Source organism: Cygnus atratus, chromosome 3 (assembly GCF_013377495.2).
Source record: "Cygnus atratus isolate AKBS03 ecotype Queensland, Australia chromosome 3, CAtr_DNAZoo_HiC_assembly, whole genome shotgun sequence".
NCBI classification, from domain to species: Eukaryota; Metazoa; Chordata; class Aves; order Anseriformes; family Anatidae; genus Cygnus; species Cygnus atratus.
This window is the reverse complement of record NC_066364.1, coordinates 5,456,554-6,033,269: the sequence shown is the minus strand read 5'-3', so window position 1 is coordinate 6,033,269 and position 576,716 is coordinate 5,456,554. Positions and strand designations below refer to the sequence as shown.

Here is a 576,716-nt window from a genome sequence, read left to right as displayed (position 1 = left end):
TGAAAATCCCAGCTCTGCTTATTTATCCTAGTCTGAACCATGAAGATCAATTAGTTGATGTAGGTGTGGAGGAGGCGGGAGCTGAGATTTTTATTTATCTTCTCGTACTGTTGCATGGCTAAGGGCTAAATGTTGCTTCTGCAGAGCCCAGTGCACCTAGGTGTGACCTTGAAGAGCCAGGTGCTCACACCAAATCTTTCAGGTAGGCTTCTCCTCGCCTAACACTGGCCACCCCAGAGCAAGGTGTCCCTGCCATCAGTGACATGAGATGAGCACCTCCCCAAAGCTTGTTGGCCATAGACATTTCTCTTGGGATGGGAGAAGCCACCTTCTCTTCCAGAGGACCAACTCCTTACACATTTAGCTGTAGGGTGGCTGAAGCCAGGTGAGAATAACCTCACGTGGAGGTGAGTGGGACTGCAGGTGTGAAACACAGGGCTTGCACACTTTGCTGGACTGGGGTCTGGGCAATCAGCAGCTGCTATAACCAACACCCAAGATTGTCTGCGGTTACCTCGATGATTTTTAAGGTCCCTTCCAACCCAAGCCATTCTGTGATTGTACTGAACCACCCCTTGGAAAGAGACAAAACTTCATTCCAACCCCAGAAGGGCTCCTTTCATTGCAGTGCCATACATCCGCAATTAGGAGATCTGAAAGGAGACATTTGTCCCTTGAATGGTAGAGGTAGCTGCCAGCAGCATGTAATTAGTAGGAAGCAAACAGGCAAAAACCATTGACATCCCCCCCCTGGAGCCAAGGGAAAAGCTCTCATTGACATTGCTGCACATCAGGACTAAGCAGGATGAGGGCTGTGAAGAAAGAGCCCTGCACACCAAAAGGTAGTTTGGTTTTACAAGCAAGGAAGGGAATAACCTGCAGTCTACAAGATCCCTGTTGGGCAGCACAAAGAAAAATCTCCTTTCATCTGCACAAGTGGAATTAATTTAGACTTGTTCTAGTGCAAAAAAGAACAAAATTCAACCTGTGCCTTTCCCCTCCTCTCTCATTTTCCCACTCCGTCAATGTGCATAAAAATGAGCCCCACTCTGAATTTAGGGCCAAGTTGAGGTCCACACTCTGCTAGTATTTGGGAAATGTTGTTTATATGGTTGGGTCATCATCTGAGACAGAGAAGCAGAGAGAACAAAACACTCAAGAAAGGAAGGAAGTCAGTAAAAGAGTGATTACTCAACCCCGGGATAAATTTAGAATAAATAAGTGAATATCTTGTTGACTCAAGGCATCTTGCTAGGGGTACTCTGAAGGCAAAATATGAATGGAGAAAGCAGTGTCTTGGGAGAATAACAGTGGTTTTGACTATTTTGGTTAAACTGTGTCTTCATGTTACTGCTACTGTGTTTGTTGTTGTTGTTGTTGTTGTAGTTTTCGTTTGTGTTTGTTTTTTACCAGAGTCTCTGTGTCTTCACCTATGCTGACAGATTAAACAGTGCCAAGGGGCATTTTCAGGTGCACCCTTTTTGTTTTATCTGCTGCTAAACTGCCTATTTTTTTCCTGGCATGCTTTTTCTCAGCAGAGCCCAGTTGTGAGCTGGGAGCTAGCAGAGGCTGGGGACCATTCCCAGTAGCAGCTAATCGCTGTTGGAAGCTTAGGGAGTGGGCATGGACAGCCAGTGAAGGGTACTAGTACAGCCTCAGTGTGTATGGTCAAAATTAAGCAAAACGTCTAAATATATATCCATCATGAACAACCAGAGGCAGATTTCTGGAAGGTAGTGAGGTGGGAATTCATATTAGGGCTGAACACAAGGACCCTCCTGTCCTGTCCCTCCACTGTGCTGACTCTACTGCGTCTGACCCCTGTGTGAGCTGAATCAGCCCAGTAAGATGGCAGTAAATGGTGCATTTCCACACTTCTTTGTTGGGTAAATATTTTGTCGCTTTAATGAGCTGAATTGATTCAGGAAAGGGTCAAAGAAAGCAGCATGGAGCAAGAGCTGCAGGGCCAGGGCAAAAGACTGGTGGATGTGAGATCCAGCAACATGAATGATAATGAGAGGAAACTCCAAGGGTCTCAGTGGGTGTTAAGCCTGGTCCATGAACATCACATTGAGCGTGGGGAGATTCTGCCTACAGGATTCTATACCTTTATCACCTGGGATTTCTCATTCACCAGGTCTGTTTTTTTGTGTATTACCTTTCTCATTCCTCTTACAGTCTAGAAAGTATTCCCATCTCTCATCTCACTTCTCTGTTGTTTCTTGACCTATATTTCCATAGGGAATGCATATATATTTCATGAATGTGCAGTCTTGCAAGTATGTTGCTTTTGCCAGGGATGATGCTCAAACCAATTCTGTAACAGAAACTCTTTCATACCTGTAGCAGGGAGGAGATAAAAGTTCATTAAAAATTGTAACTCTTGGCTTTTAGCAGACAAGAACACATGAAGAGTTTTAGTATCATACAGAAAATCTATTCTAAGGCTATATCCTACATATTTTAAGGGATTTTCTGTTACAAAAGTCCAAATATGAAAAAAGAAAAAAAAAAGAGAGAGAAAAAGTCTTGTTTTCAATAGTTTCATGGGCATTTCTTATCACAATGAGGATAGGGAAATATCAGATCTCCCCATGAGATACTACCAATTCAACCAAAAACTACCAAGACAGGGAAAATAAATCAGCACATGGGGGCTATTTAACACACACAAAAAAATAAGAATTAAGAAACCCAGGGAATTAGGAACTAGAAAATTAAGAATTATTGGCAATATGTATTTAAAAAGCAAAAGGAAAAGGAGGAAATAGTTTTTGTTTTTGTTTTAATTAATAATTAATATTTTAATAAGACATTGATAAGGTACATACTAGAATACAGACTATCTGGAATATATCTCCAGCTTCTTCTTTAATGAGTCATCCATGGGACAATGCCACCTACTTAAATTTAGGCTGTGTTTAAAGATACATCACAGAATGGAAGTAGATATAAAGTCACTGGTTTCCTGTTGTGCAGTTGTGTCAAGGATTTGACTACTGGTGAAAGCTGAATGAGTTTAAGTAAACTAGTACAACCATGCACAGTGGGAACAGAGAAGCAGTGCATTTGTTTCCATAACCCATGCATTGTTGTCACTTATGGATTCAGTTGCAAAAGAAGTATTTTTATTTGTCCAAGGTTTAATATAAAATGAATATACTTCTATATATTTTTTTTAAAGGTAAGATGTAGACAAATCAAATGTGTCAGCCATTCCAAACATGGAGAAACTGCTTAGGGGCACCTGATGGCTTAAGAATCCCAAAATGTCAGTCAGAGTCTTTCACTGTCATTTGGTTGATTTTACTGTACCCCATGTTGATACCACATGCCTACACACCACATGTGCCTACCACACTAGAAACATTTGACTGATTTTTATGAAATAAACACTTTCCATGAAGTTAGTGCCTTTACAACATGGATAGTCCAAAGGAAGATTGTACTTCTTGGTTTTCTTTCTGCATTTTTGAGGGAAACAAGAATCATGAATTGATATTCATACTGGAAACATATGTCCTGCCCCCATATGTTACCTCATCTGCTCTCTGCTCCTGTTGCTGTTCCTGAGGGTGGTCACCCAACCTACTTGGACTGCTTGGTCTGCTTCTGTTAAAATAAACCCTCATTTTGAATTGCTCTTTAGAATTCCCTTCTTCTTCTCACACAATTTCAAGTGCTTTCCACTTTCTTCTGTGTGTTGTATCTGTAAAAATTTCTATTCAGGGTTCATGTTTGCTGTGAGCAGTTCTTTCACAGGCTGCTTTCTTCTTGTAGAAAAGAAACATTTCATTGGCAAGGTCTGAGTTAAAAGGGATGGAAGTTGATTGGAATAAAAATGTTCTGCTTTGAAAACTAAACCATATGAAATAACAAACAGCTCTGATGGAATTTGTAGTGATGGGTCCAGGTGAGATTGATCCTGGCTGTCTACCCTGCCTTCCTGTTGGGGATCACCATCCTGCTCTTCTACTCACAATCTGGTGTTTTCATGCAAAGCGACCTCCATCGGCAGCATTAGTTCATATGTTGGGATGTGATAGGGCTGAGGAGGTAGAAAGTTCATTGTATGTTAGCTTTGAGGTGGGGACTAAGGCAGAGGTGATACAGACCACAGCAGGTGGCATTGCCAATGGCCATCCCTTCATATCTGAATCCTAGTTTTCCACCTTTCTACCTACCTTTCCCACTTGTACCAGTGAAAAGAGTCAAAATATGCCCAAATCCAACATTCAGCCCAGGCCATAGCCACACTACATGCAAGCATGCTGATTGCATCTTGGCCATTAAGTAGGGTGTTAAAACTATCTATACAGGTCTCATAACAATATGTCTCAGATCCTTTCTAGGCCAGGCACAACAGAGAAGCATAATGTTCATTCACACTCCTTTCAGAGGTTTCATATGCCCACCCCTCAAAAGAGTGGGGAACTAAGAATTCAGGGAGAAGAGCTGCCTCCAGAGGGAAAGCACAATGCTCTACCAAGGCATAGCACCTGTGGTTCTGGCACCAGCAGAGCTGACAGCCACACTTTCACCAGCAGATCACTCAAGGCAATGGAGAATTCAGTTCAGGGAGAATTCAGGGAAATTGCTGTTTTAATAACAGGGCAGGAGTTTTCACCCACCTCTTTCACCCTAGCCTGAATGCTGCAGAGAGTAGTTATCTGTGTGAATTGGCTTCCTCAGTCAGTCTGAGTCATTTTTCTGAGTCTTAAGTTTTAAGGGATTTTTTGTGGCTACACATTGACTATGGTTCTGTCGCTGGCATCCCTGCAGGAAATTCAGCCCCGCAGTTTTGGTGTCAGCCTCAGCAAAACAGCCCTAGACTGAGTGGGAAGAGTTAGACCCTCTGGGAGAAAGAAGGCAGCATGAGGAGAGGTTGCCCTGTTGCCCTTGTTATTCTAGTTTTGTGGATAACCAGAAGGTTACAGCCTTCAGCACTTATGCCAGGCAGAGCTATTTTTAATTAAAAATAAAACCAGGAAGTGTTTAATATGGACAAACCAATAATGGGCTGTGTCACTGACAAGTTCTAAAAATTGTACTGCTGAGTTCTTGTTAAAAGACAAAAACCTTTCCTTTCCTTTCCTTTCCTTTCCTTTCCTTTCCTTTCCTTTCCTTTCCTTTCCTTTCCTTTCCTTTCCTTTCCTTTCCTTTCCTTTCCTTTCCTTTCCTTTCCTTTCCTTTCCTTTCCTTTCCTTTCCTTCCCTTCCCTTCCCTTCCCTTCCCTTCCCTTCCCTTCCCTTCCCTTCCCTTCCCTTCCCTTCCCTTCCCTTCCCTTCCCTTCCCTTCCCTTCCCTTCCCTTCCCTTCCCTTCCCTTCCCTTCCCTTCCCTTCCCTTCCCTTCCCTTCCCTTCCCTTCCCTTCCCTTTTATTTTTATTTATTTACTTATTTTAAAGTTTCAGACATGGTCCCAAATATTTAAAATTATTTTTCTTGCTAAAGACATCTGCCTATAAACTCATGCAGAAACTGACAAGTTAGTTTTGGACACCAGTACAAAACAGACTTCAGATATAAATTGGGAAGGGGTTCTTCAGCAGCATCTTCCATCCTAACTGATATTGTCATCATCTTACAATGTATTTATATCTTGTTGTGCCCTCCAAAGATATCAAAATATATGTGGTAACCCATCAGTGATTGAACTGGAATTAACTGGAAGATATGTAAGGAATTGACTCAATAGAAAGCAAAAATTAGTGTGATGAAAGAAACAATGTGCTTGGCTGGAAAGAGGTTACCAGATCTGTTTCTCAAGAATTGCCCTTGTCATTAACTTCTTCTTAACAATGAGCTTATTTTATATGGTCATTAGTTGCTTTAGTACAAAAGGCTGATGAGATTTGCTAATGATACAAAGAGAAGGAGTGAGGTATTGTGCAGGGAGAACTGATGTCCTGAGGGTAAGAAAAGTGGGAGAAGGATGATATTCAATACAGCAAAACACAATGATTTCACTTTAGAAGTAATAATGGAAATTTTTGCTAGAATATCTAAGGCATCAAGTGGAAGCAACTGAGCTGGAGAAGGCATTGGTTTATTAGCTGATAGCACATCATTTTGGAGCCACCAACGTGATGAAACCAGAGTAACATGAAAGTGCTCCCAGGATGGAAGATATTCACAGCAAAGACATTTTAACACTGTTGTGTAAGATCTTCAACACTGCCTACTTTCTGGGGACCCATTTTCAAGAAAGATGGAGCCAGCTATGGTGTTGACAGGGCAGATCAGAGGGTGAGCAAACCAGCTCTGTGAGAGCAGACTAGAGGGATACCACTAAGTGGGCTAGGCTGGGGTGCAGAAACAGCTTCACCACGTTTGCAGGAAACTTTCTTCAAGATGCTATCTTTCACCTGGGATGTGTCTGGATCTGAAGTACCTCCTGCAGGATTTTGGAGGCAGATCTGTGGAGGCAAATCTCCATGTGGGCTCCACTCCATTAATACGCTTTGATGGAAACGCAGCAGCAACTTTCTTTTCTTTCTGTCCTCTTCAATGTGCCAGGAAAGTCTTCTGTAGCATCTGATACCAGTCACTCTCAGAGACGTGACAATGGTGAGATGAGCAGCTATTTCCAGTTTGGCAGCCTGGCAATTTTTTTTTCCCTGGGAACTGGCAACTGCCCACATACATGGAGCCACTGTGTAGGAATCCGTAATTAATGTCACATTTGCTCTACCATCAGTCTAGACACATTTGTCTAAACTATTGTTTTTAAAAAAGAAATAAAAATATAAAAAATGTCAGTCCCGAACAGACAGGGAGTAGAGAATAAATAAAGCCTGGCAGACTCTTTTGCCTTTGATCACTTTTGCTGCATTCCTAGTTGTCTTTGTAAGGCTTAGGCATAGATTTGCAAAAAGTGATTTCCTTTACCCACTTTGGCCTTAGAGTTGCCGTATGTTAGCTGGCATCCCACAACAGAAGTAAGGTTAGAATTAAATAAAGTACCCACTGTAGCTAGAGTCTAGCAGAGCTATGTTGTAAGTTACTTGGGCATTTCTTTCTTTCTCTTTCTTTCTTTCTTTCTTTCTTTCTTTCTTTCTTTCTTTCTTTCTTTCTTTCTTTTCTTTTCTTTTCTTTTCTTTCTTTTTCTTTCTTTCTTTCTTTCTTTCTTTCTTTCTTTCTTTCTTTCTCTTTTTCTTTCTTTCTTTTTTCTTTCTTTCTTTCTTTCTTTCTTTCTTTCTCTCTTTCTTTTTCTTTCTTTCTTTCTTTCTTTCTTTTTTCTTTCTTTCTTTCTCTCTCTCTCTTTCTCTCTTTCTCTCTCTTTCTCTTTCTCTCTTTCTCTCTTTATGTCTCTCTTTCTTCCATTTTGTAGATGCCAATTTCTATGAAGTATTTGTCTTGACTCCCATTATAATAAAAATCTTATCAGTATGGTTAATGGAGCCTGGATTACAGCTAATTTGACCAAATGTTGGTGTCTACAGCAAAAAGAACCTCAGTGTAAAAGTCACTGGCTGTTGGCATTAACCCTCCACTGACTACAACAGGGATCCAGATGCCCAGCACAAATGTAGGTATGTATCTTGAAAGCACTTTGGGCATGATTCACCCTACCCTAGATGTCTTACATATAAATAAACCATTTAGGTGGGGACTCCCAATTGTTAATTTGATCTATAAGCTAGCAAGTCACTCTGGAAAAATGACCTATTCTCACTGTTATAACTGTCTACCAAACTTAATGTAACCTGTAAAGTTGCTGACAGTGATTTTTTTTTCTTGAGATGGGTGTGTAAGAATGACCTAAGTATTGAACCCATTCTTTAGAGATCATATCTGCCTATTTATAATATTTCAAACTTCCTATCAACATATCACCCCAAAGCCTTTTAACTAGATGTAGGAGAGCTAGCTCTTGTTTTTAATGCATCCAGACATTTATGACACCCTCTTTCCCACCGTGTCTGAGCATTTAACAAAGGACATAAAATAGTGAACTATGATAATCTGTGTATTTACTTTCTCCAAGTTTTCCTTTTTATTTCTCCGGTAAGAAATACAACTCTAGAAAGTTCCCCACACAGCCTAACTATACTCCTGTAAATAAAAGGTAAAATTAGTATTAAATTTAAGGGAAAAGATATACACTAACATCAAGTGTACATTAACATCTTAAAGTGACTATAACACAAATAGTGTAAAATCAGGGGGAAGTCTATCATGAGTTTGTGCACAGTTTGCATGAGTGAATTTTTTTTTTGTTGTTGTGTGGCAACAGTCTTTGTACATTTCTGTCTGAGAGCATGGGTTATCAAAGATAAGTGAGAGTAAGGAAAATTTTAATGAAGAGAGAGATGAAGGAAGAAAGTCAGGAGAATAACTGAATTGCAAGAAGTATACTGTGCAGAGATAATGTTTTCCCGTAGCCTAGACCACACCTAAAACACTGGCATAAAAATGAGGATCATTTGGAATAAATTATGTTTTCCCTTCTGCAGAAATTTTAATAAAAGTAGTGATTCAATTCCGTTCAAAATTTATATTTTGTCTGAAGACCTCAATATTTTTCAAGACTCAAAGACTGCAGAATTTTGGGGTATTTTGGGGGGAAAACAAAACAAAACAATTAGTGTGGGCTCAGTACCATAGAATTGTTGTAAGCAAATGTTTTGTAACCTTGTTCATACTATAGCTCCAAGACCAAACCTCAGGGAGAGTGCTGAAAGGCCAGGGCGTATCTCCTAAAGCTCACTACACCACAGGCCTAAAAACATACAACTTTCATCCAGGCATTTAAACATCGCCCCACTCTTCTCCCTCACATGCACACATGTGTGCTGGGCTCCTGTTCCCTTTCCCTAAGCGAACATCAGCAAGCAAACAATGACCTGCAAGTCAGTTGAGGAATGAGACATATAATTAGCAGTGAAATCAGAAACAGCTGGTGCAACTGAACGACTGTTATTCTGAGCACATGAACCTGAAAAGATACTGTTTATTTTATAAGACAAACAAAATTTCCCTTCTGTTTGATCTAGGAGAGCATCTACCATTGGGAGCTGTCCATTTTCATTTAGTCTTTCTGGTGCCGGGGCCAACTGCGCAGAGTTATAAACAAAGAGCAGAAAGTATCACTTTCCTTGTTAATTTGACAGTAAACAGTACTAATTTGACTGTGCAGCTGTTTATTGATACCACCCCCACCCCAACAATTTAATATACAAAACGGTAGCCAGTGCACTGGGACTGTACTGTTTATAAAATTCAAGGAGCCAGAGTTGCCACAGTCTTGTGTTGTAAAGCAGACATGAGGAGGTGCTGTGATTTGTGCTTTTTGCCTTGCACCAGGGCAAGTTATGGAAATGCATTCCTGAGATCAAGATGAGCAATTTTTATTTTTATTTTTCCATTGATCTCTTCAATACAGTGTTTCCAGAAACATTTCTTAATAGCTATTCTCTGATTTCTGTAAGGTCAATGAGAGCATTACCATTTACTTCTGTAACATCTGCTCAACTAGCTTGCAATATCCTGACACAGAAAAAAAAAAAAAAAAAAGGTATTCTGTGTTTAATTATAAGACATTCTTGGTGCTAAAACAGATGAAATGCTGTGTTGTATAAAATAGTGATTGGCAGTGTTTGTGCAGGAAAAAAAAAAGTTGACTCTGAAGTTGCTCCAATGTTATTGTGAGATAAAAATGGAGGAATGGAGTTATTCATAAGCATATCGATTTGCTTACAAAAGCACACACATCTGGGACAGCAGGAGCCAGGCTACAGCCTTCACCATCAGCTTGGGAGAAGAATGTCCTTAGACCATCTAGCATGAAGCGACCATGAAGGCAATCCCTTCAGTCTTCAGTTGTTTCCTTGCTAAACACCTTCTGCTTAACATTGTTCTTCTGGTAAGATTTTAATCTTGTGCTGAAACGCTGAATCCACACAATATTCCCAGATTCTTGTCTAAAACGTATTAAAATTGTGGCATTAGGCTAGCAATCAGCAAATACTTTCTTTTAATTTTTCAGCATTTCTACAAGGATTTATTGCTTTACACATCACATCTTCAGGGTTCAAATAGTTGTCTGAAAGTTGCTGGTAGATGGATTTTGGAGCCTGTACTATGCTAGCTACTACCACTTTCTCTGCACCACAATACCACATTCTTGTGCCTCTCAATTCATAAAAAATTGTACATGCTCTTGTGTACTGGTGAAAGCTGAGTGCGCTTTGCAGCCTCTCTTCTGTATTTTTAAGGGCAAAATTAAGAGAATCACAAAAAGATTCATAGTTCCAAAGAGCACAAATATTGGTGGAGGATTTTATTATCTCCCCTTGGTCCAGGCTGGTAAGGTTTATTGGTCATTATTCCCAGTTGTATTTGAAATTTGTGGACTTGGTTGGTAGATAAGGGTCATGGAGGAGAACGAGTAGTTACTCCCGTGACATTTTAAGAGTTCAAGCCCTGCAGATTTCCTTCAGATAACAGAGAATGTGAATGAGGTGGAGAAGTCCTAAAGCAGCAGTAGGCCTCTGATTCTGTGCCTTGCTTTCTGGATTTGAAGGTATGAGTTTATCAAACTGGACTCTGACAACAGGCTTGAATGGAATGTTTCAGCTCTAGACATCACCAGCAATGGTCTGGGGCCTGTAGTTCACTTCAGCCACCTCTTTCCTGGTAAAGTGAAAACAATGTATATGTGCATAAACTCACATTATTTATTTCTTTATTTTTAACTTTAATACATAGGTGGATATTTGCTGCTAGTTTATTGGCAATTTTTCCAAAACAGAGTGACCGTTGTTATAATATCTTCTTGATTGTGGGTGTTGTGGTCCTTGAAGATTGTGGTGAACAAGGGGATCACAGTGAATCAAGCCAGGGCTGGACTGTTGTGACATGTCTTAAGGAAAGGAAGGAGGCTGAAGGGGGCTATTTGCAGCCCATGACAAGAACTGGGGAGTGTGGGTGGGTCAAGGGTAACTTTTCTGGTGACCCCATGAGCAAGAAAACGCCAAGCTGCCAACAAAGGGCATGCTGAGAAGGTGGCTGTTTTTGCAGGAATGCCTGTTTGGGAGGGTGGGGCTGGCACTGAGGACAGCCTTCCCTCATAGTGGTGGAGGCTGCAGAGGCTCTCGCCAGCCAAGGAAAACTTCCACCTTTTTTTTGTTTGTGCTTGTGGTTTTGGCCTGGAGCTACCAGATGCTGGCAGAGATCTTCAGCATCCCCCAGGGCAGTAAGGGAGAAATTTTAGAGAGATGCCATCTTGCTGGCTTTATTTTCTTGACAATAACATAGGCATGATTTTTCTTTTCTTTTTTTTTTTTTTTTTTTTTGCATGTGGCCACATCCCTGTGACACACTGCCAGGATGTAAAGCATTGTGCAGAAAAGTTGGTGTCACCATCCAGACAATACTCAGCCTACACATTTGACATGCAAAAGGAGGCAATGTGGGCTGTCACATTTGAGAAGTATGAGTAGTAAAAACACAGTTATTCCTTGCCTCCGTGCCTTTGAATGATTTTTAGTAAGAAGCTTTTGCTTTTTCCTTTTCTTTTCTCTTGGCTATTTTGTTAATGCTTCCTTGGAGTGATGACTGATGCCATATCAGCCTTTTGGATGAAGGATTGTTTTAAAGATTGAAATGAATGCTTGGAAGAATTCATACCACTTGATTATGCCAAGTTTTGATTGGATCACTCTCACTTGGCAAAGATGGTGATATCAGTTTTAACTTTTTTAAAAATCACTGTTGCCCAATTTTCAAAGTCAACATTTTTATAATTAAAAATATATGTATGATTTTCACTGAACTGAAAGGGAATTTAAACGTATGCATAATACTCTTATGTGCATTGATGATTTAAGGTGTAACAGAGAGATGAAAACTGCTTGCCACCAAATACAGTTACAAATCCGCAGAATTCAGAAGAGCAACATAGGTGAAATATTATGAATTAGCAGCAGAAATAGTATGACTCCATTTGAATTGAGACTTTTCAAAGAAAATGAAATAAAAATGTATTTTATGTTCATACTTTTCCAAACATATATATTAAAGTATTTGAAAAAGCATCCTGACACTCTTCTTGATTTTCACTGCATGTACAATTAAGGACTGCACAAATCTGATCTGTGATTTGTTGCTCATAGTTTCCTCATCTTATGTAGCTGCCGAGATGGTGCTGAGTTCTGCTGGGTCAGGATATTAAAATGGCATCCCTGGTCATACAGCTGAGGAACACTGCTAGTGCTCTGTGTGGTGGTGTGTTTCAAACAGGTAGGGATTATATACACCATGGATATGGTTGTAATAGTAGTAGAAAATTTAGAAATGCTGCTGAGAATTGTTGTTCCAAGTGAGCCTGAAAGAAGCCTTCTCACTGACCTTGGCCAAGCTTGTCTTAGCTGGAAATACACTTTTCCTCCCCTTCTTGGGTTTGTATTTGGGTGGCACCACTAGTAGCTGTGCCCAGTGATGGATCTTGTGTCTAACCGAATCCTGAAGCCAGTTCATTTTATGTTTCTGTCTTTTCCCTATATGATGCCACAACTTGAACAAGGGAGCATATGTTTGAAAGGCAGAAAGTTGCCTAGAGCCAGAAACTTACTCCATACTGCCTACCTGCTGTTTCCTACCACTTCATGCATCACTTCATATCCGTTAGATGGAGGTAAGGAGCAGTAGCAGGAAAGCCAATGAGTGGTCAAGGCAGCGGTTTCGCAGTTTATCTGAAAAAATCACTTGTGGAGCCCAGTTAGTAATAGCAAGCAAGAAAGAGTAGTCTAGCTCTTCTCTGTAAGTCACAGAGACCTTGCACATCACTTTCCACTCATTTTTCTTCTGTGTATGTTGGCCTGTCTGTTGGCTCCAGATATGAAGACCAGCACTTGGACTTGGTGAACTTGGCTTGGGTTTGGCTCTCTCTCCAGGCTTTCAGAGGAGCCAAGGCCCATTGAGCATTTACATGACTGGGGTCTTAAAGATCTTTGTAAATGATAATTGATATAGTTTCAAATACTTTTCTTTTGTTGTCCTGGCTTCAGAACCCAGTTTGCAGGTTTCCTGAGTTCCTGCAGATGGCAACTGCAAGAGAGTTGTCCCTAACTCTAAGTTAACATCTAAACTGTGGGATTTAAGCTTCACGGAACTAGGAACAGGAAGGGTCCTCCCAGTTGAAACTAATTGGATCCATGCTCCGATATCCGTGCCTGTTTCCAAAAGGGTATAATGATTCCAGCCAGACTGTTTGCTCAGTGTCAGTCTGAATTTAACTCCATGCTACTTTGCTTTATTTTAATTTGACATTATTTTCATGTTTATTTTACCTAATAAGTGAATCATTTAACTATAAAAGACTCATTTTGGAGGGTTAAGGGTGGAATCTGGAATGGGTGAAGCTTGGAATAACCACTGACCTGCTCGATTATGCTGGAGTATGGCATGAGCAATGATGTCACATCAGGGAGGCAAGCCAGACACGTAGGGGTGAACAAGCCTGCCATTCTCCCTTCCCCATCATTGGAAATGTCAGTAGACTTGCTTGAAAGACAGATATGGTTGAGTTTACGATACAGATACACCGAAGTCTCCACCAATCGGAATGCACTGATGCTATCGTCAAATTTCACTTTGAAGAATGAATTTTGAGAGAAAACTAATGGCATTAATGCTGTGAAAATACCATTTCACTCAATCTGCAATATCATGATATAATTATAATGAAATATGAGACTTTGAAGGTGGCTACTGATTAAGTAAACCTCGCCCAAGGGATACACAGTTTGTGATTCAAAATGTTTATTTTGAAACTAGTATAAACTGTCAAAATCAATCCCTTTTATTTTTCTCAGACTATCTTCCAAAATAAGTTTTCAGTTGAATTTGAGATTCCTTTACAGTGATTTGAATTATTCCTGATTTGCACTGTTCTGAAGGTATAATTTATATCACAACTTTAAAATGCGTCTCTCCGTATTGACTATAAAGGGAGTCCAGAGCAACTAGCTCTGTGCAAAGATCTATAATTTAGGTTTCCACCTGTGATCAGGTGAACTTGGTCCCTGTGGTCTAAAACTGAAAACTTTGAAATGGTGTGATCTGGCTGGTACCTCACAAACTATTGCGGTTTACTCCATTATGCCTGTCCTGGGGGACGTCTTGCCTCACCAAAACTTAAACTTTCATGTGGCTACCTGTATTTTCCCGAAAGGCATTCACTGTTGGTCTGAAGATCTTGTACACAGTCTGTACTACTTAATTCAAGAAGTAGACTTATATTTGGATCTGCTAAACTCTCTTTTGTTTGACTGAGATGAGGTTACTGAATGATCCAGATCACTTTGTATTGTGGCTCTGTCTTCATTTATTATTCACTTGGAAAACTTTGTGTAATCTGAAAATTTTATTAGCAGCATTTTTTATACTTGTTTTCAGAACAATGATTAAAGCACTGAATGACATGGCACATTATACCAATCCCTGCAGGATCCCACTGGATGTACCATATTCAAAACTAATTTCCTGTTGACATTCCTATTCCCGAGATCTGCTGGCTAATAATTTCTTAACCCGTTTTAAGATATGTGCTGTTGAGACTGTGCAGTGGTCATGGCTGAAGAAGAATAACAGCACAGTCAATTGACCTTGCAAGATTGGACGTATCTCATATATGTTGGCAGATAATACTATAGATCAAGTGTGTTATTTCAAAAGAGCATCAGGTTAATTTGAGCTTACTGACTGGCACTAATTACACCTTATTCCTTAATCCTTTACTTACTGAATCACTTTTCTATAGTCCTTTGATTTTGCCATGACCTGAAGTCAGATTAATCTTAGCTATCTGATTAGCTGTTTGCATCATCTCACAATTTTGTCTTGAAAACTTACACATCAGTCTTAATTCCACCTTCTGGAATTCTCCTGAACTTCTATGGATGTTACAAATAGGCATCAACTCACTGAAATCTTTCAAGTAGTACTTAGATGCGAATTACCAAGATTTGTTGAATTAAAAATTGTCCTCAGACATTACCAGTACATGTTTCCTGCAAGCAGATAGCCTGGAAGCAAAACTTTTTCCAGACCTACAGACCACTGTCACCTCAGTTCAAGGAGAACTACTTTATATGGGATTTATGCAGGCTTTGACTGAAATCTGTGACTATACATGATTTTCTGTTTACAATATGCAACACTTCTTATCTTGAAGAAAGTTTATGCAAGATCACTGTATTCAAGGAATAACTGACCATGAGATTTTATCACCTGAAGCTGAATGAAAAGACCAAGAAGCTGACGTGCATAAATTCATATGTTGACCATCTTTTTCTCCTTATCCATCCTCCTCAAGCTCTGGTCACTGAAATCCTTTTGCAGGCACAGTAATGCCAGGGCAAGTCCTGCCCTCATTAATACTGATTCAAACCCACAGAAGCTGTTCGGATTGGAATAGTCCATCTGACTGCTACTTTTGGCCCAATACTGGCACCATGTTACTTATGTAAAACCTCATCAATGAGATTTTGGAAAATCAAACCCAAATGTGACTCTGATTTAAGAGAAGGATGCTGTTGTGGTGAAGCACTAGAGTTGGACATAGGATTCATAAACTCAATTTCTGGTCATCTCATAGTCTTCCTGATTGACCACAGATAAGCAGCACTGTGAGGGTATTATAATAATAGATGTTATGCAGGGGTTTTGGCTAGCTCTGGATCATATTTTAGCTGAGATGATGAGGATGTAAGTGAGTTAATTTGCATTCCACAACCATAACAGGCCTGACAGAGCATTTCATTCCATAAAAAGGTAGTTATTGAAAGGATAAAGAGGTTAAAGTGCTAAAGGATAAAAAGCATAAGCTGCGATGTCTTGTCAGTACTTGATATCTGAGTAATAAATAGTTGATGAACATTTAGTCTTTCATAGAATATCATTGTTACCAAGATTTTTTTTTTTCACTGTGCCTTAATGCTAGTAGAAAATGACTATCGTAAGGTGATAAGATGATTTTGCTATAAGGTTCATTCTGCTGAGGCAGAATATAGCCATATAATTGCCTTGCTATTAAGCAGCAGTATTTTTTTATTGACAAGAAAATAAGTTTTTTGTGCAATCACACAACCTGTATCAAATAAACTGAGTTAGACAGATTTGTCTAAAGTTGTCTTGGACTCTCACCCTCTCTCCACCACAGTAATCTGATCCTGCAAACTTTCACAGTGAGTTTTTGGCAGTCGTTCCCCTAAGGTCCATGACTCTTCCGATAAAATCCTAGACACTGATCGGAAAAAAACCTTCAAAGCTAGAGAGAGAGCACATTATTACAGTGGTTGACATAATGACATCTGGAGGAAGACATTACCACTCAAAAATTGACCGTGGCGGTGTGGTGAGCAGTGTGGCTTCTCCTAACTTCAAAGCTCAACATGCTAGTTAGCAGATGACAATACCCACTTCCTTGGGCCTTACTGAATTTCCTTACTGTGCTTCTTGAAAATTATCTTGTCTACCACAGGAGTGACCAAAAAGAAAACCTCTAGAGAAAAAAAGTCATTAACATCTGTACTGTAGAGTCAAATGTATCCATGTTTGTACAGGGCTTTGATGTGTGTGAACAAGTGCTGACTCCAGTTTTTGTGAATTTAGTATTGTGTCCTTTTTTTTTTTTTTTCCCCCTGCAGATTTTGAACACAGTGTGAATATGAAATCTGTTATCAGAGATTTAGCAGGTCAAAGAAACACATGCCTATGTGTGTGCCTGTCCACCTGTTTAGGAGACTTCTGTCTTCTGTTCTTCAGTCTGTCCATCCAGGGAATCATGTAATGCCCACAAGCATAATTTGTTTTTTCTGCTGTGTGTTGAACATCAATATTTGAGACTGTCTAGGTGAGAAGGATGGGATTAGGTAAAGTGTCAGAAGTGGGAGAGACTGGGAGAAGTCGAAAGGGAAAGGAAAGAAGGAATCAACCCTGGTTTTGTGCTCATTGCAACAAGTTCTAAGGTCTGGATGGCTCCCAGCATTTCTATTGCTCATTATTCCTTTGAAGTCAGTAAATGTCTGTGAAAATTGCCGGTGAAGTTTTCTCATCTCAGTTTAGCTACAGTTGAAGATGACAGTCTATTCCCACTGCTGGTTTCTCTCTTAGCTTTAAAAGTGGTTGGTCCATGGTCTGCATCAAAAGTGTCCAGTCCTTCCCTTGACCCAGGTTGGTTTCAACATGATGACACCTGATGGACAGTAGTGGGGGAAGGGTGATTTTTTTTCTTTTTGACTTTTTTTTTTTTTTGAGACCCAGGATAGTACATTTAAAAATAAAGAGATAATCCCACCAACCTGGAAAACAAAAACAAAACACCGCATTTTAGAGCTGTAAAATCAAGCACTTAAAAGCTGATAAATGCTAGAATTAAGGATGTCAGTCAACTTCAAAACATTCCTTTGTGGCATTGTAAATTATGATACAGTCTTTAGTTATCTCATCACATACATTTTTTTTCCTCAAGGCTCCTCTCTCTATTAATGCACATGTAACAATATGGAGCAGAAAAAAAAAAAATAAAAAAATAGTTGCCTATTAAGTTTGCATCAAATGAAGCAGAGCTGGGTAGAAAAATGGAGGTGCAGAAAAGGAGCTATCAGCTGCAAAAAGGGGGTTAAACCACTAATTTTGAGATCATAAATTTATGACAATTATTGTAGTGGTTTCCTCATGTCTGCATCTGGGGAAGTGCTGACTCTTTATAGCCAATCATCTAAGCAGTCATCACTTTGACAAAGTGGTTCCTCTGAGGCATACCAGATTCTATGTTGATTGTGAAGCCATAGATGCAATCTTCACGCCCACACAAACAGAAAAATTGTAGAGAGACATACTAGAATTTTTATTGCACCTTTACTGTTATGACTGTCCCAAAATTGATAAGTGATTAAATCTTTGGAATATATTGCCTAGCAAACTGTGCAGTCCTAGTTTTTGTAAGCTCATTCATTGCTTTCTTGCTGATAGAGAATGTGATTTAAAGTTCGCCTGTTTCAGAGGGTATTTTTGTTACAGACAATCAAGGAATGTTGTGTGCATATACATGCAAGTCATGTACATACACGGTCCTCTTGATCTGTGATAAGGCATGCACATTGATGGTAAAACTGATGGTCTTTTTCCAAGCTCTGCAGAAGGAAACCCAAATCAAAGATCATCTTAGCAAAGTCTACGATGTCTCTTCAGTCTCTTTGTATCGTCATTCAAGGACATTTAGTTTTACCATTAACAGAAAGGATGTGAAACATGGTCATGTTTGTATCTACTCCAAAGTAGTCTTAAATCCATCCCACCATAACAGCTAAAAAGCCTGACCCGATGGACAAATTCATCTGTTTTGGTAGCAGATCCAGGCTAGTCACTGACAATGCATTGCAAAGTTGAGTTTCCCCTTTGATCATAGCTTAGGCTTGGAGTAGAAGGAGACCTGGTATTTGGTAGATTACTGTAGATCTTCCTTTCCTTGTTACCTACACCAGATTCTGGGGCTGAATTTGTAGTTCTGTACAGAAAAGCTCAGGTTGTATCCCGCAGAAGCCTCCCCAACTTTGAAGTCTTGATCTCTTCTCTGTGCTGGACATGCTCCTGGGATGGGCAATTTGGGAGTTTCTCTGCAGGACTGCTTACTGCAGGAGGATGTCTGAGGGCCAAAATATGGACATTCCAGACAAACTGAGTCCCTTCTTGGAAATTCATCTGATGAATATTATTAAAGGACAAATGGCTGGCTGTCTTGTTATGCAGGTATGCAATGGTTTAAAGGAAAAGAAAATCTCAGAGAAATGCAAGTCTTGATTTTAAGAACATTTTTAAGGCTGTTTTGTAATCTTACTGATTCCTTTCTGATGTATTTTTATGTGTGTGTGATGTTTCAGAATTAGAGAAATGTAAGTGTGGAGAAAAACTTCAAAAAGACATTGAGTGTGTCTCCCAAAGACAATACTGAAATTTTCTCATGTTACTCTTGACATGCTCGCCTGGTTCTTAAACACACTTGGTGATGGTAAGCTCCACTTCCCAAGCAATCTGTTGGCTTATCTCTAAAGACTTTGTCCTCTTTTCCAACCTAAGTTGTTCTTGATGAATTTTAAACTCATTACTTCTTGTTTGTCTTCCCTTGCTCTTTGTGTGCACCTTGTGTTTCTACACCCATAAAAATTCTGAACTGTCCAGGGCAGAGTTTTTAATCCCTCTGTCTCTCAGAGGAAGTTTTAACTTCAGTTATGTGTTACTGTCTAGGAAGACATGGTCTAAAGGACTAGGATTTACAGTTTGATCTTTGAGTATTTGTTTTAACCCTGGTATTCATGGTTTGAACCAGCTGTAGAGGAAGCTCTGGTCTTCTGCAGCTCTGGGGGAGACTGTCCTGTGTCTCAAAGAGCAGCCACCCACCACGTGATGAAGAATTGCTCTTGTGCTGAGGAAACTGTGTTCTAGTTCTCTCCCATTTAATAAGAGTAATTTCTGAATGCCTTATTTCACCAAAGATCTCAACATACAAACCTTTCTCAAGCACTGTCCAGAATAAAAACTTTTGTCTTTACAATTAAAAAGGACTTCAGACACTGACTGGTTCTTGTGGTGAGAGGCACTTGCCTAGAAAACCACTGTAGTGAAATTCAAAGTGAATATCCAGCCACCTGCTGCCTTCTCTCACAACTACATATAACTGTGTTCCCTTGCATATTCCCTGAGAAATTTAAAATATGTCCAGATCAAATCTGACGCTGTCTCATAAAGAACTATTTTCAGTTCTGTCTGCTACCTCCACTTCTGAAAATGTTTTTCTATTGCTTGATGGGTTTTCAATTTTTTCATTTTCCATCTAATAACATTACTGAAAAGTGATGTGAAATAGATATATCTGTCAGTTTCCTCTTTCATTCTCAGACTGACAAAGGTAGTAGGTAGAGTGTGTGCACAAAGTGGAAACAGAAAACAAAATAACAGAATTCAGGCACATGCTTTTTTACTTCTTCAGTGAAAATTGAAGGACTTAAAGTACCAGAAACCTGCAAGACTGCATGCTGCCACCAGGAACATGCTGTCATTTGTGGCTCCTCACACTTCCTTGACCACAAGAGAGCCTCAAGACAGGAATCCACCGCTGAGGCTTTGAAAAAGCTGTATTAGGTTATTGAGCAACTGAATTCATAAAAGTCTCCTTGTTTTCTTATTTGTGGTAGCAAAACAGCAGTTTCTGACTGCATTTTTATCTAGTACATTGTGTATTTTCACACTAGACAGTCTGATGTCTGTCTTAACCCAGACAGAAATTAGCTGGGAAAAATATATTACATGCATATGCATGCACATACACCCCTATGCTTCAAAAACTTTAGGACACAAAGTCAAGTGAGAAATTAGGGAAAGTTTATGCAGCTTTTGAAACCTCAGTTTTCTTTCCACGTGCAGAAGGTTCATGATAATGTCCGGATGAAATAATCATGCCCTATCTCTTCCACACTATCTGGGTCTCGTCCAGTACTAGGGATCATTAGTCTTGGGAGTGACTGAGGAATGTATGTGGCCAGAATCTGCTGTATGGCAGTACTGTACCCCGTGTGAGGATGTGGGAAAATGGAGCAGGAGATTACAGGGAGAGGATGAATGGTGTAACAGGCCCCATCTGCTTTCTGGCCGTGATTCTGACTCTTGGTGCTGTGAACACTTGTGTTTATATCCCAGATCTCCTGACAATTAGAATTATTTCTTTTCTTCCAGCTGTAAAGCCTGCACAGAAAGTTCATTTTCCATTTAAAACTAATATCAATTGCCAACTCTTGTAACTGCAGGAAAAACCTTAACACTCTACCCCTTCTCATTGAGCCCCGGTCAAACCCATACTCAAGGGTTTAGCTTTTTTCTTGCCCTGCTTATTCCCACCTCCCACCTGCCTGCTGGGCTGCCCATCGCCCTCATGCTGCCCAGATCCAGCAGGAGGAGCAATGGGAGCACACGAGAGGTGTCTCCAGCTCCTCCGGCGCCGTGCATTACCAGCATCCCTTCCACAGCCGAGAGCAGCAAATTATCTGGAAACTCATAGCTGGCTCAGGGCTGGAGGAAACTCCAAAGCTGTTAAACTTGAAAAAAAAAAAAAAAAAAAAAAGGTCTCTGTGGAGTGTGTGCGACCTGAGAGTTCCCAAAGGCTCATTTCATAGGATAATTTCACTGGGTAATTTCACCAGGGAAGGTTTTTCACAGGAAAAGGCATGTCTCTGACATTAGGGTAAGCCCCTTGCTGAATTCCAAATCTCTGCTCTGGAGAAGAGGGGTGGTAGAATTTTTTAATGAAACACCTATTCAGGTTTTGTTTTGTTTCACACTGTAAAACAATGGATTTTTTTTTTCCTTGGGCTCCGTTTTGGGAACAGATGAACAATGTTGGTAAAATTTTAGCCCAAATGGTTAAATTTACAAATTTATGAATAGCTATGAAGAGTGTCATAGTGGGAGGAATTACAAGGTTCCTTTATTGTAGGCAATAAATGAAAGTCATGTATAGATATATAGGAAAGTGTCCTATAAACAACAGTATAGAGCTATGGGCTCCTGCAGTGCTTCCCCACGTAAGGGTCTGTGCTCCTGTCAGCTTCTTCCCAGTGCTAAGAGGCTATGTGTTGTGGAGAGGGAGGGATACAGTTTCCCTAATCTCCTCTCTTTTCCCCTGGTAAGAGTATTCCTGGGTAGATGCAGATGTACACTTCAAAGAGGATTGCAAGTATTTAGGGATGCAGCCTGGGTTATGCTCTTTGCTACTTAATGGTGTCAGGAACCAGGATTTGGGGCAAATGTGGGGAATACAGGTGATGGTGTCTTGGAAGCGTCTCCAAGGTTAGGCAGGGATTTGGATTTCTTAGGAGCTTAGAGGGTTAGCAGGGATGATTTAAGTACCCAAAACATATTGTGGCTTTTACCCTTCCTGTCTGATCTCTGATAATCCCCCAACAGCTGTGTGATGAAGGTGAGCTGTGCGAAGTATATTGTTACAAATTGGGCATTTTGAGCTGGAAACCACTTTTAACAAAGCCAAGACAAAGGGCTTGAAAAACTCTAGCAAAGCCAAGCTGTCACGAAGGAAGAACAAACCCTGGTGTAGTCCACCTGGACTTCCAGAGCTGTGTTTCAGGGATGCGGCAGTGCCACATGGAGGACATGGCCTCTCAGAAACAGCACCGAGCACCCCAAGACATCCACACGTCGGTGATCAGGGGTGATCCAAAGTGCACGGCTGTCACCCTTCAGCAAGTCACTAATGCACTGCTAATTACCTAGATGGCCACAGAGGCGGAGGCAGCTGGTCATAAATTACCCTGAGATTCCTGAGGCTGGAAAGGGCTGACGGGGCTGAGGTTGGAGTGCAACACGCTGGGGCTCTTCTGCTCTGCTCCACTGGGAAAACAATGAGACTGGCTGGGCACAAGCCACCGTGAAATGGCAGGACATTCTTGTGGCTGGTTCCATTATAATTTGCTTTGGAAATATTTTGGACATCTCTTCCTTGTTGGAAAGGGGAGGAGAGGGAGACTTGAACCTTTAAACCCAGGCTGTGTTCCTACTGACAACAGTGTGAGAGGGTGTTGAGCTTGGAGAAACAAACACTTGAGCTTGGAGAAACAGCAGAGCAGGCTGAACGATTCATACCTGCTAATTACTTTTGTTAATTTATTCACCTAAGGGTTTTATGCCAATGTGTTGGGTTTTCCTATTTCACTATCTCTAAAGAGCAACAGTTCTTTGGACAGTGGGCAGCTTAAAAAAGGCAAATTGACCTCACAAATGATATTGCTGCATTCAAAAACTACCCATCTTCTTTTATACCTGAATCACCTGAAAATGTTTTTCTCACAGGACTTCAGAAGTAAAGCAATATTCCAATAACAAATTATTTTTTCAGCAACCAGCATAACTTCTTTATAGATAGTTATCATATGTATGATATTGAAGGGATTTGGGGGTAGAAAAAGACAAGAATTCAGCATCTGCTGCTCCTAAATGTGGATTTAACATAATTGAGAATCTAACAACAGAGAAAGCAGGATGGTGTATAGGGTGGTGCACAAAACTCAGACTGTAAGTCCTAGTACCAAGTATTTCATGTCTCTGTGCCGCAGATCTTTATCCTATAAACTAGAGTTAATTATACTTGTCAGCTTCGTAAAACACTTTGAGGATTATAGGCAAAAATGACCATCTAGGAAAAAAAAGTGCTATTAATATTATTAGGACTGATGACACGAAGTTAGGCTGTTCCAATTTTATCCAACGACCAAACACGCTCTCCAGTTTTACAAATTACAGTGTGGGTTATCCAATTTCACAAGCACACTTGCCACTCAGTGCCACAGCTTTATCCCTCTGGCTCCACGGTTAAGGTGAACATGGTATAATCACCGCAGAATTTATGTCAATTTTGTGGAAATGTTATGATTATTCACAGCTGAAACTTCAAAGGCATCTTAAAGCACTTGATAGGTGCAGGGTTTCCTGTCCTGAGTCTCATGAGATCTACCTGTTGTACTCACCACCAAGCCCTGAAACCTGCCCCCTATGCTGAAACCTGGCCCCACATGGGGAGTCCAGCTCCTGCATTTACGTGAGTGGGTCTGGGATAGCACCATTCACTTTTGCTTCCATGGTAAAAAAATGAAATTTTCTGGGTCTGTGCAAAGGGATGGACAGGGAATAGTCCATAGCCAAAATAAAAAAAAATGAGGCTCTCCGTATAGATTGTTTTCTTTAGGAGTATATTTTATTCAATAATATAAACAAGCAGAAATCTTAAAGCTGGAAAACTGACTTCTGGTAAGCCTTTTGTATTCAAACTCAGCCTATGCCAGGTGCATCTTATTTCAAATATTAGATCAAATTGGTCATATATATATATTTTTTTTTTACAGTGTTTTGTGAATTGCATAAGCACAGCTTAGTGGAACTATGATGGAGCAACTCTTCCTTGAAATTACATCCATAAAAAGTATTTATTAAGACAAGTAAATGAATTCATTAATATCCTGGCATAGGATTGTATGGTCAAAGGTGCTCTCCGTCATGGTTTTGATGGATATCAACACACGTTCACCTGGTCTGTACTGCCCAGCTACTGCATGATGTTCCTGATAAGGAGAGCAAGCAAAGATACAGCGGTGTTTTGGGGAGTGAGGGAGAGACGTAGACATAATCTATGCTGTGCCATTTGTCCTCAGAACCAGCTAAAGGGTCCTGACCCAATTTAATTTATTTTTATAAATACATAATATTTTCATATATAGCTGTTCTGAGCAGGATCCTTTGGCCTCTCTGGTAACTTAAATCTTTAAATAGTGATTTCTAGGAGGGGAGAATTACCAAATATTTAAAAATTAACTAAGTAACTGAAAATGATACAAAAAATAGTTTGTTTTATCAGATGTAAGCCATGCTTTTAGAACCAGAAGTATCACAGTTAAAATCTAGTCTGTCGCCTTCCCTGTAGTGACCAAATTTCTTCCCACAAAGTCTTGAGGTTGACTGGCAGATGATCTTGTTCATTTGTCTGCAGGAATTAAGATTCTCATAATTATTTCTATTAAAACCCAGGAAAAAAACACTCTGTTGATTGCAATGGGCATCCATGGGATAAGAAAAATGGCATGAGGACCACTAGGACATTGGACAAAATGTCTCAAAACAGAAGCAGTGCACATAAAACAACGGAGCAAGTAACACATATAATTTAGGTCAGACAATTTATGTTTGAGCAATAACTATCTGCTTTTGGTGCAATTTGGTAATACCTATTTGAGAAAAAAATTGTAAATTTCCGTGGCATGGGAACTTAATTAAGCTCTCAAAATAACTTTTTTTTTTTTTTTTTTTTACTATGGTGAGGAAATGAGAGGTCTGAGTCAAAAATCAAGGTTTTCTTAAGCTACATGTTTTACAGAAACAAAGGAAGAAGTAGGCTCTGTTACTAAAAGATAACTGTCTGGAGAGATGAGATTATGAGCATTAAAATGCAAGTACTGTTTTCCTTATGTTATAAAAGAGGAACTAACAACTACATACATCACGCACAGGACTGAATATCAGTTTTATCTGAGATGAGAAACTTGCAGCTGGGAAAAAAGAAAAGAAAAGATAAAATTTAAAAAAACACCTATTCCAAAGAGTATCAACCACTGGAGCCTCTCCAACAGGGTCTGATCCTGCATGGCAAGGTAGGGGAATGTAGATGGCCTTGTAGTTGTATCTGGTCACTGTAGCTTGGACAGTTTGATGTGAAAATGGACACAGGTAGAGACTTGTGGCTTTGAGGCTGACAGCCAGTTCTGGTCCGGCACTCTGCTTGCATCTTTCTATGCCAGACAGGGAAGCAAGCAAGGTGATGGGCTCCATTTCCTTTTTTTTTTTTTCTTTTTTTTTTTTTGGTGTGTCTTCCAGGTGGTTTGTTGGTGCTCTTTGCTTTCAGCAGCTGCCTTCTAGGGCTTCCAAAATGGAAGGTGCTGCTAAATGAAATGGAACGACCACCTTCTTTTCTAAAATGTGTCTGAGAGCCCTAACTCCTAGCCACCAGGGGACTAACCTCCTCCTCTGCTCAGAGAAAGCTCATGTGCAGCGCCGAGGTCTGAAAGCCTGGCAAGTGTCGGACGGGCCTCCGCTTACCTGACACGTCATGGTGCAACTCAGGAACCTCCAGACCACAAAGCCAAGCTAGAAGTCGTAATAACTCATATCCTCTGCAGGTCGGAAGAAAGAGGACCTGAAACTCAGGCACACCAGTGGCTTGACAAGCCAGATACCATTCTCAGAGTTTTGCATTAGAATGAAGTTTTGGTGTTAAGCAAATAAAATATCTACCTTGTGTCAGGCCTTCAGCTGCATTTTTTTTTTTCTTTTTTGAGAGGTGAAACAGTAGCTTATGCATTTGCAGCTAAATATGACTACAAGATTAGGTAAGCATGATAATAAGAGGTTATGGAAATACACTGACCACAACTCAAAGTGAAAGTCACAGTGTATGAGAATACACATGTTTGGGGGTTAGGTTTATGAGAAATAAAGATCTGAATGATGCTGTGCTTGCGAATCACAGGCCTTGTGTTTTCTTAATGCCAGGAGTGATTTATTTCTTGTAAACAGTTTTGCTCAATTTGGGCATCCAGTTACTGCAGACCTTGTTTGGTATAAAAACTAATGACATAGAAAAATATTGCTCTAGCAAGGTTTAACTGGTTGTCAGCCCAAACATGTGGCTGAACATGAATTCCACTGCTTGAAATATCCTCTAGTTGCTCAGCAACATCTTAATGTCAAGAGGAGATTATAGTCAGCGTTCCCATTGAGCCATGTACTGTATGGAAAGAGGACATTTCCAGCAAAAGCATGATATGGAAACTAAACACTGAAGTGCTGGAAATCTTCCCTTCCATAGAAAAAAAGAGATGTGAAAGCTCTTATGAAGTGGAAGTTTGTCTGCTGCTGGGAACGTTATGAAAATACACATTACATTCATGGTTCCTCATATATAACTGTGTTTCACAGCATGTTTCATCACCCACCTTTGCCCTCCTTTTCTTAATTCAGAGAAGATGCGGAAAGAAACCTTGCTTCTCAACAAAAATAAGTGAAAAACCTTGGGAAGGTGACTTTTTTTTTTTTTTTTTTTCGAAGCAGGAACTCTGATAGCTTTAAACAGTATAGTTTTGCTTGCATTGCATAAAAGCTGGTTATTAACATACCGTAGATACTTTGAGAGGTATGGAAATGTTTAAAAAAACATGGACTGAAGGGATTGGCCTCATTGAAATTTACATTAAAAAAAAAAAAAAGCAAGGACACACTGAAATATTCATAGTTTCCATTCTTAATCTTTCTCCCTGTATGTTTCCTGATGTACATAACTCTCAGCTATGTTTGTGAGATGCCCAGCATTCTGAGGTTAGATGTGTATTTCTTGTTTAGATCCAAGGAGGTTATTCTAAATGTTTGGATCCTGTACACACAATAGTAACTCTAAAATATACAGTTTTAAAGCCAGCCACATACTCACATATACACATGTAAATATTTGCAGGATCACGTGACAGAATCTAGGTGAGAAGAGAATATTGGGCAAGTGATTTGGCAGGCTTAAAAGGTTGAGATCAGTGGCGTGAAATCCATCTGGATGCCAGTCACTGGAGGTTTGCCCCAGGGGTTTATACAGCGAGCCACCACATTTAACATCTTTGTTAATGACCTGGATGATGGTACTGAGTGGATCCCTCATGAAGTTTGCAGGTGATACAAAACCAAGAGGAGTGATTGAAGGACGAGACAGATGTGCTGCCATTAAGAGGGACCTCAACAGGCTGGGGAAATGGGATGATGGGAACCTCGTGAAGTTCAGCAAAGGGATATGCCAAATCCTTGCCCTAGGTAGGAGCAACCCCATGCACTGGTACAGGCTGGGGAGTGACTGGCTGGAAAGCAACTTTACAGAGGAGGAAGCAGGGGTTCTCTTGGTGGCCATGAAGTTGACCATGAGCCAGCAATGTTTGCTTGTGGAAATCCAGGCTGCATTAGGAGGAATGTTGCTAGCAGGTCAACGGAAGTGATGCTTCCCTTCTGCTCAGCACTGGTGAGGCATAGGTAGAGTGCTGGTGCCAGGGCTGGACATGGGCATGCTGCAGCATCTGTCACATATAAAGAGGCTGAGAGACCCGTAATTGTTTGGCTGGGTGGAGGGAAGCTCAGGGGGGTCTTATCAGTGTATGCACATACTTGATTGGAGGTGTCAGGGGGAACAAAGACGGAGCAAGATTCATCTTAATGGATCCCAGTGAAAGAAGAAAGAACACAAACTGAAATACAGAAAATTCTACTTAAATGTAAGAAATAGCTTTTTCTCTGTGCAGGTGCTCAGAGACTGAAAAGGTTGCCAAAGAGAGGCTGCAGAGCCCTTAGACAGATTCAAAACCCAAGTAGACACAGTCCCGGGCAACATGCTGTCAGTGACCTTACTCTGAGCAGGGAGCCTGGACTAGGCAGTCTCCAGAGATGCCTTCCAGCCTCAGCTGTTCTGTGATTTAGGGATTTTGTTGAAGAGGCAAACACAATTATTTCTATTTATCTAATGAATAATTTCCTCATTTGCTTAACTTCATAAAAGCCCACAAAATTTTATAGAGAAATGAAATTATGGCACTTGTTCCAAAAATTAAAAACCTGCTCTGTTCATACATAACATACATTCATTGTTGCTTTCAAATCAATTATTTGTTTTAGGTCCTCAAGTATATTTGTTAATCTTATCTAAAAGTACTGAATTTTACAGGCTCACTATGCAGACTGTTAAAATGCTCTTTCCTCTCATATGTTTGAAAGAGTTTCCTTGAAATTTTCGTTCAACTTTTAATCCTTACTCTGTGAGGGGGAGAAGATAGGAAAACTTGGGTTTTGCCTCTTATCTCTAATAGCTTCACATGAAATAGTGGCTATGCAAAAACAGTATGTGTTGAATTTTCCTAGCATTGGAATAAAAGTGTGAAAAAAATAGGGTTAAGCAGCCTTAAATGTTATGGATGGAATACCCAGGTAATAGCCTTTGGATGAAAGGTTTGGCAATTATTTTTTTTTTTGCAGCATTTTTCTTTTCATTTGAGAACTTTCCAGTTTTCTATGTGCAGTAATTCAGTTCCTAGCAGAGAATGGCCATGGTCCAGTCATGAAACTAGCCTTAGAAATCATTTGAAATGAGAATCTGAGCCGAATTTCATAACAAGGAACAAAATTTATGGCTGTTCAAATCCTGAACTGGATATAAATTTTGCGGTTGGGGTTGTCTGAAATTGTTGTTGTTTTTGTTGCAGAAAATCTGGACCTCACTTGTCTTCTCTGCACAGATTCCATTAAAAGTGGTTTCTTCCATTAAAAAGCCAAAAGTCTGTCCCAGAGCCATTTAAGTTTTTTGCATTCAAAAGCCACCTATTCATCAGAGTAGTCTGGGACTGTCCATCTTTTAGGTGTACCAACACAGCAGGAAGTGTCTAGTGGCTGAGGGCTGGAATAAATTATGCAGACAGATAGAGCTGACCATTAGCCACCAGCTGGATGAGAATAAGTCAAGAGATAGCCATGGAACAAAAGCCACTGAGCTATTGCTTCCCAATATGATAGAGACTGGGAATATATATATATATATTTTAAAGTTGGTCATCTTCAGGGAGTATGGCAAAGGAGATATTTAAGCTGGGAATCAAAGTCATGACAACAGGGTAGGTGTGCAGATATTTATGAGAAATTTCTTCCAAACATGAGAGACAGCCTGGAAAAAGGAATGAGGATGTGCATCAGAAAAAAATAGCAAATCAACAACAAAGATTAGCTTCAGAGGTAGCTCAGAGCCCCTAGTTCCTACTGGGCGAAGAAATACACCAACACGATCCTGACTCTTGGAGAGCTGTAACTTGATTTCTTTAGCTGCAGTTTGGAAGAGAATCCAGGCTCTGGTTACTGCAGCGCTGAAGATCCTATTAATGCTGGCGTAAACTGGAACCTCTTCCAAATCCAGATAAGCAGTGAGGGATGTACTATTGAATTATTCTGCCAGTTTAGAGGTGACCCCTCAGAAACAGGCTTGAGGCCTATATGTGCATGGCAATGTGGTGAGGTATATCCCACTACTGCTTTCACTATATCTTTTCTGTGGTTAGGAGAGGGCTTCAACCCTTGGAGCTGTCAGCTGGGCATCTTTCCTGAGCACTAAATGTATTTTAAAAAGTAAATATTGCTGGGCTGATGTGTGCACTTAGCCTTGATGAAGTCATTAATGTGGTTTCCAGCAAACTGTTCATAAAATTCATGGCTGAATTTAATTGCTACCATGTTCTTCCTCCTCGCATATTCTTATACAAGTAAGAAAAAATGCTGAAAGCCCAAATAAACTGCACATAGAAGAGGAATGCTTGAACTGAAGTTAGCTGGTCACATCACCACAGATATGCAGGCCTGTTGTCCAAAGGGAGATTATGTGTCACTTAAAGCACTGAATAACACCACAGCCGGAGAGCTGGCTCCAGCCCAGTTGTCCTGACCCAAATGCCACCAGCAGACACACCTCACGATATCTGGTGGGTGGGAGGGGAGCAGAGGTGTGTGCTGCTTCACCTGATTTACTCAAAGAGCTGTGTCACCTTTTTGGTTGGTGCTCTACTCCTGCAACCCTGAGCTGTGGGCTCACTGAAGAAGACAACCTGCCAATAGTCTTCTAGGAAAAGGTGGCGTTGTCCAGCCAGTGAAATATGAAGTTCATTCCTGAAAACTCCTATGTGGTGTTTCTGAACTTATACCTCTACAAAAGGCCAGGACAATGCCTGGGTGATGCCTAAGCCTGATTAATTTGGGGCTTTTTTGCAACCATGTGAAAAAAGGGAAGCATGAGGGTAGTTAGCTGATACAAATACCAGACCATTTCAGGTACCTGAACTCTTCTTCTTACCTCTGTCTTAGTGCAGATTTAATTAATACAGTCCATCTCACCTAACTTCATCTCTCTAAATGCTAAGTGTCCTTTCTAAGCAAACTGTTTGGTCTCTCTTTATCATTAGCAGCACCTTCAGAGGGCATTAATTCCCCCATTTAACCTAGAAAGGGATATTTTAGCCCTCGATAACCTCTCCCTATTCATGATCCTAATCCCTTCCTGATCTTTTCCTCTTGAGTGCAAAGGGAATCTCAATGACTAGCCTGGGTTACGTTACTAATTTGTGGAGAGTCAAAGCTAGGCGAGACAAGCCTAGCTTTGGCTCTAAGTCTCTGTGAGACAGAGCTAGGTGAGACAAGTCTCTAGGTGAGACAAGTATCTGTGATTGAATCTCAGCCCCCCAGCTGCAGCTGCTAAGAGGCTCCAGCTAACACCTGCCAGGAGGGATTTCTCTGCACAGCCCCGGAGCCTGTGCTGCGAAGGGAGGCAGTGCCTTGCAGCTAGGTTTGCCATTTCTCTAAGTTGAGTCTCCGGGGAAAGTTTGAGGAGTGACTCTGCACAGAGATCAGCATTTCAAGGGCATCACCTTGATATACCTACCCTATGAGAACAAGATCTTTTGCTCTGCAGGCATAGCACAACACAGTGAGATCAGTGGAGCTATGCCAAGCAGGCATCTAACCTCAAGCGTCTAATTTATGCCAACACACAGGTTGCTGGAGGACATTGTCAGAGAGCCAGGATCCTCCTCCAGCTGGGTTAGATGACTTGTCCCACTGCTGCAGAGTGTACCAACGTATGCATAGATCCAGCTACCACAGTGGCTTTCCTTTCAGTGATTCTTTCGTCCTGGCCCAGGGTTTTGGCTCTATGGACATCCCAGCAGCTATGGCTGGGGTTTTGCCACTCTCCTGCAGAAATCATTTGGCCCACTACTGAAATTTGGCTCAGGAAACATCTGGCTGTGCATAACTCTACATAGCACCTCAAGACAACTGAAAATATATTTTACCACTAGCCACTGTGGATGGAACAAGCTGAAAGCAGAACATAACTTTCTGTGCATGATTTAGCCAGAACATGGGGAATGGTACCTTCAGTTTGAAATCACTTAGTTGTAGCAAAATAGGGGGAAAAAATTGTTTCCCATCTCCCTCCAGAAGCTGACATTCAAAGCTTAGCAAGAGGCATCTACAAAATGTTTGAGGGGTAAACATATCACCATCTGGAATGGGATTGCCAGAAAGAGAGCGAGAGAAAGACTCCTTTTTCACAAGTAACTTGTTTAATAAAAATAAAATTCCTCTTGCATTTCTGACATGGGACTGTAACCGCTCCACCCTAACTCGCTTTGTCATACTCAGATCTATGAAGTAAGAGGAAATTATAGAAATTTATCATGTCTGGGTTCTCAGGATTGATTATGACTTGCTGCTTTTATCTTCCAAACAGTCACTAAATCTAATTGCCTTGTTGTAATGGATTAACCCCTGTGGTCCACAGTAGCATTTATATTGTGTTCAAAGAGACTGTTACACAGTTAGGGTACTTTTTTGCAGCAATATACTTTTATAACATGTAGGTGCTCTTTGGGCATAACTCACCCTTTGTAGGTCTTGGGGGTCTAATTGGCTCATTGCACTGCTGTTCTGTAGGGGATGGATTTCACATCACTTTGAGGGCAACTGTAGATGGGTCAAAGGGCCATCCACAGCACAACTATTTCTTTTAAATTACAATGCAAGCAGAATTTAAAGCCCTGTGTATAAGCACCAGCATCTGTATTGTAATCAAAAACATTCCCTTGCTGATATTCATAGGATTAGTATTATTATTAGTCATAGTATCTTAGCCCCTGGGAGACCTGAACTCCAGGGTCAGGTCCCCAACAAGGCAATGTATAAATAAGGTCTCTACGTTAATATAGTTACAGGCTGGCTTGCCCTTTGTTTGCTGAGGGCTATCAGCTTCCACATGGGCCATTCTGGTGGCTCGGTGGGTCCTGGTGACTCTCCATGTGGTGTTAACAAGACCTTGTACAAAAGTGCTAGGTGTGAGGCAAGAAACAACAGACTGCTGCTGATAGCAGTGGCAAGGGAAGGAGGCAACTGCTACTCAGTGTGACAACCAGTAGTCAAAATACACTGTCACCCTAAACCTGACCTGTATTTTTGGAGGTGCAATGGGAGAAAAATGTTTTAAGGTGGGGTAGGAAAGAGGAAAACAGAGTAAGAATTAAAAGAAAATGGAAAAAGGAATGAAGGAAAGGAAAGGATCTGAGAAGATGTCACATGGCGTAGGGCCACCAGCATTAGAGGAGGAACAAAAACATGCCTGTCTGTATAAAGAGGAAGAACAGAGTGCTGTGGGACAGAAAGGGGTCAAGAGAAATGTCACTAAAGAAATGAGGGAGGTTATGTTTCACCTTTGGATGCACTGGTGAGATCTGATGTGGAAAAAGGTCAAGAAGAAAGGGATGGCAGTGAGTCAAAAGTGGGGTCAGGTAAAGTCAGACCAAAGTGTTTGGGAATATTAAGGTGTGAAGTTGTCTGGAAATAGCTAAAAAATAAGTAGCTAGAAGATCAGCAGAGTTACAGAAAAATGCACTGGGTAAGAGGGAAATCAATCATGTCTTGGGGTTACTGCAAGAGAGTCTCTGCACACAACACAGGGTAAGCAAAAAGCAGTTGAGGGTGAGCCCCATACATGGGAAGCAGGGCAGACCTGATAAAAGTAAGGGTAGGAGCAAGGAAACATGGTCAGAACCCACAGCCAAAGCAGAGACCAGTGAGAGATGCTAGGCCATACCTGGTGAAATCAAATCTAACAGGCAGCCAGTTTGTAGAAGGGGAGAAGTGGTAAGGTGTGCATCTAAGGAGGGATGCCAGGACAGCAGGCTGATATGCAGAAGCTCTTTGGTGAAAAGCACTATAAATGAGACTTGAGTTAGCTTTGAAGGTTCATAAAAGGATTTTTAATGGAATTATTCCTGACTCATTCTAGAGTGAATAGGAACGAGTTGTGATCCAATCTCCAAAGTCAGAGTAAATCTGATCTAACACTTTCTCTTCTTTCATCATGTAAGACCGGATCACAACCTCAAATCAGTGTAACTGAATATTTAACAGCTTCAAGCAAATGAATAGAGCAGGTGAGCAAATTTTTTTAAACTACTTACTTTAAAGAAGAGCAACTCACTTGATAACGTTTTTGTGGGTGCACAATTGCCAATATTATTAGTTTTATTTAACTTTGTACAATGTAATTCTAATTAAAATGATTAGGGAAATTATTGTCTTCATCATTAACGATATAATTTCTTTTAAATATCACATTCACTCTGAGGTTGGTTTTATATCCTGACTGTCGTACTGATGTGATTAAATATATTACAAAAACTAATTTTCATTGGAAAATGGAATCTGCTTAAAGCCTCCTAAATGAAAATAACTTTTAATTACAGCAATTACTATAAAATGTTTTCTCACTGCCTATACAGCTTGAAAAGCGCGGTTCAGTTTGTGCCTAAGTGGCTCGAGATGAACTTTTGTTTCACCTCTGAGTTTGGTACAGTGGTGTCCTGAGGTTAGTTAAGGAGACTGCATTGCAGAACCCTAACTCTACATCTTTGACCCACCCTTAATTCTGATGTTTTCCCACTGTAGCAAGTCACGAGGATTCACACAAGCAGGCTGAGATTCCTATGTCTAGGGATACATTATTACTGTGGGTATAACCATGACATCTTTGCAAACAACAAACCTTTCTTATCTGAGATGAGCTTAACTGTACTACTCAGAATCTGTATTGCAGGATAATTTATAGCAGTTCATCAGGACACAAGCTGATATAGAGAAAGAAAACAACATTTTTACATTTTTATGCACAGTTTCTGCAGGAGCTGTAGCCTGGGTTAACTGTTTCACTGCCTTTTAAGGAAATGTGTTAATGAGTGTAGACAGCAGAAATTTGCCTGTTAGGAATGCAAATTCAGTGCTCCTGTCCCCATGCACATATCTTTATGCTGGCTATGGTAATTCTGGACATTTCTGTGGTGTTCTTCAGCATCCATATTTTGAATATTAGTATAACCTTGGTTTCAATTCTATCTGGCGGTGACGAGTTCCCCAAGTTAATTGTGCGTAAAGGCTTTGGAGAAAGCACCAGCAGCACTTGAGAAACCTACTTCTGTTTCAAAACCCAGGTAATGCTGGGCTGGTGGCTTCTCCATGGCAGGTAGCTTCTCTCTGGTGAGAGCTCCGAGCCTCGTTATAGCACTTTTGGGTGTGGTCCTGCGTGGTGAACATGTTCATGTTGTAGACAAGAGCACTTAGGAGAAAACCTCTATGTCCCGAGGACCTGACCTTTTCCCTGGAAAGTGGCCATGAGGTTTGTGAGCATGTGTGCATGTGTGTTTCTGTATGTCAGACACTGAAGGTTGATTCTGGTGAAAAAAAGCATTACCAAAAATAAAAAAGAAAGAAAGAAAAAAAAAAGGAAAAACAGCAACAAGGCTAAGTGCCAGGTCCTGCACTTGGGACACAACAACCCTGTGCAAGGATACAGGCTGGGGGAAGAGTGGCTAGAAAGCTGCCCTGTGGAAAAAGACCTGGGGTTATTGGTTGATATCCATCTGAATGTGAGGCAGCAGAGTGCTCAGGTGGCCAAGAAGGCTAATGGCATCCTGGCTTTTATCAGAAATAGTGTGGCCAGCAGTACCAGAGAGGTGATCGTCCCACTGTACTCTGCTCTGGTGAGGCTGTACCTCGAGTACTGTGTTCAGTTTTGGGCCCTCACTACAAGAAGGACATCGAGGCCCTGGCGCGTGCCCAGAGCAGGTCTACAAAGCTGGTGAAGGGCCTGGAGCACAAGTCCTGTGAGGAGCGGCTGAGGGCACTGAGGTGTTTAGTCTGGAGAAGAGGAGGCTCAGGGCAGACCTTACTGCTCTCTGCAACTCCCTGAAAGGAAGGTGTGGGGAGCTGGGGGTCAGCCTCTTCTCACAGGTAACTAGTGACAGGACTAGAGGGAATGGCCTCAAGTTGTGCCAGGGGAGGTTTAGGTTAGAAATGAGGATACATTTCTTCTCAGAAACAGCAGTCAGGCATTGGGAGGGGTTGCCAGGGAGGTGGTAGAGTCACCGTCACAAGGAAGTCACAGGTCACAAGGAAAGGTTGGACGTGGTGCTTAGGGACATGGTTTAGTGGGTGACATTGGTGGTAAGGGGGTGGTTGGACCAGATAATCTTGGAGGTCTTTTCCAACCCGAATGATTCTATGATTCTAACAAAAAAAAAAAAAAGAAAAAAAAGGCAAAATAAATGACTAGTCTCAGAATGAATTTGGCAGCAGAAAGCTTCTCCCATGTTCAGACATCTGCACAAGGCCCAGGCACTGGCAAGGGGAGAATTTAAACTACAAACTAGACAGTAGAGTACTGTATTTATGTGGGACCAACATGACAAACTCTATTTGGGTTTTATACCAAAAGCTTAACCTTTTGCAGTCTGTGGGTTTGAGCTGCTCTAACAAGAAGCAATTACTGCGGTGGATTCTTTTTTATTTTTTATTTTTTTGCTTACGGGGTAAGGTCTCAGGCTTCTCAGTGTGGCTTCTCTCATAGCTGGCACACAATAACAGGGGCATATGCCAAAGTTGCTCTTACCTCTCCAAGGCAATGAATCAGAAAGAGCTGTGGTGTTCTGATCTGAACGCTTTCTATGTCTTTTGCTAAGCTGGAAATCCATTGCTTTCTGAGAAACTGGACAGACATTGCAATCCCTCCTGTTCTCTCGTATTCCACCACAGACAGCATATATACACGTTTTAACTAAGCAGCATGATGGATGAGGAGCCTGGTCATATTAAATGCAACTTGTTTTATTTAGATGTCTGCACCTCTCCTGTAGAGAACGGGTTACAAGGACAGGCAGAGCAAGCCCTCCTTTCATGCTGGTTGTTGTATCCGAAGATGTCTCAACACAGAAAACAGCTCCAATCACAGATTCAGAGAAAGTCTGAAGGCCAGAGTTGACAAAAGTTCAGATTCAGTTAGTTCTTAAGAACTCCTGAATGTGTCTAGGCTCTGCGCTTTACCTTGAAGTGTCAGGGCTCAGATTTTGTGATCTTCAGTCAACGGTTAGCCAGCAAAATAAAACTCATACCAGTGTAATAGCATGTCTTTACAGGGCAGAAAAATCTGCTTGCACACCAAGAAAAAGAACTCGAGATTCTGTGGGAATTTGTGCCATTTGGAGACATCTGCCATAAAAAATATTTATGTGCAGGAAGATGGGTGCATGCATGTATGTGTGTGCAGATCCACACATATACCCATAAAATGGATTGGTGAATATTCTTGAAACAGTTGAGACAAGACAGTATCTCAGAGTGTTCATTTTACTCTCCATATTATCCCTTTATTCAGTTTTTGCAATTGGTTAATTCAAGATATTGTTAAAATATTTTGGGGTTTGGCTTCATTGCATGGATTGATCATGACCTGATCTAATATTCATTCACCTCAAAGGGAAGTTTTCCATTGGAGATACTGCCTAATGACTGTATGGTCTGGAATGTTAATAGCCTGATTATTAAATGGGTACACATATATGACACTTGAAGTCACAGCTCTTTGATTCATTAGTAATTGAATGTAACTGGTGGTTCACGCGACCTGACAGAATTAAGATTTAAAAAAGAAAAAAAAGATTTTCAAATTGTTTTCATGGAGATATAATCAGTTTGAACTACCTAGAAGATTCACTGTAGCTTAAATCTATCCTGAGACTTCTTTTCTAGGGAAAATAGGTTAAGTAAGTTACACTGTGCTATGTACAGACTGTTGATTAAAAATTCACATGCACAAAAAATGTAACCAGTAAATTTTACCACTTCCTTTTGAATTTTCCATGATTCCATTGAATTTATTTCATATTCATGATTACTTATTAAATAATTTTTGCAAATGCTTCTAAAGTCACTTGTCAGTCAGTTCTGGCTAGGTTTTTCTTTTCTTTCTTTTTTTTTTTTTTTTTTAATGGAAGTGTCCACAATTTGCACAATTTGGAATATCTGTTCACATGAATTGCTTGTACTCTCACTGAGTTATTTGCACAATGGATACAGCTAGGTATACTAACAGCTGATGATGGCATAAATTTTCTTTGAAAATTCTTAGATTTTCTTGAAATTCATGGCACTGGAGAAGATCCCCAGCAATTAATCTTTTGCTAAGATATTTTGGATGAATAAAAATTAAACAGAACCCAAGCAAAGAAGAATACCACCTGTAGATGAAATGCTTACATGAATGAACAGTCAGAATATAGATTGTTTGCTTGTCTTATTCACATTAAATCTGTATTACTCTGTGTGTGTGTGTGTGTGTTTCTAATGAATGCCTCAAACAAATATTTTTATGGCTTATAACATTCGTACTTTGTCAGAGGCATGACTCAGGCTTCAGAAGCTAGTATTTTTTGCTACAACAAGAAAGTATTCTATGATTTATTTTATTTTATTTTTTTGAGGGGTGCAGACTTTTATTGGTAGTGCTTTAGCTCAGTACAACAATAACTGATGCAATGGAAGTGCACATGATCCTGCAACCCCCACCCGATTTATCATTTATGAGTTTCAAGTTTCGATGTGTGCATTTCACCTAGTGGCTCACTTTGAACTACACCAATTGCAATATATGGCACAGAAGAAATTCTGTAAATCGTGGATACTAATCATAGCCAGCTAGCATCAATAGCTGATCTAATTCAAGTGATACACCTGAGGCAGAGACTGGATCCCAGTACGTGTGCTTCTGTGTGTTCGGACAGATGCTATTTCAGCTCTGCTATCTAAACAGCCCCCTTTAGGAAAGTATATGTTTTATTGTAGTTAGTTTTATGGCCCTAAAGATGAGCACTTGCCATTTCCTTGAGCTAAATAGGCATTTACAGCTTGTAGCTTGTAGCTGACTACTTTACTGCGATCTCAGTTTAAGGCAAGTTATAGCTCTTGTAATTTAGATGGGAAAACACTGCTCCACAAAGGAAAGGAATCATCTACATGTTGATGCCTAAGCCCAGATTATTTTGTACACAGCAACCAGGGACCAGCCAACACCTCATCCAGAAGCTGTAAGGCAGTTGGCTGCGGAGAGCTCCCAACTGTTGGCTGACAGGTTTGGAGCTGCCTGGAGACCTGAGATGAAGGGGTTGATCCCAAACTCGGGGGAGTCCAGGTGACACCCAGGGCTCTTCATAGGTGCCTGGGAGTCTTCCCTGACAGGGACCAGAGGGAAATGTATTTGTTTGTTTTTGCAAAAGTAAGTAAGTGAACATGTTTAATGGGCATTGCATGCAAACAGAAATATACAGAAGATACCTCCAGGAGCTGTTGCAGATTTATTGTCTTAAAAATTGGCCTTTCAGTTTTTCCTCCCAGGTCAGGTTTTCTAGCCATTCTCGTCTTAGTGCTGTCTTCTGGTTTCTCCCCATTCAGTTTATATGACGCTGCTTGTCACATTTACCTTTCTTCTCCAACATCATGGTGACGTTGACTTGTATTCACTCCACTTCTGCTCCGCTCCTCAACCTTTTCCAACACAACTGCCAGTCTTTCTCCACTTTGTTCTGCCCTTCCTGAATTCAATCTCTTCTTCCAGCATGCACATAACCTCTTCCATTCTGCTGATACCCTTACATTTATTAACCATGATATCCATTATTCAACTGATTTATGAAAATATTGAAAGTGCCAGGCCAGAGCAGAACTCTCTATCTGATTTATTTTCTGAAACATGAGTTTGGTTTTGTGGAAGGAGGTTGAAGAGCTTCTTCATTCAGTAACATTGAATGACCATTATGATCTCTTTAAAGAAAGGAGAACTGGGGTGGCTGTTCAGGATGCAGAAAAATTTAGAGCTGTACAAGCTGGTATACTGACAACCACTGCAAAACAAGGCACATGAGCAAGATACTGCCAGGCAGCTTCACTTTTGCCTTTCTGGTTGTCTAGAGTTACAGAATCTCCCTTCTTGGAGATCTTCAAAAGCCACCTGGTCATGGTCCTGAGCTCTCATGGTCCTGCTTGAGCTGCAGGTTTGGACCAGACGGGCCCAGAGGTCCCTTCCAACCCATTCCCTTCTATCCTATCCTATCCTATCCTATCCTATCCTATCCTATCCTATCCTATCCTATCCTATCCTATCCTATCCATATACACAGAAACCATTCCGTGATTCTTGTTTCTATGTCTACCTGCACACACTTCTATTAAGTGACCAGATGGATCCAAATCTTCATCTTGTGCAAATCTAGGCAAGATTGTAGTAACGTGCAGCAGCTGAGCCACGAGTTTCTTGTCTTTCTTTGCGAAAAAAAGCCTTTCACACATAGAAAGATAAGTTGGAAAGCGAATTTCTGCACTAAACCTGATGAAGGTGCCAATGTGCCCTGGCACTCCAGAGGGTTTTATTATTTCTGTTTTAGAAAGATTTGCCTAGGTTAAAAAGGTTGCTTTGGATAACAGAATGGAAAGTTTTCACCTGTGCTGGGTATTCTTAATGAGCTGATACTAATACATATTGCATAGTCATATAAAAAACAGCAACAGCAACAACAAAAATGATATCCATTTTGGAAGTGAAATAAAATCTTCAAGTAAATGCTGAAGAATATGTTACATTTAATACTGAAAAAGCTGTCTTCAAAATCTCAAGAATTTTTAGAAATTTATTGATTCCTTATGGCAAGTAAGTTATGTAAAGTTATGAACATTAGTGTAATTACAGTATTTTACTAGTAAAAAAGCCCCAACTACAAGAAAACTTAGTATAAATATATTTATATACATATTTGTGTATTTCATAAACGGTTCACTGTAACATGCAAATTCCTTGGCTCTCAACACAGCTCTACACAGATGGTGAACTTTAGTCAGCTAAATAAGTGGAACATTTCACTACAAACTTTTTCTTTTATCTTTCACCTTTCTCTACTGTTTCCTTTCCATCTTTTCTGCCAGCTGCTCCTCAAAGAAGCCTGGGAACAAGTATAAGGCAGTCTCCTCAGATTGCTTAATATTATTTCTGTGAAGACGACCTGAATTCAAAGGCTCAGCGTGAGAGACTGGGAAGATCTTCATTTCTCTGTTGGCAAGGCTTTTACACTGATAAATAGCAGTTTGCTCTGCATATTTCAGTTAGGGGAGAAGATCTGTGCAGGCTGACAGCATTATCATCCTCCTTCTTGAGCAATCAAAACCCCTTTCAGCTCATTTAGGGCACCACATACACAAGTTATACATTACCTACATCAGCTTTTAAACTAGATCCATGCAACTAATTTCCAATATTAACACCATAATCCCTCTGCTGTGCCAAAGCACCACAACCATATGATGATTGTGCAAAGATTTGACCAGTAGCTTCATAGCTACTCAATGCTGGAATGGGGTACTGTAGTACATCAATTGATTCAGAGAATTTAAGACAAGAAAAGTAATAAAAAGACCTTTAATACTGTAGTGCACCTATCAAATTATCCTCAGTGACCTGTCTATAGACTCCCATAATTTGGAATTTTGATAATGGATTTTGTTTTGTTTTGGCTAAGACATACCTTTGACCTGCATATTGTCCTTTGAAAAGTTCCACGTGTGTATATATCACTGCTTTCCTTGTATTTTTTGATAATTATTAATCAATTTCATTGTCATTTTTCTATTTGTAAGTTTTAGGCTCTTCATTCCCGTTATCCCTTTCACTGATAAATTAAAGAGTCATTGTTTGTGGGGTCTTTTCTTGTAGAGAACATTTTTACAGACCCCAGTTTCACCCCTGTTCAGTTATCTTCCTGATAAATTCCATGGTCTGAACAATTTTGAGAGACTGAATTTTCTCATTGACAGTAATTTGAGGTTTGCCTTCCAATTTTCCAAAGTCTCTTTAAATATAGAGGGAGTGGGAGAGTATGAAATACTCCAGCATTGGCCTCACCTTGCCTTCTTGCTTACCACCTTTCTTTTCATATTTCAAGTTTGTCCTTAGCCAATAGTGTCATGTTAGGAGTCAAAGTGAAGTAGCTCCTTTGCTTTCAAGACATTGCTTTCAGGAAGAGAGTGTCCCTCTCTGATCCTTGGTCAAACGTTTGCTCCTAGAAGAATGGTTTTCTGCATTTATTTATAGTATACCTGAGGCATGAAACTAATCTTTTTGTGAGAGGTCTGTGGGAAAAGGGGAGCTGATTTAATAAGAGTTTTGTTTGCCTAATCGCACATACAAAAACTATTCGCTTTACCTGTCCAAAAAAAATATATATATATATATAGGAGACTTACATCTTGTTTAATTATGGAACAAAACAAAACAAAACAACAACAATAAAAAGTGTTTTCTTCTGTGCTGCAACAGAATGTTTTAAACAGAGGTAAGCATAGGCCATAAGCTGGGTCTGAATTTGTATCCTAACTTCTATATGGCCTGAACTACTGGATGGAGAAGTTACCGGGAGACATTCAATGGCCAACCCTCTTGCATTTTACTTCTCAAACTGTCATATACCTGATGGCAAAGGTCTATGAGATTAATATGTCTGGAACAGTGCTATTAAAGTGTTATATTAACCTGACTGAGTCATCCGGGTATTTCCTCTGGCCTGAAGAGAGCTTGATATAAGTCAGCAATTTCTGTTTAGAAGAATAAATTTTTCTCATTGCATTTTTTCTTGTTGTTTTTACAAGCTCTGGGTGCGTTTTCCTTTTGCTTCGGCAAATGGGTCAAACTCTTTTTCTTTTACTCCTTTCAGTATTTCAGATTTCAGTAGCCTGATTACTACCAGTTGTTTAGCAGTGTAGCATGCGTAATGCTTTGCTCTGTGGGACTATACTTTATTGAGCATGGATGTTGGACTCTGGCTTTTGGCTGGGACTGACCAGCAGAAGGAAAGGAAGGAAGGTCTGTCTAGTTTATGATGAACAATGAAATTTCCAGATGTTGAGGTTTTTGTTTGGAAAAATGCTCCATCCTATGTGTGAAATACCCTAATTTGAAACCAAAGTTGAAAAAGAAAGATAACAGACTGGTTCATTTTATAATCTCCTTTTCAATTTCTTTCTTTCTTTCTTTCTTTCTTTCTTTCTTTCTTTCTTTCTTTCTTTTAATCATTTTCTTAATCTTTCTGTAGCTCATGTTAATACCACAGATGCTCAGGGGAATGGCAGATAGACAACAAGTCCTGTTCATTTTTTTCTTTTCCTTTGTTGTAAAGGGGGTACACTGTGAGCTAGGTCATAACCCTATTCTTGCTCTCTCCTTTCGTTCTCCTCAGAGAAAAGCCTCCATTTTGTACTTCCCAATCAGACATGGTATTTCCCTGCTTTTGGAACATTGCCTGTCAGTGTGCAGGCCAAGCACCTACTGGAACAAATAAATACTCACTGATTGAAAAGGTGGTTGTCTCTGCTTCATTATCACAAAAAAATCATTATCAACACATGTTGAAATTAGATGACAAATGATGGGGATTGCAGAAGGAGACGTGGCCTGGTTCATGCAGATATATAATGCCCAGGAATGTGACTTTCCTCCAGTCTTTCTCCTGCCTCCTTGCTTTCAGGCTCCACCAGGATATGATCTGAGCCATTTCAACTTAGAGCTCCCTTTTTAATAGCTTTGTTCATTGACCTGCTGCTCCTTGTCTGATCTGTGCTCCCTTCAGCCTACCCCTTTATGTCACGAATGAGTGAAGTAAGGTTCTTTTGAGATCTACACTTACTTTTTGGTGACACTTCAGGAGAAACTCAGCTTGAAGACAGTGCATGGTGTGGAAAAATATTAAACAAATCTTCAGAGAGAGACAGTTGAGCACAGGGTCCTGTGAGGAAAAATATCATGCAACATTAAGGCAGGCAGAACAATTTTAAAAATATTACCTGAAGATAAAATCTGCTTTATAGGTGCTACAGAAGATACATCTGATCTTCAGAAAATGCTGTACCTTCTTCTTTGCAATCTCTTCTGCTATTACAATCAAGATCCTCAAAAATGCCCAGGTGGTGCCCCTCTACTTACCTAACTTCTTGGCCAGCCTAAGGTCAAATCTATCTCCAGAAAGCTAAATCTCAAAACTCATGAACAAACAATCCAAGACACTATCCTGTCCAAGGTGGGCTTTCAAATGCCAGAAGTCACCAAGTCCATGGAAACTGCTGTGAAACCAGTCTGGTGTTGATCTATTTTAGATACCTGGTGATGGGCACCGGGATGACACCCTAAAACTGATAGCTCAGATTTTTGTAAATGGTGACAGCTGTATGCTGCCCTAAGGTTAACAGAAGTGCGATGTGTTCAGTTTTATTGATGTTGTGTTTCTTTTCTTTTCTTTTCCAACAGTGAATACTGTTTAAATTACAGAAGAAACTTCCACTAGTCCTGATAATACGAGTGGGGGATAACCCTGGCTTGTAGCTCAGAGTAATATATACCCCTCATCCCAACACTGCAAGCTATTAGCTCAAGGCTTGTCAGCCTCTTGGGTTTTAATTAATGAAGTTCCTGTTAAGGACATTTTTTTCATCACTTGCTCTATTCCAACACATTTCTTTCATTTGAAACCTGAGCACTCTGCCAAGCAGGCCCACAATGTCAGAAGGGGAGGGAGAGCCTGTCTAAACTACAGTCGTCTCTCTGTTCAACTTGATTCAATTTAGAGGAATTTCACTTTGTCGAATGACAAGATGCTGTATTTTGACAGTTGCCTATTTATGCTAAAGCGGAGGCATAATAAAATCAGTTTGGCGTCTGGCTCACTCTATCTGTAGCTTTTACTTAAGAATCTGATGATCCTTTTTTGTAGTTTGACTGACATTACTGTTTAGTTTCCGATTTGTTGTATTGGAATGTTTTTCTGTGTGTGTGTGTGTGTGTTTTGTCTTGTTTTGTTTTGTTTTTTCTTTTTTTTCTTTCTTTTTTTTTTTTTTTAAATAAAAGCTTTCCTAAGAAACTGGCATTCTCTTCCTTGAACACACCCTTCCTCAGCTGCAAATCTCAAAAAAGGAGACAGCATTGTTATAAGGAAGATTTTTTTTTCCCTTTAAAACTTACTGGAAAAAGTTAAATGCAGCAAGAAAACAAAACAAACAAAAAAAACTGTTACAGTTTGACAGCAACAAATTCTGAGGCTGTGGATAAAAGGTTGTAGGCTACTGAGGCAAAATTCTCCCTGGCTTTGGTACGAAGTTTATCTCATGATGGGCTATCAGATTGTGTGTTGTTGTGTTTGTATGTTCTCATGTTGAGCTCCCCACCACAACATGTGACTGCCTTCCAGTAGTCCATTCAGAGACGTGACTGGCATTTATCATCCGCTGTCTGGTCTTTCTCATACTTTCCCCAGGAGAGAAGTTTGTGCAATAGGGGATTTTGCCATCCCAAGGATTTTTTTTTTTAATGTTTGTTGTTCTGTGTTAGGGGAGGTAGGTCAGAAGTGGACATCTTGCATTTGAGCAGACGATGATGAGTTTTATGATATTTATTAATTCGTGGGGGATTTAATTCTATGTTTCAGCCCAGAAATTAAGAAATCTTTGTCCTTAACTTTTTTGCAGAAAATTCTCTTGAGCCAGATTATTTTTGATTTCTTTTATTCTGATCTTCATCTTGTAGCTTTTGATACCCAGTAACATTTTAGGTGTACTGAATGGTAGTGGTTGCAGATGTGCCTGTATATGTTAGGGAACCCCAGGAACACCAAAGCTCTGCACTGCAACTGGTCTTACCTGATATGGTGCACTGAAATCAATAGTTTTCTTTCCTCCCCAGATCAGTATTTCTGGCAGAGAAGAGCCACAGCCTTTGTGTCAAACGCCAGAATATAATACTCTACGTTTAACCCTGTCCTGCCATTTACAATCACAACAAAATCCCAAAATTAAAAGACAACATATGAAGAGCTGAACCAAAGAACACTTGTGTCAGGAGCATTTCTGTGGTCCTCTGTACCTGAAGGCACAAGGATTTTCAGAAAGAAGAATTAATAATGCTATAAGGATCTCTTTTCTTTTCCTTTTTTTTTTTTTTCCTCACTGGAAAAGATAAAAAGCTGAAATGGCTAAAATAGGATTACACGTTAGTAAGTCCTTGGAAATAAAATATTAGCATTTCTATTTGCTGCTTGAGCAAAGTATTTCTATATCACTGTTTTGTGCAAGAGAAAGTGATGCAAATGGACAAGTTCCTGACAGGTTTGATTGAACCCTGTTTTGCTTCCACGTCTGGGTGTGCATGGGTCCTGGGTTCATTTCAAAGCAGGGCCAGTTTGCTGAAGTAGAAGTTTCCACAGGGAAGACCCCAGGAAAAGGGACCACTGAGGACCTTTGATGCTTCCTCCTTAGGTCTCTTACCTAAACAATTGGAGCAGAGACCTGAGCACTGACTCAGTAATAGGCACGTGTTACTCAGCATAAGGACCCTGGCTAAATCTAGCCTTGTCCTGTACAGCCCCAGAAGGATTTTAAGGTTTTTCTGCAGCCCAAACACTTTGTTCTTCATGCTCAAGGTAGTCTTGGATGTTGACATTTCCTCTGCGGGTTTCTGAAGAATTGGTCACTGTGTTGGTGCACACCAGAAAAACAGAGAAGAAAACTCACACTTAAACCCTGTGGTCAATAAGATGCTTTATTTTAAGATATTTTGTGCTCTGTTTTGTTATCTGATTTTTAGATATGTTGAAAAAAATGGATTTGGGGTACCATATGAACAAAGTAACTTGTCCCAGCCCTGATTAATTACCATCATCACAAATACTTATTCATGCTGGGCCACCCAGTTCTCTCAGTCATCATCACAAAGTTCTTTTTCAGTTAACTGCAGCTTTATCACCTGGACAGAGGAAAAACATTGGTTTCCAGCTTGTCTGGTCTCCAGCCTGAGGAGATCCTCTCTTCTGTCCCTGCTTCAAGGCTGGGCTCTGCCTTCAGCACGGCAGCCAGGCACAGCCTTGTGCCACTCGTTGGGGTTAAAGCCATTAACAGGATGGGGGCTGATAGATTCATGTGCATTAACAAGAGAGTCATTCTCTCAAATTTCTTTTAGTGGATAGTAGATTAGGAGTATGAATTATTTGGTCTGTCAAAATGATGGCAAAAGCAGCAGAAAACAAAGGTCCCATTGGTTCTTTAGCAGTATCGGTGAAATTAAGCCATTTAAAAATACATTTTAAAGTGATGTTTTTCAGTACAAACCACTTGGTAAATATACAACTTTATTTAATTTTTCCTTTTCTTTTTTTTTTTTTCTTTCTCTGTGTATCTCAGGACAGTCTCAGGGATGTCAGACTAGAGGACATCACCTATATCAGCTCATCTACTCCCCTGCATCTACAGATGTAACAGACACAAAGACCAGGAGGTCCCCTAAGAGCCTTTTCTGTGCACAGATCCAAATATCATCAGCCACGTTCCCCAGCATTGAGTGAGAAATTCAGATCTATTGCTCAAGAAAGCAAAGCAGGCTCCAAAACATTATATTTTAAAAGATGACCCTAGGAGAGACTGTTGTTGCCAATGGTTTGGGCATCTGCTGTGCACGACACTGGCCACTGACAATTCCCAAAGAATCTAGCTAATGCACAATTTTTTTTGCAGATATAATAGATTTAATAGATCTAAGAGAAAACTGTCCTGGACCTGTAACTGATGAGTGGTTTAAATCTGAACTGTAACTGATGAGTGGTTTAAATCTGAGCTTAGGAGCAAGAAGAAATAGAGAGGGAAGCAACACTGCACCTGATCTCATATCCCATGTCAGACTGCTGCCAACCTCTGATGATTCTGAGAAAAGTAGGGAAAAAATAAACACCAAAAAATCAGCAGCCAAGTTATTCATCAAAGGTGGGAAAAAAAAATCTTCCTGGCCTCTGTAGGCATACAGTGGAAACCCTGAAGCATGGAATTAATTAAATACAAAAAGACATAATTAATTTAATTAAATGCAGTCCTTTTAAAAAGGGCTGCTCTGATTAATGCCTGCTCCTGCAAAAGCTTATGAATATATTTAGCCCCATTCCCAAAGACAACATTTGCAGGATCTTGATTAGAGGAGCTAAAGGTTCACTAATATGAGTGCAAGTGAAAACCTTACACTTAGAGTGTGAAAGTAGACGCAAGAAATGACATTTTAAAAAAGAAAAACAGCAAAGAGATCAAAACATCCCCTGGTTCAATATCTTCTGGGGCCAGGAGGCACCGCTCAGACCACCTAGACTGACTCTCTGTGTAACACCAACCACAAAACTTCACTGCGATTCTCACATTATGTCCATCAGTCTCTGATCCAGCCAGATCCTGCCACCCATTTCCATAACATAAGGTGTTTGTTGCTTGGTTTGGGGCTTGTCTGTTTGTTTGTGGGTTGGTGTTTGTTTTTTGTTTTTTTTTTTTGCCTTTTTTTTTTTTTGATACATCATTTTCACTCTCTGATAGCACTTGGCAGCAGCTGAGCTCAAATTTATTATGCAGAACCATTTCCCAATTAAGTGGCAGACCTTATCATATCATTGGTCTAATTCAGTTCCCACACAACAAAACCCATTAAATAAAACATCCCAGATGAAAGCTTTGGAAATGATTCTCAGTCACCTCCAACAGAGTTTGGGAAACTGAGGCCCAGAGACTGATGCTTTGCTGTTGTTGGGTGGTCATGTGTTCTCTGTATGCCCCATGCCAGGATTCAGTAGACCTGCTGGGTTTCCTAACCTTCCAGATTTGGTAGAAATCTTGTTTTTTTTTTTTTTTTTTTCTTTTTTTTTTTTTTTTTCTGCCAGACTTCTTAGAGGAATATTTTCCTAATGTTTAATATTATAACGTTTCTCCTCAACAAAGCTGACGTGCATCATCTGCAATTATAAGAAGTTACAGTCTTCTGTCTTTAATATATTTGGCCCATGAACTTAAGTGTTGTTAATTCATCTGTTGCAAACAGTGAATATTAATGGAGCAGAATTCATTACATTTCCTCAGTTTACCACTCAACACTATTAATGCCTTTATTTCTTACAAATGGGCTTAATAAAGGTTTCAAGAATGAGAAGTGCGATTCTGTAGAAAAATTGCTAATTTTCCACTGATTTTACTGCTCTGTGACAGACACTTTAAATACGAAGAGACTCATTTTTTATTCAAGCTCATATTTTGGTGTTAACTCTTCCATTTTTTTGTAGTCAAAAGCAGAGAAAATGCTAATATCCTCTACCTCCAGATAGGAAGCAGATGCAGGAGATCTTAACTGTCCTTCCCAAGGCCTGCTACGAGTTTTGGCTCAAATGTCAACATGAGTCAACATTTTACTTTCAGTGACAGGTTGGTTTAGTTTCCTATTTAGTATTGGTTGAAACATGGTAAATCCCCCTTGGAGACAAAAAACTGACTGCTTAACAGAAAATTGTTCTAAAAGCCTTAGTGAAATTTTCCAAAGTATTTTGTGCGTTTTCTCCCCATTTCCTTAAAATTGCAGCAAGAAGGAATTTTATCATCAAAGTGAACAGAACTGGCAAGGCATGAATGAGCACAAACCAAAGAGGGTCCTGATTGTGTCTGCCTTTGATGAGATCCATACACAGCACCTATGTGCTCCAGCTGCAGGGATATCCCAGCTGTCATGCCAGTGTTTCATCTGCAAATTTCAGCTCCCCTCCTAACCTTGAAGAAGTGGCTAGAACCTGCCCAGGTTTCATACAGTTCATTGGGTCATTTTTATGAAATCCTTAAGTGTGGTGGTTTTTTTTTTTTTCCCCCCCTACTTTTCTTGTTGGTTGGTTGGTTTTTGCTTGGGTTGTTGGAGGACTAACTTCCACACAGGAACTTGAACCACAAGGCACCTTGGACCTTCTCAACCTGAGCTAAGCGGATATAATTATTTTTTGTGAAAATATATGAAAGTCATTGCTGTGCAAGAAATGTAAGCAAACAGTTAGGAAACTCGCCTGAAGAACAGCAAAGTGAAGGTTCAGATTGTGGCTGTGAACCAAACAGAGCATGGATTTCAACACAGCTTTTGAACAACTCAAGCAGTAGCTGTGAGCGCTGGTCAGACAAAAGTTGCCCTCACAAATTTGTCATAAAAATTTGCACACATTTGCAAAGCATTTCTGGTTTGGAGGTGACGATATTTGTTGGAACAGTTATTTGCCAAAATTTTGGTTTATCAACAAAATTGTCAATGTAAACTCTGCTTGTCAGTGGGGAAAGGTGTGACCCCTAATTCAGCCTACACTCTGCCTGTCCCACCTCAGTTAAGGTGGTGCCTACTCCAAGTACCAGCTTTGGGTACTAACAGTAAAAACAGGCTCCAGCAAGACCCAAACAGAGAGATGATAGGCCAAGGGGGAGTGGTTTTAAATTAAAAGAGGGGAGATTTATATTAGATATTAGGAGGGCATTCTTTACTCAGAGGGTGGTGAGGCACTGGAACAGGTTGCCTAGAGAAGCTGTGGATGCCCCATTCCTGGCTGTGCCCAATACCAGGTTGGATGGGACTTTGGGCAACCTGGTCTAGTGGGAGGTGTCCCTGCCCATGGCAGGGGTTGGGACTGAATGGGCTTTAAGGTCCTTTCCAACCCAAACCATTCTGTGATTCAATGGTTCAGACTGTTTTAACCTTTCTTGGACCTTCAGGTCCATCTTGGACATACAAACACCACAACAACACAAGTTAATTTCAGATGTAAGCTAAAGTGATTTCCTTCTGCCCATTCTTCTGAGCTAAATTTCATTTTTTTCAGAACCCTGATGGAAACGGCAAATTTTGGGTATCAGTCTGTGCTATACTGTTTTACTTTCCACTCCTTCCAAATAAGTATCAAATGCTGAACTCTGCTCTTCTTTATTCAGACAAACTCGGGGGATTCTTTCTTTTTCATGTGTTCCAAAAGGACTTGGCAAACAGCATCAAAGAAGGGCTTTGACTTCCACGGTCTGCTCCTCCTTCCCCACAGGTGGCAATAGGGAAGGGGATTTTGTGGGGCTGAGCCACTGAGGCCAGCCTGAGCTGAGGACACTCCATTAATGTCACTGGGGAAGGAGACACATCTGTGCCAAGTGCCCTTTCAGCCTCTGCAGGGTGCCCTGACATCATTTGCCTGCCTGAAGAACTCAAAACTTCAATGAGTCTGAGACCAGAGACCAGTTTAAAAGAAAAGAGAAATCATTTTTCCTCCTAGCTGTCAAAACCCCATAAAAATGATCGGATTGCAGGAAAAGGATCCTGTTACTACGTTGAATTTGTTCACCCCTTCTTGTGCTTTTTCCAAAACTCTGAGCTTTAAGTGGTTTCTCTCCTGTTTTAAAAACAAAGCAAAGAGGAAAACTGGACACAGACATGGCACGGAGCTGTCATTTCACAAAATATTACAATGAACATGATTTACTATTTCACAAAGACACAAAAAGAATCATGTCAATACCCAGACTTTGCCAATTGGATGGCAAGGACTTCATATTGAACTCTAATCTTCCGTATAATGTGATCACAGCAGACAACAGACTAGAGAACCCACCAAATTTGCCTTTGTGTTATATTTAGAGGTTTGTCTACAAAGGGCAGCTTCTACGAACGTAAACTATGGTGTGAGTTTGCAGCTCACTTTTTTTTTTTTTTTTTTTGCACTACTACCTCATCTGAACACAATTTCTACAGTAAATATGAAGTAGGTTGTTTTGTTGCACTTTGGGACAGGTATTGGGAAGAGATTTTCAAATCCCCAAAGGCTTCAACCAGCCAGGTTGCTTGCCCACATGAACTAGGAGTCAGGCACCTCACTGCTATTTTTGCCAGTGAATATCTGTTCCAAAATCTCAGCTCTATCCCTGCCTGATTTAGTGTTCTTTGAAAACAACAAAAACATGGGATAAACTGAATAAATAAAATAGGACTACAGTAAAGATTGTACTAGGATTAGAAACTTGACATGCTTATCCTATATGAATAAAAATCAGATTTGCCATTGAACAGGCTACAGTGAAAATGCATGAAAGCTTTTAAGAATATTTGGAAGCTTTTCCCTCAGTAATATATAGGAAGTAGATACTGATTCCTAAATAATTGCTGAGATGAGAGGTATATTTCAACTGGAAAGCACAAAGCATCTGAGCTGCAAATATGATGCATGGGGAGAATGACTCATGTACAAAAAGGGGTTGATTCAAAATGGAATTATTTACTCTTGAAAGAATCTATTTATGGGATAACATGGATGAAATATTGAAACTAAGGATTATAATACATTTACACTAAGCAGGAGTTTCAAGGGCAGATGTTTGAAGGAAGAGGGAATGCATTACATAGGGGAGAGAAAGCTTTGTATTACTGCTAGGACATGAACTTGAAGTCCAGAAAACAAATCATCATTCTGTTTGCTAAGGCTTTACACAGCTAAGACCATATGTATCTGTCTTTTGGCTAAAAAGGTTTTTTGCTGTACCTCAATTCCCCACTCTACAAAGTCAGAAATATAATAATTCTCTGTTTTTAGGGTCATTGTGAGGATTAATCCATCGATTTCTGTAAGCACATCCTGAATTCCTCAGATGATGTCAGCATAAGAATTCAAGGAGGCATTGTTTTAGAGAAATAGTAAATAGTCAGGAAGGATCTCAGTTCAAAGGAGCTGGAGGCAAATAATTTGAACATCCTTAAGCAAAATTTAGGTGACTTCACTGCTGATGATAAGGGAGTATTCAACAGTTTTACTCTTGAGAGCAATCAATATGTTAAAGGAAAGCAGGACTTTTTTTTTTTTTTTTTTTTTTTTTTTTTTTTTTTTTAACCAGAAACCTCTTCTCGGTCAGTATTATAAATGACAGTTAATTTTCTGAACATTTATTTAAAAATAAATAAAATAAAAAGAAAGATTGCTCTTACCTAGCATAAAATATTCAGAGTGTGTATTATTATAAAGATAACAGTATCAACACCAAGACATTGCAGGACCAAAGCTTCTATAGCTTGTTCCTGGTCCACAAAGCCTCATACCCAGATTGAATACACACTTTGTGTATGGCTTACAGTGGAGGATAGCTTTCAAAATCATCTTTTGTTTCGCAGATGGAGAAGATATTTAATTTATGGCAAAGTTTTCACAGAAGAATAAGCCTGAAGAGGCAATACAGAAGCCAAAGGCAGTGGGTCTGAGATGATATTCCTTAATTTTAATTACAGCGTCTTTCATCTGTGACTATCATTCAATATCATTTTCCTTTCTCAAGTCTCCTTGTATCAGTTAAAGTATTAAACTAATCAAAATAGTAAATATTCATAAATTGCAGGGCCTGCCATGTCTTTAAAGGGATTCAACGCTAAGGAAAAATTAATGTATATGATAAAATGTCGTGTGACTTGCACAAGCGTTTCAGAGCCACTTAAAGTTTCTCCAGACACTCATCTACGTCTGTTCTGGATAGGCAGGTTAATGTTAGTAGTGATTACTGCTGTAAACCAATTCTCTCAGCTTCTAGTTGGGGTTTCAGCAGCACAACTATTATACAGGTTGATGCAAATAAATACCCATGGTTCAGATTCATCCATCTAACTGAAGTGCAGCATAAAAATTTTGCCCTTTAATGCTTCCTGTATTATTAAAAAAAAGAAAAAAAGAAAAAAAATGTTTACTGCATTAGGAATGCTAATCTAACTACCCACATACCTTACCTTTGCAGACCTTAGAGTCAGGTGAGATGGTCTGGACCCAAGCACATTGGTTTACTGAAACTCTTACAAAGCTGTATCTATTCTTGTAGGACCTGATCTACTAACCAGTAAAGTCAGTGGAAAATACCTACGCTGTCTGAAAAGAACAGTCAAAAATCCAGCAGTACCTGCAGCAAAGCCAGGGGCATCTAAGCGATGGTTATGAAAAACTTTACAGGTTGAATATCTATATGGTCAAGAGAGCTACTCTAGGTGAGGTTTAATTTGAGGTAGTAGGCTCTGAAGAATTTATTTCTTCTGAAATGTTGTTTCAGTGGTTTTTACTCTATCCTGAAGGATATTGGGGATTCCTGCAACATGCAGTCAGAACTGCCAAGGAAGATTTTGGTTTATCCTGCTGTCTTGTGGCACATGTCCCAAAGATGAGGCTCATCGATCCAAAACAGTGTATGGAAAAAAATTCTGCAGACATGGGGAAAAATATTCATCCTAGCTTTTTTTTTTTTTTTTTTGAGATGATGTGTCATAATCTTTCCAGTTAAAGAGCTTTCACTAACAATATGCTAAGAAACATATGAAATTGAATATTAAAAAGTGGAAATTAGACATTTGCCTTTTAAGATACATAATAAACAGTCAAGGTTAATTAGTTTCAAAATAAATGCTAAGTACAATCTACCAGTACTGCATCGAAAATGAAAAGAAACGATGGAAAAGGTCTGCAGAGAAATGTGTTTGGCATCCGCTCTGCTTCTTTGAGTCACTCTTCATAACTGTTCAGGGCAGGATTTTCTATGACATCTCTTTTTGTTTGCACAGTAATCACTCACTGAAATATGCAATCAGCCCTCAAGAAAACAGGAATTTCACTTATGCTGTGAACTCAACATCATATGGAGAAGGACCATATTCAGTTCATCCAAGGAACATGATTAGATATCAATATCAAGCTAAGGCAAAGATATATATCCAGTATTGAAGTCACGTCCTGTTTAATATTATAAAAATGCATAGGCTTTTTCATTATGTACTTCTGCCAAGGTCTACAAAAATCCTAGGGTATTTAGCCTACAGACAGGTTATAGCTTTGTCTTGGCTTGTGGTCTATATCTTCGATCTTTGGTACTTATTATATTGACTTTGTTGCTCTAGTACTATAAATTGTTATGATATTCTCTATTGTAATACTGTTAAGTCCCATTTTTAAGAAGAGAAACTGAAGGACTCAGCAATATAGCCTAACACAAGGACACTATTATCAAGGAGTTACGGCCAGCCCTTTTTTCTGTAACTGGAATTTTTTAATGGAAAAAAACTATCTTCAAGTGGAAAGAAATGCTAAAGTCTTTAATCTTCACACAAAATTATTATTCAGGATGGTGTGATTTTTAAGAAATAAGGATCAGCTTCTGCTATCCTTCTTTTGCTATTTTGTATCCTGCTATTTTACTGCTCTAAGAACAAGGTCTACATAATACGGTTATATGAAAGTCTAAATAGAAGAGCTCTTTGAATCAAAGATACTTAGAAGAACAATACAATAACTCAGAGTATAAAGGATTAAGAATTAAGGAAGATTATTGTGGAAAGTGAGTGCATGTTTTACCTGTTCTTAAACACCTCCTGTGATGGAGATTGTACAACCTTACTAAGCAATCCATCTCAGTGCTTAATTACATTTATGTTTACATTTTTCCCCAGAGGCTATCCTAAATCTTTCTTATTGCAATTTAAACCTACTACTCCTTGTTCTACCTGCACTAGGCATGAAGATAGTTTACTCCATTCCTCTTTGCTGCTAATTCCACATATCTGAAGACCATTATTACATCTCCCTGCAATCTTTTCTAAAGAAGAAACTAAATAACCCCAACTCCATCAAATTTTATTGCAGACCGTGTTATCTAGATTTCTTACCATTCTTGTTAAACCTTTTTGTATCTTCTGCAACTGGCCTACATATTTCTTGAATTGAACACATTCATTCAATTTAAATTCAGCCAAACCAAATAGAGCAAAAAGATTACATCACATGTTTTATTAATAATATTCTCTATTGTCCTTGTCAAATAGCAGCCTAGCTTTTCCCAACCATCTCTTTATTTTGGGAAAATTAATTTAATTAATTACCCTGAATATACTTTCATCTGTACCCTGAATATACTTTCAGTCTTCACTATTGGATGTCTGCAGAATTCATGATCTGTGTATTTAATGAACTTTCTCTCTCCTCTATCACCAATTCATTCATAAGGGCATTGTATAATTCCACAGAAACACTACTGCAAAACTCTGCTCATGACATGTTTCCTATTAGAGAGCGTAGTATTGGCATACATTAATTTCTCAGCAATTTTTTCTCCCATATATTATTACTTTGACTTGCTCAATAGAATGTTGTTTAAAACAATACCAAAAGCTTATTAGAGGCAAGATAAAACATCTATGCTTCTCCTCTATCCAAACGATCTGTTGCTGTGCCAGAAAAAATAAATAAATAAATAATAATAATAATAATAATAAAATTAAAAATAATAATAAAAAGAGTTTGGTGTGGCAAGATTTCATCTAAAAAAATCCACAAGAGCAATTTTTCATCTTGTTCTATTTTGCAATCACACTAATTCTCAGTTATCAAATCTGGACCATAGTGTCACCTGACTCTGGGTTTTGGTAAGAGATGGGAGATCTCAGCAGCCTGATTTGGGGGAGAAGTGCCCCACAGTCTAACCATCTTGACTGTAACAGTGTAAGCAGATTGGGAGCCTGCTGCACATCTCTGCATTTGTCTAAAGATGATGATATGATAGGGAGGTTGCTTCAGTACCATTCGCGGCCCAACCCATGGCTCCCACATGTAGGATTATGTTATTATTATTTAAATACTTACTGCTTTTCACCTAGACCTCAGTTCTGCAGGGCTGGATGTAGCACCTGCCCTACTGTTACCCCAGCAACTGACCTGGACTATGCATCGCGTTGGGTGCTGCTCACAAGAGGGCTTTTGCTCCATCTCCCACCCCAACAGTGCTGGTTGTGGGGCTTTTTGCAGACAGATCTGGAGTTGCTCTGCAGCTGGACATGAGCCAGCTCTGCTTAGAAAGCTGTGTGGCTTCGTTAGTGCAGTGATGTGCATAAACCAAGCAGTAAGACCTGCTGAAAGCACATGGCTGCTCTAATCGAGCTGCTTCCAGCTTTTGGATCAGAACTGCTTCGTCTGCAGCCATGCTGTCCTCCAGGTGATGCGAGTGCAGATCGGCTCTCTGCAAAAGGCTCTGTTAACAAATTAACTTCTAAGGATGTTTGACATCGGCTGCATCTTCATTTTGGAGGGAAAAAGAATCTGTACCCGTTATTTCCGAAAATTTTACAAGAACATTTAAAGCACTTTCCCAATGTTATTCTTTCATGTCCCCAAAAGTCCTTTCAGGCAACTAACCAAGAGTGTTATTATCTTCTTTTTCCTAACAGATGAAGACAGTGAGGGGAAATGCTTCTCATATTCCAGGATGATTTCCAGCTCTTTTCTCTAGTCAGTGGCCCTAAAACAAGCAACTGCTGGACTGTGGGAGAAATTCAGATATTGGGATACTCCTGGGTGGTTCTCAGGAGAACGAGGAAGCAGAGAAGACAGCTCAACTAGCCTGCAGGTATGTGGAAATCGGGATAGCCTTGGATATGACCTTTTTTTAATGAACACATGCTATAAGGCAGTAAAGTGCATGTTACCCACCACAGACCCAGCACAATAAGCCGCTGGATTCCAAACCTCTTGACTCCAAATCACCAGGGAGCCACCAGATACTTACCACATACTTTAGAAAGACAGGGGTCACTCTCCAAAATTCCTTATTAGGAGGAGAAGCCAATGGCTCCCATATGTCTTATTGCTTCCCTGCAGGATAACCTCAACTGGGAGCTCAGCTGGCACTGGGGTAACCCAGCAGAGTTGGGTTCAACTCATGGGGTTCTCTCCAGGTCAGTAATTTTGGGTGTCTAGGCATCCGTGTACCAAGGCAGCTACCTTAGGCAAGGTAGGGGATCCATGCCTGGGCAGCCTGCAAACTGTGTGTAATTCAGGAGGCTACATTGCCATCAAGGCAATGGACAGTATGTCCTTCGACTCAGCATGCTCGTTGAAAGTAATTTCCAGTCTTTGTATTTCACATCCTCAGGTAATATTTTGCTGCTTGACTTGCCACCAAAGCCAAGGAACAGGAGGGTGAGAGACTTCTGTCCATCATGCAATGGCTAAAGAACTGGCTCTGCCTTAAACTCCCTATTATTAACCCCAGGATACCTCCTGTTTAATTCTCCAAATGTAAAAAACAGGGAAGATTTAGTTCATGGTACATTTGCAAAAAAGCTCAGACTACACAAATAGGCATCTTGCAGCAACTGCAAGTAGAGGCAAGTTCCAGAAAGGGAAAAAATAGTCTGATGCATGTCATCTTGCGGTTTTTTGTTAGATTAATGAAAAGCCCACACAGCATAATTATGTTTACAATAAGCTTACAGGAGTTTTCCCACAAGGTAGACGAGAGTCATAGAGAGATCAGGTTAAACCAATTATTTAACCTTTAAGGAGCTAAACTTGAAGTGTTTCAGAGGGAGGGAAAGTGGCTTATTTTATTGGTTGCTTAGGACCGTGTATTAAAATAGTGGTCTTCTTTTTTACTCTATCATATTGCAAGAGCATAGACTGGCAGATCCAATTCAGATGCCCAAGAAACAAATTGTTGGATGCCTAGATGACTTAAATATCCCACTGCTAGTACAAGTATGTTTTTATCTGCTATGAATGAGTCTCCTCATGAATAACCTAACATGTCTGGTAAGGCTCTTCACAGAACATGGCATCCAGATTGAGGGGATTTAATGACAGAGGGAACAAATAAATCATCGAGTTTGACTGGGAGTTGTTGCATTCACTAAAATCAAGATTTCCTTTACTGTAGCTGGTCTTTTGGGCTTGAGACAAGTGGGCAATAGTGGGAAACACTGAAAAGAAAACAATATAGTATCATTTATCAGGCCTTTTGCAATGTCAGCTCTCCATTGTTCTTGTTTGAAAAAATACATACTTCTTGGCTTTCCTAATTCATCAGAGACATGCAGTTGTTCTGGTTTAGACATTAGCATTTGTTTTGTTTATTCCAGTTCCAGTGGGCAAAAATCAAGTAAACCTGATTAATTCAATGGTCTACCTACAATTTTTCCAAATGATATGGCAAGATATGGTAAAGTAGAGCTTGAGAAACACAGATATAACACCCTAGGGGATAAATTCTATGGATATTGTTGACAGAGCATCTGTCTAAATGATCTTCTAGCTAGTACTGGGCAAAATCTTTTTTTTTTTTTTTTTTTTTTTGCTGACAATTTGAAAATGTGGGTAAAAAAACCTATAACTGCTCAAAATTCAAACACTTTGGCAAACTGCATCTTGGGGAAAATATTCAGAACACATCATGTGTTTAATCCAGATTTGAGAGCTTCTTATTTTTCACTGAGATAAAAAAAAAAAAGAAGGAATTTTGTAACAAATTTTCATTTGTGTGAAAAATACCAAGAGATTTCACTAAAAAAAAATCTGAGCCCTCCTCAATTACTAGTTATAAAAACTGCAGCCAGCACCATGATTTACGTACATGTTAGATAACAATTTAGCTGGTATATGTGAAGAAAACAAACAAAATTAATATCTGAGTGGTCAAAACGGGGTTGTCCAGCTACTTGCTCCAAAGCCATTTGTACGGGTTTCATGTGCTGGCACCGTGCAGAGGCTGAGACCCACAGGGAAAGCCACCCCTCTAGTTGCTGAGGAAGCCTCCAGCAGGGGTGCCCCAGCCCACAGGAGGACCCATTCAGAAATGAGTAATCGGACCCCACAGGGAGACGTTAACCTTTTCCACCTGTGAATGCCTCCCAGCACTCCTCCACCCCTCGGCTCCCAGATGTGCCTGCAATACAGGTTGGAGAGGTGCATGTCCTGGGTGTGCATGGACTGATCCTTCCAGCTCTGCGTCCTACAGCAGGTGACATTCAGAAAAGCTCTTTAGAAGGAATCTCAGTGGTGACAACCAACAATAAATTCACTTGTGACCTATCATAGAGCTATCTGAGCAAGTATTAACGCATGAAGCTGTACATCACTATAGTACTCAAATTTCTCATTGGCATTTGTACAACGTAGATGAGATAATGAATGCTTGAAGACCAAGGTCAATATTTTCAGTTACAGGGTTTCCAGTTCAGCAACTCATTTCCTATTTGGGTAGCTAAGAGTTGTAATTTTCCAGTTTTACTAGTCAAACACAAGAGATTTGTAAGATTTCACACCTCTGAAAATTAGGCCAATTATCTAGATACCATAATGGAAATGGTTGACTCAAGGTCTCATCTTAGAGTGGGAGTGGGAATAAACGTAGTAATGATCTGAGGTTTTTCATTGCATATATGTTCCTCTCCCTATTTTAACCACAGCAGTCAGAGTACTACCAAGACAAGCAGAGAGACTAAGCCATCTGGTAATGGATCACATTTTTTAATTCACCTGTATTGTTGCAAGTGAACTGTATCAAAGCATGGGCAAAAAGTAACATCTTTTGTCATGTTATCTCTGAGATCATGTCCTGGCTCTAAGAAGAACATATAAACACCCTTTGTAACAAAGCCCTTTAACAGTGCCCAACAAGTACTATTAAAACACTCTAATTCTCAGTTCATTGCAACTTTCCCAAGATTCTGCGTTGATACTGAAATTTTCCATTTTGGTTGCTAGTTTACAACTAATTTATTTATTTTTTTTTAAGGGGGAAATTTGGGGTGAAATGTTTGCCATTTTCAAGAAGAAGGTTAGATTAATTTCTGGTGTTAGATTCTGAGGTCATTTCCTTAGACTTCTAATGGGAAACTCACATTTTACAGCAGGCTGGCTGCTATGGATGGGATGAGTCTTGCATTCCCCGTGAGAATCTGCCCAGAGTTGGCAAAGTTTCAGGCTTTTGAAAAACCACAATTCACACAGTTTTAAGATGTCAAGCACCTCCTCAAAGCTTCCCTCTGCCCAGCTATTCTGTTTCCTTAAGTGGCAGAAGTCTGAGAGGGTGATACGGAGGCTCCAGTCCTGCTGATGGCCCACATGGCTGCCAGGAGCAGACCTCCTGCAGAAATGTTCACTTTTCCAAGCTGACTTCTTTAGTATCTAGGAAATGAACCAATAAATAAATAAATAAATAAATAAAATTAAATAAATACAATACAATAAAATTAACCGCAAAAGTAAGGAATTACCAGATTTAAGAGTACTTGTGTATCTTCAGTTTGGTTTCTTGAAGTGGTGTTCATGCAGATTTTAATGATTCAGTGACTTCCTAAGTTTCCTACTGACCCCTGCCTCATCCAGTGCAATGAGGGTCTGCTTTGGGAACTCATGTTTTGGAAAAAGGAGTATTATTTTCAGTACGACTATCTCACTGCTTTCAAAGATTGGGAAGGGAAAGAAAAGAATAGAAAAATAAGGTTGCAGGAAAAGAAAGGATTGATTAAATTCTTTCAGTTGGATCCTCTTTTATCTTGGTGTCTGTTAGGCCTATCTTGTCACCGAAACGAAACTTTTCCCACAAGTCATTAACATTTCTCATTTTCTAGATATCTGATAAGATCATACATTCTGACTTGCAGAAATGCTGATCATTCTCAACTGCAACTGATTTCAGTGTGCAAGCTCAGGTCACGTGTTTCATACCATGTTCTCCAGAATCTCATTTTTGGCATCCCAGTCTACTCATGCCTTGTTTCCTCGACAGACCAAAAGAGGTGGGTACACCCCCTCCTCACTATTTTGGGAAGGGTGATGAGTGAATGTTTGTAAAGCCCTAGGATCCTGTGGTGGGGAGCCCCAGAGGAGAAGCCACAAGGAAATTAATAATTGTGTCTTCAGAATAAGATTTGTACTGTAAATAAGGCCCGGGGTCACACTTCAGATAATAAGCAGAGAACAAGATATTGAATTAGGAGTGCACCATCCATTCTGAATGAGGTGGTGGAAAATATACTAGGTGTTCGTTTAATTAAAGTCTTATATAATTCATACACACAAGGGAAATGATTTAAAGTTCATTTCTGAGTTAAGAATTGATTTGCAACCTTAATAATATTCGTTTAAAACAGTGTGTGGGTGGCATGTATGTTTGTTATAGCCTGCCAGCCAGGTAATTCAGGGAAAGAGGGAAACTTTAAGCTTTCAGCCCCTGGTCATTTCTTATGGATAATTCACTACCTGCACATCCTTTCTGGAAGCTGCTACATGTATGTTACTGATGGCTTATAAAAACAAAACAAAACCAGAAAGATGTAATGCAATATTTATTTAAAATCCCTGTTTTGGGAAATCATTGAATCATGTCTGTCTTGAGGCATTGTGGTTCTTTTTCTAAATACTTCTTACTGAAGACATTTCACTGTAAAATAACCAGGCTGCCCATTCTGAGGCCAGGGAAGAATTGTTTGTAAGGCAACTCTCAGCCTTTCAAAATTAGAAATTCTTTGGTAAAACACCCTCTATTTTCTTTAAGATCAAAACCCAAACCTTATTTGAGGACGTAGAGACATTATTTCAACAGGTTTTAAAAACTTGTCATGAGCAGACTGGTGTGGATTACCACATTTTTTTACCTGTATCGGTCTCGATTTATTTATTTATTTATATTTTTATTTTTATTACAGAAAACACTTGGAGTCTGTCATGACTTTTGCCTGAACCTAGCTGAATAGTTCATGCTGATCCCACTTGCATCTTTAGACATATTCTGACATTACGGAAACAGAAAATTGATGCTGCACTCTGAGGCTGGCATATAGGGACAATCTTTTGGCTGGAAGTGGCAGGGTCCCAGTTTGAGGAGCCTTGTAGGGGCCTGAAACTATGATGTTAAGGTGAAGGGTCAAAAATTAACCACTGGGGCCATGTGGGGCCAGGGCTGAAGAAAGCAGAGGAGGAAACCTTGACATGAAGTGTTAATGCCACACATATGCGTGTGATGTGCCTTTCCAGTGTCAGGCACATGTGGCCTGAATGGGACAGCTTAAAAGGAGCAATTTTTGTCAATAGCTAATAACATGGGTTTCTGGCTGCAATTTGATTCTTATGATATCATGGAATTTTGTTAATGTAAAGCTACTATATCAGTACAGACAAAATGTTGAGGCAGATGTGGTCTTGTGAGAGAAGAGAAGTGGGTCCCATCTCTTAATTAGCTGTTTAAATTCAGGTGAAGAAAATCTCCAAGAGACACAAGTCAAGAGCATCTCTAGTGTGACCATCTGGAAGTCAATGTAATGAAATACATTTTCACTATTTGCAGGCAACCAATGACATACGTTTTTTGCAAACATTGTTGCCTCCTGTCAAACATCTACATCTGTTTTGTGAACAAGTAAAATTAGAGCAGGCTGACAAAGAAAAACATTGAGACTCTGCAGGTCCAGCAGAAGTCACTAAAAATCAGGGTTTGATCCTGTGACCTCTGACTTTTACCACTGGTGGTGGTATAATTTACTCCACAAGGAAGATAACACTTTACTGGTTGGTGGTGCAGTTTGAGACCTGCGGCCAAATTTGATTATTTAATGGCAGATACAGTTAGAAGGCACTTTAATGGGTGGAAGAAACTGGTTTCTCACCTGAAGCAAAGCCCTCCCAAAACCAAGAGTGTGGCCCTCCAGTTTTCTGAAGGAGGGGGAAAAGTCTCTTCCCATCTGTCCATTCATTCCTGTTTCTTCTCTCCTTTACTGCATGTCTATTTTACTCACACTAAATAAAAAGACAAGGTTGCTTTCCTGGGCCTCCCAGGAGAGTTTAAAAAAATCTTAAAAGTGCCACCAAAAGGATATGTAAACGTATCTGTCCCTTGGATTCAGTTAGTAGAAAGAGCTGTGGAACCAAGTGCATGTTTAAGGTAATCTAATAGCCTGCGCCATGATGAAATCTAACATGCCAGTTTGCATCTGAAAAAGAGAAAGGACACCTCTGCTGCCAAAAAATAAAAATAAAAATAATAAAAAAATAAATAAAAATAAAAGCCAGAGAGCCATAAATTATATCTTCGATATCTTTTCTATTGCCAGTTCATCAGTTCTTATTTAGCCAGCCAATGCAACAAAAGCTTAATGCAAAAATGTACTGCAACCTTCTTCTACCCCTCCCTCCTTCTTCTGTTCTCTCTCTTCCTCTCTCTCTCTCTCTCTCTTTGGGATTGGCTTATTTAAAAACTATATTTCTGCCTAGGCATTCAAAAATGCTGAATGCCTCAAGCAAACTAGTAGAATAAGCATGTTTCTCTACTGTTTCTTGGCAGGGTCCACTGCCTGAGTCCTGCTTTAAATTAAAGCACATGTGGCTTGAGTTTAGCATTATCATGAAAATGAAATTACCACTTTAGAAAAGTCAAGTTATTTTGGAAGTGAAAACTGCAGGTCAGAGCCCACCAAAATTCCAAAAACTTGCTCAAAAAATGTCTTGTTGAAGGTTCAGAGCTGCTGCCGTGGACAGTGCATCAGTTTGGGTCCTGATTTATAGTCTTCTCCTTCATGGTTTCCTACATTTGTTATACACTCTTGGGAAAACCTTGCAGACCTCTTGTCTTTGTCACTGGCTTCTTCTGCAGCTCCTCTGGAAAGGGAGAGAAAAATAAAATCTATCAGAAATCAGCTACATTGACCCGAGGCTCATCCTATTGTTTTGAAGTCCTTTTGAAAATTGCCCAGGCACTGGTAAATACAACAAAGCCATGTTGAATTGCTGGTTGTTTGCTCAGCTAAAACCCCTCTGTACTGCTACATTAATTTTCTTGCTGGCAGCCTAGAGCTGTGTGGGGAGCAGTCTGGAGTCCACACTCTCCTGGCTGAGAATCAGTTCTCCTGTGCTCTTCATCATGCCCAAAGGTTTGAGTGGGTGGCAGATCTCATCTCTTGTAGCAACATGGTGGTTTGAACAGGGTTTGGGTTTTATGTTTGTGTGTGTGCACATGTGTATATTTAGAGTTTGGTTAGTTAATACTTACATCAGCTACATATTTTTCTTTTCCTCTGGCTTGGTATTATTCAAAACTAGATAGGTCAGGTCAAAAATGAAAACAGATATACATCAAGTCTCACTCCTCCTAACAAGAATGTGAGAAAAGTGGATATTGGCATGTCACATCATGGTAGTAATGAGTCCATCTATAAGATGCCACTTGCCAGAATCTGAACAGCACCAAATGAGCTGGTTGTTAAAGGAATATTGTCAGATGGGCTGGATTATGTTGCTCCATGACATCGATTTTATTTTATTGCAATTCCATTGACTTCAGTGGAGTGAAGCCAGTCTCTGGGTGGGTTGGGAGGGAGGAGGACTCAACCTTCAACATGCCAAAGAGTTCAGCTGAAGTTGGAATGACCAGTGTGTTGTATAATCCTGTGGAAACATGTACGATGATTGTGCAAATGGAGCTGGTAATCTGGCTAAGAAGTCAAGCCACAATAACTCACCCTGTTCCCTACACACACAAGCATGTACACTCATACGCACAGAGAGAAAACTGTGTCTGGAAGAAAATAACTCTTCAGCCAGCAGCTTTAGAGACAGTTGGAAGAAAAAGGTAATGGTGGGTGCCAAGAAAATATTCCCCAAGCTAAGAATTACGAATACTGTCTTGTCTTGCCTGTTGAGGTTTGCCAAAATGACTGGAATTGGTGGTGAAATGACTACTGATTTTCAGTGAATGTGGGTCAAGACTTCATCCCTTCAATGGAGCATTTAGGAATCCTTTAGTAAGCGTGTATCCTAACTTTAAGCCAGCCCACCTACTGACCAAAGAGCTGTAGTTTTGCCAAATCATTACTATAATTTGGTAGGCAGTCAGGGGCAGAGTCTAGAATCAAAATGCCTTTGCGTTGGACTGTGAATACTACCATTGGTCTCATCTGGTGATGTGCTTCTGCAGCCAAAGGACTGGTCCTCAGGCTCCTGTAGACCTACTTTCCCTCCAGACACATTCCTTTTTTCTCCTACCTGTGTGTCTTCTACAGGGATTTTTAATAAGAGTAGTCATGACCAGGCTTTCCAAATCAATGAGAAGAAGGGAGATTTTGGTTCTACAGAGACATGTAGGGCAAGAGGTATGGTTTTATCAGTCACAGTGCCTCAGGGGTTGGACATGAGGAGAAAGAGCATTCAGGAGATGTGGAAGGATGAAATTCATGGATGGTGAAAGCTTGGGGACAGAGTACAGGACTTCAAATAAGTGAAGACGCAGCTCTGGGGCGGTAGAAGGGCTGCAAATGGAGTGACTGAAGTGAGAGGGTCTGGGAAAAATTGTTGATTGGAAAGTGTATGCTAGTGGATATAGCAATCACCTTACATTCAAATGAATCATGGCTGTATTTCATTTTGATCAGCTCCTGTGAAAGAACACCTCTCTGGAGTTTGGAGGGGATGGGCAGGTGAGGGATTCAGATGAACGTCTACTTAGGCAGGGTGAGGGGTAGCAGGGATTGAGGATGAAGCTGCCTGTGCATGCCTGTGAAGGGGTCTGTAGCTTTGCTTTGTGGAGAAGGAAGCCCAAGAAACACTTTTTTTGTGGGGCAGAAGGGATCAGCAGAAGGTAAGGAACAGATTAGAGGGTCACCATATGACATGCCCCCAACTCCCTTCCTGAGCATTTTCACATATTTGTGTGCAGGATCTGTTGCCCTAACTTGTCTCCATCCACTCATATCCCAGTGTCTGTATTTACTGTCATGAGTTTAACATACCGGTTAGACATTAGGTAGTTTTCCAATGCAGTGGTTAGTTGAAGCTAGGTGTTGCAGGTCTCCTAATGCCAACAAAACACTCCTATCCAAGTTCGTAGAACATAAATCATACAGTGAGTGGCTACCTCTGCTCAGGTGAACTTCAGATCAAGCATCCTGTTTCTGCAATAAGTAAATAATAGTAATAAAAAAAAAATAGGTAAGGAAGATGTTTAGGTACCATATACGAAAATCTGATTTCCAAAGGTGAAGCAAGGCACCTGGTGGAAAAAAAAAAAAAAAAAAAAGAGCTCTCAGTGTTCATAAACTATGTGAAGCTCTAAATGAGCCTGCTAACTCAAGAAAAAGATCCTGCAGATAGTTCTTTGAAAACAGGAGCACAGGTATCAGCAGCAGTATAAAAAGCAAACAGACAGAGCTTGCTAGCAAAGGACTAGAGTAAAAAGCAGAAAACATCACTATTCAACTTTATGGCCTGTTGGTCTCATTTGTTGAAAACTGCAGATTTCATCACCTCATCTCAACAAAAACAGGAAGATCAGGAAAGGTAAAGGCAGCCGATAGAGGGTTGTAGAACTGTGAGTGTTAGCAAATAAGAAACAATTGCTTTCTGTTTTGTGGAAGAAGGGAAGTATAAGACACTACATGAAATCATTGGGCTGTAGGCTTGGAATCAAAAGGAAGTATTTTTCCATCAAAAATGTGATTAATCTGGGGAACTCATTGTTGTAGGCTTGTGCAAGCCAGAGATATTAACGGGCTTTAAATGAGATCAAAAAATCCAGGGACAATAGGTCTACCAGTGGCTCTTAAATACAGTGAACAGGCTGCAGCCTCTACTTCAAGAAACACCTCTGCTGAATAGTCTGTAGGATGATGAGTGGGTATACTAGTAATATATATATACATATGCCTCAAATTAGCACTCAGCCCTGAACTCTCTGATCATCTGTGCTGGTGTTAAGCTTATTCCCTGACTCATGTCTGCAGTGAGCTAACTGGGCTCTCCGGGCAGAGGAAATTCAGGAATTCAGGAGCAGGAACGTAGGTGGGAGATGATCTTGTCTAGTGGTTAGTGTGTGCACTTGAAAAACCTGCTTGCCAGTTATGGCTAGTATATATGCAGGCATATATATATATATATTTTTTTTTTTCCTATAATACACTAACATATAAAATATATGTAAGAAATACTTAAATATTCATATTACATATTATTTGTTAAGTATATCAGATATCTAACAAAGAGAGAGAATCCTGAAGGAGAGAAGAGTGATAAACTCTATGTCCAAAAATTGTGTAGACCTTTTCCACAGCTAAAGGCCAGGTTTCACCTTTGCATTCCCATTTCACACTATGGAAAATGGCACTAAACCCTAAACAGCCAGACTGAGGGACGGAACTTCAGCCTTACCTCTTTCTCCCGGGCTGACTTGGCTCAACATTCGAAGGCTCCTTAAAGCCACAAGCAGGTCATAGATCTGCACACAGTCCTTTCACCCACAGAGGGGCTGTGGGTCTTTTTCCTCTGAGAAAGCTGTAAATCAGAGTAAGTCAGTCCACCGGTGAGATCCAGCTTCTAGGCTGCTATGTGAAGCCAGTGCATAGCCCAAAGGCCTTGGAATTGTTGTAGAAGATGCAATGTCTGCTGGGATTGGATTCAGGTTTAAATTAAGACATGTCAGTGTGGATGGCAACCTGCAAGCTGATCTCTAAATTTCGGTAATAGTTGATAGAGATCTCACTGGCAGAGTCCGTGAGGTCAAAACAGTAAATCATTTGACCAGATCTAGGTATCGACCTGTAAACTGGCTCCCATCCTGCCTTCAGTGGCTCCTACATTTCTGAAGGAAATACATGCCTTTGTAATGTTAGATTACAACACTAAAGCTCTTGAGGATCTAAATTTTGGCAACAGACACTGAAAATTGCTTGCTTAGGCTCCTTTATTGATCTAACCTTTAGCCTCTCTATCTGGTGTTCCCCCCTTTTTAATAAGGTGACAAGGTTACTTCCTTTCCTCTATGGGATGTAGCAAAGATAAATATAGAAAAGTTTTTTTAAGCTTTCAAATACTATCATTCAAGGGATTTACTTTATGTAGATGTCTGCTAATGCTTGGAAAAGAAACTCATGCTGGCATCCCAACTCCAAAAGAGAGGTTAGCTTGATTAGGCTAAAAAGTAGACATAGGCACTGGATGAGATGCAAAAGAGAATGGTGCCCAGTTTTCCATGCACCAGCTGAGACTTACCCATGTTCTCCCAGGTGATTATTCACATCTTGGGAAAAGGAATAATTCTTCCATCTTTGATTATCAAGTTGCCTTCCAGTGCTCTTTGCAAGGAGAAAAATCTTTTTCTCCCAGTGAAAACAATGTAGAAGCATATAACACTTTACATTTACAAAGATAAGAGATATATTTTTCTTATTAATCTTCTATGTATGTTCCAAAATTCAACTGCCCTATCTTCATACTTATTGTGTAAGTGTGAGAAAGAAATGTACAAACACTCCAGTATCTCTTATTTGGTTAATGCCCTACAACTATTTAAATAAGTCATTTGATGGCTCTGCTCTTCATGATTGGTTAAGCTATTTAACATACTTTATTGCTTCCATGATTTATTACCTGATGAGGACACTCAAGAAAGTCTGAGAACCTCTTTGGGGTTTATTGAGCTGGTACATATTTTACGCTGATTTCAAATAAATCAATGTCTTTTACAGCATAAAAAATGGGAGCATTGGAAAGAACGTTGGGGAGAAATATTCCCGGAGCTTTGTATTCTGCTTCATGCATAAAGCATGAGGGCTTCATTAGCATGGAAGTGTGTGTATGTGAACCTTTAGGTCCCTATTAATCATTTTGGTGACTAATACATGGAACTCAATGATTCCCATAAGCTTCTCTAAAAGGAACCATAACACATACACTGTGTGAGATGGTTCCCCAAAGGAGTGTGTAAAAGTAATGTCTCAGATACCCTAAGCGTAAGAATCTCTCGACAGATAGTTGTGTTGTTCAGCACGTGCTTCCCTTCTCCACTCATTTAATTTCACACAAGCTCATTGAGAAATAGGGCAGAGCATCCCCAACCCTTGTCTTGTTCAACTGGCACCTTGGTCATTCATCACCATTCTATGGTTCACATCCCTCAGAAGCTCTACTGTGGATTGAATGAGAACAGGACTGAATTCTCCCTGAATGAGGACAGAAAAAAAAAATGATGTGTGTTGATCCAGAACTTTACTGTGAAGTGCAGTGTGCAAGTATGAAGTGCAGGGTGCAAGTACTCCTGCAGACAGAGCTAAGGTTTCAGGATGATTAAGTCATGACTCTTTCTCAATCCAGCAGTCAATGGACTGTGAATTCTTCAGGCACCATCCTGAGGATGGAGAAAAATAAGACTCCCTGAAGCTCTGCCTTGTGTTTAACAAGGGTAGGAGTAGCAGATAGAGGATTGTTCCCCAGGTGTTTTCTGGAGTGGTCATTCTCTGAACAGGCCAAGAAGGACAACCTCATGGTAGTGCTGAATCTTCTTTCAGGAAGTCATTGGCAGTCTCCTCCAGCCTTGTGTCCTCCACAAATTTAATGTACCTACTCTGCACTTCACAGCCTGGATTGACCTCTGTGGAAATCTCTTGACAAGTGATATCTTCTGATTTTGGCAGATTCCTACTTACTCCACAGATACAATAATTCCAACAGTGTTACACCTAACCTAATTTCACCTGGACTTTATTTTGCTTATGAGAATAGCAAGTGAAACAAAATTGCTTATGAAACACTTCATTTTTTCCCAATCAAAAAAGACCTGTTTTCCTGTTTTGAAAGAATACTAGATTGGTTTATTCTTGGCAAATCCTTACTGGCTGCTACTCATCTCCTTAGTATTTTCCATGTATAATAATTTGTTCACTTGCTCATTCCAGAATTTTTCTGAGAATAAAATGTAAGCTGACCGACCTATGTTTCCTTGGCTTTTCATCCCTTCTCCTTTTAAAATAGGCACTATTTCCAATATCAGTTTCTCCTTTCTGCCAGAGACTTGTCAAAGATAATTGCAAACATTTGTAAGATTGCTTTACCCTGCTCTTTTAGGCTATGTCTGCTTGTGCAAGCACTGTGGTGCAATTCAAATGGATTAGTTGTACAAAACAGTTAGTTCCAATGACCACACTCTGCTTCTTGTTGTTGGTTTTTTGTTTGCTTGTTTGTTTGTTTTGTTTTGTTTTTTTCTTCTCCTCAGACTAGCTCTATTTTGGTGCCAAGGACTTTATGCTCATTAGCAACTACTAATTAACACCCTCAAAGCATGTATTCTTGTTTAGTTTCATCATGAACTCTAAGCCTGCCTGGAAATCCAACCAGAGCACGGTAAATGGAACTGATTAGGAGATATTGTCTAAAAGTATATTCCCCGTCCAAACTCACGGACCATGGAGCTGCATCTTCAGCATCCTAGACTGGGGTTCATCAGACTCAGCGAATATGCAGATATGTAAATAATAGAGGTTCCTCATTGTTGATCATCTTAGAACTTTTTGATTGAAAAGGTGTTAAGCATATTTATGTTGTCAGCATCATCTGACAACAGTTCTTCCTCTCCGTCGGGTAATACAACAATTTTCCTTGGTTCTCTTCTTACTGCTGATGTATTTATAGAATGATTTTTTGATTGACTCTGTGTTTACTTCTACTTTAATTTCATTTTGTATTTTGGCCTCTCTGATTTTTTTCCTAACATGTTTCTGCCCTTGTCACATACTCATCCTAGTAATGTGCCCTCGTCCAGTTCCTGGATGCATCTTGTGCTTGAAATCTTCCAAGAGCTTATGCTTTAGCCAAACTATGTACTCCTGTGTTTCTTATTGTTCCTCTGCATAGGCGGAGAGTTAATACCAGAGCATGAAGTGGGACACGATGATCACTTAGGATCCCTTCCAGACTTTTATTTGCATGATGGTTTTCTTTGTGATGCCACAACAATTATTTATTAATATTACTGGTATATTGCTCCTTGGAGAATCATAGTCTGTTCCAGTAAGATTGTTGCTTATGTGTGCAGTAAAGGAAGCAGATCATGAGCTGTGTCCAGATCTGCAACAAGACTGCCCAGAACATTTGGGTCATTTAAGAATAAAGTAGGATGGCATGTACAGCCACAAAGCTGTGCTTGCAGAACAACAATTCATAGCAGGTTGTGCATAGTTATGAGTGAAATTTAGCAACTGGTCTGGCTGACGACTAAAATTTCTATGAGTCAACAGATAGGATTTTAACCAGAGGGAGTCATGTCTAGCATCCTACAGCAGTTGAAAACCTGCTATAGCCCTAGAAATGTCCAAAATATTATGCAAAAGCAGTGATTTTTTTTTGCTTTTTTCCCTTCCCTTCCCTTCCCTTCCCTTCCCTTCCCTTCCCTTCCCTTCCCTTCCCTTCCCTTCCCTTCCCTTCCCTTCCCTTCCCTTCCCTTCCCTTCCCTTCCCTTCCCTTCCCTTCCCTTCCCTTCCCTTCCCTTCCCTTCCCCTTCCCCTTCCCTTCCCTTCCCTTCCCTTCCCTTCCCTTCCCTTCCTTTCCCTTCCCTTCCCTTCCCTTCCCTTCCCTTCCCTTCCCTTCCCTTCCCTTCCCTTCCCTTCCCTTCCCTTCCTTCCCTTCCCTTCCCTTCCCTTCCCTTCCCTTCCCTTCCCTTCCCTTCCCTTCCCTTCCCTTCCCTTCCCTTCCCTTCCCTTATTTTTTCTGCACAGAAGTTGTTCTGAGGACACAAAGTTCTCGTCCAGAATCAGAAGTCATGTCTTGTGTTACAAGAGTACGGGAGAACTGGCAAGGCACGCAGAGCCCATGAGAACAAACTAACAACACAATGGATTTGCAATATTTAATCAAGTTCTTGGTGATCACAAATCTTGCAACACATTCCAAAACTACTAAAAATGCTATACAGAAACCAGCTGAGCCAATATTTAAAGCCTTTTTAATTTAACAGAACCCATTTTTTATAGTATCCAGGATATGTTTCTGGCTTTCCTACTTGTCACATGATCTCCTGTCCAGATGTGCTGGTGTATATCTAGGAGTGGACCAGCCAAACCACAGCACTTTCCTCCTGCTTGTAGCACGTTACTGTAATTCAGCCATACTTCTCCCAGCTACAGAAGCACTACATTAATATGTGGTATAACAACAATAACACAGGAGGGGATAAAGCTAACCATAACTTTAAGTATGTATCTAAAAATAAAAATAATAACAACAGAATTACCCTATTCAAAGAGGTTTATGTATGCAGAGTATAACATCTTGTTGTTTTGAAAACTTCCCTTTTCTCACCTGCAACTGAAAATTTGCACTGAGGAGATGATTTCATGCAGCTTTCTTCAAGAAATTAGCTGCTCCCTTTGTTTAGATCCCACAGACTGTACTGTGCACTCAGACAAACCGATGGGCAGCCAGCTCAGGTCCTGTAGGTTTCTGCAGCCGTTTTTCTCAGTGGTCGCTGCCATGCAGGCTGAGAAGGGAATTCCAGGCTTGCGGGTTGATTATTAACTTGGTTAAGCGCTGGCAGCATGCTCAGAATTAGAAAGGAAAGGCCTGAGGGCTGATTCTTCCCTCTTGTTCACAGGATAACCCCACTGGGCTGACGGCAACCTCCCAAGGCAAGGGCCGTATCCACACTCCCCCATGGAAAGTTAATGGGATTCTTATGAATGGCTCCATTAGGAGTCGGATTGGCTCAAGGCCAAAGAAATCAGTGGAGTGGCTTCTGATTTACACTGGGGTAAGCATGAGGGTGTATTAAATCCATAATCCTTGTCCCCACAGCAGCCAGGAACTCAGCAGCTGGATCCTACAGTGACACAAAAAAAAAACCCACCAGTGTCAAAAAGCATCGAGGGCCCCGTCCGTGTCAAAAAGCATCGAGGATGCTGACACAGCAGCGTACCAGGCAGCACTGGAGAGATGAGGAAAAGCAAGTTCAACCAGCTTGGTCCTAAACTGTAATTTCACCTTTGCATTCTCGTGTGCTTTCGTGGTTTGCGTCACCCCAGGATCTCAGCACTTCATCTTGTAGATCATTACGGTGACTTTGGAAGGTGGAATGATGTTATTTTACAGTAGGAGAAGTCCAAGTTCCTCCTGCCTGTCTTTGCACACTCAGCTTAGATGGCAGAAGAGTCTAACTGGCTTAGATACCTCCTGCAGTTAGTGCTGAAAGGAGACCACCAGGAACTCAGCTGCTTTCTGAGGGCAACCTAAAGCAACCTATTTAAGTGCTTTTATTTAGGCAATCTGACTCTAGGCCAGAAAACACAATGGGTAATTTTTTTAAGGGGAATCCTTGCATGAATACAGAAGATACCAGGGGCTCTCATCACCTCTTTGCCCAGAACTCACTCCAGGGTGGGAAAAAATCCCACTGCCTCTCCTGAGCCAGCACAGCCAGGCTGGAAGTTGTCATCCAGCACCTCACTGTTTTGGTGACCTCTTCTTTCCAGGGCACAGTGCTAGAGCTGTCCTACCATGGATGGCAGGAGCCTGGTTAGATATGCCTGGTCACCACACAGAGGAGCAGAAATGTTGGAAAAGCATTGGGTGTCCTTTTCTCCACTAACACACATGGCCTTTCATTTTTCATTGCCAAAGGGGAAGACGAAGCTCTGCAAACCAGGGACTAACAAGTTTCTAAGCCCCACATGCCCCAGAAATAAATACCTACCACTCCCCACAACACCTGGCTGATTTGCTTCCTTTTTTTTTTTTTTTTTCTCTTCTTCCTCTTCATCAGAAATCTCAAGTTCTCAAGTCCCATTCAGCTCCTGCCTGAGCACTGTTAGTGGAAGATTTATTTCTCTATTTTCCCATGAGGAGATGCCACAAAAACTCATTGTTTTTAGCAGGGATTTGACATAAAGAATAAAAAAAAAAAGAAAAAAATCCCCACACCTAGCTTTTTGTGAAATCACTGACATTAAAACACCTCCTGGTTTCCATTTATTCCCTTAATAAAACAATTTTTAAAAGTCTTTCACTCACCATGCAGCATTAACCTTCAAGCAGGAAGGGGATCAACTGCTTTTATTATTTCAGCAGCGTTTCCTAGTTTGGCTAGGCAGCTAGTGCTAAGAGGGTGTGTGTGTAAATATACATTATAATCACATTACAAATCACTGCCAAGGAGAGCAAACACAGACTAAAGTATGTCTGCGATCAGAAAAGTGATTGTAGATCCATATCCTGCAGTGCTGGAGTCAATGGGAAGGTGCTTCCCAACTTCAGTTTGTAGAAAACTTATACAGAAAGGTGGCACTTTCGTGGCCAACCCTTCGTGTCTCCATCCCTCCCATTGTGCTTGTATCATTACCCCTACCTGGCTGACCAGATACACCTAAATTTTTTTAAATTATTTAATTATTTATTAAGCTTTACTGAGGCATATGTTACAGAATCAACACAGCCTTGGGAGAATAAACCAGGGTCCATTGTGCCTTTGTGCATTACTGATTAAAACATAAGTTCCTAAAATAGAGTCACAAAGATCCTGAGTTCATAATCTTTCACAAACTAGCAAAAAGTTGTTGAAGGATCTTTCTGACAAATAATGTGGCGCTCTTCCAAAATTGATGTTAAATATTTATCTATTCTTATCAGCAGGTGAGAAGCACAGTGCAGCAAAGACATTACATGGGATTTCAACTTGTGCTATAGCTTAATATGTGAGTAATTGAGCAGCCTGAGCCATAGGAGGAAGGCCACCCAGAGGAAACTCTGCCAAAAGGACCCAGAGACATCTCTGGCTACACACACCATCTCAGGATGTAATCTGGGTTGTAGTTTTAACTTCAGAACTGATTTTGTTCCTGATGGAAAGGTTTGGCCCAACCTTGAGTGAAAGTAGGGTGGCATGCAAATTGTGACCTTCTGAAAATGAAAGAATTCATTTCTTACATCATCAGCCAGAGCATACTCAACACACAAATCCTGGGAGGGAGGATAAATGTTGTCCTGTGAAAGAGAAAGCTGAAATGTTATTTGGGTATGGCCAGGATGCCTGTACCTGGAGTCATAAGTAATGCTAACAAAGCTCTCCCAGCCACTGCAACTATTTTCTTCTTGGTTTTGCTCACTTCAGCAAACATGAGATAAGGCACCAGATATTGCCAGCAAGGGACTGATACTTGCACAAGGAAAAACCTTGCAATGTACTGTACCAGCTCTATTATTTGCTCGTCTCTGGACACCAGAGAGTTAGCAAACAAACAAATTAACAGAATGCCCCCTCGAATCATACCAATATCTGCCTGTTTGGCTCATTATTAACTCATATGCATGCCTGGTATCAGGGCATTCAACAATTCTTTCAAATAAAGTTTATAATGCAAAAAGACATTTTCCACCCTAACTTTCTTTTCAGAATATTTTTTCTTTTATTTGTAGTAATCAGTGGGTTATCTATGAATGCACAGTGATGTCAACAAAATCTGATCTCAACATGTTTGTTCTACAGTTCCTAGTGCTAAAAGCAGCTTTGTCCCTGTGTCTAGACTTTTTTTTTTTCTAAATTTACCTATTTGGAGCCACAATTGAAATAATCAGTATGACATACCCATGAAAATCTATGCCCGTGTTGTATCTAGGCTTCCTGAAGCTTATTTTAATATTTCAGTTCATCCAAACCATCAGCATTCTAAGTTTGCTTGCATTGCATTAGGTGTCAAAGGGAGCTAAAGTAGAGATGAGAATAGCTGGGATATGCAGAGCGCATGTGGTTTTGGGTGCCAGTGAAGGCATTTGTCATTGAGAGCCAACACCATGCTTGAAGACCTTTTGCTACTACGTGACAAGTACTTCATAGAAACTGCTAAAAATAAGGTCCTTTCCCCAAAGAAGTGATGGTCCAAAGGAATGTCCCCAGGACAGTGTCCACATGTACATTATGGACAGAGAAAAGGGAAGGTGGAGAGCACCTTCCAAGGCCCTGGTCATATCTTTTATCCATAATTTGTCAAGACGATGGAGTCAAGGCTATTTTGCATGGCTTAGGTAAGGGAAGGCTGCCTTATCTGATATTTCAGGAGAGCTTCAGCTCTGCAAAAGGGGGTGGCTTAGCACAGCAGGCCTGGGAAGAAGGCTGAGGTAAGGGGACAGCCTGGGAAATGGCATCAGAGCGAGCTTGGCTGTTGCTGTCAGCTGCAGCTGCTTTCGTGAGACGAGGGGGAGGTTACTTCCAGAGAGAAATTCAAAGGCCTGTAGAAGGTCAGGGATGATTTCTTCAGCTGTGACTTTTATTAGGATACCATGCACCCATAAATCCAGCCAAAGTAAGCGTTATATAAATTGAACTAACAAAGCCAGCTCTCCCATACACTGAAACAAACCATTGTGCTGTTCCTTGGCCAGTTTCTCTCCCTTCTCCATCCTCCTCCACCTCGCTCCCTGCCCCAGCTCCACCCCAGCAGACCATCCCTGCACTGGATGATGCTCAAGTTCTCGAACAAAATCCTTCTGATGGTGAGTTGGGGACAGTGCCTTCTCCTGGCAAAACAGCCCCGTGTGAACAACGCTGCTTTTGTCAACGTTATTTTAATTTCCTAAATCCTCTTATTTAAAAAAAAAAAAAAAAAAGGAAGACGGGTCCTAAAGCTATTTGGAGGACATCAGTCCTTAGGAGATATTTCCTTACACTGTCTGAAGGATAGATCCAGTGAGAGTGTTTCGAAGGAACTGGAGCAAGGACATTACGTAAGGTAGGAAAAGGGATATCCCCACAGGATCCCTGGTTATTTCTGAAATGAATGAAGATTGCAATCAAAGGAGGACATCTTTGCAGATGATTTGAGAAACATTTATAAAATCTGACTTACTCTTTTATTATTATTATTATTATTCACTCTCTTTTCTTCCACCCCTATCTCAAACTATTTACATGTTCTGATAAAGTGCTCAACCAGCATTTCAAAATGACCTGCGAAATTACACAAGCGAGGGAACGAAGCCGGGGCTGGCCGGGCTGCAGACAGGCTCTCTGAACTGCTGAGTCTGTTTTGTTCAGGCACATGGTTCAGACCCAGAAATGAGAAAAACAAGAGCAGTATAGCAGTATCCCAGACCTGCCACGGTTTCGGCTTCTGCAGCCCTTTGCTCTCTACAAGTTGTGAGGCATGGGGGAATTGTGGCTGCAGGCAGTAGAAACTCTGTTTTACCAATCCAGCACAGTAACCAGCAGCCCTGGCCAGTTTGTTTTCCTGTTTGTTGAAACCCTAGCCACCCGAATTTCTGAAAGCTCTTTTTAAAAGATTTTGATGAATAACATTTACGTGGGGGTCATTTCACATTTCACATTTGTGGGCACCTCCACATTCAAAATAAAGTATTTTCTTGGTAGTTAGAGGTAACCTTTATTAAGCTCTCCCACAAAAGGATATTCCTTCTTCTTCCCTGTATTTCTTTTGCAGTATGATCTCACTTTAGGTTACCAAGGGAGCCAGATGCATCCTGGATAATTTGGCTTCATGTAAAGTGTCATTTCCCTGTGATCTCTATTTGTACCCAAGTTGCTGATACAGTTCAACGTTATCCAGTGCTTAAAACAGGACCAAATTACATCTCTGCACTTGTGAAGACCCATTCTACTCTGGAAGGTTGTTATATACAAAAGTGGCTCAATTTTACACAACAGATACCCTGCTCTGAATTTAATGACGGTGATAATATTCTCAGTGCCTGTTGTACTTACACAGGTGATGCTGGTGAGACCTGGCTGGAAACTCCTTCCTAGTACCAGCATGGTTTGAGGAACTCAGTCCTGTTGATTGCACACTGTATACAGAGCTTTACACACACACTGACTCTGTCGTGGTGCCAGATGCTCCAAATAAAGATTTTTGAAAAAAATTAAATAGAGTTGTCATAGTGGTGAACTTAAAGAGTGGTAAGAGGGGAAGTGAAAAAATCCGTGCAAAATTTAGGAAGTGCTAATATCATGGTATGGTACAGAGTTTCATTAGGAATCAGAGATTCATGATGTTACATACAGACGAATTACAGCCATGCTGTCAGGTCTGCACTCACATCTGCAGTGATCTCTGTCTTTTACCAGAATTTTTACCACTTTCAGTGAACAAAACAGTTGATACCACAGTGAAGTGACTACTTAATTTTAAATGGTTCTCTCTACCCTCCTCACTGTACATCATGGATTTGTCTGCAGCCAAAAACACATGTTCTTTTAATTGAATTCAAAGTGGAGAAGGAACCAGCAAGGGTTTGAATTACAAGTGGAGAAAAAGGAGTTTGCAGTGAGGCCAGTTCTGTGACTCTGACAACCCGCTCTCCCAAATCCCTCACTCCCTCAAAAAAAAAAAAAGTTCAAGAGTTTCACTTGCCCCAGACTCCGCAAAGTTCAGCCCTTCCTAATTTAATCACTCAAACTCTGCTTAACTGCAAACTCCAGCATGTTCACAGCTTTCTGTAGATGGTTATCACATCCCCTTTAGCCATTGTTTAGCCAAGCTGCATGCACGACATTCTTTTAATCCTTGTAAAATCAATGGAAACCAGCTATCATTTTTGAATGTGCACAGAAAAGCATCTTTTCCCAATGTTATCAGTGACCCACGACCATTTATTAGCCGTTTTAGCCATTCACATAAATCCAGTAGAGGGAGGCATTACACAGATGTGGTTCTTCGGCTGAGGAACTATCTTCAGATATTTAGGGTCAATAAAATAAGGTAAGGACACAAACAACCAAGGCTCTGTCTGTTTTTGTGGCCAGGTTGGTGGGGAAAAGAGAGAAGGTTTTTAAAGGAGGGGAAATATGCTTCCTGGGATGGCAAAAATTAATCTCCCAGTGTTGGAGGTGTTTAAAACAGGGATGAAACTACTGTCAGGAAGGGCACTTGGGGAAAAAATAATCTCTGATTTAGACATTCCAGAAAATATGTGGAATAAAGCTTTACCAGGAAATCCATGCATGAAATCCATAAAGTCTCATGTTGATTTAGCAGATGTAACTCATGTAACTCCACATGTAATTTTCTCACCCATTTAATGGCCTCAAAAGAAAAAAAAAAAAAGGTAAAATGCAGCCCTTTTACTTATTGTGTCTGTCCTTATTTCTGCTCTACCAGTCTAGTTATAGCTGTGGTAGCAGGAAAAGTTGTTATAAGGCAGGACACTTACCCTGCAATGTGTATGCTCCCACTGGGAGCCCACAGAATCCAGTTCTCATTATGAACTCTATTTTCACCTCCCACATTGTGAGCATTGGAATAGAAAAAAAAAAAAAAAAAAAAAAAAAAAGCCTTGGCCTGTTAGAATATAGAATTTCGTCCTGAAGAGAAATGAATTGAAAACTAATTTTCAAGGAAAAGAAGCTTTCTATCAGCAATACCATTATTTCTTATTATTGATTTGTATGGCTTTAGCACCTGGAACCTCCAGCCAATATGAGGCTTTCTCATTGCTGGTTGCTGCAGGCTAACACAGGGGAAAATCCCCTACTACCCAGGAATTTACACACTGAACAGGCAAAGGAAAGGAGCTTGATTTGTTCCCATTTTACAGATGGAGACCTGGAAAAGAGAGACGTTAAGGCACTTGTCCACATTTGGGCTGCCAGCAGTGGAACCCAGATCTCCAGAGTTTGAGTCCAACGCTTTAACCACAAAACCCTCCTCTCTCCAGTTTCAGTGTTTAATTAATGATGATGATGTCTGCAGCTTCCTCTTATCAAGCCACCCTTTCATCAATGATGATATTGTGGTTATTCCCCTGCTATGTGTGTGGCTGTCTTCCAGTTATATTACCAGCTCCCAAAATCATGTTCACAAGCATAGAATTTGCTGATCTTTCCCACGTCCCTTCTTAAATGTGAAGCCAAACTTTGCTTTCAGTGCACACTTAGTTTATGCAATTGAATAGCATAAAACAGTGATGGTAAAACTTCTTGGGATACACAGATTAACTGAGGTTTCTGCTACCATCCACGTCACTGTCTGAAGTGTGAGGTCTGTCCCTTCCTTCCTATCAGAGGTTCATAATTGAAATCTGTTTTCTCAAGCACTTTAAACATCAGAGGAAAGTAACTTCCTTCCTTCGTGCCATTTCCAGCTAAATTGGGAGATAAACATCACTTGGTCCTGAAGGTTTTTCAGATATTGGGGTGTTATTCTGTGCCTATTTTGTCATGTCCCTTTACTTCATGCTGATATTTATCCCTCCTTTGTGAGCATTCAGGGAAGGGCTTTGTAGGGATATTTTCTACCACCCTTCTCTTGTTAAAACCAGCTTTGAGATCATGAGACAGGCTGAGAACCAGTTGTAGACATCTCCATCAGTTTTTCATGAAGAGGAATACACTACAAGGGGTGTCAGCAACATTATTTTTACTGACATTGCATGAAGGTGAGCAAAAGATACCTCATGATGTCATCATAAGTGGCTTTGCTTCATTATTTAGCTTATTTTATTTTATTGGCCCTTTTCTGGATAAAACTGCAGTCTGTGGGGATGTGAAGAATGTGTGTCTGTAGCTCCTCTCAGTGTAATGAATGAAAAAAATGAGCAAAGTTCATTCTCCTGTGTGTCACTCTGTGTGCTCATATGAATGCTTTTTGCTTATAACTGACATCAATCTCAGGTGTATCAGTAACAAGATGTTATTTTACAACAGAAAGAAGTAGATGGGGATTTAAAATTCATGAGTGAAGTCTCTGTAGCTGCTCTATGAATAAATAAATAAAAAAGGCCAAAGTTCAAGTCAAGCAGCTGGGGAACATCCCACGATGCCACAGTTCAACTCATCTCCAGAGCCAGGTGTCCATGTCCAAACACTTAGTTGGGAAAGACCCTTGATCCACACCAATAATCAGAGCTTAACGGTACCTGTCGTCATGTTAGTTGGCCTAGACAAAAGTCATTGTGGATTATGTACTAACAATGTCACAATCTAGACAGTCATGTGCCAGAGCTTATGCCTATTCTGTTGCCATTTGAAACATAATGACATGGTTCATAGCCTCTGTTCCCAACCTTACAGCAGTCTTCATTTCTGAGCAAGAGTAGTAAAGAGTGGGAAACTTGTGGGCCTCAACTCAGCTGTGAGGGGTCCTATTGGGTGGCACAAGGTAAAGGAGAATGTTCTCCATTTGAGTGTCAGCTTCCTGCCTCTGTGCTCTAGAATGATCTGATTTATCCTCCATTGATAGATAGCCTAGATAACTAATTCAGATGAAGCTGTATGCACATGATCATATGGATTTTTACCCTTGTGCCTGGCTCAGACATTGAGAGGAAGCAGCAAGATATGTGATGAGGTGAAGTGAAGAAACAAGGGAAATGGCACCCTACACAGACATTTGTCCACCAGAGACCATTGGAAACCATTCTGAAGGCTCCCGGCCAAGACACTGGGGTATTCAGTGTTTCTCTTACTATAAATCTGCTGCTTACTCACCACGCCTTTTTTTTTCTTTCTTTTTTTTAATTGATTTAATGCCATTTAATTAATAGATTCACTTCTTATGAATGGGAAATATTGGCTGGGGTTCCTTTGGGAAGTATTTGGTTTCTTAAGGTTTCTAGGCTATTTTGTCTGAGCAATTTTATCTTGTAATTTTAAGAAAGAAAGAAAAAAAAAAGTAGATAGTCTGGCTTTCACTGCTGCCAGCAACACCTGGCAGCCTGGTTACATATGCAGAAAATCTCATCTGTCATTAGTAAAAAGTCAATGCTGCAGTCAACACTGGGGCAGTATTCCTACCCAAGACACTAAGAATCCCTCCAGAATAAGGGAGGTAGAACTGGGCTCTTACTTTGTTGAGGTTCATCTCTTCCTGTGTGTTGGTTTTCATCTCTTTTGACAGAAAATAAAATTCGTTGTAGTTAGTTGACCATTTCATCATCAGCTTGTGTCTAGGTCTGAGATTGGCTCGCTCCCAATGTTTCAATCAAAGCCAGAAGACTGAGGGAGAAGCAGGGCGGGAACAGCCCTTGTAAAGACCCTGTCATCCAATTTTGCAATGTTCCAGAGAAGGAAAAAATTACTTACTGACCGCTGTGGTTACCAGCTTATACCTTGAAACGTGAAATTTGATTACCTTTCTCCTCTAACTGGTCATCAAATAATCCCACTTTTTTTAACTCCAGCCAAAGTATTTGACTCACTGGTCATCTACAGTATGAATCCATCAGTCTTGTCTGTCCTTCATATGTTTTTTGTACTTTTGCATCTGTTAGAACTCCAATTTAATCTTAATGCACTGCTGCTTGGCAGCACTCATGACACTTGATCGCGCAGTAATTGATCTTTGGACATAGTCTCCTTCCCCATCTGCTTCACTGATTTGTTCCATTCAATTTCACCAAACACTTCTCACAACAAATTGTACCATAATTTCCTCTGCTGAAGTCCAGCATCCTTCATGACTCCTGGGTCTCTCCATAGTTCTAATTACAAACCTGGAGGATTTAGCTGGAATTTTAATGGTAATATAATATTAAGCCTAGAGCCAAAAAAAGTACTCTGTATTTTGGAACTACCATGAACTGAGAGGCAGATCAGGGCTTTAAACACAAATGTGCAAAAAATATTTAAGGAGACTTATCCTTAACATTTTATTTTCCTTGACCAACTCATTTTATTAGGGAATGTTTAATTTGTTAAATCAAAATGTTCAGATTCCTTACAGAGAAAAGACTCAAAAAATGCAGTGGGTATGTCATGCCAAAATGTTATTCCAGAGTTTGCCACCCATTTGTATTTTAGTAGAAATACTTGCCTCCCACTCTTTGGCAGTGTCTCAAAACACTTTTTCTCAAAGGAGGTGCTGAAAAAGCATCTGAGTATTAATTTGTCTTTTGTGGGAGGTTTTAGTGTTGTTATAAATCACTATAAATCACAAATCAGGCTTTAAATGGGAGACTTCATAAGCCACTCTCACTGTGTAAGGTTGTGAAAACGAAAAGTTTAAAGCAAATGTTATCTTGATGTGTTGTATTTAAATGGCCCCTAGCAGACTTACTGGCCTGGCTTTGCCAGTGTCTGACCTTTTCTTCCAAATGGTGAAGGAAAACTTGGTGGCCATCTCCTCCTACACTGATTGACAGGATTCAAAGCTCCATTTGTCAAAGGGAGCTGCTTTAAATACCGCATTCAAATTTTTTGGGCAGTTTTTTTCATAGGGATCTCATATCCTTACAAGCATTGTCAGTAACTTATCCAATGCCTGATCTGAATTTAAGATTTTAAACACTGCATCAGCACTTCTTAGTCTAATACCAGCTACGTGTGATTCTATACATGCAGCTCTGAGTGTTTCAAAACCCCAGCCAGACACATAGCAATAGTGTATGTTTATATGACATTTTTCTTTCTAAGGTATTTTTCTGAGTTGGATACACCAACCATGTGTAGATAATTATCAGTAATCATCACTAATTGTTTTTACAATTCTTTTTTTCTTTTTTCTTTTTTTCTTTTTTTTTTTTTCCATTTTGGCATCTACTTTGAAAGGGCAGCTTAACATGAGCTCATCAAAATGTAGACTTTGTGAAGACAACATTTCTGAATAGGCGCTGTATAGGGAGCACAGTGAAACAAAGCATTCCAAACTGGCGCGTGGCCAGGACAGCAAAGTCATTGCTACAAGTCATGCGATCTTTAATGCCCACAAAGTGGTCAGGACCTCCGCTGAGTTTTATGAGTGTAATGTCTCACCCGAAGAACAACTTCTTCAGCAGCACAGTACCCCATTGTATCGCACCGGACTCGTTCATGCGCAAGAAGAGCACCATTCAGTGAATCGCTCATGCCAACGCGTCCAGCAGACCAGACTGTCTTAGTATGTCTTCCAACCCATCGGACCACCTGTCTTGGCTCACCACATGTGGCTGAATGCCAGTGGAAGATGGCATAGCTCTCGGCCTTCTCAGATAAAGACGTTTTTGGGGCCTCGCGGGATTTCTTCAGCTTTACTGAATTTTGTTCATAACTTTATGCCCTGGCCTGACAGTTTGCAGAGTAGAAGGGAATCCAAACAAGGGTTGGACTGCTCTTCGTTTGGGCCTACAGCAACTGGGGTTAGCATCCAAGCCCTCGGGGCAGTCCAATGATAATAGACTACTGAAAAAACGCACTGAACTGGTATGTCTGAACACTGCCTGGGCCAAGTTACCTTTTACATGTGGGTCCATACCTCAGTACACTTAAACTATCCACTCAGATGGGAGGAGAAGCTGTGGACATTGCAACTGCTTTACCACCTTCACTGATATTACAAGTCTGAGTGTTTCTGTTAGTGTCACGGTTCTGCTGTGAGTTTAGTCCAGCAATGATGGACTGGCACATTTTCCGTAGAACAAGAAATGTGTGCAGCCCAGCATAGGTTAAAACATGGGCTTTTGCTGTTTCCTCTGCCATTTAGAGCTAGCCACAGGACTCTGATGCTTGCTTCAGTGGCTTTTGAACATTTTCTTGCCCACATCCAACAGGCTTATAGCAGCTCTATGTAGCAAAGAGGAAGCCAAATTGAAACCTTTAGGTATGTGATGAATCTGAAGACCTGTTTAAAGATGTCAGAGCAACTGAAATAATTATGGGTTTATCCCAGATTCACTTCCCATTGTCCCAACCTAGCTCACCTACACAGACCATCAATTGATGGGGCTAGGAGTGGAGGCTAGCCCATTATTTCACACAAAGGAAAAGGTGAAGGAAGGATTAGTTCACTATTTAAATAAATATATATATTTTTTTTCACATTTCCCTTGGGGATTTATGCAGAGGTTAGATGCCTGTGTACTTAACTGAATCTTCATTGAGATCCAGCCAGACAGGTCTTGGCGCATGCATATCTGAGCAGCTATTGTTAAGAACCTAAGGAAATTTCAGGCTAAAAAGGGAGTTTTTTCAATGAATTTAAGTGAGGGCAACACAAGGCAGACATTAAAAGCAGACTGGCTACTGGATTAGTTTGAAAGTAGATTACACAAAAAAATAGATGCAGACCTTGGATATAAATGACAAAATTGTGGGTTAGAATAGCAAATGGACCTGTTCTGGTGTGTGTCTTGGTAGAAATCAGACAGGTTCTCTTGGACTCTTGTGTCAGGGTCTGCTCTTCAGCTTTCCACAGTGAAGTAGAAAAAGATGCAGAAGGTTCAAAGAAGAACCTTGAGGATGTTTTAAGGATCAGATCAGAAGAACAGTTAAAGGATAAGGACCTCTCACAGTGCTGTATGAGGACGGCAATGTTACAGGTCTTTTGATAACAGTCAAGTGGTGCCCACATGGAGAAGAAAACAGAGAAAACAGAGAAATCATCAGTGTAACCAGCAAAATATTAAAACAAACAAAGACTGGGAGTGGCAGTTATAGAAGCTAAGTAAAATAGACTTTGAAAGTGTAGTATGACACATGATCAACCTTTAAGATCTGCAGCGGAATATCTTCACTGGAAAATCTGAACAACTGGGGACTTTTTTTTTCTTTAAAAAAATTCCCGTCTCAAATAGAGGTCTGGATAAAAAATGGGAGTAAAAACCCGAGAAGTCCTGTAGATTGCAGAGATAACATAGAGATTTCCATGTCTACAAAACCTCTGAAAGACTAAAGGATTGGGTTTGTTCTCTGTCAGATAACCATACAGAATTCAGTCTGCAAGAGTATGAAAAGGGGGATCTGCCTAAGGTACACTGTCAATGGAGAGCCAATAGTTTGACAATAGGGCCAAAATTATATTTTTGTAGCATCAGCGGAACATCCATGCAGCATGTTATCCATTTATCCACACTTTCGGAAAGACAGCCTGAGAGCTGGTGGGTGGGAGGGGGAGAGGAGAGGGTGGAGAGAAGGGAGGAAGGGAAGGAAAGCATTGTTGATTATAATTTTTACTACGGTTTGTTAATTTTGGCATGTGGGAGGTGGAATAGCTCCTGGCTTTTCTTTTGTTGTGATTGTACTCTTTAATGTTGGCAAACACACCTGGAGCTGACAATAGGCATTTTTCAGTAGCACATTGTTATGCATAAACTAAAAATAAAATAATGAAGCGAAACACAAAACCGAGTGTGTGGTTATCTTAAAGTGACACCCTAAGGCCTTACTGTTGTACTTTCAAACTGTATAAGCCTGTCACCCTGGCAACAAATAGATAAAAGAACAAAGATATACATTTACTACTTGGAAGTGAGGAAAGCATTTGTAGGGCTAATTCTTGTGGTCTTTCCGGAGGTAGAAGTCCTGAGCAGTTTTAAGTGAGTAAGATCTAAGTAAAGACATCAGACTTTGACCAGCCAAAATACCCTTTCTGTTCTTTCTTCTCCCACTTACACAAAAAATAAAAATAAAAGCCTGTGGAGTTATGATTGACTGAAACAATGTAAAGGAAGTAAGAGTGTAAAATAAGGAATGCTGTTGGGTGATAAACATGTTCTTGAATAGTGCACATTAAGTAAATGCTGACATACATTATGTGTTCAGAGATATAACACTGAGGTTACTGTTTTTAATTCCATAAACTTATGTCTTCATAAGAAGTATTTGTATAATAGTTATCTATACATTTATTCATATATTCATGCACACGTATACACACATAAACATGTACATTAATAAAATGTCATTTCTTGGAGGTAAAGGCGTCTTTGCTTAAGGATTTTCAAAGGCAAGATATTCCTAGCATTTAACCTGTAGATGAATTTGGAAGAATTTTCAAAGACGTCATTGTTTTTTGCACTGGTTTGTTAAAATCTATGGGTCTCAGTTGGTTATTTCATGGTAGTAACTCAAAGCAAGACAAAACTGAGGGCAGGGAATAACATGTACTCATTGATTTGGAAGCAGTCCCACATTTGATGAGTATAAAAGATGAAAGCCACTTTTCTTCTGCTTCCTCTCACATTACTATTTCTACAAAAGTTCCAGGTTCATTTGAGTCCCAGAGCTCTGGGTGCACATCAGCCCAACAGACCTGTGTTGCACAGGCTTTGGCACTGTGGAGAAGGTGAATATTTTCTTTCTGAATATTTGGTTAGAAGTTACAAATAGGAGAATGGTGGAGAAATACACAATACCAACTCCCAAGGCTGACTGTCTTTCCAATTGCGCAGGCTGTCACCATTGCATAGCTTCAGCAAGTAATTGATGATATGAAAGAAGTATTTAGAAAGACACTGGAAATTGAAGCCAGAATACAAGACACCTTAGTTTTCTAAGTTTGGGGTAGAATGTGGGGGACTGAAGATGGAAAATAGTTCTAAATACATATTATTAAAGGAAAATTTGGAAGTTATTTGATTCACATTCGAACAAAAAATATTTAATATGTGGTTGACTTCCTTAAATGGATTTTATTTCACTGCAGATGAATAACAGCAGTGGCTAGGCTCCTGTAAAGACAATAAACTTGAGAATTTGCGGGTTTCTGGGACATGGGCACTCATATTTGTGGCATTTATTGATTGTCCTTAGGAAATTAATCCTGAAGAAAGAATCACTGCTTTTGAACAGTATCCTGAAGACATGTATGTTTACATTCATTATTAACAGATGGCATCTGGGTCAAGACCACAGGAGAAGAATTTAGCAGGTGGTCTTGTGAGGTGACTCATATCACTTCTGCTTTCTGCTGGTAAGAAGAAGTGAGGGAGGCTCAGCAGAAGAATAGCACCTACCAAAGGAGGACCATGCCAACAGGAAGCAGTACCAGTGACTCAGTGGGTGGCACGCTCTCAGTTTGAGCCACTCCTGCTCCCAGTCATCACCTAAAACGATGGTAGGAGGGTTTTGGTGACATGGGGATGGTATTTTTCAGACAAAGGGAACGGATCATAACTTGATTTCTCATGATCTTTTTCCTTTAATTATGTTGTGTTTTTTTTTTTTTCAGAAAGCGAAGGGTCAGAACCCTAATGTACAGCCTACTCTGCCATCACATTCAGTGTGACACACTCTGTACTGCAGCCTTGATACCACTTAAACAGTCCCCCAGTGATCTCACACCTGCTGACACTTGGCTATCATGTCTGGGAACTGATAGTGCCTAGAATTTGCCGTCCACTGACAAAACCCCTATGAGTTTAACTAAAGGTTACTAGGCTACACTACATCCCTTGATATATGGGAGGTCTCTACTTTCATGGCTACCTATTTATTAGCAGCCAGATCTCTCTAGGTATGACACAAGATTGGCTCCCTACCTTAATTGCTCATGAGCCATTCAAAGAAGGCAAGTATCAGGTAGAGCAAAAGGGTCTAACAGGAGAGTAAGGCTGGGAAATGAACAAAATAGCAATTAAAAAACAGAAACAAAAAACCAACAAAAAAATTGTTTGATTGTTTTGTTTGTTTGTTTGTTTGTTTTTTTAAAGAAAACCTACTGAGCAAGGGTGGGAACCCTGCAATCTCTTTCCCATATGAATGTCAGGTATACTGTGCTAAAGAAGAGCCAGAAAGCATTTTCCTTTTTCTCTTCAACAGGTGGAATAGTGAGTGCTTGTTCTCCAATGCTCTAAAGCCCTTTGGTGCTCCTGGGAGACAGGATCTCTCAGGTGGAGCAGGGATGGGAGCTCTGCTTTTCTTCCCAGAAAAACATTTGGGGGTGTTCAAGGAAAGGTTGGACATGGTACTTAGGAACATGGTGTAGTGGGTGACAGTGGTGGTAGGGGGATGGTTGGACCAGATGATCTTGGAGGTCTTTTCCAACCTTAATGATTCTGTGATTCCATGATTTTGATCACCAGCTTGTTGTATAGACCAAAATCCCTCTCTGCCATCCCATGCTGTGAGGATCCTCCATCTATAACTGTGTGCTAGTTGTGCTCTAGAAGCACCTACCAACATGGGTCCATGCAGGAACGTGTAGCCTGGGCTGAGGTGTGGGTTATACACCAAGCTGCTTGGCCTTGTGAAGACTGGACGTGGGCAGATGTGGTCTTGAGATTAATTTTGAAATCTAACAGGAGGTATGTACAAAATTAAGGCCACCATTAGAGAAAGAGTTTCAGATGTTGGAATGACCACCTCTGTTCCATGTGTTTCCACCTGTATTGGCTCTTGTGACAGGGCCAGGAAAAGGTCTCGTTAGCCACGAACCTTAGCTGGCTCTCAAGTTACAATAATATCAGTTTCTCGGGCAGCATTGCCATTCCAGTGGCTTTACAAAGTGAGGCAAAGTGGTTTGCTCCAAGTCATCCTGCAAGAAGACCCCAGACTCTACCAAACCTCTACCCTCACCTAAGTCAGGCTCCTGCCTGCTCCCTCATCCTGCCTCCCAGGATGGGTTTGTGCAAGCTTGCAGTGAGGGCAGTGGGCAGAGTGCTCTGAGCTTCCTTAGGAAGATTCATCACCAGTACTGGTAGGCCTCCTATACAGCTTTTCTGCACTCTGAAATATATTTTCCACTTGTCGAAGGGTTATATACCCAGAGAGTTATATTCACAGCACAATGGAAAAATTAAAATGTACCCTTCAGAGGCTTGCTAAGATCTCTCACAAAGAGCAGATCATATTGAAATGTGTCTTTTCTCCTCTTGTTTCATTCACATGGTCTCCACTGTTTGCTGCTATAGAAACAAATCCTCTGTGCTCACTGCAATCTCTCCTCAAAGCAATGCAGTTGAAGAAATAAGCAACATAAAAGGGGATCCCCTGGGATTTCCAAGAAGTACCAGAAACCTTCCAGATCATTATCTCTGTTGATGTGACAGACTTTTAGTCAGCACAGATTTTCAGAGCTTCTTAGAAATCAGTGCAACCATAACAAGTCTATGCCGTCGCTGGCTATAACGATGAATGAACTAGTCAAAGAAAACCAGGGCAATGAGTTTAGCTAATGTAAATTAGATTGGATACCTTGACTTTGGTGCATATGCAATGATTTGTACTGATCAAGGATATGGGCTACAGTTTTTATCATGCCTTTCAACCAGTTAAAGATGTTCAAGATGCTCCTAAAAATAGAAATTTCCTTCCAGAGAGCAATGAGTGTAAAAGTCCAGGGAAGAAGCTGACCAAATTGATAGACCTTTACATGATCACAATAAATAAATACACATATATATATTTATAAATTATTACACTGGAACAGCTCCAAGCTGTTTTTTTCTTCCCAGAATGGTGATCTGGGATATTTTTGTTCACATCTTGATAGTTTTTATTGGGCGATAATTTATAGGCCAGCTGATGTCAGCATAATCAGAGTTTAGTATGATTTCTTCTTCTTTTTTTTTTTTTTTTCTCAGCAGTGCTATATTTATTGGCCTGTTAAGTTTCATTTTAGTAAGGTGCTTTCTGAGCCAATGGAACATAACTTTGAAAAACTCCCACGAATAGTGTTTCTCTGTGCACTTTGTACTCCCCCTCATGCTTTATATTCTCATAATATATTAAAGGCTTCTAATGTATCCTTCCAAGAAATATCCAACTTTTACACATAATTTTTAAACAGGTTTGACTTTTTGAATATTTGCGTTTTTTACCTTTTTTTTATTATTATTTTTTATTCCCACTTTGTTTCAAAAAATGACAAGTTCAGGGGCAAAGCCTGATTGACAGACCCACATGAGACATTTCACAACTGTCTAAGCATAGGTCAGATGTCACCAAACCCACTCAAGAGGTCCCTATGGAGTTCAGCAGGTTATCATTTTTCTACTGTTTGATTTGTGGTTACTCTGCTTCAGTAAATGTAAAGAAATTAGTTCCTGGCTAGACAGGAACTGGTAAAACGAAAGTGGTGTTGATAGAGGTGTCACTAACATGGACATTTTTTTCCCCTGTAAGGGATATTTGTTCTGTCTTGTCCTAGTGCATTTTCCAAACAGTCATTGCTTATTAATTGCTAAGTATCTTTTTTTTTTTTTTTTTTAATGTAGAAGTAATCACTTTCTCTATAAGCCTTTTTTTAACTTTATTTTGCATTCACATATCTACTTTTTATGGTCTGCAGTCAGCTTTCACTGAATACAGAGTTGGGCTGCTGCCTCTCTTCCACGAAGTTGCTCTTTCATGGTTAGATGTCAGTGCATTCATGCATGCACACAGAAGAGCAGATGTGAATTCAGACTACAGAGCTAAACACTGATGAAAGCTACTGGAAAGAAAATCTGAATCCAACTTGCACAAATGAAATCTATATCAGAAAAACTGCTCCTCCAGTCTCAGTCACTGTACACTGAATATATCCTATAATATATCTACTGTTTTTGCAAAAGATATGTTTCAGGACCATATTTAAACTAAGAATAAATATTATATCTTCAGAACTGGGATAGCAGAAAAGTCCCTTCATCATCTATCCCAAATTTTCAACTAATTCCTGTTCAGACAATAAATAAGTGAAAGAGAAATATATTTTTCTATACTATGAAAATATTGATATTTTGAATTACTTTTTGTCTTGAAATGTGATAAAAATATCCAGATACAAATTTCAATGTAGTTGGGCATATTAAACCTTTTTTTTTTTTCTGAAAAAAAAAGTTTAGTTATGGCAATAGTGTTTTTTTAACTCTATCTAGTTAAAATTTGAAAAGAAAGACTGCTTTTTCACAAAACCACCATGCTGTTTCTTTAAATAAATGTTTAAAGATGTCTTTTGGAGTATGAATACTTCAAAGTTTCTGCCTTGAGAAATGCAATGAAACTGGCCCTTCCCATGGAAATCTTTGGGTTTTAATGAATCAACTTTTAAAAAATATTTATAAAACAGTCCTGTGAACTCTATCGGAAGGCCCCTGATGTTCAAAAATTAGAATAATAACTTTTCCTCATTACTGGGGAGTCACATTTTCTTTCACTGAAGTAAAACTATTTACAGAATACATCCATTCATTATTTTGTCCAGTTCAATACAGAAAATGGGTACATCACGGTTGCACTGTAAGCTATATTGTCATCTTAAGTTCAACTTTTTGCTCTGAAGTCTCCTGGTTTGATCCTGGGTGTCTGCCAATGTGTTAGCTGTCACATGGGCATCACCAGATGCTGAGAAAATCCACTTCTCTCTCTGGTTTCTGCATAGCTTGAATGTGCCTCTTAAGCTGTGGCCAAGCAAACTTAAACTGATTCTCTTAAACAAAAGTGCAATATCAACTTAGTTGCTTCTGAAATTAAAATATTTGCAAAACAGGAGGAAGAAGTCAGGAAAGAAGTGCACAGAAAAGCAAATTTGAATAATGGAAAAGTCATGGTCAAAAATATTCAGAGTTGGCCCCTGGGTTAGTGCTGTAGATAGCCAAAGGTGCCAGCAAGAGCAGCCTACACCTGGCAGACCCCAGGGAAGATGCCCAGAGGTCAGGGCAGGGGTGCCTTTTGCATCTTGAGGACTGGCTTCATGGGAAGTCTTCCCAAAGCAGTACTGATGTGGCAGAGCACAGGAGTCATGTACTACACAGTGTACCCTTGTAATGGTTGAGTCAGAGAAATTAGAGATGGAAAATATGCTTAGGTCACTTGGTCCATTCCCCAACTGTTTCAAGGTTGCTCCCTACAATGTGTTCTTCATTGCTTTGTCTAGTCGGCTTCCCCCATTTCCCTGGGGGGACCATTCCACGTAGTAATAGACCTCGTTGTTAGGAAAATTTTCCTGATGTGCAGCCTAAATTTTCCTTGGCTCACATTCATCCCACTACTTCAGTTAAAACCTCCTAGTCAGCTCTTAACTTCTCTCTACCTCAGGCCCTTTTCTTCCATCAGAGGAAACAAATGAGGCTGATTGAGTCAAGCCCTGTATGTTTAAAAAATAATGACACCCTTACCTCCTAAGAGTGATAGTCAATACAGAACTGAAGTGAAATGTACACAAATTGCCCTGTTTTATAGGGAAGAAATGAATAAGCTCCTGGTAGCTTTTATCACATCGGTTGGCATGGCTTGAAAAGTCCAACTTATGCCACCATTAACTAAAACACATGGAGTCAGGTCCCATCTGGAATAGATCAAATTAGTCTGGCTGGTCAATCAAAGCTCAAAGTCCCATGGAAGTTTATATCACATGTATACCACTTCACTGATGGCATACAGCACAGGCCGTGGGACACCAGACTTGTGCCACCAACTCTTTCACTGCTCTGGAGGATCTGGAAGAAACTATGAGGTCTGGATTTAGGCTCAGAGATGGCCAAGTTAACTTCAGAATTCAGTGCATTCTGCCAGCAGAGCCACACAAGTATCTGGTGTTTTGATTCTGCTGACTGGGAGAAGAAATGTCATTTTCTATTGATCGCAAAATAAGGACTGTCAAAAAATGTTGAGGAAATACATAAAGTAGCAGTGCGGATGAAACAAAATTCTTCAATTAATTCTTGAACTACTGACTTGGTTTTAATATATTTAATAAAATGAATATAATGAAATATAGTCTTGGGCATTTTTCAAGATTTTTCAGGGCCTCTTACTTTTGTTTTGTGACAAAAGCAATTTGTTGCTCTCACCATGAGTCTCCAAGTGCTTCAGCTGGCCCAAATCCACATTTTTTTCTCTACAAAATATGTTTTGAATGAGAGCTATAAGCAGTAAAGCCCTTTGTGAAGGCTGTTCCAATAAGATCTGTCTCTGAATAAACTGAGACTTCAGCCAAAGTTCAAGATAAATGGGAAATCCAGACAGAATGGTAGATGGGGATGATGCGGATCACATCAGATGTCGACATTATGCGATGTACAGCAAGTGTCTGGGAACCACTTCCACAAGCAAAAGCAGTAGTGAGAAGTTACTGCTTCTGCCCAGCTTATTTTAGAGAGACAGCCTGCAGCAAACCCCAGCAAAAAGTTGTGGTATAATTTTCTCTCTTCAACTTCTACATTGCTGAATTCCTCTTTGTTGGGACAAAGATTTCAGTTTCATGATATCATTTGCTATTAATAATTACTGGTGCCGTTACGGTGTTTGAAATCCCCTTCTACACTAAGCTCTGCACCATGGCAGAAGAAAAATACAGTCCTTGCCCTGAAAATGTAAAATGTACATATCAAACAATAAATGAGGGCAGAGAGCTATCAGAGTTATGGAGGAAGAGCTGGACAGCATTGCTCAGCACCATGGTCCTGGTGTATCTGGAAGGAAGAACAGAGTTTCATCCATTCACACCTTTGGAAAACCTGGCCCAGAGTACATCACCTTTATTTCCTTTGAGACCAGTGCCAACTGCCTCGTGTCTCACAGCCTACCAGTTCACAGCCAAGCAGAGAGCTGAGCTTTAGTGTCTGCCACACTCCAGCAAGAAAAAAGAAAAAAAATCCCATTTCCCATGGTGGGAAATTACCAGAAGCATCAAAGCAAGCACAAAATATTGTGTCTTTAACTTGTGTGTAGGGTCATGTGAGAGCGAAGTGTCCAGGCTCAGCCATTGGGGTTCATTCAACTCGTGTGCAATCTGGGAGCAATGCAACCTACCTCAGTGCTTCTCTGTCTCGGTGGTCTCTGACCCCAGCTGAGGCCATACAAGCACCGTGTTTCTGCTGCATCCTGTAGGTTATGCGAGCAGATGTAGAGGTATGAAGCATTTGCCTTTGGTCTCAGAGCCACCCACTCCCAAGTGATGCACAGCCAGGCATCAGCACAGCCACTGTGCCTGGGGCAGGGACAGCCATGGCCTCAGGGTATCCTTTGTATATCCTTTGCTGTTAGTGTAGGATCTTCTGCCCCATGACAGCCAAAGAGCATATATGACCAAGCTTGCAGCTGTGGTTTCAGGATATAGCCTTGCGGTTAAAGGTGCAGCAATGCAACCAATATGCCAGTACAGGTGTCCTGACCGACTCCTCACAGACTGAAATAAATTCAACAGAAACCCAAATGATTCCACAAAATGCTGCAGTGAAAGGTCTGGGAGGAAGCTGGAGGCACCCTGGCCATACAGTTTTGTAGGCAGAGATGGGTCTCCACAGGAGCATCTGCAGATGGTACCTGTGTTTGGTGTCCTAGACAAAGCCATGCTGAAGATCCATCTCGTCTGCAGGAAGGAGCTCACTCCCAAGCTCTGCATGCCACCAGCTTGCAGCTGGGCTATTGCAAAAGAATGCCCTCCCTTGCATTGCTTCTTTCTAAATTATTTTACCAGAGGATTTGAGTGTCATTACTGTGAATGTGTGTACAAATATTGGAAGAACAATGTGTGCTAGAGAAAACAAAGTGAAAAACCTCCCGGCCTCCTATTCCTCCTGGGTAAACCTGTGATTTCTCCCACCTTCTTGAGTTGCAGTCTCATACAATATTGTACAGCCTGCTGACTCCATAAATAATTCCTGCTGGAGCAGCAGACACAGAGCACATCACTCAAATGCCATAAAGTTGCTCAGCTTCCAGTCATGCATCCTGAGGAGTTTAATCTCTGGGAGAAGGCAATGACCTGGGTGTCCCACCGAGTGCTCTCCTGGCACAGGATAACTCTCCTGGCCCAGAGCTGGAGCTGGATATTTTGCAGGATTTCCAGTTTTACTGTCAGTCCTATTCTCCTGGGCTCCCTGTTCCTCTCTTCCAGCTCCTCACACGTCTATCAGGGCTCTATTAATGTGATATCCCAACGCTTAACTAATTGGAAATGAACTGCAATTACCAAGCAGAGGATCCTTTTCATTTACTTCAAGCCATCAAGAAGTTAAGCACCTGGCTTAAAATTCTTGTCTATAGTCAGGGGAGAGGGATGGACACTTCCAGAAGGCAATTTATCCTATTCATTATAAATGTTTTTCTGAGGCTAGGATCAATCACACGCTGAGAGCCCTTGTCTCCCCCTAACTGAAGAGGAACCTAGAAAACCAACTTTTTGATAATTAAAGTGTGGTGACATGAAACCTATCCTCAACATTTGCTTATAAGGCAGCTGTGAAACATGAGATCAGTGTGTTTAGGATTTCGATGGTGGAGACAGAAGGGGATGTGATAGTTACCCATCCTGACTCTAAGAATAACATCCTGGCCTCTAGCTTTTAAGTTTTGCTCATCTGGCCTGTTTCTGATGTTTTTACTAGAAATTCAGAGTAGCATCTGTCAATTGTAAAATGAATCTTGCTCCACGGATTGCTGCCTCTGTCCTTCACAAATAACAAGGCTGTGGAAGAGGAGGAAGAAGGAGAGACTGAAGGTGTCCCAGAAGAGAAGGCCAGCAGGAGATTTTGAATAATTTATCAAAGACCAGAGTGTGAGCCCATGATGTTATTTCTACACAGGACACTGAAGACATACACACACACACTAAAACATTATAAATTTTGGCCCTTTGTTCTCCAAATCAAAATTAATAAAATTCAAAATGAATAACTAAGAGAGGAAAGTCTCTTGCACTGTTTGTCTTGGGTCGCGAGGCCCCATCACATTGGAGCATGCTGTGCGGGATGTGCCACCTCCACAGGTGCTGTGACACTCTGCGGGGACAGCGCCAGCTGCACCAGGGTTTCTGTCCTCCCCAGCCACTCTGCTGCCCACTTCAGATGTTTTAGGAGATTTTTGCTTGCAAGTTGCACTCCAGGTTTCGACTGTCGGAGTAGCATGTGTACAGCAGCAGCTCAGCAAGGTGCAGGGGGGTCGGCAGCTCAAAGCCAAATTTAGGCAGTTGCAGAAGAAAGCCATATATGTATAAAATGCACTTTACTGAATGAGGAGCCCATGGGCAAGATGCCCCTTTGCTTAGCCCTTTTGTGCCCCAGTGGGGCTACCCAGGGACTGCATGGACATATTTGGGCTGGGTTTCACCCAGATGGTCCTGACATTGCCAGCAAGAAAAGCACTACGGCCCAGAGCTGCACACAAACCCTACAGGCAAATTTGGAGAAGTGGATCCTGCAAACGTCAGCCCTGAGCCCCACAACACCGCTCTTTTGGGGATCCCTACCCACGGACAGACTGCCTTGGTGTTTCTCCAGCCAGTGGCTGTACCCCTGCGAGAGCCAGTGGTGGGTGCCAAATAAATCTGAAAATCTTTAGTTCTGGCTACAGGCACTGGTCCTGCTTTGTTGTCAGGATGCCGCAGGACCAGACAGCTTGGAGTCTAGTCAGAAAGGGTGTTCAGCATCTAATATCTTTGGCTGTGGCACCACAGAATTCTCGGCTCTTTGGGGAAGAGGCTCGAGAAGAGCTCTTTTCCTTCCCTGCCAGCTGGATTGCAGTCATGGCGTTTCTTGAGAAAGAAGAGCACTGCATTTGTGGCTGAATATCTAATGCTATTTGTGACTTTTCTGGACTTTTTACAGACATCATGTAAACTGTTCCTTATTCCCTTATACACCTAAATGAAGCCTGCTCTAACCTCGTTTGATAAAGCACCAGCAGTTGCACAGTAAGGTCTCCTGAAGCTGCCTGCACAAAGGAACACGGCTGCATGTCTTGTACAGGTCCAGAAAACTCCACTGAGGTTTTTGTCAATTGTAGGCTGTGAAAGGTCACTAACTGGAAAAAATAAGATAAATCAAGTAAAACTACACTGACATGTCCTTATCAGTCATATCACAGCAAGAGTGGGGAGAATATGCTATTTAGTTTTTACCATGCTAAATTGAAGGAGGGAAAGCTGGTTGAAAATAAAGAAGATTCCTGTTTATTTGTTTGCTTGTCTGTTTTCAACCATAGAGCTTTTCCCACTTTTTCTATTTTCCCATTTTCCTGTGTTGTCTACTAAAAGGAGGGAAAGTGAAAACTTTTCTTTACTCTCTCTCTCATTTTATTTTATTTTATTTTACTTTATTTTATTTTATTTTATTTTACTTTATTGTTTTATTTTGTTTTGTTTTGTTTTGTTTTGTTTTTTGTTTTATTTTATTTTACTTTATTTTATTTTATATTTTATTTTTTTCTCCTATGGAAACTGCAATAGCCAAATCAAAAGCCAAACTGTTTCTAAGACACTCCTTTCATCTCATTTTGTTTGAAACACTGACAGGTAAAGAAGGCCATCCACGAAATGTCTTTCTTTTCAGCTTTTTGCCAAACACATCAGAAGAAAAAAAAAATCTGATCAGCCCTAGAAAGAAACATGATCGAACAGGGCAGTTGCTTTGTCTTTCAGGCACAGACACAAAAATATGGATAGGTTTATATATAAATATATATACAGTAACCAAAACCTCAAATTCAAATACACCTGAGCTTTGGGGAAGTTTGTATATTCATTCAATCTTTGTGGCTTAGGCTCATCTGTAACAGAAATATTTGCAGATAGACAGAGTACTTCCTCTTTAATCTTATCTAGCAATCTGTCTGTTTGTCTGGGTTTTTCCTGGAGATGGCCTCAGATCCTGATATCTGAGGGCTGCACAACTAAATTAAGGCGAGCTCGTACTGAACTTCACAGAGGGCTTTCTTTTCTCTTGTTTGCTATTTGTTCATTGTAATTCATTGGGATGAAAACCTTATCAGCCACGTGGCCCAGCTCAGCCTCCACTGGTCCCGTACTTGGCCCATCTTCAGGACAATATTTTATTTTGACTGATAGATATTTGCTCTACAGGCCAATTTTTTTTTTTTTTGCTGCCAAGCGAGGCAGCTGCCAAGGGAACCTCACCGGCTGCTCCTCAGGGTACAAATTTTGGTTGGATGAGAGATATGGGTGCTCAGGAGCTCTTCCCCATGTCTCCAGTGCTGACTATCCACCAAGAGGACTGCTCAAGGTTTCATGCCTTCAGTTCCACCTGTAGGCAAGCCATTGCAGCTTAGCAATAGTGAAAACATGGTGGATTGATCCACATGTGCCTGGCTAATTGCTGTAAATTAGCTTGGCCCGTTTAAAAAAAAATAATGTAAATTTGATAGACTCCGGCAAAGTGCTGCACTGCCTTCAGTTCAGGCTCTCAAAGGACGAGAAGTTGAGGAGGATGTTTGGTAGTTTTCAGACCAAATACTGCTGAGACAGCTAACTCACATTGTATTTTGGACATTTTATCCCAGAAAGCTACCTCGCATTGTATTTTGGATAATTTATCACAGCCCTCACCTGTCTTGGTAATTACAATTACCCTGAGACTTAATGCATCGGGAAGTGCTCCAGCTTCAACAGAGCTGCGCCACACAGCTTGGCCTGAGAGAAACAGGAACTTATTTGCAGATTTGTATTGTGTACATTCCTGTCTGTGTCCCCCCATGCTGCTCTGAGGGGTTTTGTCACCTCCCTGAGCATTTTGTCGTGGGTAATTTCTCACCTCTTCAGATTTTCTACATTTTCTGCGCAAGACCTCACCAATTTCTGAATGTTCATTTGGTTAATGGCTGAGAGGAGGGGAGCAAGCACATCTGAAAGGAACACAAGAAATATAAACAATTTTATTAACAAGACCACAAAACTATTCTTTTTTAATATATGCAGCCGTTTACAAGGAGGAAATAAACAAATAGAAAAAACAAACAAACAAACAGTGGGTTTGTCACGGCCTGTGTCAGAGAGCGAAATGAAATGGCACAGACTGTATGGGCAGGTTTGCAGAGTCCCTTTCCTCCAGGCATCCCCAGTTAATGTGTCCCCAGTTAATGTGACCCCTGTGATGTCCCCAGTTAATGTGACGGTGAGTGGGGTGAGCTGGTGCGGGGCCGGGCACTACGGAGGCGGGGTGCCACGCGCCTCCTGCTGTGGTGCCAGCGACGCCACCAGCTGGGTCAGGGCTCGGGCGATGACGGAGAGATGGCTGTTCATGGTCCGCAGCTCTGCCAGGATGTCGCTCACGTTCACTGATGCCTGCTCGGAGCTTGGGGGCATGGCATGAGCAGCCGAAGGCGGGGATGCGGTTTCTGGAGCTCCATCTCCTCCGGATGCCCCCTGGTGATTTCCATCCTGGGAGGGCTGCGGGGGCGTACTGCTGCATCGCTTCACGCCTTCCAGGGAGCACGTCCTTACAGGTGTCTGGTCTTCCTCCTTCCCTCGAATGGTGGCAAGCGTGGCAGAGGCAAGGAAGGGCAGCCAGTTGATGAGGTGGGTGGCACCGCCAGGTGGGACCATGGGCAGGTAAAGCCCAGGGTGCAGGGATGAAGTAGAGGCAGGGGGTGCAGGAACAGAATGGAGTCCAGCATGAACTGTGCCAGCAGAAGCTGATGTTGATGGTGAGATAGGAGGCGGTTTGGGATGTAAGGCTGCGACACAGGCAGGTAACGGTGGTGAAAATGATGTAGTACCAGGATCAGAGGAAGAGGAGGGCGATGTTGGAGCTGTGAAAGGTCGAGGATCTTCAGAAGTTGGTGGTGAAGTGGCAGCAGGTGGGGCATCTGGTGTGCAAGACTCCGAGTCTGCAAGGAAGATATACATCATGGGCATTGAGTCACACATATATAAACAGACTGTTGCTTGCTTTAACTTCAGTGGTACTAGGCATTTTTGATGCACAGGAGAACTTCTGCTAGTGGTACTTTCTGTAGGCCAACTAGACAAACGAAGCCAAGAGACCATTGTAGGTAAACATGCAACTTAACATTATAAATATAAATTATCCTTCCAGTCTCATTCTTCATAAAGCCTATGGGCAGAACTCCACACTGTCCTGACTGACATTTCATGGGTATGTATTAGATGGTAAATTACCTACTCTGTATTCCTGGCCTGTCGTGGAGCTAGATGGTAGTGTCCTAACTGACTCAGATCTCCTGTAAGAGATACATACAGCCATACATACAACTCTCCTGAGGGCTGTATGTTTGCTCCTGGAGCTGCAGTTAATTGCTAATTCATAGTGTCCCAGTTTTCAGCATTCCGATTTGACTTGACAGGTCAACAATAGAAGCAGCAAAAGCTAGTTGATGGCTTAAACTCTTCAACAATTTTATTTTTTGTGTGGAAGCATGAGAGGTTACCCAATTCAACTTACAGACAGATTCCTGTCTGTAGATATTTAGCAGCTTCAGCTATGTGAATCAACAAAGCAGAAGCTGAGAAAGAAGCTGTTGATGCTGTGCATCCCAGCTTGACACATATGCCAGTCTACGAGCAGTACAGTGGACCTTCTCCAATGTTCGCTGAAGTCATCAGAAACATTCATGCTTGGACTGAGCCCAGTGTATACCGTGTAAGATGATAAAGTAGCCTCTGGGGGATGTGCAAAAACCTGGCAAGCCATGCTATAGTCCTAGGTGTTGTACCCACCATGTCCAGTTGGTAAATACTGTATGGTAAGGATGATCTTACTTTTACAATGATTCTGAGAGCCAGAAACATATTAGAAAACATCAGCCTTTCAGCAGCCTCGGAGATCTGCATACATGGAATTACTATACCATGGCCAGGCTCTTTATTTCAGCATAGGGAATGCATTACACAGGAGGTGGTGAGATGCTACAAGAATGGTCTGCATAAGATGGATTTTAAAGCTAATTCTGATGCAATTAGGTGCAAATTTTGAAGTACTTCTGTGGGTACAAAGACAAAAATTAGTACATTTATCTAGGTTAAGACAACTTAAAGAAAGCCAAATACTGAGGTGTTAACATCATGCTATTATTATTTCTGGCATCTAAAAAATCTGATGCTGTGAGAAATTTGTTTTTATTACAGGTTGGTTTGGTATTCCAGATAGCAAACTGAAACTGTGAGTCAAAAGCAAATGAAGGCTCTTCCTTGTCTTTCGAACACCAAACCAATTAGACATGCAGCCTCCAAAAGTCCATCTTTGTTCCACATGAGACCACCATGTCTTCCCTAAACAAACACACATGTTGTTTGGAGGCAATTATGACACAAAATTCAGCATGCCCTTATGTCACTGAGATTTGATGGAAAGTTACTGCAGGTTGCTTGAGACAGTTTCCTTCCTTTGTGTATTGGCTCTCTTCCCAACACAAAGCCACTGCCTACACAGGCGCTCAATTCCTGTTCGCTAGAGGTGGGCTGAGGATGCTGGATGTTGGTTTTCCAAAGTGTTATTGATTGGGTTTGGGTTTTTAAAAACAAAAACAAAAATAAAGCACAGTTCAAATCCAGGTGCCACTTCCATCCAAACCACCAAAGCTTGCAACGAGTGAGATGAAAGGTTCAGGTTTGGCTCAACTGTAGTGTTAACCAGAGCAGTGTTTATGGTCCATATATAGCATGGCTAATCCCTGTCTACACTGGCCAAACAAACCAAATCAAGTGTAATGTTTTTCAATATGTTGGAGAGCAGAGGAAGCTCAACGAACCTTGAGATAATCTGACCTAGCACTGTGACAAGTAAGTGTCACAAATGATTCTTAAATGGTTAAAGTCTGATCAGGATTAAAATACAAGGAGCAGTAACTAACAAAGACAAAAATAGAGACAAAAATCTGGTCACCAAAGGCTCTTCCTTTTAGTTGCAGTCTTTCCAAACATAGCATGGCTTCCCTATCAGAAGCCACAGCCTTGTCATCTCCCTAATCCCCCCTTAAGATTTATTTATGCCATGTAGCCTTTTAAGCACATCTTGCTCAGCTTGATCAGGCTCCCATACTTCCATCTAAGAAATTCCACATGGGCGTCTGGGTACCCGTGCAGGGAGCCCGGCACATCCAGGACATGTGGAAGCTATTGCACAGCTCCGCTCAGCAGCTGGGTGTGCACGCAGCTGATGCAGTGCAGCCTGTGCACCCAGGGCGACTGCTTGTCTGGATGGGATCTGACCTGATTGCTCTGCATCCAGCGACCCAAGCTGAGTATGAGAACTGTAGAATCACAGACTCGCTGAGCCTGAAAGCCACCTCTGGAGACCGTCTAGTCCAAACCCTCAAAACAGGGTCAGCTAGGGTCAATTTTTTTTTTCTCCATGGACAAAATTGCTAGGACTTGTTTGAGGAAGCCCAGGAATATGAAGACCTAACCATGATGAAACGTCAGCAGGCTGACATAATTGCTTGTCATATACAACAGAGTAATTCTACATATTTCCTTCCCTTCCAATTTTGTTTGTGTTATCTGAATGTTGCAACTCATCACAACTCTTCTGTTTGTTTTTTTTTTGTTTGTTTGGTTTTAATTGTTTCTGGGGTATTTTTTTTGTACAGCTCTCACAGAAAGAGATTCTTTTTAACTGGAGCATTCGGGTGCATGCTCATTTTCTGGAAGTATTAGATCCACACCTAGACAGAGCTGTAGGTAAGCAGGGTTGGATGGATGCCTGAAGAGAAGAGAGATGCTGAAGACAAGGTGCTCAGACAAGTACAGCAACCTTCTCCAAACATTACAACCCAGCTGTGCATGATCACTCAGTATCCTGTTGTACACCCAGCCACAGATGCCTGTAGTCTGCAATGCCTACTCCCACATACAAAGACTGACTGTTCAAGGCAGGCTTCTAGCTTAGAAGAAAAGGAAGTTTACCAGTTAGGGAAATTAATCTAGGACCCAGAAGTACTGGGTTGGGATTTGACTCTTCTAAATAACTGAACTCTAAATGTCAATGTGAAGAAATTCTCTGAAAGCACCTACATTTGTTATGTTGTACATATACAGTCCCCAAGGGAAGCCTTAGACACACAGTCTGTAGCTCTCTGAATAGTTTCAGAGAGAATTCTTCTTGCTGTGGACAAGCTTGATGGGAGCTTGGTCTCATCTTTTAGGACTGGTTTACTGGAATGGGCTTCATGTCATCTTTAGCTTCAGCAGCTTACAATATAGCTGTCTACATCTCATCTGATTTCCTGGCCTTTCTTCACAGTCAGTGTATTAAATAGTTCTGGTAACTAATACATCTCATGCTAAAGCAAACTTCTGCCAACAGGGCAGCTGAATTACCTCTTTATTGCTAGAATGAGCAATATATAGAGAATCATGGAATCATAGAACAGCTCAGGTTGGAAGGGACCTTGAAAGATCATCCAGTTCAAGCTTTCACTGGAAAAGGGTGCGTAGATGAGAATATCTACTTCTATTCTAGATAGGAATTCCATCTAGCACCCTTTCTAACTGCATCTTGTATTCTCAAAGAGATGTATTTTCATCTCTTTGCTGACAATAAAGAAAATGGAAATAACTTAGGATAACTAACTCAGCGATGGATACCATGTCCTGGAGATGCCTAAATTTCAAAAGAGAAGTCCTATGCCTAAAAATAAGATGACCTACAATGGTTCTCCTATAGAGAAAGCATCTTCACATCTTTGTGTTCCCCATTTGCAAGTAACAGGGAAGTACTTCTACGTTGCCACCTCTGAGATGACTTAGGATCTTCACAGGACTGTAAATAAGTCAGGTGATACAGTAATGAGAGAGATCAGAGGATTTCCTGCTATGTTGCCCGCCCATGATGATGGTTGTTACCAAAAGATTAATGGGTTGCCTATGAGAATGGGGAAATTAAAGTTGTTTTAAATGTATTCGTCTGTATGAGAAGAGCAAGAATTTAGCTTTTCAGGCAGTCTTGGCTATCTTAGCTGCTTTTGTTTGACTACTGATTTTATCTGCCTTGCAGCCAAATTGCTGGAAACTCTGATTTCTCAGTCTTTTGTCAGCTAACAAGGGAAAGGTCTGTGAAGGAGAAACCTTGAGGGAAAAGCAAGGGCGTGATTTTCCACTGACTGGCATGCTGCATGGGACTCAGCTCATCTGACTGTAGCCATTTATCTGGCATTTAGTGCAAGCCAGTCTTCTGGGCTCCAGCAGAGAAAGAAGCACCTCTGGGGATAAGCTGTCCCAGACTATCAGGTCCCTACAAAGGGTGCGACAACCTATGCTCTGGAGTGTCCCTTCCCCTCCAGCACTTCTCATAAATCAGCTATCCTAGCTGGGCTAACTAACTTCTAAATGGTGGGAGTTGGGTGATTTGTATATCAATGTATTGAGGAAATTGCTATTGAATTAGAATTGTAAGTGGGCAGCGTTGCCTCTGCATTCCCATGGAAGGCATAAAATCATGCAGCTAAGGTGTAAGGTGCAAGAGAGCAGAGGCTCAGGCCCCCTCAGTGCTTCAAGAAATGAGCTGGAGGTTCAACAGGTGATAATCTTCCAAGTGAGTCAGCACTGATCAGATGACCTAGTTTCGATGACAAGGATGTTCAGGTGCTGAAAGGAGTAATGCGGTCCCTCCAGTGATGCAGCAACTGCAGGAGGCCTTTGTGCACCCTCCTTTCTGCTTCAGTTTCTGCAGTTGCTCTCGAGCTACCGGTGTGCATGTGTGTGCCTGCGAGCCCGAGTGCGTGCACACACTCCCACTTCGTATTGCAGCTGCTTCCCAAGAAAGTCTAAATATACTCCTGCCTCCTCTTTCTGGTTAGAAGTGAAACTGAAGTCCTGGCAGCCTGTGGTAAATGCAAGTCCAATTGCAGCATTTGCGTAAGCAAGGGTGGTACTTCTTTTGCACGGACAAATTCCATCTTAGGAATTTGAATCTGGCCTCTCAAAAGCCAATCCTTTTGTGCTGCTCAGTTTTGATTTGGTTACGGAATGGTGTTTCTTCCCACTGTTGGTCTATAGTCAAGCTTAGAAGGGCTTCGTACTGTAATTCAGGCTTGGAGGGGATGAAATTCCAGCACCAGGTTAAAGACACTGCCGGATATTGCATTAAAATAGGTCTGAATAAAATCATCACTGTGAGCACTCCTGGTCCTTGTCTACATATGTGTGATTTCAGAAATTCAGTCTGGTTCCAGACATTGCGTCGAGCCCCTAATTTTCTAAGAATCCAAACAAATAAAGGCTCTGAACCCTGACATGGTTTTGAGTGAGGAGCTTAGGAGTGCATGTCTAATTCATAAAAGTATTAGGCAAGCTTATTCTAAAGTATTTTTTAAATAAACCAAATCACATTTCTATCCTAAGAATCTATTCTTCTCTGCATAATGGAAACATCCCAAATGAATATATGTGTACCAGATATTAGAACCTTTACTGAAAAAAAAAAAAAAAAAAGATTTAATGCAATTAAATATGGGTACTCAATCTCAGGGGTCTGGTATGAAATATTAATTTGAAAAAAAATGCCATATCAATAGATCACAGCATTCAAAATCAGCACTGTTCTTCTAGTCATGAAACTCAAACTCACCCATAACTCCCACAATTAAAAAAAAAAAAGATTTTGGAAATAATTGTGTTACCAGAACCATGCTGTAATGGAGCATGTGGCAAAGTCTGTTTCAGAGGCCAAGACTTTTCATCAAAAATACCCTGACTCTGTCTCTCTGCTGTGAGATTAAAAACCTCCTGGTTGAGTCACTTCAGCAAGGCTCCTTCTGCTGGCCCTTCACTTTTTGAGCATCCTAATAACAATCCATGAGCTATCCTAAAGATTTTAAATAGCTTATGAGTTTTGGACCAACAGAAAGCTTTTCTGACTTCATAAACTTGTGCATCTCTTTGGATTATTATTATTTCTAAATTATTTTTATTATTGTATTCTGTTAAGGGGGTCTATTTATCTTTTCTTCAGGTACAGTACACCAGGCCTAGCTGGATTAGCTTTATGTGACTAATCACGTTATGACTCCTGTGGAGTTGTTCTGTTTCAAAATTTCTTGAGTAACAGTCTGTTATGAGTACATACTTATTCCCATGTCATGCGAACAAATTTGTTCTCACAATTTGTCATGGGCCATCTGCTGTTTCATCTTTGTCTCTGGCTTAATTTCAGTGAGACTTTATTCACTTCCTGACAAAATGTGCATTTTTACACTCATTTGGGACCAGATTTTCCAGGAACCTGAGGTCCTCCTTTGACACCTACGGGACAAATCCAGATTTCTTAAACAGCTCAGCAGCTCCTGTTGCTTCCTACAACAGCAGAGCCTCTGCGGATGCCCTGACATCTCAGCGTGGAGGAGTGGAGAAAGAGGAGGTAGGCCCATTGGAGAGGTAATGCTGTTGGGCAGCCTGCAATTCCTCGTGACAATGTTCATTGCCTAACACATTTTTCCTGCTGTGCTCAAAGTGCTGCACAGACAAGTCTCACACAGGCTGCACTTTATGGTGGCCTGACACATGAAAAACGAAATGCCTTGACAGGGCCCCCCGGCGGAGCCAGGAGCAGAGCCCGCTTTCATCTTCCCCATCGACCAACGTTGCAGGCGCAGCCCTGCGATGGCTCCTTTACCCTACCCCTGTATTTATGCATCTTCTGAAACTGGGAAAACCATCTTTCCTTCTCCTTTGCAGCACAGAAATAAGACAGAGTGGGGAAATCTGTTGTGTATAAAGAGGCTGCAAGACTGGTGCTCACTCTAGCCTTGCAAGGGCATTTTCTCTTCTCCACCCATGCAGGCTTCCCTTCCCAGCAACTTGCTGAGGATGGAGAAGTGGCTGGAGAGAGGGTTTAGGTCCTCTGAAACTACAATTTGAGTGTTGGCTACTTCCAGAGAGCTGGAAGAAAAAGCAAAGAGAGGAAAGCATTGTAGCTGATCAGACCAGAAGTCCCTCTGCTCTTGTGTTTAGCCTCAGTGAATGGCCAGCAACTGCTGCCTCCAAGGAAGCTGCTCTCAGTTCTTCATTAGCAGTAATGCCATGGTCTGCTGTAGGAAATTGCCCTGATGTTCCAATAATGATTCAGATTTTTTGGCCCCAAAGAGATGTTTACACTGTCTAGGGTCACCTTTTGTACAAGGCAAACCAACAAATTTGATTTAAGATCAATGAAGTGGACTACAAATGCATGAATTGCAACTGGAATTAGAGTGGGTACTCTTACCTTTTTGGATCTGTCCATTAGCTACACCACAGAGAAACCCAAAAGGCTTTTCCTATCTTCAAGCAGATAGCCCTTCCATCACGTTTAATTCTTCCGAGTCCTGTTTTCTTTCCTTAATAAGTACTATTGTGTTTTCAAATGCCTTTATTATGTTCTTATTAACACTGTAAACTGCCCATTTCTTTCCTTTTTTCATTTTATCCTTTCTTTCTCTTTCTTCCCTTTTCCCTTTTTCTCTTTTCTTCTTTCTTTTTCTTTTTCTTTTTCTTTTTCTTTTTCTTTTTTTTCTTTTTCTTTTTCTTTTTCTTTTTCTTTTTCTTTTTCTTTTTCTTTTTCTTTTTCTTTTTCTTTTTCTTTTTCTTTTTCTTTTTCTTTTTCCTTTTCTTTTTCTTTTTCTTTTTCTTTTCTTTTTCTTTTTCTTTTTCTTTTTCTTTTTCTTTTTCTTTTCTTTTTCTTTTTCTTTTTCTTTTTCTTTTTCTTTTTCTTTTTCTTTTTCTTTTTCTTTTTCTTTTTCTTCTTTTTCTTCTTTTTTTCTTTTTTTCTTTTTCTTTTTCTTTTTCTTTTTTCTTTTTTTCTTTTTCTTCTTTTTCTTCTTTTTCTTTTTTTCTTTTTCTTTTTCTTTTTCTTTTTCTTTTTCTTTTTCTTTTTTTCTTTTTTTTCTTTTTCTTTTCTTTTTCTTTTTCTTTTTCTTTTTCTTTTTCTTTTTCTTTTTCTTTTTCTTTTTCTTTTTCTTTTTTCTTTTTTTTCTTTTTTTTCTTTTTCTTTTTTCTTTTTCTTTTTCTTTTTTTTTCTTTTTCTTTTTCTTTTTTCTTTTTTTTCTTTTTTTTCTTTTTCTTTTTCTTCTTTTTCTTTTTCTTTTTCTTTTTCTTTTTCTTTTTCTTTTTCTTTTTCTTTTTCTTTTTCTTTTTCTTTTTCTTTTTCTTTTTCTTTTTCTTCTTTTTCTTTTTCTTTTTCTTTTTCTTTTTCTTCTTTTTCTTTTTCTTTTTCTTTTTCTTTTTTCTTTTTCTTTTTCTTTTTTTTTCTTTTTCTTTTTTCTTTTTTTTCTTTCTTCTTTTTCTTTTTCTTTTTCTTCTTCTTTTTCTTCTTTTTCTTTTCTTCTTCTTCTTCTTCTTCTTCTTCTTCTTCTTCCTTCTTCTTCTTCCCTTCCCTTCCCTTCCCTTCCCTTCCCTTCCCTTCCCTTCCCTTCCCTTCCCTTCCCTTCCCTTCCCTTCCCTTCCCTTCTGCGTTTCTTTGGAGAGGTTTTGGTTTCAACTGCTACAGCAATTAGTTTCCCAGGTTAGTTTTACATTATGTGATGAAGTATTTCCATTTACACAGCAGAGTTTTTGATACTAATGAGCCAGATAACACATTCTCCAAAACCACTTGCTTGGTGGTACTCTTCACACCTTTCTCAATACCACTTCCTGCTACACGTGGCCCTAGTATAAACTTATCAATCAGATGAAATGCAGCAGGCATTAAGAGATTAAAAAAAAAAAAAGAGAGAGAGAGAGAGATAGGAGATGTCTCTTTTACCTTTAACTGAAAGTCTGAGGTAACCAGGAACATTATAGAAACAAACCCTGAAAGTCCATACATTTTTTCTTTTCTTTGCTGATTGAGATTTGTTTAATTTCTTTACATATATGCTCTGAAGCTTTCAAAGCAAATTCAAATATTTATTAACCAAATGTAGTTATATTCATCTACTTTTTTTTTTTTCCAGGAAAAGTATGAGACACCCCATGCAATCCTATGGTTTTTTGTAGCCAGTGAGTCAGGTCTGGAAATTCAGTACACATGAGTCAATAAGATTTCAGGTTCTTATGGAGAGTCCAGCAAGGACATTTTTCAACCAGCAGTGGACAGGCCTCTGTTGCCTATGCTGCATGGCTCTTCTTGGGCTGGTTAATTAAATATACTACGTCCAGACTGGGTTCCCCCTAACCTGTGTCATGTTATGCTGCAGGTGAGATTGTCCTTCTCAAAGACTTGTAACGGCAGCATTTTCCTCTGAAGTACGGTGACTATGTCTTTCGCTGGCTTTCTGACTGCCCTAGCACAAGGCTTCTGCTAAGCCTGATAGTCCATATAAGAATTTTATATCATAGAAGACTGATGATAGTCTAGCAGTCCTCGTCTTGTACCTTTTCTCAAGCTCTTGAAACAGTACTTAAATGCAAAAGACAATGAAAAAGAGTGTGGGAAGTCTCTTCTCCAACCTTTAGTGGAACCAAGGCAGTTGGCTTTCATTTATCATCAATTTTTCAGTGAAAGGGAGAGGTTTTGCAGGAGGCTATGATTAGGCACAGCAGAGAAGAGCATGTCTACAAGAACAGTTTGGCTGTTGTGCTGCCTAAGACTCTGCAGGCCAAAACCTCCTTGTCAAGCTGAAGGTGGACACTTTGGCTGTACAGAAAAGAGCCCCTAGATGTGAAAATGGTAAGGGAATGATCTTGACTTAAATATATGAGAAAAGTAGGAACTAACTTGCAGAATCCATTAAATTTTCATATATTTCCCAGTATGCTTCATCCCCAGAGGGATGGTGCCATTTTTAGGAAAATAATGTTGTAAAAAAATCCCCTGAAACTGCACAGCCTGAGGTGTTTTTTCGAGTGTTCATACAATGAAGAACTGCATGGGCTGTATCTTTCCTACAGAGTTCATCTGGATGGGAGACAGCCATATCTGAACACCTGAATTATGCCAGTCTGGACATGAGTTATCTCCCAGAATGACCCTACTGCATCTTTTTCTGAACTTACCCGAGTGCATTGGGAGAGTCGGAGGGGAGGAGGCATATCTCACAACTCTTTGTATTTAGATACCCTGGGATTCTTTCCCAATCTCTTCTGTCAGATGTGGGAGAACTTGTTTACTCCAAGGAAAGGCTTTCGGGAAAGTCCTGAAAGATTAGTCTTACTCGTGATCTAATCTGGGTCCTCAGTGCAGAGTGGGTGAGTGCCAGCCCATGGCCAGACAGGACACAGGGTGCTTATTTCCCTCCTCAGGGCTCCTGGCCTGAACTGAAACCCCCTCCCAAGTCTGAATGAAATTTTTAACACATGTCCAAAGCAAGATGGTGCCCCGAAGATATACCTTTTGTCCTAACTTTCATTTCAGCTGCTAGATATGCCCAGGGAATCGTGGCAGGAATCATGGAAATGCTGTCTTCACAAAGACATTTTGTCTCCAAGAACATTTTCATTTTACACCCAAGTCTAGCCGGAGGTGAATTCTTTTGTTTAATGAAGAGCCACAGCTCCTTTGGAACAAAATGTTCTCCTGTAAGCCGGGTGAGCCTCTGGTTTTATTGAAGAACAGTCCTGCAGACCAAGACAATGCTGTACTTCACTACCCTTTTTGAATTACCACTCTGTCATTTCCCAGAGGAACATGATCGGCCGACCACTAAACTCTGCTTTAAGATCTTATGCCCGATCTAAATGAGACAGAATGAAGCCCTGGAGAGATTTCAACCCTTGCTTTGTTGAAACAACATTGCTTTGTTTGGAATGTATTTGCCTTTGTACTGGGGAATGAAAATGTAACCCAGTGCCCAGTTTTGAAATATATAAATACAGTGCTTCCCATATATATAAAGAGGTCCATGGCATATGTTTTTTGTTCTTACTTTTTGTTCTTTTTTCTCTGAGATCTTCAATCAGTTTTGAAACCTTCCAACATTGAGCCTTGTGCAGCTCAGTGAAGGAGGAAGGTGTCATTTCTGTGTTACAGGCTGGAACCTAGTTAGGAAATCTGCAGCAGACTTGAAATGAAACCCAGACCTGTTCTGCGACTACAGCCTTAGCCTTCCCCGATGTCCTGTTCGATTACACAAGCCAGTAGCCACCCAAATGTACGTGACACCTGCTCACAGCTTCAGCCAGTGGTCACAATAACTTGATCCTGAGCCTTCCCCGTGCTTTGCTTTATTACCCTTAGATTATGACCTGAACAGATTTGCGGATATGATCCACAATCATGACGCGTTATGGTTGAATCCTGAGCTGCCAATAGTTGGACAACTGAGACTGGATCTTCTCCCTACCCTTTCTCACAAATCCACTGCCGTTTTAATATACCTTAGGGCATAGTTTTCATGAACCCAGGCCCTTCCTTTGCTATTGATGGTGGCAGAATGCCTTTATCAGCTGTGTACCAGCAGTCAAAAAACAGGGTGTGAAGCACGTGATGAGGGTGGAAGAACAGTGCTAGGAGCTCCCCAGTCCCTCGACCCTTTGCCTGCCCACCATTCCTACTGCATGTCCCCCTGAATAACCATCTGGAGAAGACATTCACCCACTCGGAGAGCAAACAAACACGTCAGCCCTACACAGAGGAACTCCTGTCTCTCCGTCGGAGTCCGCGTCCCTTGAATACCACCAGTGCCAACTCCCATCTGATATTTTGGGCTGCGCAGGGTGGGCTTGGACACCCGCTGGGTGGAGGGAGACACCTCGGCGGGGCAGGAAGGAATGATTCAGCCGCTCCTTGCTCTGAGTCAATATTTACATAGGGGCCCTGAGCTTGGGGCAGGGATAGTCTCCCTCTGGGGACACATTCCCACCCTTCCGAGCAAGGTAACAAGAGCCACGAGCCCGAGAGGCTGCTAGCAGCCTTCTCCTGGGAGCATGCCCTTTTTTTTTTTTTAAGCTGCATTTTGGACACAAACTGGCACGCTGTGGCTGTGTCTCTTTTTCTTGCCTTTTTTTTTTTTTTTTTTTCTAATTGTAGTCTGGAGTTTTCCTTAATGGGACAGAGAAGTCTTTGAGACTGGAAATGTGCTCTTCTCTTTGTTTCTGGTAAGACATAACACTGGTCTCATGGGACCGCGCTCCAACAGGGATATTTTAGTTCTGCCTGGCTCAACTTCGTGCTGGCCCGCGGTCTGATTGCTATTTGTCACTGGGACTGCAAGCGCCCTGGAACAGAGACTGCCCTCACTGCGGGTGCTCTTCTAGACTGGAGCCCTGAATTTGGCTGGGCTTCCCAAGCGTTTCCACGAGGCAAATAGTAACACTAATTTCAACTGGACACTGTACTCCTTGCTTACATTCCTAAAGGGCTCTGTTGTGCTCCTTTTGCCTTCTTCTCCACGTTAAATGCATTGCTTGATTTCAGCCTGGGGGTAGTTGCATCCTGCTGGCAGATGGTTGTATTCTCTGTTTGAGAGATTGAAGATGAAAAAGCACTTTGAGATCCCTTTGATAGATGGAGATTCCCTTCTGGCCCAGTCCCCGGCCATACTTTTGAGAAGGGGTTGAGTATGTCCCATCCTACAGAGCTCTGTCTCTTATATATCAGGGTGAAAAAGGAATAATTTCATTGGCGTCAATGTCGTTACACCAACATAATCTTGGGAGAAGGAGAAGAAATAGCCCTGCAGGGTTTTTGGTTTTGTTTTGTTTTGCATTGTTTGCTTTTTTTTTGTTTTCTTTTTTTTTTTTTGGGGGGGGGGGGGAGTAAGGGGGAAACCATGCTGACTGTAAAACCACAGCAAAATTATTTTTAAAAGAGAAAAATCTCTTTAAGACAGATCAGCCCCTTAAGAAGAGAGACAAATGGAATGAAATGCTACAGCTCAGCAAGCTCTGCGGTATTTAGTAAATAGGGCAGTTTGCTGCAAAGGGAGGAGCAAGTAGCCAAAGACAGGATAGCTGCAAAAAAAGAGAAAGACCCAGAAAATGAAGTTGTTTATGAATTACATTATCAAAACTTCTCATAGCACAAGAGATGAGATTGTAGGGGCACGTATATTCTCAGCATATGCATGGAAAAATGCAAACCTCAGTAAGAACCACTGAGTAAACCTGAGAAAAGAAAATGACTGTGCCTGGAAATGTTTAGGGGATGGTGTTTGTCAATTAAAGAAATGAAAAGCCACCGTTCGCAGCTCAGTACACAGCAAAGACGCAGGCAGACTAAGTCCAAAGAAGATTTTTCTTTTTTTCCAGTAAGATGAATGCAGGGAGATCTTGCCCTCCTTCATCTGCAACTGATATTTTTGTTTGTTTGTTTGTTTTTGTTCATAAAACCTGGTGAATATTGAAAGGAGAAAGTTTGCTCTATGTGGCTGGGCAGGGGGTCACAATTACTCATGACACCAGGTTCCAGTTTGCCTTCAGGTTTGTTGATTTTGATGACAAGCCTTTACCACTCGGTTTCTTAGTTGTGTCAGTAGCTTTCCCAACAGCGCTGTGATGCTCTTTGAGTTGCACTGCGCAAACAGGAGACCAGCTCAAGCCAAAAAGCATACATTGAGCTCCGACTCCCAAGTAACCTCATACTTTGACTATGTTTGGATCCAGCCTCATGGTTTGGACTCATCTCTAGTAGAAATACACCAATGTCTCCAATGATGTATTTTAATGGAAAGAGGAAGCTTTTTAAGGGCACAATGCAAGCACACTGTTGGGGGTGGTTCCTCTATATGCCAAGAAACTTCTCATTCCTCTGGGAGCTGCTTTTTTACTCGTGAGACTGCCTTAAAAAAGGGAGAGAGGGGGATTCTGGCAGCTTTGGGAACTTTAAGCATGCCAGAAGGAGGAAAGACCAAAGGGTCAGCTGCCCTGTAAAAGGAGGGCTGCTTGATTAACTTTATGGAAAGAAACTGAGCTGTAAAAAGAGAGCATTTTGTTGTTAACAAGGAAGTCAGGAACACATTCAGCTGGGTAGTCTGTGCTAGGTCAGGAATATCAAGAGACCAAAGTCAGAAGGAGCCTGAACGCAACCAGGAACACAAGGAGACCTGGACTGGTGAAGCAGCGATGTGGAAGAGCCAAGGGGCAGCTGCTGAAGTCCATACATGAGTCAACAAGCAAAGTCATGCTTGATCCCAGCTTAGAAGGTAGACAGTAAGGCTTCCAAACAAAAAGAAAGAAAAACCCTGCATCTGTCTATACATCTGTTCTGTAGGTGTCAATTATACTGGTGACATGGGCATGTCATGACAAAAGAGACAAAGAGCCCCTTTTGAGAAAAAAATGTTGCTCAACCTCTCTGGGCATCATGAAAGTGGATACACCTTCAGAAACGATTACCAAAAGCCCAAATAATCCCCAGATAGCTCACACTACAGCTAATACTTTCAATGTAATAGCAGCAGAGGTTTGGAATAAAATGCACAGTCCAACACATTGCATACGATGTCAAATAGAGGCACTGCTCTCAGCCAGCCCTTGTGGCATTATAATTAGAGATGGGGCTCAATCAAAAATCCAAATGCGGAGCATTGCTGTGAGTCAGCCAAGACGTGCACACCAACATTGTCATTATCCTGAATTTTGTCATTTATAATGAAATCCAAACACTGCAATCTTCAGGACGTTCAAAATTTTGGTCAAGAGACAACCCCAAATTTGGAATTTATCCTTGCTCTCCAAGGCCCAAATTCAGTAGTGTTTAAAAACATATCTGTGAGTCTACAGGATTTTGGAAACTTCACTTAAAAAAAAAAAAAAAGAATGCTGCATGAAGTTGAGCTTTCCAGAACAGAGATAGACCTCAGCATCTTATGCCCCCCTAATGAGCACACATCCCCAGTTCAAGCAACCCTAACTTGACCTAAATGAAAAACACTTAAGCTCCGTGTCTATGTCTGAATGAGGTAACTCTGATGAGAAAAGGGTTTTTTTTGTCACAGAAAAAAAAAAGGAAAAAGAAAGGAAAAAAAAAAAAAGAAGCAAACAAAAGTCTTAAAGAGGAAACTGACTAAAGTGATTTAAAAATACGTAACCAAGTCATGGCAGATGCCTGTGAAACCTAGAGTTTTGGTGTAAGATCTGCCAGTTCTGCTAAGCGCACCATGTAGCACAGCTCCCTTTCTCAGCCTGTGGGAGTATTCTCTGCACAGCATGTTGAGCTAAAGGTGAGATGCGAACTGTTGTAGGAAACATCCTGGTTCATATGGATTTCTTAGCTGACATACCATATTTCAGTAAGGAAAAGTATTTTTGTAGCAGAAGTGGCTGGGGAGCACCACAAAGAAAATGCACTTGATCTTAGAGAAGTACGATGGCACGGAAGCGTGTTGGTGTGCCAGGCACAGCAGGGGCAGGGGTTGCAGTTCCCCTCCTGCTGGCCAAGGGAACATTAACAGGCAATGCTCTTTGGAACACCAATGTACAGCCAGGCCTGCCTGGGGAAGCCAAAAGTCCAGTGCAATGTCCTGTACCCACGCAGAGCCTAGAAAGACCATTATGAGCGCTTGTACTCTCTCTGCAGGTCGGTTCTTTTCATCCCCAGTCTTCCTGGTGCACTGTGAGGAGAGCCACTGTCAGAAAACTAGAAAGCCTTACCACCTATTTGCCAAGCAGCTGTTCCACTAAAGTCCAGATTATCCTGAAAAGCTGAGAAAGCATGTGAATTTTGGTTGAATTCACAGTTTTCTTTATACATGTGCTGCAGAGATACTGTATGAAATGAGCAATTCTAAGAACCATAGCCTGAGAAAACATACTCAGACATTTTTTTTCTTACTTTCTTTCTCCATAGAAGCAAATAAAATCATTCAAACATCCCAGTTGCTTACTCCAAGCGTTGCACAGCTTTGGGGATGATCATCCTCAGTGCATCAACATCTGGCCTCTGCACCTCGTTATCCAGGATTTCTCTTCCTCCCAGGCATGGCTACTTCCATATGCTTCGCAGACAAGTTCACAAGCACAGAGTCACTAACTTTTGCCAATATAGCATGTGCACAAGAGATAAGGACTGTGCAGTAGGAGTGGTATCAGCCCCTGAAGTAACAAGTTTTAAGAAATCCCTGTGAGATACGTTGAACAAAGATGGACCTGTAGTCTTAGCACCAGTATCCAGAAAGTGTGTTAAAAGGTAGGTAAAAAGGGGAGTCAGTAACTCCAATTTTAATTCCTGCCTGTCTCATCGGTTTGGCTGTATAGACTTGGATATCTGTACTGGAACTAGAACCCTCAGGTCACTGAGAGCTTTGTCTGAATGGGGTTGCTATCTGCCTCATGATTTTTCTGTCATCCAAATTGTCCCTATCTAAGGGTAATTCTTCCTTCCTGCTGGTACGGCAATTCTTAACTCCATGTTTGCAAAACTCTTTACAATTTTTGAATGAAACATGTTAAAGAAGTGCAAAACAGATTTGCCACCTTTTTTGTATGGAGACGTTATGAGGTCTCCTGTGATTGTGCACGTTTTTGAAGATCAGTCAGCTTTTCCAAAGGATTATGCAAAGTGAAAGCCTACAATAGCAGGAGGTTGGGATCAGTGACCCAGAAGGTTCTTCCAACCCTGTGTTCCTGGAGGCTTTTCCAAGACATACTAAAGAAGTTAAAGACCACTTGTGTGGTCTGAACTTAATACCTTTGATACACACTTCCCATTGAATTTTTTGTGACCGTCGTTTAACAGGGTAGAGAGCAGGGGAGGCATAGGGCTTCTCTGTGAAGGTAGGAGAAAGCACTTTCCACAATAATGAGAGAGAGCACCTTACAAGCTAGCTGACAGCTCAGGAAACTGAAGTGGACACACATGCCAAGAAACACCTCAACAGATGCAAACAACTTCATCTCTCTGCCCTCAAGACCCCACCTCTAGAAGCACCACGTGCGTTACCAATGCCTGCTCAGTCCTGGACCTCCCTTCTGAAACCCAGCAGCTACAGCAGTTATGACGGTGGTTTTGTGGTGTAGACACCTGTCCATATGAAACTAATCTGGGACCACCAAGCTCATTTTCTTGTGGCAATTTACCAGCTTACCATATGGTAATAATTTTTGACACCCACTGTCTCAGGCTGGATTAAAATTAGTGATACAGTAATGGAAGATGCCTTGGTTATGCTCTTAGCCAAAGCCCATACTTCACCTAGCTGGAAAGTAGGCAGTGGTGTTGCTTCCCGGTGTTGGGCAGGTATAGTCTCACCCTACCTCCAAACATAGCCCAACTGAGAAAACCAACAGTTCCTGATTTTCAAATGTGCTTTGCCAGCCAAAATGTCAACCGCATGCCACCTCCGAGAAGGCCACAATTCGGTGGTTGCACATCAGACCAATTGGCCCATATTTATAAAGTGCTTTGATATCCCAGATGAAAGGACAGTATATAAATACCCCATTCATTTAGGTTACATACAGTAGCAGCAAACAGAAAAATCATTACCCACAGGGTTAGAAAGGCATATTCCTGTTTATTAATTGAAGACCACATAAAGAATGCTTGGTTAAAGTGTTCCTTGTGGAGTGGACATTTCAGTGCCTGTCCAGCGAATGAAAATAATCCTGAAAATTTGCATGGGCAAATGGCATAAACATCAAGTTTGCACAACTCCTCAGAACAAAATTCTCTTTAAAAATGCAGATTTGTTTTTTATATGGGACTACTCTTGTTCCTTACAAGCCAATGAGAAGTTAGGCAATCAGTCTTTTGCCAGCTCAGGATTACAGTGAAATTATTATCCCAGCAAATAATAATCTAAAAAAAAAAAAAGAAGAAGAATTGCTATACTGTGAGCATCAGATACTCAGCAACTTCGTACGCTTCACACTAAACCATCTAAGGGTTCACCGTGCATCTAGGTTTTCTTGTATGCATATAACTGAGTGTTTGGGACTTTGGGACCTGTATTCCTCACTTCTTTCTCTATGTATCTTTGAGATACATGACCATCTCAGTTCATTTGGAAAACTATGTTAAGTAAAACCCTTTCTGCCTGTCAACTTGGTATCAAAGTGCTGAGTAGATACCCGTTCACAGTCCCTGGGAGCAAGCAGTGTCTTTCATATATCATAACCATAAAAATAAATAAATTACAAAGCAGAAAGAAGATAAGGCACAGGTTTAGGCTGCCTTTTGAAGATTTATTAAAACAAACTGATATTTCTTATAATGTGCATGTAACCAGAATACATAATTGACAATGATAATCATTAACAGGTACTAATGTTATTTCAGAACAGAGGATGGAATGAGGCAGACTAAACCTCCATGCACGCAGTAGAGGAAATCCAAGCTGCGATAATTAAATGCAAATAAAGCCTGGGGGCAAAAATTCCTGGTCTCCCTAAGATAAGAGAAATGTATTTCTACCATCTATACTTCATTTATTTCTCTTGAAGACTCTAATTTGTTTTTAAGCTAATAGATCAAACATTCTTGTCACAGTTCATACAACTGTCTCAAATATGTGAGAAGTACCCGCCAGGCGAGGACCACCAGCAATTTTTATGATTTCTTTACACTACAAATATTTGGCAGAACTGAAATCACCCAATAAAATAAACCTGTGGATTCATCTGCAGTTTTAGACTCTCTCCAAGTATTCTTTGGACTCCTTCCCAAAACAACTGATGCTCATGATATTCCAATATCAAATGAAAATATGTCCTAATTTTCATGTCTCACTACCACCATCTGTTATTAAAGAGAAAGTCTTCTTTTTCAGAGCAGGCCAGGTGGCTTGGTGACACCCATACCCATGAGTGAAGCTCTGGTCCGTCAGTGCTTCTGCTCCTTGGTGCCATTGGGCCGGTTGGATTCAGCCATAATGCAAAGGCACAACCATGGAGCAGTGGTGGTGGAAAATCATTTCTTCCAGTACCATCATCATCTGCCAGCTGGTACCCAAAGAGCTGGCAGCACTGGCACATTGGTGTCTCCATCTCTACAGGAGAGAAGCTTGGAATTTAATTATGGGCAAGAAGGGCTTTAGGGAAAGGTTTGGGATCCTCTTCGGAAATGCCTTTGGCAAAAGGTAAAAAAATGCCATGTTTGAAAAGTCTTTTCAGCACTAGTGACACTGCAGAAGTCTTCAAATGAAAGCACCTCAGCACTACAGAAATCTTGTAGTCACCTCTAAGAGACCAATCAGCTAATACTTCAGAAAGTCAATATCTGAGCTTTATAGATGTTCAGCTCTTCTTACTATTACATCTATGCATTAAATATGAGTAAAGTCTTTCTCCTCCAAACCAACAAGGAATGAATTTACAAACCTCCCCAGCCTCCTGCCTGTGCCTTTGACTTGGAAAACCAAACTATATCACCATTTATCTACCCCAACAAGGCATCCGGAGAGCCGTTCCTGAATGTCTGAGGTTGCTCTTCCCAGGTCCTTCAAATATTTTTCTGTCCAGAGATCTCAAGCTGTACTGTTCTACCAAGTAGGCCTTGCAAATCCCATAAACTACTATACAATCTGGTGCACGTTGTCGATTTAACATGTTTTCCAGCAGAAAGGAGGATGACTTGTTTTTATCAGTCTCCTGCCTTGTAGGTATTACTTTTTAAGGTTATCACCCACTCTGATTTTGGTAAAGCATCCTAATTTTATGCGACTTGTCTCACACCTTGTTAGACTTGCTGGCAGACTGGTTAATATTGACTAGCTGGCTGAAGAAAAACATCTTTATTCATGTAATACTCAATTAAAACTTCATTGTTTCCCATGGATCAAAATGGCATTTTGATTTAGTAGCATAGCTCCACGGCATTCATATCAAGTCAGGAGAATAGGCAAGTACAGCTACTCAGAAACTTCCCATCTTGGTGTTTTTTGTGGTTGTCGTTTCCTTGTTCTGTTGTCGCTTGCTTGTTTGTTTTTAAATACCAAATTGTTTTGTACAAAAACAGTGCTGCTCTTAGGAAAGCTTAATTTTCCTGAAATGTTTCAATTTTCCATTAGGAAAAACTGATGGAAAGAATTTAACTTTGAGTTCATATGATCCAAATATTGTTCAGGTCAAGTCTAAACAAATTAAAATTTCTGTTGGTCAAGCCAGTTTGACATGAATCTACTTTAGCATTACGTGTACATGCTGAGAGCTCCATATCTGTTATGAAACAATGGAGATTCACTCCAACAAGGAAGCCCAACCGATAAGATATAAAAGCCATAAGAAAATAACCTGCACAAGGTGAATAAGCAATTTCTGAAAATACAGCTTAGGGTTGAAACAGCCCAAGCAAACCAGACAAAAAAAGTCGTCTTTTTTTTTTTTTCCTTACACTAACAACAAACATTTTTTCTGCAAGCATCATGTTTTATAAAAAGTTTCTAACAGTTTCTAGTTTAGGAAAATATAAGGATGGAAATGAATGTTTAAAGGCAGGACACTCATCTAAATCTTTGTTCTAGTGGCATCTTCTCAGATACACAGAACTATTCTGTTAACTGTCAGGAAATACTGGATCATTTCCTATGTTTCCTATATTTTCCTATGTTCCTATCCTATATATACTAGAAGACATTATGTGCTGTCATTCCCATTCCACAGGTAGGAAACTGAGACCACATGAGCACTGCTATGTGAACAATATGGAAAAGACTGAGGACATTAGAGTGTCTTTGTTAAGTGGCAGATTCAAGAAGAAGAGAAGAAAAACAAAGACATGTATCTTCACGAAATGTGCAGTCAATCTGCAGGGCTCACACTGCAAGATGTTGTAAAAGACAAATGTTTCCATGAGGTCAAAAAGTGACCAGATATTGGCAGCTTGTGTAGACATGGGGTGAAGAAGAAAGGGGACGTTTTTTGAAGCCACATTGTTTTTTGTGATTGTCTCTGGCTGAACAAAGGTCCCTTAGGAGAGGGGAAGGCTGTCTGTGAGCTGCTGCCCGTCTAGATCTGTCCAGTCTCACTGTGTCTGCCCTGTTCTTGGCCCAGGTCGCTGGCAGCCCATCGAATCTTTCTTGTTCTCCTTCCATGACACATCCCAGCTGCAATGCTAGGTCTTTTATTACAAGTCTGCAGATGGCTATAAGGGTTGGAAGCTGGGATATGTTGTGGCCTGAGACCTTTCTGCAGACACATCTGAACTTATCACCAGTGTGCATTTGCCTGCAATATGAACAACTGGAAGTGGTGACCAAAATGGTCTCTTCTAATTTTATAGCTCTACTGTCAAGATCCCACAAACGTGGTGTCAATCATAGAGGTCTACACCACGCCAGTACTTACTGTGAAGGGGCCTTTTTCAGTTCTGGCTAAATGCTGAAAAAACTATTTCTTAGGGGTTACTGTTCTTCAGGAAAAAGTCTTTCTATCCTTCATCTACTGTCTACACAAGCTGTCCATGTCCTCCATGTGACAAGAAGATAAAACAGGAGTTTGGCTCTCCTCTGTATGCAGAAGCAAGTAGGCTTTATGATAGAGGAAAATTTCAGACATGAAGGGACATGGCATGAAGACCCAAGGAAAGCTGAAGATGTACAGAAATGGTCAACATTTGCTGAGTTTCCAGCAGGTGCAGTTTATAGCACCCTACACATTCAGCCAAAACAACTCTCAGATCTTCTGCTCAAGTTCTGAAGAAAATTATTTCAGTGCCAGCATTGAGACAGTCTGCTCTCCATGACTCAGAAATTGCAGATGGAGATGCTTCCACCAAATGCCCACCTGGATCAGCTCAGTGAAGACATATCTCCTACAGATTGAAGTGAGTAGACAAAACCTGGCAAGTGGGAGCTGCATAAGTCTCAAATCCTCCACAAGCATCCTGTAACCCACTCACCATCGGGTTAAGCTCCTATTGAACATGAGCAGAGCTCCTTACATGTTGTGCAACACAATGGAAAATTGAGACCATACCATAGATGAGGACATACAAGTTACGTGGTTTGCCTGAGGCCACACAGTGAGTCAGCGGCTAAATTATAAACTTGGGAGTCCCTGGCTCCAAGTCACTTATTCAATCTATGCTGCCTCTAAGGCATATTACATTGGGGGTATTGTATGGAAATGCCATTAACTTTGAAGAGCAGTGTACAGTAGAAGCAAGCAAAGTAAGTGGGCTTTATTGTGGGCTGTTTTTTTTCCTAAAAAAAAAAAAAAAAAAAAGCATGAAAAAAGTGACATGAACAGTTTTGCAAGCCTACAGTGCAAATTAATTTTGCACAATTTGATTTTGAAACCTCCCTCCTGAACTAAAAAACCTAAACACTAAGTTTCAGGCAAAAATGGACCCCTCTTTTCACTCTTCTTTTTTTTTTTCCTTCTCTCTCTTTTTCTTTTTCTTTTTTCTTTTTCTTTTTCTTTTTTTTTTTTCTTTTTTTCTGGCAATTCTGTTAACCCCTGAAAACAGAGGTTTAATATGGAAATGCTGACAGCTCCTTAAGCAGAGCATCACATTTGCAACACTGTAATTATGTCTACTTCAAAATGTTCCAAAGAAAACAAGATTTTCTTGTTCAAAGAAATCTTGAATGGTTTTAGACACAGAATTAAATCATTCAGACCAAAAAGGACTGTGTTAAGCATGCTGAACCAGGACTGTACCAAGGAGATGTGGAAAAAGATAAATGCAAACTGATTTTACAATATTTATGTAATTAGATCCACATCTCTGCTTTTCTCTGTTGAATGAGTAAAGACCAGATTAACCTTATTATTATTATGTTTATTTGATTGACTTAGGAATTCCATCTGGATAAAAGAGAGTCTAGATGTCTCTCTTCATTCATGCCCAGTGTGAAGCCAATCAACATGCCTCTCTAAGTAACAAATTTGTTTTATGTCATCTATCAGCAAGATACTACAATATTGGATATAGTTTTAGTTCAATGCATGACTGCTCCTTAAAGACCACGCAGTTTGGATGTTTCCATCCTGCATTCTTATGTCCCCACAGAAAATTGCTTGTCAGATTTTCCATTCTGGTGAAGATGGTTGTAAGTAAATGTGTGGTGCAGAAAGTGTGCATGGCACATTTCAATGAGAACACAATCAATATCTCAGCACCGCTTTTTTTTTTTTTTTTTTTTTTGGTGGGGGGTATTTGCTTATTTTGAAAGACTTTCTTGGATCCTATTTCTGTTCTACAGAACAAAGGCAGAGATGTGCCCAGGTACAGGATTCCTATAGTGGTGATCAGGGAGTAAGAGAGAAAGGGAAGATTTCTTCCACCACTCATAATGTTTGATTTTGATTGTTTTGACTATTTCATGCAAATAATCCTTTCTAACAATATTCACTGTATCCCCAATTAGCATGAGTAACATCAGATCAAAAACAAGGAGGAACTTGGTGTCAGCCTCAATGTATTAGTAAGGGGGAAAATGTTTTGAGTTAATAGGAGAAGCCTTTGCAAATGGATTGTTACTTTCTTTGAAAAAAACTATTGTACCATCTAATTAAAAACCACTGTCAAGAACCTTCTCCTGGTAGTCACCCTCACTTCCCAGAGAAGGACAATGTAGTGGGCTGAGACTAGGACAGGTTGAATTTATTTCCTAGCTTTACATAACCAAGACAGAGCCAAACAACCTCTCTTTATCATCCTTAGCCTGAAAAACAAAAATACTAATTTCCTCTTCATTTTTATTTACTCGGGTTGCCATCATTTCTGGGCAGAGTCTTCTTCTGACTATGTGCAGTGTGACAACCAGTTCAGACCTCTCAGTGCTAATCGTGGGTGTGCAGTTAATCCAAAGCGATGGCCACTGGAATCCAATCGCCAACAGTTGTATCGTCAAAGTGGCCATTTTGTAACTGTAAATGGACATCTCATGAATGTTTCTATTTTATCTGATTTTCCGTTTCTTGCTTTACAGGAACTGGCCATCAGACTGCAATCTGTATGAGGCTCTGTGTTATCTTGTTCGTAGGCTCCCTTTACCGCACGGACTTGCATTTGACTTCCTCTCGTGCATTATCACAACAGTCTCCAACTCACGCTCTTTGCTCTTCTGTTGGAGAAATATTGTGTAACTCACAACAGTTGCACAGCAACCCTTCCCCCACGGGGAAGTGAGCCTCGAGCCAAATGAAAGCTTTGATATTAAGAGCACAGCAATGTATAAACCTATAATAAGGCACTTGGACTGCAGCTCTCCTTTCAGAAAACAACAAAACAAAACACTCCTAATTAAGCTATTGGCTCGGAGGAGGTACCAAGTCCAAAATGATTTTGACTCCATATGGAATTTATATGGAATGCAGTATGCAATAAACACCAGCACACCCAGATGTGGATGTTCCCCAGCTGTCTGTCTGCTGCTTTGATGGCAAGCTACAAAGGTCCTTCCCTACACAGTCATCTCCGCTGGAAGCACGAGGTGACTCCGCCGTGCTCACGTATCAAACCGAGGAGTGGAAGGGAAACTTTTGAAAGTGAACATGTGAGCTTACAAACTCAAACCTTGCACTCAGATTTATTTTCCACAGCGGGCTCTTACTCTCTGATCCCTCTCAAGCTGAGCGACGGGTCACGTTGGTGAAGTTCTTGTGAAGCACGGCCACCAGCTCGGAGCTGTCGGTGCAGATGTTATTTTTCCCTGCAGCTGCTGGGGGCAGTAGACAATCAGTCCTGGCTTTCTCTAACCTGAATGACCTGGGTGTGGATCGTATACGGGCTGCATACGTGCCCTGATGCCAAACAATTTTGCAAGCCAGCTGCTACATCTGGGAATGTGGGGGAAAATGAGTCCTGCTTTGAGAAATGAGTGTTTCGGTAGTCCCTGAGATTGGACTACGGCACTTCTGATCGGGGCCAAATTCTGCTCTCTCGACTTGCAGTATCATTTAGCCAATGCCAACTCATTTTGGCCAGAATTTTCCTGTTTTCAAGCTGTAACTATACCAATTTTAGAGTTAGCTGCTGAACTTTTCTAATGAGTTCCAGGAAGTGAGTTGTACATCCCAGGGTCAAGAAAACACATTCGTTTTGGACACGGGCAAGAGCCAGAGTGCAGGCAGATATTAACAAGACAAAGTTTTGGAGGTTATTTTTATACTAATAGTTACCAGAGATTTTTCTTTTCTCCCCTAAAGCCCAACCTGCAGCCTTCTGGGCACAGCAAGTGCTGGATGTCCAGTTACTAGCAGGGCAGGCACCAAAATGTGTGTCGGGCTGCACGATGTGGGAAGGCCATTGTGCTGATGCACAGCATCAAGGAGCAAGGAGCTGGGTTCAATCAATGCACCAGCCACTAATTATTATACATTTTAGCATACTGTAAGATTCCCTGGTCTGCACCAACAACTGTGAACAACTTTAAAAGTATTTAGAAGTCACCTCCACCCTCCAGCTCTCCTTCATTAGAAAACTACCTGACTTTTCCCAATTCTGCCACCTTCCATCTCTTCTTTGCTCTGAAATATCCAAGCAAGAGTCACCTTTCCATAAAAACAGCATGGCATTAACAGTTTGGGGCTACCTTAAGCAAAGCTTAGGTGAGCTGAGTTAATGTTCTCAGCCCAGCCTGAGACCTCTGATAGTCCTCCCAGGTCCTGGTAGCTGTCCTACATCTTTGGGTCTGCTTCTGCCTGCTCACAATGTTTCAGTTGCTTCTTCTAATATGCAGCGAGATGAATGCAATGAAAAGCAGAGATTTGCGTTGTAGCTGCCTGCCCCTGGATTTAGGCTTAGAGCCAGTGGGGAGAAATAGCTACACTGAGGGTACAACCCACCTTTCCTGAAATAAATAGTTAATAAAAGAAGCCAGGTTTTGTGTAATTTTCATGTTTTGTAGGAAACATCTACTCTGTGTGCCTCAGCTTCACTCTCTACACTTGTGATTAAAAGCTTGGGGCTCAGATTTTTTTTTTCTTTTTTCTCTAGAATACTTATACTGAAAATAAATGCATGGTAGCATACTGGTCCCCTGCTTTGCCATACTGGGGACCAGCCAGAACAGCCCTGCCTGCCTCCTGGGCAGGGCTGGGACAGGGAGGTGGCTGGTGCACACCAGGGTCTTTCCCCATACAGGACTGCACCATGGTCAGGTAATTGTAGACGTCTAGTACAACAGGTGCCAAAATGCTACTTTAATAAAATCATTGCTTTTAATAAGAATACGAATGAGGAGGAATGCCCAGTAGCTAAAAGGCTAAGCCTTGATCCTGAAAATACATGCTCGCATGAGTAATTACATGCACTTAACAGTCCTGCAATGCTCTGAGAACTTAGGGAAGGTACTGATTGCCTTCGGTTCCCATGGGCTGCAGCACAGACAGGGAGCCCCAGACTGCAGGGCTGGATTCACTCTGCATGAGGATGCTCATGTTCCTGGGTCTGACTGGGCTCAGAGCCCCAGCCACAGAAACCCAGCCATACTTGATAATATCCTTTTTTTTTTTTTTTTTTTTTTCTTGGTAGCAAAAATGGACATCTGTGGAGAAATCCCCAAAGCAGGCTTTTGTTAGTTAACAGGACATGGTTCAAGTTTTTCTTATCCTGCAGCTTCCTGGCTTCCAGACCGACACTGTTGACCTGTGTGACATGGTGAGGATCAGCTGGGTCTCAGGAGGTTTACCAGGGGTTAGTGGTTCTCATATTGGAGCTACAAACCCAGCCCTGCCAATCATGTCAACCTCTCCATTCATGCCAGGAGAATAACACAAGGTCCTGTTCACTTTCCTCTTAGATTTCACATTCTCATTAAGACTATTTTTTCCTTTTTGAATGATCACCCAGGGATAACTGGACAGGGGATTATTTTAACAACTAAGCTCCAAAACTAGATCATTTACATTGCTTGCTTCTAGCTGGCCTTCTTGTCTACAACAGACTGAAATGATAATCAAAACTCATAACATATGATATATCCAGGTGTTTCATACAGTGGCCATATATTTTTCCCTGGAATTGCGATGTTACTACAAACAGCATTGTTTAACAACTGTATCAGAGAACTTCTAGGAATAAAGAGATTTGACTGAAGGAAAATATTCTAACAAAGGTTTTCCTGTACAAGCAGTCGCCCTTTGACACAAACACAGCTCCTTATAACTTAATATTTTTAATAATAGGTTTGTGAGCAGGGCAATGAAAAGCTCCAGCCTGGAGAGCTAACATTGCAGGGAAGCTCACATGGGGTGGTTTTTCTGTTCCACCCCAGAGGTAGCTGCATTTCCACTCCATGACTAAGCAGATGATACATACTCAGGGCTAGACGGATTTATTTTACCATACAATGTGGGAGCAATTCCCCAGCTCTACAGGGTGGTTAGCACCTCACAGCATGTGAAGGACATTTAGTCTGAGTTGGTGAACACGTATCAATGTATTTGGGGATATGGTGCAGTGTGACCCTTCTGTTTCTCTCCTTTGGGTCAACATAGACTTGGCTTCTGACACTTTCCTCATTTTTTTCTCAGTTCTCAGGATGGCAAGGAGATTCACGAGGGTATGTCATTGCTGTTGAAAGCCAAATGTATTCTTCCTTTTATTCTTGCATTTTGCTTAATAATCAGCATGTAAAACAAACAAACAAACAAAAAAATGCAACAACTCTGAGGCACCACCGGGTCTGAGAGGCGTTTGTGTAAGTGGCGGAGGTGAGCCCATGGATCCCACCTCCCACTTTCCTCATAGCACAAACTGCAGGATGGTTGGGAGCCACCCAGGTGGGCTCCAGCACAAGACGATGACCTTTCCACAACAAATAATGCTGTAGGCCATGCATACAGGCAGCTCTACTGCTAAATAGGGCCTGGAGCAGAAGTGTTCATAAGTTTTCATTAGGAAAAGTAGGAACTCCTGACTTTTATTACTGTCAGCTCTGCACACGGACAGAGAATTCATTGGAGAGGCAGCTCATAGCAGACGTATTGTACACATTCTTATCCATTTTATGATTGATACCAAGAACAAGCTACCACTTTAAATAACTTCATTCCCATTGCCAGAGCACTGACTGCCCAGCACGGAGCTTTTACCACGCACAGCAGGCAGTGACCCTGCTGCTCACATGGCTCTCACAATCTCAGCGAGGGCTTATGCAACATCCCTTCCCCGTGGGTCCAACAGCTCACACCTGCGGATTCCTACAGGGTTGCTAAGTCCTCCTTTGGCAAATATCCATTTCCACATGTCATGTTGATTTCAAATTATGCCATGGAATTAACTCATGCAACTATTACAAAGGTCAGAAAATGGCACCTATACACTAACTGCATTGAGTGAGAGGTAATTGTCCTATTAAACATTCATTTTCTTGTCTGTATTATTCTGTGTAAAAGCTCTATCCTTCATCTCGTTATCTATTCATACTATGTTATTGGAAATAACTTCAGCTTCTCCTTAACATCTTTCTGCTCTTGATGTTGAAATCACTAGTCCTCAAAACTGCCATCAGAGAAGCCAGCCTCTGATTCACCCTCCTTGCACAGGTATGTGGGGCTGAGCAGAGAGGGACTCAATGGGCCAGCAGATGCCCTGCAGACCTGTGTTTCTATGAAGAGTAAAGACATTTTTTCTACTTGTGGGTTTCTACACACAGATAAAGCTTGGAGGTGAGGGCTCAAAGTATTGTATAATTCATACCCACAATGAGGGACAAGCTGTTGTGCCAAAGCAAGATACATTTGGATCCTACTCTACAAACCAAAATTGCCTTTTTCCACCATTTCCCATTGTACAACCATTTCCTAGTCACCCATAACCATCATTACTAGCTCTTTTAGAACATTACTGTTTTTTCAGATCTCACTCTCCTATTAAATATGTGTTTTGGATTATTTTTCCCAGATTTATTAGTTTGCCTTTTTCCAGACAGAATCTCATTCTGTTTCCTGCTCATATTTCTAACCTCTGGTTCCATTAGTGTTATTTCTCTGTCTTCACTTGGTTTACAGTTCTTTCCAGCACAGTGTCGTGTGCAGACCTAGTTAATGCACTCGGTTACACCTCCTTCCAGACCATTAATAAAAGTATTAAATAATGTTGCTGCTAGCACAAATCCATGCAGCACCCTGCTGTTCACCCTCCATCATCTTCAAGACCGCAGCCATCCATCATGTGCACCATTTATCACCAGCAAACAGATTTTGCAAACTAAAGCCGTTCTGTTTGAATTACACTGCTAACTCTGGGTAAGGACAGAAAGGAAGAAATGTCAAGTGGCAGTGGCAGGAAGAGGTGGGACAAGGGCTGGATGATGATATCACTCAAACCTACTCCTTACCGATGAAGCCAGATGGACTGGTAGAGAGAAACGCAATCCTTCTCTGCATCCTTCTGTGTACTGTAGCAGAGTTTTCCCTGATGCACTCTGGTCTGGAACTAGGGACCACATACTTGAGGAAGGAACCATAAATTATCCCAACGGTTGCTCCACCAGCCAACACACAACAGGGATAACAGTCACCAGCTGAAGAGAGATACCATTTATTTCCACATAATTATTTCTGGTAAGAAACGATCACATTTTCAGACATGAACTAAAATCAAAGAAGTTCAAAGCAGAAGTGCTGCCACTCTGCTTGCTGCAGTGAGGGATGCTGGTGAAGCTGAAAATCAAAAAATCCCAGGCTGCAGCAGGTAATTACCTGGGTTCTTCTACCATTTCTGAGCTTATCCACTGAGAGGGAGGCTGGCAGAAAGGAAGGAGAGGTTCTTTTCAACCAGGATTCCTCTTTAGGAAAACAACATATTCCCCGCATATTTGTCTGGACCTGTGGCACATAGAGCTTGGTGTTGGGAATCTAAGCATTGCCACACCAAATTGAAGACCTGTAGTCCAACAGGTCCTGTTCTCAGGTGGTGCTCAGCATCTCCCAACACACCATTGGAAGAGGTGGAGCTGTCCCTTAGCAAGAAAAGTTGGAATAGCCTCAGGGTGCTTCCTCTGCCCATGTTCTAGGAATTACTACCAAGCCTTCAATAATGTAAATCTGTTTTAATCCCCAAAGCATGGCCCATAATAGCTTTTCAGACTGTTTGGTAGAGTTGTGAGAACTGTGGATTCCCTGGCTCACAGTGGAAGTGTCTCAGACTCATCTGTAGAATAATGAGCTCCCAGAAGTCCGAATTCAGTGGGAACAACAGGGATTAAGCCAATGAGAAAATCACATCCAGAGGCAACACATGTGAAATAGGATGGCTGCTCTGTCCTGACTAGTTAGTCAATAGTCTGGGCTCCTGCAGAGATGTTTCTACTAGGAGAAGAAACTTTTCTGTTTCTTGAGTGTAATCCTGATTAACTAAGAAATATGCCCATGAAATCCCATTTCTTTAGATGCAGTAGAAAAAAATGAGAGCAAGCAGTTGCTTTGCTCTGAAATATCCAGACTTGCTCCTGTGCCTGGAGCTTTCAGTACCCAAAATCCCATTTGCACTCCAGAAATCCTTTAACAATGCAAATGAAATAAAGAAACTTGGAATTAGGTAGACTTAGAATTACAGAGCTAGAGTTTATCAGGGTAGCTGGCAGAAAAGGAAAAAAAAAAAAAGCCTTTTAAAAGAATATAAAAGTATTTATTGACTGTACACACATTTTTAGCCCTAAATTGAATACACTGATAAATTTTAAAGGAATTGGTTAATGAGCTTACCAAAGCACTGGTAGTTCAGTTTTGAACAGCTATGGGAAATGGAAGATAGAGGATATAAGGAGGAAATAAAGGGAAAAATATTGAAATCTTTGTTTGTTTTTAATTAAAAATAGCTGTTTGAGCAATCCAGTCAACTTACATTTCATTTCATTGCTCAGATATTATAATTATGGCTATAATAAACAAGTCTGAACAGAAAGCAAAAGAGCAAGACAGCAGAGCATAAGGCTGAAAAGGGGGTAATAAAAACATGAGCTATAGAGAACATGACTTCAGTCAAACAAAAGCAGACACTTTCTTAGCTAAAATCTGAGAACTGCTGCACACAGAGCTGCATAGACTAGAGGGAACATAATGAATTTTAGCACAGTATTTGAAAAATAAACAGATCACTTATCACAGAGGTCTCCTGCAGCGGATCAGATCCCTGCATCCCACACGCACTGCTCCAACCAACCATTGCTTCTGCCGCAGCATTCAGGTGCTTCTTGTCAGAGGATCTGCCCCTTTGCAGATCGTGCGCTGTGATTGTATCAGATCCCATAAACCGGCTGCTCTTGGGTGTGCCAAGCTACTTACATCTCCCTGGAAATTTTTATCCCACGCAGGTATTATTTGTCCTCCTGGGTCTGAGCTGAGCTCTTGTGTGCCCCAGCATGGTGCAGCTGGTGGCTCAGCACTGCTGGGCTGGGTACGATTGATTAATAATCAAACAATGTTTTTTATCTTTAAATATTTCCTTTGTTCACAGTGTTGAGCAATAATAATAATTTAAAAAAATAGTTGTTTTTCTATAATAATTTTAAATATTGAAACTGCTTGCGCAAAAAAGGCGTTAAGTCTGATGCACTTCCAGTTGTGTGCTTGCATTTATTTATTTTATATTACTTTATGTACTTTATATCCCCATGCCATTTAATCTAATAGGGTAATAAATTTCACTTTCTGTCCTAAGCTATTGCAGAATTGTCTTCAAGTATTAAATAGCTGCTAACTGCCCAGGACTTGGGGAGTTGATCCTTCCTATTTAAGACATGCTTCACCCTGCCCATAGGTATTTTGGTGGGTACCAAGTGTCAGCAGTGAAGACAGCAGGGTGACTGTGGATTTAAACACACCTGCCCATTTTAACCATACCCGACAATGACACTACCTTTTCCTACTTGGAACTACGTACAGTATATTTTGTCATTTTATTTCTCACTTAAGCGAGCCAAGGGGGTAAAGCCATTACAGTAGAAGAAGTTGCCCCTGCGACACTGCACAGCCACCTCCTACTCCCATCTGGATGCTGATGGAGGCTCCTCCATCTGTTCCACAACTGTTTATAATTAGCTGATGATTAAACACGCCAATATCGGGCTGCTCTCTGAGCCACACCAGGGCACATGAATCAAGCCAGGGTTTCTCACCCTCCTCCGCTGCCCCTGCCCAGCTGTCCACGCTTGCCTTACGCCAAGATTGTGAGTGCCAAGAGACAAGAGAAACCCTTTGCCTCGTTTTTGTATAATCTGAGGTTGCGGCTTAGGCTGTCAGTGATGGGGACCATGGAATCACAGCATCAAAGCATGGCTGAGGTGGGGGGCACCCCTGGGTGCCCCTCTCCCCCAGTGCCTGAGCAGAGTGCCCAGTCCCACTCCCTGGGCTTAGGGAGCTCTCCAAGGAGGAGCCCTTGGCCCCTCTTGGGGCAGCCTGTTCCAACAGCAGCCCTTCAGGAGCAAAACTGCTGTGGAACTTAGATGCAAATGTATTCATTCCCATTAGAAAGACAGAGACCATAGATGGGCACATGGGACAAAATGAGTAAGTGTTTGCTGCTGCCCATCTATCAGGAATGTGTTTTTTTCTTCCATTTAAGAGTATTTGCAGAATGCAATCTCTGTGCAGGATGTGTCCCGCATGTTGTGGGATGCATCTGCTTCTTAATTCAGATCTTACAAAGCAGGATACAGCTGGCAGATTTAATGAAGGGGCCTTTGCAGTTGCAAGAAGAGGTAAAACAGCATTTCTTAAAACCAGAACAAAACTATTGCTGTCCTCCAATATGTGTGTCCTTATCAACAGCTGAGATGCCAGGCACATCCTACCCAACCAAAAAGAAGTTTGTACAGCCACTAAGACTATCATCAGAACAAAAAGAAATTGGATTTTTTAATGCAGAGAGCAGTCTGGACCTCTCCTTGCTGTTAGGAAACGTAAGGAAAGGTGTGAACCTGCAGTCAAGTAGAGAATTTCCTGTTCTCTTCTTGGTTCCCCACACCTTTTGGCAAAAGGCAGGGTTAAGATTGCAAACTGAAACACACCAAAACATTAGGTTGTTTTAAGCAAGAGTTTAGCTGCAGCTAACTTGCACTGGTGAGGATGCAAATCCTCATTTGCACAAATTGAATTGAATTAATTGTGGCTACTCGGGAAAATAAATTAACTACGTATTAGAGGCAAGATCTAGTTATCAATATATATGTTTGCTCCAGAGAGCTCCAGAAATAATTACACCAGGTTATTTCTGAAAATATACTATAATTTCTAATCTCAAGGTATACCATCTTTGAACTTTTAGAAGCTACGTAAATTCAGATCCAGAAGTAAGTTGGCATCTAATTCCTATCTACATTCCAGTTGATATCCCTGGAGTTCAATGCCTGGATGCTATTCAGGTATGAGCCTGAACTATAGTATTATTAATTGCATAGTAACAACCGGTAGTATTAATGTTATCTAACTGCAGTGCAATATCTACCCCTGGTCATCCTAGACGACTTATTCAGTCAGTGGAGAGAAGGTGGCAATGCCCCATTTCTCTACAAAGCAGATACCCAGATTATGTAGAAAACTCCTTCTAGAAGTGATTGCTTTTTTCCACGGAGAGTAAGACACCCCAAATCAGTGGGGCTTTTTCCTGACAGACTGCTCCATCCTGCTGTCTCCACTCTCAGAAGTGCCCTGGCCTTTAATAGACGCCCATAAATTAGGACTAAGTCTTGTGGGGGAGGTCTACAGAAACAGCTCAAGCAGTGCTATCAAGTTTCTGTTGCCACTTTTCTCAAAGGTGACCCCCCCTTTAGCACAATTGTCTTGAGCAAATGGCAAAAAGACCTGTTGAGTCATGCAGTACAGGTTTCAATGCTGCAAGCCCACAAAAGAATCCTTCCAAAGACATTAGCATTACTCAAGAGCTTAACCTGTGTTCAGCCAGGGTTTTCAAAGAGGATTATCATGGACAGCACTACTGCTAGTGCTACCCACTTGGAGGTATCTCGTGGCTTGGCTCTATGATTACTGCCCACTGGCTCCAAGAAACAAAAATAGCAAGAGATGTTACAGAGGGGGTTACTGATACTTATTCCTACCTCATGATCTACAATCTTTTGATATTTTTGACAATAAATTAAGCTACAGGACAAAAGGCATCTGATGTTTAATTAGAACTTGTGCTTGCCTTCAGTAATCAACTGAAGTTTGCTTTTGTGTGATAGTCTTGGGTAAGGAATTTCCATCAGAGTAGCATTCTTTTAATGACTTTATTAAATCGGTATACATCTAAACAGAAACTCTTATTTATGTTTAGCTAGGCTAATAAGCTTACGTCAAAAGTAATTATGAATCAGTTTTTGTAATGTAACTGTAAAAACTAGTCCCCAAGCAGTTTCGGTTAACCTGAGAATAAAGCATAAGAAACATCCACAACAAAATGTTTTAAAAAGTAGATGGCTTTTCGTGTTGGTACTGCTGTAGCCTGCCAACTGATTTCATTCATTTTCTCTGTTTCTTCATGGCCCTCCCTGTAGAAGGAGCAATGCTCTCTGGTCAAGTGGAAACACCAGACTCAAGCTAGGCAACCTCCTGGGCTCTCCATCCTACCCCCAGAGAGGCATCCAGTCTTGTGCCCAGCTCAGCCTTTAAATAAATAGCTATGGCTATTCTGTAATGCAGCATGCTTAAAACCTTCCCATTCTCATGGCGATGCTCTGTCTACTCCCAAGCTGGGTTAGTGGAGCTTTTCTCTGCTGTCTGGTGAGTTCACTTGCTGCTCCTCCAAAATCACTGGCAGCACCTGGGCCCAAATAGACACTTCTTTAGATAATCACCAGCCTAACTCTTCCAGCTTCGTATCAGCCCGAGATAGAAGAACTGGTTTTGGAGGAACAACGCTATCTAAATAGCTCCAAAAATGAACATGATGCAAGAGGCTCCCAGAGGTATGTTTGTGTAAATGTAAACATATGTTTCTGCATTTGTTTTCATATTAATGTTATTTTAGTATCTATTTCACTGCTAGCATTCGAAAGCCATATACTGACGGTGCACATTACAGTCCTCCCACATGGATTGTTCCTGAACACAGCGATAACACTCTTCCAGCACTTTATGCATCAGAAATATTTATTCACTTGCCTTCATGGGAATACAAGGCAAAGCATACTAAATCAATAGCTATGCAGAGGGTTTTGTTTTTCAGTAAGTCTCCAAAATAAAAATGACAAACTGATTAAACGGATCACATCATGCAGTTCCAAAGTCTGCTTTATGGGCTAGGCCATCTTATTAATCAAATGCTGAGCCAAAGGAAAACATTGATCAAGCCCTTTATAGAGAATAATAGAGTCAGACTCTTCACTGGTATAAAATGGAATAATTCAGTATCTCTACCTCGGTTTATATTGGCTGAATGTCTAGTCCACAGACTTTATGCTGACAGCTCTTTTGAAAAATCTGTGTATTAGGCACTACATATTTTCACTTTCCTATTCACATTATAGTAAAAGGTTTAGACAGCAAGTTCTTTGAGGCAGGGATTTCCACAGCTGTCTACAAAAGCGCTGTGTGAATATGTAACTTCAAGAGGCTGGAGGAGAAATAGGTTTTCCCACCCCCAGAAGGGTCTCTCTAGCTGAACGCACGAGTCCCTGCACCTGTTTTCCATTGCGCTGTCAGCATGACGTGCTCATCGCTAACCGTAAAAACACGACCCCGAGCTCCTCAGAGTGAAACTGCTCGTCAGAGCTGCGGCCAGGAAGGAATTTCCCAAAGGTCTTGATGGCTTTTTTTGATGGCTTTTTTTTTTGTTTTTTGATTCTTCTATGGCAGGTGGCAGGGTCTACTTCTAGGATTGCCTGAAATGTTGCCAGCCTCCCCAGATCGTAAGCACCAGTGTTCACTCAACAGCTGTTCCTGCCACCTTTGGGTGTCACAGGCCACAGAGCATTTCCCCAAAGCCTAAAATATAGAACAGAAACCACAAGTACAAAGCAACAACAAGACGAGAATGAGAGGAATGAGGAGTCCAAGGTACCTGCAATAGGTACGAACAATTTTTCCAATTAAGCTTACTTATGACATCTCATCCTATCAACAAAGTGTCTACATCAGTGCTGTGCTTTTTGTCTATAAAATCATAAGCTCACAGACAGATGACCCCATGTGCCTGCAATATCAAGCAATATATTTTTTAAAAAGCAAGGGAAAGGACACTATTATGGTCCAAAATCACATGTAACAAGCCAGAAATCTAGATTTCCACCTGTCCAGGAAAGCTGACTGCCAGATTCTGACTTCTTTCCTTTTCCTCTTTTTAACTCTTTTTATAAACCTCGTGCTTTGCTGCTGAACTGGGAGCACACTCAAGACTCTGCCCATTAATATCACCTGAAGAAATGACATATATAAAACTTTATATAAGTAACCCCAAAATGGGCCAGGTCTAAGATCCCTCTAGTCCAGTGTCTTGCCTCTGACAGCGGCCAGCATGACTAATACAAGAAAAGGGGATCAGGCTCTGATATTTCCCCAGGGTGCTGCAGCTGAGGGCTTTGGGACTCTTTATTGTAAGGACAATTGTGGGCTGAAAATCCATATAGGAGGAACTGCAAACTTTGGGTTGCACCAATCCTTGCCAGGTTACTATTTAACCCTGAGCTTCTTATCTCCACTAAATAACTTGTATAGGGAGCATTTTTCAGGCCTCCCAGTCGATCTTTAGCATGGTGGTAATACAAAATAGTTGCCAAAGTCAGAAAAGAAAATCAACAACTATTGTTACACAGTCCTGGATTCACCTCAGCAAAGGTTGGGAGACTGGGATCTGGCAGCAGGTGGGAAAGTCTCAGTGACACCGTGATGGGATGCTTGATTTTGGGAGGCTTTTGGCTGCTTGCAGTTTCATGCACAAAGCCAAATCAATTACCACCTTGAAATTGCAGCTTTACCTCTTGCTTATGACCCCCTTATCTCAGCCCAATTGGATACCTTCAGTGCAATAATTAGGAAGACAGATTCCCCTTCTAAATATTTGCTGCTTTTTTGCATATTCTTTCCACTTTCTAGCCCTGTGGGATCGTGAGCAACAGAACAGTAAATCTTCAAGATCTATTCCCCATATGATGACGATTCTCTGTACTTTGCCATGTTACAAGGAATATAATTAGAGGTCCTTCACCTGACAGATTAATGAGTCCAACAGCGAAGGTCAGATAGTAGTAAATTAAACACCTAAACACTGCAATCTCTGCACATAATACAATCATGAAATGGCACATCTTTTGTAATGGTCTTGGCTGTTTCAGCACATAAATTCTTTATAACATATCAGTTTTATGGTACTTTTTTATTGTATCTTGGTATAAATATTTATACTCGTGGCTTGCCTTGCCAGTAAATATTTAGCGTTTTGTTCAAAATGGTGACAGCCTTGGGTTCGTACACACAAAATGCAGCATGGAGCCGTTACGTGAGAGCCTTTAATGAGCCACTGCGACTGGACTGTGCGTTTGGCAATAATCACCTTTTAGAAGAACTAACAAATGCTTGACAAACTGCTTGTTAAAGGCTGTGTGCCCTCGGACTCGAAAGACAGAGCACCCGAAGTGGTGAAAGCAGACACATCTGTCGGGGCCCAGGGGCTTGATCAGGTTAGATTAACACACACTTGTGGAGGGAAGAAAAAACAACCCAAAACAGACCTCTGCTAAAGTGCTTAATCCTGTTTCAACAAGGAGTAGCTGGATTATGCAATTTTAGGGGTAAATTTAAGAACAAAAATCAACGGATCAAGTCATTTTGGACTTGCACTGCGGTTTTATCCTACTGGTGCGCTTGGCAAAACATAAGGATTTTGTTTGGGATCAGATACTGAATTTCTGTCCTCAGAAGGAGCTGAGAATAAAAATGAATTAAAAAAATAATAATAAAAAAGATTTTTGCTTATTTATATCATAGTTATGTCTAAAAACACAGGTTAGGGCACTAGCTGATTTCTCACATACCTAAAACTTCCCCAAGATCTTACAATTTAGGTACAAAATGGGATGCCACAACCTGATTCAGTGGACAATCTCAAGCAAAGCTGCTTGCTATGGCTGTAATAATCATAATAAAGACTTCTTGCAATGCTCAAATTTTCAGCCCTCATCTTTTACAGAGAGCTCCCAGCCCAGCCGCGCTCTGTACATGCCAGCTCTCTGCAAACACAAACTCCAGCAACTCATTAGCTGCCTCAATTTCCTCACCGTGGGATTCATCTCACCTAATTAGCCCTCACTGGGCTGGTGGTCTGCACAGAGCCCATCTCATGGGCTGCTCTGGCCAGTGGAAAGAGCTGGCTGCTTCCCTAGAGCATTTGCCTGAAGACGAAGGGAATGGCCCCGAAAAGGTGCGGGAATCCTGCAGAATCTTCAGCAAAAGGCTGAATGGTGGGGCTAGCTGACACTTTGGTTTTAGCTGAATAAAGTTAGGTGAGAGAAGCCCAGCTTGGGGTCAGAGCTGGTCCTGTTTCTCCACATGGCCGCCCTGTTCTGCTCCACAAAAAGGGTTTTCTTCAGATGAGGCTCCACATGGATGTCCCAATGAAGGGGGGCAAGGAAAATTTTGAAAGGAAACAGTTTACAAGAAAAAGACCTTTCACAGCCTTTTCACAGGAAAAATAAAATAAAATAAAATAAAATAAAATAAAATAAAATAAAATAAAAAAAAAAAAAATCCCTTCAGTCTTCTCAGAAAATCAGCTCAAGCACAGCATTTGATTTCCCCTCCACTCAGAGGCAGGTAGCGCAAAGAGCGCCGTGAGAAACCAGAGAACGTGGTGTTCCTCCACGTACAGAGTGCAGCAGTTTACTAAGGTTATCGTGCGTGCGGTGACTGCGTGTGTTGGGTAGACACATTGCAAAACACTTGTTCCAGCCCTGCTGACACTTATCATTCATCACTGAATTAAAATAGAGTGATTCTGCTAAAAAGCAGGAGGGTTGCGTTCATGTTACCATACCGTTCATGTTACTATGTAGGCACGTTACCAGCCTACATAGCACCTCTGCAGCCTCGTCTGAAGTCAGGTTAACCCTAGCACAAAGAACCACCACAAATTTTAAGGTGACTAAAACAAAACCCCAAGCCAGCTGAGCCCAAAATACAATTCAGAGACACAAGAACTGAACAAAGCAGTCAATAATCTTCATATCTGAATTATCCATCCAGTTTCAATTCTACGCAGGAGGCTTCGTTTCCTCTCGAAGACAGTTGAGCAATGTCATCAAGCGCTCATCAGTTTCTGTTGCTTTCTGCCTCCGAGATGGCCACCCCTCAGCACAAGACAAAATAAATGAAGCCCCAGTTGCAAAGCTTGTCAGGCTCTTTGGGATGCTGCTGGTGGAGAGGGACAGTGACAGCACATGAGCAGTTGTGTGTGTGCTCTTTGCTGTTTGGGACAAGGGCTTTGGGCACTGCAGAAGGCTGTCACCGCTGTGTGTTTGCTGTCTGAGGCATTGCAGAAATACTCTGCAGCAGCACAGCAATGTGGGGAGTGGATGCATCAGGGCTGAATCCCTTTGGAATCAGGGAGGATGGACGTGTCCCTGTTCCCTCAGATGCCTGCCACTTTGCTGAAGCCCTGGAGAGCTTTAGGACCTCACGTTTGGAGGTGCTGAGCTGCCTGCTGGGGTCGTCCAGCACTGAAAGCCACCTGCTCCCCCCTATTGATGTCACTTGCCACTTGGGGTAGTGCAAATCTGCAAATCTGCCCTGCCCGAGAGCACGGTAAGAGGTGGCGGGGCAGGAAGTGGGTTCCCGTCCCCAGCCCCGTGGCGAGCTCGCTAACCGCAGGGCGAACACCAGAAGCTGGGAACGACCGCGCTGCAGCTCAGGCGCTGCAAACGTCGGGGGGGGGTGACAGACAGAGAGGGGCCCCAAAGGCCTGGGGGCCAAGAGAAGAGCAGCTGGGAAAGGTTTCGCTATCAGAAGAGAAGCCCAGCAGACAGGACAGCATCGCCACGTCCCTCATCTGCCTCCGTGCCCTGCAGAACCCACTAATGAGCATCCCCAGACACAAAGTGCATTGCCACCCCCCTGTAAAACAGGTGGGGGAGGTGTTTATTGCCGTGGGTCACCTTTCTGAAGCTTCCTTCAATAAAAAGACCCTTCCTGAAATAGCAACAGGTGAGCACCGGGATATTAATCACCCTGCAAAACCAAGGGCTGATGGGGCTAGGAGGAGGCCTGGAAGATCCCATTCTTCAGGGATCAGGATTTATTCAGCATTTATTAGAGCTCTCATGAAACAAAACCCACCAACGAATGCACACAGGCGTACGGGGCGGCCAGAGCATACTACACCAGAGCAGCTCGGGTTCTATTTTTCTCTATTTCCCTCCCCCCTTTGATGCCGGGATGCTGGCAGGGCAGGGGGGAAGGAGGTGCGAGACCGAAGGGGCCTGTTTTGGCTACGTCGGCGTGGGCGTGCGGCGGGGACCGTCGCTTTCGGTTTGCGTGAGCGTGTGCGAGCGTTGAGCTGCCGTGGCGGAGCGTGGGTGGCACCGGTGTCTGCGTGTGACAGGCCGTGTGGGTTCGGGGCTGCACGGCTGCGGTGCAGACGGGTTCGTCTGCGAGCGTGTCCCGTAAGTGCTTCTGCTGTTAAAGGCAGCGCCGAAGCCATTTCATAACAATAACAAACAACAAAAAAATTAGCGGCGCGGGCTGCTGGAGGCTCCACGCTGCTCCTCCGGCTCCCCAGCCCGCGCAGAGCATTCCCCAGCTTTAAAGACAACCAGAACGTGCAGTTGTTCCTCCCAAACCAAACGCTTGTGTTTTGAAACAAGACGAGCTTTGTTATATAATCCCAGCTTCTGACCTCGGACAGCTTTAAACCAGAATGGTTAGTAGGCTTTTCTTTTTGTTAAGTGCCAAAACCAAACAAAAATAATCCCGTTCTCATTTCCGTGAATGCGAAGAATCATAAATTGTCCCCGCTTTTGGCCTTGTTGTTTTCAAGTGGCCGGCAAAGCCAAGAGGGGGACTTTGGCTGCCCACCGGAGTGATGGTGGGTGAAGTCCACCCTGTGTCTACCAGGCTTGGGGGCAATAAAACCTCTGCTGTCTTGCTGGACAAAAGGGGTTATTTTATTTCACCTCATGCCCAGCTGTCGGGAGGGGATTAAAACATAGCTACGGAGAAGGACAGCCCCTGCAAGGTGGGCAAAGCAAGCTTTCCAGGGGTGCTCGTCCCCATCTCACTGCCCCAGTAAGCTCCCAGTGCTGGCCATTTCATTGGGTACTCACGCTGGAAGCCGAGTTAATTCATAGAGGTTAAAGCAGATTGCTGAAACACCGAGTACTGAAATACGCCTCGTTTATCAGCCTATCTCTGTCTCCGTATGATCTACATGATAGGGATGAATATTAACTTCCTTTGAAGAAAATAAAGTGAAGCAGCCACATGTTTTACCTGGCAAACATATTCAGGGGTGATTCATTCCAAGAACGCTCTGAAAAATCCCCACCTCACTTTTACCTCTAGGAAATTCCCTTTTCATGGGAATGAAAATCACAGCTCCCACGCCTACAGATCGCAGGGCCTTGGCACTTCGAAAGGCTGCGGACAGCTTGCCGCGGCCTCTCTCGCCGAGATTGCTCTGCTACAAGCACAAGCAATGCTTTCCCCTAGCCGGATATTATATATATATATATATATATTTTTTTTTTAACCGTTCATTTTTACGGTGGGTTTAAGCAGCTTCCTCTGCTCCCTGTTGTTGCTTTTCAATTTTTTTTTCCTACATCGGGTGAAACCCCTGCAGGGGGAATGGAGCAGGAAAAAAAAAAAAAAGGAGAGAGAGAGAGAGAATAAATAAATAATGAAGAAAATGTTTCTCTTTCCCTCTCGATGTCAGGAATGTATGGAAAGCTTTAGGCTGCAGCAGTATTTTGACACTGCGCACAGTACTGCTCCCCTCCCCTATTCCTTTGAGGTTCATCTTTCAGACCACAGCTCTGTTCCGCTGCCAACTCGTTGGAAGTGTTTAGTGACTGGAGAACTGTTGCCTGCTCTCTTCAGAACTTCACACTTCATTTTTCCAGATCCCTGCGAGCAGCAGCAAATATTTCACCAGCCTGGTTTGCTGGCTACCACCATAAATCAGACTTAGAACCCAAAAAAATATCCAGGCCTGTCAAGGCATTAGGCTTTTATTTTCGGGCTGGATCCAGTGGTAAATGAGGGCTTGTATTTTCCTTTAAAACTGTAAAGGGATTTTAAGGATTGTCGTTGGACAATGGCCAGCTTCAAAAGATACAATGCAGAATGTAACTGGTTTGAGGAGATTTGAAAAAGACTCAAGTATGAAAAATGGCTTTTCTTAAAGGTTTTTCAATGAAATGTGAAGCTGGGCTTGAATTTCATAAAGGCTTTGGCATAGGTTGCTTATGAGGAAATCAACTGGGAAGATGGACAGGAGGATGCGATGGAGCGATGGAGCGGGTATAGGTGTTCCTGCACGTTCAGGTCTGCTGTAGCTATCCCATGTGCGACAGCAAGCCAAAATGGATTAGACGATTATTTGCTTGATACCGATTGCTTTAAAATGTATATATGAAATAGGAATCTATTTTTTGATTTTGGGGAAGTTTGTAAGGCAAAGATGCTCGAGAAGCTTGGCCTTAACTGTCCAGGCCAGCACTGCATTGCAGTGTGTTTTTTTAAAAAACTGCCTCTTGTAGCAAACAGCCCAAATTTCCTCAGTCTGCTCTTCATTACCCTAAACAAGCAATGAATAGAAACTAGATGGGGAGTCTAGGAGCAGGGCCTGACTGCCAGCATTGTCACAGGCTTGCTCCCCGACCTTGCCCCACTAGGGTTCGGCAGTCTGGTAGCTGTACACAAATCCCTTTTTTACATGATAATAGCCGAACTGATTTGCACAATTAAGCTGTAAAACGTGCCAGGGAGCTTCCAGGAAGCAGCATCCTGGGCATTAGCAGCAATCAAGGCACCACCACGCGTCCCGTGCCTCAGTTTCCCCAGCTCCTGAGGCAGAAAGAGGAGCTCTGACCCCGACAAAGTGACAAGAGGTGACCACAGTGCTGTTCCTCATTGCTCCCATCCCAGCCTGCCTTCTGGACAAGCCCCTGAGCTGGGGAGAGCAGAGGTGTGTGCCCCTCTCTGCCATGTATTCCCAGTTATCCAGAGCAGGTTGGCTCAGTTTTCCTCCCTTGGAGGGACATCTTTGTCCTGCACATTTACAGGGTGTTTTGAAGACAAGCTGATTGACACCTGCTTAGTGGCAAACCCATGGAAAACTCTAATTAAATCAGATACAGCAAAGCTACTGGATGTATATATATATATTTTCCATTGGGCAAGTAGCCCTTCCCCAGCCTCATTATTACTTACACCATCCTATTCTGCAGACAGCAGTTTTGTCCATCACTATCAACCCACTGCAATGCCTTTCCTTCTCACCAGCATCATCCCCACCGCACAGGCACCAGAGCAAATTACCTCTCCATCAGCCAAGCCTCTGTGGAGGTGCTTCCAGCCACCCTGAATGCCAGTTAATGGGGTTTAGCTCAGCTTTAAGCTGTACTGGATTGTACGTCGGAGCTGTTGTGTTTGCCAGACCCCCCAAAAATGGGCCCTGAAATGCAGCACCGCAAAGGCGCGCTGGTAGTGATGGGATACACTGCATGTCGGGCAATGGGTACACCCCAAGAACTCTTTGTTCCACATGAAATGACAGCAAAAGCACTGAAGCCAATAGGACAGGAGTGTTTATGGAGTGGTACCTGGACATTGCTGCTTTTTTCTCTCCAGGAGTTGCCAAGGGGCTGGCTCCCAAGCAGATGGCATGCCTGAGATAACCTACATAATTTAAGATTTCTTTACACAGCAAAGATGCTGCTGTCTGCGCCCACAGGAGCTTATCCTCAGGGTGCTCTTTGTATGTCTTGGCTGAAGACAAGGGCCCTCCTGAGCCCCCCACACCCCCGGTGAGCCGGGGGCATTCCCTGCCGCAGGCACCGCCAGCCCACTCTGGTTCCCCAGTAAATACCAGCACCTCCCAAGGTCTCCTTGCCTTGTCTCCCATGGCTGTGACTGAGCTGAATGGTTTCCTTTTACATTTCCCCACTGGTGCCCATATTCTGCTCAGCTTATTGCTTGCTACTCCTCCTGCAAAATTTCCCACCTCCTCTGACCTTGCTACCGCCGCGTCTTGGGTGTTCTGCGTTTGAGGCTGCTTCAGCAGTAGGCTCCGAGTCAATTAATTTTCCAAATCTCAGCTAACTCAGCAAGGCATTCATGAGCAGCAAGGTGGGGAGGCCAGCCGTGCACGGGGAGGGGGGGAAGAAAAAAAAAAAAAGGAGTTCAGTTTCCCAATTTAGCCTGGTGTGTAGCAGGGGTGGCCAGGAACTGGTGCTGGCTGTGGAGCGGGACAATTTTCCAGGTATGCCAAGAGCGCAGTCAAAGAGGAACAAAAGCACCGGCCCTTTCCCCCGCGGCAGGATCAGACCCCCGGCAAAATGACTTCCTACCCCGGGAGCTGACATAAGACTCCACACTTCCAGGCAAATAAACACCTTCTGGTCTCAGCAGCTATCTGACACGGGGGTAGCAGCAGGCAGGGCAAACCTTGTACCTCCTCTGTATTTCTAAGAGCTATGAATGCACTGCTGCTGCTTAAGAAACGTGCTCATTAATAGCTTTCCTGGCTGATGAGCGTGAAAAGGTAGATTGAGGTGGTTCACCAGAGACCAGTTCCTTTGCCTCCACCACAGATTTTAGGGTTGATTTGGGGCAAAATCCCTTGGTGCATAAGCAAGTCCCACCGGGGCACGCTATGGGTCAAACGAAGTCAGCCCTGCCACCGTAACCGCACTTCTCGCCCTCCGATGGCCAGGCAGCTGGGAGCAGATCGCTCCTGCGTGGAGATGGGACAGCAGCTGGCTTCCTCGGGGTAACAAGCATGCACAGGTATGGAGGTGGAAGAAGCTCACGCCCTCGTTTGCCCTGCGGCAGCTTGTTTGCGTGCCCAAGTTCCCAGCCTAGCAGAGGTGTGGCTGGAGCACAGGTAGGAGCATCTCCGCTGCTTGCCGTGGCTCAGAACCACAGTGAAGATGTGACACCATGATTTCCACCACCAGGATGATTCAAGAAAGCATCCTGTACTACACTTTTGACTATGTCTTTAGGATATTTGGGCTTGCTAACCTGCTTGGTGCCAGTTTCACCTGCCCCATCGCTGTGCGTCAATGTGCAGACAGACAGACCTCCACCTCCGGTCCCTCCCGCTTCAATAAGCTTAGCAGCTCTCTCCCACCTACCAGATGGGTTGCAAAGATAAATGCATCACAGGTTGGGAAGCACTCAGGCATGCTGATAATAAGGTACAGCTATCTGCTTTGGGAAGATAACAAAAAGGAAAAAATGCTTGGCCACATCAAATAAGAAAGGACCAGGGCCTGTTCTTTGGCCAGAAGGCCAACAGGCATGGCTCGGCTATGCCCGTAGGATTCACTTTAGCCTCCAGATCGGGGTGGTCATACCCAAGGTGCCCACAGGGAATGGGTCCTGGCCTGTGCTGGCTCCTGAGTGATGCCAGACATTGTATGGGAGAGCCCGGGCCAGCATTGCCCAGGCCCCTTCCAACAATTCTGTTGGGCAAATCCATGCTAGCAACAGCTGATCAATGTGCCCATTGAACTGCTTAATTTATTAGCACAAATACACCCTTTCAGGCCAGCTTTCACCATTAAAATGCTTTTTCTTCGGATAACCATCTTTACCCTATTGTCATCTTTTCATTGCCTGTCACGACTCTTTGCTGTGGACATTTGCAAGAAAATGTGGCTCTGCACTCATATGGCATCAATTATTTCATGTAATCTCTGCCTTCTCTCCCAGCTGGACCACCTTTTTTCCCTTCTCCCCACCTCCATCTCTAATCTAAGGAAAACAAGAGTGATTTCCATCAAAGGATATACGAGTCTCCTGCTCCCGCGCCCAGGCTCACCCTTGCTCCACCTCATCCCAGACACCAGTGGATGTAAAACCAGAACAAATGAGCTCTGCTTTGAAGAAACTAGCAAGACTTTTTTTAAAGTCTGTGCCACCGCAGCCATTGGCAGTGATGGAGAGCTCCCTCTGATTTTGGGAGCCTTAGCACCAAGCTAGCACACCGCACAGGCCCAGACTCAGCTGAATCCTTCACACCCACCCCATGCACGTCATTCTCCCAAACCCCAGCTGCACAAGTTGCTTCGGGAGGCACAAGAGACATTTCAACCCAGTTTGCTCCAATTTTCATGAAGTTGCAGGAAGTGCAAAGCAGGCTGAGAGCTTGAACTCCGTGTGTGAAAACTCTTAATTTTCTCTCACCTTGTCTCATTTATTTCACTTAAATGCACTGAGTTTCTTTAACATGCCCTGTGCTAGAGGGTTTTGTTCATCTGAGCAAAACCTTGACGGGGTTTTACCATCTGTCCCTGCAGTGGGCTCCTCAAGCCTTTGCCTTTGCTTTCTCAGAGTTGCCTCTGGCTTTGCCATATGCTTGGGGTGCAAGGCAGCACATCTGGGCAGCCATGTCCCTCAAGACTGCAGTCGCCTTTTATCTCAGCTCATCTGAGCCATGCACACAGTCCTGTTTCCTTTGAAAACTGGTTTTTGCAAGATTTCCTCCAGAGCTGGGTGACTGGAAGAAGCATTGGGTAGTGGCAGAGTGCGTGCCCCGATGTGGGCCTGCCATGCGAATTTACAGTTAAGGTGAAGTTCATTACTAACAGGATCGTCTCACTTTTCCTGAAAAGAAAGCACCTTTCTTTCATATTTAAATGCAAAAAACATCCCTTTGCAAAATCCTCAGCTCAAATTGTCTACCTTGAGATGCCTGTCTGGGATTTTCCAAAACATCCCATCCCATCCCATCCCATCCCATCCCATCCCATCCCATCGCATCCCATCCCATCGCATCCCATCCCATCCCATCCCATCCTTGACTTCTCCCAGAACTGGTAATAGCAATATGTTCTCATCTTCAGGGAATGTGGCGGGTCCTATTTTCCAGCTGGAAAGACAAGTTCCCATACAGTTTAGCTGAGCCTGGCTCTTTTGAGGTAGGTCACTAACGAGTAGGACATTTCAGACTTTTCAGCACCCTCCTGCCCAAGTCCCATCACTCGCTGAGCCCTTTTGCTGCCCTTCTACTCCCATCCTGGACATGACCTCTCCTTACAACCGTCCCCAGCCTGCATCCTAAATTCAGCATCAACCGATGGTAGCTCTGGCTTCTCCAGCACTCCCAGCCCCCAGTAGCACACCCCAGGAACATGCCCAGGACAACCCTTGTATGACAACCAATGCACTCCAGTTAACAGCAAAGCCACGAGGAAGAGGAGGAGTAAGAAGTAAGGAGGAGCAGGTGTCTTTCCACAACAGGTCATAGCATTGATATATACAGCACACAGCCAACAGGGGATCTAAACTCTGCTCAGGCTTTCTGCTGCTTATTTCAGACACTTTGGTATAAATATTGGATTCAGAAGCGTTGCCACTTGGTTTCTGGGATGGGGCAGTGTTGGTGGCAGATCTGTGGCAATACCAGGAAGCCCCAACAAAGAAGCCAAGATAGAACTGGAAAAAATCCCAGTTGGCTTCCCACTGGAAATTGTAATTCAAATAAACTTTCACTTTTTTTTTTTTTTTGAGATATTGATGATACTTTCCTGAAACAAAAGAATTTGGAAAAAATTTAGGAAAAACTTTGTTTCAGAAGGGAAAAAATGGGATTTTTTTGTGCTACACTGCAACAGCTCTTTTCTTTGTAATGTTTTTGGGCAACTCTGATTTCCTAATGCCTCAACAGTGGTGTAAATATAACACAGCAAGAGATGAAATTATTTAATACTGTGGCAAGATGTCAAATAAGACATGGTATCGCAGATGAAATAACATATTTATTTATTGTATATCATTCCTTTTTTTAAAAAATAAACATTAAAAGCATCTGTTAGCACAAACAGAAGAGCTTGTCGTATCCCTTAAATCAAAGTCTGTCCTTTCGGTGATGTCATGTAACAGTTTGCCTCTGACACGTAGTATTGGCATTTCCTGCAAAATGGAACTAATAAGGCCATGGGTTTTGCTGAGCACTTCCTCCACACATACGTAGACACGTGTTTCTCCTCCTACCTCCCCCCATCTGTAATCACTGCTCTGATGAAGTGTGACCAATCCAGAAAAAAAAACTTATTATGTGGGATGGTGGATTCAATGGAAAAACATCATTTATTTTCCACCCAGAAAAAAAATAATAAAATCATTTTTGTAACTGCTCTTTGATAAACTATGGTTTGTGTTCTTTTCAGAAGCATTGACAATGGTAGCCTGTGCCTTTTCATCACTTGAGTGCTTTTGCTTTCGGTCGCTTGGCTATAAATAGGAAAGCCTTTGTTCTGTCCCCCTTTGGATCACAGCTACAAACACGAAGCATGGAGGACACAGGGCTTTCCATGCTCCTCGGTCGTCCTCCTGCGAGAAAGCAGCCACACAAACAAACAGGCTGCTTTGTTTGTACTTTCTCTGAAGTCGCAATTTCTTCCACTAAATGTTTACGCATTCCAAAGTCAAGCAACTTTGCCTTGCATCTTGGGAACCCAGCACTGCTGGTGATTTGTGTTATTTGCAGGAAGATTTGGAGATGCAGATTTAATGGTTTTGGTGAACAAGGTGATTAACATGTTTTTATTTTCTCAAAGCTAAACGTCTGCTAAAATCAAAACACAGCCAGCATTTACTTTGGTGCTAATGGAAGAATTTTCATAAATATCAAATTTAGAGCTAGTAGAAGGATCCTAGTTTGGCAGATTTTCAGAAGGGCTCAGTCCAGAGCTCTTTATGAATTCACAGTTTTTCCTTCTGTTTCAGCAAGTTTGGAGTCAGCTGCTCCGTGTCGATGTGGACAATGTAAGATCTCCCCAGTGTCCTCCAGCCTAACCTTGAGGACCTCTTTCAGGGAATACAGGACAAGGATAATGTTAATGGTCCGATCAGGCCCTGGTGTCCCAGCAGTGGGTGCTGAAGACTGAACCAGGGAGCAAGAGGCAAGAAATCTGCTCTTCACACAGGTATTTGCAGGGTTGCCAGTCTCCTCAGTTGCCCATTTGTGAAAGTTTCTCCCACCTTGTTTTTATTGCTCTTTCATCTCAGCCTCTTCTTTTTTCTTTTTGAGTACAAATGAACTAAATTCTTCAAACCCATCTGCGTTGCTATCAGACATTTTTATTTTTATTTTTAATCTTGGCATAATTTCTGAAGTTTCCCTATGTACACTTTCCTGTTCGTGTATTTCCGTCATCCAGGTATCATCACTCAATAACCATACTGTGGCTGTAATGCTTTTCACATGGAAGGAATTGTGTTTTATTGATGGCAAATGTTGTAATGCACTTTCATGTCAAGATGAAAATCTGAAAGAGAAACTTTTTATAGCGCATGCTACATGAAACCTCTGCACTGAACTAGACTGTAGAGAGAATATATTCAAGTACACATATGCTACGAGTCTATACAGTAAATTAAACTGTCCTGGCATGCAGGAATGGGCACAGGAACACATCTCTACTGCAGGGGCACCGTCAAGTAGCACTCTCCCAAACCATTTCCAGGCAAAGACCAAGTGTTAGCAAAGCCAAGGACCACTCTCAACAGGCAGTTTGGTTGTGGCTGTTCTCTTCTAGAGGTTAAGAGTATTTAATGGCATGGATCTGGCAAAAAGAAATGCCAAGTGGCCTCGGGGCCAGAGCCTGAGCCCAGGCACTGGTTCATGGGGCTGCAGGGATCAACCCTGCCCTGGCAATGGGCAAGGACATCCTGGGGACATCGCTCTCCTCCCTGCCCTGACTTCCATGATCACAGTGGGGACCAAACACTGCATGGGTCACGTTGTGGATGTTTTTATTCGGTGGAGGGGTTCCTGTTGAAGCCCCATCACTTCAAGGAGAGGGGTTCAGAGCAAACTGCTTCTAGTGGCCAACCTTTTTCCATGGAGGGGCAGCTGCTCGGTGTGCAATGGGAGAGAAAAGCCCAAGTCCCAGCACTAACTGCTGAGCTCCTAGCCCAGCGAGAAATCAGGACAACATAGTCAAAAAAAAATAAAAAAAAAGTACAACAAAAATAAAGCTAATTGGTGCTGAGGTCTGCCTGGGGGTCAGCATCCCTGGCGCTCGAGGTAGGGGATGTAAAGGCAGCCTGGTCGTGGTGCCAACTGAAGGGGTCCTCTGGATCCTGAAATCAGAGAGGTTCCCCTTCCAGCACCTCTGCCAGTGCTGCCTCACCTCATTTCTGAGTGCAGCTGGTGAAAGCTCTCTGTCTGGAAGACACAGGTGCTGCCTTTGGTGGTGGGAACCAGCTGCGTGGCACAGCCAGCTGATGCAGGGTGCCTGCTTGACATCGAGGGGCTGATGGCACGATGCAGCTGGGGACATGTGTGCCTGCAGGATGGCATTGCCCCACAGCCACCGTGACTCTTGATGTCCCCTCCCTATGGAAGCCTGCAGACCAAAACCCTTGCTAGGGTGCCACCTGTGCCCATGACAGGGCTCCTGCTACTGCTTTTGCCCCTTTTTCTGCCTCTCTCAACCATTTCTCAACTTACTCGCCTCACTCAATGGGGTTTGGGAGACATTTAGTCTTTTACATAGTGATCTCTTGGTTACTATTTTTATATTTCTGGTTGGGGCTGAATGAGCACAAGCAGGGCTTCCTCCAGCCTTCCTCCTCAAACCCAATACTGACAGCAAACAACTGGCACATTAATCTTACTCTCAGTATTTTGGGGGTTCCCTTGCTCTGCTCAGTACCAAAACTGATGTGGCTGAAAGGTAGAAGACCCATCCCGAGACCAGCTTTCATCCCAGTTCAATATCCCAATGCCCTTCTCCAAATACACTCATGTGGGCAGTAGACGAGTTGTCCTGTAGCAATTTTAGTCCCACTGCAGAAGGAGGTTCAGACGTCTCTTTGGAAAAGCCTCCTGGGAGGTTTCCAGCTTGTTTTTTCACAAACACAAAATGTTTAGCTACACTTTGGGAAAGCCTCCAAGTCCATGGCTGCTTGTCTGAAGGACCCTTGAAGCTTTTTTGAGGTTGGATTTTCTCTCCAACCCACTCACAATTTTTGCAATTACTTAACATCAATGAATTCGTATCAGATTTATATACCAGAGCAGCAAGATAACCACTTGTCCCAAATGCAGGAGAAAATGCCCGTTTCCTCCTCAGCTGATTCCTGAAGCAGTTTTCTGTTTGCCACTGAGGTAAAAACCAGAAAACTTAACCCAAAGGCCGGCAGCTAGAGGGGTCAGGTCTAGGCTCTTACTTGGTCCTGTTGCTCACCAAAACCAATTCAAAAGCTCTCAGTATTTTTCACAACTCCCGAGACACTGCATGGGGCTGACAATTTTTTTACAAAAATACTTTCCTCTTCAAAAATATGTCTCTTTCCCTATTTTTGCAGACAAACATCAATTCAAACGGTTGAAAAAGAATTGTTTTACAGCCAAAAGATATATGATGTCTACTGCTAAATTGCCCCTAAGACCACAGCTTTTTGCACCTTTTCACATCCCAGATCACAGGGCAAATGCCTCTGATCTTCCTTTGCAGTGACGGAGGAGAAACACACTTCAGGAGTACAGTTTAACTCTTCCTAAAGTGGGCAACTAATCCAGTTCAGATCAAAGTGCCATTTCACCCCTAATGACTATAAAGGGAGAAAATGTAGGGTAACTACCCCAGATGTGGATTCAGCCTTGACTTAAGTGAGCTAAACCTGTCCTGTCTCCTTGGGCTCCAACAACACTGCATCTGCAGCAGGTATTCCCAAAGAGCTCATCCCCACCTTGGGTTGTGCTTTGCCAGGATGACTGCTACACATAAGCATCAATTAGTCAGTGATTCAGTGTAGAAAGATTCACACCTGGCAAAACCTAGATGGAAATGCACTCCTCCTTCCTCCCAGGGGAACACCACCATTAACACACCTGCTCTCTTTCCGTTTTATTTTCTCACAGGCTTCATAAATCTTGCTTTCCTTTCCTCACCGCAGCCCAACCTCGGGAGGTGTGAATGCTCCCGTTTGCTCACCTAGAAGGGGAAAAAAACCAGATTTCTACAAGCTCAGCTTCACTAGGGCAAATGAACCCTGTATTTTAGGAGGTCGGAGCAACCAGGCTGATTCAGCTGGGGGTCCAGGCAGATATCATAAGTGCACAGGATGGGCCAAACCAAGCCCAAAGTGTGCAAACCTCTAGCATTCTGATAGGCAATCCTGATAAGAGAAAAGCCTGCTGCAAACAACAAGCAGAGCCAGGAGGAAAGATCTACTTTCACTTTGTGTTATGCCCCCACCTAGAAGTTTGGGCTACAGCAAACTAAGTTTAGAAAGTACCCAAGCCTAATTTAACAGTTGATTGTTTTTCATGGACGGAAAGACAGAGCTCGACCTTTTCTCTGAAAACACCCCACCCGGGGTTCCTGGAAGTGGCTGAAGTCTCTTGTTTCTTGAGGTGCTGCCTCCTACCCAGGGCTCAGGCTGGTTTTTGACTCCTGCTTCAGCTCAAGCCTGCAGAAGATCTCAGGAATAATCCCAGGAGGAGGGCAGGGTCCACAAAGAAGAGCGAGGCGGCTGTCATTCAGCGCCAGGAGCATCACGTTCCAGAGGATTTGGAAAGTGGGAACTCAAATTGTTTTAAATGGAGCATCTTCCTGTCTTGCTTCCACACTGCTGAGACTTTGAAAAGAGTTTTTAAAAACCTTAATTCTCTCTTCTTCTGCTTTTTAAGGGTTGAGTGAGAAGAGTCATCATTCCCTCCAATTTTTTTAGATGTTTATGTTCAACATCCTGAGTTTATTCATAAAGCAATGAGCCTGCCTTTAAAAATCAAGGCCAAATCTAGGTCAAATCTGATAAACATTTTAGCCTTTGCTCTGCAGAATCGGAGGGCTCAGGCACATGATCGTGTTACTGCAGCTCAATGAGCGGCACCACATCAGCTGCACGGCACCAAGGGGCCGTGCGTGCTGAGCCACAAGGGTGAGGCCAAGCACATTAGCCTGAAACCGCTTTTATTGAGGTTTCAACAAATGTGTTTTATCTCACATTTGCCAGCGGTAACCATTTGAGTTGCATTATTTCAGTGTTTGCCTGGGCCCTAAGCCTCTTCAAGGGCTCGTGTTTTTCTACTCACGATAATTTATTGCAGTATTTAGAAGAGGGAACCAGGAAACATGGCACGTCTGTGGCCAAGACTATAAATCTGCGATGTCCTAGGATGCTCCACACTGTGCACTGCTGGTCTTCCAGTTGTCCTGTTTAGGGGCCCACTGGTGCACAGGGGGTGCTGTCCAGCTTGTATTTCCTTTGAAGGATATCCAGATGCAGAGAGGGATGGAGCATGGTCCAGTTTTCTCCCAACAAAAGAGTTGTGATATGGCAAGAGTGCATCCAAGCCAGAAATGCTCGGAGAGGAAAAGGGCATTATGGAGCACTTCCACTGCCTACTGTAGTGTAGTAGTAGTTCACTACTGAAGTGCAGCCTTTACTGTAGTCCAGATATGAAATCAGCTCATCATGTGAACGCCGAATAGCTGCTCCAGCCCTTAGAAAACTCAGCCACCACACAATGAGCTCAGGAGACTCCTGAAACTATTTTCTGCAAAAACCACATACACATGTTCATGTGTACACACAGGCACATGCAGACAGACACAACCAGGCACTGTGGCTCTGTTATCCTTTATAAGCCAAATTGCCAATTGAACAGGATTTAGATTTTGGGATAACGTACACTAAGAAATGCATCATACAGTTGGATTTTGGGATGGAGTTATGCCATCCTTTCCCATTTCTGTAACAAACCATAGTGTTTTGGGGCAGTCACGGCCAGTAGTTCAGTTTGAACCAAGAAGCTACTTCAGGAGAATCCATGGAACAAATGTAAGGTCTCCAAGTCTCCCCCTGCCGTAGTCTAGGCCTAAAATTTAGGGTCTGTAAAAGTATGAAACAAATAAAAGTACTCCCACAAATTTTAAGGCAAGTCATTGCATAAAAAGCAGACAAATCTCGTTGATGCTTGCTCTGTTGTAGGACTGCATCTCTTGGTTATTTTCTTTGCTGCACAACAAAGGTTTGCATCCTAACCTATCTCTGGACAGAAGCATCTCTGCTAGCTGGGGAGACATCATTGTGCAATGTGTTTGAGTTCAGTATCTCTGAAGCCGCTGAGTTTCATTGAGCTGGGTCTGGCCATGGGATTCAAAAGCTATAGAACAGATAGACATTGCCCTTGTCTAGCACAATCCCATTAGTTCTGTCTCCTTGGAATCGGGATTGGAAAGTTAAAATCTTAAAAAAATATACCTAAGTTAAACCTTTAAACTGAAAGGAGGATGTACTACTTTACAAAATCTCTCACTTTGTTTCCCTGGGCTTCATATTTCTAGAGCTCCCTTCTCTTATTCATGGAAACAACTCAAAGTGGCAAGAGTTATTCATAGAAGTTGCTTTTACGCATGAGTCAAACAAGGCAGTCAGGATGCGACAGCCCAGACGAAGTTAGGGCAAATAAAATGCAAATAATGAAACTAGATTCTTGTGGTTCAGCCCTTTTCCTCTCCTATCTTCAGCATCTTTGCGACACCACTGTGATGGCTGATAAGAAAACAGAGGTCAAAGTGTCAAGAAAACAGAGGCTGTTTCCTTTGCATCAGATATGAAAAGCAACATCTCCCAGCTTTCTCATGGCTTTGCCCAGCCCAGAGAGTGGCCAAACCTCACTCAGAAGAAAATGAGAGGTGCCTGCCACAAGTGGAAAGCATCTGCAGAAAACCATATTGCATCCATTAACATGCCTCAAAGCCTGGGACCCCTCATTTTTCCTGGATGCTCTGCTTTTCTGCACTGAGCGAAGGACTATACCATTTCTCCCACTCCAGGAAACAGATGCAAAAACTTGTCAGAAATGGTCAGTGCACCAGTATATCCCCAATTTATCTGCTGGAAAAGTTCTGTATGAAAGAGCTGTCACCTTACAAGCAACACCCTTGGCCATGCAGTTTGGCACATTCCTATTATCATACGGAGCTCAGTGTCCAGGCTTCGTACTGAGAAAAAAATACAAGGTCGCAGACCTAAAATTTAAGCTGCTGGAGTGAAAGGATGAAAACTTCTTGAAAGAGAAACAGTCAGGCTTGGGGAGGAAATAGTTTTGGGGCAGCTGATTAGACCAACTGATAAACTGTGAACTCCCAAAGACAACTGCTAAAGGCTACACATACAGAAGATGAAAAACTATGTATGGCCTATTGGAAGAAGACAAATGCAAGATGCCTTCCTCTTGGAAGAAGAAGACAAATGTAAGATGAATCTGTATAATTGTACTAGATAGTAACCACCATGGGTACAATAGAAATGCTGCTTTTATGCACATAGTTTTTTCCCTCATCTCTCACACTTGTCTGCTCTAGGGAAAAGATATACAGTGTATTGCTCCTAATCCTTAAATTCCCCCAAATTAGCTGTTGACCTAAGGGGGGTCACCTTCACAGAGCACATCTTGGTCCAAATGCCTTTCTGCTTGTCATCGGCATGGTGGAGGATATTCATTCTGGTATTTAGGTATCGGAATTAACAGTCCGTGCTTCCTATATAGTTTGTGGAACATTTTCAGGGAAATTTAGGGGTTAAATCCCCAGCCTAGGAGCAAGTTACTCATTACCGCCCACCCTGAGCTCACTGGGGGCTGTGAGGGGTCATCGTGATGCTCTGGCAGGTGACAAGTGTTGAAGACTCTGCTTTCACCTATCTCTGCACAAAGACTTCAGATTTTTTTTTGTATAAAAGGAACATCAGCGGGATCTCATTCTACCATTTATTACCTGAAGTATTCCTCTACGTATCTTGTTAACAATGCTTCTATATTTTTTTTTGTTAACCCAAACTAGAACGAACACCTATAGCACCCATGGCAGAAAAAAAAAAAATAAAATCCCAAAACAACAGCTTGCCTTTTCTTTTTAGCTGAGGTTGGTATTGACCTGTTAAGAAGAAATGTGCTTACTGGCAAGGTATTGGCCTTTTCCAGAAAAATGGTGTCACAGGCTTTCAAGTCTTTGAAATTTGCCTTGTCACAAATATTAACAAATGGGTACATATTTTACGAAGAAATGCTGATTTCTTAACAAATGTTGTAAGGCAACCAAAAACACTTGGAAGTAAACCAATAACTGCATTTTAAACTAGGAGAAGTAACCAAATAACAATTGCTTTTCCCAAATAGACCAGGAACTGGAGGAGTGCTAGTAAGATCAGCTCCCCGTCCCATACCTACTCTTTCCCATTTCTGACAATATTTCTAAAGCTATCCTTTACTTAACGCGGTGGTAAATGCAGAGGCTTTTCACCAATACCAGTCTAAACCATTGCACAACTTTTATTAAGTGCCCATCAATTCTGGGCACTTGAGAAGTGAGTGAGCTTAAGAAAACATTTTCAGAAATGAACTACTTCTCGTTCTGGGAGGCAGTCAAAAACTTTTTTTCCCCCACTTTCTCGTATTCCACATGGGTGTGTTTCTGAGCTTCACGTCCTTCTTCTCTGAGGTTCAATTTCTTCTTTGCAGTTGTGGCAAAGAAACGCTAAAGGAATGACTTTTACATTTCATTGGCGATGTCTGAGGTCTGTGGTCACCCTTATCTCCTGCAAGAGACCTTTGCAAATTAAGTATTAGCTTTTCCTCTGTAGGGTGGATGTTTTCATGGGTCTTGAACAAGGAGCAAGCACTTGCCAGGTTGCTAAATTTTTAATGTATCTTCGTCCACAACACCTGTGTGGGACTGAAAGATGCTGGCGAGTGCAAGGACACGATGGGATGGGAGAAGTGCACCAGAGATAGGTTCAGGCTGAGCCCAAGGGGAAGGGATGGATCCCAGCTGGTATCAGCCTCATGGGTCAGGAGGTTTTACAATGAAATTACTTTAACAAAGCAGCACCTGCAATGCCAAAGTGTCGATAGTGACATCAAAGCCGACAGCGACATCAGCAAGCATACACTTCCCCAAAGCACAAATGGGTTCTGGCTTTAGCTTTGCTTTTAGATGGAAAGCAAGACCCAAATGAAAGATCTGAACATTGACCCCAAACCTCCAGAAACTTCTGGGGCAGCTGGACCAGGAACTGACTTCAGGGCCCTGCTGCTTCCAGAGGAAAACCAGAATTTGGGCTTAGAAATTTGCCTTGGAGAGGGCTTTTGTTTATGGGCTGTACTCATTCATCCACTTTCTTTGACATTTCACCCCTTGGTCCTGCTGAGCTCAGCACGAGCCCCCCCAGCTGGACTTGCCCAGGCTCAGGGCCGTGCCAGCTCCTTGCAGCCCCTGTTTTCTCAAGCAGCAGCGGTTTCCCTTTTCCTGTCTCTGGGTCCTGTCACGCTGCACATGACCTAAATTACCTCTCTTTAGTTTTTTTCCCAGATGGGGAGGCCTGATGCAGTCAGGGGTGTGTCTGCAAGCAGCCAAATGCCCTCAGCCCCAAGCACAGGGTCCTCTCCATCCTCCACCACCCTGTACTGCTGACACAGTGGGAGCAGGATTTGTCCCTCTGTGCCACACAGACCTGGATCAGTGAGCCCAAGCGACAATAACCGGGTAACATTGAGTTCACCAGCACATTTTCTGTTCGTATTTTCAGCTGGCGAGCTCCCTCAGGCCAGATATCCACAATAAACAAAGTGCCAGGCTTAACGTGACTATTCCCCAAAAAAGTATCTTTAATAAACAAATGCAGCACGCAAAAAAAAAAAAAAAAATCCATGTTAAACAGAGAGACTGAAATGAGTTTCTAATTGGAAACGTATGAAAATAGCAATTGGGGGCATCGTCTTTGTCAGGCGGAGCCGAGGAGGTTTGAAACGGCATGTACTAAACCTTCACTCACTGGCAAGGAGAAGAGTTGCACAAGTTCTCTGTAAACATCTTTATCTGCAGTTATTAGCCAGCAATCCTAAACATTGGATGAGTTCTCCCCATCATTTCACAATTGTTGGTTGTTGTTTTTTTTTTCCCCTGGTTTCTAGGAACTGTTTTCGAGGACTGCCATTCAGCACGAGAGAAAAATGTGTGAACATAAGGCACTGTCCCATCTTTTTCCTCTTGGTCATTGCTGCGTTACAGAAATGCAAGATATCACGTTACCTCGTAGCCTACTTTTCTCTAACACTTTCCATCCAGTACCTATAAGTGCATTACAACCATGAGTGATTTTACTGTGATTTTCAAGATCCCTGCCTGGAGGGTATCGCATAAGGAAATAAGGAAAATATGATGGAAGGAGTGGTATGAGGAGAATAAGAGACATCTTTCTTAACGCCCAATACAATACCTTATAAAAAGACAATCCTGTCTTTATCTAGTAGTGTGAAGTACTCTCTTCCAGACAAATAAAATAGACTAAGGAAAGAAAACAGGGTGGAGGGGAAAGTAGAAAAAAGATGGAACAAAGAAGCCAGTTTAAACCCCTGGCCCCTGTCCACCACGTTACCATTTCTGTGGCAAGGAGCATGTCAAGCAAACTCCTCATCGACTGGTCCTTTCTACAGCTTTACAAAAGCCACAGGCTGTGGGCAAAACTCCTGCTATTGCTGCTGTTTGTTCATCAAAACTTGTGAGCAGTGCAGAAAATGCACCTTCACCCCCAGCACGGAGCAGCAGAGGGACAGAAGTAGAGGCTGGATATCAGTCCCAGCTTCGAGATCCAGCTGCCGAACAGGGGGTTACAAAGAAAAACCTCGGGAGATTTCTCGTACTTTCTGGCTTATTCTTCTGGTGTTCATCTTAACAGAAATCAGCTGTTTTCCTTCTCACTTGTGCAGCATTTGCAGAATAGACGTTAGCATCTGGGCTGGCTATTATTAAAAGATGAGGACATCCTACTTAGGAGAACACCACCACTGGCAACGAAGGGAGAAAGATCCTTCGCAGTCAGGTTTCCAGAGATCTGTCTGGATTATTTGCCTTTTTTTTTTAAATTTTTTTCTTGTTCCCTTCTTCCCCTCTGCCAAAACAAAACAAACAAAAAAAAAAGCCACTGCTTTTCTTTCCTTTTTCCTGGCACTTCCTAACCTGCCTCGCACACCGCAGTGCCCTGGGCAGGGATAAAGGCTGTGCTTTCCTGGGAGAAGCTACCTCACAGCCTGGGATGCAACAGCATCATTTTAAGCTACTAAGGACTTCTTTTTTTCAACTGCAGAAATGGAAAAGTAAATAATCCATGGGGATGACTGCCTCGGTGTTTATGCTTGGATTTTATTTTTAAAAAGGATTTTAAAGTCGGAGCCTGGAGGAACACAGATGAAGGGGTGGGAAGGAGAGGCCACCAAGCACTGGCCTCCTATAGACGTGCAACAAGGTTTTAAAACCTGCTTCCCCAAATCCAGAGGCAGGGAAAGGAGCCAGGGGAAAAGCCACAGAGTGCATTTTGGGAGGTTTGGTGTGGGCAGTGGGAGAAGAGTGGGAATGGGATGTCCTGCTGGAGCCCCAGCTCCGTCTCCATGCTCAGATTTCCAAGACTCGCTGGACAAAGTGAGCAGACCTGGTGGTGGTGGTCCTGCACAGAGCCTCTGTCAGACCAGAAGACGCACAGAGGCTCCTTCCAAGCAGCATTCAGTGATCTTTCGCTGATAACACTGACATGTGTGGGCTGAGAATTGCTGGCATCCAAAAACGCAGGGCTATTAATAGAGGGACTTCAGCTGATCTCTACTGGCGTAATCACCATCTGCATTTGGCCCTGCGGTCCCATTAATCACTGGCAAGTTCCTGCAGCATATCAACTTTACTGGGGGGTTGTTTGCTTTTCTCTAAGTGTTGGGACATCCCGCGAGCTCCAGCTGCTCATCCCGATAAAGCTGCCGGGAGGGAGCGGCCAAGCGCCGCGCTCACGGACCGCAGCCCAAAGCTCCTCTCTGCTTGTTTCCCTGCCCCACTGCAAACGCCGAGGAAATCTGTTGAGACAGCACAACTTGGCCTTAGCTCCGCATTGTTTTTTGACCAGATCAGCAGTCTGGAAACTGGGTCAATTTTTCTAAACATGTGGTTTAGAAATGTGCTGTTTCAAAGGACACTATCCAATGGTGTGAGACCAAACGTTGGGTTTGTAGTAAAAAGAGCTAAATAACAACAACAACAAAAAATTAATGTTCAAAGCTCCTATAAACAGTGAGTGCATGGGACACCCTGCTAAAGTACGAAAATAGTAAATTCCCTGTTTTACATTTGGGGAAACTGAGGCATAAAAAGAGGCATCCAAAGCTGCTTGGAAAATTACGGATGAAGCTGAAATTTCCCAGCCGCAGAACCAAAGGTAGTTTGTGTCTTCTTTACAATATCTTACAAATATAATTAAAGGGGTTTTCTTTTATTCTCTCACTCCAATTGTAATAGCATCTGGAGCACAGAGAAGTCAGTGAGTGATTCAGACAGATGAGATAAAGAGCTCTAGCTGGGCAAAGTCTGGGAATTAGCATCAACGATGGAAATTCAAGCCCACTTGACATTAGAAACACAGGTTGCATCCACCCTAAAAAATACATGCAATTCCTCTGCGTGAAAGCAAGTCAGAGCAGAGGCAATAACTTCAATTTTAAATTACATCGTAAGTCCCAAGTTGCTTTCTTTTCAATGCAACAGGTCACCAAACGCTTTTGGAAGTTTCAGCTTTGTTCTCTTTGTATGTTCTTGCATCCCAGGCTGATATTGCACCAGCAGATCCACAGGGAAAAAATACGACTGCATAATGCCAGACAGCCCTTTCAAATGCCACATATTTAATTGGTTTTGCTCATGCTAAAGGTTTTCTTTCAAGATGCTGAGTAGAAATGCTCAACGTGCTCCCAAAATGTTACCCACCACAGCCAGCCCCATCACTTTTCCACAGGTTATAGGTTTCTAGTGGATTTTCCCGTAATTTTCACCTGCCCAATAACTATTTTTGGAGAATAATACTCTCAGGGTGTTCTCTGCAAGTGTTTAATCATGTGCTGAGTGCCTGAGTTGTGAAGCTGCTTGCCAGTGCTTCACCATTCCCTCTGCTATGCAGATGTGGGATCCAGCCAGAGCGGATCCCATATCCCATGTATATGGCTTATGGCATTGGCCATCCATGAGCAGTCCCCTAGAGAATGGATTTCACCCCAAGATACCGATTATTTCCCTCCTGACCATGCAGCAGGTGACTAGATGGTGCATGTCAATCCTTGAATATATCCCCAGGTTATTTCCTCCTTTCCTCCGGTAAGCAGCTTGATGAACTTTTTTATTTGGTGCCAATGTAGGGCTTGGTGCTGAGCTGTAAGGTCAGACCCCGCTCCATCTCCCCCGTGTTCCTCCCCAAGAGCTTGTTTTAGGCATAGAAAAGACTGATTTAGGCCTGTGGTGGCCAACATGTGGCGTGCTTTGAGCCCCACCGGTGCTGCTTACAGCCACAGGAAATTAAAAAGTTAAAACTGAGGCCAAGAGGGAGAGGCAGAGCGGGATGTTGCCCTCCATATGCAGCAAAAGAGAACTCTCTCTGGAGCCCTCGTTCAACCCTCAGAACCCCAAAGCAAGAGTTTGCTTACTGATACCGAAAGGTAGGAAAGGCAATGGTCATTATCCCTTGCAAGAAGCATCTTTAAATCATATTTCCTAACAATACTTTAAATTTGATCTTTTCCCCCACTTCACATGTCTTCGCATTGGGCAGTCCTCCAAGCTGACCAGCACAGGTTGCTTTGCCTTGAAGGTGGTTCTGGCTAGGGCATGTCAATGAGAGTGACCTCAAGGAGAGGGTAAATGAGTCAAAAGCAACACCTCCGACACAATCTAAGAGGGGAAAGCATGTGGGAATCGCTGTCCTAGATCGGAGTGATGGTATGGTTCTTCCAGCCCTTGTGCTGACCACGTGTACTGTAGATATCCCAGAGGAAAAGTGCCAGAAACCAACAAAAGATGGAAGGATTGCTGTAACTCCTCGATAGACTGCCTATGCAAGAATTTCATCCTCTCAAAGCTCGTTTTTGCGGGTGTTTTTAGCTGAATACATGTTATCTATACAATCGCATGATCAGCTTTTAGCTTAGCCAGCTACCTTCATCAGGGAGCCCTCCCTGTAACTCATGGGGCCGTGGGATAACGGATCCTGGAGGGCACCATGGGAGGTCTCCAGCCCAACCTCCTGCTCAAATAAACCTCAGCCCTGGGGGCACACTGGGTTGCTCCAGGCTTTCTCCAGTTGGGCCCTGTAAACCTCCAAGGATGGAGGTGGCATGGCCTCCCTGGGCCCCCACTGACGGGCCAAACGATGAAAATTTGTTTCTTTTTACGAGCATCTGGACTGTGAAAGCAAAAATATAATGAACCTCCGTCTGTGCTCTGACTAGCTGAGATGGGTTAACCTGTGAATGGGAGGGCAGCAGAAAGGCTTAACAGTAATATTTATAGCGTAAGTCTCCCCAGAACTACTTGTACAGCAGCACACCACACGACATTGACTGGCTTGCTTTGTTCCTCTCTCTTGGATAAAGCTTCCCTAAAATCAAGACCCAGATTATGGGCTGGGATAAAAGTACTCTCAACCCCCCCAAAGAGTATCTTAGTCTTCAACCACCACGTAAGAAGTGTGTAGGTCCTTGGAAAAGCAAACAGAGCTTACAAAATCAGTATTAGTGACACTCCAGTTTCCTCATTAAACTTCAGAGTTAAAGGTTTCTTGCAATGAACAGAACCTCACGCCTCCCTGTGCTGCTGTTCCTTTTTTTGCAGACTCAAGAAATAGCTAGAAAGGATATGAACTTGCTGTGAAACCAGGCACAAAGCTTGCAAACAAGTCCTGTCCTCTCCTCTCCTCTTGCAGAGACCTGGGTGAACTTAACATCACCTTCATTAGCTGCATCTCCCCCTACCCCTGACACTAGGCTGGAGGAGAAATAGCCTCCTCCCCCAGCCTCCTCCCTATCCATATATCTTTTGCTGCTTGGAAACTATTCTTGCCTCAGGCCATGCAAATCACAAGATTATCTGTAACTGCATTCCTCAGGCCTGACCAGGAAGAGGTGGGGATAGTGCTGCCCCCATGCTGGAAAAGCGCCACAAACCCAAATCCCTCCTCCTGGTTTGGAAACCTATTCCAGCTTGTCCTCGTCCAAGCTCTGCTCACAGCCCCACTGCACCAGAACGTCCCCGCTAATGGCAGTTGTTAGGTTTCAGAGTTAACAGCCTGGCAAGATGCACTCTCCCAAGGAACATGGCTCTTCGCAGTTTGCAGGTTCAGGAAAAGAAGCAACAGTTGAGATCGGGTTTAGGAGGTGTCCTTTACCACCTGTAGACCTGGAAACTTGCTTTTTATATTCAGTTGAAAACTTAAGCACTGCAGAAATTGATGGGACCACTACTGAAGGGCCACTACTGCGTCCTACCGCATCCTGACTTTACCCAACCCTGCCTGGTCACGAAAATGAGCTGCAGGGCTCTAAGAGGAGATAGTGGAAGAAAAAGAAGCAGAGAAGAACATTAACAAAAAAAGCCATTTTATTGAAAATGAAATTCAAACTTCAAATTAATATTACAATCATGAGAAAATGCCAAACAATTCAATTTACAGTTGCAACATACAATACAAATAGTCCCTTTGAAGTTGAAGTAAACTGATCCACAATCATCGTCTGTGGCATAAAGCAGAATGTGTTTGTACAATATGTGCATGAAAAGCAAATCTCCGGTGACAGCATTTGAAAAAATAAAAAAATTAAAGCTTGTATTTACACAAAATGCTACAAATATTTTGTTCCAGCAGAAATTCAAGACTGGTAAAGCATATTTAACAACAAAAAAAATGGAATGTCACTCATTACCTAAAACAAAAGTTACTGTAAAAGTATGGTTTTGGCTGATATACTTAAAAGTACTGCATTTAAAAAAAAAAAAAAAAAGGCAGAGTTATCTGTAAACATGGAAGTAAACAAACATCTAAAAAGTTCTCAGAAAATGTTAAAATGAAATGCATTATATTTAAAAACAAGAAGAAATTCAGGGGTTCAGAGAATTGGGCTTCTTTGATCTTGTACTCATGGCTGGTCCAGGTTTTAATTATTGCTTTTGTTCATGGCTTGTTGTCTGCGTTCAACGGCAGGCTCCCCCGGCCATGGCGGAGCTTTGCTTTGCTAAGTGTGAAAGTGCAAAAGTTCCCCCACTCGAGATGGCACCTGTCGAAACTGGTAAACCCTTGCTCAGGGGGCTGCTGGCAAGAAGGTCAATGCTACGAAAGACACAGCAGCTGGTCTTTGAGGAGAAACGACAAATGCCACGCTAAGGACGCTGACGGTAGAATAAATTGTTTTATCCTTGGTCCCGACCCACTGACACCAATGAGGTTAGCCTCGGGAGGATGGGGAGGAGGATTTAATCCCCTGTTCAGCAAAAAGGGACATCGTGCCTGTTCTGCTGGAAGTTAAGTCTTTGGTAGGATAAGAGAGCTGGAGAGTAACAAAGGCAATTTTTCATCTTTACATCTACGACCAGTGCCAAAGATTGCCACTCAGAAGGGAAGGGCTGTCGTACCTTTCAGAGAAAGCTCCTTTCTGTCAATGCTAAGCACCTCGCAAAATGTCAAATAATCTCACAAGGTTAACTACATAATGCGTGTTTTTGGTTGTTGTTTTTATTATTATTATTATTATTATTATTATTATTATTATTATTTGGTTTGAAATCCTGAATCAAAAGCATTTCCAAGTGGACTTGGAAGCGTTTTCAAAAAGCTTTAATGTGCATTTCTGTGTCAGCCTGCACAACTCCCTCAGTCGCCAGTCTGATGGACAGGGAGAGGTTTTCCAAAGGCACCACGAGGTTTCAGGAGCAGAGGATCTCCTGAAAGTCAACAGGCTGGTGCTCCTCCATCCATAAGTGCTTAGAAAATCCTTTCCTTTCTATCTGTCTGCTCAAGCAGACAGAGTCAGATGTCTGCCTGCACGGTGTGATGGAAGCCCAGAGCAGGGATCAGGCATGTGCTCCTCAACCAGGTGGAGAAGACGTTTTGAACGTTTTGTCCCCAACAGCCCAGGTCAAAAACCGTGGGGACACAAGCAGAGTTCTGTCGGTACTGAGCAAAACAAAAGTCTGGTCTGTGCTGGATTTATCCAGAAACAAAAACCAAGTGCTTGAATTTTACAACAAAGTCTTAAAAAAAAAAAAAATCTGGGTTGCTGCCTGCAGCCACTCTAACAACATTTCAACACAAAAGCACCCTAAAAATTACTTAATATGCATACAGTAAACCTTAAAAAGCCCTTCTCAGCAATAACAAATAATGTACAAATATAGTACCTTTTATTAAATAGGAAACAGCTTGCACTGGCAGTACATCTTTTTCTCTTGCTTACTAAACAAAAAACAAAACTGAAATGTGTAACCAGACACTGGCTTTTTAAGTGCTGCTGAGACTAACAAACGTATTTTACAGTTACAAATAAATGGACAGTGGTATGCTTCAAGCTACCACAAACCAACAATAAATAGAATCAATTACAGCTTCCATCTTTGAAGGAAAACTATTAGAAAAAAAAAAAAAGTGTCTTACTTATACTTTAAGCATACTTGGTATACAACCTTTAGAAGGCAAAGACTTTTTTTAAGAGCACATAGTCACACAAATTGGAGGAATGTACCATGCTAAGGATGACTCGTTTTAGTTTAACAGCTTTGCTATCAACTAACGGTGATGGTGGCTGTGGTGTCCAACGAGCTCGTGGCTCTGTACAGCCATGCCCACCATGGATTTATTGCGATACTTTGGAGGTAACCCAAGTACAGCCGAGGAGCATCGTCGTGACTGGCAGCCCCTGAGGAGGATGCTTAGAATCAGAATCATTTTGGTTGGAGAAGACCTTCAAGATCATCAAGCCCAACCATCAACCTGACTGTTGGTTATGGCTATGTGAAGGCAGGGGAAGGAGGGGGTGCTGGGGGCCAGCCGGTCGCAGCCCTTTTGAAGGGTTAAGACCACGCTTGGGCAACCCCATCCGCACTTGCTTAATGTTCCACCAAGGGTGGGCAAAATGTGGGCCCCTCCAATGGGCACTTGGGCAGCAGACAGGTTGCCTAAGGGGTTCGGGTGCAATTTGCTCTCCCTGTGTGGGTGCACCATGCCTGGGAGCCCCGGGGTGGCTTTAAGGTGACTTTTATCTTCAGCGTTGGGTTTGAGGAGGCGAGTATTGCTGAGCTTGTGCTTGTTTCTCTAATATGGCAAAGTAAACACAACAGCTTTAGGAGTCTAGCATTTAATGCTAATGATGGGTGATTCCCTAACAGGCTGGGAAGTTTCTGTTTCAACTTTGAACCTTTTTATCCGATAGAATGGGTTGAAATTTCAGGGGGAGAAAAAAAGTTATACTAGTTCTCCCTTACTCCCATTTCTGAGAAACTTAACAAATGATTAGTTTTAAAGTACAGCTTTTGAAATGATTTTGATTTTTCTTTGGGGAAAAAAATCTGATGGAGTTCAAATCGTGTTGTCAGAACATTTTAAATATGAATACTTTTAAATTTTGAAGTTCTGAGAAAAATTCTGGGAGAGAAAGAAATCAGGGGAAGGGTAGAAAACATTTCATCCTTCCTACCATTTTTCCAGTGTCTCCACAAGTACTGATTAAAAGGCAAGACTGTGTTGAAGGCAACCAGACAGCTAATAAAATATTTTAAACACAATATTTCCTTCATAAGTTACATAAAAAGATCCTACATCCAAAGTCATTTGATGTGGATGTGTTTGGGTTGGGTTTTTCATTTTTAAGTCACATTGTAAACTGGTTCACACTGGAACTGCTTTTCAGAGTTGGGTCAAGTTTTGAGGTTTACACCATTGCAGAAATGTGATGAAGAAAAAAAAAAACCACTTTTAGAGACCGAAGTCGATACATCATTACATTAAGAAACGTTTAAAGGGTCCAAATGTCATTAAATAATTATAAATATTCTTTTAAAGTTATATGATGATTCATGTTAGCAAACAACCTCAAATTTTACACACTTATAATTTAAAAAAAATATAAAAAAGAACATAGCCAAACACAAATACTATGTATACCATTTTGGCTCTAGTAATATATATTGCCATTTTTTCATATTTTGCATAAGTAATAACATTTTCTTTTTGTTTTTAAAGGTTTTGGATTTTATTTTTGGTTTTTGGCTAATCAAAGGCAAAACGAATGGACACAAAAGCAAAAAGGAAACCCCAGGGTTGTCTAGCCTAACTTGAAAACTTGTTCTCGTTAAGTACCCCCCAAAAAAACAAAACAGACCAAAAAAGCAATGAACACAGAGAAGTTCCAACTGTTATCTGCAGCAAGGCTTGGACAGAGTTTTGGGACAGCTACTTTCATCTGAATGTATCATGGCAAAATGGAAGCAACTTGATCTTTGCTTTCCTTTTTATGTGCACCAATACAAGCCGGTTGAATTGCACTACGTGTGTGAGCAGGGTCCCGTACGTTGTATGATTGCAACTGTATCTGGAGTTCATGGTTAGTTGTTAAAAAATAAAAGGGAATGCAGCCTTTGCCTTGCATCACCATGTTTCTCCTGATAGCTGGGGAGTCCATTCTCTCCTCATTGGCAAAAGAACTTGCTATTAAAACACTTGAGACAAAAAAAAAAAAAAAAAAAAAGGTGGGGGGGATTTTTTTGTGTGTAAAAAGTACATTTTAAATATGAAACAAGGTAAAATGGTTCCAAGAAAAAGATAATATGTGCTTTGATCCACATAATCTGAAACATGGGTGGTGGTGTGTTGGTAACTCTCATGTTATTTATGGCCATATCATCCCATCTACACAGTTGCACATATTGGTAAAATCTATTTTTTTTTTAGGAAAAAAACACACAAAAAAAAAAACAAAACAAAAAAACAAAAACAAAAACCAGGCACTTCGTAGTTAGTCGACCGTTTGTTTTTTGGCTCGCGGAGGTCGGGCCGGGCAGAAGAAATCTCAGTACGGCCTCCAAACGGACTCATCCATTCTGCCACTAGAATTCAAAACGGTTGGGGAGCTGCTGTGGCTGCCATCCGCCTCCACACCGTCACTCTGGTTGGGCAAGTTAGGGTTTAGCAGCGTGCTGCCGTTGGCCGTGGTGGTGCACGGAGGAAGCATCCTGGAGGGGGAGCGGTCCCCTCCCGGCACCATGGGGAACTGGTATGATCCTGACGAAGTGCCATAGTAGAGATATGGAGTGCTGCTGGTCTGGAAAGGTCCACTTTGGTTTTGGGAAGAGCCGGGGTAGGGTGGTGGTAGGTAGGTGTGGTAGTGAGTGGTTGCGGACATACCCAGTGACATGCCTGAGGTGACTGGCGGTGTATAGGTAAAGGTGGCTGGATAGTGCATTCGTGGGTTGGAGAAGCGGCTCTCAGTGAGGGATGAAATGCTTGTGAACTGCCTGGGATCTGAAAATGGGCCCAGCTCTGAAGCACCTAAAAAATTATAACAGAAGACGGGGGAAAACAATTCTGTAAATACCATTTTTTGTATCAAGTGATGATAGATTTTTTTTCTTATTTTTTATTTTTTTTAAAGAAAACCCACTTCTTTTGGCCCCCAAAAGAACAGCAGATCATATCAAATAACACATTGCAAGGAACAGAGTCATACACCTCTCTTCTACAAGTGCTGGGCCAAATTCATCCCTGGTCTGATTCCCCTGATGCCAATGGAGGGAGCGGCATTGCCAACCCAAAGCGTTCCAAGGTCACAAGTCAGGCCCGGAAAAAAAAAATCCCAAAAATCGAGAGATTGAAAAAGAGCCAAAAATAGAAACATGGACTTGTATTTGATTTGCCTTCTGCTTTCTGAGCTTTGAGGGTGCGCTTGGGTCGCGTGGATCCCGCTGTTTGCTGTGGCCTCTCTGGAAACCGAGGTCTGGTTTTATGCGAAAAGCTGGGGTTCCCACCTCAGCACGCGCCTCTGGGAGCTGGGGTTTGGGGTAAAAAGGGCAATTATCGTGCAACTTGTAATAAACGTACGGCAGTTGGCAACACCGAGTGAGCTGCACCACTGACACCAGTGGAGTTACACCGGGGGTGACCGAGCCCCGCTTCTTGCCTTGAAGCGACTTATTTAGGTGAGGGCTGACAAACGGCATTTGCTGCGTCTGAAGGGTTTCAAACTGGGCCAGGCCACTGAGCTGATAGCAAAGATGCAAATTTTACTTTGCAGGGCAGTCTGTGGAAAATTACAAGCCCAGTACTCACTTTGCTATTGAAAGAAGCTGTTTTCCTATATAGCCTGCGCAGTCTGGTTGAAAAAAAAAAAAAAAGACCACACAGTTTATGGCTACTGTAAACGTCTGGATGGTAACACTGTGAATTTGATTCTAACACAAAACAGGGATGGGTAAACTCATTTTGCCTAATTCCTAATCCCACATCAAACGGCCAAAGTTTAGGAGCAGAACTGGAAAGCAAACGTTAGCAGCTTGGTGATCTGCTTAGGAGACTACGGGGTGGACAAGAGCAGAAAAAAGGTTGGTGGAAGCTTGCGCCGCGAGCCAGAGAAGCGGGGAAACATAAAGGGTGTGGGAAAAGGGACAAAGAGAAATAGAAAAAGCCCGGTGGAAAAGTACAGTGCAGAACAGAGGCAACTGCTTCAGCCAGTATGCAGTAGGTACATATACACATATCTACAGAAGGATGGAAAGAGCGGGGTATAATGAAAGGAAAAAACCCACGACGCCAAATGGGCTCCCTCTGCGCTTCCCAGCTGACACGTCTACAGCTTTACGAGCCTTCAGATCCACCTCTCGCCAAGTTGCCGAATCTGATTTGCTTTAAAGGAAAACGCAGGGTCCTGTAGGTGCCAAACTGATGTGCTAAGCACTGGAACACCCCCCACAGCCCAGTGCAGGATGCGGCACTGCTCCTCCTTGCAGACGGGCTTGGGATCTGAGCTGCAGACATCAGCGTGTGCAAGAGACTCAGCCCCTGCCACCTTGTGTGGTGGCGTTTTGTGACTTAAACCACAATTCTCCCTGGTTCTGCCAGCCCACTTAGCCTACGCCATCAATTCAAGGCCGTATCAGACAATATCTAAGCGGCAGCGGGGCGAAGCTCAGGCACAGCCGGGATTCAGACGGGAGGAGCTGGGCCGCTGCCAGCCAGGAGCCCGACTCCCACAGCTTGAAACCTGGGGATTATAACGCGCCGTCTCACGAGATACCGCGAGCACGGAGCTTTACATGGGCAGTAAACGCCCGTTTTTAACTCTTGATGACAATGTGATTACTATTAGCTTTATCTGGAACCGAATCAGTGACCTAGGGGTGAATGGGTCTGTCTCCATCATCAAGCCCTGAAACCACAGCAGCGTGGAATGTAATATAACTTGTACCTTTACAGCAAACACTCCGCTGCTTGATGCAACTTCTTTCGTTCCCAACTGCAAACAATAGCCAGAGGCGATACCACCCAGATTCAAAGCTGTAATTTTGGAACACTATCCTGTATATTGTGAACAGGTCTGATATGTATCTGGAAATATAAGGTTAGAACATAATTTCCCCAGCTGCTCAAAATACTGAGTTTCAATCTGCTACTGCTTACTCTCCCCCCCCTTTTTTTCTTTTTAATTGTTATTGCAACTCTCCCAACATGAACAGAGTTGCTTTTAGTTTACCCCAATAGAAGCTAAACAAGACTTTTATAATCAAAGGTAGACCTGTTATGAGTGCAAGGGTGTAGAAGAGCATTGGCATTTTTGGTTTCTTTGCAGCTGATAATTCTCTTTTTTTTAATAACAATACTATCCACACAATTTTACACATTGAAAGCCAATCTCTTTTTCAGGGCTAGATCCAAACATTATTCAGCTGGATGCTGCCCACAGATCATGCATGTCCTGTGTGACCAGGACTGTGCACACCGCATTTAAGCATCTCTAATGTGGGGCTACAGACCTCCTTACATACTTAGGAAATTCACGCTTGTTTGTTTTTACTGTTTGCTGCTTGTGCAAAGCACAATCCTATTTTTTTACCCAAAGGCGAAATAACCATAGCCCTTTCTTATCTCCCTCATGGCTGTGTCTGCACCACTCCCGCACACTCAGGTCTCCAACCCCTCTTTCGCCCAACTGTCTCCTTCTATTTTCATAACACCCTGCAACAGGTTTTGTTCATCCCTCAGCCTTCTGAACCTCCATTGCGTAAAGATATTTTTTTTGGAGAGCAGAAGTTTTCTATGATTCATATTCTAAAACCTCTTTTTCTAACTGAGGCTGGAAACTATTGAAAAAGTGCTCTCTAAAAGTCAGCTTCTTGCCATCCTCATTGCTCGGCAATCTCACTGATGCTGTATCACCCTCTCTCTTCCCCCTCTTCTCTGGGCTCCCTCCTTCTCTTGTGTGAGGGTTGATTTTGGTACTAACTTGCAAACACCAGATGCATATTCATGTATGCATGGTTAGCTCTTTGCTGGACTGGGAACACAAGCAGCTTTTCTGGGTACGGCACCCATCTTTGTATATCTGCTCGTACACAAGCAGCAGTGTTGATGAGCGATATAGTAACATGACAGCGCAAGTAAATAATTTATTTATTCCTCTCCCCAGCAGGATTAAAGATTTATGCTAATTTTTCCACCGTCAGAGCAAGAAAATAATTTGCATCTGTGCATTCCCACTCTCGTGATAGCGTATATTAAACGGGTAAAGTGCAGATCCTCCGCCCTACACCGTGGCTGCAAAATTGCGAAACCACACTGGTGTAAAAAGAATCGCCTTTCTTCCATGCCGCCCGAAAGAGAAACACGACAACAAGCACAGCGAGAGATCTCCTTTTCCCCTCGGAAGCTGATCAATTTGCAGCGTTCGACAACACAAAACCAAAATGTCTTTCACATACAAAACCTTTACCTCTGAAGGAGCACAGGGTAAACCTTTTTAAAATCTAAATTCCTCTCTAAGGTAACCCGGTACTCAGGTTTTTTGAGAGATACATGCTTAGAGCAGAAACGTGGTAATGTTAATGTGCCAATATATATGCTCCGATACTAGATTCAAGAATACTTCACCAGTGTGTTTCATATTTAGAATAAGAACAATTAAAATTCCATGTGGTTTCACTTATTTTGATGCAGAAGCCTCATTAAAAACCCTAGACTTGGGGATTTGCCAACAGCCGACTAAAATAGTTTTGCATTCGCCTTTAAAAGACAATTTTACCTGTGGCAGCTTTGCAGCTCTGCTGCTCAGAGCCGAGCGAGTGCCGTGGCCCTTTCTCTCTTTCAGTTTACAGATGCCAGCTAATGCCAGTTAACGTTCCTTTCTCAATTAATACGCTGTGCTTGTGGTTTGCAGAAAACAAGGCAACAAATTTCTGCCAGGTTTACAGCACTTTGGCCAATCACTTCCAATTATTAAAGATCATAATGTCCTGTGGACAGCTTAACTCCTTGTGGGCATAGCAAGCTGACGTCAGCTTTAAAGGGCTGTAGGATAACTCTGTAGCTAACAAATATTGCAATTTCTTTGTCATTTCTGCAATTTCCTTTGCCGTTTTATGCTATAAAGTCATTAGCAAAAAGACAAAGGATCCCTTGGTTTATATGTCTGACAGGGAAATGTCTAGCACGTCAGGTCAATGCGTAGTCACAAGACGCAAGAAGACAGAGCGTTGTGGTATTTTGAAGTCACTGAACAGACCGTCTCAAGGAAATTCAGTTCCATAAATATTTACCAGCAGCTAAATGATCCGCTTGTTTTCTGGGGAACTTCCGTGCTAAATCTTATGCAGTAGATACTAGATTTTATACTTTTTTTGTTCATTCGTTTGATTCAGGCTGGGATGTAGCTCTAATTATTCTACCACAGATTTTTTTTTTTTTCCTTCCCTAACATCTATGTCTATGAATTGTATGTGCAGCTTGGACTACTTACAGCTGATAAAATCGCCTGGTATGAAGCATGCCACACACTTCACATTATGAGACGATTTTCAGTCTCATACAGCTTTGCCAAACTTTAAATGTTCTGGCTGAAATTGTCCATGCTGGGCGTCTGTCTCGGGCTAAATTGTGATTTATGCATTTATTTGTTTTTAAAATTTCAGCTGAAACTCTTCTGCTGGGAAAAATATATTGTTTTACTAATCTTAAACTCTGAGAAGTCTCCCTTTGAAAAGCTGTACCAGTTCCATGCTTTGAAGTAAGGACTTGAACTTTGGAATAGGAGTGGCTTTTGTGTGAGATGTTGCCACGAAAATCCAGCTAAATACGAACAAATTATAAGCATTCTGCCTAAAATGGGCAGGAGACACTGTGTCCCTACAAAGACACTTGTCCAGAGACTGGAATGAAATTGAGGAGTCCTGAGTCTTATTTTCTGAAATGCTGGTAAGTATTGGTGACACACGGGGACATCCCTACCCCAACTCACAACAGTCCTGACCAAGAATCTGTCCCTGACTGCCACCGGCTGCTCCATGAGCTGGAACGGCAGAAACCAGCATAAAAGGAGCTAAATGATGGTCCGCGTGGATGTTTGTGTGATATTGCATGGAAAATTTGGGAAGGCGGGGATATCTGGGGTTTGCTTTTTTTTTGAAATTTAAAAAACTATACACAAAGCCAGGGACCAACAAAAGATTATCATTAAGGTCAGCATGTGAAGAGTGAGAAAGGTTGGAAATATCAGCATTGAAGTTACTTCTCCGTATGCATTTTGAGACAGCACTGAATCACAGGGGAGCGTGCTATTGCTTTTACACGATCCCTCCTGCAGGCAGCACACAAGCAGACCTCCGTGGACAAGTATCAGAGCTGTGTAATAAAGAAGCCGTCTATCTATCTCCCAGACCCACTAATTAATTCTAAGAAATTAGAAAGGGGAACAAGACCAGGGAGACCTGACTATTTTTCTGAGCAAACTGGACTTTTTGCGTGTTTCTGCCTCACTGTTCCTGCGTGCCTCAGCCGAAATCTCTTTAAATCACATTTTTACAGGTGGTGACTGCCAGTCCTTTCCTTGGTTTCTGTGCCCAGCAAAGATGCTGGCTCCTGATTTGCACGTGTGCTAAACGTTCACAGCTGCAGCTGAAGCCAACAGGAGCTCAGGTTTGAACATCAGGTTAAATGCAGAAAAAAAGTCATGCTGTAGGTGACACAAAAAGGGGGAATGAATTACATTACACCTTAACGGTCAGTCTTGGTACTCTTTTTTAAGCAAGTTCTTTAATTCTTGGGACTATTACACTGCAACGAACAGCATACAAATGCCATGGTAGAAATATTAGAGCAAAGCCCATCAAGAAATTAAGAATTCCTTCTTCAGAGAAAAATTTAATGCTCTACAATAAGCAAAGCCTGGGGAAATGCAAAGAACAAGAAGAAAAAAAAAATATTGAAGAGCTGCTCATTAAGTTAGCACTGTCCATCCTGCGCACTGAATGAGGCAGGAATCCCGTGGGAAAAGTATCATGTGATCCTGTAATTAAAATCTGTAATGTAATGCATAAGCAGAATGAGGCTGATTTAAGGTTGCACGGGCAATCTAAGCACTGACATTTCCCAATTTCTGAGCACTCAGTTTTGCAACCTCCAGAATTCTTCCTGATGTGTTTGCACGGGGTAGTGATTTTTCGGTAGCTGTTACTCCAAGTATCCTCCTCCATCGGGGGAAGAGTTTTACTTCGCTCTTCATTTTGTTAAATTCTTGTCACCTGCCTCCGTGAATACGCATTTAGTGAATCACACACAGCACGATCCTGCTCCTGGCTCCTTCCAGGTCAGTCTTTGGTTCTCCAAAGGCTCTGTACCAGCCTCTGGATGCAGCTGTGGGATGGAGCCTGGGACTGCGATTCCCAGGGAGCCCAAGCCACTTCCTCGTGCATCCATTCCTTGCCACTGCTGTTAGTCCCTGAATCCTACAAATGCAAGCCCCATGCCCGAGCTCAGGGACACTCCTCCCACGCATGTGGCTACGTGCTCCAAGGGTCACGCAGCGCCACCGAAATAGCACTCAGAGCCCTGCCCACCCACTTTTGGTCAACTTTTGGGTTGACTGTGCTTTGTTTGAATGCTTGCAAGCTTTTAAGGTCGGAAATGGGGGGTTTTCAAATGTCCTTTCCCGCCCTTTAATTCAACAAAAATTTCAACACTCAGAAAAAAATAGGGGGGGAAGGGGAGGTCCTTCTTTTTTGCATTTTTTTTTCCCACCTCGCAGGTCTCCCTGCAAACAATAGCAGCAGGAAAGGTGTGAACTGGCCCCCCTCCTCTTTCCTTCACCTCAACAAGGTGTTAACTTCAAGGCCTAGTTGGGACCATTTAAACTGCAGCATTATTAAGCACAGCAGTCTCACAAAAGTCAGGCAAGGAGGGAACATTTTAACCCCTTCAGAGCCTCGCACACAACACATGAGAACCTAAACCTAGCACATCTCCTCTGGCTGTCCCTCTGCACCTTAGCTCACACCTAAACCCGTGCCTCCTGGTATTTAGGTAGCAGGCCTTTGGCACCTCAGATGCCACGGATTAACTTACAGATAGATATTTTCATGGAATTTACGGTGCGGCATCTAAGCTCTTTGCTGGGAGAAACACCCCATAAATAACGTAATTAGCATCGACCATTAAAGAACCACTCGTGCAACAGAAGGAGAGCGTTTCCCAGGCCGAGCTGTTACACTGCTTAATGTAAAAACGGGTCTCTGCACTTCTCCAGCCTGGGCTCCACCATGGGAGCTGGACTCGGTTGGCCTGGATGAACTGCGCAGAAAGGAGGTGATGTTCTGTAAGCACCTAAGCCTTGCTGGGTCACACTGCGTGCCCAAACACAGGTCGCTGCTGTCTGTACCTCAAGAAGTAGCTTGTCTTAAATTTAGCTGTATGAATGGGTAGAAATTGCTCCCTTGAGCAGAAAAAAGCACCCTTAGATGGGCTGTTGGGAGCAGCAAGGCAAAAGCCCGAGTTACCTGTGTCTCGTTTAAAGATGCTGCCACTCGTGAAGCTTCACTTAGCCAGGAATCACACACTTCTCTCAGGAGAACCACACGAGGGGGACAAAATGTCATATTAAAGAAAAACGTCCTTGGCTTGTGGTTGTGGCCTGCAAGTCGTGGATGGCGGGGAGCTTCTGAACCCCTCCGTCATGGCTACCTCACCTCAGTGACTTCAGTCTCGGGTGATTCATGCGGAAAGGAATTGGTAATATTGTTTAAAGCTTGTTTAAAGTCTCACGCCATCTACGCATTACTTTGGAAGCAAGAAGCAAATCACATTTCCTTGAAATAAGTCTTTAGCAGCTCTGCAACGCTGCACGGCACACAACACACAGGCACGCAGGCGCGCACCGCTCGCCGTTCACTTCTCCCCAACTTTTCCTGCCTGAATTTCAGCCGCTGCCGGTTTTCGCAAGCCCCAGACGAAAGGCATCAGAGGGAACATTTGAGGCTTTTCTTGGATAGCAACCTAAGCAGAGTTGTATACATCAAGGGGGTGAAACCACAGGGCTGAGAGATCTGCGATGAATGTACAGTAATGGAGACCGTCAGCAGAAGAATCCTCCACAAACCCAGTGAATGGGAAGATAATATACATTGGGGCTAGCAGTCGACTTCATTACTTTCTTTTTTTTTTTTTTTTTTTCAGAAAAATGTGCCTTAACTATCCAGTATAAATATTTGTTTCCAATGTTGTCATGAATTGTACTTTTCCACTGCAAGCTAGCAACTCAGAAATACCATCTGATCCTCGAGCAGACGCAAAGAAACTGTGTTTTGCAGGGGTGGGTGGCGGGGGGGGAAGCCCTTGGCATTTCTCTGTAATTTCACCCTTTAAGTCCCTTTTTTTCCTCCCCATCCCAACTCTCTTTTCAAGCCCCGTTCAAATAATACACGTCCCTCCTGAGGACGAAGGACAGAGGATCTCTTGCTGCTTCTTGATTAAGAGCTTTTAAGAATCCGGGAAGGAAGATATTCTTTGAAACTGGATCTACCGTAGGATGGGAGCCAGCACACAGGACACCGTGTCTTTCAGAAAGGGCCACACACAGTGCCACTCCAGTCATATGACTTCTCTGTCACATCCTGAAGCCATTTCCAGCTCGTGTGCGAGTTTGTACTCCCATTTAGAAGAGGATGGGATATATTGGGAACACACATATGGAAACACTTTCAGGGAATCAGTTTCCATGAAATCCATAATGAGCCAAGTGGCTTCAGATGTGGCAGCGTGCCTCAGATTAGCCAGAAAAAAAAAAAAAAAAAAAAAAAGAGAGAAAAAGAAGGACAAATCTACCCTTTCAGCCCTTATTTCAGTTGCAAGGGAAGAAGAAAAAAAAAAATTAAAAACCACTAATGACTTATGGCTACCAAAACAGGGAGCCACAAAAAATACAAATACCACGAGCGCTTCTCCCGCCCCCAAACAGCGGCGCTGCTATCGGCAGCCCCGCAGCTCCCGAAATCCCTGCCGGCACCGGGCGTGCTGAGCTGGCGTGGGACAGGCAGGGAGCCTGCCCTTTGATAACATTAAAATGCAATTAAAAGCCTTTCCGAAGCTGGTGGTGAAGTGTTCATTAAGGAAATCTCCCGAGAACGGCTGCGTTCAGGAGGGACATCCCCTGGAGCAGGGTTGGTCGTACGTGGGTTGTATTAAAAATGGGGATTTATGGCTGGGACGATGCGGTGGGTGTTCGGAGGTGGTGTTGGGATGATGTACATCGCCGGCCTCGCGTGCTCCTGCGGTGGGGCTGCAGAGTTCAGGGCCGGCCCCCAGGTGCCCTTGCTGATGGCTGCAAGGGACGGTCCCTGCAGCGCCCTGCTCATCCCAAACGGCACGGCCCCCGGAGGGGGGAAAGCAGACCTCTCGACCGAGCTAGCGTGATGCTGGGACCGGTTTGGGATGGTGAGGAAGTGGGAAGCACGGGGGAAGGAGCACGGAGCAAGTGGCAGGAGTTCAAACGGCCAGCGGAGAGATGTGACGTGCATCTCTACGACAGCTCGCTGCGTTTTTATCACGAGAAAATAACCAGGAATTTGGCTGCTAATTGGGGCCGTATCCTACAACCCCTACTTTTCCTGACAAACAAATTACTCCACAAATAGTCCCTCTGTTTTCAATAGGGTTATTTGTGGGAGGAGGGACCACCCAACAAGAGAGAATCAGGCCCTCAGCTCCCTCCGTCTGGAGCTGGCTGAAGCCTTCCCGAGCGAAATTAGAAAACAAAATCCCCACGAGCGGCGAAGCCTTTCCTCGCTGCTGCTGCTCAGCCCTGGACTCGAAACGCCGTGGCAAGGTCTTGTGTGCTATTAATACAATGCTCTCCGCCACTTCCGCCTCCAGAAGTGGATTTGCGATTTGTTTCTCAGGCTGTTCTTTCCACTGGAGCCCGGCGCAGTAAACTAACTCGAAACTTCTGCATCAAGGAGAAGGTCTCTTTTAAAGTTTTGCTTGGCTTTGCTTTCAAAGCGGTGTCTGTATATTTTAGAATATGTAGAATTTTCCTTTGATTTAGACCTCGCTCTTAACAATAGACAAGAGAAGATTTCTCTACTGAGTGCCTTAAACAAAAACAAACATATTTTGGTTACCCAGGCCTTGTTCTCAAAATGCTTTTTTTTTTTTTTTTTTTCCAGAGAAAAATCAAACCCTACAAATTGTTACGCTGCTGCCAAAAAATTCCCTTAACTTCACGGACATAGATAGACCAGTTTTTTCCCTTCTGACATGAACTAAACAATATTGTACACAGAGGAAGAAAAGGCATCTCCCCAGCCCCCAGACATTTACAGAAGACAAAATCTCCTCATCTAAACAACACAAAACATGCTCTTCTCCAAAATAACTATTATATATATTTTTCTTTTTCAGGAGATGTCCCCAGCCTCAGTCCTTGCCCACTTCTAAGGCCACGACGCTGGCTTTCCTCCTCCCCGGGACACAGCCCCTGTCTCCGGAGGGCGAGCAGACACACCTCGCCCTGTAGGAAGGCAGCTGAAAGCCACCGCTTGTTTTCCGAGCGGGAGCTATGCGGAAGACCACAAGAGCAGCAGCTCTGAGGCTGATTAGAGCGCTTAACACATGGAGAGCTTCTGGATACCGGAGAAATTATAGGGAAGACACTGGGCAGGCATTGCCATCTTAGGGTAAGATTTTTAATGCCGGGCAAAACAGGCTGTTGGAGTGAAAGCAGTGGAAAATAACTCGCCCAGAGACGGTGAGGTTTTTTCCTTCCAGTGCTGGGACTGGTGGGAACACCACATTTCCCCTAAGTACCACCAACAGCTGTAAGGTCAAGCCTTGATAAGATTTTCAGGTCCATCAGCGTGGCTCAGACCCAGTGGTCGAAGGAATTCAGGGGGGCTAAGGGAGTGCTTGCACGTTGCAAAGGAGCCCCACGGGGCGCTGCGGCACTGACCCAACGTGCTGTGCCCACTGCTGGACACCTTTGTGTATCAGGGACTGACTCCCTTTTTCTATTCAGCATTGCATCACTTTAACAATTTGTGATTTTCAAACTCATGTTGTAAAATCAGTGTAAAACCCTCTGTGTATTTTTTTTTTCATTTATTTCAAAGCCGACCTGAGTTTTTTTACCAAGTTACGGAAAGCTACTGCAAATTAAGTTACAACCCATCCTAAGCTTGTCCACACAGCGTTTCCATTCATAAGTTGAGCTGAAGCTCCAACCAGCCCAACGCTGAATGCTTCTCAATAGATGCTTCTTCTCCATAGTGTAAAGTCTGAATATGGTTTTTATCCTCCCAGGAAACTGGTGATGAGAAAGAGAAACAGGCTTTGGTCTGTAATAGCTCACATCGCAAACATGCTTTAGGCTGTTTGCTGTATGGCAACTTCTGCTGTACCACGAGCAGCTCAAATCACTATTGATGGTCTAAACTTAAAGTCAAGCTAACCACGTCTCAGATAAACCACAGTAACAGTCACATGCGTGGGCTGAGCTCATGGTAAATGTGAGATACTGCAATTCTGTAAAAGAGCATTAATGTAAGACTCGCTGCCTTGTGCTTGCCATGGGCTGTAAAGACTCATTTTACCAAAGCCCAGCTCCTGTCCAGTCAGGATAACTTGACTAGTCTCTGAATTTGCTTTATTTCTATAAGAAAGTTGGATGTCTTCTAACTAGGCTGGTGAAAAAAGAAAAAAAAAAAAAAGAAATGCATCATGGAGATATCGTACAAGAAAACTGCATATTGGCAAAAAAAAAAAAAAAAAAGTTATTTAGAAGTTGAGAAAGCCCACTTATCCATTAATACTGTTAAAAGTGATGTCTTGTTTTCTGGCTCTTGATACTGATTTGTTTTGTGATCATGGGCACAACATTTGATTTTCCTGGCTAAGGTGAATATTTAATACTTAATACCAAGTGGCAAAGGTGAGTAACATGGTTTGGAAAACACTATGAAATCATTTGTTGGAAGACTCTGCAAAGGTACAAAGATTAAAGGTAAACCTTATTAGACATATTTCTGACAAGCTCTTTAGCAGGTGAAGACGCATAAAATGTAGAAGTCGGGGTGAGGAGAATTAGCTCGAAATAAACTTTTACAGGCAGTCCAGATAACTGAAATAAGAAGGAGGCATACGTGGCCAGCCTGCATCACCATCTTTAGCTGCTGGAGCCTGAATGCCCCTCAGGCTCACCCGCACAGCCAGCCGCAGAGAGGCAGAGGCTGGCCCGGCTGAGAACCAGGCGCTGGGCTCCAGCTCCACGGCAGCTGGAACGGTTCCTCCGTGGGCAAGGAGCTTTTCTTCAAAACAGCTCCAAGCCAGTCTGGCCCACCTACATTGGCCAGGCCGAAGTAGGAATCGGTTGGGTTTGGACTACCCTTAAGCCCAGCTTCCTATCTAATTTTGGAATCTAATATGATGGGGCTCCTAATTAGGCTCCGGTGGTACTTAGATCCTCCCCTGCGCTCCTTTTCACCCATAAAAATAATCACGGGTTGGCTTTTAGCAGGAATCAAAATGAAAACAAAAACAAACAAAATATCCCTTTCAAGAGAGATATTTGAGAGAGGAAGAGGGAAGAAAGGGGGAAGAGAGGTGCCTTTTTCCCATTGCCAGGATTCCTCTGTGGCTCCTCCAGACCTGCCAGTATCCACATCACAGTTCCCGGGGACTTCCTCTGCGGAGCTTGTGCGAGACGCTGCTTCCAATGAGCCATTTCATCTCGGGCTTATGTTGCACAGATTCTGGGTCAGCAGCCCTCCTGGTGTTTTGGAGGCACTTGCTTCCTTTCCTATTTGGTAAACCGGTCACCTTCTGCAGAAGGTCTCATTTTCAGCCCTCAGTCCCGAGTCCAGATCCCAGCTTTTGCTATCTGCGCCCTAAAGGCTACCTAAATATTTATGCTCCTTGTCGCAGAGGTCCCTGCTCTATATGTTCCCCTGACAGGCTTTTTGCAGCTCTACGTGTCCTTGTCAGTCAGAAACCGTCCTGCAGTGATGACTCCCACTTTATGGCCAGCAATCTAGTTAATGAGCTCAGGGGTATTTTGAACGTATTCATCAATCCCCATCACTTCTGAAGCATTTTATTCTAATATTTTTTATAATGTTAGTTCTGACCTTCTCTGTTTTTAAGTTTATCTTTTAGCTGTATCACAATTATTTATTTCAGCTTCAATGAAGTTTTTTGGCTGGGATTTTTCTTTCTGTGGGACATGGTTTTATTTTTGTTTTGAATGGCAGCGATACACATAACTAGCTGGCTACACTTAACAGGAATGACCTACAGATGTTCGATCCTATTTCTGCACAGAGGGACACGTATCATGTCACACAGTCGACGTCAGTCCATAGAGACTACAAGCCTATACACCTACAGGAGATAGAAGAATTGATCTAGGAGCCCCTCTGGGGGCTCCCACCTACCTAAGGGTAAGTAGATTCAGAGAGATCTCTCAATAGCTATTAAATACAACAATCCAGATATACACCTCCAGCTTTGGAAACCCCTACAGCTTGGGGACGTATACATTCTGGATTTGCACTCTATGGGAACTGAGCAACTGCTTTTGGCCACTCTGAGAAGGCAGACGGGTCCTGGGTCTAAGTTGGTGGGGCTGATGATGAACGAGGATGCTGACCAACACTGCTCTCCTCTCATCACAAGCTGCAACGAGCAGCTTTGTGCTTATTTTCATGCTGTCCCTGAAGCCAGGGAGGAGGTGAATAGCCACAGAGCTATCTCGTTATCATCCTTCAAACCACACCCCTGCATTCCCTTCTGACTGACGCTTACGGAAACTCAGCTCTACTGAGGCTGCAGCCACTGCTGTCATGCTGAACAACCATCGCTGGCTCAATTCACGTTTCCTTAATTCCCTCTTGTATTCTTTTGTACAACGCGTCTTGTAACCGGTTTCATTGTACTTAAGAGTGTGAACTCAGAGAGGACAGGGCCAACCTCTCATTTTTTCCCTGCCTTTCTATAACGGTATAGTGCTTAGCACAATGGGCTCATGGTTTGCAGCTCAGACTTTCCAACACTACTGAAACAAACAAATACTAACAGCCGCTGCGTATTGCATGGTCAGAGGTGATTCCAGCACAGGCCCATTAGCTGCTCACAAATATAACCATTACTTTGATCACTGAGCTGCACCACCTGTAGTAGCCAAACTCTGGTATATGAGGGCACAACCTCGTGCAAGTCCTTGTCAAGGAGACTGAGTTCCAGTTCTCGGAAACCTCCTTCCAACCCCACGCTTAGCTTTCAGCACAACAATACATGGCATAATTTCAGTATGGATTTAAATATAGGCTTTTATCACCTAAAAATGAAGCAGTTTTTACACTTGGTCCTGTACCTGTGCTGCAGTGCTGCTTTCCAAGCAAGCTCAACCTAATAATACAAACTAAAACAAGGCGGACAAACTGTTAGCTGCCGGATTCATAATATCCTGCTAATGTTCATAATATTCTAGACCAAATGTTAGTGTATTAAATAAAATGCTTGCTTAAAGGAAAAGGGCATAAACGGCACTGATACCTACAGTTCAGGCAGCGACAGCCCAGCTAACCATCAGAAATAATAAGTGCAAACCGTGCATGTAGCATTGCCAGCACCTCTGAGCTCATGTATAGGCTTTTTTCATCCCAGCTGAACTAATGAGGCTTTGTGGTACCGCTCCTAATTCAGGTGTACCATCCTCCAGTTCTCAGCTCCAGAGAAATGTGATGTTAACAGGCAGAAAGATCAATGTCTCCGTTTTCAGAATTAGCCCTTGTCTTAAACCTGCCTGTCTCTCTCTCTCCAGTGATGCTCCCTTTTCTCAGCACAGTTGCTTCTCTTTCTCACAAGAGCCCCAGGAGACCTTTTCTGGCCTTCCACACTCAGCTGGGTATCCATACGCTATGACAAAATACGGTAAGCTTTAACGGCCACCACAGGATAAAAGGTCAAGTGGGTGGTTAGAGAGACCTTCGGGAAAAACAGCCAGGAGGCTTGGAGGTGACGTGGCCCAGACTGGGGTGACGAAGCAGCACACCAACCCCTCTCCTCTGCCACAAGCATCTCTAAAAGGTCACAAAACCCCTGCATAATGTGCACGGTACCTCTTTTACCAGAACTAAGCTTCTTCAGGAATGAGTGCTTTGCCTGAGCTGAATAATCTCAAGGGTTTAACGCAGTTTTAACTCTCTTCTCGTAAAACTGCCTGTGGGATAACCATGAAAGTGGACAGCCAAGAGGCTGCTTGGCCATATACCTGTTACATGAAGGACCACAGCGCTCTGAGATGAAGTTTTTTTCTTTGCTATTGACAGAACAAATCCTAACTAAAATTGTAGGGAAAAGCCCCAGTGATGATAACTGTGTTTCTCTTAATGAAAGGTTAAAGAATTCCTGAAGGAACTGCAAAAGCCCACAAATTCAGTGAAAAATGCCTTCTCAATGCCTTTTTTCTGGTGGGTTGGAAAAGCAGCTTCACATCAGTAATTCAACCCAAACCAGCTCCTATTCATCAGATACCGTAGGAGAGGTCTGGCTGACTAGGGAAGGGAACTTCCCCTATTTGATACGGTGTAGTGAGCCTACAGCAAACAAAAATCGCCAAAATACTTTTCACCCCTCCATCCTCCTCACGAGTCAAATCAGTTCTGCATCCCGCAACATCCAGCAACCCTCAGACCCACCACAGAAATCTCCTTGCTCACCCACCTCCTTTCTAGGTTGGTCACTGCCACAACAAGACCTAAGGGAAACCGCTCGAGGCACCGAACTGAAAAACGGCGCTGCAGTCTGGCAGGCAAAGCTGTAGCAAGTTCAAATGAGTGGAAACTAAAGTTGGACAAATTCAGACTAGTAATGAGACCCACATTTCCAAAGTGAGCTTAATTAACGTCTGCAACCAAAGGTTGTGGTGGATTTTGCTTCCCTGGAAATTTTTAAATGAAGACCAACTGAGTTGGTTTTTTTTGTTGCTGTTTTTTTCCCAAAGAGGTTACTCCTGAGTTCAAATGAGAGCTAATTTGAGGAAATCTGGCAGCTGGGTTCAAAGCAGATGATCACATGGGCTTCACCATATTAATAACTTCTCAACCTATATATCTGTGCAAAGCCCCTTACAGCAAATATTCTCCCCTGAGCTTTATATACAAGGCTCCACCATTGCTAAAAGTCCTTTCTCCCCCCAAAAGCTTGCAAGGTGGAGGGCACAGCCCTGCCTCAGCCTTCCCGGGATGCTGAAGCACCGCGTGCACTGCCCGCCACATCAGTTTGGGGCAGCAGCTTGCAGCAGGGCACGTGTGGGTGCCTGCTTCCAGCCAGTGGTGCTTGCTGGGACCCTCCACCACCCACACACCACTTTTGTGGACATGGAGAACCTGTCCCAGGCATTGCCTGCTTTGATCCTTTCCCTTGCTCTTTTTGAGTCAGTCTGAAAGTTACTATGAAGAGATTTCTAGATTAGTGTCCCCAAATACCCTCCCTTTATGCATATGAAACAGTTCCTTCTTCCTTAATAATATCCTTTAGGAGCCACGTGAAGGCACGCACCTTATTTTATCTCATTCATCTTCCTCTTCTTCGCTGCCTACAGTTTTTTTTTGATCAGCCAGAGAAAGCCTGAACCACTCATACATCTCTTACCTTTTCCTTCTGTCACCAGTGTAGCCCAATATCACCGGTATCAACACTTTTTAATCTCACAGCCAAACTGGATGTTTCAAACAGTTTTCCTTTTCTGCTGAAACACCCACAAAGAGTGGAGGAGGAGACTTGGACAGCTGCAATGTGGGGCCACCAACTACTACTAAACCACTTCAGAAAGGTGTCGTGAAGCTCTGCTGGGCTCCAGCATTCCCTCCCTGACCCAGAGCTGCCCAAATTCTTCATGGCCACAAATGCCAGGAAATTTCAACCAAAGACAAGGCAGCTTCAGCTATTTCTATCAGCAGTAGTCTTTGCCTCTTACATTGTACTTCTAGGCGTAAGGTTTGCAAAAATGGGTCTTTTAAGCTGCACAACTTCTGGATGGTCTGATGTACTTTTCTGCCTCTCCTGTACCAACCCCAGTCACAGACTGAAGGACCAAATTCTTCCCTGCCTATATTTTATGGAACCATGTCAAAAAACTCAAATTGTTCAATTAATTGAACAAAATTCAATGCAACAAAGACTCAAGGCCACAGAGAATTAAGGGCAAAGTAGTGATCCTGACCATCCTTATCTGATTTCGCACATGTAACAGAGTTTCACGTATGGGGTTGAATTCCCTCTCTGCATACACACACCGTAGGGCATCAATCAACACCACTGGCTCCATCCTACTGGCTGTGCGAGCCAAGCACAGTGTCCTTCTTGCTTCACTGACTTCACTGGAAGTTACTCAGTGCTTTACCGGATCGGATCTGGAGGCTGTACGTGACTTTGAGAAAGAAAAAAGCTCTACAAAATATTAATAGTCTATTTGCTTCTAATTGTGATTGATAGAGATGGTTCTGGGAGGTGTGTAGGACACGAGATGCCTCGCATGGCCTCAGTAATTCTTTAAATATGGTGCTGGTGACAAAGGTGAGCGAGATACTACATGGGTGCACACATAGCCAAAGAATCAGCCGTCCCCATACGTCAAAAACCAGCAGCAATTCCACCAAGAGAATGGAGAAGTCATCACATGCCTTTGCACAAAGACGAAGCAAAGAGCTCGATCTCACAGCCTTCTACTAGGAGTTTATTGACCTTATTGGGAGTACACCTATAGGTAATGAGTCAGGATCTGGCCCTTTGAACGTCTGGAATCAAGCGCCCGATTGCTCCATTAACAATTAGCATTCTGTTTACAAAACCCAGCAGAGTCAGTAAGAATAATCATTACACAACATGCTCAGACTGTGATTCCGGTTTAAGTTAATATAATTTTAATGAGTTCTTCAGAAAAGGCCTGGCACTTATGGAAAATTTCCTTAATTAATATCAGACCCTAAATTAGTAATAAAAAAAGCCCTGAGTATCATTTGGTCTCAAGCTGGAACTAAAGTATGTTTTGGCATCATTACTAACTGTTAGCAGCAAGTTCTGGAAACAGATGCAAATCTTGATATGTGTCCTAAATATAAAACACATTGCAAAAAAAAAAAAAAAAAGCTCAGATAAAAATATATCTATACATCCACATGTATTTGAGTGTGCTATTTCCTGCCTGTATCAGCAACAAATTTATTCCATTTTAAAACATTCCACTTGTTTCTTTTTGGTATTTTAAAAATCCCTTATTTCAGGAATAAAACTCTCTCCCTCTGCCTTCATTTTTCCTGTTTATTTCCTCTCCTGACAGCAGTTTTAAGTAAATGAAAAGGGCTTAAAGACACGCATTATAATCCTCAACCGTCTGAAAATCGGCCCGCTTGTTTTACCACCTAAATGTGGGTATGGGTGCCTAATTTGAGGCCACCCACACGAGAAGAATTTGGCCCTCATCCTTGAGGTAGGGAGCATGCAATGTATCTTCTGGACAACCGCTCCAATGAGCGATTCCACCCGGGAGAGACGCTGCTACTGAAACCCCACACACGAGTGCCAAGGTGCTGAGATTCCCAGGTGGCACCGAGTGGGCAGGAGACTAAAAATGGAAAACCTGCGGTAAATAAAATAAACAGTACCGCTGAAAAAATTAAAGAAATAAAAAAAAAAAAAAAGAAGAAGAAGAGAAGCTACAAGTTGAGGTAGGGTAGCAAAATGAGCGGGTTGTTTCTGAAAAGAACAGAACCTCCCCAGCTCTCCCGAGTTCTCGCTTTGCCCTAAATCAGCGTTACCTCGCAGTGGAAGCATGGAAAAGGAGCTGGGAGAAATGGAGACAGAGACAACCTTGAGTCTCTCTGCTTCCATTAAAAAAAAAAAAAAAAAAAAAAAGACAGAGTGAAAATTGTTATAGTCACCAAGAAAAACATCACAGTGGAGTGTGAGCGCACCAGAAATGGAGCTGGCTTCTTGGGTTTGCCAAGAGCCTGAGACAATATTGCTGAAGCGTGAACTGCCCATTCATTTCAGGAGCTGCTAACACAAACGCCTTGCTGGCAATGGCTACGGGATTAACTATTTCTCTGCTCCCCAGTGCACTTAGGGAGAAAAAAAGAATTGTATTGTGAAGACAGCTCTAATGTCTTTTCATATGAAGGCTCCAGTCCCGAAATGTGCTGAGTACATCTAATGAAGTTAGTAGGAATTAAGGGATTCAGGAGTAGCTACTTCATAGGACCACGGTTTTTATTCAGTTAGTGGTTGTAAAGTTTTCTGAGCTCCCTAGAGGAAGACAGACGACTTCCCTTTCTTCAAGTCAATATTTTTCGAAGACCAAATCCAAAAAAATAAAAAAAGGAAAATCCTTATTACAAAGATCATGCGTGCACATGACATTAAGTAAAATCCAAGGCAAACCAAATTCAGGCTTAGAAACCCAAGACGACAACCAGTAGAGGACCTCAAGAAAAGCCAGCACAACCCCGTGAGCCACTTCCTCATTAAGGAATGAACGCCCAACCCAGAGGGTCAGCTGCAGCTGCCTCCCTGAGACGTGTTCTCCTCTGTTTTATGATTTGTAGCCTTACAAGAATGAACATTAAATTGTGTAAAAGAGTGGTACTGTCACTGATTAGCGCATGGCCAGAATTTGCAGGGTTGGATTTATACTTGCCAGCCCTCAATGAGCCGGGAGAACTGGAACATTTCTTAAATTCAATATCGGATTAAGGTCCAGGATGGTCCAAAATGATGCTGTGATATCCACAGAGTGAAACGAATTGATGGGAAAGTTTGGCTACACTGAAGCTAGCAAACAGCCCAAGGCTGGAGCCTTTCTCTGGCTCTAGATCCAGCCTGTACGGTCTGGCCACAGCTGTAATACTAAATCCTTTTAGCTTCCACAACAGGGTAGCTGCCTACGAGCTGCCCATCAGGAATAGGTTCAGGACTGTGCTCATTTCCAAGGTGGGACCTGCTTGGGAGCATGCTGGCCAGCCCAGCTCCAAACCAACCCTGCTGACAATGAAGCAGCCCAGGCCCTGCTACCATTGAATTTATCAGTATAGAGATTCCTTTATGGCCATTTCATTTCAGGGGTCTGAGCCTGCAGACTTCTTCTGCCCACAGGCTGAGCCCAGTGTGTCCCTCACCTGTCTCGGCATGTCCCGGTTCAATGACACGGTAAATGTAAAGATAGAAAAGTTCACCCAGCACACTGAGGGGACTCCAGTGCGTCGGAAGGGCACAGGGGCACAAAGCCAACATCCCCAGCTTGTGCCATTCACAGCAATGTGTCCCAGCTACACAAATGCAGCTGTCTGTGAAGACGGTCACCCTGGGGTTGAAAAGGGAAGGTCTGGTGATTTGTAATGCTATCTAGCATCACTTTTATCTTTCTTTCTTTTGTTATATAGGCATTTTTCAAATGCTGTTGCTTAGAATAGGCTCCTTCACAGCCAGCACTGGGCATATTAATGTTACTGAGCAAGTCCTCCAGCAGCTGAAGACCTTGACCCTCAACGTGTCTCTCACAGGTGGAGAAAAAAGCAAGATTTTGCATTTAGGTGGAAGCATGAGCAGAACCAGTATAGAAGTCTCCCTGCCTCCCTTCTCAGGAATATTCTCAACACAAAAATTCAAGCTCAAACCCTGAGAGCCAAGAGAGAGGCCACGGTGAGGCAGACCCCGGCTGCGTTAAACCAGGACTGAAGCGTAGCAGTGCTGTGACATGGGCATGTTTATTGGACAGCTAAATCATCCCTTTGGGATTCACCTCACCAAACGCACACTATCAGATCAGACATGCCTGTGCCTGAGCTGCTCACCGAGCCGCACTTTAGAGCCATGGACAGAAACAGGCTCCTGCAAGGCGCCACCAGAGACCAGTACAGCTCATCTGCAGACTGGTCAAGTGAATTGAGTACTCCAAAGGCTGCTTTGTCCCCAGTGACTCGAAAGGGAGCTCAGGGTGACTGTCTCAGGTACCCTGTGGGCATCTAAACTCAGAGGAAACCCTCACCTCCTTCAGCCACTGCACAACAACCTTCTTGTGACTGCAGGAACAACGCAACCTGTACTCTTTGCTCTGAACCTTGCATGTGCCAAAGACTTGCTGGATCAGTTCCAAAGCTTTATGTAAAATGGCTCTGATGTGTATTTATATGAATCATACACATTAATTACATAATAGACACTTATGCTCCTCATCCCACATACAGTTTGGTTATGCATAGAACACAAAAACTGAGTGCCTTCACTATGAATCATGCAATAAGACTACATCCCCCAGGCAAAACTCTCTCTAAAATGACCATGTTCACATATTCCCATGGTTTCCACTACAATATTATTTAATTAAGAATATTAATCTGCTAGGCCACCAACTTTCATTGTCTTTTGGGGAAGTCTAAGCAGACAGGTATTTTAATAAAATATGGGGAATCCTGCTCTTTTTATAATTGAGTTGATGCAATAAGGTAAGTCAGTTGTATGGCCTCGTGGGCTTATTTTTAATTTATTCTTGATATGAACATGAGACACATATACCAGAGAGATCATCGGTCCAAAGGTTGCATGAGTTTTTCCAGCTAGTCTTTGTTTTTTTTTGTTTTTTTTTTTTTTGCTTTTCGGCTATTGCTGTTGAATAATGCCCAAAGATGTGTGAAATATCATTAATTAGTTGCAGATTCAGCACCGGTCCCCATTTGCAGAATAGAAGATGAATATTAGAAGTTTCACACCTACGCTGCCATGAGCGCTCATTTGCACGTGCCTGCAGCATGCAAGCAGACATTTCAGCTGTGCAAAGCCAGCAGGTATGTGTCTAGACACTGGCGCAACCCGTTCAGCCACATTACAGCAGCCTGCCCGAATAACGCCTCGGGATTGCAGCCTGCTGCCCTTTTCCCCTCTCCCATGGGGCTGAGAAATGTATGAATGGATTGGCAATCCCCTGTCAGCTCCCTTCCCGTGGGCCTGAATCAATTTTGATGCTCAACACAATGACCACAACTGTGGTCGAAACAGAGGTCTCCTCATCACCGAGAGATGCACCCGTCCCAGGATGGGGAGGAACACAGGCGTTCTGGTCAAGGGATGGATGTGTTTCCAGTCGTGGCAGTATCATCAAAAATAGCTCTTGAGGGCTGCCACTGACCGTACAAGCAAGAACCACTGGGTTGTAAGCCGCCTTGCTTTTTTAGATGGCATGTTTTCAACCCCTGGGCGAGCACAGCCTAAGCAGTGGTCTAGGCGAAGCCACAGTGGCTTGTAGAAAGGCTGGGTGATGCGAAGCTGGGGCAGGTAGGAAGTCCTGTGCCTGTAGGTGTGACATCCAAGGCCTAAGGGGGAAGCTTTACCCATTTTTCCTCCTGTATGACGTTAAGCAACAGGCAGTAAATATGGCATTCATTAAAATTACCTTGTATATTTTTAACAGCCTCGATAATCAGATTTCTGCCACCGTATTGGGAAGCAAAGTTTGTTTTTATTCAAGGCCTTGTAAAACACTAATTCCTCCCTTATGCACTGAGGATGCCTGAAGTTTTCTAATACTTTTAGAGTTCTTTACTAGTTATTTTTCCTCATCAAAGCTCTGTTCTCTTCTGAAAGATGTGTTAAGTAACTGAATAGAGGCTCCTTTCTCTCAGAATGTGAAGGATAAACTGGTTGCTGTAATGGGCACCTCTAAACCTGCATTTCTCTCTCTACTTTATGCACAAAAGGGACCAGATCCTGCCCTCCCATCCTGAGGCAGTACACGAAAATTTTCTTCGAGGCAGAAACCCTGGGGAAGAACTGCAGCGTTTGCAATAGGGGCTGCAACACATCTCCTTGACGCCTGAGAGCCAGGGCTCAGCCAGGAACGCCGTTCTATAATTCTGAATGTCAGCGAACACTGCAGACAACCTCTGGCACTTGTGTGGAAGATCAAAGCCCCCTTTCTCAATTCTGAATCTAATTGGAAGCAAGATCCCCGTGTTGGAAGAAGGTGAGAGCCTCATGGAGATGTTGGTCGAGCCCCCAGAAGATGAATGGCAAGAAAAGCGATGGCAACCGACCGTGGAGTACAACAGAAAAGTTCAGGCCGCGGCCACATAATGTACACAGCCAGGTCGTTTAGTCATTCTGCCTGTGCCCACATGCCAGGCACTCATGTCTGAATACACACAGACAAGCAAGGGCTGCAGGGCAAGTACGCGCGGTGCAGCTGCCACGGTCCCAGCCGAGCCTCTCCTGGAGGTATTGCCGGAGGCACAATTGCAAAAATAACTGATTCAACAACACAGACCATCAGGAGACTCCGACTCAAAGGGAACTTGTTTCGGGCCAAACAAAGCATTTCCTCAGCATCAAGCCAACCTAGTTTTCTAAACCAAGTCAGCGCATTGCATGGAGAGCCCACAGGAACCTGCTCCACTACCCCACAACCCTTGGCCCACATGGAGACATTTGGCACCTCTGAAAATGCAGAGCGTGCTAGGACCACAGAGGCTTTTGCAGCTGTTTGTTTGAGAAACAAAGCTTCCCTCTTCCAAGATGAAAGAAATCAAGGAGTCCAAACTAATCAAATCCTACATGCCTGCTGGCTGAAGTTCAGCTTGTCAGTGATGCAGCTCAGTGGAGTGATCAACATTTCCAGCACTACGAGCTTGGTGCAAGGGGAAAACATGACAGCAAGAAATTCACCTGGCTGCAAGTCAAACAGGTGTATGGCAGCAGAATCCAAGATTATAATAATATCTTGCAAACATGGAAAAAATAGATGTAATAAGACTGATTCTTTGGTTTTCATTAATGAATCATAAAGGCTTTCTTTACATTACACATGCTTTTTGGCATACGCTGCTAATATTTCTACACTTGCAAGGTTGGAATTTTCATACTGAGCCACCCTCGCCTAAGGTTCCTCATTTTTGGCAAGCTATAGAAGGTGACTGTGTGCCATGACAGGCTCTATCTTACTTTGGGGCAATCAGATTACTTCACACAGATGGTTTTATCACTGAGACCACTACAGATGAATTGCACCGCATGTAAATGTACATTTGTTTGATAAAAAAAAAGTCTCAGTTCCTAGCTGCTGTCTTGTCTATATTCCTAAACATATTTCCTCTCTCCTGCATCATTCCAAAGCACAATTTGTCCAATCTTTACCCTAAAGTGACTCAGCTAGTTTCTGATAGGCATCTTAAGTACTCATTAACTAAGGAAATAGGCTTTCTTGAGTTACTGGATTAAAATGAGGGAGAATGAACCTTAGCCTTAACTACTGAAGAAATAAAGGCCTCTATCTAACATCACACACAACACAGAAGTAAAACACCAAAAAAAAAGAATTTCACAATTATGTTAAAACACGTAAGCAAACATCCTCTTATGGGGGGTTAAAAAGAATTTGATCATAGAACCAGGTTCGCAATATTCACAGTAAAAAATATTCTGATCTGAAATGAACCTAGTGACAATCAAATGATACATGCTCCAAACAACACAGCAGCTCTTCCACTCCAAAAAGAAAGGGACTTTGACCCCCACCCCCCGTGCAGTAACCCTGTTATCACTGACTGAGCCTTGTGCTTCCTACTAGGGTTTGTCTGCAGCCATTTAGGCAGCCTCTGCCAGTCCTGTACCTATCTGCATAATTGTTTTAGGAGAAACACGGTCTTTACCTGAGAGGCGTCTGGGCACATCGGTGATGGCTGGAAGTCCTGTGCCTCGAGTGGAGGACAGGGGAGTTGTGGAGTGAATGGACGGTGAAGTCATCTGGCTCAAGTAGGATGGGTAAGACTGGTCGTAGGACCACGGCGGGGATGACTGTGCCTGCCTGGGGTCTGGAAAATAAGAGAAAGAGAAATTAAAAAATGAGGAAGAGAAATCTTAGGGCACCAACAGTCTAACTGAAAGAAAAGAGATTACTGAACACTCACACAGTGCTATAAGGAATGAGAACGCAATGAAGCACAACCTGCTCCTCTAGACTCAACAACTTTAAGATTTGCTCAGTGCTTCTCCCTCCCCATAAGATATTTCGCGGGAAATGAATGGAGCAGTGAGCAGAATTTAAGAAAGATCTAGCAGCTGTTCTGTAAACTCCTGATATCTCTTGTCCAGGTCTAAAAGAGCGTTACCCCAGGACTCCCCAGTCCTCAGGGATGTGGACAGATAAACTGACAATAAATTAGAGACACTAGGCATGCTGCAGCTGAGCTTAGGAAGTGGACTTTAGAGGCAAGAAGACTCCAAAGTCAGCACTTGGCACATCTGTCAAGCTGTTATCCAGTTCAAACATTACACAGAAGTGTTTTTAGTACTGAAAATGCTCTCCAAGAAGGAAAATGTCATTAATCTTATTAGCATCTGTCCAAAAATGTCATATTTGGATACTGGCCCAATTACCTACAGTCATCTCAATTAGAACAATATGAAACCAAATGGTTTGGGATAACTATCAGAAGCTAATGATGCCTTTTCACATTTTTGTTATAACTCACTATGGAGGAAATTATTTTAAGGATAAATACAGTTTATTTTTTGCTGAAACTCTCTGGTGGATTGCACCAAGTGAGAAAGAGGGAGGGGTAATTTTACCCACTGGCGTTGGGATTCCCAAACCATTTGTTCTCACTTAATATCTAGTGATAAAGACACCACCAAATTCCTCATCAATTAATTATTAGTTTCATTTCTTTATGTTCATAAAAACAAAGCATTTTCAACCCAAAGCTTTTTTTGGGCAATCCCTCATAAACAGAAAACTATTTCTGAACTGGTTCACAGAAACTCTAGCACACTCCTCTAAATTGTCCGCAATATTTTCGGTGGAGCACATCAGGTCTAGTCAGTTTGGAGAACCTGCAATATCAGAGCACTGTCCTAAGGCCCTGCTTTGCAGACAGAAATGTGATAGCCACATGGCATAAGCAAAGGCACTTTTTCAGGAAATTCAACTCCTTTTTTTTTTTTTTTTTTTTTAACTCCTTTCCCTGCTCTTCCACACAGCTAAACCTTGTAGTTTCAGCTATTTCTTGTTTATTTTTTCTTTCAGACATGATTTGTTTGAAGAGATGTCTGGAAAGCAGATACTTCCTTGAAGCAAAATAACTATATGGATTGGGAAAAAAAAAAAAGAAAAAAAAAAAAAGACTTTCCAATTTAATTTTAAGAGGATTTTCCCTGAGTTTGCCATTTATATTAGAGCTGAGTAATATAAATGGTTAATATAAACTCCTCAGAAATCTGAAGGACACTTGATCATTAAATGTAATGAACTTCTTTGTTTTAACAATTTCAAGGCTAGGGTTGTATAGATTGGCGCAGGTTCAAATCTGACTGACTGCTCGTTGTTATATCTGATATCGACATATTTCTCTGCCTCATTCCACTACTATAATTCACCATTCAGTCAATGGTAAATGATCTTCAACTGGGAACGGAAAGCCTACGCTTGCTGGGAAAACAATCTTAAAATTAATGATGTGTCAGGATCACAATCTCAAATCCAAGCTCCTTCAAACTCCACAAGCTTTTCAATTTCTGTTTCTGAATCCAGAGCAGAGACCCTTAAAGTTTTGATTTCAGGTCAGCTCCAGTGCTGGAAGGAAACTGTATAGCAGGTAAGGATTGAGCAAAATCACAGCAGAGGATGTTTTCACAGGATTTTGGTCTAAGATGGGGAAAACATCAGGAAAGGAGCTGCCTTCTGGAGGTTCATGCCACTTCTGTGGGGTAGTCATGGTGTGAGAAGACCCTGGGTGACCCTGGCACCCTCCCCACTTTGCACACCCACACTAGATTTGGTTTTCCACCTAACGTCCTTAATTCAACAAGCATCAATGCTTTTGTGAGAAGAAGGATGAAGAGCAAAAAGTGAACAGACTTATGTGATCTTTTGAAACATTATCTCCTACGGCACCGTCAGAGGCAGAACAGGGGGCTGGACAGACCATCTGTTGACCCAAAAGCGTTTCATATATTCTTAGGACATTTAGCTTAATTTGTACACTTCTTCTACAGATCATCCCCACTGCAGCACATTACCAGATTTCTTTTTTTTTTAATTTATACTTGATTTAAAATCCTCATGAACCCCAAACTGTGAGATTTTAAACTGCAAAGTATTTTAGAGAAAGAGAAGAAAGAGAATAAACTGTTAGTGAAGACACTTAACCACTTCTAGCCCTTACACAGATCTCCCGTTGGACTTGGGTAATTTACCCAGCCTCCCTGTGATGCAACTTCTACCTAAATTTAAGTATAATAATGATAAATTATTCCCTAACTGTCTTGCATATTTAGTTGGTTGTTTCTTTATGGTGCTGGCACTGAGTACCTCATTCACAAAATGGGGTGCTTATCTTGGCTGGAAGCTTTCAATCCAGATGTTCAGGTGTGAACCTGAGCCCCTCTGAAACTAGAGTGCAAGAAACTTAGCTCCAGGGAAATGATATCATGTCTTCTTATGGAATAAAAAATAATCCTGAGGAAAATGTTCAACTGAATTGAAAATCAGAAGATGCCTGAGAGCTCAATGACTGAGGAAAAGGCCACAGAACACGAGGTTGGAGGGTAAATATGATTTCTCCACACTGAGGCAGGGCCGAGGTCATGGCTAAGGTAGAGAATTTTGCCCTGTGGCTTCAAGCACTATCTTTGGCCTGTTGGGAAAGCGGAAACTGAAGGTATGAGTTTTACCAGATCCTAGAGTAAATGCCCTAAAATCAGCCTCCACTCACCGATAACAGACACGGTTTGTACAGATATGTGAGGAGAGAGCAATGAAACACCCTCACACTGCATAGTCAAAGATGAGGTCTGCTAGCCCAACATCACTGCTCATTTGCATTGCCACCCCCCTGGAGTAAAATGCAGTGAAATGCAGAGTGAAAGGCCACCCCAAAGGCAGTCACGGAGCTGGGTCACACACGGCACCATTTGGTTTGGTGAAAGGATGTTCCCTGCAGTGCTGCTGCAGCAGAGGATTCACCCACAGGCCTAACCTCACTTCTGGCTTCCTACACCACAAAACCAAGCCTGGGAGGAAGGAGGCTGCCACGCATGTCGCTTGGAGATGCCTGCTTCCAGAACTGCCACTTACGAGGTAAACCCAAGGGGATACCAGAAGCAAACACAACGAGATCCTCGGCAGAGTCACCTCATTGCTCCGGCACTCAAGGGGTGGCGCAGCCACTTGGCACACACCAGTGAGGAAGAAAGTACGAGCAGATTTGTGAGAGGTTTTCCTTGGCCTCCTACGTACGGGACAAATCTTCCCAATGGAACCGACTGGAGGGCTTGTGCGTGTTTGCCAGGCTATCAGGCAGCTCCTGGGCCTGTGGGCCAGAGGCTTTGGGCTGTCGCGTGAAGCACCACGTGCTCTGGCAGGCAAGGCACCTCTTTCCAATCGCTAAAAGCCCAGAACATCTGAGAAATCCCAGAGCTCCGTGGCAGAGAAAATATGAATTCCTGCTGAAAGGAATCCCTAGAAAATAAGGGAAAATGCGAACACAAAAGTACACTGCATGGCTCGGGAGAAAGCCCACCCAACTTCCAGCCCTGGAAGCCCGGAGAAGGGCTGGCAGAGCGTTAAACAGCAGCAAAGGGGGCGGCAGGCCACACTGAATCTGACTTTGCACTTGAAAATTTTGGAGTGATTGCTAAGAGCAGTTCTCCTTCTGTAAACATTTTTGTTACGCCTGTGTGGGTGTGAAGGAAAGTGCAGCTTTCATAATACTCGTTCGCAATGGAGCATTATGCGTACGCGAAGAAACCCTGGGTGCAGATCGGCTGAAACAAGTCAGCGGGGCGAGGTCTGAGCTAATAGACAAGCAGCTCCTTCCTGATTGCGGTGCCAGGTAGACCTCGATGAAGCAGGAAATCATGAGCAGTAGAGATTATTTTGTCTCTAGGTTTTACTGCCACATGGACAGTCAGTGGAAGATTTGCTCAGTTCTTGATCCTTGTTGTCTGCGATCGACTGCATAAGCTTAGAGGACGAGAAGAGTTTTGAAAAATCAGCCTAAAATTGGGTGGATTATATAAACCTAAAACTAGAGACTGAACAACCCCCCGTGACCCAGTTCTCCCACCGAGGACATCGGCTCCCCAGCAATGCAACTTTGCTTCCTTCCATGGAAAAGTGTCAAAAGAGAGAAGAAAAAGCCTATAAATAGCCCTGAGGAAGTAGTTTTTCTCTTGCTTTGGCAGTAATTATGAAGCACACGGATTTACTATAGAAAAAGATCAATTTTCCATTTCCCAGGCTGAGCTGCAGTACTCAGAGCATGCTCACAGGCTCACAGCTCCTCAGCATACAGTCTATAAAACCCAAATGTCACATGTGTGCACGCACTTTGCAAAAACACTTATTTAAATCCAGTCATCAGCTCTAGCACTGGTGGCTGCCGACTGTATTAGTGCTACTGTCGATACTAAAAAACAAGCTGTCTGGAGCTATCTTTGGTAAACACTTAGAGCAAATATCTTTGGTTATGATCTTAACGAAGCCAAGATGACTTTCTGCATGAGTAAACACGCTATTGTTGTACGCCCAACCTCAGCAAAACAACAACAAAAAATGCAACCTCCTCCTCTTCTCTGACTATTTCTTAGGCAAGTTTAAAAGCCCAGGGCTTGATCTGGATTGCCCAGTTCAATCAATGAAGTCAAATCCAGTGGCGTTACACCCCAATGGACACTGGTGTAATTGAGACCAGATTTTGGCCTCAAGAACCTCTAAAACCATTTCTCCTCCCTCCCCCCAAGAGTCACATTTCTAAAGGGGAAAAAAAAAATAAACTGAACAAGTATTGTCAGTAGGACAACTGAATTGTCAAAGGGAAGGGGAAAAAAAAAGTTAAAAGAATACTTTAAAATACTTTAATAGGAGCGACACAAACGTTACCAAATGGAGGTTTGCAATGGCAACCGGCCAGTCGCCCCAAGGATGCAATCAATTTGCATAAAACAGAGCAGACTGCCGCCACCCTGGTGTTAATGGCAGAAGAAATCCCAGCTCCTGCACCTCATACGCTGACTCTCGTAGCTTTTATTCTACGTTGCAGTGGACTGAAGGCACAATTCACCCGGTAAACCTATTACTTGAGTGTTTCTGAAGGCTCTTTTCCAAGCAAGCACGGACTTTGCCTGGCGCACAGCAGTTTGGTGTGCACCAGCTACAGAATGATGTGTGCTTCGGTGTGCTGCTGGTCCCAGGTAAGACACATGCAACCCATGGGAGGGCACTCACATAGCGCCAGTCTAGTAACAGCCACCCTGTTTCAGTTTCAAACCTGTCCTGCAGCCGATCGTGTCAGATAACAGACACTGGCAGTATGAATCAGCCTGAAAAAGACCACGTGAAGATCTCTTGAAACTATCGATGATGGCTTTAAGTTACCCATGAGTCTTCTACCAGGGTAAATCATCCTCAGTAAACAAAGAATTCTCAGAAGCTGTGTAGTGTCTGCTTCGCTACGGGACTTTCCCCCCCATTCTGGTCTTTGAAGCACTTGCTTGATGGCTTCATATTCACACCCCATGATGATGCTGTGATGTGAGGAGCTTTCTGCCACCTCCCTGAGTTTGCAAAAGCGCAACGTCCAGCCCATTGCCCTGCAAGCCCTGAAGAGGAGAATTAAGGGCTGGTACCATTTGGTACCATCCTCATCCTCCATCCGGGGAGCTGAAGGCACTGTCTGCCCACAGTCTTCCCATCAGACTCAGTTACAATTGCCCTGGGACCTGTCCCCACCTGACAGCTCAGAATTCTTTAAATCTACTTTCTGCAACCCTTAAAAACAGATAAATGATCGGAACTGGAAGTGCAACATCACTGAAGTGCGTGGGAGAGGGGGAAATAGAAAAAGTAAAAAGAAATCACAGGACCTGCTTTCTGAGTGCTGTTCTTTCAGTGCTGAAAGTCACGGATTGCCTATAGATCAGACGGTGCCACAGTGGTGATGGAGCATGAAACCTCACTTAACTCCCACTTCGCAGCCCCTGCAGCCCTGCGCTGGGATCCCAGCCCTGGCGCTGGCCACATTCCTGCCATCCGCCCCAACAGAAGCTAAACCTCACCGGTTGCATTTTAGAAAAACAACAGTTTTCCTCATTTCATACTGAACCACTGATGCAACAAGCCAGTGTCTGAATGGGACTGTAACCTGACCCGCCAGCAAGTTGTTCAAGTGCCATTAGGGAAAGGGAAAAAAATAAAAAGGCAAATATACCAATATCCAAATGTGAACAGACAGGATTCCTGATTTACGGGCAGCAAGCAGGGTTCAAATTGAATCTGTGTTGCCTCAGCAAAGGCATCTGCTTATTGGACGATTTGTTTTTTAATGACCCTTCAATGTTGCTTTTGCAGAATCCTAGTTAAAATGCCATGTTGAATAAGGGCAACTCTGTGCCTCGTACTGCCGCAGCCCGGTCCTGTGGTAGGTTCAGGACTGTGCTGTGATTTGTGAAACGTGTACTCTGATACTCTAGGAAAATAAACACAACCCAGACAGAGAAAAGAAATACAAGAGTGAACCCCAAAGTGCTGAGTTCTTTCATACTCAGGTGTGGGCCCGCCAGGCTTTAAATATTATTTCTGTTTAATCATGCAATAGCTATGCAAGACCTCAAGCGGAACGAAACAAAACCAGTTTATGTGCTTACTAGTAATAATATGGATTCTGTCATAGGAATGCAGTATTTACTGTTAAAGTTATTAAGAATTAATTATTTCCCCTAAATTACTAGGTAAAAAGATTAAGAAACAAAGGTATTTCTAAAGGAATGTTTGATTAATTCCAATAAAGGTAATAAAAATTCCTTGTATTTCGGACAAGTGTCTGCACTCCTCTTAACACATACCCAAACCACACCAGCCCAGTGACCACGCTAAGAAGCCGGTGGGTACTTCCCGCTGAAGCGCACACCACAACAAGGAAACCGGTGGAGATGGACAGCACAAACAGCTCATGCCCCATTACCACACCAAGCAGGCATATGTTTAGCAATTTCCCATGGTCAGCTAGCACCTGATCAAAGAGGTGCCTGGTCTGAGGCATCCACTTTGTCTCTCATTGGCACAACTTGTGTGGCAACGAGCATCCATTCATCCCAGAAGAACTCAGAGGGACTGTCCACAGAAGCATCCCAGCACTTTGGTGGAACATCAAAGCACGTAGAGCTTTACAGATTACAATCAACAACCTGAAGAGCACAAAAAAGCCTTATGAAGAAGCCAGTGCAATTCACAGAGTTCACACTGATGCAACATGCTCACACTAACCACCTTATTAAATGGGAGGGCTACCAGAAAGCTAACAAGTAGCCTTTGAGGGCTGGCTATTTGGCTTTTCTAAGTTGAGGAGGAGTCAAGAGAGGGAAATGACATGGCAAATACTGTACTGGACCATGGTAGAGACCCTTATTCATTAAAAACATTAATATGCAGTGGAGTCCTCATTGCTTTGGGGGAAATGAGAGCACTTTGGGGTTCTAAAGTATCCCATGATTGTGAGTTTATCTGGCAAGAAAAGAATATAATCCATAATAGATGGGAAAGTCAGCCTGCCTTTCTTGGTTCAGCTCGCTTCCCCCTCTCTCCTACCAGCACCACTTCCCTGTCTGGATGAAGCCTCAGCTGGAACAGAGCTCCTGGCTTTGAACTGCTGAGTCTTCAAACTGCAGAGCAGATAGGGAACACCCCACAGCTTTGTCTGCAGCCAGGCTTATTTAAGCCTCATCTGAAGCTTTCACCTCTCGGATCTGTGAATGCTGCTGCTGATTCATAACGAGGCAGAGAAGTACTCTATTAATCAAACCCAGCAGAACATTTTCTACAGGAGGCATTTATGTGAATGAGAACAGCATATGAGGTTACACTTAGTAAGGAAGAAAATTACAAGGGGATCTCAGTTCTCGTGCTTCAGGGCATAAGCTGATCACCAGATGGGGTCAGGAAGAATTTCCCCCTCCCTCATTCGTAGATATACTGTTGCACAATAGGTAAACTATGGGTACACAAGGAAGGAAGAGAGAAACTGATTATAGCCCCAGATTTTCCCTCTGTTTTTTTGGGAACTGTCATGTCCCCAGATACTGTCAGACAGAAGACAGTAGGTTAGAAAAAATATTGGGCTTCAGCCTGGCAGTTCTTACCCAGTAAATGATATGCACAAGAGTCCTGACTTCACACGTCCAACTAAGAAAATGCTAAACCTGGCCAAAAAAACTGCTCTGGGAAGCTGGTGGGCAGCAGGTACTGTGCAATGAGTGCTATCGACATACTTAATATATTGTAAACATGTCATACATAGTTAAAGGTAGACTTCCATATCTGGGAGTACTTTGTCACAGCTCATGGGAACAATTTTTTTTGTTTCAATTCTATGAGTGCTTTGGGTTCAAATTAACCCACTTACTTCTCTTCCTTACTGCGAATTAATAAACCAGTTGAACTTAAAAAAGAAGAAAAAGAAAGAAGAAGAAAGCCACAACACTTTGTTAAAACCACTAAGTTTCAGCTGGTATCATGTCAAAACCACTTGAAACATGAAACCAGAAATCTTCCTAGGTTGACTCAAAGACTATGTCTACACTAGGAGTGCTTTACCAGTAAAGGAATATTGGTGTATTACATTGGCAAAGGACGCCGGGTGTAGATGCAACTATAGCAGCAAAACTGAGTTTTAAACCAGTCTAGTACATTGAGCCGAGAGTTTTGTTGACAAACTTGCATGTAAGTTAAGTTCTCCAACGGTTCTAGTAAGTGAATTGGTCAGGGACAACACCTCTTCACATCCCAGACAGATGTGAATACATCAGCAGAAGTTGTGAGTGTAGAAATGTCCAAAATTAAGTAGAGGTTGCTTTGAAACTCTTTTGAAAAATATAGCCAGCTCTGCATTTAGAAAAAAAAAATGACAAAATCAGTTTATTTTGTAGGCTATACAGTTTTGTTGCAAACTTCTGGCATAGCTGCAGTTAAACATCTTATTTCAGGCTTATAATCTGTGACACGTGGTATTTTATGATTTCTCTCAACACATTGAAATCTGTCTCTCAGCATGCAATCATAAATGTTGCATACAACCCTGATAAGCAACCTTTGGAGATTTCTTTCTAACCCAGTTCGTTTATTGTAACATTGGTCAGCACTGGTGCTAGAAGGAAACTGCCACATGAGAAGAGTGTGTTACTGTTCTGACAAAAAGACCATTGAGTTCTGGCTGCTTCACTCAACACCAGTGTGAAATAAAAAGGCTGAATAAAAATGTTCATTCTAATAATGCACTAATATGTACTATTGCACATACAGAGGTAAAGGCAGAGCAACATGACACTTCGAATTTCACCAGATTCCTACTCGATGTACCCAGATCAACTATTTTTGGACCTATGGCAAAAAGATATTAAAAAAAAAAAAAGACATTTTCAAATGCTATAGAAGAAAACTATTCCCACCTAGCTTTGCCTGGAACACATCTCTCACTATGTAACAGCCTCTTTTTCTACAGTTGAGACACAAATATCCATCCATAAGCAATTACTACCATTGCCTGTGCAAGTCAAACCTATGGTTCTGTCTCTTACCTGTAATCTGACTCTGTCCTTGTGGATTAAAAGGACTTGGTGCAGAGTTCAGAGAGGGCCGTGGGCTCTGGGTCGGGACCCCTACTCTCATACTGGGATGAGGAATGCGCCCTAAATCACTGAGGCGTTCAGAGAACAAACTAGGTTTAGAGTCATCAAGCTTCTGTCTGTGCCCTGGAAACAGTAAATCATAAAATAAAAGCGTTAATAACAAGATTTAGTAATTTAACATACCAAATAAAAAAATAAAAAAGGCCTCTAAGGACCTGTTATTAGATTAATGGACTTTGTAGGTATCACAGCTACCCCACATCACAGCTACCCCCAATAACACAGCAACATCGGTGGGGAGTTGTGTTTTGGACATGGTTGTGCTGGTGAAAGCCTTAACTAGCACAACTGTGCCCATGCAGATATGTAACATGTTGTAATTTGGATCAAAATAAGCACTTATGGACACCCACACAAGGTCTTTTTTTTTTTTTCTTTTTTAACTATACTGATAGTTAAAGGGGCAAAACTTTTTTTCCAAGAGCAAGCCTCATATATAAGTAGAAGTTAACAAGTGGGACAATTATTCCATGCCTGGTTTATATGTTGTTGTGGATTTTTGCTAAGAAAATGCATGTTTTTCATCTCCCCAACCTTTTTTCTCTTTTTATTTAACTCTGTCATGGCTAGTTATAAGTGTCCATTCCTCCATAACTCGGGAGCTTTTCCAAAAAGTAAATAGTCATTTAGGAAGGGCAGTATCACAAGGAATACTATCAAAGCTTCTGGCAAGGACTGGGTCCTACACTGCCCTTGCATGGTCAGCCTTCCTCCATGCTCCTACTTCTCTCCAAAAGGATGTTTGCTGCCTCTGTGTCATAGGGCTGCACTGGGAGAAGTCTTTTATGGGTGCTCAGTTGTCAAAATGTAAAGGGGAAAAATTACAAGAGCAACAGGATGCACCAGCTGGCAGGTTGGTACTCTTCCTATTGTCATTTAGATGTTTCAGGAGTAAAGGTTTTACTTCTCTAGTTCTTGCATTTTTTTCTCCTAAGTTTAATTACTTTTCAAAGTAGTTATAGGTGCTTGTCGCACAATGGCGGCTTTGGATGTGAGGCACGGAAGGCGTTATTTCTATTGTTCAACATATGGAGAAACAGGCACGCAGAGAGATTAAGGTCAGGACTAATTTTACTCAACTTTAGCCATTCATAAATCAGGCATCTAGTCTAAACTCTTCTAATGTAGACTTCCTCTAGAGTTAATGGAAAGAAATAGCTACTTCCAGAGGGCAATTCATCTCATTTGTCTCTGACACCAGTCTTAAAACGGGATGATTCACCTACTGAATTTGCTGTCTCTTCCTTCTCTGATCAGAGAGGGAGCCCACATGACTAGTTTAATTAGACACCCTCACCATTAGTCAACATTAAATGGAATTAATCTTACCCTAAGTTAACAACTAAGGTCACACGAAAAGCCTCTGGCAGAGCTGAAATGGGAGCCCAGACCCCCTGATTGCAACCCAGAAACACAGCTGCCTCCATCCTTGTAAAGAGAGCTGGGGTATCGACACAGGCAATAACTGGGTAGGATATTTTCATGCTTATAACATTAAGAAGGGTCCCTGTTACGGTTTGGGGTTGAAACCTTCCAGATGATCTCCAGTGGTTTGTGATAAACTGCATTATTCCTCAGCAGTGTGAATGCAGCCCTCTGCTTGGAGGCTACGAGAGTCCAGCTTTGCAGACACGGTCAGATTGCCCCATCAGTCTTAGGGCCAAAGAGCCAATTCTGGCACTGCTTAGTTTAACAGTATAAATGAGGCCACTGAGCCCTGGGATCTAACTATCAGTCCACCATTCTTTATAAAATGCAATTTAATGGTGTCTGTCACTACAGCACTGAAGTACGTGAGTTCACATCATCTAACTGGGACCACAGCGCCCAAATATGACTGAAGGCAAAGTGATTTCTGTAATAGTTAACTTTTAACTAGACTTAGAGAAATCAGGGTTCTAGATTGTGGAGCCTCCCTCCTTGGAGATACTCAAAAGCTGCCTGGACATGGCCCTGGGCAACCTGCTCTGGGTGTCCCTACTTGAGCAGGGGGGTTGGACAAGATGGACCCAGAGGTCCCTCCCAACATCAACTATCCTGGGATTCTGGGATTCTGGGAAAACTGAAGTATTCAGGTCGGGAGATGAGAAGAAACAGAATGGAATTTAATTTTGGAGAAACTTCTCTAGTAATTTTTAAAAATTAATTAGTTGACCCATTATTCTGTGCTTTGAAGTATGATTTTTCTCCCCCATGATGACTCAATATAAAAACATAGGGTAGGTGGGAGCTTTCTCATTAAAGAGAAGGAGCTGCTGCATGTTAGAGACCTACAGAACTACCAGCTAACACAGGTGACTCCTTTCTTTAAGAGGTATCAATCACTTTAAATGGGGAAGCCCTGGTGGGCTTGTAACGACTCCATAATGGCGGCTTAATTAATAGGATAACATCTAGCCTGGTAGTCTTTAGCATTATCTCTTCAATCTATGTAAATTACAAGTTGTACAAGCTGGGTGCTGCTAAATCTAAAGAAATAACTTTCACACACACAGTCAGTACTCTCTTGGGATTTTTCCTTCTGCATCTTCTTTTTTTTTTTTCCACATTTTTTCTGTTTTGCCTTTCCCTTTGCTAGTTGCATTTTCTAGTCTGTTTTTTTTTTTTCCACAGAATCCCCTTCCCCTCCCCTTTTCTCTTTTATTCATTCCTAGTTGCATTTCAGCAAGTTCAAGAGGGCTCAAAATAAGGAAAACACTATTAGCCTATCTCTGACCTTACACATCAGGGCTGCCTTTACCTGGGAATGAATCTATCCCCAAAGTTAATTTGATTTTGAATTTTGATAGGAAAACCCTGCCCCGTGTTTATCCAGCATCCTTTTTGCTAGAGAATCATAAAATGCTTTCCCAAAAACACAGTGCACAAACTATTTTGACTGTCTTCTGCTCACTTACTGAGCAATCACTATATAGGGAACCACTCCTGCACCAACCTGTGCCCGATAACAACCAGCTTTGCTTCCATCATGCTCTGTTTGCCAATAGCTTTTCTAGAAAAGATATTGTGTTTAACTACTCGTATTATTATCATGAATTGGGTCTATCACAGAAAGACAAAATTCAACAGGATAGCAGTGCACTTCAATGCAGGCAGGGGGGAGGAGAATAAGAAAGATTCCCACATCTGTTTGAACTGGAATAATTGAGAGATGTGTGGATTCGAGTGTTGTCATCACCACCATCCCCTCCCCCCAAAAAATGTAGGGAAAAGAGAGATCTATGCACATCTGGAAGACCCCAGGCATCAATGGAACTGCAAGTCCCCAGAAACCAGCAAGGGGCCGAAGACAGACTTGCCTTCCCCTTCTGGTCACTTAAAATTTAGGGCTGTAACACAGAGTCATGTTGTTACAAAGAGACCCACAAGGAGCCACATTCCCCCAAGTGAAACGTCCCCATATGATGAGATTACATTACAACTTTGCATGCTATGGTTTACTGTGCTTTCATAAAAGCTAAGATGTGCCCACATTGAAAGTAAGTAGGAAACTCAACAAAAAACTTCATATTCAGGAGGTGCTTGCAAAGAAGTGTAGGAAACTTAAACAGTTCTCTTGCCCTGATTTCTGTGAAAAAAAAAAATCTTATTAAGCACAGAGCAGCCATGAGGCATGGGCTGAAACACTGGTAAAAAGGCCTTCTAAGTAGCACATAAGCAGCAGCAATGAAATATGCGATACATGTTTAAAACTCATTCCACAAGCTGCTTTTCATCTCTCATTGAAATATGTGTCCGTTGACAGAGAAATTCCTGATCCCAGGGGAGTGCGCTAAGAAAAGCTGTATTCCTTGGTCTCAGTCATGAGGCATAATTTTATTTCAGGAAAAAAGATTAGGGTAGTAAGTGTGGATAGCTCAGTGAGAATCTGTGATCTGCTGCAGCAGTGATTACATTAAAAAGCAGTATGAGGCTACAGAGAGGATAGGATAAAATAATGTTGCAGCTATCTCAATGCCAGGACTCGGCGCCTAGGATGGTCCTGCCAGCAACACTGCATTTAGTGTCGGTTACTCCATTACAAAGAAGATTTTGTGGGATGGCTTGGGCTTACTGAGAGGGGACGAAATAATTAGGGACACAGGCAGCCTTTGATAGGAAATGCAATCAAAAAGGCTGAGACTGTCACGTGAGGTGACACAGGGTAAGGACAAGACCCAACAGCCACTGGAATAGAGCAGGTCAAGAAAGTGGAAAAGAAATGAAAATAGCTTGGAGTTAATAGACAAAAGCTATACAAACTGTTCTGGCTTGTCTGCTGTCGTAGCACAAAACATGTGCCGAGCAATACCCCAATCTCTCACCACCACTCAGCCCTTTCAAACCAAACACCAACATGAATATCAGTTTCTGGAGACAGAAAGCTTTGCCTGGTGCCAGTTTTAGCCCTTCTGTAGGAACTGACCAAAAAATAGCACCGAGGGAGTGCAACAAAGTCAGTGCAAGCCGCAGCCAGCCAGCCGGAGCCTGCACCCACCGCTGCGGCCCGCCAGGCCCTGACAGCCTCAGTGCGTGACAAAATAGCACCTGGGAGCTGCTCTGTTCAGTTACCACACTCCAGCCATGACAGGAGATGTAAGAAGGCTTCACCTCCAGATTAATCATTCCAGTTTAAATGAAATGAAGGAATGTCTTCCAGATCAAAGCAACGCAATCGCGAGTCGGCTGGATGTGGTAACTGGAAGGGGACGCGAGCTCGTCCCTCAGCCCTGAGCTTCCACCGCACCGCAGGAGAAGTCAAGATGTAAATCGGGCCGTGGAAGAGGCTGACTTGCAGAATGTAAATGTGGTGTTGATGCTTGAAGATCTTTCCCTCCTCGGGGAGGAGGGGTGTGCGTTTTTATCTTTCAGCTTGTGGGTGTGGAACTGAAAACTAATCAGATTATGCTACACGTGGCCTAGCCAGATGCTGACATTCAGGGACACCCTTTCTTTGTACCATGTACACCACCCACTGTTTTTTTGTTTTTGTTGATGGTGGTGGTTTTTTTCTTGTTGTTTTTTTTTTTTTTTTTTCTTTCCGTCTGGTACCAAAGTGATCTGGTTACCAGATTGTCAACAGATGTTTTTATCGCTCTCAAGTGGAATAGCTATTTTCGGCCATCACCCATTTCTTTTTCACTTCTGCTGTAGCGAAAACAAAAAGTTGCATGGGAGTCAGGTGTCTCTGTAAAAAATGCTGAGGGACGCAGAAAGGTCGTGAAAGCAAAAAGCTGGGCCATCTCCTGCTGGGGACACGTTTGCTGGGATGATGGTCAGACACAAAACACTGCCACTGTTGGTGTTTGCTCTATGTTGTGGTGTGCTCGGCACCAGGAGCACACAGGGGAAGTTTGGGGTGTCACTCCATGGAGGTTTACAGCTTGCAAGGGCACATTAAATAAAAACCCTTTAAATGCTGAGGCCAGTAACCGAGGCTTCATATGCAGCAGTGGCTCTGGGTTGAGTGTTGAGATTGAAAGAGAAGAAAACTGCAGTGGAAAAGGAACTTACTTTAAGGCTAAGGGGCAGCACAAAGAAGAATCACCCAGATTACGCCCTATGAATTACAGCCTATACAGACCAAGCTTTCTCTGACTTCAGAAGAAGGATATCTGAGCCCAAGAGCTCAAGTTTTGATCATTCCCACTGTTCACTAAAGGTAAAGCTCTTTAGAAATCTAAAGAATGGGTATATATTTTCCTACTAACTTTATAAATAGAGGCATCTTTGAGACACTCTGTCTTTTAATGTTAATACGCTAGTGACAAATTTCTGTGTACACAATGTAGAAGACGATTTAACATCACAATAAAAAAAAGACAGATTACATGTCCTCTGAATTTCAGCACAATTTCTCCTTAAATTCTCTTTGGACATGCTCCTGCATTTCATCCCATTTGATCCTATGGATCGGATGTAACTGGAAGATACTGACTGTGAATTCAGCTACAGGCTTGTAAAGCTGAAGTCACATTGAAGCCACGGTAAAAGAGTTCGGACCTGAGCCTAAGGCTTCTTAGCAGCTGTTGCGCAGGGACTGAGTAATGCTGCACATTCAGCATGAAGCAAAGACATTCATTGTTCTGTTACAAATTTCAGACAATACATCATTTCTGCAAGATAGCACTCCAAAGGGCTGTCAGTCTATGCTCTGGAGGTAAAAATAAGAGAGCCATCAATCAGCAAAAGCCCAGAAGATTCACATCAGCTCTTCGCAAGCAAAAACGTGTGAAGCAAGTCACAAGAGTCGCTCTTGTGACAAACCCATCCTCCCCAGGCTGGCTTCCCTCTGCCATCCCCTGGCCCACTCCTACCGAACACACATAACCCGAGTTCACGAAAAAGAAAAACAAAATGCAAGAGAGCCAAACAATTTTTTACCCACGAAAGGGAAAAGCTTGGAAGCCTTCCAGTCTCTTGGGTAAAGACACAATTATGAGAAGAAAAATATAATCTACCCAAGAGACATAATTACATAATTAGGCCATAGGCTGTGCATAGGAAAGGTTCTTATAATTCATACAACAAGGATCTACATAGGTGCAGTAACTGCATTTAATTCACTCAATAGAGGGAAAAAAAATATGTTTGTTTTTTAAATAGCTGAGGGCACTGGTTTGCATTAGACTGGAGAGCTTATTCTCCCAGCTGTACACAGAGCCCTATTAGTGTCAACAGGAGTCACACAGGCGCAGGCAGGAAACAAGACCCCATCTCTTTTTGTTCTCAAAAAAAGACATATTTTCTACCCAAAGCAGGCAAGGCCTGGATGTGAAACTACTGCCGACAAGTGAAAATAAGTAACAAACAAGAACATATGCTGTGGATGGGCTCAGTTCCTACACAACAGATCTAACGCAGCCCATTGGCAAAATCCCACTGAACTTCTCACCCCTGACCCCTGCTCTCCCAAAGGTCCGTGAGGATTGCTGGTATGGCTCCAAAAGGGCCAGATCCGGCTCCCAGGGGAATCAGTTATGTTAAGGCCTTCCAGGAGCTGTGGCTCAAAGCCAGGGTGAGCAGAGGCAGGGGTAGGTTTGAACCCTAGTTTTTCCCATGTTGAGGTCAAGCCCTGGGAGCATCTCTGGTGTCAATGGTGATCTCCCCATTGACTTATCAGGAGCTAAAGCTCAACTGGCAGGCTGCCCCCCAAGTCTGGAATGAATTAAAAGCTTCCAGCAGGTTAAAGGGAGGAAGGGGCAGGAAGGGTGGGGGGAAATTATCCCATGGGTACGTAAACTGTGCCCCTGAGTGCCCATGGGAATGAACCTAACTCAACCCTTGAAAAGCCTTTGGGAATACAAAGTGTGATCAATGCTTTTTAAAATTCAGCTGGGGTCTGTGAAAAGCACATATCCGGCTGAAAGACAGACCCAGAGGTCAGGGTTTTATCAGCAAATTGCAACAGCTGCAAAGTAGCCTCTTGCTCCCACAATTTCTCTAAGCAAGGAGGCGGGAGCAGGGCTCCGAGAGCCCCAGGCTGCTCCCAGGACACACAAGGGACATGGGGCAGGGACTGGGGTGGCCGGGAAGCTTGCACAGGGAAAGTTGTGTGAATAGAGCAAAACTGGAAGATTTGATGAATGAAAATGGAGAGGCACTTTGAGGATAGGGACAAGAAGAGCAACAAGGTGCTGGAGTGGGTCTGCTCTTGCTCTGGTTCTCCCCAGCACCTCAGCTCACCCCCGTGATGCCAGGTCCACTTCTGCCCCTCTGCTGTGCCAACCCTCGGCTCTCCAACTCACTCAACAGAGCAGCAAGGTCTCTCCTCACCATGACTCTCCTGTATTTCTATTTTTCTTTTCTCTCTTTTCAAGTTTTTGAATTCTGACTTGGATCCTGAAGCTCGTTCTGCGCAGCTAAGCAACATCCCATATGAACATCATCACAAATCGGCTGGCTGGGGAGGGAGCAGGTGGGAGCCCCTCGCACCACAAGGCTCTACCTTCACCTTTATCCATCATTCAGGAACATAAAGGAATCTGTGTGCGTATGTGCCAGGAAACCAGCTAAACATTGCTGGCATCGCTGCTCAGAGACACTAAAGACAACTCGTATAAACAGAGACTGTCACGCAAGTCTCGGTCCCTGCCTTAATTCCCTTTGCATGCTAGTATCTGTTACGCTCTCCTCCTTCTCCTCCCTCCTTTTTCTTTTTTTAGCAGAAGGGGGAAGGCAGAGAGCAAGGGCCGTACTGCAAAAGTGCAAGAGCTCCTCATCACAGCTTTATCATCCTCATGCTAACCCAGCAATATCATTAATTAACAGGAAGACATTTTTCCCCCCAAAAGGTAGTCATCCCATAAAGAGCCCGCCAACTTCTGCTTGCTGCAGCAAACAGCAGTAAAGATCATAGCAAATGAAGGGGGTGGGGGGCGAGAGAAAAAAAAATCTCGAGCTGGCCTCCCTCCAGCTGGCAGGAGGGGTTGGTTTTCTTAATGCTTGCGAAACCTGATTACTTGAAAGGAACGAAAAGGGGGCGATGTGAACACAACCATTAAAACAGATTTAAGATGCTTAGGTTAAATCTAGCCTCAGAGCTCTCCGATGCTGTTCTGCCCTACAACTCCCTGCTCTCTAGACATCAGTAAGGAGCATTTGGGGGTTTTGGTTTTGTTTTACACCCCCAAAACCAAGAGCATACTGCAGACGGAGCGCTGCGGTTACAATGGGAATTCAGGCATGGAAGAAACAACAGTTAAGCAATAATAGATGGATGTGTGTGTGTTTGTACTGTATCTTTCAACAGATTGTTTTGCTGCATTAGAAGACTACTGTGTTTATATCCATGCAGCAGGTTTTAGGCAGATTGTTTAAACTTGATTAAAGTGGGATATTTCTAAAATAACCCTACTAATAAAACTCAGATGGCTAAAGAAACCTGAAAACGGGGTTAAAAATAAAAAAGATGCCATTTCAATCTACGCTCGCCAGGGTAACATGATATAAACTCCAAAAGAAAACAGTCTTTACAAGTTAGACTTGAAGGATTATCTTGTGTATCAGCACCCTCTGTGGCAGCGTAGCATTTATCCACGTATCCACCCATGTTAATGCTGTTGCACAATTTACTACAGCCTTGATAGACAGATAATTGCTTTATCCACCCAAGTGTAATAAACGGAGTCTACTATGTTAATCCTTGTATTCTTATTGTCTGTGAATGCCAAGTGAGGGAGAGACTTACACCAAAAACCCTACCCTCTCATTCCAAAACTACTGGAGTTTACTCACCCTCAGACCTGCTAAAGTGTTCTCATTACATTCCACTCCCCTGCCTGCAGTGCCAAGTATTTTGAGTAGTATCAAGTTATCGTTATATAAAGGGCACCTACAGTCAGGCTAGATGGAGGCAAAAGCCAGGATGCTTCAGCCTTTGGGAAGAAAAAAAAAAAACAAACCACCCTGAAAGATCTTTTCCCACTCAGTAAATAATACAGACCAGCCATTATTTGTTCTTGGGCATAGCAAAGAAAGCAATTAACCTGTCCTTCTAAACCTGGGCATCCATTCGGTTTGTGTGGAGTCTGTCCGGCTGTTGAGAAATGTCATTTAGCTGCTGGCCCATCAGTGTTTTCCACAAAAATCTATATAGACTTTTTATTTTAAATGTCAAAAACAGGCGTATCCTTTGAAAGGTTTACAGATTCCTGGCGGCTCCACAAGCTTAGGTTTGTGGCACCTAATTTGTAATGACAGTTTGATGGATGTCTCCCTTTCTTCCTTCTGAAAGGTATAAAGAATTGGTGGTTTCCCCAGTAAAAATTCTGCTTAGCACCATCCTTTGCTCGTATTTACACACTCAAAAGCCCATTTTAAATGGCCAAAATATGATAAAAGTCTGGCGCTGCCGGCAGCGAGTGGGTTTATTGGGGCAACCATCATGTTGGAGAAGGTGTTCAGGTTTCTGGGTAGTCAGAGCACTGGCACAAGGCCAGCATGCCGCACAAGTTTTGAAGATGGACAGCCTGAAGCAGCTCATAAATGATGCAGCCAGGCTTAACAGAGGAAATGTCCTCAAGATCTTGCCAACAGTCCTGGAGGTGAGTCGCAATTTTGATCCCTTTGTTATGCTCCACCTTCATCTGCTACTGCCAGCAGGGGCATTTCTGCCCCAGGTGAAAGCTGGGGTGGATCAAGCTCTGCTCTCCAGCCTTTGAGGGAAAGAGAGCGTCATTAAAGGCTAAAGCAGAGCAACAGGGATGCGTGAAGTGGTGTTACAGGGCAGCCCACTGACTATTGCTATGAGATCTTATTGGATTGTATTTTAAGCATCATTTTAAGTTTGTCTTCAGTCAATTAATATTTATTATTTTCTTGAATAACTTGGATGATGCAACACAAAGCAGGATTTTAAAACCTTGAGATGACACGCAGTAGGGAGAAAGTGGTCCGAATCCAAAAGGATCTTAGCAAATTGGAGAAATGACATTTGCCATATCATCGATAAAATGGCACGAAGTAAAATTGGAGTACGTTGCACTTTGGATTTAAGAAATGCACCACAACAAACAGATAGACCAGATCACTGCTGAGGACGATCTGGGGATAGCAGCGAGTTGCCAGCTGAATGTGAGTCAATAACAGGATTCTGCCTTTAAAAAAATGAAGCAGATGCAGTTCTGGGAAAGATTAATGGTTACGTTGCAGAGAAGACGTAGAAGGTAACTATTACACTGCTCAGAAGTGGTGAGACATCAGCTGGAGCGCTTTATCCAGTTTGGGACACCACCCTCTAAGAAAGATACAGACGAATTAGAGAGAATCCAGAGAAGAGCAACAGGAGTGATAAGAGAGTTAGTAAGCATGACCCACATGGAAAAGTTGAGGGAAATATATTTGTTTAGTCTAGAGAAAGAGAAGAGTGGGAAAGGACATGATAAGAGTAAAATGTTTCCTAAAGAGAATGGTAATCAATTGGTCTCTATGTCAGCAGAGAAGGGAACAAGAAAAAGCTGGCTTCATTTGAGGTAGAGGAGATTTAAGAGATTAATGTATGATATTAGCAACCTCCTTTTTAAGTATGAAAGAAAAAGCACAAAACCCAGACTTGGTAAGTATGTGGAAGGCACAGTACTGGAGGATTTAAGAATTTGGACAGACGTCAGTGATGATCTAAGTATATATAATACTTCATCTAAGGAAAAACGGACTAGGTCGCCTGAGGTTTCTTTTAGCCCCGCTGTCCTAGGACTCGGTGAGTGCCTGCGCTTGGGTAAGTCACGTACACAACGCTTCTAACACAAGTGCATCAACTCAGACAGCTCAGGCTTTTTGTGGGTCTGATGCTGCAAAGCGTTCAGCATCTCCAACTCCCGTGAAAAGGCACAGTGAAATTCAGGCTGTGTCTGCTTGGGTTTTTCAGACCATAAGGAACCACAGATTGGAAGCGCTGGTATTAACCCCTCTGTGCCATAGTTTCCTCCAGCTCTAACTTCAGAATAACTTTGCCATCTCTTTGTCTCACAGTGGATATTGCAAAATTAAATTCTCCATTAATTTAGCAAGCATGACTCTTAGTTTCCACTTGTGTTCAGGGGAGAAAAAAAAATGAAATAAAACTAGTATTTCATGCCCAGTGCTCGAGAATGTTCCCGCATCCCCAGGTGAAAGTCCTGGAAATCATTAACATGTTACGAGTCTACAGTTGGTTTTGGCTGTTGCTTTCTTGTTTGTTCTTTTGTTGGTTATTCAAAGAGTGATGGTCACACACAGAGTAGCCTTGGCCATCCCCTTCTGCTAAAACACGTGTTTTAGCAAAACCTCCTCCCCATGCCAGTAATAAGAACAAAACCCATCAAAATGACAAACTTCTTGGGGAAAAAAAATCACTGGGCAAGGAAGCAAAATGTTTTGGACAATCTGTGTCTTCTTTGACTGTAGGGAACTCCTCGACACAGTGAAAGACTACAAAACGCTGAGGTTTTCCAACCAGACAGCCTCGTTATGGGCATTATTTTCTCCTTGTTGTGCTTCATTTCTACCCACCTCCACTGGACTTATTTCTTTGACAATTGTAGCAAAGACTGGTAGAAACTTAAATTTGGCCATGAGCTACACAAACATAAAGCCCATCCCTGCTACAGAAGCTCCAACTCTATATACATTCATCTTGCATTAAAACTTCCAAGCCCTAAGGCTGACTGCTGCTGCCCCAGACCAGCTGTTTAACAACATCACGTCCGAAACCCAGCAAAGCGCCGTAAGCTTATGATATGCAAGTCCCCAGCCAAAGCTTTGTAGGTTCCTAATTCAGTCCTTACTCCAGAGTCGAGCCATTTAACCTGCTCAGAGGTGATGCCTCGCATCAAAACAGAGCCAAAACCCTGGGGAGACCAAGGGGAAGGCGACACAGCTCATGGGCTGCATTTGGCCACCAGGCACGTCATTGTTTTTGAAGGGCTCGGGCAGGGGCCTGACCCTATAGCCTGCGGTTGTAAAGTTTGTTTAGCAACAGGGAGCCGCCCGTGAACTTAAAACAATAGGAAAACAGAGTCCTGGAGAATAAATCTCACCAGCCGGTTGCCTGCGAGTTTGGCTACCAGAAGGTAACAAATCCCGAGGAATGCGGGTGGCTGGGGGGACCTGCCTGCGAGAGGCCGCTGGAGGGTGTCCAACACACGCAGCGGGTGATGCCAGTCACCGAGCGGCTGTCGGAGCTGATCGACAACCGGGGACAGCCTGAGAAATGTCGGGGCTGCCACGGGAGAGGATGTCCCGTAGGATTTCCTGGTTGCTTCGTCAAGGGGTGGGCTGTTGAGGCACTGGGGGGCTGAGCAAGGAGACCGTGGAAACCCCAAACACCGCTCCCGCTGCTCCTAGCAGCATCCAGCTTACTGCTGAGCGGCTGCTCCTCGAGGTATGGCAGAGCAGGTTGCACCAAACAGGACCTGAGTTTTAGGTCGGAATTGGTGAGTCTCCCTCTCCTGTACAGCAGGGGAACTTGGAAGACATGAACTTTTGGTCGCTGCCCCCCTGGGCTGGGCAGGACGCAGCACGCTGGACGTGGGAAGCTCTGTCTTGATACCAGCGCCCCAAGCTCCCCCGGGTTCAGTTTTTAAACCAGATCGGAGCCCGCGCGATTTGCTTTCACCCTGCTGTAACCACTGCCGTGATTTCACTGCTAAACAGCAAACTACTTGGGCATTACATTGTGGGTGCAATCCTCTGGAAAAAAAAATAAGTAAGGGGAATTCAAAGAAACAGAAGCTGTAAATGCCTAGTTATAAAAATCACAGGTCATTCAAGAGGGCAGCTGTGAAGTTAACAGCTTTCAAAGCCGTACGCAAGCACGCTCACACAGCCCTACCTATACGTAAGCCGCTAGTTCGGAAATACGTGGGAGCGCATTGGATCATCACTGGCACGCACTGCGAATAATCTCTAGGTTTTTTTATTATTATTTTGGTGAGTCATGAAGTCTGGATGCCCACCACAGTGCACCAGTGGAAAACATCTCTGCAATGCGAGAGTGACAAGGCTATTTTATGCCGTTCTCTTAAAACAGTCCAAAATAACACTTAAGTACTTAAATTCTGGAAATACTCATCATCCCCATGCTATTAATATAATCTCTATAGCTCATTCTATTTAAAGCAAGTTTCTTTCCTTGGGTTTCATTTTGTGGGTGGCAAATCCTCATTTAATTCTCAGGATAAAAAAAAAAAAAAAAAGGAACCTACAATTGGAAAAATGGGATCATATGGAGCCCAAGCTTTCAGCCAGAGCCACGAACAGAGGTTTTGCCATGGTCTTCAGTGGGAGACAGACTGGCCCTGAAGTTTTTAGAGCTTGCAGAAATTTAAACCTTATTATTCCCTTTGTTTTTAATGTTGTATGACTCATTTTAGGAATAACATAGCTGCTTCCACTATAACGGTGACAGTTAGGTGTTTGAACCCTTTGATGTGGAATTTTAGATACAAGCTGTGTAGTCTACCTTTAGCCCTACTGCTTTTTTTTTTTTTCTTTTTCCACTGATGAAATAAACACCCAAGCCATAGGCACCATTTATTACAGGATAATAAGTTCATACGAGGGATTTTCTTTTCTTTAAGCACAAACTTGATTTAATTCCATCAAAGAATAATGGAAAATAGAACATAAAGTGCTGTTCCCATTTTGTCCAAGAAAACTAAAACAAGCAATGCTGGTGATGCTGAAGAAATTGGATATATTTGAGTGGTGTGTTGCCTTGCTTTTTTTACAAGTAAAACTCATCTGTCTTAACCAATTTAAATGAAGTAAAAAGGCAACAAGAGGGATGGAAATTTTTTTCCAGCTTCAACATAAACTGCAAGGAAGTGAAGGTTTAAGAAAAGAAATCAATTATTTTTTAGGTAAAAGTCTACAGAAAGCTCAGCACTATGAGAAAGAAAGAAATTTCTTTTTTTTTTAACTCTTCTCCAGGTAGGATGGCTGTCCTTTCACCCTAGCTTCCCACAACACCCATGGAATGATTCTCCTCTGGGCAGCAGCAAAGGGGTTTGGCTCTCAGTGTCCCCATCACTGCTGCTCCTTGCAACGACCAGTTTTGATGCCCAAACAAGTTATTCCTCCCTTGACAAAAAGCTCAGTGTGCTAATGATTCTGGCTGAAGGACCAACACTGAACCCAGTTTCTAATCCCTGATGGATTTAGATGGCCAAACTACTGCCAAGGGTGTTACCCCACGTATCCTCCAAGTATCTGACAACATGGCCAAGAGGACATTGGTTTAAAATCACATCTCTTGCATAAAGTAAGGAAAACTCACTCCCTTCTCTGTGTTGCTGATATTACACTATGTTGTTGGGTGTGGTGGTTCTATCAGAACATCTCTCATGGTGGTAATTTACTTTCTGCCCATCCCTCCGATTTGACAGCAAAAAGTGCTTTTGTGTGTTTTGCTTTCCTTTGGTACAGTTTCTGACTGTGTTTAGGAATGGTTGGTCTGCTAACATTTTGATTGTCCCTGATAATGTTCTAGGATATGTTTCTTGCTTTCTTGTTAACTCTGGTGCAAATCTACACTAAAATATAAATGGATGTACATTTGTACAAATTTGATGAAAGAGGAGAATTGCGGCTGCTGAATTTAAAGTGAAAGTCAAGCCACGCTCGCTTGCCAGTTGAGATGATTGTAACTCTACCAAGCTCTGTGGTTTTCACACCTTCATGTTTAGTGCTTGGATGTTTCCTTCTCTGCTTTCACAAAAACAGCGACACGAAAAACGGGCCAAAACGTGTGAGCAGTTCCCCCGGCAGCTCTGGGGCGGGTGCGGGTACCGGGTAGGAGCGGCGCTGAGCGCTGCGGCGAGCATCCTTAGCACGGAGCAGGGCGCTGCCCAGCCACAAGCTCAGGACCACAGCACGGCAGAATCGGAAGCGTGAGTGCATTGACAAGAAGCTAGCCAAGCTCTCATCGCTTCAAACCAGGGTAACCCTAGTGTCACCTGTAAAAGCAGCACTGAAATGAGCATGACACATGTTTTCGGTCTATTCTCCCACGTGCCTGGTGACAGGACGAGGGGGAATGGGCTAAAGTTGCACCAGGGGAGGTTTAGGTTGGATATTAGGAAGAACTTCTTTACTGAAAGGGTTGTTAGGCATTGGAATGGGCTGCCCAGGGAAGTGGTTGAGTCGCCATCCCTGGAGGTCTTTAGAAGACGTTTAGATGTAGAGCTTAGTGATATGGTTTAGTGGAGGACTTGTTAGTGTTAGGTCAGAGGTTGGACTAGGTGATCTTGGAGGTCTCTTCCAACCTAGGTGATTCTGTGATTCTGTGTTAATGGTGTTTCTTTGCTATGCAGTTTGGGTACGTGTACATGGTGGCACATTTCTTCGGGGTCTCTGACTTTGTTCAGAGGCAGCATCATTTATCACTGCTTCAGTAAACCGAAATGAAAGCTTACATGGCTATGCCACCACACCAGCACCTTCACACACGCTAAAAATGAAATTTCTGTGTCTGCTCACAAGGAAGAAAAAAGTATTAATTATGCACAAACATAACAACTTTCTCTAAGTCTGCCTGGAGATCTGACAGAGAAGTGGCCCTGTAATCACATCTCTTCTGAGAATACTGCCATATGGTTTTAACAGAGGTTTATTTCCTGAAGCGAGAGAGGACTGCAGATTCTCAATCCAACTAAAATAATTATGCAGACAATTTCACTCCATTACTTGCAGTGGAACCCAAGCTGTGTGGTCCTCACATGCTTGCTGACACCTTTAAAGAGACATTAAACCATTTTTATATAAAATTCCCTTAATGGGTGGGATGTAGGATGAATTTCCTGGAAGATTAGCACCTGTCACAGCGCATAAGGCTTGCGTCTGACTCCTGCTTTAATTCCCTTTGGTTGGTAGACAACAAAACTGAGACTGAAGCCTCCAGAATACGCAGCAGCAAAGCATCAACCTGGGGTAACCATCTTTACAAAGGGAAATTTCCCCCATTGCTGAGGTTCCCTATGCAATTATTTTACCTCCCACATTTGACCCTGAAATAGCACAGGCCATATACAAATGTGTGCCCCACATCAAGTACAAGGAAATTTAAATATAGCCTTAAATTTCAGCATGTGCTTCAATTCTTTGTTGAATTATGCTGTGAGCACAAAGCGGAGCCTTTGCTGAGAACATTTTTCCAAACCACCCTGGGTTGCTGATCTTTCACCTCAACTAGACAGACCGGAGGGCAAAACTTCCAATCCTTCAATCAGCAGTGGGTAAAAATCCAGGCAAAATGAAACTGCTTCAACTAAAAACAATATAAAATGTATTAAAACATCACCTATCCAACTCTGAATGTAAACTACGGGAATATTGTAAAAACAGGGATGTTAACCAAGACACACAATGATTAAAGGAGACTTTAAAGGGAGAAAGGAGACCACCCTTTAAGCACGGAAATATTCCTTTTGGACTAAAATGCAATCTGGCTTTTTTTCGGCTATTGTGTCTGATTTTAGTTACGGTAGCTAGTTTATGAAATTAGCAAACGTGCTACGTTTCAGACTAGCAAATCCGATTAAATCCGAAGAAAGCATACACATACGCCTAGTGTGCCAATCTGCCTGTGGTATCACAAAGCCCTAATTCCTGGTAGCAAGAGGGTGAAGGAAGAGGAAGGTTTGCTGCAGGATCGGGGGATTTTTCAGAGAGCCTTTCTGAATTCAGTGTAAAATGCTCATTTCTCCAGATCAAAAAGAAAGCAGTGGCTGGGATGTCAGCTCAGAAATCAGACATGCACCAGCAAGCAGGGCAGAACCGAATGGGTCACGGCCTTGTTTTCTTGATGGGTTGCAAACCTTGCCGAGGCGCAGCTTGAGGCTCCCCAGTGAGCACCTTCCTCAGCTGGGTACCGTGGCTCCGCAGTGGTTAATGGCACGCTCTGCGTCTGTGTGGCCTAGCGGCGAGGAAACTGGGCAGGAAACGTGTTTCTAATCTTCTTCTAATGGCAATTTCAACATTATGCTACAGATAATTTATGGTCATGTAAACAGTGAAATCCACCTCTAAATGCTTCAGCTCTGTGTCCTACCACAGCTTTAGTCTTCTGTACGTGGGGCAGGAGCAGGATGCTCTGCTACAGGGTGGAGGACTGATGCTCAGCTCCAGATCATGCAAGTGCTGGATGCAAGGCAAGCTCCTCCCTTGGACTTACTGCTTTCCCTCCCACGTTATCCATTCACCTCATAAGTCTGGAGAATTTTCTCCCATTTCTTGTCTGTCCAGGACAAGGTAGTGAGCAATCACCCTCTTAGCAGTGGCATTGACACTTGGAACTACAAAACAATTATACCTCCAGTAAAGTTGTATTCACCTCTGTTTACCATTATCAAAGCTGCTCTTAACTGACGCAACTAAATCAGGTTGGTTTGTGAAGTCATCAGTACTTTCTAGTTCTCATGCCCTAGCAAAATTCTGGCATGCATTAGAAGGAGCATGGCCAGCAGGTCAAGGGAGGTGATCCTCCCCCTCTACCCTGCCCTGGTCAGGCCTCACCTGGGGTACTGTGTCCAGTTCTGGGCTCCCCGGTACAAAAAAGACAGGGATCTCCTGGAGAGAGTCCAGCGGAGGGCCACAAAGATGATACAGAGCCTGGAGCATCTTCCCTATGAGGAAAGGCTAAGGGACCTGGGTCTGTTCAGCCTGGAGAAGAGGAGACTGAGAGGGGATCTTATCAACATTTACAAATATCTTAAGTGTGGGAGACAGAGGGATTTGGCCAACCTCTTCTCAGTGGTTTGTGGGGACAGGACAAGGGGTAATGGCCACAAGATGGAGCACAGGAGGTTCCGCACCAACATGCGAAAGAATTTCTTCACGGTGAGGGTGACAGAGCACTGGGACACGCTGCCCACAGAGGTTGTGGAGTCTCCTCTGGAGATATTCAAGGCCCGTCTGGACGCCTACCTGAGCATCCTGCTCTAGGGAACCTGCTTTGGCAGGGGGGTTGTACCTGATGATCTCTTGAGGTCCCTTCCAACCCCTACAATTCTGTGATTCTGTGAAAATGCTCTGAGTGAGCCTTTCGACACAGCAAAGAAATACTGAAAGTGCTAGTGACAGCAAAGCTACCAACATATTTTTTTCCGAGCTAGGTTGAACAATGCTCTCTCTCTCCCCCAAACCTTCTGTTTCGAAACAAAACCTAAATTTTGGGCCAAAGTTTCCTGTGGCGATAGTTGTGGTTAAACATTATTTGTGAGTTTTGCATGCTTGATAAGGTCTCAGCACTGTGGAAAAATAATCAGTTGTCAGCTGAGGTGTGGCAAATGGAGGCAGAGGTTCGAGAGATGTTAAATGGGGCAGAAATGGCCAGATGCGGTTCTCTGAGCTTACAGCAAAACTCCCACTTACTTCAGAAGCAAGATTTGGGCCAGTACTGCTATTCCGGTTAGCGTTTGGTTTTGTGGGGAGAGGGGTGGCAGCTTTTCCTGTGTGATTCGCTGAAGCAGAAGGAAAATGCTCACAAGGATAAGAGTACCTGGGTTTGGCCAGCTGCACCTACGCTTCACGCTACATGCCACAAACGTCTAAAGTGGATCTTGGGGAAATTACCCATCGTGGTTTTGAGGTTTTAGTAAGGACAAGAAAAAAAAAGAAAAAAAAAAAAAGACAGGAAAACTGCACTTGAGCACTGATTCACTCTATAAATTGATCTAACTTTCTGACAGATGAACTGAGTTCAAAAAGGCAATCTACTTTATCTTAGCAAGATGCCAATCCACTTTGAGATCATTAAGCCCAACTCTCACCTTCTTGCTCAAGAGGCAGGACCATGCCTGTGTCTAGGAAGTCAGTCTTCATTTAGCAACAACGTGTAATGTCAGGTAATTTGGGGATTTTGAACAAAACTCAGGAACTCAGCAGTCACGTAAAAAATTGCTTATCATACAAAACAGCAACAAGAACTCATACTCACATGGCTATAATGGCTGGCATCCGTGGGCCACTATTAATGTGCTTGTGAAAGTACAACGAGATCTCTGATCACAAATGATAACATCCTTAGTTTTATGCCACACCCTAAAGGTAGAACTTCTGGAAACACCATCGTTTCCTTGGTCTTTTCAGAAATATCCTTCCTTATCTTGATGGGGATTTCCACCGATCTCAGTTTCTTGCGATGGAACTTGTGAAGCTTTGTTCCCCATACCTGAACACACGGGATGCCTGTTTACCTGACTACTACTATATGCAAGCTTAGCCTCACTCATCCATGTCAAACAGGGCAGCAAGTGTTGGTAGTACGTGACTCATAACACCCCAGAATTAATAAGCAATACTTCTGGAGAACTAAAACCCTGTTGAGCAGGGAAAAGAGCCACCCTGCCCTATGTTGAGGTCTACAGGAAACTGCCAACACTCAAAACAAGTATTTCATGGGGCATCTCATCAATTAGTCTTGAAATTATGGGCTTGTTAGAGATCATTCTCTTCCCATCAGTACTGTGCAGAGTTTATTAGCAGGTTCTAGAGAACTCTCTCCATGCCTTAGAAATTACTGAAGATAAACCAATGTTATTAATATGATCATCCAAAACTTGCTGGCTGCTCAGTTTTCAATGGAGCAACTAAGAAGGAAGCAATTTATCAAACAGCAGGACAAATAAATAATATTTACATAGTTCTTTCCCTGTCTTTTTCCTTCTTTGATTCCTTTTAAACCAAATCTATTTTTTGTTTTCCTCTTTGTTATTCTCTGGTGGCTTCCTCCAAACACAAAACAAAACAAAACAAAACAAAACACAAAAAAACTAGAGACCAGCAAACATTTCCTCTTCATTCTCTCCCATTCATCTTATTTGTCCCTCCTTGTCTTACCACTTGCTGCACATGTATTTGGGGTGGTTTCCCCTCTTCCCATTCACTAAGCTTTCATTGCTCTAGCTATAGTACCATTAGATATTGAAGTCTACTTTCTTAAAAATTATAGTTTTACAAATCTGCTCCACTCCTCCATAAACTGCAAGCCTTTAGAGACAGGTATGCTAGCAGAGAAGCTATTTATTTCTTGGCTACTCCAGGTTCCCTTTATTTTATGGTTGCACTCTGGATTACACGTGCGGAGCAGCAGAAGCACGAGCTACTTGTGTCGGCACAGCTGCAAGTATCACAGTAACGAGAGGAAAGACTTCACCATTTTTACAGCTTTTTCTTTTCTACCTGAGTATTTCTACATCAGCACTGCAATGAACAGGAGGAACATGCCGAACGGTAACACATAGAGGAACGCACCTGGCATCCCAAATTGCTCCCATGTGCTCGGTCTTGCTAACGAAAGGCAGAGTTAGCAAATATCAGAGGCTCCATTTCAGAAATATTTATATGGGCAGCAAGGAGAAGTGACAGAAAAGCAAGTTATTAATTACAAAAGACAACAAAAGAGGTCATTGCAATACCATGAGCCAAAACGAAATGGGATTTCACAGTAACTGCTTTGGTACTTTGCATTTAGAAATGCAACAAGCCAAGCGTTTCACAAACAAGTTGACAATTTATTACTGTCTGAAATGTAGACATGAATTGGCAAAAAAATGGCCCAAAAAATTGTTTTCCTCATTAACGTCAGGTTGCAGAATTCCAGATTAAAACAGCCTGAAGGCTTTCTCCCCTCTCATACAACTCAATTATTTTTAATCCCTTAGGGGTGAAAAACCCAACCAAGTCTTGCAGCAGCAGGTTGACGCCTAGTCCACTGTCAATATTTCTAGGATAATGTCTGTTTTTAGGGTCTTCTGATGCTCTTGTAAAGCTCACTCTGGCTAACATTTCCTTTGCCTACCAAACTCCATAAATTTTTAACTAATGCTTTAAAAAATAAATCTTGCTTAGGCACTTGGCTAATGGGCGCTGACTTTTTTGGAGCTTGCTCTCTGTTCCCAGAGCAGAAGCCAATCTCACCGAGATGTTTAATTGAAACCTGGTCACTGTCCACGTCGCAGGGCTTGCACATGTCCCAGGTTTCCTGGAGACCTGCAGGGAGTATAAGGAGCTTATGGTAGATGCCTCCACCCCAACACCTCGCCTGCGGTACTTGAGGTAGGGTTTGCTATCTGCTTCCTCCACTGAATGGGGCCATGAGAAATGCTGACTGCAAGGTCAGCCTGGGCTCTCGAAGGAGCTCAGGGAGTTACCCCACGCTGACTCACTTTTTTCTCTTTTCCTCCTTTAGAAAAATCTTATCTTAATCCAGAGGGAAGAGATGGGACCTTCCCCATGGACATGTATATTTATGATTATCCATGGATTGTCTGTATCTACGTATAATAAGAACCAAATGTTGATAGGGACACCAAATGTTAGTACAGGGATAGACACCACCTGCTAGAAAATTACACAGACACAGAGTAGAGAAATGGCCCAGAAGGTCCACAAGATAAGGAGCTAGAAATCCCATTTGTTCAAAAGGGTGGAGAAAGTGGAAAAACCAAACCCACTGATTTCTCAAATCCCTAGTCTAGGGAGGGTCATAACTTGCTGAGGAAGAACAGATTGAGGATATCTTGTTATAAATCCAGAGGTACACGCTTAGATAATGCACTTTGAGCTGAAATGACTAAATGGGTTATCACTCGTGCTGAAAGTCCAACGCGATGCTCAGCCGCGACTTACTGCACATGGCTGAGGGTTCACCCACTTTCACAGTGCAGCCTCACTTCCTAGCACGGACCTCACGATCGTGCTCTTTGCCTACACCCTGGAGAAGTCCTGCAACTTCACCCTCCTCAGCAAGCACGGGAGGCCACAGGGGATTTCAAAAGCAAACGCCTTAAATTGGCCCTTGGCTGCTATGTGCTAAATACTGTAGAGTGTGGGAATTGCAAGGCAAACAAATGCGAGGTATTTCTGCACATTCAGAATATCTGAAAAGTCAAAAGTGGTAAAATTCAGGGTCTAAAATACCTGTCAAAGTCTCTATAAAGATGTCTGTCCCCAGTCAGGCTGACGAATAAATTCATTAATGTTTTGAATGAGTCCCTCAGAATAACACTGACACGGTTTCCTCTGCTGCTCTTCTGTGACCAGCAACGCTTGGAGGCTGAGAGGGGGAACTGGAAGCAGCATTTGTACACAAGCCAACAAACCCACCTATGCTAAGGGACCCGACAACTAATTTTTAAAAGAGAATGCAAATATTGTCCTAAAAAATTGCCTCGACTACTGCCGATACGGGACCATGCAGATACACAGCCACGCTCCCGGGGTGGAATAGGCTACCGTGTCCCGGAGCTGGATGGCAACCATCTGCGTGCATGCTCTCTGACTGCCGCAAGTGTGCAGTGATTCTACTTATCTTAAGCCTCTTTTATTGAGGGCTAAGCTAAATCAAATCAACTTACGTTCACAGGGGCGCCAGGAGCACCTACCGGGCAGCTGCAGTGGCTCAGCTGACATGTGGTAACACAGTCATCCCCTGTAACTCGAGCACGTGTCTAAGCCCTGAAATTTTCTCAGTATGGACTCAACTGGAGGCTGAAATTAAGTGCAATTTCAGGTCTACCTTCTTTCAGACTCAAGTGGTGCACAGGTCTAGTGTTAACACTTCACAGCAGAGCAAATTCCGTGCATACATACCGAAGCTACAATGATTCTGTAAGTTAGATCTAAACAGTTTTGTTTGTGTTTAAATATTTGATCATCTGTCTGCAGCGTTGCGAACCCAACTAGTAGAAGTACGCCACTGCACGAGAATCAAATGATTATAATTATGGGATGGGAAAAAACTTCATGATAGACTGTTTCATAAGCGCACAGCATTATTATATACATATATATGCATATGTATTCATATAGCATAATAAAAGAAAATGCAAAAATCTCAATAAACACTAATAAGAAAAATTTAAATGTTAAAAGTTTGTCTCATTGAGTAAGTGAGACTGTGGTTGGAAACACAGCAACAGATATTTATACTCGAGTCTTCAGCATTTCAACTCTCTTAGCAATGTAAAAACAACAAAAAACAATGGTGCTCTCATGAAAAGGCCAAATTCACAATGCAGACACTACTCCTCCCATTCAGACAGGGTATTCATTATTATTTTAAATGTGCAGAGTCTAAAAAACTATACAAATATTTGAGTGTGGTGCGTATCCTTTTACTTCTGCACATACTCATTTTGTTGTTCCATCAACCACTTGGCATCAAAGCTTTTCTTTATGTGCAGGTGTGAAAGGTGTGTGTACAAATTAAGGAGCTATCTCGCTAGCTATTCAGTCTGGAGGAGCACATGAAAGAGCCTGATTATAACAACCCAAGGGAGTCATTTTTGCTCTGAACAAGGATTCCTGGGCTCCAGAGCTGCTCCTATCCTCTTTGCACGTCCCAGACACACTGCGGGATTTTTGCAGGAGACCCCATCCTGCACAAACCCTCTCTCACTGCAGAAGCGGACGCAAACGGCTACGTCTGTCTTTTCTATTAGTAATTATCGTCTGAAAACTTCAAAAGCCTTTGGAGAGATTCGTTTGTAAATGAGCCGCACATCCTGACCGGTGCAAGCGATTTGCTCCAATTTACATATTTTGCAGCTCACATGCTGCAGTCGCCTTGCACCCGCAAGGTTAGGTTTGCCAAGGACCGTGCCTTCGCTGCAGCTCCAGATGGCTGCGACTTCAGTCCTGTACTCTGGCCAGTAGTCTCCAGGCTGGGGTTAAACAAGCAGTTTGTTCCTCTCTTACATAAGCACCGAAAGACAATACTACATTTGAGCTCATAAAAATATTTTAATTGGTGATGATTTCCAGACAACTATGTCAAAATTAACTCCGAGTTGATGCCCACTTGCTTAAATTTCATTCATCTGGGTTCAAGTTATTTGCTTAAAAGAAGAAACATTTCCTTTTATACACACTTTGGTTTCAACCTCCAAAACCATTGCTAGAAATTAGTCCTAACCACCCAGTCGGCTGCCTCAGAAACCGAGCTCAAATCCATCACTTTAATGACATCAATAACAAATACACAATTTTAAACCCTATTGTGAACAGTGGCATACCGAGGAGCATGTGTAGCTGTCATCTCGTTAGTCACTAGAAAAACACCAATGAAACCGAAAGAGCCTAACCATGACAAATTATTCAAGAGTTTAACCTGAGACATTAATGAGCGCTAAATAGCTTGTTTTCATGCTCGCTTAAGGAGATTTGTTTAAAATCCCACCAACCTCCCTTGAATGTCGCTTGGTGAAGCAGTTCGTTCTTGTCAAGCTGGTTTTCCCATTGCAGCTAAAACAGCAGGTTGCACGTGTTTGTTTAAGGACGCCTTCCCTCCCCACCCCGCAAGACACACACGCGCACGGCCAGAAAGCTGCCTCCCCTCGGCTGCACAAACCCTCTTCGACTCGCTCCCCAGGTTCACAAAGCGTAGAGCTGGCAGAAAGCGCCCGCACCTGACTGCAACCACATCAGCAGCCAGTGGCATGATGCTGGTGTAAAGTAAATGGGGGGAGGCTGGCTATCCTGTAGGAGTTTCATCTTTTCGGATTTTCTGTTTTGCCTGGTTTTCGTCTCGGCAGCCTGTACTAGAATAAAGCTTTCCTAGAGGAAGGCTCCTAAGCAGAGCCTGGTGCTTGCCATTCTCTGAAAGCAGCACCACTTATTCAGCTCTGAGTAAGGGCTGATGTAATGAGAGGCTCACACCTATGAGCCAACCTTTACCTCCTGCAATGCCTTCAAGGGGTTGAAGGAACTGGAGTTTGCAGCCTAAGAGAGCTTCATTGTTCTGACACAGCAATACAGAGCACGTCTGTATGCTGGGAGCTCAAAGCTCACAGGATGGGAAAAAAAAAAAAAAAAACCAACACAAAAACACTTCTCATCTTGAGGATGGAGTAAAAATAAAATAAAATAAAATAAAATAAAATGAAATAAAATAAATAAAATAAAATAAAATAAAATAAAATAAAATAAAGTTTGTTTTTATTTATCAAGGGAAACTGAGGCTTTCTAACCCATGTTGTGATATACCCTGTATGGGAATATGCCTTAGAAACATAACTCCAGTAAACCAACACCTTGATTCATACTTCATACGAGAGGAGCTGAGACCAAGAGAATGAGGTATCCAGCTTCCACGGATATCAGTAAGTTTGGACATCTGCTTTTTTCAAATGCACCAAGAGACACATGAGCAGAGGGCTGGACCAGGTGACCTCCACAGGTCCCTTCCAACCTCAACCGTTCTGTGATTCTGTGAAATGTCATGAAGACATCAGAGGCAGATGACAGACCTGGAGGACCTGTGTGCAAATGTCTCAGCCACTGAACTGTCCTCCTACATCCCTACCTTACTCATCTGACCACAGAGGTCTGGTCTTCAGAACTTGCTGACATAAGAATTAAAGAACGAAAAAAAAATGTCAAAGGGTAGGTGTGTTCTGTTCTCTTTAAAAAGAATTTTTTCTTCTGACAGACAGCCTTTATGCTGATGTTCCAGATATGCTAACGTTGGGTTTTGCTACACACAGTCTAAATCGTCATTCAAACAAGACATGAGCACGCTTCCAAAACAGGAGCAGTCTCAAATGCTCTCCAAAAAACTGCATTGTGATCCAATGTAAAACTATTCTTCAGTCCATATGGGAGATCTCAAACATTTGCTGGGTCTGGCTTTACTTTTAATGGAATTTATGTTGGAAAAACCATTTTATTTTGACCAGATTGTTTTTTATGCCAAAACTTTTTTTTTCCTTTTAAATTTTGGGCCAAATTTCACTTGACAGTATCCTCTTTGAAGAGGTGATCAAGTATATGCAACTGTTCCATATTGCATATGAGCCCTCCAATCTAATCTCTCCCCAAACTCATGTCCTTATAAAAATGTGAAGCCTTCTAATAGCTTTAAGTTGTTCTGCATACTGGATGTAAATTAAGTGAGGGCTTTGGAATTTTTTTAATAACTCGTAAAGTTGGGAAGTTTTCAGCTTGGATTCTGGAACCAGAGCTCAGGGCACACTGAACTAATTTAAAAATGTAAATGTAGAAAGATATGACCCATAAGTGACAAATTAAAGAGGGAACGTAAATGATTTTCGGAATGTGCTGCCTTCCACCACGGACTGCTTACACAGTGCGGCCACTCTGGGGTCAGAGTTTTCTGGCAGCAAGAGACAATAAAAAACGCATAAACTCAACTCGCATGGTAAAGCTACTGTATCTGACATAACACTAACGCGGAGGCCCAGAGAGGTTACTGAACCCTGGCTCCCAGCTGCATCAATCCCTGTTTTAATCACTCTCCTGACAACACTTCTCTTTCAGCCCTCAGCTGCTTGGCTCCTAAGGATGGGAATACCGCGGTAGTAAAGGAAATGGGAAAAAGCTTAAATGAAGTTGTAGTAGGGAGGAAAATAAAACTGCTGGTGAAGGTTCCTTTTGCTCGGCACTGCAATCTATCTGTCTCCAAAAAAAAAGGCTATTTTAACTTTAAAAAAGAACCAAAAACCACAACAAACCATTCACCCCTAAGCCTGGTCCAGTGAACGACAATGAGACAAGCAGCAACCTCCCTGCAGCACAATGTCTTGCAGCAGCTGGATTTTCCTGCAGTATTTCTCACTGGCCTTGCTCCCTCTTTGACCAAGCTGGAGCTTGTTGAAAGCAAGAGATACTGTGAAGGGCATGGTCTCCTCATTTCCTATGGCCCATGGAGCCAGAGACAGCTTGGAGAGCTCGACCAGCACTGTAAGACAGGTAGGACCCCTCCTTTTGCTCTGTTTGCACAGCCACTCATACAAACAGAGACCCAGACATCACCATAACTCCTATCATCACCTACCATCTGCAAATAAGAGCATATTTTAAACAGGAAGGAAGGATTTCTATAAAGGAGCAGATCTCAAGCATGAATTGCAACTCTGGATGCTTCTGACCAGCTCGTCCAATCTACCAAGATGAAAACTTATTAAAACAATTTGTATCACTGGTTTTAAATGGACCCAGCATCTTCACAACTCTGAGTCATGCAAATCCAAAGAAGGAGAAGGCAACTAAGAGAAAGCCTTGTTTCAGTAGCTTACATCAGAGTACACAAAATACAAAAGTCTGTGCCTCTGGATGTGCCTATTACCAAGGAATGCTCCGCTTACTTCTGCAGAAGGGCTGGTAATTTGCCCTGGGTTTCACACAGCTCCACACCCTCCCCAGGAGGCTCTCAGGTGCCTTTCTTCACATGCACTGACTGGAACTGGTCTTCAGTGACAAAATTGGGTCTGGATTTGGCCCACCTTGGTGTTTGGATGGTGTCCGGGTCCAGGCTGTGGCTGCCCCTCACTCAAACTAAACCAAGCTTGTTCACCAGCCCAAATCCAGCACTGGAAGTTATTTAGGGCAGAGTTTGGAGTAGTTTTTCAATGTTAATTTCCTGTGGTTGTTGTTCTTAAAGAACTTTTATTTTTTTCCCCTAAAAAAATTCCTTGTCAGAAGCAAATAAAAACTGACACCGCTGCGCACACTGGCGCTGCGGAGGGGCTGCAGGAGCACTCGCAGCCAGACCTGGCTCCGCACTCCGGGCGTGCTGGAGGAGTCACGGTCTACTGCACAAACTACTCGCATTGCGGGTGTGTTCCAGCCTGTAATGTCTGCGTGGATTGTGCCAATTCGGTTGAAGTGTATGCGCACCAAATTGCCTCTCTGAAGAGGCTCAGGGTGGGGAAAGAGAATCCTGCCAAACGCTGGCGCCTGGAGGCCCAGTAAACCCCAATGCCGCCAGAGGGCCTGCAGGCCGCGGTGGCCCTCGTGCCATCTTCTCCAAAGGACACCGCCTTCTCCAGCATGTCCTTGACACTTAGGAAGGAGCCACATCATGCTGGAGATGGAGATGGAGCCTTGCTCAGAGCCTTTCAGTCACTACCAAGGACCTGACCCATCCAGGTCAATGCTGGAGACATGGCAGACCACGAGGAAAGGCTGCCCCTGCGCAATACATTCCCTACACACAATTACCATTGCAGCTAATGGGTTGTTTTAAAATGCAAATTAATAACATGATAGATTAAATATGTTAGAGGTGGGGCCTGTAGGACTGCCTGCTGTTGAAGTTGCCCAAAATTATAAGTTTGCTGCTGCTTGCGAGTTTACCAAATTTTGACTGTTTGGATTCAATTTTTTCTTGCATGAGTGAGAAGCATATTCCTTCAGTTTTGACCAAAATGGCTCAAACCTTCCTGGAAATGAGTTAGCAAAGGGAAAACGCAGTGCCTCAAAAAACATTTTTGGCAATAATTTCTTGAAGCTTTTTTTGTCACTGTATTTTGGAGTGGAAAAACTTGGCTCAGCAGGTTAGCAATTTTGTCAGAAATATGCCTTTTGTAATTTCCATGGAAATTCAGACAGATTTTGTAAAATTTGACAACTTTGAAAAAACTTTGAAAAATAAAATTTAATTGAATGGAAATTCATTGGGTTTTATCAACTAAAAGCTTTGTTTGCAGCTTGGCAAAGGTAGCTGACTGTTGGCCCACGGATTTTATGCTCCTGCCACACAATTTCTTGTTGTGGCAATAGTTCAGTTGCTCAAATCCAAATGTTTACAGATTGTATTCACTGTGTGCTCATACCTTTCCCAGTGCCATATATGAGACCTTCATGTTCGTTCTTCAGAAGCACCAACCCAATCCAAGAGCTGTGCTTTGAACATATAAAGCACTATATATCGTTAAGAGCTCTGAAAAATATGATCCTGTGTGTCTCAAATGGGGCACTCAGGATTAACAAATACTTTGGGACTGAATCTTCTCTGTCATGGGGTCATGTGAAAAAATAAGGTATGGGATCACAGTAAGTGACCACGCTCTATCCCACAGGATACTGCTGTCCGACGGATAAACCAGCATATGTTCGTACAATGAAGGACTCCTTTGTCATGCATACTTGAGAGGCATGAATTAAAACTGCACTGGTAACCGTAACCTTGGCATTTCCAAATTACGTGTGCTCAGACATGAACTTTTCCTACTGTAATTTTTGTCTGTAGCATATGCATAAAGCAAGACCTAAGAACTAGAGATATCTTCCCTTTAATCAATAAGATCTGTTTCTTTTATGTCAACATGTTATTATTTATCTGACGTGTAAGTATCCCCTTGTTAACCTACCTTAAATCTACTGTTTATTCCCTTTTACACCGAGTCACCACAGAAAAAAAATAGTTCTCAATTTAATTCTTAATGTGGTATGGCATGTGTATATTTAGTGAGGTGTTTACTTTGTACCTCACACAAAAGTAAACATGCTTCCCAGAAAGCTTCCTTCATCCTTGAGCTGTATCTAAAGAACAGTCCCTGTTACCTGGATTTTGGGAGCACTGAGTCCTTAGTACTCTCTCATACCTGTCTATGATAAAGATTCTCCACAAGCCAGCTGCTATCAGGTTTCTCTTTTGCTGCCATCTGTGTCTTTCAGGAGTAGCAGAGATCAAGAAGAGTGAAATTAAATGCATAGGTTGGTAAGCCAGCATACATGCGGAGCACAGACCCTACATAAATACAGTCTTTGTACCCTTCATGTGCTGTAATTCTGCAGTCCTAATTCTCAGGGATGCTCATGACTGTGTGCCATACTGCAGGCAATGAATACTGCTGCGTGAGACTTCTTCACATCAGTAATAAGCATACCCTGGGCTCATTCTTCCAAAGCAAAAGATAAAGGTTAATTAAACTGTCTGACTCTGCCGTGAAGCTGAGGAGGCTCCCATATAAAAGCCACACTACTGCTGAGCTGCAGGGGCCACAGCCTCTGGGAAAGGAACAGTAATAAGCACATCAGCATGGGGAAAGGGAACATTTCAAACCAGGGTGGACATTTCTGCAGACTGCCTGAGAGTTTCAAGCAAGAGGAAAACATGAAAGACTGCATACTGCTTATTTATGTCTAACATGGAGAGGCTCACCAACATCCTAAAATATACTAAAATGTGACAGACTTCAAAAAGTAACCCTTCAATGCGACTTTTGAAAAAGCAGACTCTAAAGCCCCCTTCTAAAAGGTTTAAAGAACAATAGTCACTGTTCACCATCAGAGATCTGCACAACTTGTGGATATGTAGGGTGGGTTAAATCAGCCTTTAAACATGCTTGTTTCTCTCTTCTGACCACAGATGACTAGCTGGGACACCATATCTAGCTTTTAGACAACTGCACTTGAAAACCAATCCACCCTGCATCTCTCTGAAAATTTTATCCATATGTCCCTTTACAAAAATGATTTTCATTTGGACTGCTTAGGTGATGAATTAAAACACTGAATAAATTACATTCACAGCTCTAACACTGAGCCCTCTTCTGTATTCAACACTTCTTTCTAAAGAGGTGGTAATTTTATTATAGTGCTGGTTTTACAGACAATTTTTCAAAGACATCAAAAAAAGACTAAAAGTGTAAGTGGACCCATAGCCCAGATCATCAAAGCCAAGAAGTGTCCAGTGTGAAAAAAAAAAAAAAAAAAAAAAAAAAAAAGGTTCCACAAAGCTAATGTTTACTGTAACAAGAGATCCCAGGAACAAAAAGGTACATTATTCATAATTTATTTGGTGTCCTACAAGCCTGGAAACAACATTATTCTATTTCATATGTCTACGGTGCTTAATAAATTCACTAGATAAATTGAATTAATTGCAGTATGTTGTTGTCTAAGAATCTGAATAAGAATCTGGGTCTTGTACAAATGTGGAATATATGCCCAGAAAAGTTGTAGGAAGTACCCAAGGCCACACTGAATGGTACTTTGAGCAACCTGGTCTAGTGGGAGGTGCTCCTGACCATGGCAGGGGGTTGGAACTAGATGATCTTTAGCTCCCCTTCCAACTCAAAGCATTCAACGGTTCTGTGATATATATGTAGTCCATGCAGAGTGCCCTCTATATTGTCTGACCCAGTGACAGCGTTTTGTATGTCCATGTCCCTATTCTTTTCCAGCTTCTGTAGCAGAGAGAAACACAGGTTTGAAAATACATATTTGAAAATACATCAAATAACTGTGAATACCATCCACTTTTGATGGGTAATCTCTGAATTTCTGATCCTTTTTAACACTGCCATTTAAAATTGGGCTTCTTTTGCACATTCAATCTAGGATTTACCATGCGTAAACAACCATACCTGGTACTACAACAGTGCCTGCAAGTGCTCCTTTCCAAGAAGGCTCTGCAACAATGTGAAGATGCTGTACAGAATTGTCTGCCTGACTTACTAACTTACGCTAAGAACAGTGAAACAAAACACCACAAGTGCCTCCGACTGCACGTAACATTTAAGACCATGCCTACTACTGCGGGAAACCAGGAATGGGCAGGTATAGTTCCCCGGTATTCTTTGTAGGTAACACCCATAAGATGTATTATAACCTTTACACTGTTTCTTACACGGCTGCAATATTTTAATTAGGGTGAGAATGTTACCGAATACTACGCCAACCGCTAAATAACCTGAGCTTTAATCTCAGCAGTTCACACAAGCCAAGCTGAGTAGGACCTGAGTGAGTACCTGGCTACTTAAATCCTGCAAGAAGTGATAAATGATGTAGATAGCACCATTTTTAAAGATGTGTCTGCATTGCACTCATTACAGCAGCTGGACTGATACTTCAAAGGCAGCTTTAAACAAATCCTTACATTGTCAAAAATATAGCACGGACAGTTCATAGTTCAGTAAAAGACAAAACATCGCCCCAGGAAGCTGGGAAAATCCACGCTGAGCTCCATATCTGTGGCTGTATGGCTCTCACTACCTGAGCTACCTGCTTGAAAGCTAACTCAGGCTGTCTGAATTTAATAGCAATGATTGAGTACTCCCTACAACTATAATATCTCATCATCTCATCTGACTTCATCCACCTCAAAAACAGGGTGCCTAGTCTAGGCTAGTCATCTAGCCTCCATTTATAATCAATGGAAAGGGATGGACACCCCTCAAGGGCAATTAATTCCACTTTAAGATAGGTATTAAGATAGGTGGGATGAATCACTCCTTGGAAGTGCCTGGGTCTCTTCACTCACTACGGGAGAAACCTACCCTACATTTCTAGTTTTCAGAGAGCTGAAAGCTATCTTCAGCCAGCAGTGACCACTGTCTTCTCCGGGCAGTGACAGCACTGTGCTCAGTTAGCAGGTCTACAGTACGTGAGATGTGTAATAATGGATCTGAGCAGACATACACATTAAGGAACCTGGTTGTCTTCCTAAGAATAAGGTTTCTGGCACCCCAAACATGCTGCAGCATGAGATCATTACTAAGTTTCTTCCCCTGAAGTTTCAATTAAGTATGATGTTCTTCCCCATTTCCTCTTCTGCATTCCTTGTCTGGTTAAATCAGCATCTGTGTCTCACTTCTGGGATGACCATGTTTCAGCGGAGAATTAAGTTTATGTGGAGAATAAAAATAAATTTTACATAAAATGTATAAAGAAATTTGGCATCGCTAGCAAGGAAGATCTATGTAAGTGCTTTACTTACACACCACTCTGATGCAGTATCTCCCAAGCACATTTGCCCTGTTCCCTTCTTCCCAGCCCACTTTCTAGAGTGGAAGGAGGGAAGAGATGCTACACTGAAGTGTGAGGAAAAAAAAATGCCGATACTAGAAGCAACAAGCTAAAAGCATTTCAAAAGTGAAGGTGTACAAGAGTTTAAGTTCTTGTGGGAGGAGAGAATCGAACTAAGTGGTCTGGGAAAAGCTGCTTCAAAGCCTTTTTTCTACCATCTTCTTCCACAGTATCTGTATATAGTGTCACATATATAAAAATCGCTTTCACTTTTCCTTTCCTCCTAGCTGTGCCATATGGAGATGCAGAGTGCATTCACTTACTCTGCTGACTTCATCTGTTTGGTTATAACCCCTTTTTCCATCTGTATTTTCAGTGGAGGCTGTAAGCTATTCAGAGCAAGACTCTCTTATCATACAGCTGTGCAGCACAACAGGGCCATGATTTTATTTGTGGCTTGGAGAGACCTTTCGAATACAAATGGCAATAGCTGCGATATATCAAAAAACACCATAATGGTCATCCTACATACCAAACATACTAGGACAAGGCTGTCTGAAGCAATGACCCCTCTACAAAAGAATGGAAATGATCTGTTTTCAGTTGACAAATAGAAATCATTACTATTGGTGAGCACATCTTAGCGAATGGTTTTAGGGTCAGGCTTGCCCACTTGTTTTACATCATCTTCTAAAAGTCTTTTCCCTCTCATTCTAGTAGGGAATCCAAGGTCAGCTGCCATCACAGCAATGTCCTCTTATGGTGAGAGCCAGCCAGTGTCCCGCAGGATCACTTAGCTTTCACAACTGCAGTCTATAAATTCAAGCCGTGAGTGAACTAAGTAGGTTTCGCTTTCGTCTTACCCTATGCACTACACCAGCAGATGAAAGGTGTTATCACCGGAAAAGATACAACTTTGTCTTAGACTTTTCCTCAGACTGTGAGTTTTATGACCCAGCCCCTCTCTAGTCACAGTAGAAAAACACGGAGCTGCTGGTCCTTGGGATGCAGCTACCATCCAAACCAGCAGCCTCCTGGTCACCTTGCTCCAGAGGCACGCACCACGGTCGGGGTGCTGGAAGAAGCCCTGCTCTGCGGGTTACACACCTATCTGAGACACGAATCTAAACCACTGGCATACGTACTGCCTGGCACGTCTCACGAGGAACACCTAAACCGACCCTACAGTTTCTCACAGCCTCCGGAAATGCTCAGGAGCTCTTCTCCAGACCTGAATTAATGAGATTTTGTCAAATTCCACATTAGCAAAAATAAACCAGCAGCAAATGATACCGAGTGAAACTATGTCTGGCATTCACACTGCAGAAAGGGCCTGGTGCTGCGCCCCTGCGACCAGAAACGCGGAGGCTGCTCACGGGAGCCCAGGACCACCAGCCTGCAAGTGCCCTGTGGTACCCACTCGGCTCAAATATGGGAAGTATATGCATGGTGAAGAACCTAAACCCCGCAGCGCAGCCACGCCAAACATTTCTTGGGCCGTATAATCACATTCTGCCTTTCAAATCATTGTTTCTTACAAAGGGGCATTGTAACGCAAACATTAAACTTTGCAGAGTCATTTAGAACAATTTACAAACCACCAAAGCGCCCACTGCACTCCCAGTGAGGCTGGTAGAAATCTGGAATAACCCAGCTGATTTCAGTAGAGATGTGTCACCATGAAAGACACCAGCACAAGGCACAGATTTTCTAAGCTCAGTTTAGATGAAAACTCGGGACTTTTTCATCGTATCTCAGGGTGTTTAGCATCGATTTAAGCTAAAACCTCCTGGCCGTGCCCAAATGCATGCAGATGCGAACTTCCACGTTCAGTTTCGGCAATGTTATCGCTTGCAAAAACTGCTGTGCTGCAGTTCTGGTGCAAAGCACATGTGCAGAGTACAACCTGCTTGTAAAATTTCCTCCCCTGCAAACCATACCTCTCTGCACTGCATGAATTTACCACAGTGAAAAAAATTCAATATATTCTTGGGAAGGAAGGGGGCTGGTGTAGTGGTTTTTGAAGGCAAGCCAGAGAATATTCTAAACTGGGGACACACAGCATGCTTTAACTGCTGTGATAATTCTGGATAAAGAGATGTTAAGGATCTAGCTCCTTGCTGTAGCATGCCATGTGTCCCTGAATAAAATTACTGCCATGCAGGCTGTTAGCGAAGGAATGCGTAAACAGACAATGTATCCTTGCATCAGTTCCACAAAATGTTGCACAACACAAATGCCTCTCGATGTGTCATTTCCTGCTTGGCCACCAGCCCAGCTCCTGACAGTCAGTCAACAAAAAAAAAAAAAAAAAAAGGAGAGAGAGAAAAAGAAAAAGAAAAAAAAAAGAAAAAAAGAAAAAAAAAGAAAAAGAAAAGAAAAAAAAAGAAAAAAAAGGAAAAAGAAAAGAAAAAAAAGGAAAAAAAATACCGAAAGACTTAAAGCTGTTCTACTCACAAGCACATTCCACTAGCCCCAGCCTTATCCCTCCACCCTCTGCCTTTGAAAGAAAAGAGAGAGAACTTCCTAAACACTGTTATGGTTTTAAGTCTAGGAATCTCAAAAATCTCAGTCGCTTATCTGCATTTTATAAGCCAGCCGGCCAAACAGTTAATACAAAGGCTGACCAGCAGCTCTCGCTTCTCTTTTGCTGTCTTTTGTAGCATGCAGGGACAAAAAGGCAATGTTTGCTCATACCTTTCCTCACCTGTGCACCTTACAAGCTAGGGCGGCAGGGAACTATTCGGGAGCTGAATGAAATGCAGTAGTTTCCTCCTACCAAAACATCCCAGTCCAAAGCTCACAGCTACTTTTCCATTCACGCTGATAGACAAAATTGTGGTCAGTGACTTCCGAGACTGTCTTTAACTGGAGATGAACTGAAGTCCTTGGAAGACAGGCAAAATATAAAAATATATGCACTTCTCCTCCCTCTTTCCTCATGATTTCCCTACTGACTGCGTTTGCAGAAAAAACAGCCAGGAAGGAGGACTTGTCTCCTATTCCACAGGTACCGCCATGGAAGGGCAAATCATTATTTCTGTGTTTGTAATGAGGGATGGCAAAGCATTAAAGGGGATATAGGTAAATGACTTGTTTTCTTTTTTTTTCTTGTAATTCCTTTACAGTGAAATCTTTCTATCTGTTGGTCAGTTATGAGCTCATGACAACTCAGTTCTCCAGAAAACTTCTTTCAGCCCTCCCAGCTGGAAGGCAGCTCTGCTGGATAAGGTCTGTATATGGCAGCGGTTTTATATGGGATATGAGGAGAAAAATAAATATCTGCAGGATTTCCCAATGATTCCCAAAAACCTTATACAATCCAGTCCCTTGATTCCATCACTCAGAATGCAACGTGCTGTCTCGGTCCAGCACAGAGACTCTGCAACGCAGTAGATGTCCCTGGTTGGTAATCTAGATAGACTAAAATAATTTAAAAAAAGAAAAAAAAAACTTTTCCTGGGAGTAATCATCAGAATACTTTTTCTCACATAGAAATGGGTAGGTTTTCCTAACAGAGCAACCTGACATCACTGTCTCTATTAAAATATGTTAAAATAATAATAGAGAGGTAAAGCAGCAAGCTTCTACAAGCACACGTTTAATACGACTAAATGGCATTTAAATTTAAGAACCTGACTTCCTGAAGTGCTGAGCATCCAAAATACCAACTGGAGTCACTGCATGCCATGACTGTTCAGCGTGCTTAATGTCAGGCTCTACATGATTGTGATATCTGTCATTGTCTTGCTGCTGCTCCTGCTGCTGCTGGAAAACATGCAGCATTTATTTGCTCGAGTCAACTTGCCAGCAGAAGGTCAAAGTGCTTTGCCTATAAACAAGCCGTACAAATTCATGATCTTAAGCATGATGTCATGTCTTAAAATGATAAGCTGGCAACAAAGTAAATGACATTTTGTAAAGACGTGCATAATTTTATGTTTACGCTACTTAGAATGAAGATTCTAATAAGTCATTGGTTGTGTTCCTTTAAAGGGAAGTTTTATAACTGAGATGAATCACAACTGCAAAAGATCAAAGTTAAAAAACATCAATGATGCCATGGGGTACTTTTTAATCTTGTAATGAATGATGATCATGTGCTCTTATGAAGTTGGTCCAACTGCCAACGCCAGATGTGTATATTAAGAAAAAAGTTGTTTGTGATGTGACAGCTCTGGTTGAGCTGCCAGAGAGAAGAAAACTCGGATAACATGCTTGAGGATGTCTGCGTGAAATACAGATCCTGGCAGAGAGGGGCACTATTTGCCGATACATAATTTGTTAAGAAAAACACATTTGCTATCAGAGCCACTTGTAGGCTTGAATTCCTCCTTGCCTCCAACCACCTAATTTTCCTTATGCAATGTAAATGCCAGATACACTTCTTGAATGATTGCTACCAAAGAGTAATAAATCTACACGAGTGCAGGGGCTCCCTGAAGAAAGCAGAACTTCAGTGAAACTCCCACAGTACTTCTAAAGCTACATTTTCCCTGAAAATTCAGATTTAGTACCTGGTCATTCTAGAGGCATTGCAGCATCGCAGCCTTGAAAGCATCTGGCTGCAACGACAGAACTTGCAGAACCAAACTGACCCCAGAGTAGAACTTCAATATATAGCTGAAATACTAAGATTCAAGGCTCCATAAAAAAGGACTTTCTTAATAAATAAATAAAGACAGAAAGAAAGACACATTTACTCCATCTGGGCTACAAGAATTGATTTTCTAAGTTACCAAGTATTCCTAGCTTCAGCTGAAATCCATGGGAATAGCAGATAGGTATTGTGTGCAGAGGCTTTCTTTCAAGGCTAACCTAAAAAACTCAGGCAGAACATGGAAATCTTATGAAGTTATATTAACACAGCCTCACTTTTAATCCACAAAGCCTCAGAACGGTTTAGTCCCAGTCTAAGTAACAACCACAGGTTCCCTTTCTGTGCCACACCGAGTAGCCCACGCTGTTCTCTGTACCATTTTCAAACTACTCTGCTCTGTCTCAGCATTTTTTAATCTCTGCTAGGAGATTTCCTCTTCTGCAGATACCTCAACACCTGCAAGCAGCTCCAAATGGAAAGGGCTGAATGACGGGTAACTTATTCTCTGGTTTTTACACCGTGAATGCAGTTTGCCCAGCGTCTCCAAGCAACCTGCACGCAACAACAGTTGTGGGTGAACATTAAAAAGGGTGCTGCTTCAGCTAGGGAGGGACGGCAGAACAAAAATCCCCTTGCTGGGACAGACAGACACCTCAGATGTCAGCGGGCAGCAACGCAAGTATCTGTGGAATGAAATGTATCCACAGCTATCCGCTTTCCCTTATCTGTTACTCTAGGTGAGACACTACAGCTGGGCAGCTCTTACAGAAGGCATTTCAGTGGCAGAGGAGATGGCACCACAGCGTGTATTAGCATGAGAAATACTTCACTGTGTGAATCCTCTCTACTTCTGTCTTTGTGGAATTTCAGCTAAACTCCCTGAAAGCTCCTTAAAGGTCTTATTTGTATGTGCAGATCAAAGGCAAAATAATTATTTGAGATGCTTCCATTATAGGGATTTTTTTAACTGTGGTTATTCATCAAATAATTCTTAATCTCTACAAGTAATTTAAATACAGCTATACCTAGGTAATCCAATCAATTTAGACAGAGTTGTTCTAGTCAGATTAAGAAAAATACTGGCTCCTCAGTGATATCCATAAGATGCGAGACTGGTTACCGGCTAAATGTGTGAGACAGAGAAACAAACCGAGAAATCATGATGGATTAACCAGACTTGACTGTATATAAAAGTAAATGCCATCCACAAAATCGCTGGAACATGGCAAAACACACTTGTCATAAAAATGTAGCCAGTAATCACTGCAAATATATTCTTAGTAAGTTAGAAAAGTGCACTGCTATGAGGTTAACATGCCGGATGAAAATCTGATGGACTATGCTTAAATTAAGTATACTTTCTGTGCACAAATAAGAAACAAAGATCATGCTGTTTATACACTGCTTTCATAGCTTTCTTTGGCCCCCAGGGTTTTGTGATGAGTCCACAGCCGAAAACCAATTTCAGGTATGATGAGATTAATGAGGTACATTAATTATCTGATGGCAAAAGAATTTAAGGGCAAACAAAAAGGCACTATATTATATATTTTCTCCCTGTGCTAGGACTGATCCTGTAAGATCAGTCCGCTATTGTGTTCTAAACGTCTCCAGTTTGAAGCTTATGGGAGTTTAGGGAATTCAGCATGTTGCAGGATTGCATCTATTATGCCTAAATCAGATTATATATAAATACCGTGGGTTTAGTTCTCATTTACACTGGCAGATAATGTATCAAGACCTTGATGTGAATGAGAATCAGGTTTGTGATTGCCCAAATTCAGCCAAGCACTTAAGTGTGTGTTTAATGCAAGTATGTGTGTGGTCCAATAGACTCCAAATTAAGCATGCGCTTACAGATTTTGCTGAGCAAGGCCCAGTGTTTGACAAAGATATATATTTCATTTATGGGTCTCTGTTAAACAAAATTAAGCAGGCGTAAGTGTAAAAATAAGAGCATAATACTCACTTCTTGGCTCCCTTGGCCCATCCACTGTAACCTTTATAGCTCTGTGGTATGTAGCGACTTGGGGGGGATTTGTCAGGACAGTTATTGTCAAAGTAAAGCTCTTCCCTACAAAGGGAAAAAAACAACAAGGAATGAGTGATTACAACATGAAAACAGTCACATGCATGTTCAGTAAAGAATCAGAGACGTTTAAAATTATTCCCTGTCGTTACCACAATCGTGAAAATTAAAAACATAACTGACCATAGGAGTTTTCCTCCCCTTTAGTTTTACTCTACGTCAAGAATATGTCCATGTGTTGACAATCTAAATGTTCCTTATTTAATAATGGGTCATCATACAATGACAGAACAAAAGTGATTCACTGCTGAGGACAAGCCAAATTCTTTTCTGTATTGAAAGTGGTGTAAATCCAAAGCAAGTCAGATAATTTAAAAATTTACTCCAGTTTTGCAGCTGTGTGACAGAGAGCAGAATGTGGCCACATGTTATTTACTTCACACAGCTTTATCATTTCATTTGTTTGACTCGACTACAATAAGATGAGGAAAGACTGTATTTTCCTCCTGGGAGTCATTTTAACAGGGAACCAGTGTCTCCTGTCCTTCATATGCCAGGGGTAATATAATGATATCATTATTACTGGAACAGACTTTTTTCCTTACATATATTCCATCTATTAAACCCTAAGAAAGCCCTCGATTTTCTAAAGACGGTGAGAAACCCCTTTGTGCACACACGCTTCCCTCCTAAGCCTGCTTCTTTATTTTTCAGAGTTCAAATTCACACAGATATTGCACAAGCTCATCTGGAGCCTTCGGCTGAATGAAAACGTTAAAAATAAATAAATGAGCTGAGCCGCGTGAGCCCGAGCGCACATTCTCACAAGCCACTGGCCTCCGTTCGGGGGACTCACTGACAGTTGTAATCTGTTAGATATGCAACGGTTAGTCATGTCAGATAGTCAAAACTGAAAACTGTTTCAAGACAGGAAAAGGTGGGCGTATAACAGTGACTCAATAAAAGTCAGCAATCTTAGGCCTTCTTGCTCGTTTAAACTGCTACTTTACCAGACTCTTAAATATTTTTTTCTCTCTCTCTCTCTGTCTATGTGCATTTTTGTTGCCTGTGCTTTTCCTCTTGTTGAACTCCAAAGGCATTTGATCAAGACACAAATCTTCAACAATATGTAACAGCACAAACTTAACGCAGTTTTTTCAAGCCTAATATAGAACAGCTTATATAAAAGGCATAATACGGAACAGAGCTTTGGCTGTCAAATCTAGTAATTGGTCTTTCTTTCTGGTCCAAGCCGTATATATCCCCCAAAACCTGCCTGAGACATGCATCATTTATTATCCGGAGTGCAACTCCAAACCGTCTCGGCTATATTTTTCACGAATCAAAATGTGACATGGATTTTTTTTTAAGGAAATATAACTGTCACTTGGAGTAAAGTGCTTTTCCAGGTGTAGCTGCGTTCCAGCTGCGCCCACCCCTCCGTGAGAGTGGAGGTCAAGATGCTGGCAAAGGTGTAAAAATCTCAGGAGGCTCAGTTCGGCCTCGGATGCCAACAGAGATGCATGGCTGAAGGTGGCTGCCCCCAGTGCCACGGGGAAATGGGTTATTTCCCCCATCTTTTCAGAATGACCACCATGGGAGAGTAAGGTGTTTGTAGGATGTCCGGTCTTACAGTCCTGCCCATCCACAGCCCCCCATGTAACCTGTTTCTTTTGCCAGTGTCGGCATGCACGCAGGCAGAGCTCAGACGTACAGCAGCTTCCTTAATGAAGCATACAGTGCCTGCACGCCTGCTTGTTTAGGTCTGAAAGGCTCTGAGCCTTTTATCCCTATCCAAGCAGGAATTCAGCCTATTGCCTGGATACCTATAAATTCACCAGGGACAGACTTAAGGCCTCCTTTAGCACCAGCCTATCGTGTCAAAGAGCTCATATGAAATCATGCGATGCCGCCATTCAGACCACAGTTACCCATATAAAATGGGTAGAATACTATTGGCAGCTGCCAAAGATGCTAAAGGGATTTTCCATACACCTCGGAATGAAGAATTTGGCCTTCCAACGCTACCGTTCTATTTCTGTGCCAAATCAGTACTAAAGTCCATTACAACGAAAAATTAGCCTAGCAAAACATACTATTTCAAAGACCCTGTAAAATAATTTAGAAGAAAAGCACTGCAAGGTTTTCTACACTAAATATATCTTCGGACGATACAGCAGCCAGCAAATACGCGCTCCTTCATCAAGAGCTGCGTTTCGACCTCGCCTGTGAGCACTTCATTACTGCCTCTCAGCCAGCCTAAGTTGAACAGGTAAGCACCTAATTTGAAAGGGAAACTGGTTTTGTTCCCTAGCTGGTATTCTAACACACAGAAGCATTAATGAAGTAACATTCATGAAGCCCCACCGCACTCAGTAAACAATACATCGCTTTATTGCAGGGCGCTGCACAGCCCTGCCAGCACGCTCAGGTTCCAGAGCTTTCAAGAGATGATTTACATATTACAGGATTAAGAACAAAATAAATTTTTAAGGTCACACGTTTCAATGATGCTTATGCTTTCCACAGATAGATGTAACTGATTTCACAGATATCCTTCCTCCACTACGAAATCCTTTAATGCACTTTTTACCGCTTGCCTTTATGCCCTTAGTCATTTAAACTATCCACTTTTAGAAGCTAAAGACTAATTGTAGCACTCTTTTATTAAATTCCCTAGCCAAGCAGGCATCTGGCACTATTGCTTTAGTGTGTCTAAACTGTGCATTCTTTGTTATTCGCACATGTGAGTCTAGCCGACACAGAAAAGGACGAGATGGACATATGTTGAAGCACAAGGCAAAAAACAGAAATTAGCTTGAAAGGAGACTCAGCAGCTTGTGTGTGTTGCATATTTTTTCAGTTAGATACTAATGTGATTAAAGTATCAGGAGACAACAAAATTAAGGTTATGATCCCCTGCTTATTGAAGACAGGAATTCTTTCTTCTCTGCGCTGTGGATCAGGCTTGTAAAAGTGAGCTACTGCCTCAAAACCACATACAAATAACTTCTGCATTCACATAAAGAGCTCTGGTTACTTATTCTGATGAATCCAGAAAGGTGTTTAAGAGACATTATACAAACAAAAGCGTGAAGTCAGGGCTTCTGCCAGGCAAGCAGCATTAATATGTATAAAATTCAAGTTTCTCCATTGAGCCATGGGAAGCAAGAAAAAAACGTGGGAGAGAAGGTGAAGTGGTAAGTTGATGATTCAGACTTCACAATCAAATTTAGAGATACAGAGATCAAAGAGCAAGCTGTTTAGAAAGATGTAAATCTAAAGTCAGGAACAGGTGTGGATTAGCTTCTCGCCACCGAAAAAAAATGATTTCTTTATTACTTTATTTTTTCCTGTTCTACTTCACGACCTGCATCTACTGATATTTGTCTATGTAAGTAGCTTTCTCACTTCTGTTTGCAACTACTGCTTTCTTTCCTGCTATTTTAAGCGGAGTTATAAAAATCTATCATTAATGATAACTCTTTCTCCTTTTCTCTCTCTCTCTCTCTCTCTCTCCCTCTCTGTTCTAAGTCTGGAAGACAAGTCTGGACCAATTTCTCCATCCTGCCTCTGGCAGCAGAATGCAGCATTTCAGATCCTCCACCGAGTCCCGGCTGCTTCAAAGGAAAAGCCCTACTTTCTTCCGTTAAGATCATAAGAAATATAGGGGGAGGGGGTCAGCTCTGTTTGGACATAATTACACTTCATCAAAAGAAGCTTTCTTCATCTTCCATGCGTGAAAAGTCTGCAAGCAGTTAAGTCTGTCTTTTTTCTTCCCCCTTTTTTTTTTTTTAAATATAAAAATTGCTATTTGGGAAACTAGCCAAAACTCAGAAAGCCAATATAGTAAAACAGTGCACACCCTTTGTTTTTCTTTGAAGTCTCTTAAATAAATATGTTGAGGGTTTGAAAAGTACACTATCGCTTTTCCATAGATTCTACCCAGACTGATCAGAGAAAAATTCTATTCCAAATCTACTAGATACCAATATAAATTAAATTACTGGAACCAAATTTCAGAAGTTTTGTGTTTACGTGTGTCTATATCTATAGCTACTGAGGTTTTAGGCTCTCTAGTTCATTTCCTATGTTTTAATAAAAAAGTATATATCATACATTTCAAATGAAATTCGCAGATCAGAGGTAGTACATCATATCTCAGTTCTTTTTCAGCACTGCTAAAATACTGATACACTGCTGAACTTTTACTGTAAGGCAGCATTAGTGATGGAGCCAGGGAACCTTCAAACCTAATCCATCAGCAGAATAACAAAGCAGGCTGTTTTTTCAAAGAAAGCAAGACAAATGGAAGAGGAAGGTAGCACCTTATCCAAAAGGCCAGTGAAGTCTGCATTTATACTGCATTACTTCTGCAGTAGTTATTCTGCATTTCGAGTTATTCTTTATTAACAATAATTTTCAAGTTGTAAAATGATAAAGAGAATCATTTAGCCAGGTTACTAAAATAAAAAAATAGCCACTCAAGCCACACTTATGGAATCACTTTCACAAAACACCAGTAATTGTAAAAACATTCTGACTGACTGAAACTATCTAGGCCTCTGTCATATGTTTGATTTTTTTGTTTTTGACAAATGTTCTTTCCTTACCTAAGATGAATTACAACTGCTTTTTATGGAATACTATTGTAAATTAGCTTTATTGCTAATTCCCAGCACAGACCGTTCAGCTTTTATTTCTTTGTTTCCCTCCATGCAGGGCTGGTTTAAAAATGAATAATTACTGTGAGTACGTAAAGCAAAACTATTTAGGTTGAAGCAAGGACTGATATAACAAACCCCTCTGAGGATTCCTGCAGCAAAGACTGAAGTGCCAGCTTCCTTCAAGCGATCCTTTCAATCACTACCTCAAATTTTAAGGCAGCTACAAGAATCTTAAATTCTTTTGAGACTCGCAGTGATTACACAGGCTTTCTATAACTGCAGTGCGCTTCCCAGGTTACAGAAGGTCCAAAACAGCTGGAGGACAATGACAGCACTCTAAATCTTCAAAAAAATTGAAAGTCACCTGCTCTGACATTTCAAGTAAAGGTTAAATTTTGTTCAAGCCAAAGCTTATAGCAATTCATAAAAAAGTCAGCCAGGTTACTAAAAAGAAAAGTAAGGCTTATCTCTGCGGGTCATATGCAGTTTGATCGTAAAGGGCAGGGAAGTCACTAGAAAGCTTTCTACCAATAGCTGTAAGCCCTTAAAGAATATAACCTATAGCACATGTGATATGCAAAACCGCCGTAATTATAGCTCTTCTGCAACAACTTCAGAAGAAGCTCTGCTGCTAAAGGGAATTCTGCGTCTCTCGTTACCGTGGCCTGAGATGCACTATCTGACTGTACAAAACTCATCACAAATATCCTCACTTTCTTCCACTTTTGCTGTTCAATTAAAATAGGGAACCAAGGTATTCTGTGAATCATTTTTGTAAAACTGGTGTCTCAAAAATGAACAAAGACGCGGCAGAAAAACTTTGCAAGGGAGAAAACCGCTTCACTTGGTTGGACAAAGTTTGCTGAAGCTTGCGAATAAAAGATGCATTCATGAAAGGCTGACAGCGATTTATTTACACGCTAATCTGTATTTCCTTGTGAAATGAGTCTGATGTCTAGACTTTTCTTTTGCTTCACTACGAACACGTACAGCGCAGTGGCCTACCTCTTCCGCTTCTTCCCACAAATCGTAAGTCATTGAATCTGGCCACCTGGTTCTTCATCACGGCAGAAGCGTTTCGCAGCTCTGCAGAGTAGTTCTCATCGTTTCCAGCCATGACAGTGACCACGGTCCCATCAGGCACTTCTCCCAAGGCCACCACCTGTTAAAACGGGAAGAAAAACCACAGCTTGTGAGACAGCCCTCGAAAACGCGTGTCGCCATCCCAGCTTTGCACCCTGCCACATTCATGACGAAGCTCTGTGGCAGCTTCTCCAGCCAACTGTGGTGAACAGTCATGTGTTAGCTGAACACAGAACAAAGTGCCACATCAAACAAAGAAACATCATGTATTGTCTCCCTCTCTCACAGCCTAATAGGGAGTTACTTCTTTGTTACATTTCTTCTGAAACATTCAACAGCCTTATGTAGAGGGCCTGGTTTAATACTTCCTGAAGGCCAACTTTGTTCTCAGCAACCAGCGTGCAGCGAGAAAACACGAGGCAGGGCTCGTAGCCATAAATTACACACGAGAGCACATTTGAAATGGAAAGTCGGGGATTGCTATCAGCAGCCACAGCACCCGGGTTGGGTTGGCAGTGGTCGGGCCCAGCCTCCCGGCCTGTGGCCTCCTCGGGCCTCACGGGACCACCAGCAGCGCCCGCGGACCCGTCGTGAGGGGTGGCACCGGGGTGGCACCGGGCACAGCTCACAGTGAGCTGCGATGGAGCGCTTCGTGGCTTCAAGTCAAGCTCTTCAGATGCAAGATGAAACAAAGGCTGCATTTCCTCGCAGGCATGTAAATCTTCAGAGCGCTCGCAAGAGTCGCGTGTGGTTAGCACCGATACCCCGCTCAAATTCCAGGACGGGTGAGCAGAATAAATTAAAGTATTTCTCCCTACATTGCAGCTCCCTGATAGTCCCACTTTCATGCCTTGGCGGTTCTGTAGCGCTCTAACCGACGATGAGATAAATGCCACAGAGCGGACAGCCACTGTATTCTAATTTGAAAACACCAGTGATACCCACGGTATTAGCACACTGTGACTTTTTAAAGCAAAAATAAAGTTAAACAGGAACACTAAGTTACTAGGAAGAAAACATACAAGTTTCTTCACACAGGATAAAAAAAGTCCACAGAAGTGGAAATAATTTCCTGTTGCCCAGTTAACTAATACTGATGCTAGAAATGCATTTACAACAAAAACAGGTCCACAAATATTGCATGGCTGAGCTGTAACTTCAAAAAAATGTAATTTTGAGATACAAAACCTGTCCTTTTGCAATTCCTACCAGTTTACATGGTCAGCTATGACTTTTTATATAACCCATTTTATTCTGTCTCCTGAAATATGTATGACATTTTGTCAGAAGCCCTGCTTGAAATGTCTTTCCCATAAATGATCATGCCTGAAACTAATAATTGAAGGTGCACTGTAATATTAATTAAGCAAAAAGAATGAGTTCTGAATATATATGGAGAGCATTACATGGCCCAGTGCACTGTAAAGTGTTTCTCTACAACAACAAAAATTAATGACAAAGGTATACAAAACCTGAAAATATTTAAAATAGACTATATTATTGAAAAATAGTCTACTTCATCTTACTTAAGGGAAAGCATAAAGCAAAGCTGATTGAAAAAAACAAAATGGATTACCCCGACACCTTTCTGTTTTTCCACAAAAAAAAACAGGTAACACCACCCACAACTGAAAACTGAGTCCTGCCACTAACTGCTGTGAGGTCTACATGGAAGGATTTGACTTTAAAGTGATTCGAATGTCCCTGAGCACGAAAACACAAGAGCCACCTTTGTGGATAAGATCTGAGGTGCCACCAGCTCCCCACCCCGGGTCTGACAGCAACCAGGTCTGCGGGCTTCAAAGCAAGGTGTAAAGAAGCCCACCGGAGACAAATGGTAGTCACATCACCAGTGATCATCGGCTGAGCAGAGGGGCTGACTCGAGCCCTTAATAAATGGCTATCAGCTTAAAGTCTTAAAGCAAGGGGCTGCTTATAAAGTGCTCCCTTCTCTGTGATAGTGTGCTAACTCTGGACAGTCTTGTTATGCACGTTCACACCCAGGGTGGTTGCAGCCTCTGCTTTTTACGTATTTGTCACAAACAAAAAAATCGCATTAACTCCAGAAATGCAAAGAAACCGAGAGCACGGGAGGAAGTGCGAGTCTGTCGGGGGCCTCGGAAGAGGGAGTGAAATGACTGCAGCCCCTGCTCACCTCCGGCTGCCTGAGAAGCTGGGACATGCAGCGGGCAGCCTGCAGCACCCCTCGCCCCCAGCTTGCATCGCCTGGGCACGAAGGAGAGAGCCGTGCAGGACTCAGAGCCTCTCAAAAGGCCCTTCTGCACCCCTGCCTGTACTTCTCACAGGTTTCTTTCCTAGCCTTTCCTCTGTCGATGCTGGCGCAGTTTGGCAGCCCGGGCGGTAGTGTGGAGCTGCACGTGCCGCTGCCGGGCTCGCTGCGCTATCACGCCTGATCGAGGACCGCGTCCCGACTGCAACGCACCGGCTGCTGATGCAGCATGATGCAACATCTCCGGGAGGCTTACGAGGAGAGGGCTGGAGGAAAAGGCGAGCTGAGATCGGGGGTGAAAACACTCGACTTCGGCTATTAAAAGAAAGTCCTCTTACACAAAAAGCTCCCCTGCTATGCAACAGGAGTAAGATGTTTGTAATTTTCCTAGTTTCGTGCCTTTTTTTGTCACGAAATACCAGAAGATTACTGCACGTGTAAATAACAGCACTGCCTAGAACAAAGCTTCTTCGCAAAACAAATTTGAAACCTGGGGAAATACAAATCACTGAGAATTTTAAAATGTAACTTTACGCATTGAAAGACTGTTTGCATAAACTTTGATTTGGTGATTTTATGCCATGTCTCAATCAAAAATTATTTGAATATTCATAGAAAATGGATTGCAAGTGCACTGTGAAATGAATAAGAACTAAGTAAAAATTTAAAGATGAAAATAGCCACAGTGCAAGTTTTTTACCTATTCTTCAAACATAAATACCTCCACCATTTCATAGTATTTATTTTCCATATCAAGCTACCTACACATTTTGATGATTAAAATTAATTTTGCTTTCTTTAACTAAAACTCAACACGATACTAGAACTCAGACAAAACCACAAAAATAAAAACAAACCAGTTCTTACAAGTTGAAAATAACTATGTATTTTTTTGCATAGCACAATTCTCATCTGGTCAGGCAACCTGTTTGCCCGTTTTCCATCCAGTGGGATTTAAAATGGCCAAAGTATGTATCCTAAAAGACGGAAGCTATATGCACGAAGCAAAAATACTAAACAGGAGCAGGTACTAAGGCTTTCTGCAAAGCGAAACGCTTGTTTCAAAAAAAAGCTAGTGTACTTGCTAAATAGCTCCCCTCAGACATTGATACCTATCACTTCAATAACTCCTCTTGCAAAATACTGAATTTAAACAGCCTCTGAATGTCAAATCTTCCGTAGTGAGAATGTCTTTTCCAGAGATTGCCAAAAGAGCATCTGATACTATTAAAAATATTTTAATGTTCTGTAACTTAAAACAGAATAACTGATTTGCACTACTTTTTTGTTTAAAAATACACATCTGGGCTGACAATTTATACACCAGGTTTCAGCTTGAAGTTATTTAAAACAGCTGAGTTATAAACTCTGAAAACTGGGGTTTGGAGTGGAAACGCTGACAGACCCTGAACTACTGTGGTGCTACCGGGAGAGATGGTATATATATACCTCACGTCAATTTTTTTCCTGCCTTTACGTCCACTAAGGTGCTTTGCTGTTATCAGCCTCATGCAAGACAACGTCCAGAAGCCTCTCGTAACATCTAGGGTGGCAATTTGGGTCTTTATTACGTTCAGTAAAAACTCCCAGACAGCGGCATAAACAGAGGGCCAAATCCTGATGACTGTACGCAGATAAAGGGTGGCTGGCTATTAAGAAACATCAGTGAGTAAATTTGATGTGGATCCTGGTGCACAATATCCATTTCTTTTCTGCTTGAATATTACTAGATTGTGAGAGCTCTGTTAGGAAGTACATGTTTAATGCTCTTCACCACAAAAACAGTTTGCATTAGCAATCTTATTAGTTAGTACATTCAATGCGGACTCCCTCCCCTGAGTGTGTAAATATTAATACTTAAAATTCAAATGTAATACTTAGCCAACATTATTTCACAAAATTATAATCAAACCCAGCACTGTTTATAACATACTTCCTTTCCTGCATATGATTTATATCTGTTTTTTCTTAAATTAAAACAGTGCTATATACAGGGTACTTTTTAACTGGAGATCTCTGCGAGAGAATTATGACACACTTAACGCACCACTCAAAACATTATCATCAACATATTATTTATTGCCAATAAAACTTCAAAAAGTGTGTTGTCTGTGAGCCATTTTACTTTCAAGTTACTGCTTAGCCGAGATTTCTATAGCCCAAATCTGTCTTTTTTTTTTTTTTTTCTTTTTCAGCGATAATTCCCACTCTGCTGTATCACATCAAGTGTTTTGCTGCAGCTTCTTTGGTCTAAAAGTACTGGACAGCTGCAGACAAGCCGCATTTGACAAATGACATACAATTTTAAGAATTGTCAAATTTACTCCAACTGAGTTTCTAATTAATTCACCAGTAAGTACGGGCATACATGTATATGCCATATTTGAAAGAGAACAAAGTACGGATCGTGTGCTGCATGGGAAAGTGCAGACGTGCCCAGAGCTGGAGGGACAATTCAGTACTCATGAGGCATCAGTAGATCGGTCAGACCCATACATGCCTGTCAGCAACCCCACTTATGACCCAAATACAAGTCGTGTGTAAGTACATATGAATATTAGCAGTTTGGGAAACGCTCTGATCCTTTTTTAACCCCTTTATCGCATGGACGTAGTCTTATTGGGATATCATTCTAAATACTTTAATATTTAGTTTAGATCTCTCCCTTATTCTAATGAGCTGCGACCGTATCCTTTGAATTGCCGTAAGGTGGGAGAAGGCTCGGGGTTTTCAAATGAAAACAGAAATACGGATACGGTAATGTGAGAGCTCCCACACCGCGTCTATAGAAAGCGGCTACAATACCAAGCTAATCTATTACTGAATTAAATCACAATCACGGCCCTGGGAGAGCTCCTCCTCCTCCTCCTCCTCACACCGCAGCCCCGTGAAGCAGAACCGCTCTGTGGCCCACGCCTGGCCCGGCAGCACCTGCCAAGGCCCCGTTTTTCTGTTATTTCCACTCAGCCTGACCCTCGCCGACCACAAAAGCAGGCCACGTTCGGAGCCGTCCTGCACCTCCAAGCCCGACAGGTTCCTTCCCTATGCCCGCAACCTTCGGCCTGCCCTAGCCTGCATCCCTACTGCCTTCCATCAGCATGGCACCGTTACCAACAGCCCCTTGAAAACCACTACATTTAGCCACTTTTAACGATTTTCCCCGGACGAAGGGGTAATGCCAGCACAGCTTTCCAGCGCACGGCCTGGAAACACTCACACCCTTTCCAAGCACAGCTCCCTTCCAGCCCTCCACAGGCACCCCACGTCCCAGGCCGAAGCCAGGCAGGTGTCCCGGGACACCTGTCCCTCTCCACCCCCACCAAAGGCCACGGGAGAGGACATCCAAGGCCAACACCGTCGGATGCTGCAGGGGAGGAGGAGGGCTCGCTTGCAAGCACGCAACCGGTGCTGTTGTTGGAGGAGGAAAGCAGCCTTCTCCTCGCCTGAGGTGGGGATGCAGCGGGACGTGGCACCCGTTTCTCCCCAGGCCTTGCTGAGGATGGAGCGTCCCAGAGCCAGCCGCTTCCCCGCTCCTCCATCAGGAGAAGCGAGGGGGTCCCGGCCTCCACCCTGGGGTCTCCCTGCCCCATCTCAGCCCATGCTCCCTGTGGGCCGCAGGGGGATTTGGGGGGGGGGGGGGGGGACATGGACAGCAAAGGCCCACTCCTCTTCTCCCACCCCAGCCTAACCCCCCCCGGGACCCCAGCCCTCACAGCACACCTCACAGCACCCCCCTGCGTGCCCCCCGCCAGCCTCAGGACGGGGATGGAGGCAGAGGTTGAGGCTGAGGGGCTGAGGTGCTGGGCTTGAGGCGGGGGCATCTGTTTTGCACCCTGCTCTTGCACCCTGGTGAATCGCCCATTCCTCAAGGGGGGGATGATTTAAAAAAAAAAAAAAAAGGGAGAAAGAGAGGTTCTGGGCTGGGGGTGGCACACGGACAAAGGGGGAGGCTTGAGGGGGATGACACCGGCTCTGCCTGGCAGGGAGGGAAATAACGGGATGGCCCCTGGAGGGTGTGTGGGGGGGTGACCAGGCATTGCAGGGGGCACGGGAAGCACAGCGGGATGGGGTGGGCACAGGAGACAGCAGGACTGGGGGGGGGGGGGTACAAAGGGCACTGCCAGGCTAGGGGGGGGCACCATAAGGGGCACTGAAGCACGAGGGGGGTACAAAACCCCTATAGGCCCAGGAAGGGGGGGGGGGGGGGGCAACAGGAGGCATTGCAAGGGGCACAGAAGCTCTTGAGGGTCAGTAGGACACACACACACCGGAGGCATTGGGGGGGGGGAAGGAGTCAGTGCAGGACTGGGGGCACAGGAGTCAGTGCAGGACGGGGGTGGGAGGGGGACACAGGAGGCGCTGGGGGGCACAGAAGTCACCATAGGACAGAGAGGGCACAGAAGTCAGCGCAGGATGAGAGGGGGCACAGAAGTTGGTGCAGGACGGCAGGGGGGGACACACAGGAGGCAGTGCAAGACGGGGGCCACAAGAGGCACAGCAGGATGGGGGGCACAGAAGTCAATGCAAGACACAGGAGTCATTGCAGGCCGAAGTGTGTGTGTGTGTGGGGGGGACAGATGCAAGGCGAAGGGGGGGAGCAGGAGTCATTGCAGGACGGGGGGGGGCAGGAGACACTGTAGGGGGGGAGCACAGAAGTCAGTGCAAGACGGGAGTCGGGGGACAGCAGGCACTGTAGGATGAGGGGGGCACAGAAGTCATTGAGGGGGGCACAGAAGTCATTGGGGGGGGAACAGAAGTCACTGAGGGGGACACAGAAGTCATTGCAGCACGGAGGGGGGGACACACGGGGGGCACAACAATCAACACAATACGGGGAGGGGGCACTTCAGGATGAGGGGTGCTGAGGGGGGGACCCCCCCACACACAGCAATGACTCCGGGGGGAGGGGGGGGGGGGTCACAAAATCCCCTCTGCCAGGACAGCATCGGCGGGGGGGGGGGGGGCGCGGGGGGGCTGGGTCTTGAGGGTTGGGGGGGGGGGAGCGAGGGGGGGCTCACCTTGAATGCCACCGGGAGGGTCTTGTTGCAGCGCCAGTGCGAGGGCAGCACGGAGCACAGGAAGTTGGGGCTGTCGGTGCGGACCAGCTCGGCGGGGTGGTCAGCGATGATCTCCACCATGGTGCGGTTATCGTGGGGGCGCAGCCTGGGCACGGCGGCCGCCGCTTCTTGCTGCTGCTGCTGCTGCTGCTGCTGTTGCTGCTGCTGCTGCTGTTGGGCTACTACGACCGGGCTGACTTCGCTCATCTTGCCGGGCTGCAGGCTGCTGGAGGGGGGGCTGAACCTCCGGCTGGTGCTGGGATCTACGGGAATACGCATCACAACAGCCACAAGTTAGCGAATTGGGGGGCGGGGGGGGGGAGGGGGGGGAGCGGTAAGGGGGGATCGCTGGAGGAGGCGTGTAGAAAAAAAAAAAAAAAGGGGGGGGGGGTGGGGGGTTGTAAAAAAAAAAAATAAAAAAAATCGTCGAAAAAAAGGGTGAATGAAAAAGTGGAGGCGTGAAGATTAAGGGCCAAAAAGCGAAAAAATAATAATAATAATAAAAAAAGCCAGCAGATTAAATGCACGAGGAAAAAAAAAATCTCAGTCTGTTTTTTTTTTGGGGGTTTGTTTGTTTGTTTTTCTCCGAGGAAGCCGGACGGGGCGGGGGGCGATGCGATGCCGGTCTGGGGGCGCCTGCAGCCCGCAGCAGCGAGGAGGGCGACGGTGGGCTTGGGGCCGGGGCTGCGGCTCTCAGCAGAGCCCGGCTGGAAGCTGCATGGTCCCGGCTGCACCGCGCCGCTTCTCCTCCTCCTTCCTTCCTTCTCGCACAGTCTCTCTGCTCCTTTCCCTCCTTCTCGCCACCGCTTCTTTCCTCAAGTGCTTGAGTTTCTTTCCTTTTCTTTTTTTTTTTTTTTTCCTTCCCCTCCCTCCCAGTCCTCTTTTTTTTTTTTTCTTTTTTTTTTTTTTTCGGGTTTTCTAAGGTTGGCTGGGGAGAAGCGAAGGCGCTGCTGCCGCTCGGGCTTCCTGGGCTGCTGCTGTGCGCGGCGGCCAGCAGAGGAGCGGAACTTTCAAGGGGGGTGTCGAGGGGAACGTCCCGGTTTCCTCCAAAGAAGTCTTCCTCCTCCGGACAAACAAACAGCGAAAAAAAAAAAAAAAAGGAGAAAAAAAAGAAATGGACAAAGTCCCGCTGGGCTCCCTCCGCTTCTTGCCCTTGGCTTTAGGAAGCCGGGGCTCCGCAAAGGCGCTCCCGGGGGTGGTTTTGGGGTGAAAAGAAAGTTTTAGGGGGGCCGGGCCAGGAGGGAAGTCCCACAGCTGAGAATGAGAAGAGAGGCTTTAGCCGGTTCCTCTGGGAGGCTTCGGGGCTTAAGAAAAGTTGAACTTTCGGATTCCCAGGGAAAAAAAAAAAAAAAAAAAAAGCGGGGAGCGTAGTTGGGGGGAAAAAGGGGGAAAAAGGAAAAAAAAAAAAACAGTTCTCTTTAGGCTGATTTCTAAAATATGCCCAAGTAAATTCTGGGAAAAGGCAGCCTCGGTGCAGTCCGGTCCTTTTAATTAAGTCGCTGCTGGATCCAAGTCCGTTGAGCTGAATAGGCTAACAAAAATCTTTCCTTTTTTTTTTTTCCGCCCTTGATGAACAACAGCAGCAAAAAAAAAAAAAAAATCATTAAAACGTCGGTTTGTCTGAGTTATTTTTCTTTCTGAAAATCGTTTTGAAAAAAAAAAAAAAAAAGCAAAGCAAAAACAACAAAACTTCTTTTGGGTCCCAAGAAGTTGAGGTCGGGGAAGATGAAGGAGCCGAAAAAACACGCCACGGTTTTTTGTCCTGAATGTGGTTTTTGGAGGCTGGGATTTCTAATGATTAGGTTTTTGTGGTTTATATATACAGGACTCTCTGGCTAAGGCGATCATTATGCTGATGAGAGTCAGCAGCACGTGGTGCTTCAGTCCTCAGACTTCTGCAGCCTTCAAAATAAATAAAACAATGTGCATCCCCCACAGGAGGAGAAACTCTGCTCCGAGCCGGGCTCACCCACGGGGAGGGGGACGGGGACAGGGAAGGGGGGCAGCGGGACACGGTCTCCGAGCTCCACTTCTCGCCGGGTTTTTTCCATTAACACTTTGGGGCTTGTTTGTTTAAAAAAAAAAAATATGAAAAATCTTGTTTAAAAAAAAAAAAAAAGTAATAATAAGCTGGTGCCAAAGGGTTTTTTTTTTTTTTCTTTTTGCTAAGTCTCCGGTAGTCTAAAGCCTAAAACATTTCCTTGAATGAATGAAAGCTATAAAACCCCCCTCAGACTATTAAGGTAAAGGGAGTCTGGTTTGTTTTCTCCCTTAAAAAAAAAAAAAAAAAAAGGAAAAAAAAAAAGGCAGATCTTATTAAAAACAATTTACATACCCAATAGTAAAAAAGTGTAACCGCCTCCCGGGGCAGATAAGGACCTATCACATCCCTCCCGCTAATTTCTAAGGTTTTGCTCCTTCGGGCTCCTGCCACCTTCTTGCGAGGGGCCGGCCCGACGGGGGGGACCGTGCAGGGTGCCCCCTGGGGGGGGGGGGGTGCCCATGGGTGGGTGTCCTGGGGGGTGTCCTGTGGGGGGGGGGGGGGGGGAAGGGACATCCCTTCCACGCAGCCTTTACACCGAGCCACACCGTGCAGAGAGATGGGCTGGAGGACCGGAGCCGCCCCCCCGGGCTCTCCCCGTGCCCTCCCCGGTCCCCTTTTGATCCCCGCGGGGGGGGGGGGGGGGTCACCGTGTGTCCCCCCGCCCCCGGGGAGCGGAGGGGAAGGTGGGGCAGCAGGAGCCGGGCGGCCCCGCCGCGGCGCTCGGAGGCCGAGCTCTGCCGTTCGGTCGCAGGGGAGAGCTCTCGCTCCGCGCACCGCCGCTCCGCGCGGCTCGGGGGGGCGGCGGCTGCCGGGGCCGCTCCGGCCCCCGCCCCGGGGTCTTTCCCACGGCCACAGCGGGGGGCGACAGCCCCTGCCCCCTGCACGCACCTACACTCCTTCTCGCTCTCTCTATCATTATTTTTTATATTTTTTAACTTTTTATCAGTTTTCTTTTTTTTCCCCTTTTCGTTTTCATTTTTTTTTTTATTTTTCCTTTTTTCATTTTACATTTTTTCATTTTTCTTTTTTCATTTTTTATTTTTTCATTTATCCTTTTTCCATTTTTTCTTTTAATTTCTTTATTTCTATTTCATTATTTTTATTTCTTTAATTTTTATTTATTTTTAATTTTTATATTTATTTTTATTTCATTATTATTTTTTATTTCTTCATTTCTTTCTTATTTCATTTCTTTATTTCTTTATTTTGTATTTCTTTGTGTCTCCATTTTGTATTTCTTCACTTCTTTATTTTTTATTTTTTTATTTATTCTTTACTTCTTTATTTTTCTGCTTTTTCATTCCTCTTTTCCTCTTCACATATCAGAGGGGATGGGGGAAGTTTCATGCCCTACTGCAAATATGCAGTCTCTGTGGGTAAGAAGCAACCCCCCCCCCCAAGCTCTCCCTGCTCCTGCAGCAAGGACAGGGGGCTGCCTTCCCCCCAGGGGCCACAGGCACCTCCAAAGGACGGTCACACTCCACCGAGAGCGTGGGAGATATTCAGAAGCTCTGCTTTGCTGTAGTTGCAACACAGAAAAACACACTTTTTCATAATTATTTGGGTAAAGTGTTTGTGACCACGGTGTTTTATTAATTTATTTCCCCCCCCTTTAGCTGGAGGGGAAAAGCTTTCCATTAGAGCCATTACAAAGGTGCTAGAAAGAAGGCAAGAGGATGTCTTATACCCGAATGCTATGTATACCTGACAAGCATTACATTTCAAACAAGAAGATACATTTCCACTTTTAATTAGTCACACTAAAAGTTTTACAGTTGCCTCTCTTCCTACTAAAATAAAATAAAAAGTTAATTAGGATAAACCCAAATATGTTATTGGAAGCTACCAGTGTAAGGTCACTTAAAATAGTCCACGGTTATTTATAATCTTGAAATAAAATTTTCCACTGAACGCCCTAACGAAGTTTCAGGTATCTGGCACAGCTGATTTTCAGTCTCTGAGCAAAAATATCTTTCTGCTGAACATTTACACATTTAACAGGAACTTACTACAGCCTGGAACAGATCACAGCTCAGAGCACTAGCATTTTATTTAAATGGTTATGGACAAATTAATAAAACTACCAGTAATGTTTATGGACCTGCATAAAAGCTGGATGGGATTTTTTCGGAACAGTAATTCATGTTATGATATATATAATCTGGAACTTTGGCTGGGATTTGGCTGAAATGGAGAGCAACCCTGCTGCTCGGCTTTCCTCGGCTTTCATTTCAGAACTTCTCGGAATTTTAGCCCTGGTTGCAAAATGGGTCATATTTTAAGATGTTAGAGAATTGCAGGAGGTTAGCGAAAAAATGTGCTTGCACTGCAAATTATATCTCAACAAACACCTTCAGATCCACTTTATAAAATAGGATTTTCATTAGTACAGCTACGATTGCTGCAAATTTGATTGTCTTTCAGCTTTTTCACTTTTAATTAAGTTATGGATGCAGCCATAATTATATCGCTTTTTGCCAAAAAGGTAATGTTTTAAACAGCACAGGGTTTGTTTACTGTTACTTTTCTAAAACCCAGGCCTAGCGCGCTCGTGTTGTAAGTATCATATGCTCGAGAGGAGAAATAATTGTCGAATTTGAAAGATGCAAACCTGGATGATGTTCCCTAAATAAATAGTTTCGATGCCAGTTTGCCGGGCTGGAATGTGCTGTAAATATGATGAGTACAGAATTTATTTTGAGCTATAGAAGTAAATAGCCTTTGTGAAAAAGGAATAAGTGAACGGGTTCACGGGGTTTGTTATTGCCTTGGATATTTTTAGTTGGAGTGACTACAGCAACGTCAGCAATTATTACTATAGCTGAGGACGTGCCAATATTCTCTTTCCAAAATCTACCTGCTCAAAGATTTTAATTCACTCGTGAAAACAAGCATCAGGTCAAAATGTGTCAACTTCAGTAAGCTTAGTGCTACAGAAGGGATTGCCCAAATTTCCATTCATTTCAGCAGGGGCAAGATAAGCTCCAGTGGCTCTTGGCAGCGCTTTAGTTTCACTTTGGCTGCGAATTGACTGTTTGCCCAGCTATTCTTTGCTTTTTTTTTTTTTTTAAAAAAAAAAACAACAACTATGACAAATAGTAACTCTAGATTTGCACGTTGTTTGGCCTGTTAAGTAGACGTGTGCCAATGGGTTCTGTAACTACAACGTTCGTATTCAGACTCTGGACAACTCTGGTTTGTTTAACTACTGTGTCCCTGTCCCCTTGATTTACGGCCTAGATAAAAGAACACACGTTGTGTCCTGAAATTAGCTGACAGCATTTAATATTTCAGCACCGTGCACTGAATTTTAGCATTTCTAGCCCCCGATACAAATATAAGCACAGAGGTTCGAAAGTCAGGCTGGAAAATGATGAAATTAAAATAAATAAATAAATAGATGGACAAATAAATAAATAAATTCCAGAATATTACTTTTTAATATTACTTTTTCCCACCATATTTTCAGTAGGAAGCAAGGACCGATGGCTGAAACTTGTTTGCTTTCCCTCCAGATTTGATGCTGGCTGGCTCTGGGGCAAGTTTTGCTGAGTGTAGAATGGGGTGCTGATGATTACCACCTACTTTAAGATATAAGAAATGTGTGTCAAGTCTTCAGAAGTCAAAAAATTAGCAGGGCTCTGCTCCCGTAAAGCATACCAGTAATACCAGGAGACAAATTCCAAAAGCTGGTAAGAAACCTGCCGTGTCACTACTGAAAAATGGTTGGCTTTTCCATGGCATGCAGCGAAACGCATGTTATGCAAACAACAAAGTAAACAGTTACAGAAGTCTGGATTTTCTCCTAATGATTTACTTTCTGCTCCACTAACAGGCATAGGCTGAAAAGCTGGGTCTCAGTCCTGCTGTAGGGTTCTCCCGTTCCCCACCCTAATGGGGGTGCAACCCTAATGGGACCTGCAACCCTAATGGGACGGCGTGATTTTCAGTGAGGTATCGAGCAGCAGATGGCCATGCCATCGTTGTGAAGGAAAAGGAAGGAGGGCCTACTTCCCACCTTGTACCAATATTTTAAAGGGAAGGTATGGCCTGTCTGGCCGTAAAAAGCTGCCAACGGACTATGATCAGAAAAAAAAAGGTTTGGCCCGTCTTTTTCAAGTAAATTATATTCTTCTTTGCTCGTAGCATGCAATCTATGAAAAATCAAACTGCAGAAAGGGTCCCATAGTTAGGGAAAAACTTTTTTCATGGTAAGGTTGACTTTGTCCCTTTCCATTAATCCTGGTCACAAATTCTGTGTAACCAATTCAGAATGAGAAAAAAAGAAAAATTCTCTTGAATAATTTCAGACAAAATCAGCACGTTGTTTTAGAGACATAAAGGCTAAAAAATGAACTTACATTTTCTTCTTTCTTTCTTTTTTTTTTTCTTCTTCTTTTTTTTTTTTTTCTTTTTCCTTCTTTCAGCATATATAAAAGCAGCATGAGCCAGAAACTTCACGGTTATTTTTTCTGTTGACCTCAATGAAAACTGGTTCCCTTGACTAACTGTGGGGAAAGTGGGTGGTATAACTGTTTGTAATTAAAAAGGGTTTATACATTTGGAACCTTGCAGAGTCCCTACATTTTGCATGCTGTTTTTTAAGAGACTAATGAAGTGCACTCTGGCCAGATACAAGCTCCATAAAGCTCCCAGGGAAGATCCTACAAGATGTATGTCAGACTCAGGTGGCAGAGGTAGTTTTTAATGATCCCAACCACAAGCATTTCAGATCCTTGAACTCTCTTAGTGTTGCAGTGGTGAGGATTCCCGTTGGAAATCTACTCTCAATAGCACGAATGGCAGAAATAATTGTTAGGCAGATTTTTGTTAATTACACGAACCTAGAAGCTGGAGCAATAGAAAGAAAACAGTGCAAAACTTGTTCTAAAAAGGGACAGAAACTTGAAATATTGAAAGAGGTAGGGCAGCCTACAGGGGTGAAACAGAAGAACAAAGCATTGAGTAATGATAAATATGAAGTAAACATAATGTACGCAGTAAATCAACTATTTGAGGAACTATAAAAATTTGTCTATTTTTGTCCTTTCTTTCCTGATAATGCCTTCCAATGATGAACTGAGCACAGTCAGGCCAGATCAGAGGATCGAGAACATAACCATATTTATGACATAATGTAATCCAGAAAATGCTGAGCATGCTGCTCACGTTTTAGCATAAAACACCCGCACCCCACGTTAGGTGTGGTTTTAACGCCTTTGGTGTGTGGAGCAAAATATAGGATCACCCCTTGGCTGACGACTGGGGCATTGGCACCCATGTCCCAGAAGACGACAGCATCAGTTCAGAACCAAGCCTTGAGAGCTTCACAGGAATGAGTCTCTCTAGTAATAAAAGACAAAGATCTGGCAGAAAAAATGTTATAGGTGAAGCTGCCAGCGGTATCTGCAGTTAAGCCTGCCTACCACTTTCCAGTGTAAGACCTTGTTTTCACTCACGTAACATTGCCAAATTTTAACTGTTCAGGATGAGATTTTCAATCCTGAGTCTGCCTCGAGCTGAATTTTTTTGGAACCTTCCAGCAGGAATACTTCGGTTGCTTTCTAGAGCAGTGTTAAGACAAAGCACATTGTTTCACCAAAGTTTAAACATTCTTAGAGTCATCCCAGTGTCTATTCCAGAGCAGCAACGGGAAGTTTTACCAAAGAAGAGAGGAGCAGGGACAGAAAATCAGATAAGTTCCTTTTGTTGCCCTTGACCAAAAGGATCCACCCAAACTTGGCTGAGTTATAACTTTCTGAAAATTGTTGAGGTTTTCTCCTGCGCGTGCGCAGTGCAGACGGAGCAGTTGGCAGCTAAATTCTGCAAAGCCTCCATAGCAGCACCGGGCTCGCAAGACTGGATTGGATCTGTAGTCAGTCTCGTCTGACCGCTGTTCTCCCTGACAGTAGGCTGCACGAGATGTTTTAGAGGGAAGGATAAGAAACCCTAGAGTCAGCAGCGAGATACGGGATGTATTCCTCCTTTAAGGTCTCATCCTAGTTAATGGTAGCTTATAAAATATGATCAGAATGACTGTCAGCAGTTCGGTTTTAAATTGTGTCTTTTAGAAGTCTATAATTCAACCATAAAAATTCCTTCCAGGCTGAAATCTGGCTTATGCTGTCAGTTCAGAAGTCAAAATTCTTTACAGATTTTTTAAAATAGCCTGTTTTGAAGTGATAGAAAAGAAAAATAGTCGTGTGCAAATTCTGGACATTTCTGTTCTAATGCACTTCATAATTCAGTTATGGTAAGTTTCAAGATATGTGTCTCGAATGCTGGTCAGGCCCCAAAAGCAACACAAGTAATTAAAATCTTAATAATTAACACTAGACTTTCAAATGTGAATAAGATTCTCTGAGCTCAGAATATTAGGAGTATTCTGACAACAGGATCTTATGTGATATAATACCAAAACCTGTTATTTATTTAAGTTTCTTTTATAAATATTTAATGTATTAAATGCGTATGTATTGAAAAGCAAGAGAGAAATTCTTCTGTCTTTTCATGCCAAACTCATAGTGAAGTCAGTCAGTCAAACATTTTCCTAATTTAAGCAATAATAATAGTAATAATAATAATAAAAAGCTATAACCTGGAAGTATCCAGGAGGAACAAGTAAGAGGTCCTTAGAGGGGGCAAAGCAGAGGCAAAACCTTTCTTGTAAGACCACAGCAGCTCTCATTCCTACCAAGCTTCCCTTTGTAGTGGAGAAGATGCAGCAGTTCTTCCCATCCTTGGAAAGCTTTCAAACACACTGTGCTTGGCACCCTGAGGTTAGCATGATTTTGAGCAGATAAAAGCCCATTACATGAAAAGGCAGATCTCACCCTCTTTTTTTTTTTTTTTTTCTTTCTTGCTAAGTAAGAAAGAAAAGCCTTATTCTGCCTGCAGTCCCATTGATTTCAATGGGAGCCTTCATGGAATATGGTGCTGCTTCACGTAAGGGAAGTGGAGGCAGGCCTTTAGGTAACTGGCTACTTTGCATTGTTCTCTTATCCTTTCCCATTTCTATGTCTGAATGCTGACGAATATGTAAAGTCTCTCAGTTCTTCGTTTCCACTTAAAGAACTGGAGTATTTCTTAGTTTTAGGTGTGAGAAGGCTCTGTTCCACTGTTTTCAACAATTGAAGTACACGGACTGAGGGAATCAGAGGAAAACTCTGTTTACTAAACACCACATGGAGATTGCCACTGATAGTTTTTCTAACGAAATTTATGACCTGTGTGGAGTAAACAAACTCCCTTTTTGGTAAAGACTCTGCAAGCCAATCATTCATGCTTGCTTAGAGACGTTACTGTTCGTGGTGCTTTTATGTGGAAGGCTACAGCAAAGGGTGATGTTATGTCTAAAATAGACAGTGGGCAGCTCCAAATAAAATAATAATAATAATAAAAAAGCCATTTCTGACATTTACTTATCATAAGATTCTTAAGAGATTATGGCACGTTCACCCTGATTCGGGAAAGAAAGAAGAGATAATGATAGGACAATTATAATTCTTGTAACTAATATGTTATCTTCATGCACACACTTGCATGCCTAGTTGCATTTACTGGCAAGTTGTGTTGTTTTATGCATCTGAAATAAACAGAGAGCTCTCAGTATGTTCAAGATGTTTGGTAAGTCTGAAAACTGTCTGGTCTGCAAGTCTGTTTGCTCTATATCTTGGAGTAAATTAGAATCGGACAGACACTTCTCTTCTCCTGGCTGCCCACCCTGAACTCCTGTCTTACACTCCTTCCCTGCTCCTTTCCTCTCCATTTTGTGCTCTGGATCCACTAGAGACATAGCTATTCAAGACAATCATGAAAATTAAGTGAGGAGAGGGAACTTCAGCAGTGTTTCTATATCATATTTTCTGAAATACTAAAGTGTTTCTTATGCATAAGTGTCTTTCAACTGTCCACCTCTTGATTTACACTGGTGGGAGAGGAGAACAGGACTGTCAATATTTGTGATGTCTGCCTAATTTGATATATGCATACAATATATGTGCTGATTTTCTTTAGTTGATCACATTTGGAATTTTTGATACAATCTTTAGTAAACACTATTCTACCTGTGAAAGCATTATGAGTTTAAAACTAGTAAGTGCCTCCCTGAGTGATGATCCCATGTCCTTACCTCACCCCATTGTATTTCAGCACATATGCTATGGAATGTAACTGGGGCTTTGTTTTCTCTAGAAAAAATGACCTGTTTTTGAAAAGGGGTGTCAAAAATAGTTTTCCACCCTCAGGTTCACTGAAGCAGCAGTAGAAGTGGTTGCCTCACTTGTGCGGACAAGGTCAGGTAAGTTCATTGCTTTCTGTAGCAAATCATGCCTGTTGAGGACTCGCAGGAGAACTTGCCTGAAGAAGGCAAACAGAGTCAAAATCAAAGAATTTGTTACAATAGGTGTTGAACTTGGTTGCTTTGTCCACATTGGAAGAGCAGTCAGTTTCAACGCTACTCCAAGATGAGTGGAGAGCAGGCAGGCATTTTGACAACACTCACCAAAAACACATCATTTGTCTGGGGTAGCACAAACCTACTGCTCTGAGATACTAGCAGTAGAAAAGGCACAATTCAGTAAGGCTAGGATAGTGCAAAGTCTACAGCGTCAACATGGGTTGAGACTTTCTCTGCCAACGTATACTTGCAGAACATCCGATGATGACCACTTTTTTAATACAGTGTTATTTGTCATCTTCATAAATACAACATGCAAGGCCACAAGTCAATCATCCAAACTGGATGAATTTTAAGATTATGCAGTCAAATTTAAAGAAAAAATGACTTTGATAGAACAGTTAGTAGAAGAAAGCACCTATGCTATAAGCAAGTGATCAATATTCTCTTCACATGAAGCTGATGACATGATGCATAATGCTGAATCTGCAGACACTTCATATGCCATTTGCTCTTATGTACTCTTACGTGAAAAAGCATAGGAAACTGACTTATCAAACTGGACCAGACTGAGTATCTCTGCTTCTTAGATACTTGTTATTAACTGACCAACTCCACAGGAGCATCATGAAAGAAGTGGGTTATTATATAAATTTCCTTTTCCTTTGGTATTTATTCCTACAATTGGGCAAAGAAACAGGTAGCATACAAGGAAGGAAACTGAAGCAGAAGTTTTTCTCAACCTGATTACATATGATGATATTTTGTATGGAACAACTTCTAGTTGACCTTTGCAATGCATGCCATGAAATGGTATTTTGACCAGAAGTGGAACAACATTTTCATAAGGATTACTGTTTTATCTGTCTGTCTGTCTGTCTATCTATGGAGGAACTTAAAAAGACTAAAGGAACATAGCAGCTTGCTCTCACTTATAATTGCAACTGTAAAGCTTTAAAACTGTGCAAGATCTTTCTCGACTGTGCTGGATGCCATTAGCATTAGCATATTGCCACAGAAGAAGGATCTAAAATAGACAGTGAAATTCATAAGAAATCTTCCAAAAGCTTTCCATCTCTCAAAAACTTTAATCCTCAACAAGAACCTGACTTTCAGAAAGCCCTCTAAAATATATGAACTGTTCGGTACACTCACAGAGTTGATAACAGTCAGAGTATTTTTTTGATAATGAGAAAATCCAGAGCTATATTTAAGATGGGAAAGAGTAGTTTTTGAGGAATTTCAAGTTTCTTTCTTTCTTTCTTTCTTTCTTTCTTTCTTTCTTTCTTTCTTTCTTTCTTTCTTTCTTTCTTTCTCTTTCTCTCTCTCTTTCTCTCTTTCTCTCTCTCTCTTTTTCTCTCTTTCTCTCTTTTTCTTTCTTTCTTTTTCTTTCTTTCTTTTCTTTCTTTCTTTCCTTCTTTCTTTCTTTCCTTCTTTCTTTCCTTCTTTCTTTCTTTCTCTTTTCTTTTCTTTTCTTTTCTTTTCTTTTCTTTTCTTTTCTTTTCTTTTCTTTTCTTTTCTTTTCTTCTGGCATTATCTCTTCTTTTGGCATTGCTACAGGTTTCTATCAGACAGCATGTCCTATGGCTTTCACACAAGATTGCACAAGTACCACACAGTCATTCTTTGTCTTCCCTGGTCCTGGATGCTACACGATTGTACAAGTACAAATGAACTTACAAATAAAATGGACACTCAAGAATCTAGATACTTTACAAGTACTTTGTAATAGAGGAACAAAGAAAACAGCAAGAATAAGGAAAGAATTTCTTCAGATTCAGGACTTCTTTACTGGCACTCTGTCTCAATTCCCAGCAAAATGCTTCAGCTGATCTCAGCTGTAATATTGGTTCATTGGAAAGAGTGACCGGATATGTCCCTTGGCTGATCTGAACACGTTGCTTGTAGTTTAAAATCAACACCTTAAATTGTTTATAATTAAAAAATATATATATCCAATTCATTAGTCCAAGAGTATTTTAAAATACTTCTGTATTTTCTGTCACGATGCTAAGTCAAAACTAGCAGAGTGGAAATTGGAGAGAAGTAGCAGAGAAATAAAAACATATCCTACTCCATTTCCCAGCTACGTAACTGATCAAAGCTGTCAAAAGAGCACCTTATAAACAAAAGAAAGACTGTCTAGAGAAGGGGTAAGAGTATTCTTAGGAGCTCTGCTGAAGGCAGTGCTTCTTATCCAAAAGAAAGACAGAAGCATGTAATTGTACCCTTTAAAAGTAGGTCTTACCACTTTGCTGTGTGTTACAGATCACACGTTATTTTACACTGGAAGCTTAGTGCTAAAATCTAAAACATAAGGGCCAAGTTCTGCTCTTAGATACACACACACAACTCCAATGAACTCAAAGAGAGCTGTGTTCATATGTTTAGCAATGGAATTTGGCCCTAAATATTTAAACATTTATTCAGAGAAAAAAAAGTTTCTCTGATACATTTGTATCTGATATCTTATGTACACAGATTACCACCACCAGGCACCCACATTAAAGACTAAAATGTTTTGGGGAACCATAAACTCAGCATTCTACCTGCTCTGCGTGGTCAAATAACATTAATTTGTTTCAGGACGTTGAGGAAATTAAATCCTTAGCAACCTGTGGCTGATGTTATTTATTCTGCAATCCAGGAGTAATGTGATGCAAATTCCTGGCTCTATTCCTATATTTCAAAAAATTACTGTTTTGGATGTACCTGATTCTGGAAGTTTTCATTATATTAATACACAATTCAGAAAGAACTAATGTCCTCCTCTGCTCACATTTCCTCTGCAGAGGAAAGCTCAGTGTTCGGGTTAATTCTCACTTATCTTTCAAAGGCTAATGACAGGAGCCCATACTAACCCAAACATGTAATTTGGAAATGGTTAACCTGAGGATCCCACCTGCTCTCCATGCCACAATGACCCCAGCTGTATTTTTGTTAGGGATATAAAGGACTCAGAAACCTGCAAATTTTCTGTGAGCAACATAATGCTTTAATTTGTATGTCTAATATGACTAAACAATAACTGTATATAACGCTATTTTCCTTGGACAAATGACAACTGGAGGAGAGCTGTGTTCCACGTTCATACACCTAAATTTAGTTGTCTACAATGTAAAAGTTCACATTCAAGCTCCCATTATACTCAACAGAGATCCAAAGGTCAATTCACTTGCCTAAATTTAAGTATCCAGTGCCATTAGAGGTGCTTCGGGTTGCCTAAGAAATGGGGCTGTCACGTGAGTCAGGACCTGTGGGAGGCCATTTGCTCTTTGGAAAGGCAGGTGGAGGCCAGACAGCATCGCCCAGAGCACTTGGCATAGAGAAATGCAGTCAGTGGCTTCTGGAGAGCAATTCTGAGGACCAAACATAGGTCTCTACTTTCGGATGAACTGAGCTGGTCTTTTGCTTGCACTGACATTGACTGGGTTTCCATTGTCTATCATAGGAGCCTAAAACAGCCCACATGCAGACAGCTAATTTCTGGGGACTACAGCTGAAACTGAAACCTACACCTGATATCACAGTTGCCAGAATACGTACTGGTGTTAGAGTAATCACTGTGCTTTTGGTTCACCAGAGTAAAGCTACTTCGCTTGTCTTTTTGTGCAGTAAGGTGGTTCCAGTTAAATGTTGGCAGGCAGGACTAATAAGCAGGGGTAATTACATGGGTGATGAATCTCTCGTCATGTCGCTTTGCTTCACTGAGTTCCTTGAGATCCAGAGGGACAATGTTTAGCTAAGGCTACTACCTGCTCTCTAGCTAGGGGAATCTCTGGCTACTAGTCACGGCTTCTCCCCTTGCTTGGGAGAATTGGAGCTTTGCCTTAATTTCTTTGACTTAATTTCTATTTAGGACAGAACCGGCTCTGGGCTGCAGCTCTGTAATCACAGAGGTCACCCTTGAGTACTTCTGGCTGCAGAGGTGCAATGCAGGACGTGCCGAAATGCTGTGGCCGTTGTAAGAAGTAGGTAGGAACAAGAAGCGTGTGCAGGCTTCAAAGTCTGTTACTAAATCATGGAAAGTTGGGCCTTGCACTCGGGTTTTGCATCAGAGCTAACGAGGTAAGTTATGAACAATCCAGAACCAAGAAATTCTTTGCTGGTACAAATCATGATTTTGGTTTGCTCTGCTGGTTATCTTGGCTGGGATCAAACCCCAAGCGTTACTTCAGATAATACATAAAATTATTAGCGTAAGTTTCCTTGATTGTGTGTGGAAACTCCTAACCTCTCTTGTGGAAGCCATGGTTTTGAACAGTGTACAATAAACCAGAGTTATTTAAAAGACTCTTTCAGTTAGGGCGGTTGATTGGGCTGGCTGAAGGAGTCGGTAGCAGGGAACAGGACCCCCCAGCAGCTTTTCTTCAAGTGAATTCACACAGATCAGTCAGGAACAAAACTCTGCTTTTATCCTATTTGCTATTTCTTTAGCATGCTGCTTGCATGAGGATGTGCTCATGGCGTTGGCTTCTGAGAGGAGCGTGAACATGTGTGCGAAATGACCATTACAGATTGAAGCTCTTCATCAAAACTGGATTACACTTCACAAACTTCTATCTTCAAGCTCATGATGCTACCTAATTCTGTTCCTCCAGATCTTTAATTTCCAAGCATTGGAGTTGCCTCAAATCCATTTTGGCACAGAATACATCATTATTTTCATATTGTGCTCATCTACTCTCCTGCTTTTATCCATATGAGCCAGGAGTGAATAAGAGTTGGCAACTTCATACTCGACTATTATATTGCAGAGTACACTTTAATCAGCACCCTAATAAATAGCACGCCCAATTAATTGGGACAGTTGCCAGCAAGCCAATTCAATCCTGACACTTCAGTGGTTGTAAATGATGGATAAATAGCATGCTTGCTGTTGTCTGCAAGCATATTTGTTGTAATTAACAGGTATGATTTGGTGTTTGCTGGCATACGTTTCCTCCGTAGTGCTCTGCTCATTTTTTGAGCACGTTCCCTGTTCCAGTGCAGTTACAAAAAGTAAAGGACAGATTTCCCTTTCAGTGTTTCCTTAAATCAACTCAGTGCTCTTCTATTAAATAAATAATATAGTATAATATAACGGAAGGGGCTTTCTATGTATTGCATTCCTATATAGTTTTGACAATAAATGTGATAATTTAATTAGCATGTTTCTGTTTTAACGTGTATAACAATTAAGACTTTGCCATACCATGGAATAATTTAAAATATAGGGAATGATTTTTGCTGCAGCTTTTTTTTTTTTTTTTTTTTAACCAAGAGTTGCATGATGGTTCACTTTATATTGGTGTTTCTTTTCTCTTTTCGGCAGACCTGCAGAAGTACAACTTATTATCTAGAACCGGTATGTGCTATGATTTACTGTATGCACGTGACACTTTCTCTCATTTGGACACCCTTTGCCAGGGAATTACATAAAATTGTACACAGTAAACCTTTCTAATCCCTTCATTCCTCAAAGATTGCTTTTATGGAGACTGAAAAAATATTGAAAGTAAATGAATATGAAAGGGGAAATGGTACTGCGGAAATCTCAACAAGGGATCTTAAAAACCAGGATGGCTATGGATCAACTGAGGGTAGAAACATTTGTGTAATTAAAGGAGAACGTAATTTGTGGGTTATCAGAAAAGAATAGTCCATGTTGGCATTTACTTTGACTTGTTGGCAGGAGGAAAAGAAACCACCCTGTACCACTGCGTACGGTTCCTTATTAGTTGTGGCTTCTGCAGAGGCTCCATCTCTTCTTTGGAGCATGGAGGATTTCTTTCATTACATAATCTGGATACACTCTTTTTTAAATAGATTAATTTTTTTTTCTCTTGTGTGTGCAAATTCTCTTTGCACGAATGCTTCTATACTGAAGTTATTATGCCAAAGGAATGCAAGCGTCTAGAGTAACAATGGTTCATTTTCCTTTAATGACTTTGTCGACAGGATGGAGACATTTTTGTGGTGTGATGAATTCACTCGGTCTCCCGTTGTGTTTTCTCCACATGCTTTGGAAACTCTTTCTCTCTCTTTCTCCGAGAATTGTGGCCATCCACTCCAGCAAGAGCTTCATTACTTTATATTCATTGTATTTAAATGACACCCCAGTGGTACTGACCTCCTGGGATGATTGATGTAAATTATATGCTATGTAGGGGAAAATAAAATCTTTTTCTGACTTTTTATGTTCTGCAGAGAAATAAAAGTGAAAACAAATGACAGAGAAAATCGGGCCTATTCAAAGAGAAACTTTGTAAGCATTATGGTTTGAGCAGACTCCAGTTTGTAAAAGTGCTGAGACAGTTTATAATGACCTTATGATCTGAAAGGTGACCTGAAAAGGAAAAATAATTCTGTTTGTGCCCTTTTTTGGTTCTATGTAATGCATAACAAAAGCTTGATCAGGTTTTTCTCTCATCTCTATGAAGTTTCATAAGAATTCTGACTCGATTATGGAGCAGCTACAGCACTTTACCAACTACACAAGCACACAGTACTATAAGGGACATAGTGTTCCTCAGTCCTCTTTCCTACTGTCTTCTACTATTTTTTTTGGTATTGATTTAAGATTTCATAACCAGTAAGTACCTGCCTTGCTCATCTGCTCTGCCAGAAGTTATCACCTATAGACACGGCAACACAGGTAACGTTCTTTCATCAGCCCAGCCCATCGCTGGACTCTAATTTAAACCACTTCATAGCCAGTAACCTCTCACTGTGAGCAAGAGCGTTTTGCACAGCAACAAAATTTGTCAGTAAAAGTTCTTTCAGTGCTTTTTCAGGCACCTCACCAAGTTTCATTTCTTCTATTCAAGCTCCTGGAAATTATGTAGTTCACATTGGACATACTAAACCATATTATCACAGTAACTACCTTATTAAAATTACCACAAGGAATTGGCATAGTAACTTCTCTAACTTCTGTGTTTTCACATTAGTCCGTCTTACCAATTCGGATATATGTAAAGATATGCATGGTGCATATCATAGAAATACCAGCAATATGCTGCCTTGCCTTCCTCACTTTAATGTAAGGTTTTGGCAAATCACAGAATTTGGCTAAAGACTTGAGCTGTCTCATGAAAGACTGCAGCATCTTTCATAACTTGACAGAATACTTTGATTTTCCTTTTGGCCAGGAAAATGCTTATCAGTAACCCTGTTTTAGCTGGGGTTGTCCAGATGTTTTTAAAATGTGTAATAGGATGGAACAGTTCAGGTCATCCTCCTTGCAGCAAGAGCTAGAATTTGCTGTAAGTGCAAGAATCAGCAGCGTGAGGCCTCTTGTTCTCTAGGATGTTATCTTAGCTGCTTGGTGTTTTGCCCTGCTGCTGTCAGTGGTTAGGCTGGTATCAGCTTTACTTTTATAATCACAAGCAACAAACGGAGAGCAGCGAGCAGCAGAATCGCCTCGTCTTCCTAGTGCTGATGTGGGAGGCAGGAACAGAGGAGGCCACCAGAACAGAGCCCTAGGGACTGAATGGTTCGGGGATTGTTTAGTGTGTGGCAGCAGTGTGAATTCAATATGAACTGGCCAGGGCACAGCAGAAGACTTAGACTGTACCTTTGGCTGTTATTCTCCCCGCAAACCTTCTGAAACGCAAGATTTTTGCACACATCATGAATAAGACAAAGTACTAACAATTACTCAGCGTGCCTCTGTTGGTCACATGTAGTAAATCCAGGTTATGCGACGGTACAAATTAGCCAGTCTCCTGACAAACCTGGCAGATGAGTGGAATGACTGAACTGAATGCACAAAACCCCACAATCATGAGGTGTCAAGGATGGTTAAAAGAAAAAAGAAAAGATTAAAAGCCTAGGTGTCTCTTAGTCATGCCCTTCACCTGCCTGCTGGATTGAGAGAGTACAGGAGGAGGAAAGGAGCTATTGCTGTGACACACGGAAAACAGGCCCTGCTTGTATGTGGAAGATACCTCAACACATTAAACTACCACAGTATTGTTGTAGTACGTGTTACATTGTAGTAAGGATCTACAGGTAAAAGCTCATTTGCCCTCATTTTGCTGTTTTACTCCATGAGGTGAAAACACTGCTATTTCCACACGTCTTTACGGCGCTGTCACAGCGGAGCCAGGAGCGGAGCGCTACCTGACTGAGGCAGCAACCCAAACACCCGTATAAATACAAGCTCCGGGGGGAACCAGCCTCTTCTCCCCAAAGCCTCCTCGGTCTTTTAAGACCGAGAGCACCCCCAAAACCCTCCCTCAGCCGCCAGGCCGCACCTGCCCGAGGCGGACGGGCGAGAAAGCGGCTGAGCGGAGCGGCGGCGGCGGGCAGGAAGAGGCGGCGGAGGAGGGAGGAAAGAAACCCAGCGGCTGCCGAAGAAACCGGCCCGGAGCCTGCCGAGGGAAGGATCCCATCGGCGGCCAGCTCCTCCCCGGTCCCACCCCTCGCCCTGGGAGGCCGCGGCTGCCACACAGCAGATGGAGGCGGTGGCGGCCGCTGTGTGGCGGAACCGGCCCCTCCCCCGCGGGCGGCGCCATTTTCCCCCCCTGGCAGCCCTGCGCCGGAGAGCGGCTGCTGCGGCTGCTGCTGCTGGGGGGGGGGGGGGGGGAAGAGATATTAGCCCCACTTTTCGCCCTACTCTTTTCTCTCCTTGGTTCATGCAGTGCCTAGAGGGGAAGGGACGAGGTTCAGTTCCTCTCCCTCGCTTTCCTGTTTCGGACAGCAGCACACGGGGGGGGGACTGGGCACCACCAAGCCAGGCTGCTCCTACCTTCCTTCCTTCTCCCCCCCCCCCCCCGCACACCTCAGCCTCCTCCTCCTCCATCCAACCATCCATCCATCCATCCATCCATCCATCCCCGGGGGTGAGCCTTTGAGTGAGTCACCAGCAAAAGCAAGCAAACGATGCCTTGCTGTTAACCGACTAACTAAGCAGGGTCGCTCCTTGGGGGGGGCCTTTAGGAATATTAACCTCGCTGCCGGGCGGGGGGGTTGTGGGGTGTTTTTTTTTTTTTTTTTTTTGGGGGGGGGAGGGGGGGTTGCGTTGCCTGTGGGCTGGGAGGTCGCTGCTAACCCCGGGGGTGTGCAGGGATTTTTAACATTTCCCAGGTCTTGCTGGGCGAGGTGCGAGCAGCACAGGGTGCCCCGTGCGACCACCGCCGGGCTCGGTGGCGAGCAGCCCGGGCACGAAGGGTTTTTCCTCCGCAGAAAGCCTCCTGTGCTGCTGCCAGAGCCGAGATGCTCAGAAGGGGTCCTGCCTTCAGCCAGGGCTGTGGTGAGGGCTGGTACCCGGCTGCCAGCTCCCTCCCAGCTCCGCAGCCCCTCGGTGCTTCACAAAAAAGTGCCAGACCCTGGGACTGCCGCAGCTGGGAGGCTGCAGCCAGCAGCCCTCGCTCTGCTCTTGCATCGCTTGTGGCCTGTGTGGTCGTTGCACCCTGCCTTGTCGCTTTGGTTGTCCTCTAGCTAAGTTGGAAGATGGTTCTGGATTTTTTTTTTTTATTGTAAATTTAAGATTATGTAACCCAGGTTGGACTCTGGCCTGCCATACATATGCTGCCTGCTGTGGGGTAGAAATTATTTCTTGTCTCTCTGATGCTGTGAAATGTCAGGCGTTTGTAATATTTCTCTGGAAGGAGTGGGTTTTGTTTATTTTGCATAAACAGGCATGGTGGTTTGTTGATAGAAATCTTGTAATATTCCTTATGGAATTTATTAGTCTGTGCAGAAGTTACTGTTAAATGCTAAAACCTAGGGATAACTGCTGCTATGAAAGAATACTTCTCTGTGTAGACTTTAAGTGGTTTTATTATTTGCTAACTATATTTTCATGTCCTATGTACCGATCAACTGCTTATAAGTTCCTAGAAATTATACAAATGAATTCTTTGCAGTCTATGAATGCAAAGCAATACACATGCAAAATATTTATTACTGTGTATGCGAAGGGGAGGCAAGAACCTGACATTGCGGATTACCAAGTTTGCTGTGTGGCGTTAGTGTTAATGGCTTATTGTGAGACATCAGATTTCCTCAGAGTGAACCTGTTTCCAGGTTTTCAGTTCTGTTGATGATATGCTTAAACTTTCTTTTGAAGTCTTTGATCTGACTCCCACGTCATTCTCTTTCTTGGTGCAGGCCTCTCTTTCCTTTTGACTTAAGGCACTGCACCCAGTGCGGTGCTGGCTTACTTGGCAGGGTGCAGTGCACCCTCCTTTTCATCCCTTTTACATATTTTTCTTTTTGTTGGCCAGATCCAAACGACATGGAAGGCGGTGTCATTCTTTCTGTTAACTTTGATGGACCTTGCACTGGCTCATACTTGCATGTTACTAATATGCAAATCAGATTTTATTTTGGTTACTTCTTGTCCTTTGTATTGTTGCTGTATAGATATGAATGCTGATATTGCAAGCAGCATTTCCAGTTTGTATGGCTTTCTGAAAGCCCTGTCTCTGAGTCTTGTGAATGTACAAAGTTGTTATGTTTCATTTACGTACAGGAAGCTGTGTTGATTCTGGAGAAAAGGTTGACATCTAACCAGAATATGCTAAAAAGCCAGGAGCAGGAAATCTCAGAGACATGACTTTGGAGCAGTAAATGAGAAATCCGTCTGTGCTTTAGTGGCTCTTTACTCACAGGTTTTGAATATATGGATTTGGAAACATGGCCTTAGGTTTAACAGGATTCAGTGGCCTTTAGATTATTTTCTAAGCCTCCGAGTGTCATAACCAACTGAATTATTCTCAGGGACTTAATGGTGAATAACATAGAATGGAGCTGTCTGAAATTTGATTAGTCAATTAAAAACTTGTCAGCATAAGCAAGCTATTATTTAGTAAGCTACAAATGTTTGAAGAATTACTTACTATATAATAGTCTAAGGTGACACTGAATGCTGTTGGTGTTGTTATTGCCCTTCTGCTGTGATGCCCTCAAGCTGTGAGACCAGCTAGACAGTGTATTTCTAGGTCATTATTGCAAGGGTGTTTTAAGGCATGGGGCCAAACCCACACACCATGATTATGCCATAGAAACTAATTGAGTTGACGCTCTTACTGCAGTTGTGAAATACCCAAAAGTGTAGATATATCAAGTACGTAAAGAAAAGGAAGCTGGTTAGGCCTCATGTTCTCATGGAACCAGGCAGCAGTGACTCAGTTATGAGCTTACTGGGGGCTGAGCAGAAAGCTGCGTGTCAAAGGTACTGAAAACATTATTGATTAGATCTGTAATTTGTGTCTGGGATGCTTGGCATTCATAGTGCTACATGTAATCATTATTAACTTGAACTACCCTTAGTAAGTGTTCATCTGCAAGCTAATGCAGTATAAAGTTCTATTTATAAATAAGTTTTGGCTTTTCACTACCCATGTATTTTGCATACGTTTGAAGTACTGTATTTGATTACAATCAGGTATTCACAGAGTCAACTGTAAAGTTTCTAGCTCGCACAGTTTGCTGTACTGCCATAGGAGAAGTAACAGTAATGGCAAAAAGAGGCCAAGAGCTTGCCTGGAAGGGGGAATCTGAAGCACCTAGGTGTTGGCCTGAATCTGGCTAACATCTCCCATGTAAATCATATTAGATATCTCACTTGATATTTAAGAGCTTTTAAAAATGATACACTTAATAATGAGGAGAAATGTGTGTTTTCAAGAAAGAAATATGTTTCAGCAGAAATCTATCAGAAATCATCTGTGATTGTGAAATTTCTGGAAGGCGATGTTACTGACTTACCACTAGACCTAGTGTTTGCAACTGTTAGACCTACTTCTTAGGAACTAAGTTTATATTAAACTAAACCCATGAATATTACTAACTGTTAATGACTGTCATTTACATTGAAGCTGTGGCTGTTATCATTTTCTTTTTCTTTGTACTGGGTGTTGTGCAAATAAATAACAGCAGAGGTAAGCGTTTTCTGCTTTAGGGAATTTAAATTAATGATGGCAAGCGTTGATCTCAGAAAGGAGAGGAACAGGTCAACGGTAAAACCAGAAAAAATCTTACAATCTCAGCTATGTACTTGACTTCTGTTGCTTCATTAGGAATTTGTGATATGCTTGAGGGCAGTAATGGGGCAAAGTATGAAAAAGTTCATATGCCAGAGTATTTGGCTAAGGTCAGGGTCAACTATATCACAAAATGATTCTAATTATACTCCAAATAGAGAATTAAAGATAGTTCAGGGTGATGTTAAAGGGGAGGATCAATGTGACGGGTTGGGAAGAAAATGCCATCTTGAAAGGAGTTGAGCAGTTGGAGGTACGGGAAAGAAAGATTTGGAAAGAGAAATTCTACAGAGGAAAGTATAATTTAAAGCTGTTGCTAGAAGGCAGTAAAGTTGATATTGCTTTACAGAGAATCCAGCTGCGTTCATGAAACCTTAAAACTGAAGTTACTCTAGATGGAAGTGACGGCAGATGGGAGCCGTGATGGCTGATGGACTTGCTTGTTGGCCAAAGAGCAGTAAAGCATACTGGTAGAACTGGGTTGAGGTCTGCGTGTTCATAGATGGATGTTTTGCTCTTCAGGAAAAGCAAACTATTGAGTAAATTACAGGTTGGGGTCAGTTCTTTGTGTGCTGGAGTTGTGTATGTCAGTTCCAAAGATTCAAAGCCAGTTCTTATCACAGGGCGTGCAAGCATGCTTTGGTTGCTTCACGCTGAAATTTGGCAGGGGTTACTGCAGGAAGGTCCCGGTCATTAAATTGCAAGTCTATACAATAATTAAATAACTAGTACAGAAGATTCACAGTACTGCCAGAATAATGCATTTTGGAGAAACGAAAAAAAACTATCGCTAGTGCAAAGTTATGGTTACAAGAGCTGGATTCTGGAAGCTGTGGAAATTTGGTGTCCACAGGAGGGAAGAAGTCATTGGTGTTTATTTGCAGTGCCACGAACTGCCAGAAGTGGCAGATTTCTGCAAATGTGCTGCGCATTCGGTTCAGGGGGAGGTGAGCATATACATTAGATTAACTTTCCCTGACTTCTTGGTAAAAAAAAAATTCACTTCTGGGGAAGGACAGAGCTCTGATTAGACTTCAGTTAGAAGCTCTGAGAGAAGCATTTGTAAACATCTCCAGATGTGGAGACATACCTCTGATGTAAGATTATGCTGTATGTTTCTCAATCTTATATAAAATAGTTACATCTGGGTATTAGTATTCTTTCAGTAGTCCAGGCCATTCTGTGGTCTGTTTCTGAAAAGGCTTAAATAACTGTCATGTTTAACTCATGGATGGACAAATAATAGCTTAAAATATGAGCACATAGAGTCATTTCTAGTCAAATGCAGTGGTTACAGTGTAACTGAATCAGGTTGTGCTTTAGTCTGTAGTAGGTTTGCGGCTTTCTTTCTCTACAAAGTTAGTGAGAGAGAGTTGTGCTTGTTCATTGCTTTCATCTAAGGGCTTCAATAAAATTAATACACAAAGATAAATTCTTATCAGGCGTGGAAATGAACATTTCGGATTATTTTCTCTCTAGGAATGTGGAACAGGACAGTCGTAAAGATAAGATCGATATGATACAGCTTAATCTCTGGGGCAAAACCAGTGGGTACATGTATTTGAAGATTTGTTTTACTGTTCGTTTTCAGGCATACGTGCTTCGTGTTTCATTTCTAAATGGGAACGAATGACTGAGTGGCCTTTTAAAGGTAAAGGGGGAGAATGACGTTCAGTTGTGTTCTTTGTATTCTTGGGGGCTTTCTGAACATGTTTTGCTCCAAGAAAGAGTGTCAAGGTTAAAAATGAGATGCTGATTTGTCTGGGTGACAAAATTTGGGCAGCACCTTGACAGCTATCAGATGAATATTTCATTCGGTTATTCACTTTAAAGTGAAGCTATCGTAGGAATCAAGTCTATCAGGTAATAAAAGGAAGCAGCAATAGCAGATGTAATGTGTTATCCTTAGCATGGATAGTGCGTGCATTCCACTTTGTGATACTTTGTTGAGTAATTAAAAAAATGGAAGAAAGCTCATATTGCATCCCTAGCTTTGAACAATATTATTGTGTGCAGACCTGACGCAGATGTATCGCTGCCTGCCCACATACTTCTAGTCCTGCATTTGATCGGGCTGTTCCTGAAACGTTTCTGCCTTTGCTTTATCTGCTTGGCTTTTAAGAGGCTGTTTTTTAGGGAATTTGGAAGCTGTTCGCCCTATTGCTTATTTTTTTATTTGTTACACAGCAAGTTGTTTGTCACTTGGTGGACCTGGACGAGTTAGGGGCTGATAAAGGAATTTTGTTACACACTTTGAATAGTTCCTGCAAATTCTAGGTTATCTAGGCATTGTACTTATCTGAGACCTTTTGCTTGAGACCGTTTCTGGTTCCAGCCTGCTTGAACAACTCAGGGAAACTTAATAGGTTTTTAACTTTGAGTTATTCCATGCTACTGGAGGAGCGGGTGATCAGTGAAACAATATATGTACTCCAGCATTTGACTATGTTTAAATTTTTTCATCATACACTTACAAAGCCAGTCTTGCATGTGTTCAACAGGGTTTACATTTTTTTTTTTTTTAAGAAATGAATTAACTACAGGAAATCAGATTTTTGTTAGTGAAGTTCTTACATCTCCAAACCTAGAAGGCTGTATCTTCTGCTCTCTTGTGTGCTGGTGAGCTCATGTATGCAGTAAAATCCTTGGTGGTAATAGACTAGTTAACCTAATTGCTCTGAAGTAGAGGGTGTGAAAACACAACCGTTCATTTTAATTTTGTGTTAACTCATTGTCATCTTGGCATTTATTTCCTACCTGTTTTGCTTGGATTTCTATAGATGAAAATGTGTCAGTCTTTAAATTTTTGCATGGTTTTGGGTTATATGCAAAAGGTATTTATGAAAGACAAGAAAAGAAGACTGGTGCAGTATCCACAATGGACGCATGTTTGAATTAAGTCATCATAAAATGTACAGTAATGTATTTACTGTGAGAATTTGTGCAAGATTACTGTGTTTTTTTTTAGAAATACTATACACTGTCACAGACATAAGAAAATTTACAAAATCTCAAAGAAATATATGAGAGTTAGCTATGTGACTTGATTTTGCAAACACTTTGGTGTCACTGAAAACAAATGCAGTCACTGACTTTACTTATACATTACTGAGTTGTTATACACTATTTAATTATATATAGATTGAAAGGCCTACCAGAGTTTTGAGTAAAACTCAGGTTCAAATTCCCCTCCTCTGAGAGATACTGTTGTTTTAAACTGACCCAGTTAAGATGCTCATTTGTCTTTTGTTCAAAGTGAAAGCTGCAGAGGTACAAGTTTGCTCTAATAAGTTTTGAACAGTCCTTGCTCAGATGTATCGGAGGGCTGGCAGCCCTGAGATCCTCACAGTGGTGGCTGGTGGAAGTATTTGAGAAGTATTTCAGAATAGAAGATGGAGGTGTGGACAGCGTCTTTTTTTCCTTCTCCCCAGGGCTGCTTATGTATGTTTCAGGTGAAATTGAGCAGCTTGGAGATTGATGCTCTACAGAGCTGGGCTGCGTGTGTAGCCTGTGTATTAAATCCCAGTTTCAGGAGCACTGGAACTTGATCTCTCAACTAGATCTTGAATAAATGTAAGGGCTGTACGTGTGGCTTATTGATTGAACAGCTTTAAACGTGAGTTAGTATTGCTTGGGAACTTTAGTTGGGTATAGATCTAAAGGATGACTCTGAAGTGCAAGTGTGCCCATGCATTTTAACCCAGTGAAAAGGATGGGTCTACATTTGTCAAGAAATTACTTAGAATTGGTTTCCCCCAGCCAAGAATTGTTTTCTTCTGCTGATTTATATGGAACAAGTGCTATTTTCAATTGTGACTGCTTTATGTGAAAGATATCAAGGTTACAGTAGGCGCTTTTACATGTTTATTTATATTAAAGATTATATATTTTTATTACACATATTACTGCAAGATTCCGATTATGGGAAAAGAATTTGTAAAAGCTGGACCTGTCTGGATAGGACCTCGTAATCGTTAGTTCGAACTAGCGTTAATCAGAAGTTATCTTCTCTTTGCTAGAGTTCATGATTAGAATACGGCATGTTGAAATAATCTGTGACCTAATCTGAACATCTGAATTCGTTTTGTAGAATATGGCAAACAGCTGCATTTCAGTTTGGGGCTAAAATAAATACAGTATATTGACCCATTGAAGATTACAGTAGGCTTTTCAGTTCCATGTTAGCTGTACTTATTGAAGAAAATTGATTTGAGAGTGCTTCTGCTTTTGAATGATTTTTTTTTTTTAATGTCCGGAAGAAAGGAAATAGAACATACGGATGATGGGACTTTGATGTGTAAAGAAGTTAATTATCTAAACCATCAAACAAAACATGGGCTGTGGAAGTAATTATTGTGAAGGGTCTGACGAAGCCTGACAAGCTGTTGGTTTTATGTCAAGAAAATGCTGTACACCTGCTTGATTTGAAAGTTAAATCATTTGGTTGCAGAAGGAAGACCAGAGCTCGCAGGGAAGCAGTAGCTGATAAGCTTTCAGCTCCCAAACCTACTGATACTTGTACAGATGTACAGCCCCTCAGGGTTTGAATGAGACTGTTCTGGTCCACTGGAAGCACCTTAAAAAGTATTTACTCGAAAATAGGACAGTCGTGAATCCCAAGTGTTACACTGAGGTGGCAACTGTGGAATTGTCCCACATTTTGGGGGAGTTTTGTAAGGATGCCTCATTAAGGATGCTCTCATTCTGCTAATGTTGAAGAGACTCCATGGATAAAACAAAATGTCTGTACTGAATGTCCAAAGAAAATAGCCATGTGCTTTAAATGATCTTGATAGTTGAAAAAAAATCATTCAAACTTATACAAAGGCTCAAGATTTTTTTTTTCATTACTCAGTTTTTAAACTTTAAGGAACATCCAACTGGTATATCTCAGGAATTTTTCTAAAGCCATTTTTGGGACTATTAATTGAGATGTTCACCTGATTGCTTTCTCTGGGGTTCTGCGAATATCATAAGACTTCCTGTCCTCTACCATGAGAGCTCATTGGCAAAGACTAAAAGGACCAATTGTAGGAACGTGATACATTTGGGATCTTATTGTTTGTGTAATGAAACACTGTTTGCCAAGTGATAAAACCAAATAATCAAAAAATAAACTAATGGACTGCATTCTGCAGATGATTACAGGCATATAGCCTTGATTATACACGTAGAAGGCAACGGGTGTACTGATGACTGCAATTAATACAGATGAAATCAAATGAAAAATGGGTGTGTTATGGGAGTTTGGTGGGCAGAATAATTTTGTTGTCTAATGTTTGAGTAAGAGTTTCCATGGTTTTCAATAAAACTTTAAAATAATGCATAGCCCTGTGGGATTGACTGCATTACTTTTTATTGAGGAAATACTGGTACTGTGGTATTGAATATAAACATATAGCTACTAAAATGAATCACAGTTTTTCTCAATGAAACAACAAACAGTAAAATGCAGATACGTTTCCAAATCTTTAGGCTGTATGTGGGTATCAGTGTAGCTTCCTCTTTACTCCCCTCCATGTGTACGCAGAGCTTTCCTAGAAATAGTCAGCTTCCTTCACGTTACAGAGGCATTTTTTCCATTTTTTGTTGCAACTCGCTCATTTGACAGTTGAGTTTCTACGGCTCTTTGGTGACTGCTGCCTGTGGCTGGATCCTGCCAGCACTGAAGCCTGGTGTAGCTGCTCTTGTGATTAAAATCAGACTGCAGTGGGAGTAAGCATGTGATTAAAGTTACACATGTGCATAAGTGCTTGCAGGATGGGGACCTAAATTAGAATCTGCTTGAAGATAAACAGAAGTCTGTTTAAAATCTACTTGAAAGCACTAATAAAAATGTAAACTTATATGTAAATGCATAAACTTCTTATTATATTTGTTGTCCATCCATAAGCTATTATATCCTCAGCCTATCAATGTCCTAGTTTTGTTGTTGTTTTTTGAAAGTGTCTTAAGCTCCCTATGTAGTGTTACAAGTTTTTGTAAACCAAAGCCTAATATTTGTGATTATTTGCAATGCTTTTAATGGCATTTAATGTAACCGTTTTAGGTTATATCTTTAGAAAAAGGAATCCATCTTAACTTTAACATTTAAAGTGAGAAAAGGTAAAATCTTATGGCAAAACAAGTTAACATCTGCTTTTCGTTATCAATGCTACTACTAATAGTACAAGAAATGATCAGTACAACTGAGCTGAGTGTGCAACAAACTAGATAGAAGAGGTGAAAAATAGTGGAAATGTGTTCTGTTTGTCGGAGGAATGGCATAGTGTGTGCAGTTCTGTGTTTAAAAAAAAAAAAACAACCTTGAAGGGGAAAAATGAAACTCCCTATTCTATGGCTATGGAATTTTCCATAAATAAGCTTCGATTTCCCAAACTTGTAGCAATTTAAGATATTTTATAAAATGAATTTGCTTAAAGACATTCAGCTGGCATTTTATTAAAAAGGAAAATGTACGTGTGTTAGATTTACTTCGTAGAATAAGAGGAGAACTGTCCTTGAGTTGTTTTTTTCTTTGTAAGAAATGTGCATGGCAAAGCTATAAAATATTTTGCGTAAAGATAGTACCTCTAGTTCTGGAGGTATTGTGAAGATGTGCAGGTAACCACCCTTTCCTTTTACAGTGCATTTTTGTTTGAAAGACTTTATTTTGGTTTTCTCGTCCTACTGTTGAGGAGCGGCTGAGGGAACTGGGGGTGTTTGGTCTGGAGAAGACCAAAGGGCAGACCTTATTGCTCTCTGCAACTCCCTGAAAGGAAGGTGTGGGGAGCTGGGGGTCAGCCTCTTCTCACAGGTAACTAGTGATAGGACTAGAGGGCATGGCCTCAAGTTGAGCCAGGGGAGGTTTAATTTGGACATTAGGAAGAATTTCTCCATGGTCAAGCATCATGGGGGTCAGGCGTTGGGACGGGCTGCCCAGGGAAGCGACAGAGTCCCCGTTCCTGGAGGAATTAAAGAGCTGTGTTTGGACAAGGTGATTAGGGACATGGGTTAGCAGTGCACTTGTGGTGTTAGGTGTGTTTCAGAAAGGAACTTGGGATCCCAGTGCTCATCAAATTTTAACTGGCTTTTTCTAATACTCTGTTTTATTCCTCTTGGTCTCAGTGGAAGCAGCACAGACTGATTTACTACTGCTTGCGATAGCACAGGAATAGAAGAGAATGTTTTGGGTAGCAAGACACTAGTAGCTATGAATATCGTATATTCCAGAATAGCAGTAATTTTAGTCTAATAATTTGCTTTGGTGCTTTTAGGGTACCTCTAAACGGGTTCCTGAGAAAATATGTTTAAAAATAGCACACCTTTCCAATTTTTCCTGAGGTTACAGTAAGCGTCTACTCTCTCTTATAGTGTCTCAGGCATCTTTTTGCATGCAGAGCATTTATGTTCAAGTCCACCCTGAATAGCTTGTCTTCCCTTTTGAATATCTAGTGTGGAACATAGACAGCAGCCACTGAGGTGAACTTCTTTTACAGTTGTTACAAGTTTACATGTTCAGTTACTGAAAAATGGGCTTTTTCAGTTGGCTTTCTTAATAGCTTTCATGTATCGCTGCATGAAAGGTATTATGAAGTTCTATATGAGTAGGCCTGGAATTTCTAAGGCACATACACTTATGTGAAGGGATACGTAGTTGTTACTGTTCTTCCATATGTTCTCTTTTAAAATATATTTATAAGTTTTGTGTTTCTTTTGTTTACTCAGATGAGCAGCACGGTGGCTAGCCCGATGTCAACGGTCGCCTCTTCAAGCACTGGAAGAGGGACAGGAAAATCGACAAGCTTTACGCCTGAATTGCAAAGTATGATGTAAGTAATAAGTCAAAATACCTGGTAATATCTGCTTTTTGTATGCTTCTTCTAGCTAGTTCTTAGAACGTGTGTATAACAGGCAGGGGAGAGCGGGTATTAGTGATGAAGCTTCTGGATTTTTCTGGACTTTTTTTCTGAATGGATTTTACTTCTCATTTGGAAAACATTCAAAGATTTAAAAAAAAACACAAACCACCACACTTAGATAAATAACATAACACATCCTGTATTGAATGGAGAGAAAAATCTTGCTGATCAAATAAATGTATTTTTAATATTTAGAAGTCATTTATGACTTATGTTTCACAGTCCTTCACCAAAGAAAACTGTTCCTGTTGTCATTTTGCTTATTTAAGTTTTCTTGTGTTAATATCTTTCAGTGCTAACATAGAAAGGTAGACTGCTGAGATCCTAATATTGCACATGAAATTAAGATATGGAACAGTTGCAAATAACTTATCTTTGTAACAACTGTACTTCCTATCAGCCAAAAAACATTTGTTGTTGTACTTAATGAGACTTCCAGGCTGTGATGCTGCATGATTTTTTAGTTCACTTCTAAACCTTGGATGGTATATGAACAGGTGGGCTTTGTCAGTCTCAAAGGTACTTGCATAATCAGAAGGGTTCCTTCTGGAGAAGTCTTTATCTTGGCTAGTAACCTATTTCACTGGGCTGATTGCAAATCTTCATTTGGTGGAAAGCAACATACTCATCAAAAATGTGACTTGCCATTTTTTCCCCTTTTTATGTGTATCCAAGACACTGTACTGTTGGGATGGGGGGTGGGAAAAGTAATGAGCTTCTTCCATGTGGATTTGTGCTCCTGATTTATCAGGCACTTTAAAGAGTATTTCAGCTTAAAGCTAAAAGATATCTAAACTCAGATAGAAAACTAGGCTGTAGGGGCTCGTGTCTAAATTGTGCATTTTTCAAAGTATATGATTATAATGTTACTTATTGAGGGGGAGAGGATGCACATTTTGCCAATTGCTGATGTCAGCTGCACATAAAAGGGAGCTTTGCTTTATGAAATCTTGCAAAAGTATCTTAAAGGATTTTTCCCTATGTTCATTTGTCAAAGTTGAAAATGAAATGAAGAAAGCTAGTCCCAGAGTACCAAAACATAAATCCACGTTTTCAAAAGATAGTGGTAATCATTGGCTCTTTTCACTAAAGTTTGAGTTCTGGAAGACTGTTCAGGATGTTGTTTAAGATAGACTGAGTTAAAGTAGGATGGACTTAAAAGGGAATTAATTTTGGGCTACTGATCTTTATTTTGTCAAGGTCATTGAAAACACTCAGTATTTGAAAGCTTCTTAATACTATGTTGCTTCATATTTTATTTTTGAATTTATTTTTTCATAAGCTATATTTCAGTCAAAATAGTTATGATGTCCGTCTTCTGACCTATAGGTGAGTAACTACATTTTAAAGGTAGGGAAGTTTTTCTGTATTCAAGCTATGGATGCATTCTAATGGTTTTTATGATACTGTCCTTTTGATTATTTTACTTCAGGTTGGTAATATTGAACGTGTACTCATTTGTACAATATTTAGGTAGCTTTTTCTTAAATGCTCCACTCTCAACCTTCCTGTTTCCATGGTGTTAGAGCTGACTATAAGGCTAGGATGAATGTTAAAGCTTTATTTGTATATTTATATTTACAAATATATAAATATTTTTTCCTGCCAATTGTCTTCTTCAACCAGAAAGAAGTTAAAGTATCTCAAGCCTCCACAGGTTATAATTATTTGCCTGGATAAAAAAACAATATTTGGCTTTTTGATGTAATGGAACACTTCACATCTTTAGTATTGCTGTATCATTCTAGGTACTCTCTTTTTACCTCTGTAGTTGTAAAGGAGCTCAGTCAGGAATTAAAAGGTGTTTTAGGTCACTTCAGGCTACGTTTGAACTGCATTTTTGTTTGTTTTCATCAGCTATGGACATGATGATTTTATATAAGAAAAATGGTAAATCTCTTCCATGTCACGTGCCAAAGAGTCACATTCTACAAAGAGTTCCCTGTCCAAAAGCAAAAGATGTAACTCATTTTTATTTAAATCTTCTTAAGAGACTATTAGACTGTTGTAGGTGGAGCACGAGACACATTAGAGTATTTTTTGCTATAATGTAAATGAGATAATGAACTATTTCCTGTGAATAGCTTCTGAAGGAGATGAGCACTTTGTTACAAATCCAGTGGTTTGCTGTACTGAGTTCCTTTTCAGATAGAAAATGTAGGTTCTCTCCCTCAAAATAACCCTGTTTAGTTATTGTTCACATCTATAATAGTCATGTACACTGGAAAATGCATGTGTTGTTCTTTGTGGAGAAAATAGCTCTAACTAGGCTTAAAAACAAAAGAAGAGCCAGGAAGTTTGGAGTCAAAGGAGGCTGTGCATCTCTTTGGGTCAGTATCTGAGGAGCCTGCATTTTATTTAACTGTGCACTTCCTGATAAAGTATTTGAAACTACCCTCCCCGCCAGTATACACATGATCCTGTCAGAATGGAGAAGTTATTGTTGGCCATATAAATGGAAGAAATAGACATTTTCCTTTTGCTTCAGAACTGGTGAAGTTATAAGAGAGCTATACAAACAGCTCTTCTGTGCGTTAAACGCTTTTCATAAACAGTTTCATTGAAATAATAACAACTGAAGAAATTCCCTGAATGTAATGAGCGTGTTGAAAATAACATTTTTTTTAATTGTTTGCTTGGGGAAGAAAAAAAATTGTGAGTCTTGAAATGATAAAGTACCAGGGATGAACCATGTGGAGAAAAAAATGACAACTGTTTCTTTTGGCCTGCACCGCAAAATGAAGTTACCACTTTAAAAGAACTTTCCAGGCTCTGACAGAAGCTGACATTTTTTATAAACTACATAATTTAGGAAGTTACAGATTCTCCCATTTAGGCGATTTATAATAAATCCATGCTGTCATCATAAGATCCTGGGAAATACTAAAGGCTGGGGGATTACAGTGCAGAAAAGGTGACATCTTTCTTAAAGAAAAGAAAATAGAGGTTTTAGCTGCATGGTTTCATTGTGAGGTTGAGTAGGAGCACCTATTTCAGACAGTTCATACGGAGTAATATGAAGAGTACCTTCAGCTTGTCCTGCCTTTCTCTACAAAAAATGTGAAAAGATGAATTTGTGAGAAGTAAGTCGTGTTAGGGACACTGGGTGCGAAGCAAGAATGGCATTTGGTAGTTGCTAATGTTAAAAAAGGGACTGCTGGATCATAAGGACTTAAAGGCAGAAGAAATGCAGAGAAACTCTATCATTGATGTAGAATATCAAATTCTGTTACCACCCTGCAGTGAGAGCTGGAAGTCTGTGTTTACCAGTGCCTCACAGTCTGAAGGTGGTACCTTTTATGAGTTTGGTACACACAGCACTTAAATGTTGAGTAAGGGTTTGATTCCCCAGAATGCTGAAATTTACACGTAGTGTTAAGTTTGTGAGTAATCCCTTTTAAGGTGATGAGGTTATTCCATGCTATGTATATCACTTATGCTATGCTTATTTTTTTTGAACCAAAGCACTAGGGAATGAACTGAATCCTTTTGGGAATTGTGTTTTTATGATAGCCTCACAAATATTATTTCTGATGCATTTGAGGAAATGTATAGGGGCCTTGAAATGAAATGAAAAAATACTGCAGAAACGTTGTCTTAAAATGCATAAATCAGTTTTTCATAATATGTGCATATATATGCACACACTAATAAAACAGGTCTGGTTTTTCTATTGACGATTAAGACTGTTGAAAGTATTTGCTCGTATTTGAAGATTTTTTTCGTTTGTTTTTCAGAATAAAATCTGTATAATGTCTAGTGCCTGCATAAATAGCATTAAGTATAGCTGGGGATGGTACTTATATATGGATTACTTTTAGAGGAATAGAGAGTTAGTGTCAGACTGTCACAGACTGCACAAACGCATGTCAATGTACAGGGCACTACCTGGGTTTGTTTGGCTTTTAATTGTTAAGACCTTGCAATTATTTGATATTTTATCTAATAATAATTGAAGGGAACATAATGCCCTGTAGATTCTTCTTTGACTCCCACATTGTTTATTTGTATTTAGATATGTTGTTATGTTACTGTTATTATAGCAGTAAGGTGTTAAAAATCAAAAAAAAAAAAGAGAGAAAAAGAAGAAAAGGTTTCAGCAGGTTTAAAGTATTTTTCTGAGGTTTGTTTTACGTGGTTTCATTTGGCTGATATATAACCTGTTTCCAAACTAACTGCTAACCTTAGGTCAGTTGCACTTAAATTATAGTTCTGCCCAGAAGGTTCTCAACCATGATGATTTCACAGTAGCAGCTACAATTCGTAATTTGGTTGAAATCATCTATGTTGTAATATAAGCACTGGTTATAGAGGGAATTTCTAGAAACCATGAAGTTATAAACACTAGTATAGAACAGTTTGAAGATGGAGAGTTTTTTCTTCCCCTCAATAACATATCTTGAAATCAGAGCTATTTTAACTGCTTACAAAAATGAAAAATACTAATTATTGTGACCTGAAGTTCATTCAGAAGTTGTTTTAATTGATTCAACCTTTTTTTTTTCTTGAAAACTCTTAAGCAGAGGGAACAGAGGCTATGTTCAAAATCAGTTTATCAACAGAATAATTTTAAAAATCACATGAGTAAGAATTTTACAATGGCATATGTATATTGAAAACTAATCTGAAAACACATTTCGGTTCACTATACCCTACAGCTTCATCCCATAGGTGACCCCAATGTTCAGCTACATATGCTTCAGCGATTGTATGTCAGCTGAAAAGCTGCAGAGTTGGGCTCAAAGTTGATGATAAATCTCGGAATTACATAAAGCACTAGTTAGTTATACTTCACTGTCGAAGAGTGTGTTTGTGTCAGCTGCATTCGTAGTGCCAGAACATGCAGTGTCATTGGTAATGGTAGGCTGTATTACCCTGTTAATGCAAGCTGGTTGAAAATAATGTCCTTTTTGTGAATTCCGTGTTATTTTATTTTCAGACTCAAAGTTGTCCCTCCCCCTATCTATTTTATATGCATTCTGCAACCACATATTTTGTCTGAAAAACAACTTTTTTTTTGTCAACCGTAACATGATTCTATGTTTTCTTTATAACAGATTTTTTTAAAAATGAAATGTTGAAAATGTGGTCCTTCAAAACAAAAATAAAAAAAATAAATACTTTCCATAACAGAAAAGGCCCTACGTTCACTACTCTGTTTAGTCAAAACTGCCTATTTTTATGGATACCACTACAAATGGATTTATTTTTCAGGACTAGCTCTTGGGTAAACATACCTCGTGGTGCATTTAAACAAGAAATTCTGTCACTGAGACCTCTCTGTTGACTTGTTCATTGGCTGGCTGTGTGGCTGCAGATTGTCTTGCTTGAGAAGATACAGATACACGTTTTTTTTGTAAAGTTTAACTCTTCTCTATGTTTATGTTAGAAATTGGCTTTAATGCAGGGCAAAATGCAAATATGTGAGAACAGATTTATTTTGGTTGTTCTTTTGGCTTCAGTATATAGTGTGAAGACCATCGTGCTATAGAAATATTTAGGATGATGCTAGTTAGATACACAGAAGACCATGGATAGGCAATACATTTGAATTAAGAACAACTTTAATTCCATTTTTAATAGTTTATTTTTCTGATGCTTATAACTGTAACTCTGGTGATGAAAAAATTTCATTATTTTATGCTTAAAAAGTAAATTTAAACAATTTTTTGCATATTTGGGTCAGCTCAGAGTTACCAGAGCAAGGAAAAACAGTTAGCTGCCTAAGTGCTTTTTATAAGCGTGTGCTGAAATAGCTGAAAAATAAAAGTAAAAACTTTCAACTCTTTAAATCTATGGCACTGCTTTGGAAAAGTTGCACTGTTATAACTAACAAAAACTCAAAACTCAGTGTAGTGACGCTATCCTACACCACGCCACAGGCAGTAGCTAGATGCCCTGTGTTGACACAGGAGGTCAAAAACATGATCCCTGAACTAATCTTTTGTTCCACTGATGTATTTAGATAACTCCTGCTGACTTTAGTTGGATTAGAATTTGTTCAGCACTGAATGCCCTGGAAGATCTTACTGGTGTGTCCCAGTATTGGGTCTTAAATTTATTTTCAAATAGAAAAATGCAAATGTTGTTAATAATGAGTGCTTTTTTATGCTAAAATAGCATTTCCATGTCAGTTGAAAGGTTCAAGGAACTTGTTTCTCAGTGCTGAAGAAATACATACTGTATATAACATCAAAGGACTATGACGCATATAGGTGTGTTTTGCCACATAGGTTTTTGTTTGTATATTTATCCAGCTCCAAGTATCAGAATAATTATAATTAAATACTTCATTAAGACTACATGCTAATTACAAAAAAATAAATATGCATTTTATGCTGTTTGCAAGACGTAACTCCCTGTTGAATATTCTCCCTAAAGTGTTTTGTTTTATGAATTAATAAGAAAACGTTTAAAATGTTCCCTATCTGATTTCTAGCTTCTGCTGCTACTTGTTTTTTGATAAACATCTAATTTATTATCCTGGTCTTCAAAACATTGTTTCTTATAGTTCTATTTGTGATAATGGGCTTCGTTGCTGGTAAGTCTAGTTTTCAGTTGTTAAACCATAGCCTTGGTTACTTTGTGTTGTTTCTTTGTTTTTCTGTGTGTGTTTTTGTTTTGTTTTGTTTTCAGTTTAACACCAAAATGTATAAGCAGACTGACCCTTGTGAGCCAGCTGTAAGCATAAACACCAGAGCTGCCATTCCCTTCATGCCAGGTTCCTCAGGAGGTTTTCCCTTATGCCAGGTTCAGTTCTTCCCCAGGAGAAAGAAAGTTTTTAGAGTGTTGCCTTTCATATATCTTAGGTTTCTCGGAATGCAGAGCACATGCAGGCCCTGATTCTATTTGAAACAAGTAAATGATTATAGTGACTAGGAAGTTATGCTGACTAGACAGTCTAGGTGATTGGTTTTAATAAAATGGTGCACAATCCATGCAGCATGCAACACCCAATAAGCATGTGCTTGAGTTGAATATTAATAATAATTTGTTTTATCTTACTGTAATGAGATACGATAGTATTCAAAGAACCCTTTTATGACTATAACCTCGTGACTTCAGTCGTTCGTGTGCCTATCCCTCTTCGCTTTGAAGTTGATCAGTGAAATCATCTGACTTTGGATAGTTCATTTGGAATGATAGTGGAAGAAAACAGCTGTAATGACCTGGCTTAGGGAGCATTCTGGTTAACCAAACTGTAATTTGGGATTGTAAAGAATTTCTCTATTCTGTCCTGTACTTGTTTACCATATCTGAACCCTGAATTTTGCTGAGATTGCATTGTTCAAAAATAACCAGTTTAGCCTACTGAGCTGAAATCCCTCTCTGCAGACTTTTTTTGACCCTTTGCTAAAGAGGCGATGGCAACAGACGTGATTGGAAATTATTTACCCAATAGTGTTTTTCTTTTTTGTGATGTCATCAAATACATCAGGCAAGAGTGGTACGAGATAGAAAACTAGGAGCAGAACTAAGTTTTTCTTTCACAGGTAGGGCAGAGTAGAGGAAGGACATTCCTTAGAGAAATTACTGCAGATCTTCCTGCTGCTGAGGTGATCAGATATTTTTAAGCTTTAAAAAGAAGTCTCTTCTGTATACAGTCAATAGCACAATAGGATTTTGTTGAGGAGGCCTGGTAGGGTTCAAACAACTGACACTAAAAGACTTAAGAGGTGAAAATGGAAAATGGTACCACATTTCTGTACCACGTTTTTAAGTATAGTTATTTTAGACAACCCTTTAGTAATACTGAAGTTACATTTTACCATTTAGTAGTAGCAGAAATCACTTTAATGATATCTGTCAAACATTGTGCCTGAAATGCACTCACTTTCTCTTACCTCTCTTTTTTCTGTTGAGTATCTTATCTTTGCTTATGAAGGGGGCAAAACGAGCTGGAAGATCTTTCTTAACATACAGTGCCAGAGCAGTCTCTTACATAGAGGAAATGCAGTGCTATGTCTCTTCACAAACTGCTGAAGGAAATTTCCCATAACTAATTTCAAAATTGCACTCATATTCCGAAGGTTTGCAAAAGAAACACGTGAAGGATGTTTTTATGGGGACAGGCTAAAGGGCTTAATCTGGACAGCAGTTTTTACCCTGAACAGAATTAGCTGAGGTTTAGCATAATGAGATGCACAAAACCCAGATAATTTTGCTCTACTAGCGCTGCATTTTTCTCTTGAAAGTTCAATGTTAATGTAGGTTTTGCAGTTAATTTGTGAAACCTGTTTTTATAAGCACAGGAAGAGTTCCTCAAAGGAAGGTTACAACATGCACAGTTCGTAGTTATTTGTTCTGAGTTGCATACAACTTCTTAAGTACATCCTATGTTTGGATTTTTCTGTTTGGTATGGAAGTATTTTGAGATATATGATTCCAGGCTTTTACAATTAGATTCCTGGAATTCTCTGGTTTCAGATTGTGGTAAGTTGCTTTAATGTATCTAATAGCTATGTAAAAGATTTTTAAATTTGGAAGTGAACTGTCCTTCTGAAGTGAAGACGTACATATATCGTAACAGAATACCTATTAGATCATAAGCTAGTACGTTAATCAAGTCCAGCATTTTCTACTTGTTTTCTCAAGTGTAAAAAAAAAAAAAAATAATAAAATTGCAATACATTTGTTCTAGCAGACTGAATCTGAAAATCCAGTTAAAGTACAGCCATGACCATAACTGGTGAGTGAGTTGGTTCTTAACTGCTGAAGTCTTTGAACTGCAGCTGCATAACTTGTAATTTCAATTTATTTGTTTTAGTCGCATCTAATTTGACGGTACAGATTGTACGTGTCAGTGCGCAACGCTGTAGTAGAACATTATCCATCCATACAGAACAGTAGGGGGACAGATGCTGTAATTACTGTGTGCTTTTTTGCCCTGCTGATGTCATTGCACTCTGTGGAATTACTTACGGTTTTATCAGATAAGGAATTGGAAGTTCACAACTGGAATATCTGGGAGCAGAGATTAAAATGATGAGAAGGGAGCCCTGCAGAATGCACCGTGTCTTAGATAGCTGAGTCAGAGTATTCTTCTCATCTAGGTGCTCTTTCTGCTCCTTCAGCTATCTGCCATGGCTTTGGAGAGGAATACTTCCATTGTTTTTATTTTTTTTTAATTGTTATTTTTTCCCTCTGAGGCACAAAGGATGTATAATCCTTCCCAGCTTTTGCTTGACTGGTGCTGATGTCTGCCACCCCTAGTATGGAACTGCCTCTTCAGAGGTACAAGATATCCCTTAGTGGTTAGAGCAACGTGTTTGTGTTTTTCTCTGTCATTGTGATTGCAACATAGTAATTTGGATTATGACGTTTTCCCTAAATTGGTCTGTAAGGTGATTAGTTTATTCTCAAATCCCACACTGGCTCTGGGACTTGCAATAAAACAGCTAAAGAGTGATAGCTGGAGTAACTTCTCTTGAATAGTTTCCAGCATTTGATGACTAAGTAACATCATCACTTTTTTTTTTTAATATAAGTCTATAAATGGCTTTATCATACCTTTAGTTTCCATTGGATGACTCCCTCTGCTTACTCTTCCACTTGACTTTGTTATATATAACATATAAAAATAATGTATATAATATACTGCATATTAAATATTGCTATCTCTTTATTATCATTTTTAATGTTCTTAATTTGCTGAATAACTGAATACTGTTTCTTTTAGCTTGGCTTTAGAAATGGTAAATAATAATTTAGCAGTCAGGATATAATTGGATGCTAGAAATGTCAGTAAGACTAACGGCAGAGTGGGAGGAGGGTGGAGAAAGGACATGCACAAGAATAGTCTAATGGCAAGTGTTAAGTTTATTCTACAAAATAGTATTGGCAGTTTCTTAATACGTTAGCAATGACGTGCTTTTTTAGCTTTAAAATAATCCACCGCCCCAAACACATAGTTTGTGCTTAAAGCTCTTTTTTTCTTACAGAAAATGCTGAGCAGGCAACTTACTTGCTCTTCTGATTTGGTGATGGTGACTTTTTGTTTCTGCTTGGCTTTTCGGACAGAAAGCTGTAAGCACTTTATGCTGTTAAAAAGCAGCAGCTTCTGACCTAATGTACCCTTGTCTGAATGATAATGTTTCTTTGTTACTTATTTTTAGCTCAGATTGTTTTTCTCCCCTTTCCCCTAACATGATTTGTACAACCTTTAGAAAATTGAGTAGTTGTGGTTTTGAATCATCCTCCATTTCTAGCCTCAGTGAGTATTTCTGAAGAAGCACTGCCTTGCTTATGTGTGGGTCTTTTTCTTACTTAAAAAGGCAACAGCCATGACACAGTCTTACGCCTGGAAAACGAAGATGCAATACTATAGAATCTTAGTAGGCTATGTTGTGACCCTGGAAAGGACAATGTGTTAAACGCTCATTTAATTTTGCACCAGTTTTGTATCGCTAGCAGATGGCTTGTTGTTCTCCTTTAACTATGATTCAGAGTCATTTGGATAAAATATCTTGAAGGAGTGTGTTTTGGTCCTGAAATAAAGCATGACTATCCATTTTGAAACTATAGTGATACTTCACTATGAATCACTCGATGTTCAGCTCCCTGTTTGTGTAAAGCCTTCAGCATATCTAGTCCAAGCCTAAATCCTGTTTGTGCTTTCGGTGAAGTACAGCAAGATAACACAGACATTTGATATGTACACAGTGATATAAAAGCCTTACAGGAATACAGTTGAGTTCTGCCAAGTATAAATTAATCCGGCCATTTTAAAACTGTGGGAGATGGCAAATAATTTCATGGTAAACTCTACTCTCTTATTAAAAAAATAATACTTTTGCATTAGGAAAGGTCCCTGGCATTCCACAAATAAGGTAGCTTTCCTTTCAACCAAACCCACAGTGTTTTAGTTGTGTAGCTTTTTACTCTGAGTTTTTCATAGGAAATCAAGAACCTGAGGGGTAGGTCTATGCTTTTTCTTATGTGATCATACAACTTGGGTTTCTGTTTAAATGGGTACACACATGCGTGCGCACACACACTCATTATCAACAGATTCTGCACCAGTTAAATAATAACACCATAGAAAAATTGAGTTTGGAAGGGATGTCTGGAGGTCATCGGGTCCAGCCTACCTACTCAGACTTTATATCGGATTGCTCCACAACTATATGAGGAAACCGTGTATTTATTTTGTAGTCTGCTTTGTTTCACTTCTGTGACCTGCAGTAGAAAGCTGCTTTTTTTCCAGTGTATCTAAGGTAGTGTAACTACTCCGGAAAAAACTTCTAAATGAAAACTAGACCTTAATATTAAACAGCATCTAAAGTTACGAAAGAATATTTAATTTTGTGGAAAGTCCCTTTCACTAGCTCAGTTAAGAGGAGAAAATATATAGTCCTTATGGAAGGTATGTATCAATGTGGTTTAATAAGCCACTCCATACCTATGGCTGCTTTTTCTGCTAGACCGCAAAGCTAATGCAGATCTATATTTTAAAATATAAACAAAGTATAATTCTGCATATTTCCCTGGGAAAAATAAATAAATAAATAAAGTTAACAAACTCTTCCAAAACCCTTAACACTGTTACCTGCCTGTAGTTTTGGAAAACTTATTGCACAAAATATTGGAAATTACTGTTTCACTGACCAGTTATGACAAAACATACTGGTAACATTGTGTTACTCTTAAACCTGAAGTGTATTTTGTATTAGTGTTATAGTGCTGAAATTTATTATGATTTTTTAAAAAAACGTTTTTCAAAAAGCTTTAAAAAGTTTGAGCCAACCTAGAGACTTTATCAATTATTTGGAAAGATGAAAAAATAACCCTCTATTCCTCTCTCTTACTAAAAAAAATAAGCATTGTTTTAATTAAAATAAATACTGTCTGCTTCTTTGTGTGCATGTATATAACTGCAACATTTTGTTGACCTCAAGTTAATATTAATCTATTTGCCAAGCTATCTAGGAAATATCATGGGAATCAAAATGTTAGCACGCAGGGTGAGACTGATTTGTGCAAATGCATTTTCTTCAACCTCCTTCAACCAGCTCCTCAAAAAAGCTACCTAAAGAAGTCAGTGTTTTGTTCCTCTCTTAGTAGCTTTAAACTGAATGTGTAACTCTGTTGGCAGGTTCGTGACAGGCAGATCTCTTTTCCACAAATACATTTCATCTAATAATTAGGTAAGGTGGTATAGTCAATGAGTTATTTGGCAGCCTGCATTGCTGTCTCTTGATTTGCAATCTTAATAATGAGGTCTTCACTGTGGTATACTGGGTAGTGTAAAAAAAATATATATATATTTAAATGTATGCATATCTGTGTGTGTATATACAGACTTGAGAGAAGAGCAAACATCTATTCATAGCATGATACTGATATTAGGGGCTGAATAAGACTAATATGTTGTCTTTAATTGTTGTATGGCTTTGAGAACCGTAGAACTGGACAGGACTTTGCTTGCTAATATAAGCTTTGATGCAAGTGAAACCACTTTTCGCTATACCATCTGCTAAGAGGGAATGCAGACTCTGAAGATGATCACAGTAGTCTTTTGCTTTGTGTTTAATGCAGAAAAATGTTACATCTGTTAGAATTCCTAAGCTTCTGCTGATGCCCCAGCAATTCCAGTTTTGCTTTTTATAGCAGACAGATCAGTTGTGGAAATCAAAGTTTGTGCAACTCTGAAATGCAAATTGAATGTGTAACGCAAATCGTGTAATTAAATCTAGCTGTATGGAAACTACCTTTAAAAACTGTAGGTTTATACATGTTGATTGTTCTGTGTGCTTCTAGGTCTTTGTGCTTTCTGAACTGAAATGGCCAGTAAGTAGCCCTGTGTAGGGGATGCTGCAAAATCAAGTAAACTGAACCAGCTTTAATGCGTGCTGCACAACTGGGCTAGATACAGATCTGGTGACTTTCAATTGGAAGGCTCTGTAGCTAGTTGGCAAGCTTCCTTATGCTCTGTTTCTCTATTAAATGCCAATCTTATACCTTTGAGAATGAGACCTTTGGAAAGAAGTGCATTACAACAGCTTGTTGTAAGCTACGCCTGTGAGTGTGCACTGGTAGGATCTTCCACACCGCCTGCCCATGCAGGACCCCTGTACAGACGTACTGCTCTCGTTATAGTGACCAGCGCTGCCTTTGACGTGACATCTCAGTGTCTGTCAGATCCTTTTATGCTTCAGATGACTGAACAGATGTGTGTGATCAACTTATGGAAAAAAGCACTAGTGTTTCATCTCTTTCTAATGAATGACAGAACTATTTTTGAAAAATGGGCAGCTTTTAAATAATCAAAGTCATGTATATTTCTGGAACTGGGATTAGGATGGCAATATTTATCTTTGAATTCTTAAGACAGATAAAAATCAAAAGTCCAAACCACCAGCTATTTTTGTTAAATGTTTAGATTAATCTAGAAAAATCGACTGAATCTTTAAAATTGCTTATTCAAATGTGTATTTAAGAACTTTATGCTGAGCATTTCATTTCTTTCTTAAACGACTTCTCTATATGGCAACATAGCTTTTGAGGGAAAGATATTATTTGATTAATCATTATGATCTTTTTGAAACAGGCAAGTCATAACAGTATTTTCTCAATTGAAAATTGAGGCCTTAGGCAGAAACTTCTGCAGACCATTCAAAGTTTTAACTAATACTTTTGTCTTTTCCTTAGCAATTTCAATAAAGCTTTCTTTATTCTGATAGCTGTTACAATGAAATGTATTTGATATCTCTAAGGATGTCTGATTTTTTTTTTGACAACACTATTTCCTCCATTCACACATAAGTGAAGATAGTTGTCTGACTGAGTCGAAATAAAACAGGAATTAGAATTTTTCTTTTTGTATCATTCTTTGCTACTTATTAGCTTGCCACATGGTTTTCCCTGCATGCCAAGTGTTTCCATCTACTGTTACAGACAAGTGTTGGTTGCTGGTACCAATAACAATTCACATCCACTCTTCTGAAAAGCTAGCATCTCCTCCAGCTGATGATAGCTGTCATTGCTATGGCTATTTTGGTCGTGGTTTTTTTTTTCTTTAAACATGGGGTGGTGAAAGCATGAAGAACAGTTGCTGCTACTTTACAGAGGTATCCTTGAGTTTATTTTTGTGGTAGGTGAAAGGCTCATATCTTTCCCTATATCTTTGTTTTCAGCTACAAAAGAATGTTTTACTGCTGATCATAGAAGCATAGCTATCCTTTATGCAGTTGAGACTTTCAAGAAACACTCTACGTACTACAGTTAAAGCTGGTGAAAAATCTATTGCAGGGAGTTTTAAACTTGGAGAAGGGAAATAATGTTTTGGACTGAAGGAAAGACTATTAAAACTCTGCAGTTGAGATTGTACACATAGTACAGTAGTTACAATTTAAATTTGATTAATGAAGCCTTCTTGATATGTTTGCTTATTTGTACAACAGCTTTTGTTAAGTGATCTTTAATTTTCGCCAAATGGAAAGGCCAATTTTTTTTTCAAAGAAGTGATGATGAGTGACTTGATGCAGTCTTTCTTTTCACCTCGTCAATATGTTTCCTTTCTTTGAGACTACTGGCAAAGCTGTATAATTGTCTGCATCTTGTTAAACTTTTTTTTGATCAGTCTTGAATTAAGTATTAGTCACATCTCTCAAGTCTTGGTCAGGTCCTCTACCTTAAAGTATTCAGCTGGACTTGTAAGTCAAAGCGGGTGGACTTGGACAATTCGGACTGTCTTAGAGTTGAAGGACTGGTCTGCAAAGCTGTCAGTTTTCAGAAAACTGTGTGGCTTTGTTAAAATTAACAGGGGATAATCCTTTACCAAAAAAGAAACACGGCGTTTTGATTAGGTATGTTTTTCCAGGAGGGGATTCTAAAATGTATCTGAACCAAACCAGCACCGCTCTGTAGTAAAGTCTGTCAGCTGAGTTCCCTAGCCACTTGTGCCATCAGACTATTAAAAAATAAAAAAAAATGCAGCAGTAAATGTGCCTTGACTAGGTAGTTAAGCTGCCAATTTAGCTGCTATTTGCTACTGAAGCAGTACAAAGCAGATGGAGCCAGCCAGTTAATTTGTCTGAGTTTGAGTTTTTTCTTTTAGTAATGTGTAAGAATATAAAAAAAAAAAAAATCCACTGTTTATTATATACATATTTATTAGCATGCACATGATTTTTTTCTTTGCTGAGTCAACATTCAGATGCTTTAAAATTTGCCTGAAGTTATCTTGAAAAAATTTAAATTTCACTCTCAACAGGAAAAACCATCGTGTGGAGGTGGTTCCTATCCTCATTGTTTGACTTCCTTGTTGCAACTACAAGTCAAAAATGAGTTGGGCATCACTTATCAAACTCTGTTGTAGGATATGGATACATTTTTTAATATATACTTTACATGGATTATCAGGATGATTTGAAATTTTGAGCAGGATATTAGTATTGACTTTGCTGGGACAGTCATAAAAATAGTTGTGTGTGTATTTAAGTGTTTCACTAAGTAAGGTCCATTTATAAATAAAATCTTTCACTGAAATGTAGAGATGTCAAGACTAGTGATTTTTTTAAAGTCATATTTTTCTTGAATTTAGGCATGCAGATTTCCTATAGCTAAATGAGGATGTGAGCTTATACTGCCTTATATACCCTATCATACTTTTGAGTATATATGCTTTTACCCATATTAAATAGAAAGTTGTTCTTTCCCATTCCATTCAGAATAACTAACTGCAGAGTAAAGGTGGGCATCTGAACACATCCTTCAGGAATAGCCGAGTCGCTGCAAAGTTTTCAGCCTACCTATTCCTCATTCGGTACAAAATCCTTTACCTGTATTCAGTGACTAACAAGTAAAATAATCATTGATAAAACATGTTTGGCACTGGGAGGGAACTACTTACTCTAGTCTGGGTCACTGAGGTAGGACAGCGAACTGTCTCACCTGGTACAAACTGTAGTGAAGGGAAGTGTTAGACAATCTCTACAGAACTTTTTTTATGCTTATAGTTCCTACTCTGGTTATCTAAGGAAATGATGGCTGTGATACCTGACTTCTCTTGTTGCACAAGATTGTAGAAGAAGTAGGACTAGTGTGGACTAGTAGTGCTAGTGGCCGTGGATATCATGTGAAAATATGTTGGATGCGAAGGACATATATGTTTGAAATGTTTCTTTAACCTTTTCACATAGATCATGGTTTCTAAAACCGTTATTAACTCTGTATTTTTGATCAGGTATAAAGTTTTCTAATTGAGCTCTTAGATTCTGTATGTTTCACTGGTATCTCCTACATTTTCTGTATATATGTCAATCCTGATAGTGTCTGTGAGAATGAGTTGAACGCCTGCCTACTTAGTTTGTGAGCCTTTTTAATTGACAGATTTTCTTCCATGTTTCCTTTCTCGAGGTTATTCACTTCAAAATAAACAGTTGGTTCTCTGCATTTTTACTCGTCTGTTTAATTTTATACTGTTAGTTTCAGATTTCTTCTAACTGATCTTGTTCTCTTTAAGCATTTGAGATCCCTCCAGCTTGATGTCATAGTAAATTCCAATAAATATTCCAATAAATACCGTTCCTGTTCTCTCATCTATGCTGAATATATTAACCTAAACAAAACTGGGCACACGCATCTCCCTGTGGGACTCTTAAAAATATGTTATGTTTTGTCATCAATATCAATTACAGTTTGCACCACTTCCTCCGTAGTGCAACGCTTCTGTACTGAGTTTGCAAGTTCCCATGTATAATAGCTTGGCAGCATCGATGTTTTTTTATCTGGAGCCAAGTTGCATCAATTCTGCTGCTTCATCTTTACTGACAAAGTCATTTGCTTTCAAATTAATCAATTGGGTTAATATGACATTTATTTGTTCTTGATTAATCCATTTTGATTGCCTTCTCACCTTGGTACCCTACAAGTGTTTGTAGTTTGACTGTTTCAATTTGTTCGGAATCTCAGCAGCAGCAGCGGGTTCAGTAAAAAGGATCGATGTACGAGGACCAGATGCAGGACAATGCTTTGTATATGGTGTGAACCGTGCTTTTAGGAAACTGGCTGAGAACGAGCGGAATAATCGTGTTTTGTTCTCAGAATCCTGTGTGGTGCTGTTGACACAACCAAGTCTTGGTCAGCGAGGTTTTAAAAAATCATAAATGCTTTGAATTTTTAAAAAATATTTAGTTGCAGCCAAAATCAATTTTCTAGTTGAATACCTTCAGTATCCTATCCAAAATAGGGAACAGCTATATTTGGTGATGGCACAATTGTTAACATTGCTATTTTCAGGTTTAAAATATGCTTATGCAACGAAAATGGAAGTATTTTGCTGACAATATTTGCTAAGCATTTTTCCAGCAAGAACCAAAATTACCAAGTCCTGCAGATGAGTCATCAGTATGCCTTTAAAAATTATTTATTTTTAAGGACAGACTTCTCAAATGTACATCAAAATAAGCTAGCCTAAAGTAAAGCTGTCTACTTCAAGGTTGAAAGAAACAGATGTTCAGCGAGGTTGAGCTGATGATGCTGTATAAAAAATTTCTGCTATTGTTATTTATTTAGGTTTTCCTATTGGAGTTGTAGCTATGGATAAGTATTTTTGTTGTGGTAGGCCCTGCACAAATGAATATTGGAAAAAAAAATATCTTCTAAGTTCCTGCTAAAGAAATGAAAGATACCAGCTGGTTGTTATTGATGCCTAGGGTTGCTAGTTGGCTCTGACTCTGAAGTGGGGGTAGGACCTCTAGAATGCCTATCAGACACATTTCACACTGCTGTCTGAAAATAAGACAGCTGAAAGAACTTTAGTCAGGTGATCATGTTCTTTTTCAACAATTTTAGATGGAGAAGAATATGCTATATGAACATAATAGATTCAAGTAAATTTGGAATCAGCTTCTTGTGGGAGTTATGCCCTATGCTATAAGGAAAAAGAAAGAGGAAATAGGATGACAGTATCTAAGTGTGAAGGTACATAGAAACACTTCTGAAAGAAAGGACCGTTGACTTCTGGCATTTGAAAGTAGACTCTACTTTCAAGACCAGAGGAAGAGAAGGTTGGAAGTACGAGAGGTGGGTAGTAAATTGTGAACAGACAAGCTTGCCAGAGTCTGACTCTTGGCTGTGAAATGAGAATCTTACAGTATTTCCAGTATTTGAAAATGTGGGGAGAATCATTAAACCAAAACAATCCATGGGGAGATAGGGAAGAGTTATCAGCAGTGCCGTGAAAACAAGCTGTTACTCAAATTATACGTTATCAAAATGTGTGCATTGCCTGACCCGTAATGCTTCCATCACTCTAAGAACCCATATGTTATCAAGGATAAGTATTTTTTGGTGTTCCTTTCTGTTGTATAATGCCAATTACATGCCAGACAGATAGATGTTCCTCATCTGTACAATTTCCTTTTTGAGTCCCTATAAAACAGCCTTGCAAAATATGTTCCCAGAGTCCATTGTCTCCTCACTTTGTATTCCCTTATTCAACACATTGAAATTAAATTTTAGGGTTCCAAAAGTATCACAATTGCTCCTCTAATAGCTTGCAGGCTTGAGCAGTCAAGTACGTAGCTTTTTATGTGTATACATGTGTGCGTGTGTATGTAAGCACATAGAAGACTCCTTTATGAGCTGGAAATCTGGAGGCAACTTTTCTGTGGCAAACCTGCATCGACAAACTTAAAAGAGAGCTGCCAAGGAGGCTGGCACTCCTGAAGCTGCGAGGGCATGTGTGCTGTTCCTGCAGACCAGAGCAGAAGGCTCCCTACCTGAGTTCGTGGAAAGGCTGTGGGACTCCCCTGCTAGGTTAGTAGTCAGGAAAGGAAAGAGTTTACAGGTTAAGAGCATGGAGTTAGTTTTCCATCTGACCTTCCTTGCACGCCAGCACAGAGCAGCTTTTCTGTAGCATCAAAATATGTTATTGTTTGCCAGGATAACTACAGTAATAAAGCCCGTTGTATATCTATTATGTTACAAAAAATGAATACTACTATAAGCAGTTTTATTAGTATAACAGCATTTAAACTAGGCCTTTTTCCATCACTACTGTCTGTGAGGACAGCTTGCATTTCTAACATTCCAGTATTTTTCAGTATTACCTAGGTGCTTCCTTAAGGTGAACTGTAATAAAAAGTGAAAACAGAAGTTTTTATAACTGTAAAACTGGAAGAGAGATGCAGCCCTCAGCACTAGCCTATAAATTACAGAGACTTTCAAACGTTTATCAACCAAATTATTTTTTTCTGATCTATCAGTTGTTTTGGTTTCCTCTTGCTCCATTCACTTTTACTCTATTAAAGCTGCAATCAAGTATGGTCTGATATGCTTTAATGATCTTGTTTGAAATTATTAGTTATTTATTCTTTGATTATTGTCCCAGATCTTGTTTGAAATTATTAGTTATTTATTCTTTGATTATTGTCCCGGATCTTCATGTGGTAACTGATGAATGCTCTTAGTCTACTGTAGTACAAAGCAAACTGGGTTTGTATAAGGGCAAGCACTCATCTGGTCAGATCCCTGATGTGCAACATGAGCGAAGGTGGAACTAGGCTGTCCTTATAAAAATCGTTGATGTGTATCACAGTAAGGTCTTAAATTTATCTGGTTTAGCAAAACATGAAGCTCACGTCAGAGGGATATTTTGTGTGTGAATATTGTATTTTTGGGTATGGATTTACTTTCAGAATATTTTTTAGGAAAAAATGTAAGATGAGACAAAACTAGTGATTTATTTTCTGAAAAAAATAATAATATCCAAGTTCTTATTAAAAACAAAACAACAACAACAAAGTAAAACAGAATTTGCAAATGTGTGTTTTATGGTAAGTCATATATTCTAGTTAGAATTTATTTCTTTGATATAGGAACTTTACAGACTACATTACAGTGTTGATAGGCATTTATATCACTAATAAATTATTTTAATATTTTTCTCTTTGCAGGGTTGCTACATATTTTTCTGTAGATGAATGAGGCCTTAATATGGTCTGTAGACATCACTGTCTTCAGAAATAAAAAGTAGATAGAAATTGTATTAAAATAGGTGATCGGTAGTACAGTGTATTGCCCACCTAAAGTGTTTTTGGCTCTTCTTTTTCAGTTGTGAAGAATAACATACTAGATTTTTTTACTAGAATTAGAAGTAGGAATAATTTTCACTACCAGGTTTTCTCCATTTACTTGTAAACTAAGTAAACAAACAAAAAAACCCAAAACACCAAACAAAAACCACCCCTGATTTTCTTTAGAAGACACGTAACTAATATAATATGTAACACGAGCATATTTGCTTTTGTTTGACTGACTTCTCGGACACCGTTTTCATGTCTGCTTTACACTTTTAAGAAGTCTACCATAATGAGCAACTCCGAACAGTTTACTTTCCAAAAAACAAGTGACTCGTGGTAGTGCTCAAGTGTGGTTTGTAACATTCAAAAGAACAAATACTGAAATATACTATTTTTTCAAACCCGAGTGTCAAAATAATAGAATATGAATAGTGACATCAAGAAACACTGATTTGAAATATATACGAAATAGATTTCTGATGAAGAGGGAATTTAAGAAGTGCTTCTTTAAGAATTCTGGAGAGATACACAAACCACCTTCTGTAAGCTCTCTGAACGTAACTAGCATGCTGCTCAGTTTATTCAAAAAGGACTGTAAATTCTGGAAGTTTTAACTTGATATGTTTGCAGGTAACATGATTGATGTGTAATTCTAGAATGAAAGGAGTATTTAGAGTCTTGGCTATCAGTTCAGCAGTTCTTATTTCTTAAACAAAGACAGGTCAGATATTCGTCTTGTCTTCTGTAAGTGTTACAGTTCCTGATTTTATCCTATGAATACGAACACATACAAACTCACAAAATAGTCTAACACGAATGCCTATCGATCACTAGATCAGAAAAACGTAATAGTGGAGGGGGGCTAACCTATCTGTCATGAGATTTTTTTTTCATAACTTCTCAGAGGTATATCATATTATAAATGCATTAGAAATGTTTTGCTCTGAGGATATGTAGCATTCCTATAAAGGTTAAATCAATAAAAATGATTTGGCCACATTCCTAAGCATGGCTAGAACAGGTAGCCCGTTGTTTAAGGTACCCTTGAATTTCTGGATCAGATTATTATGGTGCAGCAAAAAGGCTTACTAAAGGCTTCTTACTGTCTGCAGACGTTCTGTGTTTCTATGTGAAGATATCATCAGCCTAAAAAAACCTTCAGATTTTCTGGGCTACTGAAAAAAAGAGTATTTTTATGTATATAGGTTTCAAATGTGTGTGCTCTAATTTTTAAAGGAATTTTTGCTGCAAGAAGGGTGAAGACACATCAGTAATTGATAACAACCAGGTATGTAAAGGAGAAAAAGAGAGACGTCTTTTAAATCAGTGTTGAGACTAGTAAAATTATTGCCCATCTTAGTATCTTTATAAGTTTGTTTGGCTTATTTTTATTTAATGCATATCTGATCAAATAGAGTGACCATTATATATTATGTGTATTTACTATAAGTAGTCAGCTCTGTAGGCAAGTGGGATTCTTAAATGTGATGGTAGAAGACTTCAAACAATTGATAGTTCAAATTCTTCTAATTTTTTACATAGCCGATAAAATTTAAACCCCATTAAACACTGTTTATTCAATACATCTGCTTGGTTCAGTGGACAGTCCTGAAGTTTGACAGAGTATTTTTATAGATTTAGTGCATTTTAAAATATTTCACGGACATTGAGGAGCTACTGTGTATTATTGTTACAGGGCAGATTTGTCTTACATTGCGTGCATGTGCTATGCATCTACGCTTCTGACACTTTTATATAGTTTTTATGGAACACAAGCTTACTGTAAGAACGTGTCAGTAAGACTAGAGTTTAGCTTCTACGGGTGTTTTAAGTTTATTTCACTCAGTCTCACTCTGCCCTTTAAGAGTACTGGAAGTGAAAAGCAGTGCCTTTTCATCTTTTTCTGCGTTTCTTCCTTTTTATTTTGTGCGTGCGCGTGCAGAAGAGGTCCTAAGATACATCCTAAAACGTACAATCATTTTACACGCACTACCGGCAACTAGGACTGTGTCTTTCAAGATGTTTTTCAGTTGTGAAAATTTGATCAGTGAATTAACCGCACATCCGGCTACATACATCTTTGATCAGAATTAGGACATTCCAGCTCGTGTGTGTGTGCATGTAAGCAGGCTGCATCAAGTCGATTTTACACATGTGCAGTACACATGTGCCTCGAAATTAGTTAGTAAACTAATATTATAATTTCAAGTAACAAAATTACGGTCTTCCCAGCCTTTGTTTTGTATTACACGTCCTGTGATATTTTATCTTTCTATCTGGACAAGGTTAAGTCTTCATTTATTTTAAGATGTATTAACACACATTTAGATGGCTCAGCCGTAATTAAGATTTTGCTTTTGATTTTTAAAGGTAATATTAAAATGTTATGTTAATGAGCTTAGAACCCCAAATTATCACGAGGTCATGACTGAATTAATTGCTGTACAGAATAACAGAGTAATTTTAGGTCCTCTTCCTTAAATACTGTGAAATTAAAAGTAGTTCGAGTGTTTGCATGTGCAATATACAGTCACAGTGTTGCATTAGGATGAAATTGTTCTTTCTGCAGTACGAAAATGGTTCTTGCTGTGGAAGATATATTTCTGCCCATTTGATGGTAAATTAATTTTTTTTCTTGCTACCTAGATTATGTTATTTTATTATCCACAAAGGACTGGATTTTTCCCTGAACGTTGGTTTCTTTAATAAAATGTCAGTATAAAGAGTGTGCCCCCTGAATTCGTTTTAGTGTTTCTGTTTATGCCTTTTAATCAGAAAGGGGGGAAATAAAAATATACTGAATAGCAAGAAAAATATAGTACTTAGGTTTGAATGTACAAAGTTGGATGTAAGAAGTGTGGGAAGGAAGCAAAGTGAATGCCCTTTATGCAAAAAGTCCTTTTGGGAAAAGAGAACATTTTTACTGGTGTATACTAAGGTACACCGCCTAAGTAAATAGTTACTGCTTTCTGGTCCTGTCAGTTTTAAATAAACCATTCATTGTTATGGCTTGGTTATTCCACAAATAACCAAGTGCAGCTGAGTTAAACTTTTGATACCACTGATTGGAAAAATGCAGATGAAGAACTCTTTTAATGTGAATTTATTCTGCTGTTCTTTTCTTAGAGGAAACAAGTTTTGCAGATTGTGTTAGGAAATAAATATCCTGCAGACTTTAAATGCTCTATTACAAAGCTGCTCCTGTGCTCCAGTATTATACAATAGCTAAGAGCATTAATTTGTCAAACTCTTATTAATAAAAGCATCGCTAAGCTTGAACATACGTGTCCCTTCAATATTAAAGAGCAAACTTGACTCTCTTTTTTTTCCCCAGAAGTTTTCTATTTAAAGGGACAGGATTCTCAGTGGAATAGGTGATACATTTGAAAGAAAGCGGTTACACGTGGAATTTATACAGTAAATGCAGCAGGGCATGGGTACTGTATCAGCTCAGTGTTATGGCTCACCTAGCCTGCAGCTTTTTGAGACATGATAAACTGAAATAGTAAATTCTGGCACAGTCTTCAGAATTAGGCTTTTTGTTGTTTTTTTTTCCCCCCCATTGAATTATAACTACTTAATCTGTGTAAAATAACTCTTGCTGGTTCTTCTTGAAGGATGGTATTTATAGTAAATTATTGATGTATTACAATATTAATATAAAAATAATATTAGGGAGTAATAATTCTTGGCTGAGCAACTCCATATTTCATGTCAGAATTCCTTAAAAGTATATACAGGGTACCTTATTTGTTTCATCAGTTCCAGAAGAAAAATTGCACTGTGTCAAAAGCAGCAGCTGACCTACAGATAAGAGTACCTTGGCTAAAATGCATGGTTTCACTTTGAAAGTTGAGGTGAGTTGTTATTGTCCAGTCTACTGTCCACAAAAACAGTTTTTCCCTTCTTGGGACTGTGGGAATAAGGAAGAAGATACCACCAGGCTTACTCCCAAGCATCTCTTTCCTCAGAAATATTGCCCAGTATTCTGTAACGAGTGCTTCTACCATCTATTATTTCATTACTAGCACTAACACTTTCAATTTATGTACAGCATTATAATAGTGTTAATAGACATTCTTTTTTACAAGCATAAAGATGAGATCCTTGCTTCAAGCCCCTGTACTACGTATTAGCAAAGGAGAGAGTTGTGAAGTGTTGTAAATGGTCTTTGGAAATTTGTACTGCTGGGAAATCGGAATGTGATAGCAACTTCTGTATTTGTGCAACCTCTGTGTTAGGTTAAGGACTTTGTACCAACACAGATGTTTTCTAAACTTACCCTATCACTGTGTTTTACTTCAAGAAATTGAACAGTTTAGAAATATGAATCAGTAGGAATTAAAGTTTGAAGCTATATACATATGCATGTTTGCACATACACAACTCATTAACATTTCTCCCAAGAAAGAATACCCTGTTCTAATACTGCACATGGCTACATTAAAATATCATGCTTTTTTAACTCTGTGTTTTCTGATCTATATTTAAGTGAATTACAGATATCCTTGGAGATTAGCACTATGTGGAAGTGAAAGTATTTGCACATAATTACTTGTCTATATTGATTTCCTTAAAAAAAAAAAATCATCTCTATCTTTTACTTACTAGTGTGGTGTCATTTCTATTAAGTACTCTTGACAAAGAAGTTGAATTCAACAATTAATAACGATGTGTAATGTCACCACGCTCTAACTTGTTATGCCAGACCCACTTGCACCCAGCGTATGGTCGTCAGCGTATGTGTGTCCGCATGCACATCAATGCAACCACGTCTCGCTAGTGCCGCAGTTAATTTGCTTTGTGAGTGAGGTTGGGTCCTTTTCTCTGAACAATAAAATATTATGTAACTGGCAATGGCTCTGTCTTTCTGTTTCAGTAAACCGCAGCGTGGATTTAGATGTGAGATATCTGACCATGAGGGATAAGTAAACAATGGTTTGGCATGCTTCAGGTTCAAATAAATTCTGGGGAAAATAAATGTATGTAAGGTCATCAGAATTTAACTTTCCTTCTTCGAGAAAATGAATGATAATAAATCTCAAGTCATTATGAAATACTAGCAATTCTGATGAAATATAATATGTGAAATAAGTTAGTGTCTATCAGAAATACAGTAACTGTATTTGGATGAATTCCTGCCAAAACATTTTTGCCACAGGGGTTTTAGCTATAACATATTAAAACTTAAAGCTATTGTTAATTCCAGAGCTGCCTGACCTTAACGAAAATGACATTTTTAAATGAGAGGGACAGCAGAAGAAACTGTTTTCAGCCTTTGCTGTAAAAATAAAGGTAGTTTTATCAGAGATGAAAACATATTCTCAGAGAACTGTTAGGAATACAGTAAGTATAATATGGAAATACTTCATTTTTTTTGCAGTACCACGTTTATTTAAAGGAAAATGTAGCCATTTTCCCTTTAATCTTTTACTATGCTAAATTAATTTTTATAAATAAAAATGATTAATAAGGAGTGGGTTGCAGAGGATAACTTAATTGCTCTGATTAAAATGACTTCAGCATTTAAAGTGAGTCAGTAGAAAACCTATGTCTCTTTTCCTCCTGGGGCAAGTTCATACATGAAATAGGAAACTTATAGCTACATGAGGAAGGCTAGAACAGTACACAGTATGCTAACAAGCAGAATAAAAAATATATACAGGAAACAGATGCATGAATAATGGATTTTTTTATTGGAAGTGTTAAACTATTTTACGATGTAGTAACCTGAGTTTATTTTGTCTTTGTGCTCATCTTTAAAATACTCTTTAGGGTGTGCTTTTCCCTATGTTAAGTGGCAGGTCTTATATTTATTTGTAGAAGGGAGCATGTTTATGTAAGGAAGCGTGCTCTTAGATTTAAGCTTTATTAACTTAAAAACAAAAACACCTGAGAGCAGAAGATACACCTCCTCAATCTGTTCCCCATGAGCCTTTAGCAGTTGTTTTGAAAAACATGTATACAATAAGAATTAAAGGCATTGTAGATAATGTCAGCAAAATGTATTTTGTTGGTAACAGTAGTTTCTTGTTGGGGTTCTGTGGTGGAGGAGGTAGATGTTTTCTGTGTTTTGTGGGTGTCTGCTGTCTCCGGATGAAAATCTGTGGTTAATTCATAAGTCTAGCAAAATTCACAAGGAAAATCTCTTTGAAATAGTGTATAGTTTACTAATTTATTTTTGAGCACAGTTATCAAAATAAATGTTATATTTATTCCTTTTAGACAAATTAACATTTTATATTTAAAATAGTACTTGAATTTTTTTTATGCTGCAGTTTCTTAACCAGTTGTGCGAATCTTGGATTCTCTCAGTGCCTAAGCTAAGACCTTAAAATGCTTCAGGTTTTACCATCTTAAACTCACTATTTATCTTGAGGCTGCCTTAATTAAAATATTATATACTCTAGGGCATATTAAACATGGCAATTTATTGTAATTCTTATTAATGGAGTGTATTTAATGAGTTTTCAGAACCAACTCCATCACCTCCAACACACAATGTTGATTTTTATGAGGTACGTAGAGGAAAACATGCACATGGCTAATTTTCAAGCGGTACCGAGCACTGACAGCTGCTGCTGGAGCAGCCCCGCCGGAGAGATGGAGGTGCTCAGCACCTCTGCAGCCTGGCAAGCACGGGCTAATTCCTCCTTTCCCTCCGTATTTAACTTCCACTGAAATGGGCTGGATTTGTGCATGAAAAAAATGCACCACTCTGCTTGTGTTTTCAGCCTCCTGTGCTTAACCTGCTGTTTTAGCAAGGAGTTCTGCCTAGCTGCTGGCAGGGACAGCCACCCGTGGGTGCATGCCCCAAGGTGTGACATGACCATACACACAGCACTGATGGTTACTCTTTTGAACTGTCTGCATTGTGTAGTTAGCATCCTTTGCAAGAATATCTTACCGTTTTGTTTTTCTGCTTATACTTAAACGGATCTGATTTTAGATCTCCGTTATTTACTCGAGCCTGCACTGGGCTCCTTGTTATTTGTAACAAGCACAACTGTGTTGTGAAAAGCCATCAGGAAAAATAAAGGTATAAGGTGCAGTTTTAAGATTAGCATTAGTCTGCCCGTGACCAAGAAATCACACTGCTTGAATTTTGGTATTATTGTTATGCTCTTAATGTGGGGTGGCAGAGCCTTTAAATATTTCTGGTAGAGTAGTTAATACAGCATGGAAGTTTGATATTTGTACAGTTTGTAAAGGAATTTGAGGTGTTACCCTATTTTGACTTCAGTTTTCAAGTATGCACTGGTGCATCATTAATCATAGGAAATGCAAAAATAAATAATATAGTCCCTTTGGATTTTTCATGTGAATACTTACCTTTTCCTTTTTTTGTATATACAGTTGAGGTATTTAGGTAACCCCTAACCTTTTGCTTCAACAAGGAGGTACAGTATAAAAATATTACCACAGTCTTCATATGAGCAGTTCTCTCTAAGAAAACCTCTAGATGAATATTTATTGAAAAAAAGCAAAGTTGCAATACAGAATGACTTAGCTTGGCCTGAATATTATATTTTAGACCACCAGTGAATAAAATTAAAAGCACATGGATTTTGAATAACTAGAAAAGGTTGTAATTGATTAGCACTGCATGAAAGTATTGAAGTAAGTAAGTTTTGATTTGTGAATGGTTCTATTCAATAGAGATTAATCCTGTATGTTTGATAAAATCTTAGTGCCCCTAACGAGTTAGGTGTTTTTTTTCTCAGTTTATTTAACCATCAGATATTTCAATGTTCTTTTAACAAACTGGAACATTTCTATCTTAGTGAATTTTGCATCAGCGCACTGGATTTAGACAATATTGGTTATTAATAGTTAATTTGAGACAGATAATTAAACAAATCACCGCATTTTGCTGCTTAAGAATTATAGAAATGCTGCAGTGTAATTCTGCATGTTTTAGGGGTTTAAGGTACCGAAAGTCTGAGTGAGAAGCTTGCAGCTTTCTTAATGCAAATGAGAATAGTCATTCCTGCATTCCTTCAGTATTATTTTTGTAAAGTCCTAGTATTTTAAATTACGTTTATACAGACCAGTGATCACTGAGATTTTGCTTCAAACTTCACAATCATAGGAATATGTTAAACAGAGCAGGAACATTCAGAAAAATTCAGCTTTATAGGCATAATCAGAAGGGATCTGTTTCTCTCTTATCAGTATCTTAAGTAAAATAAAAAACTACAATTCCTTGCCAACTGATAAAACAGTTCAGAACCGACATCTAGAAAAGGTGCTTTTTTTAAAGAGTAAATGAGAATATTCTGGCGAGTATTTTAATATAGGCAGTGTAAATTTGTTGCTGTTAACTTGAAGTATTTCATTCAGGTTTATCACGTCTGTCTATAGGGATCAGTTACCAAACATTACATGTGAAATAATTAAGTCATCAGCCAAATCTTGATCTAATTTACGTCCTTCAGTGAAATTCTCCTATGAAGATGCACAGATCATATTTGAAAATGCTTTTTTATCATTTGTAACTATTACGGGAGGCATTTCAAGAGTATTTCATGCTCTAAAGTATCTTGTACAAATCACATTTATTAGAAAATCTAGTAAACATTCAATTCATTTTTCTGCTTCGTATTTATTCTGAGATTTTTTTTTCTTAAGGTGATATGGATACAAATATAATACTCTGCTGCTCGAAACGAACGCGCTTATATTTAAAAACTTAAGCAGGTCACTCAGGCAGAATGCAGTCAATACCTGTGTTTAACACACTTAACACAGAAATACTCTGGCTATGAAACAATAGCAAGTTAATTCAAATGATCTAAACTGTAGAAGAATACATGTTCCCTGTAATTAGGAAAGGGTCCTGCATCTTCACTACCGTTATTCCTCCCTTCCATATGAGTTAAAAACACACAGAAAAAGCAAGTGAAATAAGAATTTTCACAAATGTTAATCCTCACAACGCTGCTTTCCTTCCTGTTATTACTCGTCATTGTGCGTCTTAATTCTCAAAGAAAAAACTAATCAAATTCAACAGTCACGAAAGGACTAAGTTAGAGATTGCAATAGAAGGAGATACAGCATGGAAAGGAATAAAAATAGATCATGCATTCTGACATCCTGCTGCACCGGTGGTAGGAAATGGTAAATTGATGACTAACTTGGGTCTTCTGGCTTTTGTTCTTTTTTAAATTGTGGTCTGTCTCATTTTTATAAAGTTTTTAAGTTTTTTTTTTTTTGGTTTTGGTATGAGATATTGGTTACCTACTGATAGAATCGGTGAGATTTTGTCGTTCCGTGCATTTGCTGCTCGTGGCCAGAGTTGAATTTGTGTCCCCAACCCAATTTACTGAAGTTTGGAAAAAAGTATTCTTTGTGCTGCGGGACTTTTGCCTCGCTTTAAGAATGATCAAAAGTAGATAAATTAAGCAGTCACCACTCGGTGTTTTGATAATTTTAGCCAACTAAATTTCGTCTAATCTCTTTTGGAAGTAAAAGCAAAAGAAAGTCCCTATACATGTAAACTGTATTTCCTGTTGTAAACACTGGGATAATGTGGTCTGGCTACACTTCTGCTGGGCTTCATTAAGACAGCAGTTTTAGTAGAAAAGCTGCTTACCATTTTTGTGTTAGCATTTCAGCTCACCGGTCTGCCTATTACAGCTACAGGAGCCGGCACAGGTTCTGTTATTACTTCTGCTATCTGTAGGTCATAAATTAAACTGCTCCCTGCTCTGTGAGAAGCTATTCTTCAAGTCTTTTCCCGCACGCAGCCTTACAGCTTATTCATGTGCTGAACTGGGAACCAGTCAAAGCGCGTGAAGTAGGAGGGGTAAAGGGAACTCCGGTCCTCGGTTCATTGCAATACAAGCCTAATTGGGATGTATACACTGAAAATGGTCCTAGCATTGTTATTTGTCTTATAATGGGGACAGGGGAGGAAAAGAAATAGCTTTAGCTACAGCCCCAGCCTAGTTTCAACATGATGGACACCATTAAGAGAATCCTGTAAGTTTTCACATTTTTTTTTCCTTGGTCTTTCAGAATTTTCAGTTGTGTCAGTAAAAGATGCTTTGAAGAAAATGTTGCATATGCTTCTTACCACTGGTCAAGGGGAACTAGAATACTGCATTTTCCATCACATTTTAAAAGTAACTTCGTCTTACTTGCAGAGCAATCACTTAAAATCTGATTTGGTTATATTCAGTTCGAGCGCGAGGTGCCCTGCGCTGATTTTAAAACTATATCTGAGAGGAAGAAGCTTTTCTAAATAAGCCACGATAGAGGTGCAATTTTATAGTGCATTTATGATTTTTTATGGGCACGTGTGTCTGCAGGACATATAAATAACTGCCTCAGTCTACATACATGATTTCTTAAAGGAACCTGTGTTTACAGTTCTGAATATTGAAGTAAAGATTTGGCAGTGCCCTTCTACAGAGTTTTTTACATCCCACTTTCAATTGAAGCTTAAATTCATCAACATATTAAATTGCATAACTTCATAAGTTAATATTTTTATGCCTGAATGTTTCACCCTGTTCACAACAAGTGCAATGAGGAGAATTCGCTTTCAGAAATGAGTCCATTAAATAGCACACTTTGCTGCGAAACGAGGGCGAAGAACTGCACGTTTCTGATAAACTTCATTGAGCATATATGCTTAAAAATAAGTTGTCTGGTACAATGATAGGGAAGTTATGGATAGGAGAGGCTGCTACATGCTGCACGCTACTCATTTCATCAGGTCTAAGGAAACAGAGCTAAATCCTGTAATTCCTTCAGAATATCTTGCATTAAGCAGTCACGTTGGATGCATTGAAGGGTTACGCTTTGCACCAGTTCTTCCTAAGCTGTTCCTTGCCGTTGTTGGCTGTTTCCCTACCTACCTGGTCCCTTGTACCTGCAATAGGGCTGGGCACTGCGCTATACCCCATCCCATGTACCTGGCTGCGGCCACCTCGCGCGGCCCAGCCAAGCACACCTGCTGCCAGGGCACCGAGCAGGCGGCCACTGACCTCTTTCTGCTCAGCTCCTCAGCTCACAAATTCCTTCATAAATCCGCAGAAGCTTTTTATGATGACTGCTTCCCTCCCCCCCCCCCCCCCCCCAAGCCTGCTATGCTCTCTGCCCACCCTAGCATCCCATTCAGCAAGTTTTTTTGTTTCCATAACTGTCCCCGGCATCGTTAAGAAAACCCCGAGCGCGGCAAACGGGAGCTGAGATGTCGCAGTACTCACCCCAAAAGAAGTTTTGCTGACATGGTGTCACCGAACTGAACAGGCTGTTTGATGCCATAGTCCCTCTCGTTTCACGCAGAGCTTTCACCTCCTGGTGTAAATACTTCTTGGATCCTCAAACTGCGAACACAAACCATAGCCAAACCTTGGTTTAGTTTTACAGTGCCCCTGCATTGCATAGACCCTACTGTTGCTTTCTTTTTTTTTGTCAAAAAAAAAAAAAAATGTTGTAGCACTGGTAACATGTGAAAAGCAAGGAAACAAAACAAAAAAAAAGAGAATGAGCAAATATTTGAAGGACCTACTATTACTGCATAGACTGTGGTTAGAGAGCACTTACTGACTCTGTTGGTCTCAGTGGCTGGTAGTGACCTGCGGAGATTAACCATTTAAAACCCAGAGCCTTCTCTGCTGTCCTCCTGGAGAAAGTTTGCACCGCACTTGTGGTTCTGTGGTTGTTTGTGAGGCGAATGAAGCATTCACACAATCCAAAAAAGCAAAAGCTTTAAAACTCCTTTTTTTTGCAAGCACTGTTACTGGAGAGAGAGAATCATGTGGCTTGTGACATCAGAGGACTCGCAGAGGACTGCCTACCACTGGGGCTTGTTCTTGCTCTCTCCTTTTTTTTCTCCTTTTTTTTTTTTTATTTTTTTTTTTTATTTTGACAAAAGGCCCGTGGTAAGGCCCTTCCTGGCATCCAGAAGGATATAGCTTTTTAATTTTTGTGACTCATGAGGATTTGGAGAGAGTACAAAATGCTGTAAGAGCCCAAACTTCTGTACAGTTAAAGCATATGGACAGCAGAACTTTATTTGTACTCTCAGTTCAGGTTCCCCCCACTCTTCTTTCCCCCTCCTTTTTTTTTTTTTCCTCCTTTTTTTTTCTTTTTCTTTTCTCTTTCCCTGCTTCATTATTGTGTCTGTGGAAAAGTGAGCAAAATTGGCACAAGTGGCTGTGTGAAATTCTGAACAACAGTGATGATTTACAATAATTTACATCTTTGGATTGTATCACGATCTTGGGTCTGCTTCAGATTTGCTGGGTGGCTGGATTCCTTCTGTTTTACTTTTTCTCCTTGTCTTCCTCTACTTGTGAATCTGTAACTCATTGTAAGAAACTTTACCTTGCCGAAGGTCTAGTAGCAGCCTGCTTGTTGGGCTTGTGTTTTTTTCCTGTAATTGGCTGTCACAGAAGTGTTAGGCTGGGGATTCCTTTGCAAATCTTAAATCATGTCTGCCTTGCTTTACATGCCTTCAAAACTAGTTGGCAGTTTTATGTAATGCAAATTAAGGGCAATTATCTTGCTTTTATATGGGGGGCAAAATATGTCATTTAAATAGCATAGCTAGTTGTGTACTGCCTTCCGAGGGATGCTTTTGAGTGCCAGTATTGCTGGGATTTAATACAGACACTGCAGAACAGAGCGAGCTGTGAGATTGTGATTGTGCTTCTGTTAATTGCTCCTTATAGTTTCAGTGTTCAGGCGAAATAGAACAGTCTTTGGCTTTTTGGGAGACCATAAATAACTTCATTCACCAGTTAATGTTAACGCTTAGTTTTAAAATGAAACATAAATTTGATGCATATGTAAGATTTAAATGCTTAATATCATATGTGTGCATGTGTGTGTAATATTTTTTATATACTCAACATATTGTAACTTTGACTTTGATTGTGTAGTATAACCCTTTACTGTACCAGTACGGAGTGGGTTAACAAAAACAGTATTTTTTTGTTTATAATAGAGGCTTTGAAATAAATTGCAAAATGCTGTGTGTAGTAAGGAATAATGTGCACAGACAGTGTGTATTAGTAGTCTTGATTTGCTCACTCAGATTCAGAACAAAATTGGAAACATCTTGGAGAAAGTATCTTATTTTTTGCCTCTTTGGACATTATGTCTAGAACTTTTCTTATTAGCCTGATTGTATCACAGATGCATGGGATTTTCTAGCTTTTGCAGGGTGATTTTTTTTTTTGTTGTTTGCTTGTTGTTGTATATATTGCTGAGAGCAGAAGAATTGTATAAAACACTTTCTAGATATTGTTCGGCTTTTATTTGTAAAATAAAAGACGTCTCTTTGAAGCTGGCAGCCCTCCTTTTTTATTTTCCTCTCCGTCCGCAGCTTTCCCAGCAAGAAGTTGGCCAGCAGTGGTGGGAGATGGAGAACTGGAGGTGTGGGTGGAGAGCAGGTTCTCTACTTTGTGGGGATGGAGAGGAAATGGGCAGGGAGATTTCAGTAAGAAATTACAGCTGGTTCCTTCTTTTTTTCATTATCATATATTTATCAAAGCAACATAAAACCCTATGCATAAAATTACTTTCATAGTATTTATAATAAGGTAAATAACATTCTTCTTCATTCAGTACTTTGGAAGTTATTAGATGCTGACGCATTTGTGGAATTCTGTCTTTAAATGAAAAAGGAGTATTCTGCAAATCACCCATCTTTTACTTTTGTATGAGTGCTATTTAATTCTTCTAGTGATGGATTCCTTTGTATTTCTTTATGTTTTCATAGTATGGATAAGAACACCAATGGAAAGAAGTTAAATGCATAAAAACGATGAAAAGATTGGTAATCACTTCATATAAACAAAATATGTTTGTGTGACTTCCAGATTTAATCAACTTCTGATGCAGCAGAAGTCTTTGGAGGTTTCTACCTCTGTTATTTGTGGAACTCTTAATTGTAAGCACAATGTTCCTTCAACTACAGCTAAGATATTTATCAACTTTTATATGATGGTAGGTAACTTCAGTGCTTTTATGTAATAGATCACTTATGTCCTGATCTTAGATACTTGTTTTCACTTAAATGCAGTTGATTTATTTATTTTTAACTTTGGAATTTATTCTCAGTTACATCTTTAATATTTGAATAGTGAACTTCCTCCAGAGGTTTGACTTGTTAAATTCCTTGCCTTGAGACGTACTCAGTCTTTTTCTGGAGTGGGTTTTTTTATGCTGTCAATTGTGTATGCAGAGTTATTCTCTGACTTGGTTATTATGTTTTGGCGTGATAACTTTGGGATTTTTTTTGTACTGTACATACTTTTTCACCTGCGATATCAAGGTCAAGACAACTACAGTGAAGTCTTCTTCTAGTAAGGCAAAATGCATTAAAAGCAGAAGAACAAATTGTTTAATAAGGTAAACAAGATGTAGCTTGCAGAAACTAACAATGAATAGAACTTTTTTTTTTTTTTAATTACTAGGCAGTATACAGACCTTATAAAACAAAACTGTATACAGACCTTATACCTGTGAAACTGGTGGTTTCTTTCAGGATAGTTTGCACTTCTAGTGAAGCAGATACACGAATCCTAACAATCACTGTGTTAATGGTGTCTTGATTGCAGACTTACTCTTGGCAGTCTGTTGTTCAAAAGGTAGATCTACAAAAATTGAAGTTCACTTATGACTTCCATAGGGGATGCTTTAAGTCACAATTACACTTACAAAGGAAGTATTATGCTAAGGAATTCCTCTGGTAAACTATAAGCTTGATCTTTGACGAAATGGAATCTTATTTAAAGTCAATTGTAACGCAACGCTAAAAGATAATTACATCTTTCACTTTTTTCTTTTGAAATTTGTTTTGAAACTTTTAAGCCATGCTTTATTTCCAAACATTTTGTCTTATGTCACTCAAAGTTCATGCAGCATATAAACAGTATGATCAAGTTTATTTGTACTTAAATGTTTGTTTCTATGCTACAGCTAGAGACGTATAAATATGCTGCGTAAAGTAATAGGATGACAAACTTGTTAAATTGCACTTGCTTACAAGTTTTACAGTATGTACTATAACAAGACACTGATTTTTATACTGCAGAAAGTTTCAGAGCAGTTTCCTCAGATGCATGTGTTAATTGCAGATGCTATTAATGTATCTGTTTCCATAGCAGCATTTTTTTTATTTTTTTATTTTTTTTTTAATGAGAGAAATGTCTCTGCTTGGCTCTGTTTTTCATAACTCAGTGAGAAGTCATTGCACATTTTAGAATGATTGTACTGTATTTTCAGACGGTTCTTAGCTAATATATTTAATTCACCATGTGCATTTAAAATATTTGCACATTTTAAGGAACTTCTGTTGCTCGACTTGGGTGTCTTGTAGACTTCCAGCCTCCAACATCTCTGCAGCAGCTTCATGTTTGCTGCTACCATGCTACTAACCTGTGAGAGCAAAAAACCAAAACTGCCCATTAATTAAAAAAAAATAAAACATCAGGGTGACTTCAGTACTCATTCCTTTTAAAATGCTCCTTACTGGTGTCTGCAAGGAGTAGCATGGAATGTCAGAGTTTTTTCAGCCTTTTTATGATGATTTCTGTTCTCTACCTTTCAACTTTTTTTTTCTAAGTAAGATGTGGTTTGAAAGGAGATGGGGCCTGGGACCATGAAACAGAGAGGAAAAAAAATACTTCTGTATTTATAGTGTAAGCAAGTGTTGCGTTTTTTCTGTACCAGGGAATCAGGCTACTGAAATCAAATTAAACCTTAAACTGAACTGTTATTTAAATTAAAAGGATGCTCATCTTCTTTTAATCAGTGAGTACATGATTTAATAGCAAGTGGTTTTCATTCATCTTGAGTTGCCAAGTCTCTGTCCCTTGATCGGGCTTTGACTAAAGGTCTCTATCTTAATGGTCAAATATACCTCATCTCGGCTATTTTTGCTGCTCAGGCATTTTTTATGACAAGTGTTACTTTCCATGTGTTCCTCCAATATGTATTTTGTAGACTGTAGGGTAATTGAGAGATCCCATTTGATTAGACATCCACCTTCTAAACAGTCGCCACACAGTGTTTAAGATCACCCTAACCTTTTAGCTGTTTTCTCCTGTCTATTTTTTTTCCCTTTTTATTTTTTTTTGAAGTCAACTTGCAGAAAATATGGGAAACCTGTCTCATATAACAGCTGAGGATGTGGCTAGGTTAAGGCAGGAAACTGCTACCCACAATGCAATGTTACATACACTACCACTTAATAAAATTTATTTCAAACATGCTACTGACAAAACCAAAGAAAAATAATATCCTAACTATGCTAGTTAGTACACTAAATATATCTAGGGAAAAGTGAAAGTAATCTCTCTAGAGTCTTTCTTGCTTTTAGGCTACAATGCCACCAGTAGTTAAACCCGAGCAGATCTCAGCAGTTAAAAGCAGCGACCTATTTTTAGAAAATATTCACATCGCTCTGGAAATTAATGATTATATACTTTTTAATAACAGTCCAAGTTACTTTATATAGAGAGAAGTCCAATAAGCTCTCTCCCTAGGTCTTTCTGGTCGTCGAAATATCCTCTTGTGTAGTTTTACAGCTGGCAGCTTTGCTTGCTTCATCCCATGTCCACTGAATCCTACCTTTCCCGTAACCAAGCAGTCTTTTAGCTTTCCTTCCCACTTCATCGATTTGTAGGTTGGTCTCAAAATATTTTCAATGTCGTGTGGGAAAGTAACCGAGGAGTTCATCTTCCTAGATTATACGAAGAGTTAAGGGATCTAGTTCTTTTAATTGGTTGCCTGCAATCTAATAATTTGTGGGAAGTACATAAATTTAGTTAATTTCTAAGGTAAATTTAATAGGCTTGAATCTTTTGTGAGTGCTTTGGGACATCAGATAGAGATATGTATGTGGTCACTGATGCTGCTTTGCCATAAATGCCCCGAAAGTCTTGTTCTAGATGTATTTTTGTCTCTGTTTGTTTTTAAATGCACGTATATTAAGAGTGATCCTCTTACAGAACATTTTTGAAGTATTTGCCTCTATAGTTAGAGAACACTTATCAAGACCAGCTGCTGTAGTGCTGTGGATCCTATCCATGGACTCATGGTGGTCTGCTGAACAACGTTCTTCAAGTTTGACAGGTGAGACAGAGACTCTCCAGTGCCACTGCTTTTGGATGAATCTAGCTGTGGTTGGAGAAAGTGCATCTTGCCAAAATATATGGGTAAGACCACACACAGTCTTTAAAATAGTTATTGTAAGCTTATTTTTAGGCAATATATGTCTTGACAGTTCTTTTATTTGCATGCCAGTTTCACTGCTGCTTATAGATTTTTCATTTATTTTAGTAATGGCAATTGCAGATTTAGATCTATGTTTGTAAAGTTTTTGCACAACATTTACACTGGAAACATCCAGACGTGCTACTTTCAGACCTCAATCAAGATTAGAGAACAGATTTTAGAGAATATTAAAGCAGATTATTCACACTCTTCAGTTTTGGTGTCAGTGTTTTCATATTAAACCCCATTTTCAGGAGCAGAGTTCAGCAATAAAGATTTGCTTCTGGTTTTAAAATTATACCAGTTTCAGTAGCTTGTGTAAGTCTGTAGCAATGTAGATTTAAGACATGAAATTAGTTCAGTAAGTAATAAAAACGAAATGTTTTTTTTTAAATTGCATAGTTATTAAATACAGAATTTAGAATCTGCATTTGATTTATGCTATAATTCCTGGACAGTATTTTTCATGTGTATTTTAATGTGTAGAATATTCTTCACATTCTAAGTGCCTGCTTCAACATTTGGCTCCGTAATGCGTATTTAAAATACTGTATGTTTAACTGACAGTGTGGAAGGGGGTTGCACCCTGTAGAATTTCTGAGTAAACAATACCCGTTCGGTAACTTTCAGAACAGATGTTTTTTAAATACCCCAAGAGAAATTAAATATAATACTGAAATGGAATATCATAAACCATTCATTGGGTAGTGATGCTTTAAAGTTAAGGATTCATAATGACATGTTTTTTGCCCCCTATTTGTGTATTTTTCAGATAATCTTGCATAATTAATGCATGGCTGTTTCTCAACAAAACATTCCTAATTTTTTTTTATTACTTAGCATTGCATAGTACTATTGCTTATAGCAATGGACTCTACAGACATTTAAGGAAATAGTCACTGCCCTGAGGAGTATACAATTAAATATATGCAGCTAGCCTTTTAAGAAAAATAAAAAGACAAAGGAAAAAAGAAAAAGATCACCATAGAACAAATTATATTAAAAGTCAGTGATTTGAAGAATACCATGGAGAAGGGGGGGTGATTGGTTTTAATTCTATTATTAACTTGCTCCACAGATTCTAATATGAAGAATTTCTTGTGTTTAACTGACTGCTACTGTTGTTTGCTTGAAGTTGAATGTGATGCCTGGTCATTGCAGTTTCTTCTGTATAACACCATGATACTTCCTTATGTACTGTGTGCAAGTTGAAATACTTCTATTCTGTTTTATGATACTTACATAAGTTAGAGATCCTCAGATCTGTAAATGGTATTTTTAAAAGAAAAAATAGTTAAATTAGATATTTTAATGGTTTCTCCCATTTATCTCTCCACATCCATTTTTAAAGTATTTAATACCTGGCTCTGTTTCTTCTCCTCACTTGTCAAAAGCCTAAGCTTGCCCTTGTAATTAAAAATGTGTAGTGGGCTTTTGGTGGAAAAGAGATCTGAAGATCTTTCCTAAGAAAGTGGAAAAGAGGATGAGAGGAAATGGAATAAGATTGGAAAGAGGACAATTAGAAAACATTTTTGTTGTTGTTTAATGAGATTCTTTTTTTAACAGTATGGCTTCCATTTTGTGTAGAAGGATATACACATAGAAGAATATTGAAGGTGAGGAGAAATGAAGAAACTGAAACAGGATGAAGAACAAAAAGCATGAATCCCTTTTCACATTGACAGTATGCACAGGAGGGAATTGCCTGGGAGATTGGAATGTGAAGTGAAAACCAGTTTATTCTGAAAGAGCCAGTTCAGATACTGGAAGCCGCCTGGCTGTATTTGGTGTGGCATTGAGCTCATTTGGAATGAGTTGGGGTATCTCAGCTCAGCACTTAAAATGGCATGTATAGGTATGCCTAAAGAACAGTGGAACAGAACCAGACTTCAGTGATGCTGGGAAGAGTATGGGAGATGTCTATATTAAATTTCTGACATGCGATGTGTTCCATGCTGGAGAGTTGGTTGGTTGCTTTGTCACATCTGTAGGAGAAAGCAGGCAGTGTTTAATACCTGGATCTTACTTTTCCACGCTTTTGAAAAGTCAATGCTTTCCCCTGTAATTAAAATTCATTGTGGGTTTTTGGTGGAGAAGAGATCTGACAATCATTCATATGGAGTTGAAAAGAGTATGAGAGAGGGTATTCACTGATGTTCAGGTTAGCAAATGTCAATTCTTTTACAGATTTTTTTTCCATGCTCTGCGTACCATACTGCTTGGTAACTGAGTAGTGGTGATGAAGAAAAAATATAAAAATAAATTACAACCATTCCTTCCACTTATACTTCTTTCTTCTCTGACTTTCCCGCTCCAAAAGTGAGGAGGCAGGGCTGGTTTTCAGAGAGACCCTGCAATTTGGTTGCCAGAATCCAGACCTATGACCAGATAAGTAATGCAAACTTTCATGAAATATTCTGTGTGGATGTAGCAGTATGTGCATCATTTATTTTTTAACAGTTAGATATTTTATTTTTTTTCAGTTGATTATTTCTTTACTGTTTATATGGATAAATAATTATTTGTTCTAAGAAGATACACCACCCTACGAGAGGGAAGTCTGTCGTGGGCACCCAAGCCAATTATTCTGCTGAGTATAGCCAGCATGGTAAAAGGGTGCTTTTAAGTTGACGATCAGCCTATAATTAAAGGAATCACGTGTTTCCCTTTCAGCCAAAACATAGGTTCTGACAATACTTGGCATTGTAGAGGAGTCTGGGGGGAGTGGTCAAAGGTATTGCTAATCTGGAGTTTTTGAGGGAAATCACAGTTCTATCAGTAACATGAGGAGGCTGGAGTCTGTGCGTAGGGCTAGGTGTAAAATAAAAATAAATTAAGACTATTTAGCCTCTGGTTGATTGAGTCTTGAGTGAGAAATGTGGCCTGACTGGTAGTTGTGAAGCAGGATTTTTGTTTTTGTGTGTGTGTGTGCTAGAGGTGGTGATGGCATGAAAGGATGATAGAGGACGGCCTAGAGAATATTGGGCATTGCCTACTGATTATGGTGTGTGTGAGGACAGACCATAGCAATGAAGGGACACTTAAGTACCCAAATCACTTTTGGATCTATACGGATTGGGATAAATCATTGGAACACGAACATTGGAACAAGAGCACTAGGCTACAAAAAAATCTTGTTCAGAAATTTGGTAGAGTAGCCAAAAATAAACTGGGTTGTAAACTCCTCTTCTTTACTATTCTCTAAATTCCTTTCCTGAGAGCATTTTGCTTCTGGAGTGATGCTTTTTAGCTGCTGGGGGCCTGAAAAGACTTGAAACTCAAGGTTATCACTATGTTCAGGTTTTTGTTAAAGAATCGAACACATATGTTTGACATACTTGCACATCAAAACTAAAGAGCATGTTATGTTCTATGATAGCATCGTGTTCTATGATTCTGTGTCAATCATCTAATATTTGCATGGAATATAGAAACTCCTTCCTGGTTCATAAGCTTGTTACATTACTTAAAATTGTATTTTAGGGTAGCAGGATCTACATTATGGATTAATTCATATACCACGTACTCTGTAACAAAATCCATTAGATGATCCATCAGTTATAACAGATATGTTCTCTGTGACATTTGTCTCCATTGGATTTGAACTCTGTATTTCTGCTGCCAGAACAGCTCATTGTAGGCAGGCATCTTTGGGTATTTGGGGGAACCCATGGGGATGTACAGATCTGCGCTACCAGACGTTTCTTTAATAACAAGCAGTACTCTGGGCAGTTTTGCTGCTTTGCCAAAAACCCCAATGCTGAAGGAAGTGTGGCTTCTCAGGAGCCAGAGTTCCTTCTTACAGCATGTGCTTTAAGACTGAGGCCCTCAGAAATGAGTATCCAGTCTGTATAGTATAAAATGAGCTAACCTTTATCTTTCGTGTTTTGTATCGTTATTAATAGAGTATATCCTTCAATGTTTTACAAAGGAATTTCAATAACCTCGGCTTTGGGATGAAGACAAAATGTGCAGTTTTATTTTGCCATCGTTACCCTGCTTATTTTGTAAGATTCGTAATTGTTCTCCCTTCTTCAAAGTTTTTTTTTTCCAAGTTTTATTTTTTATGAAGGTCTAAATGTTTTCTTGCTCTTTAAGTCCAGTTTTGCCCAGTGTGGGTTTGAAGCAGCTCTGCAGCAGAATGTTTATATTTCAGTTTCAGGAAAAATGATACTAGTCTGTTCAGAAATGGACTATTTGCAGTAGTAAGTGGCATCTTTACAAGCTAAACATAATGATCAAAGGGTTGAAGAAATAACAAATTTAGTTGTCTTTTGGACAAAATTACAATGGAATAGCATTTAGTTTGTCATTTAGCTTCAGCATGATTTATTTTTCTTCTGTTTTAATTGAAGAATAAATCCAATTCATAACTGAATGCAATTCAATCTTCTCATTTTCTGATGTGGGTAGAAAATATCTGTTTTATCTGTGTATAGGAGCTACAGTAATTCAAGCTTATTTTTCCTTTTGATTAACTGAAATAAACTGAGTCAGACATTCATTACATGACATTATTATGCCCAGACACATTTTCAGAATCCATGAATTTTACAGAACACATCAATTCTTTAAATGCTTCCCTTTCAACTCTCTTCAGTAACTATTACTAGATTGGACATACGACAGATAGGCAACTAAAATAATAGATTACCTATAAAATAAAATAATTTACCTATTGAGAGGTAGAACTTGAAGAACTTGCAGGTTCCCTTAAATCTGTGATCCTCTGCTAAAGAGGTAAGTTTACCTAAACTCTACACTGGAAGAATAAGTTAATAAAATTAGAACAGAAATGCAAGATTTAATACAATGATTAACAGTACAGCCCTGTTGCACATGGTACCTTATAATACAGTGTTAATTGTTTGATTTCTTTTCTCTCCCCAGCTCTCCTGATTCATTCATTGCATGGAATGAATACTGCTCACTTCAGAGTTGGTTATTCAGTGATTTTCTTTTTATCACTTATTGCTCATTGTGTGGCTGCCTGCCATCTTCCCTGCCCAGTATTCAAACCCTATTGTGGAGAAGAATTACTAACTTTCATGTGCGCTTCTGTGGCACATGTCACACCATGAGAATACTTAACAAACATTATTTTTTTTTTCCTCTTGGGAGGGGTATGTTACTGTCTATATCAGTTACATAGTGGTAGTATAAGGAGAATGAAATTTGGAAGTGAAAAACAAAATCTAAACTTCTCGACTACTCTATAGTACTCATTTAGAATGTACTTTTTTGTTAAAATGGTTAGTTTTTTTTTCTGGGAGAGGGACTGAAGTGACTTCTGGATATTGCAGGTATGTGCCAGTTGTGATATCCCAGTGGTGGACATAACTAAGTGCTGAGGATAAAGAAGTCTGTAAACAGCAAAACCATTGTTTCTGTGAGACTGTGGGAAGAATGTTACAATGGTGTATACTTTTTTTCATTTCTTTTGATTGCTCAACAGAAGGTTGTACACCATGGTTCTTCTTTTCCAGAATACTCATATTTGTGTGGAAAGAGGGGAAAAAAACATAAAACAGGGAGAAAACGTTTCTTCCATCTTCTGTATTACTGCTTTTCACTTTGTTAACTAACAGGGTATTTATTAATGGAACTTGCTGTGGTCTGTGTTTTCAGATATTATTAGCTCTTATATCCTCCTTCATGTTTGTTTAGGAGGTAAACAACTTAATTTGTTTTACAAATGACGTAACAGAGGTGCAGACAGATTCTGGATCTGAATTTGGGAGTTGGTAGTACCTGCTCTAAAATAAGTCTTAGATTTACTGTTGAAAATACATGGCTGTGTTTATCTCTTAACGATGCCTGCTGTCTTGCTTAATTCATTAACATACTATATATAGTTTATGTAAAGATGAAAAAATACTAAAATGTTTTTATAGAATCCTTATGTAGCATTATTAAGTAAAAATCTCTGTTAGATACCTAAACATAGGATCTTACAAGTTTCATTCCAAGCTTTGACCAATGTTTTTTGTTGGCTTTGGGCTAGTCAGTTGAACTTGGTGTGCATTTTTCTTGGCTTGATTTTTCCTTTCATTTACCCATAAGTGAGGAGTAATTCTATTGAAGTTATTGCAGTTTTATAGGGATAAGATAGCTGTGAAAGAGCTGAGAGAATGCTTTAGTGGCAAATGGCTGTAGTCTGGTGCTTGAGATGTACGTTTAACTATGGGGTTGAAACACAGACTTCTGTTTGAACCTTTTCAAAGTTACTTTACAAAGTTTGTTGTGTCCTTCAGTTCCTCATGTGTAAAGGGAGGAAAACTCTTGCTTTGTTTAATTTAATTTTAATACATTTAATTAATTTCATTTCAGGGATGTTCACATACTAGTAGTGATGAAGGTCATGGGAGTACCAACATGAAGACTGAGTTTGTCCCCATTGTGTTTAATGGAGTATTTAGTCCTCAGCTGTTTCCCAGAGTTATAGAGAAGACTGACTGATGTTTTATCATAAAAGTGAAGATTTACACTAAGTTGAAGTGCTAAGTAATATTATGATTTTTTTTAACTTTGTCTACTGGTCATCATTGTAGAATAATTTAGTAGAGCCGTTAGCATCTTGCAGTTGATTTAACTCCCTTAATGGAATCTCCTACAAGTAAATGCCATGTTTTTTGATGCATTTCTTTCCATTACCAAAGTTAATATCTTGGGAACTGCTTGAGTTAGCTAAAGTAATTGCTAGTGACTATAGTACTTTCATATTTATAGATTTATGCTGCTACCGAGCCTGTAACTCGAGGGATTTTTTAAATTTAAGGAAGGTGCAGAACATAGGCAAGTGTTACACTTAATCTTGTCTATTAAACATCACCATAAAGTCATCAGAGTACAGTCATTGCCTTTCCCTTGTGCTTTTCTCAGTATAACTTATTGCTTTGTTTAAAAAAAATAAAATGAGGGCACTTACAAATCTTTTGTAAAACTAGACATTTCAACTGAGATCAACGTTTTGTTGTTCAAAACAGGATAACAGCTGTGACTTTGTAAGCTACTGTTAGTGGTTTTTAGAAGCTAATTTGTCAGCTAGCTGGCAGGCTGAGCTCATTTGCCAGAAGAAGTTGATGTCATCTCCCATATCGTTCTTTGTCAAAGCTCAGCGTCTCTTTTTCTTTAACCAGTGGTTCTCAAATAGAACGTTACAGAATGGGGCTGTTTGCCAGTGGCATTAGTTTTCTGTTTATGTAACTTCAATTTAGATCATTCATGGCTTAACACAAAATTAAGTTGTCATGTGAGAGTTGATCACTCTTTTTTGTATCCCATATTTGTGATGTGTAGCTCCTTTTTGGTGTGCTTTGAATATAAAATAGGAAGAGCAAAAATCTGTTATTTGCAAGTATTGTTACTTAATTTATTCAAACTCTGTTCCTTGTAGTTTATTATTACTTGTTCTTCATTCAGCACAGAATAAGGATTTATTTTATGACTACCTATTGATTAAAAATAAGGTTTCTTGGAAGAATGAATGCATATCTAAAACTCAGTGACTATCAATTAAATGCCACTAATGCATGTTGTTTCAGCATAAAATTATTTATAATTTCTGTTGAACAGCTTGTCTAAAAAGGAACTGCAAAACTGCATATTTTCAAGTTGTAGTCTGTCTTATTGCTGAGTAAGGAATTGAAACATTGGCAAAGAATTTGAGGGGACCCCATTAATTTTAATCTCTTGAGTAAATTGTGTAGTAGATATTCAGTAGCTTCAGTGTCTCAGTAGTTTTACAAAAGGTTGTGAGATACAAAGAAGAGATCCTTTTACAATATACTAGCCAAATAAAAGATGAGAAATTAAGAATGAAAATATTTTATTTTCACACTAGAGCAAACTTACGTGCAAGATCTAGCAAGGATCTTGGAGAAGAGAGAATGCTTGCTAATGGCAAAGTTATTTAGAGTACTGAAATCAAATGCTGACCTGTGTAGAGCCACATAAGGATTTCACAGAAGTGAGTGGGTGATAAAATTAGAAGAAATTCATTGCTGGTAAACGTGAAGTCAGGTGCATGAACTGTGCTCTTTATTTATTTATTTATTTATTTATTTTTAAAAAGAGATATGAGATTCACAAGGGATAGCTCTCAAAATATATAAACTTGAGGTTCAGTAGTTCTCAAAAAGTGATAATATTTTTGAAGGAATTGAGAGGATGTCTGCAAAGGAGTGTTTTGAGTAGTTCTGCAGTTGTGCTTTTACCCTATTTTAAAAACAACAGTCTAGAATTTAAAAAAATAATAATAATTGAATGACTTCCATACAAGGAGAAATTAATTGGGTTCTAAAGCTTGGAAAGAGACAACTGGAAGGGGATGTGATAAAAGTCAAAAATTATGAGCAGTGTGGAGAAAGTGAATGGGAACCTAGTTAAATTACAAGATGGCAGGCTTAAAATGAACACAAGGAAGTAGTTTTTTAACTGTGTAATTAAATTGTTGAATTCATAAATTCGTTGCCACAAGGTATTATAGAATCCCCAAATTGTCGTGGCTTAAAAAAGCATAAGAGAAGATCACGGAGGTGAGGTTTATCTATAGCAATAAAACACAGTTGTCTAGCTGTAACCTAAGGCTAAACTTTAGGTGTGTTGGAGAGAAAACTAAGTAGGGGCTTTCCTTAAGAATTCAATACTTGCCTTTTTAGAGAGTACTTGATCTCTCTACAGATCCCTATTCTTAAGTTTTTGTGTGTAGACAGGCTGATAAAAGTATCTCAATTATAGTACGACATACTGTGTAACAGTGTATTACCACAGGGAAAAAAGTCACTGAATCTTGAAAAAATTGATGTTAGCATATAGAAGGGTACCTGGTGTAAAATCAGGATGGAAAAATTTGAGCTTTAATTGCTTATGCTTGTAAAGGTAAGTAGGCTGTAAATCTGTAGAATTATTTTCAAAAGTATATAACTTCTGTGATAGTAATTTTGATTTGTAATTGATTTTGTTTGGTCAACCAAACATTAGTATTTCACTGTTAATCTTTATAAAAATTAAGCATTTACAAATTTTGTTCTATCTGGGCAGTCAATCTGATGTTTTTCAGATTTTTTTTTTCCTCTATTTAAGTATCTTTATTTTATTGATACTTTTAAACCTGCTTCTTTGAATGACGATCTTTTGTGCTGCAGTTGTTGAGATAAACATTCAAAGAGGCTCAGAGGAGGCCCCGAGGATGAGCAGAGGCTGGAGCCCCTCTGCTCTGGAGCCAGGCTGAGGGAGCTGGGGGTGGTGGGCCTGGGGAGGAGAAGGCTCCGGGGAGACCTCCCAGCGGCCTGCCCGGGCCTGAGGGGCTGCAGGAGGGCTGGGGAGGGACTCTGTGTCAGGGGTAGGGACAGGACAAGGGGTGGGGGGGTGTGTGGCTATAAACTCAGAGAGGGTAGGTTTAGATCAGACATTAGGGGGAAATTTGTCATGATGAGGGTGGTAAGGCCCTGGCACAGGCTGCCCCGAGGAGCTGTGGATGCCCCATCCCTGGCAGTGCCCAAGGCCAGGCTGGATGGGGCTGGGGGTAGCCTGGGCTGGGGGGAGGTGTCCCTGTCATGGCAGGGGGCTGGAAACAGATGATCTTTAAGGTCCCTCCCAACCCAAACCATTCTGTGATTCTGTCACTCTGGAAAACAATGGCTTAATTAATTGCACCTTAACCTTGTAGGCCTTTTCTAAAGGAAGTAGCCCCATAGAAAGCTATGTGATTACCCATGACATTAAGGCTATTAAAATCCTATTCATTTGTCTGAAATGACTGACTTTCGAGAGAGATTCACTTGCGTATTTACTATTACCGCACTTTTCTAAAAGTATGCTAAATGAAACCCCTTGGGCATAAATTCAGTTCTGTTCCATCCTTAGGTAAAATTAAAATGAAGCCTTAAGGTGTGTTTACTAATAAAAAAGGCTCCAGCAAAATTTCAAAATACAATATTGTAGCTGATAATTCACAACAAAAACATATAATTCATAATAATTGTTATCACGATAGGCAGAATACACGGAAACCATAATGTGTGTATCTGCTTTTAAACACTTACTTGAGATTTTATTTTATTTTTAATTCCGGTTTTTAATCCAGCATTTATCATCTTAAATTTCAACCATGCTTTTACGTATGCCTGAGGGTGAACTTTATACATCTCTTTATAGATTAGAAACACAAAATGTTATCACACTGCCATCTGGACTGATTTATCCTTATATTGTCACAGATTTATGATGATTATATTCAAGCACTTAATGTTTTCTTTTTCAAACATTTCAACACAGTAGACTAGTAAATCAGAACTTCCTTTGGAAAGATTGATTGGTGCAAATGTATCTAATCACATCCGAAGTATTTTCAGAACTCTATTCAAAAGCGTTGATACCGTTTTTTGGATTACAGGAGGACCACACATATTGTATGTGGTTCTTTAATGGCTGCATAAAACTCAGCCCTGTTTTCCCTGAATACTGATTATTTCCAGAGGTAGTAGGTAAAAATTTCTAACTTCCCCTTCCCCTTTCTCATCTATTAAAGAGTTTTGTGAGGTAGCAGATTTTTGGCCTGGCTGTTGGTTTTTGCCTTGACATGTGATTATTGAAAGCCTATGCCTGTATCTGTATGATAACAACGTAATTGAGGTGCTTTTCCTATTTCATAGATGTATAGATTTCATCTGTAGTAAGGCATCCTTAGATGCTTAATTGTGGATTTCTTTTTCTCCTGCTACTCCCCACCCCCAAAATCAGTGTTTTACAGTGATCTGACACTGAAAATTCAGGTCAGCAGTTCTCTAACATCCTTTTATGCATTGAGAAATGCCTTTACTGTGATGAAATTTTAGGTTTATGACAACTTTTGGGCATAGTCTAAGTATTGTGCATATATGCTTATCTGTAGATATTCGGCAAAAGCAGACTGTCATTATGATGTGGCTGCTCAGGTCCAGCGTGCAGTAGACCTTTGAGGTGAAACTGCTGTTTTTTTAATTTTTAATGAAAATAACATTTCTTTTAATGCATAGACTTGATGGATGGTTCAAGCAGCTGGTGTTACTGATAATGTGTAAGACTAATAAAAAGAAAAAAACAAAACCAACACATTCCTCTGTTAAATAACAAATTAATTTTGATTTTGTTGGATGCCAGGTACATTTACTATTTGTTTAATTGTTGTAGCAGTGTGCATCTTTTGAAAGCACAGAAAACTGATAACACGGTAGCCAGATGTACATGATAAAAGCCTGGAATATGGGTTGAGCAAAACAAGTTAGAATAATTAATGGCATCATTAGTTGTTTCAAATACACACACACACTTATATTTTAAATGTATATATTTTTTTCCAGTAGTAGCATAGAAATAATAAATAGAAATAGAAATAAAACGTGAACAAAATGCTTTATCAGCAGAAATTTATTTCTTGTTATAAAAAACTAATATCATGTCTCTTGTTCATGTATTTCAGCGTTTTGTCTTTCACAGTGGCCAGAATTCATTACTTTGGGGGAAAAAGTATAAGAACTGTGAAAGAGGACAGCTATGCAATAGCCTGCTCATATGGAGGGAAAAACAAAACAAAAAAAACAACCATCACTGATCAGAGTTCCTTGAAATACCAGCATATTTTGTAAGATATACATAACAGGAATTGAGGAATTCTTTTAATTCAGCTTTAACTTTTGATATTGTGTTTGTATTATGGCTATCACCACGTGTTTTAAAGAAAGATGAACAAAACATTGCAGTAGATATATGGGACAATCATTTTTCTAAATAAGTTCTCATTGAAATCTTTAATATTTAGATAAAATTTTAAACCTCAGATCATGGGATTTGTATTTCTTTCAAAACATGTTTGAATTCTAGCTCTCAAGCATCCAAGACTTGTTTAAATACTACCAGATTTGTTGACCATGTAGGCATGCAGTTATAAGGCCATTGAACAAATTATTCAATGAACTTATTTTTCTGGGTATTTGAGTCCTCCTTCTGTCTTGTCCAAAAGTTCCTGCTCAGTTCTTTTCTGCTTTGATCTGGCAAGGGAATTGGATCACAGCTGATATAAGGCTCTTTTCTTTACCCAGTAGTTTTTTATTTTTGCAAAACTTTTACACCCTTTGCCCATTGGCCCTTTTCAGCAGAATTTGACAAAATTACGAGGGATGGGACTGTTAGATGGCTGGGCAGCGTTGTAAGTGCATGAGCCTTGTCTCTGCACACAAGAAGCAGTGCTGGAAAGGGATACTTAGAGGCTGGTAGGTTCATCTTACCTTTTTAAATAGCAACCCTACTTACTGGTAGGTATTAAGCTTGTAATGAAAGTGAGTGGACATTTTAGTCTCCCATCTTTGATTTTCCTAGTTTGTCTTCAACATCATTAGCTTTAAATGAGTTATACAATATAAGTACGTTTCTGTGCAAAGTTTATTTTGTTCAACTAGTGGATAATCCAAGAGATTTGGGCTACATCCTTGAGAAGTAGGAAATAAACATGTCCATCCACGGGAACTGAAGAGGCTCCATGATGGCTTTCTGCTTTCCGTCAGGGCCATCATGTGCAGGTGATGTGTGATGATATCGTTTCTCATGGTTCTGGTGACACTGTTGAAAGATTCTGTGCTGACAAAGGGGATAGTTCTGTAACCACTCTCCTGTTGGCCTGTGGCACTTAAGTCTTGTGTTGACATAATGATTCGGTGTTTTACTCACCACACAGATATGTTCTCTCAGATGTTTTAGATTGGTTATTGCCAAATTAAAGATTTGCTTTAAAGACCTATGCTGTTTCCAGTAATTAAAATTATCCACAGGTCAACAGGTTTTGTTGTGAATTCCAGCAGGAACGTCTTCTAAGAGCATGGCTGAGCTCAGTCTTTGGATGAATAGAATAGTTTTAATGTATTTCTCCTCTTCTGTTACTCAAAACGCTTTAAACCCCTGGAGTTGCAATTTCAGGGGAGCACTTTTATTTCCAAGACCTTTTAGGTCTGTTGGTGAGGGCTGCTTTCCCTGTCTTCAGTTTCGAGGAAAGCATGCATCTGAACCTTGCCAGTTTTCATTACAGCATCCACTGGACAGGATGGGTCTCACTGAAGTGCATGTCCCTCCTGGTGGGGAACCTCTCAGTGGTGGCAGAGACGTTTACTGCAACTCTGACTAGATCTTGTTTTCATTTCTGGTGTTTTCTTCCTGTTCATTTATGGCTAAATAGTTGTTGCAAGAGGAATTCATTTCATTTCAGGTCTGCATTGTAAAGATACACATCAGAAATAGCATAACATTTTTTTTTCCTATAGCCAGCGGAGAGAAGTAAGCAATTACAGTAAGAGATTGACTTTAAAATATTTGTCCTAAAATCAGCCAGATGACTCCAAACATGCTTGTGTCCACTGCCTGTTCAGGAAGCATGGGTTGACTTGGGCATCGATTTTTGTCCCGTGGATTTGTTCCCTACTCTTAACCTGATGGGGAGCCAAGCCATTAGGTGCAGTCAGGTGCTTGGGTGCTCCTGTGAGAAGCTGTATTATAGAGGCATGCTGCGGTAGGTGCTGCACACTGTGTCACTGGGGCAGGTCTGAGAAGTGCTCTGTGCCATGTGTGAATGGTGAGAAATAGTGGTATTGCTGACATTGAAGCTTCTCTTCTAGGCTGTGTAGCTGGATGTAATTCTCAGATATATATGTGCATATTTTTTCCTTAGTATACATCCACTTTCTTATATTTCAGTTCAAATTAACTGTATTCTTCCATTACAGTTCTGTGTGATGTTTGTGTTACTAAAACGTCTCAAATCAGCATAGCTAAGAATTTTTGATTTTTTTTGCACACTTCATCTTTTTTTTCCCCCTTCCTTCAGCAATTAAGAAAAACAAAGACACAAAAAAATCCTGTCCATCAGTGTTAAGGTCTCTTTTGCATTCATCCTGTTTCATCTTTGAAACAGATCCTGCAAACATTTTTTTAAATCAACATCTTGGCTTGTGGAAATGATTCAGTGAGGCTTGGCGTTGGTAGGATAATGTACTGTAGGTATTACTGTTGCCACAATGGAGAAACTAGACCTGATTTCCATTACTTTAATCTGTCTTACTGGAGTTTATGATTTTGGTATCACACCCTACATTCTTTGAGATCTGGGGAGGATCTTAATGGTAGCGACAACAAGTATTTTAATTAGAACACGTTCTTCTTCAGATAAGAAGCGTGAGCTTAACTTTACCTCTTAGCTAAAAAAAAAAAAACAAACCAAAACAAACAAAAAAAACACCCTACCTTTTCTCTTAAACCTCTCCCCTCTTTTTGACTGTTGACAATGTATTCCCTATTTCCCAGGCTTGTGATTTAGATGTCATCTTCAATTTCTCTGTTGCGAAGATTTACTTCAGGGCAATTATGGCATGTCTTCCTGTTAAACAATTTGCAAGATAACAGTATATTCTTCAAACTGCTAAGTCTAATTTTAATGCCACATGGTTTATTTTAATTAACTCTGAAGGAAGTAGGTTTCTTTTTCTTTTCCTTTGGCCTGTGAACTCTTTGAAAATGTGTCTACACAGTTTTTTATTACCCTGTGATTGAAGCATGTAGGTAATCTGTGCTAACATTATTGTCCATTTAAAGAGGAAAGAGAATAGGATGTAAAATAAAATACATAATCTAAGTTGATTGCGTGTGGATAAACTTGAAAATAAAATGCCATTTTTTTTTTTAGTGTAGGTGTTTTTTTTTTTCCTGACTTCCTATTTAAAACTGAATTTCATATGCATCAAGTTACATGCATAGTCATCGTGGTATTGATTGAAACAGTGAATTAGAAATGCAGAAATTTTACTGCTTCTGGGAAAGAAGAAAACAGTTGATGTCAAACATTTTGTCCTTTCAGGTAGAACTAAAAGAAGCATGATACTAGCGGGTCCTGCTTCTAAACTCTAAAGAATATTTGTTGATTCTGTATTGAGACAGTTAATGAACTTTATCAGCAGACTTGCCTTCTGTTTGGTGGGAGGGCTCTGTTCAGTCATTCTCAGCCAAAGCTGAGAGCAATCACTAGACTCTGCTGCTTAAAAGGGCAGATTTTTTTTTAAATTTTTTTTCCTCTAGAGGGGAGGTTCATGTGGACTGAATTCCCTTTTACAAAATGGGCATGTTTCCCAGGGAAAACATGATACTTCTTCACTAATCAGGATGGAGCCTTATCCTGCAATGGGACCTACATTTTGGTCTTTTCGCCACATCATTGCTGTTTTCTACATGGACAAAAATAGATATAGAGTAAACCAACCCAAAAAGTCAATTACAGGGTTTTATAGTGATGTACTGTGAAAAATTTGGTCGTGTTTTTCATTATACAGAATGTTCTTTCCGAAGACATAAACAGAAAAAAGCACATATGTTTGATTTTAAAAATAACTTTGCTTAGCTGTTTAAAAATGCTGGAGACGTTTTGGATAGTTCTAAATGATCAGCATCATAATTATATGATAAAACTTCTGTGTAAAGACCTATCTGGTTTATAATTATTTAACAGTTGGGACTTTGGGGTTCAAGAGGTATAGTTTGAAAATCTTCTCATACATATCTGAAAAGTCTGGGGTATTCATCTTCCTCTCCTCTCTAATCAGGAAGTAACTGTTAAATCTGTGATGTCAGTTTAGGGGGAATGATTTGATTTAAAAAGTATTTACATGTGAAAGAAATATTGGAATGAATGAAAACAGTTTGGTCCACTGACATTTAAACCAGTGATTATCCTAAGATAGCATAGTGTAGGAGAGATCCTGAAGTAATAACTACAATCATAGTATCAAAGCAATAAAAATTAATATGTAATAATAGAATTATAAATGAAAGCCGTGTTCTTCAGTTGCGGGTGCCTAAAGTTGGGTAGTAGATAAATCTGTATTTGGGCATCTACAGAAGTGCAGTAAGACTTTCATAGGTGCAGAGCTCTGGCACTGTTGTTTTCATTGCAAATTGGAAATGACTGCGCTTTTGCAAATGAGTCCAAACTCATCGAAGTTCCTAAATATGGGCACAAATATTCAAAAAATGAGAAGGATTTAAAGATGGTAACAGCTCCATAAGCAATTACTCTTTGCAGAATAAATTCTGTTGCTTTTTTTTTTCGGATTGTTTAATTTAAGTTGGTAGATTTAATACTTGCTAGACCTAATTTGGGCCTGATCCAATTGCTGGTAAATTTAGCAGGAACCTTCAGAACCTTCTATTTATTTATTTATTTATTAATTGTTAACATGGTTTCTGGCTGAATTTGCTTCTTGATTTGTTTGACGCTGAAATTAAGCAAACAGTTTACTTAGGTATATATGAAAACACTTTGCTTTAACCTTGTTTTTTAAAGAAAAACAAATTCATAAAAATTACTATTCCTTGAGATTAACAGTTACATACAACAAAATTATCAAATCCCTAATGTAATAGTAGAGATACTGCTGAGCTGATGGCTACTTTTTATAATTTCCAAGCAGTCTATTTTCATTTTTCAAATGCTTTGTCTTTCCAGTGCGATGACCACAGCTGAAGAGTACCATTACACAGCAGCAGTTCTTTTTGCTTGTGTTGAGTTGTCCTCCTCCTCTCCATTGTCACTCTGCATCGTCCTTTTTATTTCTCCACAGAAAGCAGACCCTACCACCACCTTGTCGTTCAGTTGCCGTATTTATGAGGTGCTTCTTCTCCGTCTCCTTTATGTGTTCTGGGTAACCCAATACATATTTCCTCTTGCTTATTTCCTCTCTACAGCTTGATTTCCCCAAGCAGTACCATATTTCACTTCCTTGAGCCTCAGTGTTGCATTCCTTCTAAATGTCTTCTAATTAATCTGTGCATCTCTCAGGCTTCTTTACGCTCTAGCTCAGTCATTGGACATTTCTTCAATTCATGCATTTTAAGGATAAAAACGTGTTTCAGCTTATCTGGCCTAACCTATCAATAATAGTTATTGTTGTTGTAAAGTGTTTCCAAGAATGTTAGCAAATGTTTGACTAAAACTTTTCTTCCAAAATGGAATCCAGACTTGATTTAAAATATGAAAAGCTAGTGAATCTACCATGTCTCTTGTATTCTGTTTAACTAATTAATCCCTTAATTAAACAGCAGCTGTATTTGAGTGTGTCTGGTGTTGATTTCCAACCACTTTGGCTTACTCCAATCTCTTGTGCATCTTTCTTCAGGATATATACCTTTCTTAGGATATTGAGTCATCTCTCTCTGAGTCTCTCTCTCCTTTTTTTTTTTTTTTTTTGCTAAGCGAGACAAGTTGGATTTCCTCTGTCTTTTGCTATAAATATATCTTCTAGTCAATAGCTTGCTTCTCTTCTCTTGTTTTAAAATTGGATCCTGCAACTGGGTGCATGATTTTAAGATCAGTATCATAAATGAGGCATAGAGAGGTGAAATAACTTTCCACTGTTACATCTGGTGATCTCATCAAACATTTTGGGCTCACTATTGTACTGGGTATTCCTATTAAATTGACTGTCTGCTCTAAATCTTAAATTCTTCTAAGTGTTGTCTTTGAGCATATTGTCCATTTCTGCAAGTATGGCGTGATTTTCTTCCCTTTTTTTTTTTTTTCTGAAATCTGTAACATTCCTTTGGGACCTGTATCAAATTGTATTTTGTTTGAGTGGACTCCTGCTCTTCAGGTAATCCAGATGACCTCTTTTTTGTGCTGGAACCAGCTGGGGGTCAGGGGAAGGTGAGTGGGTGAGAGGCTCTGCGGGTGCTGGGCTGCTGGCAGTGGTGAGTCCATCACAGCTCTTTAAGATTTTCCTTTTTGTCAGCTCATAATCTTTGGCTGAGGTTTATAGACTTCTGTAGATGAAGCAGGCTGAGAGAGATGATCCAGGACAGAAGCTGAAAGCAAGAACTGAAGAACAGAAAGGAAAGCTAGACGGATGGAAAGAGTTGAATAAAATGTAATGGGAAGAGAAGATAAAAAAAGGAAAGGTGAAGGGAGCTCTGAGAAGAGCCAAAGTTGCTATGTTCTTCACCAGAAAAGGACCAGAATGTGAAGAGGAGGTCTCAGCTGTGTGGTCCTCCAAAATCTAACATTAACAGCTATCTAGTTAATTAGGTTGTTTGTCTCCGAAGCAGAACAGGATGAGAGGTCCTTGTGATCAAGGTAGTACAGGAGTTCTGAAGGCAAAATAAATTACTCTTATGTATGCCTATATATACAGCTTTTGGGTTCAATGGAATCAAATTGTGGTTACAATAAAAGGAACTTTGTTTACATTCTCTGGATACATTTTTGAAGCTAAATCTGAGTAATATTTCTTTTACAGGGAACCTCCCATACTTTAAGCCAGGGCCAGCAATGGAACACAACAAAAAAAGTGTGTGTGACTGAAGTATTCATGAAGCTCACTGTCAAGTATGTGCTCAGCTCTTGTAAATTTCCATAAAACTTACAGTTTTGATCACAGCTTCATTCAGTAATACAGTGAGTTAGCCTGACCACCTGCCTTGATAACAACGTCAGAATTTCTTTCAGGAAAAGAAAATGTTTTCATTTTTCTGATTGCTTGAGAAGGTCAACAGATTTTTATTTTTTGTTCATGTGAACAAATGCATTTCTTGGTGGCCAGAAACTGAACCTCAGATAGTGTCTGGCATAGAATAAATTTAAATTATTGTAAAAGTGAGAGGATGCATTCTGATCATGAGCATGTCATAGCTCACATTTTTGTGTAAAGGCATGTAATAACTGATGTCAGTGGAAGGTCAGAGCAAAAAACAGGTGGAAGGCAAGCTTATAGAGAGAAGACCTATTGCGATGTGGCCCCTTGCTGTAAGAAAGTGTTCTTGTAAAGAAGCAAATACAAGGAGGGTAAAATGAGTCTCTGTAAGACTTACAGATGGCTTCCTTCTCCTTGATATGGGAAAGTTTGCTCACTTCTGATCCTTCCTGAGAAACATAACCTTAAGGCATCATCTCCTCCTGTATTTTGTGAGCTCAGGCCTTTTTTTTGTTGTTGTTGTTGCCTGATTTTTGAGATTCCTATATAATGCCACAAAGGAATTATTTGTCATTTGTTTTCTAGTTTGGATCATTCCTGGCTTTGTCAGTAGATACAGCGTATGAGCACCACTGGCCCCATTTCTTTTCCGAACACCTTGGGTTTGTGGTATGGACCTGAACACAGTTGTGTGGGTCTGTGAAGATGAAAAAAGCATCCTGCTACTGTCTAAAACTAAGATGACCTAAAAGTGATGGATCTAGGCAAGTGAACTCAAGTACAAACAAAATACAAAGCATGGTTGGTTAGCCTGACAACTTTCGGGTTCAGCATGCTGGCAATCAAGGACAATTTTCATGAGAGTTTTCTTTAAAAAGGGGTCCAGGGAAGAATTTTTCAGTGTAAGGAGAAATACTGAAGTAACTTGACAAATGTTGATGATCGCAGTTGTTGTTAAATATTTGATCAGTTTTATATCAGAGTTCACCTTTTTTTTTTTTTTTTCTTCCTGTGGTATCTAGTTGCTAATTGTTTTATGTTTTTAATCTTAAACCTATTCTACTGGTGCTTTGCTTGGTGAGAGGTTTTTTTTTGTTTTTTGTTTTTTTTCTTCACAAAGAAAGGTCCCAAGTGTAGGAACCCCTCAAACCTTCAATAAAGTAATAGTTTCATTTTCTTTTTACTCACAGGAATCAGGAAGATCTCTTTGCTTTGCTATCCCTTTAAAAAAAAGTCTTGGATGAATTGTACTGCAGGTACCAGGGAGAAATTTAGGATCTGTGCTACCTCAGTTAAAATTACTGTGTTCATTACAGCTTCATGTCTTCCTATTTCCTGTGGTCTTTGAGATGTGTAGCTCCAAAAATCTCCTCTTTGACCTTTGGGGTTCACTTCAGCTCATAGGAGGAGCCAGAAGATCAGGAAAGTGTTCCTTTGTCTTGCTTTGTCTTTGGTTTTAGTTTTAGCCATCACTGAGACCCAACTGGTGGATGCCTGTGGCAGCCCCATGGCTGCAGCCGGTACTAGAAGCCGCGCCCTGCTGCTTGTGCTCTGTCGTGCTGCCTTGCATGTTGTCCCGCTTGAACACAGTGTCCCTTGGGATGTAACAGCTCCAGAGCGAGTGAAGCCTTCCTTTCCTGTACTCTTGAGGAGGTCTCCCCGTCTTGTTTCGGTTCCTTGGGATGTGCCGTTGGGCAAGAGTCTGTCAGTCCGTGCCTCTGCGTTTTGCTGTCTGATCTGACATCTCTGCAAGGTCATAGAGCTTATTTTAGGATTAAGTGAATCACTTGAGTTGCTTGTCTTTTCTCTGCTGACAGTGTAGGACAATTAACATTTAGTATATATATATAATATATATATATATAGTCAGATAGACTTGTGACATTTATCTGTCGGAGTTTGGGCAGGTGACCCAAAACATGAAAATAAATAGCATAATGCCCGCCTCAGTTCAGTGCTCAGAGTTCTGTTATTAATCTTTTTTTTCTCTTTTTTTTTTTTTTTGCCTAGTGCTGATTTTTGGTTTTAAACTGAATTGTACAGGGACTTAACTTTGTTTGGGTCTTTTACCTCTTTAGTAAAACATTAATGAGATTGTGGTTTGTTATTAGGGAGAGGCAGGCAGCTAAACAATATGATAATATAAACCTGTGTATGGTCTATTTTCATAGAAAATTAAGGTAAAGATGTTAAAGGTGTAGCCCGATGCTGATCTTGAGTCTGAATGCATGAGCAAGTTGTAGACCAATCTGGAAAGACCTTAATATTTGGAAACAACAGCTATGTAGGTAGAAGAAATTTTCTGAAGAGTTTTGGACAGGAGATAATCATCTTCATCTTGAGGTATAAGCAGCATGACCCCTGAAATGTATTTGATAGCTAAGTACCATCAGACTGGAAAGAGAACTATTTGTCTGCATAGTGGAATCAATTTGGAGCAGTACTTGAGTTTGAGTTACAACTTAATTTTCCACTGAAGAGAAACTCTAAAAATTTGCTGAGATCTATTTTGCAATGAACTTGATGTTCACCTCCTTGAAGAACAGTGCAGGTAATTAATGGTAGCAGACTGAAATTTCATCCACAAATACTTCACTGAGAATGGTCTTTCAATTAATCCTGTAAGAGTTCTTCACTTTTTTGAGGAAAAATAGAAAGGTAAATATATACTTACTTAACTTTCTTCTTTGAGCAAATATTAATTGACGAAGTTAGTTGACTTTTCCCTCGCTAACAGCTAGGTAACAATGGTATGCCTTCTTCCCCAAAGCATGACTGGTGGGTAGGTGCTGGATATACTATGGTAAGAAATACTATAAACAGAAGGGCTTTTGATTTCAGAGTATGCATTCTGTTGTTTGCCTCATGCAAAAGGCATGCTTTTCTTTTCTTGAAGAAAACGTTTGAGCAACATGCCAGAAAAGTGGTGTTATTTTCTAAAAACCCAGCATCCCTTCAAGAATTCTATTGTTGACACTTACAAGGAGGTAAGTCAGGCTTGTCAGCCAGTTAATTCATTGCACCCTAAACTGTGTTTGCTTAATGCAGTTTGAGAACCTACTTGGCTACTACAAAACATATAGCATCGTTCCACACCAGCAGTGATTCTTTCTGTTTTCAGCATTATTTTTCTTGTATGTACTACTGTATTTCCAATATTTTGAAAAAAAAAAAAAAAAAGGCAGATTTCTATCCATGCACCATTTTAAGTTTCAGAGTTGCCCACCTATCCTTTAGTGCATTTACTAGTGACTCTATGCTTGCTGAGCAAGTGGCCCATTCATTCCACCAAGGGAACATCAGGGGTGGTATCTTCTAGTGGTGGCATCTAATTAATAGTCAACATTCCTGTTAGCAGTCGATCTGAGAAAAACTCAATATTTCAGGTGAATAAATGGAATAACTGTTTTGGGGTATTATGAGGAAATGATCACTGTATGAGAGGTGCATATAGGAATGGAAGAGAATTAAAATAAATGCCACTAAGACTTAATGACTTTTAGAAGAGGCAGAGAGGGAGAAAGGGATATTCATCCTGTTATTTCTTCATGCTGTCACTTTCTTACTTCTGATTTGTACACCTGAACACTTCCGTATGCCTGATGAATGTATTTGGGAGTTTGTACACTTAGAAATGGTCTGGTTCCCTTCCATACTCATCTTTTTCAGCAAATCTATTTTTATCCAGTGTGTCTTAGGAACAGTGTATTTACTCTATCTGCTGGACAGCTGCTACTTGATCTCTGGGAAACACCTTGCTACCATGTTCCTGAGGGATTAGTGCTCTTGCACTGTACTCTGACAGCTTCTCTGGAAGCGTAGGGCCCCTTCAGGGCCAAGCTCTGAGGTTTGCACTTGGAGCTGTTATCCTCTGCTCTACTGCACCTAAGAAAGTGCTGACACCTGTACAAGAATTGTCTTTACTTTTTTTTTTTTTTTTTTTTAACTAATAGATATTTTGTGCTTGAGCACTTAATATAAGAACTTTCTGGGAAGTATTTCATCACAATATTTTTTTTTTTGATATGCCCAGTTTCTAACTGAATCAGGAAAGGCAGGATCCAGAGGCAGTATTTTTCTTCTGCTTATGCTCTGCTTTTCAGGAGCAGGATGCAGGGACATGCGTCCTACTTTGACTGTCCTCACGGAGTGAAGATACCCCAGCCGGTGGGGCAGCTGGTGCCCTGCCTTGCACCCATTAGCCCGGGGCCTTCCATGCTGCGCAGTGCCTGTGCTGGTGCTTTGCTGGCATCCAGCAAGGGACCCCAGAATCATAGAATCATATAGGTTGGAAGATCCAAGATCACCTGGTCCAACCATCCCCCTACCACCAATGTCACCCACTAAACCATGTCCGTAAGTGCCAGGTCCAACCTTTCCTTGAACACCCCCAGGGACGGTGACTCCACCACCTCCCTGGGCAACCCGTCCCAATGCCTGACTGCTCTTTCTGAGAAGAAATGTCTCCTCATTTCTAACCTGAACCTCCCCTGGCACAATTTGAGGCCGTTCCCTCTTGTCTTGCTCTTGTCCCTCAGCAGCAGTGGACACAACAAATGTAGCTCAGCTCCGGCATCTCCCGGGGACAAACCAGGCTCTTTTCCACCAGCAGCTGCAGCAAGGTCTCCACACAGCCTTTCGTTTTCCAACCTAGAAGCAAGCTTGTTGGAAGTGTTTTTCTTCATAATAGTTTTGCAGTTTTGCAATCTTTTGAAGACATTTAACTCAGAATGAAAGAGGGAAAAGGGTGAAAAGGGTACATGATTTACTTACCACAACATTATGTGAGGTGCGGGTTGATTAATAGCAAAGCCCTTGGGTAGCAGCTGTTGACCACTAAGGTTGCAACGTACTTATTATACAAAAGCACAAGGGAAGGAGGAAAACCTGGAAGGTAGAAGCTCCTAGAGAGTTCCTAACAGCATGAAGCAAAGAGCATCTGATTCCCTTTCCATAATCAACATCAGAAAGGTTGCACTCCTTGTAGCCCTACCCTACCCTTGGACCACCAGTGAGAGGTAGGTCACTAATTTTAGACTAGGTGCGCTATTGGCCCTTGCACTGCCTTTGAGCGCACAATCTGGTGAGAAAAAAAATCTTCCTTTGTGTAAAGGAATGTATAAACTACTGAGATTTATATTTGACAGTTCCGTACATACCTGGAAATACTTTTTAACCTTTGAAGTTTTAAGACCTCTAGGCCGAGCAGGAGAATGCTTTTCCTTTTAAAGCCAGGGTATCTTTACATCTTGTCCCAGTGAGGTACTTCTAGTTGACGTGAATATTTTTCCTTTTGGTTTTCTGGATTCATAGATGAAACTTTTTGGATTAACTGTGCCCTAAGAGTTTCAGAAAGTTTATGATGGTAGTCATTGCTAATTTAAGGAAGGCGGTATTAAATATTTATATTTATCCTGAAGAGCTTTTGATCGTTGCTCCATCCCACTCCATCTCAGAAGCCAGCATTTTTCTCCCGTCTGTATCAACAATCCCAACTTCTTAGAAGTTGGAGGTCATAAATAAGTATTTAAAGATATCTTAAATCTATTTAGTTCCACAGATTACTCTCTCTATTACCCTCCTCCATGCCACACACATGCACGCAAAGGCAGAGCTTGGTGGCCCCATAAAAACTCAATATTGACCCTAAGGCCCTCTGAAAACCCACTTTGAAATCTTGGTTTTATTTTCTTCAAGTTTTTAATGGTTTAAAGTTCATATTCACAAGTATTTAAAAGGTGTGGATCGGCACCTTTTTTTGCAGCGTTATTTAAAGTTTTTGGTGTTCTCAAATCTGCTCTGAGTATTTTTTTAATTGGGTTAATTTTAGTGGGATTTTTTTTTCTTTAATCAAAAAGTATTTCTTTGTTCTTATGTCTAAATCTTGAAAATTCCCTGGAGAGGAATTTTCACATTCTGGAGTTTAGGACAGAGTTTTGCAAGACGCCTACAGTGTTTGGCTATTTCGATCGTAATAAGAAGGGCTTTATGTCTACTAAACCACTATTTCTACGTTTTTATGGAATTGGGTAGTGCCCAGTTCCATAAAAAGCCATTGTACCATAGCTGTAGCGGCTGCATTTCTGCAGATCATCTATGTGAAGCAGTCTGTAATCATTTGCAAAAACTTAAAAATTGATTATAGAAACTTACATGTATATATATATATACATATTTAAACAGAGGGTAGGCTGCAATTGGTTAGGTGTGTTCATGTGATCTACCTGGAATATTTAGTATGTTCACGGTCACTCATGTGTCTCACAGAATGAGAAGATAGGGAAAAAACTATCAATCTGAAACTGTGAATTATTTTAATATTTTCTGAATCACTGCTGAAACATTTTGAAAAGTAGCATCTTCAAGTACAAAATAGCATCTTGAAGCTTATATATATATATATATATATATATATATTTTCTGTAGGTTGCATTAGCTATTCATTTCTCATGTTTATGTTCTTTTCATCCTGAAGCCAGGAGCTTTTGATGTAAAAGTGGTAATGAAGGAAGGTTTTTGTGGTGCTATTTCATTGCTGGGAAGTATATTAGGTAAAATTTGGTAGCTCAGCAGTGTCTTTGGCACCTGTCACATCTCAAAACTGTTCAGTGCTTTTTTTGAGTCAAACGTCCATATTAATTTGGAGAGATGATGTGATGCCACACATCTGTCCTAATTTCTGTAGCCCATAAGTATTTTTAAGGCTGTAATTTCTAGCTTGATTTTGTTTGATTAAGGTGATTGTACAAGTCTATACAAAGCAAATCAATATTTTGGTGTACCAATTTTGGAAAACATTATTTTGGAAATAGGGATTTGTGAATTGATTTTTCAATGTTTTCCAGCTAAAGTTGAAAAAAAAAATTAAACTCAGTAGCATAGATACCTAGCAATGTTATCAGTGTTATGGGGACTGTTGTGTGCTAGATTTCCAGCAGTACAGAAGATAAATTCGTAGCTTGTATGTGATAAAGAATATTGTGAGAGAAATCCCTAAGAATTTCTGAGGCTGTTAAAACTACCCAACAGAAAGCAGAGGGGTGGTTATGAAATTTGGTCTTAACACAAATGAAGTTTTTTCTGCAGCAGTTTTGTGTTTATTTTACAGTGCATATAAGAATATCAGCCTACGAACAGAAACTACTCATGTATCCAATAGTGGTTTTAAAAATATAATAAAAATGAGTCTGTTAAGCCCAATTTGTTCTTCAGCAAGATTTTTTTGTACATTACATGTGTAGTTTTGCAAGAATGAATTTCTTGTAAAATCCATTTTATTGAAGTTGGTTTCCTTTAGAGATGTTTTTGATCTGGTTTTATAAATGGTGTTAAGTATAAATGCAACATGTGTGGTACTGTGAAACGCTCATGAAAGTTTCAGAGAGATTTTGATTTTTGAAGCACTTGTTTGAATGCTGTTAAAATCCTCTGTGTGAATCTCTCTCCAAGTCTGTACTGAAATAAAGTATTGCGTTTTGTAAATCCGGGATGGCTGGAGATAGGTACTGTCAGTGTTTTGTTGGTATCCTTGAATGAGACACTAACCGATCTCGGTCCCATTTAGCACTGCTCAAAGCAGCTACCTGGTGGTCAGAGCCGAGCTGGGCATGGTGTGTATGTATCAGGAACCAAGTATATGTTGTTGAAGACGGTTTACTGTCTTGACTTCATTATATTGTCTATGGAATTCCATTATTATTATTATTTTTTGTAGTGTCTTAGTTTCAGGATCATTTACATGCTGTTTGCTGGAAGAATTTCAAAATACCAGAACTGAACTCATTTTTTGTCTCTTAACTTTCAGTGTAACCAATTTCTCTATTAAAAAAAAAAAAAAACAAAAAAAATGAATTCCAGCATTCAGTTGGTGGAAGATGCATTATCACACACAGGTTACTAGCTGTACTGACTATCACAGTTGGCCTTGAGAAAGGTTCACGTTTCTGCTGAAGTACTCTATAGTGTTGTGTGATTTTGTAAACTTAAAATTCTGTAATCATTGTCATCTTAGGTAAGACAGAAAACATAAAAAAATTTTTTTTTTTTGCATAAATATGCCAAGTATTTGTCTGCATATAGCACAAAGTATCAATGCCAGCTTTCTGAAAGCTTCCTGCTGAACTTAAGGAATTGGAAGGTATGCAATAAGCTTCAGTTATTATGGTGAATTTACTAACTGTGTGTTTTTATCAAGTTAAATATTACTTAATTATTGCAGTTTTTGGAGGAGAATCAAATGAAGATAAAAGGACAGCTTTTATGTACCATCAGACGTAATACTTAGGACGTTTAGAGAGCTCTACCTGTTAATGATGCATTCCTACATTTTTACGTCTGTTTATACTTTGTACCTGTTGAATATACTGCTGTTTAAACACAGATATGCTATTGAAAGTTACTTTGGATCTTTTTGATCTAAGGAGAGCTAACACCAAATATGCTTTGTTTTTTCTTTCATCTCTTTTTCCCTTTATGTCATAGGCAGCTGATAAGTATCAGTGCTAACTGATAGAATTACAGCTGTTGGGAAAAGGAAAAAAAAACTACACAGGAAAAATATGAGCAGTTTTTAAAAATGGGAAAAGTATATTTCTTGTTGTGTGACTTCTACTGGAGGTACAAGTACTTGGCTTTGCATGACTGTTTTGGAGGACAAGGGTGTTATTGCGTCTTGCTGATAAAAAAAAAAACAACAACAACAAGAAAACTTTTTTCACCTTTGAATTGGATAGGCAATTTTTCCTTCGGGTCAGAGGAAGTCATTCACTACTCAAGCACAAAAATGTGTTTTGAGTTGAACACAGCCAATGAGGAATGAAAGCCACTGTCAGTCAAAGCATACTTAGTCATGAAATAGGCTTTCAGATTTCAGACACGACCTCGGGTTTTGTTTTCTCCTGCTGTTGCCGCCAGTTGATAGCAGAAATGGAAGAGGACTCGGTTTGGCCATAGGGAACATGAGGCCTGATGTCTGCCTGCTGCCTGCTCCGAGGCTTTGTTGTTGGATAACCCGTGGGCCAGAGTAACGAGAGCTCTCCTTTACTGGCAGCCAGTAGGGAAGGTGTTGAACAGGGCCAGATCCAGTACTGACCCCTGGGACACACCACTCATCACTGGCTATAAAGCAAAAAACGTGTTCCACTGATGTGTACGTACAGAAACACTCACGTATTTTGGGGAGGGAATGTTCTTTTTGTCTGGGCTCCTTTCTTATTCCTTCTTAAAATTAAGTATCTATGCCTACTGCAAACCTGAATTCTTCTGTCGTCATGTTTTTTCCTACAACGTTTCTGTGCTTTACTGTGCTTAGTAAGTACTTTTGACCTTGTTGAAACAAATACATTATTTAACCACCTCGCCCAGTATTTCCAAAATTTGTGAGAACTTTGAAAAACAAATCATTAAGACACAATATATAGGATGTATACCATGCACTAAATTATCTTTTTGGGAAAAAAACTCCACAATTTTTTGTACCATGTCTAAGTGGGATCAAAGAAGAGTTGTGGTTGGAAGGAACCCCTGGAGATCATCTGGTCCACTCAGCCTTTCTAGAGCACGGTCAGCTAGAGGAGGTTGCTCAGGGCTGCACCCAGCTGCGTTTGGAATATCTCCAAGGATGGAGACTATATAAAGCTCTCTTAGGGTGGTCAAATACTGGAACAGGTTACTAACAGTAGAAGGTTTTTCTTTTTTAAGTATTTATCTTTAAGCACCTCACCATATTCAGCTCAAGATGAGTTTTGGCTTTCCTAACCTCATCTCTGCGCACTTGGGCAGTGTTTGTACTCTTGGTTCACATGTTCCTGTTTCTACATCCTGTATGCTTCCTTTTTTTGAGTTAAGTTAGGAGCTCCTTGCTCACCCAAGCAGGCTTCCTGCTGCCTCTGCTTTTCGTGCTCATTGGGATCAGCCATTCTTGAGGAGGCAAAAATCAGCCAGCTTTCCTGAATCCCTCTTCTCTCCAGGATCATCCCATGAGATGCCTCCGCAGTCTTGTGTCCCAGACAAAATGATTGTGAGCATTATTCTTACATTATTCTTTTTGTCCCCAGTACATTTTTAGTTTTTTCAGTTATAACTGGCAAGGTCTAGTCTTTCCTTGAATTTTTTTTTCAATCATGAATAAGTTTCAGCTTGTTAAATTCATATTGTAAAACTAATGCTGTTTCCCAAGCCTTGGGGATATCCTGCCTGTGTAATTACAGGTTTATGCTGCAGCTATGCAGACGCGATTATTACCAATAGTATGAATAATTGCGCCGCTCGGCTGGTTTGTGGTCAGGCACTGTCTAGTACCTAGATGTGGAACAGTTAAAATAAAAGAAAATAGAAGTTGCAGAAATGCCTGTAAGAATTGCTCCTGACGGCCAGTTCTGTTTTCTGTGGTTGTGCAGGTATGATGAGACTTAACTGACAATAAATCCTGCGAGGTTACAACTCCTGGATTTTGTCCTAGGTGCTGGAAAGAAGATAATGCGAAGGGGTTTCCATAATTTTGTTGTTAATTTGGAAGCAGTCCTTTCCCACTTTGTCTAGAATAATTAATTCGTATAAACAAATGCAAGTAAAGGACTGTGTATCTTACATTGGAAGTTAATTCTGATTAAGAAACTACGCAGGAATAAAATTGGTGACTATATGAACATTAACACTGTTATTTGTTCCCTTACATTGTTTAATGCTTTTTGTTATGCTTAAGAAGTGATGTAGTCTTTTACCCATCCCTCAAACAGCACTTGACTTGGTTACCCTAATATATGTTGTTGTACCTGTTTTCCCATTTCCTTTTTTTTTTTTTGTGACCCCCCCCCTCCAAAAAAAAAAAAAAAAGGAAAAAAAGAAAAAAAAAAGGCTCTGTATAACATATCATGAACATGTATCTGGAAAGCTTTAAATTTTGAGGTTTGCTTTTATCTCTGTTAAAATCTGAGAGAGTAAAGAAAATTAGCAGTAGTTGGAAATAGGATTAGTACGAGTTAAGAGAGCTGTTGACTGTTAATATGTAATATATAACGTATCGGTTTTCATTGAAACTTTTGCAAGATACCTCATTTTATAGGTACTTCTTTAGTGACGTTTCAAACTGGGGAATTACTGTGAGGGGGTATATGGTCTTTTGGAAGACAATATTTATTTCCACGTAAATTTTATGTTTAAATCACAGTGCTGTGTTTTCTGGCTAAGCAGGTAGTAAGCCCAGCTGACTGGGGCCAAGAGAGAAATAGCATTTCCAGTGTGGGAGCACTAGTGTGGGAGCAAGGTGAAAATGTCTTTCTGACAGAAGTAAGGGTTAGAGAAGAAGAGGAGATTTTCAGAGGGAAAAGGAAAAGAAATCTATGAATACAAGTGCAAAATCTTGATATGTTGATAAACTGTCACTTGGACTGCATAGATTTGCTGCAAAGGTTTCTCTTTAAGTAGAATTTATATGCATAGTTTTCCTTTCATTTTGTTTCCCATATTTCATTAATTTTCAGCTGTCTTGCCTGTATTCAGTTTCTGAAGGGTAAGTGGCAAACACCAGTAAATGGTGAGTGTTATCCATGCAAGCTCCTTTACAGGTTCAGGGTAGTGGGGAGAATACCTGAATCCAAAAGACCATCAGAGAATGTGGCATTATGTATAAAATCAGATCTGAAAATCATTATGGGGTAAGGGTAAACACTCTTCAGAACAAATGGTGTAATTATCCCAGAAGCCCATGTAGAATCACGGGACCATGGGACAGCCCAGATGGGAAGGGACCTTGACAGGCCGTCAGGTCCAGCCTTTCATGGAAGATGGAGCCCAGATGAGGGCTCCACTGGTCACTCTGCCTGGTCACCTCTTGGAAACTGCCATGGCCAGGGATGCCACCCACTAAATCAGGTTGCCCGGGGCCTCATCCAGCCTGGCCTTGAACACCTCCAGGGATGGGACATCCACGGCTTCTCTGGGCAACCTGTTCCAGTGCCTCACCACCCTCTGAGTGAAGAATTGTCTCCCAACATCTAATCTAAATCTCCTCTCTCTTAGTTTAAAGCCATTCCCCCTGGTCCTGTCATTATCTTACTGGGCAAAAAGTCTCTCTTCATCTTTTTTATAATCCCCCCTTTAAGTATTGAAGAGCTGCAATAAGGTGATGATATCAGTTGGTCTTCCCTTCCCAACATCTTATGAAGATGTTGAACAGTGTGGACCCGGTAATGATCCATGGGAGATCATCCAGACTTCCAGCCTTGAGTAAGAAACATTGATCACCACCCTCTGCATGCGGCCTGTAGGCCAACTTCCTACCCATCTCGCAGACCATCCATCCAGTCTGACCAAGCCAAGGAGGTTGTGGGAAACAGCTCTGAATGCTTTGCTGCAGTCTGGGCAAACAGCATCCACTGTTCTTCCCAGGTGGACAGAAAGTATTCCTTTGTTGTAGGAGGTGATGGGGTTAGGCATGAATTGCCTTCTATGAAAATATTACAAAACCAGGATGTTTGTATCAACCACATTTCTTTATGTATAATCTTTAAGACTGAGGAAAGCATAGGTAAATTGGCGAATGTGCAGTTTCAATAGGTTAGGGGCAGCTTAGGTTTGGAATAGCTCTGCTCCCATGGGAAAGTCCTGTGTTCTTTTCCAAGCATTTCCTTTTTGTAATGAAACCTCTACCTGTAGTGCTACCAAGAGCAATAGAAGGAGCTTTATTTATGAATTCCTGTAAAGCATTGCATGCTCTTTTCCTCTTATTCTTACAGAATTTCTCCTCAGTGTGTGAATTCCCTCATTTTCTGAAGAGCATTTGAGGAGGGGAAACAGAAAATGGGGATTTGCAGAAAAGTAAGAAGGAAAGATGGCAGCCAATAAACTCAAAGTGATGTTCTCATGAAAACAAATGTAGCGAGTAACCATCTTTTTAATCTTCATTTTTGTGGTAAAGTATTCAGTATTTTAAGAGTAGTGTGAAAATCTCAGTTACACATGAATGTTTAACTGATATGTGAACTCTAATGCTTTGGTTTGTGATTAGTCTCCAAAAATGGTAGCTTAAAAGAAAGTGTTCTAGAGTGGCAGATCACAAGTACGTGTTGAAGCTTAAAATGTTTTTCTTTGCCCTTAGTGGTGTTTTCTCATCAGTTTTCTGTATATCATTAGTTATTTTTGCTAAGGGTTCATTCAGTTTACCGCTTGGAGAGAACAGTGCTCTCAGAAATAAGTTACTTTCTCATGACTCAATTTTGTTTCTTATTTTAAAAGTAATTTTAAGATTGTAGACGTGCTAATGCCATGTGAGAGGAGAGACTGCTATTTTGTAGGTTCATGTAAGCACAAGTGGAAGGCTAAACGAGGTCAATCACATTGACTCAGGTTCCTGCTGTAGTTGGCATAACCTGCTCCACAAGTGTGGACAGTAAAGAGAAATAATTTAACGTAGATTAATTGTAGATTAGGTTTAATTTTTCAATTTCTCACTTTTAAAACCCATATTGATACAACAGGGTGCTAACATATCCTTTATTACTGGATTTTACTAGTATCTGGAAGGAATCACGTATGTAATATGAAGAAATCTGTTTAAGCTCTTTTTTCCAAAACTTGATACCAAGTACTGTGAGTGCTGGCACTGGAATTTATTCATTTTAATTCTAACAGTTTTCAATACTGCGAAGTGTCATGTGCTCAGTGCAGTGTTCATTCAGCCTACCTTTAACTCACCCATGCCAGGTTGGTATTGAGATCTTGGGCATATGCAGAGTATTGCTTTTGCTTCTCTCTTGTCCCAGGCTGATGCATGGGTCCTGCACTGTGGGAAAGGTCTCCATTTGGTACCTTTTTAGGTCATCGGTGTCACACCACAATCCTTTCCGTGTAAGGCGATCAGCTACCCATGAGTTCAGTGAGTGGTTGTCCTAACTCTAACTCATGTCATGTGATGTGCTGACATATTTTTTCTAGACATCAAGCAGTTCTTTTATTTATTTATGTCCATGTTTATGAGCAAGAAACTCATATCTACAAGCATTCTAGACTTGAAATTTTGAGCTACCAGCTGCACCTGTAATCCTCAAAGGTAATTTTTTCTTTGTTTTAAGTCTACAGAGTTTCAATTTTGAACAGTACAATGCACTGAAGAATTAAGGAATTCTTTTAACTCAAATCTGCAAGATAAGAGAGTCTCACTTGAATGATACTGAGTGTCCCAATAGCTGGGGTTGAAACTGGGCTGAATCTGGAGTTGCTATCAAATTGCTTTGTCAGATAAAGGTAGTAATATACTTAGATGCTGATATTTAGAGAACTTTATATATTTAATAAGTGAAAGATTCTGTATTACATAGCAGATAGTTTTAAAGCATTTTTACAAATAAGATTATAGTACAAAAGTTTTTTTGATGCTATTGTATGAGGTTTGATTTGTTTTACTTTTTTTTCCCTGGTTGGGGCCCTCACTAAGAGAAGAACTTCGAGTTGCTGGGATGCATTCAGAAAAGTCCAACAAAGCTGGTGAGGGGACTGGAAAACAAGACATATGAGGAGGGGCTGAGGGAACTGGGGTTGTTTAGCCTGGAGAAGAGGAGGCTGAGGGGAGACCTCCTGGTTCTCTACAGCTATCTGAGGAGGCTGCAGCGAGGAGGGTGTTGGTCTCCTTCTCAGGTGACAAGTGATAGGACACAAAGAAACAGCCTCAAGTTGCACCAGGGAGGTTTAAATTGGACATCAGGAAGAATTTCTTCATGGAGGGGGTGGTCAAGCATTGGAACGGGCTGCCTGGGAAGGTGGTGGAGTCCCCATCCCTGGAGGTATTTGAGAGATGTATGGACGCGGCACTGAGGGACATGGGTTAGTGATGGGTCTCAGTAGGCCAGGTTGATGGTTTGACTTGGTGATCTTGAAGGTCTTTTCCAACCTAGAGTATTCTATGACTGCAGTCATATAACCTGTAATCTTTATTTTAAAGATTCTAGAAAGTAATTTATCTCCAGTCCTCTCTTGGATAATATTAGTTTTCCAGTGAAATAGTAGAGCTTTCTTTGCCTATTGGATGCAAATTTGATAATGTAGTTAGGATGGAAGCCCAGAAAGGCCTACCAGAAAACAAAATTTGAAATGGATTGTATTTCAGTAGGAATGGGTTTGTGAAAGGTGCAAAAGAAGAAGGACCTACTGACAACTGAATGACCTTCAGACCTTTGTGCCATTAGGAGCAGTTGGTTTCTAAGCGTTGTACTGTTACAAGTTTTTTTGGATTTTAGTCTTCATTCCTGGACAGTAGTTGCAGTAATTCAAGTATGTGGTGATAGAGATATGGATCATCATGGTAAACCCCTGCTTGTTCCCTGCATATGGTTCTCCATGCTGTGGTGCTGAACCATGGAAGCGAGAGCTGTGAGGTGGTGATGCTGAAGAGGAACAACTGGAGTTAGAGGTAAATAGATCTCAGCTAGAGACGTGGTGCAATCCGATGTGTGTGCTACAAATTTATTGCAAGACTTTATTTTAAGCTTTATAGATTTTTTTTTTCTAAACAGACATAGTTTAGTTGAAAAAATCTAAATAAAAGAACCTTTCTTGCAGTGTTTCCCTTTGAAGGCTATGTAAAATCTGTTTTGCTAACTCAAGCGGCTTTATTTAGCATAGCTTGATTGTGTTTTTCCATTCTTTTTGTACTGGCTGTTGGAGACCATTATATTTTATACATATCAGCATGTTGGTATTTAAAAGCTTATTCAGAATTTCCATTCTTGGATCATTATCTGGAAAACCTTTGCTAAATTTTAGTTATTTACATTTTCCTTATTCCTTAAATTTTGGCATTCAATAAAATCTTAACTAACCTGTAAATAGGCTCCATCAGGATATTTAGAACCACCCTGTAAGCACTTTCAAGTTTTCTGTTCATTTTTGTAGTTTGAGATAATAAAGAGTGGTACTTTTATTTTTATGATGCTATTGCATGTTTCAAGGCCAGTATTTATTTTAAGTGGATAATAGTACATCGTGAGTTTTTAGTTTTTCCCCTTATGATGCTAAACAGTTGAGTGTGTTGGTCAATTGCTGATGGAAATCTCTCTTTGATCAAATTGTGTATGTGGTGAATTTTAAGACAGAAAAGGTACTCCAAAGTAAAAGTTTTCCTTTCATAAAAGGACTCCTTCTTCGTAAGATACTGTATGAATCTTCCTGATCAGTTAGCATTAATATTTCTTTTTGAATGTGTAGCTCTCCACGATGGAAACAGTTTGGAGCTGAGAGTATTATACAGGAATTAAAAGTCCCATAACCAACTCAGGAAGACTGGAGATGGTTCTGATTAAATATTTAATAAATAAGCATTTCATTCTGTTGATCTGAAATACTAGTTTTTGTTTTCTGTAGATTTTACCAGAAAGCGTAGATGCGTCTAAATATCTGCCTTAAGTGAAAATTGTTGTTTAATAGCTTTGTTGCTTTTTGTAGCCAGTGAAACGAGTCAGCATTGGGAGACTTGGGGAAATTTACGTGATGAATTATAGGAAGTTCATTTTCTGTAAAACATTAGAAAAGAAATACTGATCATTTTCAATATGTTCTGGCAGTTTCATGGCTGCAAATTAAATATTCATACTGTTTTTCAAAATTTGGTGATCTTTTGCAGCACCTGCATTTCTTGCGTTTTTATTGAAAACCTTCTTCTGTTAACGAACCTAAAGGTTATTTTATTGCAGTTTCTCTCATTCTTTTAATGCTTACAAGCATAAAAGACGATGTGGATAGAAAAGGGGCATCTGTTCATACTTTGAGGGACTTGCCCAATCCAGAAAATGCTGTGCAATCTATAGAAGCAGAACTGTACCAACAATGTATTTTAATGTATACTGCAGGTAGTATAAGACATTTTCTTGTATTAGAAAAACAATTATAAATTAGAAACACTGCTTTAAGTGCTTCTTAAATACTCTGCTTACCTATAGTTAGTGTAATGTTGCTATAACAAGTATATATAGCTGGAGGAGGAAAAAAAATACAGTCCTGACTTTCAAATGAGAAGTATCCCTCCACACAAAAATGTCATGTGTGTATATGTAGAATTAATGTCTCAGTAAACATCAGTATTGGTGTATTTTTTGCACAGGCATAGTACCGTACTTTGCAAACAAATGGTATGCCATGTATACTACTGATGTTATTTTATTCTGTAGCACCATGTAGGTCTTAAGTATTTCATTTTTGCTTAAAAAGAAAAAAAAAGCTGAGTGTGATTTTATATTCTCATAGGCATGTGTACTGTATGAACAAATCTATACCTTCCAAAAGAGCTCTTGTTTATTCACAATATCTGTAAAATAAAATTACCTATGGTATCTTCATGCTACCCTTGACTTTTACTTATTTGTTGCCGTTTAGATTTGAATTGATAAGTCCATTTTAACAACGTTGGAGAAATAAAGATTAATATATAATCTTGGCCGTTAAGAGCTTGGCATCCCACGCAGATGAGGGAAGATAAACTGTAATTACAGCAGTCAGTGAAACTGTGGTTCTCCGAGAACCATATTTCTACATAATGAAGGAGACTTAAGTGGAAGAACAGAAGTGTTTTGTGAAATAGAAAAACGATCCAAGATTTGTAGTGTAAATGAAAGGATGGCATTTGAAGTGGTAGAAAGTGGCATAAAGTTGCAAATGGTGGGGAGCGTGGATATTTATAAGCGTAGTTCTTAGAGAATTTAAATTTCTTTCATTCCTTTGGCTGTAATGCCTAGGGGCCACTGCTGATAGTAATTACACGGGTAACGAGATGTGATTACTCCTTCATTAACAAATCTGCTTGTTTTACAACTATTTCCATCTACCCATCTGTCTTCTCTTTTATGGCTGTTTCCTATTATGGTTTATCTTAAACGTGTATTGTGGGCTGTTGGAGCTCTCCGTGCGTGGACTATCTTGCTGCTTGCTTGTGCTCACAGTGGTAACCACTCATCCCTTTAAGTCCACAGGTTGTTGCTGTAATAACAACAAAAATCAAATTTAGATGTGCTGGTTTTGGCATTTTCATTAATATGTTTGCAAATTTGTATATACAATACTTATCTAGGTAGAGTTACAGTTACTTCAATGTATTTTGAGGCTGGTCTGCGTGATACACTGCTAGTATGCATATAATAACTATAGATTTTTTTAATTTCACTTCTAATGAATTTTTATAATAACATTATAGTACTTTCAGTGAAGATTTCTTTAAAAAGTGAGAAACAGTTCATTTGTCCTCATGTAACTGTCACTTTTGTCATGGCTGGCTTTTTCTGGTCCTATTTCTGGCATTTGGATGTTATAAATTAGGATTTTTTTAATAAAACACATTTATAAACTTCTGTTTGTTTAAATCGTTAGACTGTTTTTCTTAGTTTTTTTTTTTTTTTTTTTTTTTTTGCCACATAGCCTGTGTGTGGTCAGAAAGTTTTGAGATTTGTTGTAGGAAGTACATTACTTGTTTCTAAACTTGTGTGTACTTGGGTGGTCATTGAATGGCTAGATACTGTCGCTATGAGCCATGCTGTTCATTTATACATACCTTTATTGTTTAAAATCTCTTCCTGCAGTTAATTGCTCTCATTATATTGACATTTTTCTGGGTTATAAAGGTTTAATTTTCAGGTTTATAAAGTTTTTGACAGCACGCTGTTGGCTTGCTTAAATTTACTGTGTTACAACAAAATTTAATTTAACAAATTACGTTAAGTAGGATGTATGGCAGTATGTTTTTCATACATCTTTCAGCAGCATCTTTTCACCAGCCATGCTTTTCAAGTGATTAGGAGGATTCATAAAAGCTTGCCCTTTGTACAGCAGTAGATCAGGCTGGTATTTTAGATTTAGTTATTTTTTCCTCCCCCCGCCAGTTTCTCTAGTCTGAAAACCAGACCAAAATGCCGTGGGCTTGTCTATGCACACTGTGCCATACCGTGATGCATGTGGATGATCTTGGAACCTTGTTTGTTTGGTGTCTGACTTATTTATCCACTTTCCAAAGGAGGACAGGTATATTCTCTTTTACAAGCACTTTCAGATTTGTGGCAGAATGTTCTTTATGCAATATAACGTAGGGCAGCTGGTTTAACATTTGTTGAGATGTTTTTATATACACACCTCTTTGGTAGGTTGAGCATCATCCCAGCCTACTAGTTTTGAGCAAGCCACAGAAAAGGTATGAAGAGGAAATTGTAAGTTTAAAATTTCTGTATCCCACCATCACTTTGGTGAAGCAACTCTCTTATAGCTCTTGTATTATTTATTATCCTTATCATCTTAGGACTATTTTAAGTAGTTAACTAGTGGTAAACCTGGTGTTTGGGTTTTTCAGCATGATAAAAATGTGCATCTGAAAGGATAGTGGGTTTTATCTCTATTGTCCTCTGTAAGCAGCAGTATCTTTCAGACATGTTAGGGGATTTTTAGTTCTTTTCCTGTGCTCTGTCAACCATCATGATGGCAACTGGAGTTGGACTCTTCTCACTTACCTTCCCTTACACACTTACATTGTGACTATCTGCAAAGAGCTAATACAATCAAAAGTTAGTTTAAATTACCGTTATAGTCTATGGCCTCCTTGGGAGGGAAAAAAGGACATAGCTTGTTCTGGAAGGACTTACTGTACAAGCCGACCTACTAGACAAGGTCAGCACCTATCAAGGGAGTGTGGCTGGTTAAGTCTGCAACGTGTGGAAAATGTAACACTCCGTGGTAGAAGATTGCAGTTTCATAGTCTTACTGGTTCATCTGTACGTGACCTTCCAAAAGAAAAATACGTGTAGTGTTGTTTGATGGAAAAAAGTAGTTTGTTGGAGGCAAGGGTATTGTTTTTGCCGATGTAGGAGGCTTCATGGAAATGGTGAGTTCAGGCTGGCCGGGGGGAAGGAGGTGATAAAAAGTTTAATACTGGAGAAAGAATAGGGCAGAAAGGTGTTGAGCAGGAGGAAATGAGTTGCAAGTTTTAGTAGGAGCATAGTTACAGCGTGAGGGTTAAATAAAGAAAATTTGAATTTGAAGGTGAGGGTAAGCCATTGGCAAATCTTATGCTGAAAGTTTGGAATATCGAGGATGTCCTGAACTGATAGCAACGTACAGTGGTTTTACTTGCACTTTGAAGAATTGCTGTAGGAGAACAGGCAGAAGAGAAGTTCAAGGAGTCTAGTTGGAAAATCAGTTGTGTTAGGTTTGCTAGTAGGGATATAGACAGATTTATGGAATATGCAAATTGTTACCATGCTCTATTGGAAGTGAAGGTAGAACATAAAATTGTGGCTGCATTTATAGGTGATGTTTATTTGCAGTGGCAAGACAATGGACTGTACAAGTAAGTAGGTTTCTTTTAATGGCATTCATAAAGAATGCTTAAGGCAGAAAAATGGGATTTAAAATGCATGTGAATTTATGGATTTCATTAATGAAAAATTAACTCTCAGTATTATGCAAAACTTAATCTGCCTGAGCTGAGACTTGAACACTGAAATCCACCTAAGGCTCAGACAGTGGTAAAGTCCTGTAAGCTTCTGGAGACCAGGTAGTCTTTTATATAACTCATGTACTTTACCACCACCCATATTTTCAGTGGAAATTTAGACCAGATGATGATCAGAGGTCCCTTCTCTCCTAAATTATAAATTGTATTATTATAGATGTATTTAGTATGATACTTTACAGTGTACTTAGCTTTATATCCTCAAGATCTGATCAAAAATGCCTGTTTTGGGGAAGTGGGCATCTGTCTCCCATCCACAGACAGGTTTAGGAAGGCAGACACTTGAATTCTGCCCCCATATTCCAGTTTCCCCATATTCCAGATCCCCCATATGCCATGTTTGGTAGCCCTGCTTTAGCAGAGGGGTTGCACCAGATGGCTTTCAGAGGTCCCTTCCAACCTAAACCTTCCTGTGATGCTGTGAAAAAGTTAAATATAGTACGGGCTGCATTGCAATTATTGCCCATTTTTTTCAGTCTTGTGCCCTAGGGCAGTATCCCAGAATGGGCATCAAACCCCAGAGGGTCTTACTGGTTACTCTGGGTCCTGATCCTGCTGAGCTGCACCAAGGTATAGCTGTGAGCAGAAGTTGTAGGAAGCAAATATAGAAACTGACCTTCCCTGGTTGGCATAGTTAAGCAAAAACTGTGAAAATCTGGAGTTGTTATACCTATTCACAGTGCTGGTTTTATTCAACTATGGTTTTACACTGATTTTTTGTAAAAAATATATTTCTTGAATGTATTTTCTAGCAAGCTGCTTTGGAAGTGGCTTCCACCATTTCCCAACTAAACTTCCTATCCATCTGTGGTGGTATGGTTTGGGAGCGGTATTATCTTGCTGGTGTGGAATTATCAGAGGACAGAAAATTACTAGAGGAAAAGATAGAGTAAATATAATGAACAGATGTGGCACGGGAATATAAGAGGCGGCTGTGAAGAATAAAGGATTTTTTTTTTTTTGTAGTTTAATTTTCTATTGGGTAATGGCTCCTTGTAAAAGTTAGTCTTACTGTAAATTCTGATTTCTTCTGAGGTGCTACAATTTAAAAATCATGGGGTTGCATGTTTCATAGTCAAACACACCGTAATTAATGCTGCAGTCTGATTTATAATGGTATTTATTTATAATTTAATTTTAAAGCTTACCTAGTGCATGGCATCTCTTTTTCCTTTTCTCTTTAAATACATGTTTCATTCAGTGTCTACGGATCTTACTTCAGTGCTGACTGTGTGAAATCTTGCTATGATTTGAATTGTGGCACCGTAAATTAAAGTCCTGAGAGGTTACCAATTTTATTTTCCTGCCTGGGAAATATACTGCAGAGAAAGTAAAACAAATTTAACAAATAGAGAAATTTAAAATGCATAGGTTCTTTGCTGCTAACATAATTTTGAATGTGAGTATTGAAGGGGAGACCTTCTCTTCAGTATATTGACGTTGGAAAATGAAGAGTCTGTGTGGTGACTAAATTTCCATTGACACTTCTTTTTGCCATTTCTAGCAGTACTTCAAACATCGAACGTTTAGCCCCTGTTATTTCAACTGTTCCCTGAAAATGGCTATTTCAAATCAATATTAAAGCTACATGTCTCATGCTGGCCTGTCACGTGATAACGTCATCTATTTTCACTCTTAAAATTGCTGATCACAGTGGAAAATAGCTTTAAATACATTTTTAGCTATTTTATTATATCTATAGGTATTTTTACAGCTTAAGTCTCTTTAAGAGGTGCAAAAGAAGAAACTTATTTTTTCAAGTACTATTTTATTCTTTCCTTTTATTCATTTAAATAGTAATGTGTTTTTCTTAGAAATGTAACTGAGTTTCATGTGTTTTTATTTTAAATTAGACTTCAGAATGTTTTTTTATTTGTTGAATAATAGAAATATGCTTCAGAGATAGACTATGATTAGAGTCTATATTAATTGATATTCAAAAATATCTTGGTTGCAATTTTTTTCTTTGTAGTTCACTAAGGAGAAAACTTATCCAATGACTATTACAAGGTAGAAAAGCAATATTAAGATTTGCCTTGGCTTTCTAAGATGTCATTTAACTGTGAATTTAAATATTTTTTAAATGTAATTTGGAAAAATTTGGGGAAGTGGTTGAAGCTTAAAATTACAGAAAAAATATGCTTATCCTTTGGAATAACTTTTTGGAATTTCTGTGTTTCAGCAAAGCAGAATTTCCAGGTACTGCTTCTTGTGATACAGAAAAAGTGTACTAATTTCACTTCAGAGAAAGGACACCTCAATTTATTTAGTCTAGTCAATAGCTACATATTTTTAACATGGCTGTAACATTTTCTTTCTTTACAGTTTTTGTAAAATATTCTAATGTGTTTGCAGTGATAATTTGACTTCATTTCACATATCTCTGCAAGTACCCACGGAATAATTTTGTAATAAATCAAATCCAAACGTGGGCTGGAACATTTGCCAACATTGTAGTATAGAAACAGCTGTAGTAAAGGATGCCCCTTTATTCTGGCATTTGGACATCAGTTTCAAATGAGCTATGTTGTTTAAAATTTATAGAAATGGTGACGTGGTTAGCTTAATTTATAAGTGAAAGGTTCTGTGCATGGAAAATGAGAAACAAGATAAACTGATGAAATGATTTTGGAATGTGATTGTCTTTATGAGCATTTTCCAATCACAACTTAGTAATGAAATCTTGTTAAAGTTACAGGGTTACTGAACTGGCTAAAAATCTGTATAATTTTTTAAAATTGGAAATGAAAAGACTGACATGCAAGCTACAGACGCTCGGGGGAGTGTCCTCTGATGAAGCTGAGAACCAGCACACGAGTATTTATGGAATACCTGAGGGAGCAGATCTCTGTTATTTTAAAGTTAATTTTAAAATAAGGTCACCTTTAAAATAAACTTTTATTTGGAAGATTTAATAATTTTTTCCTCCTGTGTACACTGGCAGTAATCAATATGGAATTGATAATGCTTTTAAAATTGAAATAAGCATCTGTTATAGAGGTGGGGAGCCCTAAGAAAAATACACAGTGTAGCTTTAGTATTTCGTGGGGTTGTTTCTCCTTTATACGTTTTCATATGATACAACTCTATATCCCCTCATATTGTAAAATTTCAAGCGTGGCATTTTGAAATCATTCTTCTTTATACAAAGCAGAATGGCAGAACAGTGGAACTAAATCACAGCTTATTTGAAATCTGAAAGCAATAAAAGTGTTTCTTTGACAGTTAATTAAGCATTTCAGATTGCTGAGTGACTAGGCGTTATGAGTAGGCATTTTTAGGCTGTGCACGATGAGCTCAAGTAACTGACACAGTGTATATGTTGATGTATGGGAGGAATAGCTCATTTTCCATTGTCACATGCCAGACGAATCAAGCTCTAAAAGAAGAATGTTATTAGTTACACGTAATTTTATAGTAGTCTGAAAAGAAGCTGCACGTTTACATAATCGATCTGTGAGTATAAGTATACGGTTCTGAGCAATGTCCTTTGCTGAATGAAATTAAAACAAGAAACTGTAATCTGTTGTACGTTCAGCTCAAGGCAGTTTGCTAGAAGTTAAATAACATTAATGTTTTAGTTGGAACTGATGTAGAAGAGGTATTATTTTGAACGAAAATGAAGTCTACAGCTATCTGGTTGTGAATGTCTCTCAATTACAGTGGCGTCCGTGGATCTTGGATCTGAATGAAGATTTGGCTAGAAATTCTCCACATCCTTATTCTGTGTTTTCCTCTGAATAAGAAACAGCATGTGTGAATTACATTTACTATAATCCACTCCATACAGGAAAAAAAAATCTGTGAAAAATGATTATGCATGGTTTGAAATTATTTTGATTGCAGTGGATAGATTCCTTTTTAGTTTAGCTAGTTATAAGCTAAAAATATTTTGCAAAGCAATGCTGAAGGACTAACATTTTAATATTTATCAAAACACAAACCTATGCATAAGAAGTGCCTGCAGTTGCAGACAATCACATTCCAATGGTGGTGTAACTTCCTGCATTTAACCAAACATGAAACATTATTCAGTGAAAAGGAAAAATACTCTTTTTCCTGAGTGTGCTACCCAAGCAATTAGAATGAATTGCTACTACTGTAAAGTGGGAGTTACTGAATGAGATAATCTGTATTTAAGCTTCCCATAATACAAACCTACGGAATAAAAACATGTTCTCTTATGCATCAACTTAAAATATTTTGTACAGTTGTAGCTATTGAGTTTATAAAGAGGCTTCTCCTGTTTTCACAGAAACTTAACTTTTTTGTGTTATGGAAATAAACTTCACTTCAGCTGCTGAAGATGCATACAGAGTTTTTATAGGAGTCACTAACTTTGGAGTTATACCCAGTTCCTCACTTTCCAGCTTCTGTCAAAACAGAGGAATTTTCTCCCACTCATGCAGATATATGAATACTACCAAGGTGAAGTGATGGCTGCAGTGGCATTTTCAGGGGAGCAGGAAGATCCCAGTGAAAAAAAACTGTTTCCAAAATTTTGGAACTAGAAGTGAGTAATTTTCTAAAATGCATCAGGAATAACTTTGAATACAATACTGTAGATCTGACTAGAATCAAAGAATTCAGTTAAAGCATAGAAAAATGTATGCTGCATACTTAGTGCCTCTTTCCCAATTTCTTGTTCTGTAGAAAATATCATATGGCCTTTGTGTGGAAATTGAAACTAGTGTTGTAATTAAAAACCATATTTGCTCAGTTTCTCATTTGGAAATGAGAGAAGGGACTGTCTGCATCTCATATAGTATAGGTAATATTCTGTATACATCAAGTTTGGATTAGTTTTGGAATATATATTACGAATAAAGCAATGAATGAGTTATAATTATTCATAATTCCTGTTACAAATAATAATAATAATAATAAAAATCTGAATTTGTATTCATCTTCATATGGAGCCACTTCAGGTAAGATTCAGTTTGTAAATGCCCAGTTTGGGTTGTTAGCTGAAGAAGTTACTGCAAGAAAAGAATGTACTATTTAAGTTCAGACAGTAATTCATGCAGAAATGTTCCTTCTCAGATGTTACTTTGGAATTAAAAAGGCTAAATTGCAGCTTTGCCTGCAATTATCTGCACATCTTGGCTTCTAGATCAATGAGGTCTGTCTTGTGTGAGAGGCCACTATCTAAGAATTGGAAAATCTCTTGTGAATAAATAACTGCATAAACTAATATAAAACATGCAGAGAGAAAATATTCACATTAGCTGAGAAATATCATTTTTGAGGTGCTGTTTCCATGTCTCCCAGCAAATTAAAGAGGTCAAACTCCTGGCAGCTTGTAAAACAGAAACAGTTAGCCCATGGCCTCACATAAAAATGTAGCAAGCTGTTGCTTATATTCCACCTTTGCATTTAAACCAAGAAATAACTGCTATTTGTGTTTTTAAAAATAATGTCTGTTCACTTTGATTAAGCAATCTTGCAAGTTGCAGATATTTCTGACCCTCCCACACCTTTCCCATATTTTTCTTTTGTCTTTGGTAGAAGTAATGAATCTCCTGGATTGTATTTGGACTGTCAGTGGGATATAATATAATTTACTTTACTGACTGGTTCCCTTCCAGACGTCTACATGGGTTGAAAACTGGATTATGGTATTTAAGATACAAACTGTCTGCCCTTACTTGTCACAGAAAAATACTTGTCAGTTAAGCCACAAACTCATATAAATAAGACTTTGGTCTTAGAGCAACATATTTCTTAACTGATCTTTGAAAATATGAATTCAAAAGCTCTGTTCTGCAGAATTTCTGATTTATATATGTTTTATATGCCTAACAGATAAAAGTGTTTTATTTATGGAATAAAAAAAGATAAATTGGCAGAGGGAAGTAGAAGATGTTACATATTTCATTATTAAACAGGCAGCTGTAGCATACCAGAATAAATAAGAAATGAATAAATGTATGGTAGAATTAGTTAAAGAATAGAAGACATTGGTCCTAGTATTTAGCCAAAGTAGGTTTTACTTGATGTATGACACATTCAATTTATAATTTATTAAAAATACAAAGCATTGTTCATACCTTACCTCTTTCTCTTTACAATGCTTCTTTAGAATAGTCAGAAATAGAACAAATTTAAATGATTATGTAGTTACCACTTTTTTTTTTAATGTATGCTGACTTTTACTTTATTAGAACCAATCCATACTTTCAGAGTGTATTAAGCATTTAATGTGCTCTGTAATTTCTGACATTCTCAAGGAAGCTAAAAAGTTATAATTTGCTGACCTTCCCAGCCTTTTAACAAGATATTTATTTGGGAGTATTTCTGTTATTGCATTTAATTCTGTGTCTCCGTGTGGCACTGCTTTTGGGAGCATTCTCTGCATGGTAGGAAGAGTACATATGATTAAAACATAATAAAATTACCCAAACATTAGTTTTCCTCATCCTGTGAAATAGTTTTTCTAAGTCACATCGGGGAGTCCAGGATGTTTTTACCAAACTATGAGATAAGTAATTTAACCTTACTTCGGAAATGTTTTATGTTTGTTGTTAAATTATGTAAAAGAGCAGTAATTCTGGGGACAGGAACACATGCATGCATTCGTCCAACTAGCAGAGCCGTGGTGCAATTATGGCTCGGATCAGCACTGTGTTAAGCTGTAGTAAGGTTCCCTAACGTTTCCTGCTAGGATTCCTCTATTTCAGTGGCTTCATCTCACTCCTGCTATGAGAATTGAAATCTCCCATACAGACAGATGTTCAGAAAAAAGGCTGGCTATGCCTGCTCCCTTGAAGGCTTTCAGTTGGGCAGCAAAATTATCTCAATACTGCTAGAGGTGACGGCTTCTGCTGGTGCCAGGACCAGGGAGAGAGATCGACATGATCACGTTGCTTAAAATGGAGGGGGTATTAAAAGCAGGCAAGGCAGGCTGCTCTATGGGGAAAGGGACCACAGCTGAGCAGACAGTATATATATTAAAGTTGCTGGAGCAAAATACTTTGTCTGAGGCAAAACATACTTCCTCCATAATGCGGGGCAGAACCTGGGGTTTTGGCTTAAGTCGGGATTCTCATCATCTCCCTGCTGTAAGCAAATAGTTGGTAAAGCCAGAGAGAGCCTGGGGGGTGAGCTGTGGATCGGAGGGGCCAGGAGCCCCAGCTGGCTGGAGGAGGGGGATAAAACCCAGCTGAGAGGCAGGGATGGGGCAGATGGTATTTTATATATTTATATCAACCCGGGGCCCACTTAGTGGGATGGGGTAGGGGCAGGCGGCCTCTGAATGGCAAGGGAAAAAACAGGTCTTAAGACCAGCAGTCCATCTTCAGACTGCCATTTCCCAATTTATGAATGCAGGCTTTTGCAACTCTAAATGCCGTTTAATGCAGTTTTTGTGTGTAATTTTATTTGTTTGTGTTGTGGTAGCGCTCAAAGAAGCCAGTCATGATTATGGCTTCTTTATGCAGATAGGAAGACAGACTGCTCCAAAGGGTTTGTACCATAAAGCCAGGCGTATGCCAAGCGTTACGCGCAAAAGTAGTTCCTTTTTAAGACAGTGGGTGTGCTTGCACAGCTCGAGTTAAGCAAACTTGTATATGTTAGCAGGGTTTCATCCTTAAGAGCGAGCTGAACTGAAACGCCTGGAGGCATGCCAAGTTCTGACAGGCTCCTCGCTGCATGCCGTGCAGCCCTCTGCAAGTCTTTGAAGGACGGGAGCCCACGTCTGCCTTCGAGTTTTCCAGTGAAGAAGATGATTTTTCGTTTTTAGGATAGGGTCTTGTTAAAATCAGGAAGTATGTGCGTGCTGCCTGGTATTAGAATGGCAATGCTGTTTCATTTCAGGGGTTATAACATTTCTAATACTGGTCCTGCACATTCAAGTGCATCAAACTAAGGAAACAATTTATTATGCAGAAGCTATGCCGATGTTCATCACCAAAAAACTCTTCAATGTAACATATACATTTCATTTATTCAGCTTTTTCAGATTTAGCTTCAGTACTGTCCTATTGCATCTCAAGAATTTGCTCAGGAAATTTTGAATACTATTCAAGGAAAACTATATAACTTATTTTCTTAAATTGTACATATTGCTGACAGATACTTACTGTATCCAGAGAAAGGACTAATTTCTCCTACTGCCTGCTTAGTTTAAGGAGGCATATTTCTAGAAACCCAGCACTTGACTATTTCTACAAGAATAAAGTTTTTTTTTTCTTTTTCTTTTTCTTTTTTTTATTTGTTTAGGGTGATTTGAAGGGAGTGATTGGATTCAATAATTTTCTCCTTTAAAGAAAAATCACAATTTAGTAAGTTCAACAAATTTACATTTTCAGTTGAAAAAGCCAACAGGAAAATGGACTGCAAAAGCCAACGCCTTGACCGCCTGTTCTGTCTCCCATCTGTCTGTAGTCTTCCATCTCCTTTTACTGGCATCAGCACCCATTTGCCTACTGTACTGGTTCCATACCATAACTTCTCCCCTGCTTTCTACTAAGAAATAAGGATAAAAAATATATTTTTTTCCCCCTCTGGGTGATATTCCCAGTGACATTCTACTTCTTAACTGTTCTGCTATGGTATTTCTTCCAAAGAAATTTTTTGTAATTAAGATATGTGATGCTTGCTATGCTTTCCATCCCCCGATATTGCTTTGTGTAAGGTGTATGAATTTATGCACCATGCGTATCAAGTAGGTAGTTTATTTAGCTACAGCTTCTAGAATAAAATGTTCTCGTTTATACAAGTGGTATTTCATTATACATTATCTCGTATACAGTATCTCGTTTATACATTATGGTTAGAAGCATCACATTTTTCTTTGGGCTCGGGTTGTACCTTTTAGTGTCTTTAAGACTTTTTTTTTTCCATAGCATTATTAGATTGTGGTTTACAAATGTAGTTTATCCTTTAAGTCCTTACTCATAAATGGGCAAACATGTTAAATTCTTTTTTTTTTGTGTGTTTGCCTTAGCACTGAAGATGACCTTCAAGAAAATCAAGTATTTAAATATTATTCTTAACATAAGTGCAAAAGTAGGTACTGAAGTGCTGAATGTGTAGATATTAGTAAACTGGATGGAGTATTTTTTTTTAATGGAATTAAATGATTTCTTTAAATAAACTTAATCAAACATTTATTAGTGCTGTTGCCATTATTTGCTTCTCTCAGATCATTTTTCCTTTTTGAAGTCTATGCGTAATATTGCAAAACCCTTTTGGGTGGCAGGTGCAGTTAACCACATCACAGTATTTCAGTTCTGTATTTACAACAGGAATTTTCCTAGTTAAAATTATACTTCACAAACAGTTTAAATTTTAAACTAATATTTTTCTTCTAATGAGTAGTTGGGAAAGGTTTTCCATCACAAAGCTTAATATGCAATGAAAAATAACTGTGTAACACAAAGTTTCAGAAGCAGAGAAGTTACTGAGGGTCCCCTCTATCCCTCCCAAACAAAAAAAACCTCAAATCCTACAGAGTGTGAGATTGGGAATTCTGTAATTCTGCAGTAATGCATTGAAAAGTCATTAAAGTACACACCAGTTTATTCTTAATTAATTAAGAAAAGGGCTTGTGTTCTGTCTTAATCTTTATTTCTGCAGGGCATAATTTTATCCTAAAATATTAATGTTAGCTTTAAAAAGAAATATGTCAGAACCTCTCTGTAGAAAGGATCTTCAAGTAAGGCCAAAGAACACAGATAAGTGCCAATTTGTGATTTAATTTATAAATTGACTTTTTTTCCACAATACATTACAAACTAATCTGAGAGCATGAAATTGCTATGATGCGTTCTTAAGTCTTAATACGGATATAAAAATATTGAGGAAATTCAGTCATGCTCGGCTCGTGCCTCCACCTCTGCAGCGACTGCCAATCTCAGGTCCTGACCCTGTTCCCATTCCTATAACCAGGATCATTTGCAGGCTTTTGATACTCATTTCACTTTTATTTTGAGACTTCTCTCTCCTCTCGGGGTTTCAACTCTGAGTTTGGGATTTTTTATTTGGGTCAAATACCAGTAGGAAATACAGTGCAGAAGCACTTTATGCACTTCCCGTATTTTGGGGAAAAAAATGTTAGCAATGCTTTAATCAAATTGTCCTACTTACAGTCAGAAACGTAGTATTTCAGACTTGGCAAATTGGACAGAAAAAAGTAATCAAGTCAACAGCAAAAACGTATCTAACGTGATTTAATATATGTGGCTTTTATCCAGTGTGTTATGGCCCGTTAGGCAAGTATTTCTTTCTTACTCTGACTGTGATTGTCTTATGCACAATCAGTTTTTTGTATAACGTACATGGCAAAATCATGGATAAGTGTCTGCAATTCACTCGAGGTTACTAGGAAGTAGATTTCTCCAAATACACAAAATACCTACTCAGGCAAAAATTCAGAAGTGTATGGAATTGTTTTAAAGAACATAAATATATGCCCGTGCTTTCTCTAAATGGTGTGGTTAGGAAAGCCTGTAGTAATAAGTAACCTCTACCAAAAGAAAGTCGTCGTAAATCTTAAGGAATCGAATTTATTTTTCTGTTGTCTTTTTAGCTTCAAGTGATCAAGAAAAAAGTAAAATATTCAACATTATTCTCTCCATCTTTTCTAAAATATATGCACTTTAAAATATATATTTTGGTTTTGGTGTGACCTCATGGATTTTGGCTTCCTTTTGTTGTTGTTATTATTATTTTTTTAATTAGGACTGTTATACCTCAGAGATTAGGGTTTCAAGTGATTTTCCATTGATAGAAATGACCTATTGCTATAGAAACCACCAAAAAGCTGCTTCTGATGAGGGGAAGGAAAAGAAAAAAAGGAATGTTACCTGTTTCTACTTTTAGATGCATTTATGTCAGGATAAAACAGTTCATAAATAGCACTCTAAATAGATATTTTTCTTAGTGATCTCACTTGAATTCACACACATTAAGGCTGAAATCTCAGCCCCCATGACTTTAAACTCCCATCAACTTCCTTGGGATCCGGACTGCTTTCAAGAAGTGTACTTCAGACAAAAAAATATTGACATTTCCTTCAGGTTTTCATGCTTTTGATGTTCATAAAAAGAATGTAATCACATTTTTTAACATTTCTACTGTTACCTTTACCTACAAGATACTTTGCCATTATGTGCTGTGTTTCTTGAAATAAATCCATGTGAAAATATGATATTATTGGACTACTTTAGCTTTTAATAGAAATATGCATGTAAAGCTCCAAATATATGCAAGTATAATTTTGAAGGCTTGGATTATTTTTAAATGACGTGTGAAATTTGGGGGGAAAAAGAATAATTTGTACATTTCATTTACTGATCGTCATTAAAATAATTTCTTTAAAAAAAAAAAGTAATGTGCCTGAGAGTATTTGAAATTAAACACACTAATGCAAGAGGATATCTAAGGTGAAAGATGTTTGTGTAATGCTAAACATAACCAAAGAAACTGTGGTTTTAGCAAAGGTACCATGCTCTATTTTATCAAGTGCCAGAAGTTGCATAATGAAAGTCTTTCAGTTAAAAAAAAATATATATATAAGTAAAGAAAACACAAAAATGCCACCCAGCTGGTAGAGATCTTCCTAATTTTTACCTGATTGTATTTCTGAAGAAATATGGCAGGGCCCTCGTAAATTTTCAACATGAACTGCATTTTTGTTGCCAATTTCCATATCCTTTTAAAAGTGCTGAAGCGTGCATTTGCTATTTATGTTTGCAGTAGACTGAGTACACTTTTACTATTTGTGGTTTCAGAAATTGGAAACAACCAAACAGTGGTGCTATGGTCTAAAAAAATAAATTTTAAACAGCTGTGGGACAGTATTTTTAGAATGGTAGGAGTCCTTCTGAAGACAGACTTGTAACTGTCTTTCTGTACAGGAACGGCACAGATCAGTCTTCCAAATCAGAATGGGGCTGTCTTCACACCTTTCTCGGTATTGTTGGGGATAATTTTACTTTCTATCACAAATGGGATGCCTCTTGAAGGGATGCCTTCACCCCATGTATTTTCCTGCACTCCATATGGACATTTAAATTAGTTGAAACATTTTTTCTGTCAGTTTCTATATATCCAGTTCTCTCTAGCTTAATCTCCTTATAAATGGCATACAAGCTAGACAATTAGCTATAATCATAGAGATGATAGAAGTGTTTAAGGACTAAAAACCTTGTAGTAGGCCAGAAATCTGGTGGTATAATTTAGGCATGCCAGTTCTATTTGTTCCACAAAAGTTGTCCTATATAGTGAATTAATTCGCTAGACATACTTTTATGGCAATATTTAATATGTTACTAGTAAATAATTTGATATTCTTAATTTCTTTATCACTTATATGGTGAATATAGTCCTGCTATGCATAATACTATACAATGTTTTGGATATATTGCTGTGAAAACAAAAAAAAATGATTCAAATTTTCCTTTGTTTACAGAATAATAATAATAATAATAATAAAGTTTTAAAGATAATTTTGTCTCATGACATTTCAGAAATAGTGCGCCTAAGTTTTTCATTTACTCAACCCAAGTGATTAGTAAAATTACATAATTAGTTTAGATTATAAGCCTAGAAGGAGTCCAAAATGATAACATGGTTTAATCCTCTCTATAAGGCAGTGATTACAATGTGGCGGCTCCTGTGTGGAGGCTGATGAATTTGATAACTGAATCACCAAGTATATACCTTGGGTCAGTAATTTAATTGATTTGCTATATTTGATTTTGGTTGTAACCAGTCTTTTGATTTAGAGCTATCGAGTACCTCATAGTGTTTCTTGGACATTAACTGTAATTACTTAATACAACTTTAAAATCAAATTTTCTGGGTTTATATCAACTTTTTACATTTTATCTCTTTCTACAAGTCAAAGTACAACTCTGTTCTCTGAAAAATCCCATATTCTGCAAAATCTTTTCCTAATGTGCAGAAGGAAGATGGTTTTGCTTAAGAGCTCAGCGATGCTGTTGCATTCCGTGCTTGCTGTGGTGCTGTCCTGGCCATGTAGAGCTTTCATCGTCATCCTGCAGCCCACTGGGGTCCTGTTGCACTCCTGAGTTGTGCGGAGTTGGTGGCGTTAGCATCCAGTCTTTCCTCTTTGATATTGGGTGAACATCCTTGCGTTTGGATGCAAGTCTATACGCTTGCCTCATTACTTAAATAATTGATCTGAACATGTGATCTATTATTGCATTTTGGGTTCCACCAGCAGTTTTAAAATCATATTCACATTTAATTATGTAACTATTGAATAGCAATGGTGTCAAACTCATTGTGTGTAAAGTGCAGAGATAAAGCATACCACTAACAGTTACGTTCGGAGGCCGTAAATTAAAGTACTGTAACACAACACTGTATATTCATTTTAAGCTGCCATTCATTGTCCAAGTTTATCTCAGTACCAAGAAATAGTGTATGTTCAATATATTTGCTGTCAGTACGATATGAAAGGATAAATTGCAATTAAAAAAAAAAAAAGAAGCATGTTTTCATGTGAATTGCAGCACTTTGATAAAGTCACATTTTTGAAAATTTTTTGTTTGTTTTCGAAAAAAGCAGTGACAAACATCTGTTCAAAAGTGTTTTAAGTAGAAAGGGATTATTTGACAAACTCTGAGTACGGTTGGGTAGTCTCATGATGCTATGAAGGTCTCCTCATAAACCATATCACCAGTAAGCCCCCATAAACTGTATTTCATCCTATGTGATCTTCTTCCAGCACTGCTTATAGTTCTTTGCACTTTCTGCCTATCAAAAAACTCTGCTGCCAAAAATAATGCTGTAGGCATACACTTGATAGTTTCTGTTGGATTTGTTTTGTCCGTGAACATCCTCTTTTTCACTATGTTGGTATCATTGTCCCCAAAATACTAAAAAATGTTCCCAACATTTAAAAAATATTTTCTCTCTCGTAGGATTTGAAAACTCCCAGACAGTAGGAGTGTATATTCTGATTTAGGTATATACATATACATACATGGTATATAAGGGTTTTTTTGATATACGCATGTGCAATGATGTATTTATGAAGACTAATTGACATGTTAACCTTTAAAATGGAAAGGTGTTTTAGCTTAATATGTTAAAAATAAAGCATAATGAATGTCTTTTATTCAAAGATAATATAAATTACTCATAGATGAAAATGAAATGATAACAGAAAGACAGAAAACCATCTTCATGGTAATTCAGGTAAATAATGGCCAGGTTATCAACCATATTTTGTATAAATGTATATTTGGTGTACCACCTTTAGAGCTTTTTTATAAAACATTTTTGCTGCATTTTCAGGAAGTTGTGTTAATGTCTTTTTTAATGACCTTTCAGATAGTCTAATATGAAAAAAAAAATAGATTTTGGGGAGATCCATTTCAGAACAGCTATGTTTTGGCATCTGTTTGAATTAAGTTAATTTGTACCCCGACTTTAATGCCAAAATCCAGACGGGTGGAACACGGTCTTGAATTCTGTGGACAAAACTAAAATTTGATATACAGTTAAAGGCATGCCATTTGTAAATGGTAATACACCTTCAGTGTGAAAAGAATAGCTATTAATTGACATATTTAAAAAATATTGATTTTAACAGGATTTTTCAGTAAATTGGTAGATTATACACTTCAGAAAGTTTAATGGAATGTATAGATACAAGATAAATATAATCAAAATAACTTTTCCATTGATAAAGCATTCCTGATACGTTAAACTTTGTTTGATAATGTCTAGATGATATTATACATTGTGAAAATCTGATTTTTTTCCATGTCATTGGTTCAAAAGAAACTCTTATGTTACAGAACTCAGTAGAAACTCAAGTACTGTTTATATAATATTTTCTTTGCTCCTCACTTCAGTTGCCTGTTAGTTATGTAGCTGGTATTTAGATTTCTGATGCAGAGAGTTGGTATCTTAATAGGATTTTATAATTCAGATCAATGTATGGCTATCAGTTGTGGTGCAAGATAATCCTTATGATGAATGGATTTTATCCTACTGTTACAGATCAGGCAGAAATTTAACAGTTTGCCAGACATGTGATCCTGTCAATGACCCTATACCAGAGTTTGGTATAACCATTTTTACTTGTGATTGCCACTATATATGATGCTAATCTACTTTGGCCTGGGTCTTCTTTGACATTAAACACCAAGTGGACCACTACATTTGTCTTCCCTTTGAATAGTAAGAACTGTTGCGGTGATTGAAAATTGACCATGTTCTTCCCACTGATGTCCAGATTGTCTTTAAGTGTTGAAACAAACACTATTCCAAATCCTGGTCCCTGTCCTAAGGTGTCTAGTTAATTCCTTCTTTGTATTTTTTTTTTAGGGTATCTTAAATCTGGATCTAGCAAGTCTTATAAATTACCGTGATCTCAAAGCTGTTCTTGTTTGTGCATATGTTCTGTGACTTATGGTATTACTTTTGGCATATTCACACAGGTAAGATTCAGAAATGCGTTGAATGTTGGCAGAATCCAATGGATGCTCATCTGTAGCATATTTGTTTATTTATTTTAAGGGCATTATGTTGGTCGCTACTCAGTAAATATAAAGCATTCTATGAAGTCTACGAATTTCTTATCTTCAAATTCAGAAAGATATTGAAGAATCGGGTTAGTCTCATATCTTGGAAAGGGGCTCAGCTTTAAGGACCTTAGTTAGACCCACCATAGTTTCTTCTGGAAAGAGTGCTGTTTTCTTTGGTCCAGAGGACTTCCTCTTTAAATTTCTGAGCTTTGACCAGTTAAAATGTCTTTGTGTGGTCTGTTGCCTGAGGGTTTGAAAAAAAAAAAAGACCTTGCCCTTACTTTTTTTTCATAGAAATAGAAACAGCAGACTTCCCTTTTCCATTCCCATCTTTTCAGTTGTACATTTTAATCAGATACTTGATCATGGATCTGAGTTGTAGGATCTTTTCTAATAGCAAGGTCTAATTTTGAATTTGCTTAAATGGTATGATAAGAAGCAAAAGTGACAGAAACACCATTGGATTTTCTGAATTAGATATCTGAACCTTATTTTAACATTTGAAACCAAACTGTGATTTGATTAGTTGAGATACGACTGTATTTTCTTCAGTTTCAAAAAAAAGTGAGTCAACCTCCCCACCCAACCTCGCCCTTCTCCAGACTTCCTGTAGGTGAAAACAGGGTTTGGTACTGGAGTGCAGAGCAGAAATCGTTTGCTTGTGCAGGGTCCTAATTTTTCACCTGGCTTCCCATTTTGCTTAGACTTCAGACTTAAAAGAACGGGTAATTAACACACTGAGGAAATTCATGCATTGAAATAATAATGTAGTGTCAAGGGACAGGACTTTGTAGAAAAAAAAATATGAAAAATAATGGAAAATATGGAAAATATAGGAAAATATATTTTTAAAGCAGGTATTTAGGGTCCAGCTGCACAGCCTGTGAAAATAATGCAAGCATGGGAAATGTCAAATAAAACCTCCTTTGAAGCCCAGCAATGGGAACTGCTACACAGGAGGTGAGATGATGTATGGTTAGAGCAGTGACCTAGGTGTCAAAAGAACCCATACTCAGTCATTTCAGCTCTGCTATTGATGTTATTTGTAACCTTCAGCAATTCTTTCAGCTGTGCTTGTCACAGTTTGCCTGCATCTCTGAAGTAACTTGTAAAGTAACTAAGTGTCCCAGCTTGAGCAGGGGATTGGATCAGATGATCTCCAGAGGTCCCTTCCAGTGTCAACCATTCTGTGATTCTAATAATATTTTTTATTTTTATTACTGAGTGTTGAAATTCTATTTTGTGGACACAGATTTTCATTCCAGCATGATAAACTCATCTTCTAAGTGCATGCAGTCACACTGTCTTTCCTTGCTAATGTCAACTAAAATCATTGGTGTATTTCAAACACATTTAACTGAGTGATGAAGACATCAAGGATCCTAAATTCCCACTGCATGGGCACAGTGTATGGGCAGGGAGCAGTTTGTGTGGCCCAGCAGCAGCTGAGAGGTCAGCAGGCATCCAGCAGCCAAGCAGCACCTTGCTCCCCTGTGGTCTAGGTGGAGGACATGCTGATCTTGCCTAGAAGAGAAAAGGTAAGGGGGGCATGTGGCACAGCTGTTCATGCAGCTGAAATGTTTGAGCTAGTAGAGGAATAGAAGCACTTGTAAAACTTACATTGTTTAAAAATTGGTTTTCATCACTTCCTTGCTTTGCCTTTGAGATTGATCTCTGTGATGTAAATAAACTCCATGGAAATTATACTTTTTCTGTCTTTAGGATGTTTTCTTAAATTATCACTAATACATTTCTAAGAGACAATTCTTCTCTAATCTAATCTATTGTCCCTGAGAACTGATTTACCAAAGGTATTGACCATAGAGTAGAAAGTTCCAACGTGTATCTGTGGGAACTGTGGTACATTCAGTATTGAGCTACCGATCTAGGAGATTATTCATCTTCAGTTGTCAGTGGCGAAAGACAAATTTTGAGGGTGGTCAAATATTAAGCAGGCTGAAGGGCAATTTGGAGATGTTTACATCTCTTTATTAATAGTAGGTGGAAATGACAGTGATCAGATTCCTTATCTAAGCATAGTAGTTAGGTGTGTAACAAAGTCATAGGTATCTGGCTACAGATTATATATCTCACTAATATAAACAAAGAATTTCAGATTGGTGGGTTCTGAAAAAAGACCAAGATGTAGAAGGATGGGTATTACTAGTTTGTTGTACATGTGTGTAGAATTTGACACAAATATTTCAAGTTCTCTTTTCTAGGTGTTTGTTTATTTGAGTTATGGTATTCTTGAATAAATGCATATAATCATGAAATATCAATTAATAAAATCATAGACTCCCTGAACTGGAAGGGACCCACAAGGGTCATCGGCTTGGATAAGCAGGGATGGTGATGTTCCAGCACATGGCGACATGTGGATTTGCAGCCCCTTTCGCTCTGTTTGGGCCCTGACTCTGACACAAATGAAGTTTAAAAATTCTGAATTGGAAAAGAACATATACATCTGAAACTAAGGTTAACGATTCAAATGTTATGCTACATTTATATTACGCTACTGTTATGAGTAAATGCATCTCATTTATCCCAATGTTTTTTCTTAAAAGCCCAGGAAATTGAGAATTTAGGTGGAATTCAGAAGACACAAAAATCTTTAACAGTGTAAAAATACAAAGGTAAAAACGCTACAAATACTTATTGAAAGGATGACAAAGCCTTCCGAGTTCTGCATTGAGTCAGGGGATGTCTCGTGCATGTCCTGTCTTGTATAAGGGCTCATGGGATCATGGTGTGAAGATTGGGTTGCACTTGGTGAGAGGTAAATGCTCCATATCGTTCAACAAGCATGTCTTACTCGGGATTTGCTGGGCTGCCTTCGAGATCATGAAATCAGAGAGGTCTTTGCCAGCCTAAATGATTCTAAGATCATCAGGTCCAACCGTTAGCCTAGCACTGCCAAGCCTACCACTAAACCCTGTCCCTAAGCTCCACATCTACACGGCTTTTGAACACCCCCAGGGACGGTGACTCCACCACCTCCCTGGGCAACCGGTTCCAACGCCTGACTGCTCTTTCTGAGAAGAAATGTCTCCTCATTTCCAACCTGAACCTCCCCTGGCACAACCTGAGGCCATTCCCTCTAGTCCTATCACTGGTTACCTGTGAGAAGAGGCCGACCCCCAGCTCCCCACACCTTCCTTTCAGGCAGTTGCAGAGAGCAATAAGGTCTCCCCTAAACACCCCCAGTTCCCTCAGCTGCTCCTCACAGGACTTGTGCTCCAGGCCCTTCACCAGCTTCATGGCCCTGCTCTGGACATGCTCCAGGGCCTCAATGTCCTTCTTGTACTGAGGGGACCAAAGCTGAGCAAGTACTCAAGGTGCGGCCTCACCACTCCACCTCTGGCACCAGCTGCTGCATGGTGGTCCGGGAGTCCCTCTCCTCTCTGCTTTCTTCTTGTTGTGCTGGACAGCAATAGATTTAACCAGAACTTTATGGGAGGTGAAAAAAAAAAAGGGATCATGAATCAGGATCATGAATGGTTACATTAACAATAGTGTAAAAGCCATCTTAAGAATTGCTTAAAATTTCGTATTTAATTTGGTCTTTTTGCCATTCCCATGATAGCCTAAAAAATTAGTCGCAATCATGGCCTATTTCCAAAATTGTGATTGAAATAAATTAGGTGAGTGACTTAGGTGATCTTTGAATCCTTATGGAGATTGAAATAAGTGAAGCAGGATTTGTAGGCGGAGGTGAATTATTGCTGACCTGAGACAGCTGGATACAAGTGAGAAGGTTTTGCGTGTTCAGGCTCTTTTTCAGGACTTCTTCACGCTGTTCTCTGTGAAAGCGTCATGATACGTGATGAGTGATGTGGGTTATGAGCTGAGAATAAAGATCTCATTGAAGAAGCATTCTGGATTTGTTATCTGTCTGGGATCAGGCACAGGAACATGACATTTTCCTCCCTATTTCCTCCCTTTCTTACTCCAAAGATTTTGAGGCTCTGACATTTTTCATTCTTCTTAGCTGTAGGATGATGCCTTCTGATGCCTTCACTGATGTGCATCTACACTATAAATTTCTAGCAATCAGGTGTTATCATAAATGGTTATGAAAAATTCTCCAAATCTCGGTCTCTGAACTTCGGAGTCTTACTGGCTCTTTAGGGTAGTCAGCAATTTATAGAGGCAAGTCTCATGAGCTGCTCTGGCTGTGGTTGCGTGCCTGTAACAGCTCACTAGCACTTTCTTTATGACCCTCCCCTAAGACCATAGCTTTGCTTCCTACCCTGCCACTGTTTCAGTTTGTGCTACTTTCACTGCTCTGTATGAATTTTGCTCTTCGAGGAATTATGTTGCAGATACAGAAATGGATCTGAAATAGCTGTGGCAAATTTAAGGAACAAATGCTGATGCATAAGACCTATAACAAAGTCATTGTTGCCCTTGTAATTGTCAAAAATCAATAAGGATGATCATGGGAAAACAAGCTGGGAAATGCTTTATTTTGAAGAGTATGGGATATTCGATCAGGATGAGTACTCTCAAGCAGATCTGATTTTTTCTGATTACGTCTCTACTTTCCTGGAACCCTTTACTACTGCTTGGTAGTTGTGAGAATTTAGGAAGATGTCCTTCTAAATCTGAATTTGATTTTTGGAAGTCTCGCAATGACTTCTGAGATAATCCAGGGAAATACTCATTTCACTGCACCGAAATCAGCAGCCTGAATAGTGTCACTTCAAAGTACATCAGCCCAGAGGAAGCAAAGGGAGATTAGCTCTAAACTATGGGCAGTTAACAGTCGAAGCTTTGTAAGAATTTGCTGCTCAGGTAAGCTTTAATGGAAAGGCATTGCCACTTCTGGGGATACACAAATTTATTTTCAAACTACTGTACCATTGAAGGTACAAGCAGCACCACGTCTTTTTATGTGTAGGTTTGCTTTGGATCTTGACACAGTTCTATATGGAACAGTTTGCTTAGACAAGAAAGTGTCACTTAAACCAAAAATCTTAAATAAATTTGGGCAAAACTTGATATACTGTGAGATGAAAAGTGGAGAGGTATGATGGATTTAAAAGTGAGGCAATTACTGGAATTATCTTAAAAGAAAAAAAAAAAAGACATATCTTTATTAGAGAGGAAAACAGAGTGTTTTTGAGGTACACCAAAATGACATCTTTATAGTAAATCAGACCTTTGATATACCTCCTGAACATCGTTGCTGACCATTATGATTTATTTTTGTTTCCTCTGTTTACAGAAAGCACATCGATTATTGATTGTTTTATAGAGCCTTAATGGCTTTCTGCATACAGTAAAACAGTGTTTTCCTCAGAAAGGGAAATTGAATTCTGACTTTCGGACAACCTTTTTATTGCTCCTCCTATGTAAACTTTGAGCCAAGGGTGCTCAAATCTTTCAAGTCTTGTATAACCTCTCACTTTGATCCTATGAATCTGTGATAATTCTTCATTAAGCACCGGTAGGAACTTTGCAGGTGAGGACTTTACAAGACGAGACTGTATTGAAAAGGGTGAATCCCCCTGTGTCACTCTGCCGGTGTCTGTCTTGTAAATAGTAAAATGTGTGCGGTTTTATTGCAAATACCTACTGAGCCAAGATATCTCTTGAAACAGAGGTGTGAGTTATTCTGTCCCCTTGGTAAGTTTTCCATTGGGAACTCTGAATCAGTCACAATCCTGTATTTGCTGTGGATCCAAATTTCTGGATGGCTCCCTTGAAACTGTCTCCGTCTGAGATGTTTCTTTAGGGCCAGTCCCCGTTTTTGCTTAAAATATAACTCCTACTCCTCTTACTGGATACTTTACTGGAATTAGGTGTAAACAAACCGTTAAAAATCTTGTCTGTCTTGCGCATGCTGTATGTTTTGCTAAGGAAACATGTTTTGGAAAATGGCTATTACTTGCAATTAAACATGTTTTCCTTATTATTAAGTGATCTTGGAAAAGTAATTTCACTTACTTTCACAGTACTTTTCCCATACTTTGCTACAGATAATGATTGCTTACCTGTAATAAGCAATTTCCTAATTTATGAAACATGATTGAAATCCAGTCATTGCTGTTTCCTACTCTTCGCAGGGAAAAAAAAACAGGTGAGAAAAATGATTTTAACTACATAACTTTTCTAGTAAAATGTAATAGTTGCCAAGACTTGTGATTTTTGTTTTGAAAATAAATTTTCTTTATAGTACCAAACATAGGATTTAAAAATATGAATTTGTAGCATCATTCAGAAATTGTAGGAGGCAGTCAGAAGCTGATTAAGTTATAAAGTTACATACAGTATACTTTGAACTTTGGAAGTTTGTGGAAGCTAAATTATGAAACGGAAGATTAGGATTTATCATTAAAACACATCTGCCCTTGGTTTTCTAAAACAGCGTTTCCATAGCTTTTGTGTTGAAACCAAATTACTTATTTTATCAGTAGCTGTTTTTATCTTTTTCAAATTCTGTTCCTCTCACTCAACTTCTAAGAGAGGCCAGAATCTCCCCTTCCCCAGGAAAAGCAACAGCACACACACACAAAAGGACCCAAAAAACTGTTCATTACTGAAGCTAAATTACAGGCAACAGGAAAACCCACCATAATTCACTTACGTATGCAAAAAGTTTTGTTTTCACCACCTAAAATAATATTTTTAGTTTCCAGTTCTGCTACACTCTGCAAAAACCACCGGTGTTGTTCTCATCCATTTTTGTAGAAATGTTTTACATCAAGACTTTTGTTTATAGAAATCTCATTTTGGAGTAAATTGAAATTGCATGCTTGGATACGTGAGTTTGCTGCCTTTTTCCCCCTGGTTTTATTCCTTGCTTTAGAACATTTGGTCTATGCTACAAATATAAAATAAATAAATAGTAAGTATGCTAAGAACGGACTTCATGCTAGCCAGGTTGTTCCTGGTAGGAGAAACAAAGCTTAGCACTGAGGCGATTACAATGAGTATTAGCTATTTTTCTTTATTAATATTGAGGAAAAAATAAGGACTTCAAGGGAAAAAAATGGATTTTAAGAAAAAAGTAAAATAATGGATCAGTTAATTAAAATTAGGTGTTAAATCTGTTATGAAAGTTCCTTAACTGGGTGGTGTTGTTTGTTTTTTTAATCTTACAGATGTAGGGTGTTTAAAGGTTATAGATGGTAATAGAAGAGTCAGACGATGCAAACTAACCTTCCTGTAAAAGTTGGATCTGCACTGTGAATTTTACTTATGGATTCAAGCTCAATTCTGAACTTCACACAAAAGGAAGGGGGCGGGCCTAGGTAGCTGGCTTCGTTGCTCTTGCTTTTATATATACGTGTATATCTGTCTTTTTCAAACCTGAGGTTTGATTCCACAGGGCTGTGTAATGGTTTAGGTTTCAAATGCAATATGTAGGAAGTATTGAAATGTATGTATTTAATTATGCTTTCCTTTGTGTTCCCAAACATAAGGTAGAAGGAGACTGTGAATGTTGTGTTGTTGTCATAAAGCTATCAAGATGTGCAGATGCATATATTTAGACATGGCAGATGCAAGATTAATCCATCTCAGACTCCTGTTGACTGTCAGTTTGGGCAAAAAAGACTGCAATTAAGATTTCTTTTGCTCTTCAGTTGCATTCAGGTATGAATAAGCAAGATCTTATGGAGTTTTTAGATTGTAAAAATGAAGTAGAAATTCTGGCCCATCACAGAGAATTGTTTGGGAAGTGGGGGGATGCTTTATACCCTTTATGTTTATGTGTGCAAAAGGTTCAAAAGCAAGTGTATTAATATGTAAATTCACAATGCATGAGTTGTCTGGCATTGGGTTGTGAGGACTTTCTTCCTGGGCAGTTTAAGGGTGCGGCGAGTGTCAATGTACTGTAAGTTTTCCTGAAGTTTATTCTTCTGCAGTTTGTCCAAAAAGACAAGTGAAGAAGCTAGTAGATTATATTAAAAAGAAAAAGAAAAAAAAAAGCACGCGTAAAAGGATGTTGAAATAAGTCACTTGTATGGTTATGTTGTACAATCTAGATCCAGGATGTGGCTGGCCTGAGAGAAGGTTTTAGAAATGTGAGGAAGGCTTGTGTTACTAATCTTCATGCTTTCACTGCAATTCAATGAGTTTATAATATCATAATTACTTTTTCCAGGTTAAATTATTCTTTAGATTTATTTTCTTTTTGAAGACATGTAGCCTCTTAATTAGATTTTCTGATTACTGTTTAGGTACCCAAACTAACTCAAAATATTATAATCATTCAGGCAACTTGAGTGATATTTTTAGCACAGGGTTTTTGTTTGCTGTTTACTGCTTACCAGAAATGACCACGTTTGTGTCTTCTTTTTGTAAAACAGACAAAAAAGTTGCAAATGTGTAAAATACATCTATGTCCTTAGCTGGAAAACTACATGGAAGCGATTTGATCACAGAAGAACTATTTTGTTTCCAAGTTAGGATTGTGGAGGGAGTAATTTTTCATTTCATTACTTTTCAGGACACAGAACTGTATTCACTTCTCTTTGTAAAGTATGTGAAAGTAGTAGATAGTGGTCAGAATTAAACATTTTTTCCTCAGCAGAAGCTGTAATCACATGTAGAAGCTATGAACTGCTAAGCACTGCAGTAACTGCAAGGATCATTCTCCAGGTCTAGGCTGCAAACGATTGAATTACTGGACACAAACTTTGACAGTGTCTGAAAGAGTATTGAATATTTCTTCAACTTCTGTGGTGTAACCCCAAGGCTCAGGACATTTTAATGGCACAACTCCAGTCTCCCTAAGCTGTCATGACTGTGTAGGCCTCTACTAGCTACTACTCCCACAACCAAATCCATTCAGTTTGCTGTAGCTCTCTGCCTAAATTACCCTGCAGTCTCTCATGTCTATGTCTTGGTACTTACCTGAAGCATTGCTCCACCCTGGGAAATCCTAAACGGAGGGTGCAGGCTGGAAAAATCCTGCAGGAATGGGCTGGAGTATGAGGGAATTATAAGGATGTTCGCTGTTGTGCGCTTTCCCTACCACCACTTCTTAGGCTTTCTTTGTGGAATTCCCTCATTCCCCACAAACTAGGACACTTTTCAAATTCCCCAGCAGAACTGTATGTCCCACTTACAGAAAAATGAGATCCTTGGTTAGATTAATGTGAAACTGGTATACCAGCTAATTGGAAAACCAGCTGTGGGTTGCCATCTTTATGTACAGTCTGTGAAGAGGAGGCCTTGCATATCCAAGTCTGGGTGTCCCAAAGTAAAGTGCAAAAAAAATACTGTTTTGGACCTTTGAGAATAAAAAATTTAGCAGTTTCATCATCTGATCCTGCACATTTCTCAACATTTATACACATATAACGTATTAGATTCAAAATAAGAGTCTTTGAGGTTACTTCTGTGAAAACAAAAAGAAACCTTGGATGAGACACTTCTGTGCCATGATGGGGGAAACTGCAGACAGAGCATGACTAGAAGTGAACAACAAATCTCCAGTTGTTTTATTTCTAACAAAATTCCTCAAAATATGAAATAGGTATTATTTCAGAGAGATTTATTTCTGAGTTTGGCCCAATGAAACAGAGCTATGTATTTCCAGGTTTTTTTTCTCTTGTTAATTTTCTTACAAAGGTCTGTATTAACCATTTCACTTTGACTCAAGCATTTAAGGAAGGATTAATAGACGCTGAGCGAAGGCTGGTGTACATTCTTTTAAATGGGAAATGCAGCTTGTGTAGTACTATATATAGACATCAATACAATTACAAAATCATAGAATCACAGAATCATCTAGGTTGGAAGAGACCTCCAAGATACATACATTGAGAAGCTGAGCAAACTTAGCTTTGTTGAAAGGAAGTTTGGAAAACTGAATTAGCTAAAATAAAAAAAAATAATAAAAGATCCCTAACCAGATTATACATTTCCCCACTAGCAGGCTTGTACAGGTTGCTATTAAAAGAGAATGCTCATCTTTATTTGGATTTAGCTAAAACACTTTTAGCATGAACTATTTGAGTGCAATTCTTCAAATTTATTTAATTATTTGTTTGCAGTTCCTATGTTCTGAATTTCAAGCTGAAATTAATATGCTTCAAAACATCCATTTTAGAGATGAAATATCCCACAATTATTTTTAGAAATTAAGCTGGATATGGAATGAGAGATATTATCTATAATATGTACTTTGGGCAAGCAGAAGTCTTTTTCTTGAAAGTTTTTATAGCTTCTCTGAAGGCAAAAATAAAACTGAAGAACTTAGCCAGGCCAAGTAAGAAAGTTACTTGAAAACATGAAATACATTGACGCATTTGGATTGTTATTGTTAGATTCTTATTTGCTCTCTGACCCAAAGGATCAGCAGTAAAATAAAGCTTAACTTCTCTTTTATTTTCTGTATGTTTTTGAATCTGATTCTTTGACTGTGTAACAAAGCAAAAAGGTCACTTTTCTGTGTTTTGTTTTTGCAAGAAAGTTAACAAAATACTATATATTTTCCAGTAAAATGTGTGAGGGCTGACAGAATTTGCCACCATGAACACCTTTTTTTGGCAACTTCTGTTTATAGTCTTTGAAGTAAGAGCTAGTAACATATACTTTATTTGCAAAATTTATTCAATCAAGCCAATTAAAAGCCAACTTTTTTTAATACACATTAGCCTGTTCATTATAAACTGATGGAGGGTATAATGCTATGTGTTTATATCTGTGATTTTTAACCAGAAGTTCTTGTATTTTGTTCAGGAGCAACCCAGTAGATTCAGAAGTTAAGGAACATTTAAAAAGAAGTCACTTTGTTAGCAGAACTTTTTAACTTTCCAGAAATGCCATGAGAAAAGATAATTTTGTGTCATTTTTCAAGCTTTGAAGACTAATTTTTAATCCTTCTTTAGAGCTTCTAATTGTGTACTGCCCTGATGGATGAAAGGATGGAAGGGGATTTCATTGATATTTCCTCTTTTAAATATCCTCTCACTCTTAACATGCATGCACACTCATATCCATCTCTTCCCCAGCTGTGTGAGTAAGGTTGCATGAACAGAGTAAAAGATAGGTGTCAGTGAGTCCTAGGATCACGTAGTGTGTTGAGAAGTCAGATCACGAAGTCAGCATTTGTCTTCATGAAATCTATACTGCAGAACAGTAGGCAAAGCTCGTGCTTTACCCACCTTAACAGTCCCCTCTTTTAAATATGATGGTATGGGAAAGGAAAAGAGACACTAATTTTTTGCATTACTTTCATTGCAGCAAAGGTCAGGAAGGATGTAGTAACTTTGTTATTTAAAAGCACTATACAAATTTTGAGGATGTCCACCTGACATTGGTAAATTTAAAGCACTTTGTCATCCTGTGTGAAGAGTTAGCCCAGGTGCTGCTGGGCTGTGGCTTAGGATGTGGGTTTCTTTGGGCTGGCTACTTCCAGAGGCAGGGGAAGCAGCTCAGGTATGCAAAATGGGTAATGGTTTGGAGCTCGCTGGAGTTGCACTATGATCTTGCATAAATTTTGGACATATGACCTTTGTGGCTTGTCCTTTTGTGACATGGCAACTTGAAGTTTTCACGCTCTGTGACGGTGCTATTAGTGGCCAAAAATGAGTTCTGTTGGGCAGGTTGTAAGAGAAATTGTAATGTCCAGGTGTGAGGGTTTGGGGGCATTTGCCTTAGGGGTAAGAACTTTTCCGTGGTTTGACATGCTTTTTATTTTGTTTCACACATTAGGTAGTGTTTCTCAATAGTCTCATATAATTACCACTGAATAAAGAATTATATTGCAAATAAAATATGCATATAAAATGTCTTCAAACAGCTTTGTCTGAAAGATTCAGTGAAATCAATTATTTGCCAGAATATAGGACATTATGGGGCAAAATTTGTAGTAGATATCAAGTCTCTTTCCATTTCAGCAATTTAATATTTGATGGCGGTTTAATTGTGGTTACCTATACCAAAGTGTTTTGAAATGAAGGAATTTAAATGGAGTATTGGAATGGCTTCTCTTTGTCCTACCCCTGAATGCAAAACCCTTAGTGATCATAAAACGTTTTGAAGTATTTGTGGTGGCATTTTCATATTCACTGTATGCCATGTCATATGGCATAGAAATCAATTGATTTCTGTAGACTAGGTGCTGATGAAAATTATTTTTTTCCCTTTTTCCCTTAAATAACAATCAGAAGAGGGTTGAAATATGAGAGGAGGAGGAAAATTTTTTTTTTGCTGCACCTGGAAGTTGATATTTGAAAAGTTTCATCATCAGAGACGATGTGAGGATGGCTGCATGATTGCCTTCTGAGAATGATTTTCAGGTCCCAGCTTTGCAAAGGGGCATTTTGGTGACAGAGCTGCAGCCTGTAGCTTTGGCTTGCATGCAAAGGGCTTTAAAGCTGCATTTGAACTTCTTTTTCCAAACTGAGTTTTCTGCTGCATTTCCTGAAAGTGCAGCACAGACTGTTGTCTTACACTTCATCATGTTGTTGTTACCTGAAGAACTTGTGAAAAGTCATTGCAACAAGAATTCTGCAGAACAGACACAGACCCGTGTGGGTTTTCCTTGACGTTAGCTAAACTGTGAAGTGAAACAAACCTTTTGAATAATCTCTTACGAGAAAGTTGATGGGGACAGGGGGAACTTCCTATACTGAGTAAGGAACAAGCAAGCACAAGTGGTCTTTGGGGCATGTTTGCATAGTGTGTTCTTCATTGAGGCTTTAAGAGAGATTCCACAAGAGCGTTAACATCTAACCTGAATCTTACTTGCTGTAAAGCTTTTGTAATGTGGCTCGTTCCTCTCTGGTAATCCACCAGAACTCGGGCCTGTGGGTTGTCAGCGTGTTTCCTCTGGTGAAGTGATTATAGGCATTTACATTGCATATAGAATATCTGTTCTTTTTGGCTTTGGTCAACAAGTTAGGATAGTTCTTTTACAATTTTTTTTTGCAGTTCCAGGCATGGGAACAAGGTGCTCATGTATTATAAAGTTAAAATCATACAGTATTTTGTGCCAAAGCTTACTTTGCTAGGGCTTGTTGGTTTCTCATATTAAGCTTTTCAACTCTAGCACATGAAAGCCTTGCAGATATTCTAAACACCCTGAATCTCTACAGAGATGCTAATGAAACAGTAGTTATGAGATTAAAGGCCTTTGGAGTGTACAAACTGGATGAAAACCAAGTCAAGACAGGAACTAAACGGTCCCCTTGTATCCTCATCTAACCTGATTTCATTTTCCTAGTTGAAAAATTCTTTGTGATATTCGGAGTTCATGCATGCTTCCCTGCTGTTAAGCCTCAGAAACCACAACAGTAACTACAGGAGTTCATTAATGAGATATTTTTTTCTCCTCCCTTGTATTCAGTTTAGTAAAGTATATTTTTTAACAATATGTCTAATGGTGATGTCTGCAATTCTTCATTTTCTCTATTTTCAAAACATGTTGGCAAATCTATATTAACACCACTTTTCTGATTTCTCCAAGCTGTATGCAGACAATGAACATCTAGGATTGATCACAGCAAGTTATTTGTTTTTAAATATCTCTTGCCTTATACATGCACATGCTAAATTTGTAATACTGTTTAAAACATGGTTTGGCATATATTGAAAGATGATATGTTTTTCTAGTTCTAGAAAGTCATCCATATTAGGTTACAAATAGGAAGATCAGTTGTCTCTTAAGTGGCTTACTTCAGGGATACTGTCAATATTTAGAATATCTGATGCAATTTAGGAAGGAAAACTTAAAAATATAGGAAGAATATTTGGAAGAGTAGGGAAATACAGGAAGAATTTTGGGGAGTATTAGTATGCCAACTTAAAAAACAGCATAATCAACCTTATTATTTACAGCAAACATAATCTGTGATTTTTTTTTCTGAAGTTATTTTTGAAAGTTTTAACTGCTCATTTAAACATTCTTTTACTGCATGCAAAACTGCACTGAGCTTTCATGGGTCCCCCACAGTCAACATGACAATCCATCACAATCTTTTCTTTGGGTTTCCAGTCCTTACATTTGCTGCTGTTCCGTTAATTGGAATATAGGAATGTTACAGGAGTATAGGGATGCAATTGTACAGTAATCATGGTTGTGCATTGGTCATTCTCACCAGAGGTAGTCTTGTCATTTTTCAGTTGGTGAAAGGGCATCTGAAGTCATTTAGCCATCTGTCCTAAACACTATTTTTCCCAAGCAAAGCACTTCTGTTTCTTTTGTTGTACAACAAAATATAGAATTGAATTCATGTGTAAGATCAGTGAACATTAGATATTTATCTTGCCCTGCTTACAGCTTTATAATAAATGTTAAAAATATTGTTTCCATAAAACTGAGAATGAAGTAGGGTGTGTTGTTTCAAATTTGAGTAACTCCTGTTAGAAATAAAATAACAAAATATATTAGGTCTCTCGTTACACAATTCTTTTTCAAGATGAGTTATCAGTGCTTTAGAACAAAGGGCTTTATATTTTCAAAAGCATTATAGGCTAAGTGCATATGCAGCTTGTTGTGATGTGTTGGTAACTAAGAGTAACATCCAGAGTCAATTTGAAATGTAAAACATGTAGGAGACATGAAAGGTACCATCAAGATTTTACTGGTTATAGACATCTGTGATATATTAAATATATTATTTTTCATTAGGGTACATGAAAAGATTACTATCAGTGACATCTTCTGTATGACTTCTTATGTATTCATCATGCATTATGCAATGTTTGTCATTTGTGTTGGTTAACATGGCTGTCAAAATACAAATGCTAAAAAATCTTTACCACTGCAAAGGTCATGTTATTTGAAATATCCTCGAAGTGTTTCATGTTTTAACATGCTATTAGTTGTTGGCACATTACATGTTTTTTGTTAGGTATAGTAGCTCAAAGTATAGCTATCAGACTAATGACATGAAATTTATTTTGAGTGGAAAGTAATGACAGGGACAGTAGAAGGCTTTGATTTTTGGCGCTTGGTGGATGGACTCATATGAGCAGTCTGTATCCTAATCTAAGTTTCTGCCCAGTTTTGGGGAACAGAAGAATGTTCTGGAAACAGTGATTCCAAATCATGCATAATTTCTTCTAATCTCTCGGTAGGTGTTTATGAAAAAAATGTCAAAAGGCGCTTGGCCACCGTTAACATGGAAAGTTAATGTCTTTGTTTAAACAGAGAAACGGTGTTTAAATTCAGCATCTAATTCATATAATGTGAAAGTCTTAACTTCTCTTGTAGCTTGTGGAGCCTAGAGATCTCTTCATATTACCATGATGTAGACCTTATATTTGGTCAACTGAATGGCTGCCTGGATTCTGGTGACTGTATCGACTAAATCTCTTCATTATTTTAGGAGCATTTGATCCCACGTATGTGATAAATACTATTTGGAAAATGAAGCATTTTTGAAGTGAAATAACTAGTCAGTGAAATTGTTCGGCAGAGGGGAGCAGTGGTGGGTTCTTCATCTGCCTAGTCTTTGTGGTCAGGTATGAGTAAGTCTTTAAAAAGCAGAGCTGAAAAAAATGACTCCTGCAATTATGAAGTGGCATCCTCTCATTAACGTGTCAACCTTTTGCCTTTACCAGCTCGAGGTCTCCCTGATTTTCCGGAGAGATTTTGTCTTTCTGTCTTATCAGTGTTACCTCAAGTGGGAGGAGGTTAAGCCTGAAGGCCGCAAATCTGTGGTGGTTTGTTTTGTTTTGTTTTAGAAATGCACTCCCCTTCAGAGGAAAGGCTTTGCAAGAGGCCTATTTGTCTTCATGCTCCCGAGCCATTTTGTTTCCAGGATTCTTGTGGAAAGTCTGCGTGTGCCGCGGTCACTGAAAGATTTCCAGTTGGGCTCATGCAGCCAAGATCTCCTGGGTATTTAAAGGCGAGCTGAAGCACAGTTAAAGCTTGGTTTGGAAATGGCGCCTCCTGTGCTCCTCGCTTGTGGGATTGTTAGAAACTGATGGGAGAAGGCTTGTCCTCAAGCATTGGTTTCTTTGGTTTTGAGCTGAGGATTTTATTCTCGTAATTTTGGGTATGTTTAATATTGTAGTTGTCTTCATTAAGGACAGAGGTAAACCGTATTTTATCTTTTGAAAAAGCAGATGAATTAATAAACACCGAGCCTTTCCTCTGAACTGGTTCCTCCAGGACAAAAATCTCGTGGAAAAATTTATTAAGTGCCACCAATATTCAGCTTTATTTTTTCAGTTTCTGTAAGTGTAGATTAGGGGTTGATCTGTTCTTATTTTACAAGATCTTGCTGTTAAGTTGTCGGCAGCTCTGCCATCGGTCCTGGTAAAGGAACTGTGGACAGAGACAATTCCTGTCAGAGTCCATGGCAAGCCTCAGCTTTGTCTTGATTCAAGTTCTTTGTCTGAGGAACTGCAGTTTTTTTGAAGAGCGCCCACACCTATTTTTATCTTTAAGTTCATCGGGGAGCATAAAGCAACACTAGTGGGAACCAGAGGCAGAACAGGAAAAACAGGCAGAAATAATGTTGACAAGAGGGTAGCAGTAACCTTGCTAGTGACATGCAAGTTAATATCAAGCCATGGAAATGTTTGTGAGTTACTACAAAATACTCCTCCATCTGGAAACTGCGTTCAGATAAAAGTATTCATATATATCCATTAGGTGGTTTCAATGTAAGCCTCACTGGAAAGATATTTCTGTATCATAAAACCACAGCATTTTACAGTATTCTGTCTTTGACAAGCCTGTAGAAGTGTTATTGTCAGTGAGGAGTGTGGGAGGTTGTCTGTTTTCTGATGGTATTAAAGTCTGCGTTTTTGGCAGAGACCTGTTTATTTTTATAAGCACCTGATTTCCCTACAAAGCCATTTGAGCTTCCCTTTCTTGGGCAGCATCTCAATCAGATTCTTAAAAGAAAAACCCCAAGCCCCACATTCCCTCCCCACTCAAAAAACAGAACAAAAACTTCTCTTTTCATGTGATGAAATGCCTGTCAACATCAAAATCTCAAATCTGGACACTGCTTTCTGGTAAGATGGAGTCTGCAATGTTGCATAATTCACTTTTCGTTCATCCTCTCCTTGCTTGAGCTTCTATCGCCTTGGCTCAAGGACAGAGAGAAAGAGAAAGGATGCCATGTCTGCAAAACTTACTGATAGAAATAGGGGCTGGGGAACTTGGGGAACTATGTTTTGTTTTGTTATGCTTTGTTATGTTTTTTTAAATTTTCCCTTTTCTCCTCTAAGGTATGATGTTGATTTACAATTATGCTTTCTGATTCCAAGTCATTTGAATACTTGCATCAAATTGAAGTTTAAGCAAATAGCTTTCTACAGAAAAGGAGGACCTCCTTGTATAATGTGAAAATCTTTCTGCCTCCATAAAATTGACTTTGCAAGCTGCGGTTTACATACACAAGCCATTCACACACATGCAGGAAGTTTTCTTGACTTTTGCTAACTACAGTAAAGTCAATGAAATTAGAGAATAAATGATTCGTTGTAAATATTTAGTGAACTGTGACTAAGCACCTTTTAATAGAAAGTGTCAGTGTTTCAATTCCAGAGGCTAGACTGTTTATGAATAGTTATATTTTATAAGGTACTTTGTCATGGCTCGCGAGATATTTACAGCAAATCTTTTTTTAGTGACTTTTTTTCATTAAGAAAACTCATGAGAATTTCCTGAACATACAAAGCAGCTCATGATTGCACGGTATGTCACTGAAAACAACTTTCCCTGCAGTTTGTATTTCCTTCTATCTTGATGGATTGGTGTTTCAAAACTTGTGCTGTACCTACCATTTAGATAATGCTTTTGTGGGGTAGGAGAGAAAGAAAAAAAAAAAGACAGAAAGTGTTAGTGTAGAGTAAACCATGTTTATACTCCCTACTTTTATGTACCTGTCCAGACACATGCCAGAGAAAGTTCCTACCAGTCAGGCTATACGATCAAATGGGTTTGTTAATTTTTCCTTTTCTTTTTTAATTAAAAAAACACTCCTTAGTTGTATTACTCTTGTTGCTTAATTTTTACGCATTACCTGCTGCATTGTCTCAAAAAGATAGAAGATCAGTCAAATGATGATAAATCTTATGGGAAAAAAAAAAGAGAAAAAGAGAAAAAGAAAAAAGGGAGGAAACCCCTTATACATGGAAGTGATTTTTCCATTTCAACTTTGTGCAGTTTTGTGTCTTTCTCTGTCAGCTATTGATGACCAAATTTAGTCTGCCTAAATCCTGCTTAAGCTGAGGTCTAGGAAGGCTCTCGGATGCAAAGTCGTGGAACGTGATTCACTGAGACTGCCCTGCTGAAGTCTCACACACACCTAAAGCCAGTAAGGGATTTGGTGTTTTCAAGGCATCAGGCAGAAGCTCCTGAACACCACACTGAAAAACAAAACAAATCAAAAACCAAACCCACAACCAAAAATCCCACCTCTTACTGTATCTGGAGGAGTGAGACGTTAGGAGCCTGAACTCTGCTGCATTTCAGAAGGAGGCAAAGACTCCATCTAATACATAAAATCCCCATCTCCAGGGGCTCTTTTCCTAAATGAGAGTCACTAGTACACAAGCATCGTTGTTAGAAGTAGGTACCAGAATTCAGAGGCTGAATACTGTAATTTGTAACTTCTCTAATATTTAGTGTAGATTTCCTTATAAGTAGTATAAAGCATGCTTGCATGATTACGATCTGACTTTTCTCAGTTGTACCTTCACAAGCAGATTGGAGTCAGTGTAGTTTCATGGATAGTTAAATAAGAGTGAAAATAAAAAGTATAAAAAGAGACTTTTCTTTGTTCAGCAAATGTTCTCCATTTAATATTTTCCCATATAATGTCTTTTAAGTTGTCTCCAATTGATTTGATGAATCTCTTTTGATTAGTCAAAGTCAAGATGAAAGTAAATAAATATGGAGTAAGGCAGCGGAGGCTAGCTGGGAAGTACATTTGAATCAGAGAAACTTTTCAATTTGTGTCAAAAATAAATGTTAAAATAGCACACATCTGGAGGGTCCTGACCAAATGTTTTTCAGATTTTTTTCTACCTTTCAGATTAGCAAGGTAACTCTGCAGACATTTATATTATAGTTAGTAATCTCCAGTTGCATTATAAAGCTAAGATTTTTTAAATGTATAAACGTGGAAAAATCAAGGCCGGTATCTTCTGATATTTTAAATTCCATTTGTTGTTTTCACACAGCTCCCTTCAAAGTCTTGTTTGTAAGTTTAATCAGGCAAGTGAATATGATTTCATGTTAGTGTTTTTTTTTTTTTTCTTCCTACTTCTACTTCATAGCAAAAGTCCAAAAACTTACTTGTTTGTTTGTTCCTTTGTCTTCAGCGATAATAATGCATGGCAGCAGAAATTTCTGAGAGGGAAAAAAAAAAAAAAAGTTCATTCCAGTGAATGGAAAAATATCGAGGTGTTAAGACTGTGACTCTTGGGTGGGTTCCTCCACCCACCTCTTCATGAGGAGATTGTCCTGTGGATCTTCTCCCATTCACAACTGCAAAGACCACCTCTTCTCCCACTGGCTGCTGAATATCACTTCTGTTGCCATCCCTGGTAACCACACTAATTGCTTACATGGAAAAGTAATATTAGGAAAATATTAAGAGAAGCTAAAAATACATTAAACATGATATAGCAGCTGGAAGCAGGGAGAGCCAGCACCTTCCACCAGCCAGATCTCCACGGACCACCAGCAAAGTGCTCCGGGGACCACTGCAACCGTGCAACCACATAACGTGCTTTGGAACATTTACATCAAATATCACCTTCTGCTTTTTACCTTGACCTCAGAAGACTTCCCCAGCAAATGATAAACAATGAACTTACATAGTGTGCCCAAGAGACTTAGGTTCTAAATAACCCCTGTATGATGCCACATATTTTCGAGGAAGCAGAGCTTACCGGAGACCACACAAATCTCAGCCACCAGCACCATTGCTTGTGTGTTGAGTGATGCCAAGCTGGAGCTCTAAGAAGCGATGACTGTGCCTGGATATAGAAGCACAGTCATGATGTTTTAAAAAAAAATAGCCCAATGCAGAATGCCTTGGCGTCTCGTGGCACCGCGAGCAGCTGCGTCCTCGGCAGGCTCTTACTCTCTTCTCTGGCTACAAAAGAGAAAGCAAGGAAATGAAAAATGTTCGTCCAACTACAGCATGGATGGAGACGTTAATTTCTCTCCTCTAACGCATCATTCTGATACCAAAAATTACATTTACTTTTGCCTCTGTAGTGTGTGATTCAGTGAATGGAAACCACATTTTTTTTTCTTTTCTTGGGGAGGATTCAGTCTTTCCTTGACACCGACAGTTGCTTCCTTGGCTCGTAATGAGGAAGAGAAAGGGGAGGATAGGATGCTGAATACCTTTCCTTCAAGCATGGCACTTCCTGACTTCTGTCTATAGAGATTAGTTCTTCTTTTGGAAGCATGGCTCTTTTTAAAAACTCCTTGCAATCTGTTGGTATTGCTTAGGATGCAGCACATGTTCTTAATTTCTACAATAATTTTTCCCTCCACAGTCATAGAAATGTGCTATAAACCTTAAAACTGGTCTGCTGGTGAGAGTAAGGAATCGGAAGTGTTCACTGGAATGACTTTTTGACTCTCAGGAACGCTTCTTTATTTTGTCTAGCTTATCTGTTGAATAAATAAGAGAAGAAGGGTTTTACCTGATATCATTTCACATTATGTTCTGCAGATAAAGATAAGAAAGCAAAATACACAAATCCATCATCCTGATTTTCTTACTTTGTTAATACACATGCTGGGTAAAATGCTGGATAGACCATATATAAAAAAATCCCTTTTGCTGATTTTGTTCTTGAGCAGCCTAAAATTAGTAAATTGAAATTGTAATTTCACATGAAGATATTAATTCCATCCAACTATAATTGTATAGTAAATTCTCTTCTAATTACCAATTACTTAAATCTAAATGCTTGTGAATAAATAGCAGTAGTCATGCACATTTTTCCTGAATTTACGGCATAGCTCTTGTTTGTCTATTTTTAGTGAAAAAGGTCAGAAAATGCGATCTTAAAAAAACCAACACAAAACACAGCTTTGAGTGGATGCCAAGCTGTCACATTGACTTCTTTTGAACTATCATCAGTAAAATGAAACAATTAACTACTCTTTTTTTATGTAACATTTTGTTGAGCCATACAGGAGGGGTACTTGTCCTCATTTTTTGTCTTTTACTCTTGAGTCATAGCTAGTATGTTAACTTTAGATCCTTGTTTTTCCTGTTCTTATAATGTTTCTTAATTCTTTCTAAATTCTTTCTTAAGAAAATTTCTTAATATGTTCTTATTATGTAGCCAGTACATATTTGCTATTTGTGAATTCTCTTCTTCCTAAAGAAGTAAGCTAAATATTTTTCAAATTTTTGAAAATTCAATTTCTGAGTGAAGCTTTTCAAGCACTATTCTTCATCCCAAGCTTCCTTTGGAGAAAACCTTTCTGAAGTCCAGATATTTCACATCTTGTTTCATGCTTTCTATTGAAGAAAAAAAAATCCTTTTGGGAAATCTTAGAAAGCTGCATCATATTGCTTTCTGATCATCTCTCTGCATTGAAAGTGATCATTTAATAATCTGTTTTAATGCAGAAAGTGGTTCAGTGTAGACTTGCTTTTGCCTACACCCCCATCACTTAGTCCTGGGAGGGAGCTGGGATAAAAGAAGTTTTCTACAGATTTGATCATTTATGCATACAGGTATTATTTGCCTTTGTTTTCACCCTTTGCTTTTTTTAAATCCCATATGCTTCTTTAAACAATTATAAGTCAAAAGTAAACTGAGGAAAATAATTTGAGTTTTTAATGAAGCATTGATTATCCAAGCGATGATTTAGCATTCATGCTCAGTATAACTGCTAGAGTGCACATTTTGGACAAACCGAAAAACTACAGTATAATTAGTAGACACGGATGTGGTCATCTTCCAGAGCCCTTGCTTTTGTTTTTGTAGCAAGTAGATGAAGACTAGGGTGACTGTAAAACATCAATATTTTATAAAACTCTTCTTTTCTTGTTCCAAAATTTCTGCCAAATTATACTTAAATGAAGTCTTCTGAGGAAAAAGCCTGTAAGAGTTCTTTACTATAAATACATTTTTGTGATTTTAAGAAGAATGGGGTATTTATAATGGATTGAACCAGAGCTTCTCTGCTCTGTGTTATCTTTATAATGTTTGCCATAAAGTGCTTCCAGGCGACATCTTGACTTCTGTAATTTTTTTCTTCCTTTTCGTTGGTGCCTGGAACAGATTATTGTGGGTTATAACATTTTAAAACATTTAAGTAATCCATTTGAAAGCAGGAAAAGGAGCACACCATTGATATGAAATTGCACTGACTTTCCAGAAAAGATTTTATCACAGAACTTCCAGTTTCTTACTCTAGGGAGAATGTTGCATAGTTTGATTTCTGAAATAAAATATATTTTTAAAGCACTGTCTTTTTAAGGGAAAATAACGTGTACATTTTGTGGAAGAATTTTACCACCAGGAAAAAAAAAGTTTTAGGGTTAGTTCAGTGTATTCTGAAGTTAAACCTAAGTTAAAACCAGGTATTTGAAAGAATTATTCTATGATTTTAATAGATGTGCGTCTTCTTGCAATAGAAGTGGGTATATTTGATCAGTGCTTAGTGGGGAAATAATTTTTATTTCTGTTATTCACTCACAGGTTCTGTTTTTCACAGTTCTACTAACAGGGAGTAACTGCTGTAATAGTTCGGAGTGGTTTTGATTTTTGATAACTGGGAGGTTGTGTTGCTTCATTAGCTGTAGAAGGCATGAACATGCATTAACTTTAATATAACTGTGATTTAGAGCACAGATTTCCAATTTGAACCAGGGATAATCCAAAAATCAAGTGAAGCATTTTACAGTACTTTTTTAGTGCATGTAATAGCTAAAAAATAAATTTTTAAATCACAGAATCTAGAAATACTGCAAATATTAATTTCATGGTTAGGATTTACAGTGTTCATGAGAAATGCTGAAATTGGTAATACACTGTTGGTCTCAAATATTTCGATACTTTTGAGATAGATCCTGCTTCTCAACACCTCTGTGTACATCTGACACCAGTACTGCAAAGATGGCTAAACATGTGGAGTTTACAAAACATTTTGCTTTTCTATTAAAATTAGGACCTTAAAATAAACGCAATATGTAAAGGCTGACTCGTCAGCAGAGCACTTGTTCCACCCAGCAGTGGGAGGTGCAGGGGGATGCCGTGGCTTTTTCTGCCACAGCCTCATGGGGGACAAGTTGCTTCCCTTCTCCGGGCATTGATTTCAGGAAAAGTTGTAAAGGAAGAAAACTGATGTTATAAAATGTGTTGGTGTCAGATAAGGAAGTTGTGTTACTTGAGAATTGGCTCTAATTATTGTCATTGAGCACTCAAAAATCTCATTCATGAAGTTGTGAAACGAATTTTTTAAACAAAGAGCAAGCCAGAATGGTCTTGACATCTTGGAGAATATAACAAGAATAATATTATTTCTCTAGAAATTAACGTAAAGCATTCATCCTCGTTTATATTTTGTATCTTGTGGATTAGTTTAAATTGTCTTGTGGTTTTAATCTAGATTTAAAATAGCTAGGGATTTCCACATTTGGTTAACACTTATAATGTATATATACAGTGAAATTATGTTTTGACTTCCTGCTCTTCTCATCATTTTTTCGCCCTGTCCTCATGAGAGCAGACTGAAAATTCATCTCTCTTGGCTTTGTTAAATTCCATTTGTGTTTGGGTATATTGTTGAGATGAACTTTTTCCTAGAGCAGAAATGACTGATCATAGTCCAGTCTGCATAGTCTAGAAAGACAGTTGTCTCATTTATTTCCTGAAAAACTGAAACCCTTTGTGAATGAGCAAATGGAACGTATTATGTTATACAACTGGAATAAATTATATCTTTTTCCTTCTCCAGTCATAAGGATTTGTAAAATTAATTTATGTTTAAAACACTTAACTGCTAGAGTTTGGTGTATTCTGATTAGTATACAATGGTATTGAAAAGGGTTCTTGTCACAGCTTTGTGCTGGGATAAATCTGCTGATTTGCAGCAGTTAGAAAGTGTTTATAGTTGTATAAGGGAAAGCAAACAAACAAACAAACCAGGGGGAAATCAGTTGTTTTCCTTAATAAGCAGGTCTTTTAAATGCACCTAGGTAACATTTTAAATGCACCTAGGTAGTATTAACTTTATTTATTTATTTATTTTAGTTTTTAAATCACACTATTTTCAGTTCATGGATATTTATTTACAACAGTTTACAAAGAGTAACCAAGTTAGTTCAGTGAAACCATATGTAGAAAGGTTATTCTGCAGAACTTTTAGCAAAACTTTCTTAGAAACTTAAAGTTTTGATGGAATTTGCATGTATTCACCCTGACAGAGATGTACCTATGTGTAGTTTGTTGGAGGCAGACCTGTATAGGCATCTTGCTTCAACACTGACGTTTTACGTACCGATAATCCATAAAGCAATAAATAATGTGGATAAATAGTTTTGACAGTATAGGGATTTTATCCAAGTGCATTTTCTAAACTGTTTTTTTTTTTTTTGTACATGTGATTTCATTTTTATTTCTTAAATGTAGCCATAAAAATTTAAAAACAGATAATCTTACAACACGTTCTGCTTGAAATCAGAGTTTAATTCACAGGTTTATTCTTTCAGTAACATAATATAAAATATTATGTTTGAATTTCAAGTAAGATATTGCTCATGAAAAGAAGTTGCAGTGACTGGGGGAAGTTCCTGAGGGGTGGAAGAAAACAAATGCCGCTTCTGCCTTCAAACAGGACAAGAAGGAGGATCCAGGGAGTGACAGACCAGCCAGCCTGACCTTGATCCCTGGGGAGGTGATGGAGCAAATCATCCTGGAAAACATTTCTGAACTTCTAAGTACAAGAAAGTGATTCAGAGCTGTCAGCATGGATTTACAAAGGGGAAATCATGCTTCAGCAACCTGGTCGTCTTGTGTGGTGAAGTAACTGGTTTGGTGGATGAGACGGGAGAGCAGTGAATATCATTTAGCTTCACTGTAGGAAGGTTTTGACACTGCTGCATAGCATCCTCATGCACACACTGTTGAAGTAGATAAATGGTCAGGGAGGAAGCTGAAGCGCCGCTATCAAAGGTTGGTATAAGCAGCATGCAGTCTGTCTGGAGGCCAGTCACTAGTGGTGTACCTCAAGGGTTAATCCTCAAGACATGGTTTAGTGGGTGACGTTGGTGGTAGGGGGATGGATGGACCAGATGATCTTGGAGGGCTTTTCCAACCGTAATGGTTCTGTGATTCTATGATTCTAAGTGCAGCAAAGGGCAGCTAATATGATTAAAGGACAGGAGCACCTCTCCCATGAGGAGCAACCGAGAGAGCTGGGACTGCTCAGCCTGGAGAAGGTTCAGATGGGTCTTACCAATATCTGTAAGTAACTGATGGATGGAGTCAAGAAGACAGAGCCAGGCTTGTCTCAGTGCTGCCCAGTGCAAGGACAAGAAGCAAGGAGCACAAACTGAAATACAGGAAATCCCACCTAAACATAAGGAAAAAACTTTTTCACTATGAGGGTGGTCAAACGTGGGAACGGGCTGTGTGTAGACTCCATCCTTGGAGATACTCAAAACCCAAGTGGACACAGCAGCCTTTTCTGAGCAGTGGGACTGGGTTGGGTGATCTCCACGTGTCCCTCCCAACCTCAACTGTTCTGTGATTCACGGAGTAGCAGTGGTACTGTGCTATCTTTTCCTCCACCCTACTTTTCAGTCCTGCAACACAGTCACCTTCCAGGTATGAGCGTGAATTTATCATGGCAAAAATTAGATGGAAATTTCTTACTGCATGTATTGTAGAGTATTTAAAGAAATGTGAGCAAAAGTTGCCCTTTTTGGAGAGGGAAGTTTAGCTGTTGTTTTTATTGTTGATGCTGTTTCCACATGTTATTAAAACAATTTTAGTGTCAGCTAAGTACATGACTCAGGAGGTTCATGCTTAAAGAAAACACTTTACTGAGTCAAGACAAAGCGACCTCCCATGGAGCTGGGAGTCTTTAGCATCTCTGAAACTCATTCCCAGAGGATTTCATGTTATTCTTGATTTATGGGGGTGTCACTGAGGACAGGGCTTCTCTTTTTGTGAGAAAAATCTGTCTTTTCATGCAGCAAGCTGTTAGACATTGTTAATCCTGCTGTCTGGCAGACCTTACCATTTAAAAACTCGTGGTGTAAACAAGATACTTCCATCTTCAGGTAAATAAAATTGTTCTTCCAAAGGTCTTACCTTGTTTAGGTCTTACCTCGGTGGGACAATGGACTTGATTGATGTCTTTAGATGTTGCTTTCCAACAAGGTAGTTTAGAAGTATCTGTAGTTAACACTGTTAATTATTAATATTTTTTCAATAAGCTCAAAATAAAAATTAATTGCTAACTCTTTTCCTGTTGTTAGAATGTTAGTAATTATATGCATCAATGAAACTTACTTCAGACTCCGAATATGGCTTTCGGTGTATTTAAGGAGCTCCAACAACCATCTGTTGGTTGCAGGTGACGTACCATCACAGAATGTGCTCATATCTCATTTTAAAGTATTTTAAGTCACATAATGACAATTTCTTTTTGTGTACTTGTCTGACATCACAAGACCTGCGGTTCTTGGCTGAGCTTAGTTTTCAGTGTTTCCAGTGGTGAAACTTCTGTTCCTTCTGAGATTGTTAGAGGATTTTAACTCTTGTTTTCAGACGTTTTCCTTCTAATTTCCTCTAAATGTTCCTTTTCTAAATTTTGTCCGTTTACTTGATCTTATGCCTTTTTGAGTAGTTAAATGATGTTATGTAATGTTTCTCTTCTTCATGTTTATGCTCTTCCAATATCTGCAGACATCATCAAGGCCTAATTTTATACTGAAAAAAAAAACACCAAAACAAAACAAAACAACCAAAAAAAAAAAACCACAATTGTAGTTAACATATGTTACTTCCTGTGCTTTCTTTCCTCACTGCCATATACATACAAGTTTTGGAAAGGGTGTTTTGCTTAAGCAACTAGGCTAAGTTCCTTTTAGTAAAATTTGGTATGGGACCATAGTTGGGCAGAGAAAGGTGTTAAAAAATGGAGGACTTTTACTGGAACTAACTTCAGGCATTGAATTTAGTGCCTGAAGTACAGGCACTTCTGTTCATATGCACATCTTTTCCATCAACTGTATAGGAAATTTAGGCTTTTAACTGTTTTGTTCTGAGATATCTTACCAACCTTAACAATGTAAAAATCTGCAGTAGTTTATAAAGCAAATCCATGCAGTTTGTCATTGAGGAAGTACCCAGATTTAGACAATGGAGAGTCTTCCCAAGTCTTAAAGTTCATGTTTAATTTTTTTAATATATATGAATATATGCAATTATATGTGTTTTTATATATATTTATATATACATAGATCTTATTGTTTAAATGTACTCTGTCGAGGACTGCATGAAACTGTGGACTGTAGGCCCTGTTGCATCATGCAGTAATTGTGGACATAAGAAGAACTATATAGATTTAGGTAGGTTAATTTTGAGAGGCAGCATGATTTAAAGGTGGCACTTGGGTCTTCACATTAGAGAACAAGGCTAGTGAACTCATCTCTTCTTGGTTTTTATGATGGTCTGGTTGCATCCTAAAAAGAGTAGAGTTGCATGGAGTAGCTCAGTGCAGCCTAGGCTGGGGGACCTTAATGTTTGCCCTTGTAGATCATCAGTTAGGACAAGGAAGAGGGCTATCCTGGACTATAATGGTCTCTTGTAATAGTCTGCTTTTTTCAGCTGTCCTTTCTCTGAATACGTAAAAAATCTGTATGCTTTATCTTTATGCAATTTGGGACTTTAATTAGTTAGTACCTTTCTGTAATGGGTATAATGCAACCTCTTCAAAAGTTTACACCAGCTCTGCATTAGGGAGAAGTTGTGTTTTCCAGTTTCAGTGTAGACTTTGCTTGATTATAAAGCATACGGACTGCACAAAATGAAGTCCATGGTATAGCACAAATCAGCATTTCTGGTTTCCTCTTCACATCTGGGACAACTTCCCTAAGTACTGAGAGCAGATTCAGCATCTGAAAATCTGAGCTCACGTCCTACGGTGGTAAACTCTCCGTACAAGTCAAAAGTCATGGAAAAATGAACCTCTCTCCCACTTGATTCTCTTCTCCTGGTAGACCAACTGGCTGGTTGTTGTAATTCTCCCAGCCATATCTCAGTACATGCAGTGTAGGTTTGCCTCAAATCTTGCCCAGTGTGGTTTATCTGCTGTTTATCTCAGTGGGGTTGCAACGTGCACAGCAATTGGCATTAAGGAGCTCTGGAGCCATGACTGTGTAAAGTGCAGGCAGATTATTTAGAAGTTGTAACATAAGCTTTTTAAAATGACTGTTGGGTGATTACTGATGCATCAGACAGCAAAATATGCTTTTTTACTCCCCAAGAATTGCTTCTTGCAAAATGCTAACATTTTCTTCCAAGTTTACCAATGAAGGTCTTGACAGAAAAAATTAAAAAAAAAAAAAAAAAAAAGGAAAATAACCTTTATTTTTGTGATATATGTATTGGAATTATTGTAGCTTTTGAATGCTTGTTTTTATAGTAATGTATATGTGATTTTTCTAAACTTTATAGATAAAGTTAACACAGTGAAAACTTGCGGTTTGACTTCTTATCTCAAACACTTTTTAAATCCTGGTAAAGAACTACATTCTATGTGACGTGAAACCTATGTAAACCTGATTTCATTAATTCAAGCATATAAATGTATTAACTATGAACTCTGATTGGAGTTAAGATTCCCTTTCATTTTTAAATGGGCTTTGATGGAAGTTACCTGATGAGCAGATAAACATATAAATAGACGTGGAATTGCTTGAGTAGTTATTCTAATGCATTTTCAGGTACCACTGGTAGACCGTGCTGGTTAATTAACAGAATTCAAGGCTTTAATTGGTTCTTTTTTTCTTAAGCTAAAGCAATATGCAAGCAAGCTTATTTATTTTTTAGATGAATATCCTTATACTAAGTTCACTGATGGTATTATGAAGGAATGATGCCTATAAAACAATGATCTGTCATATCATCTCCATTATGTAATGTATTTTAACATAAATGCTTTCGAGACTACAGTTGAATGTCTATTATTCTCTTCTTACCTTATTGTTTACACCTCTTTCCCCTACTGCAATCATCTTTTTTCTTTGGCACTTTCTTCCTCCCCGATTTTGTTCCTTCTTCCCTCTTCCACTCTGTACAATGTGTCCTCCTGTGCGTGTCTAATCAATTTTCCACTTTTGTGCTAGACATCTCTTTCCTTTCACACTCTGATTCTTCCTAATTTGTTCAACAGCAGACGTGGCAAACAAAAGGGAGAAAGAAGTGCTCACAATTCTTGCTTTTTTTTCTGTGATATCTCTTGCAATGATAGGCTTATTCCTATGCTCCCAAAAAAGGAACCTGTAGTTTCCCAATTTTCTGTCATCGTAGGGACCAGACCTCAATATTTTTATCTTTGTCTTTAGAGTTAGCCTCTCATGGCACCAAGCAGAATTACTTCAACATATAGTATTACTGATTTTCCAAAGTTTGTTATTACTTATTTATAGTGACTTGTAATCTCTCTCCTTCTGGTATTTTAATTGCTGGAAGTTTTCTGGATGCTTTTATGCTCAGTACTGCAAAACTGATTCTCATTGCCACCACCTGACCATCAGGTCTGTAATAATTGATATATTTAGGAGGACACTTGCTTTACAGTATGAAAGCATCTCTGAAAATGAATATGCTATGTATTCCAGATGCATTCCAGCCAAGCACCTGACAGAGATTTACTGTGTATTCTTACAACACTAAGGAGATGTTGAGTCCAGATATTATCCAGTCCAAATATGTTCTTCTTCTGTGATTTTATGGAATCCTTTTCTGTTTTTAGATTTGTAACAGCGAATTAGTTAGCTCTATATGTAGTGAGCACTTATATCTTGATCATGTTCTGCTTGGTTGATTAGTTAAAAAATGCAGGGTGGGAATTGGCTTGCTGACTGACACACCCCAGTTCAGCAGCCTGCAGAGTAGTTGTCTATGTGTGAGTTCCATCTGTAGGTTCCCGTTCTGCATCAGCCTGAGGTGAACACCTTCCAAGCTCCTTTGATATTTATTGAATTTTAATTGATGATGCTCTCTCAGTAGTATATTTTTTCTGTGTGTTTCTCTATGGGCAAATACTTCACAGACACACCTATTCTGAATCTGGTTCTTCAGCACACGCGCCCTAAATTAGGAATTGCCAAATTCAGTAGCCTCAAATGCAGTCATTCAATAGTGGAGATTCTGTCTTCAGTCACAGAAACACACATACAAACGGGTCTCTCAGTCAACCCCCAGGCTCCCCAGTCTGCCCAGAAGCTGGCCTGGACTCCTTGGTCCCCCCAACAGACCCTCTGGTCTCTCTGGTATCCAGCCCAGATTTATGATATGTGGACAGACTGGGCATGTCCAGTGCACTGACTGGCAGCTCATTTAAAACAGCGCCTTTTATCCCCTTCTGCCTATACTCCTCTGTTTTTCCACACTTGTTCCTCCGCAAATTACCTTGATCCCTCCCTTTTTGCTGCCTATAGTCCTTCCCCTAAACATCCCATAACCAGTCTTGTGTAATTCTGAGGTGCTCTTTCCCTGATGAACCTCCAGTCCCTGTAGGTAGTAACCCCCCTCAGTCTGCAAGATGCTCTGGAGAGCTGCCTCTGCTCTGTGTCACCCCTGGACCATGGGGCTGAGGGTCTTCTGGGCCATCCCTGCGAGGCATCGAGGCAAGGGCTTGCTTCTCTGATCAGGTTATTGAGGGTCTTCCACTGTTCCTTAGTGCTTCAGCGTTTGTGGAGACGAGCCTTTCAGCATGTAACCTCACATCCTACTTCAGCAATAGGCATCCACAGAATCATAGAATGTCCCAAGTTGGAAGGGACTCACAAGGATCATCAAGTCCAACTCTTGGCTCCACATAGCACAACCCAAAACCAGACCCTATGTCTGAGAGTGTTGTTCAATTGCTTCTTGAACTCCTGCAGCTCGGTGCCATGACCACTGCCCTGGGAAGCCTGTCCCAGTGCCCGACCATCTCTGGGTGCAGAACATTTCCCTAACACCTAGCCTGACCCTCCCCTGTCCCAGCTCCATGCCGTTCCCTTGGGTCCTGTCGCTGTCCCCAGAGAGCAGAGCTCAGCGCCTGCCCCTCCGCTCCCCTCGCGAGGGAGCTGCAGGCCGCCATGAGGCCTCCCCTCAGCCAGCTCTGCTGTAGGCTGAACAATCCAAGTCACTTCAGCTGCTTCTCATACATCTTGCCCTCTAGACCCTTCACCATCTTTGTGGCCCTCCTTTGGATGCTCTTTAACAGTTTTATGTCCTTTTTATACTGTAGTGCCCAAAACTGCACACAGTACTTGAGGTGAGGCCTCACAAGCGCAGAGCAGGACAATCATTTCCCTCAAATGACTAGCAATTTAATTCTATGATTCTATGAACTGTATTAAAAACAAAACAAAACAAAACAACAACAACAACAACAATAAACTCCTTAGCTTCTTACTCTAAGAAGATGAGAAAGGGCAACAGAAAGAATTGAAGACACACACAAAAATAAATCACGGCTTAAAGGTTTACTCAAAGTGTAATTCTATCACCTTCTGATTAATTTTCACCATTTCCCACTCATATGTTTGATGAATTTGGGAGTGGAACTGGGTAAAAAAATGTTTATTTGGTCTTTCCAGGGAATAAGAATGATTCTCAGGTCTATGATGGGCACAGTGGGTGAATCTCTGAAGCTCTCCTCTCTAACTCGAACTAGGAAATCGGGAAAGAGAAATGATTATTTCTTCTATTGTTTCTGCACCTGAGAAATCAGTTATATTAGTTTTGTAGTGGTGAAGTTCCTTGCTTCTCCTAACTATATCGTGTCTTATATTTCATTAACTGGTCTTTCAGGGTCTGCTCATCACAGATTCCACATGCTGGGGAGGTCTACGTACCAATTTGTACCTCTTTGGTTTTCTCAGGAATATTTTTTCTATTGCTTCTTTCCTTCCCGTCTCACTGTAGTAGGAAAAAAGTTTTTGTGCTAGGTAGATGGATAGACACAAACCACTCTTGCAGCAGATGGAAAATAAATGTTATGGAATATAAGTGTATCAATGGGAAGCAACAGAAGTGGGGTATTTTTGGGAAACAATGTTGATGAATCAGGCTGGCAGGCAGCAACAAATAAATACCTCTGTGCTGCAGAAGGGTATGTCCTATGTGAGATTTTCAGGTGCATAAAAAAATGAAGTCTGGAGGGGCCATCCCTGCTGCTGCAATTCCTGTCAAGTAGAAACAGAAAAGGAAAATTTGTTAGGGACTTATAGAAAAGAAAAAAAAATGCATATTTCCCAGCAGTCTACCTCAGTGCTTTTATCCTTTTCCTAGGTTAGATTCATCAAATTTATCCAAGGTGGTAAATTCCACATGAGTTGGGGCAGCTTTGTTATGGTATGAACTCAATAGAAGTCCCAGTAAAGGAAACTATTTATTCTAGCTTAGTGCACTCCCAGCCACCCTGGTTATACTTCCTTTCTGGCCAGTATAGCTTTTCAAGTCTGTGGAGGATGGGAGATTGCAGCAGCTTTCTGTCTCCACGGTCTACTCTCCTGGTGGTCTGGCCACCTGGAGAGCTCTGCATCAGGGTTTTTGAAGCAAGTCTGTGCTGTGCCTGGCCCGATACCTTTGCAAGCTTTTAAAACCCCAAGAAATGTAGCAAAGAAAATGCTTTATCTACTTCTGTAGCTGCCCAAGATTTTGAGGTTCTTGCGATGGACGTCTCTGTACCATGAGTAGATGTTGTGTCTTACCATGTGCCAAGTATATAAATATATATATATATACACATGTGCGTGTGTTTACACATAGTATGCCATGATATTCCATTTAGTGGGTTAAACATTTAGCCCTTTTGATGCGCCTGGAAACATCATTACAGGAACTTAAATAAATTAGAAATAAAAGCTAAAAGTAAACAACAAAAGAGCTGCAGCAGTCTTTCCTTTCTCCATGCTACTATTTTAATACTTTTGTGAAAACATGTAAAAATGTTTTTTTAGAACAGACAAACCTTTGAAATTGGATCATCTAAGAAAGCTTCAATTTAATGTATGACATGCATAATGGATAGATGCTTCTATTGTCAGGACAGTCTTCCATATCGATTTACCGTTTTGATGAACTGCTAATGTATTTTACTATATTTCCTCTTCAGTATTTACCTGTGGAGAAACAGCTCTTTTCTATTTTCAACAGAATTTGTATATGATTCATAGGAAGACTTATATTTCAAGCAAAGGGAAAGTTCTTTTAAGGACTGTCTGACAAACAAACCATTAAAAAACAAAGCAAATGTGAAATGAAATTCATAAGTTATATTAAAATATCAACTTTAGTTTCAGTCCCCAGAAGCAAGGGCACCAAATTTTGGTTTCCTTTTTTACCTTTTTTTAAGGATTTTCCTTTGGTTCTTAATGTACCTCGTGTTCTGTAATTTGGCAAAAATCTGAGCTCCTGATTCTTCACTCAATGTTTATTCTGCTATGGAGAAATACAATGAGAAATGTAGGGACAAAACCAGAAGAGTTTACTACTTTACTGTTTGTGCATTAGCAATTACCTCCATATTGCATTATTTCCAGTAACAGAAGGTGTTAAAAAATCCTTTGTGTTTTGTATTTTAAGATTACCCTATAAACATGTTAGAAGCTAGAGCTGATGGCAAGAAACATATCAAATGCTTTGCAAATTTAATTATCATCTTTGCAATTTTTTTAGCATCTAGAAAATCCAGTATCCTTTAAAAAAAAGAAAAGAACAAAAAAATCAGTAAGCAGCTGTGAGGAGGTGTAGTGGTTTTTGCTTTTTGCTGAGAACACGTCTAGATTTCAGCATCTAGATTTCTGCATGTGGGAAAGGAATTGGCAGACGTTACATGGGAAAACAGTGAAGGCAAACTGAGATACAAATAGGTTCTGAAGTCAGAAAGAAAAAGAATGGAACAGAGATGGAGAGAAAGTAGGTGCACCTGGAACTTGATTTTCAACTTGATTTTCTATGTAAACAAGTAGTGCATTTTGTTATATCTCTTTTCTTTGTGTTCCAGTGTAGAATTTCAGCATCAACTCTAACATCTCCTTTGCATCAGAATGGAGCAAAGAGATTTGGTGTCAGTCTCCTCTTAGATCAATATTTTGTATCTTGATTGAATCTCTTCTACTTTTCATGCCATGTTTGGAGCTGACAGTTACCTCTGAGAGAGAAATGCAGACAGGGAATGTATCTCAGTGTAGAATAAATTACATCCTCAAAATAAAATCCTCAAAAATATTTTTGTCTTTGCACTTTGTTATTTTCCGAAAAAGAAAACCAGAAAACCTTTCATTTGCATATGTGAAATTATTGCTAATAAATCTATGAACAAAAGTAATTGATGTTCAAGATCATAATGCTGGCAACCAGGCATTTACCACTCTCTGACATATATATTTTTTGGTTTGCATTTTAAGTTTTAGAAAGAAAAAGAAACAATTTAAAAATATTAAAGAATAAGTGAGAATGAACAACATATTATGGTGGTGGTGGCTGATTTCAGTTTGTTCTTGTATGCATGGTGTGACTAGAAAAAAACATTTTTTTTTCTGGCAATTTACATATGCACCACTCTTAAAAATGAAATACTTAGGCTTTATCATTTATGAGCAATTGTTTTAAATCTGTGAGTTTTTTCATATTATTTTACATTCCAGTGTAATATGGTAATAAATATTTCTACTTTTATATGTATTTCCTATATAATATACAGGTATTTGCAGTTTATAAAATATTTAATAGGATCTGGTCTGCTGTTCTGTGCTTGTAGTCCTAGGAAGTGTCAGACATTATAATTCATGTACGTGTGCACTCCTGCATAACAGAGAAGAAAATTTTTGAGTTGTCCTGATTTTAGAGATGTTGTACAACACATTATAAAACATGAGCATCTCTTTAAATTGCTGATAGTCTAAACAAGAGACAAATGATAGTGAACAAAGATAGAGCGTAATTTTCTCCACCTACGACTAGTGTAGAACAGTAGGGTATGCTTAGATGTTGCCTGAGTGCTCGTGTTATGCTCTTAGAGATGTCAAGGTGAAATTGAATATCATTAAAATTTCAAAAGGTGTGTGAGGAATACTGGATATCATTTCATTATTAGATAAAGGGAAAAAAATGCTGCTGTGTACCTCTTTAACTACTGTGATTCCATAGTAAAAAATAAGTTGTTTGTAGGTAAAGAATTTTTTTTTTATTTCACTGTAGGAGAAAGAATGTATCTGTAAGAAAATAATTGATATAACCAATCACCCAGGAATATTTTAATCTTATAAATAAAATTAAACTATTTTAATAAGAAACTGCAATGTTACTTTTGGCCTGCAGCATTTCAGTTACAGTGAATATATTTTCCTACATAAGTTTTCTAATTTTAAAAGCTCATTTTTGGGTGGAAAGAGAGCAGATTTTTTTTTAGAAATGCCCTGGGGCAATATTTGAAATCAGCAAGTGGTCTTTCACTGCTATACTGATGTAAGACTGGAATAGCTTTTTTATTTAGATATTCATGGAATGATAAGGTATTTTCAGTGAGCCCTAGTTGGGCCCCATTGCAACCACTTTGGAATTAACAGCTTTAAGTTTTAAAAATAATTTAGCCAAAAGTCAGATACAGAGAGACTGGATATAGAGCAACCAGTCAGCCCTGAGAATGATTAATGACTTGGGTCTCATGAGTGCCTTTGATTTCTGGAGACATCCATTGTTGGAATAATTTTATTTCAAAAATATTGTGCCTGCTGGAGTCCACTTAGACACCAGATCTGAGCTGGTTTGTTCTGATCAAGAGATCCAGCTTTTAGGAAAGCTGTGATGTGCAGGTGTCCAAGCAGCTGCAGACCATCACTGTTCTGCCTCCCATCACTGGCAGGTTGCTCTGGTCCTTCGTTCAGAAGCAGAAGGACAACATTTAATGTTTACTATGAGAATGCTTGAATTAGTTTTTAATTCTGTTCATCACAACAGGGAAAAATGTGTTCTTTTTTATGTTAGTAAAAGAACTGAAATAAGAGAAAGTGAAGGATTTTGGTGTTCTTGAATCCTCTATCATATACAAAAATGGCTGAGAAGGCAAAACTAGACTTACTCTCTTAGAGCATCCTTCTTTAGTAACTAGCATGGTTGATACATTAACAAACTTTTTCAAGGTTTTGTGTAGCTTAAAAAAAATTGTTAAAAGTGTCAAGGTACAAAGAACCATAGCTAGAAAGCTTAAATACCCCATATCCACTACGTGGCACTGAACTGAAAACATAGGGGTTTGGAAGCGAAGAATAAATAGTAGCCAGCTAAAACAAATAACGTCTTTTTGTGCCTTATGTGATGAAGGGAAAACTGCATAGAATAAGAGCCCTTTTCCTTCTAGTTTGCAGTTCAACTACCCAGATGATGGTGTCTGCTTAGGGAGGAGTGGACAGCTCTCCAGACTCACTGACCTTGAATGGTTAGGAGGGAACTTTGGTTGTCCAAATGTAGCCATCTACAAGTCATTTTGGACACTAAAAGACCTTCACTGGGTCATCAACCGCCTCTCTGAGGGGGTGCAGCTACAAGTAATAAATCTGCAAGTCCAGATGTCCTGGACATTTCAATTTAAGTGCCCTGGATCTGAACCTGAAGCACACCATCCACACTGAAGATGAATGGTTTTGTAGGACTTTGGGGGCACTGTATGGGAAAAGCACAGGCTCTGGAGTGAGACAGAAGGCTTTCTGCAGTACCTACAGTCTTTACCAAAAAGCTGGTAATGGCAATGGCCACTACCCATCTTAGAGCAAAAGAGCTACCCCAGCTCTAGCTGAGTGACTAGCAGAGAAGGCAGGTGTAGAGAGCAAGTTCTGTTATTTCTTGGTGAAGATAGTCTTACAAAAAGCTTGTCATCACAATTTCTCATTTTATGATCCGTATTCCAATTGCTTTGCCTTTTGTTTGTGATACTGTATGAACACTATCATCTCTTCATGACCTCCTGTCATTTAATCTTGCAAGGCAGGCTGTTAAGAGCCTCTCATATTATTATGTAAAAAATGTTTACCCTCGATTCTAGTAGTTCTTTCCTTATCTTGTCACTAACATTTAGATTTGGGATAAAATACCTGATAATGTTTTACCTTTTAACATTGTTATTTGGTAATTTTGTAGGTGAAAGGGGATGCAAATATAGGCTGCTAGTAGAACCCGTGCTACAGCTTTGCCTACTCCCGGTTTTTTTATACATTTTCCTTAACGAACTGGATTTTCCTCCTTTCTCCTCTAGTTTTCAGCTTTTTTCATTGTGTACTTTCAAATACATTCTTGCAGCTCTTTTGTTGCTACAATCAGATTACTCACTTTGATTTATATTCCTTGCAACACAGGCAATGATCCATTTCCATATGGTATACAGGTGTATTAAGCTTGTTGTTCTTATTCAGATGTTTTTTATTTTGAGACCACCTACTTTGTTTCTATTTAACTCATTTTCATAACCTTACAATACATTTATTTCTTTCAGGTTTTCCTTAGGAGATGCTCGCAGGCCGCTCCACGAGTCTGCAATATTGGTGGAAGATATTGTCCACACTCAGCTGATAAATCTGGTAAGAACATAACTGCTACAATAGTCTCTGCTCTAAAACTCCTTGGAAAAACATAAAATTTTAATGATCAAATGACTAATAACAGATTGTTCTGGTTTTAGAAGCAAATAAAATGCAGAAACTGGGGGTGATGTTCTGTCTACGATAATCTGAAGAAGCTACTCCTAGGCTTGCAGATAGAGAGGGCACGCTTTGATTATGGTTATACACTGTATTTCTCTGATATCTGCAAACCCACCTAACACTGGGAATAAAGCTGATGTATTTTTATTCTGTAAAAAATACTTCAAGTTCTTAAGAAAAGCCTACATTGTCATCTCAAGATTTCTTTGGTAATTTTTATGTTTTAGTATTTATTTTAATGTATTATTATTTGCTTAATATTTATGTTTAAATATTTTTGCTATTGAATGTTTTGATTTCTGTCAAAAATAATTTGTAAGTAGTAAATATTTTTCTTTACTGAAAGCCAATGGAAGTGTTGTATAAATAATCTAAAATTACTGAAAAAAAAAAAGTGGAAGAAAAATAAGGTAGTTTTGAACCTGTCAGTAATAGTAAATCTAAAATCATGGTTTTTAATTTAGGATCAAAAGCATTTTCTGAGAAATGAACGTTAGCATTTTACACTGTGGCACGAATCTGCTGTCTGACATTGTGTGCATAATGGTGTGCTCCTTTGTGTCACCTGCAGCTTGGGAAGTGTAACGATGTTGGGTTTCTTCTTATAGTGTTTCTTCAAATGAAATTACCAGTATGTATGAGTTGGTATTCACGTTGTATGGAACTAATGTATGCAAATAATGCTAATAGATATTGTAACTAGTATTTATATTTGATGATTCTTTGGATCAGCTGGAGTGTTGAGCCACGAGTTCCTAGATGTTTTCTTTATAACGAGCTCCTTCAACAATCAGACAGGTTTTTTAAATTTCAAGGTAGGTTTGTTAACAACATTAACGAGACGTATAAACTTTTGTAAACTGAGAAAATTCAGAATGGGGCAGACCACAGACAGAGGCGATTATAAATAAACCTCTCCCTGACCACTCTTTGCCTGCAGGCAGGTGCTTTCCTTCAGCTTTGCACTTAATCCAGCAGCCGTTTGGTGGCTTCCTGCGTTGCAGCAGACACTTCGGGGGCCCTTCCAGCTCTGTGTAGCTGCTTTGTGTTCATAGCTCCGCAGCCCAGCAGTGCATATCCCTTTCCCTGCATCACCCAGCATCTTTGTGCTGTGGATCCTTTCTTGTTATGCTCCTCTCCCTCTGCCTGGTCCTGCCCTGAAAAGGGGAAGGAACAACCTCTCCCCCTCTCCGCAGGTTTCCCACTGGTTAAGCATGCTGCTCCAGGGCAGATATCTGGATTTTTTTATCCTAGCTATAATGACCAAATAATAAATTATGAAAACCGATGGCTGTGGCTTTGCTCTTCCTTTAGCAATAATGTGGTGAAGCATCTGCGCTTTTACCTTCCACCAAGGCTCAGCAGAACTTTACAGCGAGATGTGCATTTTGAGGAAATGCAACCTGCAGCCATGTGGTCTTCGCACTTAAATCAACGCCGGGCAGTTACTGCGGGAATGCCCATGACCCAGGGTTAACCCTGAGCATGGCGTAGGAGCATGTAGGATTTCCTGACAGAAGGAAGAATGGGAACAGAGCGGCAGATAAACAGCTTTTCTAACCTTTCACCTCCGAGCCCAAGACAGCACTTTGTTTCTGAGGAAGTGAAAGTATCTTTAATAGCTCATTGTTTTGACCTCTGACATTCGCATGCCGGAACTCTTAAATCATGGGCTTTTTACATACTCCGGACTTCTGATAGGGATTTTTGCACATTTGGCATCCTTTATAACTGCACATCCTTGTTGAGCTGTTCCGGTGTGTTTATACCGAATTTTCACTTAAAGGTCCGTGTTGGTGTGGGTATATACAGCACTAGAAAAAAAGCTAGTTTTGTAATTGAATCTGGCTGCAGATGGAAATTTATTGCTTACTGCCTAGTTTTTACCATATCATTCATGTTAATGGACTACATAGTTCTCATTATGTAATTTAATGACTTCTTCTCAAAATTCATGTCCATTTTGTCATTCATAATACATGTATAAGGCTAAACTGTAGAAATTACTTTTATGCCTGAAGTAAAGCTGGCACGTTGCACACATCTTTCATAGTAAACACTTGTAAGAAGAGAGCATACTTGTTGATTAAGTCCAGATTTGAGCTTCTGAATTCAAAAATAAGTTGCCAGCTTGATTACCTTTGATTGGTTGACTTTTGATATCTCTGAGGTTTATAGTTCTAGCTTCCTATTTTCAAATTCGATCTGATCTCTATTAAATCAGGGGCCAATTTGGACAGATTTATATGGTCACTATTTCAACCCATTATATACTTTATGAAGTTCGGCTGCTATAGCAGATGACTGCACTAACAAGTCAAATTCTTGAAAAGCAGACTTCTCTTAGTCTGCATCACGTTTTATGATCAATCTTTTTCTGTTTTGAACAATATGTAATAGGTTGTACACGGCTTTACGTAAGTTAAATTCTGCTAGAATTATATAGCACTGCATAGAGGGAAATGAGCATCTCCAGAGGGTGATTCACATCATCCTAAATTTAGTTTCTGCATTAGATGAGATGAATCACCTCTTGAGGAATTTATTTCCTCAGCTGTCTAATAAAGGGATCCTTTAGCGGTTGTCTGGGGTTTGAATATCTTGGAGATAGGCATAAATGTTGAGAGATTAATTGCATCTAATTTGCGTCAGAATACTAAAATGAGTTTGAATTTCTTTGCATATATTTTAGTTATGCAAATAGCAAAACTTTGATTATATCAAGCAATATAAAAACAAAAACCCAGTAGAATGAAAAAGGTCTGTACATATTTTGTTCAGGCATAATTTCACACAATGAATTTAAGTTTTAGTTCAAACTCAAGTAATTGTTCAATAACTGATATGTATGTATTTATAGATGCCTTAATATTAACCCTTAAACTATATTTATATGTGCTAAGACTAGAGTTTCCAATCAAAGTTATAATGTCCTTTATGGATAGGTGCAAGTAGTACATGTCTTTGTTGCAAAGCAAATTATGCCTACAAAAAAGGGTTCAACAGGGAATTGAAAAAGATATTAATCAGCAGGGGACAAGTCCTTAAACAATTTACCATTCAAAGTGGAACAAGCTCTTTTAGTTGCACATTGTATTGTCCTTTTTCATTTTGGTAAAGTTGGTTTAAAAAAAAAAGAAATTCTTAAGAATTCCTCTTTAACTATGTATTGTATGAAAGCTGGGCTGAATCAATGGAAAATGTAGTAATATTATACTGCTATTAAAAACTAAAGTTATCTCATCCCCTCATGCTAGGGTCATAGCTCCATGGTGGTGCTTCAGATGTCCTGTTTGAAGGCTTATGGACAATAAGATGATGATGTGCTACATAAAGCAAAGGCTGTTAAGGAGTTATCTGCCTTGTGATGGGAGCATACTAGCTGGGTATTTATTATCAGTCAACTACCAGCAGTTAATTCTCTAGACATGCTGACTGTGGTAGTAGTACTACAGAAACCTGCCTTCACAGAATTCAGTTTAGCACTAGATCTGAATTTCAGTCCATTATGTTTTGTTTCTGACATATTGGATGCCTTCTGAGAAGAGAGTAGATTTGTTTTCCCCCGTGGAAGACATTTTAGCAGTAGCAAAGAGTTCACTAAAGGGACATGAAAAATTACACATATACACACCAAAAAATATAAATGTGCTTATCAACTGCAGAACTCAGAAGTCCCAAGTACTGCTAAGTAACCTTATCTATCCATGAAAGACTGCCACAGCACATTGCAGCAGCCTTGGACTACATCCTTTAAATGTTTTCTCCACTGGAATTCTTTGTAAACTGTGATAAGTCATCACTGAGACTGTCATGAATGACAGAATTCATGTTAATGGAGCTGTGATTTACTCCCTGTCAGCTGAAGTGTGTCTGCTAGGAGAAGGACTGATCTCTTCAACTGATGTCAAATGATTTAAGTCAAACCTACTCAGCTGGCTTTTTAGAATGCAATAGTGTCAACTTAAAGGGACTTCAGTTGCCCCAAATCATGTTGTACATGATATCTGTTTGTTGTTGTTGTTTTTTCTCCTATCTTTTGTCCTTGTCTCCCTGTGGAAGACTTTGATTTCATATAACTTGTACTGCTATCTAATAATTACTAATATTCCACTCCTGCTTCCTTTTGAATTTGTTTTAGCTTTCATGTTATATATATTCATATATGAGCACTGCATATAGACACAGGTCACTTTTATTTTTTTCAGATTTATTACTCTTGAAAATTAATTGCCTTTTACACAGGCAGTGTACTTGATTGAGAATCAGTCCTTTGGTCTGTACCGAAGCACAGAATACAAGTTAGCAGGTGGATAATTGATGCTGGGAGACAGATTTTTTTAAGCCCCTGGCAGTAATTCATGGATGGAACGCCTACAGTGAGTTGCAGAGATTCAACAGAACATCAAGTCCTTAGTAAGTTGTTTTTTATAGTAGGGTCTTAAAGATCAAGTAGTCATTTACCACAACTGGAAAAAGGGAAGGTGAAAATGCAGAGCAAGTATAAGGATGGGTTTAGTGATATGAAACGTGAAGTGCTGTAACATGATTGGTGTGAATTTTGTGATCTCAAAGGGCCAAACCTTTTCTGCACAAATATGATGTGCTGTCTTTCCTTCCCAGCTTGAGTGCTGCCTCCCTTAAACATTTTTTTTAGAAAGGAGGAAGAGGGAAAACACCTTCACTTGCCTGTCCAGAGAAAAAGGCACTAGCAGTGTGAGAGAGAAGTAGGAAACAATGAGGTTTTAAACAGAAACGAGGAAAGGTATTTTTTTCTTCTTTATGTCATACTCCTACAACTTTTATTAAAAACCTGAATTGCACTCATTATTCATTTGCAAACTGGATTTTAATCACTCAGCCTCTGTGCTGTTCTCAGATCATATAGTTTCAGGTTTGTTTACTGTTTTTTTGAGCTGTTACACTTGTAACCTTATATGTGTAATTGTAGAATTTCTGACATTCCTTTTTAAAAAGAAAGAATTGAAAACAGCGCATTCATTAGCAGCAATTGCCCACTGATATAAACAAGCAGTGTGAAGCACTGTTCACTCTTGATCACAAAGTTATATGCAACTGTCACTTATGCCACCCCAGTAACGGGAAAGGTCCTTGTTTTATGAGTCTGTTTTAAAACAGTAATAAAGTTTCCTGTGCAGGACATTAATTAGAGGGGTTATCAAAATAAGACAAACTAATATAATTTGTGATTGTACAAAATAAAGGAAGTTGAGGGTACCGTAGGGACCTAATGAATCACAGGATGGAAACAATCTTCTGGCTAACTAAACATTCAGACTTTGTACTAAGTCATAGGGTGTATATACAACTCAGCAAACCGGAACACGCTGTGTGTTTACATGAATGGGATAAAGGAGTTCACATAAGCCATCTGGGAAAAATCCTTCCACCATTCATTCTTCTCCTACTGTAGAGTAAATTAAACAACATACATGCATTTGCAGCAAACACATGGCACACCTGCCCTGGAAGAAATCAAACTGGAAGTCTGTAATACAAAAAATTCCCCGAGTGCCAGCAATGTGCCTTTGTTAGTACTTCTCACGTGTGATGGAAAAGAGAAGGGACTTTATCTCTAGTAAGTAGTTTTTAATTGTTATGTGTGCATTTACATCCTTTAAATGTGGTTATCATTTACATTATGGTAGTGCATTGGTAGGAATATAAATTTTTTCTTTTCTGTTGTAAATTGCATCTTTCACGTTAATTGCTGTGGCCGCAATTCCCAAACTTGATTTTGGAAGTTTTGTATTGTTTAATTTTTTGAAAGATTTTTGCATGGCTAAAAACAATGGCTCCTTTAAAAAAAAAAAAAAAAAAAAAACACGTTCAATTTACAGACTAGTAGAATAGGTTTTGTAGTTCTGAGTATACATTTTTTCCATAAGATTTAAAAAAATTGAATAGACTCAACCTATTCGCTGCCATTCTAGAGATCAAATACTCTTACTGTTGTACCAAACAGGCTCTGTGGGAATGTGTCATTTGAAGGTGAGGAAGGCACTGGTTTAGAAGGGCCCACATTCAGGCACAAGACTGTTTTCTCAATTTCTTGTTAAAAATATATATTTTTTTCCTTTTCTACTTCTTGATTGGTAGGACTTGGTTTTAGTTTACTTGAGAAAATGGGCAGTATTTCATTTTTAATATATTAAGGTATCAGAAAATAGCTCTAAAGGACATATTTTACAGAAATTATGAATTGTAAATGATTAACTTTTTACTGACTTCTTATGAAAACTTGTTCTTTCTTCATCAATAATGTACACGAAAAGCAGTGTCCTGAGTTTTCTAGTTAACATTAGCTGTTGCTTGTTCACCTTATTCAGATATATTTATTCTAAGGCATAGAATCTACTTCATTTAATAATTTTATTTTCTTTCCCCAGAAAAGAGTTGAGATGCTACTTTTAGGAATTTCCACATTCCACCAAGCCAAACAGTAGAGGGCAAATTTGGAGCTACTCCTCTAGGACAGTCACTACAAGTTCAGGAAGCTGTTGAAAAAGAAAGAATAAATACATTAATATAGCAGGAACTGCTTAGTACCAGAGGCATAGCAAGCTTGCTTTTGAGCAGAGATCTTTGTTGTACTTCAGGAGCAAATACACAGTTGGGAATAGTCTAGGAGTCCCAATCTGTGGTTCTGCACTCTATGCCTTTTCTTAGGATGAGAGCACTTGATCAGATATTTTCTTTCCCATAAGTCTTTCTTCCCCATAGTTGACATAATAGACAGAACTGCTTTTTACCTGGTGATGCGGAGCTGCGGCTCAGCATCTGGGATGGATCTCACTGATCTAAAGAGTGGAGCCTAAGACTCAAATCATTTATCCAATGTTGTTCTTCCAGCTGTGTGAAGCTGTCAGAATTTTTTAAATGTTTAGCCTGCATTCACTTTCAGGAAAACTAAGCTGTGAAGTGGTATAAATCATTATATATTTGTTTTTAGCTGTATGTTCATATTGTGGTACAATGTGTTCTTAGGGTAGTCAGAACCATCTTAACTCTTATAGTCATAACTCTTGTTATGACTATAAAGTACTTTTTCTACAAAGCAGCCACTGTATTTATTTGGTGCATATGATGCACCTGTTCTGATCCTGAGTCTGTGTTGTATAGTCTTCATGCCTTATTTATTTCAGAAGATAGCATGGGCATTGTAAATGAGGAAACAGATTTCAGGAAGGGAAAATATGGTTTCTTTTGAGCATTTTGATATTTATTTATTTTTTGGTCCCAAAGTACAGATAATGCCTCTACTTTTCACTTGGAGGCTGAGAAGATGTTAACATCTGTGAAAGACTAAGGTACTAATATTAAGAATCCTATAGAAAAAAAAAAGGAAAAAAAAAAACAGAAGGAAATGAATAATTATGTTCACATAATTGTAGCCATATGTTCAATAATGAAGAGAAAAAAAAAGCAAACTGTTGACTAGATTGAATGGAAAAAGCAATTTGATCAATGGTTAAAGATCATCTTATAGTGCTTATAAAATAAAAAGAATGAAGGTAGTGCAGGCAGCCACAATCCTGGTGTTTCCTGATTTTCTGTATCAGTCTTTGGGCCTTTGATACCAATCACATAGATTTATGTGTTGTTCATATATAGGCATCTATATGTCTCTATAAGCAGGTCTGCTTTTTACATCCCTAACACAATGGATTCCTATTTAGGCTGTTTAGCAAGAGGAACTAAATATGTAAGACATTTCACTCATGGGTCTTTGGAATCAATTGCGTTCCTAGATGTGTATGTACTCAATTACCTTGGCTTCTGGGGCTTTTATGAATAACCTGATAAGCTGATCCCAGACTGAGTTTCCAAAATACAAATAGATCTATTTAATTTTTATATATGTTAGGAGTATAGTATAGATTGATAGCTGTCAAAATTTTGGCTGAGTAAGTAAGCAGTAGATTGTTATTACACAATATGATGTACTCTGTTAAATCAATGTTTTGTCAATGGTTTTGCTCTGATTTAACATGCTTTTGCCAAGAGTATTTTTGACACGGACTAAAAAAATGTCTCAAATCATTTAGCTGTTTCTGGATTGGAATGAAGGAGCAATCTTTCTGTCCGTGGAAAAATCCTAATTATGTCCCAAGTTTCAGAAGTCAAACAGAAAACTGATATTCAGGGTTTCTTTCTTCCCTTTACTTGGTATAGGTATATTTTATATATGTGATATAAAATGAATATTGTATGAACCTGTAAAATCTATACAAGGACCCACCTCATCTCGTCTTCCAATTCTGGCGACAGTTAGTGTGAAACTCTAAATGAAAAGAATCTGAAATTTATCAGTAGTCTTAATACGTGAGTATTTGAGTAGGAAGATGGACCTCAGGTTAATTTTGAAAAGCGTCTGTGCATCTTTGAAATCTGCTTCAGAGTCAAATAAGCAAGGGATTTTTACTACTATATTTATCATTTTGCTTGTTTTATTTCAAATAGTTGTCCAAATATGTTAACTGTCAGTGATAGGATGGTAACATTCCTTGTGCTTTTCCGTAGCGATCCTGAGCGGATTCATCTGAACAAATAGAGGCAAACAAATGTATGTATCTGTACCTGAGATAATCACAAGAAATTATCTTTTTTGTCAGGGGAGATACATCAGCACTTCCAGGATGTGATGATGTGAGTTCAAAAAGCATTTGGACAACGCTGTCAGACACACGGTCTGATTTTTTGGGTAGTCCTTTGGGGACCCAGAGTTGGACTCAGTGATACTTGTGGGTCCCTTCCAACTCAGGATATTCTATGATTCCTCTCCTAATGTGATTTAACATTCAGCCATCCATATAAAATCTGCATTTTTGAAGTGATGTGACTTTGATGACTTCCACCACCTTTATGACAGCACTGTCTCTATTGTTTGTTTTTTTGTTCTTCATTGATTTTTTCAAACAAAACTGAAAACTTAAGGTTGCAAATGGCACAAACTGATTTGTGGATGTCTGTGGCAGAAGAAGAGTAGTGTTAAATTCTGCATGGTCTCTAAATGTAACTTATAGAATGTAAAGGTCATCTCAGAGTGTTTAACAGAGCAAATTCATTGTAGTTTTTAAATCACCTTATCTGATTTCAAGCAAACCTGATAGTTTCAGAATAACTTTTTTTAGGAAGATTGGCTTGTTAACAGTGTTATGCAGTTACAAGGAAATGTGGTCACAGCTGGTTCTGGTTTCTTAGCTAATCCACCTGATTGGAAACAACAGGTTTTTGATATTTTTCCATTTCTTACACTGACACCTAGTGTTCAGAGTTCTTGAGTTTTCTAATACTGCACTTTGTTATTAATAGATAACAGCTAATACTGATGTTCTGCACCTTTGTCAAAATCCTCCGCTTCTGTTGGTCTTAAAAAGAAAACAAGAATTAAAGGCAAAGGTGTTACCAAGGATCGAAAAATTTTTACTTTGGAATGACAAATAGTACGGCACTATTGGAAAATTTGGCAAAAGCTATTTTACTTCCTGAAGTGCTGCAAATTTGTTTTCTTAATATTTCAGAGCTTTAGTTTTGACAAATACAACTCCTTTGTGTCTGTAAGTGTCACTGGCCAACAAAAACAGCGATAACAGCAGAAACCGTTAGATCAGTATTATTTATTTAATTGTGGGGGATATCAAACGCGTTTTATTTCTGTGTTCTTTTATCTTCAAGCCACTAGTTCAACCTGATAGCAGTATTGATGGCAGCACAGTCCTTGAGTGGACAGAAAAGGCGTTATACACAAAAACTAGCACAAACAATCTTTTCTTATCTCAGACTTGCTGCAAATAAATGCAGAAATCAAAGTATGCATTGTAACCCATTCCTGACAGAGGTGACATCTGACAGAGTAAAATGTATGCTTTACCTCCCATACCTGTGATTTTACTATGTGTTAACTGAATATTTTGTCATATAAGGTGGAGCGTATGAATTTTGTGTAGCTGTATCTAAAAGTATAAAGGAATGTTTAAGCTTTATTGATGGGTTCTACAGAAAAGTGAAGAATATTCAGGTGGAGAAAATGCATTGTAAGCTTATCCTTGATCCTTGATTTTAGTACTTTACATTTTTCTTTTCATGACTTTTCCTGTAAGTGAACCAAAACCCCACCTTTCTGCACCAAAGCATAAGTATTTTAAATTTGCTCACATTCACTATGTTGCCTTCTCAGGAAACCAGGCGGCAGTGACAATTCACCAAATACCCACCTAGACAATGGCCTCCTTTTGAGGAAACAGTTGATTCTTACCCAATTCCCTAGCAGGTCTGAATGTGGCCATAAAAAGATTCCCTTTATATAAACTTTGGTAAACTTTATTCTCCAGATTTCGCTGTTTTAGGCTGAAGCTTTCCCTCCAGGGATGTCGTCTTTCTTCTAGACCTATCAACTGTGCAATCTTGTCCTGTAAGACTGAAAATTAAAGAAAAAATAATTGGTGTTTAAAAAAGCACTGTGACAGGTACGAGACAGTTTAGTGTGAGGTCATGGAGGAAGTGGCTTGGTCAGAGGGGAGCTAAAAGGAAATAAATTTGAGAAAACATTGCAGGAGCTCTGTAGCAATTGACATAGGGATAGTCCTCTCAAAAAGTATAGGCTTTACAGCCAATCCTCTTCCACTGAATTATTTTCAACACTGCTTTTAAGTACCGTGGACTACATATGGTAGTATATATATATATACGTATATATTCCCAAACTAAAATACCTGTTTTCATACACTGTTCCTTTGAATTGCAACATTTAAGCTGTAAGTTAGGCTGTCCATTTTCTTATATCTTGGGTAAAGGCGTTGCACTTCTCTGTGTGTAAATGGCATATTGGATACTATGCTGCCAAGTTGGCTATCAGTAATTTATATTCACGTCAGCCAGTCATAGTGTGTTTATCAGAGGAATAATCAGTCAACAGAGAGAAAGGGTACTTGTAGGATATCATTTATTTGACTTCTTTCAGGCATTTATTTTCAGAATGAGCTGAGTTTGGTTGCAGAATGGTGATTTGTCTCTAGTGACTATAAAGGATGCCTTGGGTGACTGTCTCATGGATGTAGACATCCCTGTTTAGCCAGGTAGCTCCCACCTAAAAGTTACAGATGAAAGTCCCCTTATGACACAAGTCATCCTATGACAAAAGTCTTGAAGCTTCCAAAAAGCAGGAGGATAACTGAAACTTCTCTGATTAAAAAAGAAAAAAAAAAAGAAAAAAAAAGAAAAAAAAGTCAAAAGTGGTGAAAAACTCAGAGAAAATAAAGACTTTGGAGACCCAGCTCTCTGGCCTGGAAGAGACATGCAGTGTCCCATAGATGAATAGTTTCAAGGAAGGGGATTTATGAAAAGTTGGGTTGGAGCTGATCCAAGACAGAGTTAGAAGAGGGGAAGTCTGTGCATTAGCTGAAAGCTGCGTGTTCTATTTTTTTTTTTTTTTTTTTTTTTTTACAAATGAAGAGAGAGAAACAAATGGGAAAAGATTTGGAGAGACAGGTTGCACTGAGATACGGGTGCTTTAGAAAAAGAGCATAGGCTGAGGACATCTGTACGCTGTGAGCAAAAGTGCCAGGGAGCAATGAAAAATGGAAAACTAAGTAGGCAGGATATGATGCATGTACTGAGGTGGGTCAGAGTTGGGAAAAAGGCCAGAGATTTATGACAAGGGAAGGTGTTCAGGAAGGAAAACTAGATGCAACTTTGTGGGAATGCATATACTATCTGTTATAGCAGAAAAAAGTAAGGAGCTAAAAGAGGAACTATGATTGCAAATGACGAATAGGAAGCATAAGGTTCCTCAAAGAGTTGTTTAAAGAAGTGAAATAAAGATGAAAACAAACTTGTAGTGGAAGAAGTTTGGAACAAGATCCCATGACTCTCTCTTGAAGTGTTCTCTAGCAAGAGAAAAGGAATGCGCACAATGAGAGACAGGGAGGTTTGAAAGCTCTGAAAGCTGTGGTTGGTGCACTGAACCTCACCAAACCTTCTCAGGTTTGGAGAATCAGTTTGGGAAGTAGGTTTGCAAGACATTAAGTACTGCTGACAGGGATATAATCGAGAAATTGAATAATAATCAGCAGAAAAGTTGTTCATAAACTGAATCTCTGATGAGGCCAGATAAAGTAGGTGGATAATGATGCAAAAGGTGGAACATTGCTATAGGCGTCACCGGGACGGAGAGCACACGAGCAAGAAGAAAGGGACAGACAGTTTTTACATCCCGGTCAAGAATCCATGGCAAAATGGAAAGTCTCATAACAAATGTTTCATCTATGGACATCACTCTACACATGCAAGTCTGAATGCATGCATTGTTGCATTGTCACCTACTTGCATACATGTATGTACATGCGTATATATATAATATACATGTATAGAGTGAGATTAATAGTGAGTACTTATATGGTGATACACAGCCTGATGTTAATATATCAAATACAATATACTCACAAGACCCTTTTCCTAGCAACCCTTCTTACAATACTCAGTAGCTACATATTTTGTAATCTGTGATTTTGGAATATACTTTCACAATGCTTGTCATTTTCATCTTACATTCTGCCATCATCATTCCATATTAGGAAAAAAAAAAGGATCACTTTTCTGATGAGAAATTAAAGTACAAGGAAGACTAAGTGGATTTTCCCAATGTCATGAAATAAATAAATGGCAGAGCTGAAAAAAGTTGACTAGTTATAGCTGAGAGGGAAGCTGTGCAAAGTTATTTTATATTGATGGTCTATGTCTCAGCCAATTGGATTTTTATTTGACAATCCAAAGGTGTAATAACTTTTATTGTAAGAGGAAGAAAAATACACCAAGGCTAATAAATAATGGAGGACCTACTAGGGATATGCATAAATGCGTATCCTGTTCCTATGTATATACAAGCTTAATTGTGTCTCTTTTAATTTTGCTGTTTGATTCAATGGGATTGTCAGGTAATCATCCTTTTGAAAGAACAGAAGAGGATAAAATTTCAAATAACTTTGTTAATCTCTTCTGGCTGTTAAAAGAAAAGATTTATTGGTATCAAATTTTATTGCATTCTTAGAATTTACGAATTGATTGGCTGCTAGTTTAGCTTACTTGTCTCTTCCAGTTAGAAACCCAAACACAACAGAAGAAAGACATCACATTGAAGCTGACATGCAACAAGTGAGTGAAAGTTCACTTGGCTTTTTCTCTCAGCACCAGGTGCAAAAATTGGCTAAAAGTGCTGTGGCAGGCAGTTATTTTAAAGCAGTTTCTGGTTTAGTGTTTTATCAAGCCCAGGAGTAAAATATTCTGCAACTACTGCAGTTTCACAAACCTACTTTTTAAGGTAGAACTCTGAATTGTTTAACTAATTAAAATGGCCCGGTACAAACATTAATCATACCATAACCATTAATGAGAAGGTTTGTGGGATTTATGGAGGGTGGTATAAAATATTTTAAAAGTGTGTATCATTTCTTTTTTTAATATGCACTACATTTGCATTATTCAAATATACCAGAGGTTCTTGAAGTCTTCAGGAGTATTTGTGATTTCCTACATCCCCTCTTAGGAATGATGGAGTATGTATATTTATTTCTGGGGGAAAGAAGAAAACTCCAGCAGTGTCCTTGGCTTTCTGGTAGGTTTTTTGTTGAATAGCTGCTATGTACAGCTGTGCATTTTGCTCAAAAATAATACTTCTCTAAACTTCAGTTTTCTCAAAGTGGGAAGGTGGTGGCTCAATGATGACATAAACTCCAGAAGTGTAGAGTTCAAGTGGTTTGCGTGTGGGACTGCCAAATAACACGGGTTTGGTTTGTTTTCGTTTTATTACACCGATCCTCCTCCCCAGATGTCTTGGATTTCTGTGGTACCCCCCCTTCGCCTTTGATTCTTGCCCCTTGTAACTAACGATTTTTATTAGTCATCCCGCTAATACTCAGCATTTTTACTCGGCACCTGTTGTCTTCAAAGCACTTTTGAAATAATAACTGGTTAATCCTCACGCTAGTCCTGAAAGGATTTCACTTTCATTTCCATTCACACGTGAAAAGTGAGCTAAATGACTTGTCTAAAATTGTGCAGAAGTTTTGACACCTGCCTTAGGACTTAGTCTTCCTGTCCTGTGTCTGTGCGACCCAGGCCAATCCTCTTGCCCCTCCACACATTGAGTTTGTAGCACACCAGTTACGAGCAGAGCATTTCCTTTTGGTTAATGATACATTTTTACCCTGATTGCTCTGGAATTTCGATCCTGAACTTTGCAGAAGAACTGGGCTGCAAGAAGCCTCAAAAGGTCATCTGAGCCATACCTCTGATACTGAATTGATTTCGGCCTTTGTTCATGAATGCTCTTAAATCTCTCTATATGTATATAGATACATATATATACCCACACTTACACGTACAATTATTTGTTGAATCAAGTCCCATGTTGAGAAGACTTATGAATAAATGCCTCCTCAAATTTTGGTGTAAGCCACCAGCAGTTGCTTTGAAGTGCTTGCATGGAATATCTTGAATTGATATTCCCGTCGGAAATACTAGCACGACTAAGAAATTTATTCTGGGAAAGATGCTGTTGCTAAATCTAGTTCTATGAATTCGGGAAGTATTGCTTCCTTTTTTTTTCCTTTTTTTTTTTTTTTTTTTTTAATGGGCCTGTGGCAAGAAATCTGTTCACTATCTCAAGTGAGGAAGTGATCTTGCTTCTGTAATAAATGCGCAGATAGTTTCACCATTCTTGGCCTGCCCATCTCAAAGCTACAACTTTATGGAGACAGAATGAAATAGTGTTCTCTAATACGTCACAAATCATAGTTAAAACTGGAAATCCAGTCTGACACTATGGTCTTGATTTGTATAGTTTGCCTTCTCTTTTTTATTTCTGCAAAGCAGTATGTGTATTTGAAGGCTGGAGTTTCAGCCAGGATTTTCAGTCTTAACTGTGAATTTCCTTCCTTTAACAGGTTTAAAACAAGCCTTTCAGATTGCTTCAGTATAGCTTTTAGTACTTGAATTTCCTTTGTGTTCATTTTGGTCCTTTTCCAATATTTAGGCATGTCTTTAGGAAACTCCCTCAAATCTCTATGAATGGGAGCGGTTACAATAGAAGGTGGTGGCATTTCTATTATACTAACTTTAAGCTTGATTCAAATGATGCCTAATTTTGAACTTAATCAAACACTGCAAGTTTAAAATTCTGGTTCTTGCTCAAGCGTTAAAGGGTTCATGTCCTGCTCAGAGGTGCCCATTATTACTATGTCTGGCTGGAAAACAAGAATTCCATCTCCTGAAAAGTTTAGAGGTTTTGACATTTGCTTGACTTTTGCATCAGAACAGAGCTATACGCTTTTAACATTTCTGTAAAAATCCACTGAGATGAGGAACCTGATCTAGCCAATAGTTGGAGAGGAAAGACCAATATTCAAGCCTCAGCTCATTACTTAAACCCCAAACTGCATCCCCCATATGCCAAGTGCCATAATATAGGACTGGTGAATACATCGTTTAATGTCATTATGTCTTTCTCTGATCTTAACCATGGACCTGTGAAATGTTACTGAGTGTCTGTATCCAGAATTGTTTGTTTCAATGTATAGGATTTTTCCAATGGAAAACTATTTCATTTAATAGTACTGACCAGCGTTCATGATTAAATATATCATATATTTCACGTGCATGTAATACAAAATAATATTTAATAGTGATTATTTATAGCTCAAAAATTCAACTTAATTTTTAAAATCTTTTCCTTCAGCTGTGGCTGGAATGTCTCATAAAAGCTTGACTATTTTGGTTTACTCATTTTTTAAGGTAATTTATTCTTATTAGTGCTTAGCTTCCTTATTTACAAAATATAACAAAAATAAATTTGAAATCTTTTGCAGATTTAAACCTTTTGTACTAATATAATACTATATTGAATTCAGCAGAGTTTTTTGTGAGCAGGTTATATGAGTCACCATTAGAAATACCTATTGGTAGTCTGATCAAGTGATGTATTTTTTTTTCTTAGCACATACAATCTTTTGATATTAATTATAAATGAAGAAAAATATTTTAGTGTTTAAGGAGAGCTACTTTCTTATATTAGGACAGTTTTTGAAAAAGTCATTTTAGACAAAACTTAACCTGAGCAAGTTAAATATAAAAAAATGAATGTTCTTTATTTTCCAAAAAAAAATACTTGCTGCATCAATATTATTTGTTTGCATGGATAAAGTCTGTTACAATTTTCTGCTACCATGAATTGTTGACTCCAGCTCCATTTCAAAAATACTGTCAATCATAACTTAACCGTTAAAATAAATGTGAATATCATGAAGTATTACTCCTATGCATCCTTATGAAAAAAGCACTTCAATTACAAAAAGTAAATATTGTCCTCCCTCAAACTCTTCCTGAAATTACCATCTATTCTAATACCTACAAAAACTAGCTGTGGTAGCTGAATTTCTGAAACTTGTTATTACGTTGCACATTATGTGTGCCTATCTGTCATTTACTACCCGTCATCCTGGTTTGCGAGCCGTATAGAATCATAGAATCATAGAATCATTAAGGTTGGAAAAGATCTTCAAGATCTTCTGGTCTAACCATCACCCTGCTACCAATGTCACCCACTTTGTCACAACCTCCTTCTTTTTCACATGATTGTGTGATGGCCAACGTTTTATACCACTGACCCATAAATATCAGTAGCATATTGTTGTTGGCCTCTATGATACAAATATTGAATAACTATATACTAATACTAATAAATTGGTGGAAAAAAAAAAAGGATTAATCATTGAATTTAGCATCTTTGAAGAAATTAGAATTTCAACTTAAGAAAGTCACATGGCTCTAAATTGAGACATTTCGGTGTAACAATGGTCTAGTGTGATGGAGTTGCCTAAATTGTGTACTTGCTTGCAGTACTATGCATGACTGGAACAGTTGCTCAAAATCCTGGTAATGAAAGGTGGACATCTCACCATTATACATTTTGTTTGCATAATATGTGTATTTATGGTCATGAAAATGTCTACACACCTGTTTTGGTAAACAGGAATAGAATATTCCTTGTTCTTAGGTCTGGTAACTTCCACTCCTGCAGACCTTGTGCATACAAAAGATGCGTAAGAGATACGATAGGTCAAGTTGGATTCCTATATCACATCCTTCTTTATCAGATAATTGGTTTTGTTTTGTTTTGTCGTGAAAGCAGCTAGGCTCTTCAGCTCTAGCAGAGACTTAATGTTGCCCAAAAGTGTTAGATATGGAGCAGTTATGGAGGATGGTTAACACAAAGCTTACATCTCGTGCGCTGAGGGAAATGGCGTGTCGTTACGCAGTTGTATGCAGTGCATTTCATTAGTGTTGGAGACAGCAGGAGGCTATTTTGTGGAAATGTTTCTGTCACTGTCAGTAGAAACATGCCCGTCTGGTTGAAAAATGGCCTACGTCTTGCCAGTTCCCTACTTCTAAGCAATTGCGGTGGGAGGATGTTAATCTTAACCTGTCACAATCCCTTTCAAATCTAAATTTTTATTAAGCTTCCAAATGCCTTAGTAATATAAATATGGGAGACACAACTGTGTTCTTCTGCAGGAGCTGCTACCGTTCTCAGACACAGGAAACGTTTTTATTAGTATTAATTGGATTTCAGTCGTTAGGTGTGCTGTAATTCACAGCCAGGTAGTGCACAAGAATGCGAACCCCATAAGGCAGTCTTCAGTCAAGTCAAGATCACTGAATTACAGATTTTCTGTCTGTTTTACTGACTGTAGACTAGCAAGTGCATGCATTCAAACTGAATGATCTCTGCTGAATTTATTGTAGATATCCCTGCCTTTTTGCGGAGACAGTGAACACATCTACTCTTACAGTGGTCAGGACTCTTTTTGGGAAGATCTAGTTGCCTAATGGAAAATGTAGTTTCCCACAGCTGTTTATTCTCTGAATTCATATTTTTGTGTCAGAGTCTTTTCCTGTGATCCCAGATTCATTTATTTGTGGATTTTTATTTTTATTTTTTTTCATTTCCAGTTTAGGCAGATGATTACAACCTAAATTTGGTAGATGGGTTTTTGGAAATGTGTTTGGAATTAGGTGCTTTGTGTGCTGGTTAGCAAGAGAGGTATACATGTTTCCTAATGCAGACAGACAGAAAGACAGGATCCAGGTCTGGATTTAGCCTCTATGCATGCATCATGGCAACTTGACTCCGTAAACATCTAATGTAAGTCACTTGAGGAGCCCCTAGACTCTCCTTACTACTTTGGCTAGATTTCCGCTGCCTCTAATGAAAGCTTAGACACCTGGCCTGTGTAAACATACACAATTGGAGGTGTCAATCTCCCACTGAATTTTGTCCTGAAATTCTCATTGCAAACCTCTGAAGTAAAAGTGTGTGTTGAACTGTGACTTTATTCTCAGGTTTCTTCTTTCTTTATATGTATTACCGCTGTTGTTACTAAGCAAAGCCTTCCTTCAGCCCTTTAAAACAAGCAGTTATCATTCTCTTATGATTACAAATAGGTGACAGAATTCAAGGGTGCTCTGTAGTGGTAGGAGGAAAAGCAGCATCTCTGTTGTGTCAAGGCCAAATCTCTTTCACCCAGCTGTGGTGCCTTTCAGACTGAGTTGATGGCACCCATACGTAGACCCAAGTTCCTGAGAGAGTTGTTGTAGTGGATGGAAATCTCCTCTTATCTTTGAGTATCTAACATATTTGTTGCATACATGAGCATATTTTTGTTCACTTGAACATAAGTATTCAGGTATTTTTGGGAGGGAAAGTCATGAGTGATGATGAATCATGGCCATTAAGTTAAACCTGTAGATTTGCCTGTTTTTTTCTGTAATTGCTGCTCCAATTACCACCTTGCTCCCATGTTTTCAGGTAATCAGCCATAAAATGCCATGCATAAGCTGTTCTAGCTGTAGGGCTATTAACCATGAGCTACTTTGCCTTAACCGAGTTACCCTCAGTACCAGTGTGTGGGGTCATTCTCACTCTTACTCTCGTTCAGATCCAGCAGATGGGATGGTTGGACCAGATGATCTTGGAGGTCTCTTCCAACTTTAATGATTCCATGATTCTGGGAATTTCAATTCCTTGTGTGCAAACATAGGGTCAGGAGAGGGATGTAGGTCTCCATCCACAGCCCCACATATGGCACCAGGCTCAAGCCCTACCTTGAGGGCTGTGAGTCAGATTTGAAACTCTGGTGGCTGGAGGATGGAACTGAACCCGTCTTTTTGGCGAGGGCTCTGGTCCACATGAGCTAACACAAAAGAGACTGTTTTTGCCTAAGTCTATATGTTCTTAATTGAGGTGACTGTTGAATTCTTTGCAGAACTGGGTGCTTTTGGTGTAGATTGGGGATAGGTTGAGGACTACGTCCTGCCAGGGAGAAAGTCATTAGGTGACAAACCTGCCCCGAGCATTTCAGTCCTGCTAAAATGATGTCACTGTGGTATACAATTTCAGACATGCCTATAAAATACAGTGGGCATCCCTGGCAAAAAATATAGGTTCTTAAATTCCTTCCATGTTCCACTTGAGGAGCAATGAGATGTTTATGGATATGGGATAAATCCTTATACTGAATTATGGTTTCTGGCCTGAGTTGTCTCTCTGGAGCAGTTAAAGGAAGGTTTTATTACCTTCCTTTGCTCAAGTCATCAGAGCAAAGAACTACGTGGTATCCTTCTGCAAGAGCCTGTGGAGCTGTGTGAGCATTTAGGGGCTTTTCCCTTTTGAAGTAGGTACTTGAATGAGATACTGAGATAGTGATGTTCATCAGACAAATCTTCTGGTGAAGGAACACAAGGAATGGTTTTACCGCTTCACTGCGATGCCTTAGCTGGAGCCTCTATTTGTTACCTTTGCTCTGAACTAGTGTAACTATTTACTCATGCCTGAATAATAAATTTAAGATGCTTAATAAATTTAAGATTCCTCTCTGTCAACCAGCATCCAGGCAAGGCAAGCTCATTTTTTGTTTACGAGATGTACTCGCTTCACACATCACAGCATCGTCCTGATGAAATTGGTGTTGACTGAGAAATTTCAGTATGGGACAGGGCTGCAGGAATAAGATCTAACAGCCAGAAAATTGTACAATTTAACTAAAGGAAGGAGTTAATAATTAAGATGATATCACTACTGTATTTAGTATTTGCTAGAGCTGAGCAGTCAACATAAAGCTGTCTGAAATCAAGACATTTTTATGCTGTATGCTTTGGGAGTTTTCCTTAAGCGTACTGGAGGCAAGCTGGAAAAGATGTGTCGTGCCACTGAATGTGAAATGACATTAGAAATTTTTTGCCAAGGTGCTTTTTCTTCACAGCATATTCCTTATGTTATTCCTTATTCCTTATGTTATTAAGCATGATGTTCAGGGAAAACATCCCATCTGGATAGCATTACCTGTAGGATGTGCAGCTTGTATGTATCTTCTGGAGGTTAGCGTCTAATGTTAAACAAAGGAAGCTGATTAAAAACATCTGTAAAACATTTTCATAGTTCATATTTTATACAGTGGGTATTGAATTACCTTGCACATGACTGCATGTCTGAACTAAAAATAATAAGGTAAATCTTTTCCTTTTATTAAAATTAGTATAATATTAATTTTATAGTTAAACTACATTTAACTGTTTCCCTACTTGGCACTAGAATTTAATGCTGCTGACATCACTACGTATTTTACATGCCACTGAAAAATAATTGTTCATTTATTGATGCAGTATGCTACAATAAGCACATTTTAGGTGCAGTCAAAATATAAACATCAGATTGAAATACAATTTCTTATGTAAAAGTGTGGCATTTATTAAATGCTAAAGGAGAGACTTGCCAGCTAGATGCGTAACGTTTCTGACCATTAAATAATACTATGTGAAATAGTTATACAGAATATATAAAATGATTGTAGTACTGCCCACTTAGGTATTATGTTGATTTATGAATTCAGTTGGAGTCCCTAGTAAATACCAAAATTGCTGATTCTAGGTCAGTATTTATTAGGTTGGTAAATTTTATGGAGAGGAAGGATTTGTGCATCCCAGAACTGACAGAGAAAGGTGTTATTTATGTAGTTAGAGTGAGAATGCAGTTGTAATTTCACAGCTGAGCTGAAAAAAAAAAAGTTATATACTTTCCTTCATATTCTAAATTAATTTCTAAAATAGCTTATAAAACCATGTGTATTACAATAGTAAATATTATTTCAAGATCTAAGAGGCTAATGCTCCAAATTTACTGTTCAATGTCACGAGCAGAAACCTCTTACCTTTCCAAGTTTGATGCAACATACTGACTCAAAGGCACATGCCAAAACAGAGAGCAGCAAACATTATTCTCTGGGAAAATATTTTGAAATTCAGCAAGTGTTTTGAAAATGATTATCATTATTGTTTATTGTAAGTGTTCTAAGATTGTGAAAATAAAGTGTTGCTCATAAATACCACGCAGGCTGAATGGCCAAGGGCAGTTCTCATCTCTAATATGCAGACTCCTACCCAAAGCAGTTTCATCCAGCTTGAGTACTCGGTTTTATTATGTTTTTACCAAAGTTCATAAAAATTGCAAGTGGAGTGAAAAATGTGGTATGTATATACAGTTATTTTTATTAAACGAGACTGGACCAGCACAAAACCATTTTTTTTAGAACAATATAACATTAACAGTTGCCATTTCATCAATTAGTGGCCTTATCCCTACAGAGAAGTGTCTGGTATCTTATCTGTGTGCTGAAAAGGCAACGAGCAGTTTTATCATTGGAAAATTAAAAAGACATGTTGTACCATGGTAGTGACATTTACGGACTTTATCTTGCTATGCTGTTGGGAATGTATGTTTCAGCACTGATAATGTAGCACATTAAATGGCAAAGAAAATATAATGCTTTTCTGTAACTCTATCTTAAGACAAAATGCCTTAAAATCATTTCTTTTGGTCACTGTGAGCTTAATATTTTTGCCTGTGTTACTGCATGAGGTGTTTGGCGTTGCCCAGTCTGGTAGCTGGAGAGAAGCGAGGCTGCTGCAGCTGCACATCCCCAGGTCCAGCCAGGATCAGGATGAAGGTGGCAGTGGAAAACCCACAGATATGAGCACATAGATACATTTGTAAGTGTGTGTATGTATATACAAAAGCACTACGGATCCCTCCAGCAGCTTGGCTTACACGCTCATGCCACCAATAGTGGGTCCAGGCTTATGGCCTGAGACCAGTGGCCACCAGGCAGTCTCTCCAGCAGCTGGTCTAGATCTCCCGGTCCCTCCAGCAGCCCACTTGTAGACCCTCTGATCTCGCTGGTATCCAGCCCAGACTTATGGCTGCTTTGATGCGTGGTACCCAAGGCTCTTATCCTGCTCAAGGGCAAGTCCAGATTGATGCTTGCAGGTGACTACACACCGACATGCACACTGACACACAATACACACACCCTGGTCTCATAATTTTGGAAGATTATCGAATCACTAACAGGAATGTGACCAGATAATTCTTTTAAAAATACAAAGGTCAAAGTTGTAATCAGATGACTATTGCACCTTAGAGCTGAAACTGTCCCAGATTCCTGTCCTGTGAAGGTTTAGGGGGAAGGATTTTGGGGGTAGGTGGGGAAAAGAAATTTTCAGTAGGTTTGGAACTGTATCAGTTCACCAACTGTGTGTCTCTGCTGTGTAAAAGATACTCCCCCATCACACAGTGAGCTGGATGATTGCTTCAATGGGAGATTTTATGGCCAAAACCAGCAGCCTGGGGCTCCGGTGTCTTTATCACAAACTGCAATATATGAAGTGCAAAGCTGCAAAGTTTACTTGACAGTTTGAAGCCAGAGCAATTTACTTGACCGAGACCTTAATGCAACTGCTTATAGTACATCATCATCATTTGAACAGAAGGGATGTGCTTTAAAGCAGGAATCTGTGGTGTTTGCCAGACGGGGCTCCAAGCTAAATGCTAGATGAAGAATTGCTGTTACCGAGTTTGCTTGCTTTGTAATTGCAAGTGCATTGGGGATACTGGGAGAACGGTTTAAGAATGTTGGAACACCTGCATATGGCACAGCACCTTTATTTTAACAACCCTATAGGTGCTCATGCAGCAAATTATCACCCCAATGAATTCCTTTCATTTTGAGTTGAGTCTTTGCCAAACAAAAGACTCAGCTGATAGAAAGCTGGCTAAGGCACAATTGGTTTTGGATTATAACCCTGAATTTAACAGCTTGGGTCAATGGATGCATTTTTTTAAAAAAATGCCATGGTTACAAACTTGTTAAAAGCTGAATTAATTCGGGATTAAGCAAAAACTTTGTTTATCAGATCTTTTAAGACTGTATTGGGTTATGTCCATGATGGTTCTAAGATTACTGCTCACTGTCACACTGAAAATTATTAAAATATTAATGCTTTATTTATTTATATGGCTTTCATATAATTATTGACCTGTGAAGGGGTTATCTTATTTCTTACTTCACAGGGCATTTTTATTTGTTTCTTCTTGAAGCGTGAGCTAGATATATCACAGATAAATTGGACTGAATAATCTAGAGTCATTGCTCAGTGTGTTTTTCAATGAAAACCACATATAAATCACGTCTGCTAATTAAAATGAATAATTTTAATTAAAAGTCTAATCTCTTCAGGTGCCGAGAGGCTAAAGATATTACACATATGCCATACTTCTACACCACTGTAGGTTAGTTTTTGTACCTTTTTTTCTTCCTTCGTGAACTTTCCTGTTACGATCTCCCTCCTTCCCAGTATGCCTATTCATTACTTCTGGCTTCATGGACAGTCTGATCCCTCAAGGTGCTTAACTGAGTGTCAGCTGATGCAAAGACATTGTTCTTATCTCAAAATGCTCTGTTAAGAGATAAAATTCTCAGATTTAAAATTCTTAAGGTAGGGGTTTATTACTTTAGTTGTCCTTAGGAGATAGATATCTTTGTAACAATTGAATTCTCATAAAAGAACCACCAACAGAACTATTTGAACTGTAATGGGAGGGTGGAGACAACTTGCCTGCCTATTGAAGTGCATCTTTCATCATGAGAACAATAGCTGGTTCTTTTCCCTTGTCAACTGACCATCTTTTTTCCCTCCATTAATTAGCTGAGATCTGGAACAATTCTGTCCTTGGCCTTCTGCTGCCTGTTCTGATAATCCCTCAGGATACTCAGGATAGGATGACAAATCACAAGGAAAGATGTTCTGATTTTTGTTCCACTGCTGATGAGACAATGCTGTGTCTTGTACATATGGAGATAGAACTGATTTCCTGAGTTTTGGGCTTTGTTATTTGTTGATTGTGTTGATGCTCACAAATTACCCAATGCCTCTGAGCTGTGTTTCTACGTCTGCAGAGAGGAATCTTTCTACGTCTTAAACTATAAATAATATATATATATTCTACGATTAAGCATCCAGGCAGGAGGGAACACCTAATATGTCTCTTCCACCACCCCACCACACTTTTCATATATTCCACTCAGAAGGCTGCTCTGGGGGGCAGAAAGGGAGGCATTGAGAACATAAGAAAAAAAAATTCTTTCCCTTTTCATTTCATGTGCCCCGTGTTACATACAGCTGCTAGGAACAGCTTTTAGGAGAAACTGTAGGGGAAATTCTGTTTGCTTTCCAGCCTAGATGGAAACTTTGTAGATTTTTCTTCTGAATTCCAAACAATTATCCACTGGCATGTGCAAATACAGTTTTTCATCAGGCCAATCAACCACATCTGGTGGCAGATTTTTCTCAGGTATTGCAAAACCCTTTTTATGAGGCCAACATTTTATTCTGCAGAATAAAGATGTTTCTCATTCTTAAAAAATGAATGCATCAGTTTTAAACATTTACCATAAACACTTTTTTTTCTTAATTCCAGTAAAGTAGTGAGCCATTTCTGCTGCACTTTATCTCAAGTGTTTTAAAGGAAGAGCGCCAAGCCTGCAGACAGACATCCTTACCTCCATAGCCTGTAATTTTAACAGATGACAGGTAATCCTTTCTGGGCCGTGAATTTGGTGATTCATCATTCACATCTCTGTGTCTAGAGGTGGCAAAGGCCTCGAGGTAATAAAGCTGAAGAAAGCAGTAATTTCTAAGAACCCACAAAAGATTTTGAGAACTTTCCAACCCATATTGATGAATTGAGGGATCCAGGAAATGCGTATCTATGGGTGTCATTTATTGTGAGTACAAAATTTGCCGGATGTGCATTTGATGATGCTTGGTGGGAAAAGATGGTTTAGAAGAACATCAGATGTGACTGAATGTGTGTACATCACTGACTGAGTGCATGTATATGTCATTGCATTAACAGCAAAATATTAGTTTTTCATTTCTTCTAGGCCTGGCTTTTGAACCTCATCAGAAAAAAAAATAAAAATATGCATTATCTTTAGTATCTGCATTTTGACTAAGCGGGCAAATTATTTCTTTTCTGGAAATAACCTAAGAGAAATGAATTAATCCATGTTTCCACTGAAATTTAGCAATTATCAGGCTTAAAGTTGATATGGTATGTGGGTTTTGTAATAATTATTATAAGGCTTGAAAATAAACCTGTTCTGGATTTGAATGATATTAAAACATCTTGATGTTCTCTTTGAATACAGAAAAGAACCTCGCCTACTGAAGGGATCAGTGGTGTGCATAGTTGCCTAGCGTACCTCCTGGTTAATATTCAAGTTTCTGCTTGATTCATGCAAGGGAATTTAAGCTTTTGCTCTCCTATGTGATATCTCTTTTGTTCATCTTCTCCTGTGTGAGCTATTTCACTTTTTATGAAGATTTCAGTGTCTATTGGCCAAGCAGAGTGAGAGGGACCATATCCTTAGCCTACCAGAGCTTGGTTGTTCACGCGTGACGTGCTTCCAAACAAACAAACAAACAAAACAAACAAAAAAAAGTTTTTTTTTTTTTTTTTTTTCCTGAAGGAGTCCTTCAAAAAAAGTGAAAAGCCCACGCCCTCGCAGTCAGGTTTTTGCTTTCAGTGGTGATGATTGGTTCAATTTGGTGGCAAACAGCCTATGCTTCATTTGGAAAAGGACCTGGGGGTCCTGGTGGACGACAGGTTGACCATGACCCAGCAGTGTGCCCTTGTGGCCAAGAGGGCCAATGGGATCCTGGCGTGCATTAAAAGGAACGTGGTCAGCAGGTCAAGGGAGGTGATCCTCCCCCTCTACTCTGCCCTGGTCAGGCCTCACCTGGGGTACTGTGTCCAGTTCTGGGCTCCCCAGTACAAAAAAGACAGGGATCTCCTGGAAAGAGTCCAGCGGAGGGCCACAAAGATGATACGGGGCCCGGAGCATCTTCCCTATGAAGAAAGGCTGAGGGACCTGGGTCTGTTCAGCCTGGAGAAAAGAAGACTGAGAGGGGATCTCATCAATGTGTATAAATACCTGAGGTGTGGGAGACGGAGGGATTTGGCCAACCTCTTTCCAGTGGTTTGTGGGGATAGGACAAGGGGCAATGGCCACAAGATGGAGCACAGGAAGTTCCGCACCAACATGCAAAAGAACTTCTTCACAGTGAGGGTGACAGAGCACTGGAACAGGCTGCCCAGGGAGGTTGTGTAGTCTCCTTTGGAGATACTCAAGGCCTGTCTGGACGCCTACCTGGACAGCCTGCTCTAAGGAACCTGCTTTGGCAGGGGGGTTGGACCCGATGATCTTTCGAGGTCCCTTCCAACCCCTTCAATTCTGTGATTCTGTGATTCAGTTGGCCCTTGCTGGTTTCTTTCTCCATTTCCATTTCACCCTATGCATGCTTGCTAATCTGCTCCAGTTTGGCAGTTACACACTCTCCTAGCAAAGCTCTCGGGCTTTGCAAATTAGCAGTATATTGTTAGCCCAAATGTACACAGATAGTTATGATACCTGTGCGTCTAAGCAGTCCTTCCATATGCGTTATTCATATGCCCTGGAGAGAGCTTTCCCTTGTAGTGAATTCTGAACAGAAGAATCATAAAATCATAGAATCATAAAGGTTGGAAAAGACCTCCAAGATCATCTGCTCCAACCGTCCCCCTACCACCAATATGACCAAGAAGGTCAAGAAGAGAACCAGTAGTACTAAAGGACTAGGAAAATGTCCAGACCTACAAGACGAATCCCAATGATTTATGAGTTGGAGGCACTTAAACCCACTTACTGGGTGATTGAAGGAGGTAGGTGTTACTTTGCTAAGAGATAAGGTTGCTTCTCTGACAGAATCCATTTTCACTTGTGTATCTGTCTCTATGGTTGGACTTTTAAAGCTTGAAGTCCACTGAATGATGTGAGAGGTTTTCCTCTCTTTCCTTGTACTTATTCTTTCGACCACTGGGCAGAAGTGGTATATGTCATTTTTCAGAGTGCCATATTTCACACTTCGGTTTAATTTGTCTGATAATGATTTGTTAAGCAAATGTAAGTATGTAGAGCACATGCTGGCTCTCACACATAAAGCATTCAGTCACTTCAGCAGTTCCTTTAAAATCCCACTCCCGCCTTATAAAATCTGCAGGTGCAAAACAGCTTGCCTCTGTACTAGCCCAAACAGAAGATAAAGGTAATATGTAATATGTAACTTTGTATTCAGCATAGCTCCTTGGCCATTATAATGTAAGAAGGGGACGGGGTTGGTAGTTTCCATCAAAAATACATATTCCAGTGAATGGCCTTGCTCTTACCCCTTGACCTGTTTAAGAGAAAGGACAACTGATCATGACAAGCACCAAGCCTGTGACAATGAGCAAGCATGAGCATTAGAAAACGTGGCTTTTCTTCTTGCATTTGGTGGGAAGAGCTATTTTTGAGATTCTTTTGATCTCTGGTCCCCTAACTATAAGGCGATTCTGCTCTCAGAAGTTACATCATTTCTAAATCTTATTTTAGAAATGGAGTAGGGGGGTTTTCAGGTCAAGGAGAAACACCATATTCTTCTAATTTTCCTCTCCCTCCAGCATGTATTTCAAGATATCTTTCAACAGAATTTTCTTCCTTTCTTCGGGCATCCCGCAGATTTCTGTTCTTATCCCATTTCCTTTTCATCAGTGAGCTTTCTAGCCTCATCTGCTCTTATGGATTCAATATCGTCCCAACACTGGTGTTTTGAATTTTTCTCTCTCCACTCTTGACTAGTCTCTGTTTACACACTACTGCATCGTGGCATGTTTCTCTTGAGGTACTTCTTTATCCACTGAAATTCAGGAAGGACAAAACCAAGGTCCTTACTCTGTGAAAGCTGCTGTGACGTTCCCTGTGACCTAGGGCCTTCTGCCTGGCTTTTCTCTGTCTCTTAATTCTAGGCCGTGCCTAACTCTTGCCACTTTTTTAATGTAGTATATCAAATATAGCTATCAAAATGTAGCTATCAAATAGGAGTCATTCCTATTTATATTTTTGGTGGTACTTGGCTAACAGTGTGTTTTCTGCTTCAAGGATAATATTGGTATGGTGGTCAAAATCATACTTGCAGTTGTAAACACAAGAGGCTATTTTCTAGGCTCTTAAAGAAAATTTTAAAACAGGAAAAAGTGAAATTTTAGGAAAAAAAAAACCAACTATTTAAATTGAATAGTTTTTTAAGGTAATTATTCGCTGCAGATTTACCTTTTCAAAAATTATATTATTTTGAGAATATAAAAAAAATCGTTACTCTTTTGAAATAAGAAACTACTTTTCATCTCAGCTAACCTGGAAATGACCAAGAGGATCATTTTTCTAGTTTATTAAAAGAAAAGTGTTTTTTTTGTTTTTTTTTTTCTATTAACTGAAATCGGGCATAGAACATGGCAAAACAAAAGATAATTACAGAAAAATAAGTGAGAAATTGATTTATAGTGAAATTTGCATTTAAAAAGTTATTAGTGCATTTTGAAAGGTAAAGAGTTTCAGAATATTAAAAATATATATTTAAACATGAAAGAAAATTCAAATTAAGCTGTCATATGAGTCCAGTCACACACAACTGTACTTTTTTTTTTTTGTATTTTCTTTGAGAAGCAGGGTTAAGGAATGATTTTGAATAGGGATCATATTTTACCGGCCAGCATTTTTGCTATGGGAAGAGATACGTGGAGGAAATGCTTGTAGAAAACTTTAAGACTGCAAAACACAGATGACCTTTTGAAAATTAATATCTTGTGTTTTGTGGAAAGTGTACTAGAAACTGGAAGAACTATGTTTATGCAAAGGTGTGGGATAGAAATGCAGCTGACTAAAACGAGACATTTCCCATACTTCCTCACCAATTACCTCAACCCTGGCTTAGGCTTGGGCAATAATTAGAGCTGTGCCGGTCTTTTCCTGAACACAGGCAGGCAAGGATGTCAAACTGCAGCAAACCACGGCCAGGGTATTTGGTGAAGTGGGTGGCAGCAAAAGATCAGATTCTGATTTAATGTAGTACTTTAGATCAGGTTTGTGTTGTGGTCCAGAGGTTAGAGGGAAGCGTGCTGCTCATTTTGCCCATAATCTTACTCATTATTTAAGCAGCTACTGATCAGGAGGTTGGAACACAGGCAAGGAAAGAAAAGAGGGTGGATAAAAAATAGTTAGAACGAAGAGCTCTTTTTTTTAACCTATTCTCTCATTGAAGTGAGCTCTGTTTTGTTGATTTTCCTTGACAGAGAGGTAAATTGTGAGACGTTATTTTTCCGGTTTAGGTGGAGAGAAGGGCACACTTGAGATTATGGCATGTGGTTATAAAATAGCTTTTCCAACACAATGCTACCTACACCAATATTACAAAAAAAGTGAACTCTGACTAGAGTAAAATCTGTCAGAAACAACACCTGCATAAAATAATTATGCAGAAAATACATACAAAGTGGAAGGCCAGGCCAGGAAATCTTTTCAGTGTTTAGCTCAGCTGAAACGAAGGGGATTCATTTCCTACTAGGTAAGTGTGGGTTCAAATGCATTGCTTGATTGCAGGGAACTTCTGACATAACAATAGAGCCTGAAGATGGAAGTATTATCTATAGACTTACATTAATACTTGGTATTTATGCACTGGAAGTAGGCATAGAAGGAAATTTTGGGAATGAATGCATATTTAATTTTGCTGGGGTGCATGTACACACGGGTACTGAAGTTAGAAATGCCACTGTATGCATTGAATGGATAATGAATGCTATTAGTAGAAGATGCTCTTTAATGAGCCAGATGAGGGATTTGCCACTTTTCTTCAAAGATAATATTCCTAATAATATCAGACCCACTGCTTTGGTCTGTAGTTGATAGAATACAACACTATTTCTACTTAATTAAAACAATACAAAACAAAACAAAACAAAAAAAAAACAAAACACAAACAACAACTTTCAAAGTTAAGAGAAGCTATAAGCAAAAGTCCCCTGATCCTTTAAGGATACATTTCCACTGAAACCAAGCTATAGCATTTCAGACTGGTAGGGACTATTTCATCCTGTGTCTGGTCTTCTGTAAAATTTATGTCAGAGAATTTCATGTTACTGCTCCAACACTCGATCATACTTTGTGTTTGGCCAAATGTCCTCCTACACAAAATCATTTAGTCTTCCTTTGAAGATAGACCTGCTGCTTTTGTTGAATACAGTGTTCAGGAGAGTAAATACGGATTCACTAAACACCCTGATGTACGTCTTAAGCGAGTATCACGTAGCATAGCTTAATGGATGATGTGTTTCACTGAGTCACGGGAAATCTGAATTCTGTTTGTGATTGTCTCTTTGTTCGCATTGTCTGTGAAAGCCTGAACCTCTACAACTGACAGGGGGTGAGACAAATGGGAGGCACCCAAATGTGCACTGCGAGATGGTAATGAGAAGTCAGCACACCGAATTATCTTTTTATATCTACTTCCTGACATTAAATGTCATTTCACAAAACATCCAAGGCTCATCAACTGACTGTATCTTAAATATGACTGTGTTTATCAGCAGGATAACAAAAGGTGGACAGGCTACTGTAAAGAATTATTTGTAAAGATTGCCATCGTACTGATTAGATTGAAGATAATTGGAGGGAGGTATCTGAAATGTGGCTAGCCTCTGAAGACAAGGCTAAAGGTGGATAAAAGTGTTCTCTGGTGGGTACTACTCAGGAGGGAGTCAAGTACTGAAAGGATGACCAGAATCAGAAAACTGTAAAGTGACCTTAGATGAATAAACTTTTATTTGTGTCTCAGGTTTTAAATTAGAAAAATAAGGATAATGTTACTGCGTTTCCCTGTAAAGTGTTCTGAGATGATTAGAAAAGGGCAGTACAGTATGTGCATTGTGTGATATTGTCTGTTTATTTACAACCTGAAATTTGTCCTGCAGCGGGGAGCCTCAAGCTCATCGTCCTTACCACCGATTTCACTGCAAGTGTCTGTGAAAAACAGAAACAGTCTTTGTTGCTGCCTCCTCATGAGATAGATGTCCCCTTTCATTCATTAGCTGATATATCATGGTTTATTACATCTGTAAGATATAAAGAAAAATATATCTAAAGAGAATCTAAAAAAGCCAACAATCTTAAGTTTATTAACAATGGTAACTCTGGACTATAAATCACTGTTTACGTGAGGCCATTAAAAAGGCCCTGATTCTGGACTCTTTCTGTAAAATCTTGTGTTAGGCCTTTAGGATTTAGCTTACAGCCTTCTAAGAAGGCAAATCTTAACTAGATGAAATTATAAAGTTAACTGTGAGGTATGAGCTCAACCACTCTGTGTTTTATTATTAGCTGCAGTATGTGGCTGAGTACACAGAGCAGAGATACTCACATCTGTAATGAATAACTATTTTTTTTTCTACACGAAGCTCAAACATATATTAGCACAGCCTATTTATCTGAATGAACCAAGGCTGCAAATAATTAAGGAATCTACTCTGGGAATACTTACACCACCATAGAAGCTGATTTTCATTCAAGTTGTATCAAAAGAAACCCCAGCAACCTCTCTCAACTCGTTTTACACACAAATGCCATTCATCAGCCTGGATTACTTGCTGCAAACGGCCCCATTATTTTTATGTGTTTATTCATCCTTACCGAAGGAGTTAGCAAATTTCATCTTGTCCTATGTCTTGTTTGGTGCATAGGGGGGCTGCTGGTGTGAAGACTTAATTTCTTTTACTCCATATTAGCAGTGCTGTTGTGTGCTTTCCTTGTGATTGATAGGCAATGGGGAGCTGGTTGTAGCCGAATTTCTGAGCTGAGGGTTGCAGCAGCTCAGAGATGTGGTGAGGTTTGTTGTGTCCACCTGTGTTCTCTGTCTCTTCCACAGGCCTCAAGGACTGGGTTTCTGCACTTCTGCTTTGTTGACGCAATGTTTTTGATACAAATGGTAATTTTGGTTTTGCAGCAGATAGGGACCCTAATCCAAATGGGGGGGGGAGAGGGGGGGAGGGTGACTGTTGTGCTGGAACCTATACAAACAGAAGAAAACAATTTCTTTTGTCAAAAAATCTGCAAGAATGTATGAAATTCAGATGAGAAAGAAAGAGTTCAACCTCTGGAAACATCTAATTCAACCCACTCAACGGGGCATGGTCACCAGCACTAGATCTGGTCAGCCATGACCTTGTCCAGCTCCATGAATTTGGAGGCTTTGGAAACTCCAGGAATTTGGAAGCTTCAGGAATTTGGAAGCTCTTGCTTACCTGCTGCAGTGCTGCGATATCGTCCCTGTGAGCAAGGTTTTCATAACATCCTACTTGATCCCTCCAAACTGCACTTTCTGTCTGTTGCCCGTCTTTGTATCATCTGAAACTACCAACAAGAGTTTGGATCCATCATCTTTCTAATTGCCCCTCAAGTAACTGTAGGCAGCAGCCTATAATTATTTGCTCCCTTTAGTTTCCCAAAGGTTAGGTAATTTATTTGAATATTAATGCCAGCAGACTTTTGGTTTCATTTACAATTCATCCTGGGCTGAGATGCCCCGTGCTGATGACTGGAGTACAATAAAATCTTTGACTTTTACTTCCGTTCAGTACGCATAATTTGTTTCCATATCCCTCATCGGAGTTGTCTTACCTTTTGGTCCCATGCTGAACATCTCAGTTCTTCCATATGCTCAGTGGAAATATTTGCCCATTTTGGAGCCATGTTTAGATTTTCCATCTCTATTTCATTCTGCACAGAGTATCTACTTTCTCTTTCTTCATTCTGTTTTATGTCTGAAGACTCCTTTGCTTTGCTTTTTAATTTGACTTGCAAAGTTAATTAAGCTTAACTTTTGGCAGTTCTTTATTCCAATAGTAGTTGACCTCTAATAGTATGGTTTCACTGCATGCTGCAGATCCTGTTCCTCCACAGAAAGCCACTGATTGAAAAGTGATTTCTTGTGAATGTAAGGATTTACTTTCATAATATTCGAAGTCCAGGTTCTACACAGAAAACTGGTGATAGTGTTGACATTGTTTATGCTAGTGTCTCTTAGCTTTATATTAAAATGACTGATACTATTTGTAAAGCTTTATGGAGGTTTGCAGGTTTTTAGTTTAAATGTTTAGTTGGTTTTTGGTTTAAATGTCACTGCGAGTTATGATTATATATGATATAAGGCTGGCACACTTACTCTAAATTAGAAAAGAAATATATTGGGCACAGTTTTTATGGTTGCATGTCTGCTAAATCACCTCTGCATTTCACAACTTTAGGCATTGGAAAATATTTATAGGTTTTGCTTAGGAGTTTATACCAGGTTAGATACAAAAAACTCTTAAGTTAAGGATCAGAAGAGTTTGTTTTTGTTGTTGTTGTGCGTTACTTTGCAGGTGTTTCCCATTGTGCTAGAGAAGAAAGGTTGGACGTGGTGCTTAGGGATATGGTTTAGTGGGTGACATTGGTAGTAGGGTGATGGTTGGACCAGATGATCTTGGAGGTCTTTTTCCAACGGTTATGATTCCATGATTCTATGATTCTAGGACTCATTAGCAGTGCAGGAAAGCTGCTAATTGGCTGGCACAACATGAGCCAGCAGTGTGCGCTTGCAGCCCAGAAGGCCAGCTGTGTCCTGGCCTGCACCACCAGAGGTGTGACCAGCAGGTTGAGGGAGGGGATTGTCCCCCTCAGCTCTGCCCTTGTGAGGCCCCACTGGGAGCACTTAGTCCAGGTCTGGGGCCCCCAGGACAAGAAGGATGTGGAGCTGTTAGAGCAGGTCCAGAGGAGGGCCACAAAAATGATCAAGGGGCTGGAGCACCTCTCCTGTGAAGACAGGCTGAGGGAGCTGGGGATGGGGAGATGTTCAAGACCAGGTTGGATAAGGCCCTGGGCAACCTGATATGGTGGGAGGTGTCCCTGCCCATGGCAGGGGGGTTGGCACAGGATAGTCTTTAAGGTCCCTTTCAACCTAAACCATTCTATGATTCTATGAAGACGTTCAGAAGTAGGCCACAGACCAAACGCAGTACTCACAGGACACCACGAAAATCTTTGATCTAGAAAATGTTTGCACAGTATTTGCGATGTTGTTTACTTTAGCCCTGTCAAAACCTCTCTGTATCTTTCCTCAAAAAACGTCATGGCTTATGCTCACCCCCTTCACGTTACTCATCCTGCAGCCTTGAGAGATCAGTCCAGTCTCTGGGGGCCTATGAAATGATTCTCCTTTGCCTCCATGGTAGCTTCTTCAAAGAATTGCTTTCTCTCATATTCCTGTAGGCTTAGGAGGAGCTTTCCTGAACAACTTCAAAGATATTTTCCATTGTTCTTCAAATATCTTATTATCCGTAAAGTGCAATCACATTTTAGTATATTTTAGTTTTGAGAAGAAAAGAGTATTTCCATGAAAGGTTATTTCAGAGCAGCTCCATGCAATTCAATGTAACTTTAAATTATATAAAGGATCACAGCATTTGCTCGTTCATATCTCAGCGTGGACTCTGTACCCATTGCCAAGTTATCTGTTCCAACATTTTAGAATTCAGCTTATCATTTTATTTTAAAGACCTCCCATTTTTTATTGCCGAAAACATACTTAAGAAATAAAATGCTCTAACTTTTCCAACAGTTGCATTCAATTTGAAGGATCTAGTAAACATTACTGAAGCACAGCTAAGGGAAATCCCTTATGGCTAATAAAATTTTGGTAGTAATAGCAGATAAATTTTGGAGTTTTCATAATAGATTATCTAAAAATCTCCAGTGCAAAATGTAAAATAAAGCAGGCCCAGAAGCTACTGTATAGTTTTTAAGCTATCATCAGATTTTAGAGAGAATCTGAATAAATGTGATAATTTTCAAACTATTGATATTCTGGCAGAAATGTTGCTACTTCTTTATCCTATTGTTACCAGTATTGCTGTTAAGAGTTTCAGAGTGCATTTTGTAGGTTTTTGTACACTAGCGAGAAGATCTTCCTGCCTCCCAGTAGTTCAATTTTAACCATTTCGACAGTTTCAGTCCATTCAAACTGTCTTTTAGTAGGAGGAAGTGTAGTAATTTATTCTTGCAGGGATGTTGTGACTCCAACACTCCCTTCTCTTCCTGTTGCTTGATCCAATGTAATTAAATAATAGATTTCATTTCATAACTTTGCAGTAGCAATAAAGAGGAAATTATATTCAGAAAGCATGTTTATTTTTTTTTCCCCAGCCTTTTCATGCCTTAAAAGTGATTCTTTCTCTTGGTGCTACATTAATGTGAAACAGCCTTTTCAAACTTATGTCCTTGGGAGATGAATGTTAATTAAAGAATGAACATTAAATAAGAGTTAGGAAATCAGTGCCATTTTTTAGACACAAATATCTGTTGTTCAGATTTTACTTTTGTGCTGCTTTATGTTGCTTGCTTTTCTTTCTCTGAGCAACAGCTCTCTTCTTTTTTCTTTCTTTCATCTTCCGAAGAGAAAATCTGTTGTGTTCGTGTTATCATCTGTACAATTTAACTTGGATTTTTGAAGCTTTGAGAATTACAATTCATATAAATAATAAAGAAAAAAGAAAGAAAATACAGCAAACCAACAAAACAGATGTACAGATGGAACTTCCTTCCTTCTTATTTTTACATGAAAATGGATCTACCTAGAACTGTGCCTATTGTTTTTATAAATTTCTATTTTTTTATTTATCTTGGATTACATTATTGGGAGAATGATGCTCTAGATTTAGGATTTTGAAGGTATTTTGAAATAAACTGGAGAGAGAGATTTATTGAAAAGTAAAAGGGAAAAAAATCTTACAACTTCCTCTTTCTCATAAACATTTTGCTATACTTCTGATCATACTGTGTGACAAACGTTTGACAAATGTTTTTCCCTAAAATTAAAGAACAGACTGAGACTTTATCTAGTGTCATAATGTGCACTCCAAATAAATATTACAGTTGGAAAAGCATTAAAATTAAATGATTTTTCTATTACTGTTTTCCCTTTCTTTTGTTATTTTGGGCACATCATGCAAGATATACATTTGTACGTCTGTCAGAATTCTTCAGGCACTACAACTTACCTTAGGCCCAGTAAGTCTTGTCTAAAACATCCAAAAATCTTTAAATCAGCAGCCAATGACATGCATTATGCTTGCATTATTATATTTATCTGAGCAATCCTGTAACATTTAGTTGCAGTCACCACTCAAACTGATAGGCTCCTATTTGGTGGACACATTCATTTGAGCAGATGAGAATAAAAATACAGAGAAAGACCAATGTGAATAATTTCAGATAAAATCTTTTCACCTACAGTCTGCCACCAATAACACAGTTTTTCCAAGTAAGAATATAACAGCATGTCTCTTCAGAGCTGTGAAAAATTTTAGTTTTCTAATGGGAAAAGTTGCCATTTTGCATTTTTGATTGAACCTGAATCCCTTTTTTCCCCTTCTGTCTGCTAGTCTAGATTTTCCAAACAGTGTCTTACTTACGTCCTTTATGGGATTAATTTTTTAAAGTATGTTTTTGTCCTTCATTTCGAGGTGTTTGAAGAGAATTTTTTGTTCTGACTTTGCTAGCGGTTCAGCCAGAGGATCAAGGTCTTGTTATCTCTATATTCAGCGCACTGATGGGTGTCTAGTTCTTCATAGACCTACTTGCTTTGCAGTTCTTTCATTAGCCTGAGGCTTGTTCTAAGAGCACTTTATCTCTGTGCCTGGAATAGGTAAATATATGTCTTATTTTCCTCATGACAAACTGTGAAGCCTGATTCCAATTTGCTGTCATGTGGAAAGGAAGAGTATTTATTTAGTGTCCTGATGAAACTAATATAAGTCAATGATTATTTTCCTGTGTGAGCAATGTAAGGATGCAATATTTAAACAAATGTTAATCTGCAGCAATGGGAGAAAGAAACCTGTTTATATTAGATGGTCTCTCAATCAACGGGGAACAGTCATTTTCTGCTTGCAGCATTGGAAACTGCATAACAATAATCCTGAATGGTGGTTTGTTTTGGGATTTGAAACCAAAGGATAGGAAGCTGTGGGTATAATGTAAACCTCTGCTGGTTTGCATACTACAGGAGTATTTGAGAAAGAAAAGAAATAGAAATAATTGGTACAGAGGAAATAAGTCTGAATTGATACACTAAATATCAGAAAACTAATAATTTCTCCAGTTCTTAAGAAGGGTAAATTCTAATTGTTGGTTTGTTTGTTTTCCCTAAAGGAACAGCAAATGTATTTATTGCTAAAAAGACTACACATTCTTATTTTTCAAAAATAACGTTTCATAGCAAAAAGGCATCGGAAGATGTAACTTAGATGGAAATAATACTTAGAGTTGAGATTCATGACTTGGTATAGCTCTAGTGATACTGCTATAAAAATGAAACAACAAGTTATGAAAGTTTGAATCCAAATGTAATAAGTTCTATTGTAATTTCCTCAAAAGGAACAGTATTTATTTAGTTTTGATAAAGGAAAGTTTGCTGCCACCAATTTACAGTTGTTTCTCAGCAACGCCGCTAGTTCTGCAGAAGATATACCATCATTTCCCTCAGATGGCATTTTTCAAGCTGATTTTTTTCTTTCGTATAATTAAAAACAATCAACCAACCAACCAACCAAAAAAAAATAGATTAATAGTTTCAAAGTCTGTATTCTTGCCTGCTATTATCACCAGCAATGAGAGAGCATCAGCAGTGGTCATCTCCAGTAGGATACCAAGTTTTGAATTAGCAAAGCCTACATAGCTGCTGAATAATTTGACCATATTAAAATTGGATTCAGTGAGTCTGAATACTTTTCTCCATTTAGAAACTTTATAGTTTTAATGCTGTTTGTATCATTTCACTTAGTTTGGTCAGTACTGCCTACTATAAAAATCAAGTGTGCAATAGGGCTTCTATTGTTTCATGGAGGGTGGAAGAATTATAGATATAAAATCCTGGCCCAACATGTTGATTTTGGAATTAGAATTGAAAGAAAGAAAAATAGGAAAAAGTCATGCCTGAAGCTTAACTTGAAATGTACTTATTGTTCATAAATGCATTAAATTATTTCCCTGTGTGGTAGAAAATGCAACAGCAAGATCTAATTTGAGAAGCTGATCTTAAACTATTTATGAAGGAGAAATTAAAAAAAATAATAATTAGACTGCTTTAAAGCTCATCTTTTTTTTTTTCAAATAGCAGTATTAATTTCACCATTTACTTGGAAATTTAATTTCCTTATTTAATCTACTTAACATTAGTTTTAAAATCATACAGTCTTTAATAGATGCAAATCTTCACTTTTTGTAGCAAGGCCTAGGCTGTTGGACTTTAAAAATAAGTTATCATTCCTCTAATAATTGTGCCTGTTTATCTTTTAAACAAAAATGGTTCAGAGTATCAATAAACGGTGCAACAAAGGTGAAATCCTGCGGCCCAGTGTGTTTTCCTGTCTGCTCCATCCCATGGGCAGAGGCTGGGCAGTTTTCTAAAAGCTGTGTACATTTTTCTTGTCTCTGTCTTTTATTTTTATGTGCTTAGAAGGATCATGTTTGACACATGGAGAACATCAGCCCAAACAGCAAAGTACAGCGTGCTCTGCTCTTGCTACTTGCACTCCATATAAGTGCCTGATACTGACTGTGTTGCTTTAAAAAAGAAAAAGGCAAAAACAAAAACAAGACCCAGCCACAAATAAATAAATAAATAAATAAACACAGAAGAAAAAAAAACTCCAACTTTTTATATAAAAAATATAAGTACGTGGGTTGTCAGTAGAATGAAGAGAGATTGTAATGTCAAAATTATACTAGATATTTAATTTAAATAAATGGGAAGAAAAACAAAATACTGTTTCTTCATCGCACTAATCTTTAGAAGTTTCTGATAGCAGCAGTATGGCTAAAATGTCCGTGCTGAGATGTAAGGATCTTTCCAGGAGTTCACAGCTTCAATCTGAGTAAAGGGCTGTTTTCTCCCACGACAGTTAGACTGTTTGACTTTAGATTTATACCAACTGCTTGTCACCTTTAATGTCAAACCCACCGTTGTGGGACCTGTAGACAATAGGTCCAACTTGCTTGTTGCTGGAGATCCTTTGGGTATTCAGAATGGGCTGCAAAATCTCTATTTGCAGCTCCCAGCTCTTCAGGATGCCCGAACACTGCAAGCCAAAAGCCAAATGCCATAACCACCTGCTAGAAGGAGGCAGTAGAGCATGCTTCAGACATGAAACAGTAAACTGATTTTGAAGGAACAAACATAACAAATGGCACACTTGAAAACAAGTTCTTTGTGGATTTCAGGGAGTGAATGACCACGGGATATGAACTGACATTTTCTTACCCTCATGATCCGTATGTACCAAAATTCACTGTACATTGAGCAAGAAAATGCTCCGCTGAAGCCTCAAAATGGGATGCAAAGGTTTATCTGCTTCAGGTCACTCATCGTCACCTGGTGATGCATTAAATGTTCTTCAGTAAAATATACCTAGATTTGATAACATACCTAACAACAACAAAATTGATTGTCTTTTCATCTGCAAGTGATGGTTTTATGCTTTAGACAGCTTGAGATGATTTAATCTTGCTGTTTAACCATTGAATGGTGATCCTAAATCATTGCCTTGTAGAGTGCTCTGATAGACTCTGTAACGGGATTACCCACTCAGGATGCATGAAGTGCGGAAAGCTTGTCCCTGCGCTGACCTGGGGGAACAGAGTTTGTGTTTTTCCTGCGTATGTCAGGATTAGAGGGTCAGGTGTCAGAGCTAGATGTATGTGAGAAATTATAGGGAAATATTTAAGTGAAAAATTTTAATCATGTGTTTAATTACTTTCAAAGAAGTATTGGGACGTTTGGCTTAGAATACATTTACAGCACTGTACCTAAACTAAGAATTTCTATTGGTATTTTTATAGTTGCATACTTCTGATATAGAAAAGATTGGGGAAAAAAAAAAGGCATTTAAATGCACATTTAATAACAAAACAACCTTCCTGCCTCAGAGAAGTTTTCAGCCAGGTGAACTATGTTCTAATTTTCCTCTACAATAAAAACAAAATCATAGCTCTTGAAGCATTATTCTTGGCTCTCAGTGGCTTGAAGGCATGCAAACATTACCATTTTTTCTCCATTCTACAGTTTAACTGGAAGGATTATGTCACAACGTAGTGTGTTTGTTTTCCAGCTTTTTGTCTGTTTGTCCATCAAGACGTTTTTGTAGAAGTATCAGTGATTGTTGACTTTGGAGGTAGGGGAAGAAAAAATAATTAGGAGAAAAAGCAGACAGCGCCATTGAAGTAACTGTGCTTCTGTCATAGGAGAATGAATGCTCCTTTCAACAAATCTATAATTTGCAAAAGTTGCAAAAAGAAAATAGCCGTAAGGTGACTGTTAACATACTTCAGTTCATCCTGCCAAGAAAGTTAACTTCATAAAGTCATTAAACCAGTGATTACATTTTAAAATATTATTCCCTAGCCATTTCTTCTTAGACTTTAAAATATAGTTACTGTATATACTGCTTTCTTTGTAATGTGAAAAATTGTAAAATACACTTATTTTTCATAAACTCCTAATTATTAACAGAGCTATTTGTGCTCCTATAGTGAAAGTCATTTCAACACTTCCGTTATTTAAACTTCACTTTTAGGGGTTCATAATTTGGCTGTAATAAAAAATAAATTCAGACTCCAGGGTCTGAAATATTGTTTGCTGGTATGGGGAAATTTAGCCTGGTTTTCTTTAAGAAGCTAAGTAACTTGGATTGCTGACTCTTCTTCAAGATAATCCAAAATAAGATATTTTCCAGACTAAATAACGCTAGTCATTAAAAAAATTTAGGAAAAGCCACTGAGTATGGTGGAACTGCTGCTGCCCCGTATTCTGGGACTGGTGCTCAACAGAGGTGAGGCTCGAAGAAGGGGACTTGTGGGACCTTCTTGCCATGTCTTCACTGTTGCTCTTCCAGAAGGGCAGCTGTAACAGCAGGTGGGGAAAGTTCCCACAGGCCCGATAGCATCGTTTGGAGTCCCTGGCAGTAGACCCGCTGCTCGTGAAAGAAGAGCTCGCAGTGCTTCCACTGCAGCCAGAAGCAAAAGACCTACGGACATCAAGGTCGCGTAGCTGAAAATTGCTTTCCTGTGATGCTGAACGCTCAAGTGCTCCGAAGTGGATCGTTTCTTTGGTGCAGCTTCCTCAAGTCCCCCTTCATCCCGTAATACAGCCGTGGTAATGACTCAACGAGGCCTTCAGCTCCGGAAATTAAGGAATCGGGGCTTATTGCATATTAATGGCAACTCCGGGACAGTCAAATAAGACAGTTTGTTATAATACTAATTATAGCCAAGCACTCATGTTGTGGTTTGAATGAGTCAATTATGTGTGTGTTAAAACTATAAATACATCTTCCCCCCAACCTAGACTGTGTGGTACGTAATTTTTCTTTAATTGCCTGGATACATATTTACCTGAGCATATCCTGGTTTCCCAGATAAATATGTGTACCAATGCAGAACTCATTATGGTCTGTTTGGATAAATAATCCATATTTTATAACTGTACAGGAAGTAATTATTTTCCTATTTTGCTTTCTTTAAGCCAAAGAAATTAAATGCTGTGGGTTCATTACTTAAAATAAAATAGATGCAAAAGTCGAGGTAATGTGAGAATAAAGTTTTCATTGTTTTGGTAGAAACTGAGAATATTATTCCAGATTTTGATCTTGTGTTTAGCCCAGAATAACTCCATTAAAATAAACAGTGTTATTCAGGATTTACTTAGATGCAAATGGGACGTGAATTTGGCCTCCTATCCTTAATCCCCCTTACCTCACTGGGAATTCCTGCCAGTAGCTTGCACACGATCTTTGCTTTAAACGACATTGTCAAGTATTTATCATTTGGAAAAATAAGGTATTTCAGCTGCATGGAGAAATTAAGTGATATGAATTATGTAACGAGAAAATTAATGTCTTACAGTTATGGTCCTATATAGAATTATAGAAATCATGGAATGTTTTGGGTTGGAAGGGACCTTAAAGCCCATCCAGTTCCAGTCCCCTGCCATGGGTACAACACCTCCCACCAGCCCAGGCTGCCCCCAGCCCCATCCAGCCTGGCCTTGGGCACTGCCAGGGATGGGACATCCACAGCTCCTCTGGGCAGCCTGTTCGAATGCCTCACCACCCTCTGAGTGAAGAATTTCTTCCTTATATCCAATCTAAACCTCCCCTCTTTTCAGTTTAAACCATTAGTTTAAAGCCCCGTGCATTAGGAAAGTAGAACTTACTTTGATGGCGGCTATTTCTGCCATTGTTTTATCTGATATTGCGAAGAGCTGCGTTGTGTTAGCACCATGCCAAGGCCAGTTTTTGTAATACTTTTAAGCTTAGTGGGACCAAAGTCAGCCTTGGCATAAATCCATTAACTGCAGTAGATTTACACCAGAGATGAATATTGTCTCATTCTTGGAAAATTTATTTTTATCCAACTCTTTATATTTTATGTTAGAAATATAAGTAGCCTGTGTGCCCTCAAACTAATCAGAATAAGAAACAGTTTTGCTTATGCCAAAAAATAGAACTATCATTTTTCACATTCTTACATTTTTCAAGTGAGTTTCGAGTAAGATTATATTACTGTGACTTCTGAATTCCTGAAATCTCTCTGGTCTTTGTGACTGCAAGGGCCAACAGTGTTTCAAGGGGAAAATCTGAAACTCTTCCTGCAGTATGTTTTGTGTTGTGCGTACTAGATACAGTTCACATTTTGTATGCATATGATTAGTGTGGAAAAAAATTAATGTAGTCCAGTATTATGATTTATGGACTGAATCTTTTGCCCACTGAACACTTGCCAAAAAGAAAATCTTTCCCCCCCTCTCCTCCTTTGGATATTAGAAACAGCTACTGTTTTTGTTGATCTTTTTAACTTCTGAATAGGCCTATTTCAAGTCATAGCAGCATGGGAGCTCAGATTAATAATATACTTATTCAGCCAGTGATACTGAGTGAAACCATTGCTAGTGTGAGTACAAGGGGTAGGATTTCTTTAAATTATTTTCAGGTGCATTCATGCATTTCTGAAAGAAGACTATAGAGATACTTGAAAATAAATGAATTTTCTGTTTACTGATCATGTTACAGGTGTGTATGAGTTTTAATATCAAGAATTTAAGATGTCGCTTTTGTACCAGGCTCACAGTCAATCCATCCATCAGGTGGTTAACAAGGACAAGAGCAAAGAAATGACCAAATCCAACCTTTTTCCACAATGTTTTTAAACCTAGAGGAAAAGGCGAATTCCATGGTGTGAGGCATCCTTTCTATCCCACCTTCTCTACGGCACCGTCTTGAGCTGGCACCAAAGGCTAGGGAAGGAGCAAATCCCATTGACTTCTCTCCCAATTTGGGTTTGACCTTAGCCCAGCACTTTGATAAGCATCAGCTTGTGCAAGTTTGGTATCTAGTCTTGGGTTGCTCTGATGTGATGTGTTTGTGTGTAAGCGAGCCCACCTTCCTCTAAGTCACCAGCCCTGCACCTACTGAAAGCTGGGTCCAAGGCTGATGTGCTCAGTCCCTTCCAATGAGATTTTTGCCCTTTATAGCACATTTGAGCAGTTGGGACCTTCAGAGTCATGGCCATTCTGACCGTCTCAATAGAGGTGAGGACGGGTCTTTGCTTCACACTCATTTTGCTGCCATTCATAAAATTTGGGGGTATTCATTGTTCAATCCCATTTGAAATTTACCTTTTTCATATCTGAATGGCTGGATCTGCTCAATAGGTGTTTTTTCAATTATTTTAATAGAGTCAGTGGTTCCTATCAATTCTTTTTCTTTCTCTCAAATGAAATAAGAGTATGCCTAAAAACATCTTCATGTGGGTATGGTTTGTACTAATGATAAGTCAAGTGAGATAGAGTTTCTTTCCAAAAATACTTAGGTAAGCTGTTTAAAATTAGTATTTGTTATTCTAAAAAATTGTGAGAGGGATCAGCCATCCTTCCACAGTTGCAGATAAGGTGCTATGGCAAGAATTTGGCATTTTTACATTGCCTGAGAGAATTATATGTTCATTTTCTGGGCTAATGTGGTTCAAGGAAGAAAAAAAAAAATAATGCAGTGCTTTTCAAAAGTGATCATTTTAAATATAAACAAAAAAGCTTTTGCTTGAGATTTGTCAAAAGTCTTTCAGTCTTTTCGTAAAATTGTTATTCCCTTTCCCACTAACAAGAGCAGAGTGAGTGACACCTTTGAGAGTCCCAGCTTGTATTTAAGTGCATAGCTTTATTTTGCTACGTACTACCATGCAAAAATATTATCTGAACTTATTTTAAAAACCTAGTGATTGTTTTTTTTTTTTTTTAACACAGAAACGGCCATCCTAATTTATTCGTTTATTTTAGTTACAGCAAGCAGCCGAAGTTTCTCAGCTGAGAGGAGCTCGAGTCATCTCTGCTGAAGATCTCCTCTTCCTAATGCGCAAAGATAAGGTATAGTAATAAGGCAGAATTTTCTTATTTTACATAGTAAGCTCCTTATCTTGTTTTAAAGTGTTTGTTTAACCTACATGAAAAGAGTCCATGCTCATGAATAGCTTCATTAAAAAGTACAGCTGCACTGCAACTGTATTTTATTCTACATAGTACAATAATTGCATAATAAGTTAATTAATTCTCATTTTTTTCCAGTAATTTCAATTACAAGTAGATTTTTCCACTAGCATTTGGAGTGGGTAATATACATTAGAGCTCAAAACAATTTCTTAATAACAGTATAAAGATTGATCCTTATCTTTTATATTCCTTTTATGTCTATAAAAAACAATTATTCTAATTTCCTCCTATTTATGCAGAGTGCAGATGCAGGTGTCATGTCTAACAGTGCAATCATTACATTTTCTTCGTCTATGTTGTCAGTAAACCCTGTCTTGCTTTTTCTTCTAAATATTCTTCCTGTATCTCACTAAAATCTCCAAATGTAGGGATGGCATACTTTCTGTGTGAAATATGTAGAATAATTTAAAAGTAATCATTTTCTATAAGAACATTAAAGTCATTTTCTTTCTTCAAATTTCAGAATTATTCAAAAAACTTACTAGCTATTTTTATCAACATTATTCCTTCTTCCTCTGTCTCCTTTTCTTGTCCCACCCCTCCCCCCGCCCCTTTCTACCCCACTTGTGTTTTTCTTTCCTTGTTTGATAGGTGAAACTAAATAACCAAAAACATATCAAAATAAATACAACCCTAAAACATGAAAACCAATTGCCATTACTTTATCTGACATGATAAGTAAGGGTATATTGGAAATAGTGGGTAATATGGACATCAAATTTCATGGAAGTATGCATTTGTAGGTTTGAATTTCCAAACAAAGCAAAGATTTTGGAGTGCCCTAATGAAGCCTTAATGTCAGCTTTCTGAAAGTGAAACTCATTGCTTTCTCACAGTTGGCAAAGAAGGTACCAAGGAGCTCAAATAAGTACCTTGTTGTACTTGCTATATGTGGATTTTCTGCAGAATTAGGACTTTTGAACATTATAAAAATATATATTTACTGAGTATCATATTTGCGTATTTGTGTTATAAGGTTAATCTAAATAAAAAATAATTCTATATAATACGAACTAATATCTTTTTTTTCTCATAGAAAAAGCTTAGAAGGCTACTGAAGTACATGTTTTTTCGAGACTACAAATCTAAAATTGTCAAAGGCATAGAAGAAGATGACATCATTGAAGGTAGAAAAACTACTTAATTTGGGAGTGGGCTGATACTTTATAAATGCCCAGAACAGCTCAATGCAAAGTATTAATGTCTAATATTTATACAAGCAAAAATTAATGATTTCATAGTAATTTAGCTTTTCCATTTGCTTCAAAGTTCAGTTTTTTCATCTACTATCCAAATGATAAGTAACACTGCTTAATGTTATAACTCTGTTGAAGTTAAGAAACTGGTGCTGATTAAAGGGCTAATTGATTTCAGCATGTGCAATTTAAATGTGTCAGCTACCGTGTGCAAGGGGGAGCTGCAACTGAATGGACATTTGTTAAATAATTATCAGAAGCTTTTGTCATGTTTTACAAAATATACCACAACCTGAAGTCATTTAATACAAAAGGACCTGCCTTGATTTTGGTATTGTTGAACATTTTATACTTCAAATATGTCATTTAAAGACTGGGAAACACTTTTGTTTCCCATTCCGTGATGAAGTTACAGTTTTTGATAACCAATGCATTTAAAGGCAAAGCTCTTTGAATTAAGAAAAGTATTAATTGGTATCGTTGCATTTGCTGGTATAAATTTATGCCACTGAAGTGAAGTTCTATTGATTTATATTAATAGAAGCATTCAAAATTAAAACTTAACACAGTAAATCTAAATCTAGCCATATTTTTATTACAGTATCCAGCAATGTCCATACAACCCTTTTGTATTTAACTTATTTCCTTTCTCAGAGCCTTTTCATTTTTTTTCTCCTTACAATGAATTCCTTGTGTTTAGTTCCTCTGAGCATCCACACTGATGTTAGGCAAACATTGTACTTCTTACTTTAACTTGGTCAATGTGTAGATAAGTTTTTGTCAACTCATTTGAGATTTAATTTGCCTGTGGCATTTTATTTTCACAAAACATGTTTCATGTTTCATGCAAGCAATCTGGCAGTATAGCTTCCTACCTGACAACTTTATTTGTGCTGGTAAAGTTCGTGTCACCAGTTAAAAAAAATAAACAATTTTCCTAAGGCATTTAGATGCTCATGAAAACCTTCCTAAACACATTTCATCTGGGAATTAAAGATTGCAGTTTCTGTCAGGCTTTGGTAACTGAAGCCATCAATTTTGTCTTGTGAATCTAGTGTCTTTATAGCTGTCACCTTGTTTAGAACAACAGAGATCAATCACCTTGCCCAGGCTTTACTGTTGAGCAATGGTCCATCACCTGTGGAGATGTATCTTAATGCCTGTGTTATGATTTGCTTTAGGTTGTGGGTAATTTGTGTATTCTGGTGTTCTGTGTGCTTATGAGAAATTGTGTTTCCTCCATATGTTATATTGTACAAGTGAGTTTTTATGCAAACAAAGAGTAGTGGTTTCTTCTGCAGCACTGCGGGTTCTTCAGTGCAAAATAACAATACATGAACAGTAGACTAGGTTTTTCTAGATCACCAAAAGCATTAGGTTGTACTAGGAAACACTGAAGGGGACTTTTTACTACAGTGCTCCTGGAGCACAGCAGGAGCATCACCTTGGTCAGGTAGCATAATGTTTTTTGGGAGGACAGTAAGAACAGGCCTCTTCTGTATAGTGCATCTAATTCTAAAAAATGTCCCTTCTAGGGACATTGGTAGATGTTTGCAGTAGCCAAATAATTTAGGTTTGTTGTTCTTTGTTTATCTTTGTTCAGACAAATTCAACAGCAACAGCACCAACAAACGGCAGAAGCTTGCTCAAGACTTTCTCAACTCCATTGACCAGACTGGAGAGCTCTTAGCCATGTTTGAAGATGATGAGATTGATGATGTTAAGCAAGAGCGGATGGAGGTAATTCTTTTGTTTTACTGATATCCATCTCCAGCAGAGAAAACTGTGAAATAGTTCATACATCATGCTGGTCTGATGCCTTTTTTGTGCTGCATATTGTATCATTGTTATGTTTTTTCTTTTTGCCCAGATGGTCTAAAGGAATCCTATTTCCATATTTTTCCTATTCCTTCAAATGTTTCCTGATATCTAAGCACACATGCTGAGAAGGAAGATTATGAAAGGGTAGTTATGGATCTTTCTGTCTGCCATGTATTTGTATTTCCTTTCTGCAGAAAGCAGATTCTATTTAAAAACATTTCACATGTATTTTTCACAATTTCTTCTATTTTTCATTCTTCCTCTCATTAGAAAATTACGCCTAGATAGAAGTTGAAGATTCTTGTCATATAATACAGTTTTCAGAAAAAAAGAACAATATTCCGTGCAAACACACTTCAGTAAATGCTCTTCTCTCCCTCTCACTTTCAAGTCCTATTTTCTGATCTACGTACTACATATGAAAAATTATGTCTACATTACAGAATGCAGTACCGTATCACTCTTAAAAAGCTAGCTGGGATCAAGAAGCAATATAGCTGTGTTAGCATGGAAGTCTGCGATAATGGTTTTGATACCAGTTTTGCTTGGTTTCACTGAGATTTAGCTATACTATCACAAGGCACCATGTCACAGGAAGTTGCTACATGGACCTTATGATCCCTATTTATGGAGCATCTTCTAGAATGTCGCTTACTCTGAAGTATTAAAAAAAATCCAAAGTGTGTATCTGGACTAATTAATAAGTGGGCCAGGGTCAGTTCTCTGGCCCTGAAGGCAGGTGACGTTGGCTAGCTTGGGCTCCTATGGTTCAATTTTCTTTCCACCTAGAACAGGCTGGCCCTATCCATAGTGAATATGGAAAACGGTTCACAGCCCCTGTTCTTGCCCAGTTCCTGCTCATGTCTTGTATGCGCAACTTGTTGTCGAGGGCAAAATGGTGCAGAATGTCTGCTTACAATTACACACTAGTGCTTGAGCCAGTTTCCATAGTTTTTAGTCAGAGGTGTAGGATGCATGGCTGCTGGAAACTTTCTGTTTTTAGAGTGCTTTTTATGCCCTTTCAGCACTAGAAGTCGGGTACTTTTCTGTGATGAGGTGGCTGATGCATTCCGTAATATTTGTCTATTTAATATTTGCCTATTTAGGCCACATTTCACTTTAAGGATTCATGGAAAATCCTGAGTAAGAAATAACCTGATTTTTATCCTGCTCTTTCTGGGACTTACCCAATCATGTTTTCCTTTCCTTCTCCCCATTACGGTTACCCAAAATCTAATCAAGAATCCATTCTCTCTTAGCATTTGGTTAGGAACAAGTCTCATTTGTCTGCAGCTGAGAATCGGTGTTGTAGAGCAGTTGTTCCCAACCACTGTGTTTTGGAAACTGGTTCTTTCTTTTCTTTGCTTTGCTTTCATACATATTTATTTGTGCAAAATGTTATGTTTTGCATAAATGCAGGCACATCCTTTGAGCTCATATGCACAAAAATACATAACAGCACTGTTTTGAATGAGTTTATGTGCTTAACCTTCTGCTATTCTTTACATTCTCTTTTCTCATTCCAGTATAACTTTTTTTTTTTTTTAAGTTTAAAAAACTATACAAGTGATTAGAAATATGAAGTTCCTTGTCCCAGACAAGGATATATCTCACTTTCTTACTTTCTGTTTGTCTGTCAAAGAATGCATTGCTGTAATCAAATACTTCTCTTTCATCTGATTACACATCTTGTTTTTCTTCACTTGACTATAATTCATGAACTGTAGGATATCTATATTTAAAAGCAATTCTTCTCTCTATTATTTTACTTTATTACATTTTGTGAAATCTTGATCTGTTTCCATGTTTAAAAAAAATCAAGATCTACTTATTTTAGAATAGATCCATAAATTATATACATGTATGAAGTCGGTACTGTGGATTTTCTTTCTTATTAGTTTTTCAGCGACAAAACATGAAACATTGCTTGAGACATGCTACTCCAAAAGTTTAATATATTTTTGGCTTTGTTTTGTTTTGGATTTTGTTGTCACTTTGAGGTGGGTAGAAAGGAATCAAATATAGTGGGAAATGTGATCCAGTCCTAAAGGAAGAGTTGTTAGTGGATGGGCTAATCTAGTGTATCTTACTTTCTTTGTGCAGTAGATTATGTTTAATCCATGCTAAGTTTTGGAGGAAATCCAATAGACACTTTAAAAATTCTAACAACGTTCTTTAAGGAATTAGTATACTTAAATCATGAGCTGTGATCTAAAGGCAATGTTCCTTTTAGGTATCAATTACCTCAGAAATGTGTGGTTATCTTGGTTTGGACAACTGCAAATGATTTCAGTTCCACTTTGCCTTGGGCCAAAATCATGCTAAGTTGTCCAGAGCAGATGATAAACATATATTTCTGATGTCATTATGGGCTAAACAGGATATGATTGTTTAGCAGTATGGTTTCAGTTATGATACAAAAAGCAAATATTGTTTATACTTATTTCTTTTAAAACATTTTATAAAATTAGACCTAAAACTTCATGGGAGTGCTTGCAGTTTTGTGAGGTCTATTTCCTTTTTGTACCATAGAGGAGTAAGCAAAGCTCCAAGCCACTTTCAAACATTAAAAAGGAGAATGTAAAATTCTACAGTTTTGACTGAAAAACACCCACTGTCATATTACAAGGAAAGGACATTCTTCTAGGATTACTGATGCACTTTTGCACTTACTGATGCATCCTGTGGCTTTAATTTGAAGCGAAGGGACTGTTTCGGAAACAGTAATGATAGCAATATACAAAGGAAAGACAATTAGTCTTAAAATACAAGGCAGAAGTTAAGAATAAAATCCACATTCTTTGCCATAATGCATGATTATGTTGTCAATATATTGTGATCAGATGACTCATTAGAAAAACTTCAATAACAGCAATGAATAGTAATAAATCAGCCAACTGTACTGGCAAAACCAAACAAAAATAAAAGCTGTAATATCTCACTTCATAACAGCAAGTAGTTTGCCCTCCTAAGACAGCAGTAGAACATCAGTGATATGCTGCTCCTCCAAGTAAGAAAAGTTGTAGATGAAATAAAATATTCTGGTCCATAGATGTAGTTGAACTGAGTATATGAAGGAGATCATAGAAGCTGTCTTCATAACAGGTGACCATCTCTTGAGAATAATGCACATAAAGGTGGCCTACCTAGCATCCCTTTTTAATTGTACAGGTTAGTGTCTCCTTTCTGCTTCACTTCGGAATATCCAGGGTTGGTAGTGCTCAGGGATTTAATTTCCATTCTTTTGCCTTCTATGGCCGAATCTACAAAAAATAAAACATTCCAAGTGGATTGCAATTTTGCTTTTCTCTGTCATAAAAATCAATTCAAGAGAATTGGGATTCCTGTGGGGTATGGCTGAATCAGAGTGATGAGAAGGTGTATGTTCATTTAAGATTGTTGCATTTTTCCTTTTTGTGCAGTTTGGGTAGAGATGCAGGTTTGGGTTTTTGTGTTCTTATGTTGCTACTCTGAATCTCTCAGGTGACCTGTCCGTACTAAAACAAGCCGCAGCTTTGGCTGTGATTTTTTCAATGATAACTCCAGTTCTGCTCAATTTTTGTATGAGAGCCTTTATCAAATTTACTATGCCCTATTATTAAAATCAAGCAGAGGTATTTTAAAACTTCAGTCAACTTAATGGCAAAGCTGACTTCTATCTCAGTCTGTAAATGTCCATTTTTTATCATCTGTTTTATGGTGCCAATACCTCCCCCACTAGGAAAAAAATTTCCCATCAGAAATCTGAACTGCCATACAAAGGAATGCTTAGAGCATCACACTGTGAATGCTCTGTTTCAGTTTTGTTCCCCTAGGACTAAAAGAAACACCATTCATCTGTCACTCTGACTGCTAGTTTAGGGATATATTTCCAACACTCAGATGTTATATGGCAATAATTCAGTTGCAGTAGCTACCATAATGCTTTCATAGTACATTGCAAGTTTGAATAAACAGTGCAGGGAAAATAACTTCACTAGAAGATTATAATACCTTGAAAGCAAGCTAGATGACAGCAAAAGGTAAAACTAAGCTACATCCCTACCAAAAGAGATTGGCAGAAGCTTTTGGTTCTTTAATGCATGTTGACCTATGAATTATATGTTAGATATTTAAAAACTACAGCTACAGATTACTGTTCTTGGAAGTTCATTGTGGATGTGATTTTGCCAATACTGTTCGGTAGTGTGTTTCTGTTAATGGGAATTTGTACAAAGTTCACAGAAATAAAGTGGGCTATGTGTAAAATACAATAGGTTGCAATAAAGTGTAGATACGTGTTTGGAATGTATCCTTCATTCACATGAAGTTCAATTGCTCCGTTAGAATTTAATCTGTGTTCAGATATGATAAATTTGTACCTGTACAAGTCAGTGAAATACACCTAAATGCACCTTGCGATGCAAGGAATAATACTCTGGAAGTCAACCCTGTTTCAGTCATGGGCACAAAGTAGAGTTGGCATTTATTTACATCTGTAGTAGTAAATTAGACAGTGACCAAGAAGATTGCTTCCTACTGGAATATGATCATCTATAGTAAGTTTCAAGTGGTCACACTTTGACCTAGGCTGAGTAGCACTCTCCCAAAGAATTCCTGGGCACAGTTTAGGAGTTAGCCTGGGCCAGATATTGCCATGGCATGGTTTTGGTATGGCCACTTTCTTTGGAGGGTTTGGAGAGCAGGTATAGGACACAGGATGCTCCATTGCTACCCTTGGAGCTAGGGTATGGACCTTTTTTAGTTGAGAAAACAAAACCTATGTAGTGGTATAATCAAAAAGCAAACAAACGAAAGCCTGTGAGTGCTTATGTTCAGGGAGGATCCAAAAGATGGTGTTGAACTACTCAGATTCATTGTACTAATTTAGAAAAGATGTACAAAGAAAATAAGCAGGAAGTGATTTAGAAAGAGCTTTGAGGCCTTTTCTACTACTACTGTGCTCATTTCACTGACAAAAATTATGCCAGTGTAAGTGCTGTGTGGGGTCATTACTCTTTAGGGAGTATCTGTTCATGCAGGGTGTATCAATAACAAACTGGAATTTGATTTAAAGCCCATATGGAAAGCTTAGTGCTGTAGTACATACAACACATACTTAATAGAAACTGCATGCGAGAAGACAAACTAAGAAGTTTTATGTTACGAAGCATGAGGGCATTGTTTCTCAGAGCACATCTTTCTTGATATATAATTTTTTTAATGATAAACTTATTTTTCTGTTTCTCCAGAAAGGATTATTTTTAACTTTCATACTGTTTTCAGATTATTCTTGATATAAGCTATCTTTTGGGACAGAATCTTGGCATTTGGTTGAGGGGGTGACTTTCATCTCATGCTACAGTGCTTAAATCTAATAATTTATTAATTTTTTAGAATCACAATTTATAAGTACTCAGCCTAGTTAGATTTTAACAGCTACAATCTCTAAAAGAGTAGGATAGGATTCAGCTGCAAATTAAAATGTTTAAATTTTTTTGGATATTTGCATATAAGCTAAGTTTCTCATTTTCCACTACAGTTCCTGGAGACCCAGTCGGTGCAGATAGTGGAGTCTGGAGAGCTATTCAGCTGATCAGATATTTGTATGTTCACTACAGTGAGCTACATAGCTCTTGAGGCTCCTTGGGACGTATTTATCTTGCAGGGAATTTCTGAGTGACCATTCTGTTTCTACCCTGGCCAGATTTAGGGAGTGGAGGCTGAAGGACAAGAAGTATTAGAAGTGGAGAAGGCTTGAGTTTTGGGAGACTGGTATGAAGTATGCCAATGAATTATGTATGGCTGCTCAGGTGCACGTGAGAATACGGGTTTAAACTCTGATGCATTTTTGTGTTGTTTACAGATCTGTCTGTAAGACAGATAAGGAATAAGTTTCTTTGTTCCTTACCCAACATTGTCAAAAATGAGCTAAGGGATCCCAGTGATGGGACACAGAAAGAGAAACCATGCCATTAAAAGCCTTATGTCTTATGATATCTTTTGTATGGATTAAATATTTGCAGCCTTAAGTGTGAAGCAGTAAAGCAGCATCATTCTCACCTGTGTGTACAGGCCAAAAAAAGAGGAGATTGTCTTGAATTTGAAAAGGAGTTTGTGATGTACTCAGGAGCGGGAGAGTTCCTGCCCAAAGACAGGGACATTCCTGAGACATTGTAAGAAAAAGCCAGGATTCTCCTTCTTTAACCTGCTTTGACAGCTCTGTGCTTCGCTACCACAAGTTGGGCTGAATTTCACTTGCTGTACTTGTCTAAAACATTTTAGGTATTTAGGCCTGTTTTTCTACTCAGAAATGAGAGAGAAACAATCCATGGGGAGGTTCATTTCTTAGTTAAGAGAGAAAAATGCTTTAGATTTATTTGTTTTTGTTCAAAAACATTTAAGTCACATTTACATGAATTTCATCAGATGTTAGGAAAAGTTCTGTTGCCTTCAGGGTGGTTTCTTCTGTAGGAAACAGTTCTGTGTATGCAGCCTGATCTTGGTGATACGAAAAAAAAGAGTGTGACAGAGATCTCTAGTAGTCTGTAAGGTCAGCATCAGTTCCCTGTCTACTGTCTCCTTTTGGTATAGATAGATGGAAAGACTAAAAAGAGCACAGATGGAACATCAATCAAGAAAAATCCTTTTATTCTCATATTTTTCAATATGGCAAAACAGATCCTACCAAAGTAAGGAATCCAAATTTAGAGGAAATTAATTGCTCCATATCAGTTCAGTGTTCTCAGATGAGTGCAAAGATACTAAAACTAGTTGTGTCTCGAATGTAAATTAGCTGTCTGGGCATCAAAGTGTTTGTGACCATTATCCAGTGTAAAAATAAGCCTGCTGCTATTAATGGTTTCTATGATTACACACTGCTTGGGAATGTTTGGGATACTGGGAAAACACTATTTCTCTTGGATAATGGCTGAATTGGTTAAAAGTAAACAGAAAATAAACAGAAACCATTTTTCATTATTATCTATGTGTCTGCAAATATGATGTCATTCTCGCCAGAGTTGGGAAAAGCTATCAAATGGGAAAGGTTTCTTGCTATAGCCAATAATACCAACAGACTTCTTACACTGCTACAAATTACTGGGATTATTAGGGTTTTCTGACATTGGGGTTTATTGCTATGGTTACATGAAGTGTGCTATTTGTCTGGGTCCTGGTAAAATTTTGTTGGTTTTAGAGCATTTTAGTGAGCATTGCTCATACTGCAAATGTAGGCGGTTTTGCTGGGAGGACAAGGTGTTCTTTGCTTTTCTGTCTTTTAGTTCTTTGAGTATTTTTTTGCCACTGTTTGCTTTTTCTTAGGAAGAGGAAGGTTCTGGGCTGTTGTATTTTGTATTTTTGACACCCAAATGACTGTGTTTTAACTTAAGTTTTGGAAAGAAACCTTATATATATATTATTTATATCTATAATTAAATGTAGACACACATACATTTAAACAGTATTTCCACAGAGCATTTGATTAGGAGCCAAATGTAAGACTAAAGAAACATTCTCCAAGTGTATTTTAATACTATGTTTATTTGTGATCTTGTGTTTAACGGGTTTGTTGCTTAGATATACTAGTCACCATATATTGGTACTTACAACACAGTTACTGTTTATGTAAACTTCGGAGAATTGGGAACAAGGACTGATGTTGAAGTCTGACAAAGGTGCCATTGGCAGCAGGGCATTGAAATTGCTGTCATGATTTAAAGCAATTAAACAAATCCGTGCTGATAATGATTAGTATTTCTGAGGTACATAGAATCAAAGAATGGTTGAGGTTGAAGGGGACCCCTGGGTGCCCCTGTCCCCCTCTACCCCAACAGGGTGCCCAGCCCCACGTCCCTGGGCTCGGGGAGCTCTCCAAGGAGCAGCCCCCGGCCCCTCTCGGGGCAGCCCGTGCCAGGGCTCCGGCACCCGCCCAGCCCAGCAGTGCTGCCTGAGGGGCAGGGGGAGCCGCCGGGGCTCCAGGCTGGGCCCGGGGCTTCTGGGCCTGGCCCTGGGCACCGCTGAGCAGAGCCCGGCTCCGGCCTCTCCGCACCTCCCTGTGGGTACTGACGGCCATCGGGGAGCTCCTTCGGAGCCTCCTCTGGTCCAGGCTGAGCAGCCCCAGCTCTCGCAGCCTCTCCTCACAGCATGGGGGCTCCAGGCCCTTGGTCATTTTGGTGGCCCTACGTAGGATTCTCTTCAGTTGTGGGCCTCAGTTTTGGACCGCTGGTCAGTGTCAGGGCAGTTCTTTGGCCAAGCTGCATTGTGTGCTCCCAGGTTCTGTCTCCTTCCCTTTAAGGATTCATATTGCAAAAAGCCTTCTGTGGAAAGGAATAAGCTCTTTCCACAACTGAAGACAGTAGAGGAATAGTATGGGATTTTAATGGAGTTCTTCTATTTCAACTGCTACAGAAGAGGGAGAGCTCCAAGAGCCATCCTGGATTTAACAGCTAGGTGAGAACACTCACAAGCCAATGTCACAGAAAGGTTGTTTTCCTGACTCATCCACAGGAGGCTGAGGTATGCCTCTAGACCTAAGGTAGGCCAACTGTGATTTAATTTATCTGCTATTTCTGGACATTACAGATACAGTAGAGAAAAGCACTTTTTGTCCTGTCCTCATTCTGTATCTTTGCTAAGGGAATGACGATGCCTTTCCCAGTATCAGACTCCAGCCAGGAACTGGAACCTACTTTTAATCATGCTCATGGGCCAGTCTTGCCAATACCTTCTTCAGAATTACTAAGGATCTCTGTCTTTTACATTGGCATTTACCCTGTGCTACAAGAATGGTCACGCTATGTATTGTAACAGCCTCTACATCCACAGGCTGTAGCATACAGACAAGATAGAGGAGCATTGAAAGGCATTTTCAGGCTGCATTCCAGCTAAATGTAGCTCAAATGAGCTCAGAACTATTGAATTGCACAAGTGAATCAGGGAAAAAAAACAACTATTGAAGGCTATTGAATACAAAGGCACTGCATTTGGTTAAAGAAGTGCTTGAGCCAGAGATCACCAGCTGCTTGTGTGACTATTCAGGGAAAGAATTATTATAAGAATTATTATAAGAATTATTATAACTTCTAGTTATACTATTTCCTAAACCTCCATGGCTAGCTACTGTTGGAGCCTGGGCTAAATGGAGATGTGCATCCAGAATCTGCGTCAAGTGTTGTGCTCCTAAGTACAAGAAGGACTGTGACAAACCAACGCAAGTCTGGCTAAAGGTCACAAAGAAGTTTTGGGTGCTGGAGCACCTGACATATGACAAAAGGCTGAGACTTGGACTTGTTCAGCCTGAAGATGAGAAGGCTAAAGGGAAATTTTATTGCTGGTGATAAGACGAGGTAAAAGACCGAATCATAGATTCATTTAGATTAGAAAAGACTTTTAAGATCATCTGGGCCAACCATTGACCAGACACTACCAAGTCCACCACTAAACCATGTCCCTAAACATCAGGTCCACACATCTCTTAAATACTTCAAGGCATGGCAATTCTACCACTTCCGTGGTCAGAGAAATAAGGAACTTGGAGACTTGCAGAATATCTCCAACTAAGAGATATCCCAAATGTGACTGGTTCTGAGCCACTTGATCTAACTGGACCTGTTTTGAGCAGAGAGTTGAACTAGAGATCTCTGGAAAGGTCCCAAGATTTTTCCAGTGTAAATTATTCTGCCATTCTATGATTCTATTCTGAAGTTTCCCATTTAAGATATTAAAATGGCAGGTGAGGTAGAAATATAAGAGCTTTTATAAAACATAGAAATGATAAACCATCTCAAATTTCTAAAAACTGTTTAAAAATCTAGGTAGCATATAATTGGACTTTCCAGCTTCTGCACTTTCTGTAATCTGTAACTGCTGGTATTTCCTGGAATAGACTTTTTATGTATACAAGGAACAGGGTTTTCTGTCTTTCATTTTGTCTCAGTCTTGTGGTTTATTTTATCTATAATGTTGCTTGCTGTATTCTTCCGTAAGAATATGATCTGGCTGCTGTGCAAAATTGCATTCAGTGATAGCTTCACACATGTGTAGCGGCTATGGAATCAGAAGCAGTAAGATTTAAGCATTTTAAGTGTCTGTTGAAATGGTAGAGTAATGTAATTAAGCTCTACATGTTGCAAAATGTGAGACGCATACTTGCCCAATCCACTAAAAACAGACCCACAACATTCCCAGCAGCGCAGCAGAGGTAATAACCTGGCATAGTTTATTAACTCTGCGGAAGAGAGCATAATGCTGTTAGTATGAGTCGCTTGTATCTTTTGCCCCCCAAGCTTAAAACTGTATTTCCTTTCCTTTCTTTCATTTTGCTCTACCATCTTTGATTGAAATTGAAGATACCTAGACAGTTAAACACTTTCACAAATTGAATCAGAAGAGGTTATTTTAATTTGGGTACTCAGAAAAACGGGAACAGTTCTCTTTTTCAGGTAGCTACCTTATATAAATTCCTCATGGAGTTGAACATGCGGAGTTTAATCTTTTAATACTCTTCAGATTAGCATTTGACCCTTTTAATAGCCTGGGGTTTACAGTTAGTTAACTTTAAAGTGGAAAGAATTAGGCCATGTCACCCCTTTAGATTGGCAAAGTGCATCCAAAACCAGACCTATATTTTCAGGGAAGACAGGACCACAATATTATTGCTAGAAAAAATCCTGATTTTGCATAGAGAGTAAATTTGAGAAATGGATTTATGTGAATTTTTATCAGGTATGGAGCCACAGGTTTTATTTTTGAGTGAAAAAGTGTTGTCGTTTGAACCTGTGGATTTATGGCTTAAGCTGTAGCTCTTTTTGCTTTCGTATACAGGTAGCGGCAGGCTTTTAGTAGTTCCTTGGCATCTGTCTCACATATACTGTACTTGAGACTTCAGTTGATTTTCTTTCAGTGTTCTAAAAGAAACTTCATTAAAAGCAACGGCAAGAAAACAGCATGAATTGATAACATCAAAAACACATTAAGATGCATAGATTTTATTCTCCAGTAATTCTTAAGCATTTTTTTCCAGACTCTTCTTTTGAGTGGCATGCAGAAGGGGCAAAGACAGGGACTTCTTGGTGGCGGTGTTAAGTGCTGTTGAAACTTTGCCTATGGAACTAAGGAAGCAATCACTAAATTTGGTTTTCCATTTGATCAAGCGAAAGGAAGATGGGTAGTCTTTGTCAGGGGGCTGGATTTTATTTCCCAAGGCTAACAGCCATTTCCACGACTTTGTCAGACCTACTAGGAATTTTTTCTACCATTGTCAGATGGTATTATTTAAAATCAGTTCATCCACTTGTGTGGGATTCATATCCTATATCATACAGTGACTCTGACAAGAAGATGCTTTTACTAGGAGTGTTATTCAAAGCACTGTTGATTTTCTCAGGCTGCAGACATCTGCAGAAAAAGCTTGTAGAACATACGGCATCTGGTATCGAATCCTAGCTCCTTACAAACACCATATCAAACAGCTTAGAAACGGAACACATACTCTACATCCGCTTGGAAATAATTTTTTTGTGTTTACTTTAGATGTATTAGCTGTCAGCTCATATCATCAGCTAATTATTTTATATCTGAAAATTGTAATAGCATCTTCAGATGTACTGAACTCAAGCAGATCTCCAGCTACTAATCACACCCTTCTTAAAATGGGAGTTAACTCTTCATGTACCTCGGGGCTGGAGATCTAAATTCTAGTTCCAGTATTTGAAGAAATATGTACGTGAGATGATTGCTAACCTTGTTACCCTGTGTTATATTTTAAAGAAAGAGACAAAAATGCTGATCAGACATTTGATGAATACGAGATGTAACTTGAAAATGTCAGAAAAACTCAGAAATCCTAAGGAAGCTGAGCAGCCACTAGTAAAGAGTAAATTTTCTCCCATAGTGTATATGATGGCATGAGAAGATACAGCAACTTCTATAAGCACAGTTGAGTAATCGCTGCCAAACTGTGGTAGTTAACGGTGCTCTGCTTCAAGCACGTTTAACACTGAAGAGACTTTAACCTTCCTACACTTCAAAATCTCTTTATTAAAGGTATTTTTCTTTACATCCCTGTTAGATTTTGTTGTTAGCTAAAATATTTTGAAATTAAGGTGTTTTTCCATTATTCTGTGACTAGGGCTATGCGATTTTACTTATTTATTTATTTATTTATTTATTTTGTCCCAGTAGATCTTTGATTTACCCTCCACAAAAGAAAAACCTTAACCCTTCCATTTCAGTCAGTCTAAACCTATAACAAAATTGACATAAAAGGAGATGAAACGGTTTCAACATGGACAAAATTAAGTTATTTTCATTTTAAGTTTAAATTTACATAACTGTAAATGCCCAGAAATAAGAATATGAACTTGGACTATGGCCTATAGTCAAAATCTTTATACCTGATTTTGAACGGGAATTTGAGCCATGTCTTTCTTTTCAGGAGATTATCCTGGTAGTAGGATTCTGGGCTATCTGTTGCTAAGCTCTTGATTTCAGACCTTTCTAACTTTTAAAATAATTTGACTAACCGTAGAATAAAAGTAAAATACAAATAATAATTTTTTTTTCTGTATTTAAAAATGTTTTGTATTTTCTTCCTTTGTAAATGTCTGAAAATTTGGCATGTAGAATTGGACTGTGCTAAAGTTCTTGGAAAGTATAGTTTTGATTGCAACCAATTTTAAGAATATGTGCAGGGAAGAGTCTCTTGTATTTGTTTCTGTAACAGGCTGGCTGGCTGAATGGGTACTATGTGCGTAGTTGTTACTAATGCAGCACAGCAATTTGCACTGCAAATGAAGAACATTGAAAGTCAAATTCCCCAAACTAGACCTCTTTGTTTATGTCTTATGGTGTGAACACTCTTACTATCCCTTTTAAATTACTGATGTGAAATAAACAGTAGTTTCTGTCTTATGATGGGACTCAGAGGAGCTGTGCTGATTTAGGAGAACTGAAGATCTTAGCAGTTGGTTTAATAGTGCATAACTGAATTTGCAAATCAGATATATTTGAATGAATTATTTTGAAAAGACTTTAAAATGACATATTTCTAAAACATAGAGTTACAATAAAGAGTGATGTTGGTTTTAATTATTATGTTTTCTTATGTAAGCGATTTAGAATGTTTCAAAATATTTCTAATTATTCATCTCTCTCCAAATTAAAAAGATAAGCTAAGTCTTTTCTTAAAAGAAATCTTTTAAAATACTCTTAGCAATTCATAAAATTGTACATCAAATTTCATCATCATTTATAATTGCGATACACTGGCAAATTTGATTTGGTGGATATATACAGCTAGTATAAATTTAGATTTACACCTCTAAAGGAAAGTCCAATAGCCACATATTTAGACAATTTACCTAAATTCTCTTGGAGCTAAAACAACACCCAGCATCGCTCTATCTAACATGCTTATCAGAATGTGTAAAAGTGGAGGTCTGTGGTGCTCTGTTCATTCAGCACAATTTACGAATTAGAGCTGAGAATTGGTTGAGGATTTCAGCAGTCATTGACATACAACATTCAGATACTTTCTGAGCAATATAAAGGTCCGTCTTCAATGAATTATGTCCTGTTGCAAATTAAAGGAGTTTTAAAACAATTGCATGGATAAAATACTGAACCACAGAAGAGTGCTTGAGGGTTTAGCTAAGATAGTGTTAACATTAGCTCATTATATCAATATTTGTAAGATTCTGATTCTCAAGGTATGTTTCTCTGTAAAGGTGCATAAATTCATTATCAAGTTAAACCATCAGTATAAGAACTGCCTTTGTCTTGGAAATATAAGTAAAGACTTGTCAGTAGAATACGAAGACTCTTTACCACTTTACAAGTGAATGGAATGTGCAACAAAGGCTGTAGAAGTCTGAAATTTCAGCTGAGCATATTACTTTTGTGGAGTAGCCTATACTAAAAAACTTTAAAATGTTTCACAAAAAATGTTTCTTCTAATGTGTTGTTTTAAATTCTATATTAGTTAAGCAAATATTTAAATATTATATTAGCTTTTCTGCATACTTGACATGAATATAATTCTGCCTTCCTGCCAAGTATGTCAAAACCCAAATTCACTTTCATTTGCCAGGGTAAATGTTTATTTTGTTTTCCCACATAATGTGCTCTTTAAAGTGTCACCAGCATAGCAAATCTGATTGCTTTTTAATAGAGGCACGGTGGGTTTTTTGTTGTTTTCATTAGGAAACAGGATAAACTATCAGTAAAGCTGATGGTAATGAATCCATATACAGTAGGTGCTCTTTGCTCTCACTCCCTAATCTCAGGATTAAAAACAAAATCCCATCAAAACTATTGTCATTTTAAAAATACGTGAAGGGTTGATAACAGTAAGGGATGGAGGGGACTGGCAGTATTACAGAGCAGGAGATGAGGATATATAGGTCCTGTTTCTTCTGTTGAAGGTGATTGACTCATGAAGACTCATAAAACAACATTTTAGTTTGTTTGTTTTGCCACAGATTAGCTGGGATTATATAAAATATGATTTATTGGAAGGGTTCTGTTAAGAAACTGTTGTTTCACTAGTACAGAACATCTACATTGTAGATACTAAAAGCTGCCAGTATATATTTACATAGTTTTTCACAAGGCACTAAGTTTCACTTTGAATTTCAGCCTTGAAAGAGTCTCAAAATATTCCTCTATTCTTAACCAAACTAAAAAAATCTGACAATTTGTATTAATAATTCAAAATTTTCTATTTTAAAATGAGGTATCAATAAAGCTTGATCTAAATGTTTCAGTTCATCTTCTTACACAAACTAAAATGTAAGTAATTAGTTTAAGAGTTACTGTGAAATTTTTATACAATTCAAAATTATATTTTTTGAGATTTCCCCTGTTGGTGTTTTTTTGTTGGGGGTGGAGGGATTTGGAGGAGGAGGGAATGGGGATGTTCATTAAGAGAACTCCTGGAGTGACTTTGACTGGTGGTGATTGTTTTGAATTAATGACAGCATATGTTTCTTTGGCTTTATGTAAACGCCTAATAATTTTGTGGTATATCTATCAATAGGCATGGTGTAAGGGCCTAAATAAATAGATTGTTCCAAATTAGCTGACGGTTCAAATGAACTTACTTCCAAATGCTAAATCATTTTCTTAAATCCCAAACTTTAACATTTTCTTTTTCATCCCTAACATTAGAAAAAGAAAAAAGAGAAAGTCAATAAAAGAGAAGCATTTGCAGAATAAAACATTGCCTTTGGGAAAATAGTCTTTTTAAGATTCTACTTCTCAGCTATATAGTGGAGATAATGCTCACAAGAATGCTATGAAGATAAATTTTCTCGTGTTTACAAAAACTGAGAAACAATAACAAACAGCAGCATAGAGTATTTTGCATAGTTAAATAAATAGCAAGTGTCACACAGTCATTAGCATTTGACTAATAAAATATTCACAAGGAGACAGATTTTGTTCAGTGTCGTGAATGACATCCCCATAAATAAATAATAACAAAAAAATACACCAGTGCTTTTGTTCAAAGCCTTTCAGTTCAGACAATGAATTTTTCGGGTCTGCTTGTGCAGCTTTGATTTTGCTTTTTTTGTCCCTGACCTTCTGCAAGCTTTGCAACTGTGAAACAAGCTTTCAAAGGTAATTAATTCAGCCTTCACTTGCACTCTGTCGTGCTCAGACATCAAGGTGGTTGCAGAACTGAGTAGGAGTTTTGGGTATTGAAGTCCTGTTCTTTTTCTGGTGGGCAAGCCTGAGCTGGTCAAGAGGCAGCAGGCAGCCAAATGCAGCCTGAGAGGCTGAGAGAGGTCTCTTACCAGCTATTTTGGGCTTCTTAACGAGAAAGTTGCTCTGTCTTTATAAAAATCTGTGCAGATTACATGCAGCGGTCACTGTTTTTCAGAGGGAAGCATTTCCTTTTTAACTCTATGTGTGACTCACTTATTCCCCAAATTTCATGATTTGATTTCTATCTGGAGCTCCCTATCTTGCAATTCTCAAATTAGAAAGACTTTTCTAAAGAGAATAAAAGTCTGACCACAGAATTGGATCCTGTGGTGTAAGTGCCACTAGCTGAATGTGAAATGTCCATGTGCACACTTCTTGTGTTAAAGAAGTTAGAATACATATTTGAGTACTGCTATTTCTTGTTCTCTGATTACAGTCTCGTAAAAATCTGATCCTTTCTCAGTTACTTCAAGTAATTGTGGCTATTCTCTAGTCGCATGCCAAGGAGAGCACAACTGCATATACATAGGACAGCATATTTTAATTTTAATTAATTTACTTTAATGCTTTACTAGTAGACATTCATGAATACACTTCTTAAATAAATTCCTCATAGAAGTTTCCAGATTTGGATTTTTCATGGAAACTGGATGAACTAAATTGTTTTACTCATTCTTGTAATTAATAAAATGGGTGCATTAATGAATTAGTGGCTTTCCTTTCAAAAACCTGATGTCAGGTTTTCAAAAAACCTGAGTGTCTTGTATGAGGTGCATCCCGTAGTTCATAATCTCCCAGTTAGGACAACATCTCAGTGTTGTAGGAAGTGAGTCCTAGCTCAAGAGTCAAAACTGGCAGGAATTCTTGGCAGAACCCAGCCTGCTTAGCAGCAGGCAAGCTTTCTCCAGATCCACACTAGCCCATTTTCATTCCCAAAAACCTTTGAGTTGATTTGATGGGAAGCAGTTCCTTCTGAAAGTGGAGGGCTTTAAGATATATTGCTGCAAAATTAATATATTGAGTCTAACTTGGGTTTCTAATCTGTACCTGAGAGCACATCGAAAAAAGGCTATTTCAGAATCAATGTTCCATTTTGAAAGTCCATTTTTCTGCTTTCCTTTCACAGGAGGGTGCTGACCATCTGCACCAGATGCAACACTATGTTAGGGAAGCTGTTCATAGGGTGAGGTCGTACAGCTTTTCATAGAATCACAGAGTCATTAGGGTTGGAAAAGTCCCTAAGCACCACATCCAACCTTTCCTTGAACACCCCCACAGACGGTGACTCCACCGCCTCCCTGGGCAACCTGTTCCAATTGAAGTTAAATGAAGCTTTGCTGTGGACACTGTAGAACCAGGATTTCATTTGTAGGTTGTAAGACCAAAGTCAGACTTCTGAAAATGGATTGCTGTAAGGCACACCAAATTATTATGCATAGAGCACAAATACTGTTTCTTGAATTTCTTGACTTTATGCACGTATATTCTGCCACTGTGTTGGAAGTTGGGGTGTTGTTTAACATAATTTCTCAATAAATGATTTTTCAATAGTAATTTCTGAGGCAGGATGGTGACATCCCCAAGAATGGCAGATACTGTGACAATTGGCTGTTCCACTGGAAATAAGTAAATACCCTTTCTTACTGATAGTAAGGGAAAGGGCAGAATTATGATATTTACAAATTAGCTAAGAGGACTAAAATGAATATGTATCGCCCATGTTGCCTGAAATTTAGTCCTTTAGTCAATCAGTTATTTAAGTTTCTCCTAGTCAAAATTTTCCTTAGTTGTCTTAGCACCTTGTTTTAGTGTGGAGCTCCAGAGGATTATTCAGGAGGGCGTTTTGCAGTACTTGTCAGCAGGTCTGATACACGAAGAATTACGGAGATGTGCCTTGCAGAATAGCGAAATTTATCACAAGTATTGTTTATCAACATGTACCATGAGTTTGCTGTGCTTTCCTTTCTTTTCAATGTGAGGGCTTAAGTCCTCAGCTGCTCCTGAGGACTTCCTCCTTCTTCATTTCTCATTTAACATTAGCAAATTCTTGAATCTATTTTTGGAAGCATACTGATACCGGCTAGCACATTTGAGATGTCTGTTTTTAAAATTAAGCTTGTTTTCTTACTTTTATTCATTGATTAAAACCAGTGAACAAGAGGGCCTGTCCATGGCTTTTCCTGAACTTACCTACTGTCCAGCTTAATTAGCTTTACTAATTGCTTAACAGGTCATGGCTGGAATAATTCTGGACGCACAGTGGGTGAATGACCAGGCAGAATATGCCTGGGAATTCAGTTTCACCAAGGCTCATTATGTGTAGTGGTGGTCTCCTGCTGGTGAACCTCACCTTGAAGCAGTCCCTTGCACCTTGTACCGTTCCATTCGGACCAGTAGGAGCAGGACTGGATCCTTCAGGGCTCTTCTACACCCACTATGGTGAGCAAGTGTGCAAGGCATGTTGTGCATGTGCCCCTCCAAGCCAGCCTCCATCCAAGGCCATTAAGCAAAAACAAAAACAAAAACAAACAAACAAACAAACAAACACTCCATGAGTTGCTAGCAACAAGACCAAATAAAACATCAGTATAGTGTGGGGAGGATTTCAGTAGCGTGGAAGGAGTGTGGTTTCAGGGAATCAGGTTGTCACGCAGGTCTTTAGTTGTTCAGGGCTACATTACCAATTCTGGATGCAAGTGGCTGTACCTAAATTGGGTTAAAAACCAAGCTATCTGCAAATAATGATGGCAGAAATATTATGAGGGTGAGAGGTACATGACGATTTTTGAGATGAGACATAATTGCAAGACATTTGCATAGAATCCAATTTAAATATTATGTAAGTACACACTTTTAAGAGAGTTTTTAATCTGTCTGCCCTTTTATTTATCCATCTATCCGTATCTCTAGTCATAGACTTAAAAGAAATATTTTTGAAGTATCTCCCAGCTTACGATATTTTCCTTTAGCTTACAAGTGAACCTCTATAAATGTTGTATTATTTTAAAACAGATTGTGATTTTGACTGTAAATTTGAAATAAAATGTACAAAAGGGACTGCTTTGCTGTTTGTATCTCCCAGACTACGCAGTGGTGTCTAGTTTGATGACTGACAGCTTTACTTGTGAGATGCTAAAGCTGGTTATATTAACCTCACATATAAATTGATACAGGATTAGGATACGTGTTCAGAAGAATGCTATCCAGAAGACATAAAAGTATCCTAATATTAATCTGATATAAAGTTTTTGATCTGCAGCCAGGTGGAAACCACAGAAAGGTGTTACAGTGTCCCAATCAGAAAAGTGAGGGCGGATAAGTCTTTTTAATATATTAATAAATTCCACATAACTTTTAAAGTTTGATAGCGTATTTTATCCAAAAGTATTTTACGGGTTTTGGAAAGCACTGGTAGAAGATAGCCGTAAATTTAACATGTAGTTTTACAAAATTCATGATGTCGCTTATAATAGCAGAAAAAGTATCGTCCTGTAGAAATCAGAGGCATCTCATGAACTGGAAATGTTTTGTTTACAGTTTCCAGCTCCACATTTCAGACCAGCAGTAATAAATTTAGACAAGGAATTTGGATATGATATGGAGCTGATTCAAATAAAGACAGTATGTGAGGATTTTGCATATGTTCAAAGGCAAAGTGTTAGAGCAGTGGTGAGTTCCTATCAGGAGACCAGCATTATTTATTCCTTAAGCAATGAGATCATGACTACTGGGAATTAGTCCATTCATTTTGTTACCGTCTGTGAATTTCCATTTGCTTTCTTTCTTTAAAATTTCCTTGAAATTTGTACATAATCTTAAATTGTCTTGCCAGCTCCCTTCCCCCTACTTATCTGCTTTGTTAGCTTACATTTTTAAATACTTAGAGGGTGATGGGGGGAGTTAATGAACGCCTAGGGTACAAAGCTGCTTTTGTGGAACCAAATTTCCTGAGTCATTCTTTAATCTTGGCTTTTGTGTTGCCCTGTCAGTGATGATATCCTTCAGTCATCACTCTCAGAGTAGGATTCCTCTTGCATTTTGGAGGATGTTTGTAATTTGGACATGTAGACCTAAGCCAGTGTCCACGGAACTCCATTGCTGATGTCCACAGTGGATGAACTTCAGACAAATTCATAGAAGTGATTAGTCTGACCTATTGTGAACATCTAGTTTAGGAAAAAGTTAGTCTCTGAAAGTACCTTAATATCTTTTCGGTTATAAATGTACTTTAGATGATTAATTAGCATACTGTAGACGTCTAGCTTCATCAAGTGACTCCCATCTTTTGTCCATAGACAGTAAATATCCAGTTTTCTATAATGAAAAAAGTATTAAAAAAAGTCTATTCTGATTTATATTTATCATAATCCACATCTTGCTTTCATTGCAGTTAGAGTAAGTGTTAGGTCAGAGGTTGGACTCGGTGATCTTGGAGGTCTCTTCCAACCTAGATGATTCTGTGATTCTGTTATTCTGTAATAACACCCTAGCATCTCTGTAACAGTTCTTAAGATTTTAAAGGTTGTTAAGGTCTTAACTGTGTTTATTGGGGGGTAGGAGAGCATTAGTAACGTAGAGAACAAAAAACAAAAAACAAACAGAACTTTTATTACTAGTTATAACTGTGTAAATACATTAAAATGGAAATCTTCTTGGTCTACCTGAAAAAGACCTCATGTTTTCTTCTAGTAATGAAGATATGAGGAACTTTGTACTAAACACAGGAGCTCTCAAAATGGTATTACATCAAAGGCGTCAAACTTGTTACACAGACTTGTTCAGATTAATGGTTACTGAGAATGTATGGTATGTTCTATAAGAGGTGGGTAAAAATGATAAAAATCTCCTGCATGTCTGTGTTTCATAGCCAAACCAAGTAGTGCATTACAAAAGCTATTGGTCTTTCCCTAAGTGACGTTTTTATTTTCTGTATAAAACTCTGAGCAAGCTTAAACTTTGAAAATGCTTAGTCTTAAAATGCTTTTTTTTCTTTGCTTACCAATTCAAGTCATTCTTAGAAGAGCAAATACATTTTTCCTTTATGTAACAGAAATCTTTAGATAGTGATAATTTCCGATAATTTCAAGATACAGAGAATAAAAATGTGCTTTCATCGTATTATGCAAGCTTTTCAATATTGAGCTACTTTGTGGTTTGTTTCACAAATTGTAATTATTTTAATCTAGGCAATTTTCGACCTGCAGCCTGTGAGCTGTCAGGTACAACATGCAATGTTCTGTTATTCTCTAGTCTAAATGACAAAAAAATCATATGCAGAGGATAATCTGTGTATGCTTCATGGAAGCTTGAATTCAAAGCAGTGGCACACTCTTCTAGTAGTATCAGCCACTGCAGGGCAATTTTTTTTTTTCTCTCCAGACTAGTCACCTAGCTCCTTTGAAACCATAATAGGTGCTCAGTGAGAAGGTCTTCATCAAAAAAAAAATCAGGAAATCATGCCACAATATGAATATGCAAGCAGTCTGGGAAGCCAACATCTTCATTGTTGCCAGCACAGGGACACCCAGCCACGCTGTGTGTGTTTTTCAAATGTTCCAGCTTAGCAGCTACCCAGCACATTTCCTTCAAACACTGAATAGTTAGTAGGCAAGTTAACATTTGGCCTCTCCCCCCCAAAAGATGTCAAGTGTGACAGCTTTGAAATGGAATCAAAATAAGATTCTTTTCATCCTGCATGGCAGTTGACAACATTCAGCTCTTTACCTTTTCTTTCCGTTCCCTCTTTAGTCTTTTTTAGTTCTTCATGCTGCAAGAAAGATATAATGCAACACATTTTTGGAAGACTAAGCATACATTTACTGTGCCAGGTCATATCTACTGCATCCTTCAGCATGTTCCAATGAAAGCATACAAAGTATTTTAACTCTGCTGTACACCACATAATTCAGCTTCTTAACTGCTGAGAGTGACTAGTACTACTGTAAAAGGAGTGAAAAAAAATATATGTATATATTTAATGTATTTTGATGAACCAGTGGGACTGTGTCATTCATGTCATTTATTGTTTGAAGCTGAGATTGCTTCAAGGCAGCATGGCCACAGGGTTTTTATGTTTCATCATATAGGAAAGACTCAACAAACTTGTTTTTATACTGATGAAAGAGGACTTCACCTTTGTTGGAGTGACTTGCTACTCTTTCCAAGAATAGAATTTGGAAAAATTCATTTTAATAAAATTTAAGCTATTTCTTATTTAAAGCATCTGAAATGGTAGTTGAAAAAAATAGACTATAAAAAATAGCAAGTGGGTATTCTACAGATTTAAAAGGAAGCATTACATACAGATTATTGAGTTTTAACAGCCTTTCTATGTCTTGCCCAAAGTTGAATGCTATTTCTTTGAAACTCTTCTGGCCTGGAGTAACTCTGTGTTCACAGTTATATGCACAATCTTTCTGCTCCCTTTTTATCCCATGCTATTGATTCAATTTGAGTTTATCAAATATACCTTAGAAATGTGGAGATAAGAGAACATTAAATTCTTGTAAAGCAGGGATGATATAAAAGAAGATAATTACAATTTATAATCTTGAGAAGTGAAGAAGAAAGGTGACCTGTTGTCTTCTGCTTTGCTTTGAAGATTATATACTTATCCTATTTATTTTTTCTGCATTTGCTGGTTAATTGTAGACTATTCTAAAACTGGTAGGGCTGATGGAAAGGCTGTGACGTCCTGTGAACTATGAGTTTGCATGCCATGATATGTTTTGGTTTTTAGAATGTATTGGGAAGAAAATATAGTCCAGATATTTACGTGGAAAGCTCTTTTACTTGATGGTGTTTTGGAGAATCGCTCTAGAATCCATCTTTAAGAAAGACATCTTTTAGAGAGAACTTAAGAGATAAAGTGATTTTATTCAACAGATATGTAGGCAATTTGGCTATATAAAAGATATTATTTCAGAAGAAACATAAGTGTAAGTATTTATTTAATAAGTGAGAATAAAGCTAAGTCCAGTGTAAAGGTCTTTGGACAGCTACTGTAGACAATCTGTAGAGAGGAATGAAGTCCCTATCAGAAAAATGTCCCTTTACCATATTCACTAGCCTTTGACAACATCTATTTTTGAGGAGTTTTCTACTGTATTTGCTGAGTAGCCATTGCTAAATAATTTAATCTAATCTAACTGCTCTTGGGATTAATTTGCAGTTTCCATACTGCATTGTGGGATGCCTGTAATTGTATGTTGAAGTATCATCATCACATTTCTAGATTTCTTTTTTCTTTGTCATAGGACCTTGAAACATAACTCCTCATGTTGACATACTCTGTTATCTTGCGTTGCTCTGCCTTCCCTGTTGTTGCAAAGGGTTTTGAATGGCTGGGACAGCTGGATATGAAGGGTTATAGCCAATGGCTTGACGTATAGGTGGAAACTGGTAAAAACTGAATACCTTGGGGATTGATACTGGGATCCATATTGTTCAATACCTTTATCAACAGTGAAATGCAGACAAAGATACAAAATGCCCATTCTGATAATATGTGAATGATAGAAAATTGGGAGTGGCTGTCACACTGATTGACAGAGCTTCAGTCCAGGCAGGTCTTGAAAACTCTGAGAGCTGGCCCAACAGAAACTTGATTGAGTTTCTGAGTCTGGGACAGTAACCCTATGCATCAGTACTGACTGATTCAACATCAGGCTGAATATGAGGCAACGCAGTATGTTCTAATCATAGCTAAAATAAAATGCACATTGAGCAACAGCAGAAGAAATGTGCTTGTCAGACTGACGGAAGTAGTTATTGCCTTCTGCTTGATGCTGTTGAGGCCAAATCTGGAATGCTGTGTCCTGTTTGGGGTCCTTCAAACCCACAGAAATCCTGAGAAACTGGAAAGGTTGAGCTGAAAGCTACTGAGAGGTGGTGAGGGTCTTGGAGCACATGGCCTGTGAGAAGAGGCTGAGCTTACTTAGTCTTACTTAGCCTGAGGAAGACGGGCCTAAAGGAGGTTAGGTAACAGCCTACAACTGCTGAAGGACAGTTACAAAGATAATAGAACCAAAATCTTCATAGTAGTTCTGGGTAGAATAAAGAATAGGATAGAGGATCTGTGGGTCAAGAGCCACAGGTTGTTGCTTGGCAGGTTCAAGTAGGACATCAAAAATCTTGTTCACCATGCAACACTGAAGGAGGCTACCCAGAGGAGACACAAAATCAAGGTTTTAAAGACTTCGCTAGAGTAAGCCATGGCTGATTTTATCTAGCGTAGGCAATAAATAGTCTTCTTTTAAACCAGAGATTGGGCTAGAGACCTCCAGAGGGAGGATTGCTGAAGCTGGATCTCAGGCAACAGTTCTGTGAGCCTGCACATTTCCATGTGTAAAATTTCAAGAAAACTTTGTCACATTTAGAGAAGTTCAGTCCATTTGATTACCCACATATGGTTAAATTATTTTGTCATTATCTGGCAGTACCCAACTAGTAATTTGTGACTAGCAAAGGCACAAATGATTGCAGAATTTAAACCACATTGCATAAAAAATTACCATTTAAAATAATTTGAAGAAGATATATCTTAATATGTGAAATATTTAAATCAAAATTAGATGTATTTAAAAAAATGTAGTAAAATTATGCAAGAAATTCTAGAACTGTGAATTCTAGTATATATTATGTGAGAAGTGTCCTGTGCTATGCAGAAAATAAGATTAGATGATCCTGGTGGTTCTTTCTGTCTTGAAAAGTACAGCTGAATTAATTCTGAGGCAAAGCAGATCTCTGTTCTGATCATGCTGGATGAGGATTGAAGTTATTGTGACAATTTTTCTTAAAGGATATAAAATGAATTTAGACTTAATGTCTTGATGGAATAGATTGCTGTTTCAGATAAGTAAAAACTTTCAGCCAGCTCCACAAAATGTAGTCAAGATGCCAGAAGAATGCATAGAAGAGGAACAGAAAAATACTTGAGTAGTAGAACAGTTTCCGTCCTGGTGATTAAGAGTCAAAATACAATAGAAATGAGTGGCTGGGTAGAGATGAACAGAAAGAAGGAATATCCAGGTATGTTCCTGCACAGTTAGTCGTTCAGTTCACCGCTAAATTGAATGTGTTGTCCACCAACAACATCCCATAAGTGATGGATTGGAGTGCCATAAAAGAATGACCTCACAGGCGTAGAAGAGAAGAAAAAACTGTGGTTTTGAAGTACTGATTTTTTACTTTTTTTTTCTGATACAAGAAAGTGTTAAAAAAATATCCTGTTGTATAACCCATCTTCAAATACTCTCATTAGCAGCCCTGTTATTTTCCAGTAGACCGGGTTAAAGAACTCTGCAATTTTGATTTCGTCAGATGTAAAAGAGCTTGGGAACTCGCAGCAACATTTGTGTGTGTGTGCTTTGTTTGGTTTTTGTTTGTAATGCAAACACGCCTGTACTTCACCTTCTGTGTGCATGATGATTTGAGCTGTGTGGGCTCGCTGCAGTACAGTCACAGTGGCATCAGCCCCTCCTGATAGCACTTTGAATCCTTAGCTATAGTTCTGCTCTTACCGGGTTTAATGTTTTATTTTATGTTTGGAAGAGAGTTATATTGCTTTCCTTGACGTGTAAGACAATATGCCTTCCCTGTTTAAGAGACTTGATTAAACTGTCTGCTTCTGAAAAGGATAATCATTCTCTTTAATCTAACTACCGCTTCCTGCCCCTAATATGTGAAGGATTTAATCTCTTCTAGAGACCAGATCCTTACCTTGTGAAAATGAACTCTCCTCTGTTGAAGTAAACAAAACTCGGGCATGTGCTCATTCTTAAACGTCCTCCAGTGCTGCTTCAAAGATGATTCAGTTACAGCAGAGTAATACATGGAGAAGAGGCTGTACATAATCTTGCCTTTTTGAAATACAGGCTTTTGGTTTACACTTTAATACAGTAGATAACATTTTAAGCCATTTTCTTAAAGACTTATCTAAGTCTGTTTTTTGTTTCTTCTCCAGTAGGTGTTTAGAAGCATGAAAAACTAAGCATAGATTAACAGTGAAAGAAACCAAGACATACACATTTACCACTTAGTTATTATATTATATTATTTACCACTTATGTATTGAATGTCTATATGGGAAGGGGCACTTCAGTGCTCTTCTCTGTCTGGTGCACCTTTAATGTGATGTAATCTATTCATTCCAATAATGATAATGCTGCCATCTTAAAAGCACACAGTTTTGGTTCTGTTCAGTGAGGGATACATTTGCCTCAGTCTAGGAGAACGTTTTATTTGTCTGGTCATCTGTAAACATGTAGGCAGAGTGCTCACGTGCTTTAGTTTAAATTGTACACCTTGGTGTTCAAATGGTTGAGGGCAAGCACCTTTCCTATCAACCCTGTGTCACTGTCTTAGGTGAGGAGTGTGCAAGCAGGTCTTTAAAGTGAGAACTGACACACTCCTCTGGGAAACTTAACGCACAAGGCTAATAAGCAATCTGTGGTTTATATTTCTGCATCTGAAACTGCAATGCATGTTTAATTTGGGGGGGGGCGGGGGGGGTTAGCTGAAGTTTATGGCAGGGGCGCCGTGCTGCTATAATTTCTGTTGTGGAATGCAGTTCTTGCTGGAATAAGGTACATCATGTACTTCTACTCTTTTGTCAGAGAGCAGAAAGGCAAACACGAATGATGGACTCAGCCCAGTATGCAGAATTTTGTGAAAGTCGGCAATTGAGTTTTTGTAAGTATTATAATGTCTGTATTGTAATAAGATGTTAAATTATTATTTCATGTAATAGAGAACACAGCAGAACCTCATATTTTTTGAAAGCACTTTTGTTTCATCCACAATAACAAAACTTTAAATTCTTTGTCCTCATAGCTCCTGGAAACGGTTAATTTAGCATGGTTTTCAGGCTGTCTGGCAGAGTATTTTATTTGACTGTTTACCAGGCTTTCTATATGCTCAAATACTGTGCTGGTGGGGACTGCTGCAAAGATAGAACTTGTAAAGAGTTAATGGATTAAAACACCCGTACTTGCCTGAAGTCTGTCATGGTGTTGTTGCAGTCAGCACATTAATAAAGTTTCATGGTTGCAGGTTCTTAGGAATGCATCTAAAATTAAGGAAGAGCAGCAAGTTTTGCTTTTATTTCTGTATCCGCAGAGACACAAAGAACTTACTAAAGAGTCTTTTTCTATTTTAAGCTGTAAGCTCCTGCTGTGGAATTTATTCAACATTAGCCAAATTCATCAGTATACGCCATTCCAACACTAATAACATGATGACAGAATTAGGGCTTTACTAGCACTGAAAACCAACTTACTAGAAGTACTTGTGGGCCACAACTATAATGAGCTGTAAATTAATGGGCTTGATCATGTAGCAAAACATCATTACAGAAGCGGTTAAGTGATGACTAAGGTTTTAGGTCAAATGTCAGAGAAAGTGAGGTGAGGGAGCCAGTAAAAGTCATGACAAAACAGCACATGATCCTACAACGCAGACTAGAACACAATGGTGTCTTTAAATGAGAGACCTTATCTTGTTCTTCCTAGCAGGACACTTAAATTCGAAGAAAGGGTGAGTCATTTATGGCAAATAAATGACACATTCGAAATACTGTTCTGTGTCAGCAAATGTTGGAAAACATGTTTTGTAGGCATTTCTTTTCCTAATTCAGTATGTTTTGTAAGCTTAGTTATAATTTGGCATCACACATCTGTGAGCCATTAGATCAATGATAGCTCAGATTAGGGGGACTTCAGCAAATGAGAGGTTTGAGATAGAGTCATTTTTAAAACCCAAAAATTGTCATCTGGAGACAGAACAAATACAAATCTTAAATTTGCAAAATCACATCAAATGTTGCTGACCAGTGGACTGTGATCTATAAAAAACCCTTGATGGTGTTTTCCCAGTGTTTTTAAATGACTGTTTCTGTACAATTCTTTTTCACTGACATTTAATGTCATTAATAAATGAGAATTACAGTGCTTAGAAAATAGTAGAGGAAGAGATTCACTCACAAATTTAATTACATAATTTGAACTCAACTAGATAGCACATACTAAAGGCCATGCAGAACGTCTGTTCAAAACTAACAAAAATATTATTTTTTAAATAATAAAAATTATAAAAATTATAATAAAAAATTATAAAAAATATTGTCTAAAGTAGCAAACCCTTTTTACAGTTATATAAACACATGAGAACTGGGTCACAGGTGAACAAATCTGGGACTCCAAGAGATCTGTTCTGAATATATATATTCCTAATCACAGTACCACATATTTCTGTGTGGTTTTAAAGACAGACAAAAGAAAAGGTCCATCAAAGGATCAAGCACTGTAGGATCTCATTCCCTCCTAAAAAATAATTATTATTGACGTGGTTTTCAGCTTTTTATTCCTTAACGAAGGCTCCCTTTGCAAGAGCTGTTTCAAGTGATTCTCCCAGCTTGTATTTACTACATTTTGGTTGTCCTGTATTCACGAACAGCTCTCATTAAGACCACTGTATAACTGGTTTCTTTCTGTGATCAGCTTGTCTGCCACTGCCTTTAGTAAGATCATCCTTTTTTTGGTTCTTCTGTGAATTTCCATGATGGTTTTTCTGTTCCATTTTCGTGTCTCTTCCTTTTACTCTCTCAGCAAGTCTCTCATGTTTCTTTGTTCCATATTTTTCTCTGTACTTTCTCCTAAGTGATCTCATCCATTAGCAGTGTGAAGTTCTTGTCTGAATGCTGATCATTTGCAGATCTACATCTATCCTTATGTCTTTATATCCAACACACATTTTAAAAACACTCCTCTACAAATCATTTTGGCTGGCTTGTCAGCACTTAATCCCTGCACGGTTAACACTGAACTTCCTAGTTCTTCTGTCCTTCTTCATTTGCCTTTGCTGTTGTTAACTCAATTATATAATTTTATCTGGCTTCCAAACCTCAGATTTGTGGTGATTTCTTCTAGCCCCTTTTTCTATCATTCATCAAAGACACGACACAATCCTATTATTTTTTTTTACCATTCAGTACATTCAAGATCAGATTTGTCCTATCTACTGTCCTCTGAGGTAGATTCTTCCTTGTTCTGAAATCTCTTGTGTAATTGATCATCTTTGTTTTTCTCTTTCCTCCATGCTGCTCATGGGTTTCCAAAATGATGTATACGAAGTAATCAACTTTCCTCAGTAGTTCCACTTTGAATTCCTTTCCTGGCCAATCACATCTTATTAACACTCTGTGCTTAACATTTGCAGTATTTTCTGTGACTGGAAAAATGCTTTGTTTTGTCTTCCTGTTGCTAACATTTTCTTTTTCCCTTATGATTTGAACTGACAGCAAAGAAAGCATCCAAGTTTCGTGACTGGTTGGATTGTAGCAGTATGGAAATAAAGCCAAATGCAGTTGCAATGGAGATTTTGGCGTACTTAGCATATGAGACTGTGGCACAGGTAAGGAAGCATACCCTACAGGTTGTTAAACAGTAGTTAACAACTACTCTAGTTAAACAGTATAAATTGGTAACTCTTGGATATACTTCAAACTCAGGTGACTGTGTTGTAGGCACCTTTGGAAGCAAGCAGTCACTACTTCAGCTAACCAAGTTAATAGAATTTCTATCTTTCAATTTACTATGCAACAGATGAGTGCTATACTGTATTCATCCATCTGATACACAAATAGAAATGTTTTCTAATGCTTACAGAGGAGAGTGGAGTCCAGCACGAACTTTATTCAAGTCCAAACTGAAACCACATACTTCACTATGTGACCTTTGGCAGTGCGCTGAGGTTCATTAAACCCTATTGCACAATTGGATTAAAAAGCAGGATTTCCTGGAAAACAAAATGTTACCTTAGTGCCAAGCTGAGCCCTCTTGGGTAGATAAATTACTCCATATATTTACAAAAGTGGAAAAGGACAGTTCCTTAGGCTAAAATATCTCAGTAATTTTGTTTTCTACTGAGAAATACTAAGAATAATGTGCCTCAACCCACAACTCCTATCTCTCTTCTTCGTTTCAGTTGCATTCATAGTGAGTACCACGTCAGTAAGCCTACCTGTTTAATATTAGCTGTTTTTCCTCCTGCAGTTGGTGGACATGGCCCTTCTGGTTAAACAGGACATGGCTCCTAAGGCTGGTGACCCCTTCAGTCATGCCATATCTGCCACTTTCATACAATATCACAATTCAACTGAGGTAAATGTTGATTTCTCATATATTTATGTAACGATTATTGCAGTGGAGTGAGAATAAATGCATTTTATATTTTAGTATTGCTAGTGTTTGGTAGTCTGTTGCATTCAATGTAGGCGTTCTTGATATCTGGTATTGGCATGGTCTTCTCTTATGGAGTTTACCAACACTGAAGTTACAGATGTAAGAGGAAAGACATTAAATCATAGCTCCAAATGTTAAATTCTTAGCAGCATCTTTATATTTAAATGTAACTTCTCTTTCCTTGGGTGGAAATTCCTCTCTCTCTGTTGTAGATTGGGATGTTAAAGTTCACACCCATACTTGTCAGCGGTAGGTGACAAGTACAATAGGTGCTGTATGGCATGCATTGCTGCAATATAGATATTACAGTAATTGCTAGAATTAGCGAACTTAATGCTGTATCGCATCTCTTCTAAGAGTAAATCTAAGAAGGCACTAACTTTTTTGTTATTTGATTATATAATGGCTGTTTGATGTCTTGTTTTGATAGCCACATCTCTTAGGGCAGGCTACAAGTGTGAAGACCAGTCTTGACTCTCCTGAAAATACACCACCACCTACGCCTACCCCCCCAGCTCCAGCAGGACAGCAACATCTTGGGAAAACACCATCAGGAGCCCTGGGGAATGGAGGAATAGGACAGGACTCTACCAAATCCAAACAAAGGAAAAGAAAAAAGGTATTTGGTGGAGAAGCATGAAAAAAGGCAAAGAAACCAAATCATGAGGATATAATGTATATAATTTTAAATATTAATTCACATTAATTGTAAACTATATCACAAGTTAACTACCAATGTTATAATAGCGGCAAATATGTTTTATATTTTTTCTGTCAGAACTAAGGTAAGACTACTCTGTATTTTGTTGAGGTGACAGTTGCTGCTTCTAAGACAGGCTGCTCCTCTACAGCTGCAGCAGTAGGCACCACTCCAAATAACCAACCCCTTCTCTGACAGTAGCAGCTAGCTTAGGTTTTGAGGTTCAAAGTATAAGCAAAGTAGGCAAAGAGGTTGTTGCGATCGTCTTGCTCTCAGCAGCCTTAGGCAGCTGCTTTCTTTGCCTATAACAACGTTGCCTGATCGCCTTTATTTTTATGCCAATTGGTTGCATTCAATCTAAATATTTGTTTACTTTGCATAAAATATGGACGTCTCCCATTCAGTGTATGAAAAGTAAATATTACAATTCCTGTCTTCTGTTCTAGATCCTTGGTATTGTATGTCTATGTCTATATGTACCTTAAAACCACAGGGGAAATAGATTTGATTAAATAAACTGGTTAGGAAGCGCTGTGTTAGTCACTTAGGGTGTTGTGGTTTTTTTTGTTTTTTTTTGTTTTTTTTTTTTAAAGAAATAAATGTGATGGCAGTACTTATTTTGCTGCACAACAATGGAATGATATGGTTTTTTCATGTGTGTTATTCTTTTACAATCAATATTTATTTTTCATGGAATTTTACTAGTAATTTTTATGACAGTTAGAAAAAGATTTATTTTCTCCTTCAGGTGTTACCAGGGCTTTGGATAATCCCAGTATGTTCATCTTTGTCTCTGCCCCTCTTACATTGTATTTAGAAAGCTGTTAGTGAATCCTAAAGCCTTTCTGAAGATATTTAGACTACTTTATCCTCTTCCTTTTTTATATTGCATTTGAATATGTTTTGCTTCTCTGGGCGATTTCCATTATTCTTCCTAGGAACAAGAATTTAGATGGAGCATTAAATTTTTGATACATTGTATTTCACTAGTTTTATGAGTTTATTTAAAATTCCTAGTGTTTATCTTAATGCCTTTTAAAATAATTAAATTCTAAAAAGTGCCCAGTTTTAATGAAATGTTCCCAGGACTTATCCAATTTGGTTAGGTATGTACTAGATATAACTGAGGCATTGAGACAAACGAGTTAACTTGGTGAAGAATGTTATTCTTAGTCCACAAAGGCCCATTCCAGCAAAAAATATTTGAGTTTCACATTCCGTTACGAATGTCAATCAACAGGGAAGAATCCACCATCTTATTATGAATAATTCTGTGTATAGGTACATAGGTTTCAGTGGACTCGGCACTCCTGAAATTTCTCTTGTAAAAAATATCGCGAGTTTTAAAGCGTTAGTATGTAGTGGAAAATATATGGGGAAAGCTTGTACATGTGTACATTTAATTTCAGTGTATAATGTAAGTTTTTGTTCTTCTTGGTTCATGCACTAATACTGTTTTCATGAATTTATTACCAAGTAGACATCATTCTGGTAAGTCACCTGAATTCTGGCAAGCAGCCACGTCTGGATGAAGCCTAAATCAACATTATTGTTTGACTAAAAAGGAGAAAAGAGTAACTTTTTCTTTTAAAGTCTTGGGTATGCTTTTGTAAAATCAGTGGACCAGTAGTAGTAAAGTCTTATTTTTCCTGTTTAAGGTTCATCATCTAAAAAAAATATTTGAAATTAGAAAATATTCCAGTTTGAGATAATTAAAATATTTTTGCATCCCTGTAACATCATAACGTCACATGTTTCATCTTCAAATTTCAATCTGATATTACTCAATGGTGATTTTGGTGTCAAATTGCTTTCCACTTCGGGTACTTGTTCAATATTTTCCCCACCCCTTGACATCATAATGAAAGCCTGAAATGTTTTAAAAATAGTTTCTGTGGTTATTGCAGTATGACTTATATGACCCTTTCATTTTAGTTAGAACATTTGCTGCTCTTTTCAATTGCAACATACAGCAGCACTAGGTGAAAGATTTAAGAGGACAAATATGGTGTTCTTTGGGTCTCTTAAGCACAGTTCATGTAAAAGTCCTCTTTGATTTGTTAATAGCTTTTTTTCTCTAATGTAGTGTGTGGCAGCAATGATGTGTATCCTCAGGAAAAAAAAAAATGGGTACATTTTATAAAGGTTTATTTTCATACTTTATGCACTGTAGGTCTGTTGTGTGTTTTTGATTTAGTAACAATTTATGTGTTTTTCTGTTGCAGAGCACTGCAGCCTGTGGTATAGAGGCTCAAAGCGATGCCATCCAGCCCAGCCACATCAGAGAGGCCATTCGACGCTATGGCCACAAGATTGGCCCCCTTTCCCCATTCACAGTACGTAATAACAGAGTTATAAAAAGTTATATTTATAATCTTAAAGAACTTTGATTTTCAAGTGGTCAAATGAAGAAGCTTTGGAATTGTTGAGAGCAATTTGTGGTGACTGTAATTTTCTTTTAAAAGTGGCATAATTCTCCTGGGAAATAAAACTTAGTAATTTCTGTCTCTTTTTGGAAAGACAAAAAAGTTTTTTTTCTTTTAAATATTATTTTCTTTCAATTACAAATTATGCTTTTTTGTTAGTGCTTGAATTTTCTGTTTTTGCAAAGTTTAGGTTTACAGTTATTTTAAATTATATGTATTCCAATATGGTGAGGAGCACTTTATATTCTAAAATTAGTTGTGTGTTAGATACTGCTCCTATTGGATGCTGAACTCTCAAGTGACACATTTAGGGTTGGAGAAAGAAGAGATTGGTTTCTTTAGACAACTTTGAACCTCAACTAAAATGTAATAGAACTGAGCTTGTGGTAAAACACTGATGTGTTATGAGGTTTCGCCATCATTTTTTCTATGCAAATGGCAAATCCATTGTCCAGAGCAGTCAAACAAATTCTTTATTTAAATTTCTTACCTGATAAAAAAGTGTAAGTAGTCTGTCTCTGATGTCATAAATTGGGATTATTTTCTATGAACTGTTGTTTTATGTGCCATATATTCTTACTTAGCTCAAAAAAAATACATTTAGAAAAGAATGAAAGTCAAAGAAATTATTATAGAAAAAACATACTAGATCTCAGCTCTGAAAAATCAGGAAGAAATTTTCCACTTTTGCAGAGGTTTTAGAAAAAAAAAAAAGATTCTGAATCTGGAGGAAATTCATCTCCATGAAAATTATATGGAGCAGCATAAATGTCAAGGAAACAGTAGTACTTGACCTCAGAAGGTAGGAACAGAAAAAAGTAAAAGAGCATGTGAAGTTATAATTTTCTTAGTGTTAAAACTAAGGGCAATACTTTTATGAATGGAACTGTATGTTTGGGCTATTATTCTCTTTATATAATTTTACCTCTCTCCTTTGCCACTCACAAATGCTAGACTAATATCATGTGAAGCGTACAATAGAATATCTAGTCCAAAATAGAGAAGTTTTTAGCAGAAGTTTGCAAGAGATAAAGCAAAGAACATGGTGATAGCTTCTGAAAGCAAATATATTTGGTTTTATTTTATTTGGAAAGAACTCTTATAAACAATTACAGAAAGGTAAGTCTTCCTCCCCCAACTATCACTAAAAGGCAACTGAATTATTAACCAAACTATAAGATTGCTTTGCAACCATGAGATATAGTAAAATACTCTATTTTTTTCAGTGTCCTGCTAACTTGTGAATTTCCCAAACTATGCAGCTAACTGACCAGTTTAATTTGTTGACATTATCTTCTGTCAGCATGGTTAATATGATGATCAAATCTTGTTCCTTCTAAACAAGCCAAGAGAGGGGGAATCATGGGTAGTCTTGTAGATATATACAGATGTTGTAGAGCTATAATACTGTTCCTTTTTTAATCAAAAATTTAAGGAAGAGCATTATGAAAGATATTATAGTGTATACATTTAGATCTGCTGATTTGCCCACTTTTCTTTTCACTGCTATCAATCACAGCTGTCCAAAAAGTAACTACCCCAAACTTCCCATAAGTTCCTTACAAATGCAGAAAGCGTGGACATAGACAGATGCTTCCTTTGACCCTACCTTTTCCTATTGCCAGACTCTCACTGTTGATTTAAAAAATATTCTACCTAGCCATTTTGAGCAGTGCTGCGGCAACATTTCTTTTGAACTAACTTCTGCTTTCTCCAATTGCCACTGCCTTCACAATAGTTTCTTTATATATTTGCATGACCTCGTAGACTTGATGACAGAACCAGGAGGAAAAGTGGCTTTACTCGGTGCACTTCTTGTGACACTTAACAAACTGCAGGTTTGGTGCTTGTAAGAGCTGGAACACAACCACAGTTTATGCTGGTGTCCATCCTGTTCCATATTTTCCAGCTTAGCATGCAAATGAGAAGCATGTCATTGTGTTTAATCCTCTCTCTTTTATCCGTTGTGTTTTATCTTCTGAATTCTATCGTTAAATCAGATTTATTAGGTAATTCTAATATTTTTGACTCTGTAAAAGGTGACTTTGATGGGCATCTTGGCTTGAGAGGTTCATTTCAGAAGTAGTGTTCTGACTAGTAGAAGCAGCATAGGATCCCTAATTTTCCCATCAGAGGATTTAGTAGGATACATCAGAACTGGTAAGAACCAGTAGTAATTATCTGAACCTTGGTAAATTGCTTTCTGAAAGTGGACTTAAGCTCAGAATATTACCAATACAGATAAACATCTGCTTGTAGAAGTGATTGAAGACTCAGCCATGAGATTATTTAAACTTAGATTCCCAAACTTGACTACACTGAAGTACACACAAATGAGTGTCTGAAGGCACACCATCATAACTGCATTGTGTAGACTTGAATTGCCATTGTTATTGTGTCTGAAGTCTTTTCCCCACCAGTAGCGCCTTTGCACTTAACAGTGAGGGAGCTGGAGCCAGTTTTTACTTCAAGAAAACTTGAATGTTTTCTTCTCAGATTCTGACTTTTTCTGAAAGCTCTTCAGGGTGATGTCTAGGCAGTATTTGAGGTATACTCGTCAGACGTGATTCGGTTGCTTAAAGATAGATGCTGGAATAACTGACCTGATTTGTATTTTTAGCCCAGGAAGACCTTCTCTGTGATACTTGTCATATCCATCAGACAGCTGCAGATGCCTTATTTGAGACATCCCTTATCTCTAAGCTTAGGCATCTGAATCTTTAATGTTACCCCATAGTTCTCTTGTTATTATTTTGGGAGGGAATGCAGTAAACAGCAAAAACAAGAAGAGAAGTTATTCTACAGAAACTAGAATATGGAAAGATTCCATCATGGGTCAGGAAAGCTAGAATTTATTTCTGACAGTGGCATGGATGACTTATGTGGCATTATTATGCCAATAGGCATAATACTTAGATTGGAATTTAGACTAAAACCTTTAAAGCCTAACTTTACAAACACTGACTTGCATTTCTTCTGTATGCTTCAGGTTCTCAGCGTCCTGCAAAAATGAGTTCTTACAGGTCTCAAATCAAGACTTCAAACCAATGACATCTATTAAAAATTTAGATCTTCTTCTTTCTGCCTCTGTCTTCTGTCTGACAGTGAGGATTATAATTATTTGGCACCAGAGTTTGTCCAGAGATGAATTTATAGGGTTGTTAAGATAAAGCCATGACATGTCTGCCAAAATATTTTTATTATGGAAATATAAAGAAATTTCATTCAGTGAAGCTGAGATTCAGTAAATAAGACTGAATTTAACACCTGTTGCGTAAGACTGGCATTTATCTACTAAATGATTCAGAGAAATATTGAATGTTCATCAATAGCTATGTGTCATTAGATTCAGTGAAGTCAGGCTTTCAGCTGTTTCCACCCTAAAAACTAACCTCTAAAGGTCATATAGAGAAGTTAGTAATAAAAAATACACCATATTCTCTTCGATTTCTGATAAGCCTGCTGATCTTTCTTCCACATCAGAATTTGTAATTAATAGATGCCCTCACAGAGTCTGTTGTAAGTGAGAAAGGATTTTAATTCATGTACAGATATTTCACACTAAGTTTTCTGAGTTCTGTAATAAGAAAAAAAGGTGCAAATATGTTTGTTGTATAGGAAGAATGTATGATCAGTCCTAGAAACCTAACTGTGAACTTAATTATCCGAAATAACATAACATGTTAGGAACATACAGAAAGTCTCATAACAGGATTATTAGGCAAAATAAGTTACCCAAAGCGTTCAAGAACAATTTTCTTAAAACAAGAAATATGCTGTTCTGAAAAATTCTTGGATGTATGTCTATTCAGCATTAAGGAGGATTTAGAGAAGAACCTTACCCTCACTTTAAGTTAGTAAGAAATAATGGACAGCCCTAGACTATTTCTTCATTTTAAATAATTTCTATCTCATTGCAGCCAGTCATACGAGGCAGAGAGCAAACATTTTCTTTTTCATTTGGGAGATTATTTTTAATTTAAGTAGAGTTGGCTTTTGGCTTTTTGCCGTGCTGTCTAATGTGAGGCATTCAGTGGTCTCCCTGAAATTCAATGTGTATCATTTTTAGTGTTTATGATTTAACAAAATTGGTTTTAGAAAGACTTTATCATCAGTACAAATGGATTTAGTTTAAATATCAGTACATCTGGAGAAATGACTAGAAAAATCTGGTGCTGCAAAGTATATGATAGTACCTCTCAATTTAAGATTGAGAGACTAAAAAATCAATGTTCTGTGTATGAAAAATCCCATTCAGATGATACCATTTCAATCCTAAAGCAGATAAAATTCTCACAGCCTTTCTATAAACATACAGATTTTGTCAATACCAGTCTTTTGTTTTTTCTCTGCCATATAGTTTTGAATCTTCTTTTTTTTTTTTTTTTTTTTCCCCTCACCTGTTTATTGTTTCTGAAAGTGGAGTGGCAGTCTGCTTTATTGTACTCTTCTGGTATTTTTAAATCCTTTTTCACTGACCTGACTTTATCCTGCCAATATTTTTTATTTTCCATTTTTTATTATGTGACCGTGCCTTCTTTCAGGGCAGCATTAAGCTGTGTCACACTCCCAGGTTAAGTCCCGTGTCTTGAAGGAGAGGAATCTCAGCTCTGACAAGCCAGGACTCTGCAGTTCTTAGACTAAAGCTAATTTCTGCACTGTTGGAAAGTCACCCTCCACAGAGGAAAGACCCTTACAGGATTACAAAAACATTCTCCATGTTCAACATCAGGCTCCAAAAATGTGAAAAAGCCCTACATTCCTTCTCCTGTGTGGGTTACAAGAGGGGACCTGGCACTCTTTAAGATATTAATGACATGGTCATCAGTGATGGTTCATTCAGATTTGACCCAGATAGTCTCCAAAAGTTATTTGAATCACTCGCCATGGAGACTATGATGCATGGTCCTTGATTCTGCTACTCTGAATAAAATTCACTTGTTTCCTTGGCACAGTTCAGAAGAGGATCTGAACTGGTAAGAGAGTGTTCTCTTGCTCTTGTATTTACCCTACAAGTATGCAGCCCTCATTGTGGTGTGGGTTGTTTGGCTTTTCCTTAGACTGTTTTTCCGTTCCTCAGTCATTCTGCTGACAGCAGAGCAGCCAGGTATGCTAGATCAGAGGACCAGGAGCCTTACACACATAGATGTTGGTTCTAATTTTGTCTTGGCAGCAAATTGTTTTTTCATCAAGAAATTTCTTTGTATGGAGGACTAACTTTGGGATGATTGCATTCAATGTGAGGTTCAGTTACGGGCAGGCTGAATTTTTGCCTGAGCACCATCAGTCATGGTATCATTTTGAAGTATCATATTGGAGGAGACAGATGGGCGGATCTCGTAAGGTTGGTTTCATTCCAGGAGTTTCCAAAATCAACTTTGCATTTTAAATTTAAACAAGAAAGCAGTTGTTTTTATCCAGGATCCCTCTCAGATCTCTTTTGCTGGTGTAACTCTCTGGTGTTGATGCAGATCTTATCTTCCAGGTCCTCACATGGGATTCAGAAAGACAAGTCTTCCTTATATCATCTCACAACTAGAGCACCAGGTTGTTTTCAGTGTTAGGGTTCTCATTGCTTAGCTCCTTTTTCACTCTTCCTACACACTACTACTCCAAAGGATTAAAACAAGCGAGTTTGGTTTTCTCTACTCATTCAATTAACCTTTTTCATTCTTCAAGTCTTTTATTTTAAAAAGGTGAAAGACTTTCTATCAGTAACGTTGCAGTACAATTTATGGCTGTCTCTTCACGTGACCCATCTTTGGATGTTTTCCCAGTATCTGATTATTATCTGATTTTCCATCTGATTTTCCATTTCTTTCTTCTAGCTAGAAAACTCATTCCCTGGCAGCTTTGATTCAAGTACTAACTTTCTGAATGCAGCAGCCCCATGACGACTGCCAGTCCCTCTCTTACTGCATCTGTCCCTGAAAATATCCCTTCTAGTGATTTCAGTAAGATCAGGGGAAGGTTTAGATCCTTCTGATACAGCTTTTCAATATGAAACCATAGAGAATACCTCAAACTTCTATCTAAAATTGAAGTTTTGCACTATCTAGGAAATACACATAGCCTATGTCAAATGGTTCCTAGGTTCCTATTCCTGAGTTCTGAAGAAATGCCCATATGGAAAGCATGGTTATAAAAAGATCTGCTGGAAGACTGCTAATATATCTCATCCATGTTCGATTGGACACATGCCACCAGACCTCAACATCATCAAAGCACATTTGTTGTAGAAGTAGTTCTTTATATAGTTTACAGGGGGCTACTGAGTGCTTCACCTATATTTTTACCAAACACTACGAAAATTACGACGCAGTGGTCATGGTAATTGGATGAAAACTCAAAGGTTTGCTGGTATGTCTGGGTAGAGAATTAATTTGTTGAACCTGGGTGCTGTATGAATAAGCCCTTGAAGAAGGAGAGGTTAATTTTCTGTAGTTTATTTGCATATAGTTTGGTTGTATATTTTCCCATCTTCCCATCTCCTAATTTCTTTCAGACTTCCAAGTAGAAGAGCTTTTGTGGCAGCTTGGCCAATGCAAAAAATAGTGAATAATGACTATGATTTCATTTGACTGGGAATGATAGCTTAACAGTACATTAGAAAGGAGTCCTTCCTGCTTACACCAAGAGTCATTTTGTAGTTGGCATTCAGTGTTTTACTGGATATGAATCTAAGGTTGCACTTACTGTGTGTGGTTAGTGAGTAGAGTCCTTGTGTGCTTTGCGTCTTGGTTTCCCAGGAGAATCCAGGTACATTTCCTAAATGCAATCTTACTGGGTTAGTGACTGTTTAGCCCAGAACCAGTGATGTCACCGTCTGAGAATTAATGTAAATTGTTCTGAATGAAAAAATAAATAAATAAATTCAAGACTGTCAGGTAACAATTAGTTTTGTTAGATGGATGTTTTATACAGAAACCATATATACATTTATACAGAAATAGAGAAATTAAGTATTTTCAATTATACCAGTCGTAGAGGTGAACAGTACTAGTAGCAGAAATAGTTGCTGTGGTACTTAGTTTTTTATAACATCATTGTTACAGACTTCTCAAACTGCCATTTGTTTGTTGTTAACATCCATGCAAAAGTTCACTTGACTTTACTGGGGTAATATCTGATGTGCTGTGTTTGGCAATTTTCTCTGAAAGAGTCGCAGTGCAGTGTATCTTAGGTCTGTGACACCAGAAGGAGGGACAAGAGAGAGGGAAGGACAGAAACAAAGCAAAATTTCTTTGAATATTCATCCCAGGATGCTGTTGACTAAGAGAAACCATATGGAATTCCTCAAAGAACACGTGGCTTGTGGATTTGCATGTCAACTGGCTGGTCATGCTGACTGATTTTGGTAGTTAGGAAACCAAAGCACTTTATAGGATAATGGATGTTATTTGACTCTGTGCTTCTAGGTATATGAAAGGGAATTTGGGAACTTACATCCAATATGGGAATTCCACAGTTTCTAGGTTTTCCACCTGAAAGTCTAGGATCTTAACAAGACTCCTGCCAGCTTCATTCTTTCAGGTTTGAGAATGAGTTGACCCTGGTTGACCTATATTCAAAATGTTCCCAAGTGTTGCAAGCCTCTGATGTTGCATTCTGGTGCACTTTGAGAAATATGCGATAGAACCCTGCTATTGCTGAGTTGTACTGATGTGATTCATGTTCTGTATTTGGTTTCACTGAGTCTTGCTAGTTTTGAGTAGCCGAAACTTAATGGAACTGGGAAGAATCACATTAGTTTTAGTTACGAGCTGCAAGCATATTTTCTTCCAGAAATGACTAGATTTCTGGAGGAAATTATGTGAAGAATTTTTTTTTGTAGAACATTTCAAAAAGCTAATGTTACTTCTAAAATGGAGAGCCTGATTGTAAGTACAAGCCTTATCATTTACTGCTACAAAACTCAGCCCCGTATGTATCGCATTGGAATTGTATTCTTGATTAAAATTATATGAGAATATTTTGTAACAGCAAGCACATATTTTGGGGGGATTATTTTCTCAAGAAGGTTAGAGTGTCTTTGTCAAGCACCAGCAGTGGTATTTTCTGACATCTTTTCTTTGTTGTTTTGTCATGGTTGTCCTTGCTCTTCCATCCGAGCTGGTGATAGGTGTTCCTAATAAGGCAGTTTTGGAAGAAGAGTTTGGCTGTGTAATTTATTCTTTAGCAGCATTTGATGGATGTTGGTTTGGACAAAAAGAGCACTTTGAAAGTTTTATAATCATATGGTAAATGGGAACTAACATTAAACTAGTGAAAATGATCCATTTGCATTTATTTTGACCTTAATAGCTATGTCAAAATGACTAACATAATTAGAGCAGTTAGGTTTTGTCTCCAAGTGCAAGCCACAATGGAAAGCAGCAAGTGTACTCTAGATTCTTCTGCATTGTATCATGTCTAAGGTAGTCTAGACATATATTTTATCTGCATATTCTCTTTTGACGCTATTGGGTGGTGCTTACTGTTGCCTACTTTAAAGCATGGTCTAGACATTCAAGGAGCAGAGATATACAAAATGGGTTTTAAAAATAGCGCTATATAATTTTTCAAGACATGAAAGAGAACATACGTAACTCTTCATCATGTGGGATGATGCAATTCTGTCTGTTGTACCCGAGTCTATTTTTCTGTACTCCGTGCATAAAGAAGCTTAAAGAAGACATTTTGTGGCCATTAATTCATTGCAGGCTAAATCTTACTTCCTTGTTCAAGCAAAACTTAATGGGAAATATGCCTACATTCCGATGAATGGACTTTTTATATTCAGAGATGAATTTACTTGTGGCTATAAAATTAATCAATAAGAATGGCCTAATGCTTGTACATAACCTCTATTATCAATCTTTTACACACATTCTTTTTCTCATAATTCATTTAGATATTAGAGGAGTAGAATAATCCCAACTGTCCAGTAGTTACGTATCAGCTCAGTCTGTCCCAAAGCTCAAGTAAATGATAGTGGTGTTACAACCCTTTACATGGAGACTATAACCATATGATTAGGTTATTTTGTGGTTCATTCAGATGAGTGGTCTAAGTATTAGGTACATTGAAGTGTGACCTAGAATGAAGGGAGAAGGAGGATTATTTCTTTTATGTGTAGAGAACGTTCAATAGGAAGGCAGTGGAAAGTCTTTTTGAGGAAAATTGACACTCTCTTGTAGCATGACCTGCATCTATCCTTGCAGGATGCCTTCCTTCCGTATATCCTTGCAGTGACCTTCCTTCACAAAACTTTGGTTCTGGGCTCTTAATTTACACCAGGGCAGCCTCAGTGATTTCAATAAAATTAAGATTTTAAATGGGATCAAAATCAATACCAAACCAAATTCTAATAAGCTAAGTGTTTCTATAGACTGGCAAATAATAAATAAATAAACAAAAATAATAAATAAAAAATCAAAGCAAAATAATAATAAAATGTTAGGTTTAGAATAATCTAAAAATACTGACTGGTAAACTGCACAGTGAAAATGTTCTGTAGTTTTGACTGGATGTAGGTATAATTATAATGTTCATCCAAATATTATTCTAAATAATAATTTTCATTATGCCATTGTGTTCACAAAAATATCAAGATGTATATTTCATATATTTCTTACCAGGAATGCAAACACAATGTCTCTAAAGAAATTATATTATTCGAATCAACTTTACTTCTAACACTTGGAGTAACAAGCAATAAATTGTTAATCAAAAATATTCCGTGATCAATATACAGTGATTATCCAAAACCTTGATATAAACAGTCATTAATATCTTGCAATGATTCAACTGGTGAATAATGCACATTTGTAAATATTATTTGTGACCATGAGAAACAACTCTAGTCAAAAAGATAGCATCCTCTGCTCTGAAATTAAAAAGAAAATTGTCAGCTACAGCAGTGCAAAAAGAATAGGAAAATATTTCCAAAACGGATTCTTTGTCCCCTCTGGTTTATGCCAGCTCTGAAATGAAGTATTTTCGATGTTTAGCTCAAGAGAAATTGAGATTATAAATGTAAACTGTAATACTGCACAGACCTGTGGAAGACAGTGGCCATTATTCAGCAGCGCAAGTGTGTGTAAATGGAGCATAATGAATGAACAGAGGGTATAACCAACTTTTGTTTGGGTATTTACTTCTTCGGGGAAAATACTCCTTCAGGCCCCAAGTAATTTCAGCATGAAATGACTTGCTAGTCTAAACCTTCTCTTGTTAAAAATTTCAGCCCCGTAAAATTGCATAAGCATCATTAAACAATGAATATTTACAAAGCCACGTTTATGATACTGCTTGTGACATTCCCTGTGTGAAGAACATGTAATGCCAGAGTAAGCTCTGAGCTGGAGACTTGCACGGTTTGGGCCTCAGACAGTCCTGCCTGTACGCTTATATGTTCTTAAGTAATGCATGCAAGTATTCCACATGAACTTCAGTACTTTACACATGCATGTGAATAGTACAGCTTCATGATCAAGTGATGTCCTAAACAAAGACCTTTCACTTCTGGTGGTTTAAAAGTGCTCATTATTGGACCTGACTGAGCTCAGGTTTTCATCCACTGTTTAAATCCATTTCTGTTGTGAAAAATACTGAAGTTTATCAAAGCTTTTCATAATTCCAGTTCTAAAAATAATATTAACTCCACTGATTTTCTCTTGAAAACAAAATTTTTGGAATTTTATTAGCTGGAGATATAGCAAAGCTGAGCTTGATACTAAAAAGTATCACACAAAGTGGAAAAAAAGAGGGAAACATTGAAAATATAAAAGATAGTGTGACAGTATGATATTTGCAGAGATAAGCAAGTTAAACAAAGCAGAAAATTCCAAAAAGCATGTTTGTTTTAGGTGTCTTAAACTTAAAAAAAAAAAAAAATCAGCTTCACTTTTGGTCTGCGTGTCACTCTTCTTAACTGAAAGGAATTTCTTTCTGCATACTTCAGACCAAAACAGTAGTGAAAAAGGTTTTGCAATACAATCTTCAATAATTGTTTCAGTATCCACAGTGTGGATATGTTACATCTAAATTTTTCTAAAGCACTTGAGTGATACAAATTTTTGAATACTCTTCCTGAAAGAAATTAGGTAGACTGAAATCAAATCAAACAAAAAACCTCTGATATTTACGGTGTTGTAAATAATATACTGCCCCTGTTGATAATCAAAATCAATTGATAGTGATTTTGAAGAAGTCAGGATTTCATTCTTCATCGGTTTTCAAAATGAAATGTATGTATTTATGTCAAAAAGCACTTGAAAACTTTTCCTTCAGTTATATATTCAGTTTCTGATATATAAAAAGTCAAAATGACACTTTTCTTGTTTCTTCTCATTTTGAAAGAAAAAAAAAAGTATTTTATTTCATTAAACAATTATACACTTGTAAAGTCTTTGTCTATACCTCAAGCTATTGTCTGCAGTTATTTGTTATTCTATAGTGTTAACACTGTGTTTGAAAAATATGAGTTATGATTCTATAAAAACAGGAGGAAGTCAAATCTCAGTTTGGAAATCTTGCTCCCTTCCCTCCCAGCCCCCACCCCAAGGTTCCTCCTTGCAGATTTATGAAAGAAAACATTTCTTTCTGTAAAAGGTTTTTGTATGCCAGCATCTGGAAGTGTTTATTTCAGTGGCGTGTAATCTATCTGTGGATTTAGTTAGCACCAGACCCCCTTTTGTGTACTCCTGACTTAAAATTTTTATAAATGATCTTGTTGAATTTGTGCCAGTGTGCACATGGTTTGGCTGATTGCTGCATATATCCTTTACCTGCCAGTCACCTTTGATTTATATTCCTTCCCCTCTGCTTTTGCCTTCCAAAAATGGTGCCACTGAACTGTCCTCTAAATCATCTTATTGGATAAATTACTCCAAGATGAGATGGTACGTTTTAGGCCAGCTCCTAGACAGAAGGCATTCCTATAATCCATCCTTGCCCGCTCTGTGTAGGACCATTCAAAAACAAGAAGGACCAGGGGAAATCAGGCTCCCTCTTCCCCTTCGTCCTGAGCACTATTTCTTCCAGTGCTATTCGAAAATGCAGAATTGGACGTTTGATTTATATAGCTCTTAATGCCATTTGAAGACACATAAACAGTTTGAGAATCTTTCCGCATTCTCTCCTAAATTAAATTCTTTGTGATATGAGTTTAATCCTAAGAACATGGTTATATGGTTTTCTCCCAGGAAAATTAAAATGTAAAAGAATAGCATATTTAAGAAAATTTTGAAGCATTTCATTTGGAATAGGTTATACAATATACATGACAGTTCTTTCCATGATAAAAATCCCTACTGGTTTCCTTAAACTAAATAGCTAATACTCCTTCAGAATAACAACGGTTCTATAAGCTTTACTTAATGACATTACTAATTTGGAGAGTTTTATGAAGTTTCCTGGAGAAAAGCAGGTGGCTTGGCAGTAATTTAAAAGGTTCACAATTTGTGGTAGCGGTTTCAGGGGGTTTCATGTTTCTAAAGAGGGAGACCAAACTGCATATTGCTTAAGAGTGTCTGACACAATGATGTATCATTTTGGACTAAGTTTCCAGAAGTTCATTGGTCATTAAATGTGCTGCTTGACTTTATATTGCAGTTTCCCAGCTGTCTCTACTGGGGGTAATCCTAACGCTCAAGCAGAATTTATTAATGAAGGCATAAGCTTGCAATCCTGATGAAACAGTAAGTTGCCCAGATGAGTTTATTAAACAGGAACATAGATTTTTAGATAAGACAAAAATGTCATTTAAGTAGATTTGAAAAGAACTGGCTCATTTTCTGCAGAGCACTGGGAAAGTATTTACAAACGGTCTGGATAGTATTTGATATCCTGTGGGGACATTTAAAATTCTTGGATTGCACATACATCAGTGTCTTACTACACAACACAGTACATGAATTGTTGCAAGCAGCATGCAAGACTTTTAGGCAGTATAGATGTGGTTCTGTTGAGGCAGGAGACACTGGCATGAAATAACTCCGCTAATTTAGTCTGCTGAACCGCGCCGAGGATTGCTTCTCCATTGTGGTGCTGCCTGGCCAAGTGTGAGATACTGGCAGTACGAAACAACACCCACAGCTTGCTCAGGAGCTCGTGGTGGAAGAAGTTATTACTTTTCATGTCTCATAATAAAAAGTACTCTGATTTGACAAAATATGAGCTCTGTTAGTGAGAAGACAATAAGTAAGCTCTGAAGTTTACAATTAAATGTATCCCTCATATAACACATAGCAACTCCTAATCTCATAAACCTTATATAATTATTTTTTTCCTAGCCGTATGTCCAGATTCAAATAGGTACTAGAGGCTTTTTACACACAGTTGTACTGATGTAAAAGGATCCTAGGGTAAGAATACATTATTTTTTAAATGAAGCATATGTTCTTATATAGCTCCTAAGAGGTTTAAAAGGCCTTAGTATAAATGAGAATGTATACCAATGTATACTTCCGGTACTTTGCTCATGGTCATCTGAAAAGTAATATGGCAGCATAAATATCTGTTTGAAGGGTAAGGTGAGCAAATATAATTCTGCAGCAGATACTAAGGAAAAAAGAAGGTAACTTAATGAACTGTTCTGAGACACTACACAAAGAGAAGATATGTAAACATGCACATCTTAAATAATTCACATTATTGTTTGTATTGTATTTTTTGTCCCTACATTGTATCCATGTAGTATGTGGATCCTGGTACAAAAGTAATGAATAGCAGCTTGATAATTTAAGAATCTTAAAATTCTTTTTATTTTATTTTATTTTATTTTATTTTATTTTATTTTATTTTTTACTTGCCATTACAAAGAATAAAAGTCCAGCTCCTTGTGGTTACCATATTTTTGTGGGTCTACTAGATTTGGGGCAATATTGTGTGCTTACACCATTATACAGTGCAAGAGGAGTTGTTGTAGTTGTATTCCGTTCAATTCCTTCAGGTTCCCCTTGATAATGAGCATTTGCTCGTGCTTATTTTTCTCCCTGAATGATTTAAAAGTGCTTTATGAGCTAAAACTACTTACGGTTGTCAGTTCACCTACAACAGGGACTCAGCCAGCTCAAATGTGAAGTGCAGCAGCTGTGTAAAAGTCTGCAGCAGTGCTGTGCAGCTTTGTAGGACAGGATGTGAACTGTCTAGATGAAACATTATGAGAACTTTAGGATCATGTAATATAACTGTTTGAGTTGGAATTAATGTATAGGAAAATGACATGGAGCTTTTAATTTCTTGTGAACAAGATCGCCATTTTAGACATTATTTTTATCACAGACTTCAGACAGATTTGTGCTATTGCACTGGGCTTGGATAGAAGCTCTACACTTGGTCATCTCTGGCATCACTGACCTGTACAAGAAGGTAAAAATCTCTAGAATAGAACGGTAATTCTGGAAAGCAATAAATAATAACCTGGGAATACTGGGACCAAATGGAACAATTTTTCTTGTAGTTCTCATTAACTGTTATTTTCCACTCTAGTTGCGTGTTCCCTCCTTCATAAAGTCCTCTAATAATACTCAAAGTAGGCACCTGTGGAGCTAGGTATTGTACACAGAAGACGTAGGATTTCTGAGGTTTGAACAGGGATTTCATGTTCTGGTTCTGTTCATTTAACATGCCTATACAGTGATGTCTCAGTTCTCAGTTAAATCTTTGGTACCACTAATAAAACTGAGAGTTGTTTAGCGAGCAGTGGAAGAAATGAGGCTTGATTTCTTCTGTCTTTGTGTCCTCTAAGGCATTAATGCCTGTTCTCCCCATGTCCCTCTGTCATGCCTCCAGGCAGCAGAAGACAACACTACTGTAGGTAGGGTTCCTAGAAAATCTGTTTAACACCTAAGTACTCCTTTTCTCCAAACTGGACCCATTTCACTGAGCCTGACTGTGCACTTGGTAGCACTTGCAAATATTTCTCCAGCTGAACCAAATGAAAGCATAAGACTTCAGGCGACTAAACACATTTTATAAATTTCAATTTGGGGTTTCTGTGTTTTTTGTCTTCCTTGAGGTTTTGCATTATTCCAGCTTTCTGACTTTAACTTCAAGGTCGTATAAACCTCAATTCAGCAAAGCAATCATCTGCTTAATTTTTAAACTGTACCTTCAGTCTGACAAAAGCACATGCTAAATTGAGGCTTTCAGTATTATTAGTAATATATGTTTTGATTCATTTGTTCTATCAACATCCTTTTTTATTGCATGTAGGAGAAAAAGATGAAGGAGGATGCATGTGGGAGGAAAGGATTTTCAGAGAAGTAAACAGAAAGGCAAAGACATATATGTATGGTATCTATATCTGGATCTATGCTAGTAAGCAAAGCTAAGAAAAGAAAGACTTTCATATATTTATTTGTATATAAAGTGATTTGTCCTGTCATCCTGGTTTCTGAGGACATTTAATTTACAATAAGTCTTTTGCTGATGATGGTGATTTTAAAGGCAGCAGTAGTGGATGTGATAAATAAGACAAGATGCAGTTCTGATGCTGGGATGAAAGTTAGTTTCAAAGAGTTTCAAATATATGTTAAGTGGAGAGAGGTAATACTTTAAGTAAGAGGTGGAATGAAATTTTGAGATTTTTTTATGTTCCATTTCTGAAAATATGCATAGATACTGATAAATTTTCATAGGGTAGCTGAAGAAGTGCAAGTTATGTGTCTGTGCATACTGTGAGGGTAGGTGCCAGAATAAGAAAAGGTAGCTAGTGGTCCTTAAAAAGCACTAGCAATGAGCAGAAAATGGTATGAAATTAAAATTGGATCATTTTTTCTGTCCTTGTAACATTTACTTCATTCAAAAGTTTTGGAAGGTGCTTAAAGGATTTAAATTTAAGCAGGATACAGCACTGGAGCAGTGTTGAATTGTTAGTAGAACTCAAGAAAAATCATGAAGTAATGGGAAAGTCTTGAAAGGGATATAAAAATCTAGAAATATAATAAAGTTAATCATGCAGCAGTCATGTTTTTAGTGCTGTGTGTTACTGTCCTAATGTCTGTGACTGTAATGTCCACTTTACGATGAAGCTTCAACCAGTGGCTTTCAATTACATCCCTGGTATCTACTGTTCCACAGCAGCAAAATTTCAGAGTCAGGATGATTTTCCTGCTTTTAAATTGAGAGCTTCTTGCTCCTATTTATATCATCCTAAATAATTCAGATACCTTCTCCGTAAGCAATTTCTTTAGTTATGTAATGTTAGAAATTATATCCTTTACTCCATGTCACTTACTTTTATAGGAGAGAGAACATAGGGAGAGATTTTTCCTTGGTGCGTTACTCCTCAGTTTCTCTGTTTTTATGTGGTTAACGTGCACATGGATAAAAATGTAAGTTATTGTTCTTCCATAAAGATTCTGAGCTATTCTTCAATGCCCTGAGGACTTGTGCCAAATAAGGTTCCTCCAGACTTTGATTGCTGGACAACTATTGAACCTGGTGTGTACCTGAGTGGTTAAAAATTGTGGTTGGCTTTACCAGTATGGAATGAATTGCATAGTTCAAGGCTCTGACTAAGCATCTCATGCCTTTAATCTTAAGTAATTTAAATTCCAATATTGCCAGTAGTCGCTGAATCAAGAAGAGCCTAAACTTTTAAGTTTTGCATGGTGCTGGCACAAAGGAAATAATCACACAATAAATGCTGTGCAGAGGAAAAGGACCTGGGGCTGTTGGTCGATGCTCACCTGAACATGAGCCGGCAGTGTGCCCAGGTGGCCAAGAAGGCCAACGGCATCCTGGCTTGTATCAGGAATAGTGTAGCCAGCAGGCCCAGGGAGGTGATTGTCCCCCTGTACTCAGCTCTGGTAAGGCCTCACCTCAAGAGCTGTGTTCAGTTTTGGGCCCCTCAGTACAAGAAGGACATCGAGGCCCTGGAGCATGTCCAGAGCAGGGCTACGAAGCTGGTGAAGGGCCTGTAGCACAAGTCCTGTGAGGAGCGGCTGAGGGAACTGGGGTTGTTTAGTCTGGAGAAGAGGAGGCTCAGGGGAGACCTTATTGCTCTCTGCAACTGCCTGAAAGGAAGGTGTGGGGAGCTGGGGGTCGGCCTCTTCTCACAGGTAACTAGTGATAGGACTAGAGGGCATGGCCTCAAGTTGTGCCAGGGGAAGTTTAGGTTGGAAATGAGGAGACATTTCTTCTCAGAAAGAGCAGTCAGGCATTGGGACGGGTTGCCCAGGGAGGTGGTGGAGTCACCGCCCCTGGGGGTGTTCAAGGAAAGGTTGGACGTGATGCTTAGGGACATGGTTTAGTGGGTGACATTGGTGGCAGGGGGATGGTTGGACCAGGTGGTCTTGGAGGTCTTTTCCAAACCGAATGATTCTGTGATTCTATGAAATGTTTGCAGAGTTGCTAACACCAACAGGTAGGTGGGGAAGGGGCTGGTACCCAGCCTGGAGATGCTCTGTTGTGCTAATACAACATTTCAGGCTGAGTGCTGGCAAAGGTCAGACTTTAACTGTGGTGATGTGCTGACAGGATTACCATTTTTGATGGTAAAGTATTGAGACAAAAGAAAAAACCAAAACTCTCTGGAGAACTACATGTGCTAGTTTTACTGCAGAGGGTGATAGAACTGCTAGAAGCAAGTTGTCTCCATGCAGAATTATTGCAATACAAATGACCTGGAAGTGAGACATATTAATTTCACTAGCTTAATTTTGGTTTGGGTATTTTATTTTGCAAGAAAGGGGACAGATTGTTACTATTTACCATAAAGAAGGCTACAGTTCTAATTGGTGTATAGATACAATACATAAATTACCATCAAATAGATTCAGAGTGTAGATTATATGCTTCTGAGAAAAAGTATATGTTTTTTTCTGCATCTGTTAACGACAAAGTTTAAACAACCTCACCATTGTGCATGGAGTTCTTACTCCCCCTCAGGGAAAAAAAAAAAGAAAAAAAAAGTGGAAGGTGTATGCTTGTTGCCACTTTGAGCAGCTTACGATTTAATAGTTTACTAGATAGATGAGGTACATCTTTGCCCATAACTTACTACCTTAATACTTAAGCAATAAAAAGATATAACTAGGTACAAAAGAGAGAGATTGTATGGCTCAACAAATTGATGAAAAGCTATTAATCTCAGCTCTTTAGAATATATTGAAAGCAATTCACATAATAAAGAAATACTAATTTTGATACACAATTTTGTAAGCAGATTCAAGTTATCAAAATTGATTAGTAATTTTGAATGCTTAGCCTGAGATATGCAAGAAAGTATTGCCTTTATTCTTTTTTTTTTTTTTTTTCTAAATGTGCATGATGGCATTTCCTGAAAGTAGGATTTTTTCTGGAATCTCAATTTACATACCAGAAGCCAACTTTTGTCATTTAACTTTAAAAAGGTCATTTAACTGAAAATTGTCATTTCACTGGAAAAATACTTATTACTAATCTTTTCAGTGTAAGAACATTAGTCAAGATCCGTCACTCCTGTATTTGTATATTATTTGTAATACACTGATGCAAAACAGAAGTTAATGGTGGCTCAATAGATTTTGCAATATATATAGAAGACAAATGACAAGATACGATAAGATAAACAGGAAAGTAAAGGAGAGATGCTGTTGCTTGGCTTGTGAGGAAGTTATCTCAGTACATAAATAATCCAATTTGTGTAAGACTTTTTCTCTAGAAATCATCACACAGTAGAGTTTCAAGAATTAACTGACGGTGGGTGATGAAGTTACTCCAGTGTTTGTTTGTTCCTACCAAAATGATGAGGCAGGAGATGTGCTGACTTGAAAGTTTGGTATGTGCACAGCAAGGGGGGGTAGAAATCTGACATTTGGACTGTAAATCTGCTGCTGCACAGAAGGAGGATATGTCTTGAAGAATGTGGCGAGTGAAAAGTTGCTTGTAATCATGCACCTGAAAGGAAGATTCAAAACAATGGGCAGGTGGAATCACCTTTGTAAGAATCTTATGACTTGGTACAAATGAGAAAATGTATGTGGTTTGTTTGTTTTGTTTTGTTTTGTTTTTTCCAAAGCTAGACTCATAATTATTTCTGTAACTTCCTCAGCAAGAAGTTTAGAACCTGGACAAAGAGTAAGGAAGGCAGTTATATGCCCTTAGAACTGTAACCTGGAAAGAAAAGATGAAATACAGCTGTAATCTGAGTACGAAGACATAGAGAGCATGCATTTTTGGAGATGACACCCCTGCTAGTTGCCTAGATGGTGATGGTGGCCACAAGGTCCTTAATGAACAGAGATGGAGAATTTGGTGTAGGTGGGAGATGAACTCCAGTTTATCCAAACTCAGCGTGAGCTGGCAGCTTGACATTAGTGATCTCAGAGGAGCATGAAAAGGTAACTAGCCCTAAGTTATTCAGCCAAGAATCTTTATCAGTTGTATTATAGGGTAAGAAACACTTCCTACGATGTCTGAGCAAAAGGTTACAATGTGTAGTATTATTTGCTTCCCATAATTTATTACACACTTCCAAGTTCATCAAAGCACAATTTCCTTTAGGTTGCTGAAGCAACCCTTTATATTTCTTATTTTTCATGGGGAAAGGAGTAATACTCAACTTCATAAGCTTTACTTTAAAAAAAATGGAATTCAAAGTTTCTAATAATGTGGTTTGTTTTTTTTTTCAAAAACAAAAACAAAACTTTAAACTGATATGTATTGAGTACTGTAAACTGATTCAGTATTCAGCTGCCTGTAGTCAGCAGGAACCTTTTGGCTGTAGTCCTTTTTGCTGTTTACTCCAAGAATATGACACGGTGTTGGGAAGTTCTGACTTTGCTATTATAACCATGACCCCAACATTGTAATGTCATGGCAAGAAACTTTTCCCAGAAGGACAAACCCAGGCTAACCAGGTTTGGATATCCTCATCCATGTAGTCCTTAACACCACGTGAGGAAGCTTTGCACATGGGAACACCGAAATATTTTTTTAAGCTACATGTCAGTTGAATTCAACACATACCCCCCATTTCATGTTATGAAGACACAATTCTAGTAGGCAGCCCCCACATCATTATAGGTAGTTTGAATTGAAGCAGACACAAAATAATACCCTGTCTTAGGCGTCTTTGGACTCCTCGTCAGAGTGCAGAAGAGATACGGAGCCAAGTGCAGTATAACATAAAGGCAATAAGTCTATGCTGCTTGGCCTGGAAGTCCTTGATGTTGCTGTTTGTAACAACAAAGATCTAGGTGAAGTGGCTGGAGCTCTGTATTCATAGCGTGTGTTGCAGGTTTGGAACATTTACATTGCAAGCTCTTAAACTTTCCAGTTCTCCAAGCATAGTTTATTTAGGGTCTAGTTTCCTTGTCAAATATTTTTAAGAAAAATTTAATTGGGGGCTGTAAAGTAATGAAGAGGACAAGTTAGTGACAGAGAGTTACTGAGTTACCATTTGATAAATGGAGTGCAAGCAGACTATTTTTATTCCAGAAGAGCCAGATGTTCAGTTTTTCATCTGTGAATTAAGAAAATGGTCTATGTTTACAGACTCTGGGGCTGTATCTGGAAAGAAGTGATTTTGAAAGAATATTCTGGAGTCTTGAGAAGTCAGTGGAATGCAATGGGCTCACTACAGTGCTGTAGCTGCAAGGCTTGATGCAGTCCTTGGACAGACAGGTTGGGGAACAGGAAAGAGAAGTGTTTTCTTCTGTGTTTAGTTTAGGTGTTTGTGTTTTAGTGAAAACCGTGACGAATTGGAGAGGGCTCAAAGATCTAGGAGAAATTTTGAGACCAAAAAGTCCTGACATGGAGATACATGTGGTGCTTGATTCTGTAGGTTGTCAAGCTGCATAAAGAATTGTGGAGTCAGTCTTTAAGGACCCATTAAAGAAGAAAAATCTCATGTTTTAGCAATTTTAATCCTAGCATACAGTTATACAATATTCAGCACGGGATTCCTTCTGGCTAGATACAAACACCTGTATCTGAGCAGATTGACTAGATTTCCTTTATAGTCAATTGAGAGAAATAAGCTGAGTTATTCAGACAAGAATTATACAGACAAGTGTGTAATTTATCTCTTCCTAAGGCAGATGTTTAAGAGGAGTCAAATGAACCATGCTGTAGAAGTGCCTATTTGTGTGCCTTGCCAGGATGATGGGTGTAGGTAGGTTAGGTGAGAGGAGTCCTTCTCCTAGGATCCAACTTGACATTTAAGCTAGACGAATTCAGACTAGAAATAAGGCATAGATTTTTAACAACATAACTAAGTGCTGAAATAACATAACCAATGATTGTGACAGATTGTCCATGACTGGAAATTTCAAAATCAAGATGAGGTGTTTCTGTAAAAGCTGTGCTCTAGCTCAACCACAACTATGGGATCTAGAGACTTGTTTCAAGAAAGGTTGATGCAGCTTTGTGATGCAGCAAAGTTAGATTAGCCCTAAGGCTCTAGCCCTAAGAGCTATGAGTCACACTTCATAAAGTAAAGTTAACTCTCTAGTGCTTCACCAGCCGTGTAGAAATGCAAATCCACTTTGAGTGCAGGTCAGTAGCTCGCCTAGTTTGAATTTCTAATGGACAGGTGCATAGTTTCAGAGGAGATAATTTCAAAATTTGTAATAATTTGCTTTTCTAAATATAGCAATTTTGCTTCAGTTACAATTGTCAATACCTTTTCATTATTTTTCTGATACACAACAAAGTCTGATATTTTTTCTAAAATATATTACAACTAGGTAACACGTTTTTGAGAAGAAGCCATTGATCTTGTCATTGTGACATTTGTTTTTAGAAATATATTTTTAATAATTAGTTATTAGAACAGACAAACCTTTTATTTTAAACCCTTAGATAATTGGAGTCATCATTTCTGTATACAGTTTCTCTATCCATTCTTATAAATACTCATATTGCTTATTTATTGTGAATAAAATGAGCTAAATACACTACTTTAATTAGAGTCGTGGAAATAACAAGTTATTTCTATTCTTTGAATGTCTTTGGCAAATTTCCATTGTGTCAACATAATTAAGATATATTAATATTAATCGGGTAAGTACTGTAACTTGACATAGTGGAAAAATAAAATAAAAAGGACCATGAGAACATTTTTCAATATCAGTTTCGATTTTAATACTTTATATTGTTGTGAAAAGTTATAAAAATGTGTTATTATTTTATTACCCCATTAAGAAAACAACGCAGCAACAGATGCTTGTTACCCTGATTTTCTCAGTCTGTTTATGGGGATGTTTTATCAAAATGGGTCTTTTAAAAGTTATAAAGATGTAATACTCTCCTAAATTAGGTCATAAATGCCTAATGTGGAAAACTAATACATTTTATTATTTTTCAAGTATGGGTTTATGTATATTAAAATATGCAGCTGTTAGGAAGTCTGGAGTGCGTATAACAGAAACATATTGCATTACAAGATGTTAGTGTCTCTCTCTGAGTATGTACATTCTTTATGCATATACCCACACAAGTTTTTGGCATGTGGAAGAGACTACATTAACATTGTGGTTCAGTGTTATTTTCTAATATCATGGATCATTTTTTATGAATGCATGTAAATGCTGGATATACAGAGTATGTGCATGTATTTTTACTCTGTATTTCCCCAAATCTTTCCTGCAGTCATATACGCAAATTGAGCAGGTAGATTTAAAATGTGTATATAAATAACGTTAACCTCCAACATCAGCAATTGTGTGCTGTGTTTCTGAAAAATGGCAGATGTTCCTGTACTATGAGATGATCACCTAGTTTAAACCTTATTCTGTCCTCCATGCCAACCAGGTGGAATGGAATTTGCAGAGGACACAGAGGGGTTGTTGCAGGTAGCACAGTGACCACGGCTTCTTTAAGAAATGGTACAATTGGAAGGATTTTCAGATTTCTCCACTTGAGGTAAATAGACCAGAAGTCAAAGGTGTAGTTCCCAAAATTCCTACTTCATGTGTCCATTGATAAAAGCATGTAATGGTCACAAAACAGTGTGCACCAAATTTTATGGCAATGATGGGAGTACACAAAATTAATAGGGGCTGTTACCCCCTACACATGCATCCATTCTCTTACTATTTAATGTATCTGGGAAAAATAATTCTGTATGTAGAATTATTTTGTTATAGAGGGGAAACAGGAATGCATAATTTTGTGTCTTTTTATTCTAATTATTTCAGCCTTATTTGTGCACTTATATTACTTTATTAAAAAACAGCAAGCAAAAAAGAATCTTTGTGCTTTGTCATGCTTAGGCCTTTGTGTGTGTTAAGCACCAATACACATCTCCAAAACTATCCTACTGTCCTTCAAACACTTCCTTATTTCCACAACATTTGCAAAAACCTTGTCAGTAATTAGGTTGTCAGTGTACTGATATCAGTCATACTGGTGCATGTTTTTTTCTTTGTATATCCATCTCTTTTTTTCTTTTTTTTTCAATGTGTAATTTTAACCCTTACATGCAGATAACAATCAGTCTCAGGAGGAAGTTTTATTTTAATATTCCTCTTGTACTTTGGACATTAGGTTCATGGGCTGTGAGTGGAACTCCTCAACACTGCAGCATTAAAATAAATACTGACGAATGTCATAAAGTAGTAATTTAAATGAAGATAAATTAGTAGGTACTTTTAATAAAAGCAATGTGAAAACTCAACCTTGAAGCAGGAAAACCAAGTTAATGTCTAATATTTGTAGCTTCATCTTTGGTGTGTTTCACTAATATCAAAATAAGAAAACAAAGATCTTGACCCTGATGTGAAGGGTCATCTTTTTGCTCTAGTTATAGGCTTACTGTATGCTATTTCCTATAACACTGAGTAGATGGAATCATTGCAGATCTTATCATTGCAGACCTGTGTCCATATGTACTTGCTTTTAACCTCACTTTTAAAGGTTCCTGTTTGTAAGAAATGCTGAACCCTGGAACCTGATTTCCTTCATATCCAGAGGAATTTTCCGTTTGGTGCACTGCAAGTTTGGATCTGCATATGAAACCCTTCTTTCTTCAAATCCTTGAGCATTTGGGTTTAAGTTTTAATTTGGGTGACATGTGAATCATACTGGTCCGTTCAGTTCTATGCCTGAAGTTTCCATAAGTTCATAGATATCTGGCCCAGGGTATTCCTTTTGACCTAATTCTCATGCTGGTAAATTTCCATCTACTTTTTTCTTTGATATGTTTTTCATGAGGATTGGAAGACTTGCTGCCTTTTCTTACTGAACTGGAAATACTGATCCTATTGTGTTGAGGCTGACTTATTTGTTTATGCCAGAGATGCCTGGTTGGTGTGGCATGGTACTGTGCTCTGGGTGGATTATGTTAAGGCTTTCAACCTGCCTTAGACTCCACTGTTGCATGTGCTGTGGGATATTTCCACAGGGAAGCAGCTGAAAAAGCATTTTGCAGGAAAGGCCCTTGGGGGTCCTGGCGGACATCAAGTTGACCACGTGCCAGCAAAGTTGCCTTGATGGCAAAGAAGGTCAACAGCATCCTGGGGTACAAAAGGCAGAGCATTGCCAGCAAGGCAAAGGAGGTCATCCTACCCATCTGCTCAGCCCTGGTGAGACCCATCTGGAGTGCTGTGCCCACTGTTGGGCTCTCCAGTACAAGAGAGACATGGACATACAGGAGCAAGGACATTGAAGGGCCTCAGAGATAATTAAGGGCTTGGAGGAGCATGAGAAAAAGCTGAGACAGCTAGGATTGTACCACCTGGAGAAGAGAGGGCTCAGAGGGGTTTTATCAAAGCCTATAAATAACTAATAGGAGGGATAGAAGAAGACAGATCCAGACTCTTTTCAGTGGTTCCCAGTGAGGAAGAGGCAATAGACACAGACTGAAACACAGGAGGTTCGACTTAAACATAAGAAGCTGTGGGTGCCCTATCCCTAGAAGTGCCCAAGACCAGGTCGGATGGGGCTGAAGGCAGCCTGGGCTGGTGGGAGGCGTTCCCCCCCCCCATGGCAGGGGAGTTGGAATGAGATGATCTGTAAGGTCCCTTCCAACCCAAACTATTCTATGAATCTATGAAAAGAAAAAAAAACAAAAACGTTTTCACCTTGAGGGTGGTTGAACACTGGCACAGGTTGCCCAGTGAGGTTGTGGAGTCGCCATCTGAGGAGATATTTCAAACCCAGCTGGACACAGCCCTGAGCAGTCTACTGTAGGTGACCCTGCCTTGAGCAGAATGGTGCAGTAAACAATCACTAGAGGTGCCTTCCAGCCTCAAGTGATCCTGTGAAGTGCAGTGTTGTTCAGATCATGCTTAGGGATTGCATACATTCAAGTTTTCCATCTTTTCATCATTCTCTGCATTCATGCAAGATCTACATTAGTCTACAGGCTTGTATCCAAAAGTGTGGAAGCTCCGTATTTTGAACTCTGGCTAGGCCTGGTTTCAAAAGGCTTTCTAGATGTACCCTTTATAGTTAAATAATGTTGTAACACTTTTCATAGAATCATCATAGAAACATTAGGGTTGGAAAAGTCCTCCAAGATCATCTGGTCCAACCATCCCCCTACCACCAATGTCACCCACTAAACTATGTCCCTAAGTGCCAGGTCCAACCTTTCCTTGAAAACCCACAGGGACGGTGACTCCACCACCTCCCTGGGCAACCCATCCCAATGCCTGCCTGCTCTTTCTGAGAAGAAATGTCTCCTCATTTCCACCCTAAATCTTGCCTCCTTCCTAACCATGTTAAGAACTGCACATGAAGCCTGCATGCTGCATAGTTTTAATCAACCTAATTGATTACAGCAGCAGTGCTGCCAACCACCAGTGTGGTGATAGGATTTCACCAGAAGCTCAGCTAGTCTGTCATTGTCTGGTCTCACAATGTAGTTAGGCTGATCCTCCCCTATCAGAACTGTAAGTTTTTATGAAATCTTAAATTCAAGCCACTGTGCAAAATGCTCAATTTGTTGCCATTTACTGCTTTTCCAGTTTAGCAAATGACTGACTGACTGGTGTCTTCTGGATCTGATTCACATTAATGAAATAGATTCTATACAGACAGCATAAAGTATAACAGCTTTGCTAACAGGGATTCATGGTCAACAAAGAGTTTAGTCAGTCCTTCTGCCAGGAGTTTGTGCTTCAGAAAAGATCAGAGGTGAACGTTTACAAAATTGAAAATTTCAGACGTGTTTTCCTGAGCGAGTTTCAGAAGAGGCTGTTGTTCCTGGTGGCTGGACGTGCCTGTTGCTTCATTACAACCCGATAACGTATCTTATGGCCTGCTCCTTGTTGAGGCGCATTTCTTAATTTAGCCCTGAGTTAAAATGTTCATAACAAAGTGAAACAGGACTTGGTAAACAGTTATTTTATTGCTTCAAGGTTGTTTTTGAGATATCTTTTATGGATGAAATATTTCAGAACCAGTTTAGTTATCTGCTTGTCATTTCTTTCTAAGCCAAACTAAGAGACATTAACACTTAGTTGTACACTTTTCTAGGCCTGAGCTTTGTTAGTGGATTATATCTTTTTTTTGCCTGCCTTCCCCAGAAAAGCGAGCAGAATAGTAATAATTCAAGTTTTTATCTAAAACTTATTTTTCAATTTCTCTGCTTCATATAGCCCAGTTAATTTTGGTGCTCATATAGCCCAGTTAATTTTGGTACTAGTAATACCAGTGCTAGGACTGTCAGAGGAGAATGCTGAAAATAGCATTTTCTGAACTATAAGGTGGGATACTGATCCTGAGAAGGCAGATGGCTCATCCAGAAACACATCCTAAAACTGGACCAGGCTGCAGGGCCACCCACATGCTCTTCTTGCTCAACAGGGACCCAGATGGCTGCAGCTGTACCAGTTTGCTCATGTTGTAGGAGGGTACTGCTGAAGATAATTTAAACATTAAATACATTTTCAAAAACAACATTATTTGGGGGTAGCAGAGTGTTGTAGGATGCACGTACATAACAGAGGGTGAGGTCTGGTGACTCAACTTGAATATACTATTGTGTGGTCTAAGAAAGCTACAACAGTTCTCTGTGTTCACGTTATACCCTCAGATTTTATAAATGTAATGTTTTTGTCATCCTACCCCTGAAAGAAAGGTGCACACTTTTCTGAACTGTTTCCTTTCCAATCTGTGTGTGTGAGTTCAGGACGGTTATACTTTGAGAACTGAGTTTCTCCTGTTTGTAAAAAGAGGGCTGTGCACTCTCGTTTCACAGTGAGAACATTCTGTCTTCAAGCTGCAGGAAGTTGGAGGGGTTGCTTGTATGACAAGCCATTTTGTTTCAGAATATTGTTTATTCAACTTTGCAGTCCTTGAAAAAAGGAACAACAGCTTCAGGAGTTTCAATTAGGGGTCTGATTTGCATGACAATTGACTTGATAATTAAGGGAAGCCCATAATAATTTACCATTTGATGAAAATGTTCATGATTAGCTACTCTTTTTTCAGAAAGCTCAACTTTATGCAGCCTACATGAATGAAATGACGTATATGATTGGACAAATTGTGTCATCTTATATGGTTAAAATAAAGAAGTTCGGATTTTTCAAACAATAAGTTTGGAATTCATCTTACCAAATGCAGACATATAGGAGAAGACACTTGGAGAGATGCATCTCCTTGTAAATAGCATATTTCTCTGTCCTGGCTATAAACAGAGATGGAATTGACTAGATCAGATTTAGACACATCTGTGGTCTAAAATGACAAAAGTTAATTGAGATGAATGCACCTTAAGTAATCAGGAAAGATTTTCAGATATCTTACTTTTAATTCATGCAGAAGGTGTGTTGCATTAGAAAGTTCTGTAGTGAATTTATGGTAGAATTGTTAGATGGAATACAAAATTTATGGTTGTTTGATGAAACCTAAAATATTAAGATTTCATTCCATTTTATATTCAGACTATTGTTTTCAGATTATTGTTGCATATCTCAGTACTCATTAGTCACCATAAAAATGTTTTTTGATATCCTTATCCCTCTGATTTTCTTACTGGTTTTATAATCACATTTTATTATTTATGTAAATATATTTTCTTTCCATTCTCCATGAATGACTTATGCAAACACAGATTAAAATATGGGAGGTAAGAGAAGAGCTGGAACTTACTGTATCAAAAATATTCTCAGCTTTATTAAAAGAAGTAAAAGAAGTAATGAGATAATTTGTCTTTCTCTTTCACTTACAGATATGAGATCTGAGATCTCATTTATAACAGTACTTAGTAAAAATATTTTAAGATAGAAGTTGAGCATTCTTTATTTTTTAAATTCTTTACTATGAGGGTGGCAAGGCCCTGGCACAGGCTGCCCTGAGGAACTGTGGGTGCCCCATCCCTGGCAGTGCCCAAGGCCAGGCTGGTGGGGCTCGGGGCAGCCTGGGGTGGTGGGAGGTGTCCCTGACATGGCAGGGGGCTGGAACTAGAGGATCCTTAAGGGTCCCTTCCAACCTAAACCATTCTGTGATTCTATGATTCTGTTGGGTTTTTCTATTTTATGTTAATAGTAAGCATTTGAAAACTACATAGCTGGAATATTTTATGTTTATACATGCAACATATTAATTTTTTAAAGCTTTTAAAATTATTTTAAAATTTACTTTGAAATTATTTAACAGCAGCAGATGCACTATGCTGTTATTACATCCTATTCCTTTAACCAAGTTATGTGTCAAGAACTACATAGAAAAAGAACTACACTTCAAATGTATGCTTAATAACATTCAGATTCAGTGTTAGAAATAAACAGATATTTGCTTGCAAAGGAAGAACCTAAATATAGAAAAACAGCACTCAGAAATTTCAAGTAACTGGTGGATTTGAAAATTTATAATAACGTTGGAGATTTCTGTCATTTCTTGTTATGTCTGTTAAAAAGTTGCCCAAAGGCTCCTCATGGGAATTTAAAACTTCATTAAACTAAGCAGTGTATGAATGTGAGTTTCATTTTAGATGTGTGAAGTGGATTAAAATGCAAAAGTTTTTAGTTGGATCTGTCAAGAACAACGATGGAGAGGTAGAATTAGACAGAGATGATGGAAGAGCAGTCCAAAGGCAGATGTAAGCACTGTTGGTACATGTCATTAGCTCAAGCTAGCACAACATTTAGCTAAAGGTAATACAGAAGATAAGTGGATGAAGGCTGAATTCCTGTTGGTCTCGGAGAAAAAGACCGAAGAAGTAGGTCTATGAAAGGGAGATCCTAAAGGGGTGAGAAGTGGAAGGTGAGGAGAGGATAAAGTCATGACTGCTATAGGATTTTTTTTGAGGATACACAACTGGCTATATCAAAAGAATAAACCAGAGCAAATAGGCTGTGAGTGCACCCATGAGTTTCACAGTAAAGGCACCCTTAGGTCTCTTGGTGAAGGTGCGCAAGAGCTGCAGAGGTGGCAGCTGTGCAACTGCAAGGAATTTCTGATAGAATTGAACATGTAGGTTTGCTGCTAATGGGCTGTACTGACATGAACGAGGCTTACTAAATACACAGACATAACTGTTCTTATTTATATGCATAATATAAATTTCACATTGTATAATAGCTGTAAGACAATCCAGAGCATTTCCGGGGGATTATTGCACATCTCGGGTAGTTTAAGTCATCCAACCTTTTGGCTTCATGCCTTAAAACACTACCAGAGACATGTTATAATCGTCCAGAAATGCACTGCCTGTTGCAAATTACAGTTTAAGCTGTGTTACACGTACACCCAAAGTATACAATTTAACTAGGTAATGTCATGTGCGTGTTTTAAAAAAAAAATAAAAAATAAATAAATAAGTGTTCAGTATGCTTTCCACAAGCTGAAGTGAGAATTTCCCTGTCCATCCAGAATTGCTCCAGAAAGTCCTTGCTAGCTGCAGTTTGTCATTTGCTTCTCTGTTTAATGATCTCATTATCATAATCTTTGACCTTTCACTGTTTTCCCTTCTCTTTGGCTGCTTCTTTCGTGATTCTGCCATATCTGACTGGCTTGTTTGGGCTCTGTGTGGGATCCCTGAAGAATCCCATATGTTTCCAGGCATTCAATTGTGGGATGTAATTATAGCAATGAGGTGTTGAGGATGTCACAAACAGTGTTTGAGACCGAACAGAGAAAATTGAAGTAAGAACATATAATAACTAAAACTCTAGCACAATCACTACTTTATTTCTCAAAGTTACACTTCACAGGAAGAGGTTTTCTGGTAGTGGATCTATACCTGACCTAAGTGTTCATGTAAATGTCAGTGTTAAACTCAGTCGTAGCATTGTCATCATTTCGTTGTCTTCTTTTGCATGAGAGACTAAACAGGAGATCCCTATTTACCTTACCATCTCTCTGCCTTTTTCTGCTGTTCCACCACTGTCTAAAGCCTGTTGTCCTGGGCTGTTCTCTCTCCTGAACAGATTTCTCAGCCTAATGTTTTTATTGATCGTGTCTTTATCAGCCCTAGGATAGTTTGCTAAATAAAGCAAAGCATTTCCAACAAGAAAGGGTTAAGATGAGGGCAGCCACGCACACCTTATGTTGTTTCCTTTTCCCAGCCTACTTGTTTTTGTCAGATAGAATCACAAGCAAAAAGCAAATTACAGTGTTTTCAGATATTAACTGTAATATTATGTCTTCTTCCTTGTGGGCAATTTAGCTAAAAATGGCAGACTGCCCATTCTAATGCACAAGGACACTGCTTTTCTGGGAGGCTGTGTCAGATAAAATAGTTGGTTTTGCTGAAAGTGAAGGCTTTTTTCTCCTCCTTAGTGGAACAAGAGCTTATCAGCACATAAACACAGCCTGAATGGCAACACAGATACCTGTTTTGCCTCATATTCTGCTTCCTCAACAGAGCTTATTTCTCATGTGGATATTAAAATAATAGCTTTCAAGTTAGAAACTATGCTCTCTTGTGCTGCAATTATTAAATACTCAATTAGGACACTTTTCCAGCTATCTGGGCTGAGGTTTTCAGAGGAGTCTAGGGAGCTGACTGCATGAAGCTATGTCTGTACCAGTAGATTAACTGTGTCTGTGCTCTCTGACACTGCGGCTAACAAGCATGGAGTGGCCCATGTCCATATTATCCCATTTTCTTTTCCTCCAAAATGTCTCTAAACCACCTACTGTGAATGGTTTCTGGCCCCTGCGTACCCCTGAGCTGTGTCTTGGCATTGGGGCACGGTGTTTGGCCTGGGCCAAAAGCTTTCCTGGGGCTAGTCAGACAATTCAAGTGTAAAGGGGATTTCTAGGGTCTGGGAATATTCCCTGCCACTGCTTTAGCTTAAGGTCAAGTCCTTAGCGTTGTGGGCTGCTCTGAAAGCTGAAATCTTAAACTCTGGCCTTCAGAGCAGCCAAACACTCGGTCTTCACAGATCAAGCCACATGCTGTTTGATCTGGGAAAAAGGTCCCTTCCATGCAGCATCCCTGTGTGGTCAATTATGGTTTGAAAGTAAATAACTCTTAAGCATTAGTTAAAGTTCTGATGATGCTGTCGTCTTCAAGAACTGCACAACTCTGTCATGTTAGATCCCCTTCACCAGCATGCAGTATCTGATGAATCATTTTATAGGATGCTTATTAATAATAGTAGATTAAGATATTAAGAAGATGATAGTTTCTCTTTTTAGGGCCCAGCCTTATATGAGGTTGCCCTGTCATATTGCATGCTGCAGCTATCACTAATGCTTAGCTCAGGATTGTGTAAACTGCAGACATTGATGATGATGCTGTCAACAGGATGCTGTGTGCAAGGAGGATACAAACAAATCCTGCAAGACAAGAATTTCTTTTATCATCTTTAATGCCATTAGCGGGGAGGATTGATATCAAGCCTTGCTTTAAGATCCCCTGAGGAAACACTGTGTAGCTGCAACTGCTGTTCTGGCATACCGTAGAGTGCTCAGTATGTTTGCTATATGTCTTTGATAGTCAGAGACCTGCTCCAAAGCTTCTGTTGGGTTTTGGTTCAGGCACTGGATAGCTGTTGTGTGGACTGGTAATGTTCTCACACAGTCCTCCTGTGTTCTGTATACGTCTAATGAAGTCATAATGCTTGGTGCGTGACATCAAAGTCTGGTGCCACGAGAATGAGCGTAATCTAGCAAACAATGATCGCATTGTGTGAGTAAGCAGGGAAAAGAGAAGGCAAGTTATAAAGCTGAACCTTTTTTTATTTACACAGCAATGTTTTAATAACCAGCAGATTTTTGGAAAAGGGCTAGAAAAATAGTTAAAAGATAAATGTACTTATGTTTCAATGTTGGGATTTTTTAACAAGTACAAAAGTTCATTTCTAGATATTAAAATAAAAAAAATACTCTTGAATAGCAGGCAGGATCCTAAGAGAGCTGTTGACATGCCCAGTTGATGCTTGTGGAGATATTTTCCTTTTTTCCCCAATCTTTCTATGGTACTATTAATACTAACCTCCTTAGCTGCATACTTGGAGCAGCCTGGTGCGATAGCCTTACTACAAAGGGCTTCTGTGTATTTCAGGAGCCAGGATATAGCACTCTTCTGACAGAAAATGCCCTGTAATGAAGGTGAAGCTTAGACATTATTTATTCCAAATACAGAATCTTTCCATCTGCGAGTTTATAGAGGCCGAGAAATTGTTGAATTTGGAGATTTGCAAATACAAATTACAAGCTTGACTCTGAAAATATTCCCTTCTGGAACACAAGCCCTATTCCCTCTTGTGGGCATTATCCTCATGCAGTGCTAGATCGGTACAGAAGGCATTTTTAACGTGGATAGCTCTGCTAATAAAGACACGGCACCACCCTCTTCTGGAACGAAGCTACTAAAACATTTTGATCCCGCGCTTGGGTACCTCGAGAGAACAGACTGTCACTTGTGTTGAATTACGTGGAATATTTTTGTGTCTCTCACCAGGTACACTTTTTGGGCTGCAGCAGGTTAAAGTTAGACCTGTGCAAACTTTTGAGAAGCCTTAATCCAAATTAAGCCTGGCACGCTTCCAGAAATGGCTGGAGCTGGCAAATTTAAATCATTTTCAAGTCAGAGCTGTTTTTTTCCTGGGTTTTATGTCATCACTTATGAGTTAAAACTGAGGAAAAACCTGGTTGTAACTGATTTAACCTCTTTTTGCCTCCTGCCTTGGTCTAGAGCCTTTTTTTTTTTCCGTATGTGTGCCGTGTTTGTTAAGAACTAACCACTGATGGGATTATACAATGTGTTGAGTCTGCGGAATTGCCTATCTAATAAAACATGGGATTTTAGAGCTCTTATTTTGAACATTAATAGAGCATCAGTTGCTAAAGTATCTAGAAGGAAGTGGTTCTTTAAACATTTTCAAATAAATAAATGATCTTTTTCCTTCGTGTTTTTATGCAATCCAGGTGTTAAATGACAATTTTAAAATTGAATGGCACATTAGGTGGTGTTATGCTTCTGGCTTAAGATTGGTAATAAATTAAAATTTTCTTTGCATTTATGTTTTCTGAATTACTCCTGTGGTAGGGGGATAATTTATATACGTAATGAGTTTACTGATAAAATCACTCTTAAGCCTCAAATCAGAAAACATCACATGAGTGCCTAACTTTATGCATGTGGATGGTTATTATGGACTGATCTGAGAGGCTGTGGAGAAGAGGGTCTTGATCGTATAATGGGCGTCTGAGGAAGCAGTTTACTTCAGTAAAGAGCAGGTGCCTGGTTAGGACCTGACCTTTGCAAGAGCTGTCCAAACATTTACTCACTCTCACAACACCCTCATGAAGTAGAGGATAAATATTATCTCAGTTTTATGGAACAAGAAGGGGAACACTAAGAGAGTCGGGATTAAAACTCAGGAATCTGTGGCATGCAGTTGCTTGCTTAATCCATTAGGCCACAGTGTTTGGGCTGTCAATAATCCTGTGCTTTATAAACGGGACAAAACCTTTAAAATACCAATTAGTTTAAATAAGAAGGAGTTCAGTTCTCTTTGCTTAAAACAGAGATGAAGCCATTCCACATCACAACAGCCAAACTTGGTGAATTAATTCCACATTCATCTTAAAGTAAGGATTGCTCTTGAAGATAGCAGTATATCGAGCCCTTCTTCTGGAGGGAGGGAAGCTCAGAAAAAGGAGTGGTATTTCCCTTTGATATAGCTTCCCATCCTGCAAGTGTCCAGCATGCCATTTCTGGAGTTGAATCGTAATTCGGCAGTTACCCTGGTAGGCTTGCTAGCTAGAAGGGGTGATATCCCCATGGGCTCGCAGCAGTTCTGAAAAGCTGGCAAAGACGGTATGATGTTAAGAAACATTAAATTTGATATGGAAAATGAGATCAAATAGTATTTTGCAAATTTACGTTGCGGTGAAGTTTATTTGAGGTGGAAGAAAGGAATGATCCCTTTTGTTCCTAGCTAATGCTGTTATGGTCTGTGCTATATACACAGATATATGTGTATGTATGCTTATATATAACCCTCTTCAGCTTTGTGATAATATATGCCAAAAATCTTTCCCATTTAAAACTAAATTTCATTTAAATATCTGTATAAATAGCAGTCTCCTATAGCATTTCTGTGGACTCTGTTGACATGCCTAGCTGTTAAATGATCATTAAATTAACCTTAAATTACCAAAGCACATCATTAGGGAAGCAATACTGTACATGTAATTATCTTGGTGAAGGGTTCTATCGTGTTTGCATACAATGAGTTTATGGTTGTTTTATGCGGAATAAAATTTGTAAAGCATTTGTATGATTTATAGCATGTTCTTGTGATGCTTTCTGTCACCCATTAGTTGAAACAAGGCTGGAAGGTTCTGTAGGAGTGACAAAGGCTACCACCAGCATTTATTCCAAACTGCAGTGGAACTGAAATGATACAGGACAAGAGGGCAAACGTTGAGAACTGGAAAAATAGAAAAAAAGAGCAGCATGAAATGTCAAACCACATTTTTAAGGCGCTTTTTACTATATTTCCATAAATGCATGAGGGAATTATGTTGCAAATACTTGAAACTGTTTATTTTCATTTTTGGCTTGATTTTCTAGCATTGAAAAAACCATGTCTAATGATCTTGAGCATTCTTAAAGAAAAAAAAAATTATATTTTACATAATGGTTTGCATGTGTGAGTTCCCTCTGGCAGGAGCACTATAATTAGCCTGTCGTCTCTCAGAGAAGAGACTATCTGTCTTAAAGATGCAACAGCGAGTCTTGGCTGCTAGAGCTAGGAGCAGAACATTGTGATTTTGTTAAAAGATAAACATTATCCCTTTTCACTTATTCATCTTTCTCCTCTTCCTGCTTCTTTGGCTCGAAGCTGGCCTGGAGAAGCAAGGACAGCTGAGTACAAACAGTTTTCTTCCTTCCTCATTCAGCAAACCATGGCGAAAGATCTTGGCTTCTTGACATCAATAACTTTGCTTCTACTCAACTTGGAACTGTTTGGGCTGCCTTTCAAAAATAAAAAGGTACAATAAAAGGGGACTGAACTTCCTGTTTTACTCATAAAGTAGCAGATTCAGCGAAGGCACACTTTCCTCTGGGATCATCCATATACTGCCCGGGAGAGTCAAGGATGTGGAATATTATTTCTTTGCACAACTTTATTGTAGCTATTAAAAGACAATCAGCTAGACTAGGGTGGTGGCAGACGGTGTTGTGTGTTTCAGTCTTTTGTGGTCTTGTTACTAAAGGAGAGTAATTTTGGTAGAAAGGCTTTGCTGCTTTTGGGTAGCCATGTGTGTCCTTGATCAGAGGAGGGGGAAGGAGAGAAGGAAAACTTAAAACCACCACAGAGTCAGAAAAATGTAACTGGTTTGAGCTGGCATAGCGTCGCTGGTGTGTGTTAACTCTTGGTATTATCGTGTCTGAGGTTTCGTTTCCAGCATCGACAGAGAAAGCTGTAATACAGGAGATGATCACAAGTGGCATCTTTCCAGGCCCAGCTGGTTACATTAGCAAGGACTGTAAGAAGGTGAGGTGGTGAGGTTTCCAGTGGGGACAGGAGTATATTAGGTTTCATTCTGAAGACTGCCATGTATGTGTGCCAGTCCATCAGAGAATGTGTTGATATGTTGGTGAAAACTAACTGCAGTGGCAAGGATGTTTCTCCATGGATAATGATATATCGACCAGGTTCCCTAAAGGTACCCGCTGGCAAATTCTTTTACTTGTTCACTTATTCTTGAGCTTGCTTTGTGATCCTTCAGTTTGGTGCTGTCCTTCTGCCCCTCGTCTGCGTTGTGTAATTTGTCTGAACGGTATAATTTTCTTTTCTTATCCCTTACAACCTTTCCCTCTCCACCCCTCTGCTTTCTTGATACTTTCCTTTGCCAAACAGTCAGAGATCTTCTCAATTCTGAGTTCCTATGTAAGCTATAATTTTATTCTATTATGAGTGAGCACTGCTACTGCAGGTCTGGAACTGATTACTGTTTGCATATATCCAGCATCACCAGCCAAAGAGTCAAAGACCAAAGCGACTTCTCGGAACCTACAAAGGTTTTAAAAATCACCTTGTTATTCTTTTCAGATTCCCCCTTTTGCTGGGAATTTGTTTTTCTTTCAGTGGTATCTGGAATTCAAAGACCAAGTATATCTTTTGAAAGGTTCTTGTAAATATTGGTTACCCTTCCCAACAGTCCCAAACTTAAAATCCCATTTTAAATTAGCACCTATTTCTAATCATGGACATCCCAAAAGGTTATTGATCAGATTATCATGAACTCTGTCTGTTCTTAAATGAATTGTATTTCAAAATTCGGGATTCACAGACCTTTGCTGGGAGGCTAAGAACAAAACTTTTGTGTGTTCTGTGTTGGTACTTGGCCCTGACTAGAGCAAATGTTTTCTGCCATTTTTATTTGGAATAATTTGCTACTTTAGTTCTTCATACCAGAGAGGAGAAATCTCAAAAATTAAAATTAAATCTATCCCTTTAAATGCTGGAAGTAGTAGATGGAGAAAGAAGACATTTATTTATTTATTCATTTATTTCAATCAGAAGAAAACATTAAAGAGAAGTTTGTGCTCTTCTGAAATTCCATGCTGAAATTTCTATTTTCTCCCGTTGTGAATGGGGATACTTCTGAAGAAATAGGATAATTAGGATTTGTGACATAGAAGAGGTTGTACTGGACAAGCTCTGGCAATGACTACTTGCAGGAAGGGTGAAAACCAGGGTGAACTGAGACTGAAATAGTTCTTACTTTTGCTGTGTCATCAATTCCCTACAGAGCTCTGTAATAAATCTTGGTTTGCCATGAAACTCCCTTGCATTGACCTTTATACTCTCAAGGAAGTTTCCTCAACAAAAGTTAAAAAAAAAATGTTTTGAATTGACTGTTGGTCTAGCATCTTCTTGCTGCTCTTTGCTCATTTCTTGGTAGTTTTTGACTCACACAGAAACATTTATTTCTGAGAACGGCACTGCTAGTTTCGAAAAGTTGGGAGCCACAAAAAAAAAAAAAAAAAAAAAAAAAGCTTTCTTAAGTGGTCTTGTTTGGAATTACATATCTCATTTCAAGTCTTCTGTAGCATAAAATGCCTATCTGACCTATATCTCTGGACTGGGTAATTGGATGCAAGTTCTGAAGTTGAATTCCTATTCTTCCTCCCTTGGGCAGTGGGCATTGGACATCACTGACATGAAGCAGTGAATGATGACCACTGTCCTCATGGGCTCTAAAATTTTGTGGAATTCCTGAACCGTGAATGTCCTTCTGTAATTTATTAGATCAGATTTGTTGTCTTTACTCCACATTGGTGTCTCTCCTGATCTTTTCCTGGCACTTCCCCTAGCTGCCATTTGTTTCCGAGTTGGTCTTCTCAGGATAGACCAGGTGAATTATTCAGCAGTATCTGTTATTTCCTAGACGTAAGGATATCACTGAAAAAAGGAACTCTTTAGTGGCCATGCTACCTTTTGATAACTGCCATTGTTCTTCAGATTATGGTTTAATAGCCATTTGTTCTTTAACTAAATTCCTTCCTCCAATTACTGTTTTCCTGAAATTATTTGTTAAAATCTCCTTTTTCTCTCTCTCTCTCTTCTCTGCTGCTGCTGGCACAAGGCTCTTTAAAGTCGGAGGGAATTAGACTGTGCCTGCTTTTGCAAGAAGTACAAACAGGAGCAGATGTGTCGAAAACAAATGCGTGGCGCTGACCTGAAATCCACACTAAGAGCATATCCGCGGGTTGTGCTTTCACTCTAGCACTAGGTCTAGTCTGGCCCCACTGACTGAATGCCTGTTAGTGGTTGGAGTGCAACTTTTGGTTTGGTTTTACCCTAAACGAGTCCAGTTAGTGTGCTCTGAATTCATGCCACGGTGCAAACCGATGTGCAGTAAGTGGGGCTGAATGGGAGATTTTTTTCAAAACCACACCCCTGATGCAAACTAACATGCTTTTGTAGATGCATCCTTTTGCACCTGACTCGGACATGGCACCAAATCCAGAAACGGGCTTACCTGGCTCAGCTGGTGCTTAAATATTTCTGTGCCTGTAGCCAAAATGTTTCTTAACATCCTGATTGGACATGTTCTTTTCACATTAATGCTGCTATTATCATAGAGACGGTCATAATTGCTGTTCTTATAACTTGTGTTTATGTAGAAAAGTAATACCAGAGAAATTCAAGTTAGAAATAAGGCACAAGGAAATTAACAGTGGAACAAACTACCAAGTGAAGTTCTGCATTGTCTAGTTCGTGATGACTCCAAGTGAGGGTCAAATGAATTTCTGGAAAATATGCTTTTGTTAAACTGGTTACTGGCCCAAAATAGGGGCAACTGGCTGAAACTCTGTGGTCTGTGGTACACAGGAGGTCAGACAAGATGAGCTAATTTTTCCTTCTGGCTTCAAACTGTATGAATGCAAGCAATCGCCCTGATTACAGGACACTTCTAGCCATTGAAAAGTGCAGGATCAAGCTGTCATTTACCAGTAAAGAACAGTGCTATTCTGCCGTCAAATTAATTTCTTAATTTTAGGATATCACATAACAGCATTGTTGTATCCTGGTTTATGATGCAAAAAGAAGAGCTACATGTAAGCAAGGGAAAACAAGGGGGGAAAAAAAAAAAGGACCTATTGCATGATTTATATTAGGGCAGCTATGTATTGGAAACTTAGCCTTTGGTATTGCTTATCACAATTCAAATTCGAAATCAGAGCTGAAATGGGACTTTGTTTTAGAATTTCAGTGCCAGGAAGGTTAACGGGTTATTGACAGCTTTAGGAATGAAATGTCAGGGAGAAAATTAGAGCAAACATGCATCATGAGCCAGCACACAGCATGGCTGGTTTTAATAGACACGGCAGATCTTCTGTAGTAACGCCTCCATTAATAGTGCAGTTATCACTGGTTCCAGATGGTGCGATCATAAACACAGAGAGCTTTTTCAGGGCCCTATAATTTATCCTGATCTCTTCCTCCTCTGGATTCACCCAGAAGGAAGGCAAGTGGTACCACAGCCCACCCCAACTGTTTTCTTTTTTTTTTTTCTTCTTTTTTTTTTTTTTGCCAGGAAGTGGAGGATGGGGGCAGGATTACATGTGGGGGCCCATGGAGCCCACCAACAGAGACTGCTCTCAGTCTTTCTTGACAGAAAGAACATCCTCTGCCTTTCTGCTGTGTTCCCACTTCACTGCTCCACTTGTACTGGGCTGACCTGTTCCTACCTTCTGATATGGAAGGTAGGTTGCAGCTCCTTTGCACCCATTTTAGACTAGCAATCTGGCTCATTCCTTTTTTTTCCTTTTTAAAAATTTTTTTAAATCAACATTTCACTAACCAAGTGCACATTTATTCTCAATGTTTCACTCAACTGCTGAAAAATCACCATTACAGATGAAAAGTTGAAAAAATGAGGAAGTGAGAGATGTTTTTAATTTATTCTTAACAAAGAATATTCCTTGAAAAATTGATAAACTGCTCTAGTCTTCACAGTAAGTATGGGTCTGAACACATTTGAGAAGTGGGAAAGTAAAGTGTGGCTCCTAGAGAAAAAAACTCCATCAAAAATACGTTTTTCTCTTACTATCCACTACTATAAAGATGCAGGACTGTGAAAATGCGTGTTGCAAAATATACTGAAATGATATTATGTTCTTTCCAGAAATCTCAGATCTTAATGCTTCTAGGAAGTAGGAGATACAGATGGCCATTTTTAAAAATTTCCTCACTGTAAACAAATTAAGAAATTTTACACATCTCAGTTTAGATCATTCTGTTAACCAAACATGAAATGTGTGGGAAAAAAAAAAAAAAAAAAGGTATCTACTTTTGGTTTTTAATTGTGAAAAAAAGAACAATGTACGTTACGAGTGTATTTTTTTTTTGTTTTGCCATGTCTGTCTTACACGTTTTGGAGGAAGGAGTGGGAAAAGAAAGAAAAATCCAACTTCTACTAAGCTATGTGGTTTTGAACTGTTTGGGTATTTCCAAAAGTCAACTCTGGTACCTTAAACCTCGCTTTCATCAAGAAGCTGGTAATTCAAAATAGTTAACTAAATTTTGGTTATTGTAGCAGCAGGTCTTCATATCTTGCTTTCTGGTATTTGTAACTAAACACACATGATTTATAGAATATTTTATTTCAGTTATTTTGACTTTGCCTTTCACCTCTTTGACCTAGAAAATGTAGAGTGCTTTAATAACCAATGTCCTTGTTAGAAACTTATTATGTGGCTCTTTTTTGGAAAGGCAAGTTGAATATGTGGCATAGCGTGAGGAATTTTGATGTAATTCGTTTAGAGAGGCTGTTGCTTGGCCAACCTTTTCTGAACAGGCTACGTGGTAACTGAGAAATTGGAAGTCTCAGGGTTGGACTGGATAATGGACAATAGATGCTTTCACTTCTGTTGCCTATTTGAATCCAATCTGTCAAAAATTGAAAATTGTTCCCTTTTAATACTGGGCAAGTAGCCTGTGAGTAATTAGTTGGTTGACTCTGCCTGGTGCCTGATTGAAATTTGCCCACAAGACAAAAACACCACCCCAGTTGGAACTGTGGCCAGTTGTTTCAAAAGCCAAAACTGAATCAGCAGCTGGCTTTGCAACGTTCTCTTCCAGATCAGGACCAAGATGTTTCATTGTGCAGTGTGGACAGGCTCATATTTTGTTGCCCTGAGTTTTGTTCTCTGTGAATGCAACACCTGTCATAAGTACTATACGAAACATAGCAAAAAAGATTTATTTCCTTGAGGATGGATGAATTCTACCCCCTACAGAGGGCCAGGATCAATGGTTCACCCCATCGCCCCATCGACAGCGCCCCTTCAGGAGGAAATTCCACCCAAAACACTCTGCCCCACAATACATCTACATTTGCTATGAGCTATGTGAGACATAATCATACATTTTCAGTTGACTCATGCCCAGCTAAAGACAAAGGGAAGAGAAATATTGCTAAGTGGCACTGATTTTTGAGGAAAAATAGAAGCTAGCTAGAAATGATGGCTTGCAAGTTCAGCTGGTGTCAGAACGAGGCTAAGCTAAAGGCCACCATTTCTGGGGCAAAAGCCCCAGGTTTTCACAAGGGGAACTTTTCCGCAAATGTGAGGTATTTTTGATCAATTTCTTCAATGGACTAGGCATAAACACGCTTCCCTTTGACATCAGGTTGTCATGTGCCTTTTTTTTTTTTTCCATCTCCCTCTTGCTTTCTTAAGCAAACTTAATCATCACAGCCAAAAAAAAAAACCCCATGCTTCATTTATACTTAATATCCAAGATTGAACTTAAGCTTGTGGGAAGTATGAAACTCCCTCAAGCTTTTGAGGGCTCTGTGCCTGGGATGTGAATAGCTGGCTTCTCCAAATTGGTGTTTATGATCCTCCTGCTCCTATACACAAACACTGAATTTCTCTTACATGCTCCATGCACCCTTTGGTACTGCCAAAATTCTTCGTCTGTCCTACAACTATCATAAGCAATAGCTCCAATTTTCTATAGTTTCTACAAGGACTGCTAATAGAGTTGTAGAGCCAAAAGCTAGTCAGGAGAGAATGAAGTAAGTTTTGGATGAAATTTTGTCAAGACAGAGAGCCCTTCACTTCTTCTCAGAGAACATGATGTCAGTAAGTGACAAGGACCTGCAGAAATAAGGTTGGAAAGAAAAACAGTAATGAGAGGGATGCAAAAGTGAGCAAGAGTGATGGCTTACGGAAAGATGGGAGAGTGGGCTGGGAAGGAAGGGACAGATAAGCTGAACTGAGGTGCAAAGACAGAGATAAATAGAAGGAAAGATTTAATTAAAGTGAAAGAGAAGAGAGTTGGTAATAAAGAATTTGAAAAAATGCTGTCAAGAGGAACAGAGAAAGTAGAGCAGGAATATATGAAGGAAGAAGTGGAAAGATTTCAGGTTATTTAGATATATCTTGTAGATTTTAATAAATGAGTCAATAGTGGTGCATGTTTAAAAAAAAAAGAATAAAAAGAAAATAAAAAATAAGTAGTTATCATTTAAGGTTTATTTCTGAGTCTTCTTAAAGTTTTAGCCACATAGCTCCTAGTGAAATGACTGGGACTGACATAAGATTGCTAGTTAGATTTCAAAATCTCAACATTAGGGTTTATTTTGTAGAAATGTTAGAGATTACATTATTATTATATAATAATATATGATAATTATACAACTGTAGGGCAAAATCTAAAAACTAATTTATGTTACAAGTATTGGCTAGCATGAAGAGCCGTAATGGTCCAGTTGCACATTTCATATCGATTAACGTAGACTAGTTCCATGTGTTGGATAAAGCCAAAAGTGTAGGGAAATAGGCAGAAAGAATTTTTTACTCACATTCCTTCTTTGTTTTGGTTCTTTTTGATTCTCAAGCTTATTACTTTTGAGAAGAGATAATTACATATTTTCGGAACGGGTTGTTTGAGATGAGGAAATGCCTCCACTACAAATTGAACCTGCGGAAAGTCACACCTGCCTTCAAGACCTGACTGTTAGATTAGCTCCCTTCCTATTTAGGTGTCCAAAAAAGCATTCAGATATGAAAGGACAAAACATACTGAGTGCACCTAATAAACTCTTTTGAACCAGACTGTAAGCATGGCAAAATGGTGCTTTGGAGCTCTAAGATATTTTGAAGACAATGTTCCCATTACAGGCAGGTAACATTTGGAAATACATCTCTGCTCTCTTAAAAGTTGAGCTGTGTTTCTGAGTCTATTTTCATTACAGCTGTTACGTAGGGATGGGAGCAACACAAAATATGGGACAGCAGATCACTTCTTTACCCAAAGGCTCTGTTATATGGATATACCTGTGATGCCGTGTATGTGACTATGTACCAATGTCTAATAGGTCTAGCCACACTGAGGTGCCTAATATTCCGCTGCTCTTAAAACCATCATCTTGTGAGAAAGAGAATTTTCCATCCCACCCAAAAGGATTTGAGGGAGCTGTTGAATGTACCAGCTGATGCAATGTAATAATCTTCAGTGATCTCTGCTAATTTAATTTATTTTTTCCACTTCTTCACCTGAGCATCAGAAGCCTAGTCTGGCTTCTCTTGACCCCTTCCTGAAATATTTGTGCAGCATGCTGGTAAAATGGGAAGCTGAAGAGTCAAAGTCTTTACCATAAACAGGCTACAACGGTGCATATTCCTGCCCTGTACAATGAAAATCAGCTTGTTCGTTCACAGTACGTGCTGATGGAGGCTTCTGTGGAATATCATTTACAGCCATGTTGTCTTTGTAGATGCCTTCTACGATGTGAGAACACTGATGAGTGGAGGGGGAGGGGGTCAACCTTCCGCTTCCCAGATGGAAAACATCTGAGCTGGCAATACATCTCCCTCAAAAGAAATGTGTTGCTGTTTCATGGTTTCTTCAAAGTGTTACAGAGACAAAAGGTATCAACTTGAATTTTTACCAGTGTTGACTGTATCAGCTTGAATTTTTAGCAGTGCTGACTGCCCTAGCCCCTAGAGCCGTTTACTGTAATACCAAAGTAGTCTTTTAAACAAGACAGGCAATAATGCTTTACACTGTCTCACACAAAAAGAATGTAACATCAACGGGAAAAGTATAGAGTAGTCAAAATGCTCCAAAAATAAAACAAAAGAAACAATATTATGTCCTTTTATTGTGGCCCCTTAACTCCAGTCCTCTGAGAGCAGTGTTGATTGACATTGGTGATGCAACCTAAAAATTAATGTCAATTACCCAAAACTACATGCACATAAGTGATGTTAAGGGTCTGATTTCAGTCCACAAAAGCCAGGAAATTCAGAGCTACTGGAGGGCTGAGGACCTGGGTTTGACATTCCCGTCTTACCAACAGCCACTCTGCTGGGGGAGGAAGGAGAAACAAAGAAAAAGTGAGTTACACCATTACAGTAAATAATGTGGCTGAGACAACACACTCTCTCTTTGCTGAAGTCTGGATCCACTGGATGCTATCACCTTTTAAGACCAGGAATGCAATATGTTCTAGTTTTGATGCTCAATAATTCCCCTACGACCTTTCTGCTTTTTTTTTTTTTTAATATAAACTTTTATTACTTTAGTAACAATAGCTTTTAATGAGACCTAACTAACTCTTCATTTACAGTAATTGTTTATTGTTTTTGTATATCCAGCAATGAGAAGCGGGGGTGTTGCTGTCAGCGTGATTAGTGCATGTTATGTATTTGATGCAATAATTCCGCATCCAAACAGGATCGACCTTGTGCTCTTTGATAAATGAACATGCAGTAATCGAGCTGTTCTGGTGTCAGCATGCACACAAATCAAAATGTTCTTGCATCAAAGAGTACTTATGAAAAAACTTTCATACAGGATTTAAATATTCTTCAATGTTATTAGAAAAATATGGGCTGTGATATCATGAAAAGCCCTTGATGGAGATACAAGCCGATAATCCATCTCCTTATTCCTAAGTCTATATTTAATGATTGAACAGTGGCAATCAGCCAGAAGAATCTTATGGCCTGACCACTTTGTTTCCAGGCGAGTATCAGTTTTGTAGATGTGCATATAAATGTATGTGTCTTGCAAAATAGGGTACAAAAGAAAAAGGCAAGAGAGACAGTGCTACTGAAGAAGAGAGATGTTGATGTGATGGGTCAGATGAATGAGATATTCCTAATGGCATTGGTCTGTACTAGCAGTTCAAAAGAAGTTTCATTTAAGTAAAGATTGCCATAGCAAGTAACATATATAAAAGGGTCTGTGGAGAGGGAGAGTAGTATGAATGTTGAGAAACACCCTAGTTATTTTTCTTGCAGAGCAAATATTACTGCTGTCTCCGTAGACCAGTCAATCAGAAATGAATGAAAGAGAATTTTAGTCAGTTCTAGGAAGGACATTTTAGAATTCTGAGCAACTGCCCAGTGTCTCCAGGACGGGCCTTTTTGCCAAGATCTTAGGCAGGTACAGAGCAGACAGACAGAAGGACATTTGGAAAGTTTATAGGTAACTTGAGCCACTCTTTAGAAAGACTCGAAGTCCATCTTCTGTCAAGGAGCTTTTCCAATATATGAAGATGTGTATAGTGTAATTTTAAGCGTATAATTTAAAAAAAAAAAAAGTCCTGGCTGTCCTTGGGACCCCAAGTTTCTTGGTACATCCTTGCAGCTTGTATCTTGCCACCTCTTTGAAGGTACAACAAGGACTCTTCTACGCTGGCTGCCCTGCGCAGCAACCTGCGGGGCTTTGAGCCATCTTGGCATGCTGGCCAACATTTTGTTCATGGTCTGTAGAGCTCCGTGGAAGTACATGAAGGAGTCTGTCTGTCCTGCAGGCAGCCACTGTTAAGAACTGCCTGGGGGAGACCCAGGACCGCTCACCTTTGTGGTGAGGGTTGGGAGCAGCAGGACCAGTCGCTGCAGCTTCGAAAGCTCCAGGCCTGCGGCATGGGTGGTGGTTGGAGGAGACTCCTCTGTTTACGTGTCCCCACTTGCTCATTTACAAAAGAAGCCACCCACAGTCGAGCTCTTAATATGCTCGGCATGTTTCAGTGCTGAGATCCTAATTGCACGCTGTCAGGAGATAGTGAGCAGGGCTGCTATCACACAGACCACGTCCGTGATCTGTTATTATTCACAGATGACCAGAGCATTCCTGTTACCGTTTCCTTCCCTTATTCACTTTGCGTATACCCAGTAAATCTGTTCTTCATACTACTTTCCTTTCCACATCCTCATGCTTAGATCTTGTCTGATGGGATAAATGTGTCATTGCTTTGACACGGCTGGCAAAGTCCAATACTGAAATGAGTTGCTATTTAGGGGAGGAGGATCTTCCTGTGATTATCACCAATTACAAGGAAAGTGTTAACTGCTCAAAGGAATTAACTGCTCTGCTTTATATTTTTTACAGGCACGTTGCATTCTCTGCACAAGCAGTAGGACAACTTGCATATCATTAAAGAATAAGCTTTAATTTCCTAAATTATAAGCGCTTCCTGTCATCAAAAATCAACTAATTGTATCAATATATGCCCGGATAAAAGTTCAAATTAGAGATGGAGCTTTGTTTTGAAGGATAAGTGTGTTCAGCTTTCATGCACCATTTTTTAAATTTGGATTTCATCCTGGTATGTAGAAGTTCAGGAGGGACTAGAAAGCATATTTTGATTTGGGGCTATTTCTAATATGAGTGCCATAAAACCTGGTAGTCTGTAATAATTTATTCTACTGCTAAAGTATTGTTTTAACTGGGTAAACTGCCTCGGCACTTGAATTTTTTTCTTCAGCGTGCTGCAGAAATGCTTGTGAAAGATCGATTGGATGTCACTCTAAAGCGTAATCCTAGGTAATTTATTCAGTTTTACCTGAGAGAAAGCTCCAAATATATGTTCTTCTGTTTTTAATCAGTCCAAGTACAATTGATTCAACTTTTGCCTGGATAAAGAGTGAGTAAAAACTGAGCGAGAGCCTCAAGATTTGGCTCTTATTCATTAACCTCAGGGCAGACTTCATTTTGTATGATTTTTAAGCTATTAAAATGTTGGTTGGCTTCCATTTGAGCTCGAATTCCTAATATCACCAAATAATTATGTGTAGATGATGAAATGAAAAAACAGGCATGTAGTCTCCGAACGCACATTTCAGTCTGGGTGGCTGAAATGGCTCATAACATTCAATGCATGAAAATGGGGTGGATTGAATAAATTAGCAGAATCACAAAAGGAAACCACTATAGGAAATAGTTTTACACGTGTAATCACTGAAATACTCTAGTGAATGTGTCAATCTGTACTAAATAAATATATTTGTTTATAGACATGCTCTGTATTAGCTTCCACTCTTTCACAGCACTTTGCCAAACAAAATCCCACTAGAAGTAGGATGTTCGCACCCGAGTAGGAGTTTCTTGGATAAATATTTTTTCTATATTGAGACCAAAACCACTTCTACAAATTTCAGACTTTGATTGAAATAGTATATTTCTTTTTTTTTTTTTTTTCCCCTCCCCATCTCCTCCACTGGCAACCACTGATGCATTACCTTAATTCCTCTTACCTCCCACTGCTCCGGTGAGCGGGAGCCGGCTGCGGACAGAGTGCATCAGTCAGTCGGTGCGTGGGGCTGGGAGGGCCCGCACCCAAACGTTGCCACCCGCGAAGGACCTCGGAGCCTGAGAAAATTCCTCTGTTTACAGACTTTCTGTCCCGCTTTGTTGGTTGGGTACTCATTTCCCCGTGAAGATGTTTTGCTGAATCAAAAGGAAGAGTACAGATGGCGTGCCCTCTGAAGTGAGCATTCACAGAATATTTTCAGGGGTGGGGGAAGAGAAGTATGCTGCAAAAGGTCATTAAATGCTCCTTTTCGGTGCAACAATTTCAACAGTTTCAAGAAAATAATATAGGTGAAATATCTCTTTTTTTTTTTTTTTCCAAATAATTTATTGAAATACTCGCTCCTCCTATCCAGTACCTGCCAAGTTCAGCATCCATTTCTGTACATCTGCTATTTTGGCCACTACAATGGGAGACACAACGTAATGCAAATAATAATTATTGAATAGCGTGCAGCATTTTCAAAATACCATGTATTAGCTCCATAATCAATCAATCCTCAAAGCAGTTCTAAGTGAGCGTTAGTATTTCTGTTTCAAAGACAGGGGAAGTTGAAGCACAGCAACATTAAGTGGTTTGTCTGAGGCCACACAGCAAGTAAGTGTCAGAGCTGGGAGCAGAGCCCAGCCCTGGCTCCTGTCCTTGCGCTCAGACGACTGTACCACACCATGTTGTTTCCAAATAAATTCGCTAAAAATCATACGCTGAGTTCATGAGTGGTGGTGACATGTAGGGGCAATTTAACCCTGTCACTACCTACAGAAAAAAAATAAAATAAATTGACCCTCTTCCTCAGCAAAGGGAAACCTTGCAAGGTCAAGAAAAGCCATCCTTGAAGAGGGTGAGCCATCCAGGCTATTTCATGCTCATTATGCTGTATTGCAATTTGAAAGAATTTTTATTATTAATGGTAAATTTTCACATGGGAGTGCAGTGACTAAGGATCCGCGGTGTGCCCTGAGTCATAAACCAGAGGTTTCAGTATCTGACCGTACCTAAAGTCTTTTCCACATATGTCTCAAGGCTTCTAGCTTTAATTTCATTCTCAGACATAGCAAAATTGCCCATGCATATTATTGCTACCCTACAGTTAAAGCAGCAAATTGAGACACATCAGAAGAGGAGACATTAGGCTTTGGGCAACTCAAAGCATTTTGACCAATGTGACGTAAGGTGGTAAAATTATTAATGAACTAATTATTATGCTCATAATGCTCAGGAACCATGACCTTTCCATTAAGGTGGGGAATTTCCACATTTCCTTTGTGACCGGGTCCAACAGGTTGTATCCATCGAGGTCTGCTGTGAGCTTTGCCACTGGCCTGTCATGGACAAATGGTTGTGGGTCATTAGACCCAAGTCCATGCAAACTTGGTCCTCAGGATACGGCAGCCTTGCTCCCTTGGTTCAGGAGATAGGATTCAAGATCCCAGCTCCAGGATTTGCAGCCCAGGGAAAGGAATTCCTCACCCTGACGCTGAACTGAGCAGCACTTAAGTCTCGGTGAAGACTCAGAAGAGGAAATTCTTCCAGCGTGCTAGGCAGCATCTTCTGTTCTCTAACAATTAAAAAGGGTTTCTTGCTCTCAGACAAATACAGCCTATTAAAGCTGGTGGCAGTGATGGGAAGAGCTTTGCGAAAATATGTTTGTTTTGCAAAGCTGGCTGCCAAGTATTGTTTTATGGTTCCATTTTTTCCTTCTTTCTCCACTGTTTACAATACCCTCTGAGAAATTTAAAATGGTCTTTCTCTCCCTACCAATTTTGTTCTTTTTTTCTTTTGGCAGACATTGGTACCCCACTCCCACACCCCAGTTCTTGCAGCAACAGAAGCCATGATCCTTTTGCCTTGTTTTTCTTTCTTATAATATTGGCCCAGCCCTGCGAAAAGCCTTTGCTAGTTTACTGCGGCATCAAAAATTTGGCAAAAAGAGCTGAAGGGCAATAAAAGCCCTAAATTTTGTTCTCCTTCCACTGGCAGTATTGCACAGAGGTGTCTGAGAAATACATTTGGGCCCTGTTTTTCAGAGCTTCTGTGTTTCCACCAGCCTTGGGGATGTCATTATTCCCAATAGCAGAGAGCAACAAAGAAAAAATTGGATATTTCAGATTTAGACTATGTTCTTTAACATACTTGGATGATATATCCTGGATATATCCCATTCCTGGATACAATGACACCGTTTTATGTGATTACTGAAAATATTTACTCCATTGGCAGATAAAAAGTAATCCGAAGCCCAGAACTGACAGAGCTGAAAAGCATTATGTCACAAACCATTGAGAGGTGGTTTACTGGGGCAGTGCTTTTATCAGTGCTTGGTGTATGTGCTCACCTACATACAGTGTGCTGGTGATCTCTGTCCCCTTCCAGGAGGACACCCGGTACTCACGGCACAATTCCACTGCTGTAGCTGGGGTCCGACTGGCTGGGTGAAGACTCAGAGAACAGGCCTGGGCAATTAAGTTGTTTTATTTGTGTTACTTACACCTAACTGCAGTTCCTTGGGGCTAGCTTAATCACAACTGTGGTTGTGCTTCCAGGATGACCTTTGCTATATGGGTAAACGGATGCTGGAGCTTTCAGCACAGCTGTCTGGCCCCGTCCTGAATGAAATCTGTGTGATTTCATGAGTACAGAAGGGGAGATCATTTGGTGCATTGTCCAAATTCATAATCAACTAAACCTGGGTGTTTACACATATGTATTTGGGATTTGTTATTCATTATTGACCACGTACTAGACATTATATACATAAAAAGTTCCTTCGCTCTCTGAGTAATATCAGACATCTGTGCTTTGGCTACTGATTAAAGATGGGTTTGTAGAGCTGGAGCCTCCAGTGCTATTGTTTTAAATTGGAGAGAGAATTATCCATTATATTTCTTTTGTAACATGTATATAATTTTAATAGGAGAGTTTATATCCACACAAATTTATTTAGACCTAAACAGAAGCAGCTAATTCTAAACAACATGCAGATTTTCTTTTTTAAACAATATTGCTTATACTTTGCCTCCTAAACTAATTATTATTTTAATCTGTAAATAAGCTGACACTTCTTTGCATGTGGTTTGTCTATGCAGGCTGGGAAAATTAGAAGAATAACCTTCTAATCACAGGGTTTTTAATGTAGATTTTTTTATGTACAAAGAGCTAAGAATGTGCCCAGAATGACTTGCTTGATACTATGGCGGGCTAATGAAATTTTAAAGTTAACATTCCACAAATAAAATGGAAAGAAAACACAGGGAAAAAGGGAGCAGATTTAAAATTAGAGAATCTTTGTGTTTTATGGGTTCCAGGTTATTTGGAATGGAATGAAAGTTAATGCTACATCCTTTTTTCCATTCTGCCAGCCAGTGTCTGATCCAAGAATGTCTCTTATTTAAAGGGCAGGGCTCCCTCCACTGTTCTTAAATAAAGGCTTTCACTGTCTGAGATCTAGTCCTCCCTGATTTTCACAGTAACACTGTAAGACTGCATGAAGAAAATTATTTAATGAAAAAAAAGTTTTGCATATGATTCCCCTATCATAAGCCTGTCTAAGTCATATGGTTCGATTTACATTTATGCAAATATCAGAGAATAGAGTAAAATTACCAAAGGAGGAAAGGACCGTGGCATGTCACAAACATGATGTGCCTATTTGTATTTATGTTTGCTAATGAAGTTCAGCCAGGACTTGCTCTTTGATTTTGATGTCTCTGTCTGCCATTCTACTTCATGCATTGTAATTAAACCACTTGCCCACACACATACACAAGGACAGCAAGAGACAGACTTTGTTTTAAAAATGTTTGTAACTTGCTTATAGAGGACCTGTAATGTGGCATTTATCATCTTTAAATGATAAAACAACATGTTATCCAGTGGTACAAAATTCTGTTTCACCTTTAATGCCAGCAGAACAGGAGAATTAAACTAGTGGAGGATTTGGCCCAATAAACCTCAGTGTCTGAGATGTCCACTGGAGATGTTTTACCTTACACTTTCCAAAGCTTATCCCAAAAAAGAATTTAACTCCTATCAGCCCACTCAAAAGTCACAGCTGTTTCTTTCTCTTGCCAAAATTGTTCTTTATCATCATGCTACAGCTGGAAAGTTATGCACTACTATAAATTGTTAACTGGAAACCATTTCTAGCTAAGGTGCCTGTTCAGAAGTCTTAGTTTCCTAATCTGGTATGTTCCAAAGTGGAGGAGTACTCAAATCTTTGGGTTTGGCTGGTGCTTGTTTATGTAAATCACAACTTCAGTATGTCTGTGTTAAAAATCACATGATTTTCTGCCCTATAAATTGGCCCTGTAAACTCTTCACTAAAGTGTTTCATTTCATGTGACCTACTTTGGGGACAGGAGTTCTGCTTCCCTCTTCAAGGAGCAGTCCTTTGTTGTCCGTCGTGCTACCACTGCAAGAAGGACATGGGACTGAAAAAAGAGAGCAGAAAATGGATGACTTTTCATGAACATTGAGGATTTTCTTGACCAAGGCATTTTGTTCCAAATTGCCTTCTTAAGTTGTTAGTTTTGCCTTCTTCCACCAAACCAAGGACAACGTGTGTTCTTGCTTTTAGATGGCTCACAGAAGTGAGCACAGCTCATCTTTTCTGATGCATTGCCACTCCTTTCAGACTGTTAAAAAATGATTAAATAATGGTAGCATTCCAGAGAAGATTTTCATATTAGAATCCAATGTACTATGATAACCTAAAGGCACAACATTTTCAAGGTAGGCTTCCTAGTGCAGTAGGCAGACAGATGATGTCTGGTATAATGCAGTGCAGAGATGTAGCTGACATGAGTTTGGGATTGCTGTGTTACTTGCAAATGGGAAAAACATGAGTAAATTCTTCAGATTGCCTTAAATGAAGAAAATGCATCAACATGGTGCCTAGATGGGCTGGGGTCAGGGCCTGGAAGTGGAGTGCTCAGCAGCAAAATCATCATGCCTTTCCCCCAAACAGGAGCACGTGGCAAGAGTGGATTGGACAAAATAAAGGTCATATTGCTGCTTTCTTTTTGGTCCAGCCTGCTTAGGTTCTGGTTGTGGGTTGCAGCAATCTGGTTTGCTTTTAATGAGGTCAGAAAAGAGGATGCAAAATCTTGCCATATGATAGCAAGAAACCAGAAGAGTTTCTGTGAAGGCTAAATGGGCTAAATAAGGTTACATCAACTTTTCACAGTGTGGGATCTGTTCTGGGAAGGTGGACAGTGTAATTTGTGCCAAGCTAGGTGATTTCCCACATCTAAAAGGTGGTCCCTTGACCACCCGCGTGCAGTGGGTGCGGTAACAGGCTGAGGGACCTTCAGCCATGGCAAAGAGTCAGCCCACAGCAGGAAATGTTAAAGCACATGCTGGTAGACTGCACATTTTGAGAGAGAGCACACAGAAAAAAATGTGGATGCAAAAAACGCTTTTCCAAACTGGGCTCCAGAAGGGATGGTGGGCTTATGTTATCTCCTGACGTTGGGCCACAGCAGCTATATACCAGCCAAATGGATACAGGTATGGCCTCCCGTTTTATTTCCACATCAAGAGGCTGCATCATCCTCTGCGTGTAATTCTGAGCCAAACAGTCCTTCTTTTTTAAACAAGGATACTGCCAGGGTGTCAGAGAGCACCCAAAAGTCTCATCCAACTGAGCCCTTTCCATTATATCAAACCACAGTTAGTAACTGTCGTACATGTACACTCTCTTGTGATGGCCCGTACACATACAAGGTTTATAAAAAACCCCATGCTGTTTCTCTTCACGATTCTTGGCATACAAAGATATGTCTTTTAGTATTATGAATTCAGCTGTATATATCTTAAAGATAAATGGCGTAACTCAGAATGAGGAGGTAACTGTAAAATAGCTTTGCTATGCATAAAAGTATTTTGGAGGCTAAGCTTTATTATCTGGTAGTGTATCAAAATAAGAAAGAAGTGTTATCTTGTTATGGAATGGGATGAATCAAATTCCCTCCCATGAAATACTGATTTCCAAAACAGTTGCCTCTAAGCTGAGGTTGATAGCTAAGATTTTTTGGGGGGGTAAAATGCTTCAATTTGTGTCCAAATTCCTTAATAAAATATGCATATATCAGAATCACTTTCTCTGGCTTGGGACGGGGAAGTGTGTTGTTTTCATTATTGCTGAACTTCAAAATGGCTTAAGGAATTTTGTTGGCCCCTTCCAACAAACCTGAACTTCGGGCAGGGATTAAAGCAAAGGAAATTTCAGCCCAAGGGCAAATGTTTCAGAAAGTTTAAAGTATGTGAAACAGGGAGTTAAGTAGGAAATAGTTTTCAACCCTAACTATAGCCACTCTAGCTATAATATATTGCTAAATATAGACTGGTGGGTGTGTCCAGCTTTCTGAAGGTGTTATCCTTCCTCCTCTGAAGCTTGCTTCTAAAATGACCTTTTCAGGGATATAACTAACCATATAATATTGCCCATGTTGGAAAATGTTAAACTGCATTATTTCCCAGGTAAGCCCAGCCAAGCCCAACTTTGCTTTTGCGACCAAAATTCCCTTCATAAAATTCAACCTTTTCATCTTTCATGTGAATCCAACTTTATACTTGGGTTCATTTATCTCCAAGCAAACTGCACAATAGCCCTGAATATTTAATTTATGTGCTAAAGGTTGACACTTGGGTTATAAACCTCTGTAAAAATACTGGGGTCAAGGAGCTAAAAACATTACTTTTGCATTGACTTCAAAATGCCAGCCCTAATGGTTTGGGCAAGCTGCAGATCCAAACTCCCTTGGACTTGCTGCTTGTGGTTGTGGGAATATATTGAATCCTTTCAAAATTATTGGCTAGTCTGTTTTTGTGCATTTCATGTTTGGGTATGGAGTTTTTGGGTTTATTTTCTTTGTTTGTGGTGATACTGTCATGTCTGATGACTGGCTATATATCCCAGAACTAATATTCCACTCTTTGACTCTAATACCATATGCTGCTTGATCTGTATGTTGAAGTATGGTGTTAAGGGATGCTGTAATGAACATCTTGTACATATTTCCTTTTGCATATTCAGTGTCTATAAATGTCTCTCTGAATACATACTTGCTGTTTTTGAAACTATTTCCTTACAATTCAGTACAAATACTATTTATACACAAAGTTGTTCAAGGTTATCCTTTTCCTCTGTCTTTATGATACTCTTCTAGTCTAAGAGAGGAGAATTTGGTCTTCCTGAAATTAATTAGGAAATTGCTAAAGTAACTAAAAATGGTAGTTATATGTGGCACTTCCTAAATGCATGAACCCTAAGAGGTACAAAATACATCTGACAAAGCTCTAGCTGTACTTGAATAGATGACTATATTTTCATTTTCAAAACTGGATGACTGCTGAAGGTGAACCAAATAAAGCAAAAGTATTTGAGCTCCTTTCCTTTTTGAAGATATCATTAATATCTCAAAAAAAAAAAAAGAAAGAAACATTTTTAAACAAAGAATATCCCCTTAAAATATAGGATTTCCAGTGTGCCCAAGTTAAGAAGGCATAGCTTCCTATATTGATTCCAAAAGAGATGTTAAAAATGCATGAAAGATATTTTAGTGAGGCAGGGTCACAGGATCTTTTAAAATTCTTTTCTCAGATGCTGTTTAACTCTTGTGTTTCTTTATCATTGGAAATACTCAATCCCAGGTTACAATGTGTGAGATATCAAATTATTTTGTGCTGACCAGAATGTCTTTAAAATGAATTTGGTTTGGGGAGTAGGGATTATACCAGTGTCTGTTTACATAGCTGCAGACTCAGACTGTAAGCTAGGTTTGGAAAACTGTAATGATTCAGTAATTTATAGACTATTAGGATAGTTAGGTTAGAAGCGATTCCTGAGCATAGTGAATAGAGAACACATGCTTATAAAGGACAAACAGATTCAGCATAATAGTGTATTTTTGGCCTCATCTATTTTGCAGGCAATTAACAAAATAGGATGTTACATTTTTGCATATCTCTCACTCTCCTGAAATAGAGTCACTAACCACTTGTTAACCACACTGATTTTTTAATAGACAACGTGGTTGCTTATAGCTTCCCCACCAGAAATGTTCAGATTAAGCACACTATTAGATTGCAGCCAGAATAGTCTACAAAACAGGAAGAAAGCCTTGCCTTTCTCTCTGCCTTCTTCCCTTGTTTAAGTTGACATGATAATTCATTACAGATTTTCTCTTTCTTTGACAGAGTGCCTACCGCAGAAACGGGATGACTTTTCTCGCCTGCTAATATGGATGTGGCTACAGCAACAGGAAAGACAGTGTTATATTAAGGTGATTTTCTTTTCCCCTCCATGGAAGGAAAAAAATACAAGCTCCAATGTCTCCGTGTACCAGTGAGTGGGCTGGTTTGTTGTGACTATCTGCTGGCCGACTCTGTCTCTTTTTCCAGCCCCCTCAATCGTTATTCTTGTTTACTAGCTGGAACATTTAGCTAATTAATGGCAGGATGTTTGGGATAGCGTGTAGGTGGACAAGAATATGGATCACACAAGTTTGAAGTTTGCAGGGGACTTGCTGCTGTCAGCCCCTTTCAAAAATGCGCTGTCATTTTTATTTAATTATTTGGAAGTCTGTGTTTTAGTAGAGATGTTTTGTGAAGCAGGATGGGGCAGAAAGAGGCCAAAGATATTCTAGGTTATGTAGGTTTTCCTTGTCATTTTTACAAAAAGGAAAAAAATGTACTGTTTTTCTCTGATTTCCCTCGAGTCGTTTTTAGATAGCATTCAGACAGTATAACCCAGTTTAATACAGTAAGGGGATTTTTAATAAGAGTGGTACCAAACTCAAATCCAAATGTTTTCAGAGAAAAGTTCATATAGCCTACACTTTTTGGTTAAAGACTTATTTTTTTACACACCCCAACATAGTGAAGTTGTCAGCCCCAAATTCTCAATATTGCCATCTCTTTCCCTGTTACATTCCTCCCTGAAGGCCTGAGCTGTTGCTCTCTGAAGTCAAGGGAAGTCTCTGCAGCGATTTGGCACAGAATCTGGCCCCTATTCAGAAAACATATCCTGGAGTATACAGGGTACAGCCTGACCAGCCGTGTCCATCTCAGTGATCCTGGAAAAAGGCTTAATGTTACATGCTGGCCAGGCACTGGCTGCAGGAGGCAGATGTTGTCTCTGCTGCTGACAAAGGCAGCGTTAATGTTGGATTCAGCTAAAGACAAAATGGGATTTTTACTGCCTTTTTATATTTTAGTTACCTTTGTTTGTTTTCAGATTTGTTTTTTAAATCTCAGTCCCTCCTTCGATGGTTCTTTCCGTCCCTTGCTCCTCCAGCCTGTGCTGTCCTCACAAACATATTCATTTCTTCCCATAAAATCTGTACAAATATAGAGCTAACCACGATGATGCTGAACCAGAGAAAAGGGCTTATGCTACAGCCCATCACTAGGATCTGCAGGCATGTACTGCCTGTGTCCCTGGGGCAGCCCATGGGTCTGCTTTAGCCGCTCGTAGCGCAGGCTTGAAATCTAACTTAAACCTCAAATTAAGACAGAGCACTCAAGGGATCAAGAGGAGATCAGCAAAATATTACTTTTATGTAGTGCAGCCGTCCTCCTCCTTTGTGCTGAGTATGTGAGGTCTTAACTTTTACTCCCACTGCATGGTATTGTGGTCATTTGTAAGTGGTTTTCTTGCCCTGCTTTCCTGGACCTGCTTGCGAAAGCTTTGAAAGTATCTATATTTTAAATAAACAGAAAAATGCGTCTTCTCTTTGTAACCAAAATATCCTAAATGTGAACTTTGTACATCAAATGTTACTGCCATTTGTGAATTGCTTTTTTCTTTTACCTGCTCACACTTCTGTTTTCTGGAATTAATCTGTGTGCAAAGAACTAAAAGTGTACACTGCCGTATATTAAAGATTGGGGGGGGGGGGGGGGGGGGGGAGCTTTCTGATGTTCCATCTGTGCTAGTTGAAATATATGATTAAACTTTTCTTTTTATCATCTTTCTTATTTTTGTTGGCGTCCTTAATCATGGAAAATTATACGCTTGCTGTAAACATCCAGACTTTTTTAAAGGACACCAGCATTTATTGTATTTGGTTTCGATCTGCAGGCATATAGACAGAAGAGACCATTTCAGGCACTGAGTAATGGAATCAAAATTCCTTCTGTAGCTGTATCTCTCCCAGATTTTACATTTTAAAATATGCATAAGCAGGGAAAATACTGGCACTTATTTTTTACTGGTCTACTTGAAGTTGCAGAGAATGAAGACTCAACATACATTTCTCTCGGAAATATGACAGATCATGTTTTTGTTGGTCTGCTGTATGTTTGTCTATCTTGAACAGCCTGACAGGCAATTATTTATAAAATCTGGGTTTGCCCAGTAAACCCATATAATAACCTTTCACTTCTCTACATAAGCCATGAGCTGAATTGAGAGTAGAACAAGGTAGGTTATGTCTCCCTACTTGAACCAGCCAACTTATTCTTATATTGGGAAGGAATAGCTTTTTCTCAGAGTTGCTTTTCTTTCTGCTTAAAGCTCAAACGAGAGCACTCAGACCCATGCTGGATGCAGTGTGTCTCAAACCCACCTTCCATGCTGCAGATGCAGAGATGGGTGTTCAAGCTGGCACCATACATTTTCTCTTAAACTTTTTTTCTCTACTTTGCATATAAAAATCAGTCTGAGGTGGTGGTAATGGCTGTGCCTGAATGGCTTTGTGCTTGTGTAATTTCAGTTTGCAAATAATTTTGATTGTTCATGTGGGTTTGTAATTGCTGGATCAGGTTGTGTCGATGGCTTGGTGTGTTATCGGTTACCCGGTGGAGAAAACACAACCAATTTCGGCAGGAATGAGACTGCACTAGAGTTTGGCTCGCACCTCCATGTCTACCTGGCCGTGGGGTTATATTACCTTATTTTCCAGTTTCTTCACCCATTGATCTGCAAACAAGGGGTACTAATTCAGCTGGAGGTCACCAGGGGTGAGGGTACTGAAGCACGACCCAAATTTTGAGTTGGGGTTCATCTCATTTCCCATACTGCCTGATCTTCCTCAGGCCTCATTCTGAGCAAATACAGCCATCTGAGAGGATCTTGCCATTGTCTTGAAATGGGGAGAAGCTGGCAGGGCCCCATATTCCCCAGAGATGCTCAGGACCTTACTGAATTCTGCCTCCCTGTGTTTTCATAGGGCACGTCTCTTTGTCAAGGGAAGATCTTGCTGGAAAAAGAAATAAGCATTTCCTGACACTTCTTGAATTTAGATGAACCTTAGTGTTGTACTAACATTCGGCCATCGGCCGTGTGCAGATCTCGTAAAATATTTTATAGCTTCCTGTCTAGCTTATACAGAATGTTTCATAGAACATAAACACTTCCACTAATAATTTAAGAATAAATAGATAGTGACATTTGTCACAAGTCTAACCACTAGTTGAAACTTACACTGTTACAGGTTGTTTTTTTTTTATTATTTGCCTAAAAGTGAATCATCTTGTCCAAGGTTCAGCTTTTTATACCTCCACAATATATCTATGCGGAGCAGCAGTACAGCCAGGGAAACGCGGTGGCATGCATTAAATCCAGGGCTTTATTCGGAGGGCACAGAGCCAGCGCAAAGCAACAGAGCCATCCCTGAAGGAATTGAATGTAAATTTGATGGTTTAAATAAGGCCAGATGCCTTACAAAATTATTTTGAAAGCTGTATCTTCTAATGTAGCTCTTTTTTCCCCCCCCCCTCCTTAAGATAATGATGTTGCCTTTAAAAATAATAAGAAAAAACAGCTCTCGTCTATTGTGGGGAGACTACAGTCAGATACTTTAGCTTCCATAAATCACTGAAATGTTGGCAACTGAAACAAACTTTTAAAAGGCAGATGACTGCAAATTTGAAGGAAACCTTCATACTTTATTGTTAAAAGCCTTTTAACTGTCTAGAGAGCACTTTGAGACACTACATTAATAGCCATTCTCAGTAATCAAGCTCCACTATACTTATATACTACTTTGCCTAAACAAGATAGATTAGTAGTGGAAGAGAATTGGAAAGATAAATAGGGAAAATCAAGAACTAAAATTATAATAATACAGTTTCATTTTACATTTTATAGATCTCTTCTATATTTGTGATTGATAATTCGTCTTAATTCCCATCAGACAGAAATATTGGCACGAGAGTCTTATACAAATATCCGTGTCTTTCTGGAGTAGTCTTCATCCAGATGCTTTGCAGATTTTCTTACTGATTCTGTGAAGATGTGAGCTGTCAGTCTTTGGAACTACCACGATTTTGATTGCTGTAATATTGGCGTGCCCCACAATCTTCCATGTATTTATGCCTGCACTACCACTTGGAAATAGTAGTGTGCTGTTATCTCCATCTCTTCTGAGGCATGGAAGGGCTAAATGACTGGACCTGCACTGGGAAACCTGGGGTGGTTCAGAAAACCTGGATTTCCCAAACCTGTGCTGATGCTCTCAGCTTTCAGTCGTCTTTCCCCTCCAGTGAAAATGATACTTATGTCAGAAAGTACATGACCCATTTTTGCAGGTCAGGACAGAAATTGGCAAAAAAATGGTGTCCAACTGGACCTACAAGAGGAATTTGAGGGGGAAGAATGCATTCAGTCCATTTGGACCCAATACAGGACTTAACACTTAAAATCCTTCCTGCTGAAACGTGCCACAGCCACCTAATGGCCTAGTGCAGAAACATAAACATCACGTTTCCACCAAAACATGGACTATGGACACTTTCCCTTCATACAATGTTGGATTTCTGCATCAGGAATCACCATGAGGGAGGTGCTCATTGAAAAATCCTACCTGAGCCTCGCCAGGGTGCTCTTGATCTCTCACCAGCCTCCCTTTGCTTAGTGTATGAGAGCTGCAAGAAATAATAGGAGAAACGCAATTAGGAAATGTGAATGCCCTCTTTTAACTTGGGCAGCAGCTGTGGTGGGCGTTCACACAGATAAAGCAGAGCATTACACTTTAATAAATGAACTGGATCTGAATGTAATAAAGCACAGCTGAAGTGTGGTGGCTGATCTACACCTGGAAGGAAAGAAGGTGTGAGGTACCTGAAGCCATAGCAGGATCCAGATAGGCAGAGTCAATAAAGCAAGTTGGCTCAAACCGGTTCTGTTTAACTCTAATTTCCATAACTATTTAATTAATCTTAACAAAAAAAAATAAATCCTATTGCATTTCTTGTACTTCTTGTACTGACATGATTTCTTCAGATCTGCAAATGAAATGGCAGCAACTGTGTGTCAAGCCTAGGTGAAAACAAATCTGCAACATCGCTGCAGAAGGAGAAAGACAACTTTTATAGGAGGGAGGTTCCAGGTGAGCTTCTTTTCCCAAACTCCTTTGCTCAGATCTCTGGGCATCTGCTGTGTGTGCACAAATTCTGCAGCAGCTTCAAGTAAATCATTTCAATAAATCAGATGTGATCTGTCTAGTGTTCCCCATGTTACCCCTGCCTTGCTTTATTATAAAAGAATTGATGTTCCTCTTTTGGAATGTTAGCTACAATTTGCTAGTCCTAAATTTTCACCATTCAGCAGAATTTGGTGTAGACAGAACACAAAATCAAGCAATTTTATTATTAAAGGGTGCTTTTAGCACCTGGAAAAGGTGTCTTTGAAAATCAACTTCTCCACGGAAGGGGCTGCTCTTACTCTTTTATTCTTTGGGATGGTGGCAAAACTGATATTCTGTAGGTCCTGAGCTTGTACAACTAGCAGTTGAGGTCAGCCTGGAGGTCTTCCTCAAACTCATGTGCATCCCACTTGTCTCTTCACCGTGCAAATTAGGCACAAGCCCAAGAGGAAAATCATGACAGATTCTTCCATTGGAAGATCAAGAACTGCAATGCTGTATATTCCAAGGTATAGGTATGGTAAAATGAAATAACCTTGGTCTGACCAGACTCAGCCAAATATCACTTTAGAAAATTCTTTTTTTTTTTTTTTTTTTTTTTTCCCTTTTTGACAGTTACTTAATGATTATTTATGCACTTTGGTGATTGGAACTTCAGTCCTCGTGTGTTTGGCAGTGAAATAGTTAAGGATAACGTGCGGTCAGGTTTCAGAGTCAGTAGGGGAGCAAACAGCTGTCTGTCTTTCTGCAGCTGTTGTTTCTGAGAAGTGGGTTAAGAACCTACCACATTTTAAGGGTATTTTGGAGCAGTCCGAGTCGGTTACTTTATTCATGGTAGCCCAATAGGAGTAGCTGTGTAAGCTAGTCTGCATTGCTCAGTAGAGGTGTCCAGAAGAGGTGTGTGAATATTGTCCGTACTACGGATCACCCAGAAAATGGCCAAAGCTCCAGCCACACTTGGGTTGATGGGAGAAGTACAAAGATTATTCCATCAGGACTCTGGAGTTTCAGTACCTGTTAGTCTCTGTGCTCCAACTAAACCTCTTTGGGCAGGTGTCTGTGAAGCAGAGGACTGTATCTTGGTGTGTTTGGATGGGCTTGGGAATCAAACATACGCTGCTGTCAAACGCAACGAGAAATAAAGGCTTGGCTATTGACTATGGTAGAAGGTGTAGCCCTGCTTGCAAGTTACAGTCTTCCCAAATGTTATGGTAATGAAAAAAAAAAAAAAAGAAGGAATAAGCAGCCAAATTTTTGAATTTTTTGGCCAAAGTCCAAACCTTCCCAGTTTTTGCCATTGCAAGTTTTTATGCTTTTTTATTTTTATTTATTTATTTATTTTTAATGGTGTTGAAGTTGGGCTTCTGGATGATGCTCAATTCATTTTTATTTTGTTGAGGCTTGTTTTATTTGCACTTTGGTATGTATTTATGGCGCACGCTCTGAAGGGATTTTGCATCTTAGCAGGTTTCTTTGGTGGTCCTACAGGCAGTGCAAAATTAATGCAGTACTTAAAGAGAATGTTATTAAAACTTTATTCATAGGTGAGCAGGAGAGGCATAGAAAATGTGTTCATTTATATGCTTATACATTAAATATATATGAATATATACATATATATTCATGTTTTTTCAAGAAGGCTGAATTCCAAAACCAGCTCTGGTTTTACCAGTCTAAAATCAAACTTGACCCTGCTTTGGTATGTCCCTCTTTCTGCAGTGAAAGTAGATTTATCCTTGTAAAGATAAATATTTTTACTTTATGAAAGTAATTTGATTGTAAACTTTGATTTCTTTTCTGCCTTTGTTACTCATTGTTCTCTTGCCCAATGTTTAGTGTAACGATGTTGGATCTTTAAGAGATCATGAAGCCACACAACATTTTAGAAAAATCATTTCTGACCTGTATGAAAAGGGCATTTTTGAATCTGCAAGTATGTTTTATTTATTTATTTTTAAAAGTCCAATAAAATGTTACTTGAGAGGGAGAGATCCCATAGGGCTGGGAATAAGTCCCCAGTTTATGCACTCACGGCAACAGCAGGTATTTTTATAGCACTTGAATGTTGAAGGGTGTTGTCAGAGTTGAACACTGCAGAGATACCTCGCTGCTCACTGAAATTGTGTTTGAAATTTTCTTATACTTTATTATACATGAGTTGTGCTCTTGGCTGCCATTTCCTTCCTTCAGACTCCCAAAGGTGAGTGGATTGTGCCCTCTGGGGGCTCTCTACTGCTTTAACTTAGATTTAAGGGTTGGGTTTTCTTTCTCTCTCTCTCTTTCTCTCTCTCTCTCTTTCTCTCTCTCTTTCTCTCTCTCTTTCTCTCTCTCTTTCTCCCTTTCTCCCTTTCTCCCTTTCTCCCTTTCTCCCTTTCTCCCTTTCTCCCTTTCTCCCTTTCTCCCTTTCTCCCTCTCTCTCTTTCTCTCTCTCTTTCTCTCTCTCTTTCTCTCTTTCTTTCTCTCTTTCTTTCTCTCTTTCTTTCTCTCTCTCTCTCTTTCTCTCTCTTTCTCTCTTTCTCTCTTTCTCTCTCTTTCTCTCTTTCTCTCTTTCTCCCTTTCTCCCTTTCTCCCTTTCTCCCTTTCTCCCTTTCTCCCTTTCTCCCTTTCTCCCTTTCTCCCTTTCTCCCTTTCTCCCTTTCTCCCTTTCTCCCTTTCTCTCTCTCTTTCTCTCTTTCTTTCTCTCTTTCTTTCTCTCTCTCTCTCTTTCTCTTTCTCTCTCTCTCTCTTTCTTTTTTGTAAAATATCACATTGATTTTTCCGCCCTACTTGTGTCTTATGAAGGAAGAAATTTATGGCCTTTTTACATCAGGAAGTCTAGCTTTTCCTGACGTTTTATTGCTTTGAATATTTGAAACATTTCAATCCCAGACAATAAATATTACATGATTATTGTTTTCATATGGATAGGCTATTTCCCCCTGTTTTTCCTATCCCACTTTTTACTAGCAAGTGACACCCAACAATTTATGGATACTAAAAACATTACTATTAAACTTTCCTAGGAAGGTCAGAGATAGTCCCTCAATTTGCATGCAATACATAGGGAAAGAAGTTAAAATCATCTTGTGTGTTTTGAATACTGAAGCAATACAAACTTACATCAAAAAAAATGCTCACATTAGTGCCTTGTTTCCATGAAATTAAGCAGCAGCTCTTGGGGCTTAGGTGGGAAGAGGAGTGAACCCCAACTGAGCACTTCCCAGAGCACTACCCAGAACTGGTAACCTGCAGGTGCAGTATGTAGGAATTTGCTTGGAGTTGGTGGAATTGTGGGTTTTCTGCTAACCCAGGTCAGTGTCTCGTTCTCACGGTACAAAAACTTTCTTGTCGAGTGGGAGCTGTGAAATGCAATCTGAGGCTACATTTTGTGATACTTCCTATTTGGGAAGAGGCACCTGGTTCTGTGCTGTTTGGGACAACAGTTCTGCATAAGAAGCAGCAAGAAGAACTCTATTTTGCACTCCCTGTTTTGATTTGACAGCAGATAAAGTGATGCATGAAAACTCTGGTCAAAACAGTTATAGGAATGTAAAAGGCACAAGTTCTGCTCAGAAGCACTAGACTGGCTCGTTTTTGTATATTTTAAGTTTTTAATGGATACCGGAAAGGACCCTGATGCTCATGCTCCACTGACCATTGTGTTATCCATGGCTTCATCTCAGTCTTGGTTGCAGAACTGGGTCCCTGAGAACCAATAAATCTGCCTCTTTGTGTAGCTCTAGACTGAATGGTTCATCCGAATTCATTGACAAGGTATATAGCTATTAAGAGTGTAATCCTAATAGGTTTCAGGATGGACCCACGCTATCAAGTTGTGAAGACTACATGTAAGTATAGGTCTTCAGAAGTTTATCTTCGGGGATGTATCAGAGTGTTCTCAGAATGGATAAAGGTTTGGTATAGAGATAAGAAAAAAGACAAAAACTATCAAAGCTCTGAACTGCAGCAATGCCCATGACCCAGTTGTTCTTTCTCTTCTTGTCTTGTGCAGAGGGGACCAGTCTAAAGCCATTCAGAAAGAAACACTAATAAGTATTTTTTGAGAGTCTTTTTTAAGTGTTGTTGTGTCTTTACTCTCTCCTGTCTCATCCCCCTTTGGGAATGTTGAAAATAACATTCAGTTCTGTACTGCCTTTGTCTGGCCTTTTCATTTAGTAAACACAGACTTCTCCCGCCCTGTTTCTTACAGACTTTCAGCCAACTCAGCTTTTCCTGTTTACTTCCATGTAAAAAGCATCATTGGTGATATCACTCCAAGTCTAGAAATGAGGGATTTTTTTTTTCCTAGCTGCCTGCTGCTCCATTTGGTATTATATTGATTTCACATCATATAATGTTTGGCATATCTAATGATTTTTTAATTACTTTTTAAGAAAAGCGAATTACTTTTTCTCCCCATTAACAGCTCATACTGAAGGTGAAGGCACTGAAATTAGCTTCTGGAGACATGGGCTCCAATCCAGACCTCTCAGAGCCTCAATTCGTTAAAACAAATCTGTGAATCCAGTCTTTCTAAAATAATAATGATAATAATGACAAGCCCATTGACCCCAAGAGTCAAATGAAGAGATGTCAGTTTGGAAGCTGCAATAGCTCTGGGACTGAAAAGCAGACCGTGCCCAAGTCTCACACAACTTTGCAAAACCTGTTGTCATTCTTACACAGATGAGGATGAATGCAGCTGAGCAGCTGCTTCATCAAGTGCCATGTTTATTTCTTCTGATTTGGAAACCCCAGCTATTCCAGTGCTTCAGGAAGACACTGAATCCTGATAAAAGCAGTTAATGGCTCCGAGTTCCCTCTGCAGTTTGGACACAATTCTTATATTATACACAAATGAAAGAAAAAAAAAAAAAAACACAAGTGTGGTCTCGTGTAAAACCTCCATGGTTGTGAAAACAGGCCCTGATTTAATCTCTCCATGAGTGTGACTTGCTGCTGAACAGTCGAGGTTCCACATTTAAAATAGGATTTGAGTTTTCTTGACTGATGCTTATTTGCAAATCTACAGCAACCTCCCCATTAAAATCACTAGCTTCATGGCTGAAATCAGACCTTCAGGTTTCTAGGTAAGAAAGGAAGAAAGCAGCTCTCCTGCTTTCAGGGCACGGCTTGGAAATGTGACCTGCGTGCAGCCAACCTACTGAGGTCTGCCTGACAACATTGGCAGCTTGAAACTATACCTTTGAGAGGAAGAAAGTAATCTGTTTTCCTGAGCAAGGTATTAACAAACACCCATTTCTCCTTGAACCACACTCAGATTCACCCTTAGCTGCAGATACAAGCATATGCTGCCTTGCAACCCCCAGTGCACCTACAAGAACCAGAAACACGTTGTGCCCCTGAGGGATGGGGCAGCCTCTGTCATCCACCCAACATGTGGCTGGCCCGATATTTTGTTTAATTAGCCACGATTTCAGCGCTGTTAAAGCTCAAAGGAAGACTGTAAATAGGAACATTTTCCTGAACTGAGGTCTTACATGATCAGGAAAGAAGAAAAGAAAAGCTCATGGACACAGAGGAAGGGAAATAAGCAACTGCTCTGTTGTCTGATACTGAAGGCATTTAGCTGCGCTGCTGGAGAGTGGTGATCTACAACCTCCAGTGAGTCTTGCTAGCTAGAGCTAATACCCTTACCCTTGGGTCCCTCGCCATTTTATGGCTGCTCTGTAACAGGATGTGCAACTGCTATGCATTAATACGTTATTACAGATTGGCTAGTGTAAACTCCAGGTGTTGAGAACATGATTTATTCTATTAGTACAAAAAGGTGTTTTCTATGGCCATATTAAAAATTATACTAACTGTGGGGCTTGCCACTGCTCTGTGTGTGGCACATGCCAATTTAAACCTGTCATTTCCTCTAATTTAAGGATATGTCCTCAGAAGATCATTAATTTGGGGTGGAGTTGGGGATTGTAGTGCAGCTGTGGCCCATTAACCCCCACCTGGCCGTTAATCCCTGCAAAGCACCTTCCCCAAACATATCTGCTACTACCATACAGTCACTGGAGCAGAGACCAGAGAAAGTACGTTTTGGGATGTATTTTGTACTTAAATCTATTTTAGACTGCATTTTTATTTTAGAGTGAATTCCACCTATTATGTGATGTATGGATCCAGTAACTGATAGTTCTGTTTTGTAGTGAAATCACTATTTAGTGGACTACATGACTCTAAAAGGACTAGGATCTGGGCCAGAATCTGTTGAACACTATAGAAAATGACAGACTGGGTGAGCTCTTACTGGGTTCCCTTGGATTTATCCCAAAGCAGCACATATCCCAGCAAGTACAAACGCTGATCCCAGCTGGGATGAGCACTCAGGGGTTCATATTCCTCCTAACTGGGCTCCCTTTTCCCAGTGCAAGATCCAGGAGCCCAGGTTGCACGTTTAACTCAGCACCAAACTCAGTCTCAGTGGCGTGTCTGGTTTGTGTGTGTGCAAAGGACTGAATTCAGTCTATCCCAGAGGGCTCCTAAATCCCCAAGATCCTCCATGTAATGCCCTTGCTGTGAGCCCCCAAACCACCTCAGTGCTTCCTTCCCTCTACTAGATTTTTTGGGAGATTTTACCATTTTGCTTTTCCACTCTACAGTGCTGTCACCTTTGCTGGGCTTTATGCTCAGTCCCAGACGAGGACCCAGCATTTCCTGATGCAGCTCAACAAATTTCAAATTATTTCTTTCTGAAAAATCCTCAACATCTTATCTTCTGAATGCTGAAAGCAGAGGGTCAGGAATGCTGTGTCAGCATCAGCTGAGTTACAATATCTGACACCGTGCGATGAGATGGGCCAGAGGCTGGAGCCCCTCTGCTCTGGAGCCAGGCTGAGGGAGCTGGGGGTGGTGGGCCTGGGGAGGAGAAGGCTCCGGGGAGACCTCCCAGCGGCCTGCCCGGGCCTGAGGGGCTGCAGGAGAGCTAGGGAGGGACTCTGTGTCAGGGGGTGTAGTGATATGACAAGGCGGGGGGGGGCTTTAAACTAAAAGAAGGTAGGTTTAGATTAGATATTAGGAAAAAAATCTTTACTCAGAGGGCAGCGAGGCCCCGATGCAGGCTGCCCTGAGGAGCTGTGGGTGCCCCACCCCTGGCAGTGCCCAAGGCCAGGCTGGATGGGGCTGGGGGCAGCCTGGGCTGGTGGGAGGTGTCCCTGCCCATGGCAGGGGGTTCAAACTCAGTGATCTTTAAGGTCCCTTCCAACCCTAACCATTCTATGAGGTGTTCCAGTACTTCATACCTGGTGCCCACAAAGTTCTGATGTAATTCCTTGCTCCAGAGCAGGTTTGAGATGGCTTTGGGCAAAGCACAATGAAAAGACTCAGGGCTTCACATGACTCAATCTTGTACACTTGGCTTAACTGCTATATTTTTTCCATCTGCCCATGTTTTTCCATTGCACAACCACAATCTTGCCCCAGTCTTGCCTATAGCAGTTCAGAGGATTTTAGGCATCTTGAGGGAGGGGTATCTCTGCATGTTATGTATGGTGCAGTGAGCTGCCAACAGCCTATAACCATGAGATTTGGATGCCCAAAGCCCAGCCAAGAGAACATCAAGCTTCAGAACATCATTCAAGTGTACACAAGAAAGCTTATTGCGGTTTCCCACCTTAAGCAGGGCCCATTAGACCTGTTTTTCCTAGCAGGAGTTTATCCAGCCTGTGTTTAAAGACCCCCAAGGATGCAGATTTCCCTGTCTTGAATCTAGTGATATTCTTGACCCTCATAAATTTTTTCTTTATCTGGTTTGAATTTTTATTTGTAGCAAAGTAAACACACCTCTTGTCATACCATTGAGGACAGATCATACCAGTGCACTTTGTAACAGTCTTTTCTGTGCTCAGGGGCTGTTATCCCATCAAGACTCTCTCTTTTGGCTAATAAATGTAACTTGATCAATCTGTCCTCCCAAGTCGTGTTTTCTGGATTTCCAGCACCTCTTCCTGTTTTGACAATGAACCATTGATAACTGTTCTCTGGGCACATATATCTAAATCCTTGTCCCCTGCCTCCAGCAGTTTTATCTAGCCCCATGTTTCCCTCACCTGATTAGGAAAGTGAATATGAGACAGTGTCAGAAGCCTGCAAGTGCCGGTGATGAATCTATTGCTTTTTCCTTCACTATAAACCTTGTTACCTGTCACAGAGATCCCACGGCAAGAGTTCAAATGGCTATCAAAAGTCTACACTCTGCCTACACAAGAGCAGAGAAAGGATCAGTTAAATGAGGGGATTATTTGACCTGTGGGTGAACCAGGCGGCAGAAGCACGAAGGTACCAGGGTCCCGGTGAAGGGCACCCTGACCTGCAGCTAGATAGGTGTCACAAGCAAGAAGTGAGGAAAAAAAACTCCAAAATCCCAAGCTTACCAGGTAGTGTGTTCACACCACTACTGCTGGTCCTGTGACCGGTTGATTAATGCCAGTAAGGAATAGTTTCATCCTTTGCTGTTCTAATCTGCAGGATGAATTAAGTGTTATCACCCTGATAATCAGTGACTTAGTTCAGCAGGTGAAATTGAATGAATAGTGAAGTTCAATTAATTTCTAGTGATTATCTAATGGCTTTTTAATTTTATCTTTTTGTTTTGTTTTGTTTTGGTTTTGGTTTGGTTTGGTTTGGTTTGGTTTGTTTGTTTTTGGCTTTGAGTGTGTTGTTACTACATGCACAGAGTGTTTCCATGGGATCCTCCTACTGGTCTGGATAAGAGATTCATCAGTTTAATTTCCAAGTTTTAATTGCCTGCATCGTATTCCTCATGAGGCCTTGACTGAAAGGAGCTTCATCCCACAGAGAACACATGGGAATGGGAATCAGGACTCGTGGACTTCTTTATTTCCAAGTCTCCCTCCATCTTCACCAGTATTACCATCACTTCTGCGTTCCTCAGTGACCCCAACTGAAAAAATAATAACATCTTGCTTGGTTCATTCCCAGATCTCAAGACAGTTTCCTAAGGAAGAAGTCATCATCCCAATTCTATAGATGGAGAAACTGAGGCCCAGCAAAGGAGAGCTGCTGTCATTAGCTTCCTGCAAGGGCCCATGCCCTTGGCCTCACAGCCCCTTGCTCAGGGGCTGGTCCACCAGACCAGACAAGTGCTGGAGTGGAAATAAATATTCTCCTGATGACTGTGGTCTCTGTGGTCAGGGCTGAGGGTCGAAATGTTCGCACAAGGCCTGCACACAGAAACCACAGAATCCCCCACAGCTCCACTGCACTTTATTAAAAGTCACTGCTTCTGTGAAAAATGGGTTTTATAAGAGTTAGGTGCCTTAATTATAAAGTCATGTGCATTTGAATGACTTCTTCCCTGCTAACTGTTTGTGACAGCCTACAAATGTGAAAAGTATTACCAAGCCTATTTTTAACGTGGCTTTGGAGAGGCTGCAGTTCTGGAAAACCAAATCATATAGGATCCTAATGAGAAAGACCAGTGATTCCTTAAATATGGTTGGTGTTGTCTGAGTTTAGCAGTGATGCCATTGCTATCCAAAAGACGGGAAGCGCAGGAGTCTTTTGGTAGCAATTGTGTTAAACAAGCAACAGGAGCAAGTGATGTGCATGGCTGGGGCTTAATTTTTGCCTTAGATGTGACTGAATAACCAATGTGTGGAGATAAAAAAATAATAATAAAATGATAATTAAAAAAAAAAAAACATTTCAGAGAGGTGTTCATGGCCCATTTCATCAATGTACCGCTCTTACATGTGTTTTCTGCAAAGCTGCTATCTCCCAGGAAGCATCTTCCATCCCCTTTCTTTACTAGACAAACTACCTTCTAATGGGACAAACAAAATAGCACGGGGTTCTGTGGCTTGCTGAACTGGGTCCTTAATAGGTTCTCTGTTTGTGTTGTGGCAGACTTGGGGCCCAAAATCTTGCTTGTCTCACTAACTCTCGTCTGTAGGCTCTGCAGGGGAAGAGGAAAGCATTCAAGATCTCTCTAGCAGTCTTATTACTGCACTCAGTACCAAGGGTTGCAGCCCCTCTTATAAGAGGGCTAGACACTAGGAAAGGAGAGCAGGCCAAAAGCAACATTAATGTTAAAGCAGTAAGTGTCAAACTTGGTTTGAAAGGAAATGAAAATGGTGAAAAGGAAATATTGCAAATAGGAGGAAAGAGTGAGAGAGAATGCTGTTCTTTTTCAGTTAAAAGACAAAGAAAAATGGTGGGGAAGACATATCCACAGATGACATACCTGTGGATAAAAGATTTATTGTGGGTTAGGTTTATGACTGGTGGACACTGTGACGGGAATCTCCTCTGATCAAACATACAACTCCAGTTTTAGCCTTGACGCTGTGATTCTTCCTCCATCCATGACTTCTCACATGATTAAAAAGACTTTAATTTTAAGGTCTTTAAAAACAGTACTTTTTGCCTGAATAAATCATGTTAATGATTAGTGACAGTATAAAATTTACACCTTATTTTTAGTCAGCATTTTTATCCTTATTTCTCCCATACTTAATTATATTGATTTTGAATGTTGAGTTATCATCTCCCCCTTCCCCAGTATCATAAATATTCTTCCCATTTAACCTGCAATTAAGTTTGTTGTTAAATGTTTCTTTAATAAATAGAAGCCTATATGTCTGTAGTCCAAGGCAGATTTTCTGAGCTCAAGTTAGTTGTCAGGAACTCTTCTAATTTCATCTACTTTTTTTTTTTTTAATGTAATCACAGCAGAACTGGATGCAGCTTTACAAAAGCTGTCTCACACATACCATTAGCAATAGTTGTACTTTAGTTGTACTCTCTCTTTGTAGGGTTGCTTTTCATACATCTTAGCCATCACTTGGCTTTGAGAACCCCAACAGCTTTGTGGGCAGGGATAAGCAATGGTGGGGCTTATTCCTGGAGTCCACCAGCTACATCAATGCCATTAACCTGAGCATTGACATTAACAGCATGGTCACACCTAAATTGCCTGTTGGATGGGCTCTGGCCCATACCAGCTCCCAAATTGTTATTTGCACGCACATGTATACTATGTGTTTCTATGTATGCAATTTATACTTAGATATATATGGTTACATTTATAAAGATAATATATCTATATGCTCAGGAATGAGATTAATAGCTAGCTTTGCGCATGCGTACACTCACATAGATATGAATACATATATGCAATGCATGCGTACACACACGAACATGCTCATCTATGTTGTTGTTTTTTCTTTTTTGGGGAGGGTGATGGAAATATTAATAAAATATTAGTTACTGTCATGGCTCAAACAAGATAAATTAACTATTTTCTAGAAAAAAGTAGCAGATCTTGATTTATAGCTGGCTTAACTAGGAGCAAATCTAGTATATCAAGCATTTAAGTCCCTATGATGTCATAGTTAACTAGCTTTAAAAAAAGCCCTAAAACACAGTATTGGCAATCCAAGGCTTTATGGGATGAATTGTTCATAGATGCTTCAGTGATTGCAACTTTTTTTGTTGCAGAAGGCCACCAAAGAAAACGTTATGTCTCCGTGTCTTTTGTAGCTCAGATTTAAGTAGTGCTGAGGTCCAGAGCTGGCCTTCCTCAGCAGATGATTAACATTTTCTGGATTATTAAGGATGATTAACCTTAATCCATGTCTAACAATAGACCTGAAATCTGTTCTGGGATCATTATTCCAAAGGCCTGGATAATGTCTCAAAGACAAATGCCTTCCAGGTTCCCCTACCTTCTGATTAATCCAGAGCAGAGACCATAAGCACTTCCTCTGCTCCAGAGTGGGAGAGACGCAAAAACTAGGAAAATAAACTGTTTCTCTGCTAATTTTTTTTTTGTTGTTGTTCATTTCACCCTTAGGAAAGGCATGCGGTTCTTGATACCCCATGTAGTTCTTATATGACCCTACAATGCAACATTACTCACAGATGGTTATGTTTCTACTAGTCTAAGGAATAGCAACGTGTTCTTAGCAGCCCAAGGAAACCTTTGTGCAATATTTTTTGGTCTCTCATTTTTTTTTACTGTTGTAAGCAAGGTTTTAGAAGTTCTGGACTAAAATTACATGTTATTTAATTTTTATTTTTTATTTTTGAAGGTGAAGATTGGATCTGGTTGTTATGATATCTTAAATAGCACAATAGAAAAAAATAAGTTGATTGTTTTCAGGCCTTTTTCATGTCTTTAGTTGGGTACCATGAAAGTGCATCTGCAAAGAACTTGTTTTTAACACAGGCTGAGGCTGAAGCACACCTCATTGCTTGAAGCAGCCATTGATACCAACCTGGCAGGGCACCACCTGCAGTCAGATGCAGCAAAAATACAAAGCTGGAATGAAATCTTAAATATCTAACCTTCCGTTAACTTTCAGTGGGAACCTCTGCCTTTCCTCTTTGCTTTTTGCATTAATCTCATATATCTTCCAAAATGCCAATGGCAAATTTATCAAATTTTCCATTGGTCTGCAATAAGCTCCTGTGGCTCCACAGCTAAGATTGCAAAGGAGTTCAAAGCTGAATTTTTATTCCTCTGCCAAATCCACTTTTGTAGGCATGGCATACATCGGCTTAGCCAGTGATTTCTGTTTTTTAAAAAAATCAATTAAAATTATTGAAACTTCTTGGGAAAGTAAAAATTGGAGTTAAAAATAATGATGAATAATGGTACGGTAATGGTAACAGACTGTAAATGTACTTTGGGGATATAAAACACCCACATTGTGGCTATAAATCTAGGGAGAGTAAGTGACCTAATGAGTGCAAATTTGTGCCTAATCTATCCCGCTCATGCTGCTTGCAGGATCACTGCTGCTATTTAAGCTAAATCTCTAGTTTTTATGCTAGGTCTTTCCTAGTTTATGGACAAGCCACTGAGGCACATCTACACCTTCCTAGAAACACGTTAAAGAGTGACAATTCAGAATGTCTCTGTATCACTGGCAACGCGTGCCCTGCCTTGGCTCCAGCCCTGGTCCTTTGCTCCTACACTGGAGCAGCAAACAGGTGGGATTTACACCTCTCTAACTTCTTTCCAGCTGCGTTTGGACTAAGAGCAATTTTCTCATTGGATGAAATGCACATATTTTGAGATTATACCAAGGCCATAGCCATGAGGATCTGACATTTTAAGATCTAGTACTGGAGTCCACATTCATTTTAAGTATTTTCTTATATGGCACGTGTTGGACCAGGTTCTCACTGCACTCATATTTGTGTGTGTCAGGAGTTTGTCTGACGTCTTTGTCATGGAAAAAGCTGCAGTCCATCTGGAGACCCAAGGACCCGGGGAGATAAGTACTTAAGGAAATAATTGGAAAAAATAGTGAAATTTGGAAAAGGAGATGGGAGATCATGGTTTGGTGGTTTTGTTTCTCCTTTCTTTCTTTCTTTCTTTCTTTCTTTTCTTTCTTTTCTTTCTTTTCTTTCTTTTCTTCTGATATATGACTTCCCTGGTCATGTATCTTTGAGGACTTTTTAATTTTATTTTATTTTTGGAAACCCTAATAGGAAGTGCATTCCAGTCTAAAAATGGACGAGATGGAAAAATCTGCATTGTGAAGGTGAGGCACTTACCATAACAGATGTTGGTTGACAGAAACTGAGCCCCTGATTATAAAGCTGTGTTTGTCATTGAGGGATTCCTATTCAGGCTGTCTGTGGTTCTTCACTGGAGGTGCTCCTCTTCTGAGTGACTCGAGTTTGATAGGCTGGCCTGGAAATCTTCAATCTGGCTCCCTCCTCCCTGCTGCAGGCTATGAAGCTGGCAACAGGGATCCAGAGCCGCCTTTCTCACAGCATTGCCTATGTTCAAACACGGCGTGGGAGAAACCCCTGGTGGATAAAAAAAAAAGAAAAAAAAAAGTAAAATAATTTGCCAAAATAATTAAAGGAACATTCCAGAGAATGCATCTGGTTGGACAATTCAGCAAAGGTTTGGCAGCTGTGGTATTGTTATTTACACTTCCTTAACAAGTTGCCTGCCACAAACTGCATCTCTTATGGGTATAAGAATTAAATGCCTTCATTGTGCCCCTTGTATATCTGTTAGCCAACTAGGATAATATGACGCTGAGATGTTTTGTCAAAGGAGGACAGTCAGTCAGTCCGTGATGATCTGTAGTCCCACATTTTTTGCAGAAGGTACTGTCATGGGAAGTAGCTGTAGATAAATGTGATGAGGAGGAGCACCAATGCTAAGAAGTTCACAGTCCTACACAGGCAAGGTAAGTGAAGAGTGGAAGAGAAACAGGAGATAAATTGGCTAGTTTCAAGTACGCAGGACACTGGTAGCAGTTTGAGACGGGTACAGTCACATTTTCTGAGTGGTAGTGTTGTGTGCTATCATAGAATCAGAGAATCACTTAGGTTGGAAGAGAACTCCAAGATCATCAGGCTCGACTGTTACCCTAGCACTGTCAAGCCTACCACTAAACCCTAAACCTAAGCACCACATCTACACAGCTTTTGAATACCTCCAGGGATGGTGACTCAACCACTTCCCTGGCAGCCTGTTCCAATGCCTCACAGTCCTTGCAGCGAAGAAATTTTTCCTGATATCCAACCTAAACCTCCCCTGGCACACCTTAAGGCCATTTCCTCTTGTCTTATCACTTGGTGCTAGGGAGAAAAGACCGACCCCTATGCCAGTATAGCCTTCTTTAAGTCTCCCCTGGGCCTCCTTTTCTCCAGGCTAAACACCCCCAGTTCCCTCAGCTGCTCCTCGTAAGACTTGTTCTCCAGACCCTTCACCAGCTTTGTTGCCCTTCTTGGGACACGCTCCAGGGCCTCGATGTCCTTCTTGTAGCGAGGGGCCCAAATGATCTAATACTCCCTCTAGCTTTTTCCAAAAATATTTTCATAATCTTTCGGTGATCTCCATTCTGCTAAGGAATTGCCTAATACTGTGATCCCATGAAAACTTGAGCTTTTATGTTTTTAATCACTTCTAGCTTGATTAATTTCCTCAGACTCATATCATACAGAATCATCTATTTTTGGTTTATTCCTCATTACAGCTCTGATGGCTACACATTCTTACCTACCTACCAAAATATCAGGGGAGTTTATTTTGTTAACTTTAGCTAGCAGTTGTATACCAATCCCCTAGTAAGATGATATTACTGCAAAGGCACAGGGTTCTGTGCTGAGAGTATGCACCTGTATTTTCCAAAGAAAGCTTTGAGAGTTTGTTTGTCCCACATTGCTCCGGTTTGGCCACATCATGATCGTTCTTACTTTAGCCACTTCTGGTTTCATACTTCAGGCAAAATGAGACTTTAGCTGTACCTTCAGTGCAAAGTTCATCCCACCCAGTGTTCACACATCAGCTCCTTGCCACACACCCACTTCCAGCCAGCGGAGAGAAATAGGTGCTTTCAGGGGGTGATTAATCCTACCTAGTTTAATTGTCTGCTTCAACATTAGATGAACTGCACCCTAAAGACACCTGTTTATTTGAACTGAGTAAAAAAGGAGAGTAAATGTAGTTGTCAACATCGCAACCATCTGCACTTGATCAGGTGAATGCTGCCCTTTGAGCCATATTAAAACTTATTTATGGTGGGATGCATCTGACATATGATGAATACTTACATATAGCTGGATGTTTACAATTTCTTCATAGTCAGTGCAAATAAATAGACCTTTTTTAGTGTGGGATCTATTCCACAGAATGGTGAATATCTAAAATGTCTTAGATAAATTGCTGTTGACTATCAGAGGGAGCCTAGCATGACTAAGCTTAATTCTTTGGTTGATATATACACCTATAAACTCACATGAGACTAAACCTATCTCAAGGAAGGAAGGCAGACTTTTTTGTAGCGCAGAGCATTCCACAGTTCCTGCTGAGAGCAGTGGGCATTGAGCATGCTGGATAAACGTGTTGCTCATTTGCATGCATAAAGATTGATTCAGGAGTCTAACTGGGCACCCACACTGGAAAATCTTGCTTTTCAATCTATTTTTTTTTCTTTTCTTGTTCCCTTGCCTAATATGTTTTGGTATCAATGTTAGAATTATAAATAAATAAATAAATAAATAAAAAGCTGAGAAAACAAAAATTGCCATCCCTTTACTCACAAGATTATTTTAATGAAGCCAGTCCTCATGAAGGAAACTTGTGAAGTGGGTTTGAAGTAAATGGGTTACAAAGTAGAAGTAGACTGCAATTGCAGATTTTTTATAATTTATAGGTGTTTCTGTTGTTGTTATTTGGTTGTTGTTTTGTTTTGTTTTGTTTTGTTTCAGCCGGGGACATTACCACTGTAGTCATAAGTAGTAGGGGAGTGAAAAGAGGAATAAAGAAAAAAGAGTGGGGTGAAGAGTAAACTTTCAGCATAGGATCATCACCAGATTGAGCTGTCCCACCAAGGTTTGTGAAGAGGAAGCTGGGAGTAAACCTACTCTGTAATTTGGGGTAGATTTAACCCAAACTGCAGCTGTATCTGACCGTCCTTATAGGGCAAGCCTCTCCCTTTCTCTCTGGCAGATTATGCCAGCTGTTGTTAGTGCTAATTGAATGCAAGTGTTATTTCCAGTTATTTTGCTTGCGATAAACACATTATGATTTGGTCTGGGGGACTGTAGCAATCCAAGACTTTTGTGATGAAAAAAAAAATATTATTTTTTTTAAACAGACGTAGGCTAAGATCTGAGTGCACCTGTGCCAGTTTATGGTTACAGATGAACACTGTGCGAAATGGAGTGATTTCAACCTGAAACCAGGCAAAACACATAGGCTTTGGCTTGCGTTGCTCTGAGTTATGGAGTTCATAAGGAAACCAGAACTCAGAAGGGGATATGCCCACACAAACCAAAGCAAAAGGAGAGATTTGCATGAGTGCTCACAAACTGAACCTGCACAGTTGGGTGAGTTACTCCATGCCTCACCTCCCAGCAGCTTGGGCATTCAGGATCCGGTGGTGGCTGGTGGTGCAGCAGAAGTTCTCGGCTCTTTTCCTGACCATGCCCAGGAGTTTTCCCCTTTTGGTGTTTCATTTGTTAGCATAAAAGAATATTTCACCTTCTACAGAGATGAAGTAGCTTTTAGATTTTCATTTTTCTCTGCCCACATCTCTGCTTCTCCTCATTTTGCTGCCCTAATCTTTGTGGCACTTGACAGCTCGATTCTGGTCCCACACGGTCATGTAGCAGTAAGCTGCAGAAACTCTCTCGCACGCTCTCAACATCGCTGGTGCCAGCAGAAGACAAAGGCATTTGTGTCTAAACTTTCACACAAGCCTTCTCTAGAGAACTCAGAAATAAAGCTGCTGCAGATCGATGCTAATTTAAGAAGTCCTTATATTCCACAAAATAACAAATCAAAATTTTTCTAACAATGATGAGGCTTGCTCTGTGTACTGCCAAAAACTCACTGCTACTACAAGTAGCAAGTATTTCTGGTTTTGTCCACAGATCTATTCATGCATAAATTTGAAAATGTTTTTCATGATTCAAGTTCACAGCGAGCCTTGCTTTTGTTTGCAGCATCTCTGTAGCAAACATTAGCTAATATATGTTTGTCAGATAATCAGATTCATTAAAAGTGATGTTTAATTGTTGTTTCCAGCCACAACAAATTAAGCGAAGACACAATATGGAATGGAGAAATTTCTTATGCATGCTACATAAAAATCAGGATAGAATTATGATGACTACAGCTAATGGAATAATTCACCATAAAAAATTTATTCAAATGTAGCCTTTTTTTTTTTTTTTTTTCCTGCTGAGGGAACAGCTCTGAGCTAAGTGCAGTTTCCTACACAGTACTTGCTTGGACAAATATCATTATGAACTTTTTTGCCCTCTGGCTTATTCATGAATAACAACATTTGAGCTGTGTTGGTCAAGCCTGTCACATGGTTCTATTCCTGCTCACTTCATTGAAAAATTGCTGCAAATGCTTCCAGTGCAAATACCCAGGTGCACGCATTTAAGACTCTGTTCCTCTTGATGCTCTTCCATTCAACCCTGAAATGTTCTGTGCTGGCCTGTTTAGGCCTGTAAAGTTCAATCATAGAAATGTCCAGATGGAAGCTGAAGCCAATCAATTAAGAAGCTATAACAAATATTCACTTAATGAAAAAAGAAATCCAAACCCCAGATTTATAAATGTGTGGAAGCTGCCATATCCCATACCGGTTATTGAACTGAAGTATGCAGTGTCAGCTCAATTACTGAAGTTCAAATTTTACTCTTTACTTTAAAAAGTAAGGTGAATTCAGATCTTAATTCACTTTATTGTGATGGGCATAATCTTACATTTCTTGCAGAGCCCAATCTTGCATTGTACATACATACCAGATGGACTATAATGCTGTTCTTCACAAGGGAGGATTAACAGTACTGCAGCTATTTAACTGTGAAATTTCAAGTCTGATATCATCAATCATCAGTGTATTACAATGCATACTGCAGACGGGGCTGGTTGCCTATTATTAAGGTTGTCTGACACTTCCCATTACAAGACTCTGTTTTCAGTTGCTCAGAGCTTTGCCAGGCCTTAACGATTTGGATTTAAATTCTTCATGCTGAGTGTCTGCCTCAGGCTGAATAATTTTAGAAACTGTCAGGCAAAATCAGAAAAATGCATAAAAATTCGGACAACCTTTATTTGAACAGCTCTTTTGCCCCCTGTACTATGCAGGAAGGGCTTGACATCTGGCAAACAGACTGACCTTTGAGGCAAGGATGAAAATGCAGTGAAAGTCTTTATGAAAACTTGCAGAATCCCAAATTTTCTAAGGTCTCCAGCTTTTTCCCAAGCTTCAAGGTGCATGGCTCAGGTGAGATTTTGATTGCATCTACACTGGATACTGCTGTTGCACGGTCCAAAAATGTTCATTGTCATCACTGAAAAAAGAACAACAACCCTATTTTTTTCTGTCATTCTCAAGTCTGTATGTACCTCTCTTTGGCTTTACTTCAGCTATGATTGTTCTTTTTTCATCCATATGGCTAGATATAATTATTTTTATTATTTGCATTATTAACCATTTGAGATGATCCATGTCTCACTCCTAGTTCTCACTTTATTCCTGCATTACTTGGTTACTAAGCTATAGTTATTGCCCTCCATTCTGTAAGCAGTCTATTAACTCCTAACAGTCAAGGCTGATGTTGTGATTTCAGCCCTGACAACACAATTCAGTTTTCAGCCCTGATAATGAAACTCAACAGAGCAGAGTCCCCTAACAGTAACTTTATATTAGTTAGCATAGCACTTA

At 39.8% G+C, this 576,716-nt stretch overlaps 2 protein-coding genes and 1 long non-coding RNA gene across 12 annotated transcripts; 2 read left to right on the top strand and 1 right to left on the bottom strand.

The window, feature by feature from the left end:
* Positions 1–97,754: 97,754 nt before the first annotated feature.
* RUNX2 (RUNX family transcription factor 2) lies at positions 97,755–317,927 on the bottom strand. Of its 8 annotated transcripts, none has more exons than XM_035560149.2 (8): positions 317,766–317,926; positions 317,426–317,545; positions 255,826–256,127; positions 248,500–248,656; positions 242,768–242,872; positions 203,133–203,306; positions 193,214–193,375; positions 99,192–100,165 (listed from the first exon to the last, which is right to left on the bottom strand). In XM_035560149.2, the coding sequence occupies exons 2-8, from the start codon at positions 317,481–317,483 to the stop codon at positions 99,483–99,485; spliced, it is 1,641 nt and encodes a 546-aa protein (XP_035416042.1). In that variant the 5' UTR covers positions 317,484–317,545; positions 317,766–317,926; the 3' UTR covers positions 99,192–99,482. The 8 variants fall into 8 exon arrangements, with proteins under 8 accessions (XP_035416044.1, XP_035416042.1, XP_035416048.1 ...); XM_035560155.2 differs by lacking the exon at positions 99,192–100,165 and adding an exon at positions 112,256–112,649; XM_050710006.1 differs by lacking the exon at positions 99,192–100,165 and adding an exon at positions 147,907–149,452.
* Positions 239,171–250,152, top strand: LOC118254686 (uncharacterized). The gene is made up of 5 exons (XR_004780724.2): positions 239,171–239,208; positions 239,327–239,429; positions 243,924–245,099; positions 246,362–246,584; positions 247,550–250,152. It is a non-coding gene; the product is annotated as an uncharacterized LOC118254686 (long non-coding RNA).
* SUPT3H (SPT3 homolog, SAGA and STAGA complex component) lies at positions 274,803–554,146 on the top strand. Of its 3 annotated transcripts, XM_050710007.1 has the most exons (12): positions 274,803–275,134; positions 285,989–286,092; positions 415,542–415,626; positions 460,492–460,578; positions 461,738–461,828; positions 463,501–463,637; positions 490,022–490,097; positions 492,703–492,815; positions 493,457–493,564; positions 494,076–494,264; positions 496,571–496,681; positions 552,368–554,146. In XM_050710007.1, the coding sequence occupies exons 1-12, from the start codon at positions 274,928–274,930 to the stop codon at positions 552,407–552,409; spliced, it is 1,350 nt and encodes a 449-aa protein (XP_050565964.1). In that variant the 5' UTR covers positions 274,803–274,927; the 3' UTR covers positions 552,410–554,146. The 3 variants fall into 3 exon arrangements, with proteins under 3 accessions (XP_050565964.1, XP_050565966.1, XP_050565965.1); XM_050710009.1 differs by lacking the exons at positions 274,803–275,134; positions 285,989–286,092; positions 552,368–554,146 and adding exons at positions 318,207–318,254; positions 542,968–543,105; XM_050710008.1 differs by lacking the exons at positions 274,803–275,134; positions 285,989–286,092; positions 552,368–554,146 and adding exons at positions 323,214–323,306; positions 542,968–543,105.
* Positions 554,147–576,716: the final 22,570 nt, after the last annotated feature.

Bases quoted from the DNA above. Each gene is read 5' to 3' on its own strand.
- SUPT3H (XM_050710007.1), top strand. From the start codon at position 274,928: ATGCAGTGCCTAGAGGGGAAGGGACGAGGTTCAGTTCCTCTCCCTCGC. The intron at 492,816-493,456 runs GTAAGGAAGCAT...TTCCTCCTGCAG, and splicing joins CATATGAGACTGTGGCACAG to TTGGTGGACATGGCCCTTCT. The intron at 496,682-552,367 runs GTACGTAATAAC...TTTCTTTGACAG, and splicing joins GCCCCCTTTCCCCATTCACA to AGTGCCTACCGCAGAAACGG.
- RUNX2 (XM_035560149.2), bottom strand. From the start codon at position 317,483: ATGGCATCAAACAGCCTGTTCAGTTCGGTGACACCATGTCAGCAAAAC. The intron at 256,128-317,425 runs GTGAGTACTGCG...GTATTCCCGTAG, and splicing joins TCAGCAAAACTTCTTTTGGG to ATCCCAGCACCAGCCGGAGG. The intron at 242,873-248,499 runs GTAGGCCACTGC...TTCCCTTTGTAG, and splicing joins TGTGGGAAGAAGCGGAAGAG to GGAAGAGCTTTACTTTGACA.